The sequence below is a fragment of the Neolamprologus brichardi genome, chromosome 6 (assembly GCF_056152115.1).
Source record: "Neolamprologus brichardi isolate AB-2024 chromosome 6, ASM5615211v1, whole genome shotgun sequence".
NCBI classification, from domain to species: Eukaryota; Metazoa; Chordata; class Actinopteri; order Cichliformes; family Cichlidae; genus Neolamprologus; species Neolamprologus brichardi.
This window is the reverse complement of record NC_142109.1, coordinates 9,222,406-9,750,205: the sequence shown is the minus strand read 5'-3', so window position 1 is coordinate 9,750,205 and position 527,800 is coordinate 9,222,406. Positions and strand designations below refer to the sequence as shown.

Below are 527,800 nucleotides of genomic sequence, written 5' to 3'. Positions count from 1 at the left end.
GTTTGAGTACTAGATCAGGGGTGTCAAACATAAGGCATGGGGGCCAGAATCAGCCCACCAAAGGCTCCAATCTGGCCTGCTGCTTTGGCAAATTTGAGCATAAATTTTGGACATTTATCTGTGTTTTCATCATTTTTGCAGCTTTTCTCCTGAAGTCCTCAGCAGTGGAAATTCCTACAACACGGAAGTAAATAAGTAACAGGTAAAGAGTTAAATGACAGAAAGTTAATGTTTTTTCACTGCCAGACAGTCTGGGCAATCGGATACCAGAACCCTCTCTGTCATTTTACATGTTTGTTTTTCAGAATTTAAGCTGAAGAGTCGTGCTGACAGATGTCTTTCATTTACTGCTGAAGCATTTCTGTATCATGTAGAAAAACTGCACTTCTTTTTCTTTAATTGAAATATCTCTAGGATTAAATGTGTAGTTAAATTGCTTTACGCTGACAAACAGGTGAGTTTCACTGGTCCAGCCCACTTAAGATCAAAGTGGGTCGTAAGTGGTTCACGATGTAAAATAACATTGCAACACTCCAAGCTACCTTCACAAAAAGGACACTGAATGCTGCACTAAGTATTGAGTACTCATGTTAACATGTAATGAGGTATTAATGATTACTGAATACTCTTGAGTTGGAGTGTTGCCAAGGAATACTGTGGCTTGTGTGATCACACACACCAAGATGATCTGTAGTTTTATACAGCTGCACATTTTCTCTTTTCAAATGTTCGCTCCCAAATCCTGAAAGAAAGTCACACTGGCTAATCAAAATGTTTAAAATGATTGAAAAAAATCACAATAAAAGTATAAAGTTCTTGCTGCATCCACTTTTTAAATGAAACAATTAAGTTTAGTGCATTAGTTTGAAGTAGTCTCATGATATTTCTGAGCTGATGCAGCTTAGATCCATCTTGAGATATTCAAACCATTTTCTTTAGTTGAATTAGTCCAATCAGATTTCCGATTCGTGGTCTGTAATTTGTCAGTTATAGCTCAGACCAGAAATCGGTCTTTACTGACTCTGATTTTTATCCATATTGCTGCAGTCCATCATAAAGCTCATCCTTTTAGCTTTTCCATTTCCAATAATTTATTTTATTTTACTTTCACGTCTTTATGAAGCTCGCAGTTCTTACAATTTTGATCTAAATATTTTCCCAAGAGCCTCGAAATCTGACCACGTGTTTAGTGATCAGTGGAATTTCAAACAAACACGGCAAGCAGACAAACCTTGAATTTTTCTACACTGTGTGTAATTGAGTTGGACACATTCCAGGTGCTGGATATTACCAATTTAACTTCTTACTATATGTGTAAACCAGGCCATCCCTCTATTTTCTTTACTTCTTATTCTGTTTAGGGTTACAGGATGAGAGGTGTGTGGCATACCCCAGCTGTCATGGAGTGAGAGTGGGATAAACCCAGGACAGGTTGCCAGTCCACCAAAGGACTCATTCATGCTCACATTTGCATGTACAGCTAATTGAGAATCACTAATTAACCTAACATGCATGACAAGGTGCTGGCCAGCCAGTGGATTCAAACTCAAGACCTGCAGCACCAGACCCTGATGCCCCTAAACAGATTAACAGATTTTGCCTCATTTAAACACATTAAACCATAAGATTTGAGTAGCAGCCAAGAGTTAGGGTCCCCTGTTCCCTTTTGCTCTCAGAGACACGGGGAGAACATGCAGACTGCACAGAACATCTCCTGTGGATTACAAGATTTATATTTTGGTAGAAATCTGCAGTGTGGTGCAAAAAAGGTTCTGGGTTCAGATCCACACTGGGACTTTTCTGTGTGGACCTGTGTGGGTACTCTGGCTTCCTTCCATAGTGCAAAGAGTGCTTGTTAGACTTATTGGTGATTCTGAATTGGCCGAAGATATGAGTGTGAATGGTTATCTGCATGCGACAGACTGACAAGCTCTCCAGGGTGTACCCATGACAGCTGGAATATGCGCCAGCCCACCATGACCCTGAATTGGACGAGTGGCTGAAAATGGGTGGAAATTAAAATGCATCTGCAAGCCTGACTACACTGGAAAACTGAAAAAAGAAGAGTTATGCAATTTGGACTGTGATACTGTGTTGTTATTAGAGATGGCACGATACCACTTTTTTATGTCCGATACCGATACCGATATCATAAATTTGGATATCTGCCGATACCGATATGAATCCGATATAGTGTGTTTTTTAATCAATAAAACGTTTTTTTAATATCTTGCTGCATTTTGTATAAGTTTATACTCAAGTTTAAATAAATAACAACACTAAAGCTATTCTGTTATACCTGTATGTAAAAAATACACTGCGCCCAAAATATTTCATAGTTCAGCAACACTGATCAATCTAATAAACTTAAACCTACTCAATCCTTCCTATTCTGGTATTTTAAAGAGTACTTAGCAGAAATATTAAGCAACCTAACTAATAGGGTTGCAAACTCCCAGCAAAAAAACAAACCACCTCATGATGCTTAATCGATGTAATCAAATTTAATTTGATGCAGGGGGAAAAATGCACAGAAATAAATTATTTTTCAAGAATAATTAAATAGATTCAACATCTTTCTTCAACAGAATTGCAGACTGCACAGATGGTATCTTCCCAAAGGAAAAAGTACTATAGCTTACTAGGGTATATTAGACTTAACAGTTACTATATACAGTAATGTACTTCTATACATTTTACATCAGATTAAAACTTTGGGTGTAAGAGTCAGATAATTATTTATTAAAAGCTAGACATTTTAAATGAGAATAGGAAAGAAAAGTATGTCTTTGTGCCCCCTTTTCCCTGTTCATGCCCTATCGGCCCCCCTGGCTAAACTTTGCTAGATCCGCCCCTGCACAGTTACCAGCCGTCAGCTGCGTAGAAAAAGATCCTGGTCTAGAAAGTAATATTAAATAAATTCTAACAACAGCTTATCAAGCTTAATAGTGCTGCTGTTGTTCAGCCGCTGGTTTCCTCTTTCTGGTGAGAAGTGGGCCAAAAACTAAGAAGAGAGACGGACTCGCGACAGAAAAGCCAATCGGCTGAGCATTAGCATTATCATTAAGCAGTTTCATGATTGAAGTAGCAACAGGAGAGAGAGAGAGAGAGAGAGAGAGAGAGGCAGTCGCTCCTAATATCTGTTGTTAAGCTTAACATGGGAATGCTTTACAGACATTCAGAGATGAACTTACACACTTGCTTTACTTCTATCTGGGATAACTTCCTCGGAGATGAAATGCTGGTTTGCTAGCAAGGCTACAAATACACACAGCCGCTCTATCAGGTGATGCATATTGCTGCAATGTGCTACGGTTATGAGCCGAGTTACGCTGTGTAGCAAGTTTTGTGAGGTGCTTTTTTGATATTTAATGGATCGGATTACATTTTTTATTTCTCACCGATATCCGATCCAGTAATTTGGTTCAGTATCGGACCGATACCGATACGTAATATCGGATCGGTCCATCTCTAGTTGTTATATAACAATTTAAATGAAAATATTGTTGTGATATGTCAAATCAGAGTTAAAGTACCATTATATGTTGAAAAATCAAACAGGACGTGTAAATACAACACAAACTAGTTTAAATGTTAAACTAATTAGCCTACAGCTTAACCTGTGCAAACTGATGTAGTCCAAATCTGTGTCATTTACTGGGAGAGAGTGAAGTAATGAAGAATGACGTCTGATGTGCCGGCATGCAGAGAAGACTGGGGCTACAAAGTGTAGTTTAATAAAAGTAGTTACAGAGTAGTTACAAGACAGCCTGCCTTTGTCTTCAGCACACTTCCTCGGGCTGCATGCCTTCTCCTCATTCACTCTCTCCACTCTTTCACTTCTTCTCTGTTGAGCAAGCCAAAGCGTAGCATCCATGCCTGGACCAGACAGGCCAAGCCTCTCACTCAGCCAAACCAACAGGAGACCCTCTGCTCCACAGTGTCCCTGCCAGCTTGTCTGAGTCTAATCATCCACGGGATCCAGGTTGTTTCAGGGCTAGTTTCCCTACAAGAATAATCACACACACACGCCAGTTGGGTCTGCGGACCTCCAGCATCGTTGGAGACGTCTTTCTGCCCACCAACTGTCCGCCGTTACCAAGACGGCGATGTGAGTCAAAAGGAAGTGGACTCAGCCGAAACCAGCCAGCTGGACGAAGCAGCAAACGCGGAGGTGGGGGTGGACTGCAAGGAGGAGTGAGGTCCAACAGAGAGAGTCCATTTGGACGAGCTGATAGCATTCGCAGCCACAGTTTAAATTTGATTTCATTTGTGTTGTTTTCATTTGGACTGGCATCTCCTCATCCAAATCTTACTGGGACACAGTATCATGGTTTTATAGCCCATAAAGCAGTACATTCCCTCCTATGAAACATTTTACTTGGCTGACTTCAAAGCAAATCCATCTTTATTTATATAGTTTGTAAAGATTTAAGGAAATCCAAAAATGAGCTCAGTGTTTACTCATTTCAGATGCCTTCAAAGGACACGAATGCTGAAACTCAGTTAGATGTTGAAATAGACACAGACAGCCGTTTGCTGACATAACTGAGTGATTATTACAAATTGAATGTTACACTTGAAATTGTAAAAATGTGATGAAATTGAGGTTGTGCAGCAGGCAAAAGCCTTGTTAGTTCAACACACTGATATCAGTATAGAAGACATGGGTTCACATTGCAGTTTTTTCAAGTTAAGTTAGTTTACCATATTTGCATGTAAAATTATATTACAGTTTATGAGGACATTGCAGGACAATACATTTTAACTTGCAGTTCCTCAAGTGGCCACTTGAAGCAGACTCTAAAAGGGAGTCTAGCCTCATTGACTCCTATGTTAAAATGTGCAGGTTTAAAGCATTAAAAAGCACATTTGTTATTTATGGAAAGTTTACCCTCTCATCACAACAAATTACTTAATAACTCATCTACCTGGATGGTTTAGTTAGGTCTGTGGCCATGTAATCAGATGGATGGAGCGAATGTGAGTCTGCTAAGCCTGTGCTGTGCGTGTGCAGTTGGAGACTTTTGGAATTTCTTTTTAAATAAATGTCAAACAAGGAAAGGTTCAGTTTTGGGAGGAGAAATAAATCCCATTAGGGTTGCATCAGGACCGGTAGCCGGACTTCTAAATACAGTTCAAAACCAAAGGGTGATGACATCCATGTTTATGCTCTCTACATCTGTGACACACAAACCTCTGATTAAATGGGATTAATGGAAAATCACATGATTTTTGGATTTTATAAAGGGAGATTTCTACATGCTAACCTAACTCAAGGGCATTCATATGATTCATACTTTCTGAAAGCATGAGAAGGAGAATTATCTGAAATATCTTGCCAGTGGATTTTTAGTTTTAAAAAAAGGATTAAAGAGAAACCAAGAATTTGCCAAATGATTAATGGCAGAAACAATTAGAATTTTCAAAGCCAGTGCATGAAAATTATTAAGCTGAAAGTGAATCTAATTTGCTCATCCATTATCCCGCTTTTAAGTGTGACCAAATGAGCCCATGTTGTAGTAACAGCCTCGCACAGAAAAGCAAAAGTGAAGCATAAAAAGGTTGTTTTTGAGTTTGCAAATAGAAAAGTTCTATTTACTTGACATCCTCTTTGATCCACTATGCAAACACGTCTAGTGGTTTGTTGTTATGATCCATGCTTCTCTTTTACATGCTGCTTGGGCTTCATTACAGTGTCTAATGGTATTTCTTTTTTTGTCTTTTGGCCCATGAACCTGGAATCAAGGCTATCTTAATAACCCAAATCTATATCGTCTTACATTTTTATCTCCATATTTCCTCGTATCAAATGTCATAGGCTGTCTACTTGTCTGCCTTTGTTGCAACTTCAAAAGAAGACAGCACTTAATACTGCACTGATTGCAATCTACTTTTGAGGGGATAAAAATGGGCTTTATGCCTTTGATTTGAGATAGAAGCTGTTTGAAAATGTAAGGAACACTTTTTCACGTGGAAATGTCCTGTTGCAGTTCTAACTTCTTCTGGACAGAGGGCACTGTTAGATCAGATTTTAAAAACAACATTTTTTAAAAAATCCAGTCATTCCTCACTTCAAAATCCCCCTTTTATCCCTCAATTTAAACAGTAAAGGAAGGAAGAGAGGCCAAATAAAATGCATGGTCAGCAAACAAGGTATCTGTTGTGGGTAACGTGTGGTCTTTATTCACTCAGCTGTTGGGTTTGGAGTTGTGGAAGACGTCACTGTGCACACATGGACACGTTTTAATAGAAGTTATTCTATTAAAATGTCTCCCTAATTTAAAACGCATCTGCAGCAGAGTACTGACCTAGAGCTGTGTGTGTCTACACATTGTATTTGTGTGTATGAGAAAAAGAGCGAGAGAGAAAGATGTCAGCGCAAGATTAAAATTCATACAGATAGCAACACACTCTTCTCATGTAATTAGTCTAAAAGCCTTTTCATCAGGTTTGGCACAACGCTCACTCTCTCACACACACACGCGCACACACCAACACATACTAATGGACACCAGAGTCTGCTTATACCCACTAATATTCCACATTCACCTCTTAACACCACCTCAAATGGCATGTGTGTGATGGCACCGCTGCCTTGTGTGTGTGTTTTGTGTTTTACGAGTTATTTATATGCTAATGAATCTGGAAGGGCACGTTGAGTGGTGTGTGCGTGGAGGAGAAGAAGGAGGAGGAAGGAGTTGCTACAGCTGAAGAACAGGGGAGGTAGGAGGAGAGGTAGAGGAGAACCTTGAAGACGTATGTTGCTTTTTTGTTGTAAGACATAACAACACGACTGCAGCTCCATCCTGAACTATGTTTACTCCCCACATCCTGTTCCCTGTTATTCCCACTTTACTCTGATGAAATATTGTTATTCAGGTACACTGTCTGGATGCCTGTCTGACTTGAGGTAGTTTGGCACAAAACACACTTTTTGTACCTGACTGCAATGCCAAATGTAGCTGTAAGCAGTGATTGACGGGCCCACAGTGCAACAGGCTTCTCTTCTTCCCTCTCTAATGGCAGAGCTGTGCTCGCTCCTCGATGTCAGCGAGAGGAGGCACAGTGGGTTGAGTGGCAGCGTACGGCGTTTTGCAACTTCTAGGGCTGGCGCATTACACCCGCTTACACACCTAATTTTGCATACGTTTGACATTTTTGGTGTATTTTTCCCCCCCGTATCATTCACAAAACCATATTCGTATCTGAGATCTGGGATTAGAGTGACAACAGCGCAACAAGATTTTGCTGGGCAGTAACACAAGCCGTCCAAAGACCTCACAGCCAGCAATTTATCCACATGAATCTTTTAGTTGCCATGCTCCAAGTACTTCTAATTTATGACATTCTTCATGCAGCCACCAGATGTCCTCAGATTCCTCTGCTGTCCAGTTCATAGATTGTATATAAAATATGGATACAGCCACATGACCCTTTCTTTGATCATTATGACCCTAAAACCTGCTTTATCTTCCATTTTACTCCAACTGGAACCATAAGTTTTCAAATGAATTTCCTGTTTTATTATTAAATATAAATGTAATTGCTCCTTGAACTCATGAGTTGGGACCATAAAAATGAGTGTGTTTAGTGAGATGATGAATAAAGCAAGCAGTGGAGTCATATTTTATAGAGTTCTTTACAATTTGGACTTGTTTTTGCAACCAGAGGAGTCACCCCTACTGGGTATTTGAGAAAATGCAGCTTTAAGGAAATTTGCATATATATTCAGTCATAATTCAATGACTGGATTATTGTATCACCTCGATTGATTCTTTATTTTCTGTCATTCTGTTGTAAATTTGCTGCCCTGTTTGGGATTATTTTCCCGTTGCATGACCCAATTTTAGCCAAGCTTTAGCTGTCAGACAGATGGTCTCACTTTTGACTCTAGAATATTTTTGTATACAGTGTGTTCATGGTCCAGTCAATGACTGCAAGGTTTCCAGGTCCCGTGGCTGCAAAACAAGTGGAAATCATCTCAGCTGCTTTCCCGTGCTTGACAGTTGGTTTTAAGTGTTTGTGCTGTTATGCTGTGTTAAGTTTTCACCAGGTGCCATCTTTCCAAACCACTTGTTCCAGAAGTCCTGTCATTTGTTCAGATGCCACTTTGCAAAGCTAGCATGTGTTGACAATCCTGTGATAGACTGGTAACCTGTCCAAAGGATATCCTACCTTTAGCCCCATGACAGCTGTGATAGGATAACCCTAAATTGGATAAGTTAAGAAAATAAATGGATCAATGAAAGTCAAAGAAAAATGACAGATGGTAAAACTATTGGGAAAGATAGAGGACGTAAATAATTCAGCTTTTTTAATGGTCAGACTTAAGAAATCCAAACAGAGATTTTAGCGAGTAATAGAAGGCTAATGTTACACTGCCAGAATCCTTTTTTAGCTCATTTCCATCCATTCATCCATTTTCCTCAGCCACCTCCTTCGGGGAGTACACTGAGGTGTTCCCAAGCCATCTAAGCAACATCTTTGGTTGGACATGCCATAAACACTTCACCTAGAAAGTGTGGGAAAGAATCACAGTCAGACATCCAACCGTCCTCAGCTGGCTCCTTTTGAGATGGACCCTCTCCTGAATGACCGAGCTCCTCGGCCTTTCTCTAAGAAAAAGCCTCGAAACTCTTTGGATGAAGCTCATTTCTATTAGCAGCTTTTGGTCATAGGTGAGGGTGAGACCACAGATTGATCAGAAAGTCAAGAGACTCACTTTCATACTCAGCGCTCCCTTTACCATATCAGACTTGCACACCATCAGCATTACAGCACACTCTGTACTCAATACACTCTCATATCATCTGTAAGCAAGACCCTGAAATACTTGGTCTCCTCCGTGGCCTCAAATTAAAAGATGCTAATTCTCATCCAAGCTGCACCATTCTCAGCAGCAAATCCCCCCAATGCAAGTCGGAGACCATTGTTCAATGAAGCAAACAGAACCACATCATCTGCAAAAAAGCAAAGACAAGATCCTGGGATTGTCAAAGTGCCACCCACCACCCTTTGATTGCACATAGAAATTTATTCACAAATTTAATTTATGAATGAATATCACAAAATTTTATTATAAGAGCTCAAAACAACCCCCTGACATGCTATCATAACCATACAGAAAACCACAGGAAACCCTGTGTATGCTGAGTTTTGACTCATTAAAATGCTATAATGGAGTACAATAATATGTATTTCAAAGTCAAATGACCTCTTTAGACAACAAACCCTTTTTGACATTTAAGTCACAAAAACATATTCAGATTATAAAATAATCATTATTTGCTTTAGAAAAAGTGTTTCTAGTAATACAAAGCTTTTTTTAGGCAGTTACTTCAGAGTCTGACCCCTATATATATACTTGATGCTAATAATCCAATCTTTTTAAAGCTGCCGGCCCATTTATTGTTCACACAGGAGCCACGACTCTGGCTGACTCTTTGCATTAATACCAGGTATCTGAAAACTTCGACACCTGCCAGCTCTTCAATGTCTGCAAGCCATAGTATTTCCATTTTCCACCCGAGGCAGCAGTAGCAGTCTCATTCAGACTGAACTTGCCTTGATTGAATTGATAGATTGGAGTAAACTCAGTGGGACTAAAGCGCGACTTTGTGAAATCAACATCATGCTCCTTTTTGTTGCTGCTTTATTGCCTTGTCATCTGGGCAAGAGTGAGCAAGGCTGAGTAGAGTTAACACTTCCTAATTTTCTCCTTCAAAGAAGTGGGACAAGAGCCATCAAAGCCACGCATTCGCCATCTTGTCTCTAGCTGAATTGGTGGACTTTCAGCTTCGAAAAACGAAAGATAAATTGTGTGAAAATGAATTCTGCAGTAATTCTCATGTCATTTAATTTGTAAATCTTTTGAATCACAATCTTGAAGGATTCATATTTGATAGATTTTGTACAAAGTGGAGTTTATTTCATCATCCACATAGCCGCTTCATCCTGATCCATTCAGTGTGTCTGCGGAGCCTTCAATATTAAATTGGTTTATTAAGGGTCTCATACAAGATAGTCTTTCAAGGAAAAGGTTGTACTTCAGGTAATTTTGCTCTTTTCTACTTTCTTCTTCAGACCGAGGCATTTTTCACTTTTCAAGTTATGTAGAAGGCTTTATTATGCACAGAGCAGATTGAAGATTTTCCTGAATGGTGAGCATCTCTGCAGCAGTCAGACTTAAATCACAAGCTTTTTTTATTTGAATAAATCTTGTTTTTTTAAAGTCTCTTCAGGATAGCACATGTGCAATGTTTGATTGACATTTCCCAGTCGTATAGACTTTCTTGCATATAATAGAAATTGTTCCCTATAGTTTATCGAACCAAATGTGTTTTAGCATGAGTCTCTTCATTGATGACATAAAGTCAACTTCACACTCTTTACCGTACATGTGTTACTTTGAATTACAGGTGTTCTAAGATACACTTCATTAAATCATTAACACTTGGTCATCGAAACAAGATAAAAAAGATAAACCTTCAGTGCTAACCTGCAGGCCTGCTTACATGACAGCTAACCTAACAAAATGAGAGATGATCAGAAAGGAACCAGGCATACATAATTTAGTGGTGGAAAAAAACATAAACTGTTAAGAAGAATGTTAACAACACAGTCTTGAGACGGGGTTTTGGATCCAAATGGACAACTATTGCAAAGGAAAGAGCTACAGCACTGAAAACTACCTCGGGCTTTAGCCTTGTTATCTGGCTAAGCCTCGGGTTAGCTGTTTATGGTATTTGATGCATTTAAATCAGCTGTTAATATTTTCAGAAGCATTGTGAAAGAGATTAGAAGGGCAGAAAAATAGCACACCATCACCTCCCAATTTCACCTGAAGACCCGAAGTGCATCTGAAAATATTCTGCAACACTAAATCCACACAATCCAAAGGGTTTATTGAACAAGGGCTGGTACAATATTCAGTTGCTGTACAGATACAGGGGGAAGGAGGGGTAGCTGTATTTCAAATTTAGCTCGTTCATCCCAAAATGTGATGAGAATGAAGAAAAGTATTGCACCATAGCAACTACAAAGAACAAAAACTGCCATTTTAGAGAGACAGAAAAAGTAGTAATAGGTCACTTTATCTGTGGAGGAAGGGAATCCCTCCTGTCTGGTAGCATCTCTCAAAAAATGAGCAAAATTTTGCCTGGTGCAAACACCATATCCCTGCAGCCCAGGGTCAGCGGCTGCTACAGACAGGTTGGTATATTTCTGTTCCCTTGGGAGCAAACCAGCTGTCACAGATGTTATCCAGGATGTGGGAAGAGGCAGAGAAAAGTCTTCTCACAGCGACTAAAACCTAAGATGCACTGCTGTACAGAAACTCTGTGATGCGGGAAGAAATGGGAGATCATGCCAGTGTCTGGACAGAGGTGAAACATTTTATATAAACAGAGGCTGCAGCATGAATTGTAATTTATTCAGGCCCACCGCAGTGAAAAAATAATTCTGTTTCCAGTGTCAGAAATTTATATCTTGAAGTAAGGCTCTGTCACATCGTTGATAAGAGGGCTGATGCTGAAAACATGACACTGATTAAGTCATATACAACATGAAAGACAAACTCAGGTGCTCCAGTTGTGTGGTGCTGCTCCCATTCATCAAGAAAGTTCCAGAATATCCTTACTGATCCGACCTGGCTGATACAATTACGTTGCCCCCCCCACTTCAATCGTGCCAACAGTTACATGTCTATTTTCTCTCTTATGTCTTTGAACTACAGTTCAGAGACATAATTTTAGTGCTATTTTAGTGCTTAAGATTTCTTCATATATATATATATATATATATATATATATATATAGTCTGTTATATTGTATTATACTGCTGAGAGAATTGTCTTCTGCTCATCAAGCACATTTCATTGCAATGTTGACCCTGTGCTAACTTGCATATGACAAATAAAACTGAAAACTGAAACTGAGATACCGATACATGAAGGTCATCAGTTAGTGTAATTCACCTGGGCCTTTCAGACTCTAAAACCTAGCTCAGATGAACAGCTCTGTATTTTCATTTTCTTCTTCTCCACCTGACATCAACCTTCTCTGGTGCTGACGTCTTGGTTAGTTTAGGTTCAATACGTTATCTTTTATTTTACTAAACCTCTTTTGTGGACTCTCTCTTTGTTTCCTACTTTGAGACAGTTTCTAAATGCTTAGCTGCAATTCTTAAATGTTTTTTATTAAGTACTTGAGGTATTTGTCATTGAGGCAACCATTTATAAAGATGGTGGTCTTTGAATTGTTTAATTGCTTTTGTTGAGTTAACTTTTTGTTGATGTTGGACGAGAGTAGCATTAGTCCCCATGTAGCTTCGCCTTCAAAGGTATCTTTATTCAGATTTCAGTTTGGATAAACTATACATGCTACATTTTGGAGTTGCTTTCCAGCGGTGTGGTCCCAATCCAGCTGTGGAACCATTTGTTCAGTAATTTACTGATGCTGTTAATTATGACTGTGAGGAAAATGACAGTTTTATTTTCATGTGGTGGCATCAGAGCAGCTCTCTCCTGACACAGACACACACACTTTTCTCAGTTAGTATTCACCTGAGGCCATGAGGAGTACAAGTATCAGGATTTTGTGTAATGGATGTATTTGTGACACTGCTGGGTAGCCTGTGTGTTTGATTAGTTCTCTCACTATGCTATTCTACACTAAGATCATCACTGTTTCACTAAAACACTGCTGGCTACACACACACACACACGTATGACTGAACAGCTGTGTGTATATGTGTGCTCAGTATGTGTGTTGACTTTGAGCTTTCACTATCTGAAATGGCATCATCGCTGTCTTACCCTTTATTACTGTGTGTTTGTGCATGAATGTGAATGTCTGTGTGTGTGTGTAATGAGGAAAACTGCCATTTGGGAAAACCAATTACCACAGGTAAATAACATAACCCCTCGCTCTAAGATTTGCCCAAACAATGAATTTATAAAGAGGAAAAACCTCCTGTCACACATGCACGCACACACACACACACAGATACGTTTCTATCACTTCTGAGGACCTTACCTTGACTTATTTTCATTTCCTTCAGGCTTACCACAACCATAACTACAACTACAACTCTTCTAAGTCTAGCCTTTACCCTGACCTAAATCTAAACCATAATCTGACTTGAATTTAACCTTAAACTAGGTTTTTGCTCTAAAATGTAATAATTTACTTTATGGGGACAGTTTGTCCCTAAAAAAGGAGGCAGGACCACATAATTTCCATAATACAAGTACACACACACACACTCTATATACATGTATATTATGCATTTGAGAGCATTTCAATGCCTCTTTGATTTCCCCCTTAGCAGTCTTAAATGTAAACCTGTAATACAAACCTGAGGGTCTCATGAATTGATCTTTAAAATCTCCTGTTTACTCTGCGAAGATCAGCGAGATTTCTGTCTCCTTACATTTCCTCACAGGTCCTCGCAAGCTCATATAAACCCCAACACATGCACACATACACACATCCCCCCCTGAGAGTATGCAATTATGAGTTTGGCCTGGAATGGTTTGATAGCTAATAAAAGTGAGATTTCTGGGGAAAATAAGGACGAGAAAATTAAAGTGTTGGAGCGTACAGATCCTAATTAAAATAACGCAATGTTTATAGTGCGCAGGACATACACAGAGGAGGAAGAGGAAGAGGGGAGGGTCAGCAGAGGATGAAGAAGTATTGGCATTAGAGCATGAAGGGAGAGGGGAGGGACACAGTGGGTGAGGCGGGAGGGTTATCATATTTTCACAGGAATGTCCTCATTTAAAATGTTCATTAGGCGCTCGCTCACTTTATATTTGTTCTCAGCTACTTGATCACTCCACAGCCGCCTCTGGTCCTTGGCTGTGTGGAGCGATATGCTCCCCGTCGTATACATGTCTGTGTGTGTGTGTGAAGCAGTGTGAATGAAGCTTGTGTTTCCAAGTGTACGCGCATGCTGCCCCCTGATTATCCTTTGACTTTATTAATTACAAAGCTTTGTCATTCATCCAGGTTCTGTCAGCCGACACGTACTAACCTTGCTCCTCTCTTATGCCATCTTTTTCTTTAGTTTCATTAAGTTTCTGCCTCCACTCCTCCTCCTTCTCTGTCAGCCTCATGAAGTAAACACTGACATTTTAAGAGAATAAGAACAGATCATTTGTTCTTCTTAACAGTCACTCTCTTGAAGCTCTCTGTCTGTTGATGTGTCTATCTTTTCGTTTCTGCAAACAGGCCCTTCTGGCGATAATTGTTTGACACACACATAGCTAGAGATCTTAATCTGGCTAATCCTGGATTACAACTCAGATATCGGATGCTCTATGCGAGCGCGTGTGTCTGATATTTAGATCAGTGTAAATCCTTTTGCAGCGTATGTTGCTGTGCATGTATTTTCTCTTTATGGGGAATTCCTTTTCCTTTACCTTACTATCAAATACACAAGAAAAGGCCAGACAAATGAAACAGCACCTGCAGTTATTGTTTAAGCCTCTGGTCATTGTTTAAATAATGGCTGACTTTTTCAGAGGTAAAGTGGAAGCACTGCCATTTTTTAACCTCTTAGAGTGGAAGTCAGGATGGATGGTTGAGACACACCGATCACTTTTTTCTTGGCCAATTTATCTTCTCATTTTATTTTATTTTTTTGCTGATTCCAATTTTCTCTCCAAGAACAATAACTGACAGTATGTATTAGCAAAAATGAACTTTTCTTCATTTTTGATACACAAAATATTATTTCTGTAATAAAGAAATTATTAAGCTTTGCAATTTCCCCCAAACTTTGGTAAGTCACACATTCTCTCTCTGAAAGAGCTAAAACTAAAGCGCTCTGCTACTGGAATGAGATTAAAAAAAATAATGAAATGAAATTTTATATACATATTTCCCAGTATGCTAATAAATTCGCCAGATAACAGGACACTGACAATTTTCTCTTTTTCACTCATTTATATATTTTCCCTCATGTTTACTTTGATTCGTTGCTCATACCGAGGCTGTTAGCCACTTTGCCTTTGTTAGCTTGTATCCATGTTTAGTTTGGTGAAGGAGATTTAAATGTCTGATTAGGTTTGAATGTTTTCATGCTGAGCCTCCTGCGGTTTGCTTTGGCGAATTTCACGTCTTCACTCATAGCGAGGAGCTTCCACGCTAACAATGTTTTAGCAGGTGGCTGTGGCAGGTTGCCTGCGCTGCTGTGTAGGTGTGTGCATACATGATATAGACCAGCTTTCAACTGGATAGCTGACCGGCCAGGTCACCTGTGTAATTGCTGGAGGCTGACTGGACGATCAGAGCACGTCTAGTGTACAGAGGTTTTCAACAACATGAAGGAGTAAAAGTGTTGTCTTTATTCTGTGTTATCACTAACATCTTAAACATCAACATGCATCTCCAACCTGCTGTGACTAAAGTGGTTATTTCTAGTATTTCCCACAAGACCTTCTTTCTTCCATTTAACTAGATACATATATTTATATATAGTACAAACACTGACAGTACTTTAAAATGTAAAAAAGACAGATTACATTTTTTTTATCAGACCTTAACAAGAATTCCTAACTATGCATTAAACAGACATTAATCGATTTAAAACGAGTACCAGAATGTAACCCACACAATGGAAAGCTGCTTCAGAATTAAATATTCAGGTATTGCAATAATAATAATGCTATAGATGTTCATCAGTCATTGCATTCAAAGTATGACATCATATTTAAGAATCAAGAAAACCCTGTCATATAAAATTAGTGATGAAGGATTGTCAAAAGTGTTCAATGTCAGATGAAGCCAAAAAGTTGTTTTCTGGGAACCTGGCATAAAATAACTACAAGATGAATATTGACAATTATTTTAATCCCTTCACGGCCATCTGGAGAAGCAGACATCAGCTGTGGTTCTTCTCTTGTTCACGACACAGTAAAGATCCAGCACCCATATTTCCAAGATAAGTCCAGTACTGTCTCATTTCTCTGTGGTCTCCTTTTCTCTCATCTCTTTGCCCTCACTCCAAATGCTGAGCAGATGGCCACCTCTCTAAGCCAGGTTCTGCCAGGGGGTTCTTTCATTTTGTTGTTTTTATTAACCTTTATTTTTAATGAGGAAGCGAAACTCCTGAGATTAAGAAGAATCTCTTTTATGAGACTGTCCTGGACTGACAGCATAGAAGTTTCCCTTTCCTCCCACTGTAGCCAAGTGTGTGTTCATAAGGGGTCATTTTTGCTTTCTATCTCTTCTCGTGTCTTGTGACTGACTGACTAATTTCATAATAATAATTAAAAAGAAACAAAAAAAAAACCCCACAAAGCATTTGAGTGTCGTTGTGCTTACAAGCTTGGTCCTCAAAACAGGAGATTACAAACAAAGATGCACTTCTGCAGTTCTCACGCTTTAAAGCTGCACAAGCTGACAAATGACCTCTTATTAGTTCAAAAGGTGGGTAGTGACCGAAAGAACGAGATCGCGGATACAAGCGGCGGAAATGAGCTTCCTCCGAAGGGTGGCTGGCCTCTCCCTTGAGAAGTTCGGCCATCCGGGAGGGGCTCAGAGTAGAGCCGCTGCTGCTCCACATCGAAAGGAGCCAGCTGAGGTGGTTCGGGCATCTGACAAGGATGCCTCCTGGGCGCCTCCTGGGTGAGGTGTTCCGGGCATGTCCCACTGGGAGGAGGCCCCGGGGCAGACCCAGGACACGCTGGAGAGATTATATCTCTCGGCTGGCCTGGGAACGCCTTGGTGTTCCCCCGGATAAGCTGGAGGAGGTGGCTGGGGAGAGGGAGGTCTGGGCCTCTTTGCTTAGGCTGCTGCCCCCGCAACCCGGCCTCGGATAAAGCAGATGAAGATGGATGGATGGATAGTTCAAAAGGATATATTTGACTTGCACGGGCCCACAGTTCCAAGTTCTTCTCATTCGTTCCACTGCAGTTGCTGCAGAGCGCCAAGCTATTGTTAACAGACTGGTTAGCACATGTTTGGCTGTGACAATAACTTACAGGTGATTACGGGTAATTACCAAACTTTTCATCACCAAACTGTAGTATAGCGTAACTTTGATTATAATTGTAAAAATGTGTTATTAGAATCCAGCTGAGTGGAGCAGAGTGATCTTTTTGGAAGAGGGTCTGGACCCCCAGGACCTCCATAACACTGCAGCTGCTGCAGCTCATTTTAGGAATTACTTATTAAATGTATCATTATAATTAGAGTTTTTCTGTAACAAGGCTTGATTTCTTTTGACTATTGTAACATCTTGGGACAAAAGTTCATCACGAAAGTAAGTTTCAAAGATTGTGTTGAAAGACAAGGAAAAATGTAAAACACAATAGTATCAATGTGAAACTGTATCCACTTTTGTTTCGGTGACGTAAAGCATAAACCTTTCTTTCGATGTATTGTATGTTTCCTAGTCAACATGTGAGCTTGGAGAGAAAACATCTCATCATTTTGTTTGTGGACAGAAATGAAGACATTGAAATGTGTTTCCCCGATGATTGATATGTGAGCGGTGATAAACAAAGAAGCTGACTTTTCACCAGAAGAAGTGTGCTGCGTTATTTCCCAATGACATTTTACAAAAATACCAGATTTTATGTAAATTTTACTTTTGCTTCCACCGTGTCCATTAGCGTAAAGAAAAGTGGCAAACTAATGTGGCGTCTTGCTGTTCTTCTGCATGTGTATGCCTTTGTGTGTTTTACTCTCTAAGTACACTATGTTATGTGGCGTTATATTTGTATGAATTCAGCGCGACAGGATTTGTTTTCATTAAGAGCTCTGACATTTTCATTTTTGAGAGAGCTTGAAAAAAAATCTGTTTCCTCCTGCAAATTCTTCATCCCTGACAGCCTAATATCCAACTTTAATAACAATGTAAGAGCGCTCTTTGTGTGCATTGTAGGGGCTTTCAGTGCGTGTCTGCATGTTTGTGTGGAACTGTGTGCCACGTATAAACACATATATGACCTGTTTCCCCTGTCTGCTCTGCAAAGGCTTCAGCTTTCCTGCATGACCGAACACAGACAATGCAACTGTCTGGGTGACCTGCAGTAACCAAAACACACCCAGTCCCCGACCCAAATGTCTATTATTTGTGTGTGTCGCCTATTAGACTACGCACACATAAACAGACATATCCATGCATGAGTACCTGAGAGATATCAGGGCTGAAAATGTTTGAGACCTGAAAGGCACGCGGAATAATTGTTAATGCGTTCAGTGATTTAGAAAATATAGAAGTGAATAACTGCATCGGGCACTTTTGACCCTGGACCTGAAATCGATGTGTAAACTAACTAAAAGTGTTTTGCTGGAAATACAAAGATGCACTTGAGGATCATCAGGTTGATCTTGAACTCAATTTACTTCCTGATAATCACAAAGCAGCATGAGGTTCAGGCTGGTCTTTAAAGATAATCTTCTGAGATAAACGTAGCTCTCCAGACATAAATGCGGGCTAGCTTTGAAATCTTGCAGCAAAAGAGGAAGTCGAACTTTTTCAGATGCATTGAATCCTTGGCTCATATCTGTATGTATAACACATCATTGAGGTTAAGTGGGAAAGACTGTTGACTGTCGTTTTTCCACAAGGGACATGGAGTGAATGCTTTGCAGTGACTTGCCAACAAATGTAAACAGCGGATAAGATGAAGAAAAATGTCATGGACACACACACACACACACACACACATGCACACCGCTGGCTTTTTATTTAACAATTAGAATTTAATCAAGTCATGTAGCTAATAGTTTTTACTTATCTGCCTTCACACACATCTGACCTTGGCTGACATCAATAGGGTTTAATGTGATGTCAGCTAAACCTTCACAGCTGTAGCGGCTACAACTATTTTGGGAAAGCTTTCCACAAGGTTTGAGGGGGTCTTTATGGGAATTATTGACAATTCTTCTAGAAGTGCATTTGTGAGGTCAGACACTGATGTTGGATTTGAAGGCCTGACTTGCAGTCTCCGCTCTAATTCACCCCAAAAGTGTTCTACTCTGTGCAGGCCAGTCGAGTTCTTCTTCACCAAACTTGCTCATCAACATCTTTATGGACCTTGCTTTGTGTGCTGGTGCTCAGTCATGTTGGAACAGGAAGGGGCCATCCCCAAACTGTTCTCACAAAGTTGGAAACATGTCTTGGTATGCTGAAGTTATAAGAGCTGGTTTCACTAGGACTAGAAGCCCAACTCCTGAAAAACAACTCCACACCATAATCCACCCTTCCCGCCTAACTTTACACTCGGCACAAAGCAGTCAGACACGTACCGTTGTCCTGGAAACTGCAGAACTTGTCCAGTGGATTGACAGACGGAGAAGTGTGATTCATCTCTCCAGGGAATATCTCCACTGCTCTAGAGCCCAGTGGTGGCGTGCTTTACAAAACTGCATCTGACGTTTTGCATTATGCTTTGTGATGTAATACTTGGATGCAGCTGCTCGGCCATGGAAACCCATTCCATGAAGCTCTCTAAACTCTGTTCTGATCACAGGGCCACATGAAGTTTGGGGCTCTGTAGTGATTGACTCTACAGAAAGCTGGTGACCTCCACGCACTACGTGCCTCAGTGTCCGCTGACCCCGCCCTGTGATTTTACGTGGTCTACCATTTCATGGCTGAGTTGTTCCCACTTTGTTCTAATACCACTAACAGTTGACAGTGGAATATTTAGTACCAAGGAAATGTCATGACTGGACTTTCCACATTGGTGGCATCCTATCACAGTACCCCGCTGGAATTCACTGAGCTCCTGAGGGCAAAATGCTTTACATAATAACCATAATAAAATTCAAACATAAAAAAAACTGACGACAATTTTTAAAATTGAGCCATTCACGACAGGCAGCAAGTCAGTATATTTAGGCATGTAGACATGGTTGAGATTGTCAGCAGAAGTTCAAAATGAAAATTCAGTATAAGTGTTTTACAATTAGATATGGCACGGTTGTTGGTGCCAGACAGGCTGGCCCCATGCAGCCATCTATAGGGTTAACAGAGAATGAAGAGTCTTTATTTCTGCTGCAACATTTGGATGACTGGATCAGAATTTACTGCATGAAAGCACGGCTCATCTGTAACCATCTTGTGATGGCTTCTTCGAGTGGCATGTAATCTGAGATTGGTTTCTTGAACATGGCAGTGAGCTCTCTGTACTCAAATAGTCTCCAAGCACCAACTTTGGGATGTGGTGGAACAGGAGATTGACATCAGGTATGTGCAGCTGACAAAACAACTGTGTGATGCTGTCGTGTCAATAAACCAAAATCTCTCAGGAATGTTTCCAGGAAATTGTTGAAGTGTATTTTATGACTTTTATCCATATATTTATATATGGAAGTTGTCATTGTTTAAATAACATATTGTTTTATTTTAACACAGAAACAAATTCATGAGCAGCCATCTGGTGTGAGTGCTTCGAGGTGAGGAAAGAGAAACAACAACGAGGGACAAAAGGGACAGAGGACGGAGAGAAAAAGGGCCTGAAACAAGTCATCGTTTCCCAATTTTATCTTTGCTGTAGTACTATTTTTTGTGTTATATAAATATATTTATCTGTTTTTAGTTATCTTAAAGACAATCAATCCGTTTTTGTGGTACTTAAGCAGCAACAGCACAGTTTTTAAGAGTATTCAGAAGAAGCTGTTTTTCTTTCTACTTTTTCTTCTTGGTGCAAAAGTCTTCCAATTTCGCTTTAGTATTGCTAATTGGTTCAACTAGGCAATTAGCAATATTATGAATAGAATTTCAGAAGAGGATTCCTCATGGGCCTGAACCTCGATCATTAATTACGTTTCAAAAGGGAGACGTGAACCTAACATATCGGGAGCGTTTTATCCTTGGCCTGAACTTGATGTGGAGCCTTGTAGGATCACATCATTGTAATTTTCTGGATTTGTTGGTTCTTCCGCAGCAATATTTAAGTCATCTTGAACCTTTGCCAGTCTTTGAGCAGCAGGTGCCATATGATCTGGCTTTTTTGGGATCTGAGGGTGAAAGATCGTGTTGTTTTTTGCAATCAGCAATTGTAGTGAGCAGAATATCGTGTGGGTATACTTCCCCTTGGGGGTAATCTACAAATTACTAAAAGTCTTTCTAGATTTTTAGCCTCACCAGTTTCAGAAGCGACTCATCTTCATCATCAGAATCCTCCAAATTTCAAAACCTTGAAAGACAAACAAAACATTTAAACTTCATTACAAACAGACTTTCTGGTGTGAGGTGGATGGTCTGCATGTGTCTTCGTTAGAAAGACGAGTGGACCAAAATTCCTCCACAACAACATGAGAAACTGATGAAGTCGTACAGAAAATTATTACTTCAACTTAGTGCTGATCATGGGGTGTATTTTGGTTTTTGCACACTGCTACTTATAAACGAATGACAACGCTGTGTAATATGTTATGTTTTCTTGTTCACCTCAGGTTGTATTGATCTAATTTTAAGAACTGATAAAGACTGGGTGATTTTTATGTTGCATCCTTAAACTGATTTCCCACACAGCTGTAAACGCAGGACACACTGATTTTCTATCATGAGAGACAAACAAGAAAACTGAGAACTGTGAGGACTTCAATATAAAACAAAAGGAAGGTCCCCCGTCGCTGGTTTGAAAGTCAAAAAATCCATGACTGTGTTTGTAAAAGACTTTGCCTTAACATTCTTGAGTAACTTTAATAATAATATGGACAATGGGCAAGGTAACCACAGCTGGGCAGTGGTGCATTTTATTGCTGACAAGTTGAAGTTTTCCATTTTTCGCCACTGTCAGCAAACTTGAATGTCTTTCATGAATAAGTGATCTAATCACAGGACCAATAATGTTACCCATTCATCATGAGTATTTTGGGGGTTTAATCTTGTCGATGGAGACTGAATCAGTGGTTCGTGGACAGAACTGCATCAGAGGAATCACAAAGGCGTACAGTCTGACATTATCCAGACAGTTTGCAACAATTTCAGTTACTTACAGCGTTATCGGTCCCAGAACAGTTTACCCCACTTGCCTATAAAATGGAGCATAAAAAACATTAGTGTATAGTGTTTAGTCAGGAAAGTTGCCCCAGTGCAAAGAAGATGCAGAAGCTCTTATTGGATAAATTTCTTTTTGGCATCAACCCTGCTGCCGTCAGATTTAAAGGGAATGAGCTCTTTAGCTGTGACACAGGTGATGGTGAGGTTGCAGAAGGTGAAAGCTGAATGATCGTAAACTGTAATGACAGTAACAGGACAGTTTCAGTGATTCATTCACAGGATTTCCTATGAAATAACCCGATGACAGGCCTTTTTGGAAAGGGACGCAGGATGATGAGAAGTTCAATTGTTTTTCAAGTGTACAATCACACATTCAGAAATCAAGTTAGATTGAAGGAGAGGAGCAGAGCAGGTCTGACTGTCAGTTCACCCTGCACACATTCAGCTGGCTGCGACTCGCTGTCTGTCAGTACGTCCGCTCCTGTTTTTCCCTGTTTGTGTTTTAATTAGTTAATTAGTGCTGGGACATTGTGGTGGCTGTTGTTGGGCAGCTTCCGGCTTTACATGTAAACACCACCCCAAGGACTCCTCCAAACACACACACACACACAAATGCACACACACAAAGAGGCGAATGCGCACTCGTACACATATGCATGGAATTAACATTTAGAAAGAAAAATATCAACAAAACCAGGACAAGGGAGCATGGTACTAAGCCAAAGTCTTCAAAAACAACTTCTGACAGAATTCTTGATGAGTCTGAATAAAACAGCATGAAAATGAGAGGGTGAAAGCAGGGGAAAAAAAGACATGAAAACATCATTCTCTCCCTCTGTGTGTGTTTGTGCGCACACGCATCAGTCCTGGCTTTCATGTTCACGACTGTGTCAACAGTAACTAGCAAAGAGATTATTCTTTCAATTTTCTGTGATCAGCCACTTAATTATTGAAGCTGTATGTTTGTATCTGTATGTGTGGACGTCTCTGTGTGGGTTTGTCTCTTCACTAAAGAAGCTCTTGATATTTAGTCTTTTTGGAGTGAACAGCTTTGCTTTTATGATTAATTATGTGCCTCTGTGTGTGTTCTTCAGCTATGCGTTGCTGAAATGGTTAGCAATTTGAGGTATGAAAGACGCATTAAATTGTTAATAAAACAACAACAACAATAAAAACAGCTTGCATGCAATAAAACAGAACCTTAGTACTTGGCAGAGTTAAACAGTACAAGAAGATGAATAAAAATGACAGAAATATAACGAGTAATGAAATTACTGAGGGATTTAAGCCTTCAAAACGCAAGCTGCACCAGACATGAGCACTGGGAGAAGCCATGTGGGACTAAATTCTGAGAATTAATGAGGATCAAAAGTGTCATGTTTAAGAGAAGAAAAAAAAACATATACATGATTCTGAATATATAGAAATACGTGTAATTACATATTAACGTGTAATTAATATACACTAAGAGAGCACAGTGGAAAGAGTGTGTGTAAGCGGTGGGAACTCAGAGGTTTTACGTCTGACCCTGTTGCATATGTATTTCTGTGGAGGAGAATATTTAAAACCTGATTTTCTCAACTGTGCGAGTGTTTAGAGAACTGTGCAGCTTTTGAAAATCACCCATAAAACTGACTACAGCCAAACACTGATAACCTGCTTCTGACGTCTTGATGCATTCTCAATCATCCAGGAAAATAAATCTCCAAAAGTTGATTCTGTTCATCAGGATGTAGCGTTTTCTGGGAGAAAACGCTACATCCTGATGAACAGAATCAACTTTTGGAGAACCTGCTTCTGAGTGCTTCAGCCTGCAGCAGTTTGATGTTGCTCCCTCTAGTTTGGATGGAAGACTCCGACTTGTCTGCAATAACTTGCTAAGCGGAAATGGAGAGTTTACCTTCAAAGTAAAAGCTGTGCCCTTTCAAAAGTCCTGGTTTCAGGAACAACCTGCTGGTGGTCAAAGCCAGCACAAGGCAGTTTCTGGTGTAGCACCCACTTTGCAACAGCCACACTCCACCAACTACTTACCAGCCACTGAGAGAAAACACATTTTTTCCACATTTCTGTGGGAAATCTACATCCTAACTTGACCCTATAACACCACCTTTCACACTATTCAAGTCATTGCAGGATGCATGTAGTTGCATTTCTCAGGTTACATACAAGGTTACAGCGTAGGGTTAAAAGTAGTTTCTGATTACATCATAAGTCATGACGCGAATTTGAAGAAGTATAAAATACGCATTAGTGTCTCAGTTCTTTAGTGAGCTCAAGCCTCGGGGCAGTTTTCCCAGACGTGGGCCTCACATCGATCACGGACAGGCACAAGGACACACTTTGAAAGGCAGCTCCTTAATTTTCATAAAACAGCATAATCCCAAATTTAAATAGAAAATACAGAGATAGATATAAATACTTGTGGAAAATGCAATTATAAGTAACCATATTTACATTATTAAATGGTGCTAATAATTAAATAGTAGAGAACAAAAACAGGGGAATTAGTTAATAAACTGAAATTTCAAGTAATGCCATATTTTATGCATTTAAAAAACTGAAATCATGCCCACATATAATTTTTCAACTGTTGGTGAATATATTGACGTTTGAATTATTTACTGAGTCATTTTTTTCTTTATATTTTTATAGTTGATTCAGGCAGCTCCATTTACATTCTCATTCATTATTTACTTTCTGGTGAAGAGTTAAATAAGCAGCACGGTGCCGCTCGTGTGTTTCTGCCTTAAATGCGAAGGAGTTAACTTTTAAGATGACTATGACTTTCACCTGTTCCAGCCTACCGATCTTCACAGCAGCCTCAGTTTGTTCCCATTCTGCTGTCACGTCTTCCTGCAGCAAGAACAGGAAGACCTCCTGTACCTGTGAAAAAAGATTTTTCACAGGCCCTGTAGTTGGTGTAAAACACACTACATGACCGCTGAGTCGTACCAGCTTCTCTCTCATTGTAATTTCACTGCAAATCCTGTCACTGCAGCCGTTGTGTCAGACTCTCTGCTTTTGTTAGGCTGCCTGCTTTCTCCAGCTTTTTTTGCCTGCTCTTGTTGTTTTTCTCGAGTGTGTTTGGCTTCACGCCCTTTGCCGACCTTGAAGTCAGACTCAGTCAAGCTCCTTTAACCTCTCCTGCTCTGCGTCACAACTTCTGCTTGTGAGTTCAAACATCGACTACCAACATTTTAATGCTGGCAGAACTGCTGGAATCATTAATGAGCTCAAATGACGAATGTTTGCAAATGTTAGCTAGAAAAAGAACTTCTAAAAACACTGAACTGGAAAAAGAAAAGTAATCTGTTACTGTCTCCTAGGTCTCTGCAGGAAAAACAAACACACTATAAACTTAACACTTTCTTAGTCTCCACTGAAACACAGGCACAGTACAAAGACACGAACGGTGACCTTTTCTACAACAAGTGGTTATTTCACTGATGAAAAAAAACCCTGTTCATGTCACCCTCGCTTGTAATCACAGTAAATATCACCTTCTGAAACATGATTAGGTTGCTATTGTTGTGCCCCTTGTTGAAAGAATTGTTACATTTCTGCAAAGAAGACCTTTACCGTCCCCAACTCATCAGCAAAAAGGTGAATTAGCGGCATTGATTGTTATATTGAAGAGCATGTGGTGGACTGAAAAAACTGGAGAGATTTGTTCGGCAAATCCTTTGTCAGGAATCACACAATCTCTGCTGCAGAATCAGACGCACACACGCACACATACAGCAGTGTGTGTTTATTCTACATCTTGTATTCTTTTTATGCTCTGTTGCTCCATCATCTGTGACTGTTTGCAGCGTTCGAGCAGTGCGGATAGACAGACATCATGAAACCATGTTTAGCAATTTATATGCAAAGCAGAAAGAAGGAGCAACCATCAACTGGAATTATACACAGTGAGACAGGGAGAGATCTAATTGGACAGAAGGTTGCTGGTTGTAGATGTGCAAGATTGCTTTGCAAACAGCAAAAAATGTGTGTATGCGTGTACAATTTAGACGCCTCGACAAAGACAAGAGTCTCCGAGAGAGCTCTTTAGCAGAGGTTGAAGGTAAAACTGCTCCTCGGAGGAGTCCATTCATCGGACATGAGAGAGGGCTCTGCGGGCTGTTGAGAATGAAGGAGGTGGAGGATTTGTTAAAGGAGGTTTAATGCAGAAAGTGGAGAGTGTGTGTGGCTTTTAGTCAGTGCAAACTCGCCTGTGCATGCATGAGCAGAAATTATTGGAGCATATATGTATTTGTACTGAGTGCATTCACATATTTTCATGGATTAGATGGGGGGGATTACAGGTTTGTGCAAATGAATAAATACCTGCAAAGTAGGACGTTGCTTAATGGCAGGTAAAAACACACATTCATAAAAATGCACTTAAACCAATGAGAGCATTTGTTTTATATTATCTGTCCTTGTCAGGTGCTGGGTCTGTGACCCAGCAGTTTCCTATATTGTATTTGAAATATCTTAGCTCTTGTGTTGTTGTTATTATTGGTTAGGATTTAGTTGAGTTTCATTCTAGTTTTTGTTTCTTCTACAACTCCTGGTTTATAAGTCTTTTCTTGTTACAAGTTACTGTAATCTGATTACTTTTTTCAAGTAATGAGTAAAGTAATAGATTAGTATTGCAAAAAAATGTAATTAGATTACTGTTACTTTCCCCTAAGCACGCTGCGTTACTGCGTTACTAAACCGTTGCGAGAGTGTCTCGTGACAGTGACGTAAGCGAGTGCGACGTTCGTGGCAACAGGTGTGTGCAGATCAACAATGGATAATATAACGAGTGCGGGAGAGAGTGTGAGCATGCAGCGTTTAAAGCGTGGAAGTACTGACCTTATTTTGAGTTTGATTCTGTAAAAAGTGACAAAAACATTAGCGTCCGCTGTTCACTGCGTGGGAAGAAAACTTCTTTTTACTGTGAAAAAAACCCTAAAGTTCCGAGCAAGCACCGACTACGCTGCCACGGGAATGTGAAATTCATAGAGAAACTCCTGCATCCTTCCACTGACATGACCACTGTGGCACACCTGCACCAGGGCAAACCTCCGCCTGCCCCACTCCTGTTATACAGGTGAAAATAGAGCAACAGGACTGCTGAGTCTTTTTTCATTTGATTTTTCTGCTGTGTTTTACTTGCATCTTGTTGAAAGAGTGAGTGTAAACACAAAAAAATATTTTATTTTATAAATAATGCAGAATATGCATAGGTGCTGGAATGTGCAGAAAATAGGTTTAAATGTCAAACAAATTTCTTCCAGTCAGAGAATGTTGCATATACTGTAATTGAATTTTTTTTTGACGCATAAAGTTAAAAGATTAAAACTAATAAACAAGTTTTAAAAAGAGACTTTTTCATTTAATTAAATTTTATATGACGGATTATGCTGAAAGATCAATTGCTTTATTACCTATTCAGGTTGCAAATCATGTTTTTAAAAAGTAAGTAATTACTTTTGAAAATAAGTAATCAGTAAAGTAATTTTTGTCCAAAACGCCAGAATCTCAGGTTAAACCTCACAAAATGTCAACAACCACCAAACAGCCAAAACAGTAAATGAGAGCAGGTACACGGATTCTGCACAAAGACGTAAACATAAAGCGCGGACCCGCCGACGGATCAGAATCAGTGAGATGTCGCCTTTCAGACCCGACGGCACGGACACGGTCGGGGCTGAAAGCTGACAGCTCGCTAATTCTGGTGTTTCAGCGGGTCCGCGCTTTGTGTTTATGCCCTTTTACCTCTCCAAACAATATTGACTCAACCAGCAGCCAAAGAAGATCCAAACTACGCTTCACATTTCGCATCACAAGCCTCATCTCTGCTGTTCAATAGGCTACTGAACAAATGTAAACTTCTTAAAATTATACAAAAACGCTTAGCTGTGTCTCTAATAAAACCTCTGAAACTTCGCTCTGCTTCACTTCAGCAGCATCAGGTAATGTTCATATGTTGATTAGTGGTTTTCTTTCACTTTTGATCTACTGCAGAATATTTTTAAGGTCATCTGCTATAAAATCCCAGGCCAGGGAAGTCGCCTTCATGTTTTTCTGTGTTTTATCCTCAGACACGTCATGCTTACACCTTTGATAAAGTCTCGCAAGTGTCAACTTTGTTTTCATAGATATAAAAATATGGACATGTAAGTGATTAGAATTATAATATTTCTGACTGTCTGAGGCAAAATTTCCTCGATTCAAATCGAATGGAATCGAATCGATTCTAGAAATCAGTGACGATACCCAGCCCTATCTGTTTCTTCCTTATTGTCACCCTTGTGTTGTCACGTCTCTCAATGTTTCCTGTTTTATTTTGAAGAGTCAAGTGTTTCCATGTTCAACGTGTTTTGTTCCTCTTCATTATGTTAATTACAGTCAGCTGTTTCCCCATATGTTTCCACTTCCCCTGATCACCTCATGTGTGCATTTAGTCCGTGTGTTTTCATTCAGTCTTTGTCAGATCATCTGTTTTCCCCCCGCCATGTTATGTCAAGCTCAGGTACTTCATGATTCGGCTATGGTCATCTTCATACTTCATGGTTTTTCCTTATAGTTTCTCAAATGCTCCTGCCCTGAATCATGTTCACGTCCTTTTTGTCACAGTTATCATAGACTAGTTTTTCCAGTTTAGGTTTTAGTTTAGTTTACGCCCCTATTTGCTTTTTGCTTTATTTTGTATTCATGTTTTATCAGCCGTAATAAACGGCTCACTTTTTGTTTAAACTCAGTTCCCACTCCTTCTCACTCCCACACAGACTTCCGCAGACTTAGACAGTCCTCACACTAAAAAAAACATAACAATGAATTCACTCTAAATGTTCTCCACAGTCACCAGATTTCTCTTAGAGTGCCTTTGGGATGTAGTGGAGTGGAAGACCTTGTTGAATCAATGCCATGAACAATTAAGGCAGTTCTGAAGGCAAAAGGGATCTGACCTGGTGCTAGGTTAGTTGAGTTTTTAAGCGCTTGCTTAGGACGACTTGTTAGTTTAAGCACTTGGGTAAGTTGCAGTGTTCACCTACTATAATGCTGTAATGTGGATGATTTTCTCATGAACTCAAGGAAGCTTTTGGTGCCACAACAAAGACATGCAGTGAAAGCAAAAGTCAAATATGAGCTATGACAACAGCGAACAGTTCTAACTTGCTTTTAAATGATAAAAAAAACTTTAAGACTAAAGTGTAAATTATGCTTCAGCTGGAAATCTGTGTCCTAATTTACGCTGTAACCGTGTGCTGTAACTTTCCATTTAATCTGACGCGCACCCCCCGAGAAATGTAACTATACATCAGGTCCAGATACCCCACAATGACCTGAATGATGTGGAAGGTTGCAGTGCAGGGTTAAAGGGGGGTTCCTGGTTACATCACAAGTTAGGACACAGATTTCCCACAGAAGTCTAAATCAAGCTTAAGCCACAGCCGCTCCTCCCGATGACTTTGTTGCTCTTTAAAAACACTCCTCCAATATCACAGTGACCAGTGACTCAAGCTGTAGACCTCTGTGAAGTGACAGAGCTGCCGTTTTTGCCAGAGCTCATCGCCTTTTCCCTTTTCCCTTCAGACCCTCTTAACCTTTGCCTTACCACTGCGTGGCAGCTCATAACTTCTTTTAGCAAGTCTCGTATGTTTTTAATGCCAAGCTCCTGATTTATTTTTTTCCCAATTTGAAAAAAAAAAACAAAAACAAAAAACACACAGTCTGAGAAAAAGAGGCATCAACAATTTGTGCGATCTATCGTAAATAGAAGAGCATACCTGTGTGAATGAAACTGACACAGGGTTGACACCAGGTGGCCGTGTGCTAGACCGTAGAGACGATAAAGCTTCTATTGACTTCTTTAATAAATGTAACAAGAAGAAACTTTCAAGTTCATCATTTGATTGAAAGGATAATAACTGCAGCGGCTGTGCTAAAGCTCATCAAGTGGTTACGTCAGAGCCTCAGCTAAAAAGAACACAATGTCAGGCTGAATAGGTAAATGAATAAAACATGGTAATTCACTGAGATTGCCAAGGTAACCATTCAACACATGCCTTCTAAACAGCATTGATTACAAAAGATATGAAATTTATGGGATTCTTTTTGCAGTCCAAAGGCGGAGAGGCACAGCGTCTTCACGCATCAAAAGCCTTTAATCGTTTAAGCTGGTGGTCTAACACACGGTTCACAGCTCGCTTGTTGGCTCGTGACCTCTCAAATTCACCGTAAACCTCATCGGAGGCTGAATATGACTTTATATTTAAACATTTCCTTTCAACCGAAGAATGCTTTTCTCCTTTAAAATGCTCTGAATGACTGGCCGAGACATGAATAAGTCACATCTCTTTTGTCCAAGAAAAATATTTTTTACGGATAATTCGGAAGTATCTGACATTTTAGTTATTTCGATCACATAAGCTCACAACATGTCTTATTAAATCACGTGTAACTCGAAGGATGGGAACAAACCCTGGGGGATAAAAAAATTGAGGAAGCCATGTTTCAAGAACTGCTTTCCTCAGATGACTTGAGGCTGTCAGAATAAACATGTATGCTGCGCAGTGCAAAAGCAAGTTTGGATTCTATGGCTCATTTTGTAATAAAACGATACATTTTGGTGACATTTTATAACTCATCCATGATAGTTGGGATAGGCTCCAGCCTCCCTGATAAGCAGAAGAGAATGTACCAGGGCTTAAAGTTAATCATTATTACATGACATGGTTGGTAGTTATCCCCAGTGTATTTCTTTTCTCCCTTTTCTCACCATCTCTCACGCCTCCTGCCATGTTTCTCTGGTGTGAGTGAGTGAGCAAACCCTGTGAAGTCCTCCCGGTGTGTCATTCTCCCTGTTTCCACTGGGATCACTGCACTCCATCAGCTCATCACCCACCAGTGCATCTCATCCAGTCTATGCTGAATCGTACAGTTTCAATCATTACTTTGTTGAAGTTACCTTAAGCACTCCTTTGGCTCAGATTCTTGTCATGTTTTGTAAATAAACCTCTCAACACTGTCTCCATTTCTAAGTCTGCTTCTGAGTCTTGGATAGCAATTGGATAATATGACCGTCCAAGAAGTCTTGGTCACTTCTGTTTCCAAATGAAAAGAATAGACAGCAATGGATATATTGTGGCTGCATTCCTTTTTTAATTGCTAGAATAGCAAAGGTAAACTTCACCTCTCCTCATCACATGTTTTCACTTATCGTGGCCGAACTTATGAAACAGTATAAAATGAGTTCATAGCTGTAATCCTGGAACCAGTTTCTTCCCGGATTCAACATCATAGTGGGGAAAAAAGCAATGTGAAAACTACAGACAAAGGGTGCTTTCTTTCTTTTTCAGCCTTATTATTCTAAACTGATCAAAAGCAGTTTCTGTCCATCTTTTTTGTGTTAACCGAGTATAAGCAAATACATCATGTTTGAGCAACAGTCAGAGAGAGAGAGGGGCCGAATAATCATAGAGAGACAAAAAAAAAAAAGGGAGAGAGATGCACACAGAGAGCTGGAAAGAAAGACCAGTGGAGAGTGAAGTAAAGGAGGCTCTGGACAGGGGCTTAAAAGCTCTCATACATCATCTCATTACCTCTGCTGTGTGCGTGTGTGTGTAGTTTCACATCTCTCCCCGTGGTTTTTCTCCTTTGTTTGTGTGTAGTCTTGTGTTTGCATACTTTATAATGATTTGCGTGCTTATGCATCTCATGCGTGAGTAGCCTGCAGACAGATGCTATTATTTGCATGTAAATGTTTCCACTGCCAGATTTACAGCTGCCATCCATCACTGAAGATTTGCACTGTCCTCCGCCTTGCACACGCTGGTCTAACGGCGTTCTGCTACACTGGCTGACAGTAGATTACACGCTTGCAGACTGCTGTTCGGATGAACATCAACAGCAACTCAGGTCGTCTCGGCTGTGTCAACCTGGAACACTGAAAAGATGACTGGATGAATGATAGCAAGCACGGTTCAAATAAGAACACTCACGAGGCGGGTTAATGACATGAAATGCCGAGTGCTGGAGGGTTGACCAGCTGAGTGTTCATCTGTGATGTAAGGCGAACTTCTTAGAGCACTTTTGTTTTGCAGAAAAGGAACTCCTCTTTGCTTTCGGTGCATGGTGGTTTGTGGCCTACTGTACATTTACCTCAGGGTGTGTTGACTGTTCCTGCATAATTAACTGACGTGCCTGATTAATTAGCTGATGTTGCTACCATCACCTCGGTCGCATGACCATGACCAAGCTTGTATATTTAACCCCTTCGTGCTGAGCTGAAGGTACTTCTTCAAAATATGAAATAGAGATACAAAAACTTCATCTCAGCTGCTATCAGCCTAGCTGACTTTACAGAAACTTTTCAGAGTTGGAGAGCAGCAATGGACTGCTTATTTCAAGACAGGACTCCACACTGGCTCCGTCAGTATCAGCAATGATATGAATGAGCATTTAAATCTCATAGGCAGGTTAATGCATTTTATTCCTGAATGAGATCTATTTGCTTTATATACATGCTGCTCACCTGACCCACCATGGCCCACTTAAACCCTCAGCACGTCCTTTTTTTGTCCCATCCCTGCGATGCGTTCATGCTGCGTCATGTAAAATTGCAGTTGGGGTACATGAGCATCTAGCTAGCCACAGAAGAGTGATATTTTTTATCTCGGCCTATGATAGTTGGGATAGCCTCCAGCTTCCCCCCTCCCCACCACGCGACCCTGATAAGCAGAAGAGAATGAATGGATGGACAAATTTTTCAAACTGCTCAACACAAATGGTTTCTCAGTAGTTTTTCACAAATCTGTGAGCTCTGAGTACAGCTGCTGTATTTCCCAAGGACTGAAAAATAAAAGGATGATGATGGAGAAAGAAAGAAATGACAGATTCTTTTCAAAGGGGAAAGAGCTGCTCAGCGAGTGCCATTCTATAAACTGGACTTTTAAATGTAATGTAATATCATCATTTCTTTTAGAGTTTTTAAATCAGATATTGGATCTATACATGGTGCATTGCTAAATTATGTTTTTACAAGTTGTAAAAAGATAAAGTAAAATAAACACTGGTTAGCTTGCAGTAACGTGGCAAAGCTTGCATTCTAGACATTTAGTTTTGCTGAAATATCTTTACATTTGTATTATTTTTACTCACTTTTCTCAACTCCCAGTGTCTAGTCAACCATGTGTGTCATTCCATGCTGTCATCATATGACATCATAGCAGCAATAACACCGCAAATAACGTGTGAAACTGTTTTATTCCCCCCCCCAAACTATGAACCTCTCTCATGAGTGCATGAAACTCTTTTACTCCCACTCACTGGTGCACACACAGAGCAGAGCGGGGGAGTTCCTCTCTTCTCCACAACATTGGACCTGTGTCTCCTTTACAGGAAAGGCTCTGCCTGTAACACAGACAGTTACTGCTTAGAGTATTCCCAGAATTTAAACCAATGTTTGATGTGTGATTAACTATGGCATTTTTAAAAAGAGTGTAATGTAATCAATTACATCTCCAGTTGTTGTCTCCTGTAGGCTTGCAGCTGAAAATTGGTGGCTAATGAAAATTCTTGACTCTTATCTTGTAAATACAAGAAGAACGTTTTCACAGATTTCACCTAAAAAAACCTGTTTGATTTGTTGCAGTTCTTACTTGCAAGGCTCAAGCAGGTCACTTTTTACCTGGAAACAAGACAAACTAACTACTGCTTAACAAGACTCCCCCACTTGCACACTCACCACCGCTCGATCATTCGTTGGAGTCCTCTGGCCACCTGCACACTAATCCTCCCTCTGCCAGCTGTAAGAGAAATAAATAAGAAGAAGTCAAATCCATTCACTCAGTTCTTTGAAGCCACAGCAAATATACACCTGAACTCAAACTCTGCTCTTCACCACAAATCGCTTACCTGCTCTAGTTCTAAGATGACTTACCAATTATTGATGAAGTTTTTCTGTGTTCAGTAGCTTATTGTAATAAAGAAGTGAAAATTGCTGCAAACCATGAATTCATTTTTATTACGATACAAACATTCATTAAAACTGTCGATCTGGCCTCAAAGCAATTTTTTAAAAGGATTCATGTTTGTTCTGCTAAAGAGAAACCTCATTTGTGTGTATGATGTACTCCCAAAAATGTTTCATAGATATGAGGCTTTGGGAAAGATGCTTTAACATTTAACATTAACATTAATAAAAATCTATGTAGCTGTTGCCCACTCTGGTAAATATGTCTTACGATACATGTCAGTTCAGCTGTTGCATGTCAAAACTGGAGGCGCTTTGTAGTCAGAAGCCATTTTGGCTCTACTGGATGTGAACTTGCACCAAAACCGTATTCGTGTTCATTATCCCAACATTCCAGAAAATGTCACTGAAGTTTGTTGGCATTTAAAAAAAATTTACCTTCAGTCGGAAAATAACTTGCATATCCCAAATTGCAAAAGTTTTTAAGGAAAAAAGAAAAGAAAATAACAACATTGCCCTCACATGGAAATCAAATATAAGCTCCTATATATTTAGCATTTGTGCTTATCCCTGCCATGTTGGTACCTTTTTTTCCCCTTTTTTTAAAAATCTGTCACTCCTACTTAGCTCTGCTCTGCAAGTACCACATGAGAAGGGAGAACATGTCACTTAAATTTGTTCAAGTACACATGTTCTGTTTGAAGCTCTGAGCACATCACATGATTTAGAGCCCGTTTTGGCCATGGTGATGGCGATGGCTTTTCAGCTGTGCACATTTGCACTGGTCTGCAGAAATGAGGCAGACCACCTTGAGCAGTCACTACACATTATCTTAATAGTGTTTGGGGCTTTAGGAATCAAATATTCTGCCTCCTGATTGAGCTTTAGGCAAGCTTCCCAAGTAGTCCAGATGATTTCAGACATATCTCATTCTGGTGGAAGCGGTGCACATTTGAATGCAATTCTGTAGTTTGGTGTGTTTTAACAACTGCAATCTGAAAGCAATCTGCGTGCCTTTGCCCGTCACCCACAATAATCAGCTGTACAAATGTATGAGTCTTTCAACAGCCAATTACAATTTTAAAAGACTCGGATGTTTTTGTGATGCTGTTCGCAACCACTGGATAACAAATTCTGTGAACACGAGTGAGAGACGCACAACCAAAACCACACCAGCTTGGATATCACCTGGTAAGGTAAACGTCAGCTGTTGGGGCAGCACGTTTTAAAGGTCACTTTTTAAAAACTATAGCCCAGCCCATGCAGCAGTATATTAATGATTAACCTCGTATTGTGGATGAATTATCTCAGTTGTTCTCCTGACTGAAGCTTGGTCTGTTTACAGCATCCTGCCATGTGATTGCATTTGTCCGTAACCATCGGGAACCCTCACATTAACCTTTATTGAGTGGAAAAAAGTTAGCGTTCAACCTCCACCTTCACTTTGCTAACCATATATTATGCTAGCCCTGTAGCTAGTCACCACATAGAACATCATAATATTCCAGCTAGCCCAATTTCAGTAACCCTACAAACGTCATTATTGTTTAGTTTTTGTTCTTTGTTTATGTTGGTATGGTTTATGTGATAGCAGAGCTGTAAGTTTAAATTTTTCAGAAATCTCTCAGTCAGAACATGTGATATCATGTTTACGTGGGAACTAGCGAGCTAACTCCCTGCTAACTTTAAACTCCGTTAAATTTCATAAATTCTGTTTTCATGGATGCCTGGACATTAAACTTAATTGTTACACCTGGCAGAGGAGTCACGCTGATCATTTTATTAAAGATGAAAGAATTTAGACACTTTGTAACTCTCAGTGATGCCACAGTCTTCGTTTGACTTTGGGACCTGAAGCGGAGTTTGGAACCGGAAACAGCTCAAAGATTGGATACTGATGGCAACCAGGCTTATATGGACAAGGACAGATCCTCAATGAAATGCAGCTATATCAGTCGATCCAATGAGAGAGGTTTTATGCAACTCATGGAACTAGAAAACAAGCAGAAGACCACCATCCACACTGTCCAACAAACTCATGGTAGCTCATTGCTATAACAGCGATAGAAGAAAAGGACTACCAAAGCTGGAGATCCAGAGGGAGCAGCACAGTGCGAACAACAGTGAGCAGCATGGATGTGATGAGCCAGTGCAGGTAGAAGAGCAACTTAACTACATGACGCTCAAACACCTGTTTCTACTGAACTAAAGGTGAAGATTGCAGCCCGACTCAAGGGAGTCACCCAACCAAGGGCACGACTCTCCCAGCTCAGTCCCATCGTCATCACTTTTATCTCCACTTTTGGTCTGAATTCTTTTGAAATCTTTATGTTCTGTGTCATTTTGGAGAAGCATCTTCGCTTTTCGTCTGTGGCCACTGGATGTGCTCATGATCAGACAAAAAACTGTCAAAATGCTTTTCTCTTTGTTCATGTGTGTCTTCCTGATTTTTTTCCCCTAAAGATCAAGCTGCAAAAAGGCTTTCACATGTTCTGTTTTTCACACACACACACACATAGAGAAGAGGCAGAGATGTAATATGTTGTGACATGTTTGAGTGGAGCTCAGAGACAGAGTGAGTGAAGCAGGGAATGTCTTTAATGTAACACCTACTCATCTACATCAGAGGCAAACAAGTCGAAGACACCTCTATAGACAGGCTTTCACACTGACTCACCCCACCTTCCTCTCTCTCTCTCTTCCTCTCTGTCTCTCTCTCTCAAGCACACACGCAGACACACACTGCAAATGTAATACCCTCCATATTCCATCAGGTTTTCAAATGCTGGCACCCAAAAAATCATCACGGACAGACACAGCAGCAGTACAGATGCACAGTAAAATGAATGAAATGTAATTAGCAGCAGACAATAATATAAATCTGTTGGTCTGATAACCTTGACCAAATTAAAAACTAATTAAGACTCCAGCAGCTTTGTAATGTCGTTTTACCCCCACACCAAACTTAAAGGTCTAAAAGCTTTTTTTGTTCCAAATGTCATTTACTGCTACTAAAATCTTTTTCTTGGCATTATGCTAGTTTTGTGAAGCCACTCTGCAGTGATTGGGGATCATTACTGAGGAAGCGTTGTGACTGATGAGCGGCCCTCGGGGTTAAATAAGGTGCTGTGCAAAGAGAATGAAGGTGCTGCTATCAGTGGAGAGTTAATGAAATGACAGTGGCTATAGAGACAGCGTTCTGTGATAAAAACAAGTTTCCAGGCGCCCTTTTTCCTCCTCTCACATCTCTCTATTTCCTCCGGAGCTTAGTGTGACTATAAATACCTTTAAGGTATTCATGTGTCTCAAGCTGATGGGATTACATTGACTACTAAGATGGGCCGGGCCAGAGTTTTAATAATTAGTTGTCTCTACAAGTTTAGCAGGTCATGGAGATTTTCAGGTCAGGTTTCTTTGTGGCTAAAATAATGACAGTATTTACTTAAATCTGCAGATTATATCTTCAGCCCAAAACTTTGCTGTTTGAGATCAGTGCTTTTATTGGATGTTACACTTGTTTTCAGACACAAAGCTACTAAAATCCCACTTTATCTGCTCGACACTTAAGACTCGAAGTAAAAGATGGAAGCATGCACTGTGATATTACCTGCTGGGTTGTGGACGACTATTTGAAAGCTTCTGTTTTGGAATTTCGGACACCATCATCTTGCATTTGTAAGTTCAAGTTAAGTCTCACACACGTCTGTTCTTATGAGGAACGAACATTATTACAACATCAAATTTGGAGAAAATGTGGCCCAAAAAAACACTTTTACTCCTGCCTGGTAGCTCCACCTTCAGTATCCTTTGTCTAATGTGTCCACTCTCCTCTGTACACATCCAAATCATCTCAGCCTTGCCTCTCTAGCTTTGTCTCCAAATTACTCAGCCTAAGCTGTCCCTCTGATGCACTGTCCCTCTCCTCTCCATTCTGGTCACTCTCAATGAAAATCTTAACATCTTCAGCTCCGCCTCCTGTCTTCTTGTCATTGCCACCATCTCCAGACCATGCATCATTGCAGGGCTCACTACCATCCCGTAAGCCTTTCACTCTTGCTGCTGTCCTTCTGTCACAAATATACCCTGACACTCACTCCATCCTGCCTACACTCTCTTCTTCACCTCTCCTGTGCACTGTCTGCTGCTTTGGATGATTGACCCCAGGCTTTTAACGTATCCACCTTCATTATCTCTACTGCTTGTAGTTTATACTGTTAGACCTGCGTCTCTCTCATTCACACATATATTCTGTCTTCACATACTGACTTTCTTTCCTCTTTTCTTCATGGCATACCTCCACCTCTCCAGACTCTCTTCCACCTGCTCCTTATTCACACTACAGATCACGCTGTCTGCAAACTTTAAAGTCCACAGAGACTCCTGCCTGGCCTCATCTGCCAACCTGTCTGTCTGTCTGCAAACAAGAAGTGGCTCAGAGCTGATCCCTGATGTAATCCCACCCCCACCTGGAACCCATCCGTCACCACAACTCACCACTGTCTCACTGCCCTCATACACAGCCCATTGGTAAATAAGAGGAAATAATTCTGGGAGAAAAATATAGCTAGAGTTATGCATCATCAAATGTTAACAACAACAGAAAAAACAATATGTTTATAGATAAATATAGATAGATAAATACCAGCAAAGGAAGTACTTCTTATGGGACAACTCAAATTTTAGTTTTAACATACAAGAAAAAAAATACACTTAAAAATTATAATTTTTTTTCTCTCTCCCTCTTTTTTTTTTTTTTTTTTAAACTGAGGTCACAACTGTCACGTCACAGGTTCTTTCCTTTACAAATAACCCACACCCACGGAGTATAAAAAAGGTTTATAAATACAAAGAAATGTAACACGGTGACCTATTTACAGATCGCAGAGTCTTTGTAACAGAAATGAGTCTTCTTCTTTCAGGAGGTGGTACTGTTTCTATGCAGCTGTATGTTCACATTATATTCATCCTTACAGGTAGAAATGGAGTGTTTGGCTGTGCAGCCACATTCCAGCAGCACACAGTTTTATAGGGTTTACCATTAGTATGCTGTGTTTGCACAGTGCGGAGAGTTATTGTTGTTTTATCAGTAGTGGACAGTCGCTTCCGTCCTGATTTTGCGTCCTTCTGTGCAATAAAATGTAAATGAATATTAATTTATTAACTGCTCAAAAGTTGCAGACCGCTCAACAGCTGTTACTTCTCCCTCCAAACAAACTGAAGTCAGCTGACTGTAGTTAGATTAACTGGACTCTAAACTGCCCCGAGGTGTCAGTGCGAATGTGAATGGCTGTCTGTCTGTATGTATCGTCTCAGGCTGTCATTGATTGGTCTCGGTCTCATCTAATATGAGCATGTCAGCGTGCAGATGCCAAGAAACTGAGAGATGACAGACTCATTACCGTGGCGTGCTAGCAATGGCAACAACTTTTCATTTGAAATTCTTATGAAGGATAAGCCGTAGGTGCGACAGAAACACAGTTTCTGTGTTACTGAAACAAGCTAAAACCATCGGCATGCTCAGTGCACAGCAACTTAGTTAAAATTAAAATCCCCCTTCAGATCCATCAACTATTCATTTTAACAGCACAACATGTACTTTAGCAGTAGCACAAACCTTTTACACACAAACAACATGTACATGGTGTACCCTGCCAAGCGTGTCTTCAGAAATATTTTCATGATGAAAGTGTTCTAGTTATGCGATGACACACAACAGTCATTGAGAGCCTTTCTTTCAGACGCTTGAAGAGCTTTATTTGCGGGTTCTGTTGGAGCTGTAGTTCCAGTGGTTGGGCTGAATGGGTGGATGTGCAGAGTGCAGGAACACCAGGGATCTGAGGGACCTGTGTCATCAAAGTTCAGGCCCTACAAAGCTCTAAAGGCTCATCTGTCAGGTGTTTTTCAGTGTGGGGCAGAAGCAAGCTCAATACCACAAAAAAAGGTTTGCCGAGGCACTCCATCTTTTTGTAAAATAATGTATCAAGTTTATTCTAGGAACAATTCCTCAGGAAAAGAGAGAGCTGGTCTCTCATTCCCTGCCGAACCGCTCCTAGAATAAACTTGTTACATTTGAAGACATATTTGATCCACCTGAAACATTACCTATTAATACAGTAGTCCAAGAAATGATACTTAGAATTGGTTTGGTATTTTCTTTTTTAATAACATGTTTAATATTGTCAAACCAAGGTCTTAGAAGAGCTCTACTAAGTCTACAAAAACAGCATATTGACGCCTGTGAGTCTGGAATTTAAACCAATCTACAAATTATTAAAAGGAAAAAAAAAACACTCGTCTGTAATGAAAATCAAATTCAAACATGAAAGTTCGGCCACAGTAACAGTAAACATGTTTGGTGCAGACCACAGACAGCTTTTCAGCAGTGCAAGCTCATGCCAGCTGTGAATCGCAGCGATGAAAATGTTGGAGTTACTTCACTGCTTCAGGGACTCGACGGCCTGCAGTAATTGATCCAACCATAAATTCTGCATCAAGATAATGTGAGGCTTTCGATCTGAAAGCTGAGCCAGTGATTGGTCCACCTGTCTCAACATCAAACACACACACACACATGGGCAGGAGACAACGATGTAAATAAATATCTGACAAAGAGGCGTGTCTATTACACGCTTTGCCTTGATTCTGGGTTGGATAAAATAGCACATGATCATTAAAGTTTTGTTGAATTTTTGAATTTCTTTTGGCTGTTGTGCAGGTATTTCATCATTATACGGTTCAGTGGACACTGACTGAAAGAGCACCAAATGTGAGCTTGCTCAAAAACAGACAAGTGGCAAATTAAAGGAAAAACCAGGGATTCTGGTCACGACATACTCCCAAAATAGCTTCAGCGTACATTGGCACTGATTGTAAAAGAACCATTTAGTGAGACCACTCCCATCAGGACAGAAACATTTCATCACAAGACAAAGAAAGTCTAAAGAAACAGATCGACACAAGTCAAATGGAACCAGACAGAGCCACCCAATCCCCTCTCTGCAGGGGTCAGACGTTCCAGTTTTTCTTTAACATTATCTCCTCTCTGTGTTTCCGAAAGGGCAACAGTGTTTGCATCCAGCGTTCAATTGGATGTACCTATTTTTGCAACATGACTGTATTTGCTGTTGCATATAAATGTGAGGAGACTGAGAATCCCCAGGTACCTCGGGAAGTGTTTTCAGAAGGTGATAACGATCTCAAAAAACATTACGCCGAGACTAACAAACACGAGCTGACATATACTCGTGATTCACTCCCGCTAATGGACAAGTTGCCAGATAAAAACTGACACTTGCTCACTCCACGACATATTTTCCAGTCGCTGATGAAAATGCCACAAACAAAAGTCGCCTTTCAAGTGGCTCTGGCCACTTTACCGCTCGCGTATCAGTTTTCAGATCGTGTCACTGCTTGTTTTTTTCTTTTCATCACAGATGGACAAGACCCTGTAAATATCTGCCCTGACACACCACATCAGATGTTCTCAACATCTGACGAAAATGTAAATTTCTGCACCCGTGAAGGAACCACAGTAAGGGGAAAACTGGATTTGCTTCTTCTGCTTCAGCGTGAGTTTGTATTTAAAGCTGCCCAATAAATATTTGTGTGTGTGCGTGCGTGCGCGCGTGCGTGTGCAATTGGTGATTCTGACCAGTTTGCAGGATCATTCAATGGCAAAACAACTGCAACGGACGGCTGAACAAACCCATTACTCTGGCTCACTGCTTCTGACACACACACACACACATACTCAAGACTCAACAGTGACCCGCAGTGACTTCAGAGTACCAAATGACCTGCTATACACTCCCAGGGAGAGTGCAGAGAGTGAGAGAAGTGAATAAAACAGCTAGATATGGAGAGCCAGAAGGAATACTCTGGTAAATATGAGGCAGAGGGATTGTTTTAAATAAGAGAAAAAGCACAGCGAGAGAAATATGGCATGTGTGTACGTGAGGTAGGGCGAGAGAAAATAAATTAATCCTCTCAGTGTCTGTTGTCACCAGAGGGGGGCAATAGAATATTTCCAATCCACTTTCTTACACACAATCACAAGGAACCCTACCTACCCTGTACTATCATCTACAGGTGTGTGTATGTGTGTGTTTCTGAGTTTGTTGGGAAGGTGTGGGCATTAAATTGAGCAATGGAGTGCTCTCATTGATTTCCACAGTAAAGGAAAAGTAATCTTCTCTGGGCTGGCCTCAGTGTGCACGTCTCTCTATGTGCGTGCTTGTGTGTGTGTATGTGTGGCAGTGTGATTGAAACAGTGGTCAGAAAGCAACATTAAAGATTTTATAGGCTCTCCGCATAGATGTATCACTCCAAAATCAGTTGATAGCAGATTACAATTGCAGCAATAAACCACTAACACTGCCGGTACTGTCCAAACAGAAGCCTCAATGAGCCTCACATGCTTTTATTTGTGAGGATTTGGAAGGTTTCAGGTCTGGCTTGCTCCTAAAGCTCCTAAATTGCTTTCCGGCAAACTGCTACATGACATTTTTCAAACCCTCTGAAAGGAGAAATACACCACTTAACTTAGAGAGCAAGTTTCGCATGCGAGAAAAGTTTCAGTGACTCGAGAGATTTAATATGCACTGTCAGAAAGTCAGCAGCCTTTTAATATGAAAAGGACAGGGGTTTTTTTAAAGTATTTATTAGATAGTGACAGCTGAAGAGACAGGAGGAACTGGAAGGAAAAAGGGATGACATGCAGCAAGGAACCTGAGCTGGAAAATGAACAGCAGTTGATGCAGATTTGTTGGCTACACATTCATGATGTCAATCGTGCAATCAACCACCTCCCAAAATTGATTTACTGGGTTGTGATTTGGTGGCATGAGGACCCGGTAATTGGTGTCCAGACCACCAGTGACCCTTGTTTCTCTCCCCAAGGTGCCCAGTTCCCTCTCTATTTTATTATGTGACTGAAGCCTTTCAAAATACACCAGACAATGCTCAGGATTTTTAAGGAGGAGTCTGTGGTGCCCAGTGCTATATTCAGTGCTGAGGTAGCGAACAATAGCAAACTCAACAAACCGAATCTCAAGCAGGAAGATTGTATCCAAGTTACAGGCAACACTGGACCATTGCTCCCTCTCTGTGACGCGGAGGTCAGTCAAAGGAGCGTGTTCAACAAACAGCTGCCATGATGCACCACCAAATGCCACATGAAATTCTTTCTACTTGAACTCATTAAACCATTTTTAATTCCTTCCAGTTTTTTATTTCTATAGCTCACAGTCACAGTAACTTCAATGTGCTTTATATTGTAAGGCAAAGACACTACAATAAGTGTGCCATGTCCACATACTTAAATGCACTGAGTTACTGCCATTGCAGAAGAGACTTGATCCTGTAGATTTTCTAATTACTGACAGTCATGTATTTGCAAACAGACTTTCAATTTTGAATTGACATCAAATCATGACTACAGTCACCTCAACCTGCTTCATTATGTAAGATAAAGACCCTACAATAATACAGAGCACACGCCAATGAGACAATCCCTATGAGCAAGTATTTCATGACGGAAAGGAAGGAAAACATGCTTTAAACAGGAAGAAACCTCCAGCAGAACCAAACACACTGTATATGAAAGATGGATGTGGCCACCATGGTTCAGGAGGTTCGGCACCTCATCTTGTAACCGGAAGGTTGCCGGTTCGATCCTCAGGTCTGTCTTGGTCGTTGTGTCCTTGGGCAAGACACTTCACCTACCGCCTACTGGTGATGGCCAGAGGGGCCGATGGTGCGATATGGCAGCCTCGCTTCTGTCAGTCTGCAGCTGTGGCTACAACTGTAGCTGCCTCCACCAGTGTGTGAATGTGAGAGTGAATGAATAGTGGAATTGTAAAGCGCTTTGAGGGTCTCGAAAAGCGCTATATAAATGCAAACCATTATTATTATGGTGTAACTCGCTGAAGTACAACGATGAACCACCAAGCTGAGAAATTTGGCTGTCACCATCAGGCAGGGTGGATTCAACTGTGAAACCCAGCGACACTGCAAGGTTATTGGCTAGCAGCTACTGAAGCCTCCCCTAATTTGACCAAAACTGAATGAGTGGAGTCAATGGCAGTTTTCTCATAGATGTATATACAATTTGCTTTTTATACATTAGCCTTGGCTTACTTTGTTGTCACTAAGTCACTGTCATGTAAGCATATGCTTCTGTTTCTCAGTCACAGCCATCTCTTGAGGTCCGATTTCAAAATACTCACACAATGATGGCCGAACCCCTGACATCACGTTTCTACATCAGTTCTTTATACATGAAAGTCTAAGTTTGGTGTAGTAGACCTGTTTTGCAGCTCTTCCACCATCCTCACTGCCTCTGCTTCTGAAAAACACAGGAAGGTCTTGGGGATAATTAGATGCCTCTTTACAAACACAATCACTGCAGTCCATCACTGATAGAGGCTACCTGACCTCTCCTTTCTCTTATGGCTTTGCCTTTACCACAGCACATGGGAAACACTCTCAGAAATAAATCAAGACTTGTTTTTTTCCGTTAATACCGGTCAGTCTCAGAGGACCAAGGTTAATTCAATATAATCTGTTACAAATGTGATATATGTGTTTGCCAGTAGTGCAGACGGACACTCTGGCTGCAGAAATATATCTTATTGATTTAACAAAATATTGTTTTTTTAATGCATCATGCTAGAAACCTGACACATGAAAACAGATAAATCTCCTCATAATGGGCAGTGGTGATTGGTAAGATGAAAAACTGTCAGGATCCATGTGTGTGTGCACATTTATGAGCATGTAATGCCTGTGAGAATAAAGTTACAGCTAATAGTTTAACATTTACTGGTCTTTATTTTAAATACTCTTTAACCTCACATTCACATTTATGAACTCTATACGAGCATTTAAAAAACAGATTATAATATAATTAGGGATATGTGCAGTATTCATCATCATTTATTCACTGGATTTTGTTACATTGACATTGATTATGCCTGTGTGGCCCCTGGAGGACATTCTGTATAGATGTTTACAAATGAATAAATGAAAAATAATGCACAATACCTGCATACTTAAAGTTAAATCTACTAACAACATAAACATGGCGTAATAAACGATGTAATCATTTTTATGGACTGTTTATTAAATACATAATCACCTTCTCGTCAATAAAGAGCCAGTTGTTTCTCTCAGGAGTTGGTGGAGACTGTAAACACAGATAAAAAGAGATTTTTAGCCTTGGGTGGAGGGAAGACCAAATCCAAATGAATTATAGTGTTTTTCTGTATCTGATGGATGTGTTATAAGGTTTGTCACGTCGACTATTTACAATGATGATACGTTTCACGGGTCATGTCCTCAGAAGACCAGTAAATTCAATGATAACCACTCATTTCATTAGGTACACCAATCGGTAATCGAAATGTCTACAATGCAAAGACTCATTTAACTCATTTAACAAAAGCACATTTAATGACTTAGACATGGCCAAGACGACCAGCTGAAGTTCAACCATCTCTAGTGTTTACAGGGAATGCTCTGAAAAAGAGAAAACATCCAGTGAGTGAGCTTTGTTGGTGTCAGAGGTAACAATGGCCAGGCTTCCTTGAGCCAATAGAATCACATAATCACTCACTGCAACTAAGGTATGCAGAAGAGCATCTCTGAACACAAAGCTTGAAGCAGATGGCCCTTCATCATGGATCCATCGTGTCTTCTATTAACAGGTCCAGCTGCTGGTGTAATGGTGTGGGGGATATTTTCCTGGCACACTTTGGTCCCATTAGTACCAACTGAGCATCACCTAAACACCACAGCTTACTTGAGTCTTGCTGCTGACCATGTCCATCCCTTAGCAAGCAGAGTGAGCCCATCTTCTGCTTCCTGTAAGATAACACGCCGTGTCAAAACGCTCAAGTCAGTCACTGTAGTCAGACGCATCCAAAGCCTCCACAGTCAGTAGAGCGCTTAATGGATGTGGTTTTAATTATATATGTTTGTTATTCTTTTTTCTTAATTTTGTAGTTTAGTAGCTTGCATGTATATATTTTTCTTCTTCATCTACTTCACGTCTATTTTGTGGTGTGTTTGTAACATAAACCAATTTGCTGCTACAACAGTGCACTCTATTTTTTTCAAATTAATATGCCTTCAGCAATCGTCTCTTTTACAGCAGGATTCTCTTGCTGTTGCTTCTTCTTCTGTTTCACACAAATATGAAGTTTTTTCTTTATGTTTGAGGAAAATTCCAGACTTGATGCTTTCATTTTAGATAAAACTGTTATTTTTTTTCTTTTACATTAACTGAACCCGACATGACCAACACATTTTTCCTTGTAAGTAAATGTTCAACAACGTGTTTGACCTTTCAAATTTCACAGATAATTCACTGATCAGTCGTTGCCCCTCTTCCATTTAAGGTTTGTTGCATGGTTTCAGCAGACTGTAATGCACAAAACAACACACCAGCAAACAAAAACACTTCACTATATTTTTTTAAAGGAGTCATAGGTACTTCACGGCTTATTTCGTGGTTATTGTTCTGTGACTCATTATCCCCATGCTTGAAATAATGGCCAAGCACCGAGGTAACAGTACAACAAAGATAAATAGACAAGGGGGGGGAAAAATCATCAATAATCCAGAAACATGAGCGTTAACGCCCGGCTTTGAACTCCTGAATCAAAGAGTAAGGGCTTCTTTCAAGGCTCACTATTTTGCACAACCGGCAATCATCATAATCATCACAATCATACAGGAAGAAATCCATTGTAGAGCAGCGTGACAGCATGATGCAAGTGAAATGCAGATAAAAGACACTTTTAAAGTAAAACTTCGCCACCAGAAAACTTCCCAGACATCTCTCAGTGTGGGTCTTTTCTCCTGAGCTTTTTTCCTGCATTTGTAATCAATAAAGCCGCCTAATGTCATGATAGATATCCATTCATCCGCTGTCTCTCTGTTGTTGATTACATCTGTTTTGATTAGTCGACTTACCGTAAACCTGCAGGGGGGGATAGCGAGGCTCGTTTATGTGATTGCCAATCATACAATCAGAACAGCTATTATGTTATTATAAATTATGCCTATTCTGTTGTCACTCTGTCTCCTGCTGGGTTATGCTCTGCAACATTTTTTAAGTAGTCTAACGGGGTGCGTGCTGATGAGGTATGAGAAGGTTTGATGCATTTTCCCTATAAGTCTGGGGAAACCTGTGATTTGTAACATCAGGTCATTTTCACTTTGGCTCATGTTGACAGATTTCAATAACTCTCAGGGGGAAGTTTGCAGCTTTTCTTTTCTAAAATGACTCGCTGTGTTTGACAGCCTCGGAGTTATGCTAAAATGTACTTTTCGTTCAAAGCACATATCTGTTCTAATACGTCTGCTTGCCATTTTATTAGGTGCAGTTACACATGCAGTGCGCACATGCAACACTTGCTACAGTGTAGCAACACTGTAGTATGTCTAGTTCCTGGTCACTGTATATATAAAAAAATAATCCCACCCACTTCTTCCCCTTCCTTTCTTGCTTAGTACCATAGGAATAGATTTGATCTCATTCAGTGTGCCACAAATGCATATATCTCCCCATTCACCTGAAGAAAGAAATGGGGGGGGGGGGGGGAGACACACCTCACTATGACCTTTCTGAACAACAGAACTTTTTCCCTAAGCATCGGTCTTTTCTCATTCCCACAATGTGAATATCATTTAGAAGGCTGACGAGGAAAAAGAAGAGGACAAGACTTAAAAGTAAGGTGTAAGCCGATGTCTTTTCTGTCTAGAGGTTTTGTACTTTCCTAATGTTAAGGTATGTTCACAGAAATGTAGCCAACATGGTTCCTCAAACGCTGATATATTTGCACTGCTTGGGGCCCCAGGCCAGTCATGGACCTCCTGAGGGCTGACAAACTTTAAATTACAGCAGTGGCAATATGCAAAATTTGTAATGACAGTTAGAGCGACATGTCCTCCCTAACAGCTTACGGTGTAACCAAAGTAGCTGACTTTGTTACCACCATTCATGCAATGATAGAAACTATTAAAATGCTGGGGTTATTCCACTCCTGGGTTTCCACTTTGTTGTGTTTTTGTGTTTTACTTTTATTTTGTCATAGGCAAACATATTTCCTCCTCAGGTTTTTCCACTTCTTTGCATGTATCCTCACATCCAGTCAGATAGTTTCAGCAGCCTCGCTCTAGGAATTTGGTGGCATACGTGAGTCCTTATATTGAGACTAGAGATGGCACGATACCACTTTTTTATGTCCGATACCGATACCGATATCATAAATTTGGATATCTGCCGATACCGATATGAATCCGATATAGTGTGTTTTTTAATCAATGAAACGTTTTTTTTTATATCTTGCTGCATTTTGTATAAGTTTATACTCAAGTTTAAATAAATAACACTAAAGCTATTCTGTTATACCTGTATGTAAAAAAATACACTGCGCCCAAAATATTTCATAGTTCAGCAACACTGATCAATCTAATAAACTTAAACCTACTCCATCCTCCCTATTCTGGTATTTTAAAGAGTACTTAGCAGAAATATTAAGCAACCTAACTAATAGCGTTGCAAACTCCCAGCAAAAAAAAAAAATAGGGAACCACCCCCCACCCTCCACCTCATGATGCTTAATCGATGTAATCAAATTTAATTTGATGCAGGGGGAAAATGCATAAAAATAAATTATTTTTCAAGAATAATTAAATAGATTCAACATCTTTCTTCAACAGAATTGCAGACTGCACAGATGGTATCTTCCCAAAGGAAAAAGTACAAGCTTACTAGGGTATATTAGACTTAACAGTTACTATATACAGTAATGGACTTCTATATATTTTACATCAGATTAAAACTTTGGGTGTAAGAGTCAGATAATTATTTATTAAAAGCTAGACATTTTAAATGAGAATAAGAAAGAAAAGTATGTCTTTGTGTCCCCTTTTCCCTGTTCATGCCCTATCGGCCCCCCTGGCTAAATCTTGCTAGATCCGCCCCTGCACAGTTACCAGCCGTCAGCTACTTAGAAAAATATCCTGGTGTAGAAAGTAATAATAAATAAATTCTAACAACAGCTTATCAAGCTTAATAGTGCTGCTGTTGTTCAGCCGCTGGCTTCCTCTTTCTGGTGAGAAGTGGGCCAAAAACAAAGAAGAGAGATGGACTCCCCACAGAAAAGCCGATCAGCTGATCATTGATCAGTTTCATGATTGAAGTAGCAGCAGGAGAGAGAGAGAGAGAGAGAGAGAGAGAGGCAGTCCCTCCATATATCTGTTGTTAAGCTTAATGCTGGAATGCTTTACAGACATTCAGAGATGAACTTACACACTTGCTTTACTTCTCTCTGGGAAAACTTCCTCGGAGATGAAATGCTGGTTTGCTAGCGAGGCTACAAATACACACAGCCGCTCTTTCAGGTGATGCATACTGGTGCGACGTGCTACGGTTATGAGCCGAGTTACGCCGTGTAGCAAGTTTTGTGAGGTGCTTTTGTGATATTTAATGGATCGGATTACATTTTTTATTTCTCGCCGATATCCGATCCAGTAATTTGGGTCAGTATCTGACCGATACCGATACGTAATATCGGATCGGTCCATCTCTAATTGAGACAATGATTGTCATTGTTGTGCTCAAAACTATTGCAACTGACTCATGCAACACCATCCACTCCTCCTCTGTGTTTCTGGCTACTTTTTGGCCCAGTGTTTAAATTCAGGTCTGATATCCCAGATATTGTTTTTTCCTGTATGATCATAATAATGTTGGCCCATGATCTATATTACAACTGACCAATCATGTTGCTGTGATGTCATAGTTTTGCAAAGTGGGGGAAAAAGAAGAAATGCTCTTGTTTATCTAAAATGGTCTTCTTAAAAAAAAAAAAAAAGGTTAGCAATTCAAGCATTTTATTTATTAAATTATATAATATAACAAATATATTATCAGCAGTTTGCCAAATTTAAGTTACTAATGTTGGTTTGCTAGTAAAACATAGCATTAGTTGATCCTGACCAACACGATGGAGTACAAACAAGACCAGCATGAGGATATCAGTGACAGTGACAGACTTTATAAGTGACAGAATAACAATCATCATCTCAATATAAGAAATAATAATAACATATCATTAGTACTCACAAGCAATGTTCCCTCTAATTTTTCATGTGTCTGAGCGAACACACAAACTCCCTGAGCAATCCCTTGGACCACTGTGAGCAACAGCAGACGTGTGAACTGTGGTCACGCCAGCATCGAATCCATCCAAGTTACATGGTTAATTAAAATAATCAAATTACAGCGTTTATGTTAGACTACTTTTAATTAAGTGCTTCAGCCCACTTACAATGAAAATTTAAAAATAATCTTGTTCATGACCTGTGTAGTATGTTAACACTACTGGTAGTAAAAAAAATTTTTTTTATTTTTTTATAAAGCTCTGACTTGTATTATGAGTCTGTGGTCTGTCCTGTAACTCTGTTTGCAAAATACAGTATAATTACCAATGTTGGGCAATTAATTATATAGTTACTTCTTCAAAAAAGTAACTGAGTTATGCAAACAACAAAGTTTTTTGCAGCTGTTTACCTAAAAATGCAGCCAAGGCGTTTTTTTTTTAAAAAAAATAAACATTTCAAACTATTTACAGAACAATCAGCTGTTCTGCATCAAATTTGATGCCACACAAATTATTTGTGCCACTCCAAAAAATAATTTCTGTCCACTATGAGATAAAGAAGAACAACAGCCTGATACCTGCAGGCCTGACAACAGCAGATGTATCACTCCTGTAACACCTGTAACATTCAGCAGTCGCCTCATTGTTCTGACACGCACAACAAAACTATTGACTACACTACACACTAACTACACAAGATTTGCGCTAAACGTCGCAAATGTCTCACATCTCAAAACACCGCCATCACTCCTAAAACTTACCCCCAATGCCATGTTGCCATATCATTTTTTGATTGGTCGACATGGTACATTTTCCGACCAATAGGAAAGGGTGGGGTTTTTTCGGTTTTGTTTTTGCCTCTCCCCTACTCTGGCTCTAGAGCCCTTTCTGCCAGAGCGATGGTGGCTGAGACGCAGCGGAGCGGAGGTGGAAGTGCCTGGTTAAAACAGGAGATGTTGGCTGCATTTAACCTTCAGTTACTCTTTATATAGTTAGGTAGGAGTCAGACCATGTTTCTTTTTAGCTGAAAAACATTACACCAGGTAAACTGCAGTGTTGAAAACATGTTTTCCAACGATGTTTTTACCCTACAATCCGTCCTGCTCTGTAGTAAAATCAGTGACATTTGACCATCCTGTTGCTCCCATTGAAATGTATACAGCCTATTTAAAATCTAAAACTTATAATTGTCCTACTGTTGTTACCACTGTCCTGTTTGAAATGGATACTAACTGGCTAACTGACTGAATGCCCATTAACCTTATAACTCCCGGTGTGTGTGTGTGTGTGTGTGTGTGTGTGTGTGTGTGTGTGTGTGTGTGTGTGTGTGTGTGTTTTGTACGGAGAGGCAGCCAGGTTCATAATGGATATAAGGAAGTTTTTTCAAAAAAAGGAGCCACATTCACATAAAAGTGTAAAATCAAATGATCCGTCAATCAAGAATAATGTTGGATCAGTGTTTCAATGTTTATATCTTTTATTAGATGTTCATGTGGTTTGGTTATTTGCCTTTTGGTTGAAAGTACACTGAGAGAGGACTTTTTGTTAGTGATCTTAATAGTATTTTTTTTATATTAATTTAATTTTTCATCTAATTGAATACAATCTATTTGTGTATGATTGTCAGTCCGAAGAAGGAGAGAGGAAAGAGGGGAACGTGAGGAGAAAGTACAAAGTCAGGAAGAGCCAGGTAAGAAAACAGACAGGGAACAGTGACAGGCAAAACAGAAACTGTTAAACTGACAAAGAGAAAAAACCTGATTTTACTCATACTCATATAACATTATAATTGATTGGGGAGATTAAAATTAATGATATATTTTATGTGGTTCAGCCACAACTCTACTAAAACCTCAGCCAGTAATAGGTAGGCCAACTTTTGGACCGTCCACTTGTCTGTATGACTGCCGCAGTACGTACATCACATTTGCACACTATCAGAAAGTGCCAAACAGCCCTGGTGGAGTGAGGAGCTGTAAAGAGAAGCAGAGTGCTCTGTTTATATTCTAAAAATGTTTTAAGCTTGTTTCAAAGATTCTGTACAGCAGCTTTAAATGTTTTCCAAAAGCACACATACACTTCTCAGTGTTTCTCAAACTTTTTACAGTGTGTACCACCTGATAAAATGTCAAGCTCTCCTAAGTACCACTATGAAAGCATGAAACTCATAAATCTTACAACAGAAAATTAGTATCTGAAGTAAAGATTTTTTCATGCACTGTATACATTCTACCACAGGCAAAGTTGCCCTCATTTTTATATTCTTTTTTTTAATATATTTTGTAATAATTTATTTGTAATAATTTATTATGTTTCGGGGGTGTTTTTTATGTATCTGTATTATATTATACATACACATTAAAAGTGAATCTCTGTCCATAAAATGCACTCAGTTTACTTCTTACTCACTCTGAGCATCATTCATTATTCCCCACCAGTAATTAAGGTTAGGATATGTATTTTTTTATTCCAATCCATTCTTCTTTAGAAGCATTTAAATAACCTTTATCAGATTTGATGGTTTTGTTACAGACTTTTCAAAAAAGTGTTTTGCTTTTCTTTCACAAATGTGGGATTAAATTGTTAAAATGTACAAAACAGTGACGTCATGTTTTGTGACGAGGGCCCAGGCACAGAGAGACTTGATGAATTTAAGAATCTTATGATTTAATAAAGAAATTTGCAGACTTGCACAGAGATGGTAAAATTATGATGACTGATAACGGAGATGAAGACAACAGACGACGAGGACAGGGAGGATGCAGGGACCGAAAGAGACAGGGAAGAAGTCTCATTGTGACGAGTAAAGTGTATCTTGGCTGGCTGGGCAGCTCTCTGGGTGCTCAGCACCCCCAAAGCACTGATCCTAGAATCGCCCCTGTGCGCAACGCAGATTTTCTGTACGCAGAGACCGTGCCAGCAGTGCGCAATTGTGCACGCGCAGCTTAGAGGGAACATTGCTCGCAAGTCTCCTCAAATTAGTGAAGGGGGATTACTAAAACTATTAGAATGGATGTGAGGGAACACACAGGAAATAGAAAGACTCAATGCCTAAAAACTGGCCACAGCAAAGTGCAGGCCCCCAAGACCAAACCAAGTCAGAGCATTTTATTTGTTTTCTATTGGCTGACACTGCATATAAAACACTAGGACACAACCACATGGTAATAAACACACTGTGCACCAGCACAAGCATAAATGTCAGCAACGATGTCAACCGGTTAAGTAGGTTATGCAAAGATTCACGGCAGAAGTCTAAATCAGCCAAAGGCGTCAACACAATGTGTAGTTACATTTCCAGGGAGGTTCCAGCAGGCAGGTTATGTCGTAGCTAAGGCGTAGCTTTAACACAGAGGTATAAACCCCCGGTAAGTGTGCCCCATCTGACTCTACACACTCCTGCTGCATGGTGTGCATGATTCAAAGAAACCTAATGACAACAACGAAAGCAAACAAAAGCAGTGAAAATGAAGAGGAGTCATCCTTCTGGGAGTGAAAAAGAAAATTAGAAAAAAAGTAGAAGTGGAGAAAAAAAAGCCAGCTTGGTAAGTGGAGCAGATAATAGTGATTGAATCTAATGTTAAATCACTAAATACGGCCAGTCTAGTCATAAGTGTGGCTAATTAATGTAAAGTCCAGCAGCATCACATTAATTTATTCATTTTGATATTTAACAGTTACATTTCAAATCAAGTGAAGATTCGTGACATCATCAGTTGACTTGTTAGCGTAGCGAGCAGGCTGAAAGAGTCTAGATGCTAGTAGTTAGTGTGTTAATGCTCCACAACCTGGCTCTACTTGGTCTTGGGTGTTTGTTTTGAAATAAACTGCCATTTCTGGAGTAATGTTTTACCTCCTATTTTATGACTGTTGTGGTTGGTGTCAGATTACTGCTGTTGATGAACAGCAGGCCTAGGGCCCCAACAAACTCCAGAAATGACACTTTTTGTGTGTGGCATGTTTAAAAAATGCACAAAGTACAGAAAATGACCTCAAAGTTTCTCAAAACACGCTATAAGCTATGAAGTCTGGGTTTATTAGTTAATAATAAAGTGACACCTGGGTGCTACGTGCAAATTTAAAGAGATTAGGCTGCAGTACCTCCCAAAACAAAAGACTCAAAAACAAAACAAAATGGACTCATACCTGTATGTGTTTTGACTCAGAGGGGAACATAATCAATGAGAAAAGTTCATTTATGGGAGAATAACATTTTTAAAGCAAAACAGGATACCTGCTGCCATGAATTCCACTCTGTTTTTCTATTTGTCTACACTGACTGACTGTAGACTGATGCAGAAAAGCAACACAATGATGCACACAAATGAACTACAGGGTGGGCCATTTATATGTATTATAAATATAAAAAACATTTATATGTTTTTCTTGTGACATTACCAATAAGTTTGATGTGTCACATGGCTCTCTTCCTATTGAAAAAACAAAAGTTGTATCCAAGATGGCCGACTTCTAAATGGCCACCATGGTCACCATCCATCTTGAGGAGTTTGCCCCCTCACATATACTAATGTGCCACAAACAGGACTTTAATAGCACCAACCATTCCCATTTTATTACGGTGTATCCATATAAATGGCCCACCCTGTAGAATACAAGAAATGAACTGTTAGCTTGTTGCTGTTTTTGAGTGATCATCTCTTTATGTAAGTAAAAATCCTTCTTCAATAACCATATTATTAATACTGACTAAACCAAAGTAATCTTATAAAAACACACATTCCTAAGAGATATTCTTATTAGCTACACCTTTCTAGTAACATGCTGGACCCCGTTTTCTTGATGGCATAAATTTATAAGCTGCTGAAAACATTAATCAAAGACCTTGGTCCATGTTGACATGATAGCATCACTGCACATCCGTGATGTCAATCTCATGTTCCAGCACATCCCAAAGGCACTTTATTGGATTGAGATCTGGTGACTGTGGAGGCCATCTGAGTATAGAGGACTCACTGTCATGCTTGAGTCTGAGTGACGTGAAACCAGCTTGAGATTATTGAACTTTGTGATTATTGTATTATCCTGCCAGAAGAAACCATCAGAACATTGGTACACTGTGGTCATGAAGAGCCGGCGCAACAATGCTCAGGTAGGCTGTGGTGTTTTTCAATTGGTACTAATGTGTGTGAATTGTAAGCAGCACAGCTGGTGTGCTCTTCTGCAGCTCTGCAGTCCATCAGCTTTAAGGTTTAATGTGTTGTGTGTTCAGAGAAGCTCTTCTGCATACTTTGATTTTAAAGAGCGGTTATTTGAGTTACGTTCCTCTCAGCTCAAAGCAGCCTGGCCATTCTACCCTGATATGTCCCAGGTGGGAGCCAAGGGCGGAGAACTTTGCGGACCTATTCCTGGACATGGAATGTCACCTCTCTGGTGGGGAAGGAGCCTGAGCATGAGGTCAAGAGGTAAACCAGTCTCCTTGACAGATGCTGGACTCTGTCTCAGTCTATAATTGCTCATGGTGAGAGGTGGCGGGCTGAGGTTTGTATCTTAGTATATTCTCGGCTTGCTGACATTGGAATTTTCTTCAAATTCACTTCACTCAACCTTCATCCCAGCCCACCTTCTTTGCTTAATATTCAGCAGGTTGTCTTCATAATGATGCCCAAATACACAGTTCCATAGTTTAGACTGCCTGACCACAAGGTTGCATTAACTAGTACCTAACAAAGTGGCTGGTGATGTTGAGTGTACAACTACATTCTGAGGAATTTTCTTCCGCAGAATTATAAGACCTAGCTCGGCTCCTTTGTGAATCTGCCTGAGGCTGGCGAGCAATAATTATTACCACACACACACAGACACACACACACACACAGACACACACACACACACACACACACACACACACACACACACACACACACACACACACACACACACACACACACACACACCAAAAGTCCAATTCTCAGCATCGAATCAACTTGAAGTAAAATATAAAAAGGGAATGGAGTAAATGAAATCTTTGTCTATCTAATTCATTACAGTCTTGGGGATGGATGAGTAAAACAAATTCTGCAGTCTTACGCAGTCATTTTCACTGACTATTGGACCAAAGGAGCGCAAGTAACAGGGAAACAACACTTAGAATTTATTTAAAGATAATGAAGCGTGTGTGTGTGTGTCCATCTGAAGGCACAGAGTGAACACGAACCCTATTTCATAGGGAGAAGAATATTTACTCTCAGGTATTTCATCCGCTGGACCATCCACGGTATGAGCATTTCATCACCCTCTTTGGCTATATTACAGAGTGTCCTTTTTTCATCCACTTTATTTTGATTCCTGTGGCTACAAATGCAACAAGAACCCTGCTACAAATGCAAAGCCTAACAATGGGACTTTGAAGATCTTAATAGCTTCACTGCCGACGCACTCTTATGAACACACACACAAAAAACCCCAAAACTGTCATCAAGCAACAAAGCAACAGCGCATACAAATTATTCATCACCTGGCATGAGTTCAAGCCATCATTTTGTCTGCTTCTTTTGCTCACTGCTGTTCATGTTGTTTCACCCTGCTCTTTTTGTTTTTTATTTTGTGCTTTATTCCTGCAACCTAATTTAATGTCCACTCCTGAAAGCGTCCCAACATTGCAATCATTTTTGCTTGTAAGCAGTGGTGGCAGTGGCGCTGCTGATTTCCCCCTCCTCTGCCCCCCCTGTGGAGGATTATAAACCTTATGTCTCGTGTCCTAGTATCAACTACGGTGAAATACACACATATGGAGGCAAACACGCAGTTACACGTTCATACACACTTCTCAATAGCCTGAGGACAGCCTGGAGCAACTCCAATTAACAGCAGTGCTCACTAAACAAAAATCGCAAACTCCTCTGTTCTGTAAATTTTGAGGGACCTTAAAACGAGGCCGCTCTAAAACGTGTCCTTTCGGGGAGGATATGTGGCCTTAAGCAACATGGCACAGAGGACACACACACGCACAGTGTATATAAGCACATATTCGTACCGCACATGCATGCACACACGCTTACTCTGAGAGATGTTTGATCAGTATCTTTCTGACGACTTTTTATCTTTATTACCACCGTCATCATTCTAACCTCCGCACCGTAATGAACATCTTGCCCTGGAGAGAAAGCACACACACACAGACACACAAATTTGCACATGTGAAAACAAAGAGAAACACACACACAGAGTTTCTAATGGATGGTTGAGTGTGGGAGGATGAGAAGAAGAATGCTGGTAGGGAAGAGATAGAGGGTCGGATGTGGAGACAGGGGAAAGGCTGAGTGAAGATTAAGTATGAGACGGAAGTAAGGGGGTGGAAAACAGAAGGCAGAACGGCTGAAGGGCGGAGGCAGGTGCATGGTGTGTTGAGAAAAAGATGAAAGGGGGATTAAAGGAGGGGAAAAAGTTAAAGTGGGAGGGCAGGTAAACAACGCGATGGAGGGAAGGGGCGGCGAATGAGGGAAGAGAGCTGCGGTTATTTCTTCTGAATCGAGAAAGGTAACAAGCGAAGGAGGGACGAGGAAATGAGAAAGGCAGGAGGAAGAGCTTGAGTGGGACCGGTGATATGCGCGATGAATAATGGAAGGACAGAAGGTGCATATTAAGATGCTAAGAAATGGGGTGACAGCAGGGAGGAGGAGAAAAGACGAGTTGAATCAGAATGAATAAAACCGAGCGAGGGCATCTGCCGTCCCGCTTGTTCCTTAAAAGTGCCGACAGAACGATGTAAAATTAAAAGAATACAAAGGGACCGTTAACACAAAGGGAATTGTTAGAAAAGATTCAAAATTTGATTCACTAAAGAAAACCAGAGCTGCTTCACATGACTGAGAAACTTAATTAGGGAAAGACTATTATCAAATGGTGTCTCTGCTTTTTGTTTTTACTCCCATGGCCACATCATTACTTCAGCTGGATCGCTGGGATTGATGTGATGTTTTTCTGGGAAATATGTTTACTAAGAGATGAAAACCCTGTGCACAGCAGTAACAGCGCACACACGGATGTCTAGATTGTCTTCGTGTTGCACTGCACCTTGCTCTGGCTCGCTCATTCCAAGATCTGCAATCTGGCACCGTGAGTGATTCTCGCAGCTCTTGCAGTCCAAAGGTATTCACTTACACATCCAAATCACCGAATTCAGGTGTTCCAATAACTTCCACGACCAGAGGTGTATAAAATCAAGGCATGCAGACTGCTTCTATAAAAATGTGTGAACCAATGGCTCACTCTCAGGAGCTCAGTAAATTCCAGCAGGGTACTGTGATAGGATGCCACCTGTACAAGTTCAGTCATTAAATTTTCTCGCTCCTAAATATTCCACAGTCAGCTGTAAGCGGTATTATAACAAAGTGGAAGTGATTGGGAATGACAGCACCGTACAACAAAGTGGCAGGCCATGTAAAATCACAAAGCGAGATCAGCGAATGCTGAGGTATATAATGCGCAGAGGACACCAACTTTCTACAGACTTCATTGCTACAGACCTCCAAACTTCACATGGCCTTCAGATTAACCCAAGAACAGTGTGTAGAGAGCTTCATGGAATGAGTTTCCATGGCTGAGTAGCTGCATCCAAACCTCACATCACCAAGTTCAATGCAAAGTGCCTGATGCAGTGGTGTAAAGCAGTGGTCCCCAACCTTTTTTGCACCACGAACCGGTTTATGTCTGACAATATTTTCACGGACTGGCCTTTAAGGTCTCGCGGATAAATACAACAAAATAAAACCAGTACCGGTACCAAAAGAAAGAAGATTTATTTGTAACACACAGGAAAAGATCCAGGGAAACCGAGTTAACAATGAAAATAAAATTTAAAAAACCCATAAAAACCATAAATTTTACACCCGAGTCTTAACTCTCGAGGCCTGTACCAAACTGGACACTAGAGAATTGGAGCCGTGTTCTCTGGATTGACAAATCACCCTTCTCTGTCTGGCAATCCAATGAACAAGTCTGGGTTTGGCAGTACTTGTCTGACTGCATTATCCCAACTATAAAGTTGGGAACTCTAAAGGATCTCTTGCTTCAGTGTACCAAGACATTTTGGACAATTACATACTCCCAATTTTGTGGAAACAGTTTGTGGGTGGCCCTTGTAAATTGCTATAAACATAGCAATTTACAAGTAACAGGAGCTGTTTAAGAAACATTTTAAATCCATGATGTGTTTAGCAATAGTTTCTCAGTTTGGATGAAGGTCCTTTATTCCTTTATCCCTTAGTTTGAGATAGCATGTTTTTGACCTTCATGTGAACAATCAATTGAATAGTTAGGTAAGTTTTTTTTATTATCTCGTCTGCATTAGTATAATACTCGAGGACATAATAAAAAACACTTTGCGAAACACCCAGACTAACTCATTATGGACTTTTTGATTGCTTCTGTGAAGGGACAAAATGACATTTTCACTTCTTTTTATAATAAACATGATCTACAAACTGGATTTTTCTTCATGTTCAGTTTCTCTCCGATGTTGTTATTGCTTTTTTCACAATTTTTGTTTTCTGAAGATAGCTTCATAACTTTATGTACCTTTTTTATCAAGTGTTTTGTTATCATAGTCTCGTGCTTTTTCCACTTTTGCATGTCCTTGGCCTCGACTCACATGTTGATTCTTTTCATTTCGTTTCATTCTGACTAACGGACTCTTTTGGCCAGTAAGTGTGTAAGATGCTATTCGTTCAGTTTATTCTAACAGTCGCTGAAGCAGTTTTGAAAAATGACTGCTTATTTATTTATTTTCTGATAGTGAAATGAAAAGATAAAATAATTAATCTCATGTATGCACCTGCAGGCAGCTAGCTTAGTTTAACTTGGTAACAGAGAGGAAGAGCTAGGCTGGCTTCATCTATCACTAAGTCCATTGCTTCCTTTGGAGGAAACAGGTGTGTCCAGCCTGGATTTGAGGCTCATGTTTAACTGAACTAAGCTTTGACCCTGAATTACAATGAAAACCACAATGCCTGTTGAATTGTTGCATTGATTTGTGGTGGACGTTTGGAAGGTGACATGGGAAGACAAATGAAAGAAACATTCGTCATGTGCATGTCTGACTTTCCGAGGTTATATCCCTGCTCTCTAATCCTACAGGACTGAAAACAATTTCTCAACATCATAGAGGATGAGAAACTACCCTGTAAATTTTATATTGTGTTTACATTCTAATGTAGGAGTCTAGTTATGGCTTTATTTATTAAGGAAATCTCACTGAGATCAAAAAAATCTTTTGAAGGTGGAGCTCACAAAGTAATTACTGAAAACACATACAGTGGGGCAAAAAAGTATTTAGTCAGCCACCGATTGTGCAAGTTCCCCCACTTAAAATGATGACAGAGGTCAGTAATTTGCACCAGAGGTACACTTCAACTGTGAGAGACAGAATGTGAAAAAAAATCCATGAATTCACATGGTAGGATTTGTAAAGAATTTATTCGTAAATCAGGGTGGAAAATAAGTATTTGGTCAATAACAAAAATACAACTCAATACTTTGTAACATAACCTTTGTTGGCAATAACAGAGGTCAAACGTTTACTATAGGTCTTTACCAGGTTTGCACACACAGTAGCTGGTATTTTGGCCCATTCCTTCATGCAGATCTTCTCAAGAGCAGTGATGTTTTGGGGCTGTCGCCGAGCAACACGGACTTTCAACTCCCGCCACAGATTTTCTATGGGGTTGAGGTCTGGAGACTGGCTAGGCCACTCCAGGACTTTCAAATGCTTCTTACGGAGCCACTCCTTTGTTGCCCGGGCGGTGTGTTTTGGATCATTATCATGTTGCAAGACCCAGCCTCGTTTCATCTTCAAAGTTCTCACTGATGGAAGGAGGTTTTGGCTCAAAATCTCACGATACTTGGCCCCATTCATTCTGTCCTTAACACGGATCAGTCGTCCTGTCCCCTTGGCAGAAAAACAGCCCCATAGCATGATGTTTCCACCCCCATGCTTCACAGTAGGTATGGTGTTCTTGGGATGCAACTCAGTATTCTTCTTCCTCCAAACACGACGAGTTGAGTTTATACCAAAAAGTTCTACTTTGGTTTCATCTGACCACATGACATTCTCCCAATCATCTGCTGTATCATCCATGTGCTCTCTGGCAAACTTCAGACGGGCCTGGACATGCACTGGCTTCAGTGCACGTCTGGCACTGCGGGATTTGATTCCCTGCCGTTGTAGTGTGTTACTGATGGTGACCTTTGTTACTTTGGTCCCAGCTCTCTGCAGGTCATTCACCAGGTCCCCCCGTGTGGTTCTGGGATCTTTGCTCACCGTTCTCATGATCATTTTGACCCCACGGGATGAGATCTTGCGTGGAGCCCCAGATCGAGGGAGATTATCAGTGGTCTTGTATGTCTTCCATTTTCTGATGATTGCTCCCACAGTTGATTTTTTCACACCAAGCAGCTTGCCTATTGTAGATTCACTCTTCCCAGTCTGGTGCAGGTCTACAATTCTTTTCCTGGTGTCCTTCGAAAGCTCTTTGGTCTTGGCCATGGCGGAGTTTGGAGTCTGACTGGTTGAGGCTGTGGACAGGTGTCTTTTATACAGATGATGAGGTCAAACAGGTGCCATTCATACAGGTAACGAGTGGGGGACAGAAAAGCTTCTTACAGAAGACGTTACAGGTCTGTGAGAGCCAGGGATTTTCCTTGTTTGAGGTGACCAAATACTTATTTTCCACCCTGATTTACGAATAAATTCTTTACAAATCCTACCATGTGAATTCATGGATTTTTTTTTCACATTCTGTCTCTCACAGTTGAAGTGTACCTCTGGTGCAAATTACTGTCATTATTTTAAGTGGGGGAACTTGCACAATCGGTGGCTGACTAAATACTTTTTTGCCCCACTGTACATGCACATGAATGTGTATAAATGCGCAGAGACATCCACATAGCCACACTAATTAAGCAATTACAGCTATTACAAGTAAAGTTTTTCCATGTCAGCTATCAACAACAAAATGAAGATGATGATGATGATATAATCACCACCAGCAGCAGGTTGAAGTTTGCTTTGTCGGCACATTTGACGTTTTCTCTGTGAGTGTGAGTGTGAGTTTATACTCACTAGTCACTTACTAATATCAGGTTGTCTTCAGAACAGAAGCAAAGGTTCAACAAGGAGCTGAAAAATAATTCTGACCTTACTATCCAAATGTTGGAGCAAAAAACAAGGCTCAGACTATGCAACATTTTCCCAGTATATTATCATCCAATCGTGGTGAGCCTGTGTCAGTTGAAGCTTGAGTTTCTTCTTTTTTTTTTTGCTGACCTGGTGTGGTTTTCTGCAGCTGTAGCCCATCTGCTTCGAGCTGTCTTGCATCTAGAGATGCTCTTCTGCAAACCTTGGTTGTAGCCAGTGGTTAGTTGAGTTATTGTATTGTCTTCCTATCAGGTTGAAGCAATCTAGCCACTCTACTCCAACTTGTGGCATCAACAAGACATATTTACTGCCACTTGCTGGATACGTTCTCTATTTCGTGATCTTTCTAGAGACGGCTGTGTTTAAAAAAATCCTTGCAGATCAGCAGTTTCTGAAATATTCTGACCAGCCATCCTGGCACTAAAAACTTTGCCACATTCAGAGTCCTTCAAATCACATTTCTTCCCCATTCTAATGCAAACGTTTAACTTCAGCAGGCCATCTTGACCACGTTTATATGATTAAATGCACTGGGCTACTGCCCTGTGATTGGCTGAGTAGATATTTGCATTAATGAGCAGGTGACCAGGTGTATCTAATCAGCTTGCTGGTCAGTGTATGAATTGATGGCATCTGGAGAATAAATCCAGCTGGTGTAGGTTTAAAATACTGAGTCTTTCACTCACTCAGCCAGATACTCGCAGCAGTCATAGTGGAAGCAATGTTAAAGCTCCACTCATGTTTTCTTGTACCTGTTGTGATTCCTCTTGCTCTTTTGGTTCTCTTGTGTACGCTACCGCATCAGTCAACAACTTACCTGGCTCCTCGCTCTCCACTGGCCTCTGTCTAATCAGTCTCCGGCTTCCTTTGCCTTCAGAGAAACATGTATTCACATTTTTTATGCTTTTTTTATATACACATAAAAATCCCTTGAAGTCTGCCTCACTGTCTTGTATTCTGCATTTTTAAGTCTGCCAGCTCTGGTGGTTAAATCACAACACTTTGATCTGTAGTAAGACTGAGCCAAGTTGCTTTCTGTTTGTTAAAGTTGAAATGGAACAAAATCACCAACTGTGACCTTGCAATTTATAGTCTTTAATGTTTGAAGGAAGAAATTGAGCCTTGTTACGTTGGTAAAATTTAATAAGCGGGTTAACAAACAGCAATCAAAATCATTTTACTCCTGCTGAAATCCCAAGTAAGCATCAGGAACTACAATGGTGCAAACCTCTTAGTAGAAGCAAACCAATGTGGGCTGAAATGCTCTTAAACTGAGGACTACCACAGTCGCTGCAGGGAAGCTGACTGCGCTGCTTGCCTGATCCCTCGGGTGATCAGTACTGAGTCATGCAACATTAATGCAGCTTAAGCTACTGTATGTCAAACCTGGCAGCTCAAATCACATTTCAGTGTCCATAGATCTGATAAAAGTAAAAACAAATCCTCATAGAAGATAGAATCTGTCTTTTTTCCCCAAAAAAATCAGATTTCCTGTATTAACTTCAAGTACTTTTTTGCAATTCCCCCGCTGACTCCACTTAAGCGCCGAATGCCATTTCCACATACTCTTTGCTCCCGCTTTATTCCACACGACAGGGAGAAGTATTCAGTGAACAAGCTGAACTCTAAACTTTTGAAACTGTGAAACTGACCCAATGTGACAATAGAGATGATTGAATATGTCTGTATAATCGAGCCTTTTCGGCACTCCCATCAGCAGCGAGAGGGTCCCTGTGTGAGAGGTGATGGAGCAGACGCACTTAAGTTAATTAAGCAGCCTTATCTATGGTCCCTGCGCTCAGTGAAATAAGAGACGTTTGAATTGACGATAGCTACGTAATTACCCTTTATCTCTGCGCGAGGAGGTTAGAAGTTCTTTAATGAACGGCCGTGTTGTTTAAGAGAGAAGTGGAATATAAATGGTGGGTGCTGGCATGTGTTGTGTATGTGCAGGCGTGTGTAATGGGTATGTGTGTTTCGTGTACGTGATGAAATTTTAAACTATATTTATTACTCTATGGTGTGATTATTGTCCCTCAGCTATGGAATGACATACATCCTCTAAAACATCAATTCAGAGGTCTTATTCAACACTGTATATGCCTCGTGTGCTTTTCGGGACCGATTTGGACTATTCAATCAACACTTCTTTTTTGTAACGCAGTCTTTGAATTGAAGTTTATAAACTCAAAGCTATAATTTTTAAATCTCTGCTTCTTTTAATAATAAAAAAAGATTAAACAGCAATGAAAGTAACACGGCAGCAATTATGAAAGATATAGCTCCGAGCTATTGTCAGAGTCACAGTCATTATTGGTGCACTGTTTACCAAAATAAGCATGTGAATTGTCCTGTTGCCATTGTTGAGTGAACCTTTGAAAAGTGTGAGTGAATATGCAAAGTTTAGTGTGAGTTATTTTCAGGCCAAAGCACTACCTTTGAGTAACTGCTCTTGTCTTTTTCTCCTCAGCACAAAGTTGTTTACTTAGCAGTGCCCTGCTGTTAATTTCTCTCTTCTTTTTTTAACATTGAATTATAACTTGTGGAAATAATGAACAGGCAACAGTGGAGCGACTGAAATATCCTTTTTGGAAACATTCCTTCTGGATTACGTCATTAATTTGCTGCTAATGCAACCGCAGTGTAGCACTGTCGTGAGATAAAACTAGTCCTTAATGGGGTACTCTAAAAGCAAAACTTTGCAAACTAGCAATTATTTCACACTAAAAGTGGGTGAAATACAGAAAAACTACATTGGGAAAATTATAGTATGGTGAAATAAAGCAATTTAGAGAAAGAAAAAGATTTGTCTTTATCCTTTTCTTTCTCTAAATCGCTTTATTTCACCAAGCTATATTTTTGGTTTGGAAAAAAAGGCAAGGAAAAAAAGAGTACTTTTATTGCCCAAATTGATGGCAGTTTCAGTAGTTAAATACAAAAACAAGTGGCAGTAGCTGATTGTCCCCTGCACAGACTAGCAAAAAGGCCTAGAGAAAGGTCTACGACCCCCTGGAGACCCACATTTTCCAGTGCTGGAAATATTACTAAAAAAATGTGTTACACATTACTCGTTAATTTTCTTAAAAGTAATGACTTAATTACCAAAGAAATGGCCAGCAACGCATTTCCTATAATTACCAGTTAACAATAAAAACATAAGGCTACAGTCCCAAACCCACAAACACAACACGAATCCCTGTCCTAATTTGGACACACACGAACTTTCTTCTAGTGTTTACACAAAGGCAACAACACAAAATGAAGTAGAAAACCAGTCTAAAGAGACTTCAAAGTGATCACAACAGTGATTCTACTTTAAAAGCCTGAACAGGTAGAAATGGAGGCTACAAGCCTGACTACTTATCCCTGCCTTTGTTACATGTTGAAGTCCAGGGCTGTGGTTTTTAGTTAGCTTTGTGTTAGCATGCTAGATGCTAGCAAAGAGCTAAAGTTATGTTAGCAGGATAATGAGATTGTTTCTGTGTGTGTACTGAATGCATTTACTACTTTAACATCACACTCTTGTCCTTTTGTGCAGTAAAAATAAAAGTAATGTTCATACTTGGAATCTTCACCTTCCAAGTAAAAGCCACAAGGACACTAGTAAGTTGCAACCTCTTCTGCTAGCAAACTACTAGCAACCAAAGCGACTAGGTCACTGTATACGTGTTTGTGACCACTTTCACCTGACGACTGCTATCAGCCTCCAACAACCAACCAGGGAATGCATGTTTTTTACCATAGGCTGCAATGGTTGCAAGTGAATAAGCCCTAAAACACCTATCAGATAGAATGAGAAGGAAGTGTCTTGTGGACAGACTATGGATGTGAGAGCATAAAAAAACAGCAGAAACTGTTTCAATTGAGGTTTTAGAAAGAAGTTTCCCTTTTATCTTTTTTAATAGAACAAATTGCCCGAGATTACAAATCAGGAAAATGTACGATTAGCAACGAGCTACAGTGAAAAGGGAAGTTTGCTGATAAAAGCACAGCCTGAGGGTTTTGTTTGTTGCATCATTCTTTATGGCTGAGAGAAACAATAAAATTATTCCAATAGGAAATAAACAGCAGCAATTACCAAGTCCATTTAGTGCCTAAACCAAACAATAGGAAAGATATATTTGCAGCAGTGAGGGTTTTTGAGATGCTCTGAGAAATCATGTCTGGAATCTGATTAACAAAATAAAACATTTTTTCAGGTTACAGCAGAGGTTCTCACTTTTTTTTCCAGCAATAAGCTGTGTTAGAAAAGATAATTCTTTTCAAAAAGCCCTCACCATCGTCCCCATCTATTTCCCTAAGTGTCTATTTAACTGTCATGGGGGTGGTGGTGTTGCTAGTAGCGCTTGTACCATTCATTCCCACGTCCTTACCTATTAATTTTAACATACAGTCACTTTGGCCTGGCTCTAGTTCAGGAGGTAGAGCACGTCATCTGCTAATCGGAAGGTTGATTGTTTGATCCCTGGCTACTCCAGTCTGCATGCCAAATATCCCAAGTAGCTCTCTGATGCATCCATCGCTGTGTGAATGTGTAGAAATGATAGTTAGAAAGCATTTGCATAGAGAAAGTGGTTGTAAGACAAGTTGTATAAATAACTTTGAGTGTTCAGATAGCTTACAGCAGCACTACAATACCTAACCATGAAACCAAAACAATCATTTGGTTTCATTTCACAGATTTGTGTTTGCCCACAAAATTGTGTCTTACAGCAGCTGTTGACAGGCAGACTTCAATGTCATTTTCTCTCTATTTAGTCTTCACTGCAGTCGCTGTGGAGATCTATGACGCAGGGAACATTTTGACTGCTCTGGAAGGATACTTTAATAAAAGGGAGGGAGGGGACTCTGTGTGAACTTCATCTGGTCACCGGAGAAGCTGCTCTGCTGCCTTGAAGCTGAAAGCAAAATGATAAGAGAGCCAGACCCAAACATGTTTGAATGAGAGAAAATGTTTGAGATCAGAGAAGCATGAGCTGAAGTGAAAAAAAATGTGTGAGATGGTGGGAAGAAATCACACTGCACTGATGTGTGTGGGGCTTTCTTTAAAATTATTTCTATGACCTTTTTCTTTTAAACTTTATTGCACAGCCACTTTGAGGAGGATTGTAATGAAGGTCGTCTTTAGTACTCACAGGAAAAAACAGATTTGCACCCTGATTATTTGTCAACAATGTAATGGTGAGAGAATAATAGCACACACAGAGACTGGCAGTATTTTATTGATTGGTCAGTATGATTCTGGTGGTGTGCGTTCTTGTTGGCAGCCTCCCAGCTGGAACTGGGGAAGGCCTGTGCTGGGAAAGAATATATAGATTACTTTGGCAAATTTGGTTATGCCAGTAAAAATAATCACTGTTACTGTTAAGTCTCTTAATTGCTATACAGAAAGATCTGAGATCAGATATTAGATGTTATAGATGAGTCAAGTGTTTACAAAAGACCTAGGACTTTTGGAGGAAGAAGAAGGCGGCGTTTTAACCACGTTCAAAGTGTGATTTTAGTAACAAAGTCACTTAAATCACCTCTCTTCCCTATTCTGATTCCAAAGCGTAACATTTTACGCTAGGTGACAGATCGTCAGTTTATTACACTTCCGGGCACCCAACGCGTCCCTATATTAGCCTACGAGATTCGAAAAATGAGGAAACATGAGAACCGTTTGGAATGAATCTACACATGTACGTTTATTTTACTTAAATCGCTTTGGAAAACACTATTTAACGTCATTAAAGTGGTGGTTAGGGTTAGGGATAAGGTTAGGGTTGGAGCTAGAATACGTCTATTACAACAGGACCGTCGTTCTACTGGATTTCATCTACAACTCCGTGTGTAGCATAGGAATGTGGAATAGTGATGTGCGGATCGATACTGAAATATCGATTCCTCCAATACCAGTCATTTATGTTCTAGAATCGATTCTCACATTAAAATATCGATATTTTAGTGGCAAGAAAGTGAGGTGTTGTGGCAACACCACAAATTTGTCAAACACCTCAGAGTAAATCAGATCACAGAATATGACGAGCGTATGTTAAGGCGAACTGAAGAGGAGGAGAGGGACAGGTGCTGCTAGGGCGAGACAGAAGTCTCTCATGGAGTCCTTTAGTGCTGCAGGCAGGCAAGGTGTTCAAATAGCGCACAGTTTCAGGTTCTTTATTTCTATATGATGAATTCTGCATTATTAAGTGATAAGAACAAGTAATCTGATGTCCTGTAATCATTATGAAACTATAATTTGAGATGCAATAAATAAAATAAGTTTTTGTACAAAGTATCGGTATCGGATCAGTATCGTCGATACCACCCTGAATATTACTTGGTATCGGATCGGAAAGGAAATCAGTGGTATCGCACATCACTAATGTGGAAGGTCAGGACGTGACAAATTGTCGGTATATTACGGCTTGGGAGTGAGAACAGTCTGTTTGAAGCTCACTATTGGTGGTTCATTTTAAGCATAACTAAATACTCTGAGTTTGCATCAAGGAGCAATTGAAATGATCCACATGGTCAGAAAGTTTGAGTAACAGAAACTCAGACTGTCCTGTCCTTTTAATATTTTATTACTCCTTTTCATTATTTGCTTGTTTTGAGGATGTGAGACTAATTAGCGTGACACAGTGCTCTAACAATCCTTTTGGGCTTTGTGTGCTACGTACTCTAAAAAGTATTTTCCCTAGTTCTTAACACAGAACACGGGCGCTACAGTAATGTTTAACATTCTGGATTGTGCGATGAGGCCACACGAGTAAGAAAGACACCTCGTTTGACTTTTGATTCAAGTTCTAATTATCATTAAATGCCACTCTATTATGTCTCTGGAAACAGAGATATTAAATATGTATGCAACTGCTTCAGGTCTAAGAGAAGGAATGGTGATTAGAGAAGGGATAAAGAGAAAGGATTGAAAACAGACTTGCGGGAAGAGTAGGACCGGGGATTTAAATGAGGAAGAGGAGAGAAAGAGGCTTTGATCAGCTGGAGAAGGTGGAATAAAGTCACCTCTGTTCCATTACCACTCTTTTGCTGTGAAAGTGCATGAGCGGTGTACATATCCACAGGGCTTTTGTCACAACCTGAAAGGCCTGAGTGGCACACACGCACACGCTCAATCTGCTTTTGTTAAAAGACACATTCATAAAGGCTACTTTATGACGAGCCTGGGCTCTTTGGACACATTTGGGATAATCAGCTGCGCGCCTGTGTGCGTGTCGGGAGTGGACTGCGCTCTGCGATTGATCATCTCCTCTCTCAGATCATTAAAGGTTTTTTAAAACTAATTTCAATCATTATATAATTTAACTGTCTTTTGGCTGAAGTGTTTTATCCTGCTCTATCTCACAAACATTTGTGACCATGTTTCAGGCTGAAGTTTAAAATTAAAAGAGCTTTATGCCTCTCAACAGAGATCAATAATCCCCACCCACAGTCCATATCCTCAGGTTGCCTATAATTTGCTTTCTTTTCTCCCCTGCTATCTTTGTGAAACAGCCTTTTTCCTCAGCCTCTGAAATTATCAGCTGCTATATTTGCTTTTAACACGTCACCTTAACGACAGCTACATCATTTAATGTGTTGGCCTCTCACACTTTGAATCCACATGACAACTTCGAAACCTGACAGAAGCCACGTTTATAGGAGCGCAAGACCTCTTAGTGTGGTGCAACACATTTCAGCTGCACAATACAAAATGGGCATGAACCTGAAACAACTCCTGCAAAAACACCAAAAAGGGTTGGATAGTAAGTACCAAAGATGGAAGTTAATTAGTTGTATATTTGCCAAACTAAATCCTTTGTCGTAATCCCCATCAGGTCTTCTCTCATGAAACTAGAGAAAGAAAAGTCTGCATAAAGCAGTTTACAGACTTCTGCTGTGCACCTTATTTGTGTCGGTGCTACCACGCTATTATACTACACGGGCATTGGAAGGAGTGATATTGGCTGTTTCTGAATGTCTCCGGTTCTGGTGAAGTTTAGTAAGCGTGAAATCACTGCTAACCTTTTTTATTTTTATTTTAGGTAAGTCACAAAGACATGAAGAAAGGTTTCGTGATTTTGATTTCTCTCTCTTTCTGTATTATTTTGACTTCTGAGACCAAAAGTTTTGCAGGGCACATCCATAAAGTGCAGGCAACAAGGCAAACCGGTGCGAATCTTTGCAAAAAATCTCACAAGCTTGGATGCTTCAAAAGCCTGTGGATTCTCTGGAAGCCACCAAACCAAAACAGAGGTTACTGATGCCATTTGATGGCACCTGGAAATGTATGATTAAGCTTGGGAAAAAAGGGGGGTGCTTGGAGAAAAGAGAGAGATATTGTATGCCTTAATGATAACTTGTGAAAATGAGTTTATGTAAGTTGAGTTATCAGCCGTACTCCTGTTGCTGTTCCTGCTGGCTGCTAGAAGAGAGTATTTGTGGGTTTTTAGCGCGGGTATTCACACAATTAGCACAAGGTGAAACTTCACTTTGCATTTAGTGTGAATCATTACACTTGAGTATTTGAGTTAGTTGGACTTCCAGCCTCTGTTCTATTTCCTTTTTATTACCACACTTGTGTTCAATTAGGTAATCATTCTGCTATATATGGCTCCTGCTTTGCACTCCCCAACTGCCAGATTGTCTTTGTAAACGAAGTTGTAAACTGTCTAGCCATTCTCTTGTGTTTTCCTAGTTTTTTCCTGTTCATTGTTTTCTTTGTTCCTCGTGCATTCTTAGTTAATGATGCACTTTCTCCTGTTTGAAATTTTTCGCCTACCCCTGCGCATTAACGTCGTCTTTTTATGACTGGTTTAAAGTCTAAAATTGGAATTTTACTATGCCTCTGGGAATCCTTGCACAAGTTACTCTGAGAAATATAAACCACAAAGTAGGCCAGTCACAAACATGGATTATAAACATTGTTGTTTTTTAAATGTGTTGCAGAAATAACTTGACTGACCTGACTTACAGTATGGAGATGCTTTAATCAGATGAAAGCTGGCACTCAAAAACTGCAACACAGTGGGACTCTTGTTGATCCCTAAACCTTTATAAAGTGGCTTCTTCATGTGTGTTGAGCTATAATGGGGTCAGTTCAATTCCTGTAATGGACTCCACTGTTACTGCTGCTGGTGTGAATCACAATTAGGTATTTTTTCCTCACACTGACCCCCCAGCGTGAGCCCATTCCACCCCACTAGAACAAGCTGTTCAAAGGTTAACTTTATGCTCTAAGTGTTTTCAAGCCACTTTTTTCTGTCCTCCTTTTTTCTTTTCTTCTTTTCCACAAGACAAAAAGGATGAAAGACTGTCAGATGTGAGTGGGGGAAAGCTATCAGCTAAAAAGTCACATCTTTTTCTCCACATTTTTCTGTGATACTGTCTCCCTGCAGCCACAAATGAGCAAGCGAGTGTAGATACACATGCAGGAGCTGCACAAGCAGGAAAAAAGACAGGAAACCTGCTAAATAATAACTAAGAAATTCCTGCTCACACTTGCTAAATCCCCTGTCCATAACTGGCTTGTGTGGGTCTTAAAAGTACTGAGGTTTCATTTCTCGTGGCTTCTGGGTTACCCTGACTCGTCACAAACCACGATTATCAGCTTTCTTTTTGTGGTGTCTTTGGTTGAACTTGCATGTCTGATTCATCCATGTTTAATTCAATATTCTGTAATATAAACTAATAGATATAAACAGATACTATTAAAAACTTTATTATTATTTTTTATTACACTAATGTATTTTGTATTACAAAATTCTCATTCTAAATATCTATATTAGCTATTATTTAATTAAATGAAATAAATGTGTACTGATTTGTATTACCTCACATTTCCGAAGAGGAAATCTGACATTCATATAAGCTTTTGTTAAAACATGAGAGTCGAAAGTTTTTACAGAGGAACTCTATAGAGATATTTTTATAATCATAAAATACTTTAAACAGCCAGAAAAATTGCACATCTCCATGATTTAAGGGTGTTTTATAAACTAGGTTATGAATGATGTATGAACAAATCCCTGAAATCCCTAAAAAGCTTCAGTATATAGACTGGAATAAACTGCGGATTTTGTTGTATGGCAGGTTTCTGGCTCAGAGAGAGAGAGTGATATTATTTGGGAAAACAGCATTCAAAGACTGTTAAAACTGAACACAGTTATATTTTTGTAGTACATCTCTTCTGTCACAGTAGAGTAAAAATAAGGTGGCAACCTTCTAGCAACCAGGAAAAATCAGTCCCTGCAGAGTGATTTTTGCAAACAGGCAACTACTTTTGATTCCATAGGTTACTTGGTGGGGCCAACGTGTCTCCAGCTTCTCCCGGTCTGACTTGCACTGTGTGTCATCACTCTCAGACAGATTGGTGAAGATGTGCAAATAATTGACATATAAGTAGCACAACTCCTCTGTGATGTGGCTTTCCAGTAGGGGACTCAGCTCCACTGGCTCCAACTGGTTGCAGTCTTGTAACTTGCGACTATGTAAACTGATATCACGCCTCTCCCAAGCGTGAAATAGACACGCATGCAGTACTTGCAGTAAGTTGATGTAAAGTGCAGTACCAGCAGCTGGCGATACTTCAGTTTAAAACAAACGTTTTAAAAGATGTTGCTAACACATTTCCATGTAAATACATATCAGCCACCTACCTTAATCTTACCTGAAGCAGCCTGGTATGCGTCTTATACCTTCTTTGGTCAGTTGCAACTTGTTGGCTTTAAATATATCATCTCCCCCAGATGTTACCACAACTTCATGATCCATGTCCATTTCAGGCTTAGGGCATCCACACAGTGGACCAGCTCGCCTATTCCAAGTTATTAGATCGCTGTTTGTGAAGAAATTTCTTGATTTCTGTTTCAGATATGGACTGTGTATTTAGATTCATCTCTGACTCTCCTTCCTGTCTTCCTTCTCTCACCCCAACCAGTTGCAGCAGATGGCCCCGCCCCTCCCTGAACCCTGGTTCTGCCGGAGGTTTCTTCCTGTTAAAAGAGAGTTTTTCCTTCCCACTGTCGCCAAAGTGCTTGCTCATTGGGGGTCATATTGTATGGTCCACCTTACAATATAAACACTTGAAGAGACTGTTGTAGTGATTTGGCACTGTATAAATAAAATTGAATTGAATTGAACTGAATAGATGGCAACAGTTTTGCAATTTTAACCAGTTTATCACAGTCAATTGCTGCATTACCAGAAAAGAGACTGAAGAGAGGGACCAGGTCTGTGACCACTCCCAGTCAGCTGCCACATTAAAGGCAGAGATAAAATTCAAAGCAACCATTTCAAAAGCAACAAGTTTACTGCATGCTGTCAGACTAATTTTTGGTTGTACACAGTCTCAAACCACTGTTTCCCCTCGTGTTACCATAGCAGTGTATCATCTCTTATCATCTCTGCCCTTCTCTGCCCGCGTTTTCACCCTCAGATTTAAAGCTTTTGATGTTTTGCATGCACATGCTATGGAAACCCGCGAGCGCTGCCCACTGAATGCTATATGTGAAGAGTTCAGATGCAAAAGGCCAGTACATGCCATCTCGGGGAAAAATGAAGCAGTGATATCAAGCGAAAGCTGTGAGTGTGTAGTGTAGGACAATCAAATGACTTCACCTCACTAAACGTCACTGAACCTCATCCAGAACACAGCTTACTGGCAGAAACCTCTATATGCCACCACATCCACAGCACCACCAATCAGAAGTCACAAATTATTCAAGTGGTTACGTCCCATTTATCACTTTGTTCAAACTGTTATCACAATGTGCCTTAACAGCACATTATTTTTATAATTATTAATTAATGTATTTATTTTTGATCCCTTATATCATTTTATATTTGTCTTAATCATTTTGAGCCCGGTGTATGATGTCGTTATCCTATAATATGTCTGGTTTATTGTTTACTGATTGTTCTGTCACTGTTTAGCAATAAGGCGTGCTGTCATTTCATGTGATGCAATGAAAACACTGATCGGGTTGTTCGGTGTTTCAATTTGCATTCTGCTTGAATCTTTTTTAATGGTTCCAGTTTCATCCTTAATGATTTTGTAACAATTTCCTAAAAGTAATGGACCGCACGAGGACTTACTGCTAAAGACAACCAGTTTATATAAATAAGACGTTTCATTCACTGAGAACCTTTTTTTATTGCAATTAAAATGAACTTCCTGAACCAAACCATAGGAATCTCATAAAAACAAACAAAAACAAAATATGTCCGACAGACTTAAGAGGTTTTTGCGTCTGAACCCTTCATATATTTAGATCACACAGTGACATCAGGGAGGCATTTGAGCCGTCCAGAATTTACTCTGCAGCAGCTCTGCAACCCCAAACATACAGTCAGAGTCATAAAGATCTGGAAGTTGAGCTACGAGAAGAAGAAGTAAGCCCACAACAGATGGTACGGCCCCACAGAGCCCCGATGCCACCGATGCCAGCATCATGGATTCAGACTGGGATTACATGAGGAGACAGAAGCAACTGAGACAAACTAAAACCACAGAGCAACTGTGGCAACTTCCCCAACAAGCTTAAAACAAACCATCCTACACTATATCTCTGAAAGCCGTGCAGGGTACCTGAAGTAATGATGCGGTTTTCAAAAGGAAAGGTTGTTTTTCAAAAAAAAGAAAAAAAAAGCATGAAAAATTGATTTTAGTTTTTGTTGTTTACTTGTTTGTTTGTTTGCAGTGCTTTATATGAAGTTCACAGATAAGCAAAGCCTATTTGTGGCATCAATCTTAAAAGCATCCGCACTTTTACTTTTTGTGTATATTTTGAAAAGGGGGTTGTGAGCTCAGAGGTATAAAGGGTCAGAGACTAGCATAAAAGAACCTTTTTTTAAAAAGCTAGGCAACCTTTTTGAGGGAGCTGTTTTCTTCCACTTGAAGCATTGACACTGTGTGGAAAATGTCTCAATTTTTTTTAAAAAGAGGATGCATTCATAGCAATTTTGTGTGTGAAACTGTTGGATTTGAGGGGAAAAAAGCATCAGTAAAAAGTTGTTCTGCAAGTGCTGCAGCTAAGATGATCAATCAGCTAATCAGAGATCAATTGCTTTTGACAGCTAATCAACAAAGCCAAACTCTGTCTGCTCCCATCTGTTTTTGTTTTAGCCACACTTGTTAATGTTTCAACAGCAACTCACACACGCGGCATGACACGGCGCCTCGAGCAAAGGTGAAGCCTGCCATTGACATATGCACACACTGGATTTGAGGTTTGAGAGACACACACTCTACACGTTTGATTTGAGCCATCTCAAAACTATATAGACAAACAGCAGAATCAAACGTACAAACTACACCTCTGTGCGCTGACACAACACAATGGTGCAACTGCATAAAAGTTAGCAGGGCCGCTCTTGGTTGTCTCATTTGGCGTTGCCTTAAAAACCTTTCTGCTCCCTTTTTCCCCCCACTCACCTTCCTTATTTATCTCTCACTGCATCCTTCAGTTGTTATTTCCTCCTGCAGTATTTTTTTTTCTCCCCTGGAGGCGTAAATTCCTTAACTGGGGGGATTTCATCTGTTACGCTTTATCGAGGGCATGAGATGACGAGGAAATATGAATGGAGGGATGTATAGTAAATCCCACGCCACTGGTCGTGTCTCTCTCGCTACTCCGAGTGTGTATTCTGTTTGTGTTGTGTGGTGTGCGTGTTGCAACAGAGGGCACAATGCTGCAGAAACAGAGAGAAGATTGAAAAGGGGATGATGTAAACTAATCTCTGTCAGCACGCTACCTCTCCCTGGAGGCAAGAAGTTCATTTCGTACACAGACACACACATACACACACAAACTGAGCGCGCACAAATACGTCATACACACAATGGGAGAAAAACGAAAAGCTTTTCATTACATCAAACAGAAGATATAGCTAAATGGGAAAAGAAAAAGAAAACAAAGGGATAAGACGGAGTCGGTGTGTGCTGGGGTGGGGAGGCGGGGGAGGAACAAGCATAAGAGGGATGTGCATTTAGAAGTACAACTTGATTAAATGTTGAGAAGTGATGTATGTAACGGGGGGGGGGGGGGGTTTCTTTTGTATTTTCCATTTTAGGAGACGAGACAAAGAGAAAACTGTATGTAGGACACTCGCATTTTTCCCCTTTTTATCATAAAGAGAAGTATTAATTTTATGACATTTAAAAAAGGAGAGAAAGAGGCAGAAAACATAATCTTATGCGGTGCTTCTTTCGGTGGCCCTGTCTTTATAAACCTGCTCTAACAAGTTGAGAACACAACACTGAAATCTCATTAGCTTAGAGTATAATTATAGTGTATCTCGGCCTGGTTCGTAGCCCACTGATGTGGCTTTTGTGGGTTTAACTGCCTTGATAACTTTACACTCCACCTTTTTCATGAAATGTTGGGAAAGCACGAGCTCCCTGTGGGGGTTTTTCCAAAAAGATGAAATATGTAAATCATTTAAGTGTTTGTTTTCCCCTCTAAATGAAAGTAAACACGGACATGAGACAACTGATCTCAGCTTGTCAGCCTCCGTGCTGTTGTGTACGAGCTGTGGTTTTAGCAAAACAATATCGAAATAGTAAAAGAATAGCTTGTTTAATTCTGGTGTAGATCCAAATCTCTCTTTTTAATTGCATAATAGAGAGTTGGCCTTGTCTGAGGAGACATGTGAGCTTGAAATTTATTGTGCAGTCGTGCTGAAAAGCTTGTAGCAAATGACCGTTACATAAAAGGACTTTCTACTTGCTTTGCTTTTGCTTGAACTATGAGAGCTGACCATTAGTGATTGGTTGGTCTGAGTCTTTTCTTCCAGTTGCTTTTGTGGATGTGAAACGCCTTCTCAGCGATGTTTATCACAATGGTTTCAAGTTTTGTTGCTAGGATTACTATCATCCATGGACACGGTGAGTTTTTCCCCCTTCTGGCATCAACAGGTCCCACTTTCTGAAGAAAAAGATTTCTTCAGTCAGCAGCAGAACGCTGAGCACAGCAGCAGTTTTTCTGTGTCTTGTTGTCTTTGTGCTGCTGCTTCCATCCTCTGTGTCTGTGTCTTCAGTTTTATTTAGCTCCTCGTCAGTGTTCTCAAGTTCAAATATACTCGACATCTGAAACATCTTCAGAATTGAAAACTCCCGTCGCATTTTGACTGTCGATTTTACCCCAAAAAGACAATTTTAAATAGACATGTGAACAAGACGGGTTTCCTGTTCACGAAAAACTACGCACACGCCACTATTGTGTAGCTTGTAGAACCACCTTTAGCAGCAATGACTTAACAGTGCTCTGTATGGCTTTATCAGTCTCTTACATCTTTGTGGAGAAATTTTGGCCCACTCTTCTTTAGAGCGTTGATTCAGTTCATTGAGGTTTGACTCTACAGGAACTTTAGTATGCAGACTCCAATGTGCCTGGTCCTGCAAAACAAACCAAGATTATCATCCATCCAGTGCTTGGCCATTGGTATTGGATGTTTGTGTTCATATACTGTGTTTAGTTTTCCACAAATTTGGAGCTGTGCATTATGGCCAAACATCTACACTTTGGTCTTGTGTATCCAAAGGACTTTTGTTTTCATGTGACTGTATATGTTGTTTTAGACTTACAAAGAAATGTTTAAAAATGATTTGTGTAAAAACTGAAAACTGGATGCTAGTCGCTCTTATATATGCTGTCCACAGCCAACATCGCATTGTAGGGGGAAAGTGCAAAGTGGGCGTGACCCCTAAAGCAACATTAGCCACATTAATGGGCATAATTCTCACAAAAGCTGAACCATCCATAGTTAACATCTTTGAGTTGTGCATTTGGTCTGTCAGCATATATCTTTTTCATCAATAATAATAATAATAATGCAGCCCCAATAAAACCCATTTTCTCTGAGTCAAGGTTGTTTGTGACCAGTGGAGGGGTTCTGCCCCCAGCTTTGGAGTGATAATTAAAGTCACTCTAACCATTGCACCTTTTGCAAAATTCATTTTATTTGGTTTATAATAAATACATGAATGTAATTTGCAGTTGCCTCCCTGCAGTCCACATATAAACATGGGGTTAAATCAGATGTCCTTTTCTTGCCTCCGGCATCAGTGGTTTTAAATCCGTAGCACTGTTTGATTAATCATCCAAACGTGCCCTCCATCACTTCCCCTTGACACTTTCTAATACATGCTGTAGCACCATACATCACAGCCAGATGCATGGCAGAGGAATGGTCCAAAGGCAGAGGAAAAAAAGTTAAGACAGAATACAGTAGCCCTTAAACAGACAGCGTGATCAATGGTAATAAATTCCAGATGACATGGTCACTATGTTATGAAATAATGTAAAGGATACCCAATTACAAAACCTAGCCTTTAAACTTTGTTATTTACATAAGTTTGCGGGGTTTCTCTGTCATGGCGAGCCAACACAATGACAACAATAACAACGCATGCTGATCTATGCAGTCGTGACAAATTAAAAGCAAAGTCTGAATAAATGAGAATACGTGGCGGTGGGGTTTTTTTTCCCAATGTTGTTTGCTTTGTGCTCACTTGTCATCTGAGAAGTAAAGTGTCAGTTAAAATCAATGCAAAGTTAATCTTTGCGGTAAAGCGTTATGAAGCATTTTATTAGTGCAGCCCAAGCTACAGGGCACAAAGAGACACGGAATGGTTTGCAGAGATTGAAACTGTGCATCTGGTGCCTTTGGAGTGAAGAGATTTGAAGCTAGCTAAAAACATCTACTGTCATGTTAGACAGTGCTCTCCTCTAACTCCAGGAAACTCTTTGAAACTGTTGTTTTTCCTCAATATGTGGGGGGGGGGGGGGGGGGGGGGGGTGTTTATTCTTTTGATTGATTCTATGAATTGTGACACAATACTTGTACTTTAGTTTAACTTAGCTCTGTATGCAGATTGTAAAAAAAGTAAGATTATAATGTTTATTGGATGGGCACATAAAGCCAAAGATAACGTCAACATGGATTTTGGTGACAGCATAATCAGATGAAATTGTTTTTATAACACCATAAAAAATTGTTTTTACATTTTCTCGAGAAGCAGCACACCTGTTGCCTACACGTGCTACTGTATTTTGGCAAGCTAAACAACCTTATCTGCATACGCGAGCAACAAACTGCAATATGGATAGTGCAATTATCAGCCTTTTGAGCATTCTAGCCATGAGCCTGCAGTGTTAGATGTAGTACTACGGCCAGCTGTCACACACATCTGGAGAGACGCTTACTGAATTCACGTTCTTACCTTTTGGCTCAACTGAGAAACTGTGTCTGTCATGTTTTTTCATTGTTGAATAGCACTTGATGGGTGAAGTACTTTTGGATTTTAAACTTTAAGATGTGTGATCGACGGATATTGGAGGAGAAGCAGTGTTTACCCCCAGACCAGACGGCAGTCCATTACAGGGCTAACACAGAGAGCCAGGCAACCATTCAAGCTCCCGTACGGCCAGTTCAGAGTCACCAATTAACCGAACACACAAGAGCACCCAGAGACAGCTCACACAAAGACAGGCAGGACACATAAACTCCACACAGAAAAGCCACTTAACCATTCACCACTTGCATATCTGTTTTTGCTCTATGGCTGTTTGTCTGTTTTGTCTCAGATGAAGACAAAGTAGTGTCTTTTTTCCCTTTTTTAGAGGCTGTTATTCTTGAGCTAAACATTCCTGGAAGATGAAAAGCTTATATCAACCATATTCATGTGGACTGGCAAAGGTATAGACAAAACCCAGTTTTCTTAGTAAGCTCATTATTAGACCCGATCCCTGCTTGTCCTTTCATTCTAATCTGACACGTCAAGTCAACACTCTTAACCTCTTAAGCCCCAAGCCTACCTGATCTCCTGCTTTTTGCCCCCGTATCAGGGGGCGTTGGGGCTTAAGAGGTTAACCTTGTGCTGGAAATTAAGGCCATGCTGTGTGTTTGGCCTTTATGTGAAGGTTGGGGATTATTTTTGCATATTTTTGGATATTTTGAGTGCAGTCGGTGAAACAAAGATATGCAGAGCACAAGTCAAGTCAAACGTGTATGCTTGATCGGCAGCCTTCAAGCTTTCCAGCTCCTGCTTTTGTGCACACATACATCTTGGATTTGTGCCTTTGGTGATGCTGTGATGTGATCTGGAAGATCAACATGTATTTTTGGAGGAAGAAATATTGACAAAGACCTGTTAGATTTAAGATTTTCGGATTTAAGCAACTGCTGAAAAATTTGACTCCACTCCACGCATACTTGAATGCCCGATCAGACGGCTAAGCTGGAATCTATCAGGGCCCGGGTTCCTCGATGTATGAAGATAAGATACTAACGTGTTAGGAGGGGGACTGAGATGCTGACTGCAAAAGCAAGTATAAGAAGGATAAAAGCGTTTTCAGCTGAATTGATTCTCAAACAGTGCAGCTGAGACCACTTACATGCAAACACACACATGCATGCACACATGGGCTTGTGCGCTCCAGCTGGATGTTAAACCTAAATGCTTGTAAAAAAAACACAAAAAAACCCCCCTGAACCAATCAAATTTCCTCCCGGGTGAGAGGGCAGGTGTTCAGCTGCGGTTGGCAGTGAATTTAGATGTGTGGATTTGTGCATGTGTGTGTATATGTAAAATAAAAAGCGCGAAGCTGCGTAGGAAATCCACTTCAGCCATCAGCCAGCAATCCCACACATGGTGATCTTCAGGAGTCAGGTCATCTGCTGAGCAGGCGAGTCTGATTAGTTCCTGTGACCTGGCTAAAAGCTGAAAGTCCACCACACATACACACGGACGCTTGCACACACACAAAAATCTGTCCACTTCAGTCATTTTTCTCCCAAGACTTTGATTAATAGAAGAGCGGAGTATGCAAGTTCAATATGTGTCTCTGCCTGGACCCAAAATTTAAAGACCTCACATTTGTGCTTTTTGATAACACTTTCTGCTTTTTTTCACTGAGACGGATGGAGAATTTCCGTGCCTGATGGGGGCAGTGTGGATCTGCGTTCTTGTGGGAGACGAGAGGCAGAGGAGGAAAGAAGATGAAGATATTCTCACCTGTACTTTTCACCCTTTTCTCACAATTCCCCGTCCTTGTGCTTCATTCAAATCCACACCTTAAGAATAGGACCTACATGTGTCGGTCTCATCTTCCATTTGTTGCTGCTGAAAGGTATACAAAAGGTCTTTTTTTTTTAACACTGAAAGAAGACGCTGTGCAACCTGTATTTAGGGACTGCACAGAGAATGTACTGAATACCTTACAGTATAATGGACAATTTCAGTACTTGTCGTGATGGCTTCCATGCACTCACACACATCGCGTAAGGTTCGTCTGCATTGTTCACTTTGTTGGGTCTCTGACATGATTTTGATTTTTTTTTCTTGACAACTGCAGTGATGGCGGCCTGTCTGTTTCAGTAGAGTAGCAGAGACACACACGGAGGGCAGAAGCATGAGATGTGGGAGGGTGTGGAAAGATGCTGTGATGTGCATCTGTGACAGATGTGCATGTAGCAAGTATGTCAGGGGTGTACACGCCCCAGTGACCAGCTCAGCCAGGTGCATACATGTTCACTGTGTGGCGCAACCCCGGAGTCATGCCTTCATGCATGACATGAATGATGGTAAAAGAAAAGCACAACGCGGCTATACACACACACACACACACACACACACACAGGTGCTGTGTTTAGATGAAACAACATTCCATGACATACACTTCTGCGCATTCTTTTGAAAACTTAAAAGAGGAGACTGATCCTATTTTGTGGTCAAAACATTTAAGCTTAGCTTAGCTTAGCACTAAAAACTACAAACAGCTAGCATGGGTCTGAATCGTTTTGATTAAACAAGGTATAATGGGTCAAATAGTGTAATTTTTGACTGCCTGGTGAAAATATCTTGTAATTTTAACAGAGCATACATAGCTCCACATTTTCCCTTCTTCAAGCCAAGCCAGGCAGACCACCTGTTCACAGCAGCATGCAAACATAACAGAGGTATCATCTCATCTGCTCTCTATATGCAAAACATATTTCTCAAAATGTCAAATTCTTCCCTTAAGTACATAACAAACACACCTTAAATGTTCCTCTGAGCATGTCAGTCACAGTGGTTTTGCTGAAAGACTTCAATATTTCTCTTTGTACCAAATTTATATGTGAATAGATTTTTTGTTTTTCGATTTTTAAATTAGAGTGGTCACTTAATCCTTTGTAGCAATAAAATTTTGTATAGCAAGCCCAGGTTTGTATTTTCTGATTGTACCGCTCTTGGCAGTCACCACAGTGAGCGTGTCATTTTCTGTTAGCGTTCAAATATACATATTGATCAGCTGTAAAACCTGATGCTGGAGTGTTTTAGAGCTACTATTTGTGTGGCACCATATTGACTGAAGACAAACAAAGGTAAAGCAATATAATGATCCGGTCTAATGAAAGCATGCCCTGCACAGTAATTAACACTAAGCAAATTAATAGCTGTGAAACGGATGGACGTGGATCCACTATTAAAGGTCAGGAACTGAGGAACTTCTGTCTGAGAGCAGTTATATCTGTTTTGAATTCAAAATACTTTGTTGAAACCAAAACAGCAAAAATGACACGACCTTCAGAATTTTTTTTTTCTGATTTCTCCTCATTAATTGTCCTAACTTGGTGAGGTTGTGGGACTCCGGGGGCAGCTGACACATACTGGCAGGCTAAGCAGAGTGACTTTGGCAGTTGTGGAAGCAATAACTCTCATGTACAAGTGGTTGAAGCGAGGCCATGGCGCATGACACTGAAGGGAAAAGCAGTGTTTTCCCAGCATGTGGGCAGTTGGAGCAGTCTGGCTAACCTCAAGTGCAATACAGCCGGGTGCTGGAAGGTTGAGGATCTCCTGAATCAAATGTGGAAGATTTTTGACAAGCTTTATGTCAAGATTTGGAATATAACAACCCCAAGTTAGGGCTAGGGTTTGGAGCTAGGGTTGGAGTCATTACTGATCATGAGTTAAACCTCAGAGAATTAAATCTCTGGATTTTGTGGGGCTGCTTTCAGTGGCAGGACCTCACAACATTGTGAGGAGGCCAGGAACAGTGTTTGGTAATTTGGGAGACACTCAGAGTTCAAGTGTTTGGAATGAGCCAGCTGAAATAGTTCAGCTGTTTTCCTAGGAAGCCTCCTGGATAACAGCACTACTGTAATTCCTTGGTTTTTGCTACTGCATGAAGTTCCCTAAAACCTTTCAGTTGATTCAACTTCCCACTACAAGAGTACTAACAGGGACTAGAAGGAAAGTTCATGTTTCTCCCACATCAGCATCTCTTCATTGGCTACCTTAGAAATTGCAATTCATTTTAAAATCCTTCTCTTTGGATACAAATGTATTAATGATCAGGCCCAATCATTTTTATCAGACCTTTCAAAAGAAACCTTTGATTCCCCGGGTTCAAGCTCTTTGTCGTTTCTGAGCTTGGTTCTACCGCAGACACCTTCCTGTTAAAAGAGTTCTTTGTCCCCACCATCACCAAGTGCTCGATTGGTTGGATTCCTGGAGTTCTGGCTCTAATATCGCAGAATCTTTCCTTTGCTAAATAAAGTGAGTTAAAGTTGTTAACTGGGGCTGTATAAGACCTCGGTCACATGGGCCTAGAGACCGGTCAGCAACCCCCTAGCAACCATTTGTCACCACAAAAAGACTATTTAATGACTGGTTGGCGAGGAGTTGCTGTGGGCTATTGTGAAATCAGTTGCTTCAAGAAAAACATCCATTTGAATTGAAGTGAATTCAACTGAGTTGGATTTTTTCTTTAAATTTAATATGATATAATGTATCTGATTAAATGATAAATTAGGCCAAATTAACCCAAAATGTAGACGAGGGAAGGAACAAGTAGTGAAATAAGGAATTACTTTCAAGGTTTGTCGCTGCCAGAAGGAGGAAAAAAAATTATTTTGCATCAAGATGAAATTGAACAAATATAAGGAAAGAAGAGAGTGTGGAGGAGAACAAGTAAAGGGCAGTGAAGTAGAGAGAAAGCAAGAGAAAGAGAGAAACTGCTGGATGGAAAAGGGGGAAATTAAAGTTCATGGTGTGGTTCCCTCAGGGTATGGCATCACTCTCTCTTAAGATCTCTGTAACGGTCCACACCACGTGGAAGAGCGTGGAGTGAGTGCCTTCAGGCATCCCTGTGTGCAACACTATGTACATGAATACACGCTCTTACATGTCTACGAATGCGGAAGCACGCCAATTCCAATTAAGTGGTTGTTTATGATTCTGTGATTTTGCCTTTTACATTATGAGAGCAGTCTGAGTCGTGTTTTCTGTTCCCTTTTTGTTTGCTTTCCTTTTATGTGCAGTTCATGGGCGTACACTATGTCCACTCTGCCTGCTCCTCCACCACAGTGTGATGCTGGATAATTGTGTGTGATTACAGGTGCACTGGGAAGAGCTTCAGAGTGCGATCCCAAAAGTATGCACTGCAGCTCTCTGAGGCCAGCTGCGAGGCCCTGCGGTGAGGCCGGACACATGAGGAGCTGGTTGACACGAAACAAAGCCAGCTCCAGATCAACCGTCCGCTTTGTTGCTACAGGGATGATACACAGCAGGAGCTAAGAGCTCAAACATACACATGCACAAAGAAACCAAAACAAACAAAAAACATCATAGACCTGCACACTCATCCACTTGCACACAGCGTGAGCTTTTCGTTTTGGATTTCTCTCTGCCCGGTCCATACGGTGACCCTGAAATGGTTGGTTATATTTTTCCCTTTTCTTCTTTCAATAGCCACCCTCGCTCTGCTTTCTCACTTACTTTCCTTCATTCTTGTTCCATAAAAGACTCCTGAAAGCCCAGAGTGTGATTTTCACACCCCTTTCTATCTGCTCCACTCACTAAAAAGTGATCCCTCTCCACAGCGATCCTCCCTTTCTCCCACTGGTTTTACACTTATCCTCATATCCCTCCCTGTCTCTTTGAGTCCTCAACAGGTGTGACCCAACTCCTTACAATTCCCTCTTCATTTCCTTACCCGCTCCCTTTTCTTTTTTTCACATGAAAGGCTTCCCGCTATCCTGAGCTCACCCTCATTCCTGCTTATTCTTCTCGGTGCACCCTCACCCTCTTGTTTTGCCCCAGGAGATAGCTTGGATAACAGGTGGAGCTACTAGTTTGAGAGAATCAGGTTTCCGTCTGCTTGAAATACAAGAATACAGCATCACCCTGGGCTACAGTGAAACTAAACTGTAAACCACACATAGAGAGGCTGTGGAAGCAGCCAGCGTGGCCATTATGAGTGAATTCAATTAGAAAAAAGTGAACTTCTAGTCATTCGGCTTATTAGCTTTTAATGTTGTGTCTTCCTCTGTAATTATTTTTCACACAAATGTGGCGAAAATAAGAGAAGGCAGAAGAAAAAGGGCCAGTGAAAAGGATATTGGAGGATTCCTGTGCACAAATGAAAGCAAGCACACAAGCAATAATGAACATACTAGACATGCAGTAACTCACTTCACAATCGCTGAGCTTCTTTATCTGAAAATTGGCCTTGCCATTACATTACAGTAGAAGACTCAACACAAAGGGGCCACTAGCCTTTTATGTCTCTGTGCTCAACAGAGGCTCTATATTGATGTAAATACCGACTGGGTGTGGCACATGAGCTGTGATAAAGCTGTATTCATATCCAGCAACCTGCAGCAATTACATTTTGGTGAAATAGCAGTTTAGGAAAAATAACACAGACACACAAACACACAAAAAAACCCTTTGTCGTGATGGGAACAAGTGCTCTAAAAGCAACAAGAATAACCAATTGATGCTGTTAGTCAGTGTCCCGCAGCTAAGCTTTAAAGTCTCTGTCTGCAGCCACTTTGCCATTGTGTGCATCCTCCCAGCACTCCACTGCTATGACAGGTCAGTTAATATTGACATTATCTCTCTCTACCGTGGCAGCTTGAGCTGCAGGGAACCGCTCATTAGCTCAGCGTGCGCTTGTATGTGCCTTTCTATGTGGGTACGGGCGTGCGCACACGCCACTGCGTTGATTGCTGGGACTGAAGTCATTAGCCCCGTCAAACAGGTGTTAAAGAGACAGGGGACCCTCACAATGTTTGCCTTTGAGAGAACAACAGAGATTGGTGTCATCTTTCAGTCCCTATCACAGACCTCAGTGGAGGACACCTCGCCACCTCAGTGTGACTGTGTATGTGCGTGTATTTGGGTGGATGTTAGGAAGGGAGCGACTAGGTGAAGTAAAGCGTACGAGAGTTTTGCAGAGCAGCTGTAGCTTGATGTCTTGAGATAGATGTCTGTGCACATTGCAGGTTAGGTGACCTTACACGATAAATATTGTGTGCATAAACTTGTGGGAGGGTGTCGTGCGTGTTTGTAATTATATGTGTTTCTCCCTGGGTGAGAAGCTGTAACAGGATGCTTTGGTGATGGGGAGCAATAGATAGATTGAGGGTAGAAAATGCAGTGGTAATTGTACTGGATACCCAGGTAATTGGAAGCTAAATTGGCTCCAGAATTAAAACCTGTGAGCACTCAAGTCTGTGCACCAGATAAATGTGTGTGCATGCGTGGTGTGTGTGTCTCTGTGTGGTCACATTTATGTGCATAAAAATATTATTTATTGCTGCCGTGGGTTATAGATAGGTGATAGATAGATAGATTTAGCACTTACTTCTTGAGTAGAGATTCATTGCAGGTACAATGCTCGGTGCTGGATCGCCTGCAAATATCACCATCCCATTAAGTCTTGTTTTTATGGTTTGTAGCTTGTGGGCGAGTTGTTCCTTTTTACGAGTAGCTGTTAGTAATTAATGGATGTATCGTAACTGAACAACTGAAAAGAAATTTGAAAGTTTTCTTCAAAATCCTTCTCTTCTTTTCTTTCCTTTCCTTTATTTATTTATTTTATTTTATTATTTTTTACAAGATTTGTATCAAATAAAATTCAGGCTGATACACCAGAGGGTAAAAAATATAAACAACTTACTACCTCAAAGATTTTCTTTTACAGTTTCCTTTTTTTTCTATCCTTCTTTCACTTTATGATTCGGGTCAGTTCTGGAGAATATTTTCCCTGCAGCCAAACATGTTAAAATGCTTCTTAAGTTCATTCAAACAGCATTACTGCAATATCCATGACCCACCTCGGCTGAAACAGGACAGATAGTCGAAGACTGTAAATAAGACGGCTTCATTAAAAGTATGGGCTTGCACAGGAATAGCGCTGGAGATCTGAAAGAAGTCAGAACTTGTCTTAAATGAAAGTGGAGGTCAGAGGTGAGTGGGGAGCCAGGGGATCACCATATTTAAAGCATGTTAATATACTTCATTCAAAAAAAAAAAAAAAAAAAAACTTGCTCAAACTCAAGGGCAACAGACAATGTGGCGGAGAAGGCTGCTTGAAAAAACTCATGCCTAAAAACAAATGAAAGTAACCTCATCAGAGAGAGACAAAAGCCATAGCTGTGTCTGAGCGGGCTTGAAGGTTGTGAAAATGGTGATGGTATCATAGCAACTGGCAGACATCCAAAATGTGAGAGCAGTATGTCACTATCTATAAACATGTTGCCGTCTGCCTGGTGTGGAGCTCGTTGGAGATCTGAGGGAGCGGGCGAGGAAGGTGAGATCCAAAGATGCAACGACCAATTGGTGTGCAACAGGTCATCCAGGTGTGCAGTATGGGAATTTTTTAGCACCTTGTAAACTTAGAAGAAAGAATTGAAGATTTCATAGGGGAGCTGTTCTAATTTTTTTCCTCATGTACAGTCAAGTAGATAAAGGCCTTACTGTTGCTACTATGCCAGGTTAGGTGTAAAGTCAGTACAAGCTGCCAGAAAAGCTTTAGAGCTCCTTCATGCAAAGAGAACTTTGTGCAGATCACTGTCATTTCACACACTTTTGGGTGTTCAGCAGGATAGTGAATTGGGCTTCTAAAGTGGACTACAAACCGGAAGAAACTAGCAGTGATGTGGCAACCAGAGACCAAGATTTGTTACTGAAATGAAGTGACTCATCTGCACTGATGGAATGAATGAGTGAATGAGTGACATTTAATGGGATGAAAAGCAAATCCCTCTATATTACCCTTCATACTTAAAGTGTAATATAAAATGTAACCGGATTATTACACTTAAAGTAGTAATAATTAGTTTCTTTGTTTATCATAACAAAGTGTCAAATGACAATTTCAAAAGGAGGTTTGCTTGTGCTCTTGAACCCACAGTTAATCTGTACCTCTCCATTACCACAGCTATACTGTTTTGGCTCACTCTCACTGCTTTCCTGATGCTATTTCTGTGGGCAGAAGGAAAAAAAGTTTAAGTGAAGAATCGACTATAAACTCGTGTTACATAAACTGGCTTTTTAAGAATACATTTCGGGGGTTGAAACCACTTCTGCAGATAAATTAGTATGAATTTTGGCATTTTAATGTGAAACGCAGAACAAAATCTGAGTCTCAGCACTGCAGATTAAGCTACTGATGGAGACTAAATTCAGCATTATAACCACTTTACTGGAAACAAAGTTAGATGACAATTGCCAAATTAATCTGGATGGAAAGATAAATGAGTGAGCTGATGCGTAGGTTCTAGGGGAGAGCTCACTGGGGACAACTTGACAATGCAGGAACACTATTTGGACACTCGGGGGATGGAAAGTCTGTCTCTGAGGATTTATTGAGGCAATAAAAGATAAGGTCACTGTGTTGTAGGCTTTAATATTAATGTGCCATTTAATGACCCTCACCATGGACGAAACTAGGTTATCATTAGTGCTAAGATATAGCTCCAGGCAGTTATTTTGTGATGTGCATGTAGCTGCACCGCCAGCAGTGCTTCTGAGAGCTCCTCTTTTGTCAAATAATATATAGCGAAATTTCTTTGAAGTTAGCAAGGTGAAAAAAAATCGCCTGGATGGCTCCTTCTCATTTGCAGTCCTCCCCAGCCATTTATATAAATTCCCTAATAAGTAATAAATAAAAAAAAACTAATAATATAAAATCCCTAAATACTAAATGTTTAGAGCGAAAACCTGCATATATTTGTATATGCGTGTGTGTGTGTGTCTATCTGTGAGTGTTGCAGGGATGTTTGGGGGTGCTGGATGTGCGTCCCTCCCCTCGGTTCGGACTGTCCAATAGGAACAGCGGGAACCATGAGCTCTCCCAATCAGCAGCGACGGATGATAGTGAATGGAAGTTTAGTTTTTGAGTTTTGGGATAGATTACCGGAGAGATTAAGGGAGAGGCTAACGCTGTGAAAAAGTAATTTCAAACTAATGTCAATAGAAGTTTGCGCTGATAAAAGAGTAGGTGCGCAGGAGGTGCTCGGATAAGTCTAACCAATAGCCCTCACTCTCTCTCCCCCAAGTCTGTGCGGAGGAGAGGAGGGTGGCAGGTGTTCAGTGGAGGGAGACGCATCGCCCCAGTCGGCTCCCAAAGCCTCAACAGGGTTCCGACACGGAAGAAACCAGCGGGGTGAAAACAAAACGCCGCAAACTGAGGATAGAAACTCTCGTGAGTACGTATGGACAGCGATAAAAAAACAAACAAAACATATATTTGAAGTATTGCTTTTTCCCGGGCTCGTGCGAGCTCGCGGGGGGGACCGTTGAAGACTCTGGATAAAACAGCGAAAGGCTCCAGTGTCGCAGTAGCAGCAGCGAGAGTAACGTTACCGTCTGGCTCTGAGCGGCTGGTCTTTCACTTAAAACCTGCCACTTTGGTGTCTCGCAGCAGCGCCTCCACGGCAGTGCACCCGTACTAAGGTGGAGAAAAGTCTTGTTGCCGAGAAACTTGAAATCCCATTATTTTTGTGAACCTGTTGTCTCATTTTTCCGAGTAACCCGAGCCGCGGCGCGTTACCACACAAGTTAGCCGGACTGTGTGGCGTATGCGCGCGGGCAAAGAGTGTCCTTTTGTGCGAGGGAGAAGAGTGGACACAGTTTCGACCCACGGACATTCGAGTTTAACGTGTCAAATTGGATATCTGTTATCTTAAGTTTTGCTCAGATAACAGAGTCTCTTAGAAAGAGACTCGGGTGCCCTTTCCACACTTTGTTTGCCGACTAAATCCAAGGGAATTCACCGAATCAATTACTGGATTGATTTTTTAGAGCATGCAGCCATACGGGCAGACTACGGATGGATAACTTAGGTGTTTTATCGCTTCTCTGTTAATGCGACCGCCGTGTAAACGGCTAAATGACCCGCGGGACAAATCCCCGGTGAAGACATCAAAACAAGCGCGGATTTGAAGTCGATAGCAGAGAATAAGCCGATAAGTCTAAACACACACACATACACACACACTCTAATGTATTAACTCGATGGTCGGATCAATCCAGATGGAAATGAGGTAGACTATCACAGTTCGTGGAAAGACACGGACTCCGCAGCCGCTGCAGTTAAGAGATCACGGCTCCGGTACACAGTGAAGACCCGGACAAGTGAGGGAAAGTCAGTCTGCCTGTTAACCGAGCCTCCTTACCCCCACAGCCTGCCTAGTTGCGGAGTGAGAGTTGGGAGTTTGTCAGCAGTGACAGCATTACCCCGGGAAGGGCAGAGCTGAAGCCTGCCCCCGCCACCAGCACCTCCGCCACCCATTCGCACTTCTTCTCATTCGTGCGCAGGGCAGAGAGAGACTGAGAGTTGCAGAAGCAAAGCGCGAGAAGCGGAGCCTTTTCCCGCAGGATGAAGCCGGGAATTAGCTGTCCGGGATCTCCGGAGCGTGTGGAGGGACCCGCTGCAGGGAGCAGGGAGAAGATGGTGATGGGAACCGTGACGACCCGGAGAGTGAGCCGGTGTCTGCCTCTATTTCTCCTGCTCCTTCTCGGCAGCAACTGCCACATGTTGCACGGCCAAGGTATGAGCTGAACTCTCAAATGACAGATGATGCAGAGCAAATAAGAATGTTTCTCATTAGATTTTTAATGCGGGTTCTTTAGTTTTTTCATAGTTGATGTAAGCAGAAAATCTATTGTCTTAATAAACACCCCTTTGTCAGACCCCTTTGTCACTGCAATCGTGCTGAACAGGAGCAAGAAGACATAAGGACCCTAAACTGCAAAAACAGTGATTTAACACATTAAGTTTATCACTTGGTGGAGTTCTAATCCATGTCTGCAGGAGGGGAAAAAAAAGGGGTGGTTTTATGGGGGTAATTATATTCTTGTGTTCAGAGACAGAAAAGGCTAGGTATTTTGTGCAGTGCATGTATTAATTATTATTATTGTTATTATTATTATTGTTTCTATTCATACTATAAATCACAGGATTAAGTTATTGAGGATGTGTGTGTGTATGGGGGGTGTCTTAGTGTTACAGTTTCCAGGCACTGATAATCCCCCTTTTATGCAGTGACCTGCTTAACTACAGCTCTTGATTTGGCACAGAAACACACAAATGCACAAACATGTAGATACACACACACACACACACACACACACAAACATGCAGCCTCACACAGTGTGTTCATTTAAGCCGTATCCCATTCTGGCGTTGACCCTGTTGCTTGGGCAGGTGTCCGGATTAGTATGAGACTTGTAGCTGCGTGCTGAGTGGAGTAATTGTTGAATATGGCAACAGGAAAGGAGACAGATATGATGAGATATTGATCCCTTACCAAAGGTGGAAATGGTGGGTTGCCTTGTTCTAAGTATTTATATGTTGTTGTTGTTTTCTTTTGTCGCCACAGTGGAAAGAAACGGCAGTGGTTGTGCTATGAATGTGATTTTTTTAATGTACCTCATAGGAGGATGTGAGAATGGGGAAACAAAAGCATGGAAAAGGTCAGGCTGGTGTTGACATGCAGTTTTTCTCTTGATCACAGATGGTGTGGTGGGCAGAACGTAAGGCTGAGACTTTGGGGTAATGAGGAGGAGGAGAGGTGGGGGTCTTAGGAATGTCTGTGCGTGTGTGTATGTGAAAGAGAAGTGTGGGGGTGTGCTATTTGTGAACGTATGGAGGATATGTGCAAGCGGTTTAAGTGAAAGAAAAGTGCCCGCATGAGTGTGAAGAAGGGGAGCGGGGAGGGTGAGAAAGTCAAGAGTGTGGCTGAGAGGGCAAGGAGGTGGTGTAAGAAGGAGTAGAGGAAGGAGAGAAGGGAGTGGTGAGGAAAAGGGGTGAAAAGAAAACGGTGCTGGCTTGGAGGAAGAATGCGGCGCACCGTGCTTGTCACTCACAAAGCCTTGCCTGCAGTTCAATCAATGATGACGGTATGACAACACCTCTGTGCATGTCAAAAGTTGCTCTCCTCTCCCTTCTTTCCCCAGTTGTCACACTCTCCCATCTTCCTCCCTCCCTTGCTCTCTCTCTCCCTCCCTCCTGCCAGCGGCTGCAGAGTCAGCTCCTTCTGTCCTCCTATTAATGTCAAGGTCTCACCACCAGCACCCAAGTTACCACACCCCCCAATTTTCCCACCATCAAGCCCAGCAGTCCCTTTCAGCTGTCTGGGTTTAAGGGGTGGAAGGGGCTGAATTGGAAATTAGTGAAACAGATTGGTGATGAGGCTGGTTGTGGTGAAGGGGTAGGGTGGTGGTGGTGCGGCTTTATTGATTTGATAAGCTGTGCCAGGCGGCCAATCGAAGACTGTAGATTTTCCAGGTTCCGACCCCTTTATCCCCAGCATTTATCAGGACGTTTTATTTTAGGAGGAAAAGGATGAAATTCATGAGCCAAGGTTGATCCTCCTGATCTCCCCCATGCCCCCCCTCCTTACAACCCACTCCCTCCACCCCTGCCCCTCTCCCCTTTTCACTCTCTCTCTTCTCTCCGTCAATCGATGCCCACACCCGTCCTCATAAATGCGAGGGGGTTTATATGAGCCAACTCGCGTCTCTGGGAGCACATTTAAATAAGCTCATCGATCTTTCATTTTAGAGTTTAAGTGACGGCAGCATTTTACTGTCCCCCCATCCACCCACCCCCACCTCCGTCTCTCATCTGCTCACCTCTCCACACTCCCTTCTTTATTCATAACTCATCCCCCCCTCACCCTCCAACCTCTGCCTCCCTGTCAGGGAGTGGGTTCTGCTCCACAGCTGTTTGACTGATTCACATTTCCAGCATGGATCCAGACAGAGCCTCATTGTAGACTTTACGTATATTCTGGTGAAGTCAAGGATAGGTCACATACGCAGTGTTTCCAAATGTTAATCATATTCTACATCAATAACAGAGGGAGTCCAGAAGGCTTTCCTATCTTTAATATAGCTGTTCAGTGATGAAAAACGATTTCTTGGTTTTTATAAAAGCAGCCTTTTTTTTTTAGGTTCTGTACCAAACCCAAACCACTCAGGACCACTGCCGAATAAAGTTTGAAAATGTGCAGGAGTTCACGTGTATAGCACGTTTTTGCTGGGCCCCCTTTTGTTTTACATGAAAAATGTTCGCCCCCCGCCCCCGCGCGTGCACACGCACACGCACTAACACATCCTCCAACCACACACCCCCATATTTTGCTCCATTGCGGTTTATTTCACACCTCAAACATTTAGTAAACAATTAAGCAAATACAAGTAATCTGCAATAAATGACACGTAGTACTACTCACTCTTTTGTAAACGCAGCTGTTTCGTCCACACGTAAACGGCGTTTGGAATCACCAAAACTGAGATTTTTTAAAACTCCTTTTTTTTATTTTACGTGTGGACGAGGAATACAGAGTTGGTCACGCAACGTCAAAGGTATGTGCCTTTTTTGACATCATGCTGTGCGCCACGTTATTGTTTACATGAGATGAATTGCAGAATGGCAGATAGAGACAAAATACTGTTACTGTTAATCTGACTATCCTCAGGTTTTACACGCAGTTACTGGCCATCCATTTACAAAGGCAGAGGCATCACGGTGTAATTATTTTACATGTAGTTGTTTTTTTTTCCTGTGTAATAATATTCAACATTGCTATCAATACATTTTTCAAAAAAAATGCCTCTCTGTGCAAAATGGGTTTAAAAACATAAACAACTGTGGGATACTGTTTGTCCGTGATTTGAAGCGGGGGAACAAATCGTGGCAGGATCAGCCTGATGTTATTTTTATCCCGCTGTAACTTTACTGTATAAAGAGCTAACATCTCCAAAATGTCAGGAGTAGTCATTACAAGTGTTTGTGAACTAAAAATCAAGAATGTGGGATACTGTTTGTCCGTGATTTGAAGAGCCCAGCGCGTGCTCCCAACGAAGGGAAAACCAATTCTGCATTGGAGACTTACCTTCGCACTTGTGCAGATGAAACCAAAGGGCAGATATGCTTCACCATATTTTCTAGTCTTTGGCTTAGAATGAAGTTGGACTGGAAACATAGTCAGCTACGCTTCATCTCCTGCTTTGCGTCCCCCCCCCTCCCCCCCGCCATGGCCCCACACATTGGGTGGGAAGGTCTGATGTATGCAATGCCAGTGGTCTTTAAGAAGCCTAAATTGAACGCAGAGCTGTTATGCTTGCAGCTCCATACTAGTGGGTGTAGTGTTTTATGAATCACAGTTCAAAATAATCCTTATTTATCTTGGTGAAACGCCTCAGCCGCTCATCATCTGTCCAAAACAAGCTGTTTTAGCTCGCTTCCCTTTACGGCCACCCTCCCTCATTGGCTGCCCCCTGTAAATAAAAGGCTTGAAAAGCAGCTGCTGTGCTTGCAACCAGAGCTGTGTGCCTGAGATAACTATTTTAAGTATATCCCAGAGTAGAAAAAATGTATGTATCATATATCAAAAAACAGATATATAATTAAACTGGACCTATAAAAGCATTGTTGGTTCAATATAGTGTGGAAAATACAGCTTTTCCAGGCTTAAATCTGACTCCAGCATGCCAGCTGTTAAACCACTGCTCTTCTCTCAAGTATAAAAAAATAAAGTGGAACGCAAAAGTTTTCCTTCTAATCATGAACTTTGAAGCTGCTTCCTTCGTCCTACGCCGGGAAAAGACTTTCACCACAAAGCTGACCCACTTAGTGGATCTATCAGTGTGTGATTAGGTTTGATATGACACATGCCATTGGCTCTGCTAAGCCGGTACTTGGTGCTGATTGGTCCACTGGGCATGCTTAAGTGAATTGAGGTCAGAGATAGGACATTATATGGTGGGCTGTGGGCTGGGAAGGTTCAGAGCATGATGTCAAAACCCAAATCAAATAGATTAGCATGCAGTTTGATGCACAAACTTCCATCCTCAAGTACACACTAAAGTCCTTCCCTCTCATCAGTGTCAAACAGCAAAAGCGGACGTGGAAATTTGCTTAACCTTGGAGTAATGAGGAGAGGGTAGATTAGAAGGCTCATCTAAATGATGATCATTGTCAGTGCTGTACTCGCTATTCATGTTTTTGAATTTATTTTATTATTTTTTTACTCTACTGACAGCCTCACCAATATTATGCCGTTATTTTCCATTTTTCATCATCTTCCACTGATGGTCTCACATTTCTGTGGCAACCTTTGCTTGGAGCTAAGAAAAAAACCCCAATATTTTAAGAACAGTAGAAGCAATTTGTATTAGAGGCTGTTTGTTACCAGAGGTGTTATTGCACCTTTCATTACTTTAGCTTGCAACCTGGGGATTTTGATACAATTTAAAATGTACATGTAATGCTTGTTATGCACATGTTCTTTCTCTGCTCACAAGTATTTAATGCCACATTTCAATTCTGGAGGCCCCTGCGGGGATGGTGAATCTATGTGTGTGTGTGTGTTTTAGAGTAGACCAAACATTGGACAGTGTGAATGCATGTGTGTGTGGGGGGGTTGTCTGATAGATGTCAGGTTAGTCAGGTGTTAGAGGAAGTGAGGTCCCTGGTCGACTCCCTTATTTCCTGTCTGTCAGGAGGAACAAATCACCACGTTTCCACTGCCACCTGACACTTTGTTCGCTGTGTCTGTGTGTGTGTTGGACTGTGTGCATGCTTGGTATGTGAAAGAGATTCTGGTCTTGACAGGACTACAGAGTACATACAGTATGTGTTGCTGCCCGTGCACATTGTTTTTGTGTGTGTGTATGTGTGTTAGACTGATGCTAACCCTCTATCACGCCTAAGTGTTTCTTTCTCAAAGCAGAAGAGGTGGCAGTTTAAAAGAAACAACAAAAGTTCCCTAATGGAAGATAATCACCTGTGTGTTAGTCTGTGTGTGTGTGTGTGTGTGTGTGTGTGTGTATAAAAGTAAAGTACATCTTTTCTAGCTTTTTTGTTCAAAAGCGCACACACATAAACCCACATGAAAGCTAATCTGGCTTTTTTTTGGTGAGTCAGTGAGGTTGTTGTAAAGAGGTCAGTCATGCCATGCTCCCTACTCTACTACAGTTCTACTATGAATGTGGAGAGTTAAAGGTATAAAACAGTCAACATATAGGATAAGGCGCAGATATAATTGCCAGAGGCGTTGTGCGTTTTTCTCTTTCTGCTCAGTTTGTGCTTCTGCCCAGTCAGAATGGTATTTTGTCTTTGTGAAAAGATGCATTTTGCTGGAGTTTTACCTCAAAAACATCCTTCAGAGCTTTGAAATGTGAACCAAGCGGGGTAGAATGTGGTTTTTCTCTCTTTCTGTCTCTGTCTCTCTGGTGTCCTGTCTGTTTTGCTTCTTTTTGCTTTTCGTTTTTTTGGTGTTTGTTCTTCCAGTATCGTTCGTCTTCTTCTTGGTGTTGGATTCTCTCTTCCTTCTGTCTCTCTCTCTCCACGAGGACACAAGAATCTATTGCTGCAGGCCGCACAGGTGGAATGGAAGCTGTTTTGCTGTTTAGGCCTTGGTGTTTATTATGTAAGATAGGGGGAGGAGGCTGCTATTGATCCACTCTGTGTATGTGTTCGAGGAGTTGGGGGATATCGCACAGAAACCTTATCTAGTACTTTTTTTTCTATTTCTCAAGCGATTTATCGAAATGAAACATAATGACCGCAAAACATGCACAGTTGGTTGTAATCGTAACGAAGCAAAAGACACAGAGATTGATTGGCCGACAACAAGACAGAGAAGTTCTTGTTCATGCATGCACTCTCAAGTGCTGCTTGTTATCTTAACTGCTAATTTATTAAGTGTCAACTCATACATGTAGTGTGTGTCCCTCTGTGGAGATTTCCTACTCACATACAGTGAATTGTGTAAGTTTAAGGGCTGTACGTCAGGGCTGACTGGCACATTGGACGATTGTTTGGTCGATACACTCTCATTTGACCAAAGTCTCGTTGGTCAGACAATCAGCAGTGTTTCTTTAATCAGGGGAAAAGTGCTACATCAATAGCCTTCAAGGACTGTGCACTTAGTTTTTGGAGCCTGAGCTTTGGACTTGCCCAACCTAATGAAACCTAATAAAACTTGCTAGATCTAAGTATTTTAATATTTACCTTTACATATACTTCAAGGTCAACTCCAGACTGTTTGACACCATACCACAAGACATTGGTGTGACCTCCCTGTGTTAAATGATATGGCTGTAACTCTGATGAACATTTTTTCTCAGTTAGTTGGTATTATATAACCCAAATATTGAAACTGTTAGTTAATGATCAGTAAGGAGGATGATTGTTAATTGCAGCTTTATTGTTTAAAGATGCTCGGTGCGGGTAACTCATCACATCTGTCTATGATTCCTGTTGTTTTTCTTCAGTGAAAAAGAAATTACCAGCAATACTGATAATTTGATAAATCTGTTCATAAATCTGAATAAATTAAACATGGAACAGGTAAGTTGTACTATTAATCACAAATACTCTTTTTTTAACAGGCTATGTTGAAAACATGCATAGGAAATATTTCATATATAGTTTATTTTGTCTTTCTGCAGCCCATATAAATATGTTAAAATCCAATATTATGCCTGGGTAGTCACAACTTTAATATGTGACATCCACCCAACAGAGAGCATAGTGAGGGACAGGCAGGTTTGCTGAACAGCTGCTGCATAGAGGAACCAAATCAGCTCACTGTCAGGAGGGAAATTCTTCTCCTGGTTTGAACCTGAAAATGATTTTTTATGTTGTATAGTGGAGCGTCTGACATTTGGCTTTAATGTTAAACACTTGTTATTGGAATTAAATAGGACAGTGACCTCTAAATTCAGGTTTTGAGCGGTTTGCCTTAGGGCTATAGCTGTGTCCAAAGGTAATTAATTAATAATGCATTGTTCAAATTTGGTAAGGATCTAATTGAGATCAAGCCACAAAGAGTCAAAGCAAGACTTTCTAGTGGTTGCTGTGCACATTATTGCCAGTTACACACTAATATAATGCGACCTCTGGCTATTGGGAAACCAAAATGGCTATTAGCAGTTGTTGTCAAGGAGAGTTATTGTCAGTGGTGAGGAGTGACAGAGTGCTTGCATAGCAGCTTGGTAAGACCTCACAAACTGTGGCATATGGTCTTGAGTCTGATTTCGCAATATTCTGCAATATTTTTTAACAAAATCATAATGTATAAGGTGTGATTTATTTATTTATGGTAAACAGTTACTGAAGTCAGTAAATTAACAAACAAGCACCAGAGTAATTGAGTTGTTAGGTACAGCCATAATGCTGACAGATCTGTTTTTCTACTCTACTTAATGCTGAACTTTTGTTTTAGCATTCTGAAGGTGGTACTTTTACTTTGTGAAGGAACTCATTACAGTTCATCACTGTTAAGCTGCTAAAGAAACAGGTGTTTGCAGGAGTTGGTACCAGAAAAAGGAATCGACATAGAGTGAACAGCAGACTTTGAATTTTTGCATTAATATTCACGAGGTGAACAAAAAAACAGCTCCGTCTATATAGTTCTACTTGATGGTCTTGACGTAAGAGGTAATGTTAGACCAACTACTGGGCCTGCAGCTCTTGTTTGCTCATAGTCAGACATGTATGGTTAATTTATCTTGTTGTTCTTTGATCCACTGTATATTGTGAAATGAAAAAAAATGGTTGTTTATAAAAAATTTAAAAAAAGAATAATAAATATATATGTTTTTTAGTCTTCCTCTTGTACTCTATATATTTATTGTATAATGGAAAGTAACTAAATACAGACAGTATTAGCTGCCTAATTCATGGCAAACAGCATTCACTGGTAGTTACATTAATGACTTTTGACACTTAACTAACAATTATTAAAATGGGGCTGACTATTTGTAAATGTTGATATACCTATAAATCATAACCCTAAATAACTAGTAGTAATTTAGTAGTAATAACCTACTACTAAATTACTGCTACAGATGATTATGATTTCACTCTCAGTTAACTGTGTAGAATGGTAAAGGCACAACAGATAGGAAATACAACTAGCCAAGTGTTAAAAGTTAAACTTTTCTCATGACTGTTAAAATGTACGTGTAACGTGCATATGAATATGCAAATTTTGCATTTGGTTCAAAAACTACATATGTTTGTGAACTGGCAGAAAAAAATAATAGTTTTTATTTGGAGCAAATATTTTAATGACTCACAGAATAGATGTTAAACATTTTTTTACCTTTGGTAGTCTATAGCCTGGGTTTAATCAAGATTGAACCAGTTGTTTAGGAGGAGTTTGAGAACAAACACTACGATCAACATAGTATGGTACTTAAATAAGCCGAGGTTCATATTAACAGCCTGTTTTTGACATTGTCATTAATAATACAATACTATAATGCTCTGGTGCTCAGTAGAGCCTTCAACACTGAACTGAAACGTTTCTGTTTTTTCTTTTTAATAAATGAATAAGCATTTTCTGACTGAGTTGTTTGTATTTTTTGTGGAATGTAATCTCGGCTGATTGTTCCTTTTGAGACCTTTGGGTGTTTTCTCTCTACAAAATCTTATTAAGAAAGAAGTGAAAAGCAGGGAAGCTAAAGGTACCAGACAAAAAATAAATAAACACAAAACACCTGGTCAATTATGAAGCTTTGGGAATATATATTTAAAAATGTCAAGAAGTAAACTGACACAGTACATTCTTGTTTGTGTGAGCATCTCATAGCTTATTCTTTTTTGATAACCCATATATGAGAAACATTATGTCCTTTTTCAGTGCTTTACAATAAGCTGCAGCCAGACGATGATGAAACAAGAACTAATAAGTGAAAGCCGCTGTGACAGCTTCATCATATGTAGTCCATTTTATGGGTTTTAATGGTATCATGCACTTTGAACCCTGTGATAACAGTAATCACTGCAAAGTTATGTACAGCTGAGTGCCTCTAAAAAGCACCACAGACAGGCGCATAAGGATTAGCCTCTAATCAGGGCAATAATTAGATGGGTTTCACATGGAAAAATGTTTGTGAAACCTATTTTGTATATTAGCACTGAAAGTTGTTTGCTGCATATTTCATAGCTGTACCAAGTATGACCCTGTGACATTTTATTTACCACCATATTTCAAGTGTGACTGTAGCTAGTTAGCAGATTTTTTTCTCCAGGTTGTTGTTGTTTTTCTTTCTTGGTACATCTGAAGAACTCAGAAGGAGAAGTTTCATCATTTCATCATTTAATTAAAAATTGCAAAGCAGCAAACAGATCCTTCTTGTGCTATTCAGAAGAATATCATTTGAGCTTTGTTTATTTTAGTTACTGAGTACGATATGAAAACGACTTCTTTCATTTTTGCATAAACTGCTTCCCACCACCGTTTGTCTTTTATTTGAAACTTGAAAATCAGGTTAGGAGCAAGCACCACCACAACTAAACTGTCATGACCAAAATGTGACCAAAATGATTCTTGTATTTTAAGAAATATATAGTCATAAATGAGAATGAGAAAAAAAAGAAAATATAACTAGCAGTTGCTGAGGTTGTTAGATCAGTGTTAAATCAGCACTTGTTAAGTCAGTTTCCTAGTATTTGAAGCCAGTATCGTCTACATCCATGTTTACTAGCTTTCAGTCTTATACTTCATTGTTGTTCTTGCATATTGTTTAGCATATTATAGCACGTTTCCTCCACATTTTGAAATGTGGAAGAGTGTGAAACCCCTTTTAGTACTGTGTTGCATCACCTACTTGCACGAGATAAACAAAACAGTGACCCATTTACAGGAAAAGCAGTTCAGTAGAAGTACTGGAAGCCTACGTCTACCGAGGGAAACTTTACAAACCTCCTACCAGTTAATTAATAATATGGAAGAATGGGCATTTGTTCAATTTTATGTAAAGTGGTTTTCTTCTGACTGTAGGGTGCATGCTATACCGTACGTCCTTGTTTTAGTGCTACTTTACAGTAGATTACTGTAATTTGTTAGTAGTCAGTGTAAGTCTGTAATATTGCAGCTATAGCGGCCAAAGTGTTGCATGCTGTGTAGGAGTTTCCCACATAGAAACTTAAATATACACATACTGTATTTCTCCATACATGTATATACAAACGGCAAAAAACAGAAAATCTCCTGTTTGATATAGTTACATTTGACTGAAACATCAATGTATGATGAGAATATGGAGTAACTAAAACTTACTTCCTTAAAATGACACCGAATCATCACAGATTTCAGGTTTCCCAGTGAGTTACAAAAAGCAATCTAGGAACAGATTTCGCTTTACAGGAACAACTGGTGAAGCTAAAATAGCAGGTGGCTAGAGACACAGCAGACAGACACACACACGCGCGCACACGCACGCACACACACACACACACACACACACACACACACACACACACACACACAGCCTCCTTCCTAATACCTGGGAAATGCCTTTAAAATCCTAGACTTGTACTGCCAGTCATTTAGTGGCGGCACTAGATTAGTCGAAGGCTTAACAGCAGTCTCACTGTGAGGTGAAGACAGTGACTCTTTTTGCCTCATCCAGATGGTTTCAGTCAGTACTGGGATTCAAACGGGCAACCATCCAGTGTATCATACCCGAGGCTGTCTCTTTTTCTCTGCACTTTCTGTTTATCTCTCACTGCGTCTTTTCTTCCCCCCGTCTTACTTTTCTACACTTTTTTCTTTAAGCGAAGCCACTTTAACTGTAGCCTCCACAGGGTGTGGAGTGATATAGAAAGATTGTTCAGTGCAAGAAGATCATGGGCCCTCTTTCCTGGGCTTCCTGCACTAAACCCACCTGGATGAGACTCTTTATTTGTTTGCATGTGCCTTTTCGTTGTGATGGGGCCAGCACGAGCTATTTGAATAGGATCTTTGCATAGTCATGGAATATTACTGAGGTCAGGCTTGGCCGAGCACAAATGCGGGAGTGTACGTCGCTGTTTTTATGAGAGCAGCATGATTTACTCGTTCAGTGCAAGGGCTTTGCCCCCTCTGCAGGTGTGTGTTCTTAGCTTGACGCGTTTGATCTGCCACAGGTGCTTATGAGGGTGGCTTTGTGTGTGCGCGTGTGTGTTCCTGGACACTCGTTTGCTTATGGTGATTTATGCTATAGGCTCAGAGCAAAAGAGACCCTTTTTGATCTCATTCAGGAACAGTCAGGAAGTACTATACTCTGTGTGTGTGTTGGTGGTTGTGTGTGCATATGAGAGAGAGTGTGTCTGGCCAGAGGTTTTTAGCTCAGTCCTTTGATCCAAGTAGAGGTGGGCATACCTCTGTGAAGAGCCAACCAGCATTATAGAGACTTGGCTCGCACTACAGAAGTGTGTGTTTGTGTGAGAGAATCAATGTGGCAGAATTGTGTGGCCAGAATAAAAAACTTGTGGCTTACATTTACTACACGCACACGTGCACACATCAACACCCTGCTGTGCCTGCTGTTGTCTCATCATTAATTGTGATGAAATAATAACAGTGTTCATGTGTCTTTAATTTCAAGACTGGTGGGCAGTTCTGGGGTAAACCCACCTTTTTCTCTGCCTTCGGCACTGCTTATGATCTATAATGACTTTATTTAATGATTAGATGATATTAGATATTTATGTTTTTGCATATTGGCCAACTGATACATTTAGTTTTTAACCACATTGGTTCTCTGAGTAGCGAATCATCCTCTGTATCTGTTTTCTATCAGCTGGGGTGAATCACCATAAGAGGTTTTACAAACTAGATTGCTTCACATGGGCCCACTTTTCTGCAACTGGAGTGGATTTGTACTTCACTTGTAGTACAGAAGTACTGTGGTCATGTTTTTGATGCTGACTAGTGCTGGATTGCTTCTGCTGTTTAGTAATGTCTTCCTGTATGTACTTTTCCTATGTTGGTTGATGAAATCAATGTTTTGATTGACTTGGGGTTGAGTAGCTAGGAATCAGGGCAAATTGTTCCTTGAAAAAGCGATAAAAAATGGAGTTTTGATTGATGGATTAGGAAATGAATGGACAAAGATGGATGAGAAGATATGCTGATGTGAAGAAATGTAATCAAGAGGAGAAAAGTAATTCAAAACGAAAGTAAAAAAAGAGGGATAAGAGTCAGTTATGGGGGTCACTGGAGTAGAGAGATAGATGAGAAAAGTCTGCTGAGAAACTGAGATAGAGATAATCAAAGATTCTTAGTCAAGACAGATGAAGTGAGCTCCTCAAATAAAAGACTAAGACGTGGGAAAATAGTTGGCTAACAGACTTCCTTTATCTAATTTTTTAATTCCCCTCTCACTCACTTCATCTTTCTCTCCAATCGTTGCCCATCACTCTTGTCTTCTATCCCTGCCCTGCCTTACATCTTTCTTTCCTTTCTACCACTTATTTCTCTTCTCCACTCACTGTAATTGGGAAGGGGAGGTGCGCACACATTCATCTCATTAAGTGCACGCACAGGCCCGCACACAAACACAACACCATTCTCAGAGACATTTTGTTATCCTATAGTAAAATGAATTTGTGTGCACTGAGCCACAAGTCGTCTCTCACAGGATTCACTTTATCTTGTGAATGTGGGAGTAGAAGGAGAGAAAGGCAAACAAATGAAAATAAAATGAAAGCATTCGAGCGAAAGAGAGAAATTAATTATCTTGTTTGCCTGTTGATGCAAAACTTTCAATAGTGCCCTGTGCTGAGCTCCTGTGCTGAACAAACACACTATACGCAGCCACACACACACATACGCAGACTCTCACATGCCGACACTCACACACAACCTCAGTCATCTTGAGTTATATCCCAACCTAGAGGCTCAGCTGTGTTGTCTATCGTGGTTGTGCTTGACTCAGCAGAATGTTCATGGGAGACAACAGTGCCACTCATTGTTTTGTATGGCCGGGTGCACTTCCAACCTGTCATCACATCACTCCGCTGGACATGACATTTACCTTTGAACGCTTGTGAGTGCAGCAGAAATGTGATTGCAATGTCAAGCATCAGATTCATGCAATACCTGTGGAAGTGTTTTTTTTTGGGACGTGAGTGCCCTATACCCAGTTTGCGGTAGAAAGTAACAGTTGTGGAAAAACAACAAGAAAATACTAATTATTTATGAAGAATTATGGGAAAAAACTTGCACGTTGGTACTGCAGTCTGAAAATGCAGAAGGCTTAACTGCCACCACACTAATGGTTAAGTAAAAATGCATTTTTCATGCAGGCCCAGATTACACCATGCATCTTGTGCCGCTTTCACATGACAGCAAAATAACAATCTTTAATGAATTTTACGTTTAATTATCTTCTCTATTAAAAAAGACACAAAATTCATCAAACGGATCACTTTGGATACAAAAGACCGTAAATGAAGCGATTGACTTGAGAGGACCAGTTGTATGAAAGATGATACCAGGAGGAGCGATTTGTTTACAGTGTGTGGGGACCCAGTTTATTGGTTGATTTGTATGGATACGTTTGCATCTTATGTGTTTAGGTGCACGCAATCGAAAGTTTTGAGCACAGTCAGTTTCATTTTATGAATCAATCAATCAAGTCTTATTTAACTTACGTTTATTTGGTTTTTAATGTACTTAAAAACCAAATAAACACAAAATTATTGAAAGCAATCATATTCACATGGCAAAAACCCCCACCAAAACCCAAAATGCTTACTTATGTCATTTGAAAAGGAGGAGAAACAAAGCCAACACACACACACACACACACACACACACACACACACATACACACACATGTATATATATATATATATATATATATATATATATAATTATTAGACTGCTTCTGTTTTTTAAACTGAATTATATTTGTGCATTTCTTTCTAATCCTCTTCCATATGATTCCACTAATTCACTTCACAGACTGCTCTGCATGCTCCTCATTGTTCTTGTTATATATAAGGTTATTAGCAGTAATCAGTTGTGTTCTGTAAAGAGTTCACAAGCAGCCATTAAATTAGATTTGGAACCTGTAGTTAGGTTCCCTTCATATACAATCTGTCATACTATACTGTGATATATATTTACAGTAAGAGTGTAAAAAAGCATTCATTTAGCTAATTTAATTAAACTTTAGGCCACAGACAGTTATGTTCAAGATGTTAGTTCAACTCTCAGTTCAGTCGTTGCTATTGCCAAAGTGCATTAATGCAATTTGCTTCTAATATTGCTTCATAGGAGGGGAGATTGGATTGCTTATGAAATGTAAATTTCCTTTAAAATGGGCATTATTTTCTACTGAAAGCATATTTGTGTTGCTCTCTGTTAAATATTTGGGCTGTAATACAATAATATTTATGTTAGTCTGCTACGTGACTCAATTTTTAACCTCAAACAAGCTGGCCTAACTTACTCTTTTCTCGCCATTAAATTGTCTGTTGCTGATGTGGCTCTTATTGATGCTCAGACTGGCTTCAGCTGATACTCCAGCCCTCCTTTTAATGATGTACTCTTCCTGGTCCTACATCTCATAGTGCACTGGGTATGCATTACAAAAACTTTGCGAAACGTACAGGTTCCCTCTCATTGCAAGAAATTAGAGGTCAGCATGTCATTGTTGTTTTGAGTATCTCATAAGGCTAAATTGATTTTATAAGAGAGATTTTGATACAATAACTCATGAAGCCGTTCAGTTAATCTTCTCTTAGGGGCTTCAACAAAAGTGTGCAATTAGTCGGGTTTTAAATCTTTGTATCAAATCATGATTCACTGCAGTCCCTGCTGAATTCTTCTCATTTACTGCAGTTTTGTTTTTATTTTTTTATGGACAATGTGACTGTTATTGCCCACAATATGTTAGTCTCTGTTAGAGTTTAGACAAGACTTGGGACAGTAATTCACCAATCAGGAAAATATACAGGCATATATGTCATTGGCTTTAGTGAACATGGAAGACAGAGCGATGGGCATTACTAACCTGTTATTCGCCTGTTTGATTATCGGGCTCAGTATAGCATTTTTACAATTATAAGTATTTCATTTTTTAACCAGTTCCTGATGGAATAAATTAAATGAAAAAATAAAATCCACACTGGCTCTGATCCAGCCTCTCCACTGCCTGTAGTCACCACTCTGATCTGATTTAGTACAACATCACCAGAACATCACCTCTGAAGGCTGTCATGCCACAGAGGAAAGCATTCACAGTCAGTGAGAGAGCAGAGCTGTTTCAAAGGCAAAGTAGCACATGTTGACAAATTTGCCATTAACACCACAATCTTATAATTTATTTCTTTGACGAAGAGCATGTCCGATTTCCCAATTACACTTAAAATGCCAAAAATAATGAATTTTGTGGCAGTGAGATTCAGTTAACTGTAATTAGATAAGCATACACAGTAGAAAAGATGGACGTAGCTTCTGGGTACGGAGAGTGAAACTGATGTGGAAGTGCATTAAACCTGGATTCTTTCAATGACCTTTAGGAGTCTATAGCTGTGGCTACAAAAAGATTTCTGGTTGGATAAACGTTTATTGGATGTGACCTCTGTAAAAACTTTTCTGATGATTTTATGGGCTCAGTCACTCATTTCAGGTCATATTGAGTAAAATATTCAGTCCATTTCGTACATTTTTGTCACTGTGTTCCAGAAAGGATGTTTGTCCAGGCTTTGCTCCTTGGTATTGACAAGTCGTTAGCTAATGACCATGTTGTTTCACATTTATGTCAACCCTTCTCTCATTGTATCAGATTCAAAACACCAAGATAGTGATGTCAGTGACCCAAAAACAGGGCTTCACAAACGTATTGTTGGTGTCATGGTAGATCCGTCCATCTTTTATACTGTCTATGTTAGTAATATTGTCTAGTCAGCAGTAACTATATGGAGATAGTCAGTGTGCATACATGGAAAGCCCAAGGCAGGAAGAGCATCAGCAAATAACAGAGCAGGCTTCAATTACAAAAAACATGATGACAGTATTTACGTCAGACAGCATGAAATGGTCGTCCTGGGGAGAGAAGGGTTGCAAAGATGCTTGCAGAGGAAGTTACACAGATAGGCTATAACTATAAATAACATGCTCTTGATAGGATCTGCCTATTGAATCCAAAGAGTCCTATTAACTGTCACATCTACTGATGGTGTAGGCAAGTATTGGGACTTTTAACTTCTTAAAATTTAGTTTCATTCATATATATGTGCAAATGTTCAATGTGACTGGTGATTGAATTTTCCTGAAAGAGACCAGCTTTAGTTGACATACTATATATCTCATTTTCTCAAGGTGTAACAAATTTTCTAATTCCTTCAACCACCTATCGAAAATATGTCCTCTCCTGATGAGATTTTTCTAAGTGAACCCCCGAGTACTGTTATCTGCTTCTAGAGAAGGCTCTGCTTTCTGCCCTACATTTGTAGACAGCTACCTAGCTTCTCAGTTTCTGAGATCCAATTTGTACCAATTTATACTCAAATGTTTCGGTCAAAACAGGGTTTGACTTGTCTTGCGCAGTGAAATCACAAACACTCACTGTGGCCAGTGTAACCTTGGTATTATAACATCTATAATAGTTTCTTAATAATATGAGAGTCTTGTGTAAAAGCCAGAGTGTGGGTTTTGCTCCAATAATCCACTGTTCTAAATGTCATTCCACTGCTCTAGGCAAACATTTTGCTGATTACAGCAACCATCATTTGTGAGCAGCCTCTCATGCCCAGCAGACACACCTTGAATATTGTTTGTTTGTGTGTGTGTGTGTGTGTGTGTTTGTGTGTGCGTGTATGTGTGTGTGTGTTTGTTTTTTGCCTTGGAATTTACTGTTCAAGTCTAGTTCTTGGCAAAATGTACTTGATCATGTGCTTTGATAGTCATTTTATCTGACACAGTGACTTATTAGGATGTCTATAGCTCATCAAACTCTATACGTGTGGGCTGTGTGTGTACCTCCTTTATCAGAGCATTTTTGTACATCAGGTGTATAGATAATTGCAGTGTGTCTGTTTATTTGTGCATGTGAATTGACTTTTAAACCAGCTGCTTTCAACACACCCAACTCAATCATGGCTGAAAGAGTTTTGTAGCCTTCAGCTCCTCCCTATCTCAGTTCTCTCTTGCCTCTTTCTTTCTCTCTCTCCATTAGGGATGCGCCTGTTGACTAATTTGTGTTCTCAATTAAAAAGGAGAAAATTTGGGATAATCAAATAGTCTAATAATAAGAAAACACTCAGGAAAGAGTCAAAATTGAGCACAGTTTTAAGTGCAAGGTGAAACGTTGTTCTAACAAATATTTTGTGCATATTTTAGAGCCACTTGAAACCTTTCATGAAATTATTTTTCAACACCTAATTTATATTTTGAATTCAAGAGAAATATGTGGCACTTTGATGCTTAAATAACACTGCATACATGATGTCATATTTGTTTGCTACCCCTCATGAGGTCAGCAGATGTGATGGTTAGCGTGCGGGAAGAAGTTGGTAAAATAAAGATGGGAAAGCATTCACCAACTTTACATCAAATGTTTGGACTTATTTTGTAGTTTTAACAAGGATGAGATGAGAGATGGATATCACACTTGGGATTTGGGATTATCATATGAGATCAAAAGACTCTAGGAATACTATGAATATGGGCGCTTAGCTCACATGCCACCGCCGTGAATTAACGTTAGCTGAGGACAGAAAGGTAACGATAAATCAGTTGGCATGATAACCCATCCAGCAAAGGACACACTTAACTTGACTGTAATAAAATAACAGAATCCGTCAACTATTTTATGTGCAAATATCGGCTTCTATGGTGCTTTCTGGAAAACTAGGGCTTTTGCTGCATGGTCAAGACATTGAAACCCAGGTATGAGACACTGTTGGGATGTTTTTTTCACGGATAAGGTCGTACACAGGCTCTACACAGAACTGGTAAATGGTAAATAGACTGGTTCTTATATTTAACTTTACAAGAAAGCTTGAGGACAGCACAAAAGGTTGCATTAACTTGTGATGTGTGCAAATCCCAGGCTGTTGATTCATTTGTGACTATAATAGCTTGTTATTTCACAGAGGGCCCGTGACTGGTGTCTCATGTTCACTACAGATGTTTGAATTTAGCTGAAGTGGAAATGAAACACTAAATGTATAAAGGCTGATTTGCATCATGGAGCCCTCCTCTCAAAAACTGACATAGATGTAACACTGTCTGTGTAGCTGGATTTAAGAAATAAGTGGTTAAAGTCTTCTGTCAGTATAGAACATTATGTCACTGTGTTGGTATGTTGGTAAGACTTAGACTTAGTTTGTGTTAACTAGCTAGTAACAGAACCAATAACTCAGGGGAAAATAAGAAGACTAAAACTAAAAAATAGTTTAAGGGAGTCACTTTTGTGCTGCCCCTGGCCACAATAAGAAGTTTTATGTTAAAGCCGAGGATATACTGTCTACTTTCACTTTCTGTCTTTTTAGCAGTGAGTGATTCTTCATTGTTTGGCTAGCTGCACTGACATGGGAAAATCCATCCGTTAGCTGTAATGTTCATGTTTGTAAAAGACTTTATAAATGAGGACTGTGTGGAGGAGAGCCTGTTTGAGTCAGATGACAGGTGATTCACCAAAAAGCTAAACATTAGTACAAAAAGTTCACTTTGAGAGGTGAATACAATATTTATGACAGGTTTTGACTGTGAAAAAAGAGTTAAATCTCTCAGATAAACAGACACAACCACGTTTGCTTATGGCACACAGGTGGTCCACTGATGCAAACGGACCCCCAACACACTACCACCTCTGTTTAGGACGCTATGTTTAGGACAAAGATAAAATAGACCTTTTTTGAAAAAGTTTGGAGGGTCATTGTCTTTGCTTTATGATTGCCAGGATTAACAAAAACAAACTAAATCACACATTTTAATTCAAAGGTTAGGGTTGAAAAAATAATAACTTTGATAACTGAGTGTCAATCAGTGCTGCACATTAAAACGATATGAATATTTTTTTAGTTAGTTTCAGTATTTCTGGTGCCGACTAAGTAGGTTAGTAACATTTAATAGCCGAGTTGGCTAATCAGGCACACCTCTATTCCCCACATTGCTTTTTTCTTTCTGTTTTCACGGCGTCCTGTTCATGCCTGCTCTAAATCAAATTAGCTGGACTCATGGATGTATTACACTTGTATAATGAAACAGTTGGTTCTTTTTGTCTTTTCACACAAGCTCAGATTCACACTCACACAAGCAAAGCAGACAGTCAACAAAAACCTATATTATCATAAAAGAATAGTGAGTGAGAAGGAGGGAGGCTGGATACATTTTGTTTGTTGGGGAAGTAACAATACTGTATTTGTATTTTCTATTTAGTTGCATTTGTTTGGATTCTTTTTTTTCCTGTTCCAGAGACTCAGTGCAAAGAGAAACATACTGAGCTAATGTAGCCCAAAAATTAAGATCACAAATAAACCGGTTGTAAGCAGATTACAGCTGCTGTCAAATATACAGACACACATACACAGATATGCAGCTCAGCATACACACATAAGGGTATATACTGTATACACTGTAGGTATACTTGAATGAAAAAACTGTTTTATTTCTTTTGTTTTTCAATTTTATGCAGTGCAGTTCTGCTGAAACGGTGCATTGTGTTGCACTTAAGCACACAGGCACACAAAAAAGCTAAGTGAACAAAACACCCACTAACCAAAAACAGGTTTATTCGCTGACTGAGCAAGATGCAAGTTTAGTGGTCAGTGATTTTTCTCATGTTAGCACAATAGAAGTCGCATTAATTTTTCTGTCAGAACAAGCGCACACATCTGTCTAAAATGTAGCGACATGTGTGAGAGAGAGGTTAAACGTGTTTGCGAACGTTTGTGGTTTACACTTCCACTAGTTTCTAGATTTTAAGGACATTTGAATAATTGCTCATTTTCCCTTTTCTCTTTCCTGCTGTTCCTCATGCCCTCTCACCGCTCCTGGACTGACTGTGTCTTTCCATATTGTAACCCACCCCACCCCCACCAGCCCTGTGGACTCACATTACTTTCACTCTGCAGAAACTTTTTTTTTCATATAATTCTCCCGCTACCCTCTTTTGTCCTGTCACTTGCCTCCCCCTTTCCATCTCCTGTCCCCATTTCCTTCCTTTTAATCTCCCTTCTTGATGTCCTTCTTTCCATCTGGCTCCATACAAGGGAAAGTGGGTGGCAGCCCCATCCCAGAGGGGAGATCCACTAACTGCACCCTTTGGCACCAGCTGTCTGTGTAAGGCCCAATGTATGTGCACTCTTGCGTGGCTTCGGGTGACGTCTTTTTTTCCTCTTGTGTGTGTTTGAGAGGGGAAAAAAATGAGTGAGTCACAAGAGAGGGTGGTTGGTGAATGTGGTCTGTAACTCTATCTTGGACGACATGCAGCTAAAAGCATTAGGTTATAACAACTGCCAGGCCTGGCAGCATTTGACAGGGCTTTGGGCAAGGATAGAAGGACAAATGGGGTGTGGTGCCTTACAGCTGTATGTGTGTGTGTGTGTCTGTGTGTGTGTGTGTGTTTGTAGCCCATTCTATCAGCATCGGTCCCTGTGTGAGCACTTAGTGATTATGGTAGCCCAGAGTTGTTAATTTGTGTAATCAGGGTTTAATTGGCATTGAGGAAAACACATTAATCAGACCAGAATAAGTCTCCATCTTCTTTGCGCTTTTCATTAGCCTGCTTCAATCAGCCAATCACAAGCAGCCTGGGAGCCTGGCACTCTGGGTTATAATCACAGCTCTCAAAACAGCCCAATGGTGGTGACTTACTGGTCTCACCATGTGGTCAGAATGCCACTTTTTTACATATTAACTAAAGCACTGAAGCCCGTGTAATTTGATAAGGAAATTTGTACATGCCTTGTGCTGTGTGTTTATGTGCGTGAAGATGGTGTTAAGTATGAAACTTTTAAAGCTTAAGCTCTCCAGTGTATGAGAGAATGTGCTCACATGAACGGGTTTTATCTTTCGTCTGTGACTTTTGTGCAGACGGTTGCTGCATCTGTTCGAGAACCTTTGTGGGCTACATCAATACATTTATCTGATCCTCTGCAGAGAGAACACACACACATACACACACGCAAAATGAAAACAAGTAGGCTATCAAAACCTTAAACCCATAGCAGCAGAAGCGATGACATATTAGATTTCTATAAGCTGGGTATAAGCCTCGTCCTAACGTTTCTCAGCCTGGAACTTTTATTCTGTTGCAGGCCCACACACAGTACTCTCACATGTTTACTCTTATCCAAAGACCCAGGCATAAAATTCACTTAATACTGTATTATGTTGTTCATATTCTAAGACAAGAGCTTGGTGAATTAACTTTCTAAAATGCTAAACATTTCCTAAACACTGCTCCATTCAGGCATGGATATCCATCTGTCCATCAATTTACTTCGGCTAATCCAATTCAGGCTTGGGGAGGGGAGGGGGGTTGAAGGGTATCCCAGCTGGCACAGGGTGAGAGGACTTCCTGCAACATTCTAGACTGTCTGTTGCAGGCCTAACAATGCTAAATATGTTTTTGACAAAAGAATTAGTGTTTTATTTTTTCCCCATATCTCAATGATTGTTTGGATATTAAAAGACAGTCTCAATTCCTACTTAAGGGTCACCGTGAGTGGGTTGCTTGAATTTAGGTGTTATAAAATCGTTACACACCAGGTACACAAGCCAAATTAGTACTGCTGTACTCCTACTAAACACAATGGACTGTTTAAATGGTGTTCTCTCTTTAAATGCTAGAGTTTACACTTTAAGTGTCTCCATTAGGAGTGCAGATGTTCATCCTTGAAACGGTCTTTTCTTTAAAACTTTTAATTATTTTGTGTTCATGTTGTTGTTAATTGTTGGTGAGTACACTTACTGGATGCAGCCCGGGTCCCTACTCTGCCCACCCACATCTATTGACCACTACAGTCTTTCTGCAGCTTGTCAAAAATGAGAAAAGAGCTCTGCCATCCCAAAATTGATTAGGAAGAGACAATAGTAAGATTAAGAGAAGACTGTCATAAGTGTGCCATTTTTGCTCTAATACTGTAAATCCCTCCCTTTGCCCACTCAACAGCAACCCACAGACAAAAACACAAACTAGGTCAGGAAGATCAGTGGGGAGTATTTGCTAAGAAGTCCTTATTTGCTAAAATTTTAGATTGGGCATTTAAGCTTAGGCAGGTCTTATTGTTAAGACTTATTGTTAAGCTGGGCAAGCTTTAAGTGAAAAAAAAAAAAGTCAGCAGCCAGTTTGACAGCTTTTTGTGTTTTTTGTGGGGTTTTTTTTGAGTGAGCTGTGCAAGAGGAAATAATTTGGGCTCTCTGCAATGCAATTTAACATTTCTGATGACAGACATATCATAAGAGCCCAATGTTTTCTCTTGATGCTTATAATTAGACCTGGGATTGGATTGTCTGCTGTCATAGAGGACAGTGCGAATCTTTGAAAGGAAAATAAATAAGAATGAGTGATGGGCCTGAAAAAATTGAGTTTTAATGTGCCTCCAGAGGGGGCTCGGAGTCAGGTAGGGTGTACCTTCTGGTTGGTAGTAAATGCTCAACAGGACAACAGCTAATCCACGCAGGTGTTAGAAATTGTATAATGACAGGTAAGACTGAAGACATGCAACTTAACCAGCAATATGAACCTTTGTCTGAAGAGCTTTGCTCTCTGTTTGATCCTGGTTTGTTTGTTCAGCTGATCAGTGTGACACGGTCTGCAGACTGATACGTGATTAGACTGGAGGGCAAAGCAGCATCTGGTTAGTTTCATATCTCCCAGGGCTAAATGATTTCTTTGATGTCTGATACTCCCAAAACTGTTTTTCTGATTTTAGTACTGGCTAATCTTGTAATAACTTTAAATCATGAAGAGAGATATCTGGTGAAATAGAAAGCAGCTCTGATCTGTTGGTGAGTAAACAGGATTTACAAGGATTTTTGTTGAAGTGTGGATTTTACACTTAAGGATGATAGTAAATCTCACTTTATGCACACTACAAAAACACCCGAGAGCTGTACTTTCTCATTAGTGGAGCAATGCCACTGTGATATCACATCTTCATCTTTTCCTTGTGTGTGCTTGGATTCATGCAGCACTTTGGTTCCTACATGCTGCTGTAGTACTGAAGATCCAACTTGAGAACTCATAGTTTTAGACATATAGGCATGAGTGGTGCGGCGACCAGGAGGTTAAAAGGCCGTCCTAACTGCATCTCAGCTGTCGGTTTTCACTCTGTTTCGTGCTACAAACATTCTTTTGAAAGAAGAAAAGCAAAGATATGTAACCTGTACATTTCTGGGCACTTGCGATCTGTATACAGAATTTGCTGCAGTATTTCATGGGTTTCTGCACAGGGGGGGAAACCCATTATTTCCAATGTCAGCTGAAATGACCCACCACTGACAACCTGGGCTGCTGTGGAGAAAGAAGGATTGGTATTGGTGCGATTTGGTCTCTGCAGTTGCATGGCAGGGTTAGAAGTGTGCTCGCATGAGGTGCTTTCCAGCAGCTGTGAACAAGCTGAGTGGCTAGTCTTTAGTGCATCCGACTGGACCCGTTGGCATTTTTGGCTAAACACGCCTGGTAAAAATAACAGGCAGGCAGTGGGGGGAAAGCCTTGTTTTTCACTTCTCCAGGTGGGGCTTTCCTAGATTTACTACAGTTAATTACACTACTTTGTTTTACTTTACAGATTGTACAATATTGTGTTCCTCTCACACCACTCGTTATGGCACTGACTCAGATGATTAGTCGAGCTTTAACTATCTTTAATTTAGTCTGGATTTGTGTGTATCCATGTGTGCATTTTGGCCTGCTTGTTAGCACAGTGCAAGAACCAGAGAGCACTTTTTAATTACAGCTCTCAGATAATTTAGAGAGGAGGGGAAAAGAGAGCAGGAGGGAGAAAGAAAGTCGTGGAGGAGGGTTAGTTTAATCTCACAGTTCGTTTCACTCATTGCTTTTGGTTTTATACTTCCTTTTAAAGACATAAATCACTGATCATCCTAGAGAAAGGCTCAGAGAGTGTGTGTTAGATTAACACCAGCGGTTATATAATCGTATAATCAGATTATAATTACATTAGCCGTAGTTTTCCTTTCCCTGATGTAGAGGTAGAAGCATGAAGGAGTAGATGGGGGCCTTGTAGCTGACCAACTGTAAATATGCTTAAACAAATTAGGTCATGGTAGCATGTTTGTATCTGTGTGCGTATGAATGTGTGATTACGCCTCCAGTGAACGAATATTTATGTTTATTTTTTTAAGTACATCTGCTCTCAGTAACTTTGCGGTGTTTACCAGCTGCTCGCAGTTGGGGTATCTATGAAGAATTAATTCATTTTGGCCCATTTATGTCGGACTGTATAATCTTAATATTACTCTGCTGTCTCTGTCTGGGTACGTGTGTGGATATGTGAGTTTGTGTGTCTCTTTGTAAGTTGTTAGGAAAAAGGGAAACGGTTGATCATTTCTTCTCTCTGCAATTTAAAACAAGTCTCACAGGAAAGTGTGAAAATAAGAAGCAGCAAAAAACAGGAAAGAATCTTGGGGGGAAAAAGCAAAACAAAAAACTTTCCAGTGTTTTCCCCCCCATGCATTAAAAAGGAATAATACACGGAGAACTTTGCTTTTCTGTCGCAGCCATTAATTTCCTAATAGGATGGCAATTATTTATTCCATATTTGCTAGAAAGAAGGTTTTAATAAACCCTCACTGTTTGAACTCTTCCTTCTTGCCATGTAGAAAATTGCATTCCACAACATGTTTTAAGGGAACAGAAAGAAGGAGAAACTTGGTTTCATTTAAAACTTTTTCCTATATTCACGCAAGAGCAAGTGGATGATGGAAGAGTCAAGAGATCTGAAAGCAGAGGAAGAACGCTGCTTTGTCTTGCAATCCAGTGTAGGCAGCAGGACTTTATAAATAGACACGGATATGCATCATTCACTTCAGGCTGTATTCTGGTCTTTTCATGTATGTATGGTTTGTGGGTAGAATTTTGATTGTTGTAGAAAGGGTCTATTCTGAGGTTTGGGTTGTGAGGGTGTATATATTGGGAGAAGGGAATATCTATGAGAGTGCCTGTCTTCACACCTTGGCTACAGACAGGAGTGTTAAAACCTCTTTGGCAGTGTGCGCAGACAGCATTTGCACCCTGCTCCCCTCCATCCATCTCCTTATACCACTCACTCCATCCTAGAGGACATGTTCTGAGACATTTACACCCTGACATCCCTTCCACCCTGCCCGACTAGGCCTGTTTTCCCCACCCTTTACTCTGTTCTCTCATTTTCCAACATGCTTTTAGACGCCTCACATTCACCGCCACCCTCTGTTTCCTCTTCTTTCGCCTCCTCTGCTGTTGGTCCCTCCTTTCCTCCTGGGTTCAGGTGTGTCTAATCAATGTCTAAGCTGTTTAATCCCCTCTAGAATGCTGCGCTGCTGTTAGTGTGTCTGAAAGCGTCAGCGTATGCGTGTCTGCTTGATTGTGGTGTCCTTGTAGTTAATACAGACACAGAATGAAAATAAGGGAAGTCAAGGTAAGAAATGCAGAGTACAAGTGCCTAACCTCAACAAAGACCCGTTGCGAATGCATTTGCATGCATGGCGGTTAATTTGGCTAAAAATGTCCTGAGAAAACAGAAAAATGTTTTCCAGCAGGAGTGCGTAGTTATTCCTTTTATTAAAATTGTAATAATTTAAAATAACTTTGGCGATGTGATGGGCCAGTTCAGACTAATTTCTTTTAATGTTGACTAATCTCACATTTTACATTTTTCTGAATTTGCTTTAACAACATTTTAAAAGAGAACCGAGTCATTATGCCTAAACTCCGGAAGAAGTTTTCCTCAAAATTTCCTGAGTGTAGTGTATACAGGTCAGGCTCACCCTCAACCAGGAAGCTTCATGTTACACGAGCAAATTTTCAGTTTATCCTTTTCCATCCCTAAAGTTTACTTGGTTGCGTTCCCCCACAACACATTTATGGTGGTCTGACACATTAAGACCACTGACCACCACAAATCTGTTTTCTGTTATTTACTATTTCAAATTAGTAAAAACTTATTTTTGGTTTAGAGCTGCATACATCACAGTCACTTTGCATACACACAACGTGAAAATGCACATGTCTGGAAATGGCTCGTCATTTCTGTGCACACCATTTCTATCAAAACATGCAGGAGGAAGGACTGTTCTTGACTTTTTCCTGTAGAGATTGCTGAACTGAATGAATTTAAGGTTTACACAAAATGAATTGCAAATTTGTCTACTGATGTATTTAAATCTGATTACACTATATTTTACTTCAACTTTAGGACTGGAATACAGAGGACCCAAAGCAGGTTTAAAGAACAAAAAGAAAATTTAATTAAATGTAAATTAAAGCAATTGAAAACTTGTGAGATAAATAAAGTCAAAATGTTTTTAATAAGGAATTCGTAACAGAAAAGCAGGCACGAGGAACAAAGGATAAGGAGCAAAAAGAGAAACACTTAAAAAACAACAGATAAACAACCGATCAAACCAGAGGAAGATTATGTATACACTCAAGACTAATTGGTAATGACACAGGTAACAGTGAGGGCATTCAAAAGGAAGACAAAAGATGGGAAGTAAAACTACAAGAGATGTACAAGGAAAATCGATTCCCAAAATAAAGCAGGATGAGACAACAACTGAGAACAGAGACGAGACCAGAGGAACAATAGAGGAAGACAGACACAGAGGAAAGGAAACGATTAAGAGACATGAGGAAGGATACTCATTAAATAAACAGAAAATAAAACTCAAATAATTAATAGAAACCCAACACCATGACAGATAAGTTAGTGTACATTCTTGGAGCTGTCAGTGTGAGAGACACAACTCCATAAATAAGTTATTAACGGCATGCGTGTAATGAGGAAAGCTAGTGAAGTGACCCGCGTGATTGTGTGTTGGTCTTATGCAGAGCCCGTGGACACCTTTGCAGATCATCATCTATGTGTTGTTGCTGGGTACTGTCTCCAGGCGGCAGTGTCCAATACATGGAGCAACCACTCCTTGAATTGTTCTTGTTGGTGCTGTTGTTGGTCCTTCAGTCTGCTATGAGGGCTGAAGTCAAAAGACACAAAGAGCTTGTTTGCTGCGAAGTGAAAATAAGTTTGTGTTTTTCTTGCTTCTTTTTTGATCTTTGATGTGTTTTCTTCATCTTCATCCCTTCTGGGGGTAAAGTTTTGAACCATCATTTTCATCACTTGCAGGGTACTTGTGTTGTTTTTTGGGGGGGACTGCGAGATACCTATGCAAATGAATACTAATAGGCTAGTCTGCTTAAGGAGTTTAAGCTAAAGTTCATAGCTGTCTATGCAGAGCAGCTATTTGTACAAATTAAGCTTATGTGTAAGGAATGTAAGGAAAATCTGTTAATGTTCATCTGTCTGTTCTTTCTATCACTTCCTCTTTCTCACCATGTCAAACTCTATACTGACATTGTTACTCTGGTCTAGTCTCGACTGTCATTCATGCAACCCACCTCCTCCCAGCTCCACATCACCCTGGTCATTCAAAGCCCCCTCAAAACCTAAATCTTCATCTTCACTACCACCAGCAACCAGACACTGGGAGACAGCGTATTAGTTGAATTCTGTATGTAAATAGTTTTAAGTTCTTCCAAAAGATCTCTGCTAATTGAAACAGAGAGCTAATTCATAAACGATGATGTGAAGTGTTAAAAAATCCAAAACCAAAATTCATCCAAATGTAAAATGTCTCTATTGGCTCAAAATACATTGTCTCCAGTGAAATCAATGAAGTGGCCACCAATGTAGATTAAGCGGTGGCAAGGCTTTCCAAGGTCTCTAAAGCTGTAGGTTAGGGGTTTTGTAGTTCTAACAGTTAAATTTGTAGTCTCCTAAGCGAAATCACTGATGACATCATCCAGTGTTTCAACGACCACTTTATATAGATCCAAATGCTTTTTAGTGATTTATTAATCTCTCTCTTACTCCTCTCGATAAACGTGTGTGTGTGTGTGTGTGTGTGTGTGTGTGTGTGTGTGTGTGTGTGTGTGTGTGTGTGTGTGTGTGTGTGTGTGTGTGTGTGTGTGTGTGTGTGTGTGTCTGAGAGCTCCACAGGCCCAGGGCAGAGTACAAGCTCATATGTGCTTAACTCTGGTCTCAGTTCAACTCTACTGGATTAGCTCCTGTCCTGTCCTCTCATCACCCCTTCTCCTCCTTCTCCTCCATCCCCAACACTTTCTCTTAGCTGGGGCCACATCTGTTTCTGTTGCTATTCGTATGTATTTATTCACTCTCGCTGCAGCAAACAGATTTTTCTCTCTTCCTTTCCACCAGTGTTTTCGCCCTCTTCCTTTTCCTCTCTCCCTCTCTCTCTCTCTCTCTCTCTCTGACATATGGCAGTGTGATATCCACAGCCGCAAGGCTCTAATTTATTTAGCTAACGATTTACACCACCTCCCTGAATACAGAATGAAGGTCTAGTCTCTCTCTTTCCTCCTCTCCCTCTCTCCGTCTGTCCCTTCTGTCTAAGAGCTGTCTCCCTGCCTCACCTGTTGTTCCACACATGTAAACGAGCACACGTATGCGTGCACACTAAAGCAGGCGCACACTCGCTTGTTTAATCTAATTAAGCGGGGCCATGTTTTGTTTTGTTGTTGTTTTTTCAGGCAGGTTGTAAATACTGAGTCTGTATTAATGGAGTTTCTTTCCATGAGTGTGTCTGCGTCTTTCTATACTGATGAAGCGAACGTGAAAATGTTTGTATCCATACAGGCATGTATGTATAATTTGGTCAGCTGTGTGTGTCAGATGTTAATTGCTACAGGATTTTGTGCCGGTTGCATGAGTCAACTAATGAATCCAACATGATATCAGACTACAGGAGTCTCCACAAAGGCTGTTTGTTTGTTCTAGTTAAATGCTGAGCTGTGTGTATGTGTGTTAATAAGATCCTGTGCAATATTTCAAACTAATACAGGGGGATCAGACCAGATTTGGGCTTTTGTCTCTTTGCTTCACTGCTTTCGTCACAATCTGGCTTTCCTTCCCACTTTGTCTCTCACATTCACACCTTCGCACAAGCAGTAGCTCACACTTTTCTTTCACTGGCTTTCAATTTAATCCCTAAATTAACACATTGGTACACACCAGAGACGCACACCTTTGTTTCATTAGATCCAGGCTAATTTCTAAGTCCTCTTCTCTGGTTGGTGGATGTGCTTTTTAAATTGTTTAGAAAGGATGAAAGAAGAGTTCAGTGAAAGGTTTCAAATTTGTCATGAGAAACTGTCTGCGTCTCCTGTTGGCTGTAGGAATGAAGCCAAACGTGGGCCAGCTGGTGTACGTTTAAAGGGTCAGGAATCAGTTGTTAGTGTCACGCTGAATCATATCAAGTAATGGACTGCAAGTTCCATTAGTAGCTAGATTACTGATGATGCTCTTCTGGGAGCTTTTTATGCCTTATTGGAGTCTGCATTTCTATGAAGGTGTAAATGAGTGTATTGGTAAGAAGTAAGGGACTTTCTCTCCTTGTACTCTGTGTGTGTGTGTGTCTAAGTAGGCCAGCATAGCAGTTTAGTTTGAGTCTCGCTCCTAAGAGGCGGCTTAATAAATTGCTTTTTCTCTGCATCAAATCAGTGGAGAGGTATGTGATTGGGAGCTATTTCTTGACTGTGTGTGAGATGGATTGTGCAGGGTGTGCGTTCATGTTCATGTCTACGTGTGTTGTTTTTGTCAGGTGTTGAATTGAATTGTATTCAGCCTGTTTTTATTCCCTAGTCCTCTTAAAAAAGCAGCTTCAGAAGGAAGCCAGGTGTAGATAAAGCTTTTCTTTAAAAGGCGAGAGCTGAGGTAGAGCTTCTCTATCTCTTTATTCTCTATGAACCCCTGTGTAGTGGCAAAAAGCATAATGTTTGCACTTGTATGTCTTCTTGCAATATTTGTTTCAGTTTTGCCTTATTCAGTTTTGCCTTTAAGGGACACTTTATACAGGCCTTTGTTGTTTTAAAAGGATAAAAAAATGTATCTGGGTGTGTGTTTATTTCAGAGAAGGTCTAGCTAAGAAGTCAGACACAGACAGGGTAATTAGCTAAGTGTTGTATCTACTCCCAGTCCACCCTGCAATCATTTTAATTTGTTTATTCAAACCGTGCAGCATTTGTTTGTTCTTTACCAAGGAGTCCAGAATACTTTGGATGAAAATGAGTGCATGTGTGTGTGTGTGTTTATTGGATATGTTCATTTACATTTCTAGTTGCAAATGCTCGGCATATTTCTAGTGTGCATTTCAGTATGTGTGTGTGTAAGTGAATGTGCATTTATCTGCATATCCTAGCTTTAGAGTTCATTAGCTGTAACACTGTACTTTATGGTTCTCTCTCTGGTAGTGGACGGTTTTATTGGAGGACTAATTGGCAGTATAGATAGTGGTGCGTGTGCATGCATGTGTGTATTTTAAAGTAAAGGAGTTTCGTGGTATCACACCATGTAAGGGGCCGATTCTTACATTCCAATATCCATTGTTATCAGTAACTTTTACTGCTTTTTATGGTCATTGTTATTGTATGTGTGCATATAAGCCCTCTTGAGAGTGCATTTACATGTATGTGGATTGGTGAGTAGGAAAGGATGTGTGCGAGCGAGTCAGAACGTGAGGCTGTAGTAGATGCAGATCAATGCGTCTATTAGCAGTTATATTGATCTAGAGGTCTGTTAATCCTACTAAACGCTGATCAAAAAGTCCGCTGATACATTATGAGCCCATAACCCCTGCCCCTCTATCCTTTTACTGTTTCCATCATTCTTCTCGCGATTACTTGCGAGGCAGGGGAAATGTGAACCTCAAACCTTCTTACATAACTTGTATCAGATTACTGCGGGCAGTTGAAATATTGCATCAGTACAATAGGTTTTCCAATGATGCAGTGATGCAGGGCATTCATTTCAATTTATGTCAGACCAGGCTTGTTGCATTGTTGACTCAAAAGTTATTTAACTTAGTTTGAGGTACAGCAGCTACTGAGCGGTACAGTTTCCGGTGTTCTCCCTGGCAAAGGGTTGGGATTACAATGGCACATGCATTCACATGCAGATGCTTGCACACACAAATACACACGCACATAGTCTAACCCCTGGCCAAGGTATTATGAGGGTCTTTAGAGGCAGAATTCACTAATGACTTGGTCTATCTCTTACATACAGCTTTAGACCTGATCACAGAGGCTCTGCACCCACCCACCCACACACACGCACACACACACACACACACACACACACACACACACACACACACACACACACACACACGCACACACACACACACACACACACACATACAGACTCATGGGGAACCCAGAATATCATGGTTGGAGAAAAAAAATTTCCTACTATTGTTTTCTTGTCAGTCTGGATTTTTTTTTTACTGATCAGCTTACTTTTTTGTGCATGTGCTTCTCTATATTCTTGTGCAAATTTTAAAATAAGCACACTATTTTTCATGTGCTAAGCAACAGTTTTTAGCCGCAGATCCTATCATCATGTTGGCCTCTGAAAAACTCTTTTTAATAACCCTCTCATCTCTTTTTTGTGCTCCTACTCTGCAATCAGTTAGTACTTTTGTTTTCACAGCCTTTCAGCTTTGTTTTTTTTGTATTGGCAAAGTATACTTGATAGGCAGCGAGAGGTAAGCATAATGGAAAGAAACGCTGATGGACAAAAAGAGCCATGGTAGTGTTGTCTGAGCCACGGCTTTCCCCTCCAAGAAGCTAAGGCGGGATTTGGGATGAATAAGTCAAGTTGGAAGATGAGACTAAAAGATGAGTGGAGAGAGGGGAGAGAGAAGTAGGAAGAGATTTAGGGCGGATGAAGGAATAACAGGCGCTAAGCCTGGTTGCTCATCTAGCTAGCTCTAAACACAAACACAGCATGACACGTGTATTGCGGTCATAACTCTTTAAAATACTTTCATATTCTAGGCTGTGCGTGATTAGTGTTAAGTGTTAACCTCATACCTGTACTGTACTCTTGAGGGGATTGTCTCCTTGCTCAGAGGAATTGCTCTGCCACTTCACAGCACAGAGTCCTGACACTACATGCCTCTTAGATCAGATAGACCATTTGGCTTTAAGCACTAAACTTTCCTGGGAATATGAATTTGACCACCAATATCTTTTTTATCACAGAGCATACAAGTTGAAGTATGTCGAAGGGAAGTGAGCACGAGTCTCTACAGTGTGCTCTCCAGCTCCTCCGATTTCATAAAACCCAAACACCATCCTGTTGCCATGATGTTAGGGGACTTCAGGAAGAGTAGCTGCTGGTGATATATAGCAGCTAATTGGAATCTCATAAAAATACTATATAAAAATAGTATTTGTAGTCCATTTAGTGGTTGTAAAGACATTTTTCTGCTGTTTTTTCAGTTGCGTATTGAATTGGGTTATAGTGCAATGATAAAAAGTTTTTGGCAAAAATGCAGCAGTGGTTGCCTCACAGCTAGATGGTTCAGGATTTTAATCTCCTGTGTGGAGTTTGCATGTTTTCACCATGTCTGTGTGGGTTCTCTTCGGGTACTCTTTCTTCCTCCCAGAGTCCAAAGACATGCATCCAGATGGATGGATAGTTAAAAAGATGTTCACTTACAGGTAAAATACTGCAAGTGCTACTTTTCCCCAGGAGACAACTGTGGAGAGTGGGGCGTGGTACTAAACAGAAAGTTATTACTGCTGGTCTCTGAATATAATATGTAATACTGTGTGTACCAGATGACACAGTGAATAACCACAATCGTAATATGAAAAATACCGCTTGGAGGAATCTTTTTGCTTGGCATGGGTCCATCTGATAAGAAACAGTCAGGTACTTGGAGCACAATAGTCGTGCAGATACCCCCTATCATAGCAACCAAAGCATCTCAGCTTGTTGTGCCTCCAGCACTTTCTCAAGCTCTTGCAGCTGGGCATCTTCAGAACGGATGGCCAAAAAAAGGCTTTGGTGACGTCTTACCCTGTATGATCAGGTGGGCGGTTCCCCTACCTGACCTTTTAATAAAACGGCTTATATAGCTGATGACTGTTAGAAAAAAGCAGAAATGGCAGGATTTTCCACCCTGCTACAAAGGCATTATTGATTAAATTTTTAATTTGTTGCCAACAATTACTGAATTCATCTAATTTGTTGTAACCTTTTCAGAGGGATTATTGAAACAACAACACTGGATTTGTAAGTTATGGAAATGATTTGTAATTGTTATTTGTCAGTGAAGACAGATGTGGTTCTCCTTTATGTGCACAGCCCTCTTTACCTTTTCATAGTGACCCCTGCCCATCTGCAGGCTGGTTGTAAAAACGGCTTATATAGCTGATGACTGTTAGAAAAAAGCAGAAATGGCAGGATTTTCCACCCTGCTACAAAGGCATTATTGATTAAATTTTTAATTTGTTGCCAACAATTACTGAATTCATCTAATTTGTTGTAACCTTTTCAGAGGGATTATTGAAACAACAACACTGGATTTGTAAGTTATGGAAATGATTTGTAATTGTTATTTGTCAGTGAAGACAGATGTGGTTCTCCTTTATGTGCACAGCCCTCTTTACCTTTTCATAGTGACCCCTGCCCATCTGCAGGCTGGTTGTGGGAGATTTTCGGCAGAACTGGTTGAGACAGTGTTTCTAATTGACCCTGTGCACGAGAAAATGCTAACTTCCTGGTTTGAGACCGGATGTAGGGTTGTACATTTCCGGTAGCTTTACTTTGCGGTCAATCGCTACTGCGAAGATATACTCCAAAATCATGTCCAAAACTCAAAAACGGAAAGATCGCGTTAAGTTACAAAGAGCAGAAGGTGGGAACACTCACTACTGTTGTGTCATAAAAAATCTAATGATCAATTTTGACGTTTAAAGAGTTTAGATCGATCAGTTGTTTACAACACAAGCAGAACTGCATTACTGCATGCAGAAGACACATCGTCCACATTCAGAAGCACATCTCTATATAGTGACTGGTCTTATGATTTAAACAGGCAAATGTTCAGCATTCAAACTACAGGTGAAGAATAGTCAAACCAGATGTTTCTGCCGTTATGTCGATATCAGCTAGTCAAGTACACACCTACACAGCATGTTAACAAACCGTGAAAAAAGCCACACAAAAAATGAACGATTGCTGGTAAGGGTTTCTATACATTAGTATTTACGAAGAGTATGTTGTGACTTACCTTCAAAATGACAGTGGTCCCTCGCTATAACACGGTTCACCTTTCACCTCGCTGTTTCGCAGATTTTTTATTGCAAGTTTGCATGCTTTTTCTTTTTACATCACATTGTGTCCTGCATCCTGATCGCTGCAGACGATCTCCTCCGTGACGTCTCTCCTGTACAGTACAGAATCGCTGCATCGATCGTTAGCAGTGTGACTCTGAAGTGCAGTGCTGTATGTCCACGAAACGTTTTGCACCGTCAAAAAATAAAATTGGCTACTTGATTTCACCTATCGCTGGTTATTTTTAGAACATAACACCCGCGATAAACGAGGGACAGCTGAGAAATATAACATTTGAATCCCTTTTCTCTTTTGCTCTGAGGCGCGGGGAAAAAATATCGACAAGTCGATGAACATCATTTACAGATATATTGGGTAAATGCCCAAGACATCTATAGAAATGTAAATCGCTGCTTGATTCATTCAATTGCTTAACTTGTTTTGGACCGTAAACAGGGCGTGAATAGGACACCGGAAACAAAGCTCCCCACAGGAGTTTCCACACCGGAAGTAGCATATGCTAACGTGCACATAGTCAATAAAACAGTTAAATTTCAGCTGTTATCACATGATAGCTGATTGCTTTGAGATTGCATTTGAATTAACAAATCCCTTTTTTTGCTTTGCACATGGACTTTTTACCTGCCTGCAGAAATTAGAAAGCTTCTAGCACCAAAAAATCATGTCCCTTATCTACAGATTTCATTATTTAGATTACTAATCAGCTAAACGCTCATCATCAGTGGATTTTGGTACCTTTCAAAATATTTTCAAAGCCTTCCACTGTCAAAGAATATGCTGTTCTACACTCAACCTGTGAACCAGATGCTGTGCCATCATGTTACTGGGAAATTAGGCTAATAAAAACAGGCTTTCTGACTGTAATTAATCAATTTAACAATGAGACAACAGTGGCAACCAGATGTCAAACGGGGAGAATATTACATTGTCACATGCCTGGCTTCGCTATACATCTGTGAGATGAAAACAGAAGACATGGTGATATTGGTTGTTAGTACCAATGATAGAGGAATACTAGGAAGCTGAGTTAGTAATAGAATAAAGTGAATACATTAGATGAGGTATAATGCAGTCACACATTGTTCTCAGAAAACCAGCGGCCCTCAAACCAGCCCTTTATACTGTATGTATGTTTGCTTTTCTTGTTCATTAAGCAGGGAAACATTAATTTGCTTTTCTTAAGGACCACCTTCAGACACGTAGAGAGCTCTAAATGTTGCTTTAGTGGAGGTGAAATTAAAAATCTAAAAATTGTTTGGTGTCTCCGTATTGAATTTTTTCCCTCCCTTCATTTTTAGAAATGTGATCATTTGTCACACACACAGCTGCAGATTAAGTGCAAACTGAAGTAAAACGGAAAATGCGAGTGCTGAGAACACAATAGATCGGTAGCAGTCCGGCAGGGTCAGGGAAGCAAGCCTAATTAGATATTGGCTGAACGTAGCATGGAGAGCTGAGATTTTTACTCTGCCTCAACATCCTTCATAGTCATTATAAACTCACCACAGGAGACCAGCTGTTATGGCTGACAGTTCTACAATGGCCTCGTTCTGTGTGTGCCGAGGTTTAGATAGCGAGTAAATGTTAGAGAGTTTAAAAGAGCTTGGCTACTTACGCACACACCCTGACTCCCCCGTGATGTGAAATTGAAAACTGTGATTCATGCAGAAGCTTTCAGACTTTCTCTGTCTCTCACGTTCTCTCTCTGTCTGTTCTTCTTTCTCTCTCTCTCTCTCTCTCCGGCTTGCCCTCGCACATGGCTTGCTGCGAAGATGGAGATGAATACCCGCACTCTCATGAAAAGCTGCGAAATTCGCCCATTTTTCAGTCTCTCTCCTACAACTCTTTAGTAGGCTATAGGTCCACATCTTGCAGCCCTAGGGCGCTTTTTATAGTTTTAATTGTATGTTGCTTTGTGAGTGCAGGCAGTTTGTGCCTATGTGTTTTCAGCTTGTCTCTCTCCCCTCCTTGGTGTGCATGCATGTCTGTGTGTGTGTGCGTGCATACACGCACACACTCCAGGGGGACCGCTATCTGATCCATTGAGATGAATGGCCTGTCTGTATCTCCTCTATACAGCTGACACTATCAAATAGCCGCTGCCTTTCTCTCTCTTTTAGCTCTTCTCTCTCTCCTTCACCTAACCCTGCTGCCCATTGGTCTCCCCTTACACTATTGCACCCTCATTTGTTGTTTACAACTAGAGCGAAGGATGACTGGCATTTTATCTTGCAGTCGAGAGGAACAACAAAGATAGAGGAGACAGAAAAATGGAACCAGAGAGCGTGATTCAAAGACGAGGAGGTAGAGGAAGCCTCTCTGTCTGCTAGCATCTGTTGCTGCAGGGCATAGACAGGGAGGTGCGTGTGTGTGTGACAGGGAAAGTGTGATGGTCAGGATTAATTCAGACAGACCATTTGATGCCTGAGTGATTCAGGTCCCCCTGTTTCTCCGACTACTGCCTCAGTCTTTCTGATCCCCTTCTTCTCCTACTCTCTCCACCTGTCTCTGGCTTTTATCTGTCCATCTATCAGCCGTTCTGACTATTGCAAAGTTAATATCAGCTCTATGATTTTTACAGCTCTTAAGGTAACTATGAAAAGTAAAACCCTTGGCTGTTGTTTTTTTGGCCTGTTGGGATTTGCAGTATAATACTTATGATGTTTGACTCATAAACCCACACCAGCATAATTTCCCACATTTAGCAGGATTTACACATTTTTACACGTAACAATAACAGTCAGAGTCTTTCCAGGCAGCCTAACTAGATACATTCAACACTATTTATGATTAAAAGCAATAGTGAAACCAAAACAGATTTGATTTAACATTAGGGCAGGGCGATATGGCCAAAAATATATATCACGATATATATTTGAAAATTTGCGATAACGATATAACTGACGATATAATTTCTGCGAGACAAAATACAACTCCACAACTTTACTAGCGCAAAAAAACCCATCCATTTATTTTACTTAAACAAGCAGCTGTTTTTTTAATATGCATTAAAGCTATATAAACATTTAACAGTGCAAATGCAAATTCCTTGCTGAAAGTTTAACCAAAAGGCATTTCCAGTAGAAATGGGCTGACATATCCTGAGCATAACCATGTATAATATCCACTGAAGTTAAAAAGAGGTGCTTTGCTACATTAAATTGCAGTGTGCCAAATAAAAAAAAGTCAAATATGTATTTTTCGGACCATAAGGTGCACGGGATTATAAGGCACATTAAGCGAAACAAAGCAGTCAGATAACTCAAACTTTATTCAACTCATTCTTCTTGCTTCCTCCACTTCTGTACCATTGATTCATTAATGCTGTATTCTATCACAGCTGCTCTATTCCCATGTTGTTGCTGTATATTAATGACTAACCTGGTATTGTGGATGGATTATTTCAGTTGTTCTCCTGACTGAAGTTTGGTCCGTTTACAGCATCCTGCCATGTGATTGCATTTGTCTCTAACCATCAGGAACCTTCATGTTAACTTTTATCGAGTGGAAAAGTGTTCACGTTCATCCTCCAGCTTCACTGTTTATGTTATGCTAACATAGCTGTGTCGCTAGCGATCACATAGCACATCATTAAATACCAGCTAGCTCAACTTCAGTAACCCTACAAATGTCACTGCTGTGTAACTTCCTGTCTTCATTTATATTTATGTTGGAAGTGATAGCAGAGCTGTACGTTTGATTTTTTTTCAGAAATTTCTCAGTCAGAACATGCTATATTGTGCTTAGGTAACTAGCGAGCTAACTTCCGCTAACTTCCTGCTAACTTCTAACTCCGTTAAATGTAATGAATTCTGTTTTCATGGATGCCTGGATGTTAAACTTCATAGTTACACCTGGTAAAGAAGCAACACTGATTGTTTTATTAAAGATGGAAGAATTTAGAAAGTTTTTAACTCTCAGCGACTTTGGGACCTGAAACGGACGGAGTTTAGGACCCAGATTACTCCCAGATTTACGAGCACCTTAGTCCGACAAATACGGCAATAACGACGGCCCACTTGCATGTTCTACAAAAAATGTGCTTTGTTGTGTATCTGACGGACAATCACCAAACCAGTTAAGTTGCACCATTTTTACAAACTAATTCTGGTTGATCCGTTTCACTCAACAATCTGCTTTCCCCCTTCTCATTCTCCGTTACCGCCGTGCTTTTTCGGCACTGCACATGCGCGTTTTATCCATATTCTATCGCGATATTTCATTTTCTTATCGTTGCCTAGCATTGTACCGGTATTACCGTGAACGGTATAATATGGCCCAGCCCTATTTAACATCCTGAGGCTCACAGAGCTCATGGTGTCATGGCAGATGTCATATGAATTCAGATGATGCAGAATTTGGAGCACAAAGGTACGAGAGTGGCTGTGCCCTATTATCAGTGGTAAAGTGTTCTATAGGTGAATATATATGGGAAAACAATGAAGCTGGCACTTGATTTTTTGTTGTTGACATTTTTACCTTTTGCCTCTGCCTCATCAGCAGATGGGTGTTCATCAGCTCGGTTTAATCATTTGTTTCTGTTTCTCCACAGAGGTGCAACATTTGCTCCAATCTTCTGTTACTTAGTCCATTGTGCTGAGTTGGAGGCTATGCCTCATTAGGAAACATTAGCAGCTCAACTGGGCAGTAATAACAGCTTCATAAATCACACTGTTCCAACACACAGGTCTTACTAGTAATATGGACTATTATAGTTGATTATGCACAGGTACCACTGCAGGTTAGGTGATTGGTCAGTCCAGTGCTCTCACAGCAGATGGGTGACTGTGTCATTGTTTCTGATTAATTTATGGATGTTTACCATCTCTGCTTTCCGAGTCTTTTAATGCTCTAGGCAGTTTTACAAACCTCATAGTCTTTCCACCCACCCCTCCATCCATCCATCCACTGCATTATGAAGCCTCTAGATAGGCCACCATTCACAGGGTTAACACGGACAGGCAAACATTCATTCTCACCATGGGTTTTTCTGACTATCATACACAATATCAAAACTGGATGTTACCACTATGAAGTCACTCACTGGATTTTTTTTGGCTGCTGCCATGTTGGATTTTTGGAGCCAGAAGTTACTTTATATGGGTGAAAAGGCAGAGTGCTAATTTATAAGCTTACAATAGAAAGCTTGGTTAGCAAGCTGCATTCAAAAACTGTAATGAGTGTTCAGCAACACACTAATAAAACTTTAGAATTTCACTCACTGCAACTAATTCACAAGAAATTGTGTGGACTGTACCTCACGCAAAGCAGAATATTGGCAGAATATTCATTATTAACAGCACACACAAGGAAGAGGTCCTGTTTTATGATGCCTGGCACATTCTGATCAGCCACAGTTACCTGTCAGCTAAGACTTCTCTATAAAAGGAACAGCTCTGCTGGTGATTCTAAATAGCCAATTTAGAATCACCACATAACATTATATGCATATTTTGAACTGTGGGAGGAAGCCAGCACACCTGAAGGGGAACGCATGCAGACACAGGGAGAACGGTGCAAAGTGCACCTTGGTTTTACACATGTTTTTGAGGGTGTGTGTCTGCGAGAGAGCTTTAGTGCAGTACTGTGTTGGTAATAATCTGTGGCATTATGGTGGGTGTTATCCTGGGACTTGTATTCTGTCTCTTCTCTTTTGACTGTCAGACACATTAATCCTCTTTCCTTCTCGGGCGCTCTCCTCCTACTCTGTCCTCGCTTCTTTGCTGAATAACCAGACTTATGGGACTCGGGCCATAAGATCCCACCTTTGTCTCTCACACACTATTCCTCTCTATCATCTCATTGGCTGTTATTATTTCTATGAAATGATCATTTTTTCTCTTTTTCTATATTACTCATTCTTCTCATTTTCTCCTCCCGTGGTGAGTGAACAACAATCACTATTATGTCTTTTTGTTGTCTTGGCAGCACATTAATTATTGTAGCTATTTGATTGTTGTATTATGAAGCTGGGTGTATCTGTATGACAGGAACCTTTTTGATGTTTACCTGTAGTATACTAATTAATTATTCATAATTCTGTTTGTGTTTTTAATTAATCCTGCACTCCGATGCTGTTGTCACAGTTGAGCCTTTTTGACGCCTCAAAAGGAGGCATAAAAGCTTCTCTTCAGTCTCTGCCACCTTCCTTCTCTCTCCTTCGATCTGTTCTGCAGTTGACAAGTAATTTATGAGCAAGAGAAAGGAGGGGGCTATTATGACACACACACACACACACACACACACACACACACACACACACACACACACACACACACACAGCGAGGAGGGTGGGGGTAAATCATCACCTTGTCCATGTAACTGATGGTCAAGTTCAGAGGTCAGTGACCAATATCCGACCTTCTTAGTACGACAGATGACGTACGTTAGTGTGTGTTTGTGTGCGAGAGTGTGTATGTGTGTGTTTGTGTATTTTCTGCCCTCTTTGCTGGAAAAGGGTAATCAGTTTCCCTGTAGAGGTGATTTAATCTGTAGGTCACGTGCTCAGGATGGATTCATCATAGGACAGATAGATCACTGTCACCCACCTAGACACACATGCACACACAGACAGCTACACACACACAGACACACGTGCACATGCATACACACACACACACACACACACACACACACACACACACACACACACACACACACAGAGAGTAGGTGATTTATATGATATTAAATGGTTGGTCAACAGCCTAGCTGTGGCGTTGACCTCTAGGTCACTGTGGGTACTTAACCACCTCCTACCTTCTCCGTCTCCCAGATAGTCCTCTGTCATTCCACATCAGTCGGTCTAAAAAAAACAAATTCACGTCAGCTCACACCTCCACTGTTTCCCTGTAGCTGCGATGTTAAAGCTGCAGCTTTATCTCACTCTGTCTCTGTTCCTAGATGTGGGAGAACTCCCCTCTCTTCAGGGACTAGGATGTGATTGTGCAACTATGAAAAAGCGGAAAACAAAGGAGATAACGGGGTCATGGGTAGTCTCGTTTGTCGTCTTTCTTTTGTGAAAGGTTGTTCAGCGTGTGTGTGTGTTTTGTTATGTTTGTGTATTCTCTCACTACTGTTGTTACTCTCTGGGTAGAGCAGAGAGAGCACAGGCACTGTGTACGTATCTTTTTGTAGCCTGTGCATGTATTGTGTTTTAAGTATATGCTAATGTTTTTATCTCACTGCATCCGATCCCGTTTTTCAAAACTGAAAACCTTGAGAGATGTATTTTTGGCTTATGATGTGTGGTACTGTGTGTGTGTGTGTTTGTGTGTTAAAATGTTTGAACTAAGAGATGTAGGCCTTAAGTCAAAATGATAGTGGAGTACAATAACAGTCTTTGTCTCACCAAATTATATGGAAAAACCCTCAATGTGCATTTGTTTACTGCTTTCTCGCACCCTTTCGTTACACACATAAATACAACCTGACCCACAAAGCAAAGGATAAAAAGTTACAGACAGTGAGGAAGTGAAACGGAAAACCCTTTTGTTAACACTGTGGACTTTCTGTAGTTCAACATTTTGTTTCTCCTTTATTCTTCTCTTTAAATATGGCTGCACAATACAGGGATTTGCTTGGTGAAAGTCTGAATCTGTTTGTATTCATGTGTGTGTCATCATATTGCTAAGCACAGCACTGGATGTATAGCATTCAGGATCTCTGCCCAGAAAACTTCATTGCTCTGACAGGGTTGGGTGGCTGTATGTTGCACATATAAGTACAGTTGAATGTATATATTCATGTGTGCTTCAGGCAGGATGGAAGGCAGGCTCTTGACATATCAGCAAAGCTTCAACCTTCTTTTATATCAATTAAAGCAATTAAGAGATTAAGCATGTGAATGGAGATTAGCATGAATTACCATATCTGAGGGAACCACCAGATTACTTCCTCTATTCCCGCACTAACTCTCTCTTGCTGTATCTTATCTTAGATTCCCTCATTCGTAAAATCCAAGCATTATAACAATGTGAAAAAAAATCCTTTGTAGTGTCTTTCACAGGTCAAAACACTTGGGGGTCTTTACAGTGTGTTGAGGATGTTTAAATATAGCAAACTAGAGCTCACCTATTGATGGGATCATAACATCTTGATGTTTCAACCCACAAGTACCCAGTGAGTACTTATAACTGCAATATTGTATAATTATTTTTACATTTTCACACTAGTGCTTAGTAGAAATAAGTCAGTGCAGACTTGATATTGATCCAATACCGTAGTTAAATTAAAAAAACTATATTGCTGACTGACATGAAGAGAATAGGAATTAGTCTTTAAGTGCACCGAACATAACGTACCATACGGTTGCCTCAAGGCTCATATTAAACATTTATTTTCTGACTTTATAAAATGAAATATTTCCAGTAATATAAAGTTACTGAACTGGTATTTAAGAGTGAGTTAATAAAAGACTAAACTAATAGTAATAAGAATGAGTGACAAGAAAAAAATAAATAAAATAAAAGATATTTTCATGTGCACTAGTCTCCTTTCAGCTCACAGTGGCTGCTGCACACTGCTGTTGTTTATAGTTTTGTTAGTTTTTGTTTTCTTCTTGTCTTGCCTATCTTTCTTTCAAAAGCACATCCTTTTAGTGCTCCTCACACAGTCGAGTTGACAAGAAGCGGATGAAGTGAAACAGTATTTGCGACAGAATGAGAGAGAAAGCTTCATCATTATCTGAGCTTTTAAGTTGTGTCATCTCGCCGGACCACAATTTCCCATTGAAAACATACAAAGAAAAGCTGAACTCAAAGCTGTCTTTGTGGTTCTTGCAAGAGTAGGTGTCACCCGCCACGCTGGAGGACCAGGGCAAGATGACAAGCACACACAAAGACACCAAGTCCATCAGACAATGCGAGGCACCAACAGTGTACACATAATGACACATCTTTGTTGAATGCCACAGGCTTAGCGTCACAAGGCTGCACCTACCACTTGCCCTTGAAAGTTGACGATGATGTCATGTACCCACACTATTTTAGCTTCTGCCAAATTGTTATTGAGCGAGTGATTAGCTCTGATCACCAAATTAGATCAACACGACAGAAGCCTCCGGAGATGGCAGATTTAAAATAAATATGACTGTCACATTAGCTGGACTAATCGCATTCAGCCATGAATTTTAATACAAACATATTGCCACCTCTTTAATTTAAAGATGTCACCAGTTTGTGCTGGCTTACAGTTATGTAGACAAGTGTATACATTTTCCAAACCAATCAAAATGTTTCATGTGCAATTTCTAAATCTAAATCTTTCATTTGACAGCGATGTGATAAAAGTCTGAGTCTAGTGCACTTATTTAAGCTTTCATGTGAAAAGTCCCGTTACAGAACAAAATGCAGCCCTCAAGCAGTGATAATTCTCTCACTTGTGAAGAAAAAAGAATGTGTCAAGAGCCGGGGGAAAAATTCACAAGCTGATACTGGAACTGAGAAAGCGCTGCAAGATCTACTTTATGATGTCACCCGCTCGGATTGATAAAATGCATAAAGCACACAGCCAAATGAATCGCCCCAATTACCACGAGCCTGTGAACACCGAACAGCAACTGGCAGTATAGCCTCAAGGAAACATCTTTAAGGAAAATTCTCACATCTACTAAAATGTTTTTCGATAAGTAAGTTCACCTTTTACTGATGAATGCATAAAAAGACAGCCATTGTTTTTACATTTATGACAGACACCTCTGTTGGGGACTTAACAGACTAAATGTGTTTTATTATTGCTTTTTGTTCAGTATTTGTTGATAGAAATAACAGATTTGATGTGTGAGGACCTCTTTTTAACAGAACCAAGAGAAGCAGGCGGCATATACGGTATGTTTGCAAGGTAAAGCAAAACATTTTTAAATATATAAAATTAATACCAGCCGTGATAGAAATAGTGTATAGAAAAAGTCACAGACAGGGAGATTTGGCAAGTGTGTGCGCCCATCATCACACAAAATGTAACTGCACGCTTACCAGCTAACAACTTGTAATTAAGAAAGTCCACTAGTCAATGAGTAAATTCTTGGATAATGCTCCAATCTAACTTTTAGTTTATAAAGTCATAGGAAAGTGTACAGAGATGCCAGACAGGCGGATTTCGCTGATTAGCTTTGTGGATTTAGCCAACTGATTTGAACAAGGTATAAGTAGATACTATAACGCTAGTATATAGGTAGAAATCACCACCATCTAATCACCACCTTGTCTGAAATATGAATTAATGTCTGCTACTTTTGATGTGACCTAGTAACAATACCCTAGATCATTGTTTCCCAGCCACTAAATGATCAGGTGTGCCGTGGAAGATTATCTGGTTTCACCTGACTGGTACCCTCTTGGTACGTTGTGAGTAAGAGGCATTCTATTCCACTAGAGGGCAGTACAACTACCTGCCCAAATTAAATGTGTTGCCAACTGCCAGTAAAACAGAAGAAGACGAGGAAATTTTACGAAATTACGTAAAAGTCATCCGACAACTGAGCGTGTAATAGCAATAGATAAATAGACAATGCCCTATAGATTTGAAAAGAAAAAGTAGGCAATCTGACCTGGGTCCTGGAGAAAGTTCCGTCCTAGGTGAAAGTCCTAGCATGAGTAGTGGTCAGAAGATAGCAAAAAAGGTATACTGGGGACAAACCGAGCCAATTGCACTATGCCTGGTTGCTCCTTTGCTGTAGCTGGCTACTGGAGTACTACATTCCAACTTTATGCCTGCACCATGATCCCATTATATAGATGAAAAGGAAAAACCATGAGTTGCAGGTGTAGGTGGGTCGTAACATGTCATTATTTTGTTGTTACTGAGCAAGTCATCCCCATGCTGCCCCTCCATTGCCACCAGGCTGGAGCCCACGAGAAATTAACTCATTCAACAATAATATCCATTAACCTGGCCATCAAATTTAATTACTTATTAACTAAAGGTATCATAGACTTCTATACGTGTTTTTGTAGCTGTAAGTGTCGCCCCCTGGTGGCCATTAAAAAACAACTTCTCTTTTCTAATCTGGAAGTTACGTCCATGTTTTATACCATCTGTGCTTTCCATTAGTCCAAAATAGAGTGTAAGTAGTTAATATGAAAATAAAGTGTAAGTATGAAAATGGCTGTGGTCTGAGACATCATTGGTGTTGTAGCTTGTGTCATGCTCCAGTGAAGGCTGTTAGAAGGCATTACAACTTAGTTCAGCAGCTATTAATGTATTTTTGTATTTTGATCGGCATATTTACTACTTTGATATTGAAACATATTGTGAAGCTACAGTGTACGGAAGCATTGAAATATTCAATCCATCACTGTCATTCAAATGCCTTTCCTTCCTCCCTAAGTGAAATGTATCACAGAGAGATTTGTAAGCCTGCTGCATGCTTGTTTATGCTTCTCGAGAGCTCTTATGAAAAAAATGTGCCCACATCTGCAGAGGATCACCCTCAGTGCTTTCCCATCATCCGAAATGCCTGCCCTTTTATTTACTCTCAATGAAGCATCTCTAGGCCTCGGCTTTTGATGATATCGTAGGCAGCGGTTTGAAGCGTCGTTGTTTCTAAGAAAAGAAAGATGCACTCATTTTCACAAATTTAACTGAACTGACTGAACTTATTCTTTTCATCCTTTGAGTGCCTCTTTTTAGGTCTGTTTCTTTACCCTCCATATCTGCTCATCAGTTTTCTTGCCTGTTTTCCTGCAAGCTAAAGTGCTTCTGTCAAACCAAAATAGTAGCTTTAGAAAGGTGGTTCACACCTGTCAGCAAAGAATGCAAAGGAGCAGTTTTTATAAAAGCACTTAAATTGCAGATTAAAAACGGAAGAAAAGGAGAAGCGGTCCACTGGTTATTTTACGCTTTGTGATCACTGGAGTCCATTTCTTTAACCTTAATGATTTAAAAACATTCACTTTGGACGGGTAGAGACGAAGATGGAGCAAGAGGACAGAGTGGTCATTTTGGCACTCCTGCTTCTGCTCCATCTCTTAGTAATGACCTCTAACCTCAATGATTCAAAGCACACGGCGGGGACTGCACACTGCCACCCAAGTGAAAAAGTACACATACAAATTTACCTGCATACAGGCTCCCTCAATCAGTCTCTCAACTCATCAGAGTGCTTTTACCTAAGAAAAGACTCAAAGCACCAACAAGTCCCTCCCTACTTTTTCACTGCCATTTCTCTCCTTCAGACCCACCATTTGCACTTTCCTTTGTCTAATCTATCATTACATCATGAAGTAGCCTCTGACAAGCAGAAGACACTCAACTTCAAGTGTGTGTGTGTGTGTGTGTGTGTGTGAGGTGCTGTAACTGGTTGGCATTTTATGTAGATCTCAGTGAACAGACTTCATCTACTTATCTCCTGCAAAATCAGCTGCATTGGCTCCTTCATCCATCACATGCTGGATACACTTTTGACCACCTCTTTATTTGTATGCATATGCATGTGAGACCTTTTAAATTATTTGCATAGTTCCCCTTACCCTCCATGTCTTTAACTTCCTAGAAACATGAACACACCTGCATCAGTACAGAGCTGTTGCAGACTACAAATTAAAGCACATACACATCCTTGTATTTAATAACACACATTTTTGAATTCATCATGCTGTGTGTTCTGAAATCTTAAGTGGTGGATCTTGGTTTTCAATCAATATGAGATTGAAGTGCAGACTTTCAGCTTTAACTCCGTGGGTTTAACAAAAGTATTGCATTAACTGTTTAGGAATTATGGCAATTTTTATGCACACTCCCCCAGTTTTTTGAGAGGCTCAAATAATACTTAACAACAATAGTTAGCCATAATAACGCTTAAGTATTATTATTGTTAAGTAATGCCTATTCCATTGGTAGTCCTGGCAAATTAAGCACAAAACATATCTGGAGTTCATTTTAGGTGTTGCGTGCAACTGAAGGTTATTTAGCCTATCAGAGAGATTGCAAAAATGTTAGTAGTGGACAAATTCAAAATCTGGTTTGTTCTTAAAACCAATGAATGTAGTAGCCAGCTCAGCAGCACCAAAAGGCCCAAAAGACCACAGAAGACAACTGAAATAGATGGTACTTGACAAACAACTTCAAGTCCTTTAATCAAGTTGAGAACACTCTGGAGTAGGTAGGCCTGTCATTATTTACAAGAGACAGTTTCATGAATGGAAATACAAAAGTTGTACGACAATGTACAAACCTCTGGTTACACTCAAGAACAAGAAGGCCAGATTAGACTTTGCCAGAACATCTAAAAGAGATTGCACCGTTCTGGGAAAAATAAATCTTTGGACTGATGAAAACAAGATGAACTTGTATTAACTTGTACCAGAGTCATGGGAAGAGGAAAGTACAGAGAAGGAGAGAAATGGCTCATAATCCAAAGTCATACCAACAATGAGCAAACATGGTGGAGGCAATGTTGTTGCATGGGCATGTATGAATCCCAGTTGAAATATGGATATTCTTCAACGCCAAAGCAAGTTACCTGATTTGAACCCAGTAGAATATCCCTTTTTTAGTTACTCAAATTCAAATTTTATTTGTCACACACACAACCATACATAGTATGACATGAGGTGAAATGCTTGTAGCTGTGCAATGCAATGCCCGACCATTAAATGACAGTGGTTTTACAGTATTTACAATTTAAAGGTATTACAAAATTTACAGATTTAACTTAGAAATTTACAGTAAAAATGTGCAAATAGCAGAAAGAGATTATAAATTATAGGAAGTGTGCATGAAGAAAAACCAGAGTGCGTGTGGTGATGTGATGTGTGTGAGAGTCCAGTCTTATAGTGATGTGATGTGTGTGTGAGTCCAGTCTTATAGTGATGTGATGTGTGTGGGAGAGTCCAGTCCTACACCTGGTTCAGGGCCCGAATAGCCTGGGGAAGAAGCTCCTCCTCATTCTCTCTGTTTTGGCCTTAAGGGAACGGAAGCGCTTCCCAGATCTCAACAGTGAGAAGAGTCCATTGTTGGGATGGGAGAGGTCCATCATAATCTTCCTAGCTTTGGTCCTTCCTTAGCTCTGATTGAATGATGCGTTCGGCCGAGCGCACAACTCTTTGCAGATCTCGTCTGTCCTGCTTGGTGCTGTTCCCAAACCAGGTGCAGATGTTTCCCGTCAGAATGCTCTCGATGGTGCAGGAGTAAAAGTTCTTGAGCACCTTCAGTGGCAGATGGAAGTCTCTAAGTCTTCTGAGGAAGAAGAGACGCTGAAGATCAAACTTTTACTTTTACTGAAGATAAAACTGAATGCAGAAATACCCATGAATAAGGAACAGCTGTACATCCCAAGTGAAACACAGCATTTGGTGATGTCTATGGTTTCCAGACTTTAGGCAAAAGATTTTTATAAAGATTTTTATCTTACTTATTTTCATCTTACCCAGTAATCAGTCCTTTTATTTAAAATTATGTTACTGTGCCCAATTACTTTTGAGCCTCTGAAAATGGGGGGAAGCATATATAAATGTCCCAAAGAAATGGCTTCCTCTACAGTTAATGCAATGCTTTGTTGAATTAAAGCTGGCAGTCTGATCTTCAGTCATGTCCTGATTGTTCAGTTTAAAATCCAATGTGGTGGTGTACAACCAGGCAAAATTACAAAGAAATGTGTCATTGTCCAAAAATGACAGATTTAACTGTACATGCATCTGTGTGATTGTGTGTGAGCAGTGTTTGGGTGTGGTGGTGGAATAATCATCAGCTTGATGCTGACCCAAAACCTGCATGCCATCATATCACATCATATCATATGCCATTCTCTGTCTGCTGACAGAATGTTGTCATCAATAGCACCTCATTGACAGACTTGGCCATTCTTGGCAACTTATTCCTGCCTATCATCTCCATCATTTGCTTTGTCTCCTTATTGCTGCCTATATCATCTACATCTGTCTTCCATTATATTCCACTATCTACTTCTTTTTCCCACCCTTAGACTCGTTTGATAGCTTTACACACACATATTGCATACTCCCACACACACAGAGGAACAGACAATACAGCCACAGACAGCCTATTGAATAGCAGAAATAGCTCCCTGTTGGTTTGAATGTGTTAAACTTCCTAAGAGCTGCAAGTCAGCATAATTCAGCATGATAAGATTCACATTATGGCAGTGCACACATACACACACTTGCTGGTATACAGACACACTCCTGTATACTCACATATATGCTCGTTGAAATGGGCATTTGTGCCGAGGGTTGGGCCTCCATGTGGAGTAGTATAGCATGAGTGTCGTGCATGGTATTTACATTTGTTTCAATGACAGCAAGGCACTTTCTCCACCTCCCATCCTTATTTCATGCTTTCATGCCTCCACATTCCCCTCACCCCCACAACCTCACCCATCACAATCTGTCTCATATATACTCTTTAAAACGTCTCTCCAGCGTTTCAGTGGCAGAGTTTGTGCGCGCTGCCAGAGCTTTTTCCATGACTGTTACGTAGTTTGTGTGTGTGCTTGCGCACGTGTTTAATGTCAAACTCTTTTCAGCTCTTGTGTGCTCCCATCCAGAGCACTGCTTGGTCCTTTTCTCAGCCCCATGTGAGTATGTTCACTTGTGTGTTGTCACACTACACTGTAGCAATAACCATCACACATACACGACCCACCAAACAGGCCAGTCACATTCCTTTAGGGAAAAACTGCTCCGTGCTCGACAACCTCACGCTTTCCTCGGGCTCCAGGAAAATTGTGGTTTGGGGAATTTGATGTGGTGCCGTGCGTGACTGTCTGCATGTGCAGCAGTGTGGGTTGCATGGCATGAGAAAAATGTGGTCTGAGGAAGATGTCACGATGCTGACACTGTCTAATGGCATTGTCACTCCTTCTGTCTGTCTGAGCTATCAGAGGCAGAGAAATGAGGCTGTGACATACACAAAAAAAGAAAGCAAAGGCGAGAAAGTGCTTCCAGACAAGATGCTGGGAAGCTGCTGGAGAGTTTTATTTTTCCGTGCAGTGATGGAGTGCAAAAAGGAGAAAATATGTGTTTACTTCTGTGATGGGTACAGAGTTTTTCACTTTATGCCTCATTAGAAAGAGAGAGAAAAGAGAGAGAGAGGGGTAAAAAACTGAGGAATGTAGTGAGAGTGAAGCGATGTTTGTTTGTGTATGTTTGTGTCCTGCACCAGTTAGTTGCTCCGCAGATAAACAAGCTTTTAAACACAACTTTATTCATTATATTTCATCTGGTTTTCCTATAAAGGAGAGGGTGATGGGGTAGCACAGAGAAGAACAGAGTGGGAGGGATGTGGGATTGATGGGAAATGGGAGCTCATGAGCTCTGTCATCTGGGGTCTTTGTGAAAGGTGTCTGTTTGAGGGGATATTTTATGCACCGACCCTTTGTGTTACACATTATATCCTGATTTAGCCATTCATGTGGAAAATAACTTGCATTGTTTTTGTCCCGGTGCCACTGGCTATTAGGGGTGTAGTTCCCTTTTATGTTTCTCAGGGTGCATACACACTAATGTGTTTTCTTTTAAAAACTTTTATTATGTTTATGACTAGCATTCACACTAATGCGGGATTTCAGTGCACATAAAGCTAAAAGCTCAAAAGTAATACAGCATTAGTGGTTGAAGAAGGGCTGACTTTCTATGGACAAATAAATGGAATGGCTTCTTCTCTTATCAGTAGAATACCATGACGTGTCCTGGATTGTTCAGTTGATATTTGATCACAAGAAGTTGCATGCAAACACATCGGTTAAGGTTAATTTCAGTCTTTCCCCTGTGTTGATATATGTTATTTAAAAAGAATATAATGCACTAAATCTATGTCTGTCTGTCTGCAAACTCGTACAGAGCTAGGAGCCACGCAACCAAAGTTGTCACATAGTTACATTTTAGGCCGCTGAAGGTTCTCATCTATATCAGGTATTATCATACCATCATGTTGCCTAGCAAACACATACAACAGGGTAAAATGAGTGGTGGTTCTTATAGATTTTCCACCTTATTTATTAGCATTGTAATCATTTCATTTAGCAATGGTCTAAAAGTAGATTCATATGCTAGAGCTGATGTGTGTAGTAGTACACCTCTCCCTGTAACATGGTACCTTAATCATACATACATGTACCGTATTTTCCACACTATAAGGCACACGTAAAATTCTTTCATTTTCTCAAAAATCGACAGTCCGCCTTCTAATCCAGTGCGCCTTATGTATGAATTCTGGTTGTGCTTACTGACCTTGAACCGATTTTATGTGGTGCATTTTTTCGTTTTAGTCCGGCTTTGGTAAGCTACGAAGCCGCACCGGCTGCTGTAGTTAGGAGCCTCGCGGACTCTGAGTAATCTGGGTCCAAACCTCCATTCGCTTCAGGTCCCAAAGTCAAACGAACACTGTGGCATCACTGAGAGTAAAAAAGTGTCTAAATTCTTTCATCTTTAATAAAATGATCAGCATTGCTGCTTTACCAGGTGTAACAATTAAGTTTAACATCCAGGCATCCATGAAAATAGAATTTATTAAATTTAAAGGAGTTAGAAGTTAGCAGGAAGTTAGCTCGCTAGTTTCGACCTAAACATGACATACCATGTTCTGACTGAGAGATTTCTGAAAAAATGAAAATGTACAGCTCTGCTATCACTTCCAACATAAATGAAGACAGAAAACTAAACAGCAGGGACGTTTGTAGGGTTACTGAAGTTGAACTAGCTGGTATATAATGATGTACTTGGCGATCGCTAGCTGCACAGCTATGTTAGCATAACATAAACAATGAAGCTGGAGGATGAATGCTAACTTTTTTCCACTTGATAAAGTTAACGTGAGGGTTCCCTAACATGGTTAGGGACAAATGCAATCGCATGGCAGGATGCTATAAACGGACCAAACTTCAGTCAGGAGAACAACTGAGAATATCCATCCACAATAGGAGGTTAGTTATTAATATACTGCAACATCATGGGAATAGAGCAGCTGCGAGAAAATTCAACATTAATGAACAATGGTACGGAAGTGGAGGAAGCAAGAAGAATGAATTGAGTAAAGTTTGACTTATCTGACTGTTTTGTTTCGCTTAATGTGACTTATAATCCAGTGCGCCTTATGATCCGAAAAATATGGTAAATGGATTTTTCCATTGTGACAACTATCCTGTAGCATGGGCATGTACTAATAATAATAATAGCTAATCTTCACCACTAACTCCAGTATTAACAGCAGACCTACCTGTCAGATTCTTGTGTACGTTTCAATTATTAAAGAAAGTAATCTTAATACTTTTGAACGATTTATTTATTTTTTAATAACCTGATTGGTGCATTTATTTGTGCCAGACCTGCACGTGAGATAAGGTAAATGTTTCTGTGCAGTGCTAATAATAGTAATAAAGGCAAAAAAGATCATTTAAACACGTTTTTAAAAGATCACTTTAACTCAGTTATGTATTAAAATCCAACTGAACTCACATTTAGTCATTCCCGTTTGCATTGTAAATAATGTTAGAGAGTGTTTGTTAAAAAGGTTTTTAAGAGGAGGGGTGTAAATGAAAACCAATTCCACATTTGTGTATGAACCTTTGTTTCGGAGTCATGGTTGTTATGTGCAGCAGAAGAAACACATGCACAATGTTTTTATTTTCATTTATTTTCAAAACATGAAAAATATTCAAGTGTTTAATTGACCATTATTTCTAAAGCAGAAGTTACAGCACTTTAATGCTGCATACTGTCAATTAGAAAAGACTCTGAGCTGTTTACTCTCAAATCTAAATGAAATAAAACAAAACAATGTCCATTAGGACAAGTGCAACATATTCCTAATTAACTGAAATAAATAATTGAAGCCAGCAGTGGGGAGGATCAGTTTTTTGAATTCCCACAGAGTAAGAGTGAGTTTCTCTCTTAGTCAATGGAGCTTATGATCGGTGACAGTCGATTTTCGGTCTGCTCTTCATGAATTTATTTCCTCTGTGCTAGTAAAACACATTACAGGAACCTTCACAACCTCCTGCAGGTTAAGCAGGGCTAATCAAACACTTATATTGCTAATTAAAAGATAAAGTTCTAGAAAGTGACGTTAATGCATCAGCAGGATAGTGACGATAAGATAAGATTTGTAAACTCTTTATTTAAAAACATTATGTGTACACATTGTCACGGGCTGCGATGGCAGACCGTGGAGTTGCAGTGAAAGTAGGGCCCAAACGCAAGACTCTTAGTGAAGGACAGTGGATTTATTGACAGGGGGTGGAAAACACACAACTATATAGAAAATCCTGGCACTGTGGTCCCGTGGCGATTCTCCCTGAATCCCACACAGTGCAGATGTTCATGAAAGGTGAAACAGTGGCGACTCCAAAAACTCCCACACCGTGACTTCCAAAACACACTCTGCTCCAGATTCCTGGTAACACAAACACATTCAGGTTAGCAGGGAATCTACTTTCTCAAAGGTTTATACCAAGTCCACGGCTGTACTGACAAGTTCTGACTCAAGGATCCAGCGTCGGCATCAGCTCAGCTACAGTCTTAAATTCCGCTCCCTTGACGAAAGTAATCTGCTGCAGCTGGCAGAGGACGACGAGCGGCAGGTGTGGCTGTCTGTAGAGCAGAAACACTTCCGGGTTCGCAGTCTCCTCAGCACACCAAAATCTCCCTAAGCTCACACCGAGAAACATGGAGAAAAAGGAGAGAAAACCAAAACACCACATGGAAAATATAAACATAAACACACTAAAATACATGAGCCCTCGGTCCCTAGAATCAGGCCATGATACACATACTTTTCTAATCACCTTATATTTTTGTAAACAAAACCCAAAACCAAAACCCTATTACTTCCAAGAACAGTGGAAAATGCCAACAACATTTTGTTTCTTTTTATTCGGCTTAGGTGCAGTTATAAATAAAAATAAATTGGCTCACAGGATGTACCGACCCAGATTCTAGCCAAACCATACTGAATGCACGTACTGCTGCAATTCTGTTTGATAGTTTGGTAAAGCTAAGTGGGAGAATAAAAGGTCAGAATGGCTTCTTCTTATCTCCGGTGGCTGGGGCGCTGAGTCTGTCTAACACCGTAGAAAAGGAGAGGCAAATTAACAAACTTGCAGTATATTAATGACCACATTTAACCAAACTTAAGTGACATATGCAGATACATTCACATGCTGCCCAATGTGCTATATCTGGGTTCTTAATTAGCTGTCTGTAACTGAAAATAGTCATTGAACAAGCTAAGGTGAAGGAGAAGAACCGTGTTCGTGTTTTTTAAGTTAACTCAGAAGAGTACAGGGGGAATTCTGATACATGAGGGCAGAGCATAACATCTACAGGCTGTGAATACTGACTGTTACTCCTTCATCCAGCAGGTTTCTGCTTCATGACAGCTACTCGAACCAAATTATGTCGAAAATGCATAATTCATAGCCACATCAAAACTGAAGAAATTTTACTCAAAGCAGAATGCAGAACAAATGATTTGCAGAACAAATACTGTAACATGTAAGCTGTTGCACATTTCAATTTGACTGTTGAATCTGACAATGTCTTACTATGTTAATGGTCTGTCATAAGGTTTTTGATCCTGAAAAACATATCCATTACCGGTTTCTTGTTGTTTTGTATCTAAATTTTCCACTTCAGAAGATTTAAGATGTAACAGAAATGATATTTAGCCTCAGGCTCCCAAACCCTCAAACTGTTCATTACACTTATGAAAAACACAAAGAAAAGAGCCCATAAAGTTGGACATGGACAAGACTAAAAAAATACTTTACCTTGAGATGTTGGAGTGTTGCCTTAATATGTTTTGAAGTGGGTTTCTTTTAAGGAGCTATCTTTCTTCCTAAATATCTCTCACCTACAGTTTCTTCTCACTACATGGAACAGCTCATGAAATGTTGTTTGCATAGCTAGAAAGTTTTGTCTTAAGTGATCTCCTTTGAGGAACAGAAATAGGACTCATAAAATGCTTTTCTTGGCAAAGTACTATGTGATGTTTTTTGTCATTGCCTTTTACTACCTTTAAAAGTTGGCTGCACAGGTAAAGAGAACGTTTCTCTGCACTATGAGGGCACAAAATTACCTATTCATGAAACACCGCTGCTTATTAACACTTAACAATTAAGAGCCTTTTTATGGACACACATAAAGCAATTGACCACATTTTTGGCTTACTGGTTTAGTTTTCAGCATAAACAGCACAACTAAAAAAGAAGTTTCTAAAGCAATTTTATTTATTAACCCCCCCCCCCCCTCCCCCTACAAAAACAAAAGAAAACAAACAAACAAAAACAAACAAAAAACAACTACTACTGCTACTACTTTGTGGAAAATTGCTTCCAATAGCAGTTCCGTGATACAGACTCATTAGTCTTATCCTAAGGATCTTTGCACTGTGTAATATGGCATTTAGTTGTTTACCTCTTAAAAAAGGCAAGGGAGGAATAGAGGTTAAACAAAGAACAAAACAAAACAGGAAAACCCCCCTAAAAAACATCAAGCACTCAAGGTCCTTACTAATTTCAGGAAGACCACAGCATTGGCAGAGCGGGGGCGCCAACATATACGCCTGCGGATAAAAAACTCTGCTCATAGTTTATCCTCCGATCCAGCTGCAGAACAGCACAGCGTCGTCTGCCAACTGATTATGCAAACTCATGACCATGCTTACCAGTTTCCCTGGAAAACCCACCATTTGTCTCGCGAAGCCTGACTACTAAGGATACATTTTGATGCTGTGCTGTGAAGCGCCACAGATGAATGGAGGCTTGTTTTATTGCCACGTTTTAATTTATTTTCTGGTTTATGGCGTTTGATACATTAATTCATCTCTAATTATGCACTTCAAATTTTGACTGCCTTTTTTCTTTTTTTGTATTTTGAGAGTTTGGGGATTTTCTTGTGTAGCTGAACACTCTTTCTCTTTCCCTCGCTCTCCTTGTTAACGGTTGTATAAGTGAGAAATGGGATCCAGGGAGGTGATTGTGAAGTCCCAGTGGGATGGGCAGCAGATGGGCCATTCCCCTACCCAGTGCCTCCTGCTTCCCCCTGCCTTCACCGTCTTCATTAGCTGCCTCAAAGGCTATGACCTCATCTTCTTCTTGCCTCTCCCACCTTTTCACCTCTTGCTCCTTTCCCTTACCCCCTCACCCATCTTTCTCTTACCTCCTTTCACTGCCTCTATTCACCCAGCTGCACCTCCTCCATTCTCTCATCTTAATTTTCCCTTCGGCCCTTCTCGTAACAATCTATCTTTGTCCTTCTTTCAAATGATTATCCTCCTCTGCGTCCACTCCGCACCCAGCACCTCTCCCTCCCTCCCTTACCTGTTGCTCACCCAACCTTTCCTCCTTCATCATTCCCCTTTTCCCTGCCCCATCTGTTTCTTTCTACTTTCCTGGCCAACTGACCTGGTGCATGGTATTATGGGGTTTCCCTGCGGGGGTTGCCATTGTGGTCTCTGACAGGTGTGTCTGTGTGTGCGTGTCTGTTTAAATGCATGTGTGCGAGTGTCCCATGTGTGTTGCTGCGAGCCTTTTATTCAGCATGAGAGATTAGTGATGGTGCAGACAGCAATTCGGGGCAAATACATCTCCCCTGTCATTGACTCGAATACAGTACTTTTATTCAGTGATAACCTTGGCCACTAGAGTGTGTATGTGTGTGTAGATGGTTGTGTGAGCAAGTGACTGTTTGACTGTGTCCATGTGGTATGGAGGAGCATAGAAAATGAGCTGCCATAACTAGTTATGTCTCATTATAACACCTCTTTAAGGCCACAGCCACAAAATGAGCTGTTTTAGCACCGCTGTCCTCACTTATCCCGAGACGAATAGGATATTACTGCACCGTCATGCGCGCACCCCCCATACAGATGTGAACTGAAGGAGTCCAGAGCTGTGCCTCAATTATAGTGATTGTACGCGGTTGTGTGTGCGTGCATTTTTGTGTGACAGCACTAAAGACAGTGTTTAAGTCTCTCTGACAACTACAAAGACCATTGTGGTGGAGACCTCATGACAGGCTTCCAGTTCCAAGCAGCTCTGACGACAACAACAATAGGGTTTTTGCTTTCAACACTTCACTTTGGTGTGCTCAGGCTGCAGGAGGGGAGAGGAGGTGCAGAGGGGCGAGACAGACAGTCATTTAACAATTGAGAGAGGAAAAATAGATGGAGGCAGAAGGTTAGGGTGGGTGAGAAATTTATAAGTAGAGTTTTATTTTGGTATGTGTGTATTATCAAGCTCTAAATGTACACATGTCTATAACTGAAAAACAGAGTTAAAAACATGAAAACAACTTATTATAAAAAGCCTGAGAGATGTAGAAAGAAGGGGGGGGGGGGGGGGGGGGCTCTTTCTGATCACTTTTATGTGCCTCTCTAATCACATCGAAGGAACTTCTAGCAAATCTAATAAATAAAAGGAAGGACTAGCTGATCAGAGACAGACTGCATATAACTGCCAGCTTGACCCCATTTAATTGCAGACTGATAGCAGATAGATTTCAGACTGACTCCGTCTTATGGCAGCATTTATTGCAGCTTTTAGTGAGGGTGTTGCTGTGATGGTACACTTTTTGCACCAAAACCCCCCCCAAAACAAAGAAACTCAGGAGAGATAACGTTATAAGAGTATAAGCTTTACTCTGAAGGCATAATTTGCATTAAAAGACGATGATAAATAGCAATATACGTGATTACAATACTTAACATATTGCAAAATGTTAAAAACTGCAGCGATATCATATTTGGGTGAAGTATTGTGATAATCATACGGAGGGGTTGTCAGATGACTCCCACCTCTGGACAGCTACACTTGATAGAGCTGCACAGCACAGTTTGACTCAGGTTTCTCACACGCCCCAACTAAGCAGGGATGGCCACGCATACATTCACACAATATGGATGCAGGATAATACTCCTAATTTCTTTGAACCTGTGGGAGGACCACTATTCAGTGATTGGCTCATTTATCCTATGCATTGTGGGAGGCTGATACAGTGCAAATATAGGCTGTATATCTGTATGGCTTTCCTAAATTTAGCTTTTTTTCCTTCCTCTTACTACCTCAGTTGATTTAAACGCCTGTTGCCATTTTGTGTGTGACCCAGCGCTTCTCCCCGTGTGTTATTTTCCAGCTCGTTTTGTGTGTGAGATATGCCTTGGCAGATTGCCAAGCCCAGACTCAAATGGCAACCCCAGATCCCGCGGCTCGCAGCCCGTGCACTCACCAAAAGCGCACATGCACCATCAGGCTCACGCAGCATTTTTCCTTCTTATTTCTGGTCCTACTATAACTTTCACAGTGTGTCTCCTTCCTTTCCTGTTTATATATATATATAAAAAAAAAACGGGTAAAAGAAAGACGCAGCAGAGTGTTTGTAGCTGGAGGATAGTGTCTGATAGGCAGCTCTGATAAGAGAGGAAACTGGACTTTGATCTTTCCTTTTTTGACTAACTGAGAGATTCAGAATTCAAAAACTCTCTGGCACACACTCCCAGAAGAACTATGGCAACGTGTGAGAAACTGAGAGGCTATTGCTCTCCTCTCCCCTCCTCTCCTCTCCATTGCTGATGAGCTATAGCAGTCGACCCTCAGACTGTTTCAGGCTATAAAAAACATTTTGCTACTAACATTTTACAGCTCTTTTTTTTTATTTGTTTATGTGTACGGCCGGGAAGGAGACAGTCATGCTCGCAGTGTTGCATTCATATACAAGCCCACAAATCCAGAGTGGTTGTTCGTTTTGCCTGTATTTCTGTCTCTTGTGTCATATTTCGAGCCATCTTTTCTTTCGAGCATCATTTTCCAACACCCCTCCAGAGGAAAACATTTTCCTCACTACATTTGTACTTGGAATATATGAGTGTAATAAGGCTAATTCTCTTTCTCCACTTTTTCTCCACTTTTCTTCCCTGCTTTCCCTCCATCTCCGCGGCTTTGTGCGGGTGCTGTGCCGGTGGATCTTCTCCCTTAGGTGAGTTGTATTTTTCTTAGTACTGAGCTAAGGGGACGCACACATTTCAAGGACTTGTGTACAGAAGTGTTGTGCCCCAGAATATACACTGGCCGTAAACTATATATCACAGTTTTACTTTAAATTACCAACCATAAAATCTTGGCATATCATCAATTAGGGAACATCCAGAGTAATTCTGAGCACCGGGTATAAATTACAATAGTTAAAGAGCTTCTGCCTGCATTGCTGTGCAGTTATGACCGCTGACTATTAAGTGACACGTGTCCCCGCTGTCCTGTGATCAAATACTTTGTTCAATCTGTGCCCTCTGCTTCCCAACTGGCTAGTTCACAAAGAGTCATAAACACAATTTATAAGTGTGATCACAGCATCAGCATGGTAATTGTGATTATTACTTTGGTCATAATTGTGAAGCCCTTTCACATAAAAGTAGAAGTTGGGTTTGATGTAGCCGTACAGACCCTTTCCAGTTTACTTAGAGAGAACTGTCCAATTTTACAGCTTTCATGTAATCATGTCGGGATGATCTTTGTAGAGTAGAATTGTGTGTAATAAAAGCATCACAAAAAAGCATTTTTGACAGTGAAAGTGTTCTCAGAGGTTACATAACTCTGAAAAGTGCCTTTTTTAATTTTTTTTCCCAACTCAGTGTAAATTTGATCATTGACAGCAGCACGGCTGAGCTGAATTTCCAACAAGGATCGGAAGATAAAGAATATTGTATATCATACAAAAGTGTGATTAGAGGCTAGCCACAATCTTAGCCACTTAACTCTTTCCCTGTTATTTTGTGCAATACACATTCGCTGGAAAGGCGACTCTTTAACGCAGCAGATGACACACGCTACTGCTGCAAATCCTGCCGTCAGTGAGGATGCGAGGAGTGATAGGAGTGGGTGGTCTTGACATAGCTCAGTAATTTTATGTGAAGACAGAACTCGGGATCTGAGCCTTGCAAACTACTGTAGCAGTTATGTTTGCAGGATGACATTATTCATATTCTTGTCACCTTTATGGCTAGATTAGCAGTTGCATTGCATAAACTTGGAAAGTTTTGTGTAAGATGGAGCTTAAAATTTAATCAGTGTGGTGTGCAAAGAAGGACTTGGGGGGGAAGAAGTTCACTCAAAGTGAATATGTAACAACACAGTTTGGAGAGTTGAAGTATATACTTACAGTTATAGACTACAAATACAGCACTTACCTGTCACCCTTCATCCTGACAGCTGAAAGATATTTTTAACCAAAATAAGAGGTCTTCGTATAATACATTCTGCAGCTGTTGTGGCTGTCAGATGAGGATGAAAATGCCATTTACAGCAGAGACACTGTACAGTTCGTCCACACATTGATTTTTACAAAAAAATGTCTTTGACAGATAGCGAGAGAAGATCAGCAGTTCGTTTGCATTTTCTTTCTCTCTGTTTTGCATGACTTTTAAAACCATGTGATCAGTGTGTAGTTAGAGCAGAATAGCATTGTGTAACTACAACCTCTGGCTGCGTGTACATTGTGGCCTTTTGACTACTCTGAGTGCAGTGCATGGACTGTACAGCAGATTGAGTCATCAGTGAAAGTGTGAAAAGTCAACTCACTCCAGAGTTTAACCTGAACTCTTTTGGGAGTTCAAGTTCTTTCTCCATCAGGACCAAAATATTAATTTTGTGTACGTCCATGATTATGCAAAAACACGGTCGTTTTGAAAAAAAACTTGAGCACTGAAATGAAATTTGTAAGCAGAGGCACGAGTATAATTTCTGCCACTGAAACTGTTCTGTGCAACCCAATTTGAACTGATTAGCGTGTCATGGCTCAAGATGACATTGCATGACGTAGTGTGAATTGGAGCTCTCCAGCCCAGAGTGCCAACAGCATTGTCACTTCACTGGCACTGGGTCACTTTGCTTCATTTGCATCCTCCCAAAATCGGGGCCAGAAGGATTTTTGAAATATTCTGAGAGGCTTTTCAGTGATGTTAGCTCACTAATTAGATATTTTCATGGAAAATTGAGATTGTAGGATGATTTCTTAAGCATTTTTGCTTTACTGGCATCATAAAGCCTGGAGACCCAAATGTTCATTTACAGTCATTATGTTAATGGCAATTAGTATTGACTTTTGCTGCTTGCTGGTGAGCACGCCAAACGTTTGCAGAAAATTATAGCAGCCATCAGTGAGAGCAGTGTTTATACTGGCGTAATCTTTATTTGGACCACACAGAGAGCTCTAGTACTCAGACACAACTGACACCTGTATGTGTGAAAGTGACTGGTTGTGTATTTTCAAGTGCATTGTGTACTACTTTGGCAGAAGAGTGTGTGTGGGTTTTATGAAAGGTGCATTACTGGACAGGGAGAGTAGAGAGCTCTCATCGTCTACATTATTCACTGAGTATTGGTGTGTGGGTGTGAGGATGGAAAAGCACGGGCATGACAGATTACCTTTTTGGAATATTGGGAACAGTTTTTTGATTCAGGACAAGAGGATATCTGTGTCAAAAACGGTAGTAGTCAGGTGAGTTTGTTCATTTTTTACGGCATTTGTACGATGAAACTGGACAAACCTCAGGGTATTTAAAAGATTCAGTTTGTTTCAGTGTTATCTGTTTCCCTTAAATATAGCTGATATTAGCTGTACCAGGTAAAAGTTATGGTATGCAACCATGTGCCCCATACACCGTACAGGGCTATTAAACGAAAGCCCCAAACTTAGCGGGAATATTAATTGCTTCAGGAGTCTCCGTGATGGTGTTTTGTTTTTCATAAACTGAAATGACTGGAACAATGATAACATGACTAAAACAAAAGGATCTTAAGCCTTATGATATTTGTCAGTGCAGGAGTGTCGTACAGTACAAAATAAAAAATGAAATATGTGCACAATTTTATTCCTCAGAATGTTGAGTACATAAAACTCAACATATATACTTTAATGTATAAACTAAGGAACAGCTTGAAAATTACCAGACTCATTATCCAAGCACACTAAGCTTTTAGTTTTAATATTCTTTTGATTTTTATTGGATAGTAAGTTGAAATTGACAGGAAATCAGGGAGAAAGAGAAGGGAAGACATGCAGCAAAAGGCAACAGGTCAGACTTGAACCCAAGCCATTGCGTTTTAGCCATGTGGTATGTGGTTACCCAGTGCAACAACCTTTTTACATGTATTAGGATTCATAATGCAGAGGCCTGAATCAGTTGGTGACATCACAGTTTCTATTCACACTCACATTCATGCCTATGGGCAATTTAGAGTCACCAGTTAACCTAACCCCAACTAACTAGATGTCTTTGGCCTGCGGAGGGAAACCAGCGTACCTGAAGAGAACCCACGCAGACATGGGGAGACACACTACACATCGAATCCACCGCCTGGCCAGGGCCTTTCTTGCTGTGATGCAACAATGCTAACCACTGGGCTATTGTGGTGCCCCTGGAAAGCTAACAAAATAAAATAAATATATAGTTGAAATATCATTAGTTTTAGTATTTGGGCATGTTTTTGAGATTCTGTCTACAAGACTGTGAGTCAACTGCTTTCTAAAAGTTCTGTGTTTTTGTTGTAGCTGAGTTTCTACACTGAACCTTGCCTCTGGCATATTAACTTTGTACAATATTAATCTCAAATGAGTCGAACTTACACAGAAACTAATAATCTAAAACTAAACATTTTCAGACAATAAATACTTAACTGAAACAAGCAAACCCATTTCTGAAATTAGATGAAACTGAACAGAATGAAAAACAAAAAGTCAAAATGGAAAACTACAGTAACTCTGGTGAGGTGGTGGATAGGGGTGTTTTACTGAGATGTAGTAAACTAGATATACAACAAAGACCGTCACTTTCTCAGTGCTGTGCTTTTACTTAGAGAGATCTGATTGATTGATTTGATTGCTATTGTCCTTTTTTTCCAGGTGATTTTTTCGGAGAAAAACTGTCTCCAGGATGTCATTCTGTTCTTTCTTAAAGTCACAATTCATGTTTTGTAACTTGATTACTGTCACCTGTAGTAGGGATGTGCTGTATCATATTGTCAATTGTAAATTGTAAATTGTAGCACCGTCATGCATTTATGTTCCCTTTCCCACAAAATGATAAGACACATCAGCCTCCAGTGACCATTTAGTAAAATGTGAGCACTTCAGCAACATCCAACAAACCACGATGCAAAATATGCAAAACATATGCAAAATAAATAAGAAAACTATTCCTGCAAAACATGAAAGCAGCAAACCTGCCTCACTACTTAAGGCTAAAACACACTGTGGAGTACAACAAGGTGAAGGCATGCAAGGAGGCACAACTGGTGATGTGTGAACCTAGAGTAAAAGTCTAAGCATCAATACTAAGCACTTCTTTTGTGCTTACATTTAATTTGTGCTGTGTGGCTAAGAATAATGCTGTCATTACTACGACATTACTATACTGCTGCTGATGGCACCTTGTTTTAATGGATTCATACTTTGAATTAAGTAGTCTGTCATCTATGAAAGCAGATCACAGATCACAAGCAGAAAAAGATGGAAATTGTGCTTTATTTTGTTTCCATTAAAATACGCTGCTGCCTGTGAGTTCAGTATTTTTTTTTTAATACACTGTCAGATATATTGTTATCATGAATTTCCTTAAAATATTGTGATATAAATTTCTGGCCACCCCAAACCCATAGACAGATAATAATTTCCAAAATCTGTGGACTTTGAAGAAGGGGAATCATTTTTTGCTTGCACACTCTGACCCAAGCGGACTCTTGTGTTCCCGTGAATATGGAAAAAGTATTGGCAAACGTTTTTTGTGGTTCATTGCGTTTCTGCCTTTGCCTCCATTGTCGGTGCATTGTCCCATATTTGTCTATGTGCTAAAGTTCTCAACACATTACAGCTGACACCATTGACACTGTAACGGTCAATGAGCTAAACCTCCATCCACAGTCAGACCTAGACACTGGTTGCCAACTACGTGGCAGCCCTCGCCTGCCCAGTAAAAATTTGTTTTTTCCTGACTGGTTGGCGAGTGGTTAAACTAAAGCCCCAGTAACGCAGGCATAGAGACCTTATCTTGCTAGCCAGCATGCTTCAAAGGTTACAACTGTTACTTCAAACGTGAACAGCCTCTTTTTCCAGTTTGCGTTACACTTTTTCAAGTTACCAGGGGGTTGTTTCTGATCTCTAGGCCTTCGTGACTGGGGCCTTAGCTGCTCGAAAGGCAGCTTTCCCAAAGAAACATGACCTGGTGTTTGCGGATGGATGCGCTCCCTTACTGGTAGAAAAATGGACTTTCAAGGTTCGATTTAAAGTTTAAAAGTTTAAAATAATGAATGTAAAAATCACAGTGTCTGGGAAGCTGCAGATACTTCTCACATCACTCATACAGAAGATTTTTTGACTCTCTGGAGAGTGCAAAGTTAGCACGGCTGTGTAATGGCCACATTAATAGAAATATGCTTAGCAGAAATAAAATGGATTTATCCCTTAATCTCGTTTTGGGTGCTGGTCAGACTAATTTAGCGGTCTGTAGTAATCACTTTTTGCTCTGGGAACTTGTGAAGAACATTTATCCAGCATTTTTGACGTTTCATATAAAATGATTAATTTTTAAACTGACTAAATAACTGATGGGTTTTCTGTAATGAAAAGAATCAGCAGCTACGGTCCGAGACACACATCATGGCACCAGGAGGGGTTCTTTCAGTTTTGTGTGACTCATTTTCTGTGTCACATCTGTCTGTGCAGCCTGTTTTTCAATACATGCTTTTAGCTTCTTCTTCCCCCCCCCCCTCTCTCCTGGAGCTCTTTCTCTGGCTCTCCCATTTGCTTATTCTCAATCTTTCATCCTCCCTTTTCCACCTGTCTCTTTCTGCTTCCTTGTAACGGTTACCTTTCCTCTTCCTTCGCCTCTGTCTTCCTCATTGATTCAGTCCCATCATTCTCACCGCTCTTCTCTCACACTAATCCGCAGGAGAAGGTACAGGTCTGCTCTCTGGGATTGAAGGAAAAAGGGTTTAATACCTACCTACCTGTGTGTGTGTGTGTGTGTGTGTGTGTGTGTGTGTATGTGGGTTGCTGAATGCATGCTTGCGTGCACACCCCTCTTGCTTGTGTGAAATTGGGAGATATTGGTCTGAATATATAAGAGGATTCAATGGCGCTGTGTTGAATTTTCATTTCTCTCTCTGCAGAAAAAGGAGTCGGCGCCAACACTAAGACAGGGAGAGTTTGTCTTTTTGTTCAGAGTTGTACATCCCCTCTGTACCAAACACACACTCACAAACATACAGCCTGTTGGAGGAGGGCTGTGAATGATGTATGGAGCTCTCCACTAGGATGAGTCTCATACACCACCCTTTCCCGTTGCTTGTCTTTACTGCCATTCAGGGCTCTGCGTTCTTGTTAGCGGGTCGATGAGGGCGCGACTGGGGGCAGCAAAAAAAATAAAAGGCACACTCCAGGCCCATTCTCTTAACTCTCCTCTTCCTCTTTTTTATCTTTCCCTCACTCCCTTACATCCAGTCCTTCCTCCCTTCATCTTCCGGCCAGTAGAAATTACTTGTCCCCTTGCAAGGGCGCATCATCAATCCCATGATTCATTGCGTGTTGCCAGCGTAATGGCAGCTGCTTTGATTGAATCGAGGGGGCGCGTGCGTTTGTGTCTCTGCTTGGACACAGTTGTGTGTGCGTGAGAGATGACTTCAGAATGAAAGGTTTATTTTTTTTTTTTAACCTTTTAAAAGCGCCCTGTTTGTCTGGCCTCCACCTCTGCCTTTTGCTCCCTCTCCCCCCCCCCTGCCTCTCTCTGTCTCCCTGCGTCTCTCTGGTCACAGCGCCCAAGCTCTTCGGGGATGGAGTAGTGTTTGCTTGGCCGTCCCTTCGTTGTTCTCTCCCTTCTTTTGTGCAGTTTATCAGTCCATTTAGCACTAAATGCTAATGCTGTAATAAATTGTGTGTTTTTGTGTTAGGGGAATGCTCATAATGGGTACTACAATCAGAGAAATGGAAGAGCTTTTGCTCCCTGTTAATTCACTGTTTGCTAATGCACATCTTTCTCCCTATTCAAATCTGCCCCCTTATTTGTTTCTGCCTGTCTCTTTTTTTGGGTTGTATTCATTTCCTTCAATATTTTTTTCATTCATCCAATTTCAGTAATGTTTTTGAATCGACTGCTTGTTTTTTTCTCCTTTTCCGCCATTATTATTCTTAATATTTTTGTCTCTGACAGTCTCAAACCTGCCCAGACATGAAGCGTCGAGTGGGGTTAAGGCGTCAAATTGATGTCAGTGGCTTCAGTGTAAACTGAGTGAAGCCGGACTCGAAGACTTGACTTGTCTTGTTACGTCTTTAACCGTTATTCCCAGCTTTTCGTGCCGTGTCATACAGCGTCAATTACTATGCATATAGTGTTATTTCCTGGAAGCGAGGCTGGAAGGAAAGTGGTGCTCTTTCTTCACTTGTTACTCTTGTCTTCATACCCTGTAATTTTGACTGTACACTCATCAGAACGTGAAAGTTTAAGTAGTTTATTGTTTTTGGTAGTTGTTGTTTACTGTGCTGGCAGCCAATTCTCACTACATTACAAGCATTTTTATGCATTTTTGCAGTGAAAAGCTCATATTTCCAGGAAATGTGGTATGTTTCCAGTGTTAGAGCATTCCTTTTTTCCTGTTTACCAGGAAGAAATTAGCAACTGAGTTCCCTCTCCACACTAACATTTACATTTACAGATGCGCGAGAAAGATTTTAAAGTCGTAGCTTCATATAAAAATTTGCTGTTCCACATCAAACTGTACTTTTCACCACAGCCAAAAGAAGGCTGTCTCCATCTGCAAGAATTTATTGCAGATAGATATATTTGGCAGCACGGTGTTGTTGTGTGACCTCACCGCCCTTCCATGTACATATGTAGTCTGCATTGACATCATGTGGCTGTCAACTTTCCTTTTCCTTGTGGATTTTAAGACAAGCGTAGCATGGAATCAAAAGGTCTTTCTCCTGGGAGATGGGTTTTTGTGTAGTCGTGTGGCTATATTGTCATTTTAGTTTTACACTTACTTTTCTTTTAACTCTCTCTTTGGTTAGGTTCATACACCAGAGCTACTGTTTTAGGTTTAACACTCTAAAGTTTAACGTAACCCAACCATATCTCCAAACCCTGACCTCTATGTTTTGGAAAAAAGCACAACACGCTTTTTTTGGTGGACTAAATTAGACTGATTCCGTTCTCTTTCCCCTGACAGCTAAGACATTGTAGAACAATTATTAATAATCAAATGAAAAACATATCCTGAATGTGTGTGGTTGGTTTTGTATCTATCACTGAGGATAGATTACCAGTGTGGCAGGTTTGCTTCAAGATTAAGCCCTAAAAAAATACATTCCTCATATTTACAACCTTTATTGCAAAAGAATAATATAGTTTCCACTGCAGACCAACTTTTATATCATAAATTATTACGCCCATTTCCAGTTTCTTCTGCTCTGTAATAGTTTTATAAGAGCATAGCACTGAAAGTTTTGTTATAGTGTGACTGTGTCACTGGAACAATTACTCTGTAAAGTCGCCCTTCACAGCATGAAGCCGATACATTTCATTTTAGAGCAGGCGGAAAAATGAACCTTTTTGTGGCTGTTGAATACATCATGTGCATGTTTAATTTGGAATCACAGCACAGCTTAAAGAAATCTTAAAGGAGGGACAATCACAGCATTTTTCTAGAACACAGCCAATTCATGGATTCATGGTACTGTATTTGTGTCTGTTTGCGTAGGTATCTTGGCTGTATAGATGGAGAACCACACACAGGCTTCTTGGAGGACTGCTTGTGTGCAGTAGTCTTCCAAAATAGAAAAAAGGAAACTGGGCCTATATGGGAACAGGAGCAATAGTGGAGTTCACCATGTAGGAAGGGAAGTGCAAAAGAAAATCATCAAATGTCAGCATGAGAAGCACAAAAGTGGACTCTTGTAATTGTTTTTAACACTTGCATTCATTCAGCTCTTTGTTATAACTTTGGCTTCCTCTGTGGCTGGCTGAAGGAGTGAGAGTAAAAGTAGCTGACAGACTGGTTGTTTGCGACACCTCCCTCCAGTCACAGCTACAATATGTAGATAACAGTCTGCAAAGCTGTGCATAAGCTCTGTGTAGGACCAATGCACAGGCATGCTGGTCCCTACATTCATTACTACCTATACAGTTGTACTCATGAGATCCCCCCCATACTGAACAGCAGATTTTAAGCACTAATAAATAACCATTATATTGTGACATTTTGTCTAATTCTGTCCCCTAGTGTTATATTCCACATTAGGTTTCTGTAGTGAGGTTGTTAAAAGAAAGTTGTGCACATTCCCAAAGTTTGCCACTGACATTTCTGAGCGAATTACACCCACACACGGATGAAATATTGTAAGGTAGATAAAGTGCACGACATAGTAAAGAGGGAGTAATTTTGCACAAGGCCAGTCAGTCTGTCCTGGTCAACCAAGAGCAGCAAAGTAAATATCATGTTGGAAAAGAGATGGAGTCGTGAGATGTGAAGGATTCACGGGCACGATATATACGCACCTCTGCCACAAGCGCATTCGTCGTTGTTACTAACCTCCTTGCAGTCCCACAGGTCAGATTCAATCTAAAATCAATTTCTTCTTCTCATAAAAGCTATTATCCCTTTTGTGCCTGTAGTGTACCATTGGCGTATTTAAATTTTAAGAGGTAGTCTTATGTTCATGCAGAAGTGTTGAAACTATTTCGGGTTATTATCTTTTGAGGTAAAATGACTTTTTAATAAACGTGCCATTATTTGCTTCCACAAAGGAAGATGTTTGTGCTTGTTGCAGACTACTAGTTTCTCTCTTTGGGGTCTAGCACCAACGCCGCCTTGGCTATTAGTCACAAGGTCACCGGTGTCAGGTGGGCAGCTGATTGGACCGATAAGTGTTTAACCTGGAATCATCACCCTCTGTGATGTCATCCCCTTTTCATTGTATTGATTGCTGTGGCGCTGGCGCTGGCGGGCCAATCACTTCCAATAAAAGCACATCGCTAAATGTCTGGGTCTGATTGCGTTTTAGTGTTTGTGTGTGTTTGTTTATGTCTAAAAGAAACAGAGATAAGGATTGTAGCACAGGAAGAATTAGATTGTCACAGATAACTCTGTCTCATGCAGCCCTGTTCATATACACACACACATACACATGCAGGAATAGTGAGGCTTTGCCAGACTGTTTAGACCAGTCGATAGGTAATCAGTTGGCGGGTATGTAACAGTAGTAATTCCCTCCTACCCACTACTTGGCCTTCTGTGGGAATTAGAGAGGTGCTGTCAGATATCACAGCAAATTGGAATCTTAACACACACACACACATACACACACGAGCTGGCAGAGGAAATTCATTGGTGCAGGGTTGAATGAGTCACATAGGACTCGCTGGAAATTAAATTTTTCTCCAATGAGAGTATGCATGGCATGCAGCAGACACAAACAAACACATAAAAAGCAGTTTGAGATTTCACACATTTGGTTGCACAGAGTAAGAATTTGCTGTTTTTTTTTCTGGGATTTATTTCAACAGCGCGGAGCTGCCACCATATTTTGGACTTTTCAGAATAATAAAATAAAAAAAGCAAACACAAACATCCTCCAGGTTCATATAAAATAAATTAAGGTAGCCTTTAAATTAATGAAGAAGGCAGCTCCACTGAGCTAACACAAGACAAGCCAAAGAATAACAAAGGAGGATGCGCAAGCTGTCGTTTAAGGTCTCACGTATTCAGCACATGTTTGCCTGTGTTATCTGACTGCTCGTGCCATCCGTCTGCCTCGACTCTCTTGTTTTGGTTTTTCACCTTTCTTTATCTGCCTCCTCTTCTACTCAGATAGGCTGCTCCAGTGACACTGAGCATGAGTCAAAAACCACAGCATGTCTGCGTGATGAATGGATCAGAGGAGGAGAGAAAGGAGTGGAGAGGTAGAGGAGGAAAAGGTCACAGTGTTTCCTGAATCAAAACGTTTGGTATTTGACCACTGAGAGCGTTGGTGTTGATCTTTTATGGGGTGTCTGGTCACTGACCTCAGATGGTTGGCTGGCTGGAAGAACCTGGCGAAGATGTGGTGTTCGTGTGTCTGGAGGAAGTCGCGCCAGGTGTTACTTGAGCCAAAACAGTTACAGACACCTAATTTCCTGCTTCATGCATTTAAAAGGTGGAGAACCAAAAGTAGTTTGACATCCTGACTTATTCCTTCATTGGTGATTAAACTGTCAGTTATTCCAATTAAGTGACATCTTTACTTTTTGCTTTGTTGTATCTAACACATCTGATGTTTATGGATATCAGTCCAAAACCTCAAAGACAACAAATATGCTGTAATGTAAATATAATCCATTATTTTTAATAAGTGCTCGTCCAACTATCCTTGCATGTAACCTTTGACAGGTTACCTGTCTATCTCCGGGCTTTATATTTACTATATAATGTATTACTGTAAGAAAACACAGAAATGTCTTCTCTTGGCGAAGGTAAGAATGCTTGTTGTTGGTGTTTTTATTAAGGTCATGAACAATGGGAGATCTTTGTGTTTATGAGTTTTGTCTGCATCTCGTGAGATTGTTTGTTTTGTTCACCTAGCAGTGCAAAATGTCCCCATATTTCTTTTATAATGACATTAAATTTTAAAATCTCACAAATTAAAGCAGCAAATTCTTTGTATTTTTCTTAATATGCATTTTCAATTATTTATCCTGGATTGATAAGTAATTCATACTTACATTTAGCTATATCAGAGAGGTGATGCACTGACATCAGAGACATAAAGCTGATCTCTATGAAGCAGACACATCAGTTTCTGTTGATAAAGATACAAAAATCACCTGCACATAATCAAACACACAACTGGTGAATGCAAAGGTAGACGCACACAGTCATGCATTCAGACTTAACTGCACTCTAATTAAAAGTTTATTCCTGTTGGCTCGACTTTTTTATTTAGTGGATGTGGCTGCGTTACTGTGGAAACCTGCTGAGTGGCTGTCCAATTGTGGTCAAGTCTCCTTATTCTACCTGCTCTCAAATTTTCACACTCTCTCGGCTCCTAACCATGCACTTTTTTTCTCTTCTAACTTTTTCCCTGAGAAGTTCTTCATTATTGTGTGTTTTATATTTATACTCTCCCTGCAGGTTTTGCCTTAATTGCTTCTCACCGCCCCACTCTTCTACTTCTGCTGCCTGTTCTTCATCATGCTTGTTTGCCGTTTGCTGCTCTTTTTAAATTTCAGGCTTGAATTCCACATTCCCATCTATCCGCTTGTTAAGCGAGAACGTATCATTCCTGATTCTGGATCCAAGGCTCTACGCTCCACAACTTTTTAATGTGCTGAAGTCTGTCGGTGTGTTGTGTTTGTTGTCGTTTGAGACACTTGCTGCAGTTTTGTCAGTTTTCACTGTTTTCTTTATGCAGCGTGATGGCACTTCTTCACGGCTTCCAATCAGGCTCCCACAGATTTTGTACCTCATTGACTGACACTCAGTGTGCACTTTATTTGAAACCACTTTAATATTCATTCAATATTTTAGAAGAGATTACTTAAAGCTTCTTTAATTGAGGTTAACCTCTAAGCTAGCCACAGAGTGGCAGATCACCATGTCAGCCAGCCTAACTTCACCAACTGGTGATGTTTAAAAATATATTGATCTAATAAACAAAATAGAATATAGTTAGAAATTGCATGATGTTGTCGCTCTTCTCTCGCTTTATTCTCCTGCAGCATAGAATGGGAAACGGCACCTGTCCAACAATTAATAACAAATAGAAATGCACCAAATCATCTTTTTCAAATTCTGATGTCATAGCAGTATTTTTGTATCTGTGTCTGCCGATACAGAGTATCAGAATTTTTTTTCTTTTCTTTTATATTGATCACTAACAGATCAGCTTATAAGCTAGTATGGTCCCAGTGCAGATCACAAGCACTGATAAATGAGAGGAGCACATCAGGAAAATCTGTACCAAATCAAATATGCAGCTCCATCTGCTCCGGCCACTGCTTGGGGAATAAGAGAACAGCCTAAAGAATCTCAGTCTGGTAATAAAAGTGCTTCTAACATCTTATCTGTTGCTTTTATGTAAAAGGTTTTATATTAAAGCAACAAGTAAGATGCAATTTTAAAAACAAAATGCGTGTGTGTGTGTAGCATATTGTTGTTAAATGTTAACCTAGCCTAGTGCAAACTCTTTTTGACACTGTTTACTTTATTGGAGTTAAATTAATTTGTAGTAACTTTTAGCAGTGTGTCAGTATGGTTTAGTTTTTGTTTGTTTGTCTTTTGCTTATGGGAACTGAAAGATTGGGTGGACCTGGAAATGAATCACTATGTCAGACCTAACAAGCTGATAGTAAAAGAAAAGACACATGATGGACAGGAGGAAGACGGTGGGGGAATGAAACGGGTGATGCTGAGGAATGATGGAGATAAATACAAAAGAAGAAAACCCTCTGAAGACAGATAATGTTAGATGCAAGAGTGACTAAGAAAGCCAAGGTAAAAGGCAGGAGAAGTGGGCATTGTGGAAGGGTATATGTTAGCTGGAAGTAGATAAACTCTTCTTCATAGTTCCTGGGGGATGGATAAATGCAACGTGTGCTGAGACGGATAAAAAAGGGCAAGCGTGTAAATGAGAGCAGTTCTTCGTGAAGGTGTGGATGGCATGAATTTGCACATATAAACTGGTTTTGCAGCTGTAGTGAACTGATTTGAAGCAGTCACAGTCCAGGGTATACTAGACCTCTTTAACTAAAACTGGCAGTGGGTCGCATGAAGGTCTCTTCACTCAATCCAAATTGTTCTTTACTGTTTGGTGAAAAGTGTGTAAAACAAGAAAACGAAATCAGAATTTCTTTAACTTTAATATAAAATGTGATCATTATGTTAGGCCTTTATTTATCTTAGCTTTAGAGAGAGGCCATCATTTAAAACCAGCTGGTGTTAGGACAGAAACATTTTCCCTGTTATTTAGATTTTAGTAAGGCTGCTTTGCATTGCTTTCGCTGCCTGTACTTGTTCTCCTAATAAGCTGAGGATATTGGAGTGCACAGCACTCATTTTATTAGCCATGTATTCATTTTTTCATTCAGTTTTAAAGCTATTATCATGGAAGCACAGCACTACCTGCACCGATGTTTTACATTCCACTGACTCATGCAGTAATTTTTCATTAATTTGGATGGGCACAGCAAACCTGCAGAGGTAGTCGTGACAGCCCAGAGAGGTGGTTCGACTCTGCCTCTGACTACCTCTCAAGTCAGTCTGACTTAGCATTCCCTAACTGTTCGGGAGCAGCCGTCACAAAGCCTACAGTGGGAGACAGCTTTTACTCAGTAGACTAGCAAGCTGGTAAGGAAGTACACAGCCATATTATAAATAACCTACTCAAGAGAATACTCCCTGCTAAACTTGACACGACAGATAAATGGCAAGAGAGCAGTGCATGTGTGTGTGTGGGTCTGTATTTGTGTGTGTGACGGTTTCTGGAGGTTAATATACGCCTGGTGTAACGAGAGGGAAATTGCTTTATGCCGCTAAGCCCTCGGGCTAGAACATCACAGTTATGATGAACAAGAGTTTTACAAAGCCTTCAGTTAAGAGGCTGCCACACACACACGCACACACACACACACACACACACACACACACACACAAGTTGAGGCATGTTTTCCTGTGATATGCACACACACATGCACACGACGCAGGCATACATTAACTGGAGCCTTATCATTTGTGCTCAATTGCTGTGTGTGTACGTATGTCACTGCATGAGTGGAGCTGTCACAGAGCAGACTGTCCCATCCCTCATCATGGCATGGTCGTAGGGTCAGGCGGGAGGGATGCTGGGTGTGGGTGGTTTGATGTCTCTGCTGATATAAAACCCTGTCAGCTGGAGACAGGGCCTGTCACTAAGCATGTGTGTGTTTATATATGTATAAGGGGGTGTGTGAGAGAGAGACTCCGATCAGTGGCTTTGTCTGTCAGCCAGTCAGAGGAGCTGATTGAAAGCAGTCTAAAAGGTCAAAGTCAAGAGTCAGATCAAAGGACTGAGAAGTATCTGTTTAGCGATTGCAATGTGGCCATAAAAACGTGCGTGGAATACACACACACACGACCTGTGGGTGTGCACACAACCTCGAACACATTTCAAGGATCAATACAGTGGAATCAGGCACAATGCTGTAATTCAGTGTAACAGTAATGAATGTTCCAATTAGGCTGTACTCAGCAGTACATCCTCGCAGTACAGCTTTAACAAATTGTGCTTGTGTGCGCAGTCCACAAGGTGTCTTGGTGTGTTTGTGTGCGTGTGGGTTTGTGTTCGTGTGTGTGTTTTTCCAAGACCTATTTCAACTGTACCATCTATCTCTGTCTTGCCCTGCACACCAGCATTCACGGTAAGATTGCAGCTTATTACCCGTCTTTGCCCGGCTGTCCCGAGGGGTGGCCAGGGGATATTGCTGCTCAGGGACCTGCTGAGTGTAGGTCACAGCACCGCTGGCCATCTTATCCTGTGGTGACCACAGGAGTGCTACCTAATCCTTATATTATTTCACTCTCTACAATGTTGTTTTTTTTTTACACTACAGTCAGCGTTCAAAAGAAATCTGTGAAATATATTTCAATATTCTTAGGTCTGATGTACATGTTTATTCTCAAACATTTGCAGATCAATAGAAGTATTCTGACAAATGTGTGGTAAAGCCTAGTAGCGAATTTAGGCAGTCAACGCGAGATATGCTGCATCATCTAATACATGTATTCTTCTTGCTCCTCACATAATATATCAAACACTCCCTCCAAGTCTAGTGGTCTATTTGATCCGGGGTGCTGGAGGCAACTTTACTTACGACTCCTTAATTCCTGTATGATGCCAAACTACGAGCTAAGCTACATTAAAGATGAATCCTTATAAACATGAATTATCTCACTTAACGTTTTATAATTATACTAACTGCTGCAATTCAAATAAACCGATTGCTGCGTGTTTAGCTACTTTTTGGGGGGCAGGTAACAAGCTGAACAGATCACCTGTTTGTTGCAGGGCTGACACGGAGAGACAGCCATTCACCCTCACATTCATGCCGACGCCCATTTAAAATCACCAGTTAACCACAGAGTGAGCATGCAAAACTCTACGCCGACAGGGCCCAGCTGGCTGGTGGATTTCAATACAGGACCTTCCTGCCGTGAGGCGACAGGGCTATTCACTGCACCACTGTGCTGAAATTGAAATAATCAATATTTGCTGCTGGTACCTTAGCTGCCTCTCTTAGGCACTGGCAGACTCTTTAACAAACACGATGTGTCTCAGCTTAAAGGAAGTGATGCCACAGCAGAGTCATTCATGGGTCCTTTTCTGCAAAGTCACAACCAGAACCAAATACCTGTGATCTAAATCACATGCAGAGAGCTGAGCGCTTAATACGTTTGACTGTTCAAGAACAACTTATTTAACATTATTTCACATAGTATAATTTACTATCCCATCTAAATGTACAAAGATGTGACTCACCAAGCTCCAAATTTTTCCTCATGTATTAACAATGCAATCAAAGACAACTGAATTGTTGTAATCACAGGTCACCATAAAGTGATGCCTCCCATTATTATCCATCAGCTGCATTATCAGGTCTTAATGATCACGGTTTGGTTGTATCATAGGCACTAACCAAAGAAAATGAATTATCGCAGCTCATTAGGGTTGATGCTTTTTCTGTGTGTGTGTGTGTCTGTGTGTCTTTGTGGGTGTGGGTGTTTTCTAAATTGAATTTTTTATTTTCCCTGCTTCCACATTTTCCTCCTTTTCACATATTTCCAATAACCAGTGAATTAATATAAATATAATTTTTAACCAAATACACACACCCTTTGTACCCACCCCAGCTCTGTGCTGTATAGGCTCTACTTATTTTGGTAGTATCTCCCTTTAGCATGCAGACTGCATTTAGACCAAACTCAGATGTATCCACAATGCTCACAATGCTCCAGCTCCAGTTGTTGTGCAGCTGCTCTGTTAGCACCTGATTGCAATGGATTGTAACATCCATTCCTTTTTCCATTTACAGATATCCAGGGAAAGATGAGTTATTTATATATATATATATATATATATATATATACATATATATACATATATATATATATATATATATATACAGTGGGGCAAAAAAGTATTTAGTCAGCCACCGATTGTGCAAGTTCCCCCACTTAAAATGATGACAGAGGTCAGTAATTTGCACCAGAGGTACACTTCAACTGTGAGAGACAGAATGTGAAAAAAAAATCCATGAATTCACATGGTAGGATTTGTAAAGAATTTATTCGTAAATCAGGGTGGAAAATAAGTATTTGGTCAATAACAAAAATACAACTCAATACTTTGTAACATAACCTTTGTTGGCAATAACAGAGGTCAAACGTTTACTATAGGTCTTTACCAGGTTTGCACACACAGTAGCTGGTATTTTGGCCCATTCCTCCATGCAGATCTTCTCAAGAGCAGTGATGTTTTGGGGCTGTCGCCGAGCAACACGGACTCTCAACTCCCGCCACAGATTTTCTATGGGGTTGAGGTCTGGAGACTGGCTAGGCCACTCCAGGACTTTCAAATGCTTCTTACGGAGCCACTCCTTTGTTGCCCGGGCGGTGTGTTTTGGATCATTGTCATGTTGGAAGACCCAGCCTCGTTTCATCTTCAAAGTTCTCACTGATGGAAGGAGGTTTTGGCTCAAAATCTCACGATACTTGGCCCCATTCATTCTGTCCTTAACACGGATCAGTCGTCCTGTCCCCTTGGCAGAAAAACAGCCCCATAGCATGATGTTTCCACCCCCATGCTTCACAGTAGGTATGGTGTTCTTGGGATGCAACTCAGTATTCTTCTTCCTCCAAACACGACGAGTTGAGTTTATAGCAAAAAGTTCTACTTTGGTTTCATCTGACCACATGACATTCTCCCAATCCTCTGCTGTATCATCCATGTGCTCTCTGGCAAACTTCAGACGGGCCTGGACATGCACTGGCTTCAGCAGCGGAACACGTCTGGCACTGCGGGATTTGATTCCCTGCCGTTGTAGTGTGTTACTGATGGTGACCTTTGTTACTTTGGTCCCAGCTCTCTGCAGGTCATTCACCAGGTCCCCCCGTGTGGTTCTGGGATCTTTGCTCACCGTTCTCATGATCATTTTGACCCCACGGGATGAGATCTTGCGTGGAGCCCCAGATCGAGGGAGATAATCAGTGGTCTTGTATGTCTTCCATTTTCTGATGATTGCTCCCACAGTTGATTTTTTCACACCAAGCTGCTTGCCTATTGTAGATTCACTCTTCCCAGTCTGGTGCAGGTCTACAATTCTTTTCCTGGTGTCCTTCGAAAGCTCTTTGGTCTTGGCCATGGCGGAGTCTGACTGGTTGAGGCTGTGGACAGGTGTCTTTTATACAGATGATGAGGTCAAACAGGTGCCATTCATACAGGTAACGAGTGGGGGACAGAAAAGCTTCTTACAGAAGACGTTACAGGTCTGTGAGAGCCAGGGATTTTCCTTGTTTGAGGTGACCAAATACTTATTTTCCACCCTGATTTACGAATAAATTCTTTACAAATCCTACCATGTGAATTCATGGATTTTTTTTTCACATTCTGTCTCTCACAGTTGAAGTGTACCTCTGGTGCAAATTACTGACCTCTGTCATCATTTTAAGTGGGGGAACTTGCACAATCGGTGGCTGACTAAATACTTTTTTGCCCCACTGTATATACACACACCCATATATATGGAGGTCTAAACATAATTTCAGGAAAGCCAGTCATACGCAGATAGCACCTAGCCAGTTATAGAGTTACACCCCTCTCACTCTCTGAAATATACCAAACCTTTGTCTCTCTTTGACATACCGTCTTTCAGTAATCTGTACGGGAATGAATAGCAGGTTGAAATTGTGCAAATCTCGCTAAGGAAATTATTTGAGGAGCTGCTGAATTTGTCTGGTTCTTGCAGGATGGAAACATTGTCCCTGTCACCATAGTTATGCCTTTAGCACCCACACAGAGAGACTGATTGTGACATTCCTGTTGTATATGCCACCATCTGCTGAAAGGATCCCAGCAGACGTGAAAGTTTGCTAAAAGTTTTAGCAGTGCCGAGGTGGTGTGACTCGTCATCAAGTCTTTTTAAGAGAGAAAGTGCTGCTGCGTGGTGTGTTTTTCTTTTCCCCTCATCATTTTACACGTGTAACAGCGTAATCATTTTTTTAATGAAACATTTGGTCATGTTTGACCTCTGAGAAAAGGCTACAGCCATGTGCATTGCAACCATGTGTAGTTCTTTCAGCAGCATAATGTAGTTCATAGTCAGGGGTCGTATGAGGAGAGGTTCACTTTACTTCATATCAGAAATCTTCTGTTATTATTTGAACTATCTGCTGCTTCACTTTTACACCCTCCAGCTTACATATATTAAGCAGATCAAAGTGAAACTACCCTGTCCATCACTATTCCAAATTGCACTGCGGTATGTATACCACAGGGGACTGAAATGACAGTAATTATGCAGCTCTTTTTGTATCACTACATTTTACAGTCATGGACTAAGTGATGTGATTATGTGAATTTTCCGGATCCATTATTCAGCATTCAGGACTCGTAAAATAGTTATTTTAGATTATTTTGAAGGCATGACACACAAAAAAAAAGATTGACCATGATTACATAATGCTATAAAAGCCTTCGTTATTTACTTTGAAATAAAGCGGCATGCATTTGAAATAAATAAAGCGTCGTTTTTTTGTTCATTGTGCTGTCTTGCTTAAAAGTGGATGTAATATTACAATGTAATCCTTCAAGGCAGGCTCTAAAAATAAGTAACTATACAGAAGATTTTTATCACTAAAAATCTGTAGTGAAAAGTATTAAAAGTGCCAGTAAAGTCTTTGCGACACGTGATTTATTTCACATAAATATTTTTTAAAAAGACGAGACAAGTAGTACAATAGCTGTGGTATATTTTCATGGCTTTGTGCTTTTGCTCAAATGCCAAAGTTTTGCACAAGGTCTGGTCCTGCATTATTTTTGTGAAGTGGATTTTTGAACTTGAGCAGCCTTTTCTTATAGAAACTAATTGAAAGGCTAAAAAAATCTGAGCCATGTTCAGTCATTCTTCTGCAGTGCCATATCTACAACATCTACATAATGCATAAAGTAAAAATTAAAAGTATTTTTCTACAATGTTCTCAGTTTCGCTTCACTTGTAGTAGAGAAGTTTTTAATATGCAAGAAAACATCCAGAGCCTTTAGTCTCTCTCTCTCTACAGTGAGTAGATTGCTGCAGAGCCCCAGCCTGGGAGAGAGACTGCAGAGAAGGGAGGACTAGCTGCCAGCCCCCCTGCTGATTAGCTTGATTAATTAGACCCAGACTTTATCAAAGTGATATTTGGAGTTTGTATGCAAAGAGGCCCCAGTAATGGTACCAGTTGTAGCACTGCTTGTGCTGTCATTGTGTATGTTTGCCCTCTCCCTTGAATAAGCATCTACCGTTTATTACCGTCTCACTCACACAACCCTTAGATGCTGATTTACTTAAAATACCTCATCACTTAAAAAAAAAAGATCACCTCCTTGTGCGTGTTGATGTGTCACTGCCACTGTTTAACAAAACGAGTGTCACTCTGTTGCACAGCTGGCAAATTGTTATTGTTTGTCTTTATAGATCCAAGTTCCTGCTAGTTATAACTACCTCTTGGGAGACTGTTTCATAAACACGCATTGACTTCTCTCGTCAAATTGCCTTGTTTTTATTTAGTCAATGAGGCCCGTTAAATCTGTGCCCGAGCTGACGTCTCGACCAACGAATGGAAAATGGAAATGGAAAATTCTGGACTGCTGGACGGATATGCTCTTATCTGACTCACATCTCATTGGCTGGAGAGTCGCTCGTAAGGAGAAAAGTGCCACATAAATAGCCTTCCACGAATAAGCCATTTATGCTTTGTTGTCAGAGGAACAGACTACCTGTGGAAAAACATCTTGTTTTGAGCACCGACCATGACGTAGTCCCTAAAAATGGCTAGCTTGCTCATGTGTGTTAGGATTTTTCTAACTTTTTGTGTCCAGCTTGAGACTTTGTGATGTGCAAACTCTGATAATGATCGCACTAAATGCGTTTGATCTAATAATCATTTCGTAAAGGCGGGCTCACGCAGAGACAACTTCGATGGCTTCACTGAGCACAACTAGCAGCAGTTACACCAGCACTGAGCTTCACGTGAAGTCTCGACTTTCATCAGAATGTAAAATTGTACGACCAAACGTGCGACAATGAGTGTGAACTGATGAATTGTCTGATTTATTTCTCCAGACATGAGTTCTTTAGCAATGTTCTTGAGTAGCTCTTCTGCTGGGATCACCAGTCAATATAGTTCTATTTCTGGAAACCATAAGAGTATGGGGAAGTGCAGGCTGGCTGGCTCTGAGTCTGTTATCTTTTCATTGTAAAATAATGATGCTAAAAAGATTTCATATGCTGCAAATAGAAGCTTTTATGGTTATCTATGATTCATTTAGGCTAATAAAGATAGCAGGTAGAGTGCACTCAGTGTACTGCAGTTGATTTAGTTAATCTAGAAATAATATGCAGATCTCCCTGTTCCATGATTCCAGTCGAGTTTTTGGTCTACTAAAGCACTGCTGGACATGTTTTACTCCCGCCGTACGGGCTCCATGTAGGCTGCAGAGAAAGAGCTACAAAGAAGGTGAGATTAGCAAAAGGAGGCAAGTGATTATGACAGATGGCTTCAGGTGACACTGTTCTTAGGCCACACGTTTCCCCTACAAGCTAAGAGATCATTGCTGGTCTTACACACAAACCACAGAGCATTTGTGGAGTACTTGTGTTTCGCTGAAAGTGAGTACTTTTTCATGTGTTTGGTTATCATGTATGTTTATCATGAGTGCCAAAAAGGATCCTTCAGACAGACTGGCAGATGTTCTGTATTTGAAATTGCTTTTTCTTCTGCTTTTCAATAACTTCATATAATATCTTTCATTTCTCTTCTTCTCTTTCTCTTACACATTCGCAAATTGCTTCTCTTTCTCGCACAAAAACACACACACACGCACAGTCTCTCATTTAGGCTTTCTACCGAAGATGCATCGTGTTCACTCTTTCACCCTTTTAGGTTTGATCAATCTCTCCCTCTTCTCTCCAAGACCTGTAGCCAGTAGTGACGCTGATGGCGTACAGACCATTTTCTGAGAGTTGGAACGTTGTTGTGTCTTTTCCATTAGCTATTCATGAGCTCTCCTGGCTCAGGTCTGTGTACCTGGATTGGCGTGCTCAGGAGATGCAGTGGCTGACTGAATGTGGATTAACGAGAGTGTCACGTTTAATTCAGGCGCGTGCTGTCACTGCTACGGAGAGCGAGAGAGGGGGAGATGGAGAGAGAGAGAGGATGATTGTTTATCTCATCAGTAGAGTAAAGGAAAAGCAGGTCCTGACCTACGCCAATTTCTTCTCTGTACACGCTGATTGATCAGCTGTGTCTGTGGATGTTAAGCATTTGCTACCAAGGAACAGGAGCGCACTTGTTGATGCCTTTGCACCTGCGCTGCGCATGTGGGCATATTTCTTTGCGCTCAACATTTGTCATCATATCCATAAAAGCAGATAGAGATAATAAAAGGAAAGAAATCAAGAGAGGTGGGAAGATTGAAATGAAGGAGTGAATGAATAAAAGTGCTGACTGCGTGGGGGCCGTGATGGGCCGCTCCATCATCGGCCTCAATGCTAAGTGACAGCATGGGAGCGAAAAGAATGAGACAGAGGGGAGGGAGAGGGTGAGATGGATATGATGGGGCAGCGTGCTAGGGAGCAGAATCAAAGAGAAAAGGGAGGGTAGGGCTCGAAGAGGAGGAGGAGGAGAAATCGAAGAAATGCAAGAGGGCTTTAAATGGAGTGAGAGGGAAAGAGAGCAAGTAAGGTGAGCAGCGGTGTATGTACTCACCTGAAATCACTTGTCCTTTTTATCTGGAGCTCAGCTGAGCTGGAAGAGTGCCAATATAAATGACTGCTTGTCATGTCTCTATATATTTCTATTTTCTGTAACAACTTTTAACATTCGTAAGCTCGTAGGTGGAGTGCAAGCTACCTGCACAATCTTTGCTCTTTCTGCAAACACTCACACACTTATGACTGGGTGCACACAGTCTCACACACATACACACGCACTACATTGACTTACAAATTGCAAGAGGACTTGGGGAGATGAAACTCTGAACTTTGAATCCCTGACTAGCTTTGAAGTTTTCAAACATCTCTCTCTTCCACTGTGTCGTCCCTCAGCCGTAACGCGAGTATTTGAAAGAGGAGGTGTGGTATCTGTCGTAATCCACAGGGGGAAGCTTTAATAATTGGGCTTTTTTTTTTTTTTTTTTTTTAAATCTCCTTCGTATGTTCTCGGCTCCTAGCTACAGCTCTTTTCTGCATGGGGAACCTGTTCTCTGTGCCTTTTTGTCTAAGTACTGGCAGGATTTGCCTAGATGGAATTTGGGTGATGGGCAAGATCAAGCTGGGGAAGTATCTAGTACACTGTGTGAATTTCATAAAACATATCTGATGTGTACACTCACAAAACAGTGAGTTAAGTCGGCCTTGCTGTATTGCTCACAAGGTCCTGGTCAATTGACCAGCCAACATTTAGAGCTCAAACACAAAGTAGTGCCGATGCTGGAGTATTTAGTAATAACTAAAAACATTTGTATAAATCATACAATGACCCCACATGCACGAGACCATTTGTCCTAATGTAAATATGTCTTTTTCATTTTACACTTTTTTCTTCTGTCTTTTTTATTGACTATGTCAATATTTGAGTTTGAGTTGAGGGTTTTTTTTTAGCTATTGCTGTAATAATAAGCCAATAAGTAAAAATGTAATGTTATGCATTTCTTAAACAAGATACATAACCAACTATGATTTCTATGTACTTGAATTAAACTACAACATTGGCCTAAGTAAGAATTACATTTCTAATAGTGTTAAAAACTGATGTGCACCAACTGAGCACCTCCCCTGCTCATTCTGTAATCAGTCTTAATTTAATCCAGTGATTCACTAAGTCATACACTGACAGACGCACAAATAACAACACAGTGTGCATCCACCCATACATGAAGTCAGGTTATGCAGAGTTTGAATGAGCTGGCTTGTCTCTTTCCATTATGTGTCAAAGACTGCTGTCCTGTCCTTCACAATGAGGATGTACATATTATTTTTGTTTTTCTTTTGAGTCCAGTACCGAAAGATCCATAGTCTCCGGTGGAAACTTGTGAAATGTCAATGTACTGTAATGCAATATGTTATCAATACACTGGCACCTAATATCAGTACTAGTTTTACTTTAGACCTCAATCACACGGACCTAGAGATGAGTTAATCTGATGAGGAGAAAATATGGGAACAATGTGTATTCCCCAGTTAGCAAATGGTTGCTGTCTAAGTGCAACACCTCCAGCCACCACTCACCAACCAGACGTACACATTTTTCCCCAGTAACCGCTGGTTGCCACGGAGTCTCCAATCAGTCTCTAGACCTGCATGGCTGGGGTCTAAATGCAGACACTCGAAATGGATTTCCAATACGGACATTTCAGAGTCACTAGCTCATGACTTCTTTACTATTTTAGAGATTTTTTTCATCTTAAGGTGAAAAAAATCAAACTGTTCATGATTGTCTATAACTGTTGAGTATCTCACAATCCCTTTGTTACAGTATCATTGTTGTCTTGGGCAGCATATTGTAAATTTCTTAGTGATTCCCCAAACTAACACTGTGGTGTGCAGATTTTTTTTTTTTTTTTTTTTTTTTTTAAAAAACATACTTCAGCCATCCATAACTTTTATTTGTTTCAAACTAGGAGTGAGCAGTGACTGACTCGCTCACCACCCTGCTCGTTAAACTGGGATGGCGACTGCTGTTTAAGACTCTTTTGGTGAAAAATAAGTGTCTCTGAAAACAAGAGCAACTCAAGTTCGTCTCAAAGAGAGTTTGAGACAGCAAAATGATTCAAGTTATTTTGAACAACCATCTCCTAAGACTATGCTCACGAGCATCTCTTAAATTTCTACCCAGAAGACATCTAAAAATACCCCACTCCACTGGCTAAACACTGAATTATCCGGCAAACAATGAGCACATATGCCTCAAACCTCTCCGTCTGCGCTTTCTTAGTCATTATCAGTGCATTTGTTTGCTATTACTGGAAACATCTGTGCTCAGATAGGTTTGTGTCTGACCTTTTGTGCCCAACTGTAGTTATGTTTAAGCTCTCGCATATGTGTAAGAATGTGGAAGTAAGTAAACACTCAGAACAGAAAGTCATATCGTATCTTGTCAAGGACATTTGCCAGTGTTATTGAATTAATTTGAGTCTGTAAGAATGTAAGAAGAGTGTTTACCTAGACGCAGTCTGCCCTTCAAATGGCGTGTCACTAAGCTGCCCTTGTCTGGGGAGGAAGAGGGAGGGAAGGAGGCAAGAAAGCTGGGAGAACGAGGGAGATGAGGAAGACATGGTGTGTGTTGCAGTTGGTGGCAGATGTTGTCGCTGTGGAAAGGAGGAAGTAAACATCACTTTCGCACACACATTCTTGAATTTGCAGAGCGTATGGAGTCACACAGACATAAACGCAGAAAGCAGGCACACACACATCACGAAACACCTCCCACGTACCTAACAACAACAAATTAGCTAAAATGTATGAGGAACAGGGTAGCGGGTCAAAGACAGTGAATGAGTTTGTCAGAAAAGCAGGTTGGAAAAGTGAAACTTGAAGATCTTTTTTCTTTCCTTTTATTTTCTTTTCTTTTTTTTTTCCCAACGCCCACTCAGGTGACGTTTAAATGGCATTGCCAGAGGACATAACATGTAGTCCTTTAGAATAGAGAGCTATGCTCCAGTCCAGCTCAAAATCGATGCTGCTGGGTAGAGATGAAAAGAGGCTAGAGGTGGAGACCGATGAAGGCAGATTTGATAGAAAGTCTGGAAAGTGAGATGAAGCAGTGTTGACTGTGGCGCAAAGTTCAGTGCGGGTGTTGAGGATGGACGTTGGAGACCCGCTGCCGATCGTGCCTAAATTTCTTTTTTGGCACATGGGTAAATTACTCATCTCTGCTTCTGAGGCTGGCGGTTTCCAGAAGGAATTAGTTTGCAACCTTTCGGGTTGACGTCAGACGCGCTTTTGACTTTTCAGGTGTGAGGGCACGCTTTGTTATTTCACTTTCGGTGTTGGAAAATATTCCAAAGTTACAAATTAGTCACGTCTGCACAGAGTCATCTGGCAGCCTATTTTAAACTCACCTACTCCCTGGATTTCTTTGACGTCTCTGCACGTCATTTACACCGTGATGTCTCGTTAGCGTGGTTAGGGTCATCGATAATCCTTAGAGGTCATAAAGCAGTAATGAACAATGGTTAAAATCATATATTAAATCTGGAATAGGTGTTAAACTGCCAGGTTTTTAGGATTTCAAAGTAGCCAGTATCCTAAAATATTTAGATGATCGGCTCAGAATTCAAAGATAAGACACTTTCTGAATATGATCTTTTTTCCTCTAGTGACCTTTCACTTGAAAGAAAGATGAATGGTTTGCAGAGTTTTAAATAAGTTCGATTTTAGTTACACAGGTGTAGAGACTGGTCTGCAGCTCCTGAGCAATCTCCAGTCACTAAGGGAAAAATGTGCATTCTGGTTGGTGAGTGTTTGCTGGCAGTCGCTGGGTGAAATCAGTCACAAACAGCGTGCTACACTAAAAACCTCCTTGGGATTGCTTTGGTCCCTAGCAGATTTCTACTGTCACTCATAGTTTATAAACTGCAAGTGACTGCTGCTATCTGCTACTTACCAAAGCAACCTCACAAGGTTTTTGGTGCAGAAGTATGTACTTCGATGCAAATAATTCCTACCAACAGCAGGCAACTGGTTAAGGAATACAAATTTTTTCCCTAGCAACCAGTGGTTTCCAAAGAGTTGCCAAATGGTCTTTAGGTTTGCGTGACTATAAAACAATTAAAAGGAAAAAAAGTGTATTACTCACTTTTGTACTTAATATTTTTCTTTAGTTGTTACATGTTTGGTGAGCAAGGGTCCACACACACACACACACACACACACACACACACACACACACACACACACACACACACACACACACACACACACACACACACACACACACACAGAGGGACACAATCTCTGCTGTAAAGGTTGAATCAAAGGAGAGGGTGCAGAGTGAAACAAAAATATTATGCTGCTGTTTAAGATGCCAGGCCTTTCTTCTGCCCAGCTCACTGCACCTTTCGCTTCCCTCACCCCTTACTTCTCACCTGCACTTCTTTGCTTAGATGACCTTCTCCCTCTCTCTCGTCCTCCTCCTGCTCCCTCCCCTCTTTACCTCTGTCTGGTCTGCCGGGCTGTCACGGTGATATCCCAGGTGCTGTGGTTTTGATCTCCGCCTTCAATAATGAATGAAAGGATACAATTCGTCAATCACTTCAAAAACCATGTAGCCCACATTGCCCAAGGTCAGGACAGTGGCAGCTGTCAGACAGGATGATGGCTAGCATAGGCAGGTGAGCGGAGGATGTTTGGCCACATGCATCACACGTACACACCAAAGAGAACCAGAAGAACTAGAGGAGGAACAGATGAAAATGTATGAAAGAAGAGGGGCCTCCTCTGAAGACGGGAGAAAAGGATATTAAAACAGAACAATACGATTGAGAGAAGCAAGAATGGAAGAAGTTTCGCGGGATTTTCAGTGCTTTATTTTCTCTGAAGACCTCAAATTACCTTTTTTAGGTTCTCTTTCCTATTCTGTGTGTTCGTGTGTGTGTGTTTGGAGGTGTGTGTGTGTATCAAAGTGTGATGTGTGGGGGTGAGAGAGATGAAGCCTGGAGTCATGTTGTCAGACTATCACATATCTGAATGCAGTCGCGTTTGTGAAAATCTCTCAGTATCAATGTAGATTTGGGTCAAGTGTGTGCGTGGAGCCCGGTGGCGGTGATGGGAAGGTGATGCGGTGATCGTGTCGGACAGTTTCAGGAACAAACTGGTTTTGCCTCCACTCGTGACTCCATTATATAGCACTTATACCATGGTGGTACAAGTGGTGCACACACCACTCCACGTTGTCTTCCTTTGGCAGTTGAGTCTGATTGATTGTTATTGTCTGTAAATAAGAGTTTGCTTTCCACCTGCAGAAAGACAAATGTTTTTAATGAGGGGGTGTAAAGTGCTGAGGAAACAGTAGGGGGAGAGTGAGGCCCGGGGATAAAAGAAAAATTGCAGAAACAAAGGAATAATTATCATCTGTTCTAGTTTGTGTGTGATTCAAAAGCAATGAGGTGTTTTCACGGTTTCTTGTGTGCTCAACTTTCTTCAGAGAGAAAGAGGATGCTGCTGTCTCTGTGGGAGGTATTTATTTCACTCCCTCCCAACGCTCCCATTCACCTCCTTGCTCCTCCTGTCCGCCTGTCTGCTCATCGGAAAATAGGAGCTGACAGTTGTTTGTGTATGTGTGTGTTTTGGTGCGTGTGTGTCTTAGCAGATGTGCCCTGCAGCGTGGCCCACCTCTTAAATGTCACTGATCATAGTCTCTTCCACCTGATTACCCTAACCCCTCCAACCCCACCCCTTTCCCCCAACACACCACCGCTCCACCTCCCACTTCTATGCTGCATCTTTTCTGCCCCATTTCTTACCCCACATGGATCTGCATGACCCCATGCATGCGAGGTTGAGAGTGCGTACATCCACTCGTACTTCCAGTGGCGTAAGGTGCCTTTTCTTCTGTACCAAAGTAGCTGTTTGCACAGAACAGTCTCTTTCAATGACAGTGCGCTGTGTTCAGAGCTGACATTTCAGCTGGTTGTCCTATAGAGACATATGCATACAAATGCATGGGCATATACTCACATGCTTACGCTGACATTATTAAATGGCACAAAAAGCAATAAACTGACATTTTGTAATCGACTGCTCAGGCGCAGCTTTGGTTAACACAACAGTCTTGATTATGAGAAACAGAGTTACACAATGGCCAATCACTAAATGGGCACAAATCGCATTGCCTTCCCTTCAGCAGCCACTGTACCAGCATCATTAGCGAAACCAGACAGAAAAATCTCAACTTTGAATCGTTCTCCTTGACATGCTTTTGTTGTAGAGGTTGTACCTCTCAGCACATCATGCTATTAGTGGCTTTGACACCGAGGAGCAAACACTCTCACAAGCAAAGTCAAGCGCGTCGACTTTGAACTCGAGACTCGACTGTTCCTCGACTCGTATGCCATTGCATGTGTATGTGTACGTGCACGTGTCGGCGTTTGCATCGTGCCTGCTGGTCTGACATCTGCCAATCAGCACATCAGGATCAGTCAGTCATCTGCCAGCTCTTCACAGACAGCTATCAGTCAAAGCTTGTAGAAAAACATGATTGGAGCAGGCAAGAAAGGGGCTTGGGGGAGGGAGTCGTGATTGGCTGTCTTTTGCAGAAAGAGAGGTTAGGGAGAATGTTATGTCTTCAGTGAGAGATGCTTTGTTCTTGTAGGCAGTTTGACATTCAGTAGTCAATTAAAGCGGCTGCCAACTTGAAAAGTCACGAGTTAAACTCCTGATCAAAGTTCCTCGCTCACATCCTGTATGCTCTGCTCCATCTTACAGCAGATGAAGCAGGGGAAACATTTTCCTCTCTTGTGCACGCTTCTCTGCTGTTTTATGTCCAGGAGTAGTGCTTCTTGTCTGCGGTCGCTCAGCTCCCTGTGTACTCTCCATCTTATACTTCAGCTAAGGCCTGCTGGGATCAGTGGGTGAGCTCCAGCCCCGTGGATTAGCGTCAGAGCTACTTTGATTTCATCATCATCAAAGACAGCAGGTGTTTTCTGCTTAACTGTCATCTTCTTTGGTCACTACATTCCCTCGGTTAGTTTTCTCTTAAGATTGCGTGCATATGTCTGTAGCTGTCTGGGGCCGTCATGATTCTGGGTCTAATTTGGGCCTCCAAACTGATGGGACCACAGCCGGCCGCTGTTGACATTTAGGAGATAAAATCCTACAGTGTGTGGTGTTTAATGAGTCTAATCGTTTGCCTTTTGATCCAGCTGCTGCTCGTCGTTCTCATTAAAATGATTTTAAACGTGTTGGATTTTTACGTGTGGGATCAGTGCTGTCAACATCATTCACCAGGAGGAACGTGAAAGTGATTTTAAAAAGTCCAGTAGGCCACGAGGGGGAATTATATTATAACCCAGTTCATCAGCTTTCGGGTCAGAGCCGCAGCTCACCTGAAATTCACCTCACTCTTGTGAGGTTCACTCACCTCGAGCGCTCTGTAGAATTTACTGTTGGTTTTGCCTTATTCCACCATTTTAGCTCGTTCTCACATTGTCTGGATGTTTCAGTTTTGATGGACCATTTAAAAACCGGGGCTCCTATGGGAGTTTGCTTAATGATGTAACTCTAATCATACGCTGGCTGTTATCCAGTGTGTTGATCCCTGTTTTCGCTCATTAGCGCAATATGCGCTCCTCGCTGACTGTCAGTGAGAGGCTGTCTAGTCTTCCTGAGTTGCACTAATGCTAATGTCTTTAAGCTTTGTGAGGTACGGGCTCATCAGTGACAAACCTAAAGTTTTGTAGTTTCAAAATTCAGTTACACACGTGTGTTTTCACCCGAGTCGCTTGACGGGAGGGATCATATCTCATTTCTCAGCCCTTTCACGTTATGTTGTTCAATTAATTAGCCCCTTTTTTCGACCCTTTTCCGACTCGCAGCAACATGCCAAAAACTCAACTCATAATTCTTCCTCTCGCCTCACACACTGTCAGTCCAATTAAGTGCTTTTAAATGCCTGTTGAAACAAGCGCAGGCAGACTTATTAGATTAAAAAGGAATAGAACTCATTCGCACCCCGTAATCAAATAGACTGCTGTTGCCGTGAAGGGGAAAAAATGCTTAGCCATGCAGCTTGTACCTACATATGCATACAAAAATTACTCTTAAAAAAGAGACTGATTTAGTTATTTCTTCCTCTCATGCGTCAAAAAGGCATGGCAAAGGGTGGGTCTGTGTGTGTGTGTGTGTGTGTGTGTGTGTGTGTGTGTGTGTGTGTGTGTGAGAGAGAGAGAGAGAGAGAGAGAGAGCGATATAGCCTACCAGTAAATCAGTATTCATAGACTATAGTCAGCTCTGCCGGCCCTGTCTCACAGTAGGGGTTCAGCTCTATGAAGATAAAGTGATTTTTCTGGAGTGAGTGAACCCTAATTCTGACCTGACACACTCACACACACATGCACACCAGCACTGTAAAGGCACTCACACACTCATATGCAATAATTAAGCAGGCGGAAATGAAATCCTCGGCTTTGTTTCATCCCAGCGCTCTCATTCTCTCGTGTCGAGGCTGCGATGTACACTAGCGCCACAGGGTTTCCTTGCATCTGAATGCACAACGGCATCACGAAGCGCTTTTCTGACCACCTGTCAAACTTTCCACACGAAGAAATCAACATTTTTAGCCGTTTGGCAGAATCTTGACCCCATGTAGAGAGGATTTCACGTCTAACCACAGCTGTTGCAGTAAAATTCAGGGTTATTTAACACAGTGTAATAATAATCTTTTTTTTTTCTTGCCCGTTTCTAAAGGACAAGCCATTTAAGGGCTAATTTCCACCGCACAATTTGCTCAGTGCTATAAAAATTCAGAGGTGAAGAGGAGAGTAGAGAGAGCAGGATCATGGTGGACCATCAGCCCCGAAGCCACAACCCTGGTCTTCTCCTCCTCCTGTCCTTTCATCCTCCTCTCCTCTCTCTCTTCTTTATCGCAGCGCTCATCTTCCCGGCAAATTGAATTCCTCCCTAGAATCTGCCTAAGCAGCTTCATAAGACCAGCCTGAGAGTGGATGTGTGCGCGGGATGCGTCAGGAAGAAAAAAAAAGTGTGCATGTGTGCTTCTTGGCTCTCCTGTCACATTTGAAGGCCAACCTCTCTGTTAGGCAACGATCCTCCTGAAGAGAAAGAAAGAGGAGACCTTGAGCTGCCGCACTCTTTGACAGAGATGGACCAAGAGGCAACAAGTGAAAGAGGGAGGAACAAAGGGAGGATGAGAGGTGGCTGGATAGTGCAGCTTCTGAGAAAGACAGACAGGTCAGAAATGGGGAAGACTGCGGGGGGAGAGAGAGGCTGACATGTTGAGATTGAGTGACAGAGAGACAGACAGTGTGGGGGAGAGAGAGAGACAGACAACGCCAGTGATTGAAACATGCTGTTAGCTGACCTTGCTCATCTCAGAAGGGTGTTCCGAGTGTTCTCTACAGAGTGTTCTCTGTCTATCTGTAGTTTCTCATGGGCTGCCTTTAAAGGAAAAGAAAGGGCTTAAGGAGTGACAAGGAGGGGAGTGCCTCAGGCTGAGCTTTGGAGTGGACGCAAAGCGTGATGTATGAACGAGGTGGTGGATGAGTGTAATGGTGCAAAACATCCACACTGGCATACGAAGCAGCCATTGTAGCTGAGGGTTGTGTCAAGCTTTTAAGGCTGCTCTCTCACTTAGCACAAACACAGCTTTTATAGGGACATTAGTTGACATTATGCATTAGTTATGCCCCCTACCTGACCTTAGCTGGCACTATAGACTCTAGAAAGTGCATTAAACCTACCCTCCTTTTGGGAAAGGAGGGGTGCCTCCTTTCCCAAAAGAAGCTTGGTTGGAGTATATAGGAATACGGTGATCAACTCTCTTTATTTGACAGTTTTCTGATTAAATTTACACTGATCAGACATAAGATTTTGACCACCCGACCAATATCTTTTTGGTCCTCTTTTTACTGTAAAAACAGCCTTGACCCCTGAAGGTGTGCTGCGGTATCTGCAACAAGATGTTAGCAACAGATAGTTTGAGACTTGTAAGATGTGATTTGGGTCGTCTATGGATTGGACTTCTTTATACATCACACAGATACTCGACTGGATTAAGATCTTAAGACCTCAGACTTGTTGTTGTGGTCCTCAAACCATTCCTGAACCTTTGTTTTTGTAGCAGGGCTCAGGCCACATCGATCAGGGAATAGTTTCCATGAAAATGTGTCCGTTGTCTGCAACAATGTTTAGTGTCAAAGTAGCATCCACATGTATAGCAGGACACAAGGTTTCCCAACAGAACATTGTCCAAAGCATCACACTGCCTCTGCTACCTCGAATTCTTCCCATAGTGGATCCTGGTGCCAGGTGTTCCTCAGGTGAGTAATGCACACGCCCCTTTTACATCTTTTATGTAATGTAAAAGGAAACATGATTCATCAGACCAGGCCACCTTCCAATGCTCTGTGGTCCAGTTCTGATCCTCATGTGCCCACTGTTGGTGCTTTTGACAGTGGACGTGGTCGCCTACCTGGTCAGCAGTTATGCAACAAACTCTGATGCACTTTTCAGGGACACTTACGACAAGGCTACTTGTCAATTGTCATACTCGCTCAAATTATCGTGATGGTAATTTGACAAATTATTGTCCCTCTCTAAACCAAAAAGACAGAGAAGGCATGGTCTGCTTTGTCAAGTTACTGGCCAGTGTACATGCAGTGCCCCTCGAGTTCTCATTCATATTTACTCATCATGCGTGGTTCCATGAAGCAGAGGTTAATATCATGGTAGCTACACACATTTTTCATATATAGTACTGGACTATATATTCAAAACAGACTTTTTTGACCAGGGGTTGAGTGTGTGTGTGTGTTTGTGTGTGTTTTTAGGTAACTATGCACAAAGCATGATTTGTCTGCCCTTGTTAATGCTGTATGTCTGCGTTCCCTTACTTAACAGAAGCTCTGTTCTGTTCGTTCTGTTCATGTGTTATCCAAAAATGTATATTATGATTGACAAATGAAACCCTCCTTTAACAAAAATCTGATATATTGATACAATTCAGGTGATTTTCCCTTGGGAGGAGGCCAATTTTATTTATGTAGTATTTGTATCCGGGTAAAACAATGATGTCTATGTCTGCCTAAAGTAAATGACAACCACAACACTAAACATAGCTGGAACACTGTGTTTAAAATGTCAATAGAAACATTTTTAGGTTGTTGTTTTTTTTTTTGTTCTTTTGTTTTTTTCAAACAGCCCTTTTGAAGGGGTGTCAGAATGTGAGGACTGGCCGAAATGTCCTCACCTTCCCAAAAAGTTCTCACTCCCAAGGTAGCAGTAGAAGCAAACTTGTATTCTTTCTCTGTCTTCCTCTCCCTCTCTGTCTCTCTCTCACTCTCCGAGGCATGCAGCAGTGAATTATAGTGCTGGTCAGCAGTATGACATTGGAGTCTGCATTGCCAGCCATCGTCTGTAGAAACAGAATATTCCAAATAAATCCTTATGCCCACATGCGCTCGCACTCTCTCTCTCTCACACACACACACACACACACACACACACACACACACACACACACACACACACACACACACACACACACACAAACACACAGACTCCCATATAAATCTGTCCTAGCAGGAACACTTCCCTTTTGTGCACAGAGCAGGCAGCTATCAATCTAAAAGAGAGAGGGAGAGGGTGAAACAGTGGAAAGTGGAAGAGAAGAGGAGGGGAAAAATTGGCCCTGAGACATCCAGGGGGAATAAGGAATAAGGGAGGAAATGCAGACAGTGGAGATGAAGTGAGAGGGGTGGAAGTGATACAGAACCGAGGAAGCTGAAACGACAGAGAGGACAGAAGATCTAGTGGACGGCAGGAGGGGAAAGGGGGAGCGTTAAGAGTTATGAACCTGTCCATATTTACTGTTGCTAGAAGATAGGCTTCCACTCAAACGGATGCGTGTGTATGCATCTGTGAATCTCCTGTTCAGCCAAACCCAGATGCTAATTTTTGTTGAGTGGATCCAGGCCTCGGCACATGCAGTCCAGCAGCAAGTGGCTTTGGACAGCCTATTTAGCCTTGATGCCCCTATGCTGTGTGACAGTGAGCCAGGTCCTCACACCTGAGTAGAAAGTTAAAGAGTGGATGGCATTGCTTGGACAGCAGCTGAGCCATTCAGAGGCTGCACCTTGCAAGGCAGGCCAAGTGATTTCAACAGGCTTATCATAAGATTCAGCTTGGGCACTGTGAGTGTCTGTACAATGCACTATTGTACAATATCTGTGCTTGGAAACTTGGCTGTTCAGGAGTACAATACATGTGGTGAAAGGGAAAATGCTCTCTGTCAGGATGGAAAAAGCTAAATGTGGAGGTGAAGAACCCAGGATTACCATTACAGTGAAAGGATGTTTATACTGCGGGCATGCTCATTGGTCAAAAGACTCCTGACAGAATCCGACAAGCTTGAGTGAACAATTTAATCATCGCAACATCTGTACCTTTTAGTCTGATCAATTCCACATTACACTGCATCTGACGAACAGGATGCTCAATCTAATTTTTAGCATAAGGGTTAAAAGCGTCTGTGAAGCCTGACCTTTGTCTTTGTGCAGTCTACGCTGGAATTTGATATGCTTTAAGTAACAAACAGCAGATGTTGTTTGCATTCAGAAGAAGTAGTCAAGTTACGTGGTGCCTTTCCAGGGAGTAAATGTGATAGAATTGCTGCTTTTCTGGACCGTTGATGCACATCAATGCTGGGAAATAGGATGTGTTGGAGCACTCATGCATGCTGCCATGCGCTCAGTTCAGCCGTTTGAGCTTACACAGGAAACAAAAGGTCTAAGCGTATGGACAGGCATCACATCTCCTACCTGTGCTAAGCATCTGTTGCGACACATTTTCTCTTGGTCTGTCTTAAAATCAGTGTTATAACTTATGATGCAGTTTGATCTGAGATATTAGTTGTTTATTTAAAATTGGTAGGTTTTCTGAAATGCTGAAGTACAATTTTGTGGAAAAAAACTAGTATGTGTCTGTATAAAACAGCTTTGACAGGCGTCGCTAATAGGGTGAGGGCTCTCTAGACAGTCTCGCAGGAAAAAAACTAAATATAAATAAAGCAGCTGTAGATGGAGTAGCAGTTTTTTTTCCTATTGCTTTGATGTCAGATGTCTTCTTCTAAGCCTGAAATGAGTTTTCATATCTGATTTGACATTTGCAAAATGGCACCTAAAACCATTATTACAGAATTTTCTGATTCCAGTCTGAAACTCTTCTCAATAAAATAAGAAAAGACTTGTTTTTTTTGTTTTCAACTTATCGTGCAAAGGCCGTGATTTCTGTGGTGTATGAATACAACAGAAATCAGCCGTGTTGTCTCAGAGTGACTAAAGCAGACTATTTCAAACACCACAAATAACACATTTTCCTTTCTGTGTCTCTGTCTGTCAGAAGTGGCTCCCTACCTACTAGGGGGTGGACAAGGGCAGCAGGTGGTGTTAGAGGGAAACAGATTGGTGCTGACCTGCCTGGCTGGAGGCAGCTGGCCTCTGCAGTACCGCTGGACTCTCAACAACAGCAACATCACTGACTGGACGCCACAGTACAGGTCAGTTAGCACCCACTGCCTAGTTATTATGTCAGACTTTCTGTCGTTGATCTTCTCATTGTCTTTAAGTGTATATGTCTCTCTCGTACCCTTCCTTTCATATACAAACATCTGCAGAGTACGAGCTGTTCCCGTTAGAGATGGAGTGTGTGTAGAGGTCAGAGCATTCGGACAGCAGAGCCAAAGTGAGATTAATAATTACATTACCACCATAAATATGTATATGGTGTAGGTAAAGAGGAGGGGACCCAATCAATATGTCTGTGCTGTTTCTTTGCTTTTTGCCCTGTACTTTTTTCTTCTCCTCCTCCTCCTGTGCCCCCTCTCTCTCTGTCCCTGTGTGTGTTGGTTGGTAAGAACTAAGCAATTCCTCTCGGCAAAACTGCAGCTGTGAAACAAAATTGTTTTTCACATCATTCAGAAATGGAGGGAATCTTGGGAATGCATACACACTGAGGGAGGGAGAGGTTGAGCCAGCAGTTTTGTAGGCAGTCGTTGTTCGAGCCAGGAGGTGCAGTGTGGCTCTGGACTGCTCTCAGCGTTCTGGCTACTTTAGTTTGGTGAGGCTATGCTGAATTGGCAAGCTGCAGTGAATATGAGTGTGTGTGTGTGTGTGTGTGTGTGTGAGGATGTGGCCATCTGCTAAGCCTGATTTTAGTGTTCTACCTTTGCAACTTTATATATGCTCATTTACATATTTTATTCTCAGTTAAATGAAGACATATAATGTGGGATGAGATATTGAACCTCACTAGATCCTGATGTTTCAGCTATTGCAATGCATAGCACCTTTCTGCCATTGATATATAGACCATTTTCAGCAAATTGGACGGCCTGCAGCTTTGTGCATGCTGCTGCGACAGGAGCGGGACCAAGCAGTGCTCGATAGCTGTGCTTTGCTGTGATTTTTGGTCACATTTACAATTAATACTGGTCTCACAGATCCACTTGGTTTTACATAAACTCAGAAACATGCTTTGTGCTTCCACATAGTAAAATCCTCTTTGGAATATTTTATTTTTCTTCATCCTTTATCTTAGTTTAAAGCGCTGGTCAGTGGAGAATTCAGATGAACAGTAAGTGACAATGATTTACATTAATGGAAGCTTCAGCTCCGGCTTCTTTTATCATTGTCAGTTCAACGGCAGTAGCCTGCCACTTTTTACACATTGTGAGTTGGAATAAAAACATCACTAAGACAAGTTAGACTCTCGAAAAAAAAGAAGGCAGCAGCGTTTGCTTTGTTTTCAGGGACACTTATGACAAGGCTACTGCATTGTCTTCAAAACTGTATAACATGCTTGGCTGACAAACTTATTTCTCACAATGCATGTGTTTTTTCCCTCAAGCCAATACTTGTCTCAGTTACGTGCTGTACAACTGCATAGCGGGAGATAACATATGCTGTGCATCAAAGTAATGCATACAGTTTTATAATAATATAAACCTGTTGAAAACACATACATATGAATAATTTCTGGTCTGATAAACTTCAGATTTAATGTAAAATGACTACCGTCCTACATTTACCTTCTTCTTTTGCGCAGTCTCTCATCACAGTATTACACAAAACAAAATAGATTTTTATTTCTTGAATCAGTCAATCACATTTAACGCTAAGCTTGTCAGAGAAACTGACTAGGAAATTACTGCATTGTCTATATATATCTGTATCTAAATATAGTGGTAGATGACAGAAATTTAGCAACTTGTTGGAACTTGAAACACATGGTGTTTCCGCTGCACACGGCTGTTGAAAATGTAGCTGACCAGAGAGAGAGAGGGAGATAGATTGGTGGTAGAAAGTGTCCAATATCAAAATCTGTTTTAGGATCAGAGCTGCTGTGTAATGTGTCGTTCCTGATTCAAATGGAGTTGGGTTTGTGAGTCTTTGATGTACATGTGTGTATTTGTGTCTGCGGGTTTGTGTATGTTGGCAGCATGCACTGACAGCCTGGGAGTTAAATACTTGGCTGTCCTGGTATTCGTAATGAGCCCCAAAGCGATGTCCGGTTTTGCTATGTCTATCCGGTTTGTGCAGAATATATATGTGTGTGTGTGTGTGTGTGTGTGTGTGTACGTGTGTGTGTGTGTGTGTGTGATTATTTGTCCAGCATGGTACCAACCTAGATCCTATGCCAAGCTTCCCATTAGTGAAGCACAGTCCATTAAAACCCCATTAACAATCCTTCTCAGAAAAAAAAGACCTCGCAAACATCAAAAACCTTTTCATACGCGGCACACAGACGCAAACAGACACACATACATGTACACAAACTGTGCATATGCTCTCTCTGCCTTCTGTTATCTGGAAACTTTTACAACCTTAGGCCCAATCCATTTTCTGAGATCAAGGACATGAAAGGAAATTACACAAGAGTGCACGCATATGGACAACCAGACCTCCACCTTGGTTCCCTTCTGTCTTGTTTGTCTCCAGACATCACTCCCAGTTTTATTTTTATTTACAGCTTTGAGAAGAAAAACCTACCCTTATAGTCTTCCTCTCCATGTGTCCATCTTTAGGTTGTCTATGCCGTCCCTGAAGAGGACTGATGCTGGACTGTATCAGTGTATGGTGAGGAACAGGATGGGAGCAGTAATACACAGGAGAACGGAGGTGCAGGTGGCCTGTAAGTACACACAGCATACACGGACACACACACTGGTTTAAAGTAAACTGAGCAAAGCAACTGAAGATGTTGTTTTGTGCACAATTAAAACTTAACGAGCTTCAGCTTTGCTCAATTCTTACAAACTTACAAATATTGCCTCTTTAAATATTGTTATTTATTACAAGTGCTAAATTTCTGAAAATACAAACTGTATTTCTTAAGACTAGAGGTCTGGTTGTATGTAATTTTATCAAGTTGACCAGCAGCTGGATATCCTGACAGTGCTAACCTTTTAGGAAATGAGGGCTCCCTCGGACCCTTTCAGATATAAACTTTCTTGTGAATGCACAAGGTGCCAGTCAACACCACCAGCAAAAGGATATTAACTCTGAACATGTCACTAGGGCGGGGCAAAAATATTTATCACGGTATATATTTGAAGATTTGCGATAGCGATATAACTGACGACGCGAGAAAAATACTCCACAACTTTATTAGTGCAAAAAACCCATCAATGTATTTTCACTTAAACAAGCAGCTGTTTTTTATGTGCATTAAAGTTCTATAAAAATGTAACAGTGCAAATACAAATTCCTTGCTGATAGTTTAACCAAAAGGCATTTCCAGTGGAAATTGGACAACATATCCTCAGCATAACCATGTATAATATCCACAAAACTTAAAAAGAGGTTACACAGACACACAATATGGTAATATTATGTTGATGCACAGTACTTATCACTCCGCGAGGCTCCTGACTACAGTAGCCGTAATGCTCCGACAATCCATCAAGCGGTGCGGCTTTGTAGCTTAGCAAAGTTGTACTAAAACATTTTTTGACAGATTATCGAGCGCTGTGTACCACATAAAATTGTTTCGAGGTCAGTAAACACAACCAGAATTCATACATAAGGTGCACCGGATTATAAGGGGCACTGTCGATATCAGAAAATCAAAGGATTGATTTTAAGTGTGCCTTATTTTCCGAAAAACACGGTAATAATGACGGCCCACTAGCAAATAGTGCTTTGTTGCCTATCTGATGGACGAAAGTCAAACCAGTTCCACACCACTGAAGTTTCAGCATTTTTACAAACCAATTCTGGTTCATCTGTTTCATTCAACGATCCGCTTTCGCCCTTCTAATTCTCCGTCGCCGCCATGCTTTTTCCGCCATGTGCGTATGAAAACAAAGGCACTTTACCCATATTCTATCGCAATATTTCATTTTCTTATCATTGCCTAACACTATATCGGTATTACCGTGAACGGTATGATATAGCCCAGCCCTACATGTCACAACAGTAAGCGTGGAGCTATCCAACTACACATGACTGTTACAGTGAGAGACCATGCAGAGTGGCTAACGCTTCGTTTTTCAAATTAGTCATGTTCGAGTTCAAAATATAATTTGTAAATGTTTGGCTTCCACATTGCTTGTACTCTTTCTAATGGCTCTGTCACATTAGAGTAAAAATACCACTTCAACCTTCTTGCAACTAGGAAACATTTGTGGTTTCTCTGTGACTGCATTCTTTTTTTTTTTAATTCAGTACTGCCGTAGTGAGCTGCTCCTCTGTGCAACACCCTCAATGGCAGCTGCATGGGATGCTCACTCTCACTCTCAGACTAACCTGGCAAAGGTTTAGAAATGATTCCAGTGTAATTCATAAGTACAGTCAGATCGACAACATGTTGCAATCACTGAGTCAGTCTGCACCAATAAGCAACTTGTCTGCGATATGTCTCTTTGCAAAAGGAAACTTGACTCATCTGGTTCCCAAATACCTGGATTCTGGTTTTATTCCAATATGAAAACAAGGTTGCCAAGAGCCTGTCATTGTAGTTAGAACTTCTGTCCTGCAGTAACTGCATCACTGTTTGTGGAGGAATTTCTGAAATTGTGCTTTAAATCTATGAGGTTCTGTCTGAATATAAGTAGTTAATTTGAACATATGTGAGTAAAAGGCACCAGATTTGCAATCTCAAACCGGTAGCAGGCTAACTCAGTTGTATTTTCATTTCATTCCTCTCTTGACGTCTTGACAGGCCAATGTTACTTTGAAGCCGTCTTTAAAGCAACCATTTTAAAGACAGCTAGACAAGTTCATCATACACAGTCTTAATAATTTTGGGTGTGCTACGGTCTCCGACCACTGTTTTCACTCGTGTGACTGTAGCATGAATTATCCAGTAATTACATAGTTGTCAACTGTCTAAGAAAAGAAACATGTATTTGTTTCCTTTACAAAGACGATTAATCAAAACCAAGCCAACTAAAATCTTGGCTGTTTGGTCGACTGGAGGTATGCACTGTTCAGTTTTTATTAAATTCCTCAGCGTGAGTATAAAATGCTCTCAAAGACGGGGATGATTTTCAGATTTGAATTTTAAATGGTCCCGTTAACAATGACGCTAATTAGCTTGTTAGCTAACAGATGCTAGATTTGAAATTTGAGATCTTCCTTCTTTAACAAGAAAACTTCTCAGTAAATTAAATGTATTCCCATATGGACAGCAAACAGCACAGCATGAAGAAAACAGTTGTTTGGAGGACCTGTGTGCTTCAATCACATATTCACATTTAAATTACCCACTACACCTCTGGAGCTCCATTTTTCTAACTATTATACGGCTAAATGTGATCTAACTGATTTCCCTGTGTTGGTGTTGTTGCTGCATTTTCATAATAATCTTTGGAATCAACGAGGATCAAGTTTCTAGTTTTGAAACATGTATTTAAATAAAACCTTCTCCTAGAACAAATAGCAAGCATTCCAGGTGTTTTCTTTATTAATTTATACTCATATAAGCATATCATCAATTTATGTTTGCCGTTAGTCAAATTTCAGCTACCTATGTTGGGTTGCTAGTGATGGTTTAAAAAGCATTAGATAACATCTTGGCTAATGCTGACTGACTGTGAAGACAGCGTGATTGGTCAGTTCCAATACTGATTCTAGATCAACAGTTTTATGATGATGTAGGGACAACGCCAACACCGGCATTGATTGTGCAGTAAATGTATTGTGATGCATTGGTGTTGATCTTCATACTCTTCATTCTTCTCTCTTTTCCTCGAGTTCTGGGTAACTTCTCGGCCGAAGAGCAGAGAAAGACGGTGACTCAGGGCCGAGCAGCCCTCATCAACCCTCCTCCCCTCGCTTCGTTTCCTCAACCATTGGTCACATGGTACAAAGATGGACACAAGATAATCCCCAACAACCGAATGTAGGTGTTTCTTTTACCCTTTTGCTTTGTGTCTTGAGCACGCGCTCGTGTTTGTATGGTGTCTTTTGCAGTCTCGAGCACAAAGTGTGTCTAACAAAATACCGCCCGAGATAAAATTTTAATTTTACACTTCTTATCCCACAGTGGTGTATTAATTAGTGTTCTGCAGAAGCACAAAAGTTCTTTTAATCCTCGCATGTCAATTGCTATGAATAATAAGCTATTTAGATAACTGACCCTTTTCATAAGAAGAGACACAGGACATTATCAAGAGAAGATAAAGCGGGCTTTTCAGTGAATCAAATCTACAAGGTTATTAAGTAATTTTAGGTGCATGGGAGATATTCTTTTATATTAATTGTACAGCAGAGATATGAGGGTCCCTGTGTTGTGTAAGCTGTGCTTCACAGTCTTTTTGTTTGATGTTATTCTCCAGCTCTTTTTGAAATGCTGACAATTTGCATATTATTTCTTAGTTGCTACAGATATCCTGTAAGTGTCATTCTTTTGAAAAAATGCTCATAAGCTAAGCGTCGAGCACAGTGATGGTAGTGTGCTGTTGGTTTGCAGAGTGGTGTGATATAGATTCAGGCAGCATTTTAAATTAATTTGGGATATGCACCTTTTTGAATCGGCTCCTCAGTGACAATAGCTGTTGAGATGGAGACCTTCAGTGATTTTATTAGTCTCTGCTTGCACTCTGAGATAACTAACTCCCCATTAAGACCACTAACTGCTCCCCAGTGTGTTATTGAATGAAATTGTCAGTGGTCTTGCTGTACACGTAAACGGTCAGACAGCAACTTTTTCACCCCTTTAACAGACCTCCAAAGAGCTTTTCAGAATGCTATGTGGATTCAGGTTATATAAACAGGTTTTTTTTTACTTGGGGGGGGGGCGGGGAGGTTGCTTTTGTTTCTGGTTCACATCAAGTTTGAATTTGCTTTTTAATTTGGACGAACTAGGATAATGTACTCCTGTTAAGTTAATGGGGCTTCATTGAGAGTGGCTTAATGATAGTGGACCGCAATTATTTTGCTGCACAAGACACTATCTGCATGAAGGTGTTTACAGTCAAAGCATCCCTGCTGAAGTGTGCTCCCTGCTGCTGTACACGAAAATAAAAAAACAAAGAGGAGCCCTTGTTATAGTTACAGATTATTCCGTGATTATTTCAATAAAAATACATCTGCAGTGGATATGGAGCATCTGTGGCCAGGGGACAAGATTGTTAGTGCCTGAAGCTTTTCTTTTGTGTTTGCTTGTATCTTAGCGCTACCAACCAACCACATTTAAGCAGGTTTTATTGGCGTGCCGGTAAACAGTGAAGAAAAACGATCTGCAATCTTAAAAACACTAGCTACTGTGCGAGGAGGATTTAACCTTTAAAATTAGCAAGAGGGAATCAGTGGTAGAGATTTTCTCAGCTTTATTAGAGCCTGACCAATTTATCAGCAGGCTGATATGTTCAGCTGATATTACCTCATAACATTCATGTTATGAGTGTTGATACTGGATAATTTGTCCAACAGAGGGTACTCTGCAACTTCCCTGTTGACAACACACAAACATAACAACACGATGATACAAGCAGAGTCTGGCAGAGAGGAAATAAGTTAATAACAAGCAAATAAATAACTGTAGATTACAAATGTAAGGCAAATTAGATTATTTGGTTTGTGTGTCTGAAAGAAAACAACATTGGCTGTTATCAGATATCAGAATATTGTTAAATCACCAAATATCTGTATAGGTGTTGATCTTAAAATTGGACAGAGCTTTTATCACTTCTCCTTATGTTGCTACTGCCACTATTATGTTTTTCATCAATTTCTGAACTAACTTTGAAACAAAAGCACACAACAAACCCAGGCACCTTTTTCTCTACATACCAGTTTCAGGACCTTTAATAACATCTCGTGCTCGTTGGGACATTAATGAGTCCGATTCTAGTCTCACAGACCTGCTGTGGAGGATGTATCCTCACATTAACCCTGAAAAGAGCTGGTTTATAAGATCTGACATGTGACTCCATGGTGACTTTAAAAGCCTGCTAGCATATGCGGAGTATACATTTAAATTTGGATTCTAATATCTATCTACTGTAAATCAACCCTGACAGCAATGAAAAACTTTAAAGTATCAACCTTTTTGTCAGAACTGCTCCTGACACAAAGGTTAAGTACTATATTAATGCCTGGATATATTTTGGAAGCTCCATAGCCTACAGTACACCAATAGAGGGAAATATATAATTAATAGTAAAAGCCTAAGGTGAAGCTGAGGTGGGTGCATGGATCGTAGAGTAAGCACTGATGTAACAGTTGCAGCAGTAGGTTAGCAGAGCATTTAAACAATGTGATGTGACAGTGAACAATCGGCTGCCTGATTTTATCATATCCACAAGCCTGAGGCCAATACAGAGCCTGCAGATGTCAAAATGGTCACAGCCACAAGGAATGTGTGGGCACCTGACTATGGTTAGAGTTGGAGGTCACATCATCCAGAATGATATCTACGGTGATGATGATGATGTAAACTGTTTACCAGTGTAAACGGTACATGGTTACAGATGATGTTAAAACAGCTCTTTTTAGAGCACATTGTATTTCACTTTATACAGCACATTTGTGGTGCACTTACAGTATATCAAAAATTAAAAAGCTTCAGGCGGTTTATATATATACGTGTTGATAATTGATTCAGAAAATATGGTTGTCATGGTTTTAACCATACCTGCTTCAGGTGATACAAGATATTTCCAGCTTCTTGGATCACAGGAACAATTGTTTATTCACTTTGTAATTATTGTAATGACTCGGGATTGCATTTTGTGTGCGTGTGTGTGTGTGTGTGTGTGTGTGTGTGTGTGAGATTATCCTTGTTTTGTCTTTTATTACTTTTCTGTTCCATTATATCCAAATGGGCTGCAGTGTTTGAAATACAGTTCCAAGTTTGGCAGGTATACTCAGCTGAGCAGTCAACACAGAGATTACAGTGGCCAGTATTGAAAATGGTATATGTCGCTGAAGTAGCTCCAGTGGCTCCATTACTCTTTGCCATTTATCTTGATTAAGTTGAGGGGGGAAAAAACTGATAAAACTTTCTCCCCTAAAATGCACAGTCAAGACATTTTATTACCAGGAAAACCCATAAAATTCATGAGTTTTCTCGGCTATTTATTGCAGACACAGTTTGCACTGAATTCCAGACTGCCTCCACTAAAGTAATAAGAAATTAAGGCATTTATATGAAATACAATGTAAGTGGCATTCTGTTAATAACAAGCCGCTGTGCTTTTTCATATGGCAAAAGCTTGGCACTCAATGTAGGATGCATTTTATTTAGACCATATTCCAATCTTATAAAGATGGAATGAGGTGTGTTGCCTCTAATAATTTGGTATGAATAGTTTCCATCTCAGTTATCTGTCTTGAATGCTGACAGCAGTCTCTCCAGTCCTCGAGAGAGGTAGATATGAGAAACAGAGAAACCAGTAGAAACTCTAGAGATTCATCTTTTTTTCATTTTCTTTTCATCTGATGCAGTTTTTGACTGCTCTGGTATAGAGGTGGATCAGAATAGTAAAATAAAAAAGAGAGACAATCAGTCTTTTTGCTAAGTTAACAGATGATAACAGGCTTAGAGCATTTATTGGCAGCTGAGCTAGCCAAAATACACTGTAACCAATGCCCAGCACATTCCTGGTGCTAGCTAGCTGCCTGACTTTGGCCAGCAGTCTGTTTTAACAGATACAGGGTTATGAAACAAAGTTTTTCATAAATCATGATCAGTTCAATTCAATTAAATGTTATTAATGTAGCACCAAATCACAACAACAGTCACCTCAAGTTGCTCTATATTTATATATTAGTGTAAACAACTCTATACTAATACAATCAGGCACCACTGTATAAGCAAACACTTGGAGACAGTGGGAAGGAAAAACTCATTTTAAACAGGAAAGAATTAGCAACAACCAAGCTTAGGGAGGGGCAGCCATCTGCCATGACTGTTTGGGGATGAGGGGAGGGAGACAGGACAAAAGACAAGCAGTGGAAGTGAGCCAGAGTAACATGTTTTCATTTATTTACACATGTAGCAGCTCTAAAATAGAAACACATAATCTAGATAAAATACACTCATATTGTCACTTAGATATGTTTTTGTGATTGTGTTTTTTGTATATTGAGTGAAAAACACGTGGTTTCTAGTGATGATTGCAGGGTTTTAGCTAGAAAAGTTGTTTGAGCCAGCAGCAGCGATGGGTCAGGGATTTGGTACAATGTAACGCTGTGCTCGTTTCATGTAGCACTGTCCACCTGCTATGACGCTAATTCTTAATTGTGTGCTGGCTGAGACAGAACAGCGGGGCTACGTATGTGTCGACACACACAGGATGAGGGGGGAGGCACCCTGGGAGCGAAACATCATATTATATCATAACCTCATTTATATTCAGTGATGAATGATTTAGCTCAACCTTGAATAATGGACATAAGTGGACTGATTTTAGCTGAACACGTAAAATGAAATAAAGTCTGAACACTTTCCTGGTACTTTATTATAGCAGTAGGTAATCTTAACTGTTATAGAAAAACTCTCCAGTGCACAGACCATAGCGGTCAACTTAGAGTAGGCGGGCCAGCGCTCTCGTATTACAGCCATGTAATGATACCACTGAACATAAATTATCACTTAGATTTCTGTCCTGGTTGTTTAATAGATCTTTAGCAAAAACCTATATCCACAAAGCAACAAATCCACACTCCTCTGAACCTTACAGAAACACAGTAGGCCGCTCCCTTATTTCCCAAGAGGTCACCACAACGGATGGATCCACATGTTTGATTTGGCACCGATTTTAGGCCAGATGCCCTTCCTGATTCAACCCTCGCATTTTTCCCGGCCTGGGTCTGGCACTAGGAGTACACCAGCTTGTGAATCCCTGTGGTTGGGTTTGTCTCCTGCTGGACTAGAACCGGATATCTTTCACCATTATAAAGCACAGTTCTCTGTGATATCTATGCAGTACAAGTAGTAAAAACACAAATTATAGAGACTCTTCTCCCTCAAGATGTATTTGTTTATTCCTATTAAGAGGTGGGTACACCCTTGGGAGCAGTTGTGTTGGCACTTTGTTTGGGCGGAGAAGATCTGATTGGTGTGAACCTTGGGAGCGAAGAGTCTCAAATTCAAGGTTTTCGCACCAGTATCTGTATCCACGGCAACAACATAAAAATGACAGCTAGTTCTGCCCCTTTGCAAAGTCTGAGCATGGTGAAATATTTTGTAAACAGAAATATTTTAAATAAAATTGCAACGTTTTCATTCGAATCATTTCATGGGTTTCTGGTGTTCCTGCTCTTCCAAAACAGAGTCGCCTATAATGTGACTAGGAAAAGTGGATCTCTCCACGCCATTATCAGGTATTAATATAATCTGGATAAAAACATTCAGCTCTGCATTGTGAATTGAAATATTCTGATTTGCTTGCAGCCCACATTCACATACTGAGATGAAGATTCATGCATAACACTTCCTTTGAACCCTCATAGAAAAGACTAATTTGCACCTTTCTTCACAGCTCCCCTCCTGTCTCTACAAGACACTCTTTCCCCCTCTCACCTCCCTGCTCCATGTCTGTCCTCCTACTTTTCTGCCTCTAAATTATTCTTCATATTGCTTTGTTCCCTCAGTTGGCTGCCCTTCTCCCACTCTTTGCCTCTTTTATGGTCATTATCATGCTACAGGATATAGTGTTATACGGAACTCATAAACCTCTGTTTCTGAATAAACTGCTTAACGGCTGTGGTGCGTGCACGAACACACGCACACACACACACACACACACACACACACACACACACACACACACACACACTGAAAATCTGTCTCTTCAGACCAATCTCAGTTGTGTCTACCTGGCACAAGCGTCTCTGTGTGCGCTCATGCGTGTCAGAGTGAGTGCAGTGAATATTTGCACAGCCCTACGTGTGTAACGGTGTGTGTGTGTGAGGTTACGCTGGCTGATCCTGCGGTCCGGTGAGACGGGGCCAGATGGTGCCTGGCGGTTGGCTGTCTTCGTGGTGACCGAGTTGATGATTTCGTTTATGAAGTTTATTGATCCGATATGCATCACTCCCAGAGTCCCCAGCCCCATCTCACTGTCTGTCTCTCTACCTCTCCCCCTGCTCTCAATTTATGTCCATGTGCCTGCCCCTAACCCCACTCTGCATATCCAACACACACAAACAAACACACACACATGTGCACATACACACACACACACACACACACAAAAACACACACATCCTGTCGATGAACATTCCCAAACTCCCCAGCCCTCAAAATACTGGCCAGCAAAGAACTTACAAGCTGTCACTTCCCACACACTCTGCTCTAATCTAATGGAGCCCCCACTCCCTGTCCTCTCCATCTCCACTCCATGCTGCTCTGCCATCTCTCTGATGTCCCACCCCTCTCCCTCTCCTTGCAAAATGTTTTTCCTGCCCTCATCCTCCTATTTTTAAACGGGCTCTAAACTTCAGACTTTTTTTTTTCTCTCTGCTGTCCGGCAGCAGTTAAAAAACAACTTGGGGACAGTGCTCCCACCTCAGCGCCGCAGACACTGATATATATTTGAGCTGTGACCTGCTGCCCAGGTCGAGAGGAGAGAGCTGCTGTTTTTAATTAGCTCTGTGGCCTGTGGCAGATGGACGTGAAATGATTCTGATAGCCGGCAGCTTCAAGAGGACGGGCTGGACGAGGAGAATTAGAACTCGCCTTTCTTTTTCCATCAGGGACACATGAAGCCCGGATTGATCAAATAAAGGCAGTGATCTATGCAGAAGCATGCCAGGAAAGACAGTGAATATTTCAGCTTCTTGTTGCTGGGGAGTTGAGCGGTGTGCAGAGCAGTGATGTCACAAGCCATCAGTATCAGAACTGGGCCTTATGGGAACTATTTCTCCTTATACCTGGCCTAAGCTGCCATACGCCGTGGTGGGGTATGTGTGAGTGTGTGTGTTTCTGAAAATTCATTCATTTTAATTTGTCAAACACTACTCTAACAGAAGGAACGATTCATTATTTCACCGCTCTCCGTCGCACGCACACACGTACGCACACATAATCAGCAGAGGTCTGAACAGAAGGAACTTTCTCGGTGTCTGAACTTTGCAAGCAGATGTTGTGTGTGTTTGTGTGTGAGAGCGTGCGCACATATTCATGTGTATGGATGAGGCAAACAGCAAGATCAAGAGGAAAAGAGCATCATTTGGAGGGAGACTTAAAAGACACGTAGCCTTAGATCCCACCACATGTTGAAAAATGCAGCCGGCCATTTGAAAGGTCTTCCATCCACGACAGTAGCGCTGCAGTTGTTAATGACTGCGTTTCTCACGGCGTGCAAAAGGAAGCATCAAAGTGGCTGAGGAGAAGAAGAAGAAGACATGAATAAAAAAAAAGCTTGCAGGAAATGAATATGGAGTAAAGAGTTTAAGCTCATCTCAATCCATTGTGTCTGGAACTTAATCTCTGGAGCCACCAGAAGCTTAGATACTGTATGTGACTTTCTTCTCAATGATATGATTTAGTTACTTTTGGGATTACAAAGACATCCCAGACATGTAGGATTTAAAGACATGTGGCAGTACTACGATGAGCCATGTGCCAAATTTTTTCTGCACTTAACGCATATACTGTATTCTACAATCCTCTTTTTGTCAGTCTTTGTTAAAGCTTTCATTTATTTTTTTATTACATAAACTTTCTTACAGAGCAAGTACAGTTGTGAGTCTTATCCAAGTTCTTGTACTTTCTTATTTTAATGTTTATATGGAGCACTGAGAAACTTTATTCATCTCTCAAATTTAGAGTGGGTTTATTAGACTTTCTGAAACCTTATACACTGCTCAAAGAAAGAAAGAAAAAAAAGGGAACACTGAGAACACATCGTGTCTCGATGGAGAAAAAATCATGCTGGATATCTATGCTGATATGGACCGGGTAATTTGTTAGGAATGAAAGGATGCCACATCATTTTATGGAAATGAAAATTATCAACCTACAGAGGGGCTGAATTCAAAGATGCTGCGAAAAGCAAAGGGAAAAAATGAGGCGACAGGCTCAGTCCATTTTGCCAAAATTTCATTTCAGAAACCGAAAATTGTACTCAGTAGTTTGTATGGCCCCCACGTACTCCTAAAGACACAACGGCATTGCTTATCCTGTTCCTCCTTTCACTAAGCAGCAGATATCTGTCCTGCTGATCGGTTAATCAATCAATCAATCAATCTTTATTTATAAAGCACTTTTCATACAAAAAAAATGTAGCACAAAGTGCTTTACATGGTTAAAAGCAGCCCACCCCACCCCGCCCTCCAACTCACTCCCCACACTTTCATTAACATAAGCGATGGGAATACAGACATATGAGGCATGACTACAGCCCTGTCCAGCTGTCCTACAGGAATTGCCTGTCTCCTGAACTTCCACCACGCTGTTGAGCCTGTGCTGGGAGAGACAGTAAACATTCTGCCAATGGCACGTGTTGATGTGCCATCCTTCAGGAGCTGGACTACCTGAGCAACATCTGTAGAGTCCAGGTATCGCCTCGTGCTACCAGTAGTGACACTGAGCCCAACCAAATGCAGTCAGAAAAGACGAGGAGGAAAAATAACCTCCTCTGTTAATTAACTGACCACATCAATATCCCAGAGGTTTTATTGATGTCATGCTATACTATGATTTAAAAATGTTCCTGAATTATTTTTTGAGCAGTGTGTAATGTTCGTGTAAGTTCAGTCATCCACCCATGGTAGCCTTAAATGAGTTGACCTCTCATCCAAGAGGTTACTTTAGTTTTAACAGCTGATGGAGAGTTGCAGGTATTTAAACCCCCAGTGTTGTTGTCTCTTTGGAGGTGGTCCTGAGAATCATTGATCCACCCTGTCATCATGTGAGTTGTTAGGGTCACAAGAGCTTTGGTGTCAGTGTATAGACTACCGTCTTCTTCAATGATAGCTGCACAGTCAAGGCATACCTGTTCTTCCTGTTCTGTTATCCTGGTGTCCTCCTCAATGAAGTTGATTTTTCTGTGAATAGATGTTCTACATCTTGGGTTTTGATGTTGAGGTGTCATCCACATACCTGATGCACTGGCAAAGTATTGTCCCTCTGAAAGAGTTTAGAGCTTTACTTTTCACTTCTACTCTGTGGATGTTTGCTGCTATGTGGGAATCTGGGGAAGCCATGGCACATGTATGCTTTTGCCTGGATAAACCCTTGTTCTATTTGAAGTATGTGGTAATGAAGCAAAGATTTAACAGGATGGAAATCAGGGGTGAAGTTGGTTCTCTGATGTGTAAGGAAATGTCTCACAGGAGTATTCTTCCTAGACACATGGTGCAGCATAGTAGTGCCAGCTCATCAGGATGAGGCGTAGCTTAAAAGAGGAAGGACACTCTTTCGAGGATCCCACTGTTCACATTTTGAACCGATAGATGCTTCAAGAACGGAGTAAAGGATGTTGTCTTTGTGCACATGGGATGACAACCATTGAACAGAGGTGGTGGTTTAAAAGCCACCTATAGATCCCTTTCCTGGTGATTCAAAACCCACTCACACCTTGATCCTGGCGACATTACGAACTCACACGATTGCAGGGTGGGGCACCATCTCACACAGAATTCACAATTTGGCTGGTGGAGTTGGTCGTGACACGGTGAGAGCCCCCAAATACTGTTCACATGTGCACAGAAGTAGCCCACGTGTTCCAGAAATCTGATTATGCTAGAATACTAGTGTGTGTGTGTGTGTGTGCAGAGACACTGAGGGGAATTCACTGCATAATCTATGCACTGTGCAAATTAATCCAAAATATACACAAAATCTAATCAGACATTTAAAGCAAGTTTAGCAACAGAAAAAGAGCTGCTGTAGCATTTCGCATGGTTATAGTATCTAAGCCTGCCTCACCTGACATGAGGGCTTCATGTATGTCTTCATTTGCTGTGTAATTTCTGCCTACATTTGATTCATGTGTGATAATGTTATGTATTAGTGAGGCAACTTCCCAGAAATGATTAGGTTGATAAAAAGCATTTGGTCTTGTTTTCCTTTTGGGAGCCATGCTGCTGTCCTCTTTCAGGAATTACAATAACCCTGCTCTGTTAATTGACAGCTCAAATAAGGCTTGTCAGGAGTAATTGCAGTCATTACAGTTCATTGACTTCTGAAATGGTACAATAGGAAATATAAACTGTACATAAGGAAAAAAAAGACAAGAGGTTGTGTTAAAGTTAATAGTTGTGCTGTCACTAATGGCATTTAATGACATTGGTTAAAAGATAAACCACTGCATGATAGGAAAATGTGAAAATCTCTACGCTGATTAATGTTAGAGAAGAAGATAAAAGACAGAACATAAAACAATAGGGCCTCTTTCTTTGATGCCTGCCTGAACTTGATATTTTCCAATTTAGCTCTCTCCTCCTTTTCCTCCTGCTCTCTTCTTTTTCCCTTTCGTCTTTCCTTCCACTTCCATAATTGAATTGCTCCTTTGGTCCTCTAATGTGGCGGCAAATAACAAAATGAAAATTCTCTACTGTAAACTCTTCCATTTCCACTTCAGTATTTTACCGCTCTCTTCAGTACAACATTTTTTTTTTTCCCTGTTATTCTGTCTTTGTTTTGTTTCTCATTTTCAGGCTGTTTCACTCTGTCCCCCGCTTCTATTGGTGTTTGTTGATCCCACTTTACAGATAAAATAGCAGCTCCTTCTCTTATGAGGCTAAAAATCTTTAAAGGGAATTCATGGGTAGATTTTATTCTTTATAGATTCCAGCAGAGGTCATTTTGGATTGGTAATATTTCAGTAACAAGGTATTTTTAGATTGTTTAGACAGCCAATGCCTAAAACATAGACTGTTTAAAACATGTGGACTTGGCCATTAGAGATGGGACTCACCAGACACCTCACAATATGTTATCCCAATAACGATCAAAACATTTTTTGCCAAGTTAAACTTTTAAGTTATCTCACTTCATTTATTTTGTTGGTGCAAAATGAGATAGTCAGTTTGCAGTTACGTTTAATATGTTTCTAATAATACAGCAATTAACTCTGAAATCAACAAAATTGACATTTACACTGAGCTCAGCTTCCTGTTTTACAGGAATATAACCAGAATCCAACCAGCTCAGCCCGCTTAATTTGTGCTCAATTTCAATAAGAGGGTCGAGTCATCAGCTAGGACTAGCAAGGCTGGCAAGGTGTATCCATAAATGGAAGCACACCTGTTAATCAAAGCAGCTGTGGTCCTAATTTAACACCTTACCAGATGAGTTATAAAGATGGGAAGACTAACAATAGAAGCAAAAACTCTGTAGCTGCAAACATGCTTTGTAACGTGGGGCTCTATGGGGAATAACTAACTTTTGGAGCCAACTTCAAGTGACCGTTAGAGGAAACTTTTTGGCACTTCTGTGTTGGCATCATTTTTCAGCCCCAGATGTTTGCTTGGCTTACAAGTAATTATTTACCTGCAGAGCTAATGAGCTTACCGCGTACAACAATGTCTGAAGCAATGAATTGACCATTTACAGCAAATGGTTATGCAGTTACATTTTCCAGAATGACTTCTTCTAGCATAAATGTCATAACAGAGGTCAGCCTGGTTTCATGAATATGCAATGAGTTCAGTGGTCTTTTCTTCAGTTACCAGGTATGAGTGGCAATCTTTGGGTTGTGATACACACGTATAACAGGAGATTAACAGCATGAAAGTGCAGAAATTATGAGACGCAGTCGCATAAAAATAGAGCAGAATCTCAGAGAAATGTTTCCAGCATTGTGTGGACTCGCTGAAGAATGGAGGTTGTTTTAAAATGACTGCTAGTAGCTACTTTATTAGCAACACCCTTCTGTTAGCATAGTGAAAAACACAGGGTCACTTATCATTAAATCCTTGTGTAATATCTGGAGGTTTAAGTAATGAAGGTGTCCTTGCTGTGCCAGGTGTGCAAGGTTTCGTAGAGATGCGAGTGTTACGTTGTTGGTCTGAGCAGAGGGAAACACGCCTGAACATAATCCATAAACATGAAGGCTGCTTCCGCCTCTGCAATCTGCTCCATCTCCGTGTTTCCATTTATTTTTATTATTTCTTTATTACCTCTTGCCGTTGTTTGCACCATGACTACTGTGCGGCCTCGGCTTCCGTCTTCATACCTCAGCAGCAGGTCTGAGCCTGTATGTGATTATAGGTCAGTTCAGGCCTGATTTTTAATGTGTTGAGGGAGATTGGGGTTTGATTTAGAGACAGGCAGAAGTAACAGATCACTTTGTGTGGAGCTGTACTGATGAGGGCTAGGTATAAATTTGCAAGTAGACCAGCATGGTAGACACAGATTTTTAAATGGATATGCCCCTGGGATAAAATCCTGCGAATATGCATATACAGAAATAAGATTGTAAGATATTTTTATGTATAATTATATGTAAGTGCCAACACAGAAAAATGTAAATATTTCTTTATTAAAAAGAAAACATTGTGACTCATAATTTGTTTGGTTTTGTACTCAGGACTCCTCCTGAGGACAGCTGTGTCATTTCAGATGATTTCAATGTGGTTAAAATGCTTTTGAACAAAATTCAATATTTACTATAAAAAATTCTAACAAATTCAGTTGTCATGTCAAGATATGTGAATACCAAAAATGAAGTGGCTGTGCTATTCTTGCAGATTGCACCCAAGCTCTCTCTCGAATCATCAACTGCAGCTGATCGGTGACTCAGTCATAAAACAAAGCTTCAGTGCTGGCGTTTCTTAAGAACTTCAGGTCACCAAATGACACTCATAGATGATATAAGCAGAAGTCTTCTTGAGTCACCTAAAATATCTATTTTAAGCACATTATGTGTATACATACATATATATATATATATATATATATATATATATATATATATATATATATATATATATGTATATACATATGTATATACATATATATGAAATAAATTTTAATAGAAAATTAAACAGGGCACACTAGGCTCACGCTGACTGACTTTACATGTACTCCAGGCAATGGCAGGGAAATAAATGCGGAACATTGTCTGAAGTTGTTCTTTTCTCACATGTAGCACACACAGCAGGGAATGGTGCAGTTTAGAAATGTTCTTACTTCTGGAAATACTCTGTGTGGTTTAAATGAGGGAGCTGCCTTGGTAGTATGGTAAAGTAATGCATTAAGTGTTACCACCGAATTACAGCTATTTTTATACACAGTCTCCATTTTTCAGAAGCTCAAAAGTAATTTGTCAATTGACTGACAAGCAGTTTCAGGGCCACGGAGGTCTGTTCCCTCATTATTTCATGACATATCAAGCAGGTAAAAGTTTTGCATTTGATAGCTTTTCGTTGGGACTGTCAATATGAGGTCTGAAGAGATGTTAATGGAAGTAAGGGAGGAAAGGAATGAAACAAAATGAACCTATCAGAAGAAGACCAAAAACTTTTGGAGTGGCCAAATCAACGATATGGTGCATTTTATAAAGGAGGAAGCAGAGGACAGCTGAAGTGGATGATTACATAATTATGTCCACCGTTAAGACAAACAATTTCACAATATCCTGCCAAGAACATTCAAAGGGAATCGTAGATCTGCCATCAAGAGATGCCTTTATGACTACAAAGGTTTTACAATAAGGTGTGAACCACTGGTTACGCTCAAGAACAGGAAAGCCAAAAGAGCCTGCACAATTCTGGAAAATGTCTTTGGACAGATGAAACCAAGACTAGCCTGTACCACTATAATAATTAGAAAGAATTATGGAGAAAGAGTGAAACAGCTAATAATCTAAAGCATATTACGTTATCTCTCAAACATGGCGGTGGCAGTGTTTTACGATACGTGTATGCATCGCTCCCGGTGGAACTGGGTCACCAGTAGGGATGTTATTGATAAGATTTTCACGATTCCAATTCCATTTTTGATTCTGTTTAATGATTCGATTCTTTATCGATTCTCTTATCGACTCTTATTTTTAAAAAAGGAGAACACTAAGGTCGAATAGCTTAGAACTTTGTTTTATATCGTCTCTTTGAACAAGATAGAAATTTAGGAGTAACATGGCCTTACAAACCCAACAGTGAGATCTTAAGAGATCCACAGCCTACGGCTCTTCAATGGGGTGTCACAGGGTCCCCAGGAAAAAAAATTGTAAATGTAAAATAATAAAATAAATATTCTTCTGTAGCAATAACAAAGTATAACATAAATTATTATGTAGCAATTACACAAGAATATCCAGTAATGTCAATGCCTACAATTAAACACATTCACTTACCGAAAATCGGAGGCATCTGCTGTGGCAAATGGGTGCAAGGCTTTTACCACAAACTTAATTCGTCTATCCTGGCTTGAAAAAAGGAGACGCTACCGGTAGACTGCAGCAAGAACTGCCAGCATCTGAGCCAGCCAGACTCTGTCTGTCTCTCTCATCATGGTCACCTAAATGCACAGTAATGGCAGGCTACGCTAACATAATATTCACTGTTAGTTGATTATTTACCTGCCGCATTAACGGGAGAGGACGTGCAAACGTTACCGCTGCTGCTGGGTTGAGATTCACGAGTCCGGAGCGGAATTAAAAACACGACATTCATTTAAGGTTATCGCGTGTTTTGTGAGCAAATGCTTTTGCATATTTGTAGTGTTTCCTCCCTTAAATGAAATATCTACTTTGCAAGTATTGCAAGTTACCCTGTTGTCATCCGTTCTCGTAAATATAAGCAAACCTTTGAGGGTTTGAGCCGCTTAGGCACCGTGTTTCCTGCCAGGTAAATGACGCTCCACAACGTGGTGACGTCATTCGGGGTGACTGGAATCGATAAGGGAATCGTTCGCAAAAATGGCAAACAATTCCAAGGAATTGAAACAGTGGGAACCGGTTCTCAACAAGAACCGGGTTTCAATACCAATCCCTAGTCAGCAGTGATGTGAGTGCGGATAGAACGAGGAGGATGAATTTTGAAGTGTATAGAGCTATATTCTCTGCTCAGTTTCACACATAGTTCAAATGGATAATGATCCAAAGTGTACTGCAAAAGCAACTCATGAGTTTCTCAAGGTGAAGAAATTGGATTTTCTTTAGTGGCTAATATAGTCACATGATCTCAACCCAACACAGCATGCTTTTCAGTTATTAAATACCAAACTGAATAAAGAAAGACCCACGAGCAAGCACCACCTGAAGGCAGCTACAGTAAAGACTGGTAGAGGATCTCGAGGGAGGAAACATAGCATTTGGGGATGTCCAGGGTTTCTAGACTTCAGGCAGTCGTTGACTACAAAGGATTTTCTTCCAAATATCAAAAACAGTCCTTATGTTCGTTTTCCAGTTTCTTTGAAAATGGGGTACTGTGTATAAAAATAGCTGTAATTCTTAAACAGTTAATGTCACAGTTTTCTTAAACCTCTTGAATTAAAGCTAAAAGTCTGCTTTTCAGTCACATACTGATTATTGATTGGTGGTGCAATCAAAATGACAGAAAAATGGGTCATTGTCCAAACGACACGATCCATGCTCAGCTATTACCTGCTCTGTTCTCAAATAGACACAATCAGACATCACCTGGACTTAGTTTGCTGTCAGGTTAAAGACCGTTTAGCATCCATTCTCTCTTTGTGTGAGTTGTTTTGGGTTTTCAAATGCTCCACTGTCAGATACAGCCTAGAAATGTTCACACACATAACTGTCCAAGTGTTGTTTTGGAGAGATCTGTGTGTGTCTCTTTCATGAAAGCTTATCAGAGGGCAGTAAAGACCGCCAAAAACTCCTATTTTTCACAACTTATTGCTGGTAATTCACATAACCCTCGTGTTCTGTATAATACCATTAATTCTGTACTGAATGCAGAGCATCATGTTCTTTTGCAATCTTCTGAGGTTATGTGTAAGTTTCTTAATTTCTTTGTGGATAAGGTTGCCAGTTTGAGACCCTCCACTTTATCTTCTGTTGGCCTGTGCATGTTCCCTGTTTAAATTTGCTTATTGCTTTCCAACCAATTGTTCTACCTGAACTAGAGAAGCTTGTGTTAACTGCTAACCTGTGTGGTTCTCCGAATGATGTCGCTCATCCTGTTTTCTAAAAAAAGTGTTTCCTACTGTTGGACCACATATTCTGAACTTAATTAATACCAGCCTCTTGTCAGGTCAAGTACCAAGCGGGTTCAAGCATGCAGTTATTCACCCCTTACTTAAGAAGCCAGGTCAGATATTTCAGTAATGTCAAACTTTAGACCCATCTCTAAACTTCCTTTTCTGAGTAAGATCTTGGAAAAGGTTGTTCACACTCAGCTGATGGATTATCTAAACAACTCTCAAATGTTTGAAGTTTTTCAGTCCGGCTTTAAGCCGTTTCATAGCACAGAGACAGCTCTCATAAAGGTTATGAACGATATTCTGGTAGCGACGGACTGTGGTAAACATGTAGTGCTTATACTACTAGATGTGACTGCTGCATTTGACACAGTGGATCACGACCTGCTGATCTCTCGATTACAGCTTTGTGTGGGCATTTCTGGCTTGGCACTCCTGTGGCTAAAATCATATCTCTCAAACAGGAGCTTCTGTGTTAAGTTGGGCTCGTCATCGTCCTCTGTGGCCCCTCTGCCATGGGGTGTACCACAGGGATCTATTCTTGGGCCATTACTGTTTGCATTGTATCTCCTGCCACTGGGTGCGATCTTTTGTAAACACAAAGTTTCATTTCATCTATATGCTGATGATTGCCAGCTTTATTTTCCTTTCAGTCATTCTGATAGCTCCCCAATTAGACTCCTGCTTGATTGCCTTAGTGATGTTAAGTCATGGATGGCTCAAAACGTTTAAAATTGATGATATGATTGATGAAATTAATGAACGTAAAACGGAAGCAATTCAGTTTGGCCCGAATCGTTCCTCTGATATCCCTGATGTTGACCTTGCTGCTCTGACCCCTCACCTGAAGAGCTCGATTACCAATCTTGGGTAAAAATCGACTCTGCACTTACCTTTGATGGCCACGTGAATGGGGTGGTGAAATCGTCATTCTATCAACTCAGGCGTCTGTCGAAGGTTAAGCCTTTTCTTTCAAGGCGTGACTTGGAGACTGTTATCCATGCTTTTATAACCTCAAGCTTGGATTATTGCAACTCCCTTTTAATAGGGGTTGGACTGGGCACTCTGACATGCCTACAACTAGTACAGAATGCTGCGGCATGGTTTTTATCTGGTAAAAGGAAATTTGAGCACATTACTCCGGTTCTGGCCTCCCTGCACTGGCTTCCAATTGAATTTAGGATTCATTTTAAAGTTCTTTTATTGGTTTTTAAATCTTTAAATGGTCTGGCACCTGCATATTTGTCTGATTTGCTGAAGCCCTGTGTCCCCACTCGATCGCTCCAGTCAGCTTGAGCAGTTTTTGCTCTCAGTCCCCAAATCACGGCTGAAACTGAGAGGAGACCGAGCGATCTCTATCGTGGCTCCTAAGCTTTGGAATAATCTTCCTCTTCACATTAGGCAATCGACATCAGTGCTGGTTTTTAAATCCAGATTGAAAACGCATTTTTATTCTCTGGCTTTTGACTCAGTGGTTGACTGACTTGTATTTACTTATATTTTATTGTTTTCGCTATGTTTATTATTTTATCGTATTTATTATTCTTATGGTATCTGTTATGTTTCTATTGTTCAGCACTTTGGTCAGCCTTGTGTGTTTTTAAAGTGCTATGTAAATAAACGATGATGATGATGATGATGATGAAAACTGCATGATAGGAAGATTGTTGTTTTTTTTCATAAGCACAGTTTTGTACAAAAAGTATCATAATTGTGCTGAGGTGTCTAATCAGTGTACCAACACAGTTCAAACATGTCTTTTAGTGCTATTTGGTGCCAGGTACCAAACATTTGCAGATTTTTTTAATGATTTTTTTTAAGTGGCCAAGAAAAATAACATAAAAACTGTCTTTGCTCTTGCTCTGTGTGTTTGAGTCTGGTGGAAAAATGCATCCCCTGATTATTTTTATTTACATAAAGCATACATGTGCCTGCTGCAGCTAATCATCTGTCCACATTTGCAATCAGCCGTGTAAATAATTGGAGGAAGGATTTTCTAACCACAGACTTAATGACAATTAGTCTGTCCCCACTTTATAACTGATGTCAGCTTCTCTTTATGCGCCCAATTTAGGACCAGTGTTTACTCATACAGTACAAAAAGACTGGCTGGTGGTTAAAAAAAAGCCCAGAGGCAAATTGGTTCCACTAGTACACTATTACCCATAAATGTTGCAGTAAAGAAACAAGATGGCTTGGTTAATTTTTAATGTTATCACTGTACTGCATGGGGGTGGGGGAGTGACACATGTGGCAATGGGAGACGGGGAACAAGGGGTTGCTTTAATTGCATTGCATTTTCTGGTGATATTATTCATTGTCAAGGTGCAGTCAGAAAGAATTGCATTATGAAGACAGCACTTTAGGGCCTGCTGTCGAACTATGAATATTCATCGCTTATTCTGCCAAAAGCAATTTGTTGTCGCTGTGTTTAAAACCGTTGATGTGCTTTCCAAGTCTGGAGGCTAGAAGCAGACTTGCACATGTGCCATGAGGTAAAATGTTATGTTTCTAATAAAATGCATTTTCTCTCCTATCTTGATGTAGAATAAGAGATATTTTGAGTCAATAGTGCCATTATTTGCAGATCCCAGCCAGCAGTCAGACGTATGCGTTGTTTGCTGAGATAGCAGCCTCGGTGTCTGGTGGATGTATCAGGTGAATTAGAGATTCCCCTCATCTGTCCTTAACTTGGGTCGCTTACTTTGAAGTGTGCTCCAAATTTGCCGTCTTCTACCAGTCACATTTCTCAAATAACCGAGGTACTAAGAAAACTTTTTAAAAGCAGGAAATAGAAAAGACATTAACTCCGAGGCTCTGCTTAATGACTTTCCCAAATGACAGAGGCTTACTCTGCCTTGTACACTGAAGGGAGGGAGAGGGAGGGAAACGAGGATGAGGAGGGCTAAGAACAAAAAGCTTCCTAAACTGCAGGAGTGCGACACAGATGATTGCTTTGCAATTGCAAACTATGTAACTGTTAACTGCTCTGATTTTATTTTCCTTTAAAATAGTTTAATCATATCAAACAAATCACAGTTTCTTTTTTTCCCAGTACTATTAAACTAATACTTTATGTACTGTAACAAGCCCTATTAGAGTGTTGTTTACAGTATTAAAATGCCATCTGGATCTGAAGGTCTAGGTAAAGCAGAACATATGCTAATTCAAGGTGTAAACACATGCACCAAACATTGCCATAGATCTGTGACTGAATTTACAAAACAGTTGTTTTTTTATTTCAGCCACAGTAATCTGCAGTATATGTATGCTGTTCGTACTGTGTGTTCAGATTTGTGAAGAAGTACTCGCGATGTACAACCATCATGACTCATTGTGAAGTTCGCCCTGCTCTCAGTTTCACAGAGGCTCTCTGCATGATCAGGGTACACTAGTAAGATTCACAGCAGCCGCAGACACTTTTTGTGTATGGAAATACTACCTGTCTGTCATTTCATTCGCCTCCTGTGAAACACAACCCGCTCCCAAATGGAAAGCAAACATGCTGTTTTATATTGCTTCAAATTACCCCCCAAACCATCATGTTTGTTTTTAGCCGAGCTGAAATACACACTGAAATACACTGAACTATAATGTAGAATCTGCTGTCCTCTTTAAAAAATATACATATTTTTAAAAAAATACAGTGGGGCAAAAAAGTATTTAGTCAGCCACCGATTGTGCAAGTTCCCCCACTTAAAATGATGACAGAGGTCAGTAATTTGCACCAGAGGTACACTTCAACTGTGAGAGACAGAATGTGAAAAAAAAAATCCATGAATTCACATGGTAGGATTTGTAAAGAATTTATTCGTAAATCAGGGTGGAAAATAAGTATTTGGTCAATAACAAAAATACAACTCAATACTTTGTAACATGACCTTTGTTGGCAATAACAGAGGTCAAACGTTTACTATAGGTCTTTACCAGGTTTGCACACACAGTAGCTGGTATTTTGGCCCATTCCTCCATGCAGATCTTCTCAAGAGCAGTGATGTTTTGGGGCTGTCGCCGAGCAACACGGACTTTCAACTCCCGCCACAGATTTTCTATGGGGTTGAGGTCTGGAGACTGGCTAGGCCACTCCAGGACTTTCAAATGCTTCTTACGGAGCCACTCCTTTGTTGCCCGGGCGGTGTGTTTTGGATCATTGTCATGTTGGAAGACCCAGCCTCGTTTCATCTTCAAAGTTCTCACTGATGGAAGGAGGTTTTGGCTCAAAATCTCACGATACTTGGCCCCATTCATTCTGTCCTTAACACGGATCAGTCGTCCTGTCCCCTTGGCAGAAAAACAGCCCCATAGCATGATGTTTCCACCCCCATGCTTCACAGTAGGTATGGTGTTCTTGGGATGCAACTCAGTATTCTTCTTCCTCCAAACACGACGAGTTGAGTTTATACCAAAGAGTTCTACTTTGGTTTCATCTGACCACATGACATTCTCCCAATCCTCTGCTGTATCATCCATGTGCTCTCTGGCAAACTTCAGACGGGCCTGGACATGCACTGGCTTCAGCAGCGGAACACGTCTGGCACTGCGGGATTTGATTCCCTGCCGTTGTAGTGTGTTACTGATGGTGACCTTTGTTACTTTGGTCCCAGCTCTCTGCAGGTCATTCACCAGGTCCCCCCGTGTGGTTCTGGGATCTTTGCTCACCGTTCTCATGATCATTTTGACCCCACAGGATGAGATCTTGCGTGGAGCCCCAGATCGAGGGAGATTATCAGTGGTCTTGTATGTCTTCCATTTTCTGATGATTGCTCCCACAGTTGACTTTTTCACACCAAGCTGCTTGCCTATTGTAGATTCACTCTTCCCAGTCTGGTGCAGGTCTACAATTCTTTTCCTGGTGTCCTTCGAAAGCTCTTTGGTCTTGGCCATGGCGGAGTTTGGAGTCTGACTGGTTGAGGCTGTGGACAGGTGTCTTTTATACAGATGATGAGGTCAAACAGGTGCCATTCATACAGGTAACGAGTGGGGGACAGAAAAGCTTCTTACAGAAGACGTTACAGGTCTGTGAGAGCCAGGGATTTTCCTTGTTTGAGGTGACCAAATACTTATTTTCCACCCTGATTTACGAATAAATTCTTTACAAATCCTACCATGTGAATTCATGGATTTTTTTTTCACATTCTGTCTCTCACAGTTGAAGTGTACCTCTGGTGCAAATTACTGACCTCTGTCATCATTTTAAGTGGGGGAACTTGCACAATCGGTGGCTGACTAAATACTTTTTTGCCCCACTGTATATATATACATATTCTTTAAAGGGGAACGTATTTTCACAGCTACATCCAAATGAACAATGAGAACGTAAATATCAAGTGTCTATCGGGGAAGTATTCCATTTCTCCGAATACTTTGTTTTGTTTGCGACATACTTGCAAAACTAATGACTTTGCCATCAGTCTCAGCTGCAGTGCTTGATGGTAATTTGCATATATTAGCTAACTAAAATTGTGACTATGGGAAAGATAAAAAATTATACCAGCTAAAATCAGAATTTTAGAACTGTTTTTGGTCCCAGTTCTAAAGTTAGCATTTAGTTCAAAGCAAGTTTTAACAAAGGAACACTCCTTTCTTGTACTGGGTTCTGGGTCATGGCTCCTTTTGCCTTCAGAAGTTCCTTAATTCTTCATGGCATGGATTCAATAAGCTGCTGGTAACATCAGACATTTTATCAGACGTGATAACATCACACAGTTGCTGCAGATTTGTTGGCTGCATATCCACAATGTAAAAGTCTTGTTCCTTCACATCCCAAAGGCGCTCTACTTGTTTGAGATCTGATGACTGTTGAGGCCATTTGAGTGAACTCTGAGCTTTGTGACATGGTGTGTTATCCTGCCGGAGGCAGCCATCGGAAAATGTAGACACTGTGGTCACAAAGGGATGGACATGTTAGCAACAAAACTGAGAGACTGTGTTTAACTGATCCTAAATTGTACTAATAGGTCCAAAGTGTGCCAAGCAAACGTAATCATTGATTCAGGGCAGGATGGATCAATGCTTTCATGTTGTTTATGCCAATTTCTGATCCTGCCGTCTTATTGTTGCAGCAGACGTTGAGACTCATCACATCAGGCAATATTTTTTAAATCTTCTATTGCCTAATTTTAGTGATCCCATGTGAACTGTAGTCAAATTTCATCCACAATTTCCTGGTCTTAGCTGACAGGAGTGGCACTCATGTGGTCTTCTGCTGCTTTAGCCTGCTGCTTCAAAGATTTACATGTTATGCATTGAGGTGTTCTTCTGCATACCTTGGTTGTAATGAGTGGTTATTTGAATGACTGTTACATTCCTAGTAGCTCAAAGCAGTCTGGCCATTCTTCTCCTCAACTAGGCTTTTTTTTTTCTCAGAGAATGTCTTGATCACTGGATATTTTCTCCTTTTCAGACCATTCTCTGTAAACCCTAGGGATGGCTGTGCGTGAAAAATCCCAGCAGATCAGAAGATTCTGAAATACACCAATTACCATGCCCTGTTCAAAGTCACCTATTAAATCACCTTTCTACCTCAAACTGATGCTCAATTTGAACTTCAGCAGGCTGTCTTCAGTGATTAGATGTTTGCCAACAAGAGAGCTGTTCAACAAGCAGTTGAACAGCTCTACTTAACAAAGTAACCGGTAAGCATATTTCACCCCTAATACTTCTCTACAAAGCATGTAGGTTTAAATCCGAGTGAGCTGCTGCTGGCCATGCCCTTTTTAGCTGTATTTAAATCCTGTGAAGTGAGCACAGAGGAAACCAAACAGACGTATGGTATATGGCTAATGAAAAGCATAGCTTGGAGTGAAGGACATAATGTGACATAAAAACACAGTAAGCCATACTCAGTGGTTATTAATTGTTAAATTAGTATTTTCACTTCTTCTAATTACAATTTTCAGATCACTTAGGCCTGTGTGCATATGCTTAACGCTAATGGTAATGTTACCCACATGAGCTGTATAAATTGCTGAGATCTTCCTCATGTTGTGGGGATGTTGCCATGACAGTCATTGAGTTAGCATTAGCAGAAAGAAAGACTGAAACAGCGACAGACTGCAGCTGCTTTGAAATGAACTGGTCAGGTGTGTGCCACTCAGGTGTGTCTGTTTACTAGTCATGGCTGTGCTCATCCAGTTTGATGTCATAACCAGATGCAAACTGAATGGCTCATTTAGAGACACACTTTATAAAGTGTGGAGAGACGAAAGAGAGAAGGGGAGCAGTCTCTTCCCACATTTTGTTGGTCTCTAGAAACTCTGAGTAATGTCAACACATTCAGATACCTGTTAATAACCGTCGCCTGCGATCTCATTTTAATATCAGGTGTAAATTGAGCTGTAATACTTTACACAAAGGGTGGCTTTTTGCACTCCAACTCCATTGTTCCCGTGTGTGTATATATACGTGTGTGTGTTTGTGTGCAGGCCTAGGTTTTAGTGATTTTCTGCTCATCTATTTTCTGTCTGCCAGAGAGCATCTGCTTCTGTCTGAGCTGATCATTCAAAGATGGACAGAGAGAGGGGGAGGGTGTTTGGAAATGTGTGTGTCTGTGTGTGCATGTGTGTCCAAACCTGTGTGGCTCATGCTGATGGTGATTAATTCTACAGATGTGTATTCATGAAAGGTGCAGTGTCTTTTGTCTGTGTCCGATCTGCTGCTTTCCTTTTTTTTCTCCACCTCTCTTTATCTTCTTTTCCCCCTCATTTGTGTCTCCCTTCCTACATCCTATATCTTTTCAGGAACCATTATTATTCCCCCAATGCAGTCTGAACCAACACACTTCCACCTGCCAGCCTGTGTGTGTGTGTGCATGTGTGTGTATTAGTGTGTCCTCTGTCCAAAGTTGTTAAATATTCTAAAGACAGAGACCTCTTTTAATTACCCACTAATCACACTTTTAATTACCTGCCACACACACATCCATCACTGACCAGACTGTACACGCACAGGCTCATACACACTCACACCCCGTGTGCGCACAGGCATACACTCACATCCATATCTGTCATTAGGAAGAGTTCTTAACCTATCGACAAAACAGAGGGAGGGAAACCAAAGGGGAGAAGAGAGAGAGTGAAAGACTCCTCAGTGCACTGAGGAGTGACTGATTAAAGTTTGGTTTTGACACTCTTGTAAAAAGCTTGCAGGTTATTACTGCTTGGAGAGACAGGAGAGACAATGGAAGAAATTAAAGAAATGCATAAAAGGTTGGAAGTGCACTGTTTTCAATTAACACCTTTCTTTCTTTCACACTGTAGATGTATTGTCAGATTTCTTAAGCCAAACACCCTGAGGATAGCTGGACAAAAAAAAGGAAAAAGGACATAATGCTGATTGACTGGTTAATATCAGGGCCTAAAGATTATATCCTCAAGATCAGAGAGCCGGATCAATAAGCAGAAGGTCACAAGTTTCCTTTCTCTCACAGACAAATAAAGGCTACATTTTAGAACCTCCTGCTCTTGGGAAATTACATTCTCGCTTTCCGTGCCATAACCTCTTTGCTCATGTATTCACGTGGGAGTTTTGCGTCTATGACTTGGGGGCTTATGTCAAGAAATAAATGCGTTCACACTGTTTAAAATGCTGACCCAAGGTCCCCTGTTTTTTGTTGAAACACGTAGCTATCCATTCTTATTGCACCAAAATCTACTTTCCCTCTTGCTCCGTGCCACAGGGTTTCTTTTAATCGTTATCACCTTTCCTTACGGGATAATTATGAGCTCACACATACAACTGAAATCTACATTGGTATATGAACTCTAATACTCACCAACGAGCTCATGCACATAATTAGTCAATCCCGTAAAGGCTTTTAATTTTCCTGTCCATTTGCACTTGCACCTGTTACAGCAATTTCTGTTCTCCAAACAAATGCTTTCACCTGAGTGGGTGCAGTTGGGGCAGAGCAGGTGGCTAGCATTTAGCAAGAGGCACACTGCAATTTAGGACCTTTTTTGCATGAATTTATTTATAAATAATGCCCCCCTGTAGATATCATAAAATCGTCTTTCACATACTTTTGTTTTCTTTTTTTTTTTTAACCTTTTGACGTACACTTTTCATGTGGACCACCTAAGTATGGAGTTTAAGACAAAATAAAAGGTTTGAAATTAAAGGTGATGGCTGAAATATACTCTCACGCATGCATGCTGCCCATTCCTGGCCAAGGTGGTCTCAGCCTTTTATTCCGAGTCATTTCAATTTCACGCTCGTGTACTAAGGTTGTTCTCGCAAATATTTGCCCAGTTTCAGGAAAACATACACAGCTATCTGTCTGGAACAGGTCAGCATCAGCAATGCATTCACTGATGCGGCTACGAGAGCAAGTCTGTATGTTTGTTACAAAATAATATGAATTAAAATGTGTTTGCCTGTAGGCAGAACCTTTTTCCTTTAGTTGTATTGATTTCCTCTCACCATGGTAACAAGTGTATCCCTTAAAAACCTTGTTTTACAGGAGATGCTGTAACTGTGTGGTTGTGCTGGTGTTAATAATCAACCAGGGACATTAAGCTTGTTTACGCAGCACTATTACTACTGACCTTTAAAGCTACGGAAGCAATTTGTCTACAGTAATATGTTCCCGTATTTTTATAAAGTACCACTGTGACCCCGTGCGCCCATATTTATACGCTCACCATATCAATAACAATTTACAGCAGGTTGTGTTTCTGTAGTAATTTCACTTAACATCAACCAGAGTTAGGGTTGTTGTTACAATGGACCAGTGCATTAAGAATAATCTTAAATAGTGTTATACAAGATTAAACTGCAAATAATGAGATGATAGAAGTCTGTGAAACATTTGATAAATTGACCAAGTTTCTCTCCGTGTAGTTGCAATCATAAAGTTTTACAAATTTCCCTACAACAAGTAAAATCTAGTAAAACCTAAAATTTGATCAATCTCCCCTTCAAGATTGCCTCCTTGTGCACCTCCAGACCACAGTTTCAGCACGGTTGCTAATTCTCGATCCCTCTGTGGACTTGAGGTCTCAGGGAGGGAGAGCATGCCATCTACCTATTGAGAGGTTCTTGGTTTGATCGCTGGCTGCTTCAGTCTGTGTGCCAAAGTATCCTTTGGCAAGACATTAAACCCTGAGTGGCTCCTTGAATATAGGGCTTTGAGTGTTTAAGCAGATTAGAAAAGTGCTACATAAGAGCCAGCCCACTTACCTTCCGGTTATGACCACGTAAACTCTTAATGTCTGAACCACAACTTTGTCCAGGGTCAGGTTGTCAGTGCAGAGTTTGGCTGTAACAAACTGAGGCGTCTGAAGGATCATTGGTCAGAAACAACCTGAAACCACGCATGTCATTGTCTGCAACACCAATAATCTTTGCTCAACACTAGCTCAAATCACCAGATATGGCTCCCTGCAACTTTGACTGGAGCTGAAATTGAAAAAAGAAACTCTGAGGAATCACTGCACTGTTGTGTGTCACAGACACACAAGTATAAGTGGTCAGAGCTTCCAGGGAGAGATCTGAAAACATCAGCCACTGCCCAAGGACATGACGTGTAAGAAGACAGGTATGGGTTTTTTTTTTTGGGTGGAGTCTTTATGATTAAATCTTGTATTAGGCTGCTATGGGTCATTAAATTAAATTAGAGACCATTTTACACAATTTCTGCATCATTCTGACAAATTAACTTAATTTAAGTGGTTAATTAGGACTGCAACCAACTCATCATTTTCTTGATTCGTTGATTTAGGAAAACATGAAAAATGTCTCTACAAATGCCAGCGTGTCAAATGAACTGTATCATAATATATGAAGCAACTTCGGTTAGGCAGGTCTGTATGCAGTGCACAGGGTGCAAACTAGAAAGCATGAAACTGTGAAAAGTAATAGCAAATAATGTCCTGTGTCACAAAGTGAGTTCTGTGTTGTAAAGGCATAAAATCACAGAGGCTCGAGTCGTGCTCTTTACTGACAAGTTCAAATGTTCACACGAACCACAATTAGAAAATGATGTCTCATTATCAACAAGTGTGGTTATTATCAGCCCTCTGCTCAGCCCATATCTGCAGCTGAGCAGAGAGAGGGAGACTGAGAATGAGGTGTGTTCCTCCAGTTGAGAGGAAGACAGAAGGAGCGAGACAGAAAGACGGGGAGAGAAGTCACCGCCAGTTGTGTGGTTAATTGGTAGCAGACATAATTAGTGCTAATTAGGATAATAGCCATTCGTCTAGAGATCCATCCACCTAATGGGACTACAACACTCAGCTGCACACACGCACACCAGCACACAAAAGGAGTTGTTGCCATCCATCCAGTCTCCTTGTGAGAACAATGTGGTCTTGTAGTGTAGCTTTAACGCACGACCTGGTAAGACAGACGAATGCTTGTCCCATGCATGCATGTGAAGGACAGCCTGTATGTGTGCGCGAATGACTAAGAGGCAGACGTAAAGCAGAGGTAGAAAGGAAGCGAGTCATGGAGCTCGTGTAGCTGAACAAACACAGAGTGGAGAAAAGCCTCCTTCCTTTGTTTACTCAGCATCTAACCTCATCCCTCTCTTCCTGCTTCCATCTCACCCTTGGCCTGCTCAGCTTTCCTTTCCTGTACGTTGCCTTTACCCACTTCTCTCTGCCTGTCCCTCCGGCCATGCCAAGGGACATTAAACAAACGCAGCCTGTCCCACAGCCCTCTCTCGCTCTCTCTCTTTCTCACACACACACACACACACACACACACACACACACACACACACACACACACACACACACACACACACACACACACACCAATTACTTTCAGACTGAAGGCCCTAGACTGTGTGTGCTCAAGGATGCTCGGTTATGTGTGTGTGGGCATGTGGGCATGTGTGTATTTTATGGAGGACTTACAGTGGCAGTGGCAGCCAGCCAAGCCAGTGAGTGACCACAGAAAGGTCTTTCTTTCTGTGTCCGTTTGACCGTTTGAAGAAACTGTAAAGGTGATTGAGGATACAAGCCTGTGATTTAGGCACTGCGTTAATTACAAGTCACAGAGCTGCAGAGTGTGTAGGGCGGAAGGTAGGGGAATGTTTTCTGAGTCAGTGAAGGGGCTGTTAAAATCTCTCACAAACACATTAGTGTTCATTACTGTTGTAACCTCTACCATCTTTCTTTCTTTTTTCCCTCTTTCTCATTCTCCCTGTCTTTTTTGGTCTCATGTGCAGTCACATGTACAGGCTGTATTTCTTTGAGTAGAAAATGCATTAAGATTTATTAGCATAGTCACCACAGTACCCGAGAATACCTTCAAATTGAGTTTTTTGAGTTATTAATGCAGTGTAGGGTGAAATTTTAATAAAGTTTTGAATGTGGTGGCAGTTGGGTTGTAAAATATATGACTAGGGGTGTTTACATCACATACTTAAATCTACATTTGGTCTGGGACTGTTTAGTTCCGACCAAAAAACTGGTTTGTAGCTGGGGTATTTACTGTTCTTTTAAAGAGCCTAGTGGTTCCACTTTAAAGTAGCTTTGGGTCTCATGTCTACTAATTGGAAGGTCAGTGGTTGGATCTCTAGCTGCTGCACTCTGCTGTATGGCTCAAATACTTATTTCACTAAATCAATGGTTTCCCCCCACTGTATGTTGCAGTTCATTTACCATCTATCAAATAGAATTGTGGAGAATGTGAGTGGAAAAGCAAAAACCCATTCACATTTTCCTCCTGCCTTTTAGTGAGATTAGCATTTGCAACAGTTGATGTCACTTAAGCAACCACTGTGTATTAAACTCGTTTCAATTTTTTTCTAACTTCGTCATGTGCTTCTGTGATTCAGAAAGCAAATCCACGGTGTGACTGATCACCTCCTCAGATGAATCAATTGTGCCCTGACATGTTCTCCCCCAGCTTTGATGAGTGTGCTTAGTCCATGAATACACAGCGTTTGTTGTGAGAATTAGTGCCTCTGTTTATATTAGCTTTCATACAACTCTAATATCTTCTCCTAATATTTGCTGGGGCTCTGTTTAGTTCCACTGAGACGGGATGGCTCCAGTGTAAGATACTGTTTCCCTGAGGGTACCACAGCACACAGGGATGCCTCAAGAGACCATAATTTACTTTGAACTTTGTGAAAAAAATTGTGAAAGGTCCTGAAAGGTGACTCATGCCTCCATGAGTCATAAGTCCATGGTACACATATGACTGACCACAGCCTTACGTATTTGGTATTTAAAGAACTGAACAGGAACAGATGAGGATTAAAGAGACATTTGTGGCACGAGGACAACAGTGGAAGGTATTTTGGAAACTAAAGGTAATCTTGCTTTACTAAAAAATACTGTAAGAAACTAACGTGAAGATCAGCCGGTATCGAACTTGTCACCTGACACCTCGTTTTTACAGCTCGTTGTTGAGAGAGACGCTTTGGTGGATGTGGGACAAACAAGTCAACAGGAAAGGGTTTTTTTATGCCTGAGTTCAACTATTATAAAACTGAAGCTACCAATTAAACCTAATGAAGTGCTAATTTATCCAAAACTGTAAGCAAATGCTAATTAGCATTAGAACTGCTTCACATCATTAAAATGGTGATACCAGCTAAGTTGACAAGGTGGCTAATGCTCCCATTGGCACTCATGAGGAGCTGCTGCTAAAGGTTAAGGAGTCACACCCAGTATCACTATCAGACAGTTTTCTATTTGAAATCCCATCATGAACTCCATCATATCTCCAGGAATCCTCCCGTCTAAAATGAGTGCTGCACACAGCCGCGTTTTACGTGACAGATGCAGCAGTGAAGTCCCGCCGCTTCACCTGCACAAAACACCCAGGGATGAAAACAAGCTCCCTTCCTCTTCTTGTCAGGAAACCAGCAGACTCGAAGTCCTGCAAGGCTTGAGTTTGTGCAACCTGTACATACAATAATTCACTATGATGAAGCTAGCAAAAAACACAAACTCACTAATTTGCTACTGCTCAGGCTCACTATGACGCCTGCTACTGCAAACGAGCACTAAGCAAAAAAAAAGGCCACTCCCCCCGAAAGTGTTTTTAAAGCACTGCTTAAAATGCACACTTTTTGATCTGAATTTCAGCCTTTATGTCAAGCGAAAAAAGAGTAACTTTTCAAATATTAATTTCTAAGAAATATTATATATGAATAGAGAAAAAAATTTTAACCTGCAAGTTGCTCTTGAATGTCTTCACATAATTTAGGCCACATCATTTGTAAGGGTCCTGTAGGAGGTGGCTCGCATGCAGGTCTGACTGTGTGGCTCTGGGTGTACCCTACGGGTGCCTTTTAATAAATGCGAACGTTAGCCTTTTATCATTTTAATGTAGTCCAAAATGGTTTGGCTTTGATTTAAATTGAGATAGACTAAATCCAGGCCTTCTAAATAGTTGATGCACATTTTTAATGCATCAGCAGCCGCCTTCCATTATTTCTTTCCATTTGGTTCAGTTCCAACAAGCTTATTATAGAGATGTGGCGTTGTTTTGTAAATGCTTTGTTTTCCCCTTGATTACAAGATACAGGAGTAGCAGACATTTAATGTTTTAAGTGTTTGGGGGAATTTATTTAGAACGACTTTAGAGCAACTGCCAAAGCGTACTTAATGGGTCTTGTTGCATGCATGCCCGTCTTCTTGTTGAACACAGCTGGATCACCCTGTTATCTTTGAGTAACTGAAGTGTTAGATCCAATAAGAGGCTTGTAATATCATTAAAGTCACAGTTTTTACTTTGTTAAAACAGATATCTTACTGTTATGTATATGTATAGTATATATATAGCTTTTAGCTACATATGTGTTTTGTCATGGTCCCTGAGGTCTTGGATCCAGTTTTAGATTTTTTTTATTTATGAGTTGTGTTTTCTTTTAGTTTTGAAAAGGATTCATGTTTGAGTTTCTCCTTTGAGAGTTCATGATTCCTTTTGATGCTTGTGTTTCTGTATATACTTTCCCTTTCATATGAATTACATTTTCATCCATTTCCCTCTGTGTTTCTTATTTAACCCTATCACTCCTTCTGTTCATGTTAAGTTACGGGTTTTCCTTCCATTTTATTTTGATAGGCTTTTGTCTCTAGTGCTTTGCATTTTTTTTACTCCCTTGTCTCATTGTCTCTGAGTAGTTTCAGCTGTGTTCCCCACCTCTTTCTATCTTATGCATATGAGTCTCTCCTTGTGATTTATCATGTCATTTTTGTTACTGTGTGTCCTCTTTTTGTGCTTCCTAGTCTCCTAAGCATGTTCTAGTTGTTTGGACTCCTTCTTGTCTTTTGGATTTTGGACTAACTGATTTGATGGATCAAGAAGTATTAAAACGTCTTCCTCACAGCGTTTCATGACATGTTTTGGTTAATCGGGTTAGGTTAAGCTGTGATTCTAAAAAGGCCATAGGTTTTAACATCAGTGTAAATGGTCGTCTGTCTCTGTGTTAGCCCTGCGACAGGCCGGCGACCTGTCCTGGGTTTACCCCGCCTCTTGCCCATTGGCAGTTGGGATAAACTCCTGCCCCCTGACCCTGAATTGGATGTCGAAGAACAAGGATGGATGGTTTCATACTTTAATTTTTTTATGTTTGTCTTTAATCTGAATTTAAACAGGCTTTAGAAAAATCAGAAACTGCAAATTCTTTTCTGTTATGACGTTGTGTTTGAAAGACCTGTCGGTCATAAATTCACATATCTGTTTTGAATGTTGATGGAATAGCTTCTTTTTCCACTGAGCACATCATGACAGTTTGAGTGTGATTTGGCGACTTTAACGCTTCACTTTACTGCTGTGGCAGAGAAATAAACGTGTGTTTACTTGTTGATTTTCACATAGATAAAATCTGACTTTTTAAACAAGAACAATAATATATCTATATTCAACCTGTAGGTTTCCCCCTTGTTTTCGTAATCTGAAACTTAAGCAAAGGTTTCTTATTTTAGGAAACTTTTGAACCATTCCATTTGAACAAAAGGATTAAAGCATGTTCAGCAAATATACTGTAAAACAAATCTCCAACCCCAGGCTGTGGTGACAATAGGTTCATTTAAGCTGTGCATTGGAAATCACTAAAGCACTCACTGTCAAGCTGCTGGAAACAGAATGTCAAGAACTACTGGCAGTGGTCCAGTTCTCTGTCTTAACTCAGTTAATCCCATTAAAAAACAAACTCAAAACAGATCTGTCACATTGTGCGTAACTGCTGTGGGAAAGTTTTGTTGTCTTGTTTCTTTTCTCATTTCACCATCTGGATCACTCCTAACTTTCTCGCTTGCTACACTTACATTACCATCATTTACAGCGTCTTATACTATCCTAGACTTTCTGCCTATCTTTGGGCCCAATTTGCCACAAAGCATCACAACAGGAGCTGGCTGCCAGACACTGCATGAAAAGTAGTTAACGACCAGTTTTGTGTTCACTCTGAGTCTCTGTGCATTCGAGCTGTGTTGAAGAACAAAGGTGGTCATACTAAATATTCCTTTCAAACTAAGTGTGCTCTGTTTTTGCCTTGTATACTCTTCTATTTCCATGTATGCTAGCACATGTTTTAGTAAAGCACTGCATTTAAAAACATTACAAGAGTCTGGCTCCTTGGAAGCAAAATATAATGAATTGAGAGGTGGGTCAAGACTTTTGCATAATACTGTATGTTTTGAGACAAAATCCCCCAAATAACACTTTTACTAATTAGGATGTCATTATGCCAGGATTGTTTATTGGCTTTAGTTCTTATGTCAGCTTTTATTTCAAGTTGTGCAGACAAAGAAAAACACAAGCCAAAAATAAATGCTGTCGTAGCGTATATTGGATGAATATGGTACAGAAGCTTTCCCCTCCTCTATAGATTCAAAACAGTGCACTCGGTGGAGCTGGGTTTTATTGTTACCAATTACTTTGGGATAGAGAACAACACCACAACTCAATTTGACAGGCAATTCTGAGGGCAGGAATGCTTAAAAATCTGAATACTTCACCCCAAAGTAAAGTGTGTAGCAACAAAATCCCCAGCTAAAAAGACAAGTAGAAAAATTTATACAGGCGCACATACACTCACATAAGGTTGCCCTCACATACACGAACATGTGTACGTTAACTATCAATCAGTCTCACAGAGAACGTATTCATGTGTCCGCTGACTTGAACACCAGAGTAAATATTCAGTTCAAATGACTGAGAGGCACAGTGAATGGTCCCAACTGTGCGCCTGCCTGTTTGAGTAGGTGTGTGTATGTATGAGGTGTAATATGTGGGTGGCTGGCTGGCACTAGCTTTGCAGACAAAGCTGCCAAAAAACCCTACCTGCTGTCTGGACTCGGTTTACAGTGTAGTGTCCTCCTCCTTCTGCACTGCTGCCACACTTCTCCACACAAGGCTGCTGTGTGTCAGAAGCATTGTGGTTTAAGAAGGTGGCACGCTGCTTATCAGGGATAGAGGAGGAGGGCAGGCGACTCAGTCCATGGACCTGGCGCACACGCTCACACACAGATCAAAAATACACACATTCACGCACTCGCTCACTCATCCCCTGGCCTGCGACGTGTGTGCTAATTAGCTCTTGGCACAGTTTGGTGTGTGTGTGCGTGTGTGTGCGTGTGTGTGCGTGTGCGTGCTTGTATGTGTGTGCGTGTGTGTAAAGCAGCCAGTGTTGCATTGCGGTCACCCGTTAGTGTTTATTAAGTCTTGGGGCAGTACACTTAAATGAAAGACCAATCTGGCTCGGCGCTTCGGTTCAGAGAAGTCAGAGGAGAGAGAGGGGAGGGTAAAGAGGGGAGGGTAAAGCAGGACAGTTATATGAAGTGATGGGGGGGGGGGTCCTCTCTGTGAGAGAGAGAGAGAGAGAGCCAGAAATAAAATACAAAGAAAATGGAAAGAAACCAAGAGAGAAATGTGCAGATTGTAATCTGAGTGAGAATGGAAATGGGATTTGAAGGAATGAGTCACAGAGGTTGTTATTTATTTATTTTATTATGTGTGTGTGTGTGTGTGTGTGTGTGTGTGTGTGTGTGTGTGTGTGTGTGTGTGTGTGTGTGTGTGTGTGTGTGTGGAGTTGAGGTGCAAAGAGAAAAAAATGATGGGATGCTGTGATTCAGAAAGGAAAGAAGATGGGATGGATGTAGCTGATTGCTGTATTTAATTTTTTCTGCCTTGGGAAAAACTGTCTCTCTCTCACAGACATAAGCATGCAGAGTCATGCACAGTTTTACAACTGGGTTTGTGTTTAATTAAAAGCCCGAACAATTTTGTCCAGTTTAATTAAATGCAGACCTAAAAGAGAGCCGAAAGTCACATGTCATAATAAATCTGAACATATATATTCGGTCAGAATAACAGGACACTCCTAAGCTTATACATATCTATCTGTATGCTGGTGCATGTTTCTGACTGTATTGTCACTCTTAAGATGAGGCTGTGTAGCCACCCTCCAGGTATTGGGAACTAGCACTGACATTTTATTATTTTTTTGAATTATGGTCCTCTAATTTCTGTTGCCTGACTTCTTATTCTTATTGGCATTTCATTTTGTACTTTTTTTCTTCTTCTTTTTTTTATATGAATTTTCCATGCGGGGATGTAATGAGAAATGGAAGTCCTGCCAATTTGGATTAAATGGAACAAGCCGTCAGCCAATGTCATGGCATACAGCTTCACATGTAAATAGTACATATGATGGCATTTGTGAATGGGAAGCAAAAGTTACTCCATAAAGAAATTCTTTTAACTCAACAAATGCTTAGATCTTAATTGGTCTAAATTCAGCTCTGCCGCCCACTGAGCGTCTTTGTCTTTGTTAAATTGGTGAATTTAGATTCCCTCGAACCTCCCAGGCTCTCTCCTACCTCAGACACTGTAGGCGAGTAAAAGCCAGCCCTCTCTGTCTATTAATCAGCATGTGCTGGGTAAAACAGATGTGATAAAATGGGCGGGTCAGTGCACTTAATGAGCTTAACAGCTATAAATTACATTATGGAGCTAGGTGAAGATGCAGAATTCATCCCTGCAGTGAAATAAGTGAGAAAGAAGAGAAGAAAGGTTTGGTTAAAGCCTCCTTTTTTCAGTGAGTGATATGCACACAAAATCCAACCGGCACACATTGACATACGCTCACACAAATAAAGTGTCAGTGTCGGGGTTGAGGCTCTGGCTCTTGAAGTTGTTCTCCTGGGAAATCACGCTGAATAAATTTAGACCTTAGGAATTCTGCCTCGGTTTGAGTGTGTTTGTCGGAGAATCGTCGAACAACTCCATGTGATCCCATGACTCACCACTCCTTTCAATAAATATTTTAGCTAGCAGTTCCTATATTTCTTTCTTGCACATTCAAGCACTTCTTTGTACATCATCACTGGATATACGATAAAGAACCCCCCTGTCCTTTATTGAGATAAGACAGAAGGGAAGAAAGCTGGGAAAGGCACAAAGTAAATAGCCTTAGGGCAGATTTGATCCCAGGGCTCTGCAATAGCTTTATGGCTTATGGGGTTGCCAGCTCAACCTGGTGAGCTACACCAGCACCTCCATGTTTAAATGTTAATGAGTGCATCAACACAGCCATCTTTAAGGCCCCGGTCACACAGGCCTAGAGACAGGTTGGCAACCCCCTGGCCCCACCACTAGCTGCTAGGGAAAAATGAGTACTCCCCAACAGTTATGCTAGTGGTTGCTGGTAGTCGCTGTGAAACTGAAGCACAAACACAACAACTGCTCTCTGAGAAGTAGTAAAACTGTGATAAGTTCAATGCATGCCGGGAACAGAGCCCATTCATCTTCAAAGTAGAAGGTGTGTCTTTTGAAACATGTTGGTTTCAGTAGTAAGGCACAACATTTACTTTCAAGGTGAATGGGCTTCCTTTCTGGTTTGCTAGTAACCAAAGCAATCACCCAAAGCAATCACAAGGAGGTTTTTGGTCTTTCCAACAGAGTTCACATAGCAACAGCAAGAAGTCTCCAACAACCACTAACCAGCTGGTCAGGGAATACACAGTTTTCCCTAGTGATTGCTGGTTGCCATAGGGTTGCCAGCTGGTTGCTACGCCTGTGTTATTGAGGACTAAGCTGTGAATCCTGATAATCACACTGTTTGTGTTTCATCTGCTATTTAATACGTAGCAGCATAGTGAATTAATGATGCTGAATGTTTCCTTATCAAGCGGCAACATCTTCAGTCTTCTTTTAGTTTGTTGGCAAAGACACTGCAGTGTGCTTTCAATCAACTTGTGCAAATCAAGTTACACTTTTCAGATTTTTACAGCATCAAATGATGAGTCAATTAGGCCTCAGTGTGAGACGAGAAATGTTCAGTTTTTCACAATTGCTTAGATGCGTCTCTTGAACCTTTTGCTATTTTCTGAAAACGAAAATCCAATTTCCAAAGTACTTACTCAAAACTTGCTCAGTCATAATAACCCTACTGTGCAGTCATTACGCACTTCAAGAAGTTGAAAACACAATGTTCAGAACATGTAACTCAAGTCTTTCCAACCCCATGTGGTGTTTTTGAAGCTCTTTTAGAAAAAAGGAAGTAATTCTACCAAATTGTGCTGTTCTTGAGCCACTTTGTAGTTGCCTTCTTCCTCAGTTCAGCTGTATTTGACCAGTAGAGACTGGGCTCTGATAACCTCAGGTGGAAGAAGTTGAACACAATTACACCACACCTGTTGTTGCTTGAGTGCAACTGTGCAAAGTTATTAATGTGATGTAATGTAACCTATTTATGTGAGTTCAGAGTGAACAGGCTGCACAGAGAGTTGAGGGCAGACGCTGTACCACCAGTGATAGAAGCAATCTGAGAGGCAGAGGAGGAACGGTGTGTGTAGGAGGTGCTGGATGAGGACGAGGAGGAGAAAAGCACGGCTGAGAAGAGTAATTTCAGATGAAATTTAGTTATTGTGATCGACCACGTTTGAGTTCATGGAACGGGAAGCAGGACAGAAAATTATATGTGGCCCCGAGTGGAAAAAACAGGTAACATCTGTGATTTCCCAATAGCACGAGGCAGGGGGCTTTTTTATGTAGGCATAGACGTTTAGAACAAAGCTTTCAAAACATGTCAGTTTTGAAAGAATCAATGTGAGCCTTTCTACCATTCACCAGATCCTGGGTGCAGATAAAGCAAGTGTACAGAGTATCCTTTAAGGCAGGATCAGAGATCAGGCCAGTGTGTGTGCCCTCTGGATCGATATAGCACAGAGAAGGAATCACTTGTAGACTTGGAGTTACATTTACAGAGTGTTTTAATATGCATTTCACTTGCATTATACAGTGGGTGAAATCATTATTTGATCCCCTGATGAATTTTGGAAGTTTTCTCGCTTCCAAAGATACAAAGAACCTCTAATTTTTATGGTAGTTTCATTTTAATGGAGAGAGAGGGAGAAAGAACATCAATCACAAATCCAGAAAAAAACACATTACATGAATGTTATAAATTGATTTGCATGTCACTAAGTGGAATAAGCATAGCGGTAAGATGTTCCTTGTTGTTGGTCAACAGGTTAGGAGGGATTTTGGCTCACTCATCTTTACAGAAACTCACAGAAATGACTTGGAGGTGTAGCTCTTTCCACAGATTATCTATAGGATCAGGGGTGTAGATTTGGTTTTGGCATTGGTGGGGACGGATGATTCAACCACCGAACCCTGCCCTGTTTCTTTTTTTTCTTCCTTTTTGTGTTTGCTTCTTGATAAAAAAAAGGAGAAATATACTTGCCTACATATGGTATTCTGCATGCTTTTAAACCATTTAAAATTACAATTCATAGTTTTATATGTGAATTATATGATGTTACTATTAAAAGTATTTTAGGCTTTAGTTTACTTCAGCCATATTCCATATAAATCAGGTATCATACAAAAATAAAAATAGCTTCATATAGAGTCATGACAATAAAAGAATATGACTTAAGGACTTAACAACATTACTTCAGTTATAGTACACCAACATCTCTTACACATTAGCACTAAGGGAACACTGAATGACCTGGTGGTTTTCGTCCATAAAACTGCTCATCTAAGATTACCACAAAGTAAAAGATCTCTCAGCAAAATTATGCAACATTTTAGGCACACAATACAAACATTGCTGATGAGTCACACATCAGTAATGTTTGTAGGGTGAGTGCATTTTTAAAACAATTTGTGCAAACAGCACTGCAAGATGGAATATTTGCAAAATCATGACTACCTCATGATATTTTGTCTCAAAAATTAACCCTATGCATATGTCAGTGCCATTAGGATGAAATTATTGTGTCACCAACATTTTAACGTTAGACATATAATGTTAACAGCCTCTGTAAACTAATATCCTGGCTTACTCGAGGCTGCCGTTTTCTCTGACAGTTTCAATCAAAATTAGAAATGCTACTGTGGGAGACTGAAATAACCAATAGTGGGCCATAGCCTAGCATAGCCTGTAACTTTATTATGACGGATACATTTTATGAGTGAACTTGACTTTAAGTGACTTACAGGTTTCTTTAAAACACTCTCTTATATCCAGCTTCTTCCTTTTTGCTGCCGTCCTCCTCTCCTCCTCGCAGCGCAGGCTTGCCGCTGATAAAACTAAACAGAGCTCACTGAAAGGCACAGCCAATCACATTGGCCATATTTGTCATATGAGGTAGGACTCCAGTAGAGAACGTAATTTAACTCTTTCTGCACCGCTAGGTGAACGAGACGTTGACAGATCGTTTTTCTTTTCTTTCTGTCGGTTTTGTTTTTCTTTACTCGAAGAGATCAGATTATTGGTGGGGACGATTCAATAATCGCTGGATATTGGTGGGGACGTGTCCCTTCTGTCCATGCCAAATCTACGTCCTTGTATAGGATTGAAGTCTGGAGACTGGCTAGGCCACTCCATGATCTGAATGTGCTTCTTCTTTAGCCACTCCTGTGTTACTTTTGCTGCATGTTTTGGGTCACTGTCATGCTGGAAGACCACTGAAGATGGGTCTTCAGCAGAGATGGGCAGTAACGCGTTACTTGTAATGCGTTACTGTAATCCGATTACTTTTTTCAAGTAATGAGTAAAGTAAGGGATTACTATTGCAAAAATGGTAATTAGATTACCGTTACTTTCCCGTAGGAACGCTGCGTTACTGCGTTACTAAAACCGTGATTTTTTTGCGAGAATTTCTCATGACAGTGACGTAAGCAAGTGCGACGTTCGTGGCAACAGCTGTGTGCAGATCAACAGTGGATAATATATCGAGTGCAGGAGAGAGTATGAGCATGCAGCGTTTAAAGCGTGGAAGTACTGACCTTACTTTGAGTTTGATTCCATAAAAAGTGACAAAAACATTAGCGTTCGTTGTGCGTGGGAAGAAAACTTCTTTTTACAGCGAAAAAAACCCCTAAACCTCAGAGCAAGCACCGAGGGCGCTACAACGTGATGGGAAATTCACAGAGAAACTTGCGGATTCTTCCACTGACCGCTGTGGCACACCTGCACCAGGGCAAACCTCCGCCTATCCCACTCCTGCTTTACAGGTGAAAATAGAGCAACAGGACCGCTAGTCTGTGACTTTATTTATTTTCTGCTGTGTTTTACTTGCATCTATTTGAAAGAGTGAGTGTAAACACAAAAAAATATATATTTTATGTGCTGGAATGTGCAGAAAATAGGTATAAATGTTAAACTAATTTCTTCCAGTCAGAAAATGTTGCATATAATTAAATTTTTGCTTGATGTATAAAGTTAAAAGATTAAAACTAACAAAACAAGTTTTAAAAGGGGACTTTTCCATTTGATTACATTTTGTATGATGGATTATGCAGAAAAAGTAGAATTGGGCTGAAAGATCTATCGCTTCCCATAAGGAAAAGATATATATAAATCTTATAAAGTTTGTATCTGTCTTGTGTGAAACTTGTATGAAAAGCATACAAGAGTAAAAACAGATATAAGATCCCTTGAAAAATTATATAATGAAACTTGTATGTTTTGGATACTTACTAAAACAATATATGAAAGTAATGAGAAAGTGGCCACTTTCATGAGTTAAGTCATATAAGTTTTTACTATTTCTTTTCCATATGGGTTTATTACCTATCCAGGTTGTAAATCGTGTTTTTAAAAAGCAACTAAGTAACTAAGTAATTAATTACTTTTGAAAATAAGTAATCAGTAAAGTAATGGGATTACTTTTTTGGGGAAGTAATCAGTAATTAGTTACTGATTACTTTTTTCAAGTAACTTCACCAACACTGGTCTTCAGTGGTCTGGCTGAGCGCAGGAGTTTCATGTCCAACATTTTACGATACAACTTCGCCAACTGCTGGTGAAGTCGTGTTGTAGCATTAGCAGAAAAACAAAAGTGTAGCGTTTCCACCTCCGTGCTTGACTGTGGGGTGGTGTTCTTTGGTCCACACTCAGGATTTCTCTCCCTCCAAACGCAGTGGGTTGAGTTGATGCCAAAGAGCTCAATTTTTGTTTCATCTGCCCGTAGCACTTTCTCCCAAGCCTTCTCTATCATCATCTAAATCATTTAGATGTTCACTGGCAAACATCAGAAGGAGCTGTACACGTGCCTTCTTGAGCTGGGGGACCCTGCTGCAAGATTTCAGTCCATTATGTCATGGCACGTTACCATTGGCGTTCTTGGTGACTGTGCCAACTGCCTTCAGATCATTAACAAGCTCCTCCTGTGTAGTTTTGGGCCGATCCACCAACTTCCTCATGATCATCCTCACTTCCATGTGAGGTGATTGATTTTAAATTTCTTCCATTTCCGAATAATCACAGCAGTTGTCACCTTCTTTCTCTAAGCTTCTCGATGATGTTCTTGTAGCTCATTCCAGCCTTGTGCAAGTCTACAAATATTGTCCCTGATGTCCTTTGACAGCTCCTCGGTCTTGCCCATGATGGTGGAGATGTTGGAATTTTTGGAAGTTTATTGCTTGTAGTGCTTAACAGTTTTCAATATTCAATTTATTTTACAGAAAATGAATTTGTGTGGTTTTTGTAGAAATGCATATATTTTATGAAGTTTGGTTTTCTCTGGTGCTACATTCCCCATTTTTGATGTAGTTTGCAAAAAGTGCTCTGTAGTGTTTTTATTTAACACTCGCTGTGTGTATGATCTTTAAACATGTTTGAGCACGATAAAGCAGTTTGGGGGGAGATTATGTTTGATTTTGCCTCAGGAGTGAGTGGTTTTATGTATTTAGTTTCAAAATTGGGTTTTGTGTTTACAGTTTGGAGAAAGAAGATGGAAGGTTTCAAGAGGTGTGCTTTTGGTAGTTATGAGAGGCACTTATATTTGTGTTTATTTCCTTCTTTGGCTCTCATATAGTATCGATTTAGGTTGTCATAAGTGGCATGTTTTGTTTTGTGTTCCAGTTGGCAATGTGCCGATTGAGTTTTGGGCACATTCACTGCTGCCAGTTCAGCACTGCTGAACAATGGCCACAGAAAAATACACATATCTTACAAGCACACAGACAGAGGCTAATTTTCACATGTAAGCACTGCCCTTCTTCTTATACATAAACTATTCAAACAACCGGTGTTCACAGTTATAGCTTCTTTTGTTTTTCTACTGTTTTTTAAATGCAGTGAAGTATTTGTACAGCCCAGGCTCTACAGAAACAAGCTGACTGTTTAATAACAACAGACAGTCGTCTAACTTTACTGCGCTCTATTCTTGCTTCGATCTTATTGATTTCATTTCATTGTCGGGCTCTCTGAATATTTTTGTTTGGGGGGGAGTTTCCATCCTCTGACATGCTGAAAACACCAGTAGCATCACTAAAAACATCATCTTGTGTTTCCTGCCTGGCGGCATCTGTTGCCAGACAGACGAGTTCAAACGCCTTCGAAATCTGAGTGCAACAAAAATATTTTCTGTTAGCATTTCTCCCACAACATCACCCTCAAAAAAAGTCAGTTCTTCCCATTATGATCTCCTGAAAGTCAACGGCAACGAAAAATCTCTTTGTGAGTCTCTGTGTGCTCAAGTAAGAACACTTTTAGATTTTGCGTGCTTGTGATCGTGTGTGCTTGTGTACCAGCGTGCTGCATGTTTGTGGCATATTGATTGCCGCTGCTATGCGGGGAAATGAGGATGGATCAGTGTGAAGAAGGAGGAACAGAAGACAATACACAAACAGTGAGAGTGGCAAAAAGAATGAAAGATACACAAAATGAGCTACATATCAATCTGAGACAGGAGGAGAGATTTATTTAAGCTCTCTGAATCCTCTTTCCTTTCTGATGCTTGTATTCAATGTTTCCCTCCCCCATTATGAATTCCAAATGATCCATGTAGCAAATACTCTTCTCTTGACAGAGTCTTAGTTTGAGCAGTGTTCCCGTCTGAGACGGAGCAGTGCCCGAAGGAGGCATGTTTTGCTTTGGGAGTGCATTGTTGTGTTTTCTAAACTCTTGTTCTCTGTGTGTCTTATTTGTTCCCTGCAGAACAATCACTTTGGACAATCAGCTGGTTGTCTTGGCAACCGCTGCAACGGACGCCGGACGTTATCATGTAGAGGCGGTGAACGAGCTGACCGGCGAGACTGTGACAAGTCCTGCTGTCTACCTGAGCATCTCAGGTAAAAATAAATAAATAAAAGATTTTGATTATAAAAAACATGTTAAATTGGTATTTAATAACAGTGCAAACCGCCCATCTGGTTAACACTATGCTCAGTATTAGCATTAGTTTGGTCTGCAGTCAAACCATCCAGCATATTTCTGTCCCTCAAATATTTTTCTGTTGGGGTGGGGCTTCATTAGGTTTTCTGTGGTTGTTGTGTGGATAAATCTGAATCCCTTTTACAGAACATAGCTCCCTTTGATTGATAGAGAAGACAGTTTTGAGTGTCGGGCTAATTACTAAACCTGAAAATGAGCTGCAAAAGACATGAAGAGATGATTAAAAACATATCTGACACATCAGAGAAACAACATACTTGTGCACACATTATTTGCAAACTAAAATGCTGGAGGTCTTGGCTCATCATTAAGTAGAGATGCTTGAATTATTGATTTGATTATTAAAATCTCAAATTAGAGATTCCAGCAACCAAAAATTACCATAATGCAGCCGGCAGGAGTTTTATTAGAGAAGCATCACCACTCACATGGTGAAGCTCAACAACAAATAAACTCGGCATCACAGAGTGATTTTTAATGAGTCTTACATCTAGTAGGGAGGAACCGGCTTGTAGAGAGATCAGGAACCAATAATAGATCTCTGTTTTGGCCAATGTCAACAAGCAAGTGAGACATAATTTTATAAGATATTTGATGGACTTAAAGCTTTGAAAATTTAGAGTGTTGCCAATTTTTGGTCCGAAAGGAAATCTGTCTCAGGCACGTAAAGTCATACAGTGTGTACTACACTCACCAGCCACGTTGTTGTTCAACCGCTCATTAATGCAAATATCTATTTAGCCAACCACAACACCAATTCAGTGCATTTAGGCATGTAGTCATGGTGTAGATAACCTGCTGAAGCACAAATGGAGGATCAGAACGGTGAAGAAATGTGAGTTAACTGACTTTGAATGTTGGTGCCAGATTGGCTGGTCTCAGAATTTCAGGAACTGCTGATCTACTGGGACAGACAGAGAAAAGACTTAAAATATTAAGTGAGCAGAATTTCTCTGGGTTAATGTCAGAAGTTAAAGAAGGACAGCCAGATTGCTTCAAGCTGATAGGAAAGCAACAATAACTCAAATAACCACTTGTTACAACCAATGTATGCAGAAGAGCATCTCTGAATGCACAAGATGCGAACATTGAAGCAGATTGGTTACTGCACTAGCTAATAACAGGAACTGAGGAGAGTGAGGCTAGATGTGGGATGAGCAATACTGGACAACAGAAAATTTGAAATTTTTTGCTCATTTCATGAGTCTCAATTTGTCTTGTGATTGTCGTTTAATAGGTTCATAACTTGATGTAAACAACGTGAAAACATGGATCCATTTTGCCTTGTTTCAACAGTTCTGGCTGGTGGTGTGGGTGAAATCTTTTTGGCACACTTTGGCCCCTTAGTACCAACTAGATCATTTAAACACCACAGCCTCAGTACTGTTGAGGACCCCTTATGCCTTATGACCACAGTGTACCCGTCGTCTGATGGCTGCTTCCAGCAGAATCACGCACCATGTCAACTCAAACTGATTTCTTGAACATAACAATAAGTTCACTGTACAGAAATGGCCTCCACACTCACCAGATAGTGTTTCAGATCAGTCCAGTAGAGCATCTTTGGGATGTAGTGAAACAGGAGATTCAAATCATGGATGTGCAGCCAACTAATCTGAAGCAATCTGAAGCAACTGTGTGATGCTGTTATGTCAATATTGACCAAAATCTCCAAAGACCAAAGGTTCCAGCAACTTGTTGAGTCTATGTCAGGAACAGTTACGGCAGAACAGGGTCGAACCCAGTACTAGTGAGGTGTACCTAATAAAGTGTCTGGTGAGTGACTTTAAAGAAACATGCATTGGCTTTGGGTCTTTAGATGACATGTAATGTGTAGACTGTACGGGTTCCCATACCTCCCTATCCATGATCTTCCTACTTTAAATGCTTTTTCCTCCCCTTGGTTGATGTTCATGTGTGTGTTTCCTTGAAACATGAGAAGTGTTAGTTTTGTTGTATACTCTACTGTACTATGCTTTCTTGTTATTCTGAGCTTTTTGCTTCCTCTTGACTGTCAAAAACTACAAGAGTTAGATCTTTGTGGTTGATCCAGTCATTTCATTGAGTCTGCAAGCTTTGACTGTGCTTTTACTTGTAAAAACAGCATGCACTTATTGTGTGTTGTTCACTGTTATGAATGACAAGCAGCTCTTTGTTCATTTCTCCGGAAACAGGCTTCAGTCAGAAGAACTGCAAAGTTTGATGGATTTTAGCCTCTCTGTGTGTTCCCGTCTCTGTCGTGGCCTTTATCGCTGAATCACTTTATTGCTGTATGCCTCTCTCTCTATCTCTTCTCCTTGGAGGCCGGAGGATTGACTCTACTGTCTAACAGTCCTTCACTTGAAGTGTTCACCATGGTTAAATGAAAGCGAGAGGGAGGGAGGGAGCCCTCTGTCCCTCGTGGCTGTATAGAGTTTTAATTAGATTCTCTTTACAGGGTTGTATCCTTTGGCATCCTTTGTCACAACTGCGCGCACATACACACGCACACACGCAGACACACACACACACACAATCAAGTAAATTTAGGCACAGTACCTTGTTACAGCTGTCAGTGTGAAGTGCTCCCGTGGGCGTTTTTAGGAATAGTAAGGGTATAGTTAGGTTTCACTGATCAGTCTTCGGCCATAAACAGCTATGCATGGTTGTGTGTGTGTGTGTGTGTGTGTGTGTGTGTGTTTGTGTGTTTCTGTTCAAAACTGTGTTTTCTACAATAAACATTTTCTGGGTAAATGCCTTTTTCTATATAAAAGCATATTTCAGTTATTTGTTATTGAGACAGGGAAGAAATAGAAGATCATGGAATTCGATAAAAACAGGGACAAACCAAAGAGGTAAAATGTTGCAAATCGTGCAGGGTGTGAAAAAGAGAGCGTGAGCAAGGAAACATGGAAATAACAGATTTTTATTCGTGTATTTTCTTTTGCTCAGGGCTGTTTTTTTGACATTAAGCATCACATTGATCACTTGGTTGGTTTTGGAAATGGAAAAGGTGTTAAGCCTAGTTTTGAACACTATGTAGCTATTGAATGCACACAGATGCCACTGATTATAGCCACAGAGAGAAGGAGACTGAGCCTGTTAATGACACAGATGAGTCGAGGGTTGTTGTCAGGAAATTTGAAGGAGAAAAAAGATCAATTTAAGTCAATGAAGTGTTAAACACTTAACTTAGTTAACTGACACAAGAGAACATGTGAATGAACTCTCGCAAATGGTGTTTTCGTTCATGTCTTCCACCACTTTGTTCTTATTTTCCCACCTCTTCCTTTACATTTCCTGTTCTGTCGCTTCCCTTCATTTCCTGTCTCCCCCTCTCTTCTCTTCTCTTTCCATTAGGCAGCCTGTAGAGGATCTGAAGGCAGAAGTTCATAGCTGTCAGTCATATTTCTAAAAATGTTGTCTTTCTCTTCATAAATTCAGCAGAATAAATGAGGTACCTATTTTCTATTCTCCCCTTTCTTTCTTTGATTCAAGCATTGTGCTCAACAGACAAGAACGAGGGAGAAAAAGGACTGGTAGAGACAGAAAGACTTAATGAAGTGAGACGTGGGTGTAGACTGAGGATATGACCAACAACCTGTTCATGTCAGGACTGCTGTTGATGAAAGTGTGTGCCCTGCACTCACACACGTACACAGACACACACACGGACACAAGAACAGGCATGAAAAGTTAAGATATTGTCACATTCGTAAAACCTTTCTGTCACATTCATGCTGTGGCACGACCAACACTCAAATTCTTTTTGCTAATCCGCAAAGCCTGCAAGGGCCGAGGAAAGTGTCAGACAACCAGCTGCATGCCCTACCTACTTGACAGATCCATTATCTGCATGTCCCTGACCACTGTCCTGTAAGTGTGGCCTAGACTGCTGGAAATAAAAAGCAGTAACTGTCATCCGTGGTCGAGCTGGAACAGCCACAATTGATAGCAGCTCAACAGCTTGGTGAGAGGTCAGACACTGTAATCACTGGAAGTACAGCCTGCCTCTAAAATAAACAGCTCCTGGAGCTTTTTATCGCCGCCGACAACATATGGTGTTAGAGACGACATTTTCAGTCAGTTATCGCCGTGGACTGAACTTGACAGATTGACAGAGGTTGAATTTCATAAAGGAGCGCGTGGCACGTCAATATCCATTCAACGGAGCACATTCTCATCTCTACAGTCACTCCAGGGAGGCGGGGTCAGGCTCTATTGAGTGGCTCTTCTTTATTATTTACAACGTACACACGCTTGATTCATTGTGTACTTGTGTATGTTTGCATTAGAGAGAACATGAACACTAATGGCCTCAGGGCATCTCTGTTAGAGGCAGGAGATCAGCATTCCTGCTTCAATTGTTTGAGCTTCATGCATACCTGCAATCATCACTACCTGTCGCTTTCTGTTTAATACACACACACACACACACACACACACACACACATACACTTTAGGCTGTCAGTCAGAACAGCAGTCTATTTCCCTGTTGCCCAGAAGAAAGTATGCATGTCTCTGTGCTTCTGCTCATTTCACAGCAGCCGAGGTCTTTGTAGATTTGTACATCAGACCATTAGAGCAGCACAGTGTCCCCAAAGAGTGCACTCACCGTTGGGAGACTCACACACACACGCTCACATACACAGACATGACTACATGCACGTGCACAGGAACACTCGACATGCCTGGACAGCCCCTTTGCAGCGCAAAGAAACATGAATGCCACCAGATTTTAGACATGGTGAGATTAAAAAATAAATAATAAAAAAAAAACCCATTTGATGTCACATGTATGGATTTTGTAGATAGGATTTTGGGGAGCAAGGAGGGTATGCAGAGTTTATAAGAGAGAAGAAAAGTGCAGGATAACAAAGAAGGGGAAGGGCGCAGACACGTGCAGTACATGCTGATATAATTACTGTAGCGCTTTAAATGGTATCTCAGCTCTGGGCTCAATAGTTGATCAGCTGCCTTTATCTGCTCTATAAAAAAGGCAGTAATGTCACACTTGTTAATAATTGCTTAAATGCAAAAAATAGAGTAGAATATCACATGCATACAGAGTGCTTCACTTGAATAGAGTGCTCCAGTTATTCAGGGCTTCGCTTGAATAAAATTGGGAGAGTTGCAAGACATAGATTAGAAAAAAAAATCAATGCAGTCGTCGAGACCAAGATGTCCTGACTTTTAGTCTCTTAAAGAAATTGATAGTATCTTTTCATTAGACCCAGTCTGGCTTGTAAATTCTCTTTCTAATTCTAAATCTGTCCACTCCAAAAGACCAGGCTTTGACTTATAAGTTGAAAGCCTGTGTCTCCAATTCCAAGCTGACATGACCTTGGTGCCATCACTCACTGCAAAGCACAGACTTGACAAAGCATCCTGCAAAAGCACGTAAGTGAACCAATCTCTATGCATAGAATGTTTGGAGTCACCTTAAAAATGCCCCTCATACAGTACTACACCTCTGTAGTAGCAGTACTGTAGTAGCAGAAGTTATTGCAGTGTCCAGACAAGTTTCCAGAATTATGATCTCTGCATTACAAAGAAGCTCGAAAGATTTGTTTGCAAATTTCTAAATTTTTCTTTGAAGCCTCAGAGTTCTGCACAGTAATGATTTGTGTTACTGATTCAGCTGAATAAAGAACAAGGATTCTCTCAGGTACTGTGTACTGTAATGTGGCTGAATAGAGCACAAATAGAGAAGAGCAACCTCCAAGACAGGGGACAAGACAAAGCTGTGACGTGAAGCAGATGGGAGCTTGGGTTGGTGTGTGTGTGAGAAATACCCCTTCACAGCCTTAATCATTCATTGTATGTGTGTATTATAGAGGGTGTATGAGTCTGAGTTTGATTACCTTGGCTTGGTGATTGGAAGGAAAAAAATCTGTCTGACTTTGATTACGTCTCCTGTTGAAGCCTCCTCTGGTGTCTGCTATTTTACATCACTCCGTTTCTACCATTTATCCTCTTTTCTCCTTCCTCCATCAAACAGGGTTTGTCGCCCTGCAGCCCTGAGTCAGGACAGAGTGGCGTTTGTCAGAAGCTGAACAATAGACTCTGCTGACCTCAGGATAACCCAGAGAGAGAGACACACACACACACACAGTTGCATATACAGTCAGGGTATTATTTGGGAAAGTAGAAAGAGGAGAAGAGGTGAGAGAAAAGTGAGGGCTTTTAAAAGAGCATATGGCACATGACAGAAAAGTTACTGTCACTTTAAAAAAGCTTTTAAGAAATGAGGGTTTGAAGCATTTAATGCTTGTGTAAGTGTGTGTGCACAGTGACATTTGTGTTGTTATTTTTGTGTAGGGGGTGTGTCTTTGTGTCATTTGTTTCTTTCTGTAATCATGTTCCTTCTCTTCCAGATGTTTCCTTTCCACATCACTGACTCTTAAACGAGAGCCTGCTGTGGATTTTTCTGTGCACGTGTGCTACTGTACTGTTTCTGAGCAGCCGCGCGTGTGTGTGTTTGCTCCAAGTACCATCCCGGTTGCTCTGTGGCGCGTCTAATTGGAGGCATTTTTGTGTCCCTGGAGTCCCCGAGTGTGTATTTGTGTTTTTGTAAGGTGAAGTGGTTTGTGTGTGCGCGCAAGTGCGTGTTTTAAGCATGTCATAGTGTCGCAGACCTGCTAGCCCTCATTTAAAATCTTAAGAGAAAGATCAGAGAATCCCCTCTGTCCCTGTGTGCTGTGAGGCTGCTGCAGCTCTCATCATGAGCTCAAGGTGTTTTGCATTTTGCTGCATCATGCCTTGATAGGCTTCAGGGAGAGCCATGGAAACCACTCTAACCGGGGTGGCAGCGTAATGATCCGTGCCACAAGCTGCCTCTGCGCGCTTTCAACTGCAGCTTCTAGCGTCGGTTAGGGAATATATCCCAGGCGATTTTAGTCAAATGAGTGCAAGGCGAATACAGGCAGACTTGTGGGGGTAGCGACTCTCTGTCAGACTGTTTGGCTGGTGACCTCTGAAAAATCAAGACGAAAGCCAAATTGGACTCTATTTAGCCACAACCCACCATCCTGTGATACAAGCACAGGTGTACGCAGTGAACAGTGACACCAATATGTGCTGTCTTCTTCTCCCACACAAATGACTGCTCTTAATTAATTACTGGCAGAAAATATGGCAATTTTGGAAGCAGCTGCTAGTATACTTTACTTAGCAACTAGATAAAAATGGCTCAAAGATTTCACAGGTTTTTTTTCTTTCTTTTTTTTCCCTCCTGTTTTCCTCCTGTTAGCCAACAGAAGACTTCCTGTATGGAGAATCTTTTTAGAGCGGATTATAATTGGCAACAGCAGCAGTTCTCAGATAAATGGGAAATTTTTTAATTTGGTTGTGTATAAGATGGTGTTGTAATAATTATAGCAAGTTAAGTGCTGGAAGGCGGTGGCGTGTAGTGTGCGCGTGTGTGTTTAACCACAATCAGAGCCCACTTGTTGTGCCTGTTGATGATGCGTTTATTATCTTCAGATCACTCACTTATCAAATATATCCACTAGTTTTTCAATCGCAGGTTTTAGAATGACAGTAAAAATGTCACTTTCAGTGTTTTTTTGTAATTTGGTGCAGTTTCCTCGTCAGAGTGAGCCTCTGAGGCTTGGCTACACACTTAAGCATTATCAGTTCACGTGTAGTGAAGGCAATGGGCCTCATTCACAAACAGTGTGCTTGCACAAATCTGTGATTTATCACTATTTTCACACCTGAATTTACTTTTAAGCTACAAAACAAACTTAGAAGTCCCTCATACCAAAAATACAAACAAATAAAGAAGACCTGGCTGTCTTGGTTAATTTACTCACATCTTTAATCATTCATTAAAGAATGCTGTATATCATCACTTACAGTCTAATTTGGCACTTTATCATCAATGCTGGACAACATGGATGTTTTTCTCATTTTGGGCTCACAAGATGTTTCTTTTTCTTATTTTTCTTATGGCTTCTAGATTTTTATATGATGTTTGATTTAAAACCATTTGTTTTCTTTCTCTCTCTTTTCTTTATTGAACCACAGTGAATGTCACAGGGGAAAGAGTGTTCAGCATTCTGTGTTATTTCAGCCCAAGCCTCGCTTTTTTAACTGTGTCACTTCTGTGAAAAAATTTGGAACGCTGCACCTTTTGTTGCTTCCTCCTCATGTGCTGTTGTTTCAGTTTCTTCAGTCGGACTTTATTCTGTCTTTTTTACCTTAGCTCTACAGGCTTCTCTCTTACAACATGTCTTATAACATCATGACTTTCTCCACTTTACCTCAAGCTGAACCTATTTCTTATATAGAGAAATGGAGGCTCGATAGTGTGCAGATAGTGAACAGATCGTATGCAGATAAGCTAAAATGTGCATTTTATAGTCTGAATCCAATGGTAATAGTAAATAGCCGCCAATGACTCTGGTGTCTATGATAGAAATTTGTGTATTTTCTTCTGACCAATAATGAAATCTCTTAGTCTTAAGTCAATAAAAACCACAAAACTGGTTTAAATATGTATTATAACACTGGTTATTTTTTCTTTTAGCTCCCTTTTTTCCCAAAAAGTATTGCTCTGTGCAGGAAAACTCTGGTGGTGGTGCTTGTTGTGTAGACTAGAAGAAGAAACAACATATTTGTGTTCTGATTTTTGATACACAGCATCTAGTACCTTGTGTCCATGTCCTCGGTCTGGCTTTGTAGACGCTTTCCAGGAGTCAGCCTTCATCATCATCAGTACTTCACTGACTTAATGGAGACAAAAGGGAGTACCACATGGGCTTCAGACCCTGCGGTGCGTTCACACTTAAATGCCAAATAACTTTTTTTCCTCTTTGTGACCGTCTGTGATTGCACCCAAATATCAGATAGCATATTTAATGCGCTGGAGGAAATTTGTTTCAGTTGTAGTTTGAGTGAAATTGGTATAGAATTCATCAGTCACTCTACTTTGCATTAAAGTGGGCATTTGGATAACTAATTTATTGAGGCCTTTTTACATCTTTTAAACAGACACAGATGTGAATGCAATAGTTTTATCAGAATCAGAATACTTTAATAATTCTTAAGGAAATTATGTAATTAAACAGTTACTAGAGTTAATATTTTGGTTGAGAGTGACATATACACATGACTAATAGCTATACATTGATGAGCTAAAACATTATAACTAACCTTGCGAAAAATATAGTTTGATGTTAAAGTTAATCCAGAATGACTCCAGAAGGCAATCTTTGGGATTTGGCACACTTAGGTTGTGATGATGAGTTCTTTTGGATGTTTCAAGATATCCCCAGTACCCTTAGATTACTATCAGCAGGTATTCATAACTCACCCGTGCCTCAATATGCACTGTTGTTTCTAGGTTGCTCTGACTGGTTTGTCTGTTATAGCAGTTTCACCCTCATCAAAACGCACCATACTGTCCAGTGGCACTGAGATATTACCAGATAACCATCCTGAAGGTCACTTTACAGAATTATAGAACCATTCATTAGCATATAAACCTTGATGTAAGGGTACTACTATGCTGTACATATTATTCTTTGAACACTTTTATACAGATTTATTACCATGTCCCTGCTGGGTTAATTTGAAATCTCTAACCTTGTGTGAGGACGTATTAGGACTACAATGGTCTCGTTTGTATTGAAAGGTAATTTGATGTCTACAGATGTGTAACGTGCACATGCATAATCATACAAATAGGCACTAATACTCAGTGGTTTTGATAAAGAGGCTCGGCTAATGAATCGTTGCTTTTTGGTGAATTCCTGCTATGACAGTTTGTGTCTGGAATTATTATTTGAAACATTTCAGTTGCGAAGAGATCAGATTTCTCTCTCCTGATCCCCATCTCGTCTCTGTCTGGTTCCTCTGTTGTCCCTCTTATTTCTCTCTCTCTCAGTCCCTTCTCTTACTCTCTCTCCCTCACTCTCTCTCTACATAATGAGGCTTCTCTGTGCTTCTATAATTAAAACCCAAGTGTACAGACAGAGAGATGGAGTGATTGAAGGATGGACAGGAAACTGAGTCATAGACTGTGTCAGTACAACAAACAAACTGTGCTCTACTTGTTCCACCTAGTTGTGGATTTAATTGCAAGCTTGTTTTACAGCATGATGGCGCTGATTAGAATGGATGCCCGTGTATACAGCTTTGACAGAACATTTTCCAGATGCACACCCACTCATACGGTCTTTAAACCCTCTTCCTAATAAAATAGTCAATAGACACAGAGGAAGGCAGCAGAAGTAAGTAGTGAGCGAGGTGTCCAGTGACTAAGCAAACAGACAAAAGGGCACACACGCTGGATGTGAGAAGTTTTTAAGAATCAATGAACAAGCAGATACTGGAGGTAAAGAGGTCAACAAACAGGAGCGAGCAGAAACTCTAAAAGTTAAAGTGTGATGCCGGTTTCTGCCTACACTGTTTACTGCAAGACAGCACTTAGATTTACTGTAGGTGTGTTTGTCATTAAGTGCCCAGTGCTTTAGCCAGAGTAGTCTAAGAAGGGGCCCAGTGGACCCAGTCGTGCCTTTTTAAAATAGTTTTATATATCTTCCAACATGGATTAAGAAGTTGTTTAAGTGATTAAGATGTCGACATAATCATATAAACAATAAATGACTGTGTTTTATGCTCTGCTAACATGAGCTCTTAGCAGAAAGCTTTTGATTTTATTGGGGACAATTGGGTGCAGAAAGGTTGTCGTAATACGATGAGTTATCATTTTAGGGGTTTGTTGTGACAGCGACTCACTTTGGCTTAGCCTGTGTGTGTGTTGGGGTTTTTGGTGTGTGTATGTGTGTGTATCTTGGAGCAAAAATGAAGCAGACGGAACAATTTTCTTTGTTAAATTGTAGAATAAGTGCAGCAGTGTTAATAGAACAGGCAACATGAGGGAATGGAGGAATTATTGTTATTTTGGTGAAAATAGGTGGAAATGTAGCAGAGGTACTATTGAGTTTGACTAGCTGGACAAATACTGTGTGAGTGTACGGTCTCCCTCAAGGAAATTAAGTGAGCTGACTATCTCAGTCCATGCCGATACAGACACTCTGGCTTTGGTTATTGGCTGATTTCAAGTACAGTTCTGATGCCAGTATTCAATTAAGTTGCATTACTCACTGTAAGAAAGAGACTGGGAATTGTTATTCTGCCTGTAAGGAACAACAACATTGCCTTGAAAAAAATAACCGGCTATATAGAAATGTAAAAATACATCCAGTTGTGCTCCTTTCCTCTGCTCTTTGTTTCACTGTGTGTGCCCTTCTGCGCGCGCACACACACACACACACACACACACACACACGCACGCACGCACGCACACACACACACACACACACACACACACACAGAGAGCAGACAATAGACAGCTGAAGATAACATTACTCGAGCTGATCACACATTGTTACTGTTAGTGTTTCTCACCGTGTGCAAACACTAACCAAACAAAATAAAAAAAGGAGAGAGACAGAGAGGGGAGAGGAGGGAAGTTGACTGCGAAAAGCATCGTTGACATCGCCATCTTTTGTTGTTAAATCACAATTAGGTTACAAACTACTGTAAATAAGTAAACACAACTTGTTGGCGTGGCGAGAGTGAAATGCAAACTGCTGACTGCTCACTATGCCAAATCTATGAGCTCATCTTATGGAAGGGCCTAGCATCACATGACATATAGATGAAAACGCAGAATAATAGAACCGTATTGAATAGATCAGGCCCATATAGCAGTCCATTTACAAACAGCTATTTATCCAGTATCACAATCAGATTTGTGCACTGCTGCGCACGAGCACAGATACAGTGAAGTGAAAATAGAGTGACCCTCTTTCACTTTCAAGGTTTTACAGATCAGTTTATAAAACCACATTTAGCAGCAATAATTTAAAGTATTCATTTCATGCTTGGTTTTATCAGTCCCTCATTGTTGTGGAGGAATTTTGGCCTACTCGTCTTTGCAGATGTTCTTCAGTTTATTGATGTTTATTTAGGGACAGATCTCTTAAGGTCCCACCACAGCATATGAGTTAGGTGAGGTCTGGACTTTGACTGGACCATCACAACACCTTGATTGTTTTCTTTTTCAGCCATTCTGCCTCACTGACCCAATTTGGACAGATGGCCTCACATTTGACTTTACAATACTTTGGTATACAAAAGAGTTCATGTCTCGTCTGTCCAAAGGACATTGTTCCAGAAGTCTTGTGGTTTGTTCAGATTAAACTTAATGAACCTAATCTTTGCTGCCATGTTCTTTTTAGACAGGAGAGGCTTTCTCCTGGCAACACTTCCAAACAAGCCACACTTGTTCAGTCTTTTTCTAATTGTACTGTCATGAACTTTAACATTTAACACGCTAACTGAGGCCTGTAGAGTCTGAGATGTAGCTCTTGGATGTTTTCCAGTTTCTCTGAGCATTGCACGGTCTGAACTTGGAGTGAATTTGCTGAGAAGATTGGCAACAATCTTGAATGTTTTCCACAAACTCTTTTCACACTGTAGAATGATGGACTTGAAACTGTTTGGAAATGACCTTATAACCATTCCCAGGTTGATGGGCAGCAACAATTGCTTCTCTAAGATCACTGCTGATATCTTTCCTCCTTGACATTCTATTAACACTCACTTGAATGCTCCATACTACGAGTACTGTTCTTTTTACAGCGACTGTACATGGAGATAAGCAGCATAATCTCTGTTGGTTTTTGTGATCCCGTCAGTCGCTGTGTGTGCATGAACATTTATTTTTTTAATAAGTGCTTTATTCGAGTTAAGGCCTCATGTTGAATGTGCACAGATGCATACAGACATTGTAAAGTTTTCCCACAGTGTTCGGTAGTTGTGCTTTCTTTTTGATACTCATCACTGCGTGAAAAAGCGTGAGGCTCAATGACTCCAAACTGAGCGAACCAGCGGGATATACTGTTCACATGCCAGCTTGTATCAGCACATACTGACTATATTCAGGGTTTTCATAAACTGTTTTCACAGGATCCTGAATATAAATGAAATATTATTGTGAATCCAAACATGCTGATTGTCTCTGTGTGTCAGTGCTTCTTGCTGGGTGTAAAAGGTTATTGGAGTAGCATGCCAGTCAGCAGATGTTAATTTGAAAGAATAGATGTGGAAGAGAAAAAGAGACATTAAGTGGGGAAACAGAGTTGGTGAATGATGGGGTAGGCGGCAGAGGAAAGATTAGATTGGAGGGAGAGGAGAAAGATAAAAGATGGGTAAATAGAAGGAGAGATGATGAGGTGCTGAGGAAGGGAAATATGCTCAGTCGATTGAACGGGGCAAAGAGGTGAGTGTGTCGTATTCGTTGTTTGACTTGTGTTTCGTCTGTGTGTGTTTGTAGGTATGAGAAATATGGATAACATGTTCTGTCATGGTATTTATATTTCTTGGAAGTTCAGAGAAAATGATTAATTTTGCTTGTGCCTTAGGTTATAAAGCAGATTCTTAAAAAACTAAAGTGTTGGCTCCTGTTCACATGCTGAATCCCCAAGAAAAACACAAAACACTGGTGCTTATTGGTAGGAGAAAAGAGCAGATTATAATTAATGATTATAACAAATAATTACAATCAAATTTTCATCTTTTTCATTTAAACGATCTGGTAAACACAGGTAAGGCCCAACAGGTCGAGCCTTCTGCTAGTAATCTCTGAGCCCCATTGGCATGAACATAGAAATGGCTGTCTCCTAGCCAACAGCACATCTCTCCAACTAATTGTAATGTGCAACATGATCTTTAATTTGACAGCATAGAATAAAATATTGTTTGTAAAAGCCAGGCTGAGTGCTACCTCTTGTAATTCCAGCTGTTTGCATCAGGATTTTTATATGAGCAAACATTCCACTTTTTAAAGTTAACTTTAAATATAGTGACCAGCTTAAACTTAATTTGAACTTGCTTTGAGTGTCCTTCCATATGTCAAATGCTAGTTCTTGTTTCTAGTCTTTATTCCTGAGTTACCGTTGACGGTCTAAGATATATTTGTTGGAACCTCTGCCCCGTGAAACTGACACATTTGTAAATAATAATATAAAGTTTCAGGATTACAGTCATTTTTATACAAATGGTCACATCTGAATAACAAGCAGTTATTTGAGACTAGGTTTCCTCATTCTTTAACAAGTTGATTAAATAAAACTGTAGATGTGTTGAACTTTAAGTCAGCACCTTGAATTAATGCTGAAAGTCTGCATTTTAGTCACATATTGATTGGCTTATTTAAAATTCACTGTGATGTGTACAGAGCCAAAATTACAAAAGCTGTGTTTCTGTCTAAAAACAATTGAACCTGACAATATACTGAAGTTACATAGTTGTAGTTTTACTGTCTAGAACCATATTAGACAGTATTTGCTTTCATCAGTGAGTAACTTTAAGAGTGTACAGAGAAACAGCTTTGATGATTTGCCAGCTTGTTCTTTAGGTTTTTGGAAGCAGCTGTTGACCAAACAGATTAAATTACTTCATTTTTCTAGAGCTGGTGGTTGAGTCTGTATAACCATCACAAGATGAGCTTAAGCTGACCTTAAATATTCTAAAGACATCATGCAGCTTTGTCAGTGATGGACTCCATAGTGTTTTATAAGATAAGATAAGATAAGATAAGATAAAACTTTATTAATCCCTCGGGTGGGTTCCTCTGGGAAATTTGTTTTCCAAAAAGCACAGCACCGACAGAAGTTACAGAGTTAAGAATATTATATATATATATATATACACACATATATAAATACAAAGACATATATAGATAAAATATACAAATGGGATAAATAGAATAAATAGGAATAAAAATAAAAATAAAAATACAAGTGAATTGCACATTTATAACCACATTATGGTTATACAATGGACAAATTTGCATGTACGAATACCTAAAGTCACATCAATTACTTAATTTGTTCATTAGCTACCATGTGTTCAGCTGACACCGTGATCTGAATGTGCGGGCGGTGCTTTTTAAGTGTCGTCTGCATTCGTTAAATCTTCACTGAGGTACCGCCACCCTTCACATCTGTTTAGTAATTCGCACACCACGAGTGTGCGTGCCTGCGAAAATTGTAGACTTAACAGTGTTTTTATCTGGGTTTCTGAGCGAACAGGGTACTTGCAAAGAATTAGTGAACGAAGGAGAGATAAAGAGAAGTGAGATGAGACTGAACAGAGAAGACACGTGGACAGAAAAGGATTGTGTACCAGAGAGAGAAAGGCGCGCAACGAGCAAGTGCAAAACTAGCAAAGCTTTGAGGACGATACAGATGGATTGGAAGGAAGAAAGAGAGGCAGAGTGTAAAAGTTGAAGATTGAGAGGGGATGCTGAAAACAGGAATAGATCAACAGGGCCTTTAATCCAAAAATAGTTTCCGCCCTTCCCCTCCTTCCTCCTCATCCCGACTTACCTCCCCGCCACTCCCTCCTCCCCTGTCTGCTTGTTTGGAGTGATTGAAGAAAAGGGGAGATGTGTGCAGCCTTCACATGTACTACACACATACACAGTCACAGACAGCAGTGTGTGCATGCGGACATATTGTGGTGCAGAGACAGACAGATGATGTCCATTACCAGGCCGAGCTGTCCGGAGCCAGGCGGAACAGCTGCAGCCAGATCGCACTGATCTATCACTGTTCTAATGAAGCTGTTATAGCCAGGTCCAACCAATCAATCTCTGAGCCACTTAATCAATTAAACCATTAATCAGACATAGATCCTAACTGTTCTTGGCCCTTTGAGGGATAGTTTTATATATATTCCAAGACATGACGACAGAGGCACACAATCCAGTGCTTATACATGCAGGCACAGAGTCGGTCTCCTATAAAAATAAGCTCCACTTTTCTTTGTTGCTGCAAGAGGCCGACAAGCAGAACAGTTTAATGTGTCTTCGTTTGCATTTTCGTAAGAGGTACAGCTGAATGAGGTGCACAGTACACTTAGGAAAGCAGGCAACATTTGCAGGTGAGACACTCAGTGATAATTATTGTATCACTTCTGTTTCTTGTGCTTGAAGATTTAATTGGTATGAAAAAAATTGCTTCATAAATGCATTTGCTCTTTTTTCTGGCTGAATCACTCAAAAATGACTGTTTGGAGGTTTTGAAGAAAAGAAACGTTTTTAATGGTAACCTTGGGCTCTGGAGAACATTAATCGACATTTTGTAGTATTTTCTGGCATTTTACAAACTAATAGCCAGAACACACATTACTGATGATGTTTGTTTTATTCTCATATCATCTAAATTTAATGACTCCCCACAGCTGTCTTTCACTTTTTCATGTGGATTGCAGTAGAAAATTGCAAGCAAACTTGAGAATTTATGATCTGCTACTCAGGGGCCTTCATAATGTGACTGCTATAACTACTGCTCAGTAAGTTGCCTTCACTATTATTCAGTTGTCCAAAGTACGACTGGTAGTAACCGTCTTTATCTTTCAGTAATCCTGATTGTTATCCTGAAATTGTTTTCAAGGAGACACTGTAAATTACTGCCATTATGAAAAACTTTTTCACCATTTCAATACAGACATTGAGCTTCTTAGCTTCTTTAGCAATTTATTTCCCCCTCATCAGTAGAGGTGGGAATCACCATACATCCCACGATACGATATTATCACAATACTTAACGCACGATACAATATTATTGCAATTTTTTAAAATATTTTGCGATATTCAAATTGTGTACATAAAGGTAAACTTTATCAATATTCATTTTATCTAATATCAAAGTCTCACACTCAGTCTTTCTCTCATTTCAGTCAGTTTTATTGTTGACAAACTGAACGGTTTGTATTACAGTCTAGTCCAACTTAACTGAATGCAACCATCTGGTACAATTATAGCTATTCTGAACTATGCAATTTATGAAAACTATGCAGCCCATTCAGCAACTGAAGAATTTGAAAGTAAATTAAAACAAAATATAATTTTACATTAAATAAAAAAGTTTTAAACTTAATTAAAATAAAACATGTCTTAAATTAAAATAAGTAAACTGTCATGTTTATTGCTGCCAAAAAACAAGTTAAACACATTTGGACAGTGAAGGAATGTCAGGATTCTTGCTCAGAAAAAGGATCAACATGCTCTGAAGTCAGAGCATGTTCCAGTCCACAAAAACTTTTTTTGTAAAAAACAAAATATCGATTTCTGCTGTCCCTGTATCGATACATTATTAGCAAACAAAATATCACGATACTACACAGTATCGATATTTCCCCCCACCCCTACTCATCAGTCAGCATGCAACTTAGCTTCTGGAGACAGCACCCAATAATTCAGATCTCTTGGTGCAGATACAGTATCTAGATACAGGATAACATATCTAGCCCAACTTTTCCTGTTTCGTGTATTGGACACTGTTTTTTTTAGATTGTATGGTCTAACAAAACAATGTTAGCAAACAACAAAATTTTGACCTACATTTTTTTCTTCTTTTGTTGGTGAGTGCCACCACCCAAAGGAGGTGTTACTGATTTTTATTATGATATCTCTGCTCGCTTCTCTTTCCTCTCACCCCCTTCTCTGCCCCTCCCTGACCCTGGTCCTGCCTGAGGTGTCTTTGTGTTTAGAGGGAGTTTTTCTTCCCGCTGTCACCAAGTGCTTGCTCATCATGGGTTGTGTGGTTGTTGGGGTTTCTTTCTAATACCGCAGGGTCTTACAGTATAAAGTGCCTTGAACCAACTGTTGTTGCGAATTCATGTTATGTAAATAACATTGAATTAAATAATATCCCCTTATAAAGCTAATGGTTGCTTCAGAGGACATTTCAGTCTCTGGTTGCTTAGCTAACTCTGAATATATTTAACAACTCCCTATATGCAGATTAGTGGTACCCTTCCATTGTTGTTTTGTTTTTTATTTTAAACTAACTCATCATGCCAATAGTTATTTAACCTGTTATCCCTTAAATTTCATTGGCTTTAGGGTCTCTGGTCACCACATCACTGCTAGTCACCTCCTTGAGGCTTAAAAGTAATTTTGGGGGGTTAAAGTAATTTTATTGGCTTAAATTAATCAATCTTTATTTTTCTGAAACAGACTGATTGCATTGGACTAATCTATGAGCACAATTAAGACGGGCAAACCCTACAGACCAGCCTAATATGTCTAATATGTAAAAACCACCCCAGAAAGCTGTCGGTACCAAAAACCTCATCCTTTGCTTATTAATTCTACATATTCATACTCAGATATTAATCTGTATGTACCTGTGGTGCTGTGTGAATTCTGATATCTGATGGGATTGTGGTTATTTGATTCATGAACTAAATTGGATGAAACAGTGTCACTGTAAGGACTCTACGTGAATGGAATACAAGTAAAAAACTATTAAAGACGTATTCAGACTTTGCCATTAAGGCACTTCATGCAGAATGGCTCTAATGAAGGTGTGCTGTGTATCAGGCTGTATGCTATAGGCTTATGGGCATGTCCTTTGATGACTTGGATGTCTGGTGAATCATACAACGCTAACAATAAAGTGTATTTGGCCTAAGCACTAACAGGTCAGGAAACCAGCAGTGAAGGAACCCTTACACCCTGTTGGTGCTCTATAACAACTGTCAGTGGGCATCTCTCACAGTATGTAGGTACAACTGTTTTGACTACCAACCAGGGACTTGTATGGGACTTGTATAGTTTCATTTTGCTGCAAGTGTTTTAGCTTTAAGGGAGTACCCAAGGAAATGCCAGTACATGTTCCCCTCTGCCGATCTGTCCTCTTTTCCTCAATGCCACGTCCCCTCGCTCACTGGAGTATTTTAAATGAATGGGCTATATCCCAAGCAGATGTTGCACACAGAGTAGTGAATAGTAAGCTGGAATAGTATCCTCTTGCATATGAACCTTATTTACTTATGCCACGGGCCTCTTACCCACAGTTCCTCAACTCTGTGTGACAGAAGGGCAATGGGAGAAGGGTGAATAAAGACGAAGATGGGGTGACAATGAAGCAGTGTGAGATAGCAGGTCGCCCTGCAGCTTTTTGGATGAAGAAAAGAAGGGGGAAACAACCTGATTTAGTAGCAAGGCATTTGTTGTTTGTCTCTCCTGTGATCCGTTCTCCATCTCGCCCTAGGGTGGTTGGCACAGGACAGGAGAACACAAAGCTGTGCCGTATTACAGCAACAACTTTTCACGTCAACTTTTGCCCTATCCGACCACTCGCCTTTCATCTCTCACTTGTCTTTTAATATTCTTCCTTTTCTCTCACGGGATCAGAGGCCCCTTGTTTTATTCTCTTTCTCCTGTCAGAGGAGAAAACTTGCAGAAGCAAGCACTCCTCTATGAATGTGTTTGTTATGCTGTCATTAGGCTCACAATATGAAGCCTTATCTATCTCCCCTTTTCATTATATGCTACATGTTTTGTTTTCTGTTTTACATTTTTCTTGTTATCACTTTATTTTTCTGGTTGGATGTTTGTTTTATCAGTTTCATTGGCACATTTTCATTCATTTCCGCGCCTTTTGAGGCGATAAAAGGTAATGTTTAACGAGGGTTTGGGCACGAAGAAACCTGAAAAGTCTCATGAAACGGGAACAGCGAGGGGTGGAAATTAATTTGTCATTAAATGAAAAAAGTGGTTGTACAGACGGATAAGCAAACCCTTCTTTTCTTTTCAGACTGTGAATGTCAAAGTGAATGTCAAAACCTTGTGACATTTGGGAGTCCACGCAAGGCTGATTGACACCAACTTTTACCTGAACGTGTATGAGAGACTGGGCTGTGTGTGTGGGTGTGTGTTCGCGCATGATTGACATGGTAAATTGGAAAGGTCAACTGGTGCTAGCGTTTGGTACAGACAGGCAGACAGCAGGAAGATGTAACCTTGCCAGAGTCCACATTTATAGAGGGAAGGAGAATCGGATCCAATGACAGGATTTTTCTCAAATAAAGAGAGTAAAGGTTGTATGAAAACCAAACTTTGTTATGTAAACCTGCTCACGGCTGTTTACATGCTGTGTATCAATGATAGGTCTCCTTAGATTTTCAGAGACAGACGCACAACTAGTATAAGAAAAGAAAGCATATTTTAACATCTGGGTCCATCAGGAATTGCCCTGAGGTCTGAGGTCAACGCTCCAGCAAGCTTATTATTTTACATGCGTGTGCGCACACGTGTTTGTGTGTCGAGACGGGTCCCTGTGCTTCTCCCTGTAAATGTATCAGTATTGGAAGTTGGAGCATTGCATTTGTATCGCTGCTGATATGAATTTCAAATAGGTGTGTGTTTGTGGCTGTGCACGTATGTGTGTTAGCACGTGTGTGTTTCGGAGCAGGAAGAAGGAACAGAGAGAAAAGGGAGTGAGATTGACAGGGTAAATTGGAATGGTAAGGGTTTTTGAGGTTGAACTTTGGGTTTTTAAGCAGCCAAGGGAGGGAAAGAAAAGACCCAAACGCGCTGCTGAAAAAGTATTCTTTTGCTTGGGGAAATGTGACAGTCGATGTCGATGTGGGTGGATGCGGGGGGAACAAAGCGAAGCTGAGCCGGGGAATAGATTGTCACCGAGGGGCAAGGGTTGTCTTGTTGTATGTAGATGGAGGGAAAGAAGAAAGGCCCACTGGGGCATTTTATGTGTTAAAGGGTTATGAGAGGTTGGGGTGAGTCATGGAGGGTTTCGGGGTGTTGCAGCAAATAGGTGACCCTGAGCTTGGGACTGAAGGTTCAGTACCAGCACACCAGGTCATCCGGAAAGCTAAAACAGTCACACATTACGCACATACCAAGCACACAGGATTGTACTGAATAGCAGGCACAGGAAGCAGATACTGTAATTATTACCTCTTGTACACAAACCCATACTGTAGACACCCTCGTGTGCAGCGGCATCCATGTGCACAATTTGCTACCACTCACAGAGGACACTGTGACCTCCACTTGTTTATGGGTCCTTCAGGCAGGCGAATACACAACAGTGAATTAATGAATACAAATCCTCCCCAAGGTCGAGGCGTACTTAGGCACAAACTAATATTTTCACATGACCTCAAACTGTTTTAATAAGATTAATATCAACCATGATGCTGATGTTGGATATAAAGGCAGAAAATGACAGGAGCCACCTGTGCTACAGTAATTATCTCAGTTGTGCAATGCACATTGATTAAGACAATGAATGATCCAAGGCATTTCACAGGGTTCTGAAACAGAAAGAGAGATTGGGAAAGCAGCGGGGGGAAAAAAAAGTGTTCGGTGTATCCAGCGCTGTGAACGTCAGATGCTTTGTTGTGTCGCGAACAAACGCACACACACAAACACAGTCTTTTGGTCTTCCTCTCCGTCTGTTGTCCCCTGATGTCCTCATTGTTTCTGTGTTCCTGTTGGAAACTGAAGATGACTCAGAATGACACATCATTTGAATTCACATGCAGGAGTGTGTGCCCTCAGACCAAATCCTGCATGTTCCTGTTTGTCTGTGTGTCTGTTTGCATTTGTGTGTGTGTGTGTGCCATGTTTGTGCAAGCCCGCATGTGCGTGCTGTCACCCCATTAGACTCTCCAAAAATAATAGATTTAGTAATACTGCTACTTGACTGCACAAACTGTTCTCCACTTAAAAAGCCATGTTTGAGTGTGTTAGGAATAGTGTAGAACATTTTGTCCTTTTCTTTCTGTTTTAAAAGGACTGCCGATGTAATACCTGAGTTTCTTGAGATTTGTATTGAAAACATGATATTTGCTCTGTGTGCAATTTAAATCGCACACCTTGCAATTTGTCTAAAACAGCATTACTAAACCATGTCCTCACAAACATTCAGCTTTGTTTAACACTGCTTATAGGTGAACTCAGTTCTGTTGGTATTATGGCATATGTAGTTTATAGATAGATCCATTTCAAAGCAGCCATTTTGACACTGTATACTAGTTAAATACAGGCGTTACTAATCAAATTAATGAAGCTCAGTTCTGTTTAGACAGAGAGCCTTCATTAACTGAGACATGCCTGCAGATGTCCTACTACAGAGAGAGGTGATTGCTCACACAGCCTGTAGCTAATTCCTCGCTCACACTAGAGTAAAAACAGGATAGCAGCTTCCTTGTGAGTAGGAAAAATTATTGTTTCCTCAGTGATTGCACTGAAATTTTAATCATGCACCACCCTCAGCCGCCTGTCTGGACTTAACGTGAATATCTGTGTATGTAGATAGCAACCGACTTGCAACACGTGTCACTGGATTTGTGATTTTTGCAGTTTGCATGTATTTGCCAATGTGACACGATTTAGTCACAAACTAATTGCAAAATGACTCCTTCTTATTGTTGTTTTATTGCTGTCTCGATGCACCAAATTTACTTTTAAGTCAGTTATTGACTTCAAGTGGTCACAGACCTGGTCTCTGCTTTTCAAGCAGCCATTTCAAAGACAAGAAGCTTGCAAGTTCAATGCACACTGTTGCAATAATTTTGGTTGTGCTGTGGTCTCCGACCATCGTTTCCCCTAATGTGACTGTAGCATAACTTCCCAAAGATTTGCAGATATGTGGCAAATAGCACTACTTTGATTTATCATTAGCTTGTTCTTAAAAAAATGATCATCCTAGCAAGTGTACTGTAGTTTTTTTTTTTGCATATACTAGCAGTGGATACAAGCAGGTTAAGCTTTATTTTTTCTACATAGTTAAGCCTGTTGCACAGGTGATGTGATAAAAGATACTTAATGGCTTTTACTTGTGGAGGTTTAGACTGCACAGTAAAGTGCTAGTACTAAAAATGTCATCTGCACTGATCAGAACTGTGCACTAAGAAGAAAGTTCAACATCTCAAGGATATCTTTTCATTATCTGGCATCACTCACCGGCACACTGGCAATCAGGCTAAGCGGTGAGACAAACATAGTTATCAACTCGATAAGTAAACCCATGGTTTATCAATCTGGCTACAAACACGTTCACGTAAAAGAGGTAGGGTTAAGCTTCTGACCACCCACAAACATGAATTAGTCTACTGGCAGCAGTGCGTCTGATTTTACAAAGGAAGATAAAAGTATAATATTAGAAAAAATATAAAGAGATTCCACACTGAAACCAACAGCTGCTGCCAACAAAGCAGTGACGTGGGGAAAATTGGCAAAAAATACAGACTGCATACGTTATCTGTGCTCTGCAGTGTTGGGTAAGTTACTTTAAATTAATAACTTAGTTACATTACTAGTTACTTCTATCAAAAGTAACTCAGTTACTTCAAGTTACTCGTTACTTTCAAAGTAACTAGTTACTAGGGAAAGTAAACTTTGGTTTTACTCAGAATTCTCTTGTTAATGTGTTGCTTCCGTAACTGGATACCCAGCAAGAGTGCCAGTCTTCTAGCTTGCTTACTTGCCACAAGTGCACTGTGCCACATACCAATAGAAAGGAAAAAATAATGTGCATATTTCCACGAGAGAAATCCCAGCCCTGGACCGTCATTGACCGCTGCCATGATTCTAGCCTACGTCACAGCGTCATGTGTGCTTTTTACATCCAACACAAAAACTGCAGTCGTGGTGCTTTGATTGTACTCAGAACTCGGAAATTCTGCCTTCCGAATAGGAAGATGTAGGTAACACCAGACTGCAGATGAGCTGCATACAGGGCTGAACTGGGACAAAAAATCAGCCCAGGCGTTTTGACTCGAGACCGGCCCGCCATTATAGGAAAAATCATAAAGCCTTTGAATGAAAACAAACACTGTTGTGACAGTGATGTTCACTGTTTTCATATGTATCAATCTATCAATTGTTTGTTGTAAGATTCAGATAATTACTTTTTAAAAGCGAGACATTTTAAATGAGAACAAGAAAGAAAAGTATTTCTTTGTGCCCCCCTCTCCCTGTTAATGCCCTACCTGCCCCCCTGGCAAAACTTTGCTAGATCCGCCCCTGCACAGTTACCAGCTGTCAGCTACGCAGAAAAAGGATCCTGGTGTTATTTGTCTCTCAGAAACAGTTCATAACTTCCCTTCAACTCATTCATGTGACCTAAAAGGTAAACCTGTTTCTCCATCACCTGTTCAGCTCTGATTATTCAGTAAGGACATCTTAAGGACCCTGAAAAGCGCTATATAAATGCAATCCATTATTATTATAATTATTATTATAAGGACATCTCCTGGTTTCATCTTCATGTTTCCCTCTCACCAGATAACCAAACTGACATCATGACCGGCAGCTTTTACAGCTGTGGCTCCAGCAAACATCAGCTGATACTAGAAATTAATATTAAATCAATTCTAACAACAGCTGATCAAGCTTAAAAGTGCTGCTGTTGTTTAGCGCGACATCCGCTGGTTTCCTCTTTTTGGCGCAAAGTGGGTGATAAACAAACGAGAGAAAAGCCGATCAGCTGATCGTTGATCAGTTTCATGATTGAAGTAGAAACAGGAGAGAGAGAGAGGGGAGAGAATGAGAGAAGAAGAGGCAGCTGTGCAGTGTAACAGAATAAATCCACCTTTGTGTCTTTTTCATTGTAGCTGAAGTCCGGGACAAACTGTGCTCCTTTTTACCTCAATACAAAACGCTTAATATTTTCTCTGAATACGAGACGATTCTGTTTTTTACGGGACGGTTGGCAACTCTAATAATTAACCTTATGAACAAAATGAAGTTCAACATCAGTAACATCATAGCAACCACCCAGCTGTATAGAAACCCCGTCATGCTAGCTAGCACGCAGTAAGAAAAAGTGAGAATAACGAAAATAAACTCCACCTAAACTTGGTTTATATCTGACCCAGATAGACTGCAGGTCATAACTTCTTACCTGAAGTTCAGTTCACACTCGGACCGGCGGCCGCCTCGGGTCTCTCCTCTTGCCTCCCCTTTCCCTCCTCCACCTGCTGGCCTCCACCACTTGCTAATGTTACTGAATCTGTGGAAGCTCCACGAGAGCCACCACACGAAGTAACGAGTAACGACCCTATCTAAATCCCAGTAACGACTAACGCGTTCCTGATTTTGGCATAATAACTAGTTACCGTGCTCGTTACCACAATAATAACGTAGTTACTGTAACGCATTAGTCCCAACACTGGTGCTCTGTCATTAAGGTCTGGGAGGCTCTAATGGATTATAATTATTATTCCATTAAATTAATATGTAGATGTGCATAAAATAATTTTTGTTTTTATTCTTTCAGCTGTGGACACGGTGTTTGTTAATGCTCTGAGAGCAAGTAAAGAATAATATAGAAACAGAATTGAGCATTACCTTGACTAAGGTTGAGACATCTTTATTTTAGTAAACTATGAGCATCGGAGATGTGAGGCATTGAACACTCCTGATAGAGCAGGCGCTTTAATGACACTTTACACCGTAAAGTATGCCCACAGTTTTGAACAGTCAGCTGTGACCGCGGAGCACAAAATGCAAACACAGCAACATCACATGTGATCAGTTTATACGAGCAGCTCCGTGATTAGAAGACGTTATGGAATTTATCAGCTGTGCTAAAATTAACATTATATAAACACTGATTGCAGCACTGTTTGTCACTCACCAGTGATTAAATACTGATCAGACTGGAAGTGGTACCAAATAAATTCTAGCCTTGAGTATCCAGCCCTCCTTAGTCCTCTGTGGCCCTTCGCCTGATTTCATGTCACAAAGCAGACGGGTATAGGATGAAGGAAATTCAACACAGGCACAGTGTTAGCTGGCTCGACAAAACACTGGGTTACTTCACATAGTCCCTGGTTCTTTGATAGCAGAGATGAGTGTTTGACTATGGGAATCGCCTGGGTGCGGCCAACTACGAACCGTCTCAGGAATCGCGAGCGAAGGATCTCACTCTGAACCAGGGATTAAAACTCGGAACATAACCTAGTCCCAACCAGGTTATCTGTTGAGCATAAGTTACCATGGTGATTTAGCTGGTGAAAAGTGAGCCGCTCGACACAGCTCACAGGTGTTTCCAGTGTTGCAGACAAAGCACGCCTCCTCTCCAATACTGAACACAGCTGTCACAAGAGAAGGAGAGTGTCATCACAACAAGCATCAGTCTTAAAAGATATTGTGCCACTAAAAAAGGCACAAAAAGAAGCAAATTTGTCTTATGGATGCATTTCAGTTCATAGGAACAAGTTTTGACATTTAATACCTGGCGATAGCCGACCACCGATTTATCTTTATTTCCACAAGAAATGCTGAAAACTTTTGAACAGTTTAGCCTTCTAAAGTTTTTCCCTCAGTTTGTTTTAGGAAGCGTTTTTTCCCCCTCATGAGCTGCTTGCTCACTCTTTGTCACTTGTGCTATAGACTGTGTGTGTGTGTGCTCACCCATCGCACAGGCTGAGCGAACTTTGCATCAGAATCTAAATTAAGCCCCTGACATACATTTTTCACCGCACACACACACACACAAACACACACTCCCAGTATTGTAAAGTTGAGTGAGTGGCTGAGCGGCTGAATAGAAGCGTGAAGGGGTAGTGTATTGATAGATGAATAGTGAATGTAGATTTTCTGCCAGTAGAATGTCAATTCCATCATTTTCTCACAGCTTACACTCCTGCTACATCCAGACTTATGACAAATAGAGGGAGAAAGGCAGAAGGCGAAAGATAGAGGGGGAGAAGAAAAGACTGAATGAGAGACACAAAATTTGGTAGCTGGCAGTTGATGGATGGGCTGCAAACAGCTTGTCTTCCTCTGGACTCCATGATAACATAGCCTTCCCTTTCTTGCTGTCTGTTTCTCGTCGTCATCCATTTCTCTGTTTCTTGCCTTTTGTGTGTATGTTTTTTCCTCATTTGTGTGTTTTTTCTCCTCCCTCATCTTGAGCCTCTTTATCCAGTATGCCTCCAAATCGCTGAGACTCTGCTGACTTGTGAAAGCTTGAATTTTCTTTTGCTTCTTTTAATGTGTATTTGGTGAATTGCTTTTTTTTTTTTTGCTGCACCCCAAGTAAATACTTGAAATCTAAATTATATGTCTCCCATTTCTCTTACTTCCTATCCCTCTTTTTCTCCAACTTCTTTTCATGTCATTCTCTGTGGCTGACGGACAGTTGGCAAGAAAAACCGCGGGTCACCAGGTAAAGAAGCCATTTGCATTTGCATTATCTTCCTTGCTCTGTCTGTCTAAACAGAGACAAATGTTGCCTTGATCCTTTGCTCTCTCCAGAAGTTGAGAGCTAAGAGCTGCTCACTGAAGCCACACTGGCTGAAGTGATGAGAACAAACTGTAAGGGATGTTTCCCCACTAAAGTCTCACTGTTTTCTGCTTCATGGCTACAAAACTTAGAACTCAACATCTTTTAATTTCAAGGTCATCAATTCAGTTAATTTTAATAGAGATTGACCATTCTGTCTGCTACCAAAACTAAAAAAATGTCCAAATTCTGTGATGTGACGCAACAATCATGTTAAGATATGCGCTATCACAGGGCTAACATTAGCTTTCTAACAGCTAATTGGACGTGGGAATCTAAAAAGATCCTTTGCAATTCTTCGGAAGCTGACAGGAGCAGCATACATCAGCCTTGAGAGGAGACTCTCCGCTGTGGCTCGAAAAGACCACACATTCATTGGCTAATTACTTTATGAATAACAGTTTGTTAGCCAGTAAGCTATTGTTTCATATTTTCATGCTTAGCATGACCAAGATTTTCAAAACAGACTTATTGTTCCTTTTTGATTCTATGTGACCCCAAACTAGTGAGACCTCTTCAGCAGAAAAATGTTTACAGAGGTCAAGTCAGAAAGCCGTGTTCTCATAGACTTCTATAGCACTGTATGTTTTTTGCAACCATAGCTATCGCCATCTGGTGGCCTTCACATAAAATGCAGATTTTATGTGAAGGCCACTTATGGATTGACTTCATTTTTCCAACCCTGAATCTATGTGCGTGTTTTATGCTTTTTATGGGCTATTCAGAGATGCTGAAGACAAATGACTCCCCTCACAAGTCAAGAAAAAAATGATACGTAGAAAATAATAACTAGTGCAGCTACCTGTATAGCACTGCTCCAATTTAATAAGAAATGCAGGGTGGGGTATAGAAGTAATTTGTGCCTTTATCCTGAAATATACTTTTTCAGGTTTCAGGAAATAATATTTTTCTCTTAAATTAGAGCTGGTGAAATCAACTTTGTTTAATGTGGTTAAATGTTAGTAATAGCTGGATTTATATAAATGCTTAAATATTCAACAAAATATAATGTTAACATTTTAAATAAAAACTGCCACCACCATGTTAGTTAGAGCCAAGTTTTAGTCAAGGAGCTTATGCTTAAGTACGATATTTTTCTTTTATTGTGATATAAATCTGATTCTTCTTTAATAAGAAGTCCAGAAAATCATAAGAAAAGAAATAAATCATAAATGAACTAAAACCCAGTTCTCTTAGGCTCTGTTAGTAAAACATTTACATTTAGCAGAGGCCTATAAAGTCTGCCTGTAACAGGGTGCCTGCTCTCATTTTCAGTTGGATGTAATGCCATTTTGTTGTTTTTAAACAAACCCAACATATGGGTTGTTATCCTTAATGTTTCCACTGCAGAAATATGATGTGGGGTTTTTAAAACAATCTTCATTTGGACTTATTCCTCCAAAATTTGTGGCAAAAATTTGGAGAAACACCCGTTAGCCTCTAGTAACACGTTATCTATCTTATTTATCCACCCCACCTCTATCTTTAGTGCCACTCTCAAATACATAACAAGGCTGAAGAAGGACTACAATTTTAGCTTCACTACATTTGTAATTGAATTACTTCTGCCAATTTGCTGCAACTGCCTGACATTATCACTATGGTGCATATACAGTTATAATGGCTTTCCTAAGGCTTTGCATTGTTTAATGGGAGTTTAGTGAGGCAGATCATATGGGGTTAAGTTTTATTTTTAATGTGAGTATAGACTGCGTCATTGATATTTGATGTCAAGGTTTCAGGGCACTAGGACTCACAAGGAGGTGCCGCATTCAGCTCTGCGGGAAGGTGGTAGTGACGACAGTAACTTCCAATCTGAGGAAAGTGTTGACTCACACGCTGCAGGTGTTTGCAGGAGTGAAAGTGGTACTTTTGAAATGCAGAGCTCTGAGCGCTTAAGTACACTGATTTGATTATACAGTGCTGTGAAAAAGTATTTGCCAGCTTCCCGATTTTCAAAAAGGGTCTTTTTTAAACATTTGTCACAAGTACGCATTATAGATCATTAAAGAATTTTTAATTTTTCTAATTTTTTAAAGGAAAAAACCTATCCAAACCTATCTGGATCAGTATTTGCCTGTCAAGCCTAATAACTGGTTGCACCACCCTTCGTCGCATGAAGTGTTTGTGATAACTGGCAATGGGTCTTTCACAGGAATTTGGTTTGCAGAATTTATGTTAATTCAGCCACATTGGAGAGGTTTTTAAAAGAATTCATCTCAATCTGATTTAGAGCCAGACTTTGACTAGGCGACTCTAAAACCATTTATTTTGGTTTTGAGCCATTTGTGTGTGGACTTGCTGTAGTGTTTTAGGTCATTGTTCTGGGGGCATCAGGGCATGAACCATTGGTCTGACCAATGGTTAGAATGGTCTTTGTTCAGTGGGCTTTGATACGTAGTTGTTGATCAATGGGCATGACAGTATGCGTATTAATGATCAACGAACTGACCTCACAGCCCATTGTTCGTTCAGTGGGCTGGTTTGAGTCATTGTGCAAATGTACTGTTTGTAATGTTGGGGAAACCTGCCGTCAGCTGAGACTGAAGAAGTCACTTGGATGAATGACGAAATGCAGCAAAAGTCTCAGACCACCACACTAACACCAACATGTTTGATTGATCTTTTTAGTAAGTGCTGTGTTAGTTTTACACCAGATGTAACGGGACAGAAAAAGTTTAGCGTTTGTCTCGTCAGTCCACAGAAGATTTTACCAAAAGCCTGAAGATCATCAAGAATTTTTTCTGGCAAAAGTCAGATGAGCCTTTGTGTTTATTTTGGTCCACAGTGGTTTTCTTCTTGAGTCTCCCGTTGATATTGTTTTTCCTCACTCACTTTCTTATTGTTGAATCGTGAACTCTGACCTAAACTGAGACAAGTGAGGCCTGCAGTTTTTCACAAAATATTCTGAGTTTTTTAGTGACCTCCTGGACGAGTTGTTGGTGCGCTCTTGGAGTTATATTGGTACACTAGTTCACCATTGGCTCTCACCGTGGTTCACTGGAGCCCTTAAGCCTTAGAAATGACTTTGTAACAGTTTCTAGACTGATAGTTCCCAATGACTTTGTACTTCACTTTGTCAGACAGGTTCTATTTAAGTTCCTTCTTGATTCTGCAGGTCTAGCAGTAATCGGGCCTGGGTGTGACTAGTGAAATTGAACTTGGCTTTTTTTAACAAATGTGGTTCATCATGAAATTCATGATTTAACAATGGGGGGCAATTACTTTTTCATACTGGTCTATGTGGGGTTGGATAGCTTTTTTCTTTTAATAAATTAAATTTAAAAACAGCTTTTTGTTTTAACTCTGGTTATTTTTTTGGTTATTTATTATTTTGTCTAATATTAAAATTCGTTTGATAATCCGAAACATAAGTGTGACAGATGTGTCAGGAAGGGGGCAAATACTTTTTCACAGCACTGTAACTCGCTGGCTTTGCTTCATTTTGGCAACATTTTCTCTGCTAAACTCATGCTACTGTTTCTTCATCAGCACATACTTGTATAATTCCATTTGTGCACGTTGTCTTTTTAGTGTTGTAACTGTTTGCAGGTGTGTGTGTGTGCAATTAACATTTTGTCAAAGGTTAATAATTTTAATGGGTGAAAAAAAAATTCATCTATCTTTTCCCCCGGTGTGCTCAAAAAAGTTTGCAGGCGTGAAGCCGTTGCACACACGCTTATTTCACTATAGAGATGATGAAATGTTACCTCATTATGTCATATTTGGTTTTGTCAAGCTGCTAAAAAAATACTAAAAATGAATCAAATAGTTATTGAGTACTCCCCAGAGCCTAACTCCTGCTCCTGCCTCACCATTACTGCTGTGTGTTTCCTGTTTCCTCACCTACCTCCTCCATTTCTCTCCCATCTTTCCATCTCCTGCTTTCATCACTTGCATGGAGTGATGACAAAGATAGATAGAAGCTTTGGCAGCTGAAGGAAGAGATGAATATTTAAAATCGGGCATCTTTCTCTGTCCTCTCACTGCATCCCATCCTTTGTCTGTCTCCCCTTGGGGCTTGGATCTCCAGCTCTTGGTGTGGTGTGGCACAGTGTGCGTGCGTGTGTGTGGCATGTCTTGGCTTGTGGTTTTCTATTGGCATTCTAAGGCGAGTGTAGTCAGATGATGACACTTAGCTGTCAGCATGCAGCATTAATGAGCGCAGTGACACGCACAAACACTCACCCCACTCTCACACTCACACACGCAGCATTCCCCAGGGAGATCAGCAAATGATCACCTTCTCCTCTCTGTGTATCCTACAAAATATTTTAAAAGCTCTTTATTTTTTTAACCTCTCATTTCTACTGTCCCTCAATTTCATTTCTCCCTCCAAATTCGTGCTTCCTCTTTCAACATCGCACTATTTTTTCTCAAACTTTTTTGCCTCACTTGTGTGTGTACTCACAGTGTGATATGTGTTAGTTGGCTGTGAACCACGCAGACACGTATCTGACAACTCTATTAATACACAGCCAGCTAATACCAGCCTCCTCCTGTGTGGATTTTTGCATGTGTGTGTACGTAAAGAGAGATGTGTGTGCTCAGTCCTCAACCAATCCCTCGCTGCACTCGAGGTCTCTGCAGAGATTTGTCTGAAAGGCTTAAAGCGCACAGATCTCCAGTCATAGAAAGATCATACTCACAAATACGCACACACACACACACACACACACACACACACACACACACACACACACACACACACATATATATGTCCCGGCTGACTCACCGACACTGTAGGGAGTTTGCAGTGACTGACAGATTTAATAGAAGAACAAGCTGTAATCTGAGGGAATCCATTCAAAGAGGGATTACATTGTAATCTGAGGATAGAATAGCTTTTCATCTCTCTCTCCCTCTGTCTCGTTCATTCTCCATTTATCAGTCGCTATCTTTTTTTTGCCCTAAAGCCGCACCGATCCTTTTACTAGCCCTCTTTTTATATATATATATATATATATATCTTTCCGATCCTTGATTTAATTTAGGATTTTTTTCTGCTTCCATCTGACACACACACTTCCAATCCTAGCACAGCTGTGTCACCTCAGCAGCACTTTGCCGTCAATCAGCAATGATTGCGCTGACGAGAGCATTGTAACATTGCAATGCGTCTATGCCTCTTTGGTGCTAAATTATACCCAGAACCATGTGCACACACGCTTGGAGGAAGCTCACAAGATTTATGTTTTTTTTCCCTCTCTGTCACCACTTTTTCTTTCGTTTTTTTTTTTTTTGCTTCAACAGCTCTTCTTTTTTATCATTCCTCTTTCTATAATGAAGCTTTTTAGCCCCAAGTTGTTGTTCTGATATTGCTCCATTCTGCTGCAACCCGTCCTGCGAGCCCTCCCTCCATCACTCCTGCTTTCCCTGCCTCTGCCACATGGTGTTTCTCATTTGCTAAATGAGGAATCCAATAGAGTTAGATTAAACTTTCTGGACTCTCTTTGTTGAATCTTTAGAGCGAGCCTTTTAGCTGCCACAGCTTGCATGCGCATGTATAATAATGCTCCTGCCAGTTTGAATATCTGTCCTTGTTTAAGTTGAAGAAGATTAATTTAATAATCCCAGTTTAAACAACTAAAAGGCAAAGATAAGAGGATGATAGGGAATAAGGGAGGGAGGATAGGCGGTGGGGAACAAGAGATCCAGACGAGATGAAATGATAAGAGATTTCCCCAGAGAAAGAGCATGTTAGACACGCTGACAGAGAGAAGAGAAGAGCGAGGATCACACAACCGTATGGCATTTTGCTTCCCCCTCTATTTCTTCCATCGTGTCTGTCACTCCAGGAAGGAAAAGACCATCTGCGGTCCCCCCTCACTTTTTCCCCATCTGCATGTATACCCGGTCTCCCTCCTCAAAGCCCTTTTTGTTTTTTGTTTTTGTCTCCCTTGCCATGCCAGTGTTCTTGCTGTCCTGATTTGTCGGTCTGCTCCCCCCAGACGCACGGGCTAGGTTAATAGGTTGGGTTCACATCCCCTTCCATTCATTACTTGTGGCCTTGTTGCTGCTGTTAAGGTCCGCTGATGGTTACTACTCCCTCTCTGACCCCATCTTCCTACACTGGACAGCTAATGGACACTATACCCTTGTTCCATCTGCTTCTACCTCGGCCTGCCCATCGTCGCTCAGCCTCTTTGCGTCTTCCACCCACTCCTGTTAAGCCATCTTCTTTTTTCTGAGCCCAGACCTTTCAATGTGTTCAACGAAGAAAGTAAGAGTGATAGAGACCTCCGCGATTGCTTCCATCTGTCTATTCTACCTTTCTTTTGGTGTCACTTTACTTATCTTCTACATTAATGACTCAGCCTCCACTCACTGAGTGTTCGTGTCAAGGCGCTCAAGTGTGTGTGTGTGTATCTGTGTGTGTGTGTGTGTGTGTGTGTGTGTGTGTATCTGTTTGTGCCATCGCTCGCCTGTCTTCCCACCGCATGTCTTATTACAGGTCCGTGTGACAGCGGGATATGACTTTTCAGCGCTTTCTCTCTGATTTACAAAAAAAAGAGAAGAGGGAGAATGAGAGGGGGGAATAAAGAGCAGAGAGTCAATTACCACCTTTTCCTCGTTCCCTTCAAAGGGAAGATCAAAGCTGCTTCTCACCTCCCCTCTATGCCCCCTCCTTTCCTTCTACCCCGACCAACCCCTATCAGAACTAGTCTGTTAATTTACACTCTACTACCCCCACCCCCCACCCTTTTGAAAATCTACATATTCATCAGTTATATAGTCGATGCACTGGGAACCAAGGGAAGTTCACACGCACACACACACACACACACACACACACACACACACACACACACACACACACACACACACACACAGACACACACACTCTTACAGAGCCATAACAGTAACGTATAGGCTTCACAAAATCTTTAAAACACTGACATAAATTTTTCTGTTTGTCTGTTTTTTTTTGCTATATTCTGAACAAATGTTATACTTTTCAAACTGATAACAATTCTAAGGCATTCTCTTCTTATGAGAGGCCATTCAGACCATAAATCATACTTTCTCGCGCACACACAAAATCATAATCTTGCACGTACACCACAGTCTCCCACATACCATTTGGGCAATAAATCATTCTTCATATACTCACGCTAGTGTACTTTTTTTTTTCTGAGAAGTATAATTGTAACTCAGACACATTGCCATGCTATCTCCAATACATCATTATATACTGGATAGTGTGGTTCAGACAGAAAGAATGCTGTTGTTTATAAGAGCGAGTTACACTGTTTGTGTGTGTATGACTGAAAATATGTTTGAGATAAGAGGACACAGTTGTTTAGAAACCGAAAGAAAGTTTTATCAGAACTTTTAGTCTTTTCTCAGTCACATCTCAAATTTCACTGCCATTCGTTCAATCTCTGTTACTGTCTTCATTATGAGCAGACACTGTCCAGTTGGAGATGTTGTGCAGTGGGTATGATGCAGTCACTCTTTCTGCTCATCCAAACGATGCAGCATCATTTCACTGTATTCATTCAGCCAGTGTACACTATGCTTTTTAACAGAATGTAAACAAAACTGCACTGAATTTGGACAAAATTGCGTCAAACAGAACAATGATGCCAGGCACAGAAAATTCCTCCAGAGTAACGTGAGAGACTAACAATCTCATACACAAAGTTATTACTTGGTGGTTCTGCAAACTACTGAATCGTGGGCTGTGCTTAGTTTTCACAATCATGTGAACTAAAACTGTGGAAACTGTGATGATTAGCTTTGTGTAGTCATGTTTGCTACACAAAGTTGGGTATAGTACGACACTGAGTGGACAGTGTCAGAGTGTAGCGGTGTGCGTACGTGGAAGACCATTGAGATCTGTGTTTGAGATCATGCTGCTGTCTACGGTTTATGAGCTAACCCGCCTCTCATTTTTTTTTCTCTTTCTGTTGCAGATCCCGAGTCAGAACCAGTGGTTCCGGCTATCGTGATTGGTCCAAAAGACACAACAGTGGTGGCGGGAAATGAGGCTATACTGGAGTGCATTGCTAATGCTAGGTAAACTCCTTTTACATGCATGCAGACGTGCACATACAAACATGCCTGCAGAGGGTGAACGGTTTCTATTGCTAAACTGTTTTCTTCCAGGTCACTTAGAGGACATCTCGGAAACTTGTAGCTCAGCAAATGTTCCCCTCTCACTTAAATTACTCACACTGGGTCACCCAGCTCACACAGCTTACAATAATTACCTGAACGACTGATTATCCTAGCCATTATTTTAGTTTAGTTTTGATTAGTTTCTTTTTTTTTTATTGTATTGTATTATGGGTAATATTTGTCAGGGACAGTATTTAAGAAGTTCAGAGTAGGTATTACAATACAAACACTGAACTCATAGGCATGGAATACATCCCAGGCCCAGTAAACATTTACACAAAAACGTCTACATACTGGCTGTTCTGTAAATGTTGAACAAATTGAAAAGTAAAGCGATTTTCTCCATACTTTTATTTGATTTATGTCCGTTCTTTAAGTACACAGCATCAATTCAGTTAGTTTAAATTGCTTAAAGAATTATTAAGTGAATCTAGGTAGTCATACTTTCCCCCCTGAATATGTGATGAGAATGTATTTTTATGCTTATATTATAATCTTCTGTTATATTGACTCAGAAGCAGGTTTTCCTATGAGTCAAACATTAATAGGAAAAAAAGAAAAGTGCCACTGAGGCTATAATGACCAGATAAGAGCACAGCCAATCAGAATGATGAGTTTTCTGGACTCAACAGGTGATATTTTTTGCCTGCTTTTGTTCTGTTTGTACAAGGGTTTTGTCAGATTTTGTTATTAAGTCTGACCTAGGCTGGCTGCTCTGTTTTGTGAGAGCCCCTTTAAATGTTTTTCTGCTGCACTTGACCGGCACTTGACCACTGGGTAGCACTCAAGGTATAAAAAAAATCAAGTGACTATTACACATAATGGATACCTAGAATGTAGCTACAGTAGCTTTTACAAAACAGCAGAGGAACCATCTCAGTCTAATAAGCTATTAGAAAAGTGATATTTAATTCAACACTAATAAGTTTGTTTTGAGGTTTTTGTTTTCTTTGTTTTGTTTTATTGCCTGCTCTGAAAACGTAGAGAAAGCCTAGTGACTATTTCTGCTATCAGAGATGTACCCACTGAAATTCTCACACCAGAGAGATAGTCTTGTACCCAGGAAACAACTGAAAGAGAGAAACTATACTATACAATATCTGGGAGAAATAGGTGTTTGAGCAATGAAATCTAAAGTAGTGCTAAATTCTAAAAGCATTGGCTATCCACCTCCATTAATCATCAGTGAGTTATAGCGCTGTCCTGCTAAAGTGCTGAAATGATTAGAAGGTGATTGGAAGCCCGGTCCCAGCAGACCTAATAGGAAGAGTTTTAAAATCTGCTTTTCACTCTTTATAAGGGACAGAAACCACCGAGTCTGCAAATATTCAAATTTTTTCCATATCTGCTGGTTAGGTGCCTTTAAATTCAAGTTTGTCTTCACTTTACATTTGGAATGTGATTGACAAAAAGTGCTCGTTGTGTTTTATTTACACTTGGACGGCATCTAAAATAACAGATTCCACCAGAAAAACTTTGCTACGAGTTTTATATGACCATGTCATCGACTAAATCAGTGGATTTCTGTCCAAAACAGTCTATCACTGCATATGGCAGAAGAGATTTGTGTATCTCAAATTCAAACCAAGTAAAGGTTTTTGGCACAACTTCACTTACTTCCAAGGTGCTTGGAGAAAAAAGTTGTCTGAAGAGATGCAGCCATTATGCGTGATGACCTTGATGAAGGCTGTGAGCCGAAATGTGTCAGTCGAGCACTACTTTTGTTCTCTATACTACAAGTTTTTCTGGTTAACCTCTGGTTCAATGACCTCTTCAGACTGTGTCTCGAATTCATCCAGGCATTGAATGCAAACATGGTTGACTTACTGGCCTTCTTTTCATTCGCTTTGTGACTTGTTAATAAAGTTCTTTGTTAGTGTCATCTACTGCCACCAACAGTATGACTGCTAGAGGAGTATGAAGGGAAAGAAATGTTGGAAAAATCCAATAAACATTAATACTAACATTGTAATGCTAATGATCTCTAATATAAAGTATTCTGCAGATGTATTTTACACGCAGCTTTGCTTATGTCTCTTTAATTTCTGCTCCTGTTGTTTGTGTCATGATTCCTGCTGTACTACTTTTAAAATGTACTAATTGTGAATGTTCCAGTGAAGACACTGGACACTAACATCATCTATCTTGTTGTTCAAATGCAGCTATGGTTTTTCATCTGATTTTGTTAATGAGTATTTGTGTTTATATTCGCATCACTACATTTTGGTTGAAATTCATAGCTTCCTGTCTCCTACCTGAGCTTTTGAGCGGTCCTTCGCAAAACGCATTTTAAGAACAGTTCCAGATGCTGATTACATTAGTAGCTGTTGTCATGCTAAATCGAGTACATGTTCACTGCACAAGATCAGAAATATATTGATGGAAAAAGGGGAAAAATGAGCTGCACTATTATGGCTTGAGAATATGCTGCTACATTGCTGTCTTGCATAAATGCACATGCACAAAAGAATGTTTGTTTTCCGTGTTGTTTATCCAAAACAAAATTTCATTTTACACGAAAACCCATTTCCTTTCCCAACATTTAGAGTAACTGACTGAAGCTCCTTCATGCTGAGTAGAGCTGACTGCTCTGATATAGACTGTCATCATTCATTTCCTGCCTCATTGACAAATAAACTGATGGATTTAATATGTTGTAATTGCCTTCTGCCACCCAGTTCTGCTCATTCTTTTTCTCCTCTCCTCTCCTCCTTTCTCTTCTCCTCTCAGACCAGTGGACCGCCTTCTGGTGTCGTGGAAGCGTGATGGGCGTCGGCTTTCCAGTGGGCAACGGCTCATTATTCCTGCCCCCACCTCTTCTGACACGGGCTTATATGTTTGTGAAGCGTCGTTTAGCAACAGCACTGCCAAACCCGTGGAGACAAAAGCGCACCTCACTGTAATGGGTAAGAAGAAAAAAGCAGTCACTTAGTCACCCACAGACACACTCGCATTCAGATTTCCATCATTTCACTTCAAATGACATTACACTGACTTACATTCATATCCTCGTCACTTATCCTAAATCGAAAAACAAGTTGGGTTGAGTTGATTGTGTTATTTACCATTAGTTCCATATATCTTTGACTTTTTTTTAAAGCTGTTTATAAATGACATATTCAGGTTGCAGTCGATGAATTTGACAAATTTGGTTTAGTGTGAAAACTCAGCTTTAATTCCAAGGATTGAACTGAAATACTGCATTAACCGTTGAGGGATAATGACCATTTTATACATAGTGCCCTATTTTCAGGGGCTTAAGTGTAATTAGACTCAAAAGATGCTTCATGGAAATGCATTATTTTGTCATATTAGTAAGGAGATTTTCATTTGCATTTGGAAGCTTTTTCTGTGAACCCATAATGAATTCTAAATGTAAGACAGGCCATTCATAAAAAGAAAATAAACCCATCCAAAAGAGCAGAAACAGTAGGACTTTCCAAATCTTCACAAACAGTCCGGTATATTCCTAGAAGAAAAAAACACACTGTTGAAGTTAAATGACCGGACATCCACAGACGATGCCTGTGGTGGATGATCACAAAATCCTTTCCATGGTGAAGAATAATTTGCACTTTGTAATTTGAAGCATGTGAAATTATCTGTGTGATGCACATGAACGCATGTTCCCAGTGTCACTGAGACATGTTAGAAGTCTGATGAACTGTATAGAGATTGCATTCATATGTATTAGACGGTGCTTTGAAAAGTGAGGCACAGCATACTGTAAAAGCAAACCAGCATTATTTGTTTTTAAGGTCAGGAAGCAAATTATTTTGCACTAAGTCGGTCACCTGATTTCAGCTCACGTGAGCTGCATTTCACTTTGCTGATAAAAGACTAATGGCAGGGAGAACAAACAACACAAAGAGAGGGATGCAGCAGAGGCCAGGATAATCATCACAAATGATGAGGATGCCCATTGTTCGCTGATATCCATGAGTTCTACACGCCAGACAGTCATTGTCTGTGAAAGATTCTCCACAAAGTGTTGAAAATGTTCATTTTATTTATGAATGTGTTAATTTGTGTAGTTCATTCGAACGCCTGAAACTCTGGGATTGTTTATGAAAATTGCTGTAGTTTCTCCACAGTTAACGCAATGTTTTTGTTCAGTCCCTTGAACTGAAGATTGAACCTTAAGCTCTTATTTATTATATTGAAAGTACAACTTGAATAACTGAATATTTAGGCCTAACTCTATGTTTAGGGGACTTTTGCCCCAAAAAGGGAGGCGAGTCCCCACAGTGTTATTGTGCAAAGACATTTATGTCCTCATAACATGAGTAATACAAGTACACACACTGCCTAACAAAATTATCCATGATTGTCCTGGGTAGGTCCACTAATGCCCTCAACATGTGATTAATTTCTGCTTTAGCCTCGCTCTTGTCTTTCCTTGTACATTTGTTGCTCCGGGCACTGTTTATTCCTCCATTTATTCTTACTTCGCTCCTGGAAGCATTGACTGTCAGCTACAGCACTGCTCGAGCTGAATCTGTTGTCCACATTCACCATTAAATTGTCCATTGTAGTCACAAACAGCTGTTGGATTCATGTACACACAAACTCACCCATGTGTTCTCACAAAAACATGCATGTGTGCACTTCATGCTTACACACAATCACAAAATGGCACCGTTGCCACATATGCCTGTTTGCCCGGCAGCTCAATTAGCCCCTCTCCCTGGAGTCACGAATCAATAAGAGGACGCTGAAAGCACTCAAACAAGAGCACTCTTGTAGCAAGCCGCTCCTGTCTTCTGCGTGTGTGCGCGTAATAGAAAACAACAAACACGCGAGTAGGGAGCATGTGATTGATGAGCCGAAACTTCTCTCCTCTAGTTTCTTAGCATCTTTTTACTCTGCTGTGATTGTCTGTGCGAAAGAGCACCTAAGCAGAGAGCACCGACTACCTACACCCACAGAATATTCAGAAGGCCTGCCTGAATATTTATACCCTACTTATTCTCGTTCTGTGCCCCCTCATAATCCTTTTTCTTTGTCTTCCCCCAAAAAACTCCTTTTTCTAAGTTATCTTTCCTCATTAGGCCGGCAGGACCGTTAAGGCCTGCCTGGCAGGGAAAAAGCCTGGATGCATTCATATGTATCAGAAAAGAAGTGACTGACGAATACATTGGTACTGATCCTCTTTTTCTGCTATGGGCTCAACAGACCTTGATGCAATAAAAGGGATTCCTAAACAGAATAGTGTATGTGTCTGTTTGAAAGAAAGAGACAGCCTCAAAGGCATTCATTATTCAATTTCATTTCTTTTCTGCCCCCATCCTCTAATCGGAATATGTATGATACTGCATCCTTGTGTTGTATACTGTACAAACGACTAGCGGTGCAAAAAACAATATATCTGCTGTTGTTTTCTGTCTTTGTTTTGTAGGCAGACATCAGGGAATCCACAAAAGCTCAAATCCTTAAAACCAGCCACCCAAACACTCTTAAATGTGTTTTGTTGTGTTTTGGCATCTAGGTTCTTGCACTCACCTGACTGAAGGAGAATAATGCAGCTATGTTATCAGCGTCACACCATATGGCTGTTATTCATCTCTTGTTTTCCCGTTCGCTCTTCACTGCACGCTTTCCTCTTTCTTTTGTCAAAAATCAGGCAAAATTGCACAGTGCACAGTAAAGATAGGTGATGCACATATGTGGGTTTAAAAGTTGCCTGGAAGAACTAAAAAGAACTTTGTGTTTTCTCTTCAGTCTGCGGTTTAGATGTGAGGGTGGTCTCGCTTTCAGCCACACATGTACTCCAGGTTGGGACTGCATTTTAAGTCGCCAGCTTCCATTCAGCAGCGCGTTTTTATGCAGCGTGCTCTCAATAAAGGCTCTGCAACATCCGAATTAGATGCAGTGAAATCAAATGTTCTCTTTTTAGGAGTGCGGTAACAAAGAAAATAAGATGAAGTCTGTGAAAAGGTCTTTAACATAATCTGTGATCTTTTTCTGTTATAAAAAAAGTAGTTCTGGTGACTAAACGTAACCATGCGCCTACTGAAAGATCAAGTAAAAAAACAAAAACGGGACTTGTGTCACGTGATGGAAAGTCCTGACGTCTACAGCACTCCTGCGTGGTAGTGATGGCAATAAGTGAAAATGCAGTCCACTGAAATACGATGCAAAGAAAAGAAAATAACGTGGGATAAAAAGGGGATTTTCAATAGAGGGACAGCAGAGTTTTAAAAACCTTATTGTTTGCATGTTATTACCTTAAACCTATGGGGTGGGGGGGGGGGGGGGGGGGGGGGAGAGAGCACACAAATGAAACTTTTATTAAAATTCAATAAGAGGTATATTGTTGCAAAAGCCAAAATACACATTTATTATTTGAGTCATACACTGGACATTTCATTTTCCTCAGTCATTCTCTGGTGAACTATTGCTACCATTGTGTGGACTCAAACTCAGCTGTCATCTCTTTGTAAATATTAACAAGTGCTTAAAAAATGAGAAATGGAGTCTGTGCAGCAGTAGGTAACTTCTTTTATAGCAAGTAAAATGTATTACAATATTATATATATGCAAGAATATATTTACATTCAAGGTTTTTGTTTATTCTCACCACTGCTGTCAGCACTTAGAGCAGTGCTGGCGAAGATGTTAGGATGGAGCAGTCATTGGCAGCAAAATGTTTTGTTTAAGAAAAAAAGAGGAGGACTGTGCCCCTTGGGACCTTCCAGAATGTGTTTTTTTTTGTGGCTGTGTATGGAAGCCATTTCACAGAGCATATAGACACAAAATCCTGCCTTCCACTGGCACTTAAGTTACTCAGTGCCAAGAGGGGAACCATTTCTATTCTGCAGTGCTCCATTATAAGTCTCCTCTATTAAGGAATAAATACTTGGAGAGGGCAAACTGTAAATTTGTCTGTTACATTTTCATTTTCAGCCTTTTATTTATTTATTTGCCTAAATTGAGAGCTTGTTAGTAGCTGTTTAATGACTTGGTGTTATTACAATTTTTTTTTCTTTGCAGAACCGCCCTCTCTGACCGCTCAGCCAAAAAGTAAAATCTTTGGAGAGCTCGACAGGAATGCGGAGATCCCATGCCTGGCTGCAGGTAGGCATGTGATAAATAGTTGTATGTATAAAATTGTACAATCTAAGTTTGTCAGAAGCCTTATTTTTGGCGGGGGGTGGGGGGTAATTTTTATACCTGTTTATAATAACCATAATGGAAGTTGGGTCAAAAAGCTAGGTGTCACCTTGTTTCTTTGAAGCTGACGTCCAGCTGTCTGCGAGGGAAGGCTTGCTTTATCAATAAAATACAACAAAGCACAGTAGAAACAGACAGGAAATAAATAGTGGAATTTTAAACTGAAGTGTGAAATGAGAAGATGAAGACCAGCATTCTCACTGGGGTGACTCAGATTATTACATGGAACATGTAACACTTCCATTCGGCACTCTCCTTAAAACGATAATAGCGTTAGTCTCAGTCTTGTTAGTCAACACTCAGTATTGTCTCAGTCATTGTCTAGATTCACACTTCATCAAACCTCCCCTGCCTTTACTGCTGTGTGAAAATGACATAAAACAAACAATGAAAATTATTTTCATAAAGTTTCTAAATTCCAGCGCCTGAAAAGTGTCAGGGGAGGCTGTTCCACATGCATTCAGTGATCCAGCAGCCACTTAAAGTGTGCTGAATCTCACAGGCTGCTTGTGCGTGCCACCACATGAGTCGTAGAGCTGATGCATACTCACACGTCGGATATTTAATTATTCTTTAACTCACTAATGTTTAACTTGGTTCCATCAAACTTCCCCAGCTCAATAGTTGTTTTACTTTCTGAAATGTTATGTTTGGATATGCTAATAATGCATTATGTCTCTAAATATGTGTGTATTTGCATAATTTTCCAGACCACAAATCTGAACACTGGATAAACCAAGTTGTTGTTTCATTTTGTTGATATATGAGAGTCAAAGATTTTTTTTTACCAAAGGCATTTTAAAAATCTCTTTTTATGACTTCATAAACCAGAAAATACTCCCACCAGACAGCTAATAATTGTCAAATTCCACTATATTTGTAGGAATAAACTGTCGTATAAATAAATAAAGCTATGAATAAATAAAGACTAAGAACAAATACTTCAGAAAAAACTTCAGGATATAGACAGGAGGAACTGTTCGGTGCACACTGTATGGCTGCTCGGCCATGGAAATGCATGAAGCTCCCAGCACACAGTTTTTGTGCTGATGTTAATGTCAGAGGAGGTTTGGGGCATTGCAGTGATTGAGTCAGCAGAGTGTTGGAGCCTTTACCCACCTCAGCACTCGGTGACCCTGCCCTGTAACATTGCATGGGCTCCCACATCATGGCTGAATTGCTGTGGCTCCTGAGCGCCTCCACATTGCAATAATACTGCTTAGAGTTGAATGTGGAGAATCTAGGAGGACGGAAATTTCCCAAACTGACTTGTTTAACCAGTGGCAGCCATCACATGCTCAAAGTTTTTAAGCTCTTTAGAACGACCAATTCTTTCATAACTGATTGTAAATGGAGACTGCATGGCTGAGTGCTTGATTTCATACACCCGTGGCAACGAGACTAAAAATACCTGAATTCAAAGATTAAGAGGTGTGACCCAATACTTTTGTCCACATGTTATGTCAGTATTACAGGTTTTCCTAAATGAGATGTTTAAATGTCAAAATTAGTAATTATATTATTAGTAATGTATTAATTTGCATAAACATCGTTTTCTCTGAAAAAAGACTCAAAATGAGACTGAGCAAAACATGTTTAATACTTAGTGTCTCACCTTAACTGCTTCTTTAACTTTGAGTGACGGACACTAAGGCTACATTCACACTGCAGGGGAAAGCGCATCAAATCCGATTTTTTTGACCCTATGCAACCCATATCCGATCATGGTATGACAGTGTGAACGGCACATATCCGATATTTTCAAATCCGATCTGGGTCACTTTCGTATGTGGTACTGAATCCGATACATATCTGATGTTTCAGAAAGCGACTGCTGTGTGAATGGTCAAGTTGCATTAAATCCGTCTTTTATGTCACTGACACAAGACAGACGCCACTTATCAGTGCCGGAGAAGACATCGCGAACACTTCCTGGCCATCCGGTGAAACTGCTGGGAAGACAACGTTGGAGAAACGTGAACATTTTATTTGTACTGTATAATCTGCAGATTCTGACAGAAATCTGAAACTATCCTTTGAAGCACCGCTCCTCTAAAACAGCAATAAGGATCATTATTAGGTTATCCACATTATTATGTAAATAACAAAATAACTTAAAGCAAAAATTGGGAAACGTGAAGTCCGAAGTCTTGATATTAACGGCCATCTGTCAAACAATACTGTTTGCTCTGGGTCTAAACAGAGCGCGTTGTGTGTGAAGTCTTCTTTTGCGCATGCGGGCCACTTTGAGCGTTCACACTAGAGCGCGTTTGCTGTCACATTTTATTTGTAGTGTGAACAAGCAGACAAAAAAATCGGATTTGATCAAAAAATCGGAATTGAGCATTAAGACCTGCAGTGTGAACGTAGCCTAAGCAAGAGAGAGGATGTGATGGTTCTACGTCATGTGTTGTTGTGGGGTTTTCTTTTAGTACGTTATATTTCTATTCAGTGTCTTTGGGGTTTCTTTTAGGTTTTACTATAATGCTAGCGTTTGGGGTTTTTGATTATTGTTAGTTTGCACTTTGTGTTACTTCACATTTTGGACTGTTTTTAATTCTGTTTACAGACTAATAATTGCTTTTTGCTATTTAAGCAACCACAGGCACATAACCAGTGTTAGGATTGTTACGGAATAAAGTAATTATTAGATGTTCTTCTTTCCTTTTGTTAAAGTAATGCAGTATGTTACTTAATTATTTGCTGGAGAAAGTAATTTGTTAGACTACTCATTATATTACTTTTGCATTGCTCCATTACATGTGAAATGCACTGTTACTCAATTAACAATAATAACCTTAGGGTTTAGGACCTTGTACATCTTATCTTATAAAAAAAAAATAGTGTTCTTTTAGTGTTTATGTATGAGCAGAAAACTGGCAACACAATGTTGAAAAACCAGCTCGGAGAGACTTCAAAGTGATCACCACAGTAATTGTACTGTAGAAACAGGTGTGAATAGACATCAAGGCTACAAAGCTGCCAGCTTGACTGCTCATCATTGTGTTTTTTACCTGTTGAAGTTCAGGTTCTGGCTGCTGGGCTGCCAGACACTCAGCATTAACATCACTCTCGGTTCTTCACTAGCTTTGTGTTAACATGCTGTCTGTGCAGATGTTTGCAAAGAGCTGAAGTTGTGTTACCACTCCTGGCTGCAGGTTGCACTTTACCATTGTGTTCTTGTCCTTTCATGGATTACAGATAAAAGCAATGTCCATATCTCCACTCCTCAAATTTTGTACTCTGCTTTACCATTTTCCTGCTCCCTGCACATGAACCAAAGTCAGTCGATTGTAGCACAAGTGGAGTAAGAAAAAGGCATGTTTGTTATTTTTTTTCTTTCCACGCACCTCTCTTGCCAGTAACTGAAGAATATAAGCAACAACATGGTTGTAATTGTATAAAATTAGTGAGTTTAGTACAGTAACTTGTTACGACACTGCACTACTGAAAAATGTAACTTCACTAAAACTGTCTCGCACATTACATTGAACTATAAAAAGCACTGCGTTGCTCAGGAATGCATTACATGCAACACTGCAGATAACCATCCACACACGTTCACTTTACTATCACCAGTTACTGTAACATGTAAGTCTCCAGACTGTGGGAGGCCACCAGACCACACGGTGAGAACCAATGCAGCCACGGGGGGAGCACTGTGCCATCCCATTCATTTCTTCTATGTCAACTTTACATGTCATATGTTGAGATTTGCAGCTCTTGTCCTGCTGTTTGCTGTTGCAGTTGTGTCAAGGTGACTCTGCTAGCAGGGGTTTGGCATCATTCGATATGTGTGTGCGTTAGTTTGAAGGCTTCATGAACAATGACACTTTACTTTTGGCATTGTGAGCGCGGCATGCTGAGACTGAGCCTGAAAATTGCACTTGTTCATGACTCTTGTCTTTAAATGGATTACATGAAAACACTTATATGAGCCGGGCTAGATACAGCTCTAAAAACTGCTCCACCCTCCCCTTTCTCTCTCTCGCTCCCTCTCTCGCACTCTCTCTCTCTCTCTCTCTCTCTCACACACACACACACACACACTGAGTGAGTTTATGTTCCTCCTCAGTAATCTGATACAGTGGCAGTGTAATTAAATAGCAGGGGCCTCAGGCTATGGAGAGAGGGATGGAGGCTAAGAGGAGAGATGAGGAAAGGAGAAAAGAGCGCACGGTGACAGAGTGAGTGAGACGAGGAGGGGGTGAAAAATACGTCACGCGTGTCTGTGAAAGCTTGACACCAACAGAGTGAGAAACGGTGTGGAATTCATCGCTCGCTCTAACAGCCACAAACACACACACACACACACACACACACACACACACACACACACACACACACACACACACACACACACACACACACACACACACACACACAGGTGTGAAGGGTTTGAGACAGAGTAATTGCACGAGCCCCCTGCCTGTCATATTTGGCATGTCTGTCAGACAGGTGGGTGCTGATAGTGTTGCTCTTCGATGTGCTGCCCACATCTTTTATTCAGAGTGTTTTCTGGACCCTTCTGCCACCCTTACCCTACCACCCACACCGTCCAATCAATATATTATTAGCGGTCATTATGCCCACATGCATATTTATAGAGAGAGAGATTGGGTAGAAGAGAAGAAAGATTGTTGAAATGAGTGTATGTGTGTGTGTGTTTTAGTGGGAGTTGGAGTGGTTTGCTGAGCAGCGAGGTCAGCTAGCTGCTTATTAAGAAAACTGAAAAATGTTCTTACACTGTGCTTTTGTTTGCCATGTGCGTTCATATATGTAGGTGTGCCTCAGCCCAGGATTGAGTGGTATAAGGACACGGTGCCTCTTTCCAAACTGGCCAATCCTCGCTACAAGGTCAGCGCAGCAAACGGGCTGACTGTGCGCAGAGTGCAGCCGGGAGACGGAGGAATATTCCAGTGCTTTGCTCGCAACCCTGCTGGAGAGGCTCAAGCACAGACACAGCTCTTTGTCTCCAGTGAGTTTCTCTGATGCACACACACAAGAATGGAAGCATGAATATACAAACCTACATCAGCCTTGAATTCTGACTCTCTATTCACTCTTGTATCACTTCACTTCTGTACCAGCTTTTTCTTTTTTATTGTCACTTTCTTTGACTCCGTCATTTTTCTACCTTCACTACTAGCGCTGGAATTCAGCATTGTTTATTTTCTAAATTATTTTTTGGGGGGAATCAATCGAGCTTCATGAAACTCAAGGTAAAATTGTTACCATTCTTGGGTTCCCCGAAAAGACAGTAGACGATTGAGTCTTCCTTTTAGCCCCTCAGTTCATCCTCTGTCTGAAACAACCTGTTTTTGCTCTCTTCCCTTGCCAGCTTTCTTGTGATTGACTTGTAAACAAAAGGTTTGAACACCATGTGGATGCGGCTGCTGTTCTCACAGCCAGAGCAGTGGGGCTAAGATTACCATACCAGGGATATGTTCTCTCACTGACATATCACAGGTCAAGACTAGAAACAAAATGCTGAAAACTAAGTATGCAAAGCAGTATGAATGCTGAGCTTTTAGCTCACAGGTTTGATATATTAAAGTTTGTCCATATACAACTATGACAATAATATATATCAGAATAAATAAGGGAAAGCATAATAGGTTTTGAATCCTGCAAACATCCAGAAACTGCCGGCTGTGTTATGCACCTGAAATGCTGCCAACCTCTGTCTTTAGACCATATCTGTACAGATAAAAACATGTACAGTTAATAACATGTATTGGACTAAAAGCATGTCCTGTGTGGGCGTGTTCTCTGTTTGGTCAAATGACTAGCCAATAAGAGTCCGTAAATACTTAAAGGTATTGTTGTGATCCCACTATGTGAGGAAATTTGTGAACATAGTACGAATGAGATGACATAGGATTTTCAATTTATACCACAGGTGTATCTAATAAAGATCAAATCTTAGTGACCTTTAATGTCAGAGGTCAAGTGAATCTACTAGGAGGCTGAGGGGAGCCGCCAGTATATATTTTTGTATTATCATTATTATTAATTTGATCCCTCTACTTTGACGTAATGGTTTTTAATATGTATCAGGCTAGAAAGTTACATTCGGTTTAGTGAGAATTATGCTATAATTAAAAGTCTCCATGGAGCCATCCAGATTTATGCACAGACACGTAGTGAATAAAGCCTCCATTGATCAGAGAGGGTGCAGTTGTGCTCAGGTAAACACTTTCATCCTGTAGCTCAAGTCTTTCTCTTTTCTCCTTATCCACAGTGTCCTCTAATGTTCATTGCTCTGTCTTCTGCTCTCTCGTGCTCCCTCCGTGTGTTTCAGGTGTGCCCCCCACATTTGCATCACCTCCCTCTGACCAAACAGTGACTGATGGCAACACAGCCTTGTTTACCTGCCAGACGAACGGAGCTCCAAAACCTGCTATTACCTGGAGGAAAGGTAGCAATGAAGCTCCAAGACTGAGACACCCCACACTGAGACACACACACGCACGGACATAATGTATTTGTAATTAAAATGTGCTGACTTTCCTCCACCTCGAGGCTAATTTATTATTTTGTCCCTCCATAGGATTGCAGGTCTTAGCCAGCGGCTCTGTCCAGGTTCCCAGGTTCACGCTGTTGCAGTCAGGTGGTCTGCAGGTTCAGCCAGTCAGCTTCCAGGATTCAGGAGAATACACCTGCATCGCCTCCAACACGGAGGGAACCATCAACGCCACAGCTACGCTCACCGTGTGGAGTAAGACACGTGCACGGACACACAAACAAATGCACATTAAACCGTTCAATATACATTTGCTAAACAGACAAAAACAGACATGGAACACTAGTTTATCCATACCTGTCCAATAGTATTAGTTCAGTTTAGTGAGCAGCTCAGTGATTGGTTATTGATGCAGTTGGCTGACTCAACGCTGAACTAATCATTGGATTTGCCAAGCAAGAGGATGATTGATTAGCCAATAAACCAATTGCTTGGCTGATTTTTTTATTTTATTTTTTTATTGCATACATATAAATATATGTTCTGGCAGCTTTAGATTAAACAGGGTTCAATTACACACACTGTCAGATCCTTACTTCAGTTGAGCTGTGATATAAATGTAAAACGTATACCCTTCAATTTATTGGAGACACGGTCACATCACAAGTGCATGGTGACTGAGTTAGGGACATAACAGATGCTCTCCACTCTGCATGTGCATTTGTTTTTCCACCAGTGCCGCTTTTCTCTCTCTAAATCATATGCAACACCTGAGTGGAGCAAAGCACCAGTAATTTGATACTCAGCTGTTTTCCACTGCGTTATAATGTGCGTAGGTGTGGGTGCGTGCATGCTTGTGTGTTGTTTATCTTCTTGTAAACTAATTCATATCTCGTTACTGTTGAAGAACATTTAAATGTACACATTTTATAGAAGGCCGTGCCTTGTAGTGTGATTCAACAGGTGTGTATTAATTGTATTTAATTTAAGCCTCAGAATGTATCCCACCTCTCTGCTCTTTCCAGATCGCACAGTCATTTCTGTGCCTCCAACAGACCAGCGTGTTATCAAAGGAACCACTGCTACTCTCAAGTGTGACGCTACACACGACCCCAGAATCAGTATCAGGTAACTGTTTCTCAGTGTTTACTACGATTGCAGATGGATTACCTCAGTAATCTCGATTACCTCGAGATAGATCCCGAGTTTGTTTTGCGAGATCTCGCAAAAGTTTTGCGAGATCCCGAGTTTGTTTTGCGAGATCTCGCAAAAGTTTTGCGAGATCTCCCGAGTTTGTTTTGCGAGATCTCGCAAAAGTCTGTCTTAATTTTTTTTTCTCCCATGTCCCCTGCGGGGCTCCGTATCGTGTTAACTTTTATCGAGTGGAAAAAAGTTCATTCTCCAGCTTCACTGTGCTAATGTTATGCTAACATAGCTGTGTCACTAGCGATCACATAGCAGAACATTGCGGACATTATAGACATTATATACCAGCTAGTCTAACTTCAGTAACCCTACAAAGGTCACTGCTGTTTAGTTTTCTGTCTTCATTTAAGTTGAAAGTGATGGCAGAGCTGTACGTTTTAATATTTTCAGAAATCTCTTAGTCAGAACATGCTATATCATGTTTAGGTGGAAACTAGCGAGCTAACTTTCTGCTAACTTTGTGAGGCTCCTGGCTACGGTACCTGTAATGCTCCGACAATCCATCAAGTCAATCCATCAGGCTTTGTAGCTCACTAAAGTCATACTAAAACATTTTTGACAGATTTTTGAGCGCCGTGTACCACATAAAATCGATTTGAGGTCAGTAAGCACAACCAGAATTCACACATAAGGCGCACCGGATTATAAATCGCACTGTCGATTTTTGAGAAAATTAAAGGATTTTAAGTGCGCCTTATAGTGCAAAAAAAACCAAAAAACAGTACATACATGAATACCAAGTCTGATTCTCTGCTGTGTTTGACAGTTTTGTAAACTATTGTGTTTGAGTTTTGAAGCACCCAAATTCTTCCTCTGTTGCAGCTATAAATGGGAGCGAAGCGGCATGCCGGTTCTTCCAACCAGTGGGGGGCGTGTGTCTGTACGCCAAGGCCTTCTCACTATTAGCCAGACGTGGTCAGGTGATATCGGGGATTACACCTGCACTGTGACATCACAAGCTGGCAATGACTCCCGCCCTGCACGCCTGGAAGTCATGTGAGTTCAGGGAATAAATTCCTTCTGCAATATTTAACCGTCTTCTGTTTTAGGCCATTGTTTGACTTTTCCACCCTTGAGAATGGCCACAAATTTAGCCATTAATAGCAAAAACCTGCAAGGCCAAGTAAACAGCCTTGGGCTTTTTGAAAAACAGACACTTGGGGGATGCTGAAATGCAATAGGTCTCCTTAAACTTATCATTAGTCTAGAGCCGGATTTTATTTTACTACGATATAAAATACAGACAGTTTTACTTCCACCTAATCTGCACATTAGAGGATAAAGAACAGCGTTACACCACTGAATAAGTAACACTCACTACAACAACTCTAATAAATTGTATAAAACACAAAGGAAGCATAACAAGGCTGCATCCATTTGACTTGCTGGAGTAATCGAAGCATTCTGCAAATGTGCCATCCTTCAAAATCTTTAAACAAATAAAAGGCACTTGTTGGGTTTTTATAACAGATAGTGTAAGGTAAACCAATAAAATATACGTGAGCTACAGGCTACAAATTTTCCTCTTTGCATGCATTGTGTTATATTAACAGGCTGCTTGCTTTAGTTTCATGTTTAATACACTGACAAGAAAATAGCACTTTTCTTCTCTTTTAACTCGGTTTGGAAAGAAAGCATTTCCCAAAGAATTAGGTTTCTTTATTAAATTCAGAAGCACATAATAAATATATTTTAACTTACCCTACACCTCAGGATAGTCTGATGATCTTTAATTTTCTGTGATAACTCTATTTGAGTAAACTGTGAGTAAATCATTATCTTCTGGCAGCAGCGGTTTCCTTCCTCAGGATTTGACGCAGCAACGATTTTGATGTAACAGTGTCTAAAAACCTGAGGGAGCAGTCTATCCATAGCGAGCAATCTGGTTGATTCAAATTACTGATGAGACTGACAGGACGTACGCCTTATGGTACAGCATTTTACAAAAAGACTGACTATACAAGGTGCAATTTAGGCAACGCAGCAGATGGGTAATTTGGTACACTGCCAAACATAAAGAAATGATTGTTGTCAACTTGTTTCATGTCTAATAAGACAGTTGCTTGGGTCTAGTAATAGCCGTGTTCAGTGCAGGGTCAGAGCCTCTAAAACAAATACTCTGTTCATGCCATTGAAAGTCTAAAGACACGACTAGTTGTTATTAGATACCCCTAAATGTTATGTAATGACTTTGTAATGACATGCTGCACACTCACTGATAATACATCAGTGAGTGTGCAGCATGTATGGTATGCTGCACAGGTATGTTTGTGTACATACCTGTGCAGATTCCACACATCACTTTGTGTGTCTGGTATGCTCAGATTAAAACATATCATACACACATGCATGCACACACACATATCAGCGTGTATCCCACACTCCAACCCACTCAGCCTTATTACAGCCACTAAGAGAACAGGTAGTGGTATTTGTATATTAATAGGCACTTAAATAATACATTTCTAAAAGGCACTTATGATATATTAATATAATTGCCGGGTAGGAAAGAGAATGAACATGAGTCCACATCCTTCTAAATTATAGAGAGACAAGAGGTTATGCATGTCAGACGCAGAGGGAGGGAGCGGATCTGTGTTTATTGCTGTGCAAAAACATGCTGGCCTGGATGGGATTTCTATACACCCGTGTTTCTGAGCGTGGTGTATGCGTGCGCAGCTGCGTGTATCCACATGTGTGACTGACATTCTCGTTAGCTCAGTATCAATGGGTCACAGGGGCTAACAGACGCTGGCGGCTGAGGAGACAGACTAATTACCAGCGGGTTATTGGTTCAACTCCCATAAGACCCATTCATGTGTCTGTGAGTGTGTGTCTGTGCCTATGTGTGTGTTTGTGATTTGTAAGGACGGTGTGAAGGTACTTGCTCTAATGTTCTCTAAGCTCATCCATTAATTAATATGATCGTGTCAGCTCGGAGAAGAAAACATCATTCTCATTTCCCCTTGCTCCCTCCTGGCTTCATTCATTGGTGTCCTTCCTATTTCTTGGTGTGCTCCTCCTCTTCCTCTCACAACATTACAGTATGTCTTATTCCTCTTCCACATCTCCTCTAGTTCCCTTTGTTTCTGTGCTTAAATGTTAAACTGCAAAGTTGCTCATAAGGGAAAAAGGAAATGTTTTCAAACCCTGTTATCTGATGCCCTTAATAGGAGCTTGCAGGCTGTCGAAGCAGAGCTCTTGGACAACATATCTTTGAAAGCTATGTTGTCCATAGCTTAGAAATAATTAATAAGCTTATGAATATGAGATACAGCTAGTCTATACACAGGGGACTCTCTCTTTTATTGTAGTTTCAGTGTAAATATATTTATTTTGTTCTTTTATGTTGTCTCAATATTTCTACCAGCACATGCAGCCTTCATATGTAGTGAAACTAGGATTTGCTGTTCTCTCCTTTTCCTCCTTCAAGCCCACAGTCTACAAAAAGAGTTACGATACTCTAAGATTGGTGTAATCAAATATGTGGATTTCTATGTTGCTTTCATGGAAATACCTGTATTGCTTTCTTTGTTATTAACAGGGCAGGGATGAGAAAATGTGTGGAAAATCTTAATAGATGTGATGAGACGCGATGATGCAGTGCACGTACAGAGTAAATATATGCAAGGCAGCGCCATATTTAAAAGATTTCACCCACTGGAACTGATCCTGGCTCAGACCCAAGATCTAGCCTGGGTGTCAGTGCTAGCAGTATTGCACCTCACATATTTAATAGAATAACAGAACACAGGAAACCAAATATCTGTCTACTGAACAGTCTGCATATTGTCACAGACGCGTTTATGAGATCGAAATGATACATAAGCAATCAGGACACATTTTGTCAAGATGTGGATATTAAGGAAAAGTGTGACAGTCTGAAAAAAAGCATGTATTCCCTTCTTTGCAAAAGTTAAATAAGTAAATTCAGTCCCCGTCTTGGGTCTTGGTGGCAAATTTTAAGCAACAATAAATATTTCGGGACCCTAGCTTGCAAGAAAGACCTGAAATAGGAGAAAATTCTATTATGTCCAAGTCAAAAAAATAACCTAATTTTACCAGCAGATCCAAAGTTCAGTATAAAGCTCTTTGAAGCTGTGTCTCATTTGCCTAAGATGTAAAAATAGTGTTCAAATGAGTGTATGGTTAAGCAAAAGAATATAGAGGGGGGCCTTATTTTAGTTGCTTTGATCTGCGTACAGTTGCTGCTTCCTATGGAACCAGCTTTGCAACCCACTTTCACCCCTGAGCCACCATTCATGCGGTGTCTAACTTAGGCCCTAGTCACATAGGCCTAGAGACTGGATGGTTGCATAAACCTAAAAGATTGTGATTGCCTTGGTCGCTAGCAGACCGAGGTGATTGCCTGTAGTTTGCATGTAAGACACTGGCTTGACTGCAGGCAATTGCCATTTACTCTCCCAAGTACGACAACTGGAAATGGAGACCAGGTTGTTCAACCAACACATTTTAACTTTTACTTTGAAGGCAAACATGCTCTGTTTCACAACCACTTAGTAAGTAGTTGGTGAGTGCTGGCAGACACGTCAGCATCTTCCATGCAAACTACTGGCAACTGCAGCAACCTGCTAGCGACCAAAGCAGTTCCATGGAGATATTTGGTTCAGCATTGTGCGCAGTTTTACAACTAATTTCATGCTGGTAACTTCCAGCAACCACTTGGCAATCAGTTGCAGAATGGACTCTTTTCCATAACAACCAGTGGTTTCTAGGAAGTCACTGACCAGTCTCTAGGCCTGTATTGATGAGGCTTTAAAATTTGATTTCAAAGTGACTTTTAGCAACCACTTGGAACCGTTTGGGTAATACAGGTTTTTCCCTAGTGTCCAGTGGTTGCCATATCGTCACTGACAAGTCTCTAGGCCTGTGTGACTGAGGGTGTAATCACTTCATATCTGTTACTGTTGGCGTGAGCTCTGTTTAACTCTCTGGGTTTGCTGATGTTTCTCCCTCAGGCTTCCCACATATACACGAGGAAAGGTCCCAAAACAGAGCCATACTGTCATATATAAATTACTGCTGAGGGAAATAACAATTTTCCTTGAACTAAAGTGGCTCTGCTTGAAATGGAGTTGCAGGTTTATTTATAGACTGGGAGCAATGGCTTTTTGAAATCTACCTGGCAATTGCTTGCAGCCAGGAAACACACTAGCCAAATGTCTGGATTCACACTGAAGTTATTTTAATTCTGAGGTTCTAAATTTTCATGTTCCTGTGTATTTGTCTTGATACAATAGAGCCAAAATATCAAACAAACATGGATGCCTCATATGGGCCAAAACTATGAATTAAGTCTTTGGTTCTGTCTAATGAATGATTTTATAAATACTTCATATTTATAGCTTTCATTGTCTAGTTTAAGCTTGATGTAACCTTGTTAATATTTACTATCAGCTTTATATGTACAGATACAGCAACTTTACCTTTGCTACCTTTGATAAAGCCTAACTATTTCCTTGTCTTCATTCTTTATGTTACGTTTAGCCTCAGATTGAATTGATAGACAGATGAAATTGAAACAGTTTCTGATGTTATTTTTTATTTATTTTTTTGTCTGTATATTCAGTGAGCTTCCACATTCTCCTCGCTCCCTGACGGCTCGCCTCAACGATTCGGACTCCCGCTCTGTTCTCCTGTCCTGGCTACGCCCTTTCGACGGGAACTCCCCTCTTCTGTACTACGTGCTGGAGCTCTCAGAGAACAGTATGTATGTGTATGTCCATCCCTGGGCATACTTTATAGTTCCTGAACGGCGAACATCTGTTCACTCGCTGTCTACCAAGCACTGACGTGCACTCATTTACAAGAGACTGGCATATGTTGCTGCGTAAGCGTACATGCAGATCCACTATAAACAAACTCTTATTTTCCCTGGCTTCTTTAGCCTCTCTCTCCCACTCTCGCTCTCATACCCACTCTCCGGTACAGATGTTGTAACAGCAGGCTGGCTCTCTATCAAATTATAGAGAGATAGGGAAGAGGTGTTGAGGAATAGACTGACAGGAGAAACAAAGTGGAGGGAGATTGGCTGTTGAGCCGCTCACTCCTGATGTAAGCTAAGGGGATCGGGCAGTGAACGTAACATAGACAGCCAAGCACTTGGCACATGACTCTAAAAGCTGAACTGATCCTTATTCTGATCATTTTTGTAGCGGCACCGCCAATATAAGCTTTGTGCTGTCACCATTTACCAGCTGCTCTGCTGCATCTATAAAAACAGAAGCATTGCCATGGGAGCGAAGAAGAAAAGTTTGGAAAATAAGAGGGAGCGATAAAGAGAAAGATGAGGAATGGAGAGAACCTGAACGTCTGGTCGATTTTAGTGATGGATGAATCCAGACAGTGAGGAATGGATTAGAGTTTTCTGCACACTGATTATCCACTCTCTCTGTTATATATTAGATTTTTTTGTTGTTGTTGTATTGTAGTAAATGGGCCACTGTAACTACAATGTGTTTTCATGTCAGGCAATGGCTCTAATACCCTGGTCGTGCTTAAAATGGCACATGCACGCTATCAGTCTCGCTTGCACAGATACATGTGGCTGGGGTGATAATAGAGATAATAGTGCATCTGTCTGTGGTATCTTCAGCAGGAAGACTGAGAGATAAGCTGGCAACAATATGAAGCAGCATCTGCGCTTTTTTATTAATCCTTCTCTTCCTTTCCTTCTTGTTGCATCATATGCTACTTCTCTCCTTTATAATTCTCTCCAGCTTACCCCCTGTTTCCTTTACCTTGCCTCTTATCTGTTTCTCCCCTCTTTCCATTTGATTTATAGCTCCTGAGTGTCCCTGTGTCTCTGTTTGTCCTGCCTGCGCCAGATATTATCGGCCTTTAATCTCTGTGTCTTGTGTCTAGACTCACCATGGAAGGTCTACCTATCAGAGGTTGATCCTGCAGTGACCAAGGTATCAGTGGGCGGGCTCACACCTGCCAGAACCTACCAGTTTAGACTCTGTGCTGTCAATCAAGTGGGCAGGGGTCAGTACAGCGCCGAGACGCAGAGGTAAGAGCGACTAATGTACATTTAGAGACAGAGCGAGGTGTCCGAGTAACACACTTACTACTCCCGGCTTTATTAAACATGCGTTACATACGTTGTGACCCCAAACGAGTATTTCACCGATGTTTTCTAAAAAGCACAAGACCATTTTTTGTGCAGAACATGCAATTATTTGTGTAAAAAAATATCATTTCATGTCTGTGTAATAGACACCGATCACGCTACATTACAAAAGCTGAGAATGAATAAAAGGCAACCTTTCAAAAGACATAGTGCCTGCATCCCCACGGTCTAGTTTGTGTATCTAAGAATTTGTGAGTTACATTGTGGGTGAACATGAGTGGGAACATGGGACTCGAAATGAGGATGAAACAGGGATAACAAGGCGTGGATGAAGAGAGCATCCCTTTTTGTTTAGAATCCATTTTCTTTGCAATGAGCAATTTATATTCATCACATTCATGCTGTAGATATCCAAGTTTGTGTGTGGTTGTGTGTGTGTATGTGTGTCTTCACTTTCTATTGCACATATTGAACTAAGGGGTAAAAATGATTAAATAAGCTGCTATTTGTATGTGTGTGCATGAAAGGTGTGATTTAGAATGAAAAACAAATAGAGGGCTGCGCAGATTTATGGTGTTTGCTTGTGCACGCATGTGTGTGTCTGTGTGTGTTTGTATGTTTATCCCAAGGGAAAACGCTAATGGGGGTAATTATGATGCCTTAGCACTGGTGCACTGTATACAGTGAAACAGGGTTAGTGGAGGTGTGGCAGGCCTCTTAAGGATTTTGCCTCTAACTGCGCAGATATACCAAGTCTCTAAGTCATGCACACAATACAACAGATGCAATGCTGCATTATGAAGTAGGCAAACACATATGCATGCAAACACGGTTTTGTCTTACTGAAGAGACTGACCACAGACAGATGCCAGTTGTTGTTCTGCCAAATACACTCAGCAGTCACAGCAGCTATGAGCGCTGCCATCGCACATCCACAAACCTCAGACAAGTCTGCTTTCACTTTGCCTCTTTTCAGCTCGATGTTCTTCTCTTATCTCTGCTCCTCTTCCAATCTTTTCTTCCTGTGGTTTCCTTTTTTTCAAACTCTTGCTCAGTAAATTCTTCTGTTGTGCTTGTTTGTCATTACTCGTCTTCTTCTTGTTTCTCTCTTCCTTCTTTTCTCCTTTCTGCTTCCTAGTCTTTAGTCCAGAGTTGGTTGTTAGCGGGTCCGGTCAATAGATTGGAGTCTCCCTAAGTGAAATTCTGGCATTAAGACAAGTTATCTCTGCTCGGTGTATCAGAGCAGATGGCTACGTCTCGTCCTCGTTGTTCATCTCATACGTACACACACACTTTCCTTTTCATCTGCTTGACTCACTGGTTCACTGGGATAAGACGCACACAGTCAGAGATGCCAAGGTGTGTGCTGCACATAACACACAGTTAGGCATAGCACAATGTCCTGCAGGAGCACAGAGCACCCAAGGAGAAGCATGACAAAGAGCAGTAATGTGGACAGAGTGAGCGACAAAGATCGGGGAAAGAAATCGCTCATAATATCAATGACAGAAAAGCCCTAATTAAAATTTGAACTTCAAGCTGCTTCTGCTGTCTCTCATTTTGTTTGCGTCTTCTTGATTACAGTCTTTATCAAAACAGCATCAAGTCATAAATATTTTTGGTTTCTTTCTCTCAGTCTCGCCTCGTCATTACATTGCTTTTCTTTTCTTTTTAATTTCCCTTATCAAGAGTACTGTAGCGACGGGGTGTAGTGTGAGAGAAACTAAAAGTATAGGAATGAAGCTGATCAAAGCCGAAAAACATTACCTCTGAATGAAAAATACTCTTGAAGATTCCTAATTATGCAATCTGGAGTGTAACACATGCGCAGACTTATTCATGCATGACCTGCACTCACATCATTACCATCTTTAAAGAGGAAGCATTAGCAGAGGAAAGACAGATTATACATAAATGCCTGGAACTCCAGGCATCATCAGCACTTTAAAGCATCTTATTTCAGTTCATTTTGCCTTCACTCCTTTTTTTTTTTTTTAGTCAGAACCAAAAGACGTCAGACTTGGATGTGTGATAAAATGCTTTCCTCTGTCCCGTTCTTGTTTGTCACGCATACGGATTATGCTTTTGGAGCTTCAGGAAGAAATGAAGACATATAGATTGACATTTTAACTTATTGTATGGAAGACAGCAGAAATGGTTCAGGCTTTTTCTTCAGGCAAATCTATGTAACAGGAAAATGTAACAGGAATGCACTAAAGGCTGAAGAAGGTTTAACGTGGGCTGGTAACAGTGATCTCAGTTTAATGTGGCTGATATCTGATTTCAATCAGCCTCAACTCCTTAACAATTGGTGCACTTTTATCACTATTTCTTCTCATAGCTTGCAAAACTGTTGTTGTGACCATTCTTAGACATGTGCTTGCAAACATCTTTCCAGAAACAGGTAAAAACCAAAATCCAGGTTAAATCTAAATTGAAATACCTTAAAATAACAAATCCTGTCATATACCCTTTAAAAAAAAATCCCAAATAGCAAAGTAAAGTGTAACATCAGAGGCTGATTGAATATGCAAGATCAATATGGTAGATGTAAAAAAAAAAAAGCTGTATTGTATATAAATTCTAACAGCTTGTGCCAGACGAATAGAAACTGAAGCACAGTAGGAGATAAAGTTCTTTGGTTTTATCTAAGAGAACTGCTTTAGTATTTGGATGTCTTGAACTTCACTAAACACTAAAAACTGTTTCTTTTTTTTTCACTCTTTGTTAGAATAACTACATAATTAACCTTGAACATAAGAGGTCAGCCTTTATTTCCATAGAGCTTAATAGGTTAGTATTGCTGCTGTGGCCTTCAGATGGTGTGAGTTTTGTGACTGCTAACAAGAGGTTAAAATGAAAAAGTGAGGACCACAAAGTGCTAAAAGCAGCTATTACCAGTTACAGGAGTATTTGATGTTTTATGCTTTCATTTCTTTATCTTCAGCTTGACCTTCAGATATATTTATAATGCTTTTTTTCCCCCATGATTGATGTTAGACACACACTTTAGACATTGCGGACTCTATCATGCTGGCTTTGACCATCATTTTGCACCTAAAACTATCCTAGTAGGTAACGATAGTTCATGAGCATCTGCAAAGTAATGAGGCTGAACTGCTCCGTATGACATGTCACATAACTTAGGGTTGCACGAAAAAGTAATTAATGATTAAGTAATGAGCAATGAATGAGGAGTTAGTAGTCTGTACCACTTAGCGGCTGGATCAGAGTCAATCAGGAGGAGCCACTCATGGAGAAAATCTTTTCCTCGGTGTCACAGAGCTAAATTATGAACTAATTATTCATTAATAAAGTGTCTCCTCTGTTCACTGGTGTTTTATCATAATGTTCTAAACTGTACATTCTTCAGTTCAGAATTACGGGAGAATTGCTCGTTAATATTCCTTTAATTATCAAATCATTAGTGAATCGTTTCTCAGAACTACTCAGCATGTTTATGTGTTTCTGCAACTTTCACTTCTGGCCTGGCCTGAATATTTGTTTACAAGAACCTGAGGCTAAAACGTTTTTTAGCATCAAGGGGCGACAAATCCATAAAACTCTTTCAGCATATTCTAATTAAAGCCATCTGGGAGGGAGTCGGACTCTCGCACGTCCTCTGGGGCCCTCTGTTTTCAGGCTTCAAGAGAATCCAGCCCGTGATGAGAAACTTTGGCCAGTGGCGTTTTTTTAGTTTGTTGAGCACAAAGTGAGGATGAGCGTTAACGTTAAAGCGGCGTATGACTGAATGCTGTCACTAACTGCCCGAAGAAGGCAGTGTTAAATAATCTTTTGGCTTTTGATCCAGTCAGTAGTCTACCTCCCCACATCCTGTTGTCTTTTTAATATTCTTGCATATATTTTTTAAAACAGTTTGTCTTTTAAGGTCTGCTCTGCACCATTGAAAGAGCATCTGCTGCCACATTAGATTTATTTTGAAGCATTATTGCTGGTATAGAGTAAAAATGATGCCATTGATCAGAACATAATATGAAATGACAAGCATAAAACACATATCCAGTAGCAAATGTGATCCGTAGCTGGCGTTGATTCATTGTGAGAATACGCAGAAGTATCTCTGTTTCCCTGACGGAGTCTCTTTAGTGCATTACCCTTCGCCATTTTTAACCTCCAGCAATGCAGCACAACATTTAAAGGAGACAAGAATTAAAGTGTCAAACAAGACAAAAATAAGCTAATCTATTCAGCAGCTTTGCACCCAGTCGTGTGATACCTGGTTTCTCTCTTTGGATTTCCGCTGCTCTCTGTTTAATAGCACTCCTTTTCACTCCTGGCCGATCAAGTTGGAATGGGGCCACGCTCAACATCCCAGTAACACCATTAAATTTAAGCGCGAGCATGTATTTAAAGAGAAAGCCAGCAGGCATTAAACTGTGGAGAATGACACAGATAGAAACTTTTCCTAATTCCCACTGCAAAGGGACTCTCAAAATGCCCCCCGTCACTCTCTCTCCCCCTCCTCCTTCACTCACACATTTCCTGCAGAAGATGTCCTCCCTTTTTCTTTCCCCCCCACTTTTTTCATAGCAACGAGGGACACGGAAACTGTGTCACACTGTGTTAAGTTTGGGATTTCATTTGTTCGCTTGCAGCGCATATATGCATGAGTGTTTCATAGATGTGTTGTTGTGCACGAGCGCATCGGATGGGGGTAAAAAACAGTAATGTATACTGCATTTAATCTCCTGTGTGAGGTTGATGTCCTCACGATGAACCCACTCCGTGAAATATTTACTTTTAATGGCTGGACGGGAAGTTTCTGCCATCGAGGGAAAGTGCGTCAGTGTGCGTTTGTGTGTTTTATTTGCAATCAAACAGTGATTGAGTGGCTCTGTTCAGTACAGTACGGGTGTGCGGCTTGTTTGTATAGCGTGAGTTCATGGATGTGTATTAATGTGCACCATCAATTTCAGTCAAAAGCTGTGGCGTAGTTGTGGATTATATATATTCTCCATTTCCAGACAGCTACCCTAATGCCCATCTCATTCACACAAGGCCCATTAGCCTATAAGAGTGTGTGTGAGTGTGTGTGTGTGTGTGTTTGTGTGTGTGTGTCCCTACAGCACCTGGTGTCTGACAGTGCCTAACCTAATGGAAGTAAAGCACAGCTGTAAAACCACTGGCCTGTGCTATATATCCGCCTGTGCAAGTCTCTAGCTAACAGCTTTCACACCCCTGCTTTCACACAAACACACATGCTTATAGATGTGAACACACATTTATCGACGCATACTGATTCACAGACACACAAATACAGACAGCCATACCACAGCTAATGGTTTGATAGCTTATAGAGAATCATTCAGAGAGAGATTGTGGGGCACGGAGGGGAAAGGGAGGAAGGGGGAGGCTGGAGGGGGATGGTAATGTAAATCTCCACACATAATCCACGGAAGGGGAAAAGACCATCGGATGTAGCAGTCTGTCTTAAGCTGGGAGAAATTTGTTTGGAGTGTTTGTATGTGCGTGTGTGAACACATATGGCTCTGATTATGTTTGCTGAGCTGCTTACTGTAAAGCCAGAGGCTGACCAGCTCAGCCCTGTGTGCTTTACTAGCCGCGAGAGAGCCGGGAGCTTTAATCACGGGGGTGGGGTGGGGGTGATTGGAGAGTAGAAGAGGAGGGACGGAGATGAGTAAAAGATAGAAGTACAGAATAATTGAGGCCAAAGGACATGATGGATGAAAGGTGAGAGTTTGCAGATGGGAAGAAAAAAACAGAGAAGTAGTTCAAAATGTCAAAGTAAAGATGGGAAAAAGGTTTGGAGAGACAGAAGAGGGCAAAGGGAGAGAGGGATCACAGTGGCTCGCTGGAAATAAAAAGACAAGCTCTTTGCTCATTCTCTAGTAATAGTGATTTAAGTATCTTTTGCTGTCACACTGTGTAGCTCGTCTGCTCGGGGGATTGTGGTTAGGTTGAGGGTGAAATAGACGCTATCCAGACAAGAGCGTTTGAATACTAATTCAACTAAAGTAGGAAGATCTGAAAGTTAAAATGGGAGGAATAAAACAGAATATAAACAACCGGACTGCAAGACGCAGGCAGAAAATGCATGTTTGTTTCTTTAAGTTGCCGAACAAAAACAAAACAAAAAACACGACAGCAACTCAACTTGTATGGAGTGCATGAAAACTGTGTTTTAAGCACCCAGTCTCAGCTCAATCATTCCCAGGAGAAATCCTCTGGTGCGCTGGAAGTGATGCGTTAAGCGTTCCCAGCAGCAGCAGCAGCGCTGGCTGTTTTTAAATGAACAATATAGCAAGAGATGAAAAACAAATGTATTAAAGGAAATTGGAAGATACACCAGGAGACAAGCAATGAGAAAGCTGAGCGCAGAATTCAATAAGAATTTATCAGAGCTGCTTAAACTGCGAGATGATTTTCTGGAATAAGTTGCAGCTCCGTCCCGTGTATCTCCACTGACAAACACCGTCACTGATTTGGAGGCACAATGACCCCCCGACTAGAAAAGATGAAGATATTTAGGAAACAGTGTTGCTAAAAAAAATAAATTTTTAGCCTGCTTACCTAATAAAGTGTTCCTCTGCAGACGGTATGATAAGTGATTGCTTGGACGCCCCGTGATAACGATAAACGCTGCACCTACACTTCCACGGCGACTCTGATATTCTCATTACTCGATGTCTAATAAACTCGATTCATAATAATTTTTCTGTGTCCCTCTCTCTCTTTCTCTCTGTCTGTGTGCGTTAGGCTCATGCTTAGAGAGGAGGCACCCAGCGCTCCGCCGAAAAATATTGTGGCCAGTGGGCGCACAAACCAGTCCATAATGGTCCAGTGGCAGCCTCCACCAGAGCCCCAGCTTAATGGCGTCCTCAGAGGATATGTACTCAGGTAAACACACACAGAAACATGCGTGTTTGGGTGTTGTTGTGCAGTGTAGGGATAGTGAAAGTAACAGAAAGAACTGGTACACTGCACATGTGACTTAGCGAGTGGGCCCGTACATTTGTTCCCTTCTTGGGTGCAGCAGAAAGTGTCACTGGGATTTCTGCAAAACTTGGTGGTCCTGTTAGTTTGGTGCAGTTTGTGCATGAACTGCCAACTCGTTAGGGCTCCTCTCTGTCAGAACTTGCATTATTTGTGCTGCTAAATAATCCTTGTTTCCTACCAGCTTCATTTAAAAGAAAATAAACTTTGTAAAAGCACAGATTTTAGGGATTCTCTGTACTTTGTTTATACTTGCATTTTACTCAGCATCTTGTTTTTGTTTATTTATTTTTAGTAAAGGAGAAAGACATTTAATTTCCATGAACACACAAGGACAGACGTAAACCCTGACTTTAAGATATTTTTATCTCATCTAGCTGAAGGACCGATGATGGCAAAGTGTCCGTTTGTCCATAATTTAATTGCTGCTCCTCCTACAGTATTGGTCAGGATTTCATCAAACATACACGTTTAATGGGGGTTTCACTCAAATTGTGTTCAAAAGTTCAAGGTCACATTTTTCATCTTATACTCCTCCTGGAGATTTTAGTGAAAATTTGCACACAATGATCGCTTAATGAGTCATCAACAAAACTGTGCTCAAGGTCAAGGTCACATTTGTCATTGTACAGAACATAATTGTAGTCCGGATGAGCTGCTGCGTCACAAACATTCTGGTTACATTGTGTTCTAGATGAGGCCTTTTTTTTATCTCTCTCAGAAGAGGACAACAGCGGTTGCTGTAGTATAAGGTCATAAAAACTTTAACATAAAAATATAAAGTATTTTCATAGCATGTTCATGATTGACTGTTTTTGCTTATTCACAATACGACAGCTCTCTTTTGCCCAAATAACGGCTGCTTCATGTTTCTTACTGATAATAAGCTAAATAATGCTGAACAAGTTTAATGGCTTATATATAAACCCCAGAAAATTCTTTGCTAAACTTTTGTTCAGCTAGTTTCACCTTATCATTGAGGATTTTCTAAGTGGTGTTCAGCGCAGAGCCAAATGGGTGGAACTTGACCTCATCCAACTCCATCCTTCTGTACCTACATGCACCACCGTCCTCATTAATGCAAGTCTGGACCTACTCAGGCTCCACTCACTGGCTATTAGCATTAATGCAAGCCCTTTGTCACACAGTACTTTAACCTAATGGAGAAAAGCTGTTGACATATTAAGGTCGGTCACTTCCATGGGACTGTAGATGCTGGCATGGCTAAGGTGACTTTTTTTCTAGTATTTTTCACAATACCACCAAATTGCACCCTGCTGAACACACTCTGTGAGTATGTTTTGCTCATAGGAGAGGGGGTTCGTTTAGAGCTCTGCGCCTGAAAGCTTTGGGTGAAGTCAGGTGAAGTGGGAAAGTCAGGTTATTCTGCAGCTTTCAATTTCACTTGGAGCTGGACAAAGTCAGCCAGGTACCTCTTTTCTATGGGATTTCTGCCACTAGTTAATCATTAGTGATGCTTGTAGATGTATAGTGTGTTGTGCTTAAGTCAAGAACTAATACCTATTCCTTTCTGTCATTGTTTGTTTGTGCGAGTGTGTCTGATAGACAGACACGGGAGAGCTGTCTTTACAGACACACCTGCCGCCCTTGGTCCTCCATCCCTCCTTTTTGATGTTTACCCAAAGTGTGATACAAAGTGTGTGTAATCAAGCCGTCATCAGCTGCCTAAAACAAATTTGCATGTAATTGCAGTAGAAGTTATCTTGTCTTTATCCTCCTTCACTGTGTTATCTGCATCCACTTCAGAAAATCAGTAGAAAATGGAATCGCACACGTACGTTCCCACTATATCATTTCCACTTTATAGGACAGAGCTCCCACCTCCTTCCCTCCCATTTGGATCTCCTTGCTCCTTGTTGTGTCAGCTGGCAGATCCTCACTGTCTTTCTCCTTGTTTCTAACATCATTCCCTCCCCCTCCTTCTCCTCCTCCTTCTCTCCCAGTGTGAGTGTCATTGTATCAGGTGGAGAGAGAGGGTCTATCTCCTCTCCACTGCAAAGATCCCCCGTCGGCCTCCAGCGCCCCCTTATTTTGTGTCTGTGTATTTGTGTATATGAGCATGTTACGTGTGTGTATACAGCATGTATTTGTGACAGAACGCTGACTCAGCCGGTGAATCGTAGGAATATCCTGTTACAGTGAATAGGCTTCATATTAAAACGCTGACATGGGGATTATTACTCCATTCAGCACCATCAGATATGTACAGTACCAAAGTGGTATTACACCTCCCTGTCTGGTTGGGTCATATATCCTTTTAAGTGGACGTTTATATCACATATACTAAAGCAAAGGCCTTGGAGGTGCACTATTCAGGGATGTCTACCCAACATTGGAGATTTTTAATCTTTAAGAAGCTGTAGAAGGACTTCACATTAACAGAAAATTGTTAATCATAGTTTACGTTTAAATGTACACTAAATAGCTTATTTCCATTTATTTGAACATGCGTATCAGAAAGTCCAGTATTAGAGATGGAAAATCACCAGATACCCCATGATACATGTGACAGTATTATCCCACTACTTAAATCATGATACAACATTATTGAAATCTGAAACTTAACATTTATTGCACTTAATAATAATCAGTTTTCCAACTGCAAATAATATCCCCACAGTTAAAAATGATCACTGTTTTACCAAATGAAATAAAGTTCTCTCACGTCATGTGTTTTTTTGTTGTTTTATAAATTTTGGTTACAAAATGGGATTCGGAAGCAAACCAACGCTGTCATTAAAACATGTCTTAAATGTTCAGATAAGACAGTCAGCAGGCAGTATGTGGCTTAATGGGGTCAAGGTGGAAATTGCATGCCATCTCTTTGTGATAATACGGTGATTAACTGTATACATCAGCAGAAACTCTAAAATCTGTTGCTGTCTACATACACAAAAATTCACATTAACTAGCAGGCTTTCTTTGTATAGGAGTATAATCAGAAGACAACCAGTCGAGTTCAGTCTCCTATGGCAAATCATGCCACATGCCACCGATGAGTTACGCTAACTCATCAAACGCAATCAAAAGTTGTCTCTGCCTCTATCCGGTTGTTAAGTGATGACGTGACGAATACTTCCGGGCCTAAAGTAGTCTCCGTTTAATATGGCTTTTGTGTTGTTAACATGTTTAATGTTTTGTATTTTCTTCTATTTAATCTCAAAAAGCTCCTAAAACAGTCAGTGATCACTGTTGACCTCCCTTGGCTTTTATTACCACTAATCATTTATTTAAGCTCAGTTTTTAAAACCTTAGGATGTAACTACAGCCCAGCCCATGCAGCAGTATATGAATGACTAACCTCGTATTGTGGATGGATTATCTCAGTTGTTCTCCTGGCTGAAGTTTGGTCCTTTTACAGCATCCTGCCATGCGATTACATTTGTTCCTGACCACCGAGAACACTCACGTTAACTTTTATCGAGTGGAAAAAAGTTAGCTTGTTTATATTATGCTAACATAGCTGTGTCGCTAGCGGTCACGTAGCACATCATTATATACCAGCTAGCCAAACTTCAGTAACCCTATAAACTTCACTGCTGTTTAGTTTTCTGTCTTCATTTATGTTAGGAGTGATAACAGAGCTGCACGTTTTAATTTGTTTCCAAAACCCTGCAGTCAGGACATGCTATATTGTATTTAGACAGAAGCTAGCGAGCTAACTTCCTGCTAACTTCTAACTCCGTTAAATGTCATAAATTCCGTTTTCATGGATGCCTGGATGTTAAACTCAATTGTTACACCTGGTAGAGCAGAACGCTGATCATTTTATTAAAGATGAAAGACTTTAGACAGTTTTTCAACTCTCAGTAATGCCATAGTGATCGTTTGATATATGGACCTGCAGCGGAGTTTAGGCCCAGACACGGCTAGTGACGTCAGACTTAACAACCGGATCTGCATGCAGAAACTACCCGAATGTGAAAAGGAGTCAGTGCAGTGACCGGATAACCATGGATAACCATGATCTTCTGTGGTTTGGTTTTTTTTTATCTAAGTCATACGGAGGTTGCTGTCCTGTTTTTACTCTAGCGTGACGCAGCTATATTGGGTTGAGCTGGTTTGGGAGGTAGCTAACGGTGACCAGTGTTTGTTGGTTTTCTCTTGATGGTAAACCTTTGAGATTTCTTGAAAATATTTCATTATATCATAAATAAGTAATAATGTAAAATGTTAATGTGAAGTATTTTCTGGTTGAAGATTATGTTTTTTTGTTCTACATTTGATGTTTTTTCATTAATCTATTGCATACTTTACTCCCTATGTGGTCACACTTCCTGGGACAGGAATGTACTGTATAGCCTTTTTGTGTGAGTTTGACTCATACCATTTACTTTACTTTCCTAACTTGTTTTTCTGCAAAACAACATATTGAAATGTGTGCGTGCGTCTGTGTGTGTATGTGTGTAGGTACCGTCTGGCAGGGCTGCCAGGAGACTACCAGGAGAAGAACATCAGCAGCCCAGAGACCAACTACTGTCTGCTGAAAGATCTGATCATCTGGACGCAGTACCAGATCCAGGTGGCCGCCTACACAGGAGCAGGCCTCGGTGTCTACAGCAGTCCTGTCACTGAGTACACACTGCAGGGAGGTAAGTATGCACACACTTTTATTTCTCAAAGCAAATATACCAAGTCGTTCTGAGAGGTTTTTAATCACTGCTCCATATGCACGCTGCTAAATATAAAATACTGTGACACTGTTGAGTTAGTAACCCAAGAAGAACTCTTCCTTGGTCCGTGAATCTTTAAATACGGGCCGGAAAAGACTTCACATCAGAGCAATCACACATTATGAGCGTTGACTTATGAGCAGACTTTATGTATTATGTAATACAGGGGACAACGAGGGATTCACATGTTCACTTTCTATGTGAATTAAATGCAACGCCTGCAAATGAAGTGTTAAGGAAGCTATTCCTGAGAGACTGACTGTTGAAACTTGACATGCAAACATGAGCATTATCTGACCAAAGCTGAATAAATCATGCATTGTAATATGGCATTAAACAAACAACATATTAGCATATAAACAGTATCCAAAATACAACAGAGTGAATCCAACAAAGCCTTAAATGTTCGTTTGTTTTCACAATAACACAACTATAGAGATAAAAAAGGACTATAGTTTTATAGCTAAACTGACAGTAAAGGTCCATTTGTATTTTTCAGTTTCCCTCGTATTGTGGCAGTGAGTATATATACTTACATCCTCATCTGTTTAATGTTTTTGGATGGGGATCAGACGACTGAGATCAGTTACCAGCACCCGCAACGAGGTTTCTCCATAACCTGACAAGCTTCACTCTCACTTAGAGGGGTGTCATTTGATGCGGTTCAGACTTCTTGTGCCTGAGGCATTTCCTCGCAGGCATACCAGCTTCACTCGACTGGGAGGAGACCCTCGGGGCGACCCAGGACATGCTGGAGGGACTACATCTCCCATCTGGCCAACGAGCACATTGAGATGAACTGGAGGGAATTCATGGGGAAAGAGTTTTTTGTATTGCTCTATAAATATAAAACATGGCATATAATACGTTTAATAAATATAGCTGGAAAGAGCAACACGCTTTGAAGTCTCTCAACATAAATAAAGGAAGAGTATGAAATGAGGAAGAATGTAAGTGAAGACTGTAAAGTGAGATGAGAGGAAGTGGTTGTCGGGGTAAATCTCCTTTAAACGCGTGTTCGTCTTTTCCTGGCTTTTATTTCAACAGTATATTATCTGTATTAAACATGGGCCAAACACACACACACACACACACACACATGCACGCTCGCACATAAAACTCAGAGTCATTATTACAAGAGTTCGGGACAGGTTTATAGACTCAGGAAAGGGAGTTAGGCTCATTAATTATTCTAATGTGGTTTAATGGGAGTGGCTGCGATGGATTCGACATTTTCTCTCTCTCAGTGTCTCTGAAAGGATGAAGCTAAACTCTGTGTTAGACTCTGATAACATTGCTCTTCTCCCACTCTCTCACAAGCAGCCTTACACGCATACTAAGATTCACCCAAAGGGAAGAGTTTAGTGTTTTATCTGAAGCTGTGAGCTGCAAGGGGTTAGAAGCCAGTCCCCAGGAGCACAATCAGCATGGCAGGGAGGGAGAGAGCATCTTTAACATCAATTAATCTTCTGTCTCCCTCAAACTTTTCTCATTCTTTGTTCCTCCTCCTTGCAACATCACCAGCAACACCATTTTTCACTAGTTTTTGTTTTTGTCTCTTTCCACCCACTTTGTGTTTGTGCGTGTGTGCAAGCGCGCGTGCGTGTGGGTGCGCGTGTTTCATCTGGCCACTTCAGCTCAAATGTAAAATGTAAAGGGCATTCCCATCATGCAACAGTACATTATCACTCTGTGGCTCTCTAGCATCAGCATAAACCCCTTACTGTGTAATCACCATAACATGTGCCCACAGACACTCGCACACGCGCACACACATCTGCACTCAGGAACAGGCGCGCACGCTCGCAAGCACACAAATCTCACTGTCACCCCTTTTTCTCTCTGTTCCTGGCTTTGATGTTTATTCACTCTGCTCCCCACCCTCCATCTAAATGACCAACTGTTTTAATAGAGTTCACATAACATAGATAAATAAATAAAGTCTACATGCAGAAAACCATTCACACACGGACACAAAAGAAAGGGGAAAGAAGAAAAAATAAACAGCACGTGGTGTTGGGTGATGCAAAATGCATTCAGCTTGTGAGAACCAAACATGTTCGATGCTTGTTTGCGGTATTTACCTCCTGCCAGCCTTCTTTTTTCTATCTTGAACAAATAAGCTACATTTCATATGAAAAACTGCTGCTGTATACACAGTATTTTCCACAGCTTCTATCTTATCGCGTTGCACTCTTTATTCTCCGACTCACTCTTAGGCGGCTGATGAATGCCTCGACCGAGCTCGTGCGCATTTCAGATTCTGTCATTTGAAATCGTCACCATCTTGCTTTCATTTGAATGCACTGAACATTTTTAAACTTGTATTCAAACTTAAACACTGATGGATCAAATTTATTTAACATTGTCAGCAACATGGACGGTTGCAGGCTTTTTTTCTGCTCTTTAAGAGATAAATAATACATAGTAATGTGACAAATAAATGCTATAAATACTTCATGGATGAACGCATATGTATACGTAAGATAAATGTGAGCTCGAGTGATTTAACACCCGTCACTGCTGCTTCTTTTTGCTGAACACAGTGCTGGTGCAGAGCCTTTTAAGACCTAGTCCTCATTTCGACAGGTTCAGATAGATTATTTCATAACCTTGCTAGCAGAAGTTGGGGCCGTTTCAAGGGAACGAAAACCATGCCAGTTAGAATCTGTAGGCTGCAAATCACTGGAGAAGTTCCCACAGTCACTGACGTGGTTCTGACTCTGGGCCCAGCAATTTTGCGGTGCCGTGCTGGTGTCAGCTTTTTGGCCCCAGCGTCAGTCCTTTTTTTGGTGGAAATGCATTCAACCAGTTCTAGTTTGGGAGCTGCGTCAGTGGAGAAGGGGTAAAGGGGACTGCTGCCGTGGCTCTGAAGGCAGATTTCCAAAGCTTTAAAAATTGCCCTATTGATGTTATGTCATCAAGGCTTAACACACTTAACAAAAAGTTCAAGCTTTGTGGCCTGAAAGAAAGAACCACTTAAAAAAGAGAGGGAAGAGTTCTTCAAATTAAAGGTGTCATAGGAGGGCCTTTGTCTGTTAAATATTAATATAGATCAAGCGTCTTGTTTCCTTAATCAACTCAGTTCTGTTTTTAATCAGTAAATCATGCCGTAATGGGCAGCTCATGGCTGAAAGGGCTGCTGGGTTAGTACAATGGGTGTTACGTTGATACTGTGAGCTAGCAAATCCAGTGAGTCATCCTTTTTCACAGTCAGCCGGTAATGCATCAACACCCTAATCTCATTCAGTCAATCCTATAAGGTAACAACAATCAGGGAACCCCATCAGCTCTGGGGAACGTCGGCCCATTTTTCATGGCTTTCCTTGTAGCCAGCAGATATCCAGGCCAACACTTCCTGTGTGTTTGCCAGTCGTTGTTTACTAATGCCGATGCATTTAAAGGGGGAATAAAAAGAAAATCATCACATACGTCATGGTCCCCAAAATCTTGTCACTTGCCTACAGAGTTGACATGTTCATATAGAGATTAATAAGGTGCTAATATGCAAAATACAATAGATTAGTGGAGCTTTTCAGACAATATGTTCATTTTAAGCAAAGAACAAAGGGATCGGTTTGCCATTTTATTTTGCAAGCTTAGCAGTTATTTATTTTAATTAAATGAGCAGAGCCTCCACATAAATCATTGAACTGTGGTGCAGGTTCATATTTTTACAACTACCACTTATTTAAAAAGAAAAAGCAAAACAAAAAAGAACAGTTCTGCAGCTTGGGCCTACAAGTCTTAATATTGTTTTTTTCACTATATAAAAACACAACCTTCCTCTTGGTGAATCTGTTGCAGTTAAGCATCCTTGTTTTTGTCTCTGCCTTCAGTTCCCACAGCACCTCCGCAAGAAGTCCAAGTTGTTGCTATAAATTCAACTACTATCCAATTCACTTGGAACCCTCCACCTCAGCAATTCATTAATGGCATCAACCAGGGGTACAAGGTAAGTCTCTGAATATGCTTCACTGCTTATTCTTTTTTCTTACATTTTAAGTCAGTTTTTGATGTGTTGACAAATTTCTTTAAAATGAAATATTTCATAAAATATTTGAAGGACCAAATACCTCTTTTAAATGTCCAATGTCATCCTCTATCTTTACGTTTTGTTTCTACACAAACTGAAGTTTGCCCATGACTGACTTTGACCTGACTCTCAAAAACAGAATGAAGAATAACAGATTACTCAATATTTTATTCACTATTTTAATAATTGAAGTTTGGAAAAGAAATGGAGGTCAGCTCAGAGGTCATGTCCTTCTCTCTGCTCCTGTGGTCTTGTTTACTCCAAGTCGTAATCCAAGTCAAGTGCGGGGTCGATTCCAAGAAGAAGAAAATTACTGATGGAACAAAAAATAAAAGAAGGGATTAAAAAAGGGGAAATATTAGTGGATGCCAAGAAAATATGGAGAGAGAGAGAAGATCATAATAATAATGGTAATAAAGAAGCAGGGAAATGGGGACGTGTGAGAGAAAACGACTGAATATCATGAGGGATCTTTATGTAGTTCTGGTCGGCAATTTATTTTCACTTCATTGTAGCAGCCAACCCCTAAGGAACTGATTAAGATGACAAAGAAAACACATCATTGTAGCTTTGCGTCACTGGGTCTGTTTTAGAGTGGGAATATTGGTTGATAAATACTATATGGCTTTCCATCTTTTGGATGTGACTCTCTGATGTTGCCACTGCAGCCTGTGAGTGCTGCCGTGCACGTGGGTGTGCATCTTTGGGTGTGTTGTGCTGCTAAGAGGGGCAGTTGATAATGATATTAATTAAAAGAGGATATGAAGCAAAGCCTCATCTCATTTCACCCCACCCTAACCCCCACAGATCACTGACTATATACAATGCCCTTAATAATGTAGCTCAAAACTCTCGGCCAGATAAAGAACCAGACACTTCTAATGAGTTTCATGTCTTTTATTTACTTGTCCTTGAAAGTATCTTCACTCATTCCTTCCTGTCTGTCATCTCTATAGGGCAAAAATATGCGTTTCCATTGCAGCCCACTTCTAAATACACACCTTTACACACGCACACACACACATTATCAACAGAAAACCCAATCATCCCAGCACCCTTTAAAAGTGAGCTCGAGGATGCCACATCAGCACTCTTACTCCATTGCACTGTACTGTGCAGATAATACAGTAGAATTATAATTGAAAACATAGAAAATGCTGTTTTACTGTGACACACTGGGTGCAGTGGTGCACCCTTTAGGAGGAAAAGCAAAGCTTTTTTGAGCTGGTGTCCTGTTGCAGCTAGATGTGATACAATGTGCACAGCAGATCCTTTACTGTAGTAATCTGAAAGATTTCTTTTTCACTTAATGCGTTTAGATCCACGGAGCTATAGAGGTGAGTTTTTGGAAAGCTTATCCCACTGTGCTGTTTTAAGTGAAGTAATATCAAGAGGATGTGCTGCTATAATCCACAACACCCCAAAAACCAGCATGGTTAACAAGCATGAGACATTTTCTCTGAATAAATAGCAGATGTGCAGTTGTATCGATGCTGGTAGCACGATGTGACATTAGACACAAGCATGTTGTCCAATTAACAATGTAGCTGTAAGAGAAAATACTGTAACCTAAAAAAAAAAGCCTTGAACCTTTGAGGCAGCACATCGCAGAGCTCACAAAGGAAACAGAGCAGCGAGGCAGTGTGCATGCAGGTCAGAGTTTTTTCAGTCATCAAATGCTGACATATAGAGCCTATTTTGCCAAAGAATCACACCGGCCTCAATAGCATGTTGACGTTCAGAGCCACACTTAGCAGTCATTATTACTGCACATATCTGAAAATGTGGTCTTCATCTTGGTTTCGGTTGTATACCTTCGACATTTTGTGACTCAGTTGTGGACAGTTGTGTACTACTCACACAGCCAAGTAAAAAACGAAAAGTCCAGAGAACAGCTAAAGACAGCACCTTGTGCAGCATTGTTTTCTCTATGACTTTATCGGCCTCTGACATTGTTGTGCAGAAGTTTGGTCGACTCTTCTTTACAGCGTTGCCTCAGCTCATTGAGGTTTGTGGGTATTAATTTATGAACAGCTCTCTGGACTTTGACTGGGCCATTGCAACACCTTGGTTCTTTACCTTTTAAGCCTTTCTGTTGTAGATTTGTGAAGCTGTAGCTGTCAGACAGATGGACTCAAATTGACTGTAGAATACTTTGGTATACAGAGGAGTTGATGGACTCAGTGACTGCAAGGTGCTCAGGTCCTGTGACTGCAGAATAATCATGACTGAGGTGTTTATGCTGATGTGCTGTGGGGGGGGGTTTGGTTTATTTTTCCCAATTATGGCATCGTGCTAAACATCTCCACTTTGGTTTCATCTGTACAAAGCACAGTTCAGATGCAACTTTGCATTCAGATTCAGTTCTGTCCACATTTTAGCCAGTTATTTATTTTTTCATTAGGGTCTATCAATATGGGCACCCCATCATAGTGTTGCCCGTGGCTTATCTCTCATTATGAATATGTGAGTGTTTGCTTTTCACTGTTTGTTTTTGTGGTTAAAGCAATAACGCAAGCCAGGCTGCAGTGGGTTCTGAATATAAATGAAGTCCCACTATAAAGGCAAATTAACCTTTCATTAGGCATTTAGTTAGACTGATTATCAAACTTAGCGTATATCCTCAGATGCTGCTATGATTGACAACGGCCTGCTGGCAAGACTTTAGAAGTGCTACACTGATAAATAAAAAGTATGCTTGTTTGGAATGCAAATAACTTTTCTTGAGAATAAAACATGTTTGTTGTTTAGTTGTTTGTCAGATTTGCCAGTAGCATTTGGCAGTTTTAAACTTTAATGACAAAAACTCTCGGGTATCATACTAATTTGAAAAGATCCACTGTGTCCCATACTGTGGTACAAATAAGTTTTCTTTCATAAATGCGCTCCCAATAATGGATCCAGTAGCCTGGAGCTGCTGAGTCAAACTAAATGACAAAAATAGTGGAAATATAACTCTGATGGACATTTCTGGGGTGACCTGCTGGACTTACGTTGGATTCATTGACTATTATTGCTGTCACTAATGACAATTTTTCTAATTTACCACAGCTGCTAGTGTGGCCAGAGCAGACTCCAGAGGACGTTACTATAGTAACCATCACCCCAGACTACCCCAGTTCACGCCACACAGGGTTAGTCAGCGGCCTCAAGAAATTCACCTGGTACTATGGCTCTACCCTCTGCTTCACAACGCCTGGAGATGGTCCCCGTAGCCCGCCCACTCTGGTGCAGACGCACGAGGACAGTGAGTATTCACACATGCACAGACACACACACATGCACACGAGCAACAGCGTGAATAAAGCCAGCAAACAACACAAAGAACTCCCCCTGTGAATAATAATAAAAGTGCATTAGCTAGCTCTCCGTTCAGTCCAGCTGTTTTTATCAGTGTGATACACAGCTGTGTACACAATACCCAGCAAACACAATACACCTGCACTCACTGCTTTCTTTCAGGCTCTTAGTTGCCTTTCACTCATTTTTAATTTCTTTGTTCTTAGTTTCCCCGGACGTCTCCCGGTTCCCTTTTATTTATTTATTTTTTTTCTCTACGTTGCGTCTTTCTAAAGGGAATTGACTCATATGTTTTCAGGCTTAGTGGTATTTATAGCCCACTGTTCCATGGATAAACATAATAGCTGCAACTCCCAGCTACAAGTGCACATGCACACCATCACTCCATCAAATAAACACAATAGCCTATAGGCAGGCAGACGAGCAATTATTACCAACCAGTAATTATTGAGTGGGAAAGGGATATTAGTAGCCATATGTACCGTACACACATACACACATACACAGCAGTGGCCAGTTATTGATTGGTTGCTGGGCGTGTCGGCAGGGTTAACGGTGGGTGTAATTCTTGCTTGATGATAGCTTTTTGCATCCGCGTGTGTGTTTGTGTGTGTGTGTGCACAAGTATGAGTGTATGAGAGTTATTGAATGTCTCAGATGAATAGCTTAATCGCTCTGCAGGGAGAAGGGGTTAGAGAGCGATTGATGAAATGAGAAATGGCAGGGTTGCACCCACCTGTGTGTGTGTATGTGTGTGTGTCTGTGTGTGTGTGTTGGTCAATGTGGTTAGGAAGAGGCTTGTGAAGTCATAGGCCATAGGTAATATGCTGTGTACGACAGAGATGTGTGCTTGTTTGCAATCAAAAATTGCCTGATTCACATCACTGTGCGTGTGTGTATGTGTGTTTTGTTTTTCAGCCCCTGGACGTGTTCGCCGTCTAAGCTTCACTGAAATCTTGGACACATCGCTCAGAGTCAGCTGGGCAGAACCTGAAGATAAGAACGGCATCATCACCGGTTAGATCTTTGCAACGTGACAGTAAAACTAAAGGAGCAAAACAAAACTGCAGATAGCCTCTAATAATTTTCCCCCCTTTGCCCTCCATCTTTCCTTCCTCTCACTTTACCAGGTTATTCACATTTTTGATGAGATAAGTAATCTTCTCAAATGACCAATTTAAGTGAATTTATAAAAGCATCCCCTCTCGGTATAGTTTCTTCAGTTTCCTCCACTTAGTCTCTTACTGTCCCCCATCTCTAAGAAGACGTTTGTGTGTAACTGATTCATCATCAGCTAATCCTTTCCCTTTGCAGCTTGTCTCCTCTTTTTGTCTCGAACATGCCCTCATCCCACGCCTCCCAACACCCGTGGTCTTGTTTGTGCAGCACATCGCAGAGCTCTAGGCACTTTCCCCCAGATTAATTTAGCCCTTCTTCCTCCTTGGCTCTGTTAGTCAATGGGGAACACAACAAGCTGCTGTGAATTAAGCGATAACTCTACATTACACGTTTGTGTCTTTGTTTTGTTGTCCAACATTCATCCAGCACCTCCACCACAGGACCACAACCCGACAGCACAGGGAGCAGTGGCTTTCCAGTCAGCATACACACTCAGAGGAGTGAGAAAATGGGTATTCAATCAAGGTCACCTTGCACATTTACTCTTTTCTCCTCAACCTGCTTTTCATCCAGCACCTGGTGAGCAGGGAGACAGATGAGGGACCATTCACTCTCTCCAGGGCTTTACACACAAATGGCCTCACTCACACACACATTTGAAGGTGGAGTGTGATGCATGACTGCAAAGATGCGATGGGACAGACAGGATTTTGACTGGAGTTACCCCTTCTGTACTCTCCCTTCCTTTATGGCTCTGCACCTCTCATTATTTGTACGCGTGTGCGCTTCTGCACACATGCTTGTGTGTGTACTTGTGTCTGCTTGTGTCTATATGCGCCTTTATTAACCCAGCGTGTGCGCTACACCCCGCAGGTTACATGCTGTGGTGGGAAGTGCCGAATGTGGAGTCAAGTCGCGAGGAACGCTCCTTGTCCAACTCCACCCTGCAGTACCAGCTGACCGGCCTCACCTCCACCACCGTGTACACAATACAAGTGGCTGCGCTCACTGCTGCAGGACGGGGCGTGGTCACATCCTCCACCATCTCCACCGGGGTCCCACCAGGTACAATAAATAAATGCACCGGTGCCTGTGACAGCGGATGTTAAAAACTGTTTTTCATGTGTGTGTATCTGGGGAGGGGGTGTGTCTGTTTGTGTGTGTGGAGCCGAGTAAATATGAGTGATGAGCTGTTGCGATGCCATTGTCTTCCCTCAGGCTGATAAGTAGCTGTTACTGTGAATCCATGAATCATCACCCACACAGCGAGCGCACACATCGACAAACACAGTCACACACAAGAGCCGGTCATTTACAGCATCTCAGAGAGTGCTTTAGTGTAAGCTGCAATTGTGTGTGTGTCTGTGTGTTTTGTGCGTTTGGACTTAGGCCAAGTTGCAATCATTATTAGCGCTGATTAACTGCAAATGGCAAAGTGGAAGAAATGCAGCAATGGAAGAGAGAGGGCAAGAGACAATCAAAGAGCAGGACTGAAGAAGGGGGAAAAAGAAGAAGATGGAGGAACATAATGAGGGAAGAACAGAAAACATGAGAAAATCCAATCTCCAAAGAGTCGAAGACCAAAGTGTCTCAGAAATGGACTCAGAGGCGGAAAGCAAAGTGTGGGAGAATGGAGAAAAAAAACACAGCTCATACAGCGGGATTTTTGTCCTAACATTTTCTGATTACTAATTTATGAATAAAAGAAGAAAAAGTGAAAGCAAGATGGATACAGACAGTTCAGATTTGGAGGTTATTCATTAATTCATGAAAGCAAAAGACTGAAGGAAAGACGAAGGAATATTAGGTGGGGAAAAAGAACTAAAGAATGAGCAGCGAGAGAGCGAGAGAGGAAGAGAGAGATCCACAGAGTATAGATCCTTGTCTTGTTTATTTATTCATATATTCATGGAGTTTTGTCATTCATCTGCGCGAGGCAGCTGATATCAACATTTCCACATATAACCCTTACAAGTTTGCTGCGTGCATTTACAGAGCAGAGTTTGCTGATAGCTGTAATTTGTCTTGCGGTGCACACACGAACCGCACTGTATCCAGACTAAATGATGCCTTGTTTCCACAATGGTTGGACACATCCGCGTTTTGTTGTCCCGTTTCAGTGAGGAATCCTCTCAGGTATTCTTCGAAATCTGTCCGATTTACGCCATTTGGCTTAACGCGTCGGCTTTACAAACGTGTATTTTGTTGTGTTCGGCAAACACGACGCTTGCAGCAGAATTGGATGGATTACAGCGGATCACGCCGTCCAGAGGTACCAAGTATTAAGCAAACACAGCCGAGAGAAGTGTTTGAAAAGAGGCTCTAAAGTGCTCAGTCTTGATTGAGTGAGATAATTTAGAAGCAAAGTGGATTGTGATGATTTTTGATTATGCCAATTTCATTAACAGAAACAAGCTGTCACATATTTTATCTGTTAGCTCCTGATTAAAACGAGCGGATTTTCAAACGCTGTCTTCCGAGCCGTTGTCATATGTGCCGCCTGCCAGACCAATGGCAGTTCAATTCAACAGCTGTCAGTGAAGAAGTCTATTCCAAGCCAGCTATAAAACGTGTGAGCGTGTGGCATTTGAAAGGTGGAGCTGTAAAAACCTTTAATAGGAATATTTAGTTCTGCTTGAATTGTGCATACAAAACGTATCATTATTCCTCTGTGATTTATTCAAAGTTTTAAAAAAGAAAACTCACCACAGGGAGAAAATAATAGTTGTTTTGTGGTTGTTGTTGGCCAGATTCAGCTCGGCTCTCATTCTGAGTAAGACAGAAGCAACTTTTTAGACTTTTAGTCGGCCGTGTTTTGTTGTCACTGAACAAACTTGGGCCACATCAGTGATTTTTTTATTGTCAGAGAATTTATTTTGTGCTGTTAGATGAATTAGTTGATTTCCAATTATTCTTTCTTGCAGTTATTGATACTGTCACGCTTTGCTTTCAAGTGTGTAGCCTTTGCCAGTTGGGGATGACAATTACTGTCTAATTAGCTTTGCCGAGACAAGTTATCATCACAGCCAAAAGCTTTTTAAAGTTGATGTTTCCACAGTTAATCATTGATATTTTTTGGGGGGGAAGAGAAAATAAACAGCAAAACTGAAATCCTTTATGTTCCAGCTACATTTTGTCAGATAAGCTCTGCAGTTCTGTACTTTGCTGATTGACTGGCTGCTGCTGGAGTGTACAGGTGGGGGTGGTCACCTCCACCAAGTCAGATTCTCACTTTTGTCATTGCCCTCCCACAATACTGTCATAAGAATTCAGCCTATTTTGACATTTAGAGACTTTATATGGGACATATTGAAACCTTCATCTTACCTCCACTGCTGTGCTGTGTCACTGTCTCACTGCATTGTGTTATTGACCTTGGAAATTTGGACTGAATTCTTCTGAGAGAGAACAAAATGCAGCGATTTTTGTACTTTAGTTAACAACAACCTTTTTAATCATACTTTTGTATGGTCAAACATGGACACATTAAAAAAAGTACTGGAGGAATTTTTTTGGCTTTCGTACTTGGCAGCATGATTCGCTTCTTTTTTTCTATCTCACATTAGCCATGTGGCAATTCTCAGACATGTTTTTGTCAGTTATGCCATTTTACATATTTGTATCTGTTTGCAGATAAAAACATTTCAGAGTTAATATATTTTTTTATTCTGCTCTTATTTACAATCCAGAATCTTCAATCCTACAATCAGTCTTCTTCCATGCTGTGGACAATTCATTCATTTGTCCATGTGTCCTTTACTGTTTGGACAAAACACAGGTCTCTAACTGAATGTGTATTTATGTGGTTATCGCAGCACCTGCAGTAGGTGTTTTAGTTTTCTTTCCTCAAATCTAAATCCACTGGCCACTTTATTAGTTACACCTTGTTAATACAGGTGGGTTGCCTTCAGAACAAGGTGAACTATTCCTCAGAGATTTTGGGCCATGCTGTGATAGTCTCACAAACTTTTTACAAATTTCTCAGCTCGACATTTGTAATGCAAATCTCCTTTTCCACATCATCACATCCCAGGGGTATTCTGTTCAATTGAGTGTGGAGGCCATTTGAGAACAGTGAACTCATTGTTATGTTCAATAAACCAGTTTGAGATGGTTTGAGCTTTGTGACATGGTGTGTTTTCCTGCTGAAATTGCCATCAGAAGATGGGTACGCTGTGGTTAAGTGTGCCAAGAGAATATCCCCCGCCATTACACCACCACCTGCAGCTGAAATTGTTTATACAAGCAGGATGGAGCCATGCTTTCATGTTGTTTACACCAAATTCACTTTCTGTTCAAATTCTGTTCCTTCCATTGTACACTTTTGGTGATCCAATGCAAATTGTAGCCCCAGTTTTCTGTCTGTAGCTACCAGAACGGGCACCTGGTGTGGTCTTGTTCTGCTGTAACTCGTCTGCTTTAACGTTCATCGTGTTGTACATTCTTCTGCATACCTTGGTTGTAACAAGTGGTTTATGACTTCTTGTTGCCGTCCTCGCAGCTCAAAGCAGTATGGCCATTAGTATCAACAAGGTGTTTTCACCCAGAGAGCTGAACTTGCTGGATATTTTCTCTTTTTCAGACCATTCTCTTTAAACACTAGAGATCATTCTGTGGGAAAATTGCACAGACCAGCCCGTCTGGCACAAACAACCATAGCATATTCAAAGCCACTTAAATCACTTTTCTTTCCTGTTCTGACGCTTGGTTTGAACTCATCAAGTAAACATCTTAACCATGTCTAACCAGTTGCTGCCATGTGATCGGCTGCTTAAATATTTGTTTTAATGACTAGTCGAAAAGTTATACCTAATGAAATTGCCAGTGAATATTTAAGATATCTTAAAGCCATACACAGACTTCTATTCTCATTAAAAAGGAACATGTAATAATCTTTTTTTCCAGTAAATGTTTTACATATCTGCATGATTATCAATAATATGCAGCAGTGACAGGTATCTTGCAAGCACTATCTGCATATCGGCTAAAGCACTGTTTGCCCTGTTTTCTATCTGCAGAACTTCCTGGTGCTCCTTCAAACTTAGTCATCTCCAATATCAGCCCTCGGACCGCAACGGTGAGATTTCGACCCGGTCCTGATGGCAAGACCGCCATATCACGGTGGATAGTTGAAGGACAGGTGCGTGTGACTGTGTTTGTGTTGCATGCACACTTTTGTGGTCAGCTCTTATCGACAAATCAAGCAAAAGAGAAACTGTCTTCCATCTGATTACCTTATCAACAGGTGGTGAAGGATGATGGAAAAGAGGAGGAGTGGAAAGTTGTGTACCAAAAAGACAAACAGCCAGATGCAGACACTCTGGAAATCCCAAACCTCACTCCTTTCACTCAGTACAGGTGAGCAGCAAACACACATATCCCACGCTACCACCTGCACACACACATATAATCAACAGCTTCCTCAAACACATCTCACTCTGCACCAGGTCCTGCTGTATTGCTCGGCTCAGGAGAAGTTAGATAAATCACACAGACACACAGAGAGACAGTTCCATCGGAGACTTTTCTGTTTGTCAGCACCTTCACAGCTGCTGCATGCAGATCCTTATTACCCTCCTGCAACTAGCCAGAGGGAAGGAGAAGGATGAGGACGGGGAGAAAAGAGGTGATCAGAAAGTGGGAAGGGCAGCAGAACACATTAAAGAGAAGACGAGACAAAGGGATTAGAGACGAGGAGAGGAGGAAATGGAGGAGGACAGCGGAGTGTCTGTAATCCCTCCTCAGGGGGAGCTTGTATTTTGTGTATGTGATCAATCGCCATTCTGAACAGCAGCAACTCTTCCCCCTCTCACTCTTTCTCGCTCTTTCCTTCTCCTTCTCTAGCCATCTGTCTGCCTATCTTCTCTATTTATCGGGCAATCTGACCATGCCTTCCTCTTGCTCTCTGTATCTCGGCCTTCATCTGTAATGGGATTGCAGTGTGTGTATGCACGCGCTGTACACTCACAGGGATTATGTTGTCACAGGCGACACCATTGGGACGTTAGATGAAGTGATGCACTTGTCAGTATTTCTTATCCCCTGCTTTAAGTCCCTCTTTACACCCTGCTCTCTATCTCCCAATACAGGGACAAAAAACTCAAAGATGTAGTCTCTTACACAACCTGCACGCTCACACGGTTTATCGTTCAAAGCCACACAGAAGCACGGCTTCTTTTAGAAGTTACAAAAGTAACAAATACTCCCTAATGGCTCTGCTTTCTTATATCACTTTTACTGACTGAATACGTGGCACCATCAGTCAACTAAACAAACTCTGGTGGAGAGTTCCAGATCAAAATACTGAAAGAAATATCATATATATATGAGATGGGACAAATCTGATCTGAGCACAGAAAACTGAAATGGTTGTTAATCTGTGCTCCATTCAGTAAGTTTTGCTTCCTCTTCAGTAAAGTTACATGTGGATGTCTGACATACATTTAAAAAAATGTGCAAGTACAGTTTTTTTTTTTTGTTTGTTTTCTTGTTTTGATTTGCAGCTGTAGTTTAATGGGTATGTGTCCCCCAATATTTGGAACTTGTGCATTTGGCCCCCGTCCTTATCTCCAATAAAAGCATAAAGAAAGCAGAGGGTTTATTTAGGAAAGAAACGCTAACATTACTCAGAGAGACTCTAACAGAAGGAGGTCTCTTTCACTCACCAATAGAGCTTTGTTATTGGCAAAATATGAATTATGAGTTCATACAACAACTGGACCTTGAGTGGTAAATGTAATTCTCTCTGACACACACTCAGTGTGCAGTGGTCTCAGTCAACCACTCAGCAGCAACTCCTCTATTGCTGTGAGCTTGCAGGCAGCTTGATAAGATTGCAGGATTGGGTCTAATATTAGGACATAAAACGATGTTTTACGAGTTTAGTGTTTTTGCAAAAAAAACTAAGCAAGGTAAAGTTGCCTGTCCTGGTTTTTATTCAGCTCTAAATGTACCTGATTTATTAGCAGGCTGATATTGTCACTCAGTATTAGCTATTGGCTGATATGTCAGTATCTGTATTTATAATGACTGGTTTAAAAAATAAAGAAAACAGGAGAAACACCCTTCAGCCATGTTATCAGCATTGATGTTGGATCGTTTGTCCACCAGAGGGTGTTGTACAACTTCCCTGCTAGCAACAAGTGTCTGGAATGCCACTAACACAACAACCAGCTGATCATTCAGAGCGTAAAGAAGTCATCCCTCGCTGTATCTATAAAACAAGTTAACTTATAAAGTGTATTGTCTAAAATAAATACACAAATGTTAGAGAAATCTGTTTGTTTAGTGTAAGCTACTTTCAGCTGCTCCCTTATTCACAGGGGTTCAACACGGTAGGTTTGATTAGGTAACATTTTTACACTGGATGTCCTTACTGACACAAAGGGATTTGTGGCTCCTTCATTGGGTAAAACTAGGAATCTTTTACTTGTTTGGAAAATGTGTAAACCACTAGACTTAGGAGCCATTCTGTTTTGTGTGACAGAAAGAAAAATATATCAGCCGAAGTATCCAAGTATGAGACTTTCAAATCCTCTAATAACAGTACCGCTTTTAAAAATGCCATATCGGCCAGCCTCTTCTGATTCCTTAAATTCTTCCCACAGCAGAGATATTTGTATGTCTGACCTGTTTTCAGTGAAAAGTTTGAATATAAGCAGAAATTTAGCTGAAGCACATCTGATTTATTAAAATCCATTACAAATCCAAGTAGCGCATGTGCAATTAACCTCCATCTCCCTCGGTGCTCCAACCTAAGCTACACATGTGGTTCCAACAAATGTGGTAAAACGAGTAGACATGCAACAGCAGTCTGGCCAGCTGGGATTTAAACTAGTGACCAGGCACACTAACAGCTCATCTGTCAGGTCACACAGCTAATAGAGGTTTTATAAGCCTGTTTTTGAAAGTCTGTTTTCTTGGATCTGCATCTGCTTGATAATTTTCTGGCACCAGACAAACGTGTTTGCCCAAAGAAGGAGCACAGCTGAAAGTGTGGTTATATGCTGATTAGGCAGCACAGTTCAATTTGTGTGAACCTTTTTTGGCATGAAATTTCATTTGTGCCTAAATCTGCTTAGACCACATCTTTTCACAGACACAGAGAATTATCATAGAACACAGTCAGACTCTCCAAAATCACAAAACATGTTTCTTAAATGATTTTCCACAGCACTACTACTTTGATAGCTGCATAACTGAGAAGATTATTACATATCAATGTAATCCAGGGATTTCCAAAAAAAGTGAGAGAAACAAATGGATTTTTTCAGATGTAGTTGATCAAACTCCTGTAGTTATCACCAAGGCTTCATTCATTTTAAACCTCTTGGTATGCAGCAGGAGTGGGCCAGATCTTAATTTCATAGATTCCAAATTCCAGTTTTATTAAGAATATAAAAGCAAAAATGTAAACAAAGTGATGCTCTGATAGTGGAGGCAGAAGCACCATTGATGGGTTTTATTGGATTATTGTATTCCCCTCTGCTCAGACCAACTGGATGGCAAAAATCAAAAACCTGCTTACTTTATGCACACATGACGCAGTGTGAATCCTTTCGTCCGCAACTTAAAAAACTCACCAGACATTACAATGTGATTTAAATAACATTAACCACATTTTTCCCCTCTGTTGGATAAAGACTGATACTTTTGACACAGACCTGCTCGTGTTTATTGGTCTTTAATGTGCACTCACCAGCCACTTTATTAGGTCCTTCTGTTCAGCTACCCAATAATCTAAATATCTAATCAACCAATCAAATGGCAACAAAACATGACATGTAGAAAGGTCAAGATCACCTGCTGAAGTTCAAACGGAGCATCAGAATGGTGAAGAATGTGATTTAAGTGACTTTGAATGTACCATGGTTGGGGCAGATGGATTGGTTTGAATAATCAGACACTTTGCGTCAAACAGCAGAATGCCACACTTGAGCCACTCCTGTCAGCCAAAAACAGGAAACTGAAGCTACAACATTCCTGGTGCTGCTGTGGCACTCAGATGGTATGATCAGAATTTGGCGTAAACAGCGTGAAAGCATGGATACATCCTGCCTTGTGTCATTGGTTCAGGCTGCTGGTCATGGTGTAATGGTGTCGGGGATATTTTGATATTGATACTAAGGAGCTCAAAGTGTGCCCCTCAAACATCACAGCCTACCTGAGGATCGTTGCCAACCTTTATGACCACAATGTACCCATCTATCTAATGTTGCTTTGAGCAGTATAATGAGCCATGTAAACTTGTATCACTGTTCTCAAATGGCCTCCACAGTCACCAGATCTCAATAGAACAGATCACCACAGATGTGCAGCTGACAAATATGCCACAACTGTGTGGTGCTGTCATGTCAATATGGAGCAAAATCTCTGAGGAATGGTTCCAGCAGATTGTTGAATCTATGAAGAGTCAAGGCAGATATGAAGGCAAAAAGGCTCCATGCCAGTACTAGCTGTAGCTAATAAAGTGGCCAGTGTCTGTAAGTACAGAGAAAAACCACTGAGTCCCTAATAATTGCTTTAGTAATTGTGTGCAAAGCCCAATATTCCTGCAGGTCCAATCACAGTCTGTTCATTCTACTGCTAAGCATGTATGTTTATCCATATCTGTTTTATTTTAAAGGTGCTTCATGAAAATTAACCTCTGTCTTCTATTCCCTGATTTATCTGCGGCTGCTTTTGGAGTGGATGAGATGAGCAGAGGGGCTTGTGATTGGTCATTACCAACTCGTGCCCCTGCTGTTTCTGTATTCTCCTGTTAATAATTGATGCAGCCTCTTTTCCACATTTGGATCAGATTGCACCATCACCTTTGAAAATGAAAACATTTGCCGCTCACACCCAGCTGTGTGATTAGTGAGCCCTAAGAGTTGACAAACAATGACAGTGATGATGTTTAGCAGGTAGAAACTTTACCACGCCACATCGAGATTTGCTAATTAGTGTTACACTCAGAGGTAAATTGAGGCTGATGGGACTTGAATTGAAAATATTTGAAGAAACGTATTGAACCCAAACACACCCCCACAGCCTGATTGTTATAAATTGCTGTCTCCAAGCCTATTAAGCTCCCTTGATCAATATCATATTATCAGAATTGTCTTTTCTGACTCTGAAAAGCATAAAAGACATTAAACTGCTTTCACTGGCTTTATGTGAAATGAGCTCACCTTGTATACAATGACTATTCCTGTAACTTTCCTTTCTGTTCGCACCAGGTTCAGGATGCAGCAGGTGAACATCGTCGGATCCAGTCCCATGAGCGCCCCCTCTAGGCTGATTCAGACCCTACAGGCTGCCCCAGACACACACCCCTCTGACCTCAGCCTTCTGTCTGCTACACAGACCAGCCTGCGATTCAGCTGGAAGGTACTAACACACATACCAGACACAGAGTAAACTGTGAAACCTTCCACCCTGATTCTGCCCCTTTACACTCCTTCAGAGAGGGTTAATTTGGACTGCCTTTGTTTCTTCGCGCTGCATCTCGTTGTCTTTGCTCCCACTTTAGTTCTCGTGTGCATATGTATGTGCACGTGCACTCTGCAGCAGCAGGACTGAACAGGTTGAGTGGTTGACAGGCTGTAATCAGTGTCTCTCCTGGTTATCAGTGCTAACACTAATCTGTCACATTTCCCATTCACCATGTGGACTGCTAGCTGTACAAACTGCAATGTAATTTTCTCCTCACTGTCTTTTCTGTTTTTGCTCGTGTTCCTGCTCTTCATCCCTCTCTCTTTTCCCTCCATCTCTCCTTCACTCCCCCTTCCCCCCTTATATTATAACATAAATGGAGAGCAGAGTATTTTCCATTTAAGAGTTGGAATGAGAAAAAGAGCCTGTCAAATCAGACACAGACACTGAGGTGCTATGGGCTACCTGTGCAGCATGCTAATGGGATTTTACCTGCATGTTAGCGCCCAGCCTCAGCTATGCTAGGTTTTCTGCTGTAATGGAACCGTCACAATGGTTTTAGCTAAGGCTATTATTCTAAGCTGCATATTAAGGGTAATAAAGCTAATGTGACATTCTGTATTATGGCTCCTAAATGCTAAGCTGAGCTAAATCACCAGGGTATTTAAAATGACTGGGTGTCTCACTTCCTTATCTGTTGCACAGCACAGAGCAAACGCTGTGTACAGTGTTGGTTAAAATCTGCTGCAGACTTATATACTGTGAGCAACCTGAACTTTCTGCTGACATGATCTTAGGACAATGAGTAATGGTTGTGGAAGTAATGCATGATCAAGGGTGGGTCAGGGGCAGAATGAGATGACAGAAAAAGTGTGGACAGGAGACGAAGAGAGGGTCGCAGGAAATGAAAATGGAAGTTAATGGAAGTGAGTAAAAGAAGATGACAGAGGGTGACTAAGATGGGGAAAAGAAGTAGATGGAGAGAAAAGGATCAGGAGATGGGATGTCAAAGGGAAGAAAATGGTAAAAGGTTTTTTGATGTACTTTGACACAATAACAAAAATAACCATATTCTCGAGTGCTACAAAAATGCCTTTTTTTCACTTGTTCATCATTTTGTGGAGAGCCGTTTTCTCAGTCAGCTTGTTACCATGAGTGACGGGCTCCTACATTTCACAACATGCTCACATTTTCGTTTTTTGGCGATTTCACATTTCAAATAGCTTTCTTCAGTTTCTGACTTGTGATTGCTAAGTTGGGGCTTATTTGAAATCAGTGAGTTTGTCAGATTTTATCAGCACAGCACTTAAAAATACACTATTACCTAGCAATAAATATTTAACTTTGGAAAGAAATACCTCAAGGGAATTCTGAATGGTTAGAATGGTAGATTTGCTTCTGTGCTTGGGATCATTGTCCTGTTGGACAGAGCTGTTGGTGTCACATTTGACTCTAAAATACTTTGGTATACAGATAGGGCTGCCACGATTAGTCGACTAGTCACGATTACGTCGACTATCAAAATCGTCGACGACTGATTTAATAGTTGAGTCGTTTGAAGCTTTGTAAGATCGCAAAAGAGGCAGGAATAAGTAGCAGGATTTAAGAGTGTAATAACGGACTGAAACAGAAGATGGCAGCACTGCATGTACAAGGATGCCAGCTGCCGTTAAACCCCGAAGAAGAAGTAGCTCTGCCCCAGAATTCATAGCGCAGCTGTCAACAATGGCGGCAGCTAGTTAGTTTTAATATGACTCTTATTATTCTTTCTGGGTCACAAAATAAACGTTTAACATATTTTCAGGCGAGAATGTAGCTGTGTAAACCTCAAATATCTGCTCAGTTTATCAAGACACCACATATTTTCAAAAGCGCTCCAACGTTTTCAGAGACGTCTGTTACCCACTAGCTCGATAGCTAGCGGGGGCAAGCCTGTGAGAACACCGGACTCCCGGCAAATCGTTTTCAAACCCACCGCCATCTTTCACTACTCAGGTTAAACATATATGAGTCACTTAATAACCTTTTTAAGTTAACTGTTTGGCTTTTTTTAGTATTTGTTCCTGAGTAAATCGGTTTGGCTGAGATTAAAGTTATAGTTTTTACACAGCTGAATAAACATCAAGCAGACAGCTGATTATCAGAAGTGTGAGATGCTCGAGAATATACTCCGGTGTCCCGTTATATTTTAGATAGCAAGGAGTTTATTAAACTTTACCGAAACAATCTGCAAATTTCATTAAAATGTAATAAACTATCATCTTGTCTTTATTTTTAGTTAGCACATACCAAGCTGTAAGCTAATGATGGTTATATAAGAGCAGATGCTACTGGTGCAATAAGCTGTACGCTGTACGTCCAATGGCTGCATGATCTGATTAGTCGACTAATCACAAAAATAATCGGTGACTAGCAGCCCTATATACAGAGGAGTTCGTAGTTGACTTAGTAAGGGCAAGGTGCTGTGTGACGTGTTTGTGCTGATGTGTTGTGTTCTCCAAACATGGCGCTCTGCATTATGGCCATACATCTTCACTTTAAAGTTGTCTGTCTAAAGGACATTGTTCCAGAAGTTTTGTGGTTTATTCACATGCTGAACCTTTCAATCCTAACCTGTGCTGCTATGTTCATTTTAATTGCCCCTTGGGGATAAATAAAGGATTCTGATTCTGATTTTAGAGAGTCTTTCTCCTGGAACCCTTCCAACCAAGAGATACCTGTTCAGTCTTTTTCTATTTGTACTGTCATGAGATGTAGCCATTGCTTTTTTATTTATTAGTATGTTATGAACACCTGAATACTCCAGCCCAGCAAACTGCCAAACCACCTCTCTTTATAGAGGTGCAGAGTCCTTTGAAAACTTTCTCACATTTCCTTTTTTGTTGTATCAGCATGTTAACTATTATTTTTTTAGTCTCTCTCCCCTCAATTAATTGCTGCCGAAATTAATTAACTGCCCTCAAGTAGATTGATGCTCACTTCACAAATTGTTGCACAAATTATTGTGAGGCTTCTACAGTTCAGGGCTGTGGCATGCTCACCTGCATTTTTTGATTCAATATGGGAACAAAAAGCAAAATCAGATGAAAAAAATAAATAAAAGATTTGCTCGGGAGAGTGTTGTGAAAACAGCTTCCTCCATGTGATGTGAGTCTTATACTGATTTCTTGCATTCGTGTGTACTTCCATGCACAAGTATGGAGGAATGCAACATGACCTTGGCAACATGACAGCAACAATAAATACAAGTATTTCTCTCTAATCTGCGCCTCTCTTCCTCTCGCTGTTTGTTTCCTTCCAGCCTCTTTCAGAATCTGAGTACAACAGCAGTCCAGAGACTGTGGGCTACCGTCTGCGGGTGTCCAAGACAGACGGTCAGGGGGAGAACAGGAATGAGGATGTGAAGGGTACTGGGGGCACCAGTGAGGCCACATTAGAAGGTCTAAATCCCTTTACCCAGTACCAGGTTCAGATACAAGCCCTCAACTCTATAGGACCAGGACCGTGGAGTCAAACTGTGCCAGCACAGACCACAGAATCTGGTATGAACATAGACCTCATTGATCCATCTTTCATCTTTGCAAGTGTCCAGCAGAGATGCCTGTAAGATATCGTATTTGCTGGGTATAAGAAGGCAGATGGATGAGGAATAAAGTGCTCCCATTACCTCCCCGTGTCTCCTCTCATCCTGCCACCTCTCTGTGCCCTCTACACTCTCCCTCTGTTTCAGCGAGATTAAGATTGATGGGGAGAGGGAGGAGGAGATGATTGAGATAAAATCGAAGATTGGTTCAGAGAGTGAAGTAGCACTGAGCGGTGTGTGTGTGTGTGTTTCTCTGTGTGCTCGCTAGTTCCATCTGGATCTCCAGTGAATGTGACTGCCGAGGCAGTGAGTTCCAGCAAGATCCTGCTCATGTGGTCTGCTCTCCCTCAGTCACAGAAGAATGGAGTCATTCTGGGATATAAGGTGAATAAAACCTGCAAGTCGTATCCTGGCATCCCTACTTGACCTCTTTAGTCCATTATCACTTCCTGCAGCAATCACACACACACACACACACACACACATATATATATAACTCACAATCTGATATAAGCTAAACATGATGCAACATCCTGTAATTGCTCCAGTTTGTTCTTCCTACTTTAATGCTTTTAAAAGCACCCCGCTGCAGTAAGTGTGTTTGGGGGCCATTTGCGTGTAATCACACGCACGCATGTGAGAGAGGCTTTTGTGATTAATACGCTTTCATAAAACAGCAGTTTGTGTGATGTTGTAGTAGAAACAATAGCTGGATTATTCATTCACAAAAATGAACAATAATCCACAAAGGCTGCTGGTTTTGCAATTACTTTATTTGTAATTTAGTACATAAAATGCAGTGTAGGCAAGAAAATGGGATGTTTGTGTGCATATTCGTGGATTGACTGTGCTTTACAGACTCCGCATGAGTATTCAAGTCCAGCCTTTCCACCCACTAAAGATACATAGCCCGCAGTCTATCCACATCTGCCAAATTAAAGCTTTACCCTTTCTCATATTTCCCCAAAAAACAGCAGACATGTCTGTCTCATTGTGAGCCCCATCGAAGACATACTTGACATAAGCTGCAGGTTTCCGAGAAAGAGCTGGAAAAACAGTGTTGATAGTGAAGTGCAAGGTGAACTCATTTTCTCATCACTTTTGGCACTGGCAGTCACACCTGTGTGGGTGCACCTGTTTTTCGGGGTAGGGTTTTTTTGGACTCCAAAGCTCACCCTGGAGTGATTTATGTTCTCCACTAGCTTTGGCTTTTAAATAAAAAGGAAAACACATAGCAATTGTCTGCATTTTTAAGTTGCCTTTCAAACATTCGTCAAAAGAAAAAAGAAAATGAAGAAAAATATTTGTGCTAATATAGAAGCAGCAGTGAGTTCACCTCTTAATCTCCACCCAAACACAAGACAGCAGAACAAAGATTTAAAAGGGGGAGAATTTATCCTCAAACCCATGGACATGGTTGTGTTATAAATACATAAATCTGCAAAGGAAAATAGGCTGTGACTGTGTGATATAAACCGGTGCCATCTATTAAAAAAAGGAAAAACACTGTGTGGAATCCAGGTCATCCACCATGCCCAAAGCACATCACACTCCACATCTGTGTGTTTTCTTGTGCCCTCCTAAGGATCACACTGAGCTGCATGCCTAACATGTTAATAGATGGGAAGTGACTGCCAGCAGCAGCTTTTTAACACCTTCCATGCGCTAGTAGATGCTGAATAGTTGCTGCTGCTTCCTGCTGTGCACTCCTTAAGACTATTTCTGTTTTTAGACACTTGGGTTTAAGGTGACATTTTCCTTCAAATGGTTTTAAGTGTGCGGTATTGATGTTCACGCTCATGAATATTAAAAAAAAGAAAAGGCGAAAAACGAAGAACAAAAAAAAGAGTGAGCAGCTCCTGACATATTTTTTTAAATCGGAAACTGTAAAAGTACAGCGTGCACCGTTTTGTTTTCTCAGTGGCTGGCACTAATGTCATTTTAATTTTAGTATCGGTTTTTGTTGTTTGAGGTGATGAAGCCTGTTTTTCTGTGCCGTTGTCCTCCATGGCTGTCAAAAACACATCGCTGAGTCACATCGTCGCTCAGGCTCACGCGCTCCATCGTTCACTTGGCTATGATTAGCACTGGCACTGTATTGTGAGTCAGTTCCACGCACACCACTCTAGTGTTAGAAATACTTGCAAGCACACTAAACCAGCAGCTGAAAAACAAATACACTTTGTATGCCTGTGTGAAAAACAAATATTTTTTTAAAACCGAGAATAACTTTATGTGTTTTTGACCCAGTTATGTGCTGCAAAGCAGATAATGGATGGAACACTAATATTGTGTCACCTTAATAACTTAGAAAATACAGATTTGGGTTCCTTAAAATAATCTCCAGGATGTTTGCTCAGTGCAAACCAGGTAGTGTAAAAACCTTTTGATCACAGACTATAAAAAGTCAAATATATCAGATGTCCAAATTCACCTAAGTAAAGAATCACCTGCAATAGACTGAGACGTGAACACTGATTAAGCATAATGGTGCTTTATCCTGCACATTTAAACACTGGAAACAAAGCTTTGCCTCGCTGTGACCCTACACGGAGATGCACATCAGTTGTTGTTTTGTTTGTTTTTTTAATTCGCCTTTTTATGTTCTGCTTTTTTGTAGTCTTAACTGATTATATTTTGGAATTTATTACTTAATTTCTTTAAACGGTGTTGCATTCTGTGCTGTATATAAAAAAATTAGGATATTATTGTTATTATTATTCAGATAATTATTGCAGTAGCCTGATGTACATCTAAGATAGGAGTGTTTAGGCTACAGACACTGTCAAAATTGAAACAGACTGCTAGATGTGTTTGTTCATTTCTGTGTATGTTTTTTTTTTCTTTTTTTATGTGAGATATATTTGTTTTGGTTGCTTTGTGCAGGTTTTATACAGCAAGAAAGACTCAGAAGGTCCCCCAAGTGTTCAGGTGGCAGAAGGAGAGGGGAGTGTGTCGCTGCTCCTCGGGGCCCTCCAAAAATACACAGTGTATGTGCTGCAGGTGCTGGCATACACACGTATGGGTGACGGCCCACCCACCAACCGCATACTGCTAAGAACCAAAGAAGATGGTAGGACCCAGTTTTCTCTTACCCTGTCTAATCACCAGCTTTTTAATATATGTTTTCATATCTTCTATATTGTAAGTACTAATTCAAGAGTGATGTGTCCAAGTGGGATCTATCACTTACAGACAATCGCAAGTAATCACACGCATATAACTGACACACAGCACAAGCAAGTGCAAATAAGACCCAGATCCATATGCATCAGGAACAAAAAGGTTCAGTTTAAAGCGAATGTCACTGCAACTTCAAAGGAAGTCCCCTTGACCAAGAGCACTGACTTCCTGCATTGTAACCAGTTCTGTCTGCAATATACACAGATAAGAGGAAAAATCTGCCATTATGAAGTCTGTGGTCATACAAATTCATCCATCCATAAACCTTCAAAGAGAGCAGTATACTTTGTCTAGATGCTGATCAGGTGCATTCATAAAGAGCCGATCCCCGTCCAGTAAAAGTAGCAGAAGTCAAGGGTTTCCACACCTGGAGGGAGAGAGATTTGTACTTGTTAGAGGGACCTATCAGTGTGAATTTTATATGATAAGATATGATCTGTAATATTGCCTAAATACATATGTGTTCTGGACACTTCAGTTTTAGCCCTTTTAATAGTTATGACGTTAGGAAGATTAGACGGCAACTCTTTGCAATTTGAAAATACCATAAAGTTGGATTTTTCTGTGTTTAACACAGCTTTAGAGGAGTTGAACAAGACTGAGCAACATCAAAGGCAGACTGCAGCACTGTCCGTGAGAGCACACAAAATGTAGTTTTTTTAACGTTTGACTTTGTACAGTACCGTAGTGGAGTAGGAAACAAAAAATCAACATGTAATTGAAGTGCAGACTTTCACTTTCAACTCAAGGGATTTAACAAAAGTATTGTAACAGTTTAGGAACTGTTTACTGCTGTTTTTATACACATTTTAAGAGGCTGGTTGACATTTTAATCACCGTTTTCTTGTTATTTCATAAAAAAAACACAGATAAAGTAAAGTGGAGTGGAGTTAATTCTAATTGTTGAATTTACTTTTGGTAGAAGCTCACTGGAGCTCTCAGTATGAAATCCAAATCAGATGTTGATTGAGTAGAGAAGCGAGGGAAGCCATCATTAGGCTGAAAAAATAAAATAAATCTACCAAATTTAGAATCTGGTAAAATCTTAAAAATTTTACCCTGGCCCACTCAGGGACACCAAAGTCTTGAAAGAAAGTGTTGCATGCAGAATTTCAAAAATAGTGTCATTGTCCAAATACTTATTGACTTAACTGTATGAAGAAGAGCAGTAGTCCTAATACGCATCCCTGTGGCACACCAACTGCATAAAAAAGAGAAGAAGGTGCACCTGCCTCTGTAGCTGTAGTATGTGGATATTTTGGGCTGTTTGAATCTGGCAAAAATCATAATTAAAGCTGTTTTCTTCAATATTTGGTGAATATTCAACATGATTTGTCGCTGACTTTAGAAAAACAAAACAAAGATTTATTAAACTTTGAAAGTTGTTTGTTTATTAAATAAATAAATAAGTTGGTAGGGGGCACAAATTTATTTGTTTGGGGTTTAGGCAACTCTGTGAATTTGCCTTAAACCCCGAGCTATGAATTTACAAGATCATAAAGTCATCTGTTGCCATCATGTGAGGTGTGTGGGAAGAGAAAGTGGCAAATACAAACCCAGGCCTTCAAGGGATCTACATGGAAAGAAAGGAGAAGTGAGCATTATAAAAGAGTTGCTGAGATTGTGAGACAAAGGAGATCATTCTGATTCTTCTGCAGATTCATCTACAGATAGTTTGTTATAACTTTTACCTCCTACATACAGATTGATTGATCACAAAAGGCCCTCTTTGTGTCATCTTTGCTGCAGCTGAACTAAACAGCGAGTAAGGCGTTTTAGAGAAGCATGAAAGAACATAATCAATGATTTCATTAATCACCCAGCCGTGGGTATTTGTGTTCATGTGTTCCACGCCTCTGCATCAACCTGGTAACCATGGCAGACTTTTCAGGATGGCAGTAACCTGGCCTGTTCTTTTCTGAATCATAAAGTACACTTGGGCACTCACACATACGCACAGACTGAAACCCTCATAGACACACTCGCTCTCCTCTATCAAACGGTGTCACGTTTGAAAAGTTTTTCTCATTTCAGGATGAAACAAGAATGAGGAAGTCAATTCCCGGCGATGTATAATGAACCTACGCATACACCTACTGTACTCACAAGCACACACACACACAGACATACGTTGACATGTATTTGCTGGTGTGGAACATGTGCTTTTATCAGGAACAACGACAGCCCGAGTGAGGCTGAAAGAAATTACATTTTCTGTTTTGTGTCTTTTACAAGTACCTCTTAAAGATGTGTAAGAAACTCACTCAATGTATATATTTGTGTGTGTGCGTGTGTCTGTGTGTGTGTGTTTTGGCGTGTATATGTGGAGAGCATATGCACGTACATCTGTGTGCTATAATGCTAACATATTACAGTATAAGAGCCAGATGCTGAGATACTCTTTTTCTCATTACCGAACTGAAGCACTTCTTTTGAGCCTCTTTTTCTTGCCGCTGCTGCTTTTCTCTTAAATTGTCTATTAATATCTTTTAATTCGGCTGCCAACTCCTTTCTCTATTTTTCTCTCCAGTCCCAGGACCCCCTGTCAGGATGGTGTTTCCAGAAGTTCGATTGTCATCCGTTAGGGTGGTTTGGCAGCCACCTGCATCCCCCAACGGCATCATATTAGGTATAAAAACAAACGCCCACATATACAAGTGAGCAGATATTTGAAAGCAAAATTTAAATCATAATCCATTTTTCATGCTTGTAGCAAATGATTTTGCAGTTTCAGCCACACACGCACACACACAAACACACACACACGCACACACACACACTCACACACACACGCACATCTACTGTGACAAGTACAAACTGTAAAATGGAAAAGATTCCCGCTGTCTCTGTATATGTGTCTGTACCTGAAAAAGACAGCTGTAGGTGCTTAAGGCACCTTTCCTAATAAATATGGCCATCTATATATATTTATAAATAAATGTGCAGATTCATGCATTATCACCGTGCGGTGTGAATCGGAAAAAGACTCCAGGAGAGGAGGAGAGGTGAGAGAAATGTGTGAGCTGCTGAGCTGGAAAGAGAGAGAACAGAAGGGGAGAGACAGCAGACAGTAGATGTATAGAGGTGATAGGAGGGACAGGTGTGTGTGTGTGTGTGTGTGTGTGTGTGTGTGTGTGTGTGTGTGTGTGTGTGTGTGTGTGTACGCAGTAACTGGGTGAGGAGTGGTATTTGTCCTCTCAGTGGGAGAGCGAGTTGAACAGGACAGTTTGAGTGATGTGTGACTGTATTGTTAGCGGGAGGACATTTAGTGCGACACCACTCTGTAGCAGAAGGATGAGTGGGAGGGCAAATCGCACTCTCTCGATCACACAGACACACACACAAACATACAGCCCTACTGTGTCCTTGCTGAGCATGTGTTGTGTGTGTTTATGCAGATACAAAGGTCTGTAGAGTACTGGTTTCTTTAGTCCTCATGACTGCCTCATTTCTCCTTGGGTTCTCCACCCATGGGGGACTGACACAGAAGGTGGACAGAGGAGAAACAAGACTACAGAAGGTGCACAATCTAATTTGGCACAGTGCAGTGAGGCATTTTTGTTCTTTCACCCTTCTATGAATATAATACAGCCACACATACACACTGAAGTAATAAAATAGAGGACACATTTTACTCAAATGTGTGCATATTGTATTGCAAATACTTACATGCTGAGTACTAAAATGCATACTAAAAAGTATTCTCCCATTGGTTTGCATTTCAGTGTGTCTCTTTGTAAAGTTTACAAAGGCACACATTTAAAGATTTCCTCTAAAATGCTCATCATTGCATGTATTGCATCACTACCTGCTGCCCAAATTCAGTCTGAATTTTAAAAATCTCTTATATTAACTGTGCTGGTTTGTAGATTAGTTAGTGCGAAATGATCCTTTAAACACATAACTCCAAAAGCAAAAGCTTTACCAGCTCTTTATTAGTGTGGCAATTTAATCAGCGATGGATGGATGATTATTTTCTTTGCACGAGAAAGAAAACATTAAGAGAATATCACAAATTAGAACAGTAGCAATAAAAACGCAGAAGTTAATTAGTAAAGCAAATCAAGGCATCAATATTCCCTCTAACTTTAATTAATGCATCCATAATTTTGCCATTTAGCACTTCTTTAAGGGTCATGAAACATAATGTAAAGAAGTATGAATGCAGCTCTAAACAACAGATTAACTGAGACCGTCTGCAAACCCCTCATTTTAACTCATTAGGTATTCTCTTTGTTCAGCTTTCAGTCATAGATCCAAGCTAAATAAAATTAAAAAAAACTAGGATGCTGAAAAATGTTTTTTTTTATTTAAGACCCTCAAGGGGTCCTAAAGGAAAACAATCTGTATATTTGGAGGTGGAACCGGACATCATAGACCACATATCTTACGATAATGTAAACAACTATGTGTTGTGATGTTTCCCCAACAAGGACCATAGAGCATCATAGTCCTTTATAGTCTTTTTATCAAGTGATTTTCTCTTGTAGATGCTAACAATTGTATTTCCTTCTTTTGGTAGCCTTTGCAAAATGGATGTAATTGGTCAGAGATGGATAAAAAAAACTGTTCCGAAGGGCGTTTGATGCTCTGACAGAAATAATATAATAACAATAATATCTGAACACTAGTCATCTGGACACTTCCAGCATAGATAGACACCTTTATCTCTGGTGTCGACTGTTGATCACCCTTTCTAAAATGAGTGTGTCACAAAATAAAAAAAGCCAGTGGAATATACATTACACTGATTCTGGAGTGATGCAAATTCAGAAACAATCTGCACGCAATCGCTTCACTCTATTCATGTCTATTACAGACAAAAGGTCAATCATTCACTTCATACTGATTATTTATTTGTTTAATATGCATGTATCCCCTTTAGCATTTCTAAATCAAATTAACCTCTCTCAGCTCTTACTGGTGTCCTTCTGGTGACACTTTCTCCATTTGTGGCTCTGCTCTTCAAAACAGTCTGCTTGTGTTATACCATTGGTGTCTGTCTCTCCAGTCTTTTCAAAACCCTAAAGGCAAAGAAAAAAAATTTGGTATACATTAGATGCACAGTCTGCTAGTCTGCTCATGCAAACCATAATGAAATATAGTGCATCGTACATTTTATATCTTATGGAAAAAAGGACTAAGGGCTTTCTCTAACGTGATGCAATCACTTAATGTAACAGAGATTTAGCCTCCAGTATGTGACAGCAGCAATGGCTTAATGATGGTACAGAACATAATGCTGTGCTATGACCCAATTGTTTCGATGCAGGAGGATTTGTGATCTAGCTGTTATCCAGTAATCTCCCACATGCAGCATTCACATTAACATATAATCAGACTATCTGATGAGATTATCACCCGCACAACCAGATTAGGTGCCTCTGAGCAGATTATTATCCTGACAGTCTTACTGTGAACTAATCACATCCACACACTTGTGTGTTTCTAGTGTGTATTTGCTGTACAATACAATCTTCATAATAAGAGCCTTTGTGAGTGGCCAGTGGCCTGTGGAAAGCTTGGACAGGGATCAGTGGTTTGAGCGTGCGTGCATGTGTTGAAGGATGTTAGTGTTATTACATGGCCTACTGCACATAAGACAGAGAAACAGACTGGAGCCGTGTACACCATGGGTCACAGCCAAGGGTACACACAGAGAGGTTATATGTTTATACACTGTGAGAGTAGGGGAACGTGGGCATATGTGAGTGTGTACTGGAGTTCTGCTCTGAAATCCTGGCTTTGTCTTTGGAAAATAGTAAGTATGAAGGAAAGAAGCTGCACATATCAAATCCCAACAGAGTTCAAATGTAGTTTCATGACCTGAAGAAAAACATATTTGTTTGTATGTTTTATTGTGGAAATGAAGCTGCGTGATATGGCTTTGTGCAGCTATGTTTGCAGGGGGGGTTTCGCCTCATATTGTGCTCTCTTTGATTCCTGCGGGCTCTGTGAACACAATCACACGCAAGAATTTCACACAGATTTCAAATAGCTTCCTCCTCCTTCTGTCTTTCCTTCTGCCCCTCACTAGGCTACCAGATCTCCTACCGCCTCGACAGCAGGGACCCTCAGCGCTGGACTACAGTGGAGGTGGGGTCCAATGCTCGGCAGTTCACCGTCACAGGACTTTCCTCTGAGCAGAGCTACGTTTTCCGACTCATTGCTCGCACTGCCGTGGGCTGGGGTGCAGGACAGGAAGCTGTGGTTGTTACCACTGAACGCAGAGGTAAAGGACACTCACGCATATTCAGGATCTGACTGCTCTAATTTTAACCACTCCTGTTTAAAATATAGTAGGAGCCCAACCTGCTGGCTCACATATATCACTTGCAGACGCACAAAAACTGTCCGTCTCCACTGTGGACTTAATGACCTGTGTCTGACACTGCTCCCAGAAATGTAGTTCATGACTTTAAAGCAGACTTCCGACAGGCCTCTTTTAGTCCAAATACTGCGAGATGTCAGAACAGCTACAGGTGCCATTAATATCAGTAATGATAGCTGATCTGTCTCCATGACACCTTACAAAACTGCTTCTGCTCGGTAAGAATGGAAGAGCTGAGTTTGTGTGAAAAAAAACACGGAGAAACTTAACACCCCATCGAAAATCTGGTCTCTTCTGACCCTCGGTGATTTAACACTTAAACCAGCTGCACCCAGCAGGAAGGCTGGTGCAGCTAGTTTGAAACTTTTATCCAGAGCTGTTGAGGTTGGTCTTAGGATACTCTTTAATGATGGCGCCATTCCCCGTGTGTGACAGTTTCAGGGCTTGGCAGACAGGCTCACTGATGGGCTTACTCTTTAATGGAACATAGTCATCATGAATGCTATTAGCTCCCGAGTGCCTCTGCTTTTCTTTATGCTGAGTCAAAATGACTGCATGAAAAGGACCTACAGGTACACATCTTTTGCTATGTTCGAGCAAACACTATGCAACTGATGGGGTCACCGATGGTGCTGCTTGGAGCTTGAGAACGAAGTCGAAATTACAGTAAGCTGTGAAGATCTCCACTCGGTGTTCTCTGGCACCACGAACAGTGTGATCTGATTCTGAAGAAGAACTAATGGAGCCGTATGACAACTTTGTTCATTTTGCTTCTTTGCAAAATCATTCCTCTGTGAAGTAATATATGGACAGTTTCAGCAAGAGTAAAGGGGTGTAAGATTTTCAGTTAAAATAGCTTCTGTCTTGCAGACTCTCTGTACATACATCATGCATCTAATTTGGAATTCATAGCACAGCAAAGTAATAATCTCTAATACAGTTCATATTGACCTGTAGTGATGCATAAGGGAATAAAATGTCTTAAATAAACCAGAATAAACAGGGAAAAGTTGTAAGCACGAGCAGCTTGATTAATGTTATTAATTTTAACTGCAATTTTCTAAATGTTTGCTGTGAGAAAGCTCTATTACAGAGGACAACCATAATGATTTTACCAGTATAATTATGTTGTCAGATTTCTTACAGTAATCGTTATGCAGGAGCAGTGTGGAATTTTCATATTTTGTGATCTCTGCAGCATCACTTGCTATTAAAGGTGTAATTCATTGCAGTTCATGTTTGCTCCTCAGAAAGGGAGTTCAGACAAAAGAAAAGAAAGCGGAAAGTTTGGCCCTAAGCAGTTTGTGGTTGGACATGGTGAATTCATTGTTACCGGGCACTAAATATTAGCACAAAATAAAAAGCATGACCTTTTCAGGGTGTGTGACATAGAACAAAAAGAAATGACATTTAGAAACTCCCCTGGACTTGTCAGTAAATGTAGGCATTGAAGCCACCAGGTATTAGCCCTCCTGTAGAGGTATAATGAAAATCAAGAGTTCATAACATTACCTCTGGGCCTGACTGTAACTGTTGTCACTTAAAAAAGGAAGTGTTACTTTTTCAGAATTGTAGATTATCCGAAGAAATTTGTGGCACTCCGTCTGTTTATACCTTCCTCTGAACACGCCAAAATTAACTGGCTTGTTGAGTGAGACAGGATTATTAGCCTTTCTCACCAACTGTCGATTGCAACGCTGGGATATTTCTCATCCACAGCACCGTGCTCAGCTGTGGGCGGATGGAAACTGTACACTTAGTAGGTGAGAATGAAAATGAGGCTTGAAGTCGTTTTTCTAAAGGAGAGCGAAAGGAGGGCCGGAAAGTCAGAACCAAACGCCATAAATCTTACATCCTCACCCAAAGTAATTACTATTGATCAAGAGTTTTTACCAGCACTTTGCACTTATGGTAATTTTGACTTTAAGGGATGAAAAAAAGCTGCTAATTTCCCTTTCAGAGTTTTATCTAATTTTAGCAGCCAGTGGCCTCATCACAGAGCATAAGCTGCTACAACAACAAGAATTGTAAAATTGAAACACAGTCAATCGCTGAGTATGACAGCCCGTGCCTGTGGTGAGATGTATGAGTTTTAGCAAGGACTCGGTCTCCCCCACTGTTTTGTCTTTAAAACACTGAAACAGAAGAGATATATCTTCCCACAATGATCTGGCCACTGACGGCCAGAAAAAAAAACACACTTTTGAAGTGATTTGACTTTTACAGAAGTAAAGAGCAGTTTTATTTCCTTCAATTTAGAAGCAAATATAAAGTTCTTGTCTTCCTCTTATTCGAGTGCCGTGATGCTCGTCATGTCGCTGCTTCACTCGGTCACTTTCATGTCTTCAGCTCATTCACGCTGCAGCTGCCAAAGGATCCAGTATGTTTTATGTTAACTGTCAATGAGTAAAATCTGCCTAGTGTGGTAGGTATGTATTTGCACGTGGACTAGGTAATAAGGTGGTACTTGTACTCGATGTTGCACTCCATGACAGAGTTTTGAGAGACTTCACACTGAAGTTTGCAGAGGGTGGAAATGAATGGATGGCTCTGTGTTATATCAGCGTTAGGAAGGAAGGAAACAGCTGAACCAATAATATAAACTAGAGCTGTGTTATATGACCAAAATGTCACATCCCGGTGTAGGTCATGTCATAATAATTATATATATCACCACAGAGTAGATTTTCTATAAACTGAATGAATCAAAAATTCATAAAACACAACATTTCTTCAACATAATTTAAAATATATATTCAAAATAAATGATACTGTGATAATAATGCAATGACTAAACGTCTGACTAATGTCACTTAACATTAGCTTAGGTTTTTTGTCAGTACCTTTAAGGTAAGAACTTTGCTTCACTCATTTGAAGAATAAGCATCGATAAATCTAAAATAAATGCAGCCCCATCACATACAGTACATCAAGCCAAGTGGTGGGAATCCTCGTCACCAGTAAACCTTTAAATCAGTTCTTTGAATTAAACTGTAAACACTACCCTGCATTTTAACTCAATATGTTGAACATTAGTACCTTCCATTTTTCTTAGACATCTATTTTCTCACTTACCCATGAATTTCAATCTTTAAAGATTAAAACATTGGTTTGTAAAAACATTGAAACACTTGGATATCGTTTGGATTTGTGACTGGGTATTGTTATTAGTTACGGTACTGTGTAAGACTTTTGAGCAACCCCTCGTTCACTAATACTTTATTTTCAGTGAGTCAGATTTTGTTGTAATTTTCTAAAGTGGGTTTATGCAACAGTTCTCCAAGGTCAAAGTTTTTCTTTGAACATTGGCTGCTTTCTTGCTCATTTTCACACTAGTCCTTGTACCTGACCATTTCCAAAGCAACGTTATTTTGTTTGTTAAGCCACCACACTGACCTGTAAATCATTCAAGGATAAAAAAAGGAGCCCAACTCAAGGGATGAACCAGTGCTGTGCCTACAAAGAACAGACGACCTAGCAAAGAACCCATTTTGAATTATGTCTTTGAGGACTTTGTTACCAGCAGGCTGTCTTAAAATATGTAATTTGTTCCATTTCCTTTAGCTTATTCTACCAAAAAAGCCAAACATAAATCACTTTGACAAACATAAAATAGTATTTTCATACCAACAAGTTGATTCACAAAGACTCAAAAACCTTGCACATTTGGTGTGCATACCGGTCCTCAGTTAATATACTGTTCACTGAAGCGTCATCAAAAATGGTGTCAGTGGACAGGTGGAGGTCAAGAAGCTATTCTGAAGGAGGGGAAACGGGGAAATTGAAATTTCTGATTCAGGTCTTCATGGATGCACAAGCAGGAGATTAAGAGAGAGGTACAACAGCGATTGCCTCCACCGTGTTTTATGTGTTTTGACTGGAGACATTCGCTGTTGTACCTTTTGCTTAACCTCCTGCTTGTGCATTATAGTTAGTGGCTGTTTTCAGCCTGTTGTATTGAAGATCTTGTCAAAATTTATGAAATTATCAACACAAAAGTATCATCAGATTTTGATCCACCAAGTAATGCAGTCTGGAAAGCATCTGACTGCCTTCATTTTTCAGTATGACACAAAAAGACACAACAGATATTGTGGTCCAGAGCACAGACCTCAACATTATTGACGCAGTGTGAGATCATCATGACAGAGAAAAGAATAAACGGCAGCCAAACATCCAAAGAAGAGCTTTGAATGTCCTCCAAGAAGCCTGGAGAACTATTCCTGAAGACTACTTAAAGAAATGACAAGAAAGCTTGTCTTGGAGAGTTCCGACTGTGTTGAAGAATAAAGGTGCTCATACCAAATATTGATTTTCAAGCTCATTGAAACTGCACAAACTCAGTTTTTCATTAGATCACTGAATCTATTTTGCTTTTTCCAAGCAAAGTATAAAGAACTGAGAGGGGGCTTGAGACTTTTGCACAGTACAGTAATTAAGAAAATGGAGAAGGAAAGATGTGGCAGATGGTGTTGAAGATCGAGCACTCCAGAGCTAATACGAGCTTTCTCCCAGAGTGAAATACAGTAAGTGATATTTCACTTAAAAAATGAAGTTGCAATGGTTCTGGTGTCTCTGTGGGCTAACGCATGAATAGCTTTGGTTGCGACGTAGCTCACTGACTTTGGTATATGTCATCCTTGATCTCTCTCTCTCTGTCTCTGCTGTGTTCTCTGTCAGCATAGCAGCACTGAGTACACAGTGAAATGCTACAGAAGCATTAACATATGACAGTTAAGTGAATTTCTGTGGAAACCTGGAATCATTTTGTCAGATACTCTGTTCGCAGCCATCAGTTTGTGTGGTGCATTTTAATTGGATCAGATATCATAACATCCACAGCGTCATTATCAGGATTTCTTGAGAATAGAGTTCAGTGGTTCTCTGTTCCACTTCAGTAGCATAATGCCCCATTCTTGCTGTGAGATAGACAGAATATCCTAATAGAGATTTCTTTCTGATGATATTGAAGAGACCAACTTAATCCCTAGAAAGAGAAAATTGGCTTTTTGGGTGAGCACGTGAACGTGTGTGTGGATGCATGCCTTAGGGAGAAACCGTTTTGAAAATATGTATCGTTGCTGATGTTTGTACCCAAAAGCGTGAACATAGCATATTCAGCTACCTTCAACCCCTTCATCTTTCCTCTTTCCTCTACTAAAAACCCAGTGTTTCCTCTCCTTCCCTCGTGTAGAAATAATATGCAAGTGCTGAAAGGGCCGCACTTGTTCTCGCAATTATGAGTTTATTATCAGAACATGATCTTAACTGTGGAGCAGAACAAAAGGGGAGCAGACAGGGAGACACAGATGGTATCAGAAAGACAAAAGAGGGCAGAGAATAGTCACATTTTTGAAGGGAGCGAAGAGCAGGGGGAGTGCGGGAAGAAGGAGACAAACAGATCAAATCAAATTATCAAATTACTTTTGATAAGGATGAATGAAGGAAGCCGAGCCTGCCTGGGTGTGCGGTTGTGTGTGCGTTTTGAGAAAATAAGTGCAGATTAATTAAACTTCAGAGAGAATCGATAATGCTTTTATTTCCAGACTTAATCGATAACCCGAAGCCCCTGAAATTAGACAGTTTTGCCCCCAGCCGTGTGTTGTTGTTTGTGTGCCTGCACAGGTACTGCTAATCGCACAGGTATGGTGAACACAGTTGTACAAAGACACTGACTCCCAGAGCCATCTTTCATCCTGTAATTGAATAGCTAAGACACAGATAAACACGCACGCACGCGCACACACACACAAGCAATCTGTTGAGAAATGGTTTCTTTGATGCCGCAGTAGTTAGTTGTCTTGTTTCATTTAAACACGTGTTTGCATGCGTGTTTTCACGCTGATGCACATGTTACATAAATGTGGGCTGCTCGTGCCCTGTGCAACAGAAATATTTGCAGCAGATTGTCCATTTTTATCTCCATTTGTCCTGTAGATATCCAGGCGTTTTAGTGACCTGTGCAGCAGGCTTATTTCTTAAACATCATTAATACAAGAGACTAGTTCCCTGTAAAAGATCAAAGAAACCACATTTCCCTGCAGCTAGATGTCTGCCCAGAAAACTGATTTCATGGTGACTGTAAAGATGAGCATGACAAAGACAAAATCCATGTCTTAGCAGAGCAGATGAAAGAAAAGATCTTTACTCGTGCTCAGGTTTACTTTATTCAAAAATAACTCCCTTCAAGGTGTGACCAAATTTCAACTCAAAGTATCCTTTAGAGGTCTTAATATCCTTTCACTATTAAGCATATTGAAAAAAAACCCAAACAAAAACATATTGATATTAAAGCTTTGCACATGTTTACAGTACTCTCTGCAGTTACAATAGTTGAGGGCGGGAAGACAGGCAACTCTTTATTTTTATCACATTTTCTGATGCCCTACATAACCCGATTTCTCTGACTTACCTGGCTTCTTGTGTGCGTGTGTGTGTACTTATGTCACGGCCACACTGACTGCTTTTAAGATGTGGATCCTGACTGTGGTTTTCAGAGCTCTTAAGTGCTCTCTCTTCTCTCTTTTGGAGAAATTGTGTTCATCCCTCCAGCTGAGTTCTGGCCTAAGAAAGCGTCGGACTTGCTGCTGTGGAAATATTTGAAGCCTTTGCACATGGATCTTCGTTTTTTTCACGCGCCTGCCTCCTCTTCAGTTCCACTGTTCTTATCTTTGTCACATCACTTGTTCCACCTTCTCTCTCATGTTATTATCTCGCCTCTTCAAACCTCCTATCCGTGTCTACAGAGCGTCCCCTCCCGCCCAGGAAGTTGTCCGTTCCTCAAGATGAGGTTGAATCTCGCCAACTCCGCGTCCATTGGGTGACCGGTGGCTCAGCCTCCTCGCCGCTGAGGTACTTTACTCTGCAAATCAAGGAGCTGCCCAACAGCGACTGGAAAACCCACACAGCTGACATCCCGCATAACGTGACCTCCTGGACTGTTGACAGGTACACACACACATGCACATACGCACAGCTGCAGTGGTTGATATGTCACCCATTGAATTTGTGGCACTTCATGTATAGACAGTTTAAAGTGCAATATTTTGTTTTTTTATTACACTTTTCAAACCAAAAACTCAAAAGAAGAAGTGATTTTTCTAACAGACTCTCACAACTGCAAATGTCAGCATGACTGGCTACTGGCCAAGTTGCAGTGTTTGTCACTGATCCGGAGAAAGTGACAGTCTGTGGCGACAAAAAATATCACGCTGGTGGCTGAATATTACATTGATCTCAAAGACAGGAATGACATGTTTAAGACAGCTTCTTTTTTTGGAGGGATACCAAAACCCATGTGTCACAACAGAATAGTCACAGGTGCCGTCGAGTCATTTTTCACAGCCACCCAGCAATAAGGAGAGCGGCACACTGCAGTACCAGCAGGCTGAGGTGGACAAACAGCAGGGTAACGTGTGAAAAAGGATTAAAATGAATATATCTAATAAGCCAGTAAAATATGGCTTCATGGGCTATTTCAGTCAGACTGAAAGTAAAGCAACAGTATCAGTAAGAGTGAGTAAGATTATCTCAGGCTTAGAGAAAATGGCAATAAAAAATATAGATGTCTCTCTTTTGTTTGTTTGTTTTTTTCCTTAGAGATCCCCAAATTCGAAATAGTTTTTAGCATGACACGCTGAACTTGAATTAATTAAAGCAATCTGTGGAAATCTTATGTTTATGCATCCTCGGGGGAGAGGAGTGGACAGAGAGAAGAAGACGCTGTGAATTTAAAGCAAACAACAGAATTATAATAGAGACTGGAAAGTTTTATTTGTTTAGAAGCTGAAGTACAGAAAAGGTTGGTGGAGAATAAACATACACACACGCCACCAAACAAAAACACCAGGGAGAGCAGAGTAATCATAATTACTGCATAAATGGGGAGGATCTCAGTCACCTAATCACACAGGAGCAGCAGGAGCTGCTCTCTGTCTTTTTCTTAATACCTCTATTTTTTCATCTCTTACTCGCTCTGCCTCTGAGCTTTCATGTTTGCGTGCGCTTTTTGTCCCTTCTGTTCCTTTACAATTTTTCATCCCTCTTGCTGTCACCACCTCCTCTCCTCTCCCTCCATCCGTCAACAGCCAATGCTTTCAAAAACCATCAGGCTTGTATTTTTTCTTCTACTCGTCCTGTACGAGAGGGCTTCAGTCTTATTGCATGTCTTCCTTTTACATTCCCCTCTCTCAGTCCCTCTGTTCTCTACTCCCTCGTGATGGCAGCGGGTGAGAGCAGTCAGACCCGATTGCTACTCCAACTTCCCTGATGGTCCGAGTAGCAGGACTATGATGGTGCTTTACCAGCGTGTGGTGTCTGTGTGTGTGTGTGTGTTCGTGCCTGCTTCGTAGCTGGTTTTGTGTGCTCCTTCACGAGCTATCACAGGGCTATTTGAGATGCTGAAGAGCATTCGCTCCATGTGTCTGCGTCAGTCTTTTTCAACCTGCCTCAGGGAGAGTCTATCTGCCATGATGGCGGTCGCTGCTGTTGTTGTTTTCGAGCTCATTCTATCACTGAACGCTCTCATTAGAGCGCCGGATGGAGGAATTAGCTTACATCTCCACATGCTCACGCTCACACTCACTTCTTATCTATCCTTAATTGTTGTTTTCCACCAAGACATCTTGAGAACCAAAACATCGAAGTCCCCAGGCTGATGTGCAGACACACATATACAGTAAACACACACTTTCACACATTGTCCTTAACGTCCTCCCAGTGCTGTTAGCCCACCCTGTTTAAGCCTGGTGCCTTTGATGTTCTATTCCAATGATAACCACAGCCCCACAGGGCCTTTAGTTGTCCATCATTGGGCCCAGGCTCATAATTATACAACAAGAGACTGGAGCAGTTTTCCTGTCACCTGCTGAATTTCAGACTGGCCCTGTGTAATCTCCTGTGTCGAGGGAAAAACCCTTGCAGGTAGACATGTGGGGAGTAGTGGAATTACTTTTAGTTAGTTATTATATTGAAAAGCCAAGAACACTTCTGCCTTCCACTTATCTTATTTGTTTTCCATTTTGTCTTTCTGTGCAGAGGAAAATTTGACAATTGTTATTCATCTCTGCCTTTCAAATTAGCATTCTATTAAATTACAATATCGCAGAGCATTTGTACCCGAACAGACACTGAAAGGAGTCACATTTTACAAGTCTTCTCATATTTTTCTTTATTTCCCAGTGAGCCACTTCTCAGCAGGAGAGCTGCTGGTGCTCTGGCCAGCTTCCCTGCCATCAGCAGCAGCATCCTCGCCACTGTCACAAAAAGCAATAAGAGATTAAAGCACGAGCCTATTGCTAAGGGGAGTTATTGAGGCACAGTGCTCAGCAATGGTACATCTTTCAAGTAAACAGAAAAGCATGAGAGTTGGATTAAGAGTCGGTGCATCCACCGAGACATGTCAGAAGTTATCGCTGGCCACATTTGATCAATGCACATAAGGCAGAGCTCCTTATGTGCAGATATGTCACATTCAGCTTTGTACTGACATGTCCAGTTGTCTATTTACAGTTTTACACAAGAGGCTTTTTGTAGGAGTTTTTATAAAACTGTTTTTTTCTGCAAAATAATGAGTACATTGCTGTGGTTTTATATAAAAAACTGTTAGGTAACTGTGTCAGATGTAAATAAAAAACAGAATGCAGCTATTGCTTCTAAAATCTCATAAATCCGTATTTTATTTGTGTGGTACGGAAGAACATTGAAATCATATTAGATGTTTAAACAGAGACATTTTACAATTTTTTGAAAAATCTCATTTTATGACAGCAACACATTTTAAAAGTTGGCATGGGGCAACAAAAGGCTAGAAAAGTAAGTAATTATAAAGAAACAGTTGGAGGAACATTTTGTAGCTAATTAGGTTGACTGGCAACAGGTCAGTAACATAATTGGGTATAAAAATGAGCATTTTAGAAAGGTGGAGTTTCTCCGAAATGAGAAAGATGGGCAGAGGTTAATCAGAAAACTGCATCTACAAACTGTGGAATAATTTTAGAATAATGTTCCTCAGCATGAACTTGCAAAGACTTTGAATCTTTTAGATCATCTACAGCACATAATATTGTCAAAAGATGGGATTTTGTGCCTTGTCCAAGGCACAAAATCCCAACTGGATGCCTGTGATCTTCAGGGCCTCAGGCAGCACTGCGTTAAAAATGGGAATGATGCTATCATGGAAATCACTGCATGGGCTTGGGAACACTTCCAGAAATCATTGTCTGTGAACACAGTTCACAATGAATTGTCATTCACAATTGCAGATTAAAGCTCTATCATACAAATAAGAAACCATATGTGAACATGATCCAGAAATGCTGCTGTCTGTCTGGGCTAAAGATTTTCATCTAAAATTACTGAAAAAACGTGGAAGACTGTTCTGTGGCTGGATGAATTTAAATTTGAAAGAAATTTTGTAAACATGGGGCTGATGTCCTGAGCAATAAATCATATGGAAGTACCTTAGTTCCTTTGGAATTGTCAACTTGCACGTCTGGAAAAGTGAAAGGTATATCTAGATATCCAGAGATCTTTTTTAGGGATAGCCATGCATGTTTCTGCAAGACGATGCTAAACATGCCCGCCTGCACTCAAGCCCTTTAACCAACTGCAAACATTTGGAGCATCCTGGCACGAAAAACACAAAAAGACTCAGGACTGCTGAGCAGCTAGAATCCTGTATCAGACAAGGATGCAACAACATTCCTCTCCCAAATGTCCAGCAGCTGGTCTCCTCACTTCCCAGACATTTACAGACTGTTGTTAAATGAAGAGGAGACGCTACATGTTATTTTTTTTTCTTAAAATTACAGATTACTTTTTACACGGCATCCCAGCTTTATTGGAATTGGGATTGGAGAAATGCAATGAGATTTGCATTACCTCATCTCTTTGAAAAGACGTTGAGTCTCGTATCGCTTGCTTTTCCTGCTAAAACTGGTCAAAATACATTTTTTTAAATAATTCTTATATGTGTGTACTTGGATTTAAAGGCTGAAGCCCTTCACTTCTTACAAGTTTCGTATGGTTGCCACCAATGACGTAGGAGACAGCGTCCCCAGCAGAGAGACGGAGGCTGCCACCACTTTGCAGGACGGTGAGAAACTGGGATGCTGACACTGTATGGGAGAAAAGAAGTGGGAAGACGGTGCATTATGTGGATTTGAAAACATTATATGATGTAAGGGAATGGGCAGTGTGTCTGACTTTTCTTTTTCTTCTGTGTTTTCTTTCCAGTGCCTAATGAGCCTCCAGTGATTCTCTCAGTGAAGCCGACAACTACTACCTCAGTGCTGGTGCACTGGAAGGTAAGTTCAGACTTCTGACACACCAACAATCCCTGATAAACACAGAGCCGCACAACAAAACATATGGTTCGGGTGCACGTTATTTACTTATTTTGAGAATAAAACCCCTTACAGCCTCTGTGTTAATTTGTACTGCATTAGTTTTATTTCTTGGGTGTAATTATTGTTATATATTGAAGCTGGAAAGGTCAGAGAGGAGAAAAGCAAGATTGGAAAAATGGCAGGAGGGCAAAACAGGCACTAAGATGGACACACAGTCCTGAGATGGGGGGAAATGTTTATCTCTTAATGAGTATATACCAGCAGGAGAGATGTTATAGGGCAGAAGAATCCCTCAGCTATCAGTAACATTTAACAACACAGGCAAAAAAAAAGAGGGAAAGATGGTAAATAGAGCCTGGCTACTTCACTCCTTGTCTTTCTTCCTCTTCTACTTGGAAATGTCTTCTCTCATCCTTGTGGCTTTACGTCAAAGCAGAAGGAGGCAATGAAAAAACAAAGTCACCAGCAATTTCATCATCCTTTACAAGAGTGCCAAACCTACTGAAGCATCACTTTCTCTGTGCAAGTTACAGCCAGACCAATCCAGCAGCCCCTTAAAGTGGACATGCTGATAAAATACTGCTCTGCCAGCCTGTCAGCGTCCTGACTGTCGCTGTACTACACAAAGGAAATGAAAATAAGCGCACACACAGAAAGTTCTCAGAAGCTTACAAATCTCTTTTTGAGAAAGCAGCATTGTTTTTGTTGTTTGTTTGTTTGTTTTTTAACACGTACTTGTGTGTGTGTGTCTGTATGTTTCCAGCGTCCCAGCGATGACAGCGTTAATGGAGTTTTGACTGGATACCGGCTCTATTATAGAGAGCTCCCGGTAAACGCCTCCACTCTCACAGAAGCAGAAGTCCAGACAACCAAAAACAACACAAGTGCCCTCATTACAAGTGAGTACTTCTGCTAAAGGAAACAACTGCTCTTTATCCCCCCCCTTGGTCATCAGACTGTCTGTTATCAGGCTGTTGCTGGAGGACGCCTCGCCATGGGTTAAATTTTTTTTCTCTGTTGGTTAGGAGAACCAGTATTGCATTAAAACTACATTCTGAATGCTATTTAAATTTATCCAGCAAGGATGCCAACATTGCCAGTCTTTTATACACACCCACAATGTTCTATAATACTCTGCTGTCCAACTTCAGCATCTCAACCCAAACTACCGAACTAGCAGCCTCCGTTTGCAGCTTTTGATACGACGATGCTACCGTGATGATAATGGCATGTTTACCTTTTGCTGCGGAGATGGAGACAGGAAGGGGATGATTTGGTATGCAGTACAAGTCAAACTGCGGATGTGGTATGTGTTTTAACAATGAGGGTACTAGGAAGTAACAAAAACCCTGAAATTATTGGGTCAAAGACACGAGCAGTCTTCAGTTTTCTGACTAACAGCTGTGGATTTTACAAACAGCCTTGACTGGAAGTCCTATTAGATATGGCTAATAGCAAGCTAATTAAGCTAATGTTAGGTCCATGTGTTGAAAATGTATTTGTCAGATTTGGCTTAATGTTTCCAGTTAACTCAGTTTTTAACTCAAACCTTTTAAAAGGCTCTTAAATGTGGAGCTGATTGCTTCATGCTCTTCATGCCAAAGCTGCAGGTTTTTCTCTAAATCGTATAATCCCGCTGTGATTTGGATGTGTTGTATTTTTAAGATTACAGAACGGGTAATCTAGTGCTGTCTCGAAACACTAGTTCTGCTTGCTCAAGTATAGACTTCCCCAAATCCAACGAAAAGCAGGACAGAGCAACAAATACTATCTCAAACTTAGGACCTGGCAACTATAAAACTCTGTTCCTCTGACTTTTTAATTGCCGAGTATTGATCTGACTGCAGCCCCTTTTACATTGCTTCAACATGTGGAGATATAGAAAGCTTGCTGCATGCATTCATTAGATCATACATGGCTGGTTGAAGGTTTAATGCTTTGAAACTCTTGATTTTAGAAAATTAAAGCGATTAACAGCTCCTGCTATTTGTAAAATCACAAAATAAGCAATAATGGAGAGGATTAAAAAGATCTTATTAATACTGGAATGCAAGGCTGGCATTCATTTTTAGTTTGAAAAGAATTTATTCAGATGCAAAAAGTATTAAAGAAAAGAAAATATGAGAAAAAAGTATTCCTTTCAAGAGTTTCATGCATCAGGGCTGAGATCTGGGATGAAACGTGTCACTGCAAGGACACATTGATCAAATGGCCACCTTTGGACAGTTGTTTTTCTTACGAGGGTGTCCTTATTGCATTGTAACACGGCAATAATAAAATATTATTATGCACTCTACAGCCTGAAGTGCTTTACGGTCGACTGATTATCTGTTTGACTAGATTGGCAGACGCACAATTGTCCCTCCACCCAAAGTCCGATGAGTCTGACGAGCACATCCAAGCATAAAAGTCTTTCAAACGTTTCCCTCCTAAATACGGTTTTATTGAATTGCATTATAACTGCTGAATTTATTGTTGAACTTGAAACTTTATTGATTCACTTTCCATCCATCTTTCTTTTACTCCTTCCAAGCCAAGAGCACCTTCAAGACGGTCAGCAGTGACTCGCTCACAGAGTTTGAGTTGACACGTAAGTAATTTATGACCAAACTTTTTTAGTGCCAACGTTAAACAACTTATGTGCTTTGTAAGCGTGTTGTGCAAATATTTTTAATGCCAAGTTGTTTATCACTTCTTTGTAGAACTGAAGAAGTTCAGACGCTATCAGATTGTCATGACAAGCTACAATATCATCGGAGAGAGCCCACCCTCCAACCCAGTTGAAGTGTCTGTCGGAGAGGCAGGTATGTGAAAACAGAGCCCACTCCACGCAGGCTGCTCATTTTCTTGTCAAACCATTTAAGTGGGTATTTAAATAAAAAATATAAAGGCATTTTAAGAAAGCAGATTCTTAACCTTGGAAGTTCCAACAACAATCCCAACTTACAAGCCTCCTCTACGCTTTCAGTGCGTCCGTTACGTGGTCGTCAGCAGCAGATACAGAGCAGTGTCAGTGGATCTGTCTACATTTTGGGCTCATTAGCTGTCATGATTTTATCCAGAGCTTTCCGTGTGCTTTCAGACTTCATGATTAAATGCCTGAAAGCTGTGGAAAAAGCTTGAGCGGACCTGGAGTGTCAAAACCTAATTTGTTTCTGTGTGTCTGCTTTCTATCACTATTATCCAGTCCTTTGTTCTCTCTCCTTTTCTCTCTGTCATCCTCTTTCTTTTCTTTGTCCTGTCCATTCCTCCTAGCATGGGCCTTTGTGTGTGTGTGTGTGCGCGTACGTGTACATGCATTTGAAATCCTGCACAAGGTCAACTGTTTTGCTGCAATGCCCCAACCTGTTTAACTTTCACTGGAGAGTCAAATCATGGATCCATTTGACAGACAGGAGTGCAAATAGATCCTCGCTCTCTTTCTTTCTCTCTCTTTCATACACACACGCGCACACACATACACACAACAAGAGGGCAGTTATAAACCACAAACACGAATGCAGGTAAACAGATTTGCACATTATGATAGTAGCGCTGGTACATTTTTGCAATTTCTCCCACAATCTCACACTCCCTCCTTCACACCACTGCTGTATTCATATTCAAGTGGTGTGTATGTGTGTGTGCGTGTGTTGGTAGTTTGGTAGGCCATACATATCACAAGCAGGGGAGTGAGAGGTGAGGATAAGCAAGCGGAGCAGGAGGGGGAGGCAGAAAAGGCTGGAGGGGGATGATGAAATGGGGTGATATGGCCTTTTCTCTCGCCTTAGGTGCACACTGCCAAGTGGTGTTCATGCATATGTGTGGTACAGTAGAGTAACAAGGTACTGCCTTAGGCTCATTCTAATTGGAAGGGTGGAACAGATCTTCTCTACTTCCCACTCTAACACACAGTTGCCGGCTCACATAGTAACAGTCTAACAAAAAATCTCACCTGCTGCAGCTCCATCGGTGGCCCCGCAGTCCATCACAGTGTCCGCCGTGTCTCCCTCCACCCTGGAAGTTACCTGGGACACGCCCCCACTCGAGACTCAGAACGGACTCATTCAAGGATACAAGGTGACACACAGACAAACACAGAAAACCATGCGTGTACATGCAAAGACTAATCATCAAAGTATTTAGCACGAGTGCTCATGTGAGAGAGAAGCACAGAGAGCTGGCTCTGTATTTAAAGTATCTCTCTTGTCTTGACTTGGAAGGGTTTAGCTCTGTTGCGCCTTCAAGTGTCGTGTAGGCACACGAGAGAGAGCAAGAGAATTAAGTTAAAGGAAGAATCTGAATATCCTTTAATGGTTTCAGTATCACTCCTCTGGCCGTCTCTCCCCCTCAACTCCCCTGTCCCACCCTCTCACTCTTAATACTTCAAACACAAGGTTATCTGTCCTGCTTTAGACACATTGATTTTTGCCAGAGCAGAGGTAGGAATGGAGAAGAAAGAAGGGAATGTAATATTTGCAGAGTGAAGGAATGAGACGTGCAAGTGATCCCCGTAGAATCCTGATTAGAGCTGCAGATCGAGGGAATATGTTTAAACTACCAGAGATGGATGGACACAGGGAGGGGAGTGTGAGGCAGAGGGGGTTAAGGAGATTAAGATGAGAGGAAAGAGAGCAAAGAAAGAATGTTTAATGAATTTATAGGTTCTCACTTCTGCTAACACTCTGCTAGATGAATAGCACAGAGAGCAGGTAGGACTTTAGGTAAATTTCTTTGCAGAAGTATTTTTGCTACGGTGTAATCGCACCAGTATGTGGTTGTAGGTCAAATATTAGCAAAAGACATAGTTTGATATCCTTGTGCAGTGTGGGATCATGGGAGTTACTGGTCTTCACCATCATTTCCAGTGAAATTCTAACGTGACAACGGAAAAAAAATCATATTTACTGATTCAGTTCAAATCAGTTTTATTTATATAGCACCAAAATACAACAACAGTCACCTCGAGGCGCTCACAGAGAAAACCCCAACTATCTAAAAGCCTCCCTATGACCAAGCACTTGGCGACAGTGGGAAGAAAAAACTCCGTCTTAACAGGAAGAAACCTCAGGCAAAACCAGGCTCAGGCAGGGGCAGCTTTATCAAAACGTTTTAAGCACAATCTTAAAAGTAGAAAGGCTCCTGGCTCCCGATTCCTGAAAGCTGAAAACTCTCCATCCTCCCACAACAATCTGAGAGCAAAGTGCTCTGCTGGGGTGATACGCTACTACGAGGTCTTTGAGATCAGGTGGGGTCTGTTTATGTGAGGAGAAGGATTTTTATTTTTTTTCTGGATTTAAGAGGGAACCAATAAATAGAAGCTATTATGTTGTCCAAGAGCTACAGATAGACCATACGGGGACCAGTTGTTTTCCCTGTGGCCTGAACAATCAAACTTCATGAGTGTGAAGAGCATTGTTGTAACCTTACAGTATGCACGAGTAAACGGGACATGATGCCACTCAGGCAGCTCCCTTTGCCACAAACAGCCTTTTTACTGGAAAAATATTTCTTCCTCTTTCAGCTGGGGCTGAACACAGTGATGGATTTGTAGAAGTGCACATTAGTCTAACAGTGCATTGCAGTGGATACGCACCTTGGTAGCATTATTAACAGCAGGGAAGCTTTGTTAATGCATCAAATAGATGTTGTTGCTGGATGGGCTTTAAAGGTTCTTTAAAGGTTCAGGCTCTTTACCGTGAATGTTTTTGGGAAATGCAAGTACACAAGTACAGTGGGGCAAAAAAGTATTTAGTCAGCCACCGATTGTGCAAGTTCCCCCACTTAAAATGATGACAGAGGTCAGTAATTTGCACCAGAGGTACACTTCAACTGTGAGAGACAGAATGTGAAAAAAAAAAATCCATGAATTCACATGGTAGGATTTGTAAAGAATTTATTCGTAAATCAGGGTGGAAAATAAGTATTTGGTCAATAACAAAAATACAACTCAATACTTTGTAACATAACCTTTGTTGGCAATAACAGAGGTCAAACGTTTACTATAGGTCTTTACCAGGTTTGCACACACAGTAGCTGGTATTTTGGCCCATTCCTCCATGCAGATCTTCTCAAGAGCAGTGATGTTTTGGGGCTGTCGCCGAGCAACACGGACTTTCAACTCCCGCCACAGATTTTCTATGGGGTTGAGGTCTGGAGACTGGCTAGGCCACTCCAGGACTTTCAAATGCTTCTTACGGAGCCACTCCTTTGTTGCCCGGGCAGTGTGTTTTGGATCATTGTCATGTTGGAAGACCCAGCCTCGTTTCATCTTCAAAGTTCTCACTGATGGAAGGAGGTTTTGGCTCAAAATCTCACGATACTTGGCCCCATTCATTCTGTCCTTAACACGGATCAGTCGTCCTGTCCCCTTGGCAGAAAAACAGCCCCATAGCATGATGTTTCCACCCCCATGCTTCACAGTAGGTATGGTGTTCTTGGGATGCAACTCAGTATTCTTCTTCCTCCAAACACGACGAGTTGAGTTTATACCAAAAAGTTCTACTTTGGTTTCATCTGACCACATGACATTCTCCCAATCCTCTGCTGTATCATCCATGTGCTCTCTGGCAAACTTCAGACGGGCCTGGACATGCACTGGCTTCAGCAGCGGAACACGTCTGGCACTGCGGGATTTGATTCCCTGCCGTTGTAGTGTGTTACTGATGGTGACCTTTGTTACTTTGGTCCCAGCTCTCTGCAGGTCATTCACCAGGTCCCCCCGTGTGGTTCTGGGATCTTTGCTCACCGTTCTCATGATCATTTTGACCCCACGGGATGAGATCTTGCGTGGAGCCCCAGATCGAGGGAGATTATCAGTGGTCTTGTATGTCTTCCATTTTCTGATGATTGCTCCCACAGTTGATTTTTTCACACCAAGCTGCTTGCCTATTGTAGATTCACTCTTCCCAGTCTGGTGCAGGTCTACAATTCTTTTCCTGGTGTCCTTCGAAAGCTCTTTGGTCTTGGCCATGGCGGAGTTTGGAGTCTGACTGGTTGAGGCTGTGGACAGGTGTCTTTTATACAGATGATGAGGTCAAACAGGTGCCATTCATACAGGTAACGAGTGGGGGAGAGAAAAGCTTCTTACAGAAGACGTTACAGGTCTGTGAGAGCCAGGGATTTTCCTTGTTTGAGGTGACCAAATACTTATTTTCCACCCTGATTTACGAATAAATTCTTTACAAATCCTACCATGTGAATTCATGGATTTTTTTTTCACATTCTGTCTCTCACAGTTGAAGTGTACCTCTGGTGCAAATTACTGACCTCTGTCATCATTTTAAGTGGGGGAACTTGCACAATCGGTGGCTGACTAAATACTTTTTTGCCCCACTGTAAGTCAAAAAAACACTGTGAACAGCAGTTGAGTTGTTTTTAGACGTTCTAATGTGAAAGTGTTTTGTATTGTACCTTTAGTTGACTGAAATACTGTAGAGAGCTTGTCGATCACATTGAACATTATGAGCGAGGGGTAATGAGTAATACCCAGCTGTGCCGGTCCTGCTGAGCAGAGATGTAAAAGGTTGCACTTTATAAAATGTTAATCTGGCCATCAATGACAAATTTTTAGATATGAATCAGTCCTTTGTTTGCAGGCTTTAAGATAATTACAAGCTTACGACATCCATCGTGATATTCCCACAAAAAATAGGTCAGTCATTTGTAACAGGAGTGATATAGAAACAAAGCCTGGAAAAGATAAGATCCATCCATCCTAAACATCCTTCAACAAAAGAAAATGGCTGGAAAATCCATTTAGGGTTCTTGATCTTATCAAATAATATCCCGATCATTTTCATCCATGACAGATTCAAATTGTTTTTAGAGTAATCCTAAGTGTCTCACACTCCTACTGAATACCAAAATAGAGCCACTAAACAACAGTAGAGTGGATTACAAAATGACCTGGACCTTTTACAGCCATTCCTTTAAAGTACCACAAGAGATACTGCCTATTTTCTAAAATGAAATTTTTAAAATGGAAACCCTCCCTTTTGCAGGAGGTAATACATTTGGATTTTAAATTGAGCATATGGATGAGTAATTCTGTATCTGATTATTCTAAGAGCATGTGGAAGGACAGCCACAGTATAATGCTGCCCTCAAGTGCTACTCGGAAGCTGCTACCTCCAAGTTTGGAAGTTGTAAAAATAGCTAATGGTGCTCCGTAGTGCTGTCTATATTAGGAGCAATAACAAAATGGACCCCCTTTGCATCGCTCCTGGCCGTGTTTAACTTTTTACACCAAGCTGCATGGAGACAGTTTTCGGAAACATTGAGTGTCTTAATTTGGCAGAAAAAGCATACGTGCATTTAAAAACAGACGTGGTAAAAGTTGCTGTTCTTGTTGCCTTTCATTGCTTTATAAAGAATTTAAACAAATCTATCATAATCTTTCATACTGCTACATGATACTGATGCCAAATACATCAAATTTATCATATTATGATATCTAGCAGTCCCAAACTTGGTATGCATCTTTATGGTCCAGCACATCAATCAAAGCATGCCTGTAGACCAGTGCGTCTGTGCTTATAAAAGGCCACAATTTCTTGAGATTGAGTGAGCCGAGTGTACCGTGTTCTTCATGATTAGATACGCGGGTGGTTGATTGTCCTTGAATGCTTGTTGGAGAAAATGTCCATGCTTCAGCTGCATAAATTCATTTCCAGCAAAACTGTGCTCTGATCCTTATTTGGTTTCTTGTGATTATTCCATTTAAAGCTGAAAAATTCCATCTAAAAAGTGGTGGCTTCTTTGCAGTTTCTCATTTCACTTTAAAGGTTCTTGTGTAGCTTTATTTCTAATGTTAAGACACTATTAACAGAGTCGTGTGTCAAATTTGGCAAATGTGTCGAGAACGTCCTGTCATTTCCTGTCATACAATCGGTCGTTAGTTTTTTTTAACTAGAGAAATATTCTACATTCAGCCGAGACTTGGGCGTAAATCTAACGGACGCAACGGTGTTTTTAATGCACCGAATAGATTTTCTGACAGGATGTGCTTTTGAATCACGGCTTTCTGGTAATAAGATAGCAAGTATATTGAGTTTTCTCACTAGAGGAAGCTCACCTGAAATTAAAAATGTTAAGTTTCATCAAAGTCAGTTCAGTAACACATTTATCAAGGTACCGCAGCTGCACAAAAATTTTGGCTTTATTAAAATGTAATGTATGCATGCTATAAGCTACAAGAGTCATGGTCTTAATATTAATATTGATCACATTGTGCGGGGACAATAGTTACGTAACCTTTGTTCTGTTTCATTTTAGTCATTGCCAGAGTAGCCTATATGTCTTCATTACTGGCTGATGTCATAAAACTTAATGGGCACATCTATGATTATTGATTATTCCCACGAGTATGGGCAGCCTGCAAATACATGAGGCTAAATGGCCATGTACCTTTAAAGTGTCTTTAAACGCTTCACAGAGGGCATTAGGTTTGTGTTGTACATATTTGAACTAGACCTAAATGAAATACGGTGCAATAATACAGTAGCACCTCACACAGTTTAGATTTAATTGCTCAAATGTGAAGCATCCATGTTTATGCTACAGTCACAACATGGAAAACAGGGGTTGACCACAGCACAACCAGAATTATGTGCACTTAACACAATGATGGGTACCAGATTGAATGAGGTCAAGTTGGCAGTTTTATGCAATCAGCAAAAAATCTGATGCCCTATTTAATTCACATTAAATAGATTTAAAATAGAAATAAAGAAATAGTGACATAATAGTGACATAGTTGCTGCAAAATGACGTGCTCTGCAATCTGGCTTTTAAGTAAAAATATAACCCGAATGAAACCAGTGCAGTCAGTTGAGATACATCCCAGATGAGTTGCATTCATCAACACAGATGGACTCAAGACTTGCAACTTTTTGTCAATCTGTACATTTGAACAGCCTTTATTTACAAATCTTCAACAGTCTGTCTGAGAGTGATTGCAGTCGGTCTGACACATACTGCAACTGTTTGGAGACAGGTTGCCTTTCAGCAGGCGATTGCACAACTACTTACAATCAGGCGCCAAATGCATAAATCACGCAAGGAGGTTGCTCAATCTACTGTGACTGAACTAATAGCTTTTTAAAGACATCAATTCTGAAGTATGGCAACCTGCAGCATTGTACTAAAGTACTAAAGGTCCAATTAGGATACTTTCAAAAATAACAGCACATATATTTTTTATTTATTAGTTAATTTCGATAAGTGCAACTAAGCCAAGTGCAACAGCTTGTGAATCACAAACAGAAGAAAATGAGAAATGAAGTGATGCCGACAGAGTTCCTGTTCTGCGTTTTTAGATCCACTACTGGGAGAGAGACCAGCAGAACCAGAGTGAGAAGGTGAAGGTGATTTTTGTCCCGGACACCCGTGTGCACCTCACTAACCTGTCCAGCTACACATCTTACCTGATCACACTGACAGCCTTCAACATGGCTGGAGACGGACCGCCCAGTGACCCCCGCGGGGCCCGGACCCTGCCGTCAGGTATGTAGTGATGATAGTTCAAGTCCCTACAACCAAAGCAGCATCAAATTTTCTGATGTCTTTTTTTTTTTTTTTACTTTCTCATCCTTTATGTGTCTGCAGCTCCCAGCCAGCCGAGTCTCCTGTCCTTCTCTGAGGTGACGGGAGGAAGTGTCAACGTATCCTGGGGAGCTCCACTCAGTCCTAATGGACAGGTGGAAGGCTACAGGGTCATTTACGAGCCCACTTCTCCTATACAAGGTGTGCACACACATATGCACACACTCACAGGGAGTACATGTTGATTCTTGTGCTGACACGTCTCTTCGATTGTCTGCAGGGGTGACTAAATTGGTGACAGTTGATGTGAAAGGCAGTTGGCAGCGGTGGCTGAAGGTTCGGGACCTGATCAAAGGAGAAACGTACACTTTTAGTGTTCAAGCTCTCACAGTCAGCTACGGCCCACCAATACAGGCAAACATCACTGCTCAGCCTGTGAAAGGTATGATTGGCTGTATAGAGTCATGTTAGATTCAGCTAGAGGTTGCAGTGTATTGTACATGATCAGTTATTGAGACAATTAAAGAAATTACATGGTCAAAGAAATCTGTAAAATGTGCTCATCACAGTTTCCAAGTTTTCAAATGTCTGTACAAAACATAAAGGTTGTAAGGTTGCAATAATGGAAAAAAGGGTTTTAAAAGATGGTTTTATCTTTGAGATCATGTCTTTGTCAACACCAAATAGGGTGAGGAAAGATGTTGATCTGAACAAAAACTCACATATGCCACAGTACATGTATTTTCTGCCAAATGTTCTCCCCCGCATGCTTCGGGATGCTGCAGTACAACTTTACAGTAACAGTGTGACCCCGAGCGATGAGGTTTTAGCATGTCAAAAAAATGCCAAAAAAAACCCAGGCTTGTTCTTGTGCACACTCCTGACTTGATCCAACTTCTGTGATGACCCCTGGAGCTCTTCCTGGTCCTAACTTTCTCCTCCTGGTTTTGTGTAGGAGGTGTGTGTAGAGTTTAAGATGCAGGTCCCGAAATCCAACACACTTGTTAGCACTTGGCTAAGTGTTTTACAAAGGGCTGAGTGCTAACCTTCTCTCTCTCCCACAGCAAGCAGGGGTTGGGCTGGTTCGGGTTTTGTTTGCTTTCTGTTTAACTTGTTTTAGATACTTCATCACTTACTTGCACCCACACACTCACCACATTTCTGACCTGCCTCTTCCACTTTTCTTTTTAGTTTATTAACTAAATAAAATTAGTTTATTTCAGCTCTGTATTTTGCGTGGTCTTTTGTTCTGAGCTAGTTTGGTGTATGAGTCTTAGCCTTGGGCATTAAAAGACCAAAGGTGGGTATTGTGTAAGTTTGAGGTCAGACAGGGACCTCAAACAAACAGCCCTACTGGAAGAGGTCCAGAGGTGCACAAAGAAATGACTTTGAAGGGGAAATTGGTAGATATTCTGCATTTTACTTAAAAATGATGACAACACACACTTCTTCTAAGTATTTACATGTAAATGATCTTTTCACTGATTGGAAGTAGGGAAGTGGACTGCGTTAAACATGGCATGCATATTAAAAAATCAGGCACTCTGTTCCTCTCAAACTCATATGACCCATGAAGAATTTAATCTATAATAGCTCACAATGGTCTTAGTTTATTATTTGCAGGCAAATGAAGCCTGCAGATCGTGTTATTAGATTATTCTGTCTAATGTAATGTCACATTTATTTCCATAAATTAATAAACTAACCAGTGTTATGGTTTGTTTCCAGGAAATGAAAATGCATTAAGTCATAAACAAGACTGAATGTGTCCCTTTGACAGGCTCCCCTGGGTCACCCATGGACATGTCCATCACCAAGACATCCTCTGACCTCACTATCCAGTGGTCAGAAGGAGACGTCGGTGAAGCCTCTGTTACCGGATACACTATTGAGGCTCGTCCCTCAGGTGAGCATGAACACACACGCGGGTCAGCCTTGACTCATTTGACACGCATCTTTTTATCATCCGCGCTAATTATTTTAATTAATAGAGGGCGAGCTTAAGCACTACACTGCTCCGAACCGTTATGAGTGCAGGTTTCTCCGAATTCACAGAGACCTGCTGTGCAAATCAAGTCAGCCACAATTTTCTAATAAAGATTACCAGAGGTGTAATAAAGGAAGGGAACGTGTGTGTGAAATAGTTTTCAGCACTCTGCAGGAGAGCGAGCCGAGACTGTGGTATAATTCTGCTGCTGATAATAACGGATATGCCCCTTTCATTAAGGGTAATAACTGTGATCACTGTCATCACCACATTATCATCATCATTATCATCTTTAATGTAATCTGACAATTTATAATTTTGTTTAATCACATTTAAACATTGAAAAAGGCCCGTCCATCAAAACACAACTCTCTCTCTCACTCCCTCTCGCCCGCTCTCTCTCTATTTCCCCCACTCTCTCTCTCTCTCTCTGTAGATGAGGGGGTGTGGGATTCCTTCATCAGATTTCTCCCTCCGAGCAGCAGGTCTGTCTCAGTGCCGCTGGAGCGCCTGAGGTCGGGGATCAGCTACGAGTTCAGAGTCATCGCTGTTAATAGCTATGGTTATGGACAGCCAAGTGCACCCTCTGCTGCTCTCGCTGGTAAACACACTTACACACACACGCGCGCACACACGCACACTGCTGGAGACAAGGCTAATGAACAGCTCCACAATGCCTAACAGTCTATTGGAGACAGTGTGCTGGAGGGTAACTGCGATTGTAATGTGGTTTTGCTGCCACCTAAAGGCAGAGTCACACAACTACACCTATGTATTCAAATGATTGGACAGGAGTGGAAGCGTCACATAATTCACAATTCTTCAATGCATTAAATCATTTATGAAAAGTCTTCTGTACAGACTAAAGTATTATTTATAAAGTGAGGGATACTGCTAGATGGACTAAAGCATGTCCCTGATATCTGTCCCTCCACCTGCAGCAATGTCGGATCGGCCCTTCTACGAGGAGTGGTGGTTCTTGCTGGTCATGGCATTGGTGGGACTCATCCTCATCCTGGTCCTGGTCTTCACGCTGCTGCTGCATGGACACAGCAGCAAGTACAAGGCATGCGGGACAGGTGCGTGGCTCTGATGCTTTTGTGGTGTCCGAGCAGAATGCATTAAGCTGTGTAGCAACAGGGACACTTGTTTGTTTAGCTTTGTTATAAAAAGGATCCAGTTTTTTCTGCTTTCAGTCACACTCAGATTGTTCCTCTCAGCCTCAGCAGGCTTCTCACATGGATCGTCCACAGATTCATTAAATTATCTTCCAGTTATTGTTGCAGTTAGTGCATGCTTCTGCACATTTATTCTGATTTTAGATCTTCTTGCAACAATGTTTCCTTTCCAAGATGATTTAGGATAAGAGGCACCCTGGAGCACCTCAGTGAAAAACGATCCCCCTAAAGCCCTCTAATAGCAGTAATTTCTTGTCATTTAGGGACATAGATTTAGGTCAATACAGAAAATAAGCAGACTTTTGTTTTAACTGCACACATGCCTGCTTATTTCACAGCTTGTGACATAAAACTAAACTAAACAGACTGTGGAAAGACTCTGAGCTGGAAAGATCATGTCTCCTGTGACTTTTCGCACAATAGACACAATAACCTGCATAAGTTGAGTCTTGGTTTTTGTTATTTTTAAGATTTATGTTTTTATGCAATATATTATATATCTAATATGAGAGCAAATAAAAAGCTCCAGAAGTGGATTTCTCACAAGTGGAAAATTGAACGTGTTCTCGACGCAGGTATTTTGAAAACCCAGTATTCTAACTCGCACTGTTAGATATTCAAATGTGGACTGCTCTGTTATATTTCAGCTTCCACAGGTCAGTGAGAGAGATCAGCAGCTCTCGAGCCGGAGGGTTGGAGTATTAGTCATGGATGATTACTAACGTGCTGAAGAACAAGTTCCCTCCCCACAGTAACAAAGCACTCTTAGTTTACCCAGTTACTCTCTTGAAGCATGTAGAGGCTTCGCTTCCTGTTTTCCTCCCCGTGGGCCTCTGTGTCGCAGTCACTTGGTGTGTATTCTCAGTGAGTGTCCAGGTTACATCAGGACAGCTGTTAGCCAGAGTTGCCAGAGAAACCCTGGCACAACCTCTGGGCAGCAGATCAAACAGGGTGAGGGAGGTGGTGTAGGAGGGGAGGGAGAGCTGGGCGTATGACCCCGTAATCAGAGTGAATAAAAAGTAGGAGTCACGCGGCAGCAGACTGCATTTCTGATTTCTATTTATTTATTTTTTTGTGCAGCAGCTCGGTGTGTTCCACTAATATTTCCCTCAATTTAAAACATGATATTGTCTCCTTTTATTGCTTCATTTGTATGCTTATTGGTGGGTAAATGATTAAAGTTTCCTGTGCTGTTATTGCCTGTCTGCCAAATTCGCATCCCACTTTGATTTGCTTCTTATTTGGAGGCTTGAGAGGTAGCTGGATACATAACAAATAAACAGGAGATTGTAAATAAACCCGGTGCAAGAAGAAATCCCAATATGTGGTGCTGAACCACTTTGAATTTTTAATATTCATCTGAACCAATTCCATCTATTTTGTTTTGTTTTTCGCCTTTAGGGAAACACGTGTCCACCGCAGAGGAGTCTGTAACGCTGGACAATGGAGGTTTCACAGCTCTGGAGCTTAACAGCAGGACGCTCAACACCAAGAACTCCTTCCTGAAAAAGAACGGGACCAGGTGAGCACTCACCTCTGTCACACGGGCGCAATCCAGGATTTGATCAAAACATGAGAGATTTCATTTCTTTGTGTATGTCCAGGTCTCCTCCAAGGCCCAGTCCAGGTGGACTTCACTACTCTGATGAAGATATCTGCAACAACTACAATGGAGCTGTGCTCACTGAGAGCACCACACTCACTGAGAAACCCACTGAGGTCTCTGAGTCAGAGGTATGTCTTTCTACCTGTCTGCCTCTCCTCCTCTTAGTTACGCAGTATAAACAGAGCGTTCCATTGGCTCATTTTCTTCATATATGTTTGCTGTTTGTTAATAGTTTGGACGTCTTGATTTTTCCATATCATGACTTTATATTGTACAAACGTTTTCACAGACTGCATAGAGCGCTATTAAAAACTACGTTTATCCTCACTGCTTCCATCAAAACTAAATGCATAATCAATTTGACCTGATTAACTGTAAGTGTGAGCACCTTTGTAAAACCAGGTGTTTGCAGTTTGCTGGTCTAGAGCATTCAGGTGTTCACTTCCCAGGAGTGGACATGCCAGGAAATTTGCCCAAGCTCAGATTATGCAATGCTCAGAGAAACTGCAAAAAATCCATGAGCTACATGTTAAATGGTCATGACAGTACAAGTAGAAAAAATACTGAACGAGTATGCTTTGTTTGGAAGGGTTACCACAAGGATGCCTCTAAAACAAACATGGCAGCATGGTTTAGGTTTGCAAAGTTGCATCTGAGCAAAGAAACAAGACTTCTGGAACAATGTCCTCTGGACAGACGAGACCACAGTGGATATGTTTGGCCATGATGCACTGCACCATGTTTGGTGGAGACCAAACGGAGCACATTAGTACAAATAACTCATACCAACTGTCAAGCACAGTAGCAGAGAGGTGATCCTTTGGGCTTTCTTCAGCCACAGGACCTGGGCACCTTGCAGTCACTGAGTCCACCATGAACTCCTCTCAATACTAAAGAATTCTGGAGTCAAATGTGAGGCCATCTGTCTGAAAGCTAAAGCCTGGTCATGTAACAGGACAGTGATCCCAAACACAGCAGCAAATCTACAGAATGGCTGAAAAAGAAAATGATCAAGGTGTTGCAATGCTCCAGTCAAAGTCTTGATATCAACCTGATTGAAATGCTGTGGTGGGACCTAAAGAGAGCTTTGCATAAATGAATTCCTGCAATGTTGTAAAGAAGAGTAGCCCAAAAGTCCTCCACAACGATGCCAGAGATGATAAAGTCAGGAAAAACACCTTTAGTAGCAATTGAAGTTATTGCTCCTCAGGTGTTTCTACAAGCTTCTACATCCTTACTTTTCCAGGATGGCACTGAGTCTTTTTCATAAGTCTGTAGGTCTACATTATACAACATCTTCTGCGTGTCTGTTCGCACTGAAAGAGCAATGCCTCCTGTGTTGTTCTGTTAAAGGACAGAGGGCATCATTTTGTGTACAGACTATAAACTGTCTGGTTCAAGCCTGAACTGAACTGCACTAATTTCCTGTTTCATCTTTGCTTTCTCCCGTCAGTGTGTGTGTAGTCTGTTTACATTTACATCTGTGAACATTAGCTTGTTTAAGAAAATTCATTTCCTCCCTGCCGCTCCTTATCAGCTCCATCCCTGTAATGGTTTGTAAAAATCTACACGGTCAAAAGAAGGGCAGCTCTTCTGTGTGTCTGATTGAGGAAGTGTTACACACTATGCTAATGTTTTTACCCCTCGTGAAAGCGATAACTCGAGAACAAGGCAAGGCGTAGGAGGCTAAGGTGTAGCACTGGCGGTTGCCAGTTAAAATAAAACGAAAGAATGATAGTGAGAATCAGTGAGCTCTCCAGACTTCTGCCTCCAAAGCAGATTGATCAGGCTGAATTAGCCAAAGGGCTCGGTAACGTGCCATCCAAGAAGAAGAGCCTGTGCTATCAGCGTCCTCGGTTCAAGTCCAGCCTTTTCTGTTGAGTCCTGTGTGTTGGCTATCAAATTACAAAACACTGGCATCTATTAGAGCCCATCTCAACAAGGAAGTGCAGCAATTTTACACATCAAAACATTAATAGGTCTTTAGAGGTACAAAAAAAAACTTTAGGGGGAAAACAACCTGCTGCTCGTCACGTCTGCTTGAGGCCAGGGCCTGGAAGGGAAATGAAATGCTACTAGCATACCACTCCAGAATCTCGGAGTTGCATTGTGGGTAATTCCAATGACAGGTTATGACAAGAGAAAAAAACTGTATTCCTCTGGTTCTGCATTATTTAACTGAAAGGCTGTGTGTCTGTCTGTGTCTCCCTAAAAAACTTCCACCTCTAACTTTGTTTGGGTTTGTATCCAGCTGACAGACAGCGACTACGAGGACGAGCAGCCGAAGCACTCCTTCGTTAACCACTACATGAGCGACCCCACCTACTACAACTCCTGGAAGCGGCAGCCCAAGGGGCTTAAAGGCATCGGCACGTCTTTTGGCTATGAGGAGTGCGCCACCGCAGATACAGAACCCTACTACCAGACCGTGGTCACCCAGCACAGCACAGGGGGCGCGTACACACCCACGGGGCAGCCGGCGCACACGCACGTTAATCCCAACACCAACCCACCGGGGTCACGCACGCCTGTGACGGGATTCTCCTCATTCGTTTGACTCTAAAGACAAAATCCGCACAAGATAATACTCACACATGTACACATGTATTGAAGGAAAGGAGAGCGCCGGTGTGCGTTTGGACTAAAGGAGACAGAGGACGAGGTGAGGAGACGTGGGACGGACTGGTGTTGAATCACCCCTTCATGCCCCGAAGGACTAAACTTAAACTTCTCACTCGCCTTCTCCCCCCGTTCACGCAGGCCCCAAGTCGACGGGGGTGTGTGTGTGCAGCTCTTTTACGCCTCTGTGTCACTGTGCGCACACACACACAAACACACATTCACCACCTGATATTCCTGCCTATTCCAGAGACGCTCCGCCGAGAGTGATGACTAGATTAGTCACTATGTGTTATTGTCAAAGAGAGAATTCAACCTCAAGCTGATGGATCCTGGGATTTCAGCACAAAGATTATCCTTTGTTTTCTGTATTTTACACATAAGTGCACAAGAACGCACACACTCACACTCTCTCTCTGATGCACCATTTCAGTATCTCCCACTGGGAGAGAGAAGCTTCAAGGTTGAGGAGAGTTGTTACGAGACGGCACAGAACGGAGCAGCTTTTGTTCACAGGCTGGTTCACGTACACAAACTCGGAGCTGTCAGCTTTAAAAGACCACCACAGAAGAAGAAAACAATCGATAATCACAGTTGTTTTTTTGTTTTTTAACTTGAAAAGGATGGAGAGTGAGCGTGGCAGGGCTTCTTTGGCATTCAGCATCCATAATAAGGGTGCTGAGTGTTTTCTGAGAACAGTGTGGACTAAATGGAAACCATGCTTTTTTTTACCGTCTACTGCCTGTTATCAGTGCTCCCAAGCCATAATGCTTACACTGAGCTGACCCCCTTCCCTGCTTTCTCCACCCTCCACACACACATTTCATATCTGTTCTGTTCGAGGTTACATTTTTAAATAAAATCAATTTCACTGTGAGACGTGTGCGTACGAGCATGCGTGTGAGTTGCTAATTTCAGAAGCTTGTTCATCCGTCCGTGTAGTTCACTGCTGAGCAAAGTGTGCCACTGTGCGTATGTTTGTATATTTTTTGAGATGGATTTTGTACAGGGAGACTCTACTTTCTACTGCGTGTGCTCTTGTATGTAGTCTGGCCATGTTTGTGCGAGTCAAAGTAAACAACACTGGAGAACATTCACGTACACTTACTGACGAGAGAGGAGAAGACGTTTACTAGTGTAAGCCACAGCGACTGACAGAGAGTGGAACAAGTGCCCGGGATGTTTAAGAGGTTTCTCCTCCTTCAGACTGAGTATGGTTGAACTTCATGAAGCCCCACCATCACCTCAAGGAGCAGCAATCCAGACCACACATGTACTTTGTACTTTTCTTCAAGTGCAAATAAAATTTCTCTGTAAGGTTTTTGCTCATCATGTATACTTTAAAGGTTCTTCACCCGCCCCGCCGGCCAACAGCCTCGCCTCACCCTGTCACGCCTGAGCCCCATACAGTGTGTGAATAAATGGTCATTGTTTACCCGTGTGTCTGTGTGGTCCGTTGTGTTGCAACAGTGTCTCCTTGCATCATTGTCTTCATTGCGTAAACCGATTTAAGGTGGTGCTTTCACATGTAGCATGTTCAGAGGAATGAATAATGCTTTGCTTGTGGGGATTTTATTAAAATGGTAAAAGAAGGAAAGGGGGGTGCCAAAACTTTTTCTTTCTTTCTTTTTTATTCAAAGATTTGTTCAGTGTTGTGGAGTGCCTTTTTGCAAAGTGCATTCATTATCGTCGTGCTGCGCTCTTTTCAAATCTGCAGTATACAGTGGTTAAAGCCACGCATTAAAAACCTTAAGGTAGAAGTCCAAAAAGGTAATTTTAATATATCAAAGTACATGTTCTTCAGAAAATTGTCTTGTTTTTGAAAAAAAAAATAAGTACAACCCTTGGAAATTGTTCAGTTACATTGAAAAAGCCAACAATCAGTGGTAGAAAAAGTTGTCAGTTCCCCGCATTTATCACACCATTAAAGCCTTGAAATTACAGTCGGAGGCTCAGATTAGATGTCAGCGCTGAGACGCTGCTTTCAGCATCTGCTGTGTAAACCTGGACGTCAGGAAAAGCCTTTGCTGCAGAGAAAGAATTGTGTGAATGTAGTGTTCAATGTAAATAAAACCTTAACGATTTGTTCATGTCGAAAACTTTAATTTTATTCCCAACCGCACTTAGCAAACATATCATATATTTAAACTAAAAAACAAAAAACAGTCTGTTTTTTTTTTTGGGTGGGGGGGGGCACAGCAGTAAGAAGACATTTAGGGCAAGCCAAAGCAGCAGAAAGTCATATCCACTGTGAGTAAGGGCGGTGGAAATGCTCCGGTTACTTCACTCCCTCAGGGACTGTGCAGCTTGCAGTAACTGATCTAACCTTAAATTCTGCAACACACTGAGTGTTTGAAGATATGTTAGTCTTCTCTGAAAGCTGAAAATGTACTGCACATGGACCTTTCAATGGGATAACGATCTTAAAAATACAGCAGCTTTAAAAGTTGTTTGATCATTACCAAGACTGACAAGTTTAGTATGTTTTTATGAGAAATCCTGAAAACTCTTCATCTACAAGGAAAAGTTATGTGGTCAAATGCAATCGGAGTGGGTGAAACATAAGTATAAAATGGAAATCCTCACATACCTGGTGTTTTTTTTTTTTGTCCTGTTTCCCATCATCCCCAATCGGATAGGGTAAAGCAGGGAGAGTTTTTCCTTCCCACAGTCGCCAAGTGCTTGCTCAAAGGCGGTCATCTGATTGTTAGTTTTCTCTATATTATCATAGGATCTCTATCTTACATTATAAAGCGCCTTGAAGAACTGCTGTTGTGATTATATACATAATATATAAATTAAGTTTAATTTAATTTAATAACAGCTGCAACACAGTGAATCTGCAATTTTTGGTTTATTTGCCAAATAAAGTCGGTTCAACCAATAAAAGGCTTTGGCATGCATTTGTTTCTGATGCTTCTGTCTCTTCCCAAATGCAGAAGTATACTTAAAATATTGTTTAACCTTCAGCAGTAACACTGTTTGGATCTTGTGTCCCCAAAGTGTGCGTGCAGCAATAATGAGACGAAGAAAAACACACACAAAGCACAGAAATCCTTCAAACAGGAGAGAAACAGTTTGAGTAAGAGTGCGGCACACTGTAAACTTTTTTTTTAAAGTCTCATTAAAAGTCTGTAACACTGGTTTGAGCAGCTCACGGTGCATTTATTCCCCACAGGTACTTCACAACACACCACCACCGATTGTGCTGCCATGTTTTTGTATCAATCCCAGAGAGCAGGTGAATACTTTAATAAATAACGTTAATTAGTTAAGCATTCGTTAACACTGATGGAAATCTTCAGACCGTAAAGAATCAGAAGAAATGAGGTGAAACGAGATTTCATTAAACATGCTTCCCTGTTTCCCTTCTGCCTTATTCAAATCCATTGATGCAGCCGGAAAAATGTGCAACACCTTACAGAAACACCGAGACACGTTATTGTTTTAATGGGATGTGGTCAACAAATTGTTAATCGTTAATTAAGTATTGAATATAAAAATACCTCTTTGGTCTTAGTAGAAGAAAGCAGCTGTTTCCGCTAAAGTTAAGGCTAAGGGTCGCGGATTATACGCCCCTCCAGCCAGCTGAGGGCGCTGTGGGGCGCTGACACAGACCCCCGTGGGAGGGGAGGCAGTGTCCGGAAGAAGCTCTGCTAACATGGCGGTTATATTTTTCACTCCATGCTTTGGTTGTGAGCATAGCGTTTAGGTGTAATGACTGTTTTAAAGTGCGCGGCTGCAGAGAGGAGCATGCTGCCGGGATGCTGACGGCCGCGGCTCGGAGCTGAGTCTGTGGTCCCTCCCCCCGCCGCTGTCTCTGCGTCCGTCCGTCCGTCTGTCCGTGCCGTGACTTGTGACCCAGTTTGGTTTGGTGAGTTTTCGCGTCCTCCTCCTCCTCCTTCATGCTTCCTTCAGTGCTTCCTCTTTTCTCTGTGGCTATAAAATCTTCCCGCTGCCCCTTTGACGCTGTGGAGGAGGGACGTTAAAAACCGTTAGCGCGTGCACCGTGATGCTGGTCGCAGGGCCGCGCCGCAGTCACCCACTTTGAGGGGGCCAGAGTCACCATCATACTGGTATAACCTACTAAGATTATTTCTTTGAGGGAGGCGATCAGTTTGATTCTGATGTGCGTGGAAAAGACAAAATGTCCAGCTTATTTTTATAATGAAGCACTTAAAGTTTTTCCACTGAAGGGAGGCAGAAAAGTTGGCTTAAAGAGAGGGTGGCCATAATGGACAAGGAGCTGAAACAGTAATTTTTTGGAAGACTGCAACTTGTCTTTAAACACTCACTAACCACCAAGCAGCATTAATTTCTTTGACCAGTAATTCTGGCTGCTCGATCGGTCCAGCATGTACCCTGCCTCTCACTGTATGGTAGCTGGGATACCTCCAGTCCCCCACGACCCTAACCACTGTGAGGATTCATAGATGGACTTTCAACTAATAAACCAAGATAAAAATAATCCGGAGATCCAATCAGAACCAATTAAGTTTTGTAGAAAGGCGGGAGGAGTTTGGAAGGCATCCAGTCAGAAGTAGTCTCCTTGTGCAGCGAGGTTAGACGTACACGTTTGATATGGTTCAGCTGCCCCGTTTCTCATGAACACATGACAAAACTTCAGCACTTGAGAGGACCAGGAGACCAGATGGAAACATTTCACATTTGATATCAAGGAAAATAAGACATTTTGTAAACCGTGTGGAGCAACTCTCACCATAGATTTTTACAATAAACAATAAACTTTAGATTTATTCTACTAAAGCTAATTCAGATCCCTAAATTATGAATAAATCTCAAAGACTCAAAGAAGATTTTAGTCAAAAGATTATGACTAAAACTAAATCAAAATTGGCTGTCACAATTAACGATGGCACCAAGCAGTAATTAAACGATACAGGGTTTGTCAGACTGTATGAGGAGTGATTGTCTGCAGAGGACACCTTGAGCCTTACTACTAAAACTAACATGTTTCAAAAGATGTCACTTTGGAACAAGAAGTCATTTGCTCGTCAGCAACTAGTAATTGTTTATAGACAGGTTGGCGTCTTCCAAAGTACAGGCAAAGTTTTCAGTGCAGCATCATATTTCTATTTTTGACCAATTTCACATGTCCACTATTCATTTGCCAGCTGACCATTCTCCAGGCCCGTGCAATTCGGGTAAACAGGCAACTTCACTGCAACTGCAATCGACATCTAGCAGCCTCTCACCACGGCTTACCATAAAAATATGACCCGTTTGAATCCCTGATGAAGCTGTTTCGTGCAAATTGGACAGTGGAAGGTATCGCAGCGCTGCTTATCTCTCTGTGTTAACACAGCCTTTCTGCTTTAGGATCTGCATGCGCTCAAATAAAAAGGGGTGTTTCACAGAAACTCAATCAGCTAAGCACTGCCTAGTCCACTCAGAAAACATAGAAGCCACTTTTACTTTTTGCAAGGTGGAAGTGAGAGTAATATAACCTAGTTTAAAGGTACTTACACTGTTTAAGGAAGTGTTCCAGCAGTGTTAAAAAAAATAGTAGTGTATTAGAAGCAAACATAAAAACCTTGATCTTTTTTGTAAATTCCCCAGACAATGCAATGTGAAGCTTGCATTACAGCTGGGCTTCATCCTGTGGTGTTAGTAAGGTGAAGCTTAACAAGCTGCACATATAAAACATGTAAAGCAGATACAAATAAGATCAATGAAAATGTGGCATTTTCAGCTGATTTGAAACTAAAATTCTGAACAGCCAGTTCAACCAGTTTATGAGAAATGCAAAATTCAGCATGGTGATCTAGCAAAGTAAAATGAGAGCCGTCTGCATAACACAGAAAACTCTGACTATAGGCTCAACATACTTTGCTAACACATTCATCCCACCGACCAATAATGCAACTTAATTCAGTCACAGAGAACCATCCAACTATTATTCTCAAGAATCGCTGCCCCTCCTACGTTATTGGTCAGAGTGTAGTGAAACTTGCACACAGTGATGATCTAATTAGTCTCTCATGCTTAAGCTTAAGGTCAGAGTTACAACAAGTAAAGCTATTTTTCTTTATTAACATAACATAAATAAACTCAAAATGAATAATAACCTCAATGAATGTATGAGTTATTATTAGACTGTGGTATTAAGCTGCTGTAGTTATAGTGAGGCGTGTATTTTAGTGAAATAATCTGCATGTGGAGAAACTACGCCTGAAGCTAATTTGTGTTTGTATATTTTACTGTTTTCCTAGATGAGCTCGGATGGCAGGAACACAGAGTGACATCTTAGAGTGAGTGAAGTCTTACTGGACTGGGAGAAGGAAAAAATTAGCCCCTGTGAGCAAACTTCATAAAACCTAACAATGAGTGAAGTATCTGTGAAGGTAGATGAGGATGTGATAAAACAGGACCCCGCTTTGGAGCCCCTTGCAGAGCCACTGCTGATAATCCTGTCCCCGCCTCCACCTTTCTTGCCTGTCCACGGTGAGCCAGCCTTGCTTTGGTCTAAATGGCTCAAAGCGTTCGAACACTATGTCGAAGCACTCAGTGAAAAAGAGCTGGTCGACTCCAGTAAGTGTCTGCTCTTACAGAACTGCCTTGGCCCAGAGGGGCAGCGTATCTTCACAACACTGATCCAAAATGACACCACGTACGCAGCAGCCGTATCAACACTGACAGCTTACTTCAGCTCTGATCATACCACTCAGATGCACCGCCTTAAATTCCACCAAAGGGCTCAGATGCCTGGAGAGACTGTAGATCAGTTTGTGTCTGCTTTAGAAGAGCTGCTCGGGCCTTGCAGTTATGGACACTTGAAGGATGAACTCCTCTTGAATCAGCTGATTGAGAAAACAAGCTACCCACAGCTCAGAGAGAGGCTTCTGACTGGGAGAGAAAGTCTGACTTTGACCACAGCGTTAGTTATTGGTAAAGAAGTGGAAACCTTGCTAAACGGATCTCAGCTGTTTGATATTCATGAAGTCAGCGTGGACATTGGAGATGATTTAGAACCACCGGTTCAAAGAAAAGCTAAAAGAGGAAGGCCTCGCCGTGGGGAAAAAAGGTCAAAAACAAACTCGCGCTTGACTAAAACTCAATCACTCAAACCCAAAGGTAACTGCTACAGCAAAGATAAGCTCTGTAATAATGACAATGATGCAGAGTCTCAGACTACTAGTGAGACCAATCTGACTTGCGATAATGAAAATGGAACCTCATCTTCATCTTTACACAAGCTGAACAAGCACTGGTGCAGCAAAACTAGTGATGGTTTTGAGGATGACGACAACGCCAATGATGAGGACTTTGAGCCGTTTTCAACTAAACCAAAAGGTCCCTACTGTCCCATCTGCCCCGATCGCCGCTTCAGAGACGCTCACAAGCTTGCCAGACACATGAGGACTCACACGAAGGAGAAACCGTTCAACTGCCCTATCTGCTCTATGAGCTTCAGCCAGTCGTACCACATGACCCGACACCTGAGGAACCAGCACGGTGCAGGACAGCATGTCTGCACTGCCTGTGGGATAACTTTAGAGAGCTTTGCAGAGTTGAAAAGTCACAAGAGGAAGCACAAGTCAGATGTTCTGTCATATCCAGAATGTCGTGAAAAATTACCCAACAGCGACGTGTTTTCTAGTCATGTCGAGTCAGACAGCAAAAGTTTCTCCACCCACACAGACGGACAAAGTTCTCAGCAAATCGAGAGAGTCAAAGTGAAGATTGAAGAAATAACAAGTGACGATCCAGCTTTCGGTAACAGGGATTTTCAGGATACGGGATCCGAAGCGAATGTTTTGATGGAAGAAGGAAATTCCGATGAAGCATCATCTCAAGATGAAGGGAGACCAAAAGAAAACCCCACCACCACTGCGAAAACAAAAGGCCATTTCTGTCCCATCTGCATAAACAGACGCTTCAGAGGGCCAAACAAACTCGCCAGGCACATGAGGACACACACAAAGGAGAAACCCTTCAGCTGTCCTGTCTGTGCCATGACTTTTAGCCAGTCCTACCACATGACCCGACATGTGAGGAACCAGCACAATCTGGGCAAATACATCTGCTCTAAATGTGGCAAAAGTTTCAGTAGCTGGCTCGATATGAGAGCGCACAAGAAAACCCACGCAGTCGAAGGCCTGACATGTCTCGCATGCGATAAACAGTTCAAGGAGAAGGCTGCGCTTGCGAGTCACCTTAAATTACACAAGAAGGTCGCGGCGGGTCCTCGAAGCCTCGTCTGCGGCGACTGCGGCAAAGAATTCCGCCGAATGTATCACTTGAAACGGCACATAGTGACTCATAGGAAAGCATCGAATGGGGAGTGTTTCACGTGCCCTGATTGTCAGACAGACTTTGCCTTTGTGGAAGACCTCAACAAACACCTGGAGGTACATGTGAAAGAAAACAAGGGGACCTGCCCAAAGTGTAATGAAACCTTTGGTAGTCTTGAAGAACTGGAGGTACACATGGCGGTGCATCAGAAGTCTTATTCCTGCAGCACGTGTGGAAAGAAGTTTAAGGTTGAGTATGCTCTGAAGAAGCACGAGCAAAGTCATGGAAGCGAACAGTATTACTGTGCACTGTGCCGCAAACACTTCCTCAAGCTTTCCCACTATAAGAGGCACTTAATGGTCCACAACAGGCGCGAATCTAAATGTCCACACTGCGACACCGTCTTTCTGCAGTTAACCGCTTTGAAGTATCACCTGCGGACTCATACTGAAGAAAGACCGTACCAGTGCACCTGTTGTATTGAAACCTTTGAGGAGAGGGAAGATCTAGAGCAGCACTGCCTCAAACACAGGAAATTCAAGAAGGAGAGGCCCTACTCCTGCACTCGGTGCGATTTTGCTTTCTCCACCCTGATGGAGCTGACGGAGCACATGAGTTCACACGAGGGAGAGCAGCCGCAGACCTGCTCCGTCTGCGGGAGGACGTTCCTGAACAAGAATAAGCTGGAAAAACACCTGACGATCCACACAGGGGAGAGACCTCACCTCTGCTCCATCTGTGGGAACGGCTTCCCCTCCGCAGCGAGCCTCAAGCTACATGTGCACATCCACACAGGAGAAAAACCTTACCAGTGTTCCCAGTGCAGTAAGAGTTTCAGGTCGTCCAGCGGGCTGCGCCTACACAGCAGACAGCACATGGAGGTTCGGCCCAGTTACGAGTGTCCCCAGTGCGGTAGAACTTACGGTCGCATGACAGAGCTGAAGATGCACCAGCGCTACCACACGGGAGATAAACCGTATGCGTGCACCTGCTGCAGCAAACGCTTTATTAGCAAAGACAAACTAAATGTTCACATGAGGATACACACAGGGGAGAGACCGTACTCCTGCCCCCACTGTGCACAGACTTTTACACAGACCGGGGACAGAAACAGACACATCAGTAAATTCCACCCGTAAGTGCAGTGAAAGGAAAACAACAAAGGCTCGGTGGTTATTTTGAAATGACCGTACCAGTGGTTTTGCATGTTCGTTGGAGTTTGATGCCTTACTAATATACAGAACAATACAAAACCAAAATGTATTACAAGCATAACTAAGGCAAATTTAGGCTGACATGAACATAAAAGATGAGGTAACATAATTGGTTTGGATTATGAACAACACTAACAGATCAGTTTCTGGCGGTCCCAGTAAAGACTTGTTAGTGCTTAACTGGAGATTTTTGTGAAGCCAAACTTCACAAATGGGCAAAGTATAAATGCAGCAGATATTGTGAAAGACATCATTTTTATGAGCTTTTCAGAAGAATCAAGATTAATGCCTTTTTGGTCATATTAATGATTTATGAGCCCATGCCAGGATTTCCACTACTCACATGTCACTTTTAACACAGCCTTCCAGTATGATTTTTGTCCCCGCCTCTTGCATGCAGAGATTTCTCTGAATTCTGACTGACTTTTAATGATCTTCTTGAGTTAGCCCACACAACCCCTCACTTCTTTACTTCTAAGTGGCTTACAAATCATTTGATTCTGTTCATTGACATTTGACAGTGAGGGTGAAAACTGATGTTGAGTCACAGATGAAAAGCCAGTCACACAGAGCTGCTGTTCATCTGTCTTAAATGTTTCTGAGAGAGAGAATAACCTGTTTAATGTGTTTGTTTGTTTTTTCTTGTGTCTTGCAAAACTACTCAAAAATGACTATCATAACCTAAAAACATAGCACTTTATAACTTTCTTATAGCACATATACTGAGCCAAAATGCAATACCTATTGGAGACAAAAGACAAATTACACAAAAGCAGCATGAAAGAAGAAAACTCCCACTTCTTAAATGCTCATTTCTTTACTACTGAAAAAAAAACTTTGTAAATTAACGCAGAGAGCCCAATTCCCATCAGGATTTGTGTTTTCTTGTTAGATTTTTCTGAAAAGTTCATGAATGTGCTGCTTTTTGCTTCCAAACTTTACTTAATGGGGGAAAAGCATGCAGAACCACAGTACTGGTGTCACAAATGGTTTCTGTGTGTACAGTAAGATGCCTGTCAGTTTGTCTCTGCTGTTTTCTGCAAGTTTCACAGCTGGACTGAAGACGTCGTATCATTACTCTTGAAATACAAAAGCTCTGCATGACAGTTTATTCTTTGAGGCTCACGGCTCTCCCTCCTGTGCCTGACTTATCCTCCTCGTGAAGCACTTTTGTAAAGCACCCTGGTCTTACAGACTGTCACAGTCGTGACCAGCATGTAAATCTTTGGCCTTCGACACACACGTCTGCAGACACATACTGAACGCTCAGACACCAAAATGTTTCAGCGATCGCGATTCAGCATTTTTATCTGTATGTGTGGGCATATCTTACACGTCTGATTCTTTTTGCTTCTCTGAAAGTGAGCATTTTGTAACTGTGTTTGGAAAAGTGTCCTAAGAATAAAACGTATTCACTTCACCAGTACCTGTCGTGAGACTGTGAAACCACATCAGATGTGTACAAAGAAACAATCATCTGTTAGTTACTCAAACTCGCTTCAGATGGCAAGTCCTGTGACACAAAATAGTTCTCCCTCGAGGGGGAGGGAGCATGTGACTGGTTCTTTTTGTTAGCAGTTAAGAATTCAGTTTTCAAGATATTTTCTAATATTGTTTTGGTGGTAAATGCCAATAACAGGCTGCAGCTGATTTCGTTTTGGTGAAACTCAGGTCAGGTCACACCAAATGTGAAAAACTTTACGTTACACACAATCTTTAATGGATTAGTTTTAAACTTTACAACAATATACTAGGCGTTGGGGAACATGAGTACCCAGGTTTGCTATATCAAAACTATATCGAGTAATCTATGATATGAAAGGACACGGCGAGAGCTATGCAACATGCTTTTTACTTTTTCAGTATGACCACACAGTGGCGCCATACCAATAAAATGGAATAAAATATCAGAGTTTTAGTAAAGACGTTGCCTTTCAGGTGGGCGTTGTGCTCTCTGAGTGCTCTTTGTTTTTGATGCTGCTCACGAGAATGAAGAAGCAGCACTGTGTCAGACTTTGCTGCTGTCGTGTTGTAAAGAGCAGTGATGGCAACAGGGATATTATTGTTTTCAGGTGTGTACGCGAGCAGAAAACAGAACAAAGGAGGGGGTCTTCTACCCAGCCCGGTCTGCTATTTTACAAAAAAAACCTCTTCTCCATCAAAGCTTCTGCAGGCCAGACTGCCCTGATAGCTTTTGAAAATCACCCACATTTCAGGCAGCTTGAAAACAGACTATTGTGTGGCAGTATATTTCTGTGGAGGAAAAAATAAAACTGTGTGTTACATGTGCCATGTACAAATTCTTGGTTAATTTCTTGCAGTAAATCTTCCATATTTAATTAATTTAATAGGATGAAGTTTTTGTTTTGGGGAGTTTTTCTTGTTTCTTGTGGAGGGCTGATCTTTTGTGGAAGGTAAAGAAGTACATACAACTTGCATTTGTTGGCATAAAATGAAAGCAAGGAAGAAAGAAGAGACCAAATGAATATTTATGATGACATAAAGCAGTATAAAGGAAATGAGTTTATAAAATTGTCAGAAGTAGTCAGGAAACAGCCAGGTTAACATAAGGAAAAAACAAAACAGTCACTGAGACTAAAATATGATATAGTGATTTTAATCAGACCTCTGTCTATATGTGTTTGCAAAACAACCTCTGAATCCAAAGTGTAAATCACCTGACATGAAATAACATGTTACACTACAGTTGCTGAGATATGCTCCTAGAAGAGATACACGTCTGAAGATTTCCACACATCACACGTGGGGGAAGCACAGGTGTTAGTTACCTTTTTCACCCTGCAATTCTCACAGTGTGAACAGTAGTTAAATAGATCGAATTTTATTGATGTAGATTAAAAAAGGACTTTCACATATTAATGTGGTACTTGTATGTTGAATGCATTAAGCATGTTAAACTATTTTAGTGAAATAAAAGGCCAGTAATTCTTTTAAATTTTTTAAGGCAGAATGAAAAAAAATATAAACTGAAAAAAGTAAAAACGAAAGCAGCATCAGGCTTAATAGGTGGCAGTGACGTCTGAGTTTATGAATTATATATTTAGTTATTGAGAGATATCAAAGGGTGCAGTGTAAAGGAGTAGACTGTAGGTGGCAGCACTCACTGTTACTCACACTTGTTTTTCCACGGAAATAAGGACATTATTTTGAAGCTGCTTCCTGTTATCGAATCGACTCGAGAATTTTTAATGTAATCGGCTGTTTAACATTTGGCTCTAGGTTATATTATATCTTCATCATAAACGAGCTTTAAAGAGACTTTGGAGTGACTGAATCTCGTTGGTAATCTGAAATGATCGTATGTCTAATTTTAGCTACTGATGCTAAGATGCTAACTAGCTACCCTGCTGGTATAGCGTTGTGAGGCTGGTAGTTTCCTGTTATAAGTATAATGTTAAATGTAATATGTGGCTAAATCCAGTACCAGCATGTGAACTGTCTTTTGGAAACTGCAATGTTGGCTAACATCTCATTTATATCTCAGTTAGATATAAACACCGCTGACTTTAAGATCTGCTTCTTTCACGTAACTACAAAGCGTACTGTCTGAGATACCTGAAGTTACGGTCACTCCTTATGGCTGCTTTCGGCTTTACTCCCGCCAGAGAGCAGGATCTTTTTAGTTTCGAAGCGGAACAGTCCAGCTCAAAAACAAGCAGCGGACTCAGCGGGGAAGAGGCCAAGCGTTTCTACGAAAGCTTAACGAAAGATGAGAAGGGGGGAGATGGATCAAAAGGTCAGACTAGACAGGAGAGTAGAGAGTCCAGGAGAAGAGCGATGAGGAGGGTGAGAGCTGTGGAAGCACAGCAGGGTCAGAGTGGAGGGAGTCAATCAGAGACTGGACACTCAGAAAGAACCATGGAGCTGCTGGGTCTGCGGCTGCTGCGCTTTGCCCATGAGGGAGACATCCCTGGGCTCAAAGAGGTCCTCTCAAAGGGGGTCGACATCAACTACCAGGTATGATAATGAAGATTCTGTTTCATTTGGGGAAATAATACGTTTTGCTTAAAGAGTGTATTGTTTTTTCCACCCTTGCAGGACACTTTCTTCTGGACAGCTGTAATGTGTGCAAGCTGGTCAGGGCAAAGATCTGCTGTGAGGCTTCTGCTGCAGCACGGAGCGGCCTGGGTCGGAGTGGTTGACACAAAGGGGAGGGATGCCAAAGACCTGGCACTGGAAGGTATAACCAACAAACATGGTTGAAACCCTGAAGTCATCTCCCAGGTCAAAACTGGTTGCTAAGGAAAGGAAAAATTGTGACGTGCCAGCTGACGGCTATTCAGCTCCGAGATGTTTGCTCAGATGTGATCATTAGTGGTCGATGTCTGTTTGTGTGTGCAGTGAAGCTGAACCAGTGTTGTTGTAGTTTTGGATTTTCTATTTAGTATTTGTTCCTATTTCATTTTGACGTTTTGCTTTGAATTCAGGTCCGTTTTCATTCTCGGAGTGGGTTCAGCTGTTTCACTTTTACTTCTTATTGTTTGAAATTGTTTGTTTTTTGTTTAATTTTCATTACTTTTACTGTTTTAATCTTTTTATTTATTATTATTATTATAATTGTTATTATAAGGCAATATAATGTGGAAATTTAAAAAATTCAGGACAGGTATTGCAACATAAATGCACCACTGTAGTCTAAATAAAGATGACCATAAAAGCTTGTAGTGTAGTCAAACATGACTGTACTAACAAAGATTAAAACATAGTTAGTTTTGCAATAACACAATGTTGGTTTAGTGAGTTTTTATGTCTCTTTCAGTTTCATGGCTCCAAGTTTTAAGATGACTATAAGGACCTTGAACTGAACTCATTCATTTCTTTTCACAGCTGGTCACAATGACGTGCTGGAGGAGCTGTTGAGCTACGGGAGAAGACCAAAGAGAGACACACCGTCCGATAGCAGGTGTGCACACTCTCATTGGTACACAGTTCTAATCTAAATATAACCACACAGTAAAATCATTCAGGCGTTACAATATCTATCTAAACCTTTCATATCTGAGGAATAGGGTACACACAAGCCGTTTTCACGATAATGTCGTGACAACCAGCTTAGACTTTGTCTAAAGTTGGCCTTCCTCACATACAACGGCCAGCAGAGGGTTTCTTATTGCTGGAACTACTCTGTGTAATAGAGATGTTTGTTTATTGATAATCTAATGACACAAATTTTCCAAGCGATCAATGAAAAATCCTTGATTCAAAATCTATGGTGAGAAACATTTAATGGTACAGGAGTTTTAATCGATCCGACACAGACACACTGCCTGGTGCCTTTTTGGATTTTTATGGATTGATGGGCTAAAAGTGATCGTGTCTGGGTTTAAATCTCGTATTAAAAAGCTTGAGCTCTGGTGATGGTGAAGCAGAAATTACTACATAATTTCTATTTTATATGGGTAAACTTTGCCATTTCCATCTCATCTGTTTCTTTTTAAAGCGGAGACTTGACCTATATTTTTCAGATTCCTGAAACTTAAACACATAAAGTGACATTTTACAGTCAGGAGAAGGATCAGCGCTTATTGGTGTCAAATTGTGCAACAAGAGTTCATCTTAGTGCATTTAGCACTGCCGCTATATATGATAACAGCAGTCCTTTTGCCCTCCTCACTGTGTGGGTGTGTTCACAGATGTGAGGTCATAAACAGCAGTGAGCTAAACAAACTTCCTGGTAAGGCTGGACTTTAACCACAGAGATCGTGGAATCAAATCAGAGTTAATTGCCATAAAAAATCAGATAATACTGAATAATATAGCAGTAATATTTGCCAACATTCACCAACATCAGGATCACATTATGAGGTCAGATCAACAGATTTCGAATGAGCACAAACACGAGTGAGATAAGATTACAGCAGGTAAAATCTCTGCTGTTGTTTACACACACTTGGAGAAGAAGTCAGTTTGTGGCTCTTTCATGTTTCTTTTCGGGCTCATGTTGTCTTTTTTCATCTATCGTCAGTTCCCTCCAGCCTCAGTGGTGCGACGTGTGTCGTAGCGAGTACAGCAGCAGCCTGCCGTCACATCTCTCCTCCACCCTGCATCAGTTCAATCTGCGACGCCCTCCACCGACGCCTTACTACTGCCTCCCCCCCTCCAGCAACAGCTTCAAGATGATGGTTCGTTGTGGCTGGAAACCAGGAACAGGACTGGGGCCACAGGGAGAGGGGCCCAAACAGCCAGTGCCTACTGTGCTGAAGAGAGACCAGAAGGGTCTGGGATACGGACAGATGAAAACAGCCAAAGTGACTCACTTCCAAGCCAGAGACTGTGAAGCTGTGAAACCACCATCTAAGGACAAAGTGGGGATTGGAATGAAAGGACAGAGGAAGGAAGAAAATAGGAAAAAAGAGCAAAAAGACAGGAACTGGGAAAGAGACTTCCGTGCCTCTTTTTATCTTTGACATTGGCTCATTCACATCTGCATCTGAAACACATAAAACATGACGCTGAGTTTTTTTATTAAAGCTTTGACAGAGTTTGTTGAGTGTGTCTGTGAAGCGACTTTAAATGAAGCTTAACGCTCAGGATCAGAGCTCGTGCTGTCTGTTTACGGCGTCAGCTGCTGTTTGCTCAATGATTGAATGTGTGGCAAAAGGTCTTCATTCATGTTCACGAGGATTTCATTTACACTGTAGCTGAATGTGTCTGAGCCACAAAGGTGTTAAAGGGTTACATTATAATGCTTTATTCGCATTCATCAAAAAGAAAAAACAGCAAGACCGATCTTATCATGAAGAACACTGATTATTGCTCATGATCCAGAGATCGACAAATTCTTTAGTGTCATAAAGCAGTGCAGACATTTTTATATTAAAGATTAAAGAAGAAAAGAGTTTCTTTTAGATATTAAAGTTGATTCTACGAAGAAAAAGCGTTTCGTTTTTTCTTCACTGTTAAATCCTTTTAAGCAAATACACAGACTGAGAGTAACCTTTCCCTCTGTTGGAGCTTGCCTTTTCACCTGGTTCACCTTTACACCTGCAATCATGTGAATGTTGAGTCACACACTTGTGCTTACCTGTGTCAGGTTCTGTTAAACTGGTTTTTACTGCTTCAGTCTGGGCTCTTTTCTTTTGTTTTCAGGGCTTTATAATGGCAAGAAAGGACATTTTCAGTCACCTTAAACTGCCTGTTACACAACACGTGGGCTCAGGGATGTCCTGTTTCAAAATAATGGGCTAAAAATTAATGTACCCTTAAAATCTACTCAGTGGTGTAATCCACTTTTTATCCACTTTTTAAAATATTCGGTAGCAATATTGATTTGTTCTTGTAGATTTGTTGGAAGATAATGTAGGTGAAAGCTTTAAGATGTAATGCAGAGTAATATGTGTGCCACATCTTATAGCTACAGAGTATACCACATAGTTATCCCACACAGGCACTACAGTACAACCTCAGCAATCTGTCTTTCCATCCACCACCTGCAGCTCTTCAAGCAGAGAGATGTAATCTGTCCAGCGTGCCTTACGTTTTTGCCTCAGGGCTCTTCTGGTAAGACATGTCCAAAACACCCAGTTTTGGACATGTCTTTTCTAGTTTGATGCCTGAACCACCCTAACAGGCTTATTTCAAGGAGTGTTGGCTTTACTCTTGAGTCCCTCTTGAATGACAAAGCTCCTCACCCTGTCTGTGAAGACCAGCCCATACACCCTTGGTATTAAGCTCTTTGCACTTAATTCTTTTGGTTGTTATTCACAGCTTACGGCCATAGGTGAGGAATGTAGACTGACCACTAATCAACAGCTTTGCTTTCACGCTCTGCTCTGTCTTCCTAAAAACAGCTGAGTATGCTGTCCGCATTACTCCTGACATGGCACCAGTTTGTCTTCACCTGTCAGCATCTCCCCTCACTCATAAACAGGACTCAGTGATTATTTAACTCCTCCACTTGGGGCAGCAACTAATACCAAGCCCAGAGTGGGCACACCACCCTTTTCTGGGTTACAACAATGGCTTCAGACTTGGAGATGCTACATCTCATTACTTCTTCTTCACACTAAGCTGCAAACCTCCCAAGTGCAAGCTGGAAGTCATCTCTTGATGAAGGCAAAAAAATCATATCTGCAAAAAAGGAGACATAACATCCTCAGGCCGTCCAACCAGCTTCAACTTCACTGGTCAGTTGCTATGCTGATCTTGGAACATTATTATGATGATGTAGAAACAACACCAACACTGGGATATCAACTCATGCACAAAGGGTAATCCTCACAAACTGCACTCTGAATGGGCCTGACTTACTGCCAACAATGTACACAAAGCTTTTACTATGTTGGTTTTCACTGATTCAGCAAAAGAAAAGAAAAAGATAAAGGGACATAATTACTGTGTCCAAGACAGGATTACCAGGGCAGTGACTCCATTGCTGGATACAAAAACATCTCTTTTTTGGAATGACAGTGAAACGAGTGGTTTGATTGGGAGGAACAGCGTGCCCAGTCTGAACCCAAGTGAGGTTCTGTTCCTGAACTTCAGTGCTAACCACAGTTGGTCCATAATGAGCACCAAGTCTGAGCATAAAGGTGTCCATAAGTGGACCTAACACCAGGTAGCCTAATCTCTGATTTGTAATCGAATCGTGTAATCGCCGTATATCTTGGACACTCTTGTGAAGATCGGAGCAGAACTGTCAACTGATCAGAACTTGTTGGTGAGCTGGATCAAATAGCTGGCCTCTAGTCATAGAAAGACTTTGAAATGTAAATTGTTTTAATTATATTTTAAAGTCTGGGATATGGAAAGATGAAAAGAGCCAAAGTGACTCAGTTCCAAGCCAGAGACTGTGAACTCTGAAACATAAAATATGATGAAGAGTTGTGTATTAAAATCATTGGGTGCGTCTGAGAGGTGATTTTTAAACAGAGCCTAACACTCTGACCTTGACTCAGGATTGGCGCTCATGCTGTCCATTTATGGCATCAGCTGTTTGCGCAACGACCGAATGTGTGGCAAAAGGGTTTAGTTCGTGTTCACAAGGACTGTGTTTACACTGTGTTACTGAAAATGTCTGAGCTATAAAGACTGTGTGAAAGGGTTACACGATAACGTTTTATTTACACTCAGCAAAAAATACACAGGACAGGACAGACTTTACAAACATCAGGAAAAACTCTGATTACTGCTCTTCCCCAACAGTAACCTTTCCCTCTGTTGGAGCTCCAGGTACCTTTTCACCTGGTTACACCTGTCTTCATGCGAACAGATATGTTTGCACTTATCTGTGTTAGCGTGTCAGCAAGGCTCTGCAAGGCTCCACAGTTGAACCAGCAATTATTGCATTGATCTGGACTTGTCTACTACATGTTTTCATGATTTTATTTAAGGAAGGAAGCACTCTTTCAGTACAATTCACCTTATTAAACCGCCTGCTACACAACATGTAGGCTCACGTAAGCCTGTTCTATTGTAAGGGGTGAAAATGAAAGAGCCTGTACGTTACACCATCATTGGGTAGTGCGTTTGATTTGATTTGTTATTCCAAACATTGGTTTTCAGATAATATCCAGTTTGGTGCATTTTTTTTTAACAATAACGGGTTGTTAATTTTGCCTCTGTACACTATCATAGCTGACCTTAAATCAAACAATCAAGGTACTTTAATTCAAGGACTTTCACAGACATATTGTGTTAAATGTTCAGAAATTTCAGCCATTTTATTCATAAGGCTCTAGTTTGGGATTTATACTTTGTTTTAAATGGACAAGTTATTATCATCTTCAATATAAAACCAAATCTTCTGATGTAATGCAGTGCAATTTAGCATATTCGATCACAATATCACTTTACTGTATAAAACATAATAAAGCCACACAGGCAGTACAGTGATAATAATGCTATATAGAACTATTTAAAACTATGTTTCTTACTGCAGTTGTTTGTATTGGCAACATATAGGTGTATACAGGGAATAGTATATGAGGATTGTAAATATCACATTTGGACCTCTGACCTCTTCTTTAAGGTCAAAAGGTCAAACTTTGATAAAATATTTTTTTAATCTTTAAAACTGCTTAAAATTGTTCTGCCTGTGTTTGTATTGGCAACTTTTAGAAAATGATCCTGGTACATTGGGATTGTAAATATCACATTATAGTTGGCATCCAAATATCGTCTGACCTCAATTTTACATTTACATTTGCCTTTATTTCAAGATGACTCTAAAATGTCCAACATATGCCTTTAAAGAAAGTATGGAAAGAGCTGAATAGTTAGAAATACACTAAAGTATAATATTATATAACAAGCTTAAGCTATTAAAAAAAAAGCTTAAGCTATTCATATAAAGTTAGTACCAAATCAATAGCTGTTATTTGTCCAACCTACATGATGTTTGTGTAATCAAACTAAACATCTATCATCCTAGCCTTATTTGATATTCAACTACACTACAAAAAACTTCTTAAAGTGCGTTTAAAAAGAACAAAGGAGACAAAATGAATATACAGACAATACAAAAAGGTCTGAACCCCCTCAGTGAGATCATTAACAAGACTGGCTACGGATACCGACTACAGAACGGAGCAGTTGTCAGCCACCTCCTGTACATGGATGACATCAAGCTGTATCCCAAGAGTGAACGAGACATCGATTCACTGACCCACATCACCAGGATATACAGCACTGATATAGGAATGTTGTTCGGAGTGGAGTTGGATAACAAAGTGAGGGGAGGTAGTCAGAACTGAGGGGATCGAACTACCTGAAGGCAACATTGCAGACATAGAGCACAGTTACAAGTACCTGGGGATCCCGCAGGCGAATGGGAACCATGAAGAGACCGCTAGGAAAGCTGCAACCACCAAGTACCTGCAGAGGGTCAGGCAAGTCCTGAGGAGTCAGCTGAATGGAAAGAACAAGATAAGGCCTATCAACACCTATGTCCTGGCCGTGATCACCCATATGGAAAAGAAATAGTAAAAACTTACATAATTTACTCATGAAAGTGGCCACTTTCTCATTATTTTCATATATTGTTTTAGTAAGTATCCAAAACATACAAGTTTCATTATATCATTTTTCAAGGGATCTTATATCTGTTTTTACTCTTGTATGCTTTTCATACAAGTTTCACACAAGACAGATACAAACTTTATAAGATTTATTTATATCTTTTCCATATGGGCAGGTACCCTGCTGGGATAATAAGCTGGCCAAAGGAGCAGATAGAAGCCACTGACATCAAGCCAGAAGTTCCTTACCACTCATAGAGGGTTTCACCCCAATTCAGGCAACCTGAGGCTGTACGCTAAGCAGAAGGAAGGAGGCAGTCCAGGATGAGACAATGAACAGCCACGAATACATCAGGAAGATGGCCCCAACTGAAGCATCAGTGAATACCTCAGGGAGCAGAAACCTGAGAAAGAGGAGTAAGACGAGGAACCATTATGGAAGGACAGGCCCCTGCACGGTATGTACCAGAAGTCCTACCAGTGGCTGGACAAAGCTGGACTGAAAGACAGCACAGAGGCACTAATCATGGCAGCACAGGAACAAGCTCTGAGCACAAGATCCATAGAGGCTGGGGTCTATCACACCAGGCAAGGCCCCAGGTGCAGGCTGTGTAAAGATGCCCCTCAGACAATCCAGCTCATGACGGCAGGGTGCAAGATGCTAGCAGGCAGGGCATACATGGAACGCCATAACCAAGTGGCCGGCATAGTGTACAGGAACATCTGTGCCGAGTATGGCCTGGAAGTCCCAATATATACTCTGTGCTGTTGTAATTGCATCCGGTTTCAACATTTTTGACGTTGTTGTTTTTTGTCTGTTTGTGCCTCAGATGTTTGACATCATGAAGCAGCATTCAGCTGTCCTGATCAGCAGCATGAAAAAGAAAGCAGATAAAGATGAACCTCTAGAGCTGAAAGAGTGAGATCTCTCATACTGTTTTCATTTAAATACATCAGAAAAAGCACAGATTCACCTCTTCTAAGTCTGCATTAATAAAGGTCATGTTTGATGTGTTTGTGTGGTTTTGCAGGTTTTTTGGACCCTACAGTATGGATGTGGTAACCAGCACCGCCTTCAGTATGGACATCGACTCTCTCAACAACCCGTCAGATCCTTTTGTCACGAACATCAAAAAGATGCTGAAATTTGACCTTTTCAGCCCCATCGTCCTCACTGTTGGTAAAGTATTCATTTTGATACATGAAGCTCCTTTTGTGTTTACCTTGGCTTGTAGCTCTGCATGTTTGTTTTGGCAGATTTTTTCCTGGTGCAGTCTAAAGGATTTGTGTCTCCTCCTGGGATCAAACTGGGCACCACTACAACATGTCCATCAATGCAGCTGCTGTCCTTCATCTTCCATTAATAAATGTCCTCTTGTTTGTTTAATTTCAGCCGTCTTTCCCTTCATGATTCCCATATTGGAAAAACTGGACTTCGCCTTTTTCCCTACATCCGTCACAGACTTCTTTTACGCTGCGCTACAGAAGATCAAGATTGATCGTGAGGGCAGCAAGCAAAAGGTACGGCTGTGAGTTTGTGTTTGTACCAATAACCTGTTCTGACATAAAATCACAGCTGTTTTCAAACTGTGTTTGTTGACTTCCAGACTCGAGTGGACTTCCTCCAGCTAATGATCGACTCTCAGCAAAATAATAATTCCAAACAGGATAAAGGTGATACACGGACACACGTCTCCACACATGGAAAAACCAGCTTAAAGCTGTTCTAACGTGTATATCCCTCCTACCTCCTCAGGTCTGACAGATCATGAGATCCTTTCCCAAGCGATGACTTTCCTCTTTGCTGGCTACGAAACGACCAGCAGCTCTCTCACTTTCTTGTCTTACAATTTGGCAACAAACCCTCAGGTGATGAAAAAGCTGCAGGAGGAGGTGGATGCAACCTTCCCTAACAAGGTAACAACTCAGAATTCTTAATATAAGACAATATTTTTTTTTCTAGCATAATTAAACTAAAGTAAATCATACAGTAGATATAATGTGTTATAATAATATTGTGTTATGGTGATTATATTATTTTATAAATTGTAGTCATATATAAAGTCAGCACAGGGTTCAGCTTCTTACTATGTCTCTATCATCATCACTCATGTTTATGTGCTTGTGTTCAGGCTCCCATCCAGTACCAGGAACTAATGCAGATGGAGTATCTCGACTGTGTCATCAATGAGTCTCTCCGATTGTTCCCCATTGCTTCACATTTGGAGCGTGTGGCCAAGGCCAGTGTGGAGATAAATGGCTTTGTGATTCCAAAAGTTATGGTTGTCATGGTCCCCACCTGGCCGATGCACCGGGACCCCGAGATTTGGCCTGAAGCAGAGAAATTCAAACCTGAGAGGTACGGAAAGGATTCACACGTGTCTGATGTGACAAAGCAGAATGAAGCTCTGTGGGATATAACCCCGTTTCTGTTGTTAATATAGTGTGTGTGTGTGTGTGTGTGTGTGTGTGTTCTCAGGTTCAGCAAAGAAAACAAGGAGACAATTGATCCGTACAGCTACATGCCTTTTGGAGCAGGCCCGAGGAACTGCATTGGGATGCGATTTGCTCTGGTTGTGATGAAACTTGCAGTAGTGGAGATCCTCCAGAGATACAGCTTCTCTGTGTGTAAGGAGACCGAGGTGAGAGCCCAGATCATCTTCTCTAACTGTTAGTTTTGTGTGTTATTGTCATTTATTCTACATGCCACTTCTCTGCAGATCCCCATTGAACTGGACATCCAGGGTCTGCTACAACCAAAACGACCAATCAAACTGAAGCTGGTGCCACGTTCTTAACCCTCCTCGTCTAAGAAGATGACTTTTCTTCATTTTAATCTTGATGTTTCTTGCGTACATAAACACCATGTCAGTTCTTGTAGTACCTTATTTTGTCTGCAGGTGCACTAAACACTCTATTTGTCATGGACCCAGCTCGGGAGGTCTCGGGGGGGGGGGGGGTCCGTGAGCAACAGGGATTATTATTATTATTATTATTATTATTATTATTATTTGGGGATGTGTGTTTTTCTGCACTATGCTTCTGTGTTCCACTTATATGTATAGGCAGGGTGTGGGTGTGTACATGTGTGGCTGGAGGACAGCCACATGCAGGCCTGATGGGTGTGGCCCTGCAGGAGGACTGGCCACACCTGAAGTTCCTGCCACACACCTGTTGGTGATCAGGGCTCGTTGGGGGAGCTACTTAGGAGAGTGTTGGAGGTCCCACCGGTGTGGGATCCTTAAGCGAAGACTCCAAGTGGAACGAGGGACCAGAAGGGCAGCATGCACAGGGTGTGCAGAAACACAACTGCCGGGAGCACGAGCACGGACGTCGGAGGGGAACACACGCATGGGAGTCTAAGGAGCAAAGGGGATTTATTGTGCATCTGTTACCTCACTGTAAATAAACGCACTGTCTACACATAGAGCTCCGCGCCTGGGTCCTCCTTTTCCCCCATACCCCCACGGTCTGCCTGCCACACCGTGACACTATTTAATTTCTTTTTTTAATTTTTCTGGCAATTATTTCATGGTTTAGGCTTTAAAGCGTTAACATAGATCCAGTAAAGACAAAAACGTAGCAGTCAGGCATTTGGCTCTTGTGGACGGTCATTGTTTAGTATGGGCAAAGAGTTTATGACAACATACTGTAAAGAATAATCAACAATTTATATTTTTGTCTAAAGCATGTATCAATTCAATTCACTTCAATTCAATTCAGTTTTAGTTATATATCACCAAATTGCAACAACAATCAGGGGAAAATCCCAATAATCAGACAAGCAAGCACTTGGTGACAGTGGGAAGGAAAAACTCCCTTTTAACAAGTGGAAACCTCCAAGCTCATGGAGGGCCGCCATAGGCTAGATCGGTTTGGGGTGAGAGGAGGAAATGCAAAGTCGTATATGAACAAGATAAGAGGTTACAGGATCCTGGAAATAGCTGAAATCTATAAAATCTGAAAAGTGCACAATCATATTTCTCTGGTATTTGGCCTGTATTTGTATAGCGCTTTACTAGTCCCTAAGGACCCCAAAGCGCTTTACACATCCAGTCACCCACCCATTCACACACTGGTGAAGGCAAGCTACGTTTTAGCCACAGCCGCCCTGGGGCGCACTGACAGAGGTGAGGCTGCCGGACACTGGCGCCACCGGGCCCTTTGACCCCCATCACTAGGCAACGGGTGAAGTGTCTTGCCCAAGGACACAACGACCAAGACTGTCCGAGCCGGGGCCGGTAACTAAAATACACCATTGCATTATAACCTTTAATTCTCAAAAGAGCTGATTACAAACATCACATCACTTCTCGGGTGTTTTGTTTTCATATCCTCTCGGAGCGCCACCACTTTTTTGTTGCAGCTCAATAAGGAGAGATCAACTTGGAGGATTTGAACATGATTTATGGAGATTAGGGAATTAATGTATTTGCCAATTAGACTCCAAGGACCCATCATGACAGAATTGGACCAGAGTAATGATAACGCTACTGAGATTGACAGCATGGGAAAGTCATAGAGCTGCAGAGAACAGAAAAGCAGACTAACACCCAGGAAACAGGCAGATGGCTGATTACAGAGCTTCCTTATTGAATTTACGCATAAGCTTCATTTCGTGGATCATGTCTATGTGTAATCATGTTACAGTCATTTTGGCTTTTGGCTCAGATACCTGAGTTTTTGAATTTAAATAGAAAAGGGTGTTCATTCACTGGAAAAGTGTCTTTGTGTCTTCTGGTCATCCGTTTAAGTTGTGTCTAAAGCTTTGGGCTGGAAAGCCTGAGCCTCTCAATCAGCTTATGTTTAGTTGACTTAGGAAAATGCACTCAAAGAAAACCACGGAGGATGAGCTGTGTCTGTTGCAAGAATAGTTTATTAATGAACAGCAGGGTTAATAAGAATAAAACAAACGAAAAATGCTCCTCCAGGAAGATAAGCAGCATCCACACCCACTCTCTTCCTCCCACTCTCTCGGCTTTTTTAGAGCTCTCACAGTGAAGAGATGCTGTCTCCCAAATATGTTTATGTATCACTTTTCCAACGAAAGAGTAATTTAACATGTGTAAAATTAAAGCCTTTAAATTAAGCCTTCATCCATGACCCTTTCATTATAGATCTGTGATTTTGACTCAAAGGCTATTTAATGAGCAGGTGTGGGCAATTCCTTCGTGGTGTCATTATCAATTAAACAAATAAAAGGTCTGGAGTTGATTTGAGGTGTGTTGCTTGCATTTGGAAGATTTTGCTGTGAAGAGACAACATGAGGTCAAAGGAGCTCTCCATGCAAGTGAAACAAGCCATCCTTAAGCTGTGAAGCTGACACATCCTACAATATTGGGAATGGCAAAATCTGTACTTTGGTACATCCTGAGAAACAAAGGAAGCACTGATGAACTCAGCAATACCAAAAGACCTGGACATCAACGGAAGCCAACAGTGGTGGATAATCGCAGAATCATTTCCTAGAGAAACCCCTTGAAAACAACCAGCAAGTGAACAACACTCTCCAGGGAGATATCCAAGTCTACCAAATAAACAGCAGCCGAAAGCCACTGCAGTAAAGGCCTGGCGGTGCATTAAAAAAGAGGAAACCCAGCATCAGAGTTCAAGACTTCAGGCTGTCATTACCAGCAAAGGGTTTTCAACCAAGTATTAGAAATGAACATTGTATTTTCACTTATTTAATTAGTCCAATTACTTTTGAGCTCCTGACATGATTGGATTGTGTTAAAGTATACTTTAGTTCCTCACACTTTTACACAATCTTTTTGTTCAACCCACTGAATTAAAGGTGAAAGTCTGCCCTTCAACTGCATCTCGGTTGTTTCATTTAAAATGTATTATGGTAATGTACAGAAACAAAATTATTTTAAAAAGTTGTCTCTTTCCAAATATTTATGTAAATCTTCCACCTTTTTCTGTGTGTTAGTGAGGCACTCTGTGTCATTACTTCTTAATGATGTGACATGTCAGTGATTAGTGATTATTTACTGCTTTTTTAAATGCTAACCAACTGACAAGAAATGAGTAGATGATCATTAATGAAATATATTAAATTGGTATTTTCATACCCAGAGTTTTTCTTGCATATTAAATCTCTGAGCGCTTTCTAGTTACATGGATCCACATTTGCTGAGCTGATGGAACGCATCTTCAGCTTTAGTTTGATTGGTCGAACCGGAGAGACAAAGCCTGCAACATCCATCTCTAAGGGGATCTGAGGAACGAACAAATTTGCTAAATTAGAAACATCAGTTTTTGACAGCAAATGTTGTTTTCTGTCTGTCTTATTGCACGAAGGAAATTATGTCAAGCTAAGTTTGCAATTTACACATAGTCACCTCTGTTTCTTTGCAGACTGAGAAGCTGAAGTTCTGCAAAACTTCCACAATGGCCAGTTTAACCATCATCAGAGCAAATCGCGTCCCCATGCAGCTCCTTGGCCCAGCCCCAAATGGAAGGTAAGTATACGGGTTGATGTTCTGCTTGTTTTCCTTACTAAATCTGTAAAACAAATTGGAAAAAATATGTCAAATACCCACAATTTATATGATTTTTTTTTGCCTGCTATGACTGCTTTTAATTAATTAATAGAATCATATAACAGAAGTGTTTAAATGCTGCCCTAATAACATGTCCTTTAAAATATAATACAAAGATATTTACAAAAGAAAATATGCTTAATGTTGTAATGCCAAGCATATCATGTTTTTGTGTGTGATTTATTTTTTCCTCAGTAACCTGACACAGGCCTACTGTGAGAAAGAAATTGCATAAAAATGCCAGATGTAGCAAAAATGATATTAAACTATGGTACAAATGTGCAAACTGTTATTTATGAATTAATACATTTGTTTAGAAGGTTCAATAAAAACTGAATTGTTTGAAATGTAACTTTCTGTGGATTATTTAGTTGTTTTAGGTTTTACAGGGTTAATCTTGGCAGTGAATGACTGAATGAGTAAACAACCCTCAACATCCCTCAGAATCCCCAGTAGTGAGAAAGGCTGTACTTGGAAATTCCTTGTTGGCATGACTTAAGTAAATGATAAGTAGCTTTGCAGAATTGTTGCTATTTATCTTCAGAACGATAAGATAAATTGCTAACTAAATTGCTAACTTGCTAAGATAAGTTGCTAACTACCTGTCAGGTTTGAACTCCTCTGGCTCTGGCCACAGCTCGGGGTCACGGTGCAGAGCGTAGACTGGAACCATAACAAGCATGCCTTTTGGGATTGTGATTTCACTGATTTTTATAGTTTCCTTAGCCACTCGTTCCAGACGTGGAATTGAGGGGTACAACCTGTTGACAAAATGGGAATACTTTTTAAATGTCTGTATTTCACTAAGCATGCAATCACAAGCACTCCTACTGGCATTTGGATTGATGTGGTATGAGTATATGTTTTTTCACTAGGTGGGAATTTTTTTAAATTATTCTTGTATGCTGGTGTTTGTGCAATCCATGTGCAATGTCCCAGCTTGCATGCCCTCTCACAACCTGCAAGTATGTGCTGGACTGTCTTAGATCACACATACACAGCCTGTAACTCAGGTCCTATTGACTGTGGTACACTCCTGTGCCGCTTGCATCACAGCCTCTGTGAGCCTCTATCTTCACTATGGCTCCCCTGACCTGTGGTGTACCCAGGTTTTTTCTTCTTTTTTTTGTCCATTATCACACCTTCATCTAATTCCACCCTTTCCCTTCTCTCTCTTTGTCACCATGCGGTCTCATAGTGTATATTTTTTCAGCAAGCACAAGTAAAAGCTCATCACCTCAGACACTCACTGACCACACTGTCCAGGTACTCCATCTGCATCAGAGCTTCGTACTCAACTGGACCCTATAAGGTTGTTACAAATCACAATTTTGGTTAAAGACAGCTCTGATTTAATGTTTTCATCAAATAATATTAAGAAAACAACTCCATAATCAGAAACTTTGATTCTACCTTGTTTGGGAAAGTGGAGTCTATTTCACTTTGAAGGCGTTTCATGATTTCAGGATTTCGTGCCAAACTGTACGCTAAAAAAACAAGAGCGATGGCACTTGTCTCGTAGCCAGCAAACACAAACATGGTCACTTGGGAAATTATCTCGTGTTCAGTAAGACCTGTTAGGAACAACAGAAGAGGGCATGAGACATCTGATGTGACCACAGGGACTCTACGTGTAGTGATGTTTTTACCCTTATGCTTCTTTTCTTTGTCATTTTCACTGGCTGTCTGACACTTGATCAAATGCTGAAGCATATCATCTGAAGCCTAAAAAACAGGTCATACAAAAACACATCTGATTAAATGGCTTTTACATCATATCTGAACAAGCACTTGAAACAATGCCCGCATGTGAAGGTGAACCTCAAACACACACATAAAAATGATTTACCATAAAACTAAAATCAGGGAATATGAGTTTAAGACTTGGCGCCAATAATTCTCTTTAGGAATTTTGAAACCTCTGACATGTTCTGGTGTTCTTTTTATATGTGTGGCATGTGTGGCACACCATGTTGAGATCACAGGAGATTTGGTAGGCATATTTGGATATTTCTATTTAACAATCAAGGTCACATGATGTGACTAAAACATGTAAACGGGTCATGAGGTGAGATTGTTTCAGTCATCTGTTAGTGATTTCTCAACTGGATTTCTGCAAGTTTCATTGTAGCTAAGCATTCGATGAGCTGTGACACAAGACTATATTTATGACGATACTGAGCTTGTGTTTGTCCAAACCTGGGACGAGCTGATGCGTTCGGCTTTGACCTTCTCCGCAACTGACTTTAAGAAAGCGGTAGAAGACTTGGGGAACAAGGAGACACCCAGGCACTCCAGGAGAGGAAGAAAAATTGGAAAGCATGCTGAGAAAGAAAAAATGGGGCAAAACCTTTGGTTACCAAATAAATCTGTTAATAATAAGAGAAAAAAACCAAAACAAAACAGAGGCAGTACCTTGAAAAATATAAAGAAGAAGGGAAAATTTAAACATCTGGTTTGCGTGGGTGATGAAGGGATTTGAAGGGTTCTTGATTGAGTCAAAATCCACACTGAATATACAGCTTGCCATCACGTCAATGCTGTAGGATCCAAAGAAGCTGGAATGCACACATTGTACTCAGCAGTAGCACATTCAAGGCCTTCAACTGTTTGCTCCACACAGCTGCAAAATCAGCCCACATGTTCCTTTACCTAACACATTTATTTTTCATCTTGGGGGAAAATCTGGGGTTTAATGTTTTACAAACTTAGCTTGGATGATATCACTCACTCTTTCACAATAATGACCTCATCATTGTGCGCCTTGGACTGCAGGCTGTCGGTCAGTTTGTGCGAATGATGCTTCATGATGCTAAACATCTTGAACAGAGGAAAAGAACGCAAGTGAAACAATGGTGAAGACAAATAATACTCTTTTGTAACCTCCATATGTCTCCACCTACTTCTTTTAGATGGCCAGAGGTGAAGGAGGGAGAGAGGATGTTACGAATCCGTCTCCACTGATCATCCTCAGCCAGAGACACTGCGTCATAGAGATCTCCGTTCAGACGAAAGTTCTGGAGAGATAGTGGTTTTAGGTCATGGTTATATGTTTGCACGTGTTTGGCAAACAGCTTTAAATACTTGTACAATGATAAGGCAAAGGATTCGCAGATGCAAATCAAAACTATGAGTGAACATGTATGGAATTATATAGTAAACAAAAAAACCCTTTTATATTTTAGATTCTTCAAAGTAGCCGCTCTTTGCTTTGATTACTGCTTTGCACACTCTTGGCATTCTCTCGATGAGCTTCATGAGGTCGTCACCTGAAATGGTTTTCCAACAGTCTTGTTCCCAGAGATGCTGAGCACCTGTTGGCCCTTTTGCCTTCACTCTGAGGTCCATCTCATCCCAAACCATCTCGACTGGGTTTAGGTCAGGTGACTGTGGAAGCCAGGCCATCGCTCTCCTTCTTGGTCAAACAGCCCTTACACAGCCTGGAGGTGTGTTTGGGGTCATTGTCCTGTTGAAAAATAAATGATGGTCTGATTAAACGCAAACCAGATGGGATGGCGTGTTGTTGCAGGATGCTGTGGTAGTCATGCTGGTTCAGGGTGCCTTCAATTTTGAATGAATCCCCAACAGTGTTACCAGCAAAGCACCAGTACCATCACAATTCCTCCCCCATGCTTCACGCTGGGAATCATGCATGTGTTCACATTTTCTGTGTCATACAAAGACACGGCAGGTGGAACCAAAGATTTCAGATTTGGACTCATCAGACCAAAGCACAGATTTCCACTGGTCTATTGTCCTTGTTATTCTTGGCCCAAACAAATCTCTTGCGTTTGTTGCTTTTCCTTAGTCGTGGTTTCTTAGCAGCTATTTGATCGTAAAGACCTGATTCACACAGTCTCCTCTGAACAGTTGATGTAGAGATGTGTCTGCTACTGAAACTCTTTGTGGCATTTATCTGGGCTCTAATCTGAGGTGCTGTTAACTTGCAATTTCTGAGGCTGGTGATTCGGATGATTTTATCTTCAGCAGTAGAGGTGACTCTCGGGGGCGATTGTGGCTCAAGAGTTGGGAGTTCGCTTGTAATCGGAAGGTTGCTGGTTCGAGCCCCGGCTTGGACAGTCTCGGTCGTTGTGTCCTTGGGCGAGACACTTCACCCGTTGCCTACTGGTGGTGGTCAGAGGGCCCGGTGGCGCCAGTGACCGGCAGCCTCGCCTCTGTCAGTGCGCCCCAGGGTAGCTGTAGCTACAATGTAGCTTGCCATCACCAGTGTGTGAATGTGTGTGTGAATGGGTGGATGACTGGATGTGTAAAGCGCTTTGGGGTCCTTAGGGACTAGTAAAAGCGCTATACAAATACAGGCCATTTACCATTTGGTCTTCCTTTCCTGGGGCGGTCCTCATGTGAGCCAGTTTCGTCGTAGTTCTTGATGGTTTTTGTGACTGCACTTGGGAACATTAATATTCGAAGTTTTAGCAATGTTCTCGATTGACCTTCAGTTTTTAAAGTAATGATGGACTGTCGTTTCTCTTTACTTAGCTGATTGGTTCTTCCTATAATAGGAATTCTAACAGTTGTCAAATAGGGATGTCAACTGTGTACCAACCTGACACAACTGATGGTCCCAACCCCATTAAGAAGGCAAGAATTTCCACAAATGAACGCTGACAGGGGACACCTGTGAAGTGAAAACCTTTTCAGGTGATCACATCATAAAGCTCATTGAAACAAGGCCAAGGATTTGCAGCGCTGTCACAAAGCAAAGGGTGGAAACTTTAAGGAATCTAAAATATAAGACTTTGCTACATAACTCCATATATCTTTCTTCATATATCTGATTTCTTCAGTTTGTATCTACAATGTAGAAAGTAGTAAAAATAAAAATAAAAATACATTAAATGAGAAGGTGTGTCCAAACTTTTGACTGGTAATGTAAGTTGTTACATCTTTGAACATGTGCTATGTTAAAAGTGTTATTATATCATTTTAAAAGCTAAAGAGCCATGTCAGAGCAGAAAGTGAGCGTGCTTGATATGTTACTGTTGTATGCTGTATGTACACATGCTAACATTAGCATGTTTCAATCACCTTCGGGTCGAATATCACGCTTTTTTCCAGTGATAATAGGTATGAAAGAGCAAAGCTTGACTGTATGTCATATTCAAGTGCAGTGGTATTTATCATATTCATGAGTTTATCTGAAACATGGATGGAAATTATGTGAGCAGAGGCTTTTCACAGTTTTCAGTGTTTTCAGCTTTTGTTGTTACTGAGGGAACTCGTGAAAACATTTCTTGAAACGTTTTCTCGTTATTTCTCCAATTTTGTATTTCCAGCAGGATGATTTGATCATTTTGATTGTTTTGATCGTTTTATTGGAAAAAAACAATCATATCCCAGGGTTACTAGTTACCACGAAGTTTTACTATAACAGACTGTTGGGTGTTTTGTTTCAGTCAGTGTTCATTTCATGCTCGTGTTCTCACCCTGCGGTTGGTAAAGTAGGTGAAGCACTCCTTCACCAGGATGGTTTTCAGCATGTCAGGATCCATCACAGCCAGCATGGGTTTCCTGAACTCATACACACTGAACATTTACACAGAACACATCTGCATTTTGGGAGGTATTTGTCGTGGAAAATATTTTTAATTGCTGAAGGAGCTTTGGCTCCAGTTGTGCTGACAAAAACAAAGAAATAAATTAAAAACATGCACATGCTCTTATATGGACAGTTTTAAAAACTCACCCCCATATCCTCCCATACTTTTGAGCACATTCGTAGTCATCTAAGTAGTGAACCTGTTAACAGGAAATGCATATTTATCACTAAGATATGTTATACATTATTCAGTGTATCCTTCTGAACTTGGTACAAATCATTCGATCTTTACAAATAGCAATCACAAGGATTTACATACACGGTTGTGCCTGGCTATTGTTCCCCAGTACATGACTGGCTTTGGACCCGGGATCCCCATCTTCTCAAATATACCAAAGGTCCAGTGGCCGTACCTAGACAGAACATCAAAGGGGTTAAAGCATGAAGGTGCACAGGTTCACTCAAACACTGTTTACTGTTAACTTGCTTGTCTTGACCAATTCAGCTGTTGCCAGCTTAAATTTAAACTGTTTTATTGTAAACATTAACTCACATAACAAATATGCAGATAAATGTGATCAGCAGTATCCATGTTTGTAAAGAAAAGAAAAGAACAAAACCCATGGCTCCCTCTTGCTCGGCTGTATTAAAGTAATCTCTAGCTGATCTCAGAGAGGAGGAGTCCTGTTACATAAACCAGCCTCTTTCCTCTTTCCAGGCTGAAGGAAAACAGGAAAAGAACTTTCACCCACAGATCTGAGTACATGCCTGGACCTTAGGTCACAGTGAAAAGTTAAAGAAGGTGGGGCTTATCAAATGGACTTCAACTACACCAGAGAAGAGAAGCTGTTTATATAAAACAATTTGACCAAAAAATGTTCGTAATGACTTGACTGTGACTGCTCTGTAACATTCAAATTCCAAATACAATAAGATTAAAGTTTAAACAACAAAACCTTTATGCTAATCACCGCTGTTTTTATTGAATTGTTTTGCTTCTTTTGTTTGTTTTAAACTCATAAAGTACAAAAATGAAGGCCTGAAAACTGCAGGGTCACAAACAGCAGAGATATTACTCGTGATTATGCCGCAGTAAATGCTCCTCAGTCTTTCTCTCTGTTAATTATTCACTTGATGCTCTCTGCTGCTATTGGTTAAACTCACACACACTTCCCTTTCTCATGCAACATGTGTGTGCAGCCCAACATAAAAAGCTCTGGTCAGGACGCTTGTGTTACCACTGAGAGAAGAGAAAAAACAGAAGAAGAGAAGAGAGAAACTTGGCAGACATGGCGTACTTCTTCTTCTTGTCCGCAGAGACGTGGACCCTGCTGGCTGCCCTCATCACGCTGCTGTTTGTGTACGTTTTAAAGAATACGAGTTGTGTTCAGCTATTTCCACTTTTTGTTCTTCTTTTATTCTCTTACACCTGTTCCATGTTTTTCACAGGTATTCCTGCTGGACATATGGGACATTTAAGAGATTGGGAGTCCCTGGGCCCTCACCTATCCCATTTTTTGGCACCATGTTGAAATATAGAAAGGTGGGTAATAACACTTACACTGTATATACTGTATCCACTGTGAACTGTTTCAAATGTATGATCCCTATATTAATGTCTCCGATCCACACGTCACTTTGAATGCTGCCTGTGTGCGCAGTGTTAGATCAGTGAACCAGATTTCGTTGCTCTCAGTTTATCTACATTTTCCAGAGTCTTGGTAATAGCTTGACCTGGGTCATATTTGCATAATGATCCAAGTACTATTTTCTATGATTTGTAGAATAATTGAAAGATGACACATATTTTTTTAATTGTGTTATCATCCTTCTCTGGTGTAGTTGAAGTCTGTTTGATAAGCCCCACCTTCTTTAACTTTCGCTGTGACCTAAGGTCACGAACTGCCCCTGTGTAGCCAACACTACACACTTGATCTTTGTGTGATCTGGTGTTGTTCAGTGTTCTACGTCATAAACAGCTCATAATGCGTTGTAATAATTAGATCTTTTGTATCGCTCTTGTTTCCAGGGATTTTTTAACTTTGATGAAGAGTGTTATAAGAAATATGGGAAAATGTGGGGGTAAGTAGTGTTTTCTACAGTGTGTGTTTGTGTGAATCTGAATGCATATAGAATATGTAAATAGGTGAGGTTATTATCTGTGCTTCAGTTTTACAGGTGCGTGTGTGTGTGAACATGAAAAATGATTAATTAATGAAAAATATTAATTATTGTTTTATTAATCCCCCTTCACTGTTTATACAGCATTTTTGATGGTCGTCAGCCCGTGTTGTGTATCACAGATCCCGCCATGATAAAAATGATCCTGATAAAGGAGTGTTACTCTTTCTTCACCAACCGCAGGGTTAGTAAGGACATATATACGACTCAATCACTCTTTTTTTTTTTTAAATTTGACCTCCTGTCCCTCATCACCAGCTGCTTTTGAATGTTATTGCAGAATTTCCGTCTGAATGGGCCGCTGTACGATGCTGTGTCCATTGCAGAGGATGATCAGTGGAGGAGGATCCGCAGCGTCCTTTCTCCCTCCTTCACCTCTGGGAGATTGAAAGAGGCACGTCCCTCTCTGCCCTGAAAACAATACAATGCCAAAAAAGACATCTATTAACATGAATGCTCCCTTCTTTGGGATTTTGTTCAGTCCAAATGTAGATGTAGAAAAACAGTGGTACCTCTGTGCTGCTGAAATTGCATTCAGGGTTGACTTTTTTGTTTTTTGTCTGTTTGTGCCTCAGATGTTTGACATCATGAAGCAGCATTCAGCTGTCCTGATCAGCAGCATGAAAAAGAAAGCAGATAAAGATGAACCTCTAGAGCTGAAAGAGTGAGATCTCTCATACTGTTTTCATTTAAATACATCAGAAAAAGCGCAGATTCATCTCTTCTAAGTCTGCATTAATAAAGGTCATGTTTGATGTGTTTGTGTGGTTTTGCAGGTTTTTTGGACCCTACAGTATGGATGTGGTAACCAGCACCGCCTTCAGTGTGGACATCGACTCTCTCAACAACCCGTCAGATCCTTTTGTCACAAACATCAAAAAGATGCTGAAATTTGACTTTTTAAGCCCCATCTTCCTCACTGTTGGTAAAGTATTCATTACATTTTTATAACTGCAGCTCATGCATAGATCATCAGTGCAGCTGCTGTCCTTCATCTTCCATTAATAAATATCCTCTTGTTTGTTTAATTTCAGCCTTCTTTCCTTTCATGGGTCCCATATTGGAAAAATTGGAGTTTTCCTTTTTCCCTACATCCGTCACAGACTTCTTTTACGCTGCGCTACAGAAGATCAAGATTGATCGTGAGGGCAGCAAGCAAAAGGTACGGCTGTGAGTTTGTGTTTGTACCAATAACCTGTTCTGACATAAAATCACAGCTGTTTTCAAACTGTGTTTGTTGACTTCCAGACTCGAGTGGACTTCCTCCAGCTAATGATCGACTCTCAGCAAAATAATGACTCCAAACAGGATAAAGGTGATACACGGACACACGTCTCCACACATGGAAAAACCAGCTTAAAGCTGTTCTAACGTTTATATCCCTCCTACCTCCTCAGGTCTGACAGATCATGAGATCCTTTCCCAAGCGATGATTTTCCTCTTTGCTGGCTACGAAACGACCAGCAGCTCTCTCACTTTCTTGTCTTACAATTTGGCAACAAACCCTCAGGTGATGAAAAAGCTGCAGGAGGAGGTGGATGCAACCTTCCCTAACAAGGTACGTGAGAAGTGAGAACATCTGGAACTGAACAGCAGTCTTAAAGTGAGAAAAACCTTGCTTTGATGAGATCCCACTTTACTCCAGATTTAGGCTTGACTCATCTCCCCTTTAATGCAAACACACATCCTGATTTATACACGAAAATCCATCCATCCATTTCCCTCTATCCAGTTTAAGATCGTGGGGTGATGGGGGCTAATCCAGCTGTCTCAGGGAGCTGTGATAGCCAAGGAGGGTTGCAAAGTTGTGTTAAAATCATTTCACAAAGACACAATAAACACAAGCTTCATTTGCAAACAACATAAAAAGTTCACAGAAGAAGAAGTCAGCTTTTAACAATGGTAAATGGTAAATGGCCTGCATTTGTATAGCGCTTTACTTAGTCCCTAAGGACCCCAAAGCGCTTTACACTGTCATTCACCCATTCATACACACATTAACACACTGGTGATGGCAAGCTACATTGCAGCCACAGCTGCCCTGGGGTGCACTGAGAGAGGCGAGGCTGCTGGACACCGCTGCCACCGGGGCCTCTGAATGCATAATGATCAAGTTCATAATAAACCTCAAAATTTACCTATAAGAAGTTTTATGTTTTTTTCTTTAATTTCTTTTCAAGGCTGTTTTAATTTAATTTCCTTTTACCTTATTTCGTGTATTTTCTTGGATTAATTACTACATTGCAATAGTGCATACAGACTGTCTCTCGACCAGAAATCCAAACAGCTGTTTTTAAATTGTACCACTAGAGGGCAGAAGAACTCCACAATAAGGTTGGGTGTCGTCACTGATTTCTATAATAGATTCAATTTCGGTTCACAAGGTTCCGATTTGATTCGATCCACGATTTGATTCGATTTGAATGGGGGAAATTTTGCGTCAGACAGTCAAAAATATTATAACTCTGATCATTTATCAGTACTGGCACTTGTGACACTTCATCAGAGGTGTGAGCATCACAGCAGATGCCTTTGTGTCAAAGTAACTGAGGATAAAACACAGAAAAACATGAAGTAGATTTTCCTGGCCTGGCTTTTTATAGCAGATAACCTTAAAAATATTCTGCAGTAGATCATAAACTGAAGAAAACCTTGAATCAACATATGAACATTACCTGATGCTGCGGAAGTGAAGCAATGCAAAGTTACAGAGGTGTTTTTTGAGACCAGTGTTGGGACTAACGCGTTATTAAGTAACGCTTTACAGTAACTACATTATTATTGTGGTAACGAGCACGGTAACTAATTATTATGCCAAAATCAGGAACCCGTTACTCTTTACTGGGATTTAGATAGGCTCGTGATTCGTTACTTCGTGTGGTGGCTATCACGGAGCTTCCACAGATTCAGTAACATTAGCAAGTGGTGGAGGCCAGCAGGTGGATGAGGGAAAGTGGAGGCAAGAGGAGAGACCGGTCTGAGTGTCAGGTGAACTGAACTACAGGTAAGAAGTTATGACCTGCAGTCTATCTGGGTCAGATATAAACCAAGGTTAGGTGGAGTTTATTTTCGTTATGCTGACTTTTTCTTACTGCGTACTAGCTAGCATGACGGAGTTTCTATACAGCTGGGTGGGTGCTATGAAGTTAATGATGTTGAACTTTGTTCATAAGGTTAATTATTAGACTTGCCAACCCTCCCCTAAAAAACAGAATCGTCTAATATTCAGAGAAAATATTAAGCGTTTCGTATTGAGGTGAAAAGGAGCACAGTTTGTCCCGGACTTCAGCTAGGATGAAAAAGGCACAAAGCTGGAGTTATTCTGTCTTTGCTGCACAGCTGCCTCTTCTTCTCTCATTCTCTCCCCTGCCTCTCCTGTTTCTACTTCAATCATGAAACTGATCAATGATCAGCTGATCAGCTTTTCTCTCTTGTTTGTTTATCGGACCAGCGGATGTCGTGCTAAACAACAGCATCACGTTTAAGCTTGATCAGCTGTTGTTAGAATTTATTTTTAATATTACTTAATAGTATCAGCTGATGTTTGCTGGAGCCACAGCTGTAAAAGCAGCTGGTCATGATATCAGTTTGGTTATCTGGTGAGAGGGAAACATGAAGATGAAACCAGGAGATGTCCTTACTGAATCATCAGAGCTGAACAGGTGATGGAGAAACAGGTTTACCTTTTAGGTGACAGGAATGAGTTGAAGGGAAGTTATGAACTGTTTCTGAGAGACAGATAACCCCAGGATCCTTTTTCTGCGTAGCTGACAGCTGGTAACTATCTATCTATCGATCTAGCAAAGTTTTGCCAGGGGGGCAGGTAGGGCATTAACAGGGAGAGGGGGGCACAAGGAAATACTTATTCTCATTTAAAATGTCTCGCTTTTAACAAATAATTATCTGAGTCTTACAACAAACGATTGATAGATTGATACATATACCATCAGAACAGAGTACATCACTGTCACAACAGCGTTTGTTTTTACTCAAAGGCTTTATGATTTTTCCTATAATGGCGGGCTGGTCTATAGTCAAAATGCCCGGGCCGATTTTTTGTCATGTTATTCAAGCTAAAATTGATTTTAATCGGAAAAGCGATAATTGAAACTCACCCCTACTCCACAAAAGTCCAGTTTGTGGGTGATAGCAAGAAGTGGCCCAGAAAGACATGTTTATGTGCTTGTGTTCAGACTCCCATCCAGTACCAGGAACTAATGCAGATGGAGTATCTCGACTGTGTCATCAATGAGTCTCTCCGATTGTTCCCCATTGCTTCACGTTTGGAGCGTGTGGCCAAGGCCAGTGTGGAGATAAATGGCTTTGTGATTCCAAAAGGTATGGTTGTCATGGTCCCCACCTGGCCGATGCACCGGGACCCCGAGATTTGGCCTGAAGCAGAGAAATTCAAACCTGAGAGGTACGGAAAGGATTTACATGAAGCTCTGTGGGATATAACCCCGTTTCTGTTGTTAATATAGTGTGTGTGTGTGTGTGTTTTCAGGTTCAGCAAGGAAAACAAGGAGACAATTGATCCGTACAGCTACATGCCTTTTGGAGCAGGCCCGAGGAACTGCATTGGGATGCGATTTGCTCTGGTTGTGATGAAACTTGCAGTAGTGGAGATCCTCCAGAGGTACAGCTTCTCTGTGTGTAAGGAGACCGAGGTGAGAGCCCAGATCATCTTCTCTAACTGTTGTTGACTTTTTTATGCTGTATGACGAGCCCTGTCCCAATATTATTCACGGCTAGTTTAATAGTGATATGGACGATGCATCCACCGTGTATATCAGTCCAAAGATAAAAAGTCACAAACTGGCACAGCACTTTCATAAAACAATTGGATTTTACGCATTTCTACGTTTTCCATCAACTTTCCACCTTAAGTTGTTTGGAGATCTGAAATAAGAAGGCAGAGTTTTGTGTGTATTTGTCATTTATTTTACATGTTACTTCCTTGCAGATCCCCTTTGAGCTGGACATCCAGGGTCTGCTACAGCCAAAACGACCAATCAAACTGAAGCTGGTGCCACGTTCTTAACCTTCCTGCTAAAAACAAAAATGACAATGAAAGATTCTCTTCTTAATTGTGCTCGTTACAAACCTTTTGTGTACAGAAGCAAATGCTAGTTTTTTACCGAAACAGTACAAGCGTGTACCTCTGCATCTTTTTTCTTAACTGAGTGACAGATGAACCATTTTACTGATCTTTAAAATCAATAAAGAATGTCCAGATTCTTCTACTCTGTCCTGTCATTTTTATGTGCTGCAGATAACTCTGAATGTAATCATTTTGCTGCTCACAGTAGGAAAATAAATGTTAAAGTTCAATTTTATGTAGTTTCCAACAACAGTCACCTCAAGGCATTATATGACCTAAAGTGAATGCCCTACAGTACCAGAGGGAGACCCCATAATTGCTTTAGTGAAAGGTTTGGTGATGATGTGGAGGACAAATTTCTTTTGACCCGGAAGACACAGCGAGCAGAACAAGGCTCAGGGTGGGGCCTGGTCGGGGGCACAGAGAGACCACAAACAAGAAATAGGAAAAAAGTGAAAAGAGAAAAAAGTTAATGATGTGCAACTTTGGCAGATAAATGTGTGGGGAGTGAAAAGAGGGGGATGGAGAAGAAAGAGTCTGTACATCATCAGAGGTCTGCCAGCAGCCTCAGGATCACCTGATCCAGCCTGAACTATAGGCTTTTTCTAAAAAACTAAAGTCTGAGCTAAGAGAAAGCTAGAGAGGTTCCACAGTGCAGTGGCCTGATAGCTGAATGAGCTGCCTCCCATTCGACTTTTAGAAACTCTAGGAACCAAATAAAACAAAAACAAAAAAACGCTGAGAGCAAAGTGATCTAGTCTTTAAGATATGATGGGATCAGATCATTCAGGACTTTGTACATGTGGAGGATTTTAATGTGTATCACTTCATTGGTTATTATAACAGACGGTTGGATGTTTTGTTTCAGCCAGTGTTAATTTCATGTTCATGTTCTCACCCTGCGGTTGGTAAAGCAGGTCAATCAATCAATATTTATTTCTATAGCACATTTAAAAGGGACAGTCTCCAACAAAGTGCTTCACACAAGGCAGGAAATCGGATTACAGCAAATGGCAACAAAAACAGTTATAAAACAGTTACAGTAACAGTTACATAGCACAAATGCAGACTGGGAGGAAGTCGGAGGTAATTTGCTTCAAAGACTAGAAGAAACAGATGAGTTTTGAAGTGTGATTTAAACAATTGAATGGATTCTGACATGTGGACATCGATTGGAAGATTATTCCAGAGTTTAGGTGCATCAATTGCAAAAGCTTGTTCCCCTCTAGTCTTTTGTTGGGGCCTTGTTTGCACTAAGAGTAGCTGGTTAGAAGATCTAAGTGCTCTCTTGGGGCTAAACACGTCGAGAATGTATGTTAGGTAACTGGGCGCCAAGTTATTGAAAATTTTAAAAGTATCGGGGTGATGTGATCAGGCATTCTGGTGCCAGTTAAGAGGCATGCTGCAGCATTTTGAACTAACTGGAAACGCTGGACGAGAGGGAATTTGAGGCCCAAGTACAGAGAGTTGCAATAGTCCAGTCTAGAAGTGATAAAGGCATTGATAAGCTTTTCAAGGTCTTTATGCAGAATATAGGGCTTTGCCTTGGAGATTTGGCGTAGCTGGTAAAAACTCGTTTTCACAACTGAAGACACTTGCTTGTCTAATTTGAGGGAGTTATCAAGGACCACTCCAAGATTTCTAAAGGTATAAGAGAGATGGCTGGCATAGTGTATCAGTTAGCTGGTCCTGGGGAATGTGATTATCAAAAACAATAATTTAGAGTTAGAGAGTTTAGTAATTGCCAATCTTTAACTTCCCGTAGACAGTTGAACAGACTGGACATCCGGATTCAGGGGGAAGTAGATTTGGATGCAGTCAGCATAACAATGAAACAAGTTATTATGCTTTTTGAAAATGAGTCCCAAGGGCAGCATGTACAAAGAAAATAACGTAGGACTTAGCACCGAGCATACCACAACGGAAAGGGGCAAAAGAGGAGGAGTATCTCCCCATGGTGATGGAGAATGACCTCTCAGGTAAGTATGATTTAGACCAGTGGTCCCCAACCTTTTGCGCCACGGACCGGTTTATGCCCGACAATATTTTCATGGACCGGCCTTTAAGGTGTCGCGGATAAATACAACAAAATAAAACTAGTACCGGTACCGAAAAATAGAAGATTTATTCATAACACATGTGAAAAGACCCAGGAAAACCGAGTTAACGATAAAAACGATAACAAAATAACGCTGAAAACCGATAAAAACCCTGAAAACCATACATTTCACACCTGAGCCTGAACTCTCGCGGCCCGGTACAAGCGACTCACGGACCAGTACCGGTCCGAGGCCCGGGGGTTGGGGACCGCTGATTTAGACCATGAAAGGACATTACCTTTAAGCGCGACTACATGCTCTAGCCTTGCCAGGAGAATATTGTGATCAGCCGTATCGAAAGCTGAGGTTAAGTCTAATAAAACCATACCACTGAGCGCCCTGAATCAGCAGTTAAAAGGAGTGTGGTAGGACTTGACTTAAGCGGTCAAAGAAGTGGAGGAGACTGATGCTGTCCAGTGTAGCAAGTGATTTATTCACCATTTTGTGACCCAAACAATATTTACAAAGAAACAAATAAGAACCTCAACTCTATAATTAACTCAGTTCAAATAAACATAACTGAACTTAAATCAACAGAAATTAAGGTCAAACTGCTCAGAGCTACACTGACCTGAACATTTTCTCCTGAAACACCCGATTCTTCTGCTTAACCAAACAATTTCTCCTCTGGACTATTTCATTCAGTATGTAGGTAAGATGAACATGATTATATTCAAACCTCTACTACTCCTCTTTACTGGTAACATGAACTCTGTGGTGTAATCAATACATATTACAACAATAAATCTATTTCTTCATAAACCCTCTAAAATCAACTTTATTAAATTATAAGAGTTATTCCCCTTCTGCACTTGGTCTCTTCCTGTGACCTCAGATGAACCCAGAAGCTATAAAGCAGGAAGTAAAACTACATTTCCTCCTTTTATTTCTGGAAGACAGGTAGGTAAGGTAAGTTCTAAACAATACAAATTAACAGCTGAAATAAATAACATGTTAACTTAACGAACTCGTAGGGATTGATTTAAACCAAGATGTTATATTATATAATCTGTAAAAGTGCAAAACATAAACAAACCCGGGATAGTAGATGTTTGCCTATTGCAGATTACATGTGAAATATGGTTAAATCAAAACAAGAATGTTAACTAAGAATATAGACAAATGGTCTTCTCACCCACTTTGTCACAAGGAGGTCATTAAGTAAAGTAAAGTAAAGTAAAGTAAAATTTTATTTATATAGCACCTTTCAAGATAAAATCACAAAGTGCTTTACAAAGGCAGAAAACAGACATTAAAATCTCAAACAAAACAAAATCAACCAAAAGCAAGTTTAAACAGATACGTTTTTAACTGCTTTTTAAAAGACATGACTGAGTCCACAGATCTCAAACTCAAAGGGAGCGAGTTCCAGAGTCTGGGAGCCACTGATACAAACGCTCTGTCACCTTTTGTTTGTTTAAAAACTCTTAATAGCGCTGTCTCAGTACTGTGACGCGGTTTAAACCCAGACTGGAATTTTTCACTGATTCCATTAGTCTCTAAGAAGGCCAGTAATTGATGAAGGACTATTTTTTTTCCAAGATTTTGATCATAAAAGGAAGTTTAGAGATCGGCCTATAGTTTGCAAGTACATTAGGATCAAGGTTACTTTTCTTGATAATAGGTTGCACGACTGCATGTTTGAAGGCAGTTGGAACGCAGCCTGATAACAGTGATGAGTTCATTAGGAGTAAGATACAGGGTCCAATGATGTTCAGAACATCCTTAATAATACGGGAAGGAAGAATGTCGTGCCTACATTCAAATTCCAAATACAATAAGATTAAAGTTCAAACAACAAAACCTTTATGCTAATCACCGCTGTTTTTATTGAATTGTTTTGCTTCTTTTGTTTGTTTTAAACTCATAAAGTATAAAAATGAAGGCCTGAAAACTGCAGGGTCACAAACAGCAGAGATATTACTCGTGATTATGACGCAGTAAATGCTCCTCAGTCTTTCTCTCTGTTAATTATTCACTTGATGCTCTCTGCTGCTATTGGTTAAACTCACACACACTTCCCTTTCTCATGCAACATGTGTGTGCAGCCCAACATAAAAAGCTCTGGTCAGGACGCTTGTGTTACCACTGAGAGAAGAGAAAAAACAGAAGAAGAGAAGAGAGAAACTTGGCAGACATGGCGTACTTCTTCTTCTTGTCCGCAGAGACGTGGACCCTGCTGGCTGCCCTCATCACGCTGCTGTTTGTGTACGTTTTAAAGAATACGAGTTGTGTTCAGCTATTTCCACTTTTTGTTCTTCTTTTATTCTCTTACACCTGTTCCATGTTTTTCACAGGTATTCCTGCTGGACATATGGGACATTTAAGAGATTGGGAGTCCCTGGGCCCTCACCTATCCCATTTTTTGGCACCATGTTGAAATATAGAAAGGTGGGCAATAACACTTACACTGTATATACTGTATCCACTGTGGACTGTTTCAAATGTATGATCCCTATATTAATGTCTCCGATCCACACGTCACTTTGAATGCTGCCTGTGTGCGCAGTGTTAGATCAGTGAACCAGATTTCGTTGCTCTCAGTTTATCTACATTTTCCAGAGTCTTGGTAATAGCTTGACCTGGGTCATATTTGCATAATGATCCAAGTACTATTTTCTATGATTTGTAGAATAATTGAAAGATGACACATATTTTTTTAATTGTGTTATCATCCTTCTCTGGTGTAGTTGAAGTCTGTTTGATAAGCCCCACCTTCTTTAACTTTCGCTGTGACCTAAGGTCACGAACTGCCCCTGTGTAGCCAACACTACACACTTGATCTTTGTGTGATCTGGTGTTGTTCAGTGTTCTACGTCATAAACAGCTCATGATGCGTTGTAATAATTAGATCTTTTGTATCGCTCTTGTTTCCAGGGACTTTTTAACTTTGATGAAGAGTGTTATAAGAAATATGGGAAAATGTGGGGGTAAGTAGTGTTTTCTACAGTGTGTGTTTGTGTGAATCTGAATGCATATAGAATATGTAAATAGGTGAGGTTATTATCTGTGCTCCAGTTTTACAGGTGCGTGTGTGCGTGAACATGAAAAATGAACATCTTAATTATTGTTTTATTAATCCCCCTTCACTGTTTATACAGCATTTTTGATGGCCCTCAGCCCGTGTTGTGTATCACAGATCCCGCCATGGTAAAAACTATCCTGATAAAGGAGTGTTACTCTTTCTTCACCAACCGCAGGGTTAGTAAGGACATTATACGACTCAGTCTCTTTTTAAAAACTTGACCTCCTGTCCTCATCACCAGCTGCTTTTGAATGTTATTGCAGAATTTCCGTCTGAATGGGCCACTGTACGATGCTGTGAACATTGCAGAGGATGATCAGTGGAGGAGGATCCGCAGTGTCCTTTCTCCCTCCTTCACCTCTGGGAGATTGAAAGAGGTACGTCCCTCTCTGCCCTCCCTCCGGCTTTTGTTCGATGCTAAAAAACAAAAGAAACAAAAAGCAATTCATAACCAAACACTCTGTCACTTGTGCTGAAACTAGATTAGAAAGAATAGAAAGCGTTGCTTTTCACCTTACTTGGTTTCACTGTTTAAAAGTATTTTGGGAGTTTTTTCTTAGACCCATTCAGTTTATATAAGTAGTGAATATAAGAGCACGAGGGAGACATACAATGCAAAAAACATCTATTAACAGATTTTGTTCAGTCTCTAACAGTGGTCCCTGCCCCATTCTCATGGACTGGTGATCTACAAAAACAGTGTTACCTCTGTGCTGTTATAATTGCATCCAGGGTTTTTTGTCTGTTTGTGCCTCAGATGTTTGACATCATGAAGCAGCATTCAGCTGTCCTGATCAGCAGCATGAAAAAGAAAGCAGATAAAGATGAACCTCTAGAGATGAAAGAGTGAGATCTCTCATACTGTTTTCATTTAAATACATCAGAAAAAGCGCAGATTCATCTCTAAGTCTACAACAATAAAGGTCATGGTAAATGGCAAATGGCCTGCATTTGTAAAAATGCAGGCCGTAACCCTAACCCTTTACTCAGTCCCTAAGGATCCCAAAGCGCTTTACACTACATTCAGTATTTCACCCATTCATACACACATTCACACACTGGCAATGGCAAGCTACATTGTAGCCACAGCTGCCCTGGGGTGCACTGACAGGTCATGTTTGATGTGTTTGTTTGGTTTTGCAGGTTTTTTGGACCCTACAGTATGGATGTGGTAACCAGCACCACCTTCAGTGTGGACATTGACTCTCTCAACAACCCCTCAGATCCTTTTGTCACAAACATCAAAACGTTGCTGAAATTTGACTTTTTCAGCCCCATCGTCCTCACTGTTGGTAAAATATTCATTACATTTTTAACTGCAGCTCATGCATAGATCATCAATGCAGCTGCTGTCCTTCCTCTTCCATTAATAAATGTCTTCTTGTTTTTTTAAATCAGTCATCTTTCCTTTCATGGGTCCCATATTGGAAAAACTGGACTTCGCCTTTTTCCCTACATCTGTGACAGACTTCTTTTACGCTGCGCTACAGAAGATCAAGATTGATCGTGAGGGCAGCAAGCAAAAGGTACGGCTGTGAGTTTGTGTTTGTACCAATAACCTGTTCTGACATAAAATCACAGCTGTTTTCAAACTGTTTGTTGACTTCCAGACTCGAGTGGACTTCCTCCAGCTAATGATCGACTCTCAGCAAAATAATGACACCAAACAGGATAAAGGTGATACACGGACACACGTCTCCACACATGGAAAAACCAGCTTAAAGCTGTTCTAACATGTATATCCCTCCTACCTCCTCAGGTCTGACAGATCATGAGATCCTTTCCCAAGCGATGATTTTCCTCGCTGCTGGCTACGAAACGACCAGCAGCTCTCTCACTTTCTTGTCTTACAATTTGGCAACAAACCCTCAGGTGATGAAAAAGCTGCAGGAGGAGGTGGATGCAACCTTCCCTAACAAGGTACGTGAGAAGTGAGAACCTCTGGAACTGAACAGCAGTCTTAAAGTGAGAAAAACCTTTCTTTGATGAGATCCCACTTTACTCCAGATTAGGTTTGACTCATCTCCCCTTTAATGCAAACACATATCCTGATATTTACGTGAAAATCCATCCATCCATTTCCCTCTATCCAGTTTAAGGTCGTGGGGTGATGGGGGCTAATCCAGCTGTCTCAGGGAGCTGTGATAGCCAAGGAGGGTTGCAAAGTAGTGTTAAAATCATTTCACAAAGACACAATAAACACAAGCTTCCTTTGCAAACAACATAAAAAGTTCACAGAAGAAGAAGTCAGCTTTTAACAATGCATACTAAACAAGTCCATAATAAACTCCCAAATTTTCTTATAAGAAATTTTATTTTTTCTTAAATTTTTCTTTCAAGGTTGTTTTATTATGTTTCCTTTTATCTTATTTTATGCATTTTCTTTGATTACTTACTACACTGCAATAGTGTATACAGACAGTCTCTCCACCAGAAATTCAAACTACTGTTTTAAAATGGGGATAGGTTAATTGGAAACTCTAAATTGCCGATAGGTGTCAATGGTGACCTGTCCGGGGTGTACCCTGCCTCTTGCCCTATGACAGCTGGGGCAGGCTGGTCCCCACCTGGCCGATGCACCGGGACCCCGAGATTTGGCCTGAAGCAGAGAAATTCAAACCTGAGAGGTACGGAAAGGATTTACATGAAGCTCTGTGGGATATAACCCCGTTTCTGTTGTTAATATAGTGTGTGTGTGTTCGTTCGTTCGTTCGTTCGTTCGTTCGTTCGTTCGTTCGTTCTCAGGTTCAGCAAGGAAAACAAGGAGACAATTGATCCGTACAGCTACATGCCTTTTGGAGCAGGCCCGAGGAACTGCATTGGGATGCGATTTGCTCTGGTTATGATGAAACTTGCAATAGTGGAGATCCTCCAGAGGTACAGCTTCTCTGTGTGTAAGGAGACCGAGGTGAGAGCCCAGATCATCTTCTCTAACTGTTGTTGACTTTTTTTTATGCTGTATGACGAGCCCTGTCCCCATATTATTCACGGCTAGTTTAATAGTGATATGGACGATGCATCCACCGTGTATATCAGTCCAAAGATAAAAAGTCACAAACTGGCACAGCACTTTCATAAAACAATTGGATTTTACACATTTTCACATTTTTCATCAACTTTCCACCTTAAGTTGTTTGGAGATCTGAAATAAGATGGCAGAGTTTTGTGTGTATTTTTCATTTATTTTACATGTCACTTCTCTGCAGATCCCCATTCAGTTGGGCATCAAGGAGCTGCTACAGCCAAAACGACCAATCAAACTGAAGCTGGTGCCACGTTCTTAACCTTCCTGCTAAAAACAAAAATGACAATGAAAGATTCTCTTCTTAATTGTGCTCGTTACAAACCTTTTGTGTACAGAAGCAAATGCTAGTTTTTTACCGAAACAGTACAAGCGTGTACCTCTGCATCTTTTTTCTTAACTGAGTGACAGATGAACCATTTTACTGATCTTTAAAATCAATAAAGAGTGTCCAGATTCTTCTACTCTGTCCTGTCATTTTTATGTGCTGCAGATAACTCTGAATGTAATCATTTTGCTGCTCACAGTAGGAAAATAAATGTTAAAGTTCAATTTTATGTAGTTTCCAACAACAGTCACCTCAAGGCATTATATGACCTAAAGTGAATGCCCTACAGTACCAGAGGGAGACCACACATTAGTGAAAGGTTTGGTGATGATGTGGAGGACAAATTTCTTTTGACCCCGAAAGACACGGCGAGCAGAACAAGGCTCAGGGTGGGGCCTGGTCGGGGGCACAGAGAGACCACAAACAAGTAATAGGAAAAAAGTGAAAAGAGAAAAAAGTTAATGATGTGCAACTTTGGCAGATAAATGTGTGGGGAGTGAAAAGAGGGGGATGGAGAAGAAAGAGTCTGTGCATCATCAGAGGTCTGCCAGCAGCCTCAGGATCACCTGATCCAGCCTGAACTATAGGCTTTTTCAAAAAAACTAAAGTCTGAACTAAGAGAAAGCTAGAGAGGTTCCACAGTGCAGTGGCCTGATAGCTGAATGAGCTGCCTCCCATTCGACTTTTAGAAACTCTAGGAACCAAATAAAACAAAAACAAAAAAACGCTGAGAGCAAAGTGATCTAGTCTTTAAGATATGATGGGATCAGATCATTCAGGACTTTGTACATGTGGAGGATTTTAATGTGTATCACTTCATTGGTTATTATAACAGACGGTTGGATGTTTTGTTTCAGCCAGTGTTAATTTCATGTTCATGTTCTCACCCTGCGGTTGGTAAAGCAGGTCATCCATCCATCCATCCATCCATCCATTCGCTTCCGCTTATCCTTTTCAGGGTCGCGGGGGGCGCTGGAGCCTATCCCAGCTGTCATAGGGTGAGAGGCGGGGTACACCCTGGACAGGTCGCCAGTCTGTCGCAGGGCCAACACACAGGGACAGACAACCATTCGCACTCACATTCACACCTAGTGACAATTAGGATTTTCCAATTAACCTATCCCCACAAGCTGCATGTCTTTGGACGGTGGGAGGAAGCCGGAGTACCCGGAGGGAACCCACGCAAACACGGGGAGAACATGCAAACTCCACACAGAAAGACCCCGGCCTGATGTTGGAATTGAACTCAGGACCTTCTTGCTGTGCGGCAACAGTGCTAACCACCGTGCCACCGTGCTGCCAAAAAAAGCAGATTAAAGCAGGTCAATCAATCAATATTTATTTCTATAGCACATTTAAAAGGGACAGTCTCCAACAAAGTGCTTCACACAAGGCAGGAAATCGGATTACAGCAAATGGCAACAAAAACAGTTATAAAACAGTTACAGTAACAGTAACATAGCACAAATGCAGACTGGGAGGAAGTCGGAGCTAATTTGCTTCAGAGACTAGAAGAAACAGATGAGTTTTGAAGTGTGATTTAAACGATTGAATGGATTCTGACATGCGGACATCGATTGGAAGATTATTCCAGAGTTTAGGTGCATCAATTGCAAAAGCTTGTTCCCCTCTAGTCTTTTGTTGGGGCCTTGTTTGCACTAAGAGTAGCTGGTTAGAGGATCTAAGTGCTCTCTTGGGGCTAAACACGTCGAGAATGTATGTTAAATTAAACCTCTGGAGGAAAATGGAGAAAAAAGTTAAAGACGGGCATGTGGTGGATTTTAACCTGATTTTTAGGTTTAAAGGGAGCCAATGAAGATAAGTTTAAAATGTCAGGCACATTTCCTATCCACTCAGGCTCTTAGATCATGGGGACGACCTGAGTGGGATAGACACAAGAGTGCTTTCTGCTTTTGTGTGAGAGCATTAATTACCAAATGTTAAAACAAACAAAAAAGCTTTGCCTTAAGTAATGTATGTCTGTATGAAGCGCTGAAGTAAAATAGCCTCTTTTTTTTTTTGCTCTAACAGCGCCCTCAAGTGGACACTTTTCACCTTAAGTTCATGTGCTCTTGCCCCTTCACTGATCCATTCTCCGGGTTTTAGTCCATCTTGTTCTTTCCATGTTTATAAACAGAGGCTAGAGATAAAAAAAAAAAAAAAAAAAATCTGAGGCGGGCAAACCAGCTACAGTGCAAACACTAAATGTTCTTAAGGTTGTATTGGAGGACTACATGACGCTGGAAATAGCTGAAATCTGTGCCATTACATCAAAACTATAGAACCATATCACTTGATTAGACTAAAATAGGATTTAGCCAAAATGTATAATAATATATACTTTGTGTTTTAGAAGCTTTAATTTAAGAATTGCATTGTTTTCATTTATTTACATTAGACAGTATGTGCAGTCTTTTGGGCACTAACCGTAACCAGAATCCAGGAAAGACGTGAAAGTGAAAGAGAGGAATGATCAGTTATGTTAAGAGCTAGATTTTAATCTCAAGATACCATCCTAGAAAGTCTGTGATACAACTGAACACAACCACCAGTTTCCTTTTGTGACCACATGAACCATGTCCTTCCACCGAGGGCCCCAGGTGTGGCGTTCACTGCCATTTTCGTTTAAAATCATTGCTGAGTTTTGTTTCGGGCTATGCTGTCTAAAATGTTTATTTTAACCGTTTTGTGCAACTGCAGTGCAGTTTGTTTCCATTGCATTTGTTTTTGTTTTCAACTTGGTTTTAAATACACTCTTTAATAAAATCTAATAAACAACACTGCACTGTGTTCAAATATGCTACATAAATAAATTATATGCATGATGATAGCAGTTTATAAGAATTGTTTCATAATGTATTGTTTCAGAAGTCTTTTCTGTAACACTATTTAATAAAAGGGTTTATTTTTAAAATGCATAATTATTTCACTTCTTAGCAAGCCTGTTTGAATTTCTGTCTAATGTGGAACCATGCCTCTCTAAAGAGAGACAGCACGTTTTTCACCTCTGCTAAATATTTGCTAATTTTCTAATGATTACTTTTCCTAAACTATTAATCCAATTTTGACATAATCAAGCTCTTAACAGTAAAACCATGACTTTGGATTTGACCTTTCCTGAAATGGAAAATCCATAATGCTGTATAGTAGTTGGTTGCAATGTTTTTAAAGCACAATAAAATATCCTGTAAGTAATGTTTTTCATTCACTTTGACAGTATAAAGTTGAAAGTACTGTGCCTCATTTCACTATAACCTTTGGAGCGGTGCCCTAAATTGGTAAATAATTAACCTATTTGGTTGTGGAGACAGACACATGTCTGTGTATGGATGCCAAGTGATGAAACTAATATATTTACATGTTTCATTGTTTGGGGCACCAATTGAGATCCGTGTTTCATTTTGGTCAGTGTTTATACAAATAGAGATAAAACAGGCATAAATAATAAACAGGCCTAAAACAGAGGTACGATTACAAAAACGGTAATGGAAAAAAACCCCACAGCCTAATAAACCAATAAAAATCATGTTTTGTTTTGTTTTAAAAAGTGAAATGAAAACACCCAGTTTTAGACTACAGGGCTAGAAACTAAAGAATGGGGAACAAAGCAAAGAGATCACGCAAATTACTTTCAGTTTCAAGTGCAAAGTGTTTTTTTTCCTTCTTTTTTTAAAACTTTGGGAATTTCGGAGTCGTTAAATACAAGGAAATCGTTATTTAGTGCATTTCGCAGAAGGTTGAACCAAAAAGATCAATGCGTAGCACTAAACAGATCTTTTAGCACATGTTTGAACCGTCACATGAATGTCGGATTAAATATTTCTCACTGAAACCTTTAGTGAAACGGTGAAAGTGATATTACTTTAAGGTGCTGTCGCTTTTCAGTTGCTGTGTGACAGTCAAGTGAGCTTATGACGACGTGTCCCTGAACGCAGCACCAGTCCGGTTCCCGGAGACTCCGCTCCTGTTCTTCCACTGAGCCGGACTCCATGTTGTTCGTCAGCCACGGAGTGAACAAGTTCCCTGGCCGAAAACTCTCACGTTGCAACTCTGTGTGTGCGAGAAGTTAAGTGTGTGCGCGTGCGAGTGTGTTGACCCTCCAAAAGAAGATGGCAGACTACCGGGATGACACCGGGGCTCGAGCCCTGCTAGCTTTACAGTCGGCTCCGTGCAGCCCGGTGCGCGTCGCGGTGACCTCGCACACCTTTCACCAGCCCTCGTTCGCCCTTCTGGGTCCTCCGGTGATGGATGCCCGCACAGACGCCGGGATTCTTCCCGTGCGGCTCGCTTCTACTCCTCCGCAGGCCCTGGCCAGGCTCGAGGGCCGGGACTTTGAGTATGTCATGCGCCAAAGGACGGTCACCATAGGCCGGAACTCTTCTCACGGCTCCGTGGACATCAACATGGGTCACTCGAGTTTCATTTCCCGACGGCACCTGCAGATCACCTACGACGAGGCGAGTGGTTTTTCCCTCCGGTGCCTGGGCAAGAACGGTGTATTCGTGGACGGGGTCTTCCAGCGAAGAGGGGCGCCACCACTGCCGCTACCCAGAGAGTGAGTGCGGTCAGCTAAGCCTAGCCGCTGCAGTCAGGCTTCCCGTGATAACACGGTGGCTGGACGTTGCAGGGCTTCTCACACTAAAGTTTATTTTATGCATTAACAGTGGAAGTCTAGCGGTTACTTCAAACAGTAAAACGACTCAATTGTAAACCCAAGTTAGCCTCACGAATAGATTTCTGAACACTGACGGGGAGAACATTAATACAAAACGACCTCCACGATGACAGGGCCAAACGGGACACCTATCCTGTCCGGGGTACAAAGTTTGTCACGACACCCCTACCAGAGCGGCTTGGTGTTGCATAGTAATGGCAGCCTAGGTCTGGACAGTAAAGGTGGAACACGATAAGCTGTCAGGTCTCCAGTGTAACTCACAGCGATGTTATGCGTTCATATTCAATTAATATTCAGTTTGCCCGGATGTTCTTAGTGGACCCCTTCAGCTTTACCTTCAACCCGCTGAATGAGTGAATCAGTCTAGCTAGTTTTAGCCGTTAGCAAACCTAGCTGCATTTTCCCGGCCTGCTGACAAGCATAAGCAGTTAGTAAATTATTATTTTTTCTTTCAAAGTGCTGCAACTGGTTGGTGTTTTTGCATAAGTACAGCGTGTTATATTGTCGTTGAAATAACTTTCTAAAGTAATCTAATTTTCAAAATAAATGAATTGGCACATCTTGTAGCTTCTGAGTGATTATGCTCGCTACTAGCTCTCAGACTATTGGCCGACGTGTCACGTAAACATTAATGTAAACAAACGCATCCCAGACATGTCATCTCACGGTTCTTCGAGGAAGACGGAAGTTTTTTTGGTAAATAATGAAACACGTTTTTCCTCTTTTTCTGTTGTATATCTCGGGTACAGTGGAATGTAGCTCTTTTTTCCACTGCGGTTGCAGAGCTGTCGCGTTTACACACGTTGCTTTTACTGGTTTGTTTAGTACAGTTGCAAGCTTACAAACGGAAATCTTCGGTTTTGTGTATGTGTCAATCATAGGGTGGAGGCAGTATGAGTGTGTTTGGGTGGGGGGTGTCTTTGTCTTCTCTGATTGGCTCGAAACACTGTTTGGGGGTGTGTCGGTTATTGAACCGGAAGTGCAGACTGGGGCGATATCCTCGCTGCAGGCGCACATGACGAAGTAAACACTGACTTGCGAGCCAAGGCCACAGCCATGTTTGCTTTGGCCCTGGAGGGTTTTCTCCAGATTACAGAGCTAGCGAAACTGCGCCGAGTTAAATCTGAAAGACAACAATTTCTCTGCATTGTCATGATTTGCAAATTAATTTCATTATGATACTGCTGAGCAAAAAGACAAAGAAATAAAATAAAAATAAAGACTAAGCTAGATTAAGTGCAGATCTAAACAAACGATAGTGGCTTATTAGAATTAATTTTCTCAAAGGAAAAAAAATGAAACTGTTAGCAAAAAAAAGTCCTTCAAATTCTGCTCTAAAATTCAGTTTACCCTTATACAAGACAGAAGCAGCAACAAACACTTTAATGTAAGAAGCTTGAGCAAACAAATGCTGTGCAACTTTCCCTAAAAAGTGACTAAAATGATTGGTTAGATTAAAAAAGTAAATTTAATTTTGCTTTTGGTTTGTGTTTTATCAGCTACATATTGCCACTCGTGTATAGTAATTTATCAATTTATACAGGATTGTGCAAAAGTCTTGCGCACCCTTCATTTGTTTATGTTTTCCAATGAAAATGGTAAATGAGGGCTGAGAAATATTGAAACCTGCAAACATACATGGAAATAAATCATATGAGGCTGTTTTTGCCTCATATGATTTATTTCCATGTATGTTTGCAGGTTTCAATAATTGCAAACTCTGTTTTTGAGTTTGTGCAATTTTAACAACTTGAAAAGTCATGATATGACCACCTTTATTCTTCAGTCTGTTTTCTAAGGCAGTTTTCTTCTGATTTCTTTAAGCAGTCTTCAGGAATATTTCTCCAGGCTTCTTGCGTGACATTCAAAGCTTTTCCTTAGATTTTGGCTTTGTTTTGTTACATTCTCTGTCAATATGCTCCCACACTGCTTCATTAATGTTAAGGTTCAGCTCTGGGGAGGCCAGTCCATGACTGAGAGCGTTTCATTGTGTGCTTTTCTATCTGTGTATGCTTTTACTGCATTAGCATGTGTTTGAGATCATTGTCATGCTGAAAAATGAAGCCACTGTCAATCAGATGCTTTCCAGATGGTATTGCATGGTGGATCAAAATCTGATGGTTCTTTTCGGTGTTCATAGTTCCATAATTTCTAACAAGATCTCTAACACTGTTGTCAAACCATGACAGAGCCTTCACTGTAGACATTAAATGCTGCATCTCCCTCCTGACCTCCTCCATGCATACTGATTGAACCTCAAATTTAAAATTTGATTTCATCACTTCGTAAGACCTGTTGCCACTGATTTGTTTTTATAAGTCTAGTTCTTCGGTAATTTGGCAATCTTCAACCTTTTCTCCCAGTTTTGCCTTTTTTAAAGAATGTCTTCTTGATATCCACCCTTCCACTGAGACCACTTCTAATGAGGCTTCAGTGAACAGTAGATGCATCAACTGTGCATCGCTCAGATCCTGCAAATTTCTCTTCCTATTTTTACATTTTTTTTAACGACACAGCTTTCAAATACTGCTTTCTGCTGCAGATAGATCTTTGGGGATTACCTAGTTTTTGAAAAAATATTCTATATCCAGACAAACTGTTATCTTTGGCACTTTTCATACATTCAGCTAAAGAAATCAGAACAAATGTGTTTTTTTTTTTTGCAACATGCTGCTAGTGACAAAGTGCCTAAAGGTAGAATTTAAAATGGTTTCTTTGCTAGGTTCTCTGTTATGTGTAGACACAACACTGACACTATATAAAGCCAGATTGATGGTAGGGCTGCCACGATTAGTCGACTAGTCACGATTACGTCGACTATCAAAATCATCGACGACTAATTTAATAGCCGACACGTCGTTTGAAGCTTTGTAAGATCCCAAAAGACGCAGGGATAAGTAGCAGGATTTAAGAGTGTAATAACTGACTGAAACAGAAGATGGCAGCACTGCATGCACAAGGATGCCAGCTGCCGTTAAACCCCGAAGAAGAAGAAACTGTCCCTGAATTCACAGTGCGACCCATCGCGGCCCTGCTCAGTTTCCAACAATGGCGGCAGCTAGTTAGTTTTAACCTCCTAGGACCTGGCGTCCACATATGTGGACATCACATGTCCAATTTTGCTCTACAGGGACCTGATATCCACGTACGAGGACGTTGTACTGCCACTGTTCTATCAACATTTTAAATGAATATCCTCATATGTGGCTCTCATTTTTCTTAGAAACAAAAATCAGGTAAAAAAATAAATAAATAAAAAAAAATCTGGTAGTTCTTTGTTTTTACATTCATTGGGCCTCAATATGCCCAAATATCAAAGAAATCAAAAATGCATGCTGTGGGAGATTTTGGGTCTTAGGAGGTTAATATTACTCTTATTATTCTTTCTGGGTCACAAAATAAACTTTTAACATATTTTCAGGCGAGAATGTAGCTGTGTAAACCTCAAATATCTGCTCAGTTTATCAAGACACCGCATATTTTCAAAAGCGCTCCGACGTTTTCGGAGATGTCTGTTACCCACTAGCTCGATAACTAGTCAGGGGCAAGGCTCATTAGAGCCCGTGAGAACACCGGACTCCCTGCAAATCGTTTTCAAACCCACCGCCATCTTTCGCTACTCAGGTTAAACATGATATACAAGTCACTTACTTAACTTAAAAATTTTATTGTTTGGCTTTTTTCAGTATTTTATTTGTTCCTGAGTAAATCGGTTTGGCTGAGATGAAAGTTATAGTTTTTACACTGCTGAATAAACATCAAGCAGACAGCTGATTATCAGAAGTGTGAGATGCTCCAGAGTATACTCCGGTGTCCTGTTACATTTTAGATAGCAAGGAGCAGACGGCTGAGTTTATTAAACTTCTCCGAAACAATCTGCAAATTTCATTTAAATTCAATAAACTATCATTTGTCTTTATTTTTAGTTGGCACATACCTTAAACACTTAAAGCTGTAAGCTAATGATATTTAAATAAGAGCAGATGCTGCTTGTCCAATAAGCTGTACGTTTTACGTTCAATGGATGCATGAGCTGATTAGTCAACTAATTGCAAAAATAATAATCGTTTGTGGCAGCCCTAATTGACCCTGTGCACGAGAAAATGCTAACTTCCTGGTTTGAGACCGGATGTGGGGTTGTACATTTCCGGTAGCTTTACTTTGCGGTCAATCGCTACTGCAAAGATATACTCCAAAATCATGTCCAAAACTCGAAAACGGAAAGATCGAGTTAAGTTACAAAGAGCAGAAGGTGGGAACACTCACCACTGTTGTGTCATAAAAAATCTAATGATCAATTTTGACGTTTAAAGAGATCAGTTGTTTACGTCACTCAACACAAGCAGAACTGCATCACTGCATGCAGAAGACACATCGTCCACATTCAGAAGCACATCTCTATATAGTGACTGGTCTTATGATTTAAACAGGCAAATGTTCAGCATTCAAACTACAGGTGAAGAATAGTCAAACCAGATGTTTCTGCCGTTATGTCGAGATCAGCTAGTCAAGTACACACCTACACAGCATGTTAACAAACCGTGAAAAAAGCCACACAAAAAATGAACGATTGCTGGTAACGGTTTCTATACATTAGTATGTATGAAGGGTATGTTGTGACTTACCTTAAAAATTACAGTGGTCCCTCGCTAATAACGAGGTTCACCTTTCACCTCGCTGTTTCGCAGATTTTTTAGTGCAAGTTTGCATGCTTATTTTTTACGTCACATTGTGTCCTGCAACTTGATCGCTGCAGACGATCTCCTCCGTGACGTCTCTCCTGTACAGTACAGAATCGCTGCATCGATCGTTAGCAGTGTGACTCTGAAGTGCAGTGCTGTATGTCCACGATACGTTTTGCACCGTCAAAAAAGTAAATTGGCTACTTGATTTCACCTATCGCTGGTTATTTTTTTAGAACATAACACCCGCAATAAACGAGGGACAGCTGAGAAATATAACATTTGAATCCCTTTTCTCTTTTGCCCTGAGGCGCGGGGAAAAAATATCGACAAGTCGATGAACATCATTTACAGATATATTGGGTAAATGCCCAAGCCATCTACAGAAATGTAAATCGCCGCTTGATTCATTCATTTGCTTAACTTGTTTTGGACCGTAAACCAGGCGTGAATAGGACACCGGAAACAAAGCTCCCCACAGGAGTTTCCGCACCGGAAGTAGCATATGCTAACGTGCACATAGTCAATATATGGCTTAGCGAGCTGTGTCGCGTTTTCTGTGTCATGATAGTGGCTCTCTTTTTACCTGGTTAAATCACCGTGGTTACCGATGTTAAGCATATAACATTGTCAGGAGCAGGTTATGTTCTGAGTTTGTTAAAAAGTGTCTGGAAGTGCCATGTTTTCACTGATTCTCTCATTTACAGCATGTTTTAAAGCCAATACTCTGAAAATGTGTGTTACATGTCCAAACTGTTAAGCTGTACCTACTAAAACAAGTGAATGTAACACAAACAGTGCATTTCACAGGAATGCATGTATTTATTTGGTGAAGCAGATGTTGTATTTGATTCTAATCTGCTGCTTAGTCTCTTTTACACCGCTGGAATTGGAACATAGAACACACACCAGTGTGGCTCCAGTTTAAAGTTTCAGAGCTCCGATATGCAGCAGTCACCTTAAAAATAATGTGCACTGAGAGCGCACTCAGTGATAAAATAATTCCTTAGTTTATTTTAATGCTATGTGTGATAAATTCAAAGATTAACAATTTTCTGCACCATTAATTTTTGTCTTATTTGTAGTGTTTTCATGGTCTTTATAGATTTTTAATCACCATTTTGTCTTCCGTTTTCCCTGGAGTAGGCAGCATTCAGAGCGATCATTTTTTGTGTGGAAGAAGTCACGTGACCTGTGAAATGCACCTTATTTTTTTTTATTATTATTATTTTTCTTCTTCTTTCACATGAGCATGCAGAGTCTGAAGCGGAAAGCCTGGCTTAACAGAGAAAGTAAATAAGTTGTGGTAACTATTACTCAATCTTGGGGTTTAGGTTTTGTCGAGTCTGCTAACACAAAGAAAGAAGCCCGGTTATGTTGAACTTCCTTTGTAGGGTGTTTTTTTTTTTTTTTGTTTTGCTCTAATGTTAAGTGGCTTATTAGACAAATGTAACGCACATAAAGGACCAGGGCGCCTGACTGCAGCTTCATAGACAATGAGCTATCAGAAGTAGCTTCGGCTACGGAGCCTTAGTGTGTGAATAAAACACAGGAAACCAAAATGGAGCTCAAAAAAAAAAAAAAAGAAATAGTGTCTGTTATGATGAATATAGACAGATATACAAAAAAAGAAAATATGCATATATATCGCAAACAAAAATAAGGTTGACAATACAAAACAGCTTATTAGGTTCCAAAAAGGAGGTGGGATGAGGTTTAGTCCAGTATGAGATCAGTTTAGTTTCATGGGCCTGTGATAGGTCATGTGTTAACAGTTTAATTCAGTCCATAGGTTCACAAGTCCTACCGCAATACAGCGGTGGTCGGGTGGCTCGCCATCCCGCGCTGATCGCGGGGGAAAAACCTGACCTAAACAAGGTCAAAAACATGAATTATCATTCACCGAAGAAAATGAAACAGCATTCTACTGCTGTGACAAAATAAATACCAAAGACAAGTAATTAATGCCATGTTTCATACAACAATCAATAACCAAACAAATCACAACATATTATCTCTTATAATGACTATCATTCAAAATACTATTACAAAACATTCTCATGGGTCCCATCAAAGTATCAGCAATAAAGCTAATAAACATTATCCAAAGTTAATCAAATATATTTACAAAACTCATTTAATCACAGGTGTTGCGCAACAGATTCAATAATCTAAATGGACTAAACTCAATGCAAAATCTCATAGGCCGTTTTGGCATTTCATCAGAAAAGTAACAAAAAACATCCAAAACGGACAAAACTCCAAAAATAAAATCACTCGTTCAACTCTTACGTTACGTTAATTCAACATTTGGCCATAGTGGAATAAACAAAAACAACAATAGTCAATAAATAAAACCTAGTAATTGCACTTACTGTCGCTAGCCTAGCATTAGCTTACCGGCGTTTTAGAATGCGCGACCGCGGCTCCGCATTTACGTTAATTGTGACCAAACAAAACAAACAAATAACTCACCGTTGAGTCGATTGTGAGGTGGTGTAAAGATGAATGAATCGGCCGGGTTATTGAACGCTGTCAACTGGTCTGTAGTGTATAATTTGTCGATATTTGACAAGTACGCCAACCACAGGAACAACAGCAGCCAGAGGAGCAGGGAACATGCAGCTGATTGACCCGGAACTTATACGGGGTTCATTCCCGCCACAATAAAGGGACTGGCGGAAGTGGGGTCAGAAGTTACCGTGGTTACACAAACCCAACAAGGTGAGATACACGGACTGTATGGAAAATGAAGGAAAAAAACTCAACAGTTTAGCTGACCGGCGGCCTTTCGCTGCATGGCTTCCCCAGCTCTCTCTCCCCACCTTCCTCTCCATCTTCATTTCACTGAGACTTTAACACATAAGAAAATATTTAAACTGCAATTCTAAATAGGTAAAAATCAGAAGTTAAATCAAGATAAAATTTATAATAGATCTGTTCAAAATGCAATCCAAGTGCTTGCTAATGTTGTACCAAATAGACATTAAGCCTTGGTTGCTAATTAACCAAATATACATATATACCTAGTGTATAGGAGGCAACGTAAAATTTTAAAATCAAAGCAATGGTTGCATTTACTGAAAAACTCTGTTAAGTTAAAATCTCAGTGACCTTGACTTCAAGGTCAGAGGTCAACCTTTCTGAAAATCAGAGAATTTTCACATTTATAACACAGGTATGTCTACTCGGAGGCTGAAGGGTAGCCCAGTATTTATAAAGAATATCAAACAACAATTAGTTGATGCTTAAAGCCTGTTTATTTAATTAATATCCAGTTCACTTCCAAATTGTATTTGTGTTAACATGGTGTTTTAGGTCTGATTGAAGGACTGATGTAATGCTAAGGTGTCTGTTTCTCCGTTTTGAATATTGGTAAGAACTTGACACAAAAATAAATTTAGTGTAGCATTAGTAAATTTTTAATTACAGAGATCATGAAAATCGATTAAATGGATCAAACATAGAACTTTTAAATAATTCCAATCTCATCCAATTAAAAGGCGTCAGAATGTATTTGAATATAATGTTTCCTGTTTTATATCCATGTGTGCATCAGTTGATGGATTGACTGCAATGTCATTCATCTATTCTTTGGGACACATTTCCATATACCATTCCAATGATTTATCCCAATGTCACATCTCACAATCAGTTTGTCAGCCTCCAATTAAGTCTCTGTGACAAGAAGCACAAAGTGCAGACAGAGGGGCACCAATCAATCTTTCCTCTGTGGTCAGCATCACTTGAAACATGCAATAAAATCTATAGATTTATAATTTGGTGATATCTGCCACGTGCTTGACTTTTATCTTGAAAAATTACTATATTGTTGCTACAAGCTGGGGCTGATTGGTCACAATTATTTTGGTCAGCATTGAGATCAAGATTATTTAACATAATTACTCGCAGACTTTAGAAAAAACATGATGTATTAAACAGTTTTGTTGAAAAAACCCCCACAAACTTGCCTTATTTATTATGCAGATTTATTTGAACACAACATTTGTTTGCCACAGCTTTGCTATGGAGTGCACAGTAGGGCTGGCGAGGAAAATTTGATATAGCAATATTTTTTGGCTGTATCACGATACATGATATATATCATGGTAAGTTTAACTAACCTTCAAACCATTTTCAACCATATAGTACCTAAAATTGTACTTGTGTACTTTTTCAAAGCGACCATTCAGTGTTGACTTAAATACAAAAAATTAAAAATTAATCGAAATTTTTTATTTTAACCATTTTTTAAACCATCAGTTGCACACTGACTGTTTTCACAAATGACAAAACTATGACCGTAAGTCTCTTTCTGTGGTCAACATTAGACCTTTAACAAACAAAAGATCATAGCAACAAAAAAGGAGCTCAAGCACTAATTCATGAGACAAAAAAACATAACTAAAACTAAATAGGTGCTTTTTTTTTGCTTTTAACATAAAATTGTAAAAGACTTCCTTAAATTATAGAAACAAAAGTCTAGAAGGTGACTATGGAAAAACGGATGACCAAGAACAGTCACAGGTATCACAGCTGGTTTATTTAACTTTTTCTTTGGTCTGTGGGGAGATGTTCAAATGCAGAGTTTAAAACGGTCTTAATTTTGCAGTGGAATAAATTCGTGGTACTGCTACGACAATAGTTGGCATGCTTTGCAAATTACAGAATTTTGTTCCTTCCTGTGAAATCCAAACGACAGCAAAGTGTCTTTTCTCTTGCTCATCTGAAACTCGTGCTGTCACCGTATTTTTTTCTCCATCTGGTGAAATATAAACACCTATGCTCAGCTCAGTGTGCCGGGTAGGAAATTTTGCGCATTGGCAGCGTGTGGGATTTAAAAAAAAACTTGAGTGAATTGCATGCAGACAGCACAGTTATTAGCATGGCAACTTATACTCGATGGTTATGATAAAGCCACTTTAACCATCGTACGTGGAAAACCTCGCGATACATCGAGTATATTTGATATATCGCCCACCCCTAGTGCACAGTCCTGTTTCAGACAGTAGCCATGTTCCCCATTTTCCTCCATATCTTACATTTGTTTAGCTCCTTAATAAGTCCTAAATTAGCTAGCTGGAGTAATGCATCCACACAGTAGACTACTACTACTGCTGCTTAAGAAGTTAACTCTTGGTCCAGTTTAACTACTCAAGCTTGTTCCAGGTTTTCTGTTTACTTTAGTGAAATCGAGTCGAACTGTCCTGTGAGTTTTTTCTCTCTGCCTGTCTGACATTGAGCTGAAGGACAGAAGATGTTTTTCTTTTTTTCCCTTTTGTTTGCTGAATGCGTCTTTTCTGCCTCAGCTGTCAAAAGCTGTAGCTTCTGCAGGGCTGCCGCAAGGCCTCGTGCTATCTGTGCCCGGGCACCTGGTGCTGGAGGATGGAGCACTATAGGCCAAAACAGCTGCGAGCAGTGTTTTCAAGAATCCAGTGACAGCTGCTGGTTTTCAGGAAGAACGCTTCATCTTTCTCTCTCTCTCCATGTAATTCTTTTCTCTCTATCAGACTGGTGTGTCTGGAACATCTTTCAACACTCTGATCCTTTGTGGATATTTCCTTATTTTTGTAGAATTAACGGGGCTTCAGTGTCTTTGCCGTGAGATCAGAAAGGGTGCAGTAAAGACACGACCCTGCTGCCAGAGTCAGTTGGGAGGAAATTGAAACAACCAGTCACCAATCATTAAGTTTCCATTGTAAAACATTTACCAGATCCCTCACACATGTAATTAGCTTTGTTTAGGCTTGAACTAACGTGGACCTGTGACTGATCCTCGCTTTTTATTGAGGAGGTTGTTCAGACCTGTTTAAAAGCAGAATAGAAAAGGAGGTGCAGGCCTGGTGAGCTTTGTCGAGGTTTTTATCCACAAGAGGTGGTGTGATATTGTTTGAAATGTAAACAAACCCCTGTAGTTACGTGGGAAGTGCAGTCTTATTATGATTTATTATTAAGGGAGATCTGCACGGGTGTTTGTTTTGCCGTAAAACGTGTAATGATGTTGAGTTTGAATGTTTGTTCTTGCCCTTGGAGATGTTGGTTGACAAAACAATGTCACCACCAGTCATTTAGCTGTTTTTTTTTCTTCTCAAATTCAGTCGTATCTCACCATCTCCCCCTGCAATACAAGTTACTTAGTTGCACAGGAAATGTTTAAATTGTCATTGACGAGAAGGTTTAAACACAACTCTGAAGTGCTGATCTGTTAATGTTTTAATGCTTTACTGTTTGGTTGGACCAACATGACATCATCTCTCTTTTTTGCTTTTTCTCCCCGTCCTGTGGCCCTCCCCTTCCCTGCTGCTCTTTAGGTGCATGTTTCGTTTTCCCAGCACGGCGATCAAGATCCAGTTCATGTCACTCCTGGAGGTTGAGGAGCACCGGGAGAGGGAGCAGCAGTCTCCCGCTCGCTCGCTTCTGCCCCAAATTTCTCCTCTTAAAATCAGCATTCCCACGGCGCAGCAGCACGAAGAGCACATGAGGGCGTTTGGCTCTCCGCTGCCCTCACCCACAGGCACCATCAGGTAAGCCACCAGACACACAATCATGTGGACGCTGATCAATTCAAGCAGCGTTCATAAATGCAAAGTAGGCCGTCCAGATTTGCAGTTAAAGCAGGAGGATGTTTTTCTTTGGAAGGAATTCTTGCCAAACTAGTTCAATGCACCTTTTCATTCAATCCCCAATAATTAAGAAAACATTTATTTACCAATAAGTATTGATTAGTATTAGAGGTACTTTTAGCTGCTCCCTTATTTCCCAAACGGTCACTATAGCACACATTTTGATTTGGCTCGTGTTTTATGGTGGATTCTCTAAAATTAGCTGAACACCCCTGAGATGCAGAGTTTGTCTCGTCCTGGTGTCGGTGTGTAACGTGAATGTGTTAACAACCACGTTTCTTATAGTTAACTAAAACTAAAAGCGAGATGTGGGGAAAAAGTAGTTAACTAAAACAAAAAGAAAAAATCGACTTGTAAGCGGAAACAGTTTTATGAACTTGGAAATCTAACGAAACTTGAGTAAAAGAGAAATATACAGGATGTATCCTCAGCTTCACTTTTTGTTAGTTTGGTCAAATTTGATCAAAACATACCTTTAGATTTTGGATGTCTCAATAAGACCGATTTACTTGTATTAACCGGATGATAAAACTTGTATTATCTGGTTAATTATTAAAGCTTGTACTGTAGTGGAAGAGGTCGAGTAAGTACGCAGACAGCACTTGTATAAAAAGAAACAGGAGACAGTAACCAAAAAGAATAAAAAATAAATGGGTAGATTAAATACAAACCCTTTAAAAAAATCTTTTTTCGGTGTCTTATTTATGTAAATGGTATCAGTGAGAGAGGAGGATCTGTTGGAGGAGTTTTAAAACAACGCTGGGTCTACAATGAAGGTTCTCAGATGAGCTGTTAGTTTCTTTTTTGTGAAACAAAAGTGTAGTGTGTTGCTGACATGCACTGTAGCTGAAGATGTGCTTGTATCTGCACTCAGAGAGAGAAAGCTTGAGTTTCATAGGCTGTGAAGGCACATGTTTAACAGAAATCTGTGCTCTGTAAATATACACGTCATGTGTGAGTGTTCGACGGAGCTGTGTGTGCCCTCTGGTGGTCTCTCTCTGCCTTTGCATCATGCATCCCCACCAATGTCAGCGCGCGTGCTTGCCTTATATGGGATGGCTGCCGCTTCGAGGCCTGCGATTGGCTATCGAGGGCAGATTGTTTTGCTTGTGGGCCGTTTTCCCGTCCATTAGTGGTTTCCTTTTCCGAGCCCCCTGCCCCTCCCACTCAACCCTCAGCTCCTGTTCTCTCACACGTGGAAACACTACAGACACACTGCAGACACTAAAGACGCTCGCTCAAACATTTCTGCGCCGCTCTCACCGTGGCCTTTTTCGGGCACATAGTCGGGCCAGCCTTCCTGGTACATACACACCGCTGTGTATGGCGGAAGAGTATTGTGTAAAAGCACGTGGTCCCTCTTACAGGGTGCTAAGAGTGACTTTTCCTGCTTGGCAACTTAAATGCACAGCGTAAGATCGCACTCTCCTTTCTCTGCCAGCATGCACTCTTGTATTGCTGGGCCTCGTGCACGTGGTCTGCGGGGGGATGGTTGTTTTAAGAGTGTCCGGGGGAAAGCAAAGATGACCCTTGCTCCCCCGTGGAGGCACAAATAACAAAGTCCTAGCAGACTGACGGATACAGATTTCAGTATTTTTTTGTACTTCCGAAAAGTACAAAAATATGTTTGTGTTAGTCCGTATTCATTTTTCAGCTCTGAGTTTATGAAAACAGAGCCTGCAGCCTAGTTCCTCCAGCCACAAACTAAAAACACACTCTCTCTCCCCCCGTCTGTATCCGTGGCTCTTTGTTGCTAGAGGCAAATCAAAGCTTACTGACTCTCCCAGAAACCATTGTTTACTTTACTAACAGAAGCAGGTGTGTACTGTATGAGAAGTTGCTGGGATTTCCTTGTGCTCTCTGTCTCTCTTTCACAACAGCAGCAGATAAAGCCGAGTTAATAATTAATGTATTTATGGTCATTGTTGTGTGTTTCTGGGGTTTTTTTCCTTCTAGATCTAGTTCTTGTGTGTAAGGCAAAGCCTTTTATGACTCAACCAGTATAAGATCTGAAGGCTGATACTGATACCAATATTTGGTGATTTAAGAAATCCGATATATTGGCCAATATTTTTTCTCTTTCTTTCTGACACATGACATTTAATCTTATTTTCTTAACATTTGTCATGTGTAGTTATTTCTGAGTCTTTACTAACACATATATTTACATGACTTTAAAAATAAACTTGTTTCATTGTCACAACAAAGAGTAGATTATTTTGTTTGCGCTCTGCCCGAATGAGCTGGTTGTTTGCAGCTTTTCCAAACACGTTGCCCTCTGGTTTAAAAACTGGACCACATCAGCGCTGTAACATGCTCGAAGGGTATTTCTTGCATCTCTTCTTTACTTTTTCATTTCTGTTTATTAGCCATTATAAATGTCAGTATGGATATATAGGAAAATAACTATTACTGGACTTTAATATCAGCCTGGCGATGATCTTTGTAAACACTACATTTGTGAATCATGTGAGGCGACGGTTGATAATGAAACAGTTGCTTTAAGTTTTACTGGGAACAACATGAAGTGGCCAAGGACATCATTTCATGACAGTTAGTTCACTTCTGTCTTTTGTGTGTTTTGCTTTACTCTGAGGTGTGGATTCTTATTCTTTTGTGTTTTTCCAGTTCTATTCAAATTTCATAGAAATGGTAAATAATGAACAAAATTTAAAAATGCTTATCTTACAAATGTTAAATGCAAAATGTAAAATGAAGATTAGAAATGCTTCAACAGGCCTTCACACTGTACACTTTAGTTACTCCTCACTATTACATCGTGTAGTCTTCATTTTGCACTCTGACATAATTATGGTTTTAAGGATTTACTAATAAAATCTTGAAATGACTGAACTGTCAGATTTTGCTGTCTACACACACACACCTGCTGGAAATGACCGGTGTATGAGCTTGACACCAGTGTTGGTCAAGTTACTTGAAAATAGTAATTAGTTACTAATTACTGATTACTTCTCCAAGAAAGTAATCCCATTACTTTACTGATTACTTATTTTCAAAAGTAATTAGTTACTTTATTACGTAGTTACTTTTAATAAAATGACGTTGTTTGTTTGTTTGTTTGTTTTTAATAGTTTTTCCTTACATATAAACAAAAGGAGAAGAGAAGGATTACAGATGATTTTTACATTTGGGGTAATTAGCCCGTACACTTGAGGCTGTAAAATGTTTAAAAAAAAAGTGTGTGTGTGTGGGGGGGTGAAATAAAGAAAAAATATATATAAATAAAATATTTTCCCGGATATAATAGTCCCTGCAAAATAATCCCATTCATTCCCACCCAGGTCACTGCCCTAGACCTGTACACTGTATTTCCACACCTGACATGAGGGAGTTGCACACAGGCCAAAGTGAATGCACCTGAAAAATTCAAAAAGATTTTGAAATGCATCAGAAAAGGACCCCACATGCTTTGAAATTTGAAAAATTAAAAAGAATTTTGGAGCGAATGTCTTATTTTTTTTCCAGTTTTAGACATGACATGAGGTCGTAAAACCACTGTTTGTGAGTGGGAGGGGCCAACAGGGAACAGAATGATAGCGCCTGTCTTTTAGAGGCCAGTAGAAGCACCTCATTCCCACTGATGCCAAACAGAGCAAGAAAGGGGCCAGAGGCCAGCGTGACACTGAGAATCCTGGACATGGAAAACCTCTGTCCAGAACTGAACAAGACTGGGACAAGACCAGTACATGTGGATCAGTGAGGCAGTTTTTTATCTGTCACTTTTTTACTTTTAAAAACATGATACACAACCTGAACAGGTAATAAAACAGTAGACCTTTCAGCCCAGTTCTATTTTTTTCTGAATAATCCATCATATAAAATTGAATCAAATGAAAAAGTTTCTTTTAAAAATTTGTTTCATCAGTTTTAATCTTTTAACTTTATGCACATTACATCAAGCAAAAATGTAATTCTATGCAAGAAATTTGTTTAAAAATGTTAAACCAATTTTCTGCATATTCCAGCATCTAAAATAAAATAATATATTGTGTTTTCACTCATTCTTTTAAATAGATGCAAGTAAAACACAGCAAACATTTAACTAAATCAGAGATTCAGCAGCACTAAGTCCTGTTGCTCTTTAATCAATTTTCACCTGTTTAGCAGGAGTGGGGCAGGTGGAGGTTTGCCCGGTGCCCCAGTGGCCATGTCAGTGGGAAGATCCGGGGTTTCTCTGTGAATTTCACATTCCCGTGGCAGCGTCCTTGGTGCTTGCTTAGATTTGAAGTTTAATTTTTCACTGTAGAAAGAAGTTTTCTTCTCACGCAGAGTTTACAGCGGACGCTAATGTGTTTGTCACTTTTTACGGAATCAAACTCAAAGTAATGTCAGTACTTCCAAGCTTTAAACGCTGCACGGTTGTACTCTCTCCCGCACTCCATATTATCCACTGTTGATCTACACACGTCTGTTGCTACCACGGAGGTCGCACGCTCACACGTCATAGTCATGAGACACTCTCACAAACAAAATCACGGTTTAGTAACGCAGCAATGCAGCATGCTTACGGGAAAGTAACAGCAATCTAATTACTTTTTTGCAATAGTAATCCCTTTGTAATTCTGTGTTCTTGGAGAAGTTAATGTAATTATCAGGTAAAATCTGGCTTGTCTTGTCTGTGTGCTGAGTTACAGTTGTTAATGTGACTGTAAGTCTGTGAAGTAAGTATTGTACTGACTGCAAGATTAAGGCTCTCATCTTATGTGGGTCATTTTTCATGTAGCCATAAACCATAGTGGTAACCCTTTCCTCTATTTCTCTCTCTTTCCCAGTGTTCCCAACTCCTGTCCAGCTAGTCCGCGCGGGGCTGGGTCATCGGGGTATCGCTACGGACGCAACATCACCTCCGACCTCCAGTTAGCTGCCGAATATGCTGCAAAGGCTGTTTCTGAGCAGAGACGAAGTATTGCTGAGCAGAGAAGTGGGGGGAGTGAGCAGCGAGCGGAGTCAGCTGGTGGTGACAGTCCCCGGGTAAACATCCAGGCCTGATTGCTTCTAAGAAATCGACTGTTAATGTTTAACCTTAGAAAAAAAGCTGAGTGTGTCATTATGAATGCATGTTTATTTAGACTCGTGTCTATTTTTTTCGGGCCAGGATGAGTCCAAGCCACCTTATTCCTATGCACAGCTGATTGTCCAGGCCATCTCCTCGGCCCAAGACAAGCAGCTGACTCTCAGTGGCATCTACGCATACATCACCAAACACTACCCCTACTACCGCACTGCAGACAAGGGCTGGCAGGTACAGTAGTCTTGTCTAGAAATACAACTTTTACCCCAGTAACCTGGGAAGAAACTTTCTCTTCTTTCAAACTGATGCTTCTGTGTCCAGTGACAAAACGTTTTTCCTTTTTCAAGAACTCAATCAGACACAATCTGTCTCTGAACCGCTACTTCCTGAAAGTGGCCCGCTCTCAGGACGAGCCGGGGAAAGGAAGCTTTTGGCGTCTGGATTCTGCCTCTGAGGCCAAGCTGGTGGAGCAGGCCTTCAGGAAGAGACGGCAAAGAGGGGTGGCCTGCTTTAGGACCCCGTTTGGACCCCTGTCATCAAGGTGGGCTTTGCAGTGGGTCATCCGTGGCCTTCAAGTTGCACGCACAGACACGCACAATGATTCAGTTAACCCTCTCTCCCTTCTCTCTGCTTCTGCTCCTTGCGATCATTTGATTGGACAGAACAAAGTAAGTGTGGTTCTGAGGTTTGCCTGAATGAGTAGAGGGTGCTGACAGTGAGGAGCTCTGCATGTCTTACTAAAAGTCTGTTGGTTAGTTATTTGATTTTTCTGCTTTTTCTGTATTTTGTTATTTAGGAGTGCTCCAGCATCCCCGACCCACCAGGGGCTTCTTTCTCCTCCTTCAAGCGGGCTGCAGACTCCCGAGTGTCTGAGCAGGGAGGGCTCGCCTATCCCCCACGACCACCACGAACAGCTGGCTAACAAACTGGCATCTGTACCTGAGTACAGGTATTCTCAGAGCGCCCCAGGTAAGCGTGCAAACAAAATCTCTTTCAAAGATCCGCAGATGACGAGCTTGCTAAAACACATCAAGTAAATTGTGTCTGCCTCTGCGTAGGCTCCCCAGTCAGTGCTCAGCCTGTCATCATGGCCACTCCCCATCACCCTACAGCGCTGTCCTCGGGCTCGGGGAAAGCCCTTGCTTTGCTTCCAGGTGGCGGTGGCCAAGTCCAGCCCATCCATGTGTTCCAAAGCTCCTCTCAGCCCTCTGTCACCATGGTGCGGGTGGTTACCAGCGTTCCTCCAAATGGGTACAGCGCTGTTGGAGGGGTAGAGGGCAACAGTGACCTCAGAGGTACGGCCATATGGAGGGGGGATCTATTTTTGAAATGCTTTTTCTGCGTGATGCAATCCTTTGTAATATGATACACAGGAAAGTTTGTCTGCTGATGTTCAGCTTCAAGTCTTTAAAGCTGTTGTGGCCTTGTTCACATCCTTAACGCCCACTCGTTTTTACCGTCCAGTGCTGGGAATACTGGGCTATTCCTCAGTCTCACCTTTACTGTTCAGCTTCACTGCACAAATCAGCAACGCAAGATATTTCTTGTAGCGTGTATAGCTGACAGTAGCCAAAATGATGAACAAATCTCTGAGTTTCGCGACCTTAATTTCCATTTGCTGTAGAATCAGACACGTTTATCACTCTCCCTGAAGAGATGAGGCTTGTTTGGTGTAAATCCATGTGAAATTGCGTTTTGTGGCTCATTATGTCATGTTTTTAAGATCTGCATTTTCAGGACTACTGGTGCATACTGTGAACTGATATTTAGGGAATTATGCTAAATTCTGACAAATGTTTGATTACTGCATTAGTGTTTCGGTGTAGACGAGATAAAACAACCCAATCCAGCCAGATTTGGCTGGATTGTTGACGGGTTCCCATGTTTGAATCGTACGCTTTGTCCTCAGAAGCCCAGCTGACAAGAGAGCGAGTGATCCAGACTGTGGAGAGTGCGGTGCAGGCCGGGGAAGCACGTAATCTGACCCCAGGTTTACATCAACTTCCCGTTCGTCCCATTACCCAGAATGGCAAACACACCACTGCTGCTGTTGTCACAGCAACCAGCCTTGCTAATGCATCTGGTAAGACTTTTTTTTTCCTTTCTTTTTTGGATGGTATTTTTTGTCCTTTAAACACAATAAGGTTTCATTATATTCAAGAAAAAGGCCGACCTCTTTACAGCAGACAGCTGGGGGTTTGTGGCTCAGTGCGGGTCATCTACTAATCAGCAGTCAGTGGTTTGATCCCCGGCTTTTCCAGCATACATGTCGAAGTGTCTTAAAGCAAGATATTGAACCGCTCACCACCTTATCTAACATGCATGCACATGTTAGATAAGGCACTTGGGCTAGAAAGCTCTGTGTGACATGACCTGTAAAACGTGTGTTTGAGTGCTCAGCTAGAGTAGAAACCAGTTCATTTACCATTTCACGAATGGACTAAACGATTCTTTGCTCATTTTCTTGTTTCGTGTTTTGTCCTGTTCAGGTCTGAGTAGTCCTCTGCAGATTTTGGCTGCTCAGGCCTCTAGCTCCCCTCCGGTGTTGGTGAGCAGACAGCCCAGTGCAGAAACTTTAGCTGGACAACCAGGCGAGCCCCAGGCCAAGCGGCCAAAGATGGAGGACGATGGCGGCCCCGAATCTGCTCAGCATCAAGCCACACCTGGTCAGCAGCCTGTCATTGTTGCCATGGCATCGCAAACCCATGACGCTAGGCAGTAAAACTCAGGGCCTCGCACCAGATACCCAGTGGACAGCCTCTCTATCGCCCTCTTAACGCGTCGCCTTTTATACTTATTTGATACGACTGTAGCCGACATGGCCGACAGGCGGTCTCTCAGAAGGGAATTAATTCATAAGAACACACACTTCGGTCAAAAGTAGAGGAAACCTTTGGAATTTGTGCTGAAATTTAAAAAAAGAAGTTTTAGAATTACAATTTTTAAAAATGTGATCCATCATTCACTGACAACACACAGATTTAAGGTTATTAATTATAATAACATCATTTCAGCACTACTCTTACTACGTGAATGTTGGATATTATCGCAGATACATTACTTATCACTCTCAGGCCAAAGAACTCACCTCTCCTGCGCTTCTCATTAGCGTCGCTGCCTGACGTAAAACCAGGGAACGTGAGATCCGAACGGCCCCGCGACCACAGAAAGGGCCGTCAGCATTAAGAGTCGACGAATCGCGTCGTTTCGTACAGTCGTGGGCAGAAGGCTAGAGAGGACTCAGCTGCATACACCCACACTAGGTTGTTAAGGCCCAGGAGACTTAAGAATATGATTGTACTCTTCATGAGGCTCTTCTCCAAGGATAAAGCGAGACAGAAGGCATCAAACGAGCGGTCTCAGACGAGAAAAGGCAGACGTTCATTTTAAAGAGCAGAATGCGAGACGTCTCTCTTCTTGCCTTCGCTTTAAAGAAAAAAAAAAAAACAAAAAGCAAAAAAAGAGAAAGGTATGTTGTTTTTGGAGAACAGATACGAGGAAATTCAGGTTATGACAAACCAGCAGTTTGCAGTTTTTGCTTCACTTCAGTCCAGTGCGGTTTATCGGCGCAAGGCTTCTCTGATTGAGGAAGATCGCAGCATTTGGACGGGAGAGGAGCGAACCGGGCAACTATATGGAGTTGATTGAAGTGGAGCTAACCTAATGTAGACAAACTGATTGTTTTAATTTTTTTTGTTTCAGTAGCGGTAAAAAAAAGAAGCAAACGGAGCAGCCTGTGCGTACTTTTTTTTGGATCGTCTTAGCACAGAGAAGCATTATTGTAATAATCCTTTAAAAGCCTTAAATATTTCTACATTTTTGTTGTTTTATTTTAACCTTTAGACGGCTTTACTGTTTTAGAGTAACTTAGTGCTTTAACAGCTGACGATCGGCGACACTACAGCGGTGACAGTTGCGCTGCATTGGTAGATTCGTTTCAGGTTTTTTGGGGGTTTTTGTCAGGGGAAGGGCGGGACCAACATATGACCACAAATTTCAACAGTTCTTTTTTTTTTCCACTCTGTTTGGTACTTCTGACACCTACTGTTCTCGGCTCACACACTGTTGCTTTTTCTTGTTTTCTTAAATTCATTTTACAGTTTTGTTCTTCTTCTTTCGCCCAGTCTACCTCTCCTCACCAAGCACTCTCTCATCTTCGCAGCCTCCAAAGAGGAGTCAAGCTGTCGGCGATTCCTGCCACAATTAGATTTTTCTATAACACTTCCCTCCCCTCCACTCTTTGCTCAATCCTCACATTCTCACTCTCTTTAGATGTTTTTTTCCACTCAAATTCCCTCACACAGGCCTCGTTTATAGCTGGGAATCAGACATTCAGTGATTGTTGTTGCACATTATTAGAAAAAAATTAATACATTTTTAAAAAAAAGATGCGTAATGATTGTATGCTGCTCTATCTGCTAAATGACAAAGTTCTTCAAAGGTATTTTTTCTTATTTTGGAAAGAGAGAAAAAATATTTTGCTATATGTATAAAAAAACAGCAGTCATCAATACGTAAACATTCTGGAAATAGAAAAGTATATGTATTTTTAAATGTTCCTGTATTTGTGATTTGTTCAAATGTGTAGCACAAATTAAAGTTCCTCATTGACTTAAATGTTGTGTTGTCTTCGCTCTTCTGTGCAACAGTGTCTGCCGTCGGATGTAAGAATGAATTTGAAGTGTGTTGTGGTGTTGTTCCATTCAAAACTCGAGTATCCAACAATCTTTATTCTGAAGTCATTGTCAACAGTATAAATAATGACCAAAAGAGGGTCAACATGCACGAGATCAATGCCATACAAACCCTGAAACGCACAAAAGGAAATTGTTACTGCAAAAAAAGAAGAAGAAAGAAACAAAACTGGGGAAAAAAAACAATGAAAACACCCAACAAGTTTCAAACTGCAGAAATGATCAGAAAAACTATGGTTTAAGTAAAACTGGTAAATATCTCATGCAGAGTTTCGCACTTTGCTTAAAAAAAATCCACGTGTCAGCATGGCTCTACATTTTAAAGCAAAGGTGTTTTCATGCCTCCTTTAGGAGGAGAAAGGAAATGTGATGATGCCGTCTCATAACTGATAGAGACACTGATACTGTAACTGGCACGGCTGAACTTTGAACATCACGCCGCTGTGATAAGCTGCGTCTTAACCCCACAATGCCAAGTGTATCATATATGGTAAACTTTTGATTTTTATTTTGTATTTTTTTTTAAAAAAACTACTAATAAATCACATAAAAATGGCAAATGTAGCAAAAACAATACAAATTAAAACTCCTATCCAAATTTATCTTTTTTTTTCTGTAGCTTCGGTTTAAAAAAAGAAAAACATTTTTCTATCAGGTACTTCATGGACGATGTTTTGCAGGTTGAATTCGAATTTGTCAAAAGTGTAATTTCACTTCATGGACTGTCTGTTCATTTTACTTTAAAAATCACAACCGTGGTATTGCAGTGATTTTACCACAGTGGGTTTTTTTTTTCCACCAAATGCATGGAACAACCTGACACATGGGTCCATCTTCAGGACTTTGTAGTTTTTACACAGCAGAGCTAGGCTTACATCCACCTTCACATTAAAAAGTTTCTTATAAGTGCAGTCGAGCTCTCTCTGAGCTCCAGGCTTCTCTTCATCTCATCCTCACCTTCTGATCTTTTCTATCAAGGTAAAGTGATCGGGGGCAGGAGGTACTTTATGTTGTACTATTCGACCACGGCAGCTGGGATGTTTTGTCTAGTAAAATAACGGCTGCTGCTAAATTTGTTTTACTCAAAGCATAATTAGAATAAAGAGAATTATATCTGATTCCAGGCAGCTATCCAAGCCCAATATTTTAACTTAAAACCAGCACAAACAGCATGGGTGGCTACCACTTTTCTTGTAATGTTGTTGAGCAAACCAAAAAAAAAAGTTTACAACCAATGACCGCACTTTCCCTTTTCTCAGTCTGTAGGCTTTAGTGTCTCAAATATATTTCAGGAAAAACAAAAAACCCACAACAACACGAGTCGTTCCCAAAGGCGACTTTTCTTTTGAAGATCCAAATAATATGTGTGAGACAATGTTGAATATTTACAAATAGCTGTTTATGCTGCAGTTTAAATGCACTGCAAGGATGCAGCTGAGAGTCTGGAGTGGAGCATGTGGTCTTCATGGTGTGGTTATTAACTAAGTAAAGTCCAGGTACGATGTCACAGGTGGAATGGGAGAGCGAGGTTGTACTACTTGTGATTTTTCAGTTCACTCCCTCTGTCGTTTTCTTCCACTCTTCAGTGCAAAAGTCAACATTCGTTCACAAACTTGCGTCTGTGGAGTAGACGCTGATACTGCTCGCTACAACAAATGGATTTACAAAACATTCAGGGGTTCACTGAGGCTCACTTTGTTTGCAAATACTTCTAAAATTCTAAAGTACATCTTCAGTTTGTGTCCACCTGTTTCAGAGAACAGGTACGCATCTCAGCGTGCTATTTACATCTGGAATTTAATAGAAACGACTCAAAAATACTGTTGGCAAAAGTCACACGTGCCTCTGGGCTTGACTGATGAGAATCCGCTGTGCTTCAAACCGCCTCACACTGCATACTGATTGGTTAGACCTAACCCACCTCAAACGCTGATTAATTAGGCAACTTTCCTCGCTGCGGACTCCTTTGAAGTCACAGAGGGTTTAAGACTGTGTCTGTTATACAAACCCAGCAGGAGTCTGCGTGAGGGAAGCAGGTACGGCAGCTGTTCAGTGGAGTCGTGGAGTGTAATCTGCTTGGCTTTGAGCCGTGCAGACGCTGGGTTTCACATTCATATTTCATGAGGCGTAGGTACTCCTTTGGGTGAGAGTGGTGTGTGTATCCCGTTTGTCAGTGCACACATCTGTATTCCTTGTTAGTTCCTATCTCCAGTCCGGTGTAGCATGTTGTGCATGTCTTAGCTGGGAGGCCGAGGTAATCAGCAGGAGGAGGCGCTGATCTTCTCCGAGACCTCTGGGTCGGACTTGGCTACCAGGAAACGCAGTCGACCCCCTCCCAGACGAATCAAATCCACCGCGCTGTATGGCACAAACGGGAGGAAGCGGAGGGAGAAGGACAGAGTCTGGTTACCTGATGCTCAGCAGAAACGTGAGGATAACATGGCATCACTGTCTGGGCTTCGACCAATCAAAGTAATCAATCGGCTTAAGAGGCTGACAGCAGTGGTTAGCAATGTGGAAAGTTTGCTCATTGTCATTGAAGTCAGTGATAACTCAGTGGTATCATTTATCTCCACCATCTGTTTAACGCCTCCACTATAACTTCTCCCTTACCTCTGGTAGTCTGCTCCTATCAGACTGGTACCGTTCACTGCCAGGATGCGGTCTCCAATCCTCAGTCTGCCGTCAGAGGCAGCTGGTCCATCGGGGATCAGAGTCCGGATGTAAATGCCTGGAGCGTTGAGAGGAGTGTGCTGCAGGATGGAGAAAGCAATGGAAATCGATTGATGCCACAGCCAGGGAAAGTACTTGGCCAGAGGCAGGTGTCCATTAAAGCTGCATAACAGCTCATCACTGCTGATAACTGCTGATTTAAACTGATATTTAGAAGTGTACAAAACGCAGCACCACTACCTCTACCACTGAACCTTTTCTAGTTAGTCTGGTCTGGTTTTCTGGTCCTTTTCTAGACACTAACGTTAACAACCTTTTGTTATAGGTAGGAAAAACATTTAGTTCTATTTGCACACAATAACAGAATTATGCTCAAAGCTTGTAAAATAAAGTTAAAACTGACGGTTATCTTCCAATTTGCACACAATATAATAACTTTAGCAAGCTGTCACTTGAGAAAGCATCAAGACTGAAAAAAAAACTAGTGAGAGATGTGTTTAAAGACCCTAGAACAACTGCCAGGACACAAGTGAATGACTTAGCCAAGATGAAAATTGTAGTCTCAAAGAAGACAAACCCTAGAGCCTTGCATGGGACTGGACTGTGAGGCTGAAGACGAGTTATGTTTGGAGAAAGAATGGAGAAGAGTGCAAGCTAAAGAACACTATCCAACAGTAAAACACAGTGGTGGAGGTATCAGGCTGTGGGGATGCTTCAGTGTGTCTGCAGCTGCATCAAGGTGAAAGAAAACTTAAGCAGTCAGCAGCAAAACTGGGTGTAGGTTGTGGTTTTATCTTATAAAACAACAATAATCGATAATCTCCAGAAACCAAAGTAAAGGTTATTAACTTGCATGCATAAAACCCTGACTTGAATGTCATGGAAAATCTGAGGAGTGAATTGAAAACCATCAAATCTGGAGGAGCTTGAGATATTAGCCAAAGAAAAATGGGCTGTGATTGCTCAGGAGACGTGTGTGAGACATGTTGAAAACTACAAAAACAACTGCAGGCTGTTATCCATCAAAAAAGATGCACAAGTGACTGTAAAAATAATGGGCTAATAATTTTGACCCTGGTAGTTTTTGGTTTTTGTGAAATAATTTTGTTTCTGTGCACAAAGTAAAATAATGTAAGCATTCAAAATAAAACCACAGCCTTTAAAAACTTGGGTGATTGGGACCTGATGAATGTAAAAACAAAGAATTACCAGATTTTTTTTTAATATACCTGATTTTTGTTTCTGAGAAAAATTATCCACATATGAGGACATTTGTTTTAACAGTGGCAGAGAACAGTGGCAGTATAATGTCCCCGTAAGTGGATATTAGGCCATTGTAGAGCAAAATTTGGTATTTTGGTCTAGACAACCCAAAATGTGTTGTCCACATATGTGGACGCCAGGTCCTAGGAGGGTAAAAAAGACATTTTCAGGGAGGTAGCTCTAAAACAATAAATAAAGGATATGAATACAAATGATTAATTTACTTTGCACTTTAATTTATTTGCAATATGTAACTTTAAAGTGTGTAAATAGTAGTAGTTATTAGTGTCAGTATTTATTGTATGTCTAGCATGTGCATGTGGATACTGCTGAAATTTGTGAATTTCCCCCCGGGAATGAATAAACTATCTATAATCTAATCTATATACTTACATATATATATATATATATATCTTAGTTTTAAGATAAAACTGTCTTAAAATTTTTATGTTAGTGACCCAGAATTTTTAAAGCACGTGGCTGAAACTCCATATATCGAAAAATGCGTTTGTCTACTTACCAGGCCGTCTATGAGTCCCATGCCCAGTCCGTAGGGTCCCTTGTCCAGTTCCACTACAAACACCACACACAAGTCATCAGGAAGGGAGGGGACGCCGGGGGAGGATACAGGGAAAGGGAATTCACACCCACTAATACACCCTGCAGAGGACACAGACACCCAAAGGCACAAAACACACACAGACACACACAGGGTCTCGCTATGGGGTTGGACAAACAGGAAAAAAAACAAGACTTGCTGTGCAGAAGAAACACGCGGATATTCAGACACGTGCAAAGGTGCAGCTGCTATACCACACACACATGCTTCTGCCTGCAGAGGTCACACTCACTACACAGTGAAGGGGATCTACTGTTGCACACACTTTAAATCAGCATTTTTTGTCATGCCCTTTCAGTGCAGCTATAAAGCCGTTTTAAACTGAACAGTAATAAAATGTACAACATGCCACATTAATAAAGTGTTTGTGACAAATCCTCCCGCAATACACACACACACGTCACTGAGTGACATAGTATTGACCGTGACATGGTTGATCAATGTAAATCTGCTGTTTCTTCATTAATTCTGTTCTGCAGAGGGTGTAGTGCCACAGCAGACTCTGGATTCCTGTGACCTTAATTAATAATGTTTTTTGCCGCAGTGAGATGGATGGATTTGAAACTTAGAAACGAGAGCAGAGGCTGTCAATATCTGCAGGTATCTACTGCTCAAGACCTGAAATGTTGCTGATTTTTTTAAACACCTGGTGCATGCTCACTATCTAAAATTAACTGTAAGTTTTAAACTTGCACATCTGGGGTGGACAAAATAATAAATAATAATAATAAAGTGCATTATGCAATTCAGTACAAAAAAAATCAGCTTGTGTGAAGCCTTTGTTCTTTTTTTGGTGGGGGGGGGGGGGGGGGGGGTCTGATTACACGCTGGTACTTGTTGTTATTTGTGTTTTTATCAAAAAAATAAAATCTGCACATTAGTTTTTGCTATTTTGTCCACCTCGTGTAAATAACGCGGCATACCCTCCAGTCCGTTGGTGATGAGTCCATTGGTCTTTTTACATTCAGCCACAGTCCTGCCGGTGCAGCCGTTGGTCTGAACGTTGGTGCCGATGAGCGGCACAGGCCCTCCTCCGCCTCCTCCTTCAGGGTACAAGGGGGTATTGGGAGGAGTCAGGAGGCAGGACGGGTCTGGATTTGCAGTTCGAGGGTGGTGAATGGTGCCGTTCCGTCTGAGGCTGTGTGTGTGAGACTGGCCTGAGGGTCTGTCCCGTCCTCTCTCCTCTCCTGGCTCTCCTGGCCCGTCGTCCCCTGGACCCCCTGAACGGGGACTGCTGTGGCTCGGAGGTAGCAGCTCCCTCTGTGTTGAGATGAGACAGACAGACTTTAGAGGATAATCTGACATCTAAAGTGAGGATGCAGATGATAGCAATAACAAATATTCCTTTTTTCTTTCACCTGCGAGAATATTTAGAGCATCGCTGAAGCTTTGCTCCTGCATGAAAACCCATCAGCTAGAGATGATTAAAGTTTGAATGCATTATCGTTGCACAGACTAATGTTCCAGTGAGCATATTTTTAAATGCATATTTTTCTGTGTGCAGGTATGTGTACATATGAGGGTGCTGTAACACTAGGGATTATGGTCTAGTCAGCCGTTCCCACTAATTAGACAGCCTAAAGACTAATCAGATTAACCATGATTTAACCATGTCTAGGTTTCTGTGTGTGTGTGTGTGTGTGTGTGTGTGTGTGTGGGTTGGCTGGAATAGAGGGTTTTGTCTTTCATTTATGGGATTACGAGGAACTCCTCAACAGCCACAGCTGCTGAGGCACATGGCCTGGATTACTAGGTGTGTGTACTTGAGTGTGTGTATGCTTGTCTTTCTGAACCTGAACTTCCGCCCAGTCAGCTGTATTGGTTCCATTGGAGTGTGTCTGCACACTGGGAGTGTTGGTGTGTGTTTGCGTCTTGGTGCGGAGCCCCCACAGGTAGTGGCGGATGTAGAGCAGCTGTCTGTAGATGCTGTCTTCCACACACTCGCTGTCCAGGTCCACTCTGAAGCCCGAGCTGGGCAGCACAATTGGAGGGTGGTTCTCAAAGCTCTCCAGGAGGTCGACTGCAAACACAAACACTGATGTTAACAAAAATCTGCGTTGCTGTCTTGAAGGACTACATATTCAATACACAATGCACAATTAGTATAAATAGCGCTAGCTGCTAGTTAGCATTAACTGTATTGAATGCACACAAGTTTACGTAACGTGTATCTAGCACTCTCTCTTCTATCTACCAGTTCTGATCCTGGTTTCAAGAAACCTCAAAATGCTTTGAAGTATGAGTAGGTCATCAATAATCCGTGTTTTTTTAATTACAATTTTGTCTTCCAACAATCACAAAAACTATTTCGTCTTGATGCGTGCTCAATCATCCAGGTATCCCCAAAAGTTGATTCTGTTCATCTGGACGTAGCGTTTTCAGTGGGAGAAACGTTTCATCACTCATCCAAGTGACTTCTTCTGTCTCAGCTGACTGCAGGTTTCTCCAGTCTTATAAATAATGAAATAATTGCTCAATGGTCAATAGTTGATCAATGGTCATGAGAATTTGCATATTAATGATCAAGGAACTGACCTCTCAGTCCATTGTTCTTTCAGTGGTGCCAGTTTCAGTTATTATGCAAATGTACTGTTTATAAGATTGGAGAAACCTGCAGTCAGCTGAGACTGAAGAAGTGATGAAACGTTTCTCCCACTGAAACGCTACGTCCAGATGAACCGAATCAACTGTTGGGCACAAAAACTATTATGTCTCCTTTATAACAAATCAGTGTGTATCTTTCCCTTCCTCTGCTCTCCTCACTCAACAAAATGCCCAAAGTTCACAAAGTATTAGATTGTTCACCCATTATCAGGTAAATATGAGGCTAGACCAAGGTAGTTTTATTACTTCATTATGTGATGTCAAATACCTCAGACTGTGCATCTGTTTGGCTGAGGAGCCAACGGTACAAAGCTACCATCTGTAGGATTATGACTGAACGTCTTTAAGTCGAGATGCCGCCTGCACATGACCTTTTCTGCAGCGTAAGAACATCAGTTTGTCTTGGATAGCTTTGGATACCCTTCATATTGCATCTCAGTTAATGGGAAAACTGGAGCTAAACTGGAGCAGGCAACCTATTTTTCTTTTTGGTTTACACATTCACCTAACAGGTGAAAGCTTTTTAGTTCAATCCCAGAAAGAGACAAATCCCTGGGGTTGCATCAGGAAGGTCATCTGGCATAAAAACTCATGCAGAGCTAGTATCCACACTGGCAATCTCTTTCAGTTGAATTACACTTACAGAGGAAATAATGTTAAAAATGTTGTTTTGACAGCTTAATAAGTGCATGGTGCTTTCAAAGTCAACGAGTAATTGTGTTAAATCCCTGTGATTCAGTACTGTCTGAGAATTTCTGCTCCTTTAGTTATAAAGCTGTTCGTCAAACACGTAAGAAAAAATTAAATAATGTATTGATTGTGTCATATATGCTATGCTATATAACGGTTAACCAATTAGTTATTTAACTAGCTATTTCCTGATATAGTGATATCGGCATCTATATGCACCAATAAATGAAAAATACAGCGAGGAAAGAGACAACAGGGAAAGTCTCCCAATTACATTAAGAGTGTTGATGTTTCTTAGTTTGTCAACCAGAGGGCACTCTGCAGCTTCACTGATGCTAATGCCACAAACCAGCTGACCCAAGTGTAAACATATAAACAACGTGTCAATAAAACCATCATTCATTCATTCATTTTTAAACTGTACTGTCATGTTACCTTAGTGTGTACTAATAAATAATAGATAAAACAGATAAAAAAAATATTTTGTGTGAAAGAAATAAAAATATCGGCCCACAAATAAGATTTTTAAATGACCAAATATCAGTAGCAGTCCTGGTTTAATGCAGATTTATCCACATTCGCTTTCATGTGTATTTGTTTTTGCTTGAACTTCTCCTTCATTCTACAAGCTGCTCAACAACCCCTGTAAACCATTACACAATTGACCTTTAGCATAACAGTAACAGGCCTCCAACTGCCAACTCACGAGATTCAGACCAGTATTTATTGTACCTATAATCCCAACTCATAACACGAGGCCTTCGTGTTGCCATAATGTTGTCAGCGTCTCTGGCCAGAAAAATTCACACAAGCTCACAAACGTACCTGTTCTGTATATGTACGGCTCGTCCTCGCTGCTGGGTTGCCATATTGGAACGGGGCCTATCTCTGCTGTGAGCTGGTACTGAGTGAGAATGCGGTGGAGCTGCACTGGTTTCAGAGTTGGGTGCTCACTGGACAGCGCTCGCCACCCCAACTGCGAACAAAGAGCAGAAATAAATCCCAGACTTGAAGAGGTGAGAGGACGTCAGGGTTTATTAGCAGGGTTTTGTAGGACGTCACTCATCACAAGCTGATCGATCACTTCATTTACAACTTGAGACTAATTTTTTATTATAAGATTTTCTGCTTACGCCCACGTATTCCCTCCCCACTGCTTATAGCAATGTGAGGCTCATCATATACCAGCACAAACAAAAAAGACATTTCCCTGTGTGTTACCTGAGTGAGCTGTTGGGGGTGTGTGGCCAATATGGACACTGTGCTGTTGAGTTTGGTGAAGAATTTTTCAGCCAGATGTCCCAGACCGGACCTGCTCGCCCACTCCATGACCATCCTCAAGCATGCCTGAATCTGCAGCATCTTGGAGCGCTGGAACCAACCCCGAGACGGACCTGCGTGCACAAAGACACACACACACGCATGAGCAGAAGGGAGCGTTTTGAGTATTTAATCAGAAACACTGCAGTAGATTTTTATTCGAGGGTGTGCGCATGAGAAAGGCAGAGTAAAATACAGAATGTGTGCTTCTGAGGTCTTACGTCTGGGTGCATGTGTGTTGTTCGGCAATACAGACATTAATTTTTAATTAAGTTGTGATTGAAGTAGGTGGAACAATAGCAACAGCCAGCAACCGCCTACTCCTCGCAGAATACAAATGCACCGCTGCAGAAGGGCTCAGCTGACTGAGCTCCTGCTTGTGTAATCCTTCCTTTTCTCTCCCGCACATCAAAGAACTGAAAGGAAGTTTTGTGGCAAGTTAAGCAGGCGATGACTATAAGTCTAGCACTTTTGAAGCTGGGATCCTATTGTTTCATTACCTCACTGCAGCTTTAATGCATTTAATACTTTCTGGTATGTACCCCTCCACCCCCTCAAAGTGAGCTAAGGCTCCAGTTGGGGCTCAGTAGAAACGATGAAAAATAACTGCGCTCCAATGGTGTCATTTTTTCAGAGCCTGCAAATATTTTAATATCTACATTTTACATAATCAGAGCAAATGTACAAAAAAAGATACATACAAAAGATATCTATCAGATGTGATTAAAATCTCCTTTTTAATCTGCAGTCTGCAAGTCAAAACAAGCAATAATTAATCTAAATACTAGTTCTATATATAGTAAACATACACAGCAATATATAATGCAATAATTCTGCAATGACAAAGCAATCACAATTTTATCAGCCAAATATTACCCAATATCAGCAAAATCAGCCTATATTGACTAAATAATGGCAATTATAGCTGATATGAGCCAACAGGCAAGTAAGATGCCAATCACCACTGTCCAAGGCTGACATTTATCCGATCCATTTACTGTAAAGATTGGCAGTTTTTCTAGATAGGACAGTGTAAAACAGACAGGAAAGTACGGTGGGGGGTGGGGGTGACATCCAGAAAACAGTCTGAGGCAAGCTTGAAACCCGGACGCTTCAGCAAAGACTCTGGCCTTCAGTACATGGGTTATCTGTTCAACCAGGTGAGCTATAGTGATCCCATCAAACAGACCTTTCAACAGGTGAACAAATTTCTGTAATCAGGCAAATGTCTAAAAATCCCTGTACAATTTCCTAAAGCATCTGACATTAGAGAAATAAAACCTAAAAGTAACAGAGTTTTTTGGCACATTACTTACAAATACCAGAAATGATGAACTGAATAACTGTTGCACCTGCAATAGTTAATATTTGCTGGAACCCATACATGAATAGAAATGTCTCAAAAACCGTCCGCTTCCTATATAAAACTATTTAAAACAGGCTAGATAACAAACTGTGGGCAGCTGTAAAAACTGATGTAGTAAAATTATAACAGAAATGTCCACAATTCAATAAAAAAGCTGCCACAGGATGTCTGGGTGGGTGTAGATCCCAGGGGGAGACTGGTCTGGTTGTGAAAATAAGTCAGACTGTAAAATGACCCTCGGCTCACTTTTTCTGAGTAAACACTTTCCTGATAAGTTTATGGGCTCAATCGCTACTTTAATACAAAATGATCTTTATTTTGTACATTACAGTAGATGTTGAGTACAATCAAAGATAAAGCAGAGTGTGCCTTGGGGCGTGTCTGCCATAGAGGAGTGCAGTGTTTTTGACTTCTCTGTAAAATCCCCCCTCGTGGCATCTAGTATCACAGCCATCACAAGTCTAGTTTTAAAAACAGCACTTCAAAGCCACATCACCGATACTTCCATCCTTAATATACAGTCTCTGTTTCTACCAAACATGTCTAACTTTTGCTTTTAAGGACTTTAAAGTCAAGGAAATGATCTGGATTCCTAAATTCCTTTTTTAGGACACACACAGACACACAGTCGTAAACTGAACGTCTCCCCCCAAAATCACTACAAGCAGCACATGACAGGAAGCTTCAGGCAGACAATGAACTGGCAGCATTATCTGCTGACTGCGCGCACACACACATAACTTCTGCCATATGTTTTGGATGCACGGACACACCCTTCGCTGTAATAGGCTTATGTCTAGGCATACAGTAATCTATGTGAGAGGCATCGCAAACTGACCAGACATCTCTTAACCTCTCGGCAAAAGGTGTGATAATGCCGTGTATACCCCAAAATCAAACCATCCGAACAGCAAAAATGATCATTTATTATAATTTGTTAGCAAGTTTTCCCTACAACACAACGAACATCTCCGCCACTCCGCTCATCTTTCCTCGGCTGTATGATTGAGCAATGTGAGTGTAGGGTTTTTGAATGCTGAATGTGAACAAGTGTGCATGTGTGTGTGAGTGGGTTGCGGAGCACCCAGTGCGAACGTCAGCGTTACCTGCTACAAACTCACTTCTCTGTTACCATGGACACCATCAGCAGAGAAATATCAATGAGCGACAAAAATGGGAGCGAGGCAGAGAGAAAGCCAGACAGCAAGGCAGAGAGGGAGGTGGAGATGAGATGGGGGACGGTGTAGCCCCTGCATGTATTAAAGGTATTTCTCCTTCTGCCTTTGCCAGACATGTGATCTGTCCTGTCTCTACGAGCTAATGAAGACATATGGCATGTATCTGAGTGTGTGTGTATGTGTCCGTGTGTGTAAGACAAACGATATAAAGAGAGGGTGAGGGGAGCTGGCTTGACACGCAGACACAGCTGGCAGTAAATTACCCTTTTTTTTTATGTTTTTGTTGTTGTTATTTTTAAAGAAAGGTAAGAGCCTATTAGCAAAGTCATCATAACAACTGAACGACCTTCCAGCCCTTTACCCTTCACTCCGCCCTTTTTCACTCCTCCCCTGCTCTATCTGCTCTCTCTCGCCTCCACCCATTCCCATCTCCACTCTTCTTTGTCTCACCCCCTGATGGCCAGATGGAAAGAAGGAAGGCAAGACGGAGGTGGGGGAGGAGGAAGAGGAGGGGGAGAAACAGAATGCAGATAGGAGAAGGGCACTGAGGACAAATCTGGGTTAGTCCCCTGTCAAAATGCTGACAAGGACACAAGGACACAGTTTAGTTCACTGTGTCTCTCATATACTTTCACAACTGTACGAACCCAGAGGGTCTAATGCAAAAGAGAGAGAGTGTGTGTGTGTGCTTTTTTCTATACCTTTGTCCATCAGTTGGTTAAACAGTGACACGTTGGAGAAGAAGAAGAGGTAAGCAAACATTTGAGCCTGGATCTCTGGGTGAACCTGGTAGCCTTGCAGAAGCTCCTGTGCACTCTGAAAGACCTGCACACACACATACACACCCATACATAGTCTTTGCTGTAGCTTCTATTCCTATACATCAGTATACCTAAGCAGCTACAGTTAGGTTCATAAGTATTTGGACAATGATGCATAAAATCTACCACAATAGATTTTAAATCCTACAATCATTATAGGATTGTGTAGGCTTTCAGAAGGGGTTAAATAAGTATTAAGTATTTCCTTATCTGTTTAGGGGTTACAGTCATTTTATACAGTTTTATGGCCAGGTGAGGGCTCTTCTCTCAAGATCTAGTTTCAATTCCATGTGTTGAAGTTGCATTTTTTAATATGAGGTACAAAGAGTTGTTAATGCAAAAGAAGGAGGACATCTTTAACCTGATAAATCTACATAAACCTTTCAGAGAGATATCAAAAACTTTGGGAGTGTTAAAATCAACAGTCTGTGGAATTATTAAAAGGAAGGAATGACTTGGCCAACTGAAAATGACTGAAGACAATTAAAGTGGATGATCACAGAATTCTTTCCATGGTTAACAAAAACAATTTCACAACATCCAACCAAATCAGAAACACTCTCTAGGAGGTAGGTGTATTATTGTCAAGGTCTACCATCAAAATTTGTCTTTAGGAATAGAAATATAGAGCGATTACTACAAGGTAAAAATCACTGGTTACACTCAAGAAAAGGAAAGCCAAAAAGCCTTTGCCTGATAACATCATTCTTTGGACAGATGAAACCAAGATTTATTTGCACAAGAATGATGACAGAAAGGCCTGGCAGAGCATCTCAGAGAGAGGAAAGGCAGCATGTGATGATGTCCACGGGTTCAAGACTTCCAGACGTTTGAATAAAAATGTTTGTAATTCCTGAACACTTAATGCAATAGTTCTGGCTTTGGACCAGATGCTATTTACAACCCCTGAATTAAAGCTGAAAGTCTGCACATATATTGACTGCCTGACTTAAAATACACTGTGGTGGTGTAGAGACATGAAACTAAAAATGCTGTCATTGTCCTCAGTTGTATGCCTCTAAATGTATATATGTTGGCAATCCAACCAGGGTAGTAGCCCTAAAATGTACATGACAAGCATCTTTTAAAAAAATAATTTTAATATGTGCAAATACTCTGAAAACAAAGATATTACTGGCGTCTTAACGTTTTAATAAATTAACTTCTCATGACCTTGAAAACCCAAACTTGTACAAAGCTATGCACATCCCTACCTGCAAGACCCTTCGCACAGGTTCAGGAAACCCCACGCCTCCTTTCCAGCAGGGCTCAGAGCTGTCGACTGGAAATGGATTACAGTCCAACAGACCCGGTAACACCACATAAAGAGCCTGGACACAAACACACGAAAACAAAAATACATTATGATGAAGGTGATCGGAATTACAGAATAGTTCACACCATCCGGGCATTCTTTGTGCCCACGAAGGTGTGTTATTATTCATCCGGTGCAATTTAAAAAACACAACAAAAACCTTCTTAGTCATTTAGAAGATAGCATCGCTGCTGTGTTGACAGATTACCTTGGTGATATAGTAGACACACTGTTGGAAAGTGTACATGATTACTTCTTCCAAGATTGTCATAGCCTCCTCATTGGCTGATATGGTTGCTGATAGCAACGACTCCTTTGACCCTAGACACAGATGATGGAGACGGAGTCACATTTAAGATATATACAGGGAGAGAGAGAGGGAGGGCTGTAGCTGTGTCAGTATCTACTGTATGTCAGTGTGAGTAATGACTCCAAGTTGTTTCCACACTCATCATTCTGACTTTGCGTATGTGTGTGTGTGCGTACCTTGCAGTGTCTCTATGCTGTGTGTGTATGCTGGTGCTCTTTGCTGTATAAAGTAGAGGATCTCGATAGAGTTGGACATCCAGAAGAAAATGGTCTGCAGGTCTGGGACCAGGTCTGAGATGCTGAGCAGAGACAGCGAGGCCGGGTCCTGGCTACTTGGACGTGCAGAGACAAGTTACACACAGTCAGGTAGGCTTCTCGACACCATGCACATTCCTACATAAACTGCTTTCACACATGACCTCTGGACAGTCGGGTCAGGACTTAGCCACCAATCTGAAATTTTCACATTCAGCACACAGCAGAAGATAGTTTGCTTCAGATGCATTCTCACTATGCACAATAACACAGTGTGGTTTAGGTGAGGGAGCTGCCTGACTAGAACATACAAGAGGCAATAAAAAGGACGACCAATTGCTCCCAGACTATGAAGTGTGCTATTCTCACACAAGCACAGTCGATGTCTTACTAGTTTGTAGCAGGTTAAAAGATCTTTTAATGACAGAGAACTTTTGTTCTCTGTTAACGTAATCCCTGCCAATGATTAACTTTTCTAGCAGACAGTACTTTCAGATCATAAGAGAGTGTTTGATGGATATGTTTATCTATATTCATAGTAGAAAAATATTCTGGGAGGTCTTGAATGATAAGTGAGTCCCGAGACTCTGGTAAGTTCAAAACAATGCTCTATGAAAGGTCAGGGCTCAAGGCAGCCACACAAAATAAAATGCATGGCACATGAGACCGTCAGCTTCCTATTTTTTAACACGAGCTGGAAATTGATACTTACTGCTGAGCTTGCTTCTGCGCCAGCTCCTTTGTCTTCTCCTGCAGGGCGTACACACGCGCGCACACACACACACACACACGCACACACACACACACACACACACACACACACACACAGAACAATTAAGGGCTCATTAAACTTTTAAAGCGTGCGTAGGAGAAGCACACTTCATGACGCTTTTGCTAACCTACAGTAAGAAGTAGCAGCACTATCATTTACAAACCCATAGTAACACATGTTGAGAATTACCTCATGCTCCACTGTCCTGAATATAAAATCACCCTAATTATAATTGAAAAAAAAAACTAATTAAGCAAAAAAAGAAAGAAAGAAACCACACCTTCCTTTTAACCAACAGCCATAAACATTTTTGGGGCTTCCTCCAGTGTGTAATTGCAGCAGTTGGCCACCTCACTTGAAGCAACTCCACAGCTCTATAAATTTCACACTTTCAATATAACATAAACCTTCAGGAAACATTGTTTCACTCAGAAGTACCGTTCTTTTAATGACTGTGGCTTTAGTCCAACAACTAACTGACTAAACTCATAAGATGAGACACATCAGGGAGCTGTTCTCTCCGCAGTGGGACAATTTCCTACATTTTATTACAAAGTGCAGGAAAAAAAGGTTACAAAATATTCACAGTAAGGTATTAAAATATCAGATAAGTTGGCATCAAATCTTTATGCAATGCTGGATAAAGTGGACTTTGGGAAACAAGTGTAGAGGAGATGAAGGTAAATTTGATCCCTTTAGGAATAACTACCGAAGAAGTGTCTGGAGGGGTAAAATGAGTATTTGCCAAAAGTAAAGCTTAGGGGGTGAAAATCTTCTGCTTTAGGTTTTTTTTATGTGAAAGCCAAATAACAAGCATAGCAGGGGTTTAGTTAAAACAGACGACTGTGCACGGCTGGAGTGTAACACAGTATAAAACGTGATACGGCAGCCTGTTTAACGATTCACCTGACCTGACATGGCTGACCAGTTCCTCTCCACACGAGGCCAGAGGGACCACAGAGAGACACAGACACAGTAACAAGCTGAAACTGACCCACGCTATGCTCTGGATTCGCCGGACGATCTTGAGCAGCAGTTTTCCGAAACTTCCAGGTGGGAATGTCGATGCAGAGTGCTGTATGCACATGCACAGCAGGTAGGCAGGTGTCAGCTTGTGGTCATCTCCTGAGCAGAGGACACAGGTCGAGTTATTGAAAACACACTGAATAATTTAAAGGCTTCACTGAAGCTAATTTCAGCTGGAAGGCATATGAAGAGTAACGTGGTCAGGGATCGTAAAACCAGAAGCTGCTGTTCAAGTCTTAAACTTTTATGTTTGCATTGACACTGTTAATGATCTGTACGCAGCAGGGCAAGGACGAAAACTGCTGATGAAATACTCTCCTTGTCCTCCCACAAATAAGGCGGTAATGTATTAATCTGCCTGAGTTTTTCTATTGAGAATTTATTAGTATTCAAATTAAGTTTCTCCACGTTTTTGAGCTTGAACTGAAATGTTTTCCATCACTGGACAGCAAAACTCTCATATAACATATTGTGGATAAAGAACCACAAAATACCGTTTTGTAGTTTTGCTAGAAAATCATTTTAACTGGACCTCAGATAAAAAAAAAGGTTCAGTTGATGTCTTTGATAATCTTTATATTACAGTAAGCCAGGCTGCTGACCTCCAGGTTCTATGAGAGACACGATCCTGTTTAGCAGCTGGTCTTCATGAGCCTGGTCAAACTCCAGCTGCAGCCTCCTTTTTTGACCTCCTCCAGCTCCTCTTCCTCCTCCATCACCCCCTGACACAGTAACTGGCCCTCCTGTTGATGTCCCCACGCTGCGGGGTTTTACCAGGTGAGGTTTGAAACCGCGTCTGACCGCCGGGGTGCTCGACACCTGCGCTGCTCTGTCCTTCAGCACGGAGCCGCACATCTTACAAGTCTGAGCCCCGCCCTCTCCCTCCTCCGCCCCTGCATCGTAAAGCTGACCCAGCGTGCGAAGGCGTGCCAAGGTCTGCGCGGGTAGTGGCTTAGAACCTGTGGGGTCCTTGTACAGAAAGATGTAATGTGCCCCGAAGGAAAGGAGGTCACCGTGCCGCAGCGTGGTGGAGCGCTCGCAGCGGGAAAAGTTCACCAGGACTGTGGCGTTGAGCACGGCCTCGACTGCAACGCAGAATCGCTGACTCTCCCCCTGCTCTTCTCCTTTGTTGTTGTTGCTGGCGTGGCGACGGGGCGCGGGGACTCGGCGTAAGCGGCAGTGGAGCGGCAGGATGTCGGGGGAGAAGAGGCAGATGTTGGGACGAGCTGATGGAGTCTCCTGACCGACCGTGTGCTGCTCTCTGTTCAGCAGATACACCAGGCAGTCCTGCAACACAGAAAGCAAAAACAGTCACAAAAATCAGACACACCAGAGGTCTCATTTTTGTGAGTACTCTCACCTGCCGATTGAATCCCTGAAGCAGCAGAAGATGAGGGGACTGGTACAGAGAGTGCTTCACCCCTCCTCCTCCTCCTCCCTGACTGCCCTCCTCTTTTCTCCGGCTGCTGGAGGTCCCCTCGCGTTCTCGGCCCCTCAGTGGTCCTGGCAGGGTGGAGTAATAACGCTTGGGCTCCTCTCCCAATCCCAGCTGCAGACGGATGTGCATGCACACATTTAAGATTGAATACACTTAAGCAGTTCAGTAAATACTAACAATCAATCATCTTCAGCAGGAGGCCCCACCTGGTTGAGGCTAGTCTCGCTGAGGCTGCGACAGAAGGATGAGTTGCTGGATCGGGGCAGGGTCAGCGTCCCCTTCGCCCTGTTCCTCTGGAGCTTACGAGCCTGGGCATTAATATCTACGATGAACAGCAAGCCAGAGAACACGTAGGGAGAGAGAAGGACAAGAGGGAGAACAGGTGGAGAATAATAAAGAGGAGCAAGGAGAGGCAAAGAAAGGAAGAGAAAAGGGAGAAAGTGTGCTTAAACCTGGTATCTACTTTCTTAACATGTATGTTTGACAGATGGGTAAACTGAGTAGGTCTGGTTGAAGCATTTTCTCAGACTGCAGTAACACAAATGCATACGTCATGTGTGAGCTGAGTGAAAACCAACAAAACAAATCCAGGCAGGAGTGAGACAGTCAAAGTCAGATGAAGTTAATGGTGCTGGATGGAGCAGCACATGTAGCTGACAACAGTGAACCAGATGAAAGGTGAACTGAGCTCGTCGTGGCTCGAGTTTGAGGACGTTTGAGGCCATGCAATGGCTCACACAGATTTACCCACACACGAGAAAATCACTGGCAATGGGGGTGGCACTGGTGACAACGCAGGTAGAGGTGGTCTTCATGGCAATGACTGACAGCCACCCTACCTGAGGCCAGTCCCCACCTTTAGAGCTGGACTGTACCACTCGACCACACCGCAGGGGGGAGCTCCTGTGTTTGCCCAGCCCAGACCGACCCATTAGAGCCACCAGGAATTGTGGGGTTTTGGGCCCTACAGCAGGGTGGGAGGGGTTAGGAAGGGGGGTAAGGTGAGAAAACACCCCCACACCAAGGACAAAAAACAACCCCCAAACACACACGCCATCCGCACAACACAAGACACAAGACATGCACTGTGGAGCAAAGTGAGTCTGTTGTGCTTTAAGTGAGAAACATCAGCCGTTAGTAGAGAGAGAGATACACAGTTAAAGGTGTGAGGCACAGGATTTTTTACTCTAACACATCACTGACAAATTAGCTGCACTTTCCATTAGAAACTTAGCGTGTTTCAATCTTTAAATTTGATCTGTTTAGATGCTGTGCAGTGATATCAAATTGGATTCCTGCTGCTGGCTCTGAAGGGGAGGAAACCCGGAAAAATGGGCATCAAGTATACCACTGATGGATGATAATTGGGGTTTCACAATTCCTCCACATCCACCGTCAGGATTACACTTGAGTTTTTAGCATATTGTTTAACCATCCATTTTCCTTATGAGCCAAGTCAGGGTCACTAGATGCTGGAGGATATCCCAGTTAGAGAGCACAAGACGCAAGGTGCACCCTGGATACGGTACTTTTCATTTTTAGTGGGGAATAAAGAGAAAAATTGTTGCTCACTGCATGAACATAATCATCCCTGTTTCACAGCCTGCAAACAACTGCTGTTAACTGTTCATTGGTAGAAACAAACTCTAACCAAGTGGGGAGGAGTGCAACTCTAGAAGACATGATTACTTACATCATGAGTGGATTGAATTATTTTTTTAAAAAGCACACAGAGCGAAGCGGCTAGCTAGCATAGGCATCATGAGTGCATTACTAATTATCAGGAAATATTATTACTCATCTTAATCTTGATCACTTCCCACAGTTAAATGAACATGACTGAATGATACTGAAAATGTGCCGCCTATTAAAATGCTAAGTAAAAGAAAATCAAGCACTCCCTAAAAAATAGACACCTGACCACGTCACAGCTGGTCCCCGCACCACGCCGCTCGAAGGGACTAGTCTGCACGACTAACACTACGTTAAAAGACGACAAAATCCACGTCTGGCACACCAGAAGGTGAAGGGTTTGTCCCTCACACTGGATTATCATCCATCGTTTGGAAATACTTAGAAATTAGGGGGAGTCAGTCATTCTGTACAATACGATAATTATAATTCTACAACTGTTTATAACTTGCATAGTTCATATTTAATATTTCTGCATAGTTTTTATAGTTCACATTTCTGTATAATGTTCATATTTATATCCTGTTCATAGCCTGTACATATAGTTATAGCATATTCATAACATACTTTCATACCGTGTACATTGTAACATACCCATAATATACCCATATTTTTGTACCCTCATACATATAATAGACCCATTCTGTAATATCTATATATCTATATTATTGCTGTATTGTATTATTATTATATGTATTTTGTAATATATCTATATTATGTCTAAAGCACTTTCTGGATGGATCCAAACCGCATTTCATTGCCTTGTACTTCTGACATGTGCAATGACAATAAAGTTGAATTCTATTCTATTTTATTCAGTGATGGTAACTGAAAATAAATTATATTCAAAGAGTAGTGAACGCAAAAGATACAAGATACTGTGGCAAAACCTCTATGCAAAACATCACAGGGGAAATAGAGACGGCTCTCACCCCTGTCGAGTACTTTGCTACAAGTTTTATTCACGTCCATCATGCAGGTAACCTGAACTGAGTGAAGAACTATATTTTGCTTCACAGAGATGCACTTAGGTCAGGTAAATAAACACCTTATTTTAATTAACAGGAATGAAGCACAATGTAAAAGTGAAAGCAGCGCTCCTGCGGACTTTATTTAGTGTTAAGGTTTATTTTTTTTAAAGAGATAAACTGAATTTATTTGAATAAGAAGGAGAAATGTTAAATAAGCTTGGAAAATAATCACGATCTCAATAATGATCGAAATAATGGTGACAGTCATTTTGTTCATAACTGTGCAGCCCGATCAAATATCTTCATTTATCATTTATTTATACATATGTGGCTTACACCAACACAAAGCCTGTGTTAAAGAGAAGCTCAGTAAACCATATTTCATCACAAAGCTCGGCTAGTTCACCAGCACTGTTTCTGAAGCTCATGCACTGAGTTGCTGGAAACTTAAAATCTTTTAGAAACATAATGATAGGTGGAGGCAGTGGATGAAGCGGAGGGTGTGGTAGCGTATCATGGGAAGTTGAACCAGGCCACGAGACCTTTGTAACACATTTATAGCTGGTTTTACAGCTATTACGCATCTAATGATAAGTAAAATAATTTGGCCGTGATGTGCTAAGTACACGTTGAAAATCCTGGAGTACCTTTAAAGGGCAATCTCGTTTTCAAAAAGTGTGTGTGAGAAGTTTCACACATGGGCATGCACCTCACACACAGAGGAGAGAAAAAAGACGAGTGAAAGACAGAGACAAAAAAGACTTCAGGCTGTGAATTCTGTTAGCATTATAGCACCACTGAGAAAAGGTTAGTGTGAAAATGAACATGTGCATTAATATGTGTTAGTTGATAAAGCTGCTCTCAGACACTATATAAAGGGGAATTAAACTGCATTTTTCCATATAGAGCTAAAAATGTCTCAAAAACACTGAAGAATTAATTAAAGAATAACACTGGTGATAATTTGTACTTCATTTGTTTACAAATTCTGTAAAATGCCAAATCCAACAATAAATTGTTCATTTTAACCAAAGACAAAGTCTAATGTGTGTGTTTGCCACAGAGCGTTCACTTTATCCCAAAACAAAATAAAAATCCCTGCGTCTCACTGTGGCACTGGCTGATCTGACCTTCCTTTACAGCAAACACTGTAGTGAATTTTATTTGCGTCAGTCTCTACGCTACTGTTTCCACGACTGCTGCCCAGAGAAAACAGAGTAAACAGGGAAAACAGAAAGACAAGGTGGTGTCCGGCAGTGGTGGTGGTGTGGGAGGTGCGGTGGACTATTTGCTCCTCCCAAAACTCAGTATAGTGGAAACACTACAGCTGAAATGTTTTAGGTCAACTACAAATGCTCTGTGAGTTTTTAACTAAACATTTTTCAGCCTAATAGTGCTGTTCTTATTTAACCTTTAACGTTAAATTATCAGAAATGCCTTTAATGACATTTAAATTTTTTATTTTTTTAATCAGATTTTTGATTGACATATTGGCCGACAAAAGGAGGTGTAGCCGAACTACGTGTGCTGAGCATCACCTCTGTCACCCAATCAGACCTCTCTGCTGTGTTTGTGGTGTTTGTCTTTTCAAACTTTATGGGAAAGACAAAAAAAAAACAACTGCATCACGAGAGCCAGAGCTCATCAAGTCTCTGCTCCACTTTTGGTGAGTTAATTTCTAGTATGCTATTATCATGCTGCATAACACTAATTTGCTGATATCTGTATCTGCATCTCCAAAACAACATGACGTGCTAACTCTGAGGATTCAAAATAGGGCTTCCCAAGCCTATGTACAGTCTACATTTCCAGCCCCACGCTGTGTTACCAGATTTAAGTTTAAAATGCTCACAGATCATGTTAACCACGCTGATTAAAAGTGCGATAAATCTGGTTAGTTAAGTGTTTGATGCATCAGCAAAAAGTGTTTTGGTTTTTCTTTTACAAAAAGTGTAACACTCATTTGACAGCACAGCTCAAATTAGCTCCAAGCGGAACAGACAGAGAACCGGGAGGTCCCTGTTAACAACTGAGCAAAAGGACAAGTAGATCAGAGAGTCTAATTTGAGAAACAAATGCCTCAGGTCCTCAACTGGCAGATTATTAAACGATATACTCAAAGTATTAGTGTCAATGTCAAAAGCACAGTTACAAAGAAGTCATGTCTGTGACTAGCCAATGAAAAGTAAGATGTGAAAAAGAACTATTTACAAAATTACCATTCAGCTGTTAATGTTTTTATATAATGAACTGAGGCCAGTACAGTTACCAACCACAACCTCATGTGTTGGTTATATGAACACATTTGACAGTAAGAATCCCCCTTTAAACCAGTGCCATCATTGCTTTAAACCCATTCATGTGGATGATGCTGCAGAAGAGAAACATCATGTCTGCAGATTACCTCAGTGACGTGACAGGTAGAACATTTAAGGCTAAGGACATATGATACTTTTCATTTGATGGGATAAAGAGTTTTCACTGGTTAAAATCCTACAAAACAAAGTGAAAAACATTATGACAATGGAGAAATTTTATAGTGAGGGACATACTATAGTCCCCTTATCCCAGTACACAGATGTAATCACGTCCTTTGACACAACTTTTAGCGTAGTCAAAACCTGTGTATTTAACTTCCATGTACACTGTGATACGTCTGTGACTATTGCAGTTTACTTCTATTAGCACAATAATTTTTCTCATCAACCACATAAACTAACCTTTCAGAAAAGTTTGCTCAGGTTTTTAATTCAAATTAAAATTCTTAGAATTAAAATAAAAAAATTCCCACCAACCTTATGCTTTAAAGATCTTATGCTGCAGTCTGCACAAATACCGTTCCTCTACTAACCAAAACAATTATCCAACAGTACCAGAGACAGGCACAACATGCCATTCTGAAATCCCTTTAAAGCCTTTTCTAGAAGTAAGTCTCAACACTAGGCAGCCATCTTCCCTCTAGGCACATATTTGGGGAGTCATTTTAAATCGTTATCTAAATAAAACAATGGTCACCCGGGCAGAAAATGATATACTGTATAGATTAACCAGTCAAATTGGATTATAGGATGAGTTTGCTGACTTTGTGTCCAAATAGGTTTTTAGAGAGCTAGTTAGTTTCTCTGCTTGCTCTTAATGTCCAGGTTCAAAACATGCATCCATCCATTCTCTTCCACTTATTCAGTTTAGGGTTGTAGGGGCTGGAGCCTATCCTATCATAGTGTGCCAATCTGTCGCAGGGATAACATACAGACAGTCAGCCTTTTATAATGTGCCTGGCTCACAGACACAATGAAACATGGACATAGGACTATAATATCAGTGGGAAAACTGTTCATGAGCTAAGTGACTCATTTTTATTCTTACTGAATAAAAATTAAGTCTACTTTGTAAATCTTGTAAATCTACTTGTTGCATCTGGGTTTTTTTTAACTACCAAAGATGGCAGCACTACCAAAATGCTCTGAAATATGCCCAACGCTGGCATTTGTACATTTAAATTATTAATGACAAAAATAGTTCCTGAACAGGACGGAATAGCAAATGTTAGGATCCCTGTAAAGTCCTGAACTGAATTTAAGCGTGTTTTCACATCTTTAGGGTTTAGTTAATTTAAATTAGACATACTGAACACTCTGTTTCATGCTCCCTCTTGGTGCGATTCATTTGTGCAGACGTGTACAGAGTAATCACACTCGGGTGCAGATCAAAACAACCACATGAGACCCTTTGGAGGAGGCGGTCTTGGTGTGGTTCTAAACAAACTCCAGAGCGGTTCGTTTATGGTGTGAACGTGATCAGACCTCCACTCAAACCAAGTACCAGGAGTACGTACGGATATGTCAAGGTACTGCAGATGTGTAAGGGGCTGTACGGCTAACAATTAGTTGCAAAATGAACATAGGACGTTCTTCTTGTATATACTTTTGTTGCTCCACCCCAGACCCATGTGGCCAATAAGCAGACTGAATACTTTCACATGGTTTGCTTGGAGTTGACTTGGATTTTTTTTGTGTGTGAAAACAAACTACAAGCTTACAAACCCATCAACTGATTTGGACCAGAGTAAATGAGCTATAGGTGTGAAAACACCCAAAAACACTCCTCGTTTCCTTCACCCTCAACCAGAAACAGCAGATTGTCCCTCCCTGGTTCTGCTCCAGATATCTTCCTGTTAAAAGGGGTTCTTCCTTCCCACTGTCACCTAGTGCTTCCCCACAGTGATTGTTGGGATATTCTTTTCTAATAATGCTGGGTCTTTACCTTACAATATAAAGTGCCTCGAGGTGACTGTCTGAGTTGGATAGTTTGCCACTATCCATTTTATTCCTCACGAGAGCCTACATTTAGAAAATGTTATGGGTTATTTAATCTTTGGTAATACATCCCTCCATAAACAAGCCTCATGCAGATTACTAAGCGACTCTCTGGCCAGCACGTAAGTTGACATAGCAACCAGTAAACCCTGGCATGCTTCATGAGAAATGTGTTGCAGCTATGTGTGACAGTGAGGCTGAAAATACTCGCTCCATCTCTACAAAAAAAACCCACAGTTGCTGCGTGTGAGTGTGTAAATGGCAAACTTTTCATCAATCAGTAAACCAATTATGCATAAAAGGTCACATCATGGTTTCAACAATGGTACACAGCTCAGTGTGGATCAGCATTCATAGTGCTGCATTGCAGATATAAAGTCACAAGTGCTGTTTACCTGAGCTTCCTGAATCTACTGAACAGAGAGAATCTCGCCCAGGTGTGCGCAGCATCGTGCAGGTACTTTAATAGGAAGTGATACGTTTCACTGTAGTACAAATGTGTCATCATTACAAAACACCAGAGTGCCTACACCCATCCACACCTCCGGTTTTGAAGGCTTCAGCTTTCACTCAATCAATCGACCAGCTGTCCAGCATCTCACCTGCACACTGCGCTGTGTTTGTGTGTGTGTGTGTGTAAAAAGCACAGGAGTTTGTGCCTCTGATAGAAACCTAAATTACATACCTCCTCCTCGCAGCACCTCCGTATAAACATATGCAGGCACAATATCTTGTCTACAGGATAATAACTATGACAAAAGGTTTTATTCTGCATCTTCCCTCGCTTGCACTCGCGAACGCGCACACACACACACAAACACACACACACACACACTGCAGAGGAGCTAACGAGCTGTGCTTTTCTGCTGAGTTTGACACGTTAAGAAAGGAAGGGACCAGCTGCTGAGTGTGTACTTGACTACCTGTGTGGGTGTGTGTGTCTGTGCATCTTTCTTTGTGTGTTTCCTCACCAGCCGTGATCGTATCCTTCTCCTTAGCGTTTAGTTCCTCCACCTCTGCTCTCCTGCGCAGCTCAAACCTACGTGCGTGTCCTTCTCGGGGTTTCCACAGCTCTTGGAGCAACAGCGGCTTTTCATTGTCCCCCAGCGCTCGCAAGCATTCAGTCCGCCACCCTCCTCCTCCTCCTCCCCCACCGATCACGCCCCCTCCCTCGAAACGTCCGATCACATCACACAGGACATAAGAGTGGGCAGCATCCTTGTTGAGCGAGTAGCGCTCGAGTGCCTCTTTCACAAGTTCCTGCGCGCTGGAGCGTGGCGTGGCCAGGACGCTCTTGTAGTTGGCACCGGCGCAGATTTCATCTCCGAAAATCTTCAACACGCCGGGGGCCGAGCTCTGAGTGGAGAGTTCAGCCGGGTCGTCGGCCGGCCGCTCCGGAGGCTCAGTCGTCGAGCGCCGGTCCCCTCGGGTGTTTGTTCCAGTGTCTGTAGGAACACGGTCTCTGTAGCTTAACGTACGGTACAGGACCTGGCAAACACACAAAAACAGTGAATGTACTGCAGGGCCACCCAGTGACAGGCATTATGTACAGTTTCTTCTTAAAAGGATCTGCATGTTTACCCAAGCTATTCAAAAACACACGTGTATGACTTTGGCTTTATGTTATCTCAGGAATAAACATCCTCATCAGTACAATGGATGAAGATGTGCTCACCACACATTTTTAAGGCAGGCAGTGTGACTTGTCATAGCAAGAGAAGCACAGGTGACACAGTGACTTTGGCTCAGGTCCATCAAGCGCCCCGCCAAGTCACGACAGTGAGCCAGCATGCACAGTCACAAAATAAAGCACACCCATTTTTAATGGAGAGCTGAAATATCTCCTAATACAAAATAATAAAGATATTTAAGTAGTCAACTGTGCTGCATAAAGTCTCTGTAGTTGTTTATTTTACAGCAGTGTATTTCTTCCATGTTGGTCAGAATTTCTAGACATTTCTCGGTTATATAGTACAAAGCAGAGACTGATGGAAATCTCGATATAACAACTTTGCCCATGAAAAGAGAAAACCAGGCTGTATTTACAGATTTGGGGGTTGCCCTCTACAAGGTCGTCCTCTCATTAACATCTATGGTGCTCTTAGGTTTTGTTCTCCATTCAAAGCTTCATTTTTATTCCTTGCACGTTTGCAACTTCACCACCGAGATCCTTTAAACCTTAAACTTTGCACTTTGTCCTTAAAGTGCAGGTGTACACCTGCACCTAAAGAACAGAGGACCCTTCTTCAAGAATGCCACTGTTCACCTTTTGGACTGAAAAGACAGATGGTTTTGAAAGAGGAGTAAAGGAGTCCAGCTATGTCCACTGCGAACGACCATCACTGAGCAGAGGTGGTTGCCCAAAACGCCAGCTATCAGCCCCCTGCGATGTAGTCTTGAAATACCATCCCAGGTGCTTTTACCTTCACTCACACCTTGCCTCAGGTGACCTCAATAGGTCACATGATGGGTTGGCGACAAGGTCTCACAATGGTTTTAGCCTTAACCTCCAGGCCTTTTTTAACACCTCACCTAATATGATGGTGTACATGATAAACAGAAGGCCAGCCGCCTTCTTTTTTAACCTTTTAAAGCCAACTGAATCATATTCGATACATGTATTTTTTTTAGACTTCTAAGCAAAGTGAAATTCACAATGAAGGGTTTTCACACATCGGAGGAGAATGTAGCTGGGATATAAGCTAAACTGACACTAAGTGTTCACAATACATCAAATAAGCAACCACTATTATTTCACTTTATTTGTTTTAATCAGTTATATTGACCTCTGTTTTGAAGCTTTCTTCTGTGAGTGTGTTTGTAAACGCTGAGTGTTTGTGTGTGAGTACCTGTGTGAAGGTCCTGCTCTGACGTTTCAAGCGGCTCTTGGACGGCAGGGACATACTCGCCCCAGAAGAAGAACCGTAGAACATGATGCTGCTGTTTGCTTCACAGACTCCACAACTGGTGAGTAAGAACACACACTTTTAGATGCTTTGTTCCTAGTTTGATGCACAGGAATTCGATGTTTGACGTTGGGATGCACCGATCCGATATTTGGATCGAATATCCAGCCGATCTTGACTCAAAAACTGGACTAGATATCAGTTCACTGGCCCGTTCTAAGGAGCCAGTCTATTCTTTTTAATTCTATCCTGGAACGAGTTAGCAGTAGTGCATCAATTTAAAGTCATTTCAAAGTTTTCTTTGCATGTTTGCTACAGTTTCTGACTTTAGCAAACTGTGGTCATGTGACTTATGAAAAGGCTCAGACATGAAGATTTCCCAGTAAACCTCTCACTCTCACTCTCATTAAGTGCAGTTTAGCTCTTGCTGTGAAACTTGTATTGCACTTACAGTCAACATGACATAGTGCTGTCAACTTGATTGCTATTGTTCCACTTCACCTGACACCAACCAGCTCCACACACACTTGTGAAGGAGATGCAGTCACAGTGAGACTGGGAGCAGGAAAAGCAGAAACTAGAGTAACCATAAATAACACCAGTACACAGTAAAGACTCTGACACTGAGCTACTAGTGCAAATAATAAAAACCTTTTTTTTAATTCTTCATTTTATTAACTTCTTAAAACTGTTTGAGCTTGAGGTTGCCTACATTTAAAAGAATGGCTCCAGGTGTCTTCCTCACAGTGAGGAACACAGCTTATTAATCTAACACTGGTACTAAATTAGATCTGTATCTGTAGCAACTGTATCCGAAGATACCAGAAGGGAAGATAACAATATAATATCTGAAATGGAAATAGCTGGATCAGTGCATGCCTAATTTCCAAATTAAATGCACACAAACATGAGAAAAACATGCAGTAACACTGGACATACAACTACATCAAACACATAATATCTGTAGCTGGTGACGATAAAGAAAATCTAAATGTATCCACTGTAAACAGACCATGAAGACAAAAACAAACACAAAACTCTGTTTGTGTGTGTGTGGTGAGTACCTTGATGCAGATAGTATTTTTGCCTCTATGTGCAGCAGCACAGTGTGTACAGCTGACTGTCATATGCTCTGCAATTCATTTCACTGTCACCTTTCACGCTGGAAAAATAAAACAGATGATGTTCAGGTCAAAGCTGAAGGATCCCATTCATCATTAACAGCCCGTCTACGTCCTCTGGGATTAAATAATACCGTCTGCTTTTAGCTTTTTAATGATTTTATTGAAAGCACTAAGCTGTTTTCACGCCAGACTCTTGACTTTGGCTTGGTTGAGAAAAAAAAAAAAAAAAGCCGGCCAGGACTCTGGCTCTGTGCTGAAGGGGAACACTGGATACTGCAATGAAACTGCCTTTTTGAAAATCAAGCAGTGTCTGCAGTGGTTGTTATGTTTAATATTATGAACACACCACTATATTATGATCATTTCATTATGACACCAGATCTCATTACTGCCAGGTTTAAATATTTTCTGGGGGACAAAATAAACGAATAAACACTTAATAGATAATTTTTGTGTAGATTATATAGTGTGGACAGCAAACAGACCCATATGGCACACAGAGTTTTCTCTCTGCAACTACTTATTTTTTTAGTATATTAGAATAATGCTTTTTGTGCCTTTAAATTTTTTTTAAAAATAAAACTAAATAAACTAACTAAATAAAACAATCACAGAACATAAATGACCTAAGGCTGACTACTTGGAAGCACATTTATTTATTTATTTATTTACAAAGAACAGAGTAAAGCAGCAAATCACCACATTGAAAGCCTAAAACCCGCACTTAAAAACACTGCTAAATTATTCAAATGGATTTTCTTTATTTTTATATTTAATTTGTATATATACAGTATTGTGCAAAAATCTTAAGCCAACCCTCTTTTGTTTATATTTTGCAGTTTTTTTAAAAATTTAAGTCTTAATTGATGCAATTATGAAAACAGAAAAGTACCATCAGATTTTGATCCATCATGTAATACCATGACAATGATCCCAAACACACCATCAGTGCAGTAAAGTCATACTTGGATAGAAAAACACACAGTGGAACACTTTCAGTCATGGATTGGCCTCCCCAGTGTGGGGATCATCTTAACAGAAAGCAGAACAAAAAGCAGCCAACCTCCAAAGAAGAGCTTTGAATGTCGTTCAAGAAGCCAGGAGAAATATTGCTTAAGAAGAAATGACAAGAAAGCTTAACTAAGAGAGTTCAGCTTGTGTGACGAATAAAGGTGATCATACCAAATATTGACTTTAAAGCTGGGTGTTTTTGCCTCACTAACTGTATTTCCACGTTTGTTCAACACGTTTCAGTAAATCGTTGCACCTTTCCAAGCCAAATATAAAGAAATGAGCGGTGGCTCAGGACCTTCAATTAAGCCCTACCCTACCCTACCAACCAACCAAATCTTTTTAAAATACCCTACATCCTAAAAAGTCTGTTTCCCATCTATGCCCCTAAGGTGGATCAGCTTCATTCGTATCTTTGCATGAACTCTTTTGACCGATAGACCTGTAGTAAGGGTCTCATCAGGAATCAGCTGCATCAGGTGAAAGCAGAACCTCATCCAACCCGTTTTAACTGCATCCCATTTACAACCCTAAGTTCCTTTACTGCAGAAACATTTGGCAGGCAACCTAAAAGGTGTTGTTGTAGCTGACTGTGCAGAGACTGGTGGGATAACGTGACTATTTTAAATGCCAGCTAATCCATGGTAATCTGGCTACTTGGCTGCAGTTAACTCAATCCTACACGCAGAAAGAAACACACACAGAGGGAGGGGATACCTTTTCGCACTGGTAAATTGGGTTGCGTTTAGTAACCCAGGAGGTCGTGTTACATTTAGTAACCATGTCACACAGACTTGTGGTTGTCCTTGTCTTTACCAGCAGAAGGTCAGATTTAAGCAGTGCGTTAAGGAAAAAGCCCACGCCTACATTATAATATAGGACTGAACTTGTGACAGCCCGTTATTTACAGCCGGTCCGTCTGTTTACGACTTTGGATTCACTGGTCGTCAGTAGCAACCGCTGTGGCAACAAAAGGCAGGAGAAGATCCTCAGAAATTAATCCGCTGATGAGCCGTCAGGCGCGGCGCGGAAAACTCACAGCAGCCGATCTCTGACGGCAGCAGGTGCGTCTGTGTTACTGCGCGAGGTCGTTACACACAATTAATTATCAATTTATCTCAATGTTGTTTGGACATCTGCGCAACGCTCAACAAAGAGAGAGAGAAAGAAAACCTGTTTTTTACATATCGGGGAGCAGGTAGCAGTGACGCGTCTGCCTGTCAATAAAATAGGTCGCGGAAAAGTTGATGAGTGGTTCCAGCAGAGGCGAGCCCAGTCCCCCGGGGGCTCTGCCGGTGTCTGTGCGTTTGTACTCACGCTGTCTGCAATGCGTGGCTCCATAGTGTTGGGGAATCCTTCCTGGCGTCTCTCTTATTCCCCTACCGTGCAGAAAAATCACAGGCTCCAAAAAATGGGGGGGAGAAAACACCCAGCTGCCCTGCTCCGAGCGACACCCAGCCGTCCAGGGGTCCCACCCACATCCCCAAAACAGCCCGTTAACTTGGACGACAGCCAGCCGCTGTGGGCTCCTGCTCCCGTGCGTACATCTCCGCCGAGTGTCCAGCAATGCCCACAGCCTCCGGCAACCGCATTCCCACATCCACAGCGGTTCACTGCCGAGCCGTGACGGAAACAGCCGAGCCACACGCGACGCTTCACCTCGCTACACCTGCTCTGGCACCAGAGTGTGTAGAGGCGACTCCCCCTGGCGGACAGAGGCGGCACTAGCACGAACTACAACAGTAAATCGGAATAAGAAGGAAACAACGTGGTCTTTTAACGCGTGGTTTTATATATTCCACTTAAAAAATAAAATAGGGTAATCGTCTTGATAATAGATCTGCAGTCGTGGAAAGTATTGCACCCTATATATAATATATAATAGAAATTATCGAATCTAAGTCTTAAAATGACTTATACAACCCCAGATGAACATCAACATGACATACTGCACAGTGTCATGATTTATTTACAAAATAAACACAAAAGCCAAAATTCTTGCTGTGGAATGATGGACTTCCCAGAGCAGTTCCTTCCTCTTAAGATTATCACCAATGTCTGTCCTTTCTGGCAGAGTAAGAGAACCCCTACTTTTATAGAGATGCTCACACTTGCTGATGTTCAGTTAAATACAGGGATGGGCTTAAAAATTACCCCATTAGAAAACTGGGACTGCTGTGGGGGGCCACACCACACCAATAAGATTATAAAGAGATAAAATTATTACTGAGCAGAATAGAGTTCAGCCTATTGGTGCATTTGATTAGCAGCACCTGCCCCCACTTACCCTCTTAATTCATGTAGCAGCAGTATGGGTGCACTTACTTTTCACACTCTTCTGCATAGTGTTGTAAATATTTTGTTTTCTTATTAAGGTTGGATTTACCTAGTTTTAAGACCTTCTGTGGACCAGATTCTTTTTTATTATGTATCGACATGTAAAACCTCATAATTTGTGTACTTTGTTTTTTATTGTGACTGTATGTTTACCTTCTTTTTTTTCCTTCTTCTGGTGTCACATTTCCTCTCCTCATATGAGACTAATTATATAAAATAAGTCTGCCTCAATTTATTTCAGTCTCCTTGAAAATGACGTCTTGATTGAATTAAAGTGGTATGAAACAAGATCAAAGGACAGACTGGTCGCTATAATGTAGTTTAGATACATCTGGAGCTCATTTTGTAATATGTTTTTGGTGTAACAAAACTACTTATGAAAATAACCTTTTTTCCTTACATGAGCTACAAAAAAGGTGAAACACTATAAAAAACGACATAAAAATGCATGAAAAAAGCTTTTTTATTACAAGAGAAATAGAAAAGATAAAAGCATTGTTGGCATCATATCGGCTTATCACAGCACAAAAAGCACCACAGACACAATAACCAATATGAAAACTAGAATAAGGGCGAGATAATATAATCAGTCCTGTAGGACGAGAAAGGAAACACCAGCAGGACTGAGAACAGAGTCAGCAGCTCCACAATCACAGAGCATCTATAAATAATATACAGAGGGTCCACGAGGCTTCGTGGACGCTGTTATAAAGATCTTTACAAAGGCAGGTGGGGTGTATGTCTGAATGAGACACATACTGTAATCAAGACAAGACACACATCAAATCCTTTACTTTATCTCACCGCAGCCAGACCTGGCTTGGATACAAGACAAACTGTAAACTCTCTCAGTTGTTTGGTTCATCCCAGAGACTCGAGTAAACACTGAGAGCACGAATACTCCAGAGTAACTCTGTTTCAGTTTTAAATAAGATATCCACCGTGCGACAAACGCACTTCCCTTCATGCTAGGGTCTCAAATGTACAAAATGATAAAGTATTGTGTTACCCTCAGACTATTTTATCACTTTTATTCGAGGTTTGGTGTCATTGTGTTGTTTTTGGACCCTTCAGTATAGAATGAAGAATGATTATTAGATGTCTTGAGGCAACAGTGGCTACACAAACAAGGTGATATTATAAAATAACTTGTTTTCAGTCCAGTTTTGTGCTGGTTGTCAGTTTTTGTCCACTAGTTAGCGGCTTATCCTTAAAAGACGTTGAGCGATAGAGGAAAAACTGAGCTGCGGTTTGGATCTGAATCCAGGTTTGTGTGTCGACCTCAACATTTAAAGGTAACGCTCACCTTATGCGTTACCTCATGACCTACTACACTTGCACGGGCAAATAAACAGCATTTCACAAGTGCTCATCACAGTGATGGATTTAACTCCAAATGCAAACTTTTGCAGAGTTTTGCAGCAAATTTAGGGGGTTGTGCAGCGTCGCTTAAAGTGTTATTGAAGTACAAACTCTTTCCCCCAGAAAGTTAAGATTTAACGACCTCCCCTCTGCCCTTAATGACCAGTTTTCACACCTCAGTATACATCAGTAAAGATGTTCTGACGACTACTAGCTAAGTTTGTCATATCTAATACATGAGCTGTTGTGAGATTTTTGAGTCAGTGTTTCTGGTTTTTGTTTTGTTTTTTTGACAAATGATACAAATTAAAACTTTTGTCAGAAAGTTCAATAAACTCTACATTTTCAAAAAATTACAAATTTCTGGCATTTATTTCATTGTTCAAACAGGCAGTTTCCAGGTTTTCCCAGGTAGCTACACGGGCAGATACGACCTGACTTCTGATGTACGCCCAGTCATTTTCTTCTATAAGCAGCCCTGAAACATGACAGAAGAGCTTTAAGGGTTACTGCTAGCGGGCTTTCAAGGGGTAAAGAGTCCAGGTGTAAAGATTTGAAATCTTTACTATCCGTTATGTAAATCCATATATGTAAAACTTGCAGAAAACTTCTGGGGCAGCTGTGAGTGAGCAGGTGAAGCTGTATGGGGAGGTGCCAGCATATATATAAATAAATAAATAAATAAAAACAGCTTTGCATTTATTTGCTTAGAGCTGCAAACAACCATTGCAGCTGCAGTGGTCCTTTTTAATGTGGCTTCCTTAGACTTTTAAGCCCAGATGATCCGACATACTGCAGTGAAACTATAATGAAAAAGTTTTTTTTTAAAAACCCTTAAATACCAGCTGCTTCGACCTTTTAAAATCCTCTCTCCACATTAATCACACTCTGCTTCGTCTTTTAAACCACGAGGCAGCACGTACAACTCGACGCTAAGAATACATACATGTTTCAGATATATTTTGATGTGTTCAAGGTGCATGCATTCACGTGTAAACATAGACTCAGCCAGTTAGAGGCTTTGGATTCATGGTAGTCAGATAGTATAGGATACACACAGGCACAAACACTTGGGCAAACACACACACACGCGCGAGCGCACACACACACACACACACACACACACACACACACACACACACACACACACACACACACACACGCACCTGAGATGCCTTTATTATCGGGCCAGATTGTTCAACAATACTATAGCTTCAGTTTCCTTTCAAGTGTGAAACATACATATATGGTAGTAGTGTGCTATCGGTTAACGGCAGTAAGTCTTCTGGCAGTGCTGAATCAGACAGTGGTTTGAGCTCCATCAGCTGTTTTCCATTCGTTTAGGATGAAGACTGAGAAGATGATCGAGTAACACAACGAGAAGATCAGAAGAAAATAGAGATGAAGTCGGCATGTACTGTATGTCTCTGATAAATACTGTATCTTCACGTACTAAACCTAATCGACAACAGTAAACTATTAGAATTCAGTGTTTATGCTCAAAAATCGAAAGTGTGGCGCCAGGTATATGTGGAAGCACACGAGTAAAAGTCTCCAAGACTAAAACTACAAATATCAGTGTTCAACTTAAAAAAAAGAAAAAAAATATCTACGATCATGTTTAAAAAACTTCACAGGAAGTCACCGACTTAAGCAACTATTGTTAAAATCATACAGAGTACTATGGTGTAGATAGCACAACTAATAACAATAGCAGTAATAATACTATCTAGAGCTCTGAATTGGGAATAGTACATTACTGATGTTGCAGCCTGCTTAGTGTAATCAAACTAAAAACACTAATATTAATCTCATGAGTCGAGTCTGCCAATTTTAATAGTGATCTTCCTCTTGACAAATAGACAATGCGCTCAATTCCGCTCCTGCACACTAAATCTGGGCGCGCACGGCACAGAGAGAAATCTCCGAGAATAGTAACCCCTGAAACCAAAGTCCTGGAAAATACTGTTAGAAGTGTAAAACTAAAATGATCTGGGGGGGGGAGGGGGGGGGTCCCCAGTTCAGGAGCTGCCAGCCTTGAAGTTCAGATTCAACATATTTATCCTTCATGTATACCAAACATGATAATTAACCGCTAAATGGTGCATTTGATTGCCCTCTCAGCTCAGAACGTCAGGAGGTATTGCATCACTGGAGGTAATTGGATTCAGTTGGTCATCGGTTAGCGAGAATTAAATTAAAAAGAGTCGATTAACTTCCTGTCTAAAATTCAGACGGCAGAAGATCTGAATGAATAAAATACTGATATAGACACATGAGTTTTTTTCTGAGTTTTCCAAGAAGCGGGGAAGTGTTTCATGAATACTTTCCACCCTGGGCTTTGCCTCTCAGACTGAATCGAAGCTGTCACATTAAGGTCTCACATCTTTGACTCCATCAGTCATTATCTAGGCCAGCAGTACTTCCTGTCCCAGATTCAAAGCTAAACAAGGAGAAGTACCTGCAACACAAAGCAAAATTCCAACACCTGCATGAATTAACTGTTGTCTTAAAACAGGGCTTAAAGTATTTCTTTGTGTTTCACACTGTGCTGTATTCCATTACATTATTTTATGCTATTTCATTTATTTGATGTGATTTTATTTTATCCTCAAAGAAAAAGTAAAGTAGTTTAAATTGCTTTTAAAAGGTGCTATTTTTAGAACAGTAGGAGTGTGAAGACGATGAAAAAGATTTGATTTGGATTTATAACTTAGATTTTGCGCACACGGGGTAATCCTAACCATATATAAGAGAGATATAACATGCAGCTCTCTTTAGTCAAGATGAAAATAAAACGTCTGTAGCTATCAAAGTTGTGACATACGCAGGAATTTAGAACCCAAAATTTAAATTCCTAATTATTACTGCATGCATAATAAACCAATCATATGTGTGTTTTTGTTAGCAGTCTGGATATGACTGTAAATACAAAGTACTACAGATAAAAAAAAAGATAATTTTCATTACCCTGGTAAACTGCTGTCTGACCCGTTTTACCCATTCATTCACTGGCTGCTTGAAGGCAACTTTTTGGTGATAAACATGGAAATGTTAAACATTTCGAACTGATGAGAGGGACCTGAATGCACCATTAGTTTTGGTTTCTGTCACACTGAAAAGTGCATGTTTACCCCCCCACCCCCCATCCCCCCACCTTCAAGATGAGGCAGCCCCTGAATGTGGACAGCCCCTCGTATCCGCTCAAAAACAGGAGTTACTTCCTGTGAGGTCAGTGCTGATGTCATCTGGAGGTGTGGACCTGGTGGTTGGGTGGCTGGGCGTAGAGGTGCTTCCAGATGGCGTAGTAATGTATGGCCGCTCCCATAGCTACAAACATGTGCCAAATAGCGTGAGCGAATGGGACAATGCCGTCACTTTTGAAGAAGACTATTCCCAAACAGTAGCAGGCCCCGCCGACCAGCAGCTCACACAACCCGGACTGCTCCGGCTGAGAAGAGGCATTAAGTTTATTATTTTTAAACTGTTTAATGGGTCATTTTAAACCCAATCAGAGCAGCAGAAAATGTGAGTGGCCTCACCATTGAGAGGATGACCAGGGCAGGAAAAACTCCCATCACTGTGTAGCAGATCAACTCCATGAGCTTATACCTACGACAGCAATGGGTTACTGAGCACGGGTGTTAATGAGCGTAAAGTTAGGCAATCTTAATAACAGCTTGGAAAAAGCTTAATCAATTTAAAAGAAGTTTAAATATTTGACATACTAAGAAAATAAATATGTGAGCAGACCTCTCATGGAAGAAAAAGACGTAGGTGGTTCCAAAAGACGCCATGACCCAAACTAACCAGCGCATGTGACACGCCCAGGGACCCAGCTCTCGCAGGTTTAGCCTGTTAAAAAAGCAATCAATCAATCAATCAATCAATCAATCAATCAATCAATCAATCAATCAATCAATCAAAAAAAATGTCATCTACACATGAAGTTTTGAAAAAATATCTCTTTCCACATGTAAACGCTAAAAATAAAATGTTGGCCAATCAGAAGTCTAGAAGCCTGGGAGGGAAAGACTTCAGGGTTTTGTACCCTTACAAAACCTTAAGTACTTCTGAAAAGTTTTTGTTTTGCTGGAAAAGCAGCTAATTTTGTGTTACTTTTGAAACACCTTCAGCATTTCAAATGTTAATTACTAAAGACAGTATTTTGATTGGTGTAGAATCACAACTTAGGAATGAACAAAATGCATACAGCATACATAAATTAAAAATTTTCAAAAAAGTAAATTTATTCAAAACCGACGTTGGGATTTGGGTTGTGACAGCATCTGTGTTGAATGTAGAGGCGTCAGAGTGAACTTTCTAAATGGAGGGACAGTAACTGCGTGTGTATACTTATATACAAATACACACGTAAAACTGCAGTAAAACTGCAGATAGTCAGACTAACAGCAATAGTAGTTTGTATATATCCACTATTTTAGAAATTAATCTCATGTAAACAGCGTCACGTCAAAAAAGGCACATACCTTTGACAATCCATGACGAAATATCATGGATTCATCTTCTAATTGCAAATCTTTTAAAATACAGCATGATGTTTATTTTTTAAACTATTATTCCAATCAGCTCATAAAACAGGATATGCTTTGGCTAACTTGTCACTGATAAGATCCTAAGTTTGCAGTGTTTTCAGGATTTCAGCAGTTTTAATTTCGCTGACCAATAATTTTCTCCATAGTTTTTACCACCAACCTTTTTTTTCTTATGAAAACAAGATCACAAACAGAAACACAAAACAGGACAAAAACCAGGCTAAAACGTATTGACACTTTTGCCTCCAAATGAAAATGAAAATCTTCTGATGACATGAAATCCAATCAGAACTAATGGACGCTTTGCAAACTGTGTAGAGCAGTTTCACCGTTAACACCAATTTTGAGTCAGATCCACCTGCTTGTCACATTTAATTAAAAAGAAAAGAAGGGGGGGGGGGGGGGGGGGGGAGAGAGATAATAATAAAGCCATCTTTTATTTACAGTCTATGTAACTAAATCATGACTGACAACAGGAGGGTGCATAGGTTTTCTCACAACGGACCCACACTGAGGATTAGTTTCCTTGCAGTTAGCTCAACAAACACTCTCTGAGTACCAGTTATTGGAAACACTATTTGATATCTGTAATATGTGCTGCTGCTGCTGCTGCTGCTGGTGGTGGTGGTGGTTGGGGGTTCTGTGTTATGTCTGTTGCTGTTATGTTGATTTTAATCATCTTTTGTGAGTTTATTCATATTCAGAGCCCCTTGTACCACAAGTGTTGAAATGAGCTATATAAATAAAATTTGAATAATGTACTTACTTATATATACAGTTTACACACACCCACACACGCCTAGCAGGCTAGTTTGTTTACCAAGGGGCGTAGGAGGCAGCGATGAAGAAATAGATCACCATCCTGTCACACATGTGAAAACACTGCTCCACAGATCTGAAGAGGGAGCAGAAACAGCTCAGAAACGACTCAGTTTAGATATGAAACATCATTATTAAAAATGATATATTTAAAATAATCCAATGCATCACAGATATTGTGCTACAATGTATATATGTGGGTGTGTGTATATAAGTATATATACCGTAAGTGGCTCTTCTTCCAGGCCACAGTGTGGAAGAGGGTGGAGATGATGAAGAGTGAGCTGAGCCCCGCCCCATACACCCAGGCTGACAGCCGCTCCCATTGGTCCTCTGACTGGAAGTGCAACACTGAGCTTCCCAGCAGGCTGGGGATTATCCACAACTAAATGAATTCATAGCATAAATGAAACATGAGGCACAAAGAGGCAGGCAGGCAGGACTGACTGTAAACACGAGCATGATGCTGCTGATGTTATGTAATGATGATTTTTCTTATTTTCACTGGGTTTAATGATCACTTTCTGTGTGTGTGTGTGTGTGTGTGTGCATGCACATTTACCGCATGCGTGGCACAATTGGCAGCATGCTCATATTCGGTGGGCTGGTATCTCTTGTTAGGAGGAACACGATTGTTCATATACCTGCAAATGATCACATTTATTAACAATTTTATTGTATGAACTAAAATCTTATAACATGGTAATAGTGGTTTAATGTGTGGAAATAAGAAGGTAATAGTGTAATGCTCTCAAAGTCATTACCAAGGTACCACTACCAAGACTAACGGCTTGGTAGTGTCTGTTTTGGGTTCACTTTTACTGGCTCTATAACTCCTCTTCTTGAATCCTTAATGGAAATCAAGAGCTAATTCATTCATTCTTAGTTCCTATAAATTGGGAGGTTCTTTTTCTCTTCCTTAAAAACTGGGTCCCCTCTCTCTGTGTTAAGTCTCATGTGAAGAATCTGGATCCTGAGCTACGTTTTAACAAACAAATTGTCATTTGTTGTCAAAACAGAGCTTTATCATCAAATATTTCAAATATTTTCTATTTAATCCTTACACAGATAAAGTAATTCAGGCCTGTTGCCTGTTGTTATAATTTGCTGTATTGTGGTCTCCTTTAGAAGTTTCTATCTTGCCTCCAGTTACTTCAAAATGCTGCATCTGGACTTAACTGGTGCTAAGAAATGAGATCATATCATTCCCATAATGGCTTCACTACATTTTGTCCCTTTCCATTTAAGAATTAAATTCCATCCATCCATCTTCATCCGCTTTATCCGAGGCCGGGTCGCGGGGGCAGCAGCCTAAGCAAAGAGGCCCAGACCTTCCTCTCCCCAGCCACCTCCTCCAGCTTATCCGGGGGAACACCAAGGCGTTCCCACGCCAGCCGAGAGACATTATCTCTCCAGCGTGTCCTGGGTCTGCCCCGGGGCCTGCTCCCGGTGGGACATGCCTGGAACACCTCACCCAGGAGGCGCCCAGGGGGCATCCTTGTCAGATGCCCAAACCACCTCAACTGGCTCCTTTCGATGTGGAGCAGCAGCGGTTCAGCCATCCGGGAGCAGCCTCCCGGATGCCTGAACCTCTCACCCTATCTCTAAGGGAGAGGCCAGCCACCCTTCGGAGGAAGCTCATTTCCGCCGCTTGTATCCGCGATCTCGTTCTTTCGGTCACTACCCACAGCTCGTGGCCATAGGTGAGGGTAGGGACGTAGATCGACCGGTAAATTGAGAGCTTCGCTTTTACACTCAGCTCCCTCTTCACCACGATGGACCGGTGCAGTGTCCGCATTACTGCAGCTGCAGCCCCAATCCGTCTGTCGATCTCCGGCTCCCTTCTCCCATCACTCACGAACAAGACCCCGAGATACTTGAACTCCTCCACTTGGGGCAGGAACTCATCCCCGACCCGGAGTGGGCACTCCACCCTTTTCCGGCTGAGAACCATGGCCTCAGATTTGGAGGTGCTGATCCTCATTCCCGCTGCTTCACACTCGGCTGCGAACTGCTCCAGTGCGAGCTGGGGGCCTTCACCCGATGAAGCCAACAGAACCACATCATCCGCAAAAATCAGAGATGAGATTCTGAGGCCACCAAAGCGAAAGCCCTCCGCCACTTGGCTCCGCCTAGAAATCCTGTCCAGCAGGATTAAATTCAAGATGTATAAATAGTTTTTAAAGCTCTCACTGGTCAGGCACTCACCTATATGATTTCTCTTATTCACCTTCACACAATCCCTCTTTTCTTAGATATAGTGACAAGCTCGGACTTCGTGTTCTCTGTTCTGGGATCAAACAGATGGAAGGACTTTCTCAGTTGCATCCATGATCGTGGAACCAGCAAGTGCTCCAATTATTGCTGTCTTTAAATCTGAAAACCTAGCTGTAATTCATCGTATTCTTGGGTTCATAATCTGTCACTGGTGGTGGTTATTTTGTATTGCGGACACATTTATATTTGTGATCTTGTACTATTATTTTTGAAGTTTTTATTGTTTTGTGTAGCTCTTTGGACAGGTTTTGTCGCGCTGACCGAGTAGGTGTGGCTGTTGCTCTTCTCTTCCTCCTCCTGCCCACTACCTGCTCTGTGCTGCTGCTTGTGCATGGCTGCTGATTTAGACCTTGTGCAATCTACAGCTAAGCGCGGCCTGGTGTGCGCCGCTCCGCCAGGTGAGCTGAACTAGAGCAATCAAGGGCTGGCATGCCTAGTAGACCTTAAAATGCATGCAGCAGTCATTTGACCCGTGTGTGACATACTGAGAGGACAGCAAACAAGCAATCCACTTTCCACTGTGAGGAAGACTTTGAGCTAGACGGGCTATCGGTAAGCTCTTGGACTCGTATTTGCTGCTTATATGTTTGGGAACTATGGAAGCTCAATTGTGGAGATGTATTTATGTTTGGGAAGTAGTTACTGCATTTAAGTTTAAAAAATTATATTGATATAAAATGAATGTTTAAGTTTGGATAAATTGTTTATGTAGATAGTGTTTCCCACATACTTATGTTAATTAATACTAAAAATAGTTACCCCAAATCCTTGGTTAAATCTTAAAACTAGTGTAAATATGTTTGGGTTAATTTAAGGAAAATAATTCTTTGTAAAAGAAAATCCTTGGTTAAGGTCTCTATTAAAATATTTGCAAACTCTAAAATGTATACTTGTTTATAAAAAGTGTAAAATCCATGGTAGACACATTTTGTGTATTTAAGAACCAGTTTATTCCATCTTCCTTGTTTGAAATTACTCAGCTCTGGGATTAAAAACCAATGAATGTAAAACTAACTTAAACTGGGTTAAATGATAGTCTAGACAAAAGTATTTAGCTCTAGCTATGTTAAATGGCTTTACTGATATATAGATATATATATATATATATATATATATATATATATATATATATATATATATATATATATATATATATATATATATATATATATATATATATATATATATATATATATATATATATATATATATATATATATATATATATATATATATATATATATATATATATATATATATATATATATAAAAACAAAAACAAAAACATTCTGTATAATGCATTTAATTTACCTGACTGATTAATGAAATGTTCTTTGTTTTTGTGTTGAAAGGCTTTTCACCTACCTATCAAACTAGCTGGTCAAAATAAATTTGAGTGAAATTCAAAGTCTGGTCTTTTTCAAGTGTGGGCACCTCACAGACAGAGAACACTTGACAGGTTTTTTTTAACGGTGCGTTACAAATTTTTGATTATTACACCACTATTATCATGTTATTACTGAGCTGTACTATAAAGTGCTACCTTTCTTTTTATTACAGGCAGCAGCATTTCTGTAAATGGCACATTTCACATTTGCTATTTTAAATGCTTCATCATCTTAACGTCGACACTTAAAAATACATACAAACTGGGTCGCTCATTAACCGAAGCCAAAGGTCTCTATCATACAAATGGATCTGTTCAGACTTAGAGGTCATTTATACAAATATGCAAAATTAGAATTTAAGCAATATCGCTGTTTTGAAATTATTTACTCATTAACTTTACTCTTTCCTTTATAAGTAAATATAACAGAAACAGTACATGTAATTTGGCATTAAAAAAATCTCACACACACACCAAAAAATTCTCAGTCTGAATTTATGGCAATATTTAATGAAATATGTATTCTATAGAAATAGGGTATTTCAGTTTAAGCTATTAGGTGTTGTTTTGAAATATACCTCGGATGTTACTGGGATTTATGGAGCACATGTTGCTTGCTTAAAGGTCAGTTTTTTAAAAAAAAAAAATTGGACTCTTTGCATAATCCATATTTCAATATGTTCCTTTTTTTCCTTACACTTAACTCATCCTGTTTTCTAATTGGCTGCTCCTCACAAGGTTTGAACAACAGGTGGGTGGGGCTTTGAGTCTAACAGCCAAGCCTGGGAGTGGTCAGATGATCATATTAGGTTATCTACTCTCATTGACATGATACAGAATCCAAGGGTAAAAAAGTCAGTCTGAAGCCTGAGCTTTGTTGTACATACACTAATGTAATTATTTGAGGCTTTGGCCATGTTTGTAATGAGCATCTGGCATTGCAACAGAATTTATATAACAAGAGTAATGGGTCCACTTTAATAGGACTTTGTAGAATTAAGCTGCAGACCATATTTACTGTGTATGATATTTAAACCCACTTGTATCTCAATGCTAACAATCCACCCCACCCTCTTGTTTCGCTTAGCAACGCTACTACATGCTTCAACTTGTTGCCATGACTGCCGTTGCCTGGCAACAGTGGGTAACCACAGAGCGACTGAAGCAGAGGTTTGATCTCTTTCAGAAACGGCTCACACATACAGCCATGCCCACATTTTCTCACATACACATGCACACTCCGATCTGTTCGTTTGATTGCGAACACTCAGTACAGAAACTCAAACAGTTCAGGAGGTAGCACCCTGACAGTGATGTCACTGTTGTCATGGAAACCACAGGCAGGGATTGTCCTCCCCTCTTCCCTACAACAGAAAACTCCTCGCTGCTTTCATCTTTCTTTCTTCGCCTCTCTTCCCTCCTCCCTCTCCCGTTCCCCCACCATGGCTCCTCTCTGCTTCCCAATGATGAAATTAACATGCAGGGAAGGCAAATGACGTCTTTGCAGACACACAAAATGTAAGCATGTACACATCCACATGTTGTAAGTTGTAAGACATGAACAAGAAGGAAAGGGAATACCGCTCAGAACCTCAAAGAATCCATTTGTTTTTATGAAATGCCCCCAACAGCTAATTATGCTGTCTATCTGAGGAGCTGTGCATGCATGCAGCTGCACAGAAACAATACTTCTAAATAATCTAAAAAGAGGAATATCACAGCTGTGGGTATATGCGTGGTTGTTGTCAAAATGCTGATAAGACATTCATGATCCTTCATGAACATATATACACAAGGAGAACTAAAGAAAGATGATGTAAAAAGGATGGCAACACCTTTTACTTCCCTTTCTCCTCCATTTGCTGCTTTGTTTTTCAGAGTGACACTCATTAGAAGCTATTAATACTAACCGGCCCAGCCCAGAAACACCGTCTTGTCCCAAATAAAAGACTTCCCCACCCTATATCCAACACTGGCCTCACACTGTCTGGCTTACTCTCTGTAGTGCGCACACATACAAGTGTGTGTCAGTGCCAGGCCCAGCAGGCCTGGTCAGGTCATTAATGACTTTATCAAGCTGGCTGATAATTAGCAGGCCAGAGGCCAGGCAGAGGGACACACTCATGGGGCAGGGCAGAGCTGTGGAAACCCCGTGACATCTCTGCGTCTCTGTGGTCTAAATGAACCGTGAAGACCTCGGTCCAGTTAACACCGGACATGAATGAACACTGCTTTACTTCATGGGTCTTTGTGCAATCATGTATATCTATAATAAAGTTAACATCCACTCTTGGATTAAATTAGATAGTATATAGATTAAAGAACCACAATGGTGATTATCTGATAATTTAAGCTATATATCCTAGTGAACCTAACTGCAAAAGGCTGGGAAAATCTGATCTATCAGCTATATCAAAACTTTTGAGATTACCCCCGTCTTGTCACGCTAATACATCCAAAGGCCAAAAACAGTTTTTTTTTTAAAAACTGATACACAACATAGAGAAGCTGCAGTTAGTCACAGCTGTGAAGATAAACCACTGGAAATTTCATTCTGTTTTTTTGTTGTTAAGGCTCCTCTGACGTCTTGATTGAATCCTTTAATCGTTTTGGTGTTTCCTTAGAAAAAGCCAGCCCGGGTCCTGTGGCAGGAAGTTGTGACGGGTACATGTTCGACAGCGCTTGAATGAATAAATGAATCTAGAAATGTTACATAACAAAAGTAACCACCACACGCTTCCTTAAAGTGCCCTGCATTGTGAAGCAGCTAAAAATATATTTAGCGTTGATGTACTCATAAAAGACAACTGACATCATATCTGATTAAAAGAAGCAGCATGATAATTTCGCCTCAGCCCATAATGTGGCACACATGACTTCATGTGTGAGCTGTGGGAATTACAGTCTCTGCTCGCGAGATGGAACAAATGCTACTCCCACAATTGCCTCAGTTGGCCTATTTTTCGAAGCAAATAATAATAATAATAAAGTATCTCTCTATATATACCTATGACTCTATTTTGGAAGCATTTTTTTTAACATCAATTCAGTTTGGTTGGGTTTGGAGCTAAAAACAAGACCACTAAACATATAACTCAGAGTGTGGAAGTTGTAATGGACAGCGAACAGAACAGATGATCAGCTGATTCATAGCATAAAAGCAGTCAGGAGATTAGCAGAGCATGAGCTGAGAATGAAAATAATTCTGAGTTGCAACATTGGTCTACTTCGTTTGTCCTCGGGACAGCCTCAGCCTAGATCCAGTTGGCTTCTGTGTGCCAGATATTAAATAAAGTTGAAAAGGCTGAGGAAGAGGAGGGGGTGGCCTTTCCTCTGTGTCACAAAGATCACAGGGAAAGAGGAAAAAGGAAGAAGTAGCAAGATGAAGAGGAGGGGGAAGTGGCAGGTTGTGTGTTTGCTTAAATAAATAAATAAATAAAACAAATCCTGAGCTTGAATATAGAAATTTGAAAAAGATACATCACTAATTATGAGACATGCAGGAAATACATATGAGTTATTTACAGCTGGTTCCCAATGAGCATCCTCGTCCTCATCATCATCATCACTACCAAAAAGCAGCCTTTCTGTTCATCTCCAGAGTCTAACCGTATATTGAATGAGCTCACCCACCTTACAAGATTCATTTACAGAGGAAATAGGCAACAGTTGACGGCAGACAGACAGTGTGGCCAAAGCCTGAATCCCCCCTGTGAGTGATGGGCGAGTTGGCCGCCGATAATTGATTAGTTCAGCGTTCAGATCTGCAGCGAGGAGGTTTAATGGAAGGTAACGAGCACGTCGCCTTTTCACCGTCGTCGTCTTATCCACATCTCAAGCAGCACTGGGAGACGCATGCATCCCGACCCAGCCGCCTCCAGAGGGTCCAGTCCGGAAGTGTGGGCGTCAGTGGGGGGACGAGGGGATGAGTCTCAGTCGGTGCTGATGCTTGCTCGCTCTTTCTCTCTCTCACTCGCTTTCTCTCTCTCCCCGCCGGTTCACCTCATCACGACTCGGTGAGGGGGGCTGTTCTTCATCTCTGAAGGCTGCCACATCATTCTGTGATGAGGGGCTGATTCAGAGGCAAGTCGTGCCTGCAGTTCCAGCTTTGGTCTCTAGGTGGAGGCGCAGGCGCGCTCTCAGGGACTGGTATTATGTAATAAGGCGACGACGTTAACGCATCTAATTATCGAGTCAGAGACGGATTATTTAAAGCGACACTCAGCTACGGCTCCTAGTCTGCGCTGCGTTTTACCAGGTATGAACAATATAGCCCCGTGACGTCACTGTGATGTCATCTGGCTGGGTCTTTAGTTTTCCTTAAGACACATAGAGACTTTTGCTGCTAATATGTGGACTGTCGCTTTTTAATAAAGAACCAGATATCTTGAATATGCAAGAATTTTAATTACTGAATCTGAATTTAATTATAAAAATATCTCATTTATGTAATTTTCTGTTTCTGTGGGGGAATTAATGAGATATGCTACAGGAACCAAGATGGGCAGAAATAGCTCCTCACACTGACACGTTTTTCAGTTATCTATTTATTTACTGGCAACCCCTTACATACATTACAGGTCAGAATATCTCCCCCTTTGATGCTTCAGTCTTGACTATTTTATCATTTCAAACCTGACCTTGGCAGGTCGCTCGAACTTAGGAAGAGGCAAGAGATCTGATAGCTGATAGGTGTGCTCTGTTTTTGGCTTTTTTTAAATTTTGCTCAGAGGGATACTTTTTGCTCCACCTGATCTATTGGAAAACTATTAATTATAAATATATATTGTATGGTTAATTGCTAAATATTCACTGCTGACATCTGGGAGTTTCATGTCACAGTTAATTTTTAAAAAAAGTTTGAGCACTATAGAGGAAAATAAAAAAGTATTTGATTAGATTTTTTTAAACATCAACAAGACCAAAACACACTTGTAAGTTTGTGCAGCAGGATGTTTTCCCATCAATTGGTGAGCAGCTACAACGGCAACAGCTTAGACAGTATTGTACCTGTATTAACAATCTAATAGCATTGATCTATGACGTGAGACACTGCAGTGGATGAGGAGATGTGCATTTGGCTGAAAACCCATCAGTGCTTTTAAAGAACCGGGACTGAATACATGAGTATGTGGAGTCATGTTGATCCTGTGACTCACATACAAATGTTTATTACTCTTAGGCACTGGGGTTTGAAAGCAGTAGGGATGGGTAAACTCAACATTACAGATAATCCCACGTTTCTGTCCACATGATTCGACCTACAGTTTACAGGCACGGCAGCAGCAACAGGAATTCTTGCTGTTCGCTTTAACTGAAAGACTCGGTGAGATAGTTTTTATTCACGAGAAAGTGATGCCATGAAAATGTGCCAGACATTTGGTCTGAAGAGGTTAACGAATTGATTGCTTTAATGAAACGTGTGTATAGCAGGGCATCGCCAAACTGTCTGATATATAACACCAAGAAGTTGTAAAATTGTTGTTTTGTACTCATGGCGGGTTTTTCAAACGTGTGCTCGTTAATTTTAAGCATTATATTATCTAACCAGTACGTTTTAGGATGATGCAAATTTTATAAAAATTGAATAATATATTACATTACAACATTGTTTTTATACAAAATATTAGCTTTTCCCCAGGTTAGAAAAAAATAACCTCATCTGCGTCACATGAGACAGCAACTTTTCTCAGTTAAAACTGCAAGTGTTCGAACTTTGAACTTAAGTTGTCCATCTGTATAGACAAATAAACAATGAGCTGCCAGGTTCAAAGTCCTTAATCCAGATTTAAACAGACGTAAACACACACACACACACGAACCAGATTCTACTGAGCACTTTAACAGTAATCTTTTATTAAATGCATATTATGACCAGCATAAGCGTTTAACAATTATTGCAGCATTTTATTCTGATTAATAGAAAATGCCTGCTTTAAGCAGTCAGCTCAGGCTGAGCTCTAATCTAAGTCATTAAGTACCGTTTGCAGACATGTGGTCAGTCCCTCTGTATACAGCACTGAATGAAACAAGCTCAGCATAAAGCTTCAGAGAGATCGCAAACACTGTTTGAACTGAAGTCTGCTCGTTGAACCTGCATATATAAAAAATATACCTGATTAAAATAAGGCCAAGAAGCTTTGGGTAATAAGGCAGCAGTTTTTCTCCATAACTCTGGGAGCAACTTTGGTCGGAGAAATGTAAACTTCAGTTTAGACTATCTTCAAGTCCTTCATGGCAGACTCCAGAGACTGAAAAGACATTGACAGACATGTGAAATCACTGTGGTAGTCAACACCTGGCAATCCTGCATGTCTGTGTCTGTCTGTGTGTTACCTTGACATCCCAAATACCCATTCCTCCATCCATACCAGTGGTGCAGAATTTGGTGCACTGGTTTCTTCCTCCTTCCAGCACAGAGATTTGGCTGAAATATTGTTTGAGACGTGAGAAAGCCAAGTAGTAACATATCATTTGTTTTATGGTTTTCATAGCTGTATTTAAAAAAAATATCACTTTAACCAAATCCCCTCTCATACCCAACCACACATCACCACTCGGTTTTTGGGGGTTTTAATTTTCATGGATACGAAGCACTTGTTTTCTCCTGACCTGATGCTGTTCTTGTGGAGAGTGTTCAGGTCCTTGTCGGTGTTCTGGGTCTCCGAGGCTCGACGGTCCAGGTTCTGAAAACGCTCCCTGGCGCTGATGCCCTTTTGGGCCGCCTGCTTAGGAACATCCAGTTTGCCACCAAATGTCAAGCTGCCTTTGGCACCGTCATACACAAACAGCACCGGGAAACAATCATGTCCCTGGAGGAAAAGACATACAAAAGGAGATTTTACAATATCAGGTTGGAAATATGAGAGACTAGACTCTTGTTTGTTATTCTGGATGCTAGAATAGATACAGCCAGAAAGCTCTATTTATTCATTTATTTACATTATTCATATGGAGACACTGGGCCAGAAAAGTTTGGGATATAAAATTATAAAATTACTTTAAATTAAATTAAAGGAACTGTTGTGTGTGCGTGTGCTGAATAAATGAATACTCACAGCTGCTACCAAGCTGTTCTCAGTAATGAAGGTGACACACAGCAGAGGAAGTGTCTCCGAGCTGAGACTGGTCAACCTGTGGAAGTTGTAGCAAAAAGTCAGAGTGGAGCACACAAAGCAATGTAAACACACAACACGCCCAGCTACGCTGCTCTGCCTTCACTTACGTGCCGTTCTTGCCGCCCTCGGACACACACAGAGTTGAGTCATGGGAGGTCCAGGCCAGGCGGTTGCCAGAGTGCGAGAAGCACACGCTGTGCACCCAGCCACCACTTCCTCCTGAAGTCTGAGCTGCTGCTGGAGACCCTCCGGACTCAAAGAGCAACTCCCCAAAGGGCATCTTGCTACCCCAGGGAGTGGGCCCAGGCTTCTCCTCCACCTCCTTTATGTAGGCTGAAAACACTCTGTGAGAGTGAGGGTGGAGATATATTGTTATTTTGAAACCCACATGCCATATATCATGGACTGTATGAGGACTTTCCTTTTTTATATATATCTAGGAGTAGTGTCAGTGTTGGGCTGTACACGAAGCTTTAAATTTAATAAAGCTGAAAGCTAAGCCTGTCTGTGACATACCTGCATTTGAAATCGCAGGATCCAGCAGCCAGCAGGGCGTTGTTGGGGTGCCAGTCCAAACTCAGGATTGTAGAGCGGATCGGCTTCTTAATGTGCTTACACACCCACCTGCAGATAACAAGAGATGGTTGCTAAAATCTCTCCAAGGGCGCTTCTTAGTATTCAAATAAAGCTTTCTGTGTATATTAGTGATTTCACTCACCAGTCGTTTTCCTGCTCAAAATAGCAGACGGAGATGAGACGAGAGCCGCTGCCAACAGCAAATTTGTTCTCTTTGGGTGACCATTTCACACAGCGAGCGGCACGGTTGATCCTGAGGATGACCAGGGTGGGCTTCCACGTTCCCTCTTTCAGGGTCCACACATAGGCGTTACGGTCTGCTCCACAGGTAACTATACGGTTACTTTCCGGAGCCCAATCGATACCTGCGAGATTTAAAAAAAAAAAAAGACTCTCAGGAACACATTTCCACTCACTTCTCTATATTACATCAAATAGGCAGAAAAGGAAGAAGAGCTCTGCTATTATCAACGTCTCAAATGCATCCAAAATAAATAATTGGCTAAAAATCTATAGAGAGTCTTTTTTCTTTATCTTCAAAGAGATAAAAGTAACTGTGCAGTGACTGGGATCTACTTTGATGTCTTTATACTTACTGGCAATCTACATAGCCGGCAGCTGATTACAGTAGCTTAAGACAATGACAGGAAATTGTGAAACCAGTGAAGTTTCAGTAGAAGGAGCATACACTACAACAAAAGTATTGAGCCGCACCTTTCATATAACTCACTTACTTAGTTTGTGTTAAAGTAATGCATTATTATGGGCATGGGCACTTTGATAGGGGCAGGTGTTAGCTGGTAGCTATGTGCTAGCTGTCACTTCTGCTAAGCTAAGTCGCCCCTGGTGGAGTGTAAAGGTACTGCAGGTGGGCTGCAGTTACACCAGAAATTACTCACAAGTATGTACATTTATACATAGTTTATACTTGTTTTGAAGTTTGTGTCCCAGTAGCAGGTGGGTCACACATTAGCCTAAATGCTTTCCATATGACTGGGTAGCATTAGCGATTTATAGACAACAGTCTGTGTTCTTTGAGTTTTTTGAATAAAATTTTCAAGGAAGTACATCACTTCTTCTTGTATTTTGATTAGACTAAAGATTAAAGATCGTGGTATTTCCTGGTGTTTAAGGAGGCCGCAGCACTCTTGACTTTGGGAATGGCTGATCTGATGCTTGACATTAAGCAATATGAACATTAATAATCACATAGAGGTGGGAAATGTTCCTACAGCTTGATTTATTTTGTACCACTGGATAAGGCAACCACAGATTTAGCAATACTGGAAAGCTGGATGGCCGTTTCCTTGATATTGATTTAGGCAGATCCCAAAAAATGATGGAAACTTGTGCTCGATGTCACAGAAAAACCTAAAGTATTCTACAAAATCTTGTATTTTCACTTTCAGAATTGGTGAACTTGAGTAGTGGCTCTGAGGTTTAGGGGTTAACACGTTCGTCTTACATGCAAACCAAACTTCAGTTGGTCTCAAGCCAGTGCTGCTTCCAAGACCAAACAAACATGCAGATCCGACCCTTTGGGAAATAAGGCAATGTCAGAAAGTCCCTAACTAGTTTTAGTGTTGCTGTGTCTCACCTGTCACCTGCCCGTTGTGTTCCTTCAGCTCATGGATTTTGGTCCACTTGGTCCCATCTTTCTTATAGATGTGGACCTCGTGGTTGTTGGGGCACAGGGCAATCTCTGTAGCGGAAACAAAGAAGTTTGTGTTTCAAACCATATCAGCACAGTTGGTCAACCGTACGAACACAATATTCATCATGGACAAAGTACAGCGTGACTGACACGAGAAGCTTTACAGCGGGCTGCTCAGTGGGGAGTAACACAGAAGAGCTGAGTGGGCACATGAGAAGAGAGAAATAAAAAAAAAAAACACCGTATGTATGAGCCTGGAGGCAGCACACAGACACACAGCATCTTTAAATAGAAAGCGCACAAGACCTGCGACCTTTGTTTTTTGTAACGTTGTAGCAAAGGCTGCATGTTTTAGTCAGCAGATGAGTCAGTGAAGCAGTGTTTGTCCTGGAACAGCAGTGTGGCTTACTTCGGTGTGCTTTTTTTTTTTCACAGAATGACTAAACTGTTCCTTTTGCAAACCTGAGTGAAACTCGAACAGCCTGGTTTAAGCGTCTCTTACATCCGCTTTGCCCAGAAACCAAAGCACTGATGAAAAACATCCATATAAGGCTCTGGTTTCCTCCAGCTAACGGAGTGTAAGAACCACTCAGAGAGGCCTCCAGACGCCGCCGCCACTGTTACAGGAAACAGGAAATACCTTCTCCCACCTGGGAGCCAGTTGCAAACCTTGGGCTGTTACAGCACTCTGTCACAGACTGTAGTCAGAGCAATATGCACCCATGATGTTGTGCTCAGCTCAAAGATGAGACCACTGGAAGTCACTGATGAGCAAATGAGTGACCAATCAGAGAGGGCGGGCAGACTTACGGGATCGATCTTTGTTCCAGGCATGGCAGCTAATTGGTTCCAGCAGGAAGCTGTGGTACGCCATGACCAATCAGATGTTAGAAGGAGATCAGGAAGTAGTAGGAGAGGAACCAGAGGCTGGTGGGCTGTCAAGTCTTTAAAAAAAAACAGAAGTTGCATTTCATGTTGAAAGCAGGAAGTGTTGAAGGACACGAAGAAATGTAAAAGTCTTTTTATTGAATGAAACCGTGAAATGATCCAAAGTGTTTGATACGTAATGAACTGACTTAAACTCTGTTTGTGGGTGAAACACGCTAAACTTATCTCACTCAGAGCGAGATAAATGTTAATGAAATCCAGACTTTCAGAGGAATGACAGAAACTATGCAGGTCCAAGGTAACGGACATCCCCACAAAAAGAGAAAAAAAGACACTCAACCATTAGAGGAAGCAACCAGGGGAAAAAAAAAAATCAAATTTCTCTCATTTCTATCAGATACTTCACAAACACTAAAACACAAATGTGTGGGAAGCACGATCGCCTGTAGCACGCTTTGGACATTTCTTTGCAGAAAATGCATTATACTCAAATATGTGTGTGTGGGTGGGTGGGTGTGTGAGTGAGTGCCTAAGCACACTCAGTCAACTGTTAAATATTTTCTAGGCTACTTACCCCCGAGGGCAGGACAGAGATGAATGGGTGAGCTGAAGAGATGGGAAAGAGTTTTTAAAAAAAGAGAGTAGAGAAAACAGAGGAAAGTAGCGGATCAAATAAAGTGGAGGGTGTTCAGCTCGCGGACTCTGGCCAGTCAACGCGAACGCCAACGACAGAGTGAGTGCAGGAAGAGAGAGAAGCTGAGCTGAAGAGAGAGAGGGGAGGAGAGGTCAGAGGGGGAAGTGGAGGAGGGTACAGTGAAGCTCAGAGAGGGGAGACATGCAGGAAGTTTCTGCAGGTTTTTCAGTTCTAAAATAAAGAAATCATGGGCGTGGCGCGAGGAATGTGAGAGAAGGGGGACCAAAACTGTACTTTTTCTTTAATTGAATTTTAACATTATTAAACAGGAACAGAAAAAAAAGTGTTAAAGGTAGTAAAAGAGGGAGGGGCATAAACACAATACAATGTTATGCACAAAGGAGGAGGCTGAATCTGAGGGGGGGGGGGGGGGAAGCAAAAAAAAAAAAGGAAAAGAAAAGCATGAAAGACACGGAAAAGAAGGGGGAGGGGCGTACGGGGCTGTCTGCATAAAGAAAAAGGAGGAAGTGAAAGAAGAGGGAGGAATCTGCAGGGAGGAGAGGGTGGCATCAGGAGGAGAAAGGGGTTGGCTCTACACTGGATTTGCTATTATTTGTCTACCAGTTACATTATGTGTCCTGTTCTTCATTTATCTTCTTGTTATGATCGCACGCCAACTAGTTTTACCCCATTGCATCACTGCAGTGCAACCTCAAACATTCAGCTATGAAAACAAGTTAATTTGCTTTTTATTGCACAATCACTTGCAAACAGTGTGTGTGGAAACCACTGGAGCTCTTGTTGTTGCGTTTATAGATCTGAAATCTTTTTTTACTGTAAGTCCCGTCAATGTTTCTTTGAACACTGACTGGACTATCGTCTATTCATTAGACTTTAACTGCTATGTCAAAGCGTTTCTTTTAAGCTTTCCATATAAGTTTTCAAGCTTTTAAAGAAGCACGTTGCCTTAATCACTTTTTTCTTGGCAGCAGCAGATTTTCCTTACTCCTCATAATTTCCATTTGGGATTAAAAGGAAAAGCATAAAACTGGCAGTCAGTGAGAGCCTTGAAGCTAAGGTTAAGACTGAGTTTCATGCCGTGCTGCTTACTTGTTTTATACGGGTGAGCTGCTCTGTTCACAGGTACTTTTGTTTCCAATTTGGAGTTAAGGAACTTCAAATGGGCCTAAATCTCACACACACTCATAAGACACTTCATTTAATTTCCCAACCTTTATTGGAAGACAGTGTATTATTTTTCTTTTTAATTTTGGGACTTTAATGACTTCAGATACTGCCAAAATACTGTCAACTTGTTTAAGAAATTGCTTGTACAATTACAGTTAGACTGATTATGTGTGGAAAGTAAAAAGGATATTTTAAAGATCCACAGTGCTAGTAGTTTCACCTAACGAGTGAAACACCCATTCTCATGATCTTGGAAGGAGACACAAATTCCTTGTTAACACCAAGCGCATCATATTTGACAAAGACCTCTATATTATCAGTGTGACTCACATGTAACTGAATGGTTTACAATTTAAATTGTCAGAAGGCTTAAAAATGTCCATTTTCTGGAAATTATTTCATGGTTGAGACTTTCAAGGGTTTCAAAAAAACAAAACAAAAATGTGTTGACCCCTTGCGAATGAGGAAGCAGCTGAAGCCTTCTTTAACCTCCTAAGACCTGAACTCTTTCATGGCATGCATTTTTGATTTCTCTTTGCTATTTGGACTGATTGGGACCTGATAAATGTAAAAACAAAGAATTATCTTTTTACCTGATTTTACTCTACAAGGTGCTGATATCCACATATGACATTAGTTTTAAATTTCAATAGAAGAGTGGGAGTATAATGTCCTCGTAAGTGGATATCAGGCCCTTGTAGAGCAAAATTTAGCATTGTGGTCTAGACAACCCAAAGATATTTCTTTGATTTTTTTGAAATCTTAGAAGCATTATTTACTTTTGCACCAGCTTCAGGAAGCTGCAGGTTTTCATTTCTAGCTCATCTGGTCATCTTGAAGTGCCAACAAAGACAATGAAAAAGATGACCCACTATAACACCCACTATTCCAGTGCGTTCACATCCCAGAATGTCAGCGGCGTACTACGTCATCCCACTCATGATTCTTCACAATTTGCAGCTCATTGGAACAGTTAAAGTACAGGGGAAGAAAGCGATAAATTTGATTGTATTGGTTGGTTTGATTGTATTGTTGCACTGAATACAATAATGAGAATTAAAAATCAAACAGAAAACAGTCATATCCAGGACAACTTAATCCTGTTTCACTAAAATACTAGGATGAGAAGTTGATTCCTGTGAAACTGGTGAAAGGACCAAATATAAACCTTCAGCACAGTTTAAGTAAAGACCCAATAGGCGATCGATGCGTACACTTTTCAGTAAAACCTGAACAATACTCTAGGAGTCGCATTCTTAGTGAACTGTGGAGGGATGCCCAACTTGTTCGTCCGTCCTTCGGCTAAATGAGCTAAAAATCATTGCGGTGACGGAAAGAAGATATAACCTTGTTTACTAAAAATCCGCACAGAGAAACATTAATGTTCCAGAATTTTTCAGAAACTCCAAGATTTGCATTTAGCTGGGCCTTCACTAACCTATGACAAGCAGAAATATGAATTATATATTGTAATTTGACACACAAATTACCATCTGTCCACATACACAAAGGAAGAGCACAGTCATTTGAGTTGAGTACTGTAAATGTATTTCATCTTTATTTCATGTCTACTCATGATCAGTTACATAGAAATCCTCCATCTTGTGTGGTTTTAGTGTAGGAGCTACAGAGCCTAGTGTTGGCCAGCTGTCACTCCACACAGAGTTCAGACAGCTGCTTTCTCTCTCCACCATCAGATTCTGTACAACTCCCAAAAGCCAACACGCAACATGTACTCAGAATATCAGTAACCCCGGGTCCTAGTGATAACAAATTCGCCCGCTGAAGAATACAAACTATCCTCCAGTAAAACGTCTACTTTTGGTCTACTAACTGTTGATATTCCGAGAGCATGTTAAGGTTAGCATGAGGTGGAATACAGTCTGATTTTTGGATAAAATGCACCTTTTAGTGTTCAACTTTTGGTACAGGAGGTTAGAGAACATAAAAACACACATTTCACGTCACGTCTAATACGTGTCAGAGGACCTTCCCACTTTGACACCTGGTTAACCTTCGTTTAAAAGCAAACAAAATAGGGGGAAAAAAAAATCAAGAGTGAAGTCACACGTCAGCTCAGCGTGTGTAGTGAGTGTGTATGTGTGTGAGTGAGTGAGTGTAAGCACACACTCACAAGAGTGTGTTATGGTCTGATCAGTGCTTCAGCAGACACTCGATAAAGTATGTATGTTACTGGCTGCGTCGCGGGAGTGGAGGGAGGGCCGGGGTGAGACGGAAAAGGGGCAAGAGGGGTGAGGGCAGGGGAGGAAAAGGGGGAGAAGTGAGGCCGCAGCGTCTCTCCGTTCATTCAAAAGGTTTCTTCACATAATGCGGAGACCCTGGATAGAAGCTTCTAGACTCTGAGGAGGAAAACACATGACAGAGTTAGTGATGGAAGACTCAGAAAAAGTTAACTCACAAAAAACAGAACACTGTTTCTGTGCATTTTTACCTTGAAGTCCCAAATGGTCATTGCTCCATCGATACCTGTGGTGCAGAACTTGCGACAATCCCTTTTGTCTCCCTCATAGATAGACACTTGGCTAAGAAACAAACACACACAGGTGATGATGTTGACAAGCCTTTCTTGTTTTCGTTGTGATCTTGGTGGGAAATTTGCTAAAATGCTTATCTGCTGCTAGTTAAATGGTAGTGGTGACAAAAAACTTCAGGAAGTCTGTGGGTGTGGCTGAAATATCACACATAAGTTGGAAAACACCACCGCACCATCATGAATGGATTCAGTAGGTGTTTTTAATCATTTTTTTCCTGGTTGTTTTACACCATTTTTCAAATCAGCTGCTTATGGCTCTGCATTTTACTTTGAGTGATGAGTCATGTGTCTACTGCTCATCCAAATTTTTTCTGCACAACGTCTGATTGCTCACTAGAACCACATGAAGCGTGCACATTACCACAGACTATATACTTTTCAAAGAGAGTATGTAAGGTTGTTGTAAAACCTGTTTTTATGTATGAAGAATAGAAATAATAATAACAGAAGTGGATGCAGAACAATGGAAAGCTCCTAAAATCATCTGTTCTCTCAAACATGTGATGCCTAACAGCATTGATTCAACACTTTAAGTGCTCATTTACCAGCAAGCTAGTATTGATGAACTAAAATACTAGAGCCCAACATTAAAACCCATCTTTGTACAGGCTAAAGTTTGGAGATGTGGTGTTGGTTAAAATTAATATGATTCATAATATAATTCAACTGCACCATAGGATATAGTCTCCAAAATTACCATTAAAATGTTTGCATTACCCATGCGTGCATTAGTTTTCTGGGTGACCTACGTGATGCTGTTCTGGTGCAGTGTGTCCAGGGCAGTGTTGCGGTCCTCAGTGGTGGCTCTCTTGTCCATGTTCCTGAAGCGCTCCATGGCAGAGATGTTCCTCTGGATGCTCTGCTTGGGGAGGTCGAGCTTTGTCACAAACGTCAGCGCTCCACCGTCGTCGCAACGGAACAGCATTGGGCAACAGTCGTGACCCTGAAGAGGGAGACAGAGTTACTACAGCGCTCCTGGATCACTATAAATCTGTGCAAAGGAACATGCGGCCACCATATGCTTTATTCTTACCGCAGCTACTAGACTGTTCTCTGAAATAAAAATGACACTGAGCAGAGGAAGGAACTCCGTCTTCAGCTGTGAAGGACTAAACACAAACAAAATAAATTAATATGGTCCGAGTGGCTGATTCGATTGCACTTAAAAAGATGAAGAGAACACAGGCACAAGCTACTGAATACTATAGCTTAAACACCCCAAAATTAATTGTAGCTAAAGAAAAAAAATCATATATATTAAAGAAAAATATGGGATGGGTACCTTTGGCAACACGATGAGTGTGGGATAATTTTAAATGAATGAAAAGGGTTTAGTTTCAGATGAGATTGGGTTGGATTCACTTCACTAACTGCTTTATGATTATGCAACAAGGGTAATCTCTTTATGGCATTACTCAGTTTGCTTTAAAGGCCACAACATTTGCCCTTTTGTGGTCAATGTTAAGAATTCAAAGTGCAAATTGTGTTTTTACCCCCTGCATTATTTTCTGTAACTTACTCGCTTGAGATGATTGTTGTTGTTTTTTTACATTTGCATTTTTTGCATAATCGCTGTTAGTGAATCTGTCAAATCCCACAATCAGGTGCGGAGACAACTCTAATTTCACAAGATGTGCTGACATTCAGACCCAACATCTATCAGGCGACACAATTATATATAATTGTGTATATAATTATATATAAATACATATATTTATATAAGAAGTCAGCTTTAATTCTGACTTCTTATATAAAGAATGAGTAAACCATGTGTATTTTAGAAGAATACAGGTAACAACTAAACATACCTGGCAGTCTTAGAGCTGTCCACCACTGTGACAGTACTGTCATGGCTGACCCAGGCCAGACGGTTACCAGAAGCTGAAAAAGAGACAGAGTGGACCCAACCCCCTCCACCTAAGAAGGCACAAAACACACACAAATTGGTAAGTTCAAAGAGAAACTGTAAAAGAATATCGACAAGGTTAAAAATAAAGAAATAAATTTAAAAAGGGGGAGGGGAGGGGGTGTCAGACCTGCTCCTCCAAATTCTGCTAGCACAGCCCCAAATGGCATCTTGCTGCCCCAGGGTGTGGGGCCTGGTTTCTCCTCCACCTCTTTAATGTAGGCTGAGAACACCCTAGAGACCAGAGAGGGAGAGATGAGCAAGGAGGCGCGGGGGAAGACAGCATGAAAAACAGAAATTGAAACCGGACAAAGCCGCCTAGCTAGTTTTCAATACTCTGATCTTCATCTCCTGAACTGAACCATCTTTTACCTGCACTTGAAGTCACATGAGCCAGCAGCCAGCAGGACATTGTTTGGATGCCAGTCCAGACTGAGGATGGTGGAGCGAACTGGCTTTTTGATGTGCTTGCTAACCCACCTAAAACCACATGAAGAAGCAAAGTTTTTATAGCAGGACATGTAAATATTTAAACCCCACAAAAACAACTCATCAATTATGAGGCACAGCAAAAATAAAAAGCGAAGTAATAAGTACAGGGTGGAGGAAAAAAATAAGTCCTTTAATCCTGGGAGTGTATCTTCATCAGCTGGTTGGAATGCAACGCTTTGCTCTTACACTAGGTGAAGACATTCAATTCCCAGTTTGTTTTAAACTGGACCACACCCCCTACCTCTACATTTGCATGACGACTTCCTTGCAGCACTGCACTCTCGCTGCGCCAGAGAGATAAGTAGAGAGCACCAGAGAAAGGCTGCCCTTCACCTAATGCTCTGTTAACGTCCTCACATAATTATAGCCTTCACTGGGTTTGTGCTGTGATTGCATACCACACATGTATCACCTTCATTCTTCTTAAAATGCTATCAGAACATGCCAACGAAAAAAAATCAACTCTACTTTTGTGTTCATGACATTTACAGGTGTAGCCTTATAACTATAATGATAAGTATCATTTCTGTAATGATATTGGTAGCAAGTCAATGTGGCTACCAACAGAATTTTTCACAGTCTATAACTGCTGAGAGAGACATGCCTCCCAACTCTTGATGACGCACTTCTGTATGAAAGTTCAAGCCACACCTCAGATAAGCCTTTCACACAGGCTGTGTGGCTGCTCTCACCTGTTAAAGCAGGTGTGAAAATTGAGGTAAAGCAGTTTGGTCTGGACGTATAGGCTCAAAATAATGCACTAATAATTCAAATAAATGGCAAGACTGAACTTAAATGCTGCACTTTAAAAGAAAGACATTATTCACAACATTCACCAGAACATCAATGCATTTAAAACATGCCACTGCTGGATTAATAGTCTCACCAATCGTTCTCGGACTCAAAGTAGCAGACAGAGATGAGTCGAGCACCACTGCCCACTGCAAACTTGTTCTCCAATGGAGACCACTTCACGAAGGTGGCCGCTCTGTTGATCCTGAGGATGACCAGTGTGGGCTTCCATACCCCCTCCTTCTGGGACCACACATAGGCATTACGGTCTGCTCCACATGTCACTATGCGGTCACTTTTGGGAGCCCAGTCAATGCCTATAACACAGCCAATAAGCAGTCACTAACAACTCTACTAATAGCTTAGACAAAAAGAAACCCCTTTAGGATCACACAATTCCACCTTAGCTGTGGTTTGACTTATTAAAGAATTCTTCAGAAACATTAATTTTACTGACATATTGGGTGAGACGTGGACTGAAACGTCACATTAAATAAGTAAAAAAAACAATCAGTCTTAAAAACATCTGATTAACCACCTGTTATATGGCCATTGTGTTCCTTCAGTTCATGGGTCTTAACCCACTGGTTGCCACTCTTCTTGTAGATATGAACTTCATGGTTATTGGGACTAATGGCAATTTCTGAAGGAAAACAAAACAGAAGAAACCAGCTGGTTAACAGGATGAGCACACAGATAACAAACAAGTTAGACCAGTTTTCTGATACATGCCAAATTCCAACCTGTGTTACCTAAAATAAACTGAGTCAATCTTATCTCTGTTCAGATGAAATTGCTCTAACAGCATTCTTTGTAGTTGTGATCTGACCATCCAATGAAGACAAAGACTTTAAGACCTTAACCTTGAAATGTGTTGCGTTAAAGTGAGCATTTCTCATAGCTAGTCTCGGAGCCTTACGTGTCCTGTCGCGGTTCCATGCGTGGCAGGTGATGGGTTCCAACAGAAACTGATGAAGGGACATGTTTGGGTGTGGTCCTTAAGTTGAACTCTGCGAAGCAAAAACACACAGCAAAAACTCACAAAGCAAAACACGGCAAACTCACTCCCAGCCAGCAGGAGACCAGAACGATGTCTCGGTAGACTTAAAAACTACACACATTACAGCATACATAATGGAAGCTGTTGGTTCACTGCTCACATAGGACAGCTAGTTAACTGTTAACTTTTAAAGCACCCTAACTCGTAATGTACGTGTTAGCCGCTAGCTTGGATTCTTTAGATAAACCCTGTCACCGAGATGCTTTCTTTACTAGTTTCTCTTAAATAATGATGGCAAATTAACGTTAGCAAGCTGACTTTCACTTAAGTCCTTTTTCGCCCCAAACAGACGTACAACATTCTTCAAAACCAGTACGGACTTGCTAAGCTAGCTCCGGTAATATTACCATTACTAGGTCAGCTGCTTCCCTCGGTAAATTAACATTAGCAAAACGTTTCTAGCAAGTCAATCAAATTGCTAGCTCACATTTCGCCGGTGTTACACAGGCCTAATAGCAAGATGGGGAATTTTGAGGGATATAATGACAACGACTGTGTCCACACGCTTACCAGAAGGCCTCCTTTCTAAGATTATTTTTTCCTCGTACAAGAAGCCTTTACTCCCGGTGACAGCTACACCATTAGCCTGTCCATCCCACTAGCCTCCGTATGCTAACTTACCTCGTCAGTCCGGTTCTCCCGAGTGTTGAACTCTTGTTAGCCGGTGAGCTAAATCACGCTAGCGGGGGGAAAGGTTAGATTAGGAGTGGACCTGAATTCGCGGACTCTGGTCAGTCGACACGAATTCGTCCAGGAATGTTGAGGGGAATGTCAAGACGGCCAGCAGGATACGACCGGGAGCATCCGGTAGCTAAAACTCGGCAGCAAAACCCGTGGATGCCAGGCTGACAGCTAGCTTAGCATCATTACGCTAGCTGTTACATTCAAGTGAATAACCTCGTTCACGTCGCTAGATCTCACGCTACTCCTAGTCCGAGAAGAGCTCCTCTAGTGCCTTATCCAGAGTGCTTTAAACGGTTACAAAACAGCACAGACTTGTGGCCGCTGTATCAGTGTTGTATTAAACACGACTAGAGGACTTAATCAGGCTTAGATGTTGTGTTTGTCTGATAATGTGTGAATGTGGCAAAACACAGAATCACCGACTCGGAATTTTAAAAGCAGGTTTTAAATTCATATTTATGGTACTCTGTAAAATTCTTGACCCACCCCTAGTTTCTCTGTATTTAGCTTTTAATGAGCCAGATTTTCATGTCATCTTTTTAAAGTGGTCTTGAGCAATAGTGCTCCAGGCTTTTTCTTTGGGCATTGGCTGCTGTTTCACTTATTCTCAGTCTTTGTACCTGATGCCTGTTTTTTTCCCCTTTTATTAATCCACTTTATGCTGACCTAAGAAACCTTTAAGAATAAAAAAGGCTTCTAAATAAAGGTATGAACCAGTGTTGTGTCTAAACTTAACAGATAATTAGAAGAAGAAACAATTTTAAATTGTACCTTTAAGCACTGTTACTAGTAGTCTGTCACAAAGCACACACACAATTTATTCAATTTTCTTTAGCTGAAACTATAGAAATTGCCAAAAGCACCATTTGAGATTAATTTTCATTTTTTCAGCATCTTTCCACCGAAGAAAAGATTAACAAAGAGCTCTTAGCTGAAAAATTGGCATATCTTTGCATGATAGGCAGTGTGTTCTTAAAATGTTGGAGGAAACTGGACAAGTGAAGGACAAAAGAAGAAGTAGGCCTAAAAAACATCTATAGCAGATAAACAGTATCTGATCAAGATGTCATTCTTAAGGAAGAGAAAAGGTCAAAGTATGCCAAATTATACAAGAACTGGACAGAAAATCAGTGGCATCAGGTCTTATTGGAGTGATGAATCCAAATGTGAAGCTTTTGGGCAAATCCCAATTAATATGTTGGAAGTCAGTAGAGTCTGTTAAGTATCTGATTGGCATTTTTCAGGCTTCATTTTTCACAAATACACTGTTAATGCAGTAAAAACATAGATTGGCTCCTCCCTGCAACCCTGATAAGGATAAGCATCCAAAGAAATGAGGAGCTCTATTTTGCATAATAGAGCACATCTGGCCTTACTCATAAAGAACAGATTATCTTTGGTGTTAAATTTTTTTTTAATTTTTTACCAATTTCCAATGGAATAAAACTAAGCAAGATGGCTGTTTGGAGGAAGGTTTGCCCCAGCGCTGAAAGACCTTTCTACCTGCTTAACATGCTCATGGTGCTATTGAACAATGGGTAATACCTTCTTGAACCAATCAGAGGCAAATTCAATTAACAGCACCTGGTACATCTGCTGATGAACCCCTGCTGGACGCAAACACAGGAGGCACATTTTAGGAGTTTTCTCTTGTTTTTCCTCTCACGCTCCCTCAGGCCTTTTAAATGGAATCAAATGTGGATAAGCTGTTTCCTGCACCTACGCCATACTTCTTACCAGGTAAAAATAACCTCTCATCTCAAGCATTGCTTAGTCTGTTTTCCTGTGGTTGAAAAAAACAAACACCTCACTGTGTATCCATTTTTCCAGAGGACTGTAAATCGAATCAAGATGTCAAAGTCTACAAAGTCTACAAAGTCCACTCACCTTTCACCCGACCACCACCACCACTACAGCCACCACAACCGCCTTCCTCGTCTTCAGGAGTTTGCTTGCCCAACAATATTCTCTCAGCTGTACCAGGTACAGGCTCTTCTACCTCCATTTTGAATATGTAATGTCACATTTTCTTTGCTCACTGCTAAGTTTAAACATAGCTTAATATTTTATTACTTTAAGCTGCTGATTTTAGCTCTGTTTCCCCCCCCCTCTACAGTTTTACATAAAAATAAAAAAAAATAGCAGCAATCCCCTTCAGGTTGCATGTCAGCATTCATTTTTAACCTCTTCTCAACAGTGTATGATGCCCCTTCACGTTCACCCAGGGCAAAGTTTGTGAGCTATGAAGCTGAGCTGCGATGCTCTCCAGGTCTGGCAACCTGCCCCTCCTGCAGGACTCGGGTCACCACAGAGGTCACCTTTAAAGCCGGGACTTTTGCGTGGCTCATGTGTCTTGTGTTTGTGTTATGCGGGTGAGAGGCATTTAAACACTTCAGTCTGGTTGTTTTTTGTACCCCAGCATCGATCACACAAAAGTCCGAGATCAGCGTGTGGTTCTTTCCGCCTCATAGGTTTGTGCTCGGCTGCTGCCTGATTCCATTTTTTGTAAACCACTTCAAGGACGCCTACCACAGTTGTCCACGCTGTCGACGGGTTCTTCACGTGCACAAGAAGCGGTGCTGCGAGTGAACACACAATTGCTGGAGTCAAATGCATGTTTAGACATAAGAGCACACGAGTTCCTGTCGTGTAAAATTCGATATTTTAAACGTTCTAATCAAATTGTGAAAGAATCCTATTAAATAAATGTGTTCTGTGCCAATCTTTCATGCTTTATTTCTTTGTTTTATTTAAAATGCAGAGCAGGGAGAAAAGCTTAATGTTTCAAGTGACCTTTGTTTGCATAGTTTGTTCACTGCACATCCATGGACATCCAAACATCCAGCGAGGATTAGGCCTGCATGTGCACCTGTACTGTGCATAGTAAACGTGCTCTCACTAATCACTCTGGAGGATTAGAGGTGTAGGTTTATTTTAGATGTTTGAGCCTCAGGGTAATGAGCATCATACAAGCCCTTCTTCTTTTTTTTTCTTTTTTTAAAGCATGCCAACAACCTCCCACTCACAGCTCAGGTATAAGGCATCAGGAAATGTTATTCCTGTGTAGAGGAGCACTGGTGGATCCGCGAGGCAGTGACGCACTTGCAGCCAGCTGACCCTTGCATGGCTGAAGATGCATCACGGTATCTCAACTCGGTCAGGAAATCACTTTCCTCCCTAGTCCCCTCTTCTTTTTTCTTTCGACACTTCACAAGCAAAAGTGAACTCCTCTCCTACTTGATGCTGTGCGCTGCCAAAATGCCCTTCATACCGCCAGTGTCCATCGCGCGCTCCGTGTCAGGACTCGCTGGGAAGGAGAGACCCACCAACAACACTTCATCTGTATCTGCTGTGACCAAAGCTTTGAAAGAAGACAAAGGCGGCTCAGTGAAGGAGAGGCTGGCTTTGAACTTGAAACAGCTGGGGAAGAAGAGTCAGCCCAGGAGTAATCTGCCAACAATTAAAGGAGTGTCAGGGGCAAACAGAAGGGAAGGCTCGCTGCCTTCATCCCAGACAGGCAGCTCTCCTGTCACCAGCTCAGAGAGTCTGTCTAAAAGACAGCAGCGCAAACACTCCGGTCACACTTCTGTAAAGAGTGACTCACAGGTGAAGCCTGTGAGAACCAAGGATCAGCAGGAGGTCCGTTTCACTCTGACTCTCACACCCGAGGCTGTCCTCCTGCTGCAGCGGAGAAACAGCGAGAGACACCGGCAACGTTCAGCCGCCAGAAACCCCGCGAGTGGATCCACCTTGGCTCCCGGAGGAGCCACGGAGTCCCGACGCAGGAGGGAAAACGTGCCCAAAAGGCAGAGAAACGGCTCTCACAGCGGCAGAGTCACCGCTAAAAACAGCACTGACGCTGAGCTCGGAGACATAAACTCAATTCTGAAAATCTCCCTTTTGAATGAGCGGCACAAGTACGACGACGTGGAGTACGAGGAAGAGGATGACTACGGCGTGGATGAGCGCGTGATGCTCAAATGTACAGAGTGGCTACGTGGGCTGGAAAACGCACCAATGACGGCGAGGAACAAGCTGAGTCGGAGCGCGAGCAGCGTGAAAAGTTTCTGAAGGTGACTGGAAATGAGCGAGCGCCCGGGATTAAATGCGCGTTGTTATGGTAACTGTCAAGTTTCCCTCATACATATTTCTAGGATAAAAACTGTGATGTGACATGTCATTTAGCATGATGGTGTCGTGGCTATCCCTTTATACTATTGGATTACAACTACAAGGGCTGTATGCAGAAAAAAAATATTTATTTTTATTTTGTGTTTTTGAGCGTTGGGTGTTAAGATCCTCTGAAATATTTTGTGGAATATATATTTTCATTGACACATGGCTTTCTAACAAGGTGCAAATGTGCAAGGATGAGAAGACACAACTGTTCGCTGACTGCCCGAGCATGCGCTCTGAGGTGCAGTGCACAGAGCAACACAGCTGCTGCAATGTGCGAGTGATGCACGAGCCTCAGGAGGATTTGCACGTCACAGGATCGTCTCTAATGGCTTTGATAAAGATCTCGCACAAGATGACACTTTATCCGCAGTTATGCAATGTCAGAAGAGTAACCGATGAAGTGAAATTAAAGGGAAAGTCAGCGTTTACTTTGATTTTTAATGCTTTTCCTTCGTCTTCTGTGCCCTCACTTTAAATTTCACAGCTAAGCAGTTTGCACCTTTACCGTCATTTGATCAGTATAACGTTTTGTAAGACTTGCATTTATTAAAAAGAAGAAGAAGAAATAAATACGTTAAAAACAGGAAAACTTTTAAAACTTTTTAAAGATAAATCATTTGTACTTTTGTTTTTGTAACCAACACTGTCTAAGAAAGCGCTAAGTAGCTTTCTACGGATTTAAGATCTTGGTTTGGCAGTTGTCAGACATAGTATATCAGCTTATCCACCTGGGAGTCAAATGTTACAACACGTGTGATGGTTAATGCTATAGAGCAGGGCCCTTAATCATAAGGCCAAGGGCCAGCATTGGCTGGGCAAAGACTCGACTCCAGTCCACAGGACGGTTGAGGAACATGTGAAGGAGTATGGGCTCAAATTGAGGTCATAAATATTTTATACTTGTAAATCAGGATTTATGTGTAAAAAGAATTTGTGTGTGTGTAAAAAAGATTTGTTTGCAGTGTTTTGGAAATTACAGTCTTCACTAGTGGGGATAGTTACAAAGCTTTCTTCGTTATGAATTAGCATACATGTGGCATAGCATACCTACAGAGCTCAGCAGCCAGCGCAACAAATTCTGGATCCTTTGCTTTTAGTTAGCATTAGCAGCATATCCTGCGTCCGATGTGAAAGTACCTTTAAGCTGAGCACTGTGACTCACAGCAATGTTCCCGGGTCAGCGCTGACTTTCTGTTAAACCACTGATATACCACAACTTTATCCTTTCAACAGCTACTGAAAGTTAGAGGACCTAGCTTCTATCAGAAATTTATATAGAGATCCTCCAGCTTCAAACTGTATTACCCTTCAAGGACCTGCAGTTCAAAGAAGCACCCCTCCGACAGCCAAAACCATCTGTTCTCTGATTGGATACTTAAATTTGTGATTGACATGACATTGGCCAATCAGATGAAAATTCGTACTTGTAACTTGCAGAGTTTGACACGTAGTTGTTTTTTTTTTTTTTGGCTAAGTCCACATACAAATCTTTTTTATGCACACACAAATTCTTTTTACACATACAAATCCTGATTTACAAGTACAAAATATTTATGACCACAATTTGAGCCCATAAAGGAGGGCATATGACCACAATTTGAGCCCATAAAGGAGGGCATAATTTTGGACTTTTACACTGAAGTCATTACATAAGATATAACAATTAAATGAAAGTCTTGATGCAAGCTCAATCATCAAGGTAAGCAAATCCCAGAAAGTTGTTTATCTGGAGGTTATGTTTCCAGTGGGAAAAAAATTTCCTCACTCATCCAAGTGACTTCTTAAGAAATTACAAAATGTTTCTCCCACTGAAAACCCAAAGTCCAGATGAACAGAACATCCTGGAATTAAATGACAGAAAAAATGAATGTTTCTCATTGTCTCTTTAGAAATATCAGTTTTTTATAATGTAAAAAATAAACAAATAGGATATTTTCTGAGAATTAACAAAAACTTTCAGTTTTGTAATTACAGAAGTGTCTGAGCAATGAGCTAAACCAAATTTTTTTAAATGTAATACATTTTTTTTTTTTATTCGTGCTGACAGGTTTCTTCCATCTACTCTGACAACATTTCTTTATCATGCAAAAAACTTAGAGATACTGTTGAAATTGCACTTGTTTTTCTTCTATGATATTCCAAGGGACTTTAAATGGACAGTTAGACGTCTTTACAATGACAGAAAGAGGAGTTTCACTAGTGTGGTCCACTTAACATCAATGTGGGCAGCATGTGACCTGGGATGTAAAATGAGTCTGACATCCCTTTTTTAGAGCTTAAGTGAGTAAAAGATTTTAAATGTAATGTCTTACAGTATAAATTGATCTGAAATAATAAATTAAATAATAGTAAAAGAAAGCTCAGTCTGGTGGCACTATATAAAACAACTCTCCAGTGTTGCTTTTTTTGTTGTTGTTAAATTACTAAGAAATATACTTGGCTGCTTATTGACACATAAATGGGAATCATTTCCAGCGGTTGATTCGTCGCAACTGGACGTAGGCCAAGCACATGCAGACAAATATGATTCCCAGCAAGGCCACCACGTTCCTCCAGAAGCCCCACACGGAGTAGTCGATACCTTGCTGTTCCAGGAAATATTCCCCTGAGATGCTGAAGCACAAGACACAAAGACACATTTAATCTGTGTGTGCATGTGTGTGCATAAGTTTTAAACAGTAGCTACGTTATTTCACTCACGCTGTGTTGTTGCTGTACAAAAACTGTCCTTTCAGCTCGTTAATGTATAGAGCCTAAGAAAGAGAGACAAAGAGATCAGGCTGAACAACCTCCTCACTTCACATAAAGGCACATTCAGCCCCAGTGGTCTCATTCTCACACACAAATCCTCCTCCCTTGCTTTCTGTGTCTTACATCCAATCCATATTTGAAGATACTGATCCATTTCACCCAAGAGAGCCAGCTCAGCATGGCGTTGAGATTGACGAGAAAACCACCAAAGACCTGAAACATAAAGAGGGGATGAAACTTAAGTGCCCATTCCTCTCTTGTACATGTCATATATGAGTCTTAGCATCTCACCATCATGAAGACGAAGGGCAAAGCAATGAGGATGTTTGCCATTGCAAATGTAGAAACGCTCGCTGAGACGAGGAAGGCCAGACCAACTCCTGCCAGACTGACCAGAGACATGGTCAGAGCGAAACAGAGGAACGTCTCAAAGGCAGGCTTCAACCCTGAAGGAATGGTGGACACGTGCACACAGGAAGACAGGAAATTATTGAGTGGGCTGCTCCTGGCACAGTGGCAGTGAGATCAAATGGAAGCTTCCAAGTGAAAAGTAATCAACAGCGGCTCAATTAATTAGGAAGTATATTATGGGGATCCAGATTTTATTCATCAAATCTGGGACACTGTTGAGATGAGGCTCAGCCTGTGCAGAAGGAGCTGCTGCTGTTTCCTTATTCACTAATTTGCTGCATCCAAACTCTCACTCATACTGCAAAACCACTCTGTGGATTTGGAGTTAGCCCTAAATAAGACATTTCATGGATGTGAATGAAACAGCAGCAGCTCCTCTCTGTGCTAACTGACTGTATCAGAACATCTTTCATGATACGACGCAATGTGTGTTTTGTATGTGTATGTCTGCTTGCATGCAAGGATGATGTTACCCATCATGTAGTAGGCAATTGCTGAAAACACAATGATGGGAATCATGCGATTGGGGATGAGATCAGCAAAGATCTTGGACAGGAAGTAGACGGAGGTACGGTAATAGCCGCCAGAGTTCTCATGACTGCAACAAACATTAACAGGGAAAAAAACATAAACTCAAAAACAATGTGAGAGGGTGAAAAGGGTTAGATTCACTGACAATTTGAAAAACAGACATTTTTTTTAGCTATATTTTATATCAAAGTGTGATGCAACTCATAAGCATGCACCTCTTCTAAAATTAAGCTCACGCTAATTCATTGATGATTGCATTTTTAAAAAATGCTTTAAAAGGCAGCAACACCACACACTTGGTCAGAACATCCTGGTCCAGGTAGCTATCGACTACAACAGGCTGTGCTGGCAGCCACCTATCACTTGCACCCAGCTATGCTTTTAATAAAGCAAACTTTAAGCCTCAGTGCAATTTAAATCGGTGTGTTATATAAAACAATTACTCCCAGTACAGATATCATGAGGAGGTCAATTATCTATAAACTCGAAAACATTTTTTTTAATTTTCACAAGACTATAAACATGTTAATTACTGCTGTGAAGTCTATTTTAACAGCAAAACTGCAGTTTTGGCATTTTGGCTGTTTTTTTTTCCAGCCCCTGAGATGACTGCTTTGTGAGTTTGGTTTTCTTGCGAACAGCAGCCAAGATGAATTAGCTGATGAGTATTAATGGGGTTATGTTGCCTCGGGGCTCTAGTCCAGAGTCCTTGCAGAGAGAGCGTAACCCAGATTACTTTGTCATAGTTACAATTTACAAATGTCCAAAAAATATGTCTCATGCAGGCAGTCATAAAGCCTAAGGACTACAAAACAGACACACTAATTAAATGTGTGTGTTGCAGGCAGATGGTGGGTAACACCTTTCTCACCAGTGGCTCTTCCCAACAATATGAGCAAGTGACAGAAATCATTTGTCACCTTTAAGATGAACACATAAACAAAATTATTCTGTTTACTTGTACAGCTATTCTTGTGAGAGTTTTCTCCATTACAATCAGTGAGAGGCCAGCTTGTTTTATTTCACACCTCTTTAAAGGCCTGTCTGAGGGCTAAGACTCAGTTTCAGGGTCAAAGTTAGTGTTAGGTAGGGTTAGAGCTCAAGATTTATTTGTAGTCCTTTGTGAATGCATTACTGTAAATGAAATATAGCCAACAGAGCATGACTGGCTCTGCTGGAAAAATTACAGACTGTGGATTAATCACTTTGCTCTAGTCCCTTCTGTCTTTTCAGAGTACTGCTGCATTTTCCTGGTGATCCCTGCATTTTCTAGACAACTGCAGGGATCACCCAACTTTCCCAAAGTATGTTTCTGTTTATTGCTATGCAACTGGTCTGAATTATATGTTGAGAAGTTTTAGAGTACATATGGTTCCAGCGACCCTTTTGGACTGACACAAGAGTGCTTTATTGGTTGTAGGAATCTGACTGGGTTCTTGTAAAAGGCTCTTTCTTTTAAGGGGTCCCTGTGCAATAGTTAGCCATGTGTAGTGAACCACAGCTGAAAACACTGTATAACAAATGAACTATTTTCTCTGACTTGAGTAATAATGAATAAAAATCGCAATGTCCAGTTGTTTTTGGAATGTCGTGTATCCTCTATGAAAACAAACCTACATGCCTTGTTTTTATGATTTATCATCTCTGCAACTATGGTGGATTTAAGAATATAGCAGCTTTGGCTTTGACTGAAGAAAAATACAGAATAGCACAAGTCACACTTTTAAAGTGCATACATAAGCTTTATGTCTCACTCACATGAAGATCGCCCTTTCATTTATAAAGAGTTCAACAGCAGAAAGATTCCCAAACACCATGTTGATGATAAGGAAGAAGAACGCTCCACTCCTGCCATTATTAGACAAAAGAGACAATGGTTTAAAAAATTAAGAACATGTCAGCCATGATACATTACTGTGAAAAATATTTGTCACACCTACATGTGTTAGGTCATCAAACAAATGTTAACATTAGACAAATATAACCAGAGTAGATTGTAAAATGCAGGATTTCATCCATCCATCCATCCATTTTCTTCCGCTTATCCGGGGCCGGGTTGCCAGGGCAGCAGCCCAAGCAGAGAAGCCCAGACCTCCCTCTCCCCAGCCACCTCCGCCAGCATATCTGGGGGAACACCAAGGCATTCCCATGCCAGCCGAGAGATACCCTGCCCTGGGGCCTCCTCCCGGTGGGACATGCCCGGAACACCTCGCCCAGGAGGCATCCTTGTCAGATGCCCGAACCACCTCAGCTGGCTCCTTTCGATGTGGAGGAGCAGCGGCTCTACTCTGAGCCCCTTCCGAATGGCCGAACTTCTCACCCTATCTCTAAGAGAGAGGCCAGCCACCCTTCGGAGGAAACCCATTTCCGCCGCTTGTATTCGCGATCTCATTCATTTATTCAGGATTTCATTTATTAAGAGGGAAATAAACTATCTAAACCTCCCTGACACTGTGTGAAAATGATTTGCCCCTCAGAACATCCAAAAAACTGCAGGTATCACTTGTCTCAGTTAAGCTCAGTCTTCATGATTCAATAAGAAAGAGACTGGAAAAAAATGGCATCCATGGGGGAGTCAAGTAGAAAAAAACAGCTGACCACAAAGAACACAAATGCTTGTGTCACATTTACCAAAAAACATCTTGATTATCCACAAAACCCTAACCACAAAAATACTCTGTGGATTGATGAGACAAACGCTGAACTTTTTGGAAGGTTTGAGTCCAGTTGCATCTGCATAAAAGTGACGTAGTATTTCATGACAAGAACATTATACTGACAGTCAAATATGGTGGTGGTAGTGTGACGGTCTGGGGCTGTTTTTCTGTTTCAGGGCAGCTTGCTGTAATTGATGGAAACATGAATTCTGCTCTCTACCAGAAACATCCTGAAGGAGAATGTGTCACCATCAGTTCATGCCCCGAATCTCTGGAGCACGCTTGAGTTATACGGAAGGACAATAACTAAGAACACACCACAAGTGTGTCCACCTCTGAATGGCCAAAAAAAGGTTTTGGCATGGTCTAGTCAAAGTCTGGACTTAAATCAGATTGATATGCTTTGGCATGACCATAAACCTCAGACAACTCGCGGTGTAAAATGCTCCAACGTGGCTGAATTAAAACAATTCTGTGCAGAAGAGTGGGACAAAATTTCTTCATAGCACTGTAAAAAAAAACCATTCGAAGTTATCGCAAATGCTTGATTGCATGTCTTGCTGCCAAGGGTGGCACAACCAGTTATTAGTTTTAGGGGGGAATCACTGTTTCACACAGGGCCATGTAGGTTTGGATAGATTATTCCCTTAATAAATAAAATCATCATTTGAAAACTGCATTTTGTGTTTACTCGGGTTATCTTTATCTAACATTAAAATTTGTTTGACGATCGGAAACATAAGTGCGACAAATATGCAAATAAATATGAAAATCAGGAGGTGGGCAAATACTATTTGACTATCTGGAACCAAGTGGCCTTCACAATAGCTGCCCTGCAATAATTCCCTACAACAATACACGGTTAAAAACATTTTTAATTATATTATGTGGAATACAGAGGTGAAAATGGAGCAGATACCCTGAATTAGACAAGGCAGACTGTTGTGTACCTGTTCTGTAAAGCCTCGGGCAGTGTCAGGGGCATTTGGTAATAAATGAGTCCCACGAGAACGGCAAAGAAGATGTTGAGAGCCAGTTGGGCGTAGGAGGTCTGAGGGTTCCTCAGAGTGTTCAACACTGTCCTGCCACACACCACACGCATCTAGCTCACACACACACAGATGCACCACACACACAAACACAAAGAGGATAATTATCAACATTTTTTATGAGTAGACAGTAAAACTGAGTCGGATCAGCACACAGCCAAGCACACTGAGATAACAGCTGGCTCGTAAACTCTGTGACATAACCTAATAAACTCACTTCTGCTTCTGTTAATCATTAAACTAATGAGACCTGAGATTTCCAACAACCAGAAAATAATCTCCAATCATTTTAAAATTAAAGAATGTTCTCTGCAACTGACGATTTGCTCACCTGATAGAAGAAAGAGGTGGCGTAGTTGGCCGGCTTGTCTTCACCTGTGACCCCGTCAACAATGCTCTGGTTCACATGGTCCAGCTCCTCTATCATATTCTGGTACAGCTGGGACTGCTGATACTTTATTGCTAATGGGTTTTTGCAATCCTCTTGGGTGAGAGAGGAAATCACGGTGTCATGTTAAGGACAGCATAATAAAAACATGGATTTGTAACAGCCACCCAAGAAATCTAAGTGAGATGGGTTTGGAGATATAAAACTGGGCAATTACTCCAGAAGTGCTTGGTTACATAACACAAACCTTCCTTTACGTCACTCTAAGTAAACCTAGCTGCCTCCCAACTCAAACTTCAAACATGCTGCACAAACACGAGCTTGGTTTGTAATAAGTGAGGCTTTTATAGCCGCCAAATATGCGGCCGGTTGTGTTATGAAGCAAAAACATTGTAGAATATAGTTTTTGAAATGCTGTTGGAGCAATCTGTGACCGACATGTCTAAAACTGTAACTTCACCAATAACTTTATCCAACATTGATTTTTTTTTTCTTACTCACGAAGCACCAAACCATGCTTGGATATTTAACTGGTGTTACAAAGAGTGATTTGTCTATTTTAGAAGGTTGTCTTTGTGTGTGTCTCTCAGCAAAAAGTAGTTGGTGGTTGGAGAAGCGAAGCAGGAGAACATTTTTTTTAACTGTGAATTATTACTTACCTGCCATGTCCCATTGTACTGTTGATTTTGTTTCTCCATTTGTGATGTCCATGAAGAAGTCAGCTGGATTGTTGAAAGGCTCAATCTGATAGCCTGTACAAAGCACACACAGACATACTGATACAACCTCATTCAACTTTAAAAGCATACACAATCTGGATTTGAGGAAGTGCTACATCCATCCATGAATCCAAGAACCCAGTTCAGGGCTGCAGGGGCTGGATTATCTAAATAATCTCAGATTATTTTCACACTGTAGAACAAAGTTAAGTATGAACATATAAATATAAAACAGGACTTAAGTCGTGCCCTGACTTCTGACCTCATTCAGCAGCTCATATACTGTATATTTCCCTTTGGTATTCAACTGCTCATCATTTTTTATAGGATTCTCAGTCAGAGTCTTCCAACTTTTACAGTAAATATACAAACTCATGCATTACATACCAAGGTCTGTGAAGTACATCAGGGCATGGTCTGCTGCTCCTGCATACACCACCTCCCCTTTATGCATCAGTGTGAGGTGGTCAAACTGTTTGAAGATGGAGTATCGGGGTTGGTGGATGGAGAAGATCACAGTCTTGCCTCTTCTGGACAACCTTGATACATTTTTGGACATTTTTATTACACAGACGGCAGTAGATGGTGACATAAAGAGATCATTTACACCAGAAACACCATCATAGTGTAAATGTGAACTAAAGATAGCAATGAACAGCACGCTGCTGTTTGACTCTACCTAATTTTATACAGCGTGCTTCAGTTTTGTGTTATTTGTGTCTTTTGTGTATGTGTCTAATGAGTGATAGTTAAGTAGCTGCGCTGTACTTGTGTAGTAGACCGATGATGCAGTTTGCAGTGTTAGAATCCAAGCCAGTGGTCGGCTCATCCAGAAACAGCAGAGAGGGAGAAGTGATGAGCTCCATCCCAATGCTGCACCGCTTCCTCTCCCCTCCTGATACACCACGCAGAAACTCCGTGCCTATCTGAATACACACACGCAAAACTTGCTTTGCATCTAAAATGTGCAAAAAGGACAAACTAGAGTGACACTTCTGTTATAAAGTTTGATCTTTCAAAATAAAATGGGAGAGTAACTTTTCTTGTATGTAAGTTACACCAAAACACCAAACTTCAATGTATTTTTGTAGTGATTATATACAGTTTAGTTGGAACTGTGGTCTCATAGTAATAGGATTTAAAAAGCACTAATGATAAGTTATTTTGCATAAAATACTGTAACATTTTTTGATATTTCCTCTATAGTTTAAAAAAAGTAGTTTGTGCATGGTGCTCTGTACCTTAGTGTCAGCACAGTCTGTAAGGCCCAAGTCTTCTATGATGATGTTTACTTGCTGGTGTTTATCTGCTGTGGAGTGATCCTTAGGGTTCAGACGCAAGTTGGCACTGAAAAGCAGGTTCTCTCTCACGCTCAGAGTCCCCATCAGAATATCATCCTGGAACCAAAAGGGCGATGTAGATAAACCACTCACCAGTACGTAATGTTAAAAAATATGCATATGTTTGCATCTGTGTACCTGAACCACGTAGGCAGAGCTGAGCCTCAGGTCAGACGTGACGACTTTGCCGTTCACCAATACATTTCCCTGACGCAGTCCAGCTGGATTTTTCCTCCCTGCAAGTAGATCCAGGAGTCTGCGATGAGGATAAAAAACACATCATTGGGTGGCCTGTTCATGCTTATAAACTACTGACTGTGTATTTGCAGGGAAATGTCTTACGATGTTTTACCGCTTCCTGTGGCACCCATGATGGCATTCATCCCCGGTCTTATGATCCCACTGCAGCAAGTCATGCAATGCTTTAGTGATCCTTAATACATAATCCACAAGATACATTCTTTCTACTCAAGCATTGGAGGTTATACTGTTCATTTCTTTCAATGCTTTCTGCAAAATGCAGAAAATAAAATAAGATGACAATGCTATGAAAATGAAATGCTACGGCCAAACACATACATGTGTACTTTTAGCATGCTAAGTTACAGCATATTGAAAAAGTAGAGCTTCAACTGAAAACTAATGTTATTTACACTTTTATTGCCTGATTGACCTGTACACATTAAAGAATTAAAGGAAAAATCAACACAAAGTGACTTAGCAAGGTGATAGACCAAAACATGTCACTAGAACAGACTCACTGCACCTCAGTATTCCTTAGTCTTGGCACATTAGGTCTCTAGAAATCTACTTGAGGGGTAAACCCCATTCTTTTCAAAGATACTGACCAATGTGACCCAAAGTCTACCATAGGCGTTTAGGTAGTTGGAATCTGGTGATTGCAACTGCCATCATATTTTATTTATATTTTCATACTCATCAAGCCATTCAGTGACACTGCTTAATAAATATGAACTCAAGTGGATCCAAGTCAAGGAGCATAAAAGAAACCACCTATAGGTTGGGTTTTTTTTTTTTTAATTTGTCACTCATATATTTAGGTGTAATGAGAGTGAATCCGGTCTGGCTCAGGTTTTTAACCTGCCAGAACATCGTTGACTCTTTTTCCTGATTAACAACAGAACAACGTATAAGCTCAAAAATAACAACGTGGAAAGTGCATAGAGTATTTCTATGAGACCAGCTTAAAAACGTTGACTGTCACATGCTATAGTTCCAGCATGTTATCGGTCACCACCAGTGTTGGGTAAGTTACTTTAAAATAGTAACTTAGTTACATTACTAGTTACTTCTATCAAAAGTAACTCAGTTACTTCAAGTTACTCGTTACTTTCAAAGTAACTAGTTACTAGGGAAAGTAACTTTGGTTTTACTCAGAATTCTCTTGTTAATGTGTTGCTTCCACAACTTTGCCAGTCTTCTAGCTTGCTTACTTGCCACAAGTGCACTGTGCCACCTACCAATAGAAAGGAAAAGATAATGTGCATATTTCCACGAGAGAAATCCCACGCCTGGACCGTCATTGACCGCTGCCATGATTCTAGCCTATGTCACAGTGTCATGTGCGCCTTTTACATCCAACACAAAAACTGCAGTCGTGATGCTTTGATTGTACTCAACTTACTGTACTGTAACTTGGAAATTCTGCCTTCTGAATAGGAAGATGTAGGTAACACCAGACTGCAGATGAGCTGCATACAGGGCTGGACTGGGACAAAAAAATCGGCCCGGGCATTTTGACTAGAGACTGGCCCACCATTATAGGAAAAATCATAAAGCCTTTGAATGAAAACAAACGCTGTTGTGACAGTGATGTACACTGTTTTGATGGTATATATGCATCAATCGTTTGTTGTAAGATTGAGATAATTATTTTTTAAAAGCTAGACATTTTAAATGAGAATAAGAAAGAAAAGTATTTCTTTCTGCCCACCTCTCCCTGTTAATGCCCTACCTGGCCCCCCTGGCAAAACTTTGCTAGATCCGCACCTGCACAGTTACCAGCTGTCAACTACCTAAAAAGGATCCTGGGGTTATCTGTCTCTCAGAAACAGTTCATAACTTCCCTTCAACTCATTTATGTCACCTAAAAGGTAAACCTGTTTCTCCATCACCTGTTCAGCTCTGATGATTCAGTAAAGACATCTCCTGGTTTCATCTTCATGTTTCCCTCTCACCAGATAACCAAACCGATATCATGACCAGCAGCTTTTTTGCAGCTGTGGCTCCAGCAAACATCAGCTGATACTAGAAATTAATATTAAATCAATTCTAACAACAGCTGATCAAGCTTAAAAGTGCTGCTGTTGTTTAGCGCGACATCGGCTGGTTTCCTCTTTCTGGCGCAAAGTTGGCGATAAACAAACAAGAGAGCCGATCAGCTGATCATTGATCAGTTTTCATGATTGAAGTAGAAACGGGAGAGGGAGGGGGGAGAATGAAAGAAGAAGATGCAGCTGTGCAGCGTAAAGACAGAATAACTCCAGCTTTGTGCCTTTTTCATTGTAGCTGAATTACGGGACAAACTGTTCCTCTTCGCCTCAATAAGAAACGCGTAATATTTTCTCTGAATACCAGACGGGACGGTTGGCAACTCTAATAACTTATGAACAAAATAAAGTTCAACATCATTAACTTCATAGCACCCACCCAGCTGTATAGAAACTCCGTCATGCTAGCTAGTACGCAGTAGAGATGGCACGATACCACTTTTTTTATGTCCGATACCGATACCGATATCATAAATTTGGATATCTGCCGATACCGATATGAATCTGATATAGTGTGTTTTTTAATCAACAAAACATTTTTTTAATATCTTGCTGCATTTTGTATAAGTTTATACTCAAGTTTAAATAAATAACAACACTAAAGCTATTCTGTTATACCTGTATATAAAAAATACACTGCGTCCAAAATATTTCATAGTTCAGCAACACTGATCAATCTAATAAAGTTAAACCTGCACCATCCTCCCTATTCTGGTATTTTAAAGAGTACTTAGAAGAAATTTTAAGCAACCTAACTAATAGGGTTGCAAACTCCCAGCAAAAAAAAAAAAAAAAAGGGAAAACCACCCTCCACCTCATGATGCTTAATCGATGTAATCAAATTTAATTTGATGCAGGGGGAAAATGCACAAAAATAAATTATTTTTCAAGAATAATTAAATAGATTCAACATCTTTCTTCAACAGAATTGCAGACTGCACAGATGGTACCTTCCCAAAGGAAAAAGTAGTATAGCTTAGGGTATATTAGACTTAACAGTTACTATATACAGTAATGGACTTCTATATATTTTACACAAGATTAAAACTTTGGGTGTAAGAGTCAGATAATTATTTATTAAAAACTAGACATTTTAAATGAGAATAAGAAAGAAAAGTATGTCTTTGTGCCCCCTTTTCCCTGTTCATGCCCTATCGGCCCCCCTGGCTAAACTTTGCTAGATCCGCCCCTGCACAGTTACGTCAGCTGCGTAGAAAAGGATCCTGGTCTAGAAAGTAATATTAAATAAATTCTAACAACAGCTTATCAAGCTTAAACGTGCTGCTGTTGTTCAGCCGCTGGTTTCCTCTTTCTGGTGAGAAGTGGGCCAAAAACTAAGAAGAGAGACGGACTCGCGACAGAAAAGCCGATCAGCTGATCATTAAGCTGTTTCACGATTGAAGCAGCAGCAGCAGGAGAGAGAGAGAGGCAGTCGCTCCAGGTATGGTTGTTAAGCTTAACGTGGGAATGCTTTACAGACATTCAGAGATGAATTTACACACTTGCTTTACTTCTCTCTGGGAAAACTTCCTCGGAGATGAAATGCTGGTTTGCTAGCAAGGCTACAAATACACACAGCCGCTCTATCAGGTGATGCATATTGCTGCAACGTGCTACGGTTATGAGCCGAGTTACGCGGTGTAGCAAGTTTTGTGAGGTGCTTTTTTGATATTTAATGGATCGGATTACATTTTTTATTTCTCGCCGATATCCGATCCAGTAATTTGGGTCAGTATCGGACCGATACCGATACGTAATATCGGATCGGTCCATCTCTAGTACGCAGTATGGAAAAAGTCAGAATAACGAAAATAAACTCCACCTAAACTTGGTTTATATCTGACCCAGATAGACTGCAGGTCACAACTTCTTACCTGAAGTTCAGTTCACACTTGGACCGGCGGCCGCCTCGGGTCTCTTTTCCTTCTGCGTCCCCTTTCCCTCATCCACCTGCTGGCCTCCACCACTTGCCAATGTTACAGAATCTGTGGTGGAAGCTCCGCGATAGCCACCACACGAAGTAACGAGTAACGACCCTATCTAAATCCCAGTAACGACTAACGCGTTCCTGATTTTGGCATAATAACTAGTTACCGTGTTCGTTACCACAATAATAACGTAGTTACTGTAACGCGTTACTTAATAACGCGTTAGTCCCAACACTGGTCACCACACAGTAATAAAGCTGTTATATCACAAAAGTATATGTAGATACATTCACATTCTCCCGGGTAACCAGCATGTCCTACCTCACATCATGGAGGATGATCTTTTCGGGACCTATCTTGCGGCAGAACTTTGTTTCTTGAACACAGTAGAGAAGGTTGCTGAATGTGACAGTTGGACCCCGGTCCTGAAAGTAGTCATCAACAGGGATACTATTCTCCCCCTTAGTCATGTTCAAAGAATGGAGTTGCTAGCAGAAAGAGAGGAAAAGAGAGTCTGGAAGCTGGGTTCAAAGAGAGAAGCAGTCTGGCACAGAGACCTGTGCAGGCTGAAGGAGATACAGGTGAGTGAAAATGTAACCAAAAGATATCTCTTATTACCCATCGGAACTTTGGACTCTCTCAATCCTTATAGAGTTGTGGCTTACTGTGATAATGTGGCACTTAACACTCCCATTCAAAATCACAAGCACAGCAGTAATTCCACCCATGAGCACTACAATCTATGCAAGTAATTTGATGGCAGCTGGTGATATGCGTGTAGTATAATGTTGATTACCCCTATGAAAGTATTGCAGATGTCAGCCATTCTACCATACCTATACGTTAATACCTGTTTATTTATACAGGTAATTTATACACAGTACGATTATTCATATTCATGAAGGCGACAGCAGTATTAACGCCAGCAAGCACAAATTCTGTCATGGTCCTGGGTCGGTGACCCAGGACTTTGAGTTTATTATTATTATTTTCTAGTTTATTCTGATTTTGTATTAGTTCTTTGGGTTTGGTTGTCGTGTTTATTATCCCTACCTGTGTCTCCCTCTGTGCTCTGTTGGGTCCGAGTTTTGTGTTGTAAAACAGTCTGTGTGTTTCCTGTTTTACTTTGTAGGTCTGTGTCTCGTTATGCCCATTAGTTCCAGCTGTGTCCCCTCCTGTGTGCCATTTCCTGATTACCTGGTGTGTGTATTTATAGTATGTATCTGCCTGTGCTCCTCATCGCGTCGTCTGTGTTTCTCTGTGAATCTTCTGCATTTCTCTGCATCATTTTGGTATATCTCCGTGTCTCTCTGTTCCTCGCCTCGTGTCCTCTGTTTGTGTTAGTTTTCCCAGTTTAGGTTTATGTTCAGTTCTGCCCTCACCTTGGGTTTTTTCACTGTAAATAAATCTCCACCTGCATCTCCACTGCCATCTGCATCTTGGGTCCTCATTCATTCCACCACATGACTGCTGCCCCAGCCGTGACAAATTCACACTTAGGGGAATCTTGTTTTGTCTTCTAGGCAAAATGAGTTATATTAAGATGAAGCAGTAAATGCCCTTTGCAATAAAAATTAAGCCACAAAGTTGAATGCACATTGAGAAGGTGCTTAAGCCACAGATTTTGAAAGAAGAAATAGCTTACTGTTACTCTTACAAATAAACATTCACATTAAAAAGCAGCCATTTGCTTCAGGGATTTAATGCTATACTCTGATATGACTTGTTGCTTATTGTGGCTAATGTAACAAATAATGCAGCATTAGGAAAAGTACTGTTTTCTGACTTCACACTTTGTGAACTACTGTTTGAGAAAGTTTGAGTATTTAGGAGTATTTGTGTACCATGATTGTTACTTGGTCTCAGTGACTACTGTTCAGTCTACTGATCTTGAATTTAAAACGAAAACAAAGAAAAAGTATGAGCACAAACAGGGTGTCCTTAAACCTTTGACCACACTGATTACATGTACGACATTTCCATGGTCGGGCTGCCCCCTAACGCACGGAATCCACTGTAACAGGCTATAGAAAATCTTCTGGATGGGATCAACGTTGTTTTTCTCCGACTATTTGTCTTTTTGTCACCGTCCAATCAGGCTTCGTGTTCAGCATCAAGTACCGCCTAGAAAATTGTTTCTACCAATCTATTTTCATCACAGTGAGATAATGGGAGGGGCAAGCTCCAGAAATTCCGAGGTGTTGTCATTGCGTTCCTCAGATTTGTGTGTTTAGCACTGGGTGTACGGGTGGGGTGTTAAATATTCACAATGTGGCTCTAACAGCAGTTCTGGGTTTTATTTTGTGTACTTTGACGTATTGTTCCGGTATAGCACAGAAAAGTATAGCACAGCCGGGAAATTAAAGATCCTGTATTTTACACGAAGGTTAGCTTATAAGCTATTAGCTAACGCCTAACGTTAGCTATGGAGGAGAGGAAAGAGGAGGGAGAAGCGGAGATCCAAGAGCACGGCCCCGAGCACTGGTTCTCGAAATGGGAACGGCAGTGCTTAGCTGAGGCGGAACAGGATGCGCCAAATGAAGAGGAGTCCGAGCAAAGCCAGCAAAAGCTGTGGCACCTCTTTCAGAACTCAGCCACGGCGGTAGCACAGCTCTACAAAGGTATGTACAGAAGATGCCGGAATTCAAGCTAAGCTAGCCGCCTGAGCTAACATTATCGCTGGGCGGAGAGACACAAAGGGCACTATTCAAACTCATACTGCTCACTATTCGCAGCTTTTTCCCTAAAGTACAACCGGCGTTGTTTGTCACCGTTGTAGTTTTCAGTTGGACTGGGGGGTGTATTCTTTCAAACAGAGTTTAAAATCGAGTCTTCGTCGCTTCTCGTCTTGATTATCGTGACCCTGTTCCTTTTGCTAGCTAACTATACCACATGCTAACGCTAGCAGCCGCTAGCAGCCGCTAACAGCCGGTCACCGTGTCAGAGCGTTGGACAACAAGGCTGAATGTAGCTTACGGTGGCCTTAGCTGTCAGAGGTCTCACTGGTTTTAGGGATTGAAAAAAAAGACACGCTAAAATGTCCCCGAAATACCGGGTTAACTTGCCGGTGCGGGCGTCACAGGTTTATTACAGTTGTTCGTCTGTTATGTACACGACATGGCTTACACAAAAAGTGTTTTGTCTGCCGGTTATCAGTTATACAGCTAGTCAAAATGGCGAAACACAGGGAGGAGATGGTAGACTGAAAACAAGACATTTGTTGACGCTTAGTCGTAAATTATTATAGCGGTGTTGTGGACGTCCAGAAGTTAACGACACAAAATACGTTTTATACCAAGACGCAGTTCAGTTTCCTCTTTCTGGGTGCAATGATTTTCATTACCAGAACAAAATGGCGAAAGGATTACCATAAATGTTGTTCTTGTTGAAAATTTGTCCTGCCCAGATATGTTTTTTTTTTTTTTTTTTTTTGTTGTTGCTCTGACAGCCTCTCATCAGGACCAGAAACTCACTGTAAATTGTGATCCCTTAGTTGTTCAGATTTGTCCTGCAGTGTTTTTTGTGTGTTAAATGTTTTAGTTGCCTTGATCACCAGTTTATGGGATTTATTTGATGTCCTATCCTCAATATTTATGGAGCTCTATTTCACCAGTACAATTACGATGTTTGTCCACCACAGTCTAGAAATCCTGCTTGGTCAGGTACTTCTGTTTACAAGACCCTCCTCACCGTGTGTCCTAAAATCAGGAACACACCTGTACATGAATACACTTATGAGCAGCCAGTGCAGAAAAATGTAAGAGTTTCTAGTCAGGAAAACTGCATTTATTTTTTGGGCCATGAAAATACTGTCATTGCTTTTTTTCTTTAAAAAAACAAAACAAAACTGGAGGTAAACATCGCACAAGTTGTTGATATTCACATAATTTTACTTAAGCATCCTAAGCATTTGCATAATTTTGAGAGTTTTAGTTTTAGTCTTGAGACTTATTGTGGTGGAAACTGAATTTGAAAATGCTCAAACAGTATTTCTCAAATCTGAGGTCAATCAGCCAGTCTGCTGACTCAGTCTTTAGGGTGTCTTCCATTGTAGCCAGGAAGTTATTAATGGATATGTGGATCATGACTTCCTGTTGTGTGCGTCAGTCAGTGTTTGCAAAGACACATACATGTTAAAAGGTGACAAAAAGTCCATGGTTTCTTGGAGATTAAATGGTATCTATTCTGTAGCTCCATGGCACCACAGCCCTGCCGAACTAAAAGTAAAATCATTTTAGAAGCAACTCGGTGGTCATCTTGTAGCAGATCAGTCCCCATCTGTACAAGTAGGAAGAAAACCATAGCCTCAATTTCAGTCGTCAGTGGAACATTAGTTAAGACAATAAAAACCGTTACAAAAGTTTATCATCTTCACCTTAAATAGGGTATAAAAGCGTCACATTGTAGAAATGGAGTAAAGTATACTTTAGTCATTGTAGCACAGATGCAGAAAAGTTCCAGTTACACAGTTAAAGCAGTTATGAACCTTAATGTGCACAGGTGCCAGAACTGCATTATTAAGCAATCTTTTTCTTGTTTTGGCTGTTTGACAATGGGACAGCAGCCATCTGTCGCATCTCCCATTGATTTCTGGGAGTGCAGATTTTCCTCCTCTTTTGAACTTCAGTGCATTAACTCATTGCCATCCATTCTCCTTTAGGATTTTCTGGTAGAGAGCCAAATTCATCGTTCCATCAGTTACAGCAAAATTGGCCTCAAGCAGCAAAGCAGCCCCAGAACACCACAGTACCACAACCATGTTTTACTGTTGCAGCGCTCTTCTTTTTATGACATTCTGTGCTGGTTTCAGCTATTGTCTCATCAGTCTACAGAACATTTTCTCAGAAGTCTTGGGGATCATGAAGATGTTTTTTGGTAAATGTGACACAAGGTGTTGGTTTTCCCCTCGACTCTCCCATGGGTACCAATTTGGCCCAGTCTCTTTCTTATTGTTAAATCATGAACTCTGGCCTGAACTAAACCAAATTAGGCCAAATTGTTTAGATGATGATCTTGGTAGTTTTGTGACCTCCTGGATGAGTCTGTGTACGTTCCTGGAGTAATATTGGTAGGCCGGCCACTCCTGGCGAGGTTCACCACTGTGTTTTCTCCATTTGTGTATAATGATCTCACTGTGATTCGCCTTTAGAAGTGCTTTTGAAACCATTTTTAGGCTGATAGAAACATAGGCTACGTCCACACGTACCCGGGTATTTTTTGAAAACGCAGATTTTTCTATGCGTTTGCACCTTTCGTCCACACGTAAACGGCGTTTTTGGTCACTGAAAACGGAGATTTTTAAAAACTCCGGCCAGGGTGGATATATTAACTCAGTTTTTGCATTTACGTGTGGACGAGAAAAACGGAGAAAACGCAGCGTCAAAGGTGTGCGCCTTTTTTGACGTCACACTGTGCTTTCCGTTAAATGAATTTCTACAGTACTATTACTGTTACTTGTACTCTCTGCAGTGTTTAAATGCTTACATATACACACACAGTTACTGTCCCTCCACACATACGACTCGGTTCTGCTTCTATGCCCCAGCTTTGTTTACTTTTTCCCACCGAGGCTTCTAGACTTCTGATTGGCCAACATTTCTGCACGGTTAGGAATATATCGCCACCTGTTGCTTTGGCATGTTCCTAGCAGCGTTTTCCTTCATTTCTGCCTTTACGTGTGGACGGGATTATTTTTTTTTAAAATGAAAACGGAATCTCAGTTTTCAAAAATACCCGTGGACGTAGCCATAGTCATTGACATCTTGGCTATTGAGTTTCCTTAGATCATGGCATCATTTGTTGCTTTTTGATATCTTTTGAAGCCTACTTCATTTTGTCAGAGAGGTGTTTTAACATTTTTTTTTTTTTTTTTTTTTTTTTTTTTTTTTTTTTTAAGAGGGGACAAACACTTTTCCATGGGACTATATAAAGTCTCAGATAAAAATCAAAATACCAGCAGACCACAAACCGAACCCGGTGCTGCAATTTGACCCTTTCTACATGTTATGCATCTGTTCATAGAGTAGATATTTGTGTATTGCTCAGTTAATTTTCTGTTTGTTCACTTGGTTTTTCGCTCTCATTACTGTTTTTTTGATTGTCTGCCTTTTGTTCTTGTCGCTAAAGAATAATTTTGTAATTCACAGATCGAGTATGTCAGCAGCAAGGACTCTCCCTCTGGGTGCCCTTCCAAAATGCAGCCACAGCTGTCACTAATCTGTATAAAGGCAAGTAAAATGATACTGTTAACCATTATGTGGTTCAGCCTTTTTATAGCATTTTATATGTACAAGTTGCGATTGTTGTGTCCAGAGATACTGAAATTAGGCGTCCTTGTATGTCATCAGAGAGTATGGAGGCCCGCCAGCGGAGCTATGACCTGGGCATCCACTTAGGCTATCAGCGCAGGAATAAAGAGGTGATTGCATGGGCGAAAAAACGCAGAAGAACTATCAGACGAGAAGAACTCATTAGCTTCCTGTGTGGCAAAGTTCCACCTCCTCGTACAGCTCGCGCCCCACCCAGAGTTTCCATGGTATCTGCGAGCAGACCGTCACCTCCGGAGACTGGCAGCTCAGTGGAGACCGACCTGCAACCCTTTAGAGAGGCCATCGCACTGCATGGTTAGCCAAAGCACCTGAACGCTTTATGAAGTTGCAAGGCTCGAATTCATATAAGTTGTCTTATTCCTTTTTCTCTTTTTTCCCCATCCCTTCTTTTCCAGGCCTTAGTGGTGCCATGGCCAGCATCTCTGTGCGTTCTGGTCCTCCTGGTTCCCCAACTCACCCTGCACAGTCTCTCAGTCGTCGTAGGAACGGGCTTCATGATGTGGACCTCAACACCTTCATAGCTGAGGAGATGGCACTCCATTTAGATTCCACCACCAATCGTAAACGAGGCCCTGCCCCCTGTAGTGATGTCATCACAGACTCACCCACGCATAAACGTAACCGGATGCTCTGAACTCTTCCCACACCACTGATCCCTCCTCTGTCTGCTCCTCAGTGGCCAACTGGACAGCCGATGGGGACTCACGCCTTGGCCAACCACTGAAATCTTCCTTAGTCGCAATGCTACAAATAAAGAAAAAACTGTTCTCAGCGTACATATTTAGCCCCTCCTTTAACCCACTCATTTTCTCAGCAGGAAATTTGGTGTTGTCTCACACGTCCTCTCAGTGGTAGAGTTCTGTTCCTTTTAGCAGATTTACTTTCCTGTTTGTTAGCCCCCTGTCGATCTGATACCAAGGCAAGCACACGTTACACTTGAAGTTCTCGACGTGCAGAATGTTCAGTTGAGATAGTGGTTTTTTTTGGGGGGGGTGGGGGTTCTGGCCGGGCTCCTTTGTGCTTCACATTCAGTGATCAGATGGACCAGACTGTTGCCTGCAGTTTGCGGTTATCTTCCCCTCTTTCCTCAGGCATACTTCCTCCTCTTTTGAGTGCTGGCCAAACCAGACTGAATCCGGGCTCCTTGGGAGGCCAAACTGCCTCCCTGCCGCGTGGCTCAACTCAAAACGCTTTTCAGCGTGTGCATCTCATTCTGCTGCTCTGTGTGTTTGTGTATCTGACAGCAGAACTGCCACTTACTGTGTCGTACTTGTCTTCGCCTTTGAGAAAGCTGCTACAGTATCTCTGGTTTTTGTGCAACAAAGAGTGTGTGAGCGCGCGTGTACGCTTGTGGACGCAGGGTTCTGGCAAATCCAGTTTCCACTTGACAATTTTCTCTTTTATGAAATTCATCCCATTTTATTTTTCTTCAGTTGCTCT

At 40.9% G+C, this 527,800-nt stretch overlaps 16 protein-coding genes across 25 annotated transcripts; 10 read left to right on the top strand and 6 right to left on the bottom strand.

Annotated features, from left to right (window-relative positions):
• The first annotated feature begins 89,420 nt into the window (after positions 1 to 89,420).
• Positions 89,421 to 367,256, top strand: sdk1b (sidekick cell adhesion molecule 1b). Of its 2 annotated transcripts, XM_006796154.3 has the most exons (46): positions 89,421 to 91,060; positions 186,976 to 187,132; positions 189,659 to 189,765; positions 192,831 to 192,978; positions 235,514 to 235,647; positions 262,717 to 262,743; positions 270,780 to 270,882; positions 273,715 to 273,890; positions 277,978 to 278,061; positions 282,941 to 283,135; positions 284,462 to 284,578; positions 284,711 to 284,878; positions 285,649 to 285,751; positions 286,652 to 286,825; positions 291,420 to 291,556; positions 292,715 to 292,862; positions 299,661 to 299,801; positions 304,329 to 304,510; positions 308,431 to 308,546; positions 311,679 to 311,874; positions 312,846 to 312,944; positions 313,920 to 314,111; positions 318,065 to 318,186; positions 318,292 to 318,404; positions 323,267 to 323,417; positions 326,764 to 327,004; positions 327,314 to 327,429; positions 329,932 to 330,118; positions 332,759 to 332,857; positions 336,266 to 336,460; positions 343,306 to 343,507; positions 347,551 to 347,654; positions 347,795 to 347,865; positions 348,671 to 348,806; positions 350,441 to 350,497; positions 350,610 to 350,711; positions 351,851 to 351,966; positions 358,206 to 358,392; positions 358,495 to 358,632; positions 358,712 to 358,873; positions 360,212 to 360,337; positions 360,855 to 361,019; positions 361,360 to 361,497; positions 362,998 to 363,118; positions 363,201 to 363,330; positions 365,454 to 367,256. In XM_006796154.3, exons 1-46 carry the CDS (start codon positions 90,889 to 90,891, stop codon positions 365,757 to 365,759), a joined length of 6,561 nt encoding a protein of 2,186 aa, XP_006796217.2. In that variant the 5' UTR covers positions 89,421 to 90,888; the 3' UTR covers positions 365,760 to 367,256. The 2 variants fall into 2 exon arrangements, with proteins under 2 accessions (XP_006796217.2, XP_006796218.2); XM_006796155.3 differs by lacking the exon at positions 262,717 to 262,743.
• A 2,198-nt stretch (positions 367,257 to 369,454) lies between these two features.
• On the top strand, positions 369,455 to 377,564 carry LOC102793673 (uncharacterized). Its single transcript, XM_006796157.3, has 2 exons — positions 369,455 to 369,695; positions 372,055 to 377,564. The coding sequence occupies exon 2, from the start codon at positions 372,166 to 372,168 to the stop codon at positions 375,214 to 375,216; it is 3,051 nt and encodes a 1,016-aa protein (XP_006796220.2). The 5' UTR covers positions 369,455 to 369,695; positions 372,055 to 372,165; the 3' UTR covers positions 375,217 to 377,564.
• Positions 377,565 to 378,396: 832 nt separating this feature from the next.
• gpank1 (G patch domain and ankyrin repeats 1) lies at positions 378,397 to 381,796 on the top strand. Its single transcript, XM_006796158.3, has 4 exons — positions 378,397 to 379,269; positions 379,351 to 379,492; positions 380,140 to 380,215; positions 381,278 to 381,796. Exons 1-4 carry the CDS (start codon positions 378,889 to 378,891, stop codon positions 381,717 to 381,719), a joined length of 1,041 nt encoding a protein of 346 aa, XP_006796221.2. The 5' UTR covers positions 378,397 to 378,888; the 3' UTR covers positions 381,720 to 381,796.
• Positions 381,797 to 385,952: 4,156 nt separating this feature from the next.
• LOC148102484 (cytochrome P450 3A56-like) lies at positions 385,953 to 389,197 on the top strand. The gene is made up of 9 exons (XM_087842405.1): positions 385,953 to 385,982; positions 387,101 to 387,189; positions 387,302 to 387,450; positions 387,664 to 387,791; positions 387,878 to 387,944; positions 388,027 to 388,187; positions 388,403 to 388,629; positions 388,750 to 388,912; positions 388,991 to 389,197. Exons 1-9 carry the CDS (start codon positions 385,953 to 385,955, stop codon positions 389,066 to 389,068), a joined length of 1,092 nt encoding a protein of 363 aa, XP_087698531.1. The 3' UTR covers positions 389,069 to 389,197.
• A 1,929-nt stretch (positions 389,198 to 391,126) lies between these two features.
• LOC102794533 (cytochrome P450 3A30-like) lies at positions 391,127 to 399,048 on the bottom strand. 2 transcript variants are annotated; one of them, XM_006796159.3, is made up of 14 exons: positions 398,926 to 399,046; positions 398,692 to 398,785; positions 398,520 to 398,572; positions 398,260 to 398,359; positions 395,719 to 395,832; positions 395,547 to 395,635; positions 395,231 to 395,373; positions 395,015 to 395,139; positions 394,465 to 394,540; positions 394,229 to 394,389; positions 394,053 to 394,120; positions 393,418 to 393,576; positions 392,615 to 392,777; positions 391,127 to 392,490 (listed from the first exon to the last, which is right to left on the bottom strand). In XM_006796159.3, the coding sequence occupies exons 1-14, from the start codon at positions 398,994 to 398,996 to the stop codon at positions 392,383 to 392,385; spliced, it is 1,524 nt and encodes a 507-aa protein (XP_006796222.1). In that variant the 5' UTR covers positions 398,997 to 399,046; the 3' UTR covers positions 391,127 to 392,382. The 2 variants fall into 2 exon arrangements, with proteins under 2 accessions (XP_006796222.1, XP_087697763.1); XM_087841637.1 differs by having other exon boundaries at positions 394,229 to 394,540; positions 398,926 to 399,048.
• Positions 399,049 to 399,603: 555 nt separating this feature from the next.
• LOC102794248 (cytochrome P450 3A30) lies at positions 399,604 to 405,793 on the top strand. The gene is made up of 13 exons (XM_087841636.1): positions 399,604 to 399,732; positions 399,822 to 399,915; positions 400,402 to 400,454; positions 400,638 to 400,737; positions 400,834 to 400,947; positions 401,129 to 401,217; positions 401,330 to 401,478; positions 401,588 to 401,715; positions 401,802 to 401,868; positions 401,951 to 402,111; positions 404,747 to 404,973; positions 405,058 to 405,220; positions 405,517 to 405,793. Exons 1-13 carry the CDS (start codon positions 399,662 to 399,664, stop codon positions 405,592 to 405,594), a joined length of 1,494 nt encoding a protein of 497 aa, XP_087697762.1. The 5' UTR covers positions 399,604 to 399,661; the 3' UTR covers positions 405,595 to 405,793.
• Positions 405,794 to 409,670: 3,877 nt separating this feature from the next.
• LOC148102483 (cytochrome P450 3A40-like) lies at positions 409,671 to 414,250 on the top strand. Its single transcript, XM_087842404.1, has 13 exons — positions 409,671 to 409,961; positions 410,051 to 410,144; positions 410,631 to 410,683; positions 410,855 to 410,954; positions 411,042 to 411,155; positions 411,536 to 411,624; positions 411,922 to 412,070; positions 412,177 to 412,304; positions 412,389 to 412,455; positions 412,538 to 412,698; positions 413,287 to 413,405; positions 413,524 to 413,686; positions 413,985 to 414,250. The coding sequence occupies exons 1-13, from the start codon at positions 409,891 to 409,893 to the stop codon at positions 414,060 to 414,062; spliced, it is 1,386 nt and encodes a 461-aa protein (XP_087698530.1). The 5' UTR covers positions 409,671 to 409,890; the 3' UTR covers positions 414,063 to 414,250.
• Positions 414,251 to 418,052: 3,802 nt separating this feature from the next.
• Positions 418,053 to 439,757, top strand: foxk1 (forkhead box K1). Of its 3 annotated transcripts, none has more exons than XM_087841635.1 (9): positions 418,053 to 418,683; positions 429,797 to 430,009; positions 434,902 to 435,100; positions 435,225 to 435,371; positions 435,488 to 435,681; positions 435,937 to 436,109; positions 436,208 to 436,435; positions 437,050 to 437,223; positions 437,630 to 439,757. In XM_087841635.1, exons 1-9 carry the CDS (start codon positions 418,238 to 418,240, stop codon positions 437,860 to 437,862), a joined length of 2,007 nt encoding a protein of 668 aa, XP_087697761.1. In that variant the 5' UTR covers positions 418,053 to 418,237; the 3' UTR covers positions 437,863 to 439,757. The 3 variants fall into 3 exon arrangements, with proteins under 3 accessions (XP_087697761.1, XP_087697760.1, XP_006796224.2); XM_087841634.1 differs by having other exon boundaries at positions 418,055 to 418,683; positions 436,199 to 436,435; positions 437,053 to 437,223; XM_006796161.3 differs by having other exon boundaries at positions 418,057 to 418,683; positions 436,199 to 436,435.
• A 99-nt stretch (positions 439,758 to 439,856) lies between these two features.
• Positions 439,857 to 471,195, bottom strand: radil (Ras association and DIL domains). 5 transcript variants are annotated; one of them, XM_035910075.2, is made up of 21 exons: positions 470,821 to 471,195; positions 468,433 to 468,530; positions 467,312 to 467,426; positions 465,434 to 465,950; positions 458,340 to 458,447; positions 457,690 to 457,805; positions 457,406 to 457,594; positions 456,648 to 457,332; positions 456,014 to 456,144; positions 454,960 to 454,997; positions 454,170 to 454,324; positions 453,892 to 454,004; positions 453,583 to 453,699; positions 452,249 to 452,372; positions 448,905 to 449,077; positions 448,509 to 448,659; positions 446,183 to 446,409; positions 445,313 to 445,649; positions 444,291 to 444,430; positions 442,448 to 442,587; positions 439,857 to 442,192 (listed from the first exon to the last, which is right to left on the bottom strand). In XM_035910075.2, exons 3-21 carry the CDS (start codon positions 467,393 to 467,395, stop codon positions 442,093 to 442,095), a joined length of 3,645 nt encoding a protein of 1,214 aa, XP_035765968.1. In that variant the 5' UTR covers positions 467,396 to 467,426; positions 468,433 to 468,530; positions 470,821 to 471,195; the 3' UTR covers positions 439,857 to 442,092. The 5 variants fall into 5 exon arrangements, with proteins under 5 accessions (XP_035765968.1, XP_035765969.1, XP_006796225.1 ...); XM_035910076.2 differs by having other exon boundaries at positions 444,291 to 444,343; XM_006796162.3 differs by having other exon boundaries at positions 454,170 to 454,321.
• Positions 471,196 to 472,285: 1,090 nt separating this feature from the next.
• Positions 472,286 to 486,285, bottom strand: LOC102795569 (monocyte to macrophage differentiation factor 2-like). Its single transcript, XM_006796163.2, has 7 exons — positions 485,875 to 486,285; positions 479,140 to 479,221; positions 478,802 to 478,962; positions 478,579 to 478,653; positions 476,956 to 477,057; positions 476,745 to 476,814; positions 472,286 to 476,653 (listed from the first exon to the last, which is right to left on the bottom strand). Exons 1-7 carry the CDS (start codon positions 485,886 to 485,888, stop codon positions 476,447 to 476,449), a joined length of 711 nt encoding a protein of 236 aa, XP_006796226.1. The 5' UTR covers positions 485,889 to 486,285; the 3' UTR covers positions 472,286 to 476,446.
• A 1,792-nt stretch (positions 486,286 to 488,077) lies between these two features.
• LOC102795868 (actin-related protein 2/3 complex subunit 1B-A-like) lies at positions 488,078 to 493,239 on the bottom strand. The gene is made up of 10 exons (XM_006796164.3): positions 493,052 to 493,239; positions 492,400 to 492,533; positions 491,533 to 491,637; positions 490,078 to 490,300; positions 489,876 to 489,983; positions 489,467 to 489,703; positions 489,300 to 489,375; positions 488,854 to 489,053; positions 488,578 to 488,668; positions 488,078 to 488,492 (listed from the first exon to the last, which is right to left on the bottom strand). Exons 2-10 carry the CDS (start codon positions 492,461 to 492,463, stop codon positions 488,454 to 488,456), a joined length of 1,143 nt encoding a protein of 380 aa, XP_006796227.1. The 5' UTR covers positions 492,464 to 492,533; positions 493,052 to 493,239; the 3' UTR covers positions 488,078 to 488,453.
• Positions 493,240 to 495,830: 2,591 nt separating this feature from the next.
• Positions 495,831 to 502,061, bottom strand: LOC102781765 (actin-related protein 2/3 complex subunit 1A). 2 transcript variants are annotated; one of them, XM_087841631.1, is made up of 11 exons: positions 501,725 to 502,061; positions 500,963 to 501,053; positions 500,582 to 500,686; positions 500,138 to 500,360; positions 499,132 to 499,239; positions 498,890 to 498,993; positions 498,662 to 498,770; positions 497,887 to 497,962; positions 497,603 to 497,796; positions 496,752 to 496,842; positions 495,831 to 496,659 (listed from the first exon to the last, which is right to left on the bottom strand). In XM_087841631.1, the coding sequence occupies exons 2-11, from the start codon at positions 501,024 to 501,026 to the stop codon at positions 496,621 to 496,623; spliced, it is 1,113 nt and encodes a 370-aa protein (XP_087697757.1). In that variant the 5' UTR covers positions 501,027 to 501,053; positions 501,725 to 502,061; the 3' UTR covers positions 495,831 to 496,620. The 2 variants fall into 2 exon arrangements, with proteins under 2 accessions (XP_087697757.1, XP_087697758.1); XM_087841632.1 differs by lacking the exon at positions 501,725 to 502,061 and adding an exon at positions 501,614 to 501,715.
• Positions 502,062 to 503,444: 1,383 nt separating this feature from the next.
• LOC102796175 (lipopolysaccharide-induced tumor necrosis factor-alpha factor homolog) lies at positions 503,445 to 504,503 on the top strand. Its single transcript, XM_006796165.2, has 4 exons — positions 503,445 to 503,527; positions 503,618 to 503,770; positions 503,985 to 504,159; positions 504,259 to 504,503. The coding sequence occupies exons 1-4, from the start codon at positions 503,473 to 503,475 to the stop codon at positions 504,374 to 504,376; spliced, it is 501 nt and encodes a 166-aa protein (XP_006796228.2). The 5' UTR covers positions 503,445 to 503,472; the 3' UTR covers positions 504,377 to 504,503.
• A 364-nt stretch (positions 504,504 to 504,867) lies between these two features.
• LOC118454594 (uncharacterized) lies at positions 504,868 to 508,201 on the top strand. The gene has a single exon (XM_035910081.2). It carries the CDS (start codon positions 504,911 to 504,913, stop codon positions 505,856 to 505,858), a length of 948 nt encoding a protein of 315 aa, XP_035765974.2. The 5' UTR covers positions 504,868 to 504,910; the 3' UTR covers positions 505,859 to 508,201.
• On the bottom strand, positions 507,904 to 516,210 carry abcg2b (ATP-binding cassette, sub-family G (WHITE), member 2b). Its single transcript, XM_035910058.2, has 14 exons — positions 516,155 to 516,210; positions 515,951 to 516,068; positions 515,714 to 515,869; positions 515,241 to 515,398; positions 514,860 to 515,011; positions 514,413 to 514,505; positions 513,697 to 513,848; positions 513,267 to 513,418; positions 511,418 to 511,507; positions 509,602 to 509,726; positions 509,009 to 509,163; positions 508,841 to 508,930; positions 508,667 to 508,719; positions 507,904 to 508,579 (listed from the first exon to the last, which is right to left on the bottom strand). The coding sequence occupies exons 1-14, from the start codon at positions 516,193 to 516,195 to the stop codon at positions 508,432 to 508,434; spliced, it is 1,683 nt and encodes a 560-aa protein (XP_035765951.2). The 5' UTR covers positions 516,196 to 516,210; the 3' UTR covers positions 507,904 to 508,431.
• Positions 516,211 to 522,216: 6,006 nt separating this feature from the next.
• Positions 522,217 to 527,136, top strand: hapstr1b (HUWE1 associated protein modifying stress responses b). The gene is made up of 4 exons (XM_006796167.2): positions 522,217 to 522,652; positions 526,178 to 526,258; positions 526,379 to 526,654; positions 526,756 to 527,136. The coding sequence occupies exons 1-4, from the start codon at positions 522,457 to 522,459 to the stop codon at positions 526,992 to 526,994; spliced, it is 792 nt and encodes a 263-aa protein (XP_006796230.1). The 5' UTR covers positions 522,217 to 522,456; the 3' UTR covers positions 526,995 to 527,136.
• The last annotated feature ends 664 nt before the right edge of the window (positions 527,137 to 527,800 follow it).

Bases quoted from the DNA above. Each gene is read 5' to 3' on its own strand.
- LOC102781765 (XM_087841631.1), bottom strand. From the start codon at position 501,026: ATGTCCCTTCATCAGTTTCTGTTGGAACCCATCACCTGCCACGCATGG. The intron at 500,687-500,962 runs GTAAGGCTCCGA...GTTTTCCTTCAG, and splicing joins ATGGAACCGCGACAGGACAC to AAATTGCCATTAGTCCCAAT. The intron at 496,660-496,751 runs GTAAAAATGCAC...TTTCCTCCTCAG, and splicing joins TGACCATTTGGGACTTCAAG to AGTCTAGAAGCTTCTATCCA.
- foxk1 (XM_006796161.3), top strand. From the start codon at position 418,238: ATGGCAGACTACCGGGATGACACCGGGGCTCGAGCCCTGCTAGCTTTA. The intron at 430,010-434,901 runs GTAAGCCACCAG...TCTCTTTCCCAG, and splicing joins TCACCCACAGGCACCATCAG to TGTTCCCAACTCCTGTCCAG. The intron at 436,436-437,049 runs GTACGGCCATAT...CTTTGTCCTCAG, and splicing joins GGGCAACAGTGACCTCAGAG to AAGCCCAGCTGACAAGAGAG.
- LOC102796175 (XM_006796165.2), top strand. From the start codon at position 503,473: ATGGAATCAAATGTGGATAAGCTGTTTCCTGCACCTACGCCATACTTC. The intron at 503,528-503,617 runs GTAAAAATAACC...CCATTTTTCCAG, and splicing joins TACGCCATACTTCTTACCAG to AGGACTGTAAATCGAATCAA. The intron at 503,771-503,984 runs GTACAGGCTCTT...TCTTCTCAACAG, and splicing joins TATTCTCTCAGCTGTACCAG to TGTATGATGCCCCTTCACGT.
- LOC148102483 (XM_087842404.1), top strand. From the start codon at position 409,891: ATGGCGTACTTCTTCTTCTTGTCCGCAGAGACGTGGACCCTGCTGGCT. The intron at 412,305-412,388 runs GTACGGCTGTGA...GTTGACTTCCAG, and splicing joins GTGAGGGCAGCAAGCAAAAG to ACTCGAGTGGACTTCCTCCA. The intron at 413,687-413,984 runs GTGAGAGCCCAG...ACTTCTCTGCAG, and splicing joins CTGTGTGTAAGGAGACCGAG to ATCCCCATTCAGTTGGGCAT.
- gpank1 (XM_006796158.3), top strand. From the start codon at position 378,889: ATGGCTGCTTTCGGCTTTACTCCCGCCAGAGAGCAGGATCTTTTTAGT. The intron at 379,270-379,350 runs GTATGATAATGA...CCACCCTTGCAG, and splicing joins GGGTCGACATCAACTACCAG to GACACTTTCTTCTGGACAGC. The intron at 380,216-381,277 runs GTGTGCACACTC...ATCTATCGTCAG, and splicing joins GACACACCGTCCGATAGCAG to TTCCCTCCAGCCTCAGTGGT.
- sdk1b (XM_006796154.3), top strand. From the start codon at position 90,889: ATGAAGCCGGGAATTAGCTGTCCGGGATCTCCGGAGCGTGTGGAGGGA. The intron at 299,802-304,328 runs GTAAACACACAC...GTATGTGTGTAG, and splicing joins CTCAGAGGATATGTACTCAG to GTACCGTCTGGCAGGGCTGC. The intron at 327,430-329,931 runs GTGAATAAAACC...TGCTTTGTGCAG, and splicing joins GAGTCATTCTGGGATATAAG to GTTTTATACAGCAAGAAAGA.
- abcg2b (XM_035910058.2), bottom strand. From the start codon at position 516,195: ATGAATGCCATCATGGGTGCCACAGGAAGCGGTAAAACATC. The intron at 515,399-515,713 runs GTACAGAGCACC...GTGTGTATTCAG, and splicing joins CAGACTGTGCTGACACTAAG to ATAGGCACGGAGTTTCTGCG. The intron at 508,580-508,666 runs GTGAGTGAAATA...CTTGTGCTTCAG, and splicing joins TTGTACAGCAACAACACAGC to CATCTCAGGGGAATATTTCC.
- radil (XM_035910075.2), bottom strand. From the start codon at position 467,395: ATGTTCTACGGTTCTTCTTCTGGGGCGAGTATGTCCCTGCCGTCCAAG. The intron at 454,005-454,169 runs GTACGCACACAC...ATCTGTGTCTAG, and splicing joins CAGCATAGAGACACTGCAAG to GGTCAAAGGAGTCGTTGCTA. The intron at 442,588-444,290 runs GTAAGTAGACAA...TCCATCCTGCAG, and splicing joins TGGGACTCATAGACGGCCTG to CACACTCCTCTCAACGCTCC.
- LOC102795569 (XM_006796163.2), bottom strand. The intron at 478,963-479,139 runs GTAAATGTGCAT...GAATTCATTTAG, and splicing joins CCAATTGTGCCACGCATGCG to TTGTGGATAATCCCCAGCCT. The intron at 478,654-478,801 runs GTATATATACTT...CTCCCTCTTCAG, and splicing joins TGGAAGAAGAGCCACTTACG to ATCTGTGGAGCAGTGTTTTC.
- hapstr1b (XM_006796167.2), top strand. From the start codon at position 522,457: ATGGAGGAGAGGAAAGAGGAGGGAGAAGCGGAGATCCAAGAGCACGGC. The intron at 526,259-526,378 runs GCAAGTAAAATG...GTATGTCATCAG, and splicing joins TGTCACTAATCTGTATAAAG to AGAGTATGGAGGCCCGCCAG. The intron at 526,655-526,755 runs GTTAGCCAAAGC...CTTCTTTTCCAG, and splicing joins AGAGGCCATCGCACTGCATG to GCCTTAGTGGTGCCATGGCC.
- LOC102793673 (XM_006796157.3), top strand. From the start codon at position 372,166: ATGAGTGAAGTATCTGTGAAGGTAGATGAGGATGTGATAAAACAGGAC.
- LOC102794248 (XM_087841636.1), top strand. From the start codon at position 399,662: ATGGCGTACTTCTTCTTCTTGTCCGCAGAGACGTGGACCCTGCTGGCT. The intron at 401,218-401,329 runs GTGAGATCTCTC...GTGGTTTTGCAG, and splicing joins GAACCTCTAGAGCTGAAAGA to GTTTTTTGGACCCTACAGTA. The intron at 401,716-401,801 runs GTACGGCTGTGA...GTTGACTTCCAG, and splicing joins GTGAGGGCAGCAAGCAAAAG to ACTCGAGTGGACTTCCTCCA.
- LOC118454594 (XM_035910081.2), top strand. From the start codon at position 504,911: ATGGCTGAAGATGCATCACGGTATCTCAACTCGGTCAGGAAATCACTT.
- LOC102794533 (XM_087841637.1), bottom strand. From the start codon at position 398,996: ATGGGTTTTGTTCTTTTCTTTTCTTTACAAACATGGATACTGCTGATC. The intron at 395,374-395,546 runs GTGAGTGATATC...TGTGCATTCCAG, and splicing joins GAGGTCATTATTGTGAAAGA to CTTCTTTGGATCCTACAGCA. The intron at 393,577-394,052 runs GTGATGAGCTTT...TTTTGTCAACAG, and splicing joins GTGGTCAGTGAGTGTCTGAG to GTTGTACCCCTCAATTCCAC.
- LOC148102484 (XM_087842405.1), top strand. From the start codon at position 385,953: ATGTTGTTCGGAGTGGAGTTGGATAACAAA. The intron at 387,190-387,301 runs GTGAGATCTCTC...GTGGTTTTGCAG, and splicing joins GAACCTCTAGAGCTGAAAGA to GTTTTTTGGACCCTACAGTA. The intron at 387,451-387,663 runs GTAAAGTATTCA...GTTTAATTTCAG, and splicing joins CCCCATCGTCCTCACTGTTG to CCGTCTTTCCCTTCATGATT.
- LOC102795868 (XM_006796164.3), bottom strand. From the start codon at position 492,463: ATGGCGTACCACAGCTTCCTGCTGGAACCAATTAGCTGCCATGCCTGG. The intron at 489,704-489,875 runs GTATGTCACAGA...TCACTCTCACAG, and splicing joins TCCTGCGATTTCAAATGCAG to AGTGTTTTCAGCCTACATAA. The intron at 488,493-488,577 runs GTAACACACAGA...ATGTCTTTTCAG, and splicing joins TGGGTATTTGGGATGTCAAG to TCTCTGGAGTCTGCCATGAA.